Genomic DNA, 550,680 nt, shown 5'->3' with positions numbered 1-550,680 from the left:
GACGTCTAATCACTTACCAAAGAGTTGTCGGAGTCGCTCGCATTGTCTTTCCCGTGCCTAATTGTCCTCCCGAACTCGGTAGAAACAAATAACCTCGAGCCTGTACCGCGTATGCCGAACCGTCTCCCAACGGTTGTCCTCGCCATGTACGTGAACATGTGCTCGAACCCGGCCTCTTCTCGAGTAGATGGTGCACGGGGTAATACCCCCGTAACTGCAAATTGCGATATGATAGGATGAAGCCCTGGGAAAGGAAGGGCTACATATTTTGTCGGCTTCTGAACTTGGCGTACTTGCTCAACCTGAACTTGGACTTCACGCTCCTGTTCGACTTCTTCCAAGGCACCCATTCGAACAATACCTGCCTCACCACCATGAAGCTTCAGCTGATTCACGAATAACTGGAGCTGAGGTGCAGACAAGTTGTCCATGGGGCCTGTCCGAAATGTTGTTGAATCCCCGCCATAGAGCTGCTCTAAGGTCTGCCGTTCTGGCTGCTGGAGTACATCAAGTAATTTGGCGCGAATCTTCGTACTGGCGAGGAAATTAGGATACCGATATATTGCGTCGGCTCTTCTGCAAAAATCGATACCCTGCGCTACATATAGACTTTGCAGGTCCTCATTGACGCAGCAGGTTTGCTCTAGAAGCCACGAAACAACGTGAGATGAGTCTATTGGTGTGTTTGGGGGCGGACGACAGAAATCTCGGATGCTTCGATCGACTTCGGGGGGCGCGAAGAAAGTTAGAGACTGGGTTGTTCCCAACTGACGGAGACGCATCGCCGCTGTTGAATTGGTTAGCAATATCAACTTTGCCTAACCTTGCACCCGCTAGGCCCCAGCATAACATTAAGAGAAAATATCGAATAGAAAAGCTGTCGAAGTATGAGGCGTACCTTGCATTGTGAAGTCTTTAGTTTGCTTTAGAGCTAATGTCAGTGCACCATGGGCGCCCATAGGTAGTTTAAGGTCTACACCTCGTGTATGCGCCTCGTCGAGGTATACGAGGCATTCGTTTAAATCGTCCGCAAAAGGAGTAGCGAGGAGGGGAACTTCCTTCTTTTCGCCCCGGTAATGTACCCAGGCACGATTATCGCTACCGAAATAGACAGCAGCCTTTGCTTCGTGGTCGATTTTCATCCATTCTCGCGCAAGCATTGCGTTATCCATCTCAAGAATATACGCCCCGGCATCTATGAGTACGCGGATGTTGTTGTCCCGTAAGTATTGTAGAAGGCCATCTTCGGCTAACCGCTTACCCGTAGAATCTACAGTCATCTGATAGCTGCGGTTGCGTGGTTGTAGAAGATACGACAGTACCTCGGCGCTAGTTTGTTGTAGGCTGGGGAGGTCGTCCTGCCGGATGGTTAGGGGTAGCATCGCACGGTTGTCGTTTGTCCCGCTAAAACCAGTGGTCCTTGCACCACGTTGTTGTCCCTTCGAGTAAAAAGGTAGATCCCACGCTGAAGCTTGTAATTTAATTTCGAATTGCTTAGCATGGATTGGGAAAACAAAATGGTTGAGGTAGTGGTTTATGACGTTACAATTCAAACGCAAGTGTCGGCACAATTCTTCCATTTGTCCCGCATCTTCGATATTGATGACATTCCACTGTCGCAGTGACTCCGGTAGGCTAGAGCAGCTGGATATCCACATATCATACTGCGCGGCTGGGTCATCTGACTGGAGCACATGCTGAATTCCTTGGCTAAATTGCTTCAAATTAAGGCCGGTATAGTAAAAAGCCAAACAGGTAAATAAGATAGCAACGTCTGGATGACCAAACTCAGATTGCTCCGACGGCGTGCCCTTTGCTTCAAAGGGTACCGCTACAGGGTGGCGGTTCGGGTGTAGCCCGTATTGCACATTCCAGCGTTTATTCAAACAAAGGAGTAGGATGCGGTTGAGCAATAACCCTCTAACCAGGAGGAGTATCTTGGACGCCACCTGCGAGTTAGCAAATGCATTCGTCGCTTCTGCGAATTTCTGTTCATCAAACTCCTTGGCGGAGAGAATGTGCCGTATATTGTCCTGTTGGCGCGGGAAGCTCGAATCCGCGGGACGAAGGAAGCTTGTCCGCCCATTGCAGATGCTGTCTAGGATGTGATTATGGACAGCCTCCTCCACATCACTATTGAGCAGATGTACAATTGGATATGACCCTGGGCGCTCTAACACCTCGATGCCAACAGAGAATTTCTTTCGTAATTCTGGAACTAGGTGGGCCACCAAGGCCAGCAATTCCTCGGCTACTTGCCATCGGAAAGGATATCCGTCAACAGCCATCTCTGGTCCACTGGGATAATTGAGTTGTGTCTTTACCGCTAACGTAAAGTCACATTCGTCTAGAATATCGCGACAATGGTCATCTAGCCAACGTTGAAAGTTTGTCATGGTTTTCGCCGCCTCGATTTTTCCATCCGCGAGGTGTTGCCAACCGCCAAGCTTGAAGAAGAGGACGTGCTCGTAGCTGGTGAGGATAAGGCCTCTGCGACTGCGCGCTTCCCTGTGAATCTGTGCATATAACTCCAGCATATTGCTTGTAGATCTTGTCTTTCGCGAGAAAGGGACGTGGAAGACCTCACGTCCGACAAGCCCCCCCAAACGTGACTGCGTCATCTGTGCTGTCTGCATAAGTAGTGCTTTGGGTACAACCAACCGCACGAGATCTTGACCGTCGGCTAAAACACATATTGCCATAGGGACAATGCAAGATGTCTTGCCTACGAAGAAAAAGTGAGTATAAATTCACGAGTGGGTATATTTTGCTTGTGATATGGGATGGAACACTTACCTTTACCCATATTCATCTGGAGTACGCTATTCTGACCTGATGACGGTGCAATCATGGCTCGTGCGACATCTACCTGCTCGGTTCGTATGAGGAAATTGCCATCGACTTCCAGTAATAGCCAGTCAGGCTGTTGCACTGGTGACCAATTTTCATGGCCGGAGTTTCGCAATTCCTCGCGAAGTACCCGGTTATCCCTCCGGAGCAAGGCATGTCGGATCCGCTCTAAGCGCTGTAGGCATGTGACCGCTAATCCGTACTGCACCAACGCCTCCTTCATTCCGGCCCCGTATCGATAAGTTGACGAAGTCCTGAGGAGGACAAGTACCTCGAGGGGAGACACGAATGGCCAGAGGGCACCTAGCCGCAGCCATTTAGACCCATGGTCTCCAGACGTGAGAGCTGACGAGATTTCCTCGAAATAGCGTCCCGCTATTCTATAACCCGAATCTCTAGCGTCATCAACTTCTTCAAGGGACGGCATCGAGCCATCCGTATTCGATAGCTCAGCCACCCCGAAGACAGCCAGGCTCTGAAGGAGATAGCTTGCATACTGTTGGCGCCTCAATGTCTTAGACGTCGCGAACTTGTTTAAAATGTTTCTTAATTGCGTAGTTTCGCTTGTATGGCTCGCCTGTACTGGTTCAGTCACACGGTCCTTAGCCACATCCCCAACATTGAACGAGATGTTCGGCATTAGGGATTCGAGTCGTGGGCCGACCTTCATTAGAACATCCCCGGCTGTGGTTTGGGAGGCTTCGAGGTGTTTGGGTTTCGTGAACAAAGGTTCCGCATTTGTCCACTTCCACAAGGCAGATGCATTCTGAGTGCCCCTATGTGAATGAAGAACCGTTTGTACTTTATTAGCATAAGTCTCTAGTTCGCCATTCTTACGCCTGCGTTCCCATTCAGGGCGTATTTTCTCCAGCGCTAGGGAAATATCGAGGATCCCTATGTGTAAAGCGTCAAAAGACAACTCGTCGGCTGGAACGGGCCATTGCCCAAGAACATGAGAGGCAAATTCCTGATTCTCTTTTTCACATAGGGCCTGATGTTGTCGACTGCTATGCCCGTATTGATCTTTCAGCTCGCGCCCACGACGCAACTTGGGCTCAAAGTCCCTGTAAGATGGGGCTACCAGTGCGCATAGAAGTTCAACCGGGGGCCGTCCGCGTGTTTTAAAGTCCATGAAACCACTATATAGAGGTGGCGACAGGGTTTTAAGCCCCTTCAGCACCGAGAAGGCGACGAGCGAACGGATCGTGTCCATATCCGGGTTAGGACGGAAGGCTAGTAGTCCAAGCCGAAAGAATAACGGCGTGATATGGTCCGCATATCGGCACAGCTGAACGAGACTTCCCCATTTTTCATTGATAGGGTCTTCAATTTGGCTTATCAGCGGTTCCCGGTTATAGAGCGAGCTAGGCTCATCGCAGAATCCGCCGATAACCTCGTGAGATTCAAGAAAGGATTCGACCGTAGTCTCCAGTTTCAGAGAGGAGCAGCCTGTCACAAGGAGGCGAACGACTTCGTATACGCGGGTAGCTTTGGATGATGTTCTACGATCGCGAGACTGATAAGCCATATCCGGTACAGCCTGCATGCCCGTGTTTGCAGTTAGGCGCTCATATACACGTCGTTGCAGCTCGCCGCGGTGGCGGAGATGTGTGACCTCCTCAAATTCAAAGCTTTTTGTATCCTCGTTGGCGAAATTGCTTAACCGGTTAGATTTCGTGAGGATATTTTGAACAAGAGACGTGTAACCATCATGTTGAATGGTGATGGTTAGGTTTTCATCCCATGTCACGCTCTGGAAGCGTTTAAGTTTCGCCGGATAGTACTGTCTGTTGGGAGCAAGTCCTCCTAACATTCCCAAAATATGATACGGAATATCGTTTAGCGGGATCCATGGTTGAGCAGCTCCGGAACGGAGGATATCGAATGCTTCTTCCGTGCCGGTACGTCCCGTTAATGTGTCAGGAAGGGGAAAAGACGTAAGGGCATGGTAGATGGCTTTTGTGTATAGAAGACGACGCTCAGGGGCGCAAGATAATCGGCCTAGGATGTTGTCGACCTTATACTTGCCGTACTCATGAGAGCTTTTCGTACGCACAGCAACATGCATACCCCGTCGGAAATATTGAGGCTCTCCAAGCGGCACAATAATGCTACGTTCCCGAGAGATAATATCTCGCAGAACGACTTTGCTATCGAGGCCATACCATGTTCCCGCATCCTGATCGATGTCAATCTCTGCGTTGAGCTCTCTACATTGGAGAAGGCCAGCACGATTCACACAGAACGACAATTCCATGTGTCGCAGTTCCACCGACAAATTTCCCCTAGGTTGGTAAACTGTCAATTTCTCCGGTCGCTCGAAATGCTGCAATATTTTTGCCACTTGGCCGAATACGTCTGATTGTGGATCAACAAGATCAACATTCCTACGGGAAGCTCTACGCCATGGGACATTTACTTCCCAATCTCCCGCTCGCTTGACCCAGATTACCGGCGCTCGGCGAATCTCAAGACACTTCGTGCTAAAGTTCAGCCAGTGCGTACATCCATCTCTCAGTTCCGCTGGCAAGTCAAAAGTGTCTGGACTGATGAAAACGTGACGGGGTATGAACTCAATCACATGATTGTCTCTGTTTATAGTACGGATGATGACTTGCCCGTCACGCATGCCAAAGTGCACTTCTTGCTTATGTATGCGATGTGAAAGCTGGTGGCTCATACCCCATAAAGACGAAGGGAACGTTAGGAGATGCTGGTTCCCAAACATCTCCTTGACTGCAGAACTATCTCGAATGTCGGTAGGTAGTTTCCCACGGGGCTTACCATTGATTAGCAGATGGCCCTCCACGATGTTGTAATGTATTGTTTGGGGCGCGCGAAATGCCTTTCGGCACTCTGACATCTGGGCGACAATCCAACGGTCGTGAGGTGGAGGAAGAACGTTCCACAAAGAGAAGGCCATCGTTGCGCCGTCTACATTATCGGACCAACTCCTAAAAATTCCATCCCCGATGCTATTTGGATGGGATTTCACGGCGCTTTCTAGAAGAGGTTGAAGGTGATACGCCTGTTTGGTATCACGAAGAAGCATGCCCCTGACATGCTGAGGTAGCTTGCCAAGATCCACTACCAAATTTTCTTGTAGTGCTATGGAGGCCCCAACCCAAGCGGCGAGGTCTTCGCCATCTAGGGCCTGCTTGAACTCCGCATGTGTTGCAAACGTTCTCCGACATAACAAAGCGGCACAGAAGCCGTATAGTGCTAACCGTTGCGCCACATCTGCATCGGTGGCAGTGCGGAGCTCTTTGCGGAGGCGAGTTGTCCAGTCTAACGTAGCATTTCTTGCACTCTCTAGCAAGCGCTTAGCATGGGTGCGTGAATTACCTGAGGTAAGATAAAATAATCGCAAGGTAATCGTGATGAGCACTTCCATGGAATGGGCTTCCCGCCAGTTTGCTTGTATGCTGCGCATGCGCGTGTCGAGAGTTTCAGTCAAGCGCGCGACGAAAGCCGGTTCCCGGAAAATAACATGAACTGTCCGTAAAACCTCGCCGCCGAGCGAAGGGCCGGCCTGGACTGAAAGTTGGCATAATAATCGCGCAGTATCCTCATTATTAAAATTCAAGTTTGAGGAGCCCAACTCAACCATGATGTTGGGCCAGCGCCGGGCCTGGCCGGCAAGTAACTTTTGATATGCCGAGAATTCATGTACAGACATATGAGATGGGCATTCATTCTGATTAGCCTGTACCTCATAGGATGTTGGTCCGTTGACAGTAGTGGGAGGGTGCTGTATGGGTGGCAGGACCGTAGTACGGAGGCCACGGGGGACATAGACTCCACAGATATGTTGAAAGGTAAGGGGCATGCTTAAATCTTCAACCCAGGATCCCGAAGCATGGTCGTACAATTGAAAATCTGCCGCAAGAGGTAGCAGTACACGAGACAGCGGGATCTTTCCTGAATGATATCTGTAGTGAGTCTGGCTGAAGCATTTAACACTTGAGGCTAACGAGATTCTATACACCTTAGCGGTCATAAAGGGCTTGAGGGGTAGGCAGTCTGTCAATTTAATCTTGGGGGGAGACGATACGGTGACTCGACTTGGATGTGCCAAGGTCAGTATCCGCCAAGTAGCGTCTCGATACGCAGAAATGTAGTTGGGGATCGCGAGCTCAAATAACAAGACATCCCTGGCAGGATTGCTGTCAGGGAGAAACGCTTCATGTGCTTGAATCTGTAAGCGGTTTCGAACGCGCCAGTGCCAACACTTCGTACACCCACGCACGTCACGCTCGCCGTTGCTCCAAGAACAGCAACAAATTTTGTCCGAAATTCCTGTCGTGTGGTCGTCGTATTCTTCGGAGATCTTTCTCCATTCTGACTCCTTTTCATCGCGAGCGTGATTAGATGCTGTCTAAATCTGGGAGCCCAACGACTTCAACTTATTCGACTGAGAAACATAATGCGAAGCCAGACAGTTCTTGCCAAGCTCGTCGAAGATAGTACCGTACTTGCATTTGGAATGACGTTGTGATAGATATCTTTGAATGTCTCGGAGGCGACTCATGTCGGACATGGTAGGTATTTGGAGGACGTTGAGGAGCTCGGGGCTGAAAGCAGGGCGATAATCGTTGAGCAGAGGGCATAGGTGAATAGCACATTCGTCGAGACGGATCCATACACTAAATAAGCCGAGGATCATAGTGCTCATCTGCTCAGGATCCGAGTCATATTTTGGACCAACACTCGTAAAGACTTCGTCGATTTGCTCGGCAAGCTCGATGCAGCGATTCTTATCGCCACCACACGGGCTGCGCTGATGAAGTTGTTCGTCGCGAAATATTCCTTCTTCTACCACGTTAAGCCGAAATATAGCATCTGTAAAGTCTTGGGCCCTTTGAATAGCCCCATCAAGCGGCTGGGGAAGGTCAAGAGAAGATATTCCGCTTGGTCGGGGTGCGGGATTACGTAGTAAGCGGTCGAGGTACCCGCTACTGTTCGGAAGGGTAAGTTGGAGCGAAGCATCAGGTGCACGGAAGGGGAGCCTTGGGATGCGGCGGATTGTTGACTGCTTGTAGTATTCCCATGCTGTCTCAAGTTGTGTTGTCGCCTCTCGGATGATCGTCTCGATTCTAGGGCAGATTTGGTCGAATAAGGACGTATATACGTTGGGTTGGATCTGCTGGACCATTGTTCTGTCCATCTCTAACTTGGCCATGCGGCGGCATAGCTTGGCTCGGAGGGTAATGACTTGATCCGGACCCAGTTTCCCTGTAGATTCCCGTAACAGCTCAGATAGCAAGAGGCATATGAGAACCTTGTAACCTATTCGACCTTGTTCGTTTCCGAGCGTTTGGCAGAGCTGACGCTGCGCTGCGACGCGTAAAACGAGCCAAAACGGGAGCCGGCGCCAGGGCAAGTCCGCACTCCGTATGTTGACTTCATCTCTTACTTTCTTTCGAAGCACGGGTGGTTGAAAATGACTACCGTTGGCCTCGAGAAGAGGCATAAGCATCTGGGTGATCAGCGCCGGGTCAGTGGTATCTCTAACCTCGGTAACGGAAATAGAAGCTTTTCGTGCAGCAGCTTGAAGACTATATATCGACTCCATGCTAGCCTGTTCAAGAAAAGCAGACAGACACTCTTGAAACGGCTCATCAATGAATTTAGCGAATGGAATCTGGGCGCAACGACCGGGGAAATCCCATTGCAAGGCATGACCTGCCGCAAGAACCCGTTCCGAGGGGGCTGACGTCTCAAACGCTTCGAAGACGACACGGTCTTCATCATCGCTAATCCCACTAGTAAGAAGAGGACTACATTTTGAGGGAATTGTAAATTAGATACTAACCAGGTCTCGCGATGGATGAGCAAGGCGGAATTCTGCTCCACGACATGTAAAATCAAGATGTGGTCCGATTCGAGATTGCGCAGATGGCGACGCAATGTTGACACCTCCAGGCGGCCCAAGTGGAGCGCAAGACAGGTTTCCATTGAAGCCTGAAGTGATTGGAATGCTTCTAGCCAAGGCGAATCGACAATGGAACCCATAGATTTGCAGGTGCGGATCATGCGCATCAGCACGTCGCGTGATATGGATTCAATGTCAGAATCTTGGCTCCCCGGTACTTTGGGAGGCAGCACTAGGTGGTTGAATACCGATTGAAGGAGATCCATATCGAACGCGGTGGTACAAAGGATCCTATGGGTGTTGATTGAGTGAATATGGATGAATCAGTGCAGGTTGTATGCTATAGTAACTACTTGGTGAAAAATGGGGTTTACATTGTGCACCTCCAAGGTAAGGAAAGGAAATTTGACTCTTGTTGGCGTTGCCATCCATGGTACCCGTTGCTACCAAACCAATCATATTTCCTATTTCTTAGGCAACTACAGGCAACCTTGGCAGACAAACATCAATTCGAGGGGTTTGAAATTATATTCGACAGCCATACGCGTATTGACTATAATATTGATTAATTTTCAATTGTTCAAGGCAAAGGAAAGAGAAGCGAAGCAAACGGGATTGAAAGCAACCTGCCTCCCGACGTCTGAGTTGTCACCCATTTCATTGCCTATGATATTCGTTGCAAAGGTGGCGTCATCTGAGTCGACTGAACTAATTAGGATAAGGGTTATGAGTTGTCTATTCATACTTGATATTGAAACGTTGGGAATAAGAAAAAATAAAAATGATAGAAAATAATGACCAAGTTTTGTAAGAGGCTGGGTAATTCATGGCGTTTGTTGTTGATATTAAATTCAACTTGTAATTCGCTTTGAGTCAGCTACGCGTTGGTTGAAGGTTTATTACTTGCATGCATCCTGGAGAAGCTAGGGGTCATTCGGGTCCTGCAGTGGGATATCCCTGTTAACCTTGGTTGGTTACTTTGGTGGGGGTGGGGGCAGGAGGCAGAGGTCTTATGTACATGGACATGTACACATATGTACCTAGGTATCGACAAACCCTATCTACAATATTGAAGGCAAGCACACTCGATGCAAGACGGGGCATTAGCACGTACATCAATAGGGGTATGTACCCATTTTAAGTTAGTTGCTTTATGCAAGTATCCCCATTATTACCCGTCCGTCCCTACGTATTTCCCCTTTATTGTCCGATTGTATGGATGTACACATACAAATCTGATTGTGAATCCTTTGCCGGTGTACAACCTACGCCACAACGCATTTCATTCATGTTTTGACCCAAGACAGACGGAAGCATGTTGCGTAGCCGAATGAAATGTGACCCGTTATTAGTGGTGTTGAGAACATTGCCACAAAATAACGGAATAGAAGAAAACCTATACCCAAGAATACGAAGTAAATCTCGAGCCAGCCAGTAATGAGGTAAGCACAATAGTACTTATGGTTGAACGGGGTTTTGCAGAGAGAAACGAATGAACCGAAGATAGAAGCTCAGGGAGATGTAAACGCAATAAACACAACACAATACATATGCTCCATAGATCTTAGGGATTTGGCCTCGGTTTGCTGCGGTGACTTGCTCTCTGCGTCTGCCTCGACCGCTCATACTGACTAATTCTACAACAAATGTCCAGATGTCCAGCCTGCCAAGTAAAATACATAACGTCGGGTACGACTGGGTACCGATGTATCTTTAGTTGGGCACATAACGTAGTATTCAGCGGGATCGACAGCCCCCAAATCATCGTCGGAAGGATTTGGTTAGGCGACCCCACGGCTCGGAGTTTCTTAAAATGAGATCCATCATATCCACGAGTACGCCCCACCGCCCCTGATTCCAAGGGCTTTCAAGGGCTGTACCTCGAACTCGTCCATTACGTACCTAAATAATGGATACGTGGAATGCACAAATCGCACCCCTATTATACCAAACACTTAGTGGGGAAAACCCGATTCGCTTGCTTCATCTCTACCCTGACAAACCTGGCGAGCCGCTTTACGCCGAGCTCGTCTCCACGACCATCGAAAAAGCTAGCGGGGCGTATGAAGCCACCAGCTACACATGGGGCTCGCCAGCAAATCCCTGCGCTCTACATTGCAATAATTTTAACATTCAAATCCAAAGGAATGCATTCGACATGCTACAGGACTTGAGGTTCTTAGATAAACCTAGGATTGTTTGGATTGATGCTATCTGTATCAATCAATCTGATATAGAGGAGCGGGCGCTTCAGGTTTCTTTTATGCATGATATATATCAACAGGCGAGGAAAGTCCTGATATGGCTTGGCAACCCGGATGAATACAGCGCCATGGCTATGGCCTACGCCGAGGGACTAGACATATCAAAATTGGCCGGGGAAATTAGAGAGATGTCTACACCAGGCTGGGGAATAGAAGAGAAATCCTATTTCTTCGAACCGAATGAGGGAACCGAGTCAAACCAACACCGAACCCTCGGGGTTGCTTTGGTTAGGTTCATCAACCGGCCGTGGTTTACTCGTGTTTGGGTTCAACAAGAAGCGTCTCTTTGTGCCCAGACTCAAGTTATATGCGGCAAGCGAGAAGTTGACTGGGACAACATTTTCTCACTAGCATAGATGATATTACCGAAAAACATCGGACTATACCCCGACTATATATCAGATGACCTAAATCGAATGCTTAATAGTATCCTCGCAATACAACATATTCAGCGTCGAAGAAAACGATTACTCCAAGATCTGAATGGGGGCTCCAACAAATCGCATTGGTCTCTGGCTACCTTCTTGAATTATACCAACAGACTGGGTGCCACGGATCCACGCGACAAATTGTATGCACTTCAATACATCGCTCAAGATGCCAGTACGTGGTTTCAGGTCGACTATAAAATACCATGGCAGATACTATACGCCGATGTTTCTCGGAAATTTCTCCAGAACGGCATTCTTCAATTCATAAGAAGCGCGGGAAAGCCTCGACGTGAATCAAGGGACAGTCTGGTGCCCTCGTGGGCCTTAGACCTTACGAATGATACTCATTGGGGCAGTGAGACGATTGTTGAACATCCGAGTTGGATGGCGGGTGGTCCGAAGTTTACCTTTGCTTGTGGTGATTTAAGAGCAGCTGGGAGTGTACAGAATCTTCCTAGGCGTCATCGAAGATGGTTAGATCTACCAGACGAGTTGAAGAACTTTAACGATCCTCGAAAGGCACTGCTCCAGAGCTACGCGAACATTAAGTGCCTCATATGTGATGAAATTATATATGTAGCTGATCCTCTTGATGACCCTTTTGATGTTGAAGGGATGCTAGAGATCTTCGGAAAAGACCTCGATCATATCGCGGAACTCACGGCGCAGACGTATATCAACGGTGACAATCACATGGACGCCTACAAACTCACGTTGATATTATCCTACAACGATACGCAGGAAATAGTACATTCCGAATATATTCATAATAATTGGGAGCCGTGGATAGCATGGTTGAAAGATCCAACTCGAACGCGGGACAACATGCCAATTTTGGAATACTCTATAGAAGCTTCAGGGGCGCCCGTCAGCTTCCGCTTCGCAATGACCAAACACGGATATTTCTGTCTCGTTCCCCGTGAAACGCGGCTAAACGATGTAGTGAGCATCTTTGTAAGCTATAGCCTAGGGGTGGTAATTCGTCCTTGGCAACCACCTTCGCATCGTAAGAAAAGGGGGCAACACTTTGAAGAGTCGCTAGAACAGACGGAGTATTTTGAACTCATTGGGGATTGTTTCATCAACGGGATGATGAGGAATGAAGCTCGTTGTCTAATTGAAGAATTTCATTGTAAACCCAATCCTACCGATGCGAAACTAGATGCGATGATTCAAGCATCTAAAATTCGAAATGGGGAATCTTGGAAGACACTGGGGCTTAATAGCGGATATGCGAGACTATTAGGTACACTAGGTGAACGACTCGTAAAACTTGTATAAATATTATACATACCTCCCTACCTAGACTCAGCCAACTATAGAGCACTACGATTCCCTCGATGGTAATAATGTAGAGGCTTTACTACCGAAAGTCACTTTTGTTAGTATCTGGGTACCTACTAAGCAAGGGATAGCGAGAGGGCAGCCATACAAATGCCGCATGCCCAGCCTAATCATTCAATAGAAATATAGAAACATACAAAGTCGGTAATGCGGTCAATGAAACACCTATTGCACGCAATAAATGAAGCCATCCCGTTATTTTTTACATCCCACATCTACATCCCCTTCACTTATTTAGCCACTTTCGTCCCCTACCGTGATATTCCCAATCCCTCGTACCCATCACAATTGTTCTCAAAAAAAAAACTCACCCAATATGGGTTACCTTGTTGCGGATTATATCATTGTTGGCGGTGGGTTGACAGGATGCGTCGTGGCCTCACGCCTGAGTCAGAGCGGTGGGAAGCTTGAAGTTATCCTACTGGAAACGGGATCCGATCCATCTGGGAATACTGCCGCTGCCAGCTTCTTGAGTGGTCTGTCACTTCTCGGTAGCGAGTTTGATCATGCTTATCAAAGCGACCCTGTACTGAATACAGCTGGTCGCACACATACCCTTAACACTGGCAAGGCGCTCGGTGGTGGTACAATTCTCAACTATGGCAGCTGGTTACGTGCAGACGCCAGGGATTACGACGAATGGGCTGAAGTAGTCAATGACAAACGCTGGGGCTACGAGGGATTTAAACCTTGGTTCCGCAAGTCAGAAAACTTCCACGGCCTAAACACGAATACCGATGAACATGGTTTTGATGGACCTATGCATGTCACTCCAATATCTGCATCCGAACCCGGACAACGTGAATATACTCTCCGTGGCCCGGTACGAGAGACATGGTCTGAGCTAGGAGTGACTCTCAATCTACAGAAGAAAAGCGGCACGATTACAGGTTTGACAGAAATGCTCGAGAATTCTCGCAATGGCATGAGGCAGCCATCTAACATAGCTTATCCGCTTCACAGTGTGAAAGTGTTCACCAACACCACGGTACACAGTCACCTTTTCCGGCACCACCGCTACCGGAGTGGAGTTAATTGACGGACAAAAACTCGTAGCCCGGAAGGAGGTTATTATTTGCGCTGGTGCTTACCGTACTCCTCAAATTCTTATGTTATCAGGCATCGGTCCATCCGCCGCTCTTGCCGAACAACGCATCCCCGTTGTGCGGGAATCTCCGCAGGTCGGCCAGAATCTCCATGATCATTTTGCTGTTTACTTCGCTTTCCGTTTGCGCGATCCTTCTTTAGGATATGCATTTGGAAGTCAGAGTTGGCAGAACCCCTCTTTATTCAAAGGCCTGCCATGGGACTGGGTCATCTATGAGCCTCTCCCGCCGGAGATCATCAAGGAGCATGAATACAAAGCGGAGGAGGGGGGTAGAAGCTATTACGAAGTCATAACTCTTTACCTACCACCTGGAATACCAGGCATTCCAGTTGATGGCACCCACATCGCTACTTCAACCATGCTGTTACTTCCTACATCACGAGGTACGGTGTCGATTCGTTCGAGTAATCCGAAGGACCCCCCGCGCATCCAACCAAACCACTTCTCCACCCCATTGGATCGCGACACGCTCATATACGCCGCTCGTCGAACACTGACCGCCATGCTAGCGACCAGCCCTATGAAAGCCATCATCGAGAGTGAAACTCCACCTTCAGGAGAAGGGCTAGATGGTTTGAAGCCACTCGCAGCTGATTCTAGTGATGAAGAAATTGAAGAAAGAATTCGGCGGGCGGGGATGCAGCATTATCTTTCTGGAGGAACCGCAGCTATGGGTAAAGTAGTTGACGCGGAAGGTAAAGTGCTTGGTGTCAAAGGTTTAAGAGTTGCTGATGCAAGCATCATCCCAACACCTTTAGGTGGGCACTTACAGGCTACGCTCTACGCTATGGCTGAGCAGCTAGCCAGCATGATCATCAATGATACTTAAGAAAGAATATATCGACCAATGCATCATCAAACCCACATACAATCTTCACAAATTCATAGACGCTACGGCGACATGCCACAAACTATCAATAAACATTGCTATAACATTCCCTTCGCTCAAATACTCATAATATGATATATTCTTCCCATTTCCCTTTATACTATAAAAAATTCATCGTCACTCTTATGTAGTGCCACAAAGTGCTAGCATTTAAATCGGAACAGATCAGTCCTAGACGTAGATCGATTTGGGGGTTATGGAAGAATTTGGGTAAAATGTACGCATCATTATCGATTGCGATTGTCCTTTTTGCTAAAGAGGTACGATATATAAGCCCAGCTATATGTAGGATGCATTGAGTGCAGCAATAGCTGTTAAATCTACGGGGGAAGTACCTATAGTAACACGGTTCCCCCCCTCGGTTGCTTTTTCTTATCAATCCAACTCTTTCTATCATTGGCCCTCTTATGCATGAGGATGTACCTTGTAATGTATCGCACTGTGGTCTACGAAATGAAGAGTGGCGTTAAGGTGAAAGCCGATGCTTTTCCAATCTCTTTTTGAAAACCAGGTCACTGATATTATCTACTCCTCACGGGGGACTGGTATGGGTGTTTGTAAGGCTAAAATTCGTGTTACCGACTATTTTAATACTAGTATTTCATAGCAGATTAGTATGCAATCTCTAAAGAATGTCAAGAAACCCTTTGCAGTACCTTGGTAGTCACAAAGCTAAAGCAATAGGCTGAGGGATGTGCGCTGAAGCTATCGTAGAGTAAGTAGAGATATAGATGCACTAAGAACCGAATTGATTGTTGTTCGGCATGTAATATTATAAAATAAAAATAATAATAATGAATCAGACGCCTGTCTGGATGATAAATCTATGTAACTGACAAAGCCGTCGCATCGCTACGCTAAATGCCTCTTACTGCTGATACCGTTTTCAAACTCTAAGCCTTATATTAGTTCATTGAAGAATCGGGCTCTTTGACCAACATGGTCACAAAGAGGTTGGCTAGCTCTAGGATGGGAACAATTATAAGAATTAAACCAATATTGTTTAAGTTAACTTGCAATCCCCATCCAATAACGATTACATAAGTAGGTATCTACACGAAAAATGGATCCTGCAAAACTTCAAGATCTGGCCAACGAACTCGAGGTGTACTTCTCGAGAGATTCTCGCTTTGTTTATCGCCAACCGGTCGCCGCCGGTGGATTCGGTAGTACGCATCGTGTGCAATACATTTATGCCAATAATGGGATGTGGGATGTGGCCGATTTTTTAGTTAAAGTCGCTTACGATGATCAGGAGGCGTTGGCTTCTATGCAAGCGGAAAGGGGTCATCTTAAAGTATATATTCTCTGAGCAAGCTGGCGCAGAACTGTGCTTACTTAGGCTAACATCGCTAAAAATAGTTGCTACGCGGTGGAATGCACATAGCCCAGATACTCAACATTGCCGACGACCCTCTAAAAAATAGTGGTCTTCAAGGGGACTGGCTGATGTTAGAGTGGCTGCCGAACGGCACGCTAGAGGCATTCATTAGGAAGGCAAGGGACCAAGGAGTTACGCGACTACCTAACCGTTTACTTTGGAGATTTCTCTTATGCTGTAAGTCAAGGAATGGACATTATGGCATAGAAGTTTAGATTTTGGTCAAGCTAATTAGAGGTGTCCCCAGTTGTAAGAGCCTGCTGTGGCATGGCTGCAAGTAACCTTCTAGCCCCATAATCCCCCTACGCTACTGACTAGTTGGTTATAGTGGCCCAGGAATCGCCAAGATGGCATGCTAGAACTAGAACTCCCAAAGCCGGGAATCGAGCCTATAGGGTTTCTCCATAATGACTTCCACGCTGGAAATGGTATGTTGATTGCTTGAAACTGCGGATCTGATTTTTATCTAGTCCTTCTAGGAGATTTCGCGCCTGGGGAGCACGCATTCACGCCGAATCTAAAGCTCATTGATTTTGGTAATAGCGACGTAACTGATGAGGAGCTTATCGATGTAGCCAAAGAACAAAATCTCTGGGACGTTGGGAAAGTATGTTCTCTACCTAGAGGGCCTGTATAATTTCCATGCCTTATACTTACAGGTGTAATAGCTCATGATGCAATTGATATCTTTAGACCTTTCCACCAAAGAGGGGCCGGCAGCGAATCCTGGAACGGTTCACTACCTTGGCGAAAATATCGAGACGCGGGCTAATGCAATCTTCCCGGAGGATCCAGGCGCGGTGGTCCCTTTTCCCTGGCTTGACAATTGGTTAAGGACGCTTATCGGTTTATTCATGGCGGTAGATTCTGAACGACTACCAGACCTGCAATCATTATCCTCTTGGGTACCGTATGCTGTAGTTGAGAGAACAGCGGGGTTTTATGGCCTGTATGAGGAGAGCGATTATACGATAAGAGAACTCTGTAGACGGATCATCCTCGATCCGTAATATTGAGAAGATGTGTTGGAGATGAACCGAATAATAATTCTGATTTTGGAGAGCTTGAAGAAGAATGGCGAACAACGGCTAGCAAATCGCAATTATGAATATTCATGTATATTCATGTATTATATTATGTGCAAATCATAAATGATGCTTTATTAATTTACCAAGGCCCACCGTCAGCTAAGAGTTCGAGTGGGTGAGTAGACGGGAGAATATATCATACACGCTGCACGTTGTTGCCGGAAAAGGAAAACCACTCAGAGTTTGATGCTTCGAAAGACAACGCATGAAAGCCGAAGCCGTTGTGTGAATTCGAATGATGAATTTTTAGAAGGATCCCGTGGGGGAACATAGTTGGAAACCAGGGTCGCTTAGCTTTCACTGTACAGAGCTGCAGAGTCATTGCAGTGGCGTTTATTAGAGGCTTTTGCTAAATGGACCGGGGTGAAATTCAATTCCTAGGTGTTTGAGACGAAATTTGATACGATCTCAGCTTTTGATGTGTCCCCTATCGCCGTCCGAGCTTCCATTTTTCGTGCTTTTTCTTCCTTTTTATAAAAAAAGAAAAGAAAATTTAGAGACTACCTTTCCAGTCAACGCCACAATGTTAGCTGGTTGGGTGGATTAAATGGATCGTCAGTGGGGGACCGAGGGTCGCAGCACTGCGGGAAGAGTATGTACTTAATGGTTCCATTTCACCTACCTTGGGAACATAAACGGATGCGTAAGAGATACGGTATGTAACCTGTGTGATATATTGACTGTGTATCTACTATACCTACTATACTAGCTGTTACATATACGAAGAAGTCCTGATACATATGTGCATCCTACCAAAGTCACCATATACAGTACCTCAACAATAGTTTCAATTTCGATTATTTTTGTCATGACATCATTGGCGGTGACTTGCGCTGAGTCAACTTACCTCCATCACAGCCAACGCGTAACAATTGCAAGGTGGTTCTCATATGCGTGATGAACCATCTATAAAACTAGGGGACGAGCTCGCGATGATCTTGTGGAACTTACAAATAACCTGGAAGAGGATATTATAAATGAGCATTATCGTGGGTACTTCCCTTGGATAGACAGTAATACGGATCGGAGTTTCAAGAATAATTTCCATAATTCATTGTTCACGAACTGGGTCGAATAACGCTAGACAACAATAAATAAACGCCATAACAAGATGATGGTTTTCCCCGCGACACCTACTCCCTTCGCCTATGCTATAAATGCAAAAATTGGGAATTAGCCCGTATGTCGTATTGTTCATCGGGCTTTGGCTGTACGTGGGCTACCAAGTTGTCGAAACAGGTAGATCTCTTGAACTCCTACCGACCGTAAATTTGTACTCTCCATCGACAACCATAGACCAATTTTGCAGCTCGGAATCCCAATAGCTCAAATCCCGTCTAGTCAAGTTGAATCTAACCGTCTTTGTCTCATCTTTCTCTAGAAATAACTTATCGAATCCTCGTAATACCTTAATTGGGAAGTCAACTGACGAAACAGTATGGGGATAGCTCAGATACAACTGTGGGACAACTTTGCCCGCCTTACCACCAGTGTTCGTGACGTTAACAGACACCGTAACGTAAATCTCCCAGAGGTCGGGGTTTCCTCCCTCATCACCTCCTGCGCCGGATAAGGGTTGCTTAATATCATAACCATCAGGGTATGGATATGGTTCAGACACTATATCGTCGACAGCATCAAGATAGGGATAGACGTATTTCTCAAGTTTATGGAAACCATCCGGGAAGAGTACCTCCTCTTCGTCGGGAATGCTAGAATCATACTCGGGTGGGACAGCGAAATCCTTGGGTCGTGGTGAAGGAAGTGGGGCCTTCGCTTTGAGCTGTTTGACGACGGGTTCGGCGATTTCGAAGGTGGTGTAACTTAGCCCGAACCCGAACTCGAACCGTGGCTCTATCTCATACTTGTCGAAGTAACGATAATCGACATATAATCCTTCTTTGAAGTCTTGCTGGGGCACAACGCCATTTGGCAAAAACATGACTTTAGCACCCTCGCCGTAGTCGTCCAAGGTCTTTCCTATAGTCCATGGAAGCTTTCCGCTAGGGTTGACATCCCCAAAGAGGATATCTACTAAGGCGTTGCCGCTCTCTTGGCCAGGAAGGTTCGCAAGGAGCACCGCTTTAATATTAGGTAGATCGATCCACTTCTCCATCACGACAGGACCAACCGTATGTATGACGACAAGCACATCGCCATCACCACCGTGGCATCCTTGTGCTACTTGGACGATCAAATCATCTCCACCTTTCTGCAAGAAGAGGTCAGGTCGATCACCATTCACTCCCTCCCAGGCCTTATACCCTTCGCCGGAGTCAGCGTTCGCGAAAACGATACATAAGTAGGCATCTTGTAAGATTCCAGGTTGTTTCGAAAATGGTGGCTTGTTCGTTAGATAGGTAGACACATTTACTGCCTTATTATCTTCCCAACTCTTAACTAATGCCTCGACCGGGGTGACGAGGTAAGGGAACTCCACCGAACCAGAACCCCAACCTGAGGCTAGTGTTCCTTGGTTACAACCGCGATCCGGACAGTGATTAGGACCTTGACCGGGACCAGCGTCCTCGCCAAATATGGCGACCTGAAGTGGACTTTCACGCGATTTTGTCTCATTTGAATGGGTACCATTATCTCGGGTGAGAGGCAGCAGCCCTTCGTTTTTCAGGAGAACAGTGCCTTCAGCTGCAACTTGCCGCGCAATGGACGCGTGATCAGCCATCACGTTGATATACTGATTCACCGGAATTGATTCCTGTTTCGTAGGACTGCCTGGCGCAAATACACCTTCGGGTTCGTCTGTCCAAGAAGAAAAATTGGGTCCTTTGCGGTCAAACTTGGACTCATCATCCTGACCTAGCTGGTACCAAGCAGCAACAATTCGAGTTACCATATCATTCAACCTTTCCAACGGCACAGAGCCATTAATAATAGACCTCGTAAGCTCAGGACCCCAGAGAGATTTGCCGTCCTCCCAGAATAGACCGTCGCCAGGCATAGTCATATCTAGACCAGCCAGAGCGCTAGCAACGCCACTTCTCTGAGCTAGCCAGTCGCTCATGACGAAGCCTTGGAAACCCATTTCATCTCGTAACAGTCCGTTTAGAAGTTTCGAGTTCCCACATGCATACGAGTTGTTGATCATGTTATAACTGCACATAATACTGGCCACACCCGCCTTCACCGCATCACTAAATGGCCACAAGTACAACTCGTGCATCGTCCGGTCATCGATATTGGCGCTCAGAGCATTCGGCAGACCCCATTCCCACGATTGACGAAAGTGTTCCTGTTCGTTTGCGACGAGATGTTTGATAGTAGCCATAACACCCTCATCTTGGATTCCCTTGATAGATTCAGCCGCTGCAATGCCTTGAAGATAGGGATCTGCTCCAAAACCTTCCCAGTTTCTTCCGCCTGCGGGCATACGACCTAACGGGCCTATGCAAGGACCTAATATCACATTTATACCTTTTTTCCTGGCCTCTATCGCGTGAGCATTTCCCCATCGATACATCAGATCTTTATTCCACGTTGCTCCAACAGTGACGCCGGCCGGAAATGCGGTGGCATTGTCGGCAAAGCGGATACCCAAAGGCCCATCCTGAAGTGCCAGGGCGGGAAACCCTACGTGGATCGCAGGGCCGGTATTTCCCACGGCCGGTCCCATCTTCCATCCCGTTCCTGTTGTCACATTTACCTTTTCAGGTAGTGTCATCTTGGCAACCATTTCGCTCGCCTTCCGATAACTGTCGGCCCAACTCCTCGCGGTACCACCCTTGGGTGTCGGATACCATGGTGGCGACAAGCCATCTGGCGGCGCTTGTTTGTATTTTTTAAACGCAAAGAAACCCCCCGCACCGAGAGCCAACCATACCAATGCAAAAAGGCCAAGGCAACCGATTATACATCTAGTCGATCGGCCGGCGAGGCATCCGCACGGTTTCCGCAGCCAGCGACTACGAGGTTGTGTCGAGAAAGCAGCAGCAGAGGAAGACGGTTTAGAGGAGGTAAGGGGATCGGACTGTAAAAATTCGGTCGCGTCTAGATCGGAGTCAAGATCGAAGGACGAACGAGCATCGTAGGATCGACGAAAGTGTTCGTACTCGTGCTCGGAGTTTGGGCTTAACAATTGCTCCTTGCTGGAATCCATCGTAACGCGGGGCGTGAAGCCTCGTGTCCTCCAGATAAAAGCGAGTCAGTAAGTTAAGTATCTAAGTTTCTGCAACGACGAAATTGCTAAGAAGGAAATGGCTCTCGTGGATTAAGGAATGGTGGGAAGCATTAAGATAACTTGAAAAAGTAGATATTCAAGGACAACCCAATTCCAATTGAATATGAGTAGAATATGTTATAAGAAGCTAGAGTAAGAATTCATTATTAATTGATTTCCCCGTAAAATGTAGGCATCTATTACAACTATATAGATTTTAGATACCGAGAACAAGAGAGTCGAGACATATTTATAATTATAATTATAGAATTGGCTCCGACATTGGAACTCTTACTTGAAACTTGAAACTCGATGATCATCTTGGCGTTGAGTCTTAAGCTTCAGGCATTGGTTGGCTGTTTCATGGCAGATCCTTGTAAGTACATATTAGTCTCATTTAGAGAATATTACTTTTAAATACATTTATACGTGAGTCTATTCTTTCAACAAGTGAAAAAGTCATAAAGGGGTTGAATTTTAGCAGCTAACCATATAAACATGGAAAATCAACCATCTTATTAAAAGTTTCCAATTCCTCTTCCTGTTAATAGCCAACGTAGACATGTTCTTACGTTGATGAAATGACTGATCACACCCAGTTCCTAGGCTATTTATTGTAATATTAATCATAGATGTATGATTTTACAAAATATGTAGCCTCATGGATATAACGAAATCAAATCATTCCATCACACTTGGTGCCTAACATTCCAAGGTAATGAGAATCAGCCCGTGACGATTCCTGACCCAATCTTAACACAAGACTATTAATCCTAAAGCAACACGAGATCCGCAACAACAGCCCGATGGTCGCTTATGAAGACGCCGTCGATATAATTATTTAAAAACTCGAACTGTTTCGCTGAATACCGGTCCTCATCGGTAGGGCCAAACCAGACGAAGTCGATTCGAGTCTTACCTGTTGTCGAGAAGCCTGTGTAGGTCAGTTGATTAGTCCCTAACCGCGTGGCTCCTGAGTTCCACAACTCCGTGAGATATCCTGTATCCTCGAGTGTGCTATACGCGTCACCACCTGGCTCCGAATTGAAGTCACCTGTGAGAGTTACACCCAGAGGCCCGTATTCTTCTTGGACGGCCTGAATGCGCGACACCACGACCTTAATCCCTTCGCTCCGAGCTTGTGAGCTCACGTTGTCCAAATGCGTATTCGCGTGAATGAAACGCTCCCCCGTCTTGACATTTTCGAAAACGCCAATCACCACAACTCGCCGGCTACCAGCACCCCACCCGAACGAGACTTTATCTGGAGTGGGCGAAAGCCACTTCTGTTCACTGTACACCAATTTGAGGGTGTCGGGCCGGTAAATGATTGGGTTGTACTCCCCCGACTTCTTCCCATCGTCGCGACCGAATCCGATATGCGTCCATTCGGATCCTAGTCCATTTTTTATGTCGCTTAGTTGAGCATCCAGAACCTCTTGCAGCCCCAGAACGGACACAGCTCCAGCTGTTGATGCATTGGAAATTACTGTATTGACCTGGTTGATAAGACCTGTGCGACGGTCCGCCCATGGCTTTTCGTTTGTATCGAGAGATGTTGCGGCGTAACGAATATTAAAAGAGACGATGCGCAAAGGCAGGTTAGCCGCCATGGCTGCGTTGAACACCGCCAGGGAATAAACGAAGGGAGCGCCAGCCCACATTTTACGAGGTAAACGAAGAAATAGATGAATGATTCAAAAATGTTTAGGTCGATGCTACAACAGATTAACAGCTTAATTCTTCTGCGGAACCAATTATTTATAGCGAACTTTCAACTGGTCTCTCGGCCGAATTCCTTGGAGACTAAAGGCGTCTAGGTAAGCTCGAGCTACAGCACGTCATTTTCAAGCTTCTGCTTGAGGACTGTTCGAGATAAATGGCCTACAGTTATGTTTATTAGAGACACGTGGGGTAGCATTAGATCTCAGAAGCAGCTTGGCCTGCAGATTTTAGGATAAATGCCGTTTACGCCAAGAAGTGACGACAATACGAGGTGCTCATGGGGGATTATAGTAATTTTTTTCATTGGGTGTTTTGTGACTGCTTATGGGAAGCGGAGTGGGCAGTGGAAAGTGGTACGAATCATACGCTCCTAGCCGGATTTGATCTCGATTATCCCATCCCGGATCGAAAACTAGTCTTATGGTATTAGAATCTACTGTATTCTGATCTTACCTAAGTACGATCGAGTTATGAGGATGGGATTGATTTATTCGGATCCCTTAGGTATTCAACCATTTTTTTACATGTTAGTAGCATCCGACTGACGTGATAACTATTATTTCTGCGCCGTGTTTTAGCGTCAGTAAGAGACAATTCCGTGACATGGCTTCAAACGGTAGAATCTCGAATTAGAACCAACTCGGAGACACCATACATGGTTATTCTAACCAATAGAAGTAGGATGGATATAGGGGGTTGGAAGGTAGACATCGAAAGCCATGCACGAAGCTGTATAAGTATGTACTTTCCACGCTGAGCGTCTATCAACTATATACATATATCCACCGTCTCCTCATGCCAACCCTACCCCATCGGTATATCACCATATGTCTTCGCTATTTGACCACACACTATGTATAGATAGGTGCCTAGCTTAGAAACTAGCGCTACCGGTGGCTGTAGCGGCAGCTGTGTATGTGCTGACACTGCTAGGACCGACAGGAGTCTCGTCGATGGCATCGTTGTTGCGCGAGCAACCACTCTTAGCGACAAGAGCAGTAGGGCAAGCAACCTGCTTGAAGGAAACGCCCGGGTTGTCGGCGCCGCCAAACCAGTCAAATCGCCAGTAGCATCCATCCTTGAGGGCGGCAGGGAATGAATCACAAGCCTCACGCGATGAGATACCTCCGTATCGTTCACCCCATCCGTTGGAAGGAGCACCGTACTGGTCCGTGCACGCGTTGTAGAGACCGACACCACCACCGGGGATCTATAATAGGTATTAGTCGAAATTCGATACAAATAAAGGGGTAAATAAGGTTAGGGTGGTTAAAACAAAATGTTTATAACATACAGCAAGATCAAAGTGGTTTTGGTTTAGATCACCACCAGTGTTGCTAGCCTGGACGATCATCTTCTTTCCGCTGACGGGACCGCTGGTGAAGGTGAGTTCATAGCAGGCGCAGCACCAGGTAGTCTCGGTCTGGCCTTGGATACGAACAGCAGCCCAGCCGTAGCTGTGGGTCTCGTTGACAGCCCAGGGGCTCTGGTTGCTACACATATAGGCCGAACCGCCATTGTCGCATCCACTCTTAGTCGCTCCGTTGTCGTTCAGTGGTTGATCCGACTTGCTACACGTTCCGATCAGCTTTCCGCTGTTCGTCTTCGCCGACCAGCCGCAACTCGGCTTGCAGCAATCCCAGTATCGCGTCGTCTCTCCATTACCGGATGCCCCCTGTGCTGAAGTAAGACGGGTTACTAGCGGGAGGACCGCGAGCCCCAGAATCGTCGTGAGTTGCATCTTTGGGTATTTTTTTCTACCTTTTCTTATCCACTGGTGGCGAGGTTTGGCTAGAATAGTCTTGACGTATTGGAGAAAAGGCCAAAGGAAAAAGAAGAGGATTGAAGCACGCAATCCGGAATCCGGCCTGTCTTTAAATGATCTCAAGGAACTTGCTCCTGAGCCATTTACGATTAGATTGAAAAACAGGGCCGCCGATCATATCCCCTCTCACTATGGCCCACCGGAAGCAGTAATCTCTTTCCATCACTATGCGATTTCTAGGCACTTTGCCATGGAAAATCCCTAAGTCGTTTGGCAAGCCGCGGTGGTGGGATCTTGCATAATATTAAATGGGAGATATATAGGTGATTGTCGCAGATAGGGCTCCGTTGATGGAACGGAGCCTAACTGGGTGGAGTAAGGGTCTGGCAAAATTGGGAAGACTATCTGGAAAAAGACCTAGCGTCCAATAGCCGACGGGAACCTAGCTCCGTGAGGTCATATACCAGAGAAGACACTAGCTACAGGTACGTGTACCTGGGAGAACCCCTTTGATGATCTCCCCGCATAGGCAAATGCGGAGTAGGCATGGATGTCACGCTTGACCCGGGGGCATAAGCAAGAATACCTATGCATGTATGGTTACCTGTTATCTGTTACATGTACCTTATCACTTCGTAGCTACCATAGGGGAACATCGTCCGTATGACTTCGTTGATTCGTTTAAAAGCAAATCGATTATAAATCGAGAGCGAGAAAAAGTATCTGATGACGACGTAGATCCCCTAACGTCACAACTTTTCGGAGTATCTTCAACACAACGCACATCCTAACCTCATGTAGCAGCATTCAACACACCCACCGAACTCCTCGCCAATACCATCAATCGCATACCAGAAGGCATCGCGTTGAATAACATAACCTCATTAGAAGCCCCATCCGCTACCTCCTTCATCACGACGGCGGCGGCCATTATCATCATCAAGAGCGTCGCCGACGCGATCTATAACTTGATCTAGGAATCCACCTGATCCACCGTCATCGTCGCGACGCCTCTCTCGGCGGTCGTCGTAGTCGGATCTCTCTTCGCGGCCGTAGTCACCAGAACGTCCATACCCAGAGCTCTCCTCACGATCGTATCCACCCGAGCGGCCATATCCCGAACCTTCCTCGCGACGCTCGTATCGATCATTACCATAGGAAGACTCATACGAACGCTCTTCACGGCGGTAGTTATCGCTACCGTAACCCTCTTGGCGTCCGCCAGAGTTATCGTTGTCATAGCCTCCGCGTCGGTTCCACCCACCAGATTCGCCGTAGCTGTCGTCGTTACTTTCGTATCGACGTTCCGTGCGCTCCTCATACCCACCACCGTAGCTAGGACGAGAGTCAGTACGCTCTTGGTATCCATAACCTCGACCATCGTCATCTTGCTCGTAACGACGGTACTCCCGACTCTCGCCTCCTCCGGTATGTTGACTCTCGGAATATTCGGCCTGGCCGTAACGATCTCCAGAGCGTCCGTACTCAGTTCGACTTTCGCTATAAGACCCATCATCGGCTTGGCGTCTACTTCCAAAAGATTCTGTTTCACCACTTTTGAAAGTACCGCCTAGTAGAGAACTACCAATAGCTCCCAGGAGTCCTCCACCTCCACCACCGGAACTGCTAGACTCCTGCCCTCCGAAGTTCGGCAAGTTGATCTGCCCACCAGATTGAGTCTTGACAAAGTCAGAGATACCGCCAGTAACGCCTCCGACGATGGCATCAGCAGCGGCGTTGGTAATACGGTCTTCAGCATTTCCACCTTGACCAAAGTTCTTGTGCATACCAAGAGGCTTTCCGCAGCCGTGGCCAGAGTCCTCAACTCCTTCCTTGTGGTTTTCGCCGTTTAGGACGCCATCGCGAGAGAGCTTCTGGCGGTATTCATCCTTCGCATCCTCGTCCATCTGGCTCCACCATTCCTCGACGGAACGGAACATGATCTGTCGACCATCGCGGGCTCCATCCTCTCCCATGTCGCGCTGAGCCGGGTGGTGGAGGACTCCGTTAATTATGCGGTCATTCAGACGGTCCACGTCGACTCTCTCATCATCCCAGGCGTCCATAATCTGAGGAACTACCCAATAGACGACCTTACTAGCAGTCTTACCCGCAATTTCGTTAAGGATCTAGAAGCAATTAGTAAAAAGAACGTCAAGGCAGAATGTAAAGAAGACTTACGTTGGAGAAATGGTCCTTAGAGAGCATAGAGTGTGTTGGGTCAGTGCATTCATCATCGTCGAAGACAATATGCTGCTCGTTCTTGCTGCTCTCAATAATCTCTGATGAGCCAGTACGAAGCTCATTCTTGACCTGCTGGATGATGGGAACAACAAAAGGCGCCATAATTGAGAAAACCCACATCGACAACTGATCCTCAAGCTGTTCGATAAGTTGAGGTAGGACGGGGATCTTCTCGATTGCCTCGGTAATAGCCTTGATGAGGTCATCGTGGAATTCAATGGCAGGCATAACCTGTTGGTAGACCTGTTGGATGTATCGAGTAAATTCCTCTGGTTCCCTTGGAGAGATGGAAGTATTGGCCATCTGCGCGCTAGCAGCATTGCTCTGGATGTCTTCCATCTTCTGTTTCTTGTTGTCGCCGCCAAAGATTCCATCCGGGATTTTGTCAAGGAGTCCTTCCAGAATGCTAGTATCGTTCTTCCTTGAACTCTCTTCAAGGGTTCCCTCAAGTTCTTGAATCTCGTTCTGTGTAAGCTTATCCGAGACTAGATCTCCTGGTTAGCTATGATATATGGGATCCTAGGGTACATATTCATAGTTAGACTGACCTTCTCCAGTAACGGAATGTAGGAAGTCGACGCCTCCAAAAGTTCCAGTCACACAAGGGTAGACTTCGTGCCGGGCGCCAGGGATTTGGATTCTAGAGCGTCTACCAACATGCGGGAAGATATCACGCTCGCCTAGCTCGATAAGTGCCAGCTCTGTGTAGTTACTGTGGGCAAGGAAATCTATTTCGTGTTAGTTTAGATGAATTCAGGTTCAATACGAGAGCTAAGTCGGCATATAATATAGAATTTCAGGGTATTTACCTTCAAGACAGTGAAGACCAGTACCGAGCAATCGCAGAGCCTCGTGTAGGTCGCTCTTCCTGTTGTTTCGCTTGTAAGATCGACCAAGTTCAATGCAGCGACTAAACAGTCGCCTAACGTGAAGTGCCGATGTCATAATCCTGGAACGCTCGTTCGCGATGTAGTTCTTCAAGCCTGTCTCCGGGTCGATGGCGAGTTCAACTCTCTCATCAACTGGGCCACGCAATCTGCGGTCATATTGTCGAGCATCTTGGTTGTCGGCATAGTTCTTCGGGTTATCGATATGGTCTTCTGGCCTATAGCAACCAAGACGCTCAGCAGTAACTTCGAATTCCTTGGAACCGTATCCAAAGGTCAAAAAGCCGAGGACACAAAGAAGTAGTCGGATGGCTTCGGCCGAGACAGCTTTGACGGTACCGACATCAATAGCCTGGGAATAATCTCGAAGCCAGTTTCCGAAGTAAACACGAGATACCATAAGCTTGTCGAACTTCTTGCCTCCAACGGCTCGAGCCATTAAGATGGTTAGAAGGGTATCTTCAATATCTCCATGACGCCCTAGTTATACCTCTAGGTTAGATACATAGGTATAAGATAACCTATTACAAGATCGGACTTGAGGGGTACTTACAATTCTGTCCCTCGACTCGAGAGATGCCTAGAATGTTAAGTTAGCCTAGTCAACATAGAGTCCTCCCGCATAACAACCTGTCCACCTATCTAGCCTACAGGGCGAATATAGAATGATCGAACATACCAGCGATGTTACCAGCACCGAAAGCAAGAGCAGGACGGGCGAATACGAATAGGAAAACCAACCCCAGGAAGGCGGGGAAGGGCTTGAGGGTGATCATCTTGGCTGCCTCAATTCAATGATATTTTGTGAATGATGTATTTAATGAGTGTTGGTAATTGGGGGTTTTGTTGTCGAAAGTGGTGGCAGGAATAATTGAAAAAAAGAGAATTATGACCACGGGCAGATAGGTCGGAAATCAAACTGATTTATTAAGACAACATAATAATAATGTCGTACCTAATAAGAATGAATATGCTTGCCAGGTCAAGGTTGAAGGGTGACGTGATGTGATACTATTAAGGGACTACACGTTCCAGAAATTACTTACAGGAGGAAGAAAAAAAGGAGGGGGAGGGGTAGCAAGAAGCTCAGCTTGCTATGGGTAACCCAGGTACTGTATGTGGGTAGGTGGGTTAGGTGGGTGATACTTCCCTAAGCAAGCCTGGGTAGCCTGACAAGCTAAAGATACATACACATGTAGGCAGTTACGTACGTGCATGGGTCCGGTGCTAGTGCAACAGATCGTCAGTTTGGAGGGGTAGTACCTGAGGTAGTACCTAGGAGAGTAGGATGACTCTTACTGGTTCGTAGTTCAATCTGTGCGACTTGTGCAGCCGTCTGCCAAGCAACTGCCAAGCCCGCGATACCGGTTTTAAGTGGATTCTATTTGATCATAACTGAAACAATTTATGCCGGCGCGAAAAAGTCGATAAGCTGAAGTACCTACATAAAAGCACAGTAATGATTTTATGATGCATTATTGTTTATACTGTAATCTACCTGGGTACGTCTACATATATACTTAGGTAGGCAGTATAAATATTTTCTATATGACAAGATTCGGGCTCCACCTCGAATCTATCATAAAAATAATACGAAATAATAGGTACATAACAATATTGGCGTTTGGTCTGCGTAACCCGCGTACATGGTTGTTTGCTCATGAATCAGCTGGAGAGGCTTTCTACAAGATGATTGACAAGTCAACGTCTCATAACTTAGATACGATACCCTTGCTTATCCGAAATCCTCAACGGAACGATTCTCCAGATGTGTAACGAGCAAAACAGGTTAGGTGAACTCACCTACATGTGCCTAGGCAAGTTGGGTCACGAATATTGGTAAACGGATGGGAAGAAGGAATTATCCGACTAATGTTTACCACCTAGGTACCTAGGTATGTACCCAATGGAGAAATATCCAGGTGGGGAAGAGTAGCAGACGTTGGAAGATGATATTGTTTGTAGAAGGAGGTCATTTCCCTTCTTTAAGTCCATAGATACCTAGGTAGACACCTATATTTTGGGCTTATGTATAAAGTACATAATATGAATGCAACTTTGTAATGCCTTGATGTTGAAATGATGGACTTGGAGTCTTCATTATACGTAGATGATGGTAGAGGGATTATCTCATATATTCAGGTGCAGAAGACCCGCGAGGTCGACGTACTACACGAAAGACTACCTAGCTACCAGATATATATAGGACTAATTCTCGACTCAGTGTCGAATAACAACCCCGATATACGTAAGTGCTTAGCTACTTTATCATGTTAGATAGGCTATTACTTTGCGCTTATGGTCGATTATAATGTTGAGGTGTAGAGTGTAGACACCTCTTAATACGCCTAATATTGATGGGTTCTTCAAGTGAGGGGTAATATCACGACCCTTCTCCATACCTAGTCACTCACCTCTTAATGATTTGATTCTTATGTTCAATATCGTTTATGTTGTCGCATTACCTAGGTAGATTTGGCTCGCTAGAGAATGTCTTGATAGTTTTCGATTTAAATATATTCCCTTTTGAATGTCGTTTCTGTAATAACCTAGCTGTGGTATCTATTCGTCTGCTAGGTGAGTACTTTCGAGTGATATCTATGGGTGGTCATCAAGTATAGGATTGTTGGAGCCGCTTCAAGTACTTAGTATTACAATAATACCAATATACCTATCGACTATACGTATTGTAATCAAATAGCAAGACTTAGCTATTTGGGTGTATGATGTTAGGTATGATAACAGGGAGCTGGCTGTTTTGGTGTGAATAGTATGAAATAGGGTCTAATAGTATATAACGAGTTCATAGGTAGATGTTTCTCAGATATCAATAATTAATGACAGAAAATCTAATTCTCCGGGTGGTTTCCCAGTACAGGTGGCAAGGCGAGGAGAAATGACAACTCGGCGATCTAGGCATATTTTGCTATTACACCCGATACATCTTGAGAATCCGTGAGTTCCTGTATAATCACCTACCTATGTGAGGTATATACGTGTAGCTGAGGTAATAGGTGCTTGAACTCCTAGAGAGGCGTAGATGCACAATTGGTTGGTATCGCGAACCTCGAAATTATTCCATAACTACGGGTGCTCGATAAATACCATGTGGATTCTTCTAGCGGAACTGGCGGAACGGTAATAAGCTACTGAGCGATATCCGAAGATATAGTGTTAGGTAGAGTAGGATAATGATTTTCTATTTTCTAATACTGCTTTAGACTAAAGATGACTTTCAAGTGTAGATAATAGAAGGGTTATTATTGATTATAACGTACGAGGAATACGGGGATACATGGGTAGGTGGTAGAGAATCATAATGAGCTTCGAGAATAACTATAGCCGAACCTTTATAGCTCTTGACCTTCAGTTATGTGCTCTCAGATACAGGAATTCGCTTACCTACGTAGAATCAAATACCAATACGTGACAGTGCACTATAACTTTTTGGCGATGAGCCAAAGCCCCAAAAGGTTGGGTAGTTACCAAAGTGACCGGTGCTTGGTTGATGTAATGTACCTACGTAGGTATTCACCTACTTGAATAGCAAATCCTAGGATGTATGATCTCGCTGGCGTAGACCGAATGCGTTGATACCATTACATGTTACAGAGGAATGAATATGCTGAAGGTATAGGTATGATGCATTGTGGAGTGATACAGTTGATATTAGCACGTTGATAGGCAAATCGAAAGGTGCTGGAATCCTATTAGTTGACGACCGTCGCATTTAACAGAAGGGTGCTGTGCTGATTGCGAGCGAGCTTTGTGGGCTTTACAGGCATGTGTAGATGGCAAGGTTAGGAGAGGGTAGCAGACTGAAATGGAAAAGGAAAACAAGAGAGCTAAAAGAAGAAATCAGGTAGGTAGGAGCAAAAGAAGTGCTGAAGTCGCTAAAACAAACGCTGAAGTGATAGAAGCGATGGGGCACTTTACTCTAAAGTTTTCGGGGGAGTTGGTTTGACCCTGAAAAATCAATAGGTGATCCTAGGTGATGGGGGATGATGGGGGGAAGACCCGGCAATTGCCGCCGCTTTAGGCGCTTCACTGAAAAGCGTTGATGTGATTTGATGGTTGACAGGCACACTTTCCACACCGAACCAATCGTAGCGCAGCTTCTATTACCAGGTTAGGTACCTAAGTAGACGGGTGCAACCATCTAATTGAGAAAAATCGACAGAACGCTGGCAACACCAAATCTCCCGGTACCTCCGTCTTTCTTCAGCGCATCTAGTGATGTGATTTTTAAAAAGTCAATCTCTAAAGACACTATGAATATAGAATAGTCTCAGTGCACCAACAACTAACCGTTAACAACATTTGAAACTAGAAAAATATAGAGAAATATTTATATAATTTATTCGATCATAATAATGCAACGTATAAATAATAAACCATAGTTTTGAATAAGATCAAGCATTTATAAACTGATAAGGAGTAACTTACAAAAATAACAAATTGATGTAGAGAGGAAGTACTAGAAGTATCGCAGCGAAATGTCTCCAGTTAGGTTGGTTCCATCTTGTGCTGTGCTTGTTTTGCTGCTGATTATTTTTATTTTCATTTTTAATATTTTCTCGCACCCTTCCTTCTACGGGTAATGGGACTGGGCTGATTTTGATTCCCCCCTCCACCTGAAAAGTCTAGACGCGACACCCAGTTTTTTTCAGGTAACACTACGAGAAATACAAGAGACGCGCTGTAAACTTGACAGAGAATATTTATTTAAAACACCCAACAACCTATTAATTTCCATGCGAATTGGGCGAAATGATAGTTAAGGTGTTTTCAAATGTATTTTCAATTTTTTATATTATTAAATAGGTGGTTATACCCGAAGAAAAATTAGATATTTGTTTAGGGATTGAAGTACCTACGTATTGCTTAGGTACATATGTAGGTACACATGTACTGTAGATACCTATCATGAAGTACCTAAGTACTACCTAAAGTTTTTTTTGGGGCTGCAGTAAAAAAAAAAAAGGTGACCTAGCTCAGCCCACTTGCAAAGTGCAGAGGGGCTACCTGCCTATTTTCCCTGTAACCTACCTAGTACCTAGCTCGGAGCAGCCCCTCCTCCCTCTCTTTCCTTCCACAGTTCTTCAGCGATCAGAGAGATCAGTGATCAAGAGCGAGCTAGAAGGGTGATTTAAAAAATCAGCAAGCCTAGGTGGCCACCGTATTTAGAGGTGCCCCGCCCCTCCCTTTTAGCACCCTCCCGACGAAACTTTCTTTCCCCCAAAATTTCCCACTTTCTACCCTTTCTTCACTATTTTCCAGCGGTCGCAATTCCACGCACCACCTCTTGACCCCTCTGACCACCGAAACACAGGCGGGTTCTCTTTTTTTAATCATTCTGATCGACCTTGTTCCATCAAGAATCCTTTATTGCCTTAAAACCACCAACCAACACCAGTTCTTAGCACGCACTCAGGCTATCACAGGTGTTTTTTAAGGGAATAAGGACAGTACATTACAGTACCTACCTATTAACAACCGCACAACACAAGACTGCTAGTACAACATAGAGAGAAGCACTAAACACAACTACAATCATCCCAACACCCCCCTATCTACTCTTCTACCTACACGTAACGCGCAACAATCCTAATCAACAATGCCTCGCCCCAAAAAGACGGAGCCTGCGCGACAACCCGCACCTGTCGCCCCAGCGCCAGCTACTATGGTACCTATGGCAATGCAGCCAGTTCCCTCCCAACTACCTCCACAGCCTATTCAACAACAGCAACCTCTCGCTGCAGGCCCTGGTGCCCAGCCTAGAACGATTGGCCTCGAGGAGTTTATTAGAGTCCGCGACAGCGTATGTTAATATTTTTTATTCTTTTCCCTTTTCCTCTCTGTCCTTCCTATTTTCTCTACCTCATCCGTTGAATCGTCTTCAATTATTCTATACATAATATGGCTATGATAAGTAGATCATTTCGAGCAATTTATCAGCATACGATTATCATGAAGATGCTCATCGAAGAGGGTAAAGACGAATATCAAACACTAGGTATATCACTTGCGTGATATTCTTCACACCCGAGTTTAGCGACAGTCACTTCATATTGTCATCCCCCATCAAAACCATCCAATTCTCTATTAGATACGACTTATTCGTATATTGTTTTTGTAACCCCGCATCTGATGCTTCACCGTGATACCATGGCAATTACTAGGTATACCATGTCTGTACTGCGATTCTCGCTTACTGATCCAATCTCCCCTCTTATCCTTTGGGCATCATCATTGTCGTCTTACTGTCTACACTGTCTACCCAACCTAAGTCGCCAGCTTTTAAAATGAATTGCATATCTAACATTCACTTTAGGTTCATGCGCGTTTCAACACCATAACAGGTCTTATGAAGAGTTTCGCAGATGACTTTCTACGCCAAACCAACCTTTTAATCGGAGAGCCGGCTCCTTTTGACAATGGGGCCGCTCATTCCATGCAGAACCTCATTGCAAATCTGGATGGTATTAGTGGTCAATTTGGCGATCTGGCTGCTCATGTAGAAGAGAAGAAGGAGCGTAAGAAGCGAACTCACGATCCCAATGCCCCCAAACGACCCTTGACACCTTATTTCCTATACATGCAAACCGCTCGGCCTATCATCGCCAACGACTTAGGTCAAGATGCCCCCAAGGGTGCTGTACAGGAAGAGGGACAACGTCGATGGGCTTCTATGACCCCTGGGGAGAAGAACGTAAGTGTGCTCCGATGGAAAATAGCATACTCATTTAGCTAACCCTTAGTGCCAGGCCTGGAACAATGCATACCAGTTCAACCTGCGTCTATACAATGCTCGAGTCCATTCGTATAAGGGCGGTAACTTGGATGCTCGCAATATGAGCGATCCCGATGCTCTTGCCTATGCTGATGCGAATGGCATTCCCCAGCCCGTCTTGTCCGGTGAAGAGGCGTATGCCCCTAATGACCAAGACGCCATCGCCGAGCAACTACAAATGGCTGTTGCGCCAGCCGTCGCTGAGGTGGAAACTCAAACTCCCAAGGCCAAGGCTACTAGGAAGCGAAAGAGTGCTGCAGCAGACATCGAGGATGGTGAGGCGAGTGCTGCTAAGACCGCAACACCTGCCAGCCCCGACAAGAAGCGCAAGAGAGCTTCCAAGGTAGCTGATACTCCTGAGGAGCCCAAGAAGAGCAGCCGCAAGAAGAAGGCAGCTTAATTCATCGGTCACTTTGCTCGTGTTTTTTTATACCCGGCTCTCACTTCGCAGTAGGAGATTTTCGTGTATGAGCCAAGGATGACGAACAATTCATTCCTGCCGCAGAGGTGCTGGGAGGCGGATGTCGACTTTTGTTCGCCTTGTTTCATGGTGCTGGAATTTGATGGTTTGCCTGGCACTCTGACTTTTCAGAAAGGGAAAAGCTGTATTCATGCGAGGCAGAGGGTGAAATGGAACGATACCAGGTAGCTAGGCGCGTTCCAATGGTAGCTCCGGTACGTTGTTGCCGGTGGCTCATTTGATTCTTATGGAACCGACCTTGCTCTTCTAACGTTGTGTTATGAGTTATGAGGATTCTTCTAGTCGTTTAAGGAACGGGGTGCCTGCGGGTCTTGCAGTACATAGTGCGTTACTGGTTTGATAAAAGAGCTAAATGCTGAAGTAAATGTTCATTGACCTGGTGTGCTATCGTGACTATTCTCATGACGGTATACTTATCCTCGCTGTGTCGTGTTTTCGTAGGGAGGTAGCTTGGTTAGGCTGAATAAACTTACCAGTACCTACCCAAGTATATAATAGGTATCGCGTTTTCCGTGCACGCAAATACACTTGTAGGTACCTAGCGCTGAATGCCGCTAATTGACTCGATACCTTACCCAAGTGCCTAGGTACGGGTATGGGGTATTCAGCGAAAGGTCCATTGTACTAATTGCTTGCTAGGTGGATAGGTTGATTTACTAGGGCTTTCAGCACATAGGTCTACTAAAGGATTCCATTCAGTACGCGCTTTGACAATACCAATTTCTTCTAGTATATACCGCTAAGTAGGTAGTGACCTAGGGGAATCTTCCAGCTCTGTGACCTACTTCAGTGACAAGACTACCTAGACCGCCTGAGTAATTCAGCTACCTAGGTAGTCACACATAAATACAAATTACCTAGGTATTCCTAGCAAATTCAACCAAGCGATTAGGTCTATAACTCCTTCATAAAGTCCTGACGTGCCTCAAGTACCTCTTTATATACTGTTGCTTTTTTTTCGCTTTTCTATTCAGGGTTATACCTACCTAGGTATTGATATGTGAATAATTATTCTAGGTCGTATATGAACGCGAGGCCCGTATTGAAATGGAATTGGCCAATCAACTTACACCGATTTGTAGCCAGGAGCCATTCTTGGGCAACACTCAGCTACGCATTATCGTTCTCATTCAGCTACCACAAATATTACCTACAGCCCTTTATTCTATTAATGTACACTTCCAAGGAAAATGGTATATTGGAACCCGATACATCAACCCCCTAAGTACAACCCGAAACTTGAATACTGTCGTAGTTTGGGCTGACAATAAATCAAATCGGAAATTCTCACTCTAGGGACTTATAATAGTAGTTTTTCAAATGTACTTAGCCAATCTTCTTCACCTACATACCAAGGTATCTCGAACGAAAAAGGTGAGTCGAATCCAGCCCTTCATTCTAACCACTAATCCAACACCCCTTGGCTACGTATACCTCAGTAGCCACCTAGGTGGGTACATATACGCACCTAGCTAGATGTCAATGAGTAACCCCCAAATATTACTACCCCTGAACCCACTCAGCTAGTATATCCAAGCACATATAGCCACGTTTTTACCTCTCCATATAAACCAGCCTACCTAATCAGAAATCGCCCCTATTCTAATAAACAAACCAAGCCTGTGTAAGTGGTAGACTCTTCGCTGGCTCGGCCGTACACAGTACACCATTGGCCTCGACAGCATATAGCTCGGGGTCAACGCGCATGCGAGGCATAGCGTTGTTATACTTCATATCTTTCTTGCCGATGGTACGGCAATCGCGTACAGGCTCTACACGTTTCCGCAGCCCGTACCCCTTCTTAGAGGATGTGATGGTCGACAAGCTCGCCTGGGATACGAAGAGGACGCTTGAAGGAGGTACTAGTGGTGCATACATAGGGCGCGCGATGATGGGTTGGACTGTCGGGATTGAGGCATTGGGATCGCCCTTTTAGTTATTTGATTAGTTTTTATCGTGAGATGAGAGAGCAACTTCCGACGACTTACCATCTGCGAATAAGCAATCAAACCACTCTTAATAACCGTCGTTGGCTTAGCTCCGAACCACGCCGGATCCCAGAGCACCAAGTCTGCGAGCTTGCCAACTTCAATACTCCCGATAAGATGTCCCATACCCTGAGCGATGGCTGGGTTGATTGTATACTTGCTGACATAGCGCATAACCCTGTAATTATCCACTCCGGTGCCTTCATCCTCGGGTAGGAATCCCCTTTGTACTTTGTTCTTGTGCGCTGTATTCCACGTTCGCAAAATGACTTCGCCGCACCGGCCCATAGCTTGCGAATCACTAGACATCATCGATATAGCGCCTAAATCATGCAGTACATCCTCTGCCGCGATCGTCTGGGCCCTGATTCGTGACTCCGCAAACGCTACGTCTTCAGGAATATTTCGACTTAGATGGTGACATACCATCAACATATCGAGGTGCTCATCTAGTGTATTTTGAGTATACGGCCGTGTTGGGTTGGTCGAGGACGGTAGTACATTTTCGTGTTCCACAACTCTGATAATATCAGGAGCATGCCCACCTCCTGCACCCTCTGTATGGTAAGTGTGAATGGTGCGTCCCTTGAAGGCTGCGATCGTCGATTCTACGTAGCCGCTTTCGTTGAGCGTGTCTGTGTGAATCAGACATTGCACATCTAGCTCATCACAAACTCCTAAGCAAGAATTGATGGCAGCAGGTGTCGTACCCCAGTCTTCGTGCAGTTTAAGACCACAGGCACCCGCTAGGATCTGCTCACGTAGTGCACCAGGATCGCTGTCGTTACCTTTGCCTGTAATTCCAATGTTGACAGGCAGGTTATCGCATGCTTGTAACATCTGTCGGATGTAGTTTGCCCCTGGTGTGCACGTGGTAGCATTGGTGCCGGCGCTGTCGTTAGTTAGTCAATTACTTGGCCATTTGCCTTTTCGGCAGGGCTGATAGGACGAAACACTCACCTAGGCCCAGTACCACCACCAAGCATCGTCGTAACACCAGAAGCAACGGACTCATAAGCTTGCTGTGGGCATATGAAATGGATATGTGTGTCCAAACCACCAGCCGTCACAATCTTGCCCTCTCCCGCGACGACATCCGTACAACTACCCACGATCATACCCTCGGTGACGCCGTCCATAACATCCGGGTTTCCAGCCTTACCAACCCCAACGATCAACCCATCCTTCACACCAATGTCGGCCTTGTAAATACCGGTGTAATCGACGATCAGCGCATTTGTCACTACCATATCCAAACTATCTCTATCCGGGCATCCTGTCATTTGGCCCATGCCTTCACGCAGAGTCTTACCACCGCCAAATTTGCACTCGTCGCCATACCTAGTCATGTCCTTCATGACTTCAATCCAAAGATCGGTCGCGCCTAAGCGTACATGATCGCCGGTTGTCGGGCCAAACATAGCTATATACGAAGTACGTTCTATGGAACTTACGTCTATAAATGCCATGTCGCCTGCAGGCCTCGGGTTATGCGCAAATCCGGCCTCCTGGAGGGCCGAAACGATAGCGTCTGCGCGAGACAGGTCGACTTTTCCGGAGGCGAGACCATTGCCTCCGCGGATTACGTGGTTACCGCCGATTTCGACGAGTGTAACGGTTTTGGTGTCACCCGGTTCGAACCGCACGGATGTGCCGGCGGCAATATCGAGACGGAAGCCATATGCTGCAGCGCGGTCGAATTCGAGTTGTGGATTCGTCTCGATGAAATGGTAATGACTACCCACCTGGACGGGCCTATCTCCTTTGCTTGTGACCTGAAGTCGAATACGCTTCCGGCCCTCGTTGATTTTAATTCTACCTTTAACAGCAACTATGGCGCCGGGTTGCTTGGTATGCTCGTAGGCACTATCTTCGCAAGGGGGAAATAGGTCCTGGCTTGGGGTGGGTAGGAAGCTGCCGTAAAGTGCCCTAGCTAAATCACCATCGGCGGTGGCGATGGGGTTGTGCACCGTCACGAGATAAGTACCTGATGGGAAAGTACCTTCGACTTGGATTTCGTGGAGCGTACTAACAACAGAAGGTAACACATGCCTCCGACCTAGCATGGTAGACCCTATAGTCATCAGATCTGCGACGTTATGTTGTCCATCACGAATGAGCTCTTGGAGATTATTCGCAATAAGTGCCTGTGGTGAAGTTTAGTCTACGTAATTAGAACTTGTTGCAGAGATCCGTGACATGATGAAGGGCTATCTCTTGGAATGGTGCTGAGAAGCTTACAGTGGCCTCGGTGTGGTTTAACTTAACACCCCTAGCAAGCCTCTTCTGGGCTAAAAACCCCAATTGTGAGAGGACGAGCTTATCAAGCTAAATAGAAATAGATGAAATCATATTAGTTAAGATGTATCTATATATTGTTAGACCTACGAACCTCTTTAGGAACGAGATGCATCGTCGTAATAGTAGTATCCGGTCTGCTTCTTCAAGTCACTCTGGCACGCGACTTTCATAAGCGGAGATGGGAAAATACGGAGCCATGGAGGCGGCGGTTTTACGACGGTCATATCGGATAGCTCTTCTATATTATTTTAGGTACTTAGTACTTGAGGTACTTAGATAGTGATTGTAATAGATCTATTCATAAATATGTAACTTTGCGCTACAACGGCATCTTATCTACGTGGGGTCTTTTCAAGCTTTCGGTCCACTAATTTATACATTAACTCAACCTTTATAGGGTTAAGGCACCCCGCAACTTTATCTATGTGCATGATAGAGGTTGATCCGGGATCTCTTGGTCCAATGATATGCTACCATTTATACCATCTTTAGTATAGTGCCAAATATGATTGGGAATGAACTCAGGGTAGATCTCAATAATGTGGAGGTCTAAATTATAGACTCAACCATAAATCTATAGTCATTTTTTATTTGACTAACTACCTAGGTAGCGTATGCGTAGTTTAGGCTTAACTTGTTGGCTGGGCTATTATCGCAGTCCCTATAGAGGTGCAGCAGCGAAAACTTCCTTCGTACCAAGCAATGCAAGTCACATAACCATCGAACTCATCTCAACTCCACCCTCGTCCCTCTAGAAACCTAGAGGCCAAGCCACCGAACGCCACCTTTGGTATCATGACGCACAAATGTACTTGTCGAAACTCTTAGAATACTTATGTACCCCTCCAACCCAAATATTTCTATTCCTCGTCAACTTCCTCATCCCAAGCCTGACGCTCCTTCTTCATAAGATTGGTCATCATCTCGGGTTTGAAGATAGTACTGTTGGAGTTTGAAGAACGAGGAACTTTGCCGAGGTTGGGGTCGTTAAACACCGGACCTATACTCTCGATCCATCTTCGTCGACGTTCCATAAGTGTCTTGGTCACATCACCGATGCCTGGTCGAGCCATGCCTGCTGCACCACCTCCAGTTGGGTGACTTCCTCCACCTGCACCACCTGGCCGCTTCGCCTTCTTACTCTTGCCCATCGTACGCGTCCGTTTGAGGTACGCTCCCTGAACTTGAGTGTCCAGGTCCTCAAGAATGGTTGTGTATTCTTGATGAGCCATCCTTTCCTTTACAAGATCTGTAAGTCGAGCTTTGCGTGCGCCATTGAGAAGCATTTGCTCCCGGAGTTTGTCTTGTAGAAGGCGTAAGCGAGCAGCAACTTCATCATCATAGTGCCCATCGTAGTCGCCGTCGAACCCTTCTAGAGGAAGGAAACCTATGTTGCGCAGTTCTAGTTTAATACGTTCGTCTACCTGGGAATAGTCTAGTTTAGGATGCGTAGCCTTCTTCCAGGCTTCCGTTGATGATTCTGTCATGAAGGTGGCTGGGGGGACGCTTTTATTTTCCTCGCCTGCCGCTCCAGGATTTGAGTCGCCATTAGTCTCCTCTTTCATCTCGGTATCTCCATTGACTCCGTTCGTCATCGGTTTGTCCTCGCTAGGCTGAGCACGAGCCTCGGGGCGCATAGCTTGTAGCAATCGTGACAAGACGGGACCAACTGACAACTTATCCGTTTCCGCAACATCGTCATCCATGTTATCGATGGTGCCGCGCGATTGGTTGGGGGCAAGCTTATCCCTACTCGGCGAGGTTGAGTCGATTGCCATAGCGCCCTCTTCTTCTGCCCATATTTCAGTGTAATGTTTCTTGCCCCGCTTAGGCATGACGAAGGGGGTTAGTCGATCGCCACGTTCGCGCAAGAAAGCCAAGTCCTCTTCGGTAAACGGGCGAAAGTAGGGTTCGACATATGTGGAAAAGGTGCTGAAACTGATCTGATTCGACGGCTTGGCACTACTAAAGTCCTTGTCGGGCGGATCACCAGCAATCATATCGGCGAGGTCTGACTTGGGAAAGACGGCAACAGAGTATAGTTCTTTGAGCTCGTCGACGGGCATGCCGGGTGAAGTTGGGCGTATCTCGTAGACGGTAGGATCGGGGAATGTCGAAGGGTCTTCGCCGAAGGTCTGATATTGAGGGGCTTCTCGACGAGGGGGGGCGCCTTCATCCTCGGAATCGGAGTCTTCTTCGACCTTATTGTCGAGTCTCGCTTTCTCATCTACTTCCATCGCGCCAGGCGTTGCGGCTGTGACAGGCGAAAGGGAAGAGCTGGCCGAATCGTTATCTCGCGAAGGCTTACGAGGTTTGGTGGGGTCGCGTAAGGGAGAAGATCGTTCTTAATAGTAGTCAATTAGTCTAGAATGAAAAGTAGCGTCTTATGGCGTAGATTCAAAGTTGGGAATCGGAATAATAGAACGCGGCCGTTGTGGGATAGTATCGTTGTAGCTAGGCATGCCTGTTGAGGAGCAACAATGGTAACCCCGGTGAAGTTGAATATACAATATGGACATATTTACAGGTTGACACTGACTGCGATTTGACATGGGTATTGATAATAGAAAGGGCTAATGGCAAACTTACCTGTATGCGCATCTCCAGGTGCGAGATTATCATTCGCTTTCCTCTTCTTCTTGTTGGCTCTTCTCTCCGAATCCTCTCCACCATCCCTACGTGCGTCATCTCTTCTACCAGCAGCAGCCACTTCGTCGTAATAATCCTTTCTCTGACTAGCAACTAAACGCATCCCTTTATCACACCAAGTCCCACGTCGTTCGATTATTTCGTTTAGTTTTCCGAGTCGCGTAATTAAACCATCGAGGCTCTTGGAATCGGGAATAACAGCGTTGGAGGCACTGGAATCGACTAGATCATCATATGATATATTACGAACCGACTCTAATCTGAGGTCTAGGAACTCGGTTTCAATAATTTCGACAGGTGGGATATTGGCACTAGAGGGTAAGCTCGCCATAGGAGTAGTATTGCGACTGCGCTTCCCCATGACACCGGCATTCTTCTTGCCAGTGCCTTTCTGGCTAGGCGCCGGAGGCATTTGTGCTTTATTTAATCGTATGAAGATGAAGTAGTTGGGGCATATACTAGTTTCAAAGTGATGGAAATTGCAAATTTGTGGGATGGCTTCGATGGACTTGTTGAATTATTGTATCTTTAGAATCGTTTTTGTTAATGGAAGCTCCAGGCTACTCACTTAGGTACCTAGGTATGTATTTGCTAATCAATGCCGATGTTATCTTATCGTTATCTCCGATAGACTCGGCTGTTACTGCCCGCTCTAATTGGATCCACATCGAGTGGGCCTGCCAGTACCGGAATGTATCCACTGATGCCGAGTCCGAGTCCTTCTTCAACTAGAGCAGGACGTAGCTTCCCCGTATACTAGATGTGATTAATTGTCCGCGCCGCTGCCTTCGTCCCCACTTGTCCGGCTTGATCTAATGTTTTGGTTGCAATGACTTCAGTTGACCTAGGCAAGTACATATATCACCCTAGCTGGATGCATAGCACCGCGTTAGAATCTTCCGCACTATATATACAGATGGTAGCCTCTAAGACATATTTCCTGTATTTATTAGCATATTAAACTCGGAACCTGAAAAGGTTATGCTGATTTTTTCCTTACTCCATGCATGATTTGATAACACTGAACTGTTACACTTTATTACTTCTCGGTCATGGTTATCATCATCACGAGGATTGACTACCGCATAGCGATAGTGAAAAATATGGAATACTGACTTCAAAGCCTTTCACTATATTGTAACAGAATAAAATCGAAACCCTAAGCCATGTGTACATAATTGATTGCTTACTAAGAGTCAAGGTACTTAAGAGGTATATATGTTGACGAAATCTACCTAATACAACCCATAACATATTTAGGGGACTTTAAAGTCGTCTAGTTGTGTTGCTGAAAGCATAACATCTGCCACATAGTGCCGTATCATCTGAGTTGTTTCAGAGTTGGCCCATGGCATTCCTGGGAAGCTTTCGGGCCCCGTCTTCGTCCTTATAGCGTACTCTATCGTATCTACAAGTTCTCTTAATGACGGACGATCTTGATGATGCCAACTAACACACTTCGCGGCGAGGTTAGAAAGGTCATTATCCAAGTTTAGCAAAGACGCTGGCGAGTAATGGGCGTAAAGCTGTTGCATAGCCTAGAATAGTAATATACAAGGTGAGTATTAGAAATAATCATATAGTCTTAGGATGGCTTACCCGACCAATGTGATATATGTTTGCCTGAGTAAATGTGCCAGGGCTAATATTGTGCCTAGATCGTGTTAATAGAAATACACCGTATCTAAGGAGAGAGTATAAATACATTATATATCCGCTGATATTAGACCCGATCTTATCAATAGCGATCCCAAAATCAATGGCTTTCAGTACAGGTACAAGCCAGTGCTCATCCACATCAAAATCGCCAAAAACAACTAGAACCTTTAGAATTGTTGCTGTATATCGGTAGTGGGGTAAAAACTTACGGTTATAATGATTATCCATGTCGCCGTGGAATATTTGGTAGTCCTTAGCGGTAGGCTCTTTTTCTGGAACTACTTCTGTTTCTGGACATTCTGTAGACGCGCCGAACGGTTTCCTAGGCGGATTACCCAAAGCCAGTACTATTCTTGCAAGTGTGAATACCAAATTAGTAACAATTGCATTATCTTTCAAACGAGTAAATTATCTTACAACAAAGAAATACCATGCAGAGGACCCTGTTTGGTATAACATCCCACTGCTGTGCCCTGTGAATGAAATCAGCGAAGGTGATGCCTGGGAGGTACTCCATGCATAGCATTAATCTGTCTTCTGCGGGGGCGCTGGACGGAATATTCGGAAGACTACGTAGATTTCCATTATCTACGACGGGCTGGACTATATGGAAAGCGCCATAGAGCTGCCTTGTGGTTTCAATCTCTTTTCGTAGATCAGCTATACTTATTGGGTCGTTTACAGCGAATTTTGCAACAAACCTTCTACCCGGAGAACCATCAGGACTTCGCTCACGAATCTTGTATGCGTCACCATGGCCTCCGGACGCAATGAGTCCTCCAAATTCAAAGTCTCGGCTGTCTGCGTCAAAGTATTTCTTCCGTCTAGCAGCAACTACCGCCGGACTATTGTCACTCATCTTGAAATTTTATAGTTTTAGGTTGTGGTTTAAACTAGGCGATCACGTACTGTTACGTGAATATTAGTTACTGCCAGAAGTCAAGGGCTTGTTAACGTATGTGGTGCTGGATCTTGATATCGTGAATGCTAGTTGTCTAATCCCCTGGCATATATGCGATAATAGATTATTAAGCGAGTAACTGTGTCTTATAGTGGTATGTGTTGGACTAAGCAACTGTTATGACACCTATATCATCCTGATAGGAAGCCATCACTAACACATGTATAGATAAAAAATAATAGGCTCAAAAAGAAGTGCTGTAAGTACTGTAATATACATAAGGCACTAACACAGCTCTTGGCTATCTCGTATCCAAGAAAGGAAGCTGTACTGAACATTATGTATTACTGTTAAATAACATTAAGAAGAGTAGCTTTTCCCTAAGAAATGAAGGGAAAGGAGATATGGTAAATAGATTGTAAAAAGATTATAACTATTTAATATATTACCTTAACTCCATTTTGATATTATAATCTTTTTATTAACATGTATTGAAATAAAATAACAAAACCTTTATATTTATATTAACATCTTATTTTTATTTTATATGTTAATAATTTTACTAAATTATTTTATAATCTTAGAAAATATAAAATCTAATTCTTTAATTATCTAATAAGGTAACTATTTTAAAGTAGGATTAAATAAGAATATCCCCTAAGATATCCCTTAACCTTCTTTATTAATATTACTGAATAAAAGAATTATAAATCTTAATAATAATTAATTAATTCTCTAGAACCCTTTTAAATTTAATATCATTATGAATAATATTATATTATTTTTATAGGAATATGTGACGAACCTATGCCTCGGCGAGGTATAGTCATTGCTGGATTGGTTAATCCAGGGTGTCTTAATTTAAAGATAATAGTATCAATAATAGGTTAAGTGATTAAGTATATTCTGTTTGTCAGAGAAGCCTGGAATCCTCTTATTATACTTGAAAGAATAGTCTTAGATTGATAACTGAAGAGTTATGGAAAGAGTAATTAGATATATAGGAAATATCTATGGTTATATAGTTGTTCCTCCCTCCTCTCTCATCCTGAGATTATCGCGATGTGTTGCGATGTGTTGCAATGTGTTGCATCTTAGCATATCAAACCGGATTTTAGTCATGATAGGTTGCCCATGCTCCACCCTTCATAGTCTCAATCTCTTAAAATATTACCTAAAGAAATGAAGCCATTAACAAGATCATGTGACGAACCTATGCCTCAGAGAGGTATAGTCGTTGCTGGATTGGTGAATCCAAGATGTCTTGATTTTAAGGTAATAATATTAATAATAGGTTAAGTAGTTAAGTATGTTTTATTTATTAGAAAGGTTTAGAATTTTCTTATTATATTTAAAAAAATAGTTTTAAATTGATAATTAAAGAATTATAAAAAAATGATTAGATATATAAGAGAATGTGATAATTATATAAATATTCTTTATTATTATCTTTTTTATAAATAAGATTAGATTTTTTTATTTATATTTATCTTTATTATATTTGTTGGATGAGATTGGATACATTTATCCATATTTATCTATGCCATATTTACTAGATAAGATTGGATATCTTTATTTATATTTATCTATGTCATGTATTATATATTCTTACTGTTATTACCCTATTTTAGCAAGGAAAAAGGTTTCTTTTAGGGTCTTATATCTTTGTAAGCTTATATGGTTTATGATATTATTTTTCCTTTTTTTAGTTCTTTTATCCTTAAAGATTCTTTTTCTTAGTAGGTTCCTTTAATTTAATCCTTATCATATCTATTAATTTATTTATAAAATGTAAATATATTAATTAAGGATAAGAGTATATAGAGTTTTTAAAATGGATTAATAGGATTGGTTTTAATATGGATATTATGTTATATTTATATTATTTTAATTATAATCTTAAATATATAATGATAATTAGGGTATTTAAGAAGTATAATAAATATATTCTATATTATTATTAATGTAATGGGTTAGGTATTTCCATTGGTTTCTTCTCTTGGTTTAAGAATAAGGAAAAATGATTATCTGTTTAAGAGTGTCAGGTTAAAAAGTTTTTTAAATATTTTTATATCGAAATAACTAAGGCCTTAGCTTATATTAAATGATTTAGATAGTAAAAAGAATTATTAAAAAAAAAAGGCTTGAAAATATTTCAACGTAATTTTTAAAATCTGGAAGAACTAGAAGAGCAGGAATAGTCAAAAAAGGAATAATGTTTGATAAGGGAGTAACAATATGATATTAAGGTGTAAACTAGTATAACCTTTACGGTTAACCCCTTTTCCAACTTTTCTTTTAAGGATATAAACTTTAATTTATTATTATTAATTAATTTAGGTTCTAATAATGGAAATCTTTAATCAACTTCTAAATTTTTTTATTTATAAAATATTCTTATGATTCTTAGATATTATTCTTTTCTAAATAATTAAGTCATTTAATAAAATATTTGATTTAATCATTAATAATTCTAGAATCCCAAATGGCTTTAATGTTATATTCTTCTAGGTCTTTTTTTAATTTAATATTTTCCTTAAGTTTGATGTTTTTAAATACTAATTTAAATATAATGATATAAAATATATTGGTTTTTAATTTCATATTTGTCAGCAGTTATAAACAATAGTTTATATTTGAAAGGACTTTTTTAATTAAAAAGGATCTTAATTTTCTAAAATCCAACTTCTTATTTAATTTTTTAATTTAAATTTATGATATCTTTAATATTGAATATTATTTATCTTGTAAGAGATAGACCTTATCTTCCTTATGTAGAATTGGTCTTTTAATTCTTTTTTTATTATAATATATTGCCATTTGTTTCTATAAGAATTTAAAATATTATTTAAGTTTAGTTTATAATGTTAAAATTCTAATAGTAAATATTTTTGTTTAAGGTAATATTATTTCTAATTCTGGGATAACCTTATTTATTAAAATATTATATAAGGATATAATAAGTGGTAGAAATTTTACCTAATTATTTTGTTTATAATTAATATAATTTTATAAATATTGCTTTAGTGTTTAATTTAATCATTCTATTTGGCCATTAATTTAAGGATAAGCTATTATAAAAAGCTTCTATTTAACCTTTAGCCTTTTCATTAAGCTAATCCAAAATTTTGAAGTAAAAAGTTTATCTTTATCTAAAATAATCTTTTTTAATAGTCTGTATTTATTAAAGACTTTTTTGATAAATTTGAAAGCTAAATCTTTGATTATATAGATTTCTTTAAATAACATAAAATACCTATATTTTATAAGTTTATTAGTGATAACTTATATGTTATTATATTTTTTTTTGATTATTAGATATTATGATTTAAGTAACTTGGTAATGAAATCCCATATAACAATATCCTATAATTTATTTAAAATCTTAATAAATTATAAAAACCCATATAATTTATATTTGATTTCCTTAACCTTATTATAAATATTATAATTTGAGATAATCTTCTTAATTATCCTTTTAATTCCTAAGAAGTCATATATTTCCTATAGTCATATAATTATTTTAAAAATTCCTAAATGTCTATATAAGGGATATTTATATATTTTTTATATAAATTACTTTTGTAATATTAGTGATACATAGATTTTCCCATTATATGATATTATATTTCTAATGGTGAAATTTTATATTAATAGAATATCCTTGATTTATAAGACTTCTTCTTTAATTTTTTATTCCCATTTATATTATAATCTAATCAAATATACCATTAATAATATTAAGATATCATTGGATATTTCTTAGAATATTGTTTTTTCTTCTTTAATTTTTTTAATATTAAGATCTTTTAATCTATTAAGAATATTTGCCTAGATATTTTCTTTTTTTTTAGTATAATAGATTTTAAAATTGAAATATATAAGATTATTTATCCATTATAATTATCTATTATTAAAAACCTTAATAATTATAAAAGACTTAAGATTATAATAATTTAAATAGATTTCTAAAGGTTTAATAATTCTTAATACTTATAGTTTCTATTCTTTTAATATTTGGTAAATAATCATAAATTTTTGGTTATATATTTTATATTTCATTTTTAATCCCTTAAAAATTTTGGAAAAATAGATAATTAGGTGTTATTTTCCATCTGTCACAACCCAACAACTTACGATTATATCCTTCTAACCAGATGGGGTATCAGGCATCTAATCACAGAGAAACTATAGTAAGTAATCTATTCTGTCAACTAACAAAACATAATGTTTTGTTTTGCTTTAGAACAGAATAGAATAAAGAAGGTATTATTCTGGTTGGCTTTAGAATAAAAAAAAGCAAAATAAAATAAAAAGAAAGATATTAAATTATATAATTATAAATATTTTTTTATATTTAATTATTTTTTTTATAAATTCTTTAATTATTAATTTAAAATTATTCTTTTAAATATAATAAAAAGATTTTAAGCTTTTTTAATAAATAAAATATATTTAATTATTTAACCTATTATTAATATTATTATTTTTAAAATTAAAAAACTTTGGATTAACTAATCTAATAATAATTATACTTTTTTAAAATATAGGTTCATCATATTTTAATTACTCTTTAATTAATATTAATATTAAATTAAGAAATGGCATAAATCATTTATAAAATATTCCTTTACCATTATTAATTAAATCTTCTCTTATTTTATTAATTTTTAAAAATAGAATAAAAAATTTTCATATCTTTTAAAAATTATTTTTTAAAAAATATTATAATTAGATATAAAATAAATTAATAAATCTTAACCTAGAAAGTAAAGAGGAATTAGATAAAGAAAAATTTTAAAATAAAGACCTAAATAATTTATAATAGCTTAATTTATTATTACCTAAAATATCCATATTTATTTATATTATTTAAAACTTATTATCAATAAAGAAGATATTCTAATTTATTAATAAGATAATGCTACCTAAAACATATTTATAGATTCCAAAATTAAAGATAAAAAAGGAAATTAATATTAAGATAAAAGAAGAAGACTAGGAAGAAGAAGAAACCCCTGACTGATAAGCCAAAATAATAATTACCTTTAAGGAAATTAAAAAGTTTAAAAAGGAATTAACTTTAAAAAAGGTTAGATTTAGGAAAATCCCTAAAAGATCCTCATTAAGAACCTCTTAATAATTAATATTTTTTTAACCTTCAGTATCCCCTAGACCTTTAGATAATGACAATAATAATAATGGAAAAGACAAGAAGGAAAAAGGAGATAAAGATTTCCAATTAAAAAAGGAAAGAATAATGACCTTTTTCTTATTTATTAAAGGATATAAATTAATAGACTTATTAATTTATAATAAAATTTTAAATATTAAAGATTAATTTATATATATAAAATTTTATTTATCTTTTTATAAAGAAAATCTATCATAAAAGGAATAATAGATATTTATTATTATTCAATTCTTAAATAAAACTGTCTTTATATAGTTTTAACCCATTTTAGAAAACCATTTTAACATTATTAAAAAAGAGTTAAAAAAATCTTAATATATTTTTAAATTATATAAACATTTTAAAAATAAAATATAAATAATATTTAATAAATTATTTAAAAAAGAAGAAATATAGAAGGCCATTTATTACCTCAGACAAAAAAGGCAAACTATATTCTACATGATAGAATTCAAATAACTTATGGCTATAAAATAATTATCCAAAAATATACAATTTGATTACCTCTATAAGGAAGTAACTACTTAGGTAAAGGATGAACTTTCCAAGGAGGAACGACCTGCCACCATCGACAAGTATATGACCAGGGCAATTCTTCGGAAAAAGCACTTTTATATACTTAGATAACATTCTGATCCATTTAAAAACTAGAAAATAACATAAAAAGGATATATACAAAGTATTCAAGGCCCTAAAAAAAGTTAAATTTTTTATAAATCTAGATAAAAATGACTTCTTCATCTAAAAATTTGATTATCTTAGATATATAATCTTTTTAAAAAGAATTAAGATCCAGAAATCCAAAATATTTATAATTAAGGAATGGCTAATTTTAGAAACCATTATAGGAATATAAATCTTCCATAATTTTTATAATTATAACAAAGCCTTAATTAAGGATTTTAAATAGACATAAGAGGCAAAAAAGGCATTTTAAAAAATAAAAAAAATTATAATAAGAAATCCAATAATAAGGCTACTTAATCCAAATAAGAAGAAATAATTATATATCAACATCTCAAATGGAACAATAAGAGTAACATTGGAGTAATTAAAAGATAATAGAAAATAATATTTAATTACCTATTTTTCCAAAATCTTTAAAGGATTAGAAATAAAATATAAAATATATGACCAAGAATTTATAATTATTTATCAAATATTAAAAAAATGGAAATCATAGGTATTAAGAATTATTAAAATTTTAGAAATCTATTTAGATTATTATAATCTTAAATCTCTTATAATTATTAAGATTTTTAATAATAGATAATTATAATAGATAGATGATTTTATATATTTTAATTTTAAAATCTACCATATTAAAGAAAAAGAAAATATCCAAGTAAATATTCTTAATAAATTAAAAGATCTTAATATTAAAAAAGTCAGAAAAAAAAGGATAATATTCTAGGAAACATCCAATAATATCCTAATATTATTAATAATATATTTAATTAAGTCATAATATAAATGGAAATAAAGAATTAAAGAAAAAACCTTATAAATTAAAGATATTTTATTAATATAAGATTTCATTATTAAAGATATGGTATTATATAATAAAAAAACTTATATATTATCAATATTATAAGAAGAATTTGTATAAGAGGTATATGAACATCCTCTATATGGATATTTAGGAATCTTTAAGATAATTATATGATTATAAGAAATATATGACTTTTCAGGAATTAAAGGGATAATTAAGAAGGTTATCTTAAATTGTAATATTTATAATAAGATTAAGAAAGCTAAACATAAACCATAGGATATTATCATATAGGATTTTATTATTAAGTTATCTAAATCATAATATCTAATAACCAAAGAGGAATATGATAGTATATGGGTTATTACTGATAAACTCATAAAATATAGGTATTTTATATTATTTAAGGAAATCTATATAGTCAAAGATTTGGTTTTTGAATTTATTAAAAAAGTCTTTAATAAATATGGATTATTAAAGAAGATTATTTTAAATAAAGATAAATTCTTTACCTTAAAATTTTGGGTTAATTTAATAAAAAAATTAAGGATTAAATAAAAAGTTTTTATAATAACTTATCTTTAGATTAATAGCCAAATAAAATAATTAAATCAGATATTAAAATAATATTTATAGAATTATATTAATTATGAATGGGATAATTAGATAGAATTCTTATTATTTGCTATATTTTTATATAATATTTCAATAAGTAATATCATTAAGATGTCATTATAGGAAATATTATATGGATGATAAGTAAATATAGAATAGGAATTATTAATAAACAAGATTATCCCAGAATTAAAAATAATATCATTTCAAATAGAAATGTTTATTATTAGAATTCTAATATTATAAATTAAATTTAAATAATGTCTCAAATTCTTATAGAAATAAATGGTAATATATTATAATAAAAAGAGAATTAAAAGGCCAATTTTATACAAAGAAGATAAGGTCTATTTCTTATAAAATAAATAATATTTAATATTAAAGATATTATAGATTTAAATTAAGAGATTAAATAAGAAATTAGATTTTAAGAAATTAAAATCCTTTTTAATCAAGAAAGTTTTTTTCAAATATAAACTATTATTTATAATTATTAACAAATATAAAATTAAGAATCAGTATGTTTTATATTATTATGTTTGAACCAGTGTCCAAAAATATTAAACTTAAAAGAAATATTAAATTAAAAGAGGATCTAGAAGAGTATAATATTAAGGCTATTTGGGATTTTAAAATTATTAATGGTTAAATTAAATATTTTATTAAGTGATTTGATTATTTAAAAGAGAATAATACCTGGGAATTATAAGAATATCTTATGAATAAGAAGGTTTAGGGGTTAATTAAGGATTTTTATTGTCAAAACCTTGACTGATTGAAATTAGAAGGGCCTTAGTTGATGGTGATATTAGATTAAGATTAAAATTTACCTTAGATTAGTCAAAGATGGGGGAAACCTTGGAAGTTTTGGTGGAAGGAACAATAATTGTCTGTTATGCTGCCTCTATATGTTTAATGTTTTTTAACTTTTTAATATTAATGAATTCCTTCTAGATTATCTTTATATCTTTTTTATTTAGTAGATAATATATTTTTTAGAGATATTATAAATAAGATAATAATTCTTAAAGATAAAGTTCTTTAACCTCTTCTTTTAATTCTAGATGATGTTTTTCTTTCCTAATTTAAACTATGGAATTTATGGGAATTTCTTTTCCATTATATAAGATATTAATAATTTAATATTTATGATATTTATAGATATTGGAAATATTTTTATAAATTAAATCCTTATTAAAATAATGAATATATAACATTATTTCAAAGTTAACCTCCTTAATTTCAAAGATTAAACATTTATGATAATTAATGAAAAATAGTTTAAGAGAATTATTGCATTTCTTTTTATTAATAAGGATAAATGATATCTTAATAAAGTAATAAAAAAGAAAAGAACCTACCAAAGAACTTTTAGGATAAAAGGTTTAAGAAAGAAAAGAATAATGTCATAATCCAATAATTTATAATTATATCTTTTTAATCAAATAGGATATTAGATATCTAATCACAGAAAAATTACAATAAATAATCTATTCTGTTAGCTGATAGAACATAATGCTTTATTTTGTTCCAGAATAGAATAAAATAAAGAAGATACTACTCTGGCTAATTCTAAAGTAAAAAAGAGCAAAGCAAGATGGAAGGAAGGATATTAAACTATATAATCATAAATATTTCCTTTATATCTAATTATTTTTTTTATAAATTCTTTAATTATTAATTTAAGATTATTCTTTTAAATATAATGAAAGGATTTTAAGCCTTTTTGATAAATAGAATGTATTTAACTATTTGACCTACTATTGATATTATTACCTTCAAAATTAAGAAATCCCGGATTAGCCAATCCAGTAATAACTATACCTCTCCGAGGCATAGGTTCGTCATACCATCATCTTCCAGTTATTCCAATATTATTCCCATTATTCCATTCAAAATATTAATATATAGTTATTTCTTTTTATTTAGGCTAGGTAATTTTATTATTAAATCTTTTATTATAATTTTCTTTATTTCCTATAATGCCTTCTTTGTTTTATATATCCATTTAAAATCCCTTAGGTTTTTGATATATATTATAACCATTATTAATTCCATGATTTTTTTAAAATCTTTAATTAAAGCTTTGTTATAGTTGTAGAAATTATAGAAGGCTTGTATTCCTATGATAGTTTCTGGGGTTAGCCATTCCCTAATTATGGATATTTTAGATTTCTAGATCTTAATTCTTCCTAAAGAAATTATATATCCAAGGTAATCAAATCTTTAAATAAAAAAATCATTTTTATCTAGGTTTATAAAAAGCTTAACTTCTTTTAAGGCTTTAAATATTTAATATATATCCTTTTTATATTGTTTTCTGGTTTTTAAATAGATCAGAATATCATTTAAATATATAAAAATGTTTTTTCCAAGGAATTATTATAGAACATCCTGGATTATTCACTAAAAGGTGACTAATACATTCATAAATCCAAATAGCATCACCAAATATTTAAAATGATCATATAATATTCTGATAATTGTTTTCCATTTATCTTTTTTAATAATTTATATAAAGTTAAAAATAAATTTTAAATCTAATGATATAAACCATTTATTATTATCTATCTCTTTTTTTAGGCTTTTAATATATGATAGAAAATGCCCATCTTTAACCGTAATCTCATTTAATTATCAATAATTATAAACATCCCTCCATACTACTTCACCTTCTTTATTTAACTTAAATATTCCATCCTTATTTTTTTTAGATACTAAGAAAACTAGATATCCTACTGATAATTTTGATTTTCATATAAACCCTTTTACCTCCTTATCTTTAAATATAATACATAAGGTTTCAGATTTATTTTAACTTAATCTATAAACCTGGTATAATTTTGGATATTTTTTTTCCTTTAATATGATTTTATGATTATATCAACTATATTCCAATATATCTATATCTATATTTAGATTATCCTGAAATAATTTTAGAATTATTTTTATATATTTTTCTTTAATTTTGATTTATTTTTAGTCATTTAATTCCTTAATATCTATATATTATATTATAAAGCATAGAGATATGGAATGTTCCTTTATAAAGTTACTTATTTATATTTACTATAATTACTATTTTAATTCATTTAAATCAGCCTTTTTTTAATGCTTAAGGGTTAAATCTTTTTTTAGCTTATTCTAATAGAATTAATCATATACTTAGTCAATTCTTAGGTTATTAATTTTAAACCATATCTTCCTTAAAATTAATTTATAATTTATATTAACAAGATTAAAAAATATCAACTCTTGATATCCTTAGATCAAGATAAAGAAAACTATAGTTTCTCTTTTAACTTTTCTTCCATCATAGGCAATAAAACTTCCATCAATATTGCTAACTTAATAAGACATTTTCTTTTTTTAATACAATATTCCATATATATTGACCAATCTTAGATAGATCAAATTAACTACACATCTTAAATCAATCAAGGTATTAAATTCATATCTTTTCTATATCATTTTTATAATTAAATGGGGTCCTTTAATTATTCCTATTAAACATACTAGTTTAACTTTACTTAATATTATCTATAAGATTCCTAATAATTTCTCCATTATATTTTATTATTTATTAATTATATTAATCATTCTTTATAATAGGTCCATTAATTATTCAATTCTTCCTTAAAGAATTGTAATCTTGCTTTCCAAATGTTATATTTCTTTTTGAAACTGGTTAATTATCTCCTTATATTATAATAATGTTTATTTATAATATCTACCTAAAATAGCATTTAGATATTAAACCATTTATTTTAAATATTTATAAATAGGTTTAATTAAGGTAATTATACCTTATTTTTCCTTATAAAATAATATATAAAAGACTTTATATATATTCTTATAATATTATTGTATAAATTCCCAGTCTTATTCATTTCTAATTATCTTTTTATAATCTCAATCTTTAAATATATTTAGGATAAATAATTCCAATATTCTTTGTCTTTTAAATATTCTTTTAGTGATAATTCTACAGGCTCTTCTATAATTCTATTTCCTATATTTCTAGATCTATATTTCATTATTCTTAAATATATATTTTAGGTTTATTAAATCATCAAGATTATAATAATAATAATCTATTTATTTAATTAACCATATATGGTATATTAATTCTGGTTTGAAAATTTGATTCTATCCTCCTTTTTTATTAGAATTTCATTAATTTTATATTACTTATTAATATAATTATATTTTATTAAAATGTATCAGAATAATATTCTTATTTAATAATAATATAATAAAGATGTTTTAATTATTAACCTATATTAAAAATATTATTTCTCCTTCCACCTTTCCTTCCATATTCCAGTCCACATCTTACAATAGTTTTTGTTTATTTAAAAAAGAACTGGATTCTTCTGAAAAAACATTTATTTCTTCTTTCTTAGAATCTCTTATATCTATTACACCAAGATCCCATAATTAATTTATTTAATTTATAAAATTTTCCATTTTTATTTATTAAATTATTTTATTATAATTTAATAATAGGTTTTCTTATTTTTCCTTTTCTTTAATAATATTAAATATTCTTAAGATTAAAGATCCTAATGTTATTATTATTATATTAACTAATCTTCTTTCTGGGATTTATGGTTGTTTCTTAGATTTCTTATATTAGCTCTTATAATATCCTATTTCTTGATAATTATAATACCTGATTTTATTCAAATCCTTTTTGGATTTCTTATTATTACTAATTATATTAAGATTTTAAATCTTAGTTAATTCCTTTTTTCCCTAATTCTTTATTATTTTAAAACCTTTTTTTTTCTTATTATATCTTTTATATAATCTATTATTATAAAGAATTGCTTTGGTTATATATTTATTGATAATAATAGACTATTCTTCTTTAGATAATTCATCTTTTACTTAAATAATTATTTCCTTATAAAAATAATTAAATTATATATCCTTAAATAGCTATCCTATGGTCATAAATTATTTAAATTTTGCTATATAAAATATAACTCATCCCTTTTATTTAAAGTAATAAATGACCTTTCTTACTTCTTCTTTTTTAAGTAATTTGTTAAACATTATTTACATTTTATTTTCAAAATGTTCATATAATTTAAAGATATATTAAAATTCCTTTGATTCTTCCTCGATGATATTGAAATGATTTTCCAAAATGGATTAGAATCATATAAAAATAATTCCATTTAGGAATTAAATAATAATAAATATTTGTTATTCTTTTTATAATAGATTTTCCCTATAAAAAAATATATAAAGTTTTATGTATATAAACTAATCCTTAACATCTAAAATTCCATTATAAATTAATAAATCTATTAATTTATATTCCTTAATAAATAAAAAAAGGATCATTATTTTTTTTCTTTTTAATTAAGGTTTTTTATTTTTTTTCTCCTTCCTATCTTCCCCATCCTTATCATTGCCATCATTTAAAAGTCCAAAAAATATTAAAGATTAAGGAGGAGTTAATTATTAAAAGATTCCTAATAAAGATCCTTTAAAAACCTTCTTTAATCTAGCCTCCTTCAAAGTTAATTCTTTTTTAAACCTCTTAACCTTCCTAAAGGTAATTATTACCCTAACTTATTAATCAAGAATCTCTTTTTCCTTTTGATTATCTTTTTTTATTTTAATATTAATTTCCTTCTATATTTCCAATTCTAGGACTTATAAATATATCTTAAGAAATATTATCCTATTAATAAATTAAAATATCTTTTTTATTAATAATAGGTCCTAAATAATGTGAATAAATATGGGTATTTTAAGAAATAATGGACTAGGCTATTATAAATTACTTAGATCCTTATCCTAAAATTCTTCTTTATTTAATTCTTCTTTATTTTTCAGGTTAGGGTCTATTAGTTTATTTTATATCTAATCATAATATTCTTTAAAAAATAATTTTTGGAAGGTATAGAAATTTTCTATCTTATCTTTAAAAATTAATGAAATAAAAGAAGGTTTAATTAATAATAATAAAGAGATATCTTATAAATAGTTTATACCATTTTTTGATCTAATATTGATATTAATTAAAGAATTATTAAAATATAATGAACTTATGTTTCAAAAAGGTATAATCATTATTAGATTAGTAAATCTAGGATATCTTAATTTTAAGGTAATAATATTAATAATAGATTAAATGGTTAAATATATTCTATTTATTAAAAAAGCTTAAAATCTTTTTATTATATTTAAAAGAATAATTTTAAATTAATAATTACAGAATTATAAAAGAATATAATAATTATATAGATGTTTCTTATCATTATCTTCTTTATAAATAAGGTTAGATTTCTTTATTTATATTTATCCTTATTATATTTATTAAATGAGATTAGATATATTCATCCATATTCATCTATGTCATATTCATTAGATAAGATTAGATACCCTTATCCATATTTATCCATATCATATATCATATATTCCTACTATCATTACCCCATTTCAATAAGGAAAAAGGTTTCTTCCAGGGTCTTACACCCCTGTAGGCCTGTGTGATTTGTGACAGATCAAATAAATATTTAAAGATTAAAACTAATTTTATAAAGAAATTATTAAAGTTATAATTAATTTATATCTTTAATAAGATAATTTTCATTTCTAAAACTAAATTATGGAAGAATAAAAAAGGATTATCGATATTATATTCTAAGAAATGGTTAATTAAATAACCAACCATTACATTAAACTTAAAAAAATAACCTAAATTTAAATAAAAAAAATCCATTCCTTTACCATAAAAATAGTCCAGATTGCCTTCAAATAAAGAAAAGAAGGAAAAAATATTAATATAAAGGGAATCCTTTAAGAAATTAATTAAAGAAAAAGGATCTACTCCAGCCTTTATAATATGCCATAACCTAACATTAAGTAAACTTCCATATCAATATCTGTCCCAGTTATTGTTTTTAAAAGGCTAATAACCTTATCCTTTAAGATATTAAGAACCTTTAATATCTTTAAAAAAACTCATAAAACCTATCAAAATAAAGAAATAATTAATAATGATATTATCTTCTAAAAGGAAAGACTTTAAGAATAATAAAATGTTAAAAAAATTTAAGTTAAGATACAAAGATGGTTATCTGTAACCCCCAGAACCCCAGGTAATGATGATGGCAATGATGATGGAAACGATAACGGAATTAATAATGGCCTACTTAAAGGAGGTTATAGACAAGGATCTCTATCACCTCCTTTTAGAAGATCCCGATAATAACAAGATCTTAAAAGATCAGATAATAACTTTATTAATATATTAATAAAAATTTTATTTAAAAAATAGATATTAATAATAAATAAGCCTATATTATTTAATAATAAGAAAATTAAAAGATTTAAGTCTTAATAGATATTAATAAAAACTTATTTAAACCTTTTTAAAAATATTTTTAATAATGATTAAATTAAAATAATTTAGGTTAGATCATTATTTATAAAATGTACCCTTGATTAATATTAGGCTAAAATAAGAATATTTAAAGAATTATATAATATAAATATATAAGATAAATATTTTAAATTAATTATGGAAAGATTTTATGACTTGATTAAATTATTAAAAAACCTTTGATTTATTAAAACATTGAAATACATTAGAGATATTAACTAATACATCACCTAACTTTAAGATCTTAACATTTAAATTTGAATTAAAAGACCTGGTTTATAAGAAATTATATTCCAAATCCTACTTAAAAATATTTTTTACCTAATTTATATATAAAATAAAGAAGTCCCGGTTATAGATATTAAGTTTATTTCTATTATTAGAAAAGTTGAAAAAATTTATAAAGTTAAGAAAATGAATCCTACCATATTAAAAAAAGATAAATCTGGTTTTAAAGAATTAAAGAAACTGGATAAGGTAAAGGTTCATAACTAAAAGTAAATTGGCAACTAAAAGATAAAGAATTAATTTATTAATAATATTAAACCTTTATTTTAGATTAATATTTAAAAAATATTTAAAAAAATTAAATAAGAAGATATTAATAAATTTAAAAAAGCCAAAGTATAATATATCTAATATAAAAGAAATAACCATAAAATATAAGATTATTATATATAAAAATGTGACGAACCTATGCCTCGGAGAGGTATAGTTGTTGTTGGATTGGCTAATCCAGGGTTTCTTGATTTGAAGGTAATAATATTAATAATAGGTTAAATGGCTAAGTTGGTTCTGTTTGTCAGAGAGGTTTGGAATCCTCTTATTATACTTGAGAGAATAGTCTTAGATTAATAATTAAATATATAGGAAACTTTTTTTTTATATATCTTTTATTTAAGTGATCTCTGTTCTCCAGATAGAGACCTCTAGAGACTTCCTTTTTGTTTATCTCTATAATGTCTTTAGAAACCTCCTTTCTATTTGTCTTTATGATGTTCCTAGAGATCATCAAAGGTTATTATATAAGTTTTGATATGTAGTCTTTATTGTCTCTATAGAGATTCCCTTTGATTGGTTATCCTGGTCCTATTAGGTCTTTATTTTTTAATCTTCTTTTTATTAAGTTATAATATTATTTCCCTCTTTTTAAAATTCTTATTTTAAGGATTTTCTTAATATATTGTGACGAACCTATGCCTCAGAGAGGTATAGTCGTTGCTGGATTGACTAATCCAGGATTTTCTTGATTTAAAGGTAACAGTATCAATAATAGGTCAAGTAGTTAAGTATATTCTATTCGTTAAAGAGGCTTAGAATCCTTTTATTATACTCAAAAGAATAGTCTTAAATTGATAATTAAAGAATTATAAAAAAATAACTAAATATATAAGAAATATTTATAATTATATACTCCTTATTAAAATAATTTTTATCCTTTAGACAGAGACCTTTTCTCTATCTATCTCTGTGATATCCTCAAAGACCTTCAGAAACCCTCTTTTTGTTTATCTTTATGATATCCTCAGAGACCTCCAAAGGTCATTATATAAGCCATAATATACAGTCTCTGTCGCCTCCACAGAGACCCTTTCCTGATTGGTTACCTTAGCCCCACCAGGTCCTTATTCCCTGGCCTTCCTCTTGTTGGGTTGTAACATATATCTCTTCTTTTTTTTCTGTTGTGTTTCTATTAACAATCATGGTTAGTTATATATTAAAACCTCTTTAAAAACCTTAAAAAATATTTTTAATTAAGAGTTATTATTAATTAACATTTATTATTAAAGATTTAAATATTAAGGTTATGTTTTATAATTATTATTTTAATAATAAATTAAATTATATTATGTTAGAGGATATAAAAAGATATTTTTAATATAAATTTGTCAATATTTTTTGTAATGGGATATATATTCTGTTTAATTTTTTTTAATTATATTTAGAATAAATACATTTATTTTTTTGAAAAGAAGGTTGATATCTAATGGGAACTTTAGGTGATGTTTGATCATCAGAAAGAATTTTCTATCCATTTTATATGTATTAAATAATTATAAGAGATATTAAGGGAAAAGAAGATGAAAATGGTTTAACATGGCTTTTTGAATTTGGAAGAAATAAAGGAGCAGGAATAATTAACCATGGAGAAGAAGAAAATAAAAACGTAAATTAATATTACTTCTTTAGTTAATCCCTTTATCAGATTTTTTCTTAGGGATGTAAATTTTAATATTCCATTAATGATTGATCTAGATTTTAATAATAAAAACCCTTAATTAATATCTAAATCTTCTTATTTATAAGATATTTTTATAATTTTTAAATATTATTCTTTTTTAAATAATTAAGTTATTTAATAAAGTATTTAATTTGATTATTAGTAATTCTAAAATCTTGAATGGTTTTAATATCATATTTTTCTAGTTTTTTTTTTAATTTGATATTTTTCTTAACTTTAGCATTTTTGGGTATTGGTTTAAGCATAATAATATAAAACATATTGGTTTTTAATTTTATATTTATCAACAATTATAAATAATAATTCATGTTTAAAAAGATTTCCTTAATTAAAAAAGATCTTAATTTCTTAAAATCTAACTTCTTATTTAATCTTTTAATTCAAATCTATGATATCTTTAATATTAAATATTATTTATCTTATAAAAGATAAATCTTATCTCTTTTATATAAAATTAATCCTTTAATTCTTTTTTTATTATAATATGTTATCATTCATTTTTATAAAAATTTGAGATATTACTTAAATTTAATTTACAATATTAGAATTCTAATAGCAAACATTTTTACTTAAGATGATATTATTTCTAATTCTAAGGCAACCTTATTTATTAATAATTCATATTTTATATTTATTTATCATCTATATAATGTTTCCTATAATGACATCCTAATAATATTATTTATTAAAATATTATATAAGAATATAACAAATAATAAGAATTCCATCTAATTATCTTATTCATAGTTAATATAATTCTATAAATATTACTCTAGTATCTAATTTAATCACTCCATTTGGCTATTAGTTTAAGGGTAAGCTATTATAAAAAACTTCTATTTAATCCTTAACTTTTTTATTAGGTTAATCTAAAATTTTGAAATAAAAAACTTATCTCTATCTAAAATTATTGGTAGGTATGTATGTAAATAAAATAAGTAAAAATAAGGAAAAGAATAAAATAGTAGGGGTGAGACGATGTGTATTAAGTTGTCTAAGGAAGAAAGGTCTATCTACATGAGTAAGCAAGCAAGGTATCCTATTTAAATACAGAGATGCTGACTAAGTAGGTCATGTGTTCTTCATTATGCAACCATCACTCACTCTATTTTCTTTTTGCAACTCAATTAATTGCGAATTTATCACTTGTCTTCATGTTTCACCTATCCCTCCAGTCATAAATTAATTTGGTTGTCTTTTACTAGCCTCTTTATAGCTTCATTTGGGGATACCTTTGTCATGGCATCCATAGGATTATAGCTATCATGAATCCAACAGATGTCATTTATCTCTCAGTTCTTATACAACTGTCTCAAAGTCATCAAGTCGATTATTAGTCTCTTTTTGTTAATATTACCCATCTGTACCAAATACTGGTACAGGGAGAAAAAATTGGTATATAGAATAAGAGGGATTTTGGTGAGTGAAAGGTGTTTTAGAATTGTGTTAACAGTATGATGGATGACATAGCTGGTATCAAAGCCCTGTATCATATCATAGATTTTGCTAGCAAGGACACTATGAATAACATACTTACATTTAATGGATAATTAGTAGATGATATTTCCAATGATCTAGATTTTGTTATCTTGGCTGGTAGATCCTTTATTGTTTAAGATGATGATATAATCAATCTGTGAATTTAAATCCTTATTATTTATAAATGATCTATTAATAAAGATATATAGGTATAGGTCTTGTGGATCTAATTTAATATAGTTAAATCCTTATGTTTAATTATCCATTTGCCATTATATCCTGGTGTTAAGAACCTTTACTTTTTTAGGGCCTGGTTTGAAATATTAAACTATTATAGAGTAATCAAAGGTAGCTTTGGGTTGACAGATAGAGGTAATATATACACCTTGGGCCCTCTATTCCATAAATCTCTTAACCATATTAGGGCCTTTTATGTCTAAAAATTTAAATTTTTTAACTTAGTTCTTCTAAGTGGTGGAGATCTTAAAATCTTTATTATAGATGGTGATATGTGAACTGTTAAAATCCTTAGATCTTAAATCCATTACCTTTTAAGGGTATACCCTGATTTTTGTCTTAGTAAATGTTGCATCTTCAATAGTAAGAAACTCTGTAGTGCCTATGTTAAGAGTGTCGTCTGTCTGAAGGCCTGTAATTCTGAAAGGGCCTGAGTCCACCACCAATAAACAAGGGTTGAAGGCTGATGATTTTATATGTAACTTTTATTAGTAATAATATAAGTAAATTTCAAATTAATAAATGCCTAATTCTATAAAGTCATACAATGGTTTGATAACTTGTAACAGCATTCCCTCAGGGTATTTATCTTTTAATTTGGCTGGTAATCATATGAAGATTGTCTTCTGTATTGATATTTTGGACTAAGTGTATGCCATAGTTATATCCTATATTATAATCTTCATCCCTTAATGATATAGTATAGGGGTAAGAATTAGTATTAGTTATTGACTTGCCCTTTGGATAATAGGTGTGTACATTATAATAAATTCCTTATTGGGATTGCCATATCCTTAGATTATAAGTCATGATTTTTTATAAGGAAAGAAGGTGTTCCTGGCCTTGATTTTATAAACCATTCTTAATTTAAAGATTGTTATGCCTTGGTGAACTACCTCATTGTATATTTCAGGTTATAAGATATCTTCTTTAAATAAAGTGTTTATTTCCTTTATATCTGATTCTTTATATGATTTGTCTGGGATAACTATCTTTCTATTTGCTTATAATTTGAATACAAAGGTGAGATTATTCTGTTCCTTGGTAGTGAGGTACAGAGTAGCAATATAGAAGATATTATTGGTATATATGAAATCCTCCTCAGGGATAATTTCAAAGTCGTCAGGGTTGAACAAAGGTGGAGGTAGCTGGACCTCCAATCTCTTTATTAATTCCAAGATTTCCTTAGGTTGGGTATACGGTTTGACATGGGAGTTCCTGAATGTTGACATGCCATCTGAAGTGTTGGAAGTTATAATCACATCCTTGTTAGTGACCGCGATGACTTTATATGGACCCTTCTATCCACCCTTCTCATGATATACCAAGACCTTGTTGTCAATAGGTAGTGACATGGGTAGTATCTTCTATATGTTAGGGCTATTCTATGTATTCAGGGTGTCCCTGATAGAACATTGTGCCTTGATCCTTTTGATCTCTACCATTGCCTTTTAGATTACTTATATCCTCTGGGTCTACAAGGGAATGGGTGGCAAATCCATGTTGATCCTTGGATAGGCACCAAAGACCAAGAAAGTAGAGACAAGGCCGTCCAGATTGACGATATTGTTAACCACCTTAATAACTATCTAAAGTCATGATATCTTTGAACCAGAGCCCTGAAGTTCATCTGTTATGATCTTGTAGGCCCTGTGGATAGGGTCATGATATTCCTCAACCTTGCCGATAGACCAATATGCCTTTACCGATACCTGATTACAGGTAATCCCAACAATACAGGTTTCATTTCTGAATTTGATATTGTTAAAGTTGGTACCGGTATCATGTGTGACAATGTCTGGGGGGCTAAGGTAAATATCAATCCAACATTATTTCAACATTTCCTAAGTTTCTTTAGCCGAGATGGTCCTTATAAAACATGCTGCCTGGAAGCCTGTGGCTACATTAATTACATATAAGATTGGTTGTTTATTAAGGTATATTATATTAATAATTATCTCGTAGTTAAAATCCATATCCAGGTCCTTTAGGCTAAACTTAAATCTTTAAGGAGCCTGGCCTTTGATTTGACAATGGTAACAGAACTTGTTAATTTCTTTGATATTACTGATATCAATATTATGGCCAGCTTTATCCAATAAATTATATAATTTATTCATAAATAAATAACCAAAACAGGTATGAATGCATCGTAGTTTGGGTTCTGTAAAGTAAATTATATTATCTAAATAGAACCATAGATATCCCCATTTATAAATAATCATAATTATTATTCTATTTTTTCTAATTAACTAATCTATAATATTATTTAAGTATATATTTAAATGGTTTATATCCTTAAGACATATAAAAAAAGGAATATCTAATTCCATAATATAAAAGTTAATTAATCCAAATGGGATGTTAACCATGATCATTCCCAGTAATTTAATTGGAAGTCCATTATCAAACCTGATGTTTATTTTTCTAGTTTGGTTGGCATCTACCTTAAAACTGTATTTAGGGAATTCCCTGATAAGGACTTGACATTATCCCTTTTTAACCGTGGACATTCTTACTACGCCTATGTCAGGAATAATCCCCTGGAAGATGTTTTTAATATAATAATCTAAAATAAAGGTAACACTTATCTCAGATTTATCAAAATGGAGGCTGGATGCAATACAGTATTGACATATTTGGTTTGCCAGATATGTTGCGATTAGGTATTATTTAATATCTATTTCTTCTGGTTCAGTGGTAGTAAGAGCACCATTGTTATCACCTTTAGAATCAGAACTTTCTTCCTTAATTCCCTTATAATCAATTAAAAATATAACATATTTACCCTTATTTTGCCCTTTTCTGATTTTTTATCTGCCCTTAGCTTCTTTCTGATCTTCTTCAGAATGTTTCATAGATCAGTATCCTTCCTTCTTACATACCTAACATCATCACTTCCAACTCTGCAACACCTTCTTTGATTAATATCTATTGCCCCCATTACTACAATAATACCTTCTTTCAATATAGAATTAGTCAACATCCTTATCATTATTATCATTAATCATATATTAACATGCTCCCCTTAGATTCTCATAGGTGTCAATTAACATACATAACTTACTAACCAGCTTCTCAAATCAATACAATGGAATAAACAAAGTATGCTATAATTATGGGATACTACAGCAAATATATTGTACCATTATAATAAACTATTACTTTCTTCTGAAATCTCTCCCAAAAGTTTATTAACAAAATAACAACTTATCCAACATGATCTCAAATATCTCCATGTTAGATTTTCCCTTATTTTTCTTATCAACCTTATTACCAAAGAAGATGATGATAATTTAATTATAATAATATTAGATCTTATTTTATTCTATATTAAAATATTATTCCATGGTAAGATACATATTTATAAAACATTAATATCATGATATATTATATAGGAAATAGATTATTACCTTTTTTACAAAAATAATAGAAAACATAGCATAGAATTATATTTAATATATTTCAGCCATGTAATATATATCTAAGAAAAATTAGAATTTATCTTTAAAGATATCATATATTTTACCTATATAATTATTTTCATTATTCTAGGCTTTCTTGAAGTAACTGATAATTATTAACAGGTATATTTTATTTGAAACTTATACCGAGGGAACATCATAATATATATTGCCTTATTAATTATCAATAGGCATAAGTACCTATTCCTATTAATTACCTATCAACATAGGTAATGAAACCATCTGGGAAGAAGAACTAAAGTTTCTGATAGGATGGCCTCCTCTTTCCAGTCCAATATTAAATGGAATTACCGATGTTATATATGGACTACCCAATGGTGGTCCAGGGGGTCCGGATATATTTCCTGGTACTGACAGATTGGGTTGTTCTCCTTGTACATAGTCATTACTGTAGGGGTATTGAGGGTTGTATCCTTGTTAGGTTGTAAACACTGGAATATTAAGATAATTATTATTTGAGATAGCCTGGGGAAATGTAATTGTTCCTTGTTGGAATAGGGGAGGAGGAAGAGAGGTTATTGGTAACCAAGGATTACCTTGGTTATTTTGCAGAGGTAGAAGGAGAAAGATTAAATGAGAACTGGACACTTATTAAAAAGGGGGTTAAATGATGGGTCCCTGTGATGGCAGATTATTATAGATAGGAGGCAATATTTCCTATAGATTATGTGCTATGTAAAATAGGTAAATGGATGGTAATTTAATAAGGATTATTAATGGAATCAGATCTTAATCTATATATCTTATTATATATATCAATATCTATAGATTGGAGATTACTGATTATTATTGTGATGTAGCATATGTGTGTATAGATACATAGGCTTTAAGATAAACCAATCCTTTCTTAATATTATATATTGATATCTTCTATATTAATGCATCAGGCCATCTCTGTTTTACTACTTCTAATTCGTTGGAATTCCATATTGATAACTTATATAATGATATAAAATTGGCAAGCATTTCTGTATGGTTGGCATTATGCCGCCCCATGTAAATACCCTATTACATTAATGCAGTTCTCAGCACCAATCACAATTATCTTGGTATATTAATGAAATCTATTACTATAAAATCTTGAAACTGTTCCTGGTATTTATCTATTATTTCTTTAGTTATACAAATATATGATATATTCTTGTCGATAATCTTGAAGTCTATTAGTATAAATAATACCTAAATTACTTTCTATTCTAGGATAGTTCTCTGAGGATCAATGGTTTCCCATTTTACTACCATATGGTCAAAGTGTTGTGTAAGAGTTATTATTTGGCTGGGGAGGTAATTTATTAATTCTTATAACTTATTTATATTCTTTAATTTAACTGGGTTGGTTTCTATGGTATGTGTTTGTGCCTGTGCTGAGCTTTCCCCTTGTGATATTGTAGTATATATAGAAATTAAGGGTAGTGAACCTGAAGGTGTAGAGGATGAGGAGTCTGAGTTACGGTGTGTGAATAGAGGTTTGAAGGGGTTGTGTGATGAGGTGAAGTGGTATTCTATTATAAATGGAATAATATAAAAATGATTTAGATGGAAGTAGGTATGCTGGTGTTGCTTGTATTGTTATGATGAGGTCTTCCGAATTATCGTAGTTGTGACTTTTCTAACCTTGCTAATCTATGTTGTTAATTGTCTAGTAACATTAATTAATGTTGGTAGGTATATATATAAATAAAACAAGTAAAAATAAGGAAAAGAATAAAATAGTAGGGGTGAGACGATATATATTAAGTTGTCTAAGGAAGAAAGGTCTATCTACATAAGTAGGCAAACAAGGTATCCTATTTAAATACAGAGATGCTGACTAAGTAGGTCACGTGTTCTTCATTATGCAACCATCAAAAATAATCCTCCTTGATAATCCATATCTATTAAAGACTTTTTTGATAAATTTGAAAACCAAATCTTCAACTATATAAATTTCCTTAAATAATATAAAGTATCTATATTTTATAAATTTATTAATAATAACCCATATGTTATTATATTTTTTTTTAATTATTAAATATTATAATTTAAATAATTTAATAATAAAATCCTATATAATAATATCCTATGGTTTATCTAGAATTTTAATAAATTATAAAAATCCATATAATTTATATTTAATTCCCTTAATCTTATTATAGATATTATAATTTAAAATAACCTTCTTAATTATTCCTTTAATTCTTAAAAAGTTATATATTTCTTATAATTATATAACTATCTTAAAGATTCCCAAATATCTATATAAAAGGTGTTTATATACCTCTTATATAAATTCTTTTTATAATATTAATAATATATAGGTTTTCCCATTATATAATATCATATCTTTAATAATAAAATCTTATATTAATAAAATATTTTTAATTCATAAGGCTTCTTTTTTAATCCTTTATTCTTATTTATATTATAATTTAATTAAATATATTACTAATAATATTAAGATATTATCAGATATTTCTTAGAATATTATCTTTTCTTTTTTAGCTTCTTTAATATTAAGACCCTTTAATCTATTAAGAATATCTACCTAAATATTTTTTTTTCTTTAATATGGTAGATTCTGAAATTAAAATATGTAAGATTATCTATCTATTATGATTATTTATTATTAAAAACCTTAATAATTATAAAAGATTTAAGATTATAATAATCTAAATAAATTTTCAAAGATTCAACAATTCTTAATATTTATAATCTCCATTTCTTTAATGTTTAATAAATAATTATAAATTCTTAATCATATATTTTATATTTTATTTCTAATCCTTGAAAAATTTTGGAAAAATAGGTAATTAAATATTATTTTCTATTATTTTCTAATTATTCCAATGTTATTCCTATTATTCCATTCAAGATGTTAATATATAATTATTTTTTCTTATTTAGGTTAGATAACCTTATTATTAGATCTTTTATTATAATCTTCTTTATTTCTTAGAATACCTTTTTTATTTCTTATATTTATTTAAAATCTTTTAGATTTTTAATACATATTATAACCATTATTGATTTCATAATTTTCCCAAAATCTTTAATTAAGACTTTATTATAATTATAAAAACTATAGGAAACTTATATTTCCATAATGATTTTTAAGATTAGTTATTCCTTAATTATAAATATCTTAGATTTTTAAATCTTGATTCTTCCTAAAGAAATTATATATCTAAGATAATCAAATCTTTAGACAAAGAAATTATTCTTATCTAGATCCATAAGAAGTTTAGTTTCTCCTAAGGTTTTAAATATTTTATATATATTCTTTTTATATTATTTTCTGGTTTTTAAATGGATTAGAATATTATCTAAATATATAAAAATACTTTTTCTAAAGAATTATTATAGAATATCTTAGATTATTCATTAAAAGATAGTTAATATATTTATAAGTTTAAATAATATTATCAAATATTTAAAATAACTATATAATATTTTAATAATTATTTTCCATTTATCTTCTTTAATAATTCATATAATATTAAAAATAAATTTTAGATCTAATAATATAAATCATTTATTATTATTTATTTCTTCTTTTAGAGTCTTAATATATAATAAAGGATATCTATTTTTGACTATGATTTTATTTAATTATCAATAATTGTAGATATTTCTTTATATTATTTTTCTTTTTTTATTTAGTTTAGGTATTTTATTTTTATTCTTTTTAAATATTAAAAAGATTAGGTATTTTGTTAATGATTTTGATTTTCATATAAATCTTTTTGTTTTTTTATTTTGGAGTATAATGTATAAGGTTTTGGATTTATTTTAATTTAATTTATAAACCTGATATAATTTTAAATGTTTTTTTTTCTTTAATATGATTTTATGGTTATATTAATTATATTTTGATATATTTATATCTATATTAAGATTATCCTGAAATAATTTTAGAAACATTTTTATATATTTTTTTTGATTTTAATTTATTTTTGGTTATTTAATTTTTTAATATCTATATGTTATATTATAAAGTATAAAGGTATAGAATGTTCTTTTATAAGATTACTTATTTATACTTATTATAATTATTATTTTGATTCACTTAAATCAGCCTTTTTCTAATGTTTAAAGGTTAAATCTTTTTCTAGTTTATCTTAATAGAATTGATTATATACCTAATCAATTCTTAGATTATTAGTTTTAAGCCATATCTTCCCTAAAACTAATTTATAGTTTATGTTAATAAGATTAAAAGATATTAATTCTTGGTATCTTTAGATTAAGATAAAGAGAATTATAATTTTTCTTTTATTATAGGTAATAAGGTTTTTATTAATATTGTTAACTTAATAAAACATTTTTTTTTAATATGGTATTCTATATATATTAACCAATCTTAAATGGATTAAATTAATTACATATCCTAAATTAATCAAGATATTAAATTCATATCCTTTTTATATCATTTTTATAATTAAATAGGATCCTTTGGTTATTCCTATTAAACATGTTGGTTTAACTTTATTTGATATTATCTATAGGATTCCTAATAATTTTTCCATTATATTTTATTATTTATTAATTATATTGATTATTCTTTATAATAAATCTATTAATTATTTAATTCTTCTTTAAAGAATCATAATCTTATTTTTTAAATGTTATATTTCTTTTTAAGATTGGTTAATTATTTCCTTATATCATAATAATATCTATTTATAATATCTATCTAGGATAATATTTAAATATTAGATCATTTATTTTAAATATTTATGGATAAGTTTAATTAAGATAATTATATTTTATTTTTTTTTATAAAATAATGTATGGAAAATCTTATATATATTCCTGTAATATTATTATATAAATTCCCAATCCTATCCATTTTTAATTACCCCCTTATAATCCAGATTTTCAAATATATTTAAAATAAATAATTCCAATATTCCTTATTTTTTAAATATTTTTTTAATAATAATTTTATAGGTTTTTTTGTGATTCCATTTTCTATATTTTTAGATCCATATTTTATTATTTTTAGATATATATTTTAGATTTATTAAATTATTAAGATTGTAATAATAATAATTTATTTATTTAATTAACCATATATAGTATATTAATTCTAATTTAAGGATTTAATTTTATTTTCTTTTATTATTAAAATCTCATCAATTTTATATTACTTACTAATATAATTATATTCCATCAAAATATATTAGAATAATATTTTTATCTAATAATAATATAATAAAAATGTTTTAATTATTAACTTATATTAAAAATATCATTTTTCCTTTCACCTTTCTTTCTATATTCCAGCCTATATCTCATAATAATCTTTATTTATCTAAAGAAAAACTAAATTCTTCTAAAGAGATATTTGTTTTTTTTTTCTTAAAATCTTTTATATTTATTATATTAAGATTTTATAATTAATTTATTTGGTTCATAAAGTTTTTCATTTCTATTTATTAGGTAATTTTATTATAATTCAATAATAGATTTTCCTATTTTTCTTTTTTTTTAATAATATTAAATATTCCTAGGGTTAAAGATCTTAATATTATTATTATTATATTAACTAATCTTCCCTCTAAGATTTATAGCTATCTTTTAGGTTTTTTATATTAGTTTTTATAATGTTTTATTTCTTGATAATTATAATACTTAATCTTATTTAAATCTTTTTTAGGTTTTTTATTATTATTAATTATGTTAAAGTTTTAAGTCTTAATTGATTCTTTTTTTCCTTAATTTTTTATTATTTTAGAGTTTTTTTTTTTTTTATTATACTTTTTATATGATTTATTATTATGAAAAATTACCTTAATTATATATTTGTTAATGATGGTAGATCATTCCTCTTTAGAAAATTTATCTTTTATCTAGGTAATTATTTCTTTATAGAGATAATTGAATTATATATCTTTAGGTAATTATCTTATAATTGTAAATTATTTGAATTTTGTCATATAAAATGTAACTTATCGTTTTTATTTAAGGTAATAAATGGCTTTTTATGTTTCCTCTTTTTTGAATAATTTACCAAATATTATTTATATTTTATTTTCAAAATGTTTATATAATTTAAAAATATATTAAAATTTTTTTGATTTTTTTTTGATAATATTGAAATAATTTTTCAAAATAAATTAAAATTATATAAAGGTTGTTCCATTTAGGAATTAAATAATAGCAAATACCTATTATTTTTCTTATAATAGATTTTCTTTATAAAAAAATAAATAGAGTTTTATATATATAAATTAATCTTTAATATCCAAAATTTTATTATAGATTAATAAATCTATTAGTTTATATTTTTTAATAAATGAAAAGGGGGTTATCATTCTTTCTTTTTTTGGTTAAGATCTTCTATCTTCCTTTTTTTTTTTATCTTTTTCTTCCTTATTATTATTATTATCTGGAGGTTTAAGGGGTACTAAAGATTAGAAGGGGATTGATTATTAAAAGATTCTTAATAAAAACCCCTTTAGGGGCTTTCTTTAATCTAATCTTTTTTAAAATCAATTCTTTTTTAAATCTTTTAACTTTTCTAAAGGTAACTATTATTCTAGTTTATTAATTAAGAATTTTTTTTTCTTCTTAATTATCTTCTTCTATTCTGATATTAATTTCCTCCTATATTTCCAATTTTGGAACTTATAAATATATCTTAGCAAATATTATTTTATTAATAAATTAAAATATCTTTTTTATTAATGATAGATTTTAAATAATATAAATAAATATAGATATTTTAAATAATAATAGATTAAACTATTATAAATTACTTAAATCTTTATTTTAAAATTCTTTTTTATTTAATTTTTCTTTATTTTCCAAATTAGGATCTATTAGTTTATTTTATATCCAATTATAATATTCCTTAAAAAATAACTCTTAAAAAATATAAAGATTTTCTATTTTATTTTTAAAGATTAATAAAATAAAAGAAAATTTAATTAATAATGGTAAAGAAATATTTTATAAATAATTCATATCATTTTTTAACTTAATATTAATATTAATCAAAGAGTTATTAAAATGTGACAAATCTATGTCTTAAAGAGGTATAATCATTATTAAATTAGTTAATCCAAGGTTTCTTAATTTAAAGATAATAATATTAATAATAAATTAAATAATTAAATTAATTTTATTCATTAAAGAAACTTAAAATCCTTTCATTATATTTAAGAGAATAATCTTAGATTAATAATTAAAAAACTATTAAAAAATAATTAGATATATAGAAGACTTTTTTTTTATATATCTTTTATTTAAGTAATCTTTATTCTTTTAGATAAAGACCTTTAAAGATCTCTTTTTTATTTATTTCTATAATATCCTTAAAGACCTCTTTTTTATTTATCTTTATAACCCTCCCAGAGACCACCAGAGGTCATTATATAAGCCTTGACATACAGTCTCTATTGCCTCTACAGAGACTCCCTTTGATTGGTTACCCTGGCCCCACCAGGTCCTTATTCCTTGGCCTTCCTCCTGTTGGGTTGTAACAAAAAAAACATTAACAAAGGAGACTTATTATAAATACCAGCAAAGATTATAATTATTAATTTTAAAAGATAACATAGAGAAATGAATATTAAAACATTAGAAAAACCTGATATAAAGAGGCTAAAAAATATGATTATTATAATAATTTTTATCTTATATCCTAAGGTTATAGAAATCAAAAGTAATAAAGAATTTAAAAACTTAATAGATTTTCAATAGGCCATCTTATAGTATTAATTAAAAAGCCATAGCTAAATAATATAAGAATCATAGGAATCAAAAGGTCAAATAATGGATTAATATCTCGTAGAAAAAAGCTTATAATTAATAATTAATCTATTATAGAAATGATAATCTTTAATAACAAATAAGAGATCTTTATTTATGTCCTAATAGATTCCAAAAGTTTGGTATCTTTAATTAATTATGATTTTATTAAAAAATATGGGATCCTTATTATTTAATAAGTTGTTCCTATATAAATAAGAATTTTTAATAATAAAATAACAAAAGGAATTAGAGTTTTTTATATTAAATTATTTACTTTTAAATAAGAATCTTATTATAATTAATTATTATTTAGAATATCCTTTATTAATTTAAAATATAATATTATACTTTTATATTAATGGTTTATTAAATACTAATCATTAAATCTTTAAAATAATTAAAAAAAAGATATTATATTTAAATTTATATATTATAAAAGAATTATATATAAGCAACCTTTAATAATATAATTTTTATATATAATAAAAATATTATATATAACCTTAACATATATATAATTAGATTTAATAACTTTATTGAAAAAAAGAAATTAATGTTAATAATGGTTCTAGAAAAATTCCAATAATATATTAGAATTATAACCAAAGAATTAATAAATAAATTTCCTTTTTATTAATCTTATAATTACATTATAGACCTAATTAATAAAAAATAATCCCTATAAGGTCCTATATATATCCTTAATAAAAAAATAGAAATCTTGAGAATATGGCTTAAAGAAATATTTAATATAAGAAAAATCCATCATTTTAAATCTTTGATAACATCCTTAATCCTGTTTGTTCTTAAATCTTATAGAAGAGGACTAAGGTTATGTGTTAATTATAAAGGCCTAAATTATATCATTAAACCAAATCGATATTTCCTTCCTTTTATTTATAAATTATAAGATCATATTAAAATAATGAAATTCTTTATCAAATTAGACCTAAAGAATAGGTTTTACCTTATCTAGATTAAAAAGGGTAATGAATGGAAAACCATCTTTAAATATAAATATGGATTATTTAAATTTATCATTATGTCATTTAATTTTATCAATATATTTATTATCTTTTAAGATATGATAAATTATATCTTTAGAAATTTTCTTAATAAAGATATTATAGTTTATATTAATAATATTTTTATATATAAAAAAGATATAAAGGAACATAATAAATTAATTAAAAAAGTCTTATAAAGGTTAATAAATAATGGATTATTAATTACTCTTAATAAATATATTTGGCAGACCTAGGAAGTAGATTTTTTAAGATATGTCATCTCTCTGGACGGGGTCAAGATGTCATAAGAAAAAGTCCAAATGATTATAAAATGGTAAGAATCCAAAAGCCTCAGAGATATCCAATCCTTTATTAATTTTATAAACTTTTATTAATAGTTCATTAAAGATTTTTTTAAGAAAATAAAATCATTACTAAATTTAATTAAAAGAAAAACCTAAGATTAGGTTTAGATCCTAGATATAGCCAATTTATTTAGGATGTTTAAGAAGGCTTTTATTACCATATTTATATTAATATATCCAGATCTTTTAAAGAAATTCTAATTTAAAATTAATATATTTAATTATATGTTAAGAATAATCCTATCTTAAATTAAAAATAATAAGAAACTATACCTTATAGTTTTCCATTTATATAAATTTATTCTGATTAAGATCAATTATAAAATCTATAACAAAGAGCTTTTAACCATCATTAATAATTTTAAACAATGGTAATAATATTTAAAAGGAATATAACATATAATCTAAATCTATTTTAATCATTATAATCTTATTTATTTTATAATTATATAAATCTTAAATAAAAGATAAGCAAAATAAATATAAAAAATTGTAGGAATAAACTTTATTATTTATTTCTAATCCAGAAAAAATAATACCAAATTAAATATATTATTTAGATATCCAAAATATCACCTAGAAAAAAGGGGAAATAAATATTAGCCTATTAAAATAATATTATAAAAAAAGTATTTTATAAAATTATATAGATCTTTAATGTTAATATGTTACAACCTAACAGGAGGAAGGTTAAGGAATAAGGACCTGGTGGGACCAGAATGATCAATCAGAAGAGGTCTTTATGAAGGCAATAGAGACTATATGTTAAGGCTTATATAATGACCTCTGAAGGTGTTTAAGAACATTATAGAAATAAATAAAAAAAAGGTCTTTAAAGGTTTCTATTTGAAAAATAGAGATTACTTAAATGAAAGATATATAAGAAAAAAATCTCCTATATATCTAATCACTTTTTTATAACTTTTTAATTATTAATTTAAGATTATTCTTTTAAGTATAATAAAAGGATTTAAGCCTTTTTAATAAATAAAATCTAATTAATTATTTAATCTATTATTAATATTATCTTTAAATTAAGACATCCTAGATTAGCCAATTTAATAATAATTATACCTTTTTAAGGTATAGGTTTATTATATTTTGATAATTCCTTGATTAATATTAATATTAGGTTAAGAAATGGTATAAACCATTTATAAGATATTTCTTTATTATTATTAATTAAATTTTCTTTTATTTTATTAATTTTTAAAGATAAAATAGAAAATCTTTATGTCTTTTAAGAGTTATTTTTTGAGGAATATTATGATTAAATGTGGAGCAAATTAATAGATCCTAATTTAGAGAGTAAAGAAGAATCAGATAAGGAGGAATTTCAGAGTGAAGACCTAGGCAATTTATAATAGTCTAGTTTATTATTATTTAAAACATCTATGTTTATTTATATTATTTAGAATTTATTATTAATAGAAAAAATATTTTAATTTATTAATAAAATGGTATTTCTTAAGAAATATTTATAAGTCTTAAAATTGGAGATTTAAAAGGAAATTAATGTCAGGATAAGAGAAGATGATTAGGAAAAAAAAGAGATCTTTGATTAAGAAATTAAGGCAATAATTGTCTTTAAGGAAGTCAAAAGACTTAAAAAAAATTAATATTAAAGGAAATTAAACTAAAAAAGGTTTTTAAAGGATCTTTATTAAAAACCTCTTAGCAGTTAATATCTTTTTAGTAGCTAATATCCCCTTAGTCTTCAGTATTTCTTCAACCATTAGATAATGATGATGATGGGGATAAAAGAGATAAGAAGGAAAAAGGAGGTAAAGAACCCTAATTAAGAAAGGAAAGAATAATGACTTCTTTTTTATTCATTAAGGGATATAAGTTAATAGATTTGTTAATTTATGATAGGATTTTAAATATTAAAGATTGACTTATATATATAAAACTTTATTTATTTTTTTATAAAGAAAATTTATTATAGGAAAAATAATAGATGTTTGTTATTATTTAATTCTTAAATGGAATTATTTTTACATAGTTTTAACCCATTTTGGAAAATCATTTTAATATATTTTTAAACTATATAAACATTTTAAAAGTAAAATATAAATAATATTTAACAAATTATTTAAAAAGGAAGAAATATAAAAGGTCATTTATTATCTCAAATAAAAAAGATGGATTATCTTTTATATGGTAGAATTTAAATAATTTATAATTATAAGATAATTATTTAAAAATATATAATTTGATTACCTTTATAAAGAAATGGCTACTTAGATAAAAGATAAGTTTTCTAAAAAGGATTAACCTGTCATCATTAATAAATATATGATTGAGGTAATTCTTTATAATAATAGGTTATATAAAAGATATAATAAGAAAAAAAAAAACCTTAAGGTAATAAAGAATTAGAAAAAAAAAGAATTAATCAAGATTTAAAACCTTAATGTAATCAATAATAATAAAAAACCTAAAAAAGATTTAAATAAAATCAAATATTATAATTACTAAGAAATAAGATATTATAAGAGCCAATATAAAAAATCCAAGAAATAACCATAAATCTTAAAAGAAAGATTAGCTAATATAATAATAATAACATTAGGATCTTTAATTTTAAGAATATTTAACATTGTTAAAAAAGAGGAAAAAAAGGAAAACCCATTACTAAACTATAATAAAACCATCTGATAAATAACGATAAAAAACTTTATAAACTAAATAAATTAATTATAAGATCTTGATGTAATAAATATAAAAAATTCCAAAAAAAATAAATATCTCTTTAAAGGAATCCAATTCTTTTTTAAATATATAAAGACCATAAAAACCACTGGAAGATATGGACTGGGATATGGAAAAAAAGTAAAAAAAAAGTAATATTCTTGGTATAAATTAATAACCAAAACATCTCTAACATATTACTACCAGATAAAAATATTATCTTAACATACTTTAATGAAATGTAATTATATTAATAAATAATATAAGATTAATAAGATTTTAATAATAAAAGAGGATGGAATTAAACCCTTAAACCAGAATTAATATATTATATATAATTAATTAAATGAATGGATTACTATCATTACCATCTTAGTAACCTATAAGACCTAAAATATATATCTAAAAACAACAAAAAGCAATCCCGAAAACGTAAAAAACAGAATCATAAAAAGGCCCACAAAACCATTATTAAAAGAATGTTGAAGGGACAAGGAATACCAATATTATTTATCATAAAGATATTTAAAGATCTAGATTATAAAAGAATAATCAGAAAAAGATAGGACTAGGAATTCACATAATGATATTATAAAAATATACATAAAGTCATCCATATATTATTTTATAAAGAAAAATAAAACATAATCATCTTAACTAAATATATCTAAGGATATTTAAGATAAATTATTTAATATTTAAATACTATTCTGAATAGATATTATAAATAGATGTTATTATAATATAAAAAGATGATTAATTAATTTCAAAAAGAAATATTATATTTAGAAAACAAAACTACAATTTTCTAAAAAAGAACTAAATAATTAATAGACTTGTCATAAAAGATGATAAATATAATTAATAAATAATAAAATATAATAAAGAAATTATTAGGAATCTTATAAATAATATCAAATAAAATTAAACCAGCATATTCAATGGAAATAACTAAGGAACCCTATTTAATCATAAAGATGATATAAAAAAGATATAAATTTAACATCTTAATTGATTTAAGATGTATAATTAATTTAATCCATCCAAGATTAATCAACACATATAAAATATCATATCAAAAAAAAAGATGCCTTACTAAGTCAATAACATTGATAAAAGCCTTATTACTTATAATGAAAAAAAAGTTAAAAGAGAAATTATAGTTTTCTCTATCTTAATCCAAGGATATTAAAAATTGATATTCTTTAATCTTATTAATATAAATTATAAGCTAATTTTAGGGAAGATATGGCTTAAAATTAATAACTTAAAAATTGATTAGGTATATAATTAATTTTATTAGGATAAATCAGAAAAAGATTTAACCCTTAAATATTAGAAAAAGGCTAATTTAAATAAATTAAAATAGTAATTATAGGAATTTATCACAAACCACACAGGCCTACAGGGATGTAAGACCCCGGAGGAAACCTTTTTCCTTGCCGAAATGGGGTAATAACAGCAGGAATATATAATATGTGATATAGATGAATGTAGATGAGGGTATCTAATCTTATTTAATGAATGTGACATGGATGAATATGGATAAGTATATCTAGTCTCATCTAATAAGAATAATAAAGAATGAATATAAATAAGGAGATCTAATCTCATCTATAAGGAAGGTAATAATAGGGAATATCTATATAATCACCATAATTCTCCTATATATTTAATTATTTTTTTTACAGTTCTTTAATTATTAATTTAAGATTATTCTTTCAAATATAATAAAAAGATTCTAAACCTTTTTAACAAGTAAGAATTAATTTAACTATTTAACCTATTATTAATATTATTACTTTTAAATTAAAAAACCCCAAATTAACCAATCTAACAACAATTATATCTCTTTAAGGAATAAATTTATTACATTTTAATAATTCTTTAATCAATATCAATATTAGACTAAGAAATAATATGAACCATCTACAAAATATCCCTTTACCATTATTAATTAAATCTTTTCTTATTTTACTAATTTTTAAAAATAAAATAGAAAATCTCTATATCTTCCAAAAATTATTTTTTAAATAATATTACAATTAAATATAGAATGAATTAATAAACCTTAACCTAAAAAATGAAAAAGAATTAAATAAAAAAGAATTCTAAAATAAAAACCTAGATAATTTATAATAACCTAATTTATTACTACCTAAAATACCCATATCTATTTATAATATTCAAGATTTATTATTAATAAAGAAGATATTTTAATTTATTAATAAAATAATATCTCTTAAAATATGCTTATAGATCCTAAAATTAAAAATATAAGAAGAAATCAATATCAAGATAGGAAAGGATAACCAAGAAGAAAAAGAAACCCCTAATTAATAAATTAGAATAATAATTACCTTTAAGAAGGTTAAAAAACTTAAAAAAGAATTAATCTTAAAGGAAGCTAGATTTAAGAAGATCTTTAAGGGATCTCCATTAGGAATCTCTTAATAACCAATACCTTCCCAACCTTTAACACCCCCTGGACCTCTAAACAATAATAATAATAATAAAAGAAAAGATAAGAAAGAAAAGGAAAAAAAGAATAATGATCCTTTTTTCATTTATTAAAAAATATAAACTAATAGATTTATTAATCTATAATAAAATTTTAAATATTAAAGATTAATTTATATATATAAAACTTTATTTATCTTTTTATAGGGAAAATCTATTATAAAAAGAATAATAGATATTTATTATTATTTAATTTTTAAATAAAATTATCCTTATATAATTTTAATCTATTTTAGAAAATTATTTTAATATTATCAAAAAAGAATTAAAAAATTTCAATATATTTTTAAATTATATAAATATTTTGAGAATAAAATATAAAAGACCATTTATTACCTTAGATAAAAAAGATAAACTATATTCTATATAATAAAATTTAAATAATTTATGGTTATAAAATAATTACTTAAAGATATATAATTTAATTACTTTTATAAAAGAGTAATTACCTAGATAAAAAATGAATTTTCTAAGGAAAAATAATCTGTTATCATTAATAAATATATAATTAAGATAATTTTTCATAATAATAAGTTATATAAAAAATATAATAAAAAAAAGAAAGACTTTAAAATAATAAAAAATTAAAGAAAAAAGGAACCAACCAAAATTCAGAGTTTAAATATAATTAATAATAATAAGAAACCTAAAAAAGACTTAAATAAAATCAAATATTATAATTACCAAGAAATGGGATATTATAAAAATCAATATAAGAGACCCAAGAAATAGTCATAAATCCCAAAAGGAAAATTAGCCAATATAATAATAATAACATTAAGATCTTTAACCTTAAAAATATTTAACATTATTAAAGAAAAAAAAAAATAAAAAAACCTATTACTAAACTATAACAAAACCATCTAACAAATAAAAATAAAGAATTTTATAGATTAAATAAATCAATTATAGAATCTTAATATAATAAGCATAAAAGATTCCAAAAAAGAAAAAATAAATATCTTTTTAGAAGAATCCAATTCTTTTTTGGATAAATAAAGGCCATTATAAAATATAGATTAAAATATAAAAAAAGAAATAAAAGGAAAAATAATATTTTCAATATAGATTAATAATTAAAACATTTCTATTATATTATTATTAAATAAAAATATTATTTTAATATACTTTAATAAAATATAATTACATTAATAAGTAATATAAGACCAATAAAATTCTAATAATAAAGAAAAATAGAATTAAATTTCTAAACCAAAATTAATATATTATATATAATTAATTAAATAAATAAACTATTATTATTATAATCTTAATAACCTAATAGACCTAAAATATACATCTAAGAATAATAAAATATAAACCTAAAAATATAGGAAATGGAATCATAGGAAAACCTATAAAATTATCATTAGAAGAATATTTAAAAGATAAAGAATACCAGAATTATTTACCCTAAATATATTTAAAAATCTAGATTATAAAAGGATAATTAAAAATAGATAAAATTAGGAATTTATATAATAATATTATAAGAATATATATAGGGTCTTTTATATAATATTTTATAAAGAAAAATAAAGTATAATTACCTTAATTAAACTTATTTATAAATATTTAAAATAAATAATCTAATATTTAAATATTATCCTAAATAAATATTATAAATAAATATTATTATAATATAAAAAGATAATTAATTAATTTTAAAAAAAAATATAATATTTAAAAAACAAGATTATAACTTTTTAAAGAAAAATTAAATAATTAATAAACCTATTATAAAAAATGATTAATATAATTAATAAATAATAGGATATAATGGAAAAGCTATTGAAAATCTTATAAATAATATTAAATAGAATTAAGTTAATATATTTAATAAAAATAGTTAAGGGACCCTATTTAATTATAAAAATGATATAAAAAGGATATAAATTTAATATCCTAATTGATTTAGGATATATAATTAATTTAATCCATTTAAGATTGGTTAATATATATGGAATATTATATCAAAAAAAGAAGATATTTTATTAAATCAATAATATTAATAAAAATCTTATTACCTACAATAGAAGAAAAGTTAAAAGAGAAATTATAACTCTGTTTATTTTGATCTAAGGATATTAGAAATTAATATCTTTTAATTTTATTAATATAAATTATAAATTAATTTTGGGAAAAATATAATTCAAAATTAATAATCTAAGAATTAATTAGGTATAGGATTAATTCTATTAGGATAAACCAGAAAAAGATTCAGCCTCTAAATATCAGAAAAAAGTTAACTTAAATAAATTAAAATAATAATTATAATAAATATAAATAAATAATTTTATAAAGGAATATTCTATACCTTTATGTCTTATAATATAATATATAGATATTAAAGAATTAAATAATCAAAAATAAATTAAAATTAAAAAAAAATACATAAAAATATTTTCAAAATTATTTTAAAATAATTTAAATATAGATATAAATATATCAAAATATAATCAATATAATTATAAAATAATATTAAAAAAAAGAAAATATTTAAAATTATATCAGATTTATAAATTAAATTAGAATAAATGTAAAATCTTATATATTATATTCTAAAATAAAGAGATAAAAGGGTTTATATAAAAATTAAAATTATTAATAGGATATTTAATCTTTTTAATATTTAAAAAGAATAAAGATAAAATATCTAAATTAAATAAAAAAAGAAAAATAATATAAAAGGATATCTATAATTATTAATAATTGAGATTATGGTTAAAAATAAATATCCTTTACCATATATTAAGAGTCTAAAAGAAGAAATAAATAATAATAAATAATTTATATTATTAGATTTAAAGTTTATTTTTAACCTTATATAAATTATTAAAGGAAATAAATGGAAAATAATTATTAAAATATTATATAATTATTTTAAATATTTAATGATATTATTTAGATTTATCAATATATTAATTATTTTTTAATAAATAATTTAAGATATTCTATAATAATTCTTTAGAAAAAATATTTTTATATATTTAGATAATATTTTAATCCATTTAAAAACCAAAAAACAATATAAAAAAAATATATATAAAATATTTAAGGTTTTAAAAGAAATTAAGTTTTTTATAAACCTAAATAAAAATGACTTTTTTATCCAAAAATTTAATTATTTTAAATATATAATTTCTCTAGGAAAAATTAAAATTTAGAAATCTAAAATATTTATAATAAAGGAATAATTAATCTTAAAAATTATTATAAGAATATAAATTTTCTATAGTTTTTATAATTATAATAAAATCTTAATTAAGGATTTTAGGAAAATTATAGAATTAATAATGATTATAATATATATTAAAAATCTAAAAGATTTTAAATAGATATAAGAAATAAAAAAAATATTTTAAAAAATAAAAAAAATTATAATAAAAGATCTAATAATAAGATTATTTAATCTAAATAAAAAGAAATAATTATATATTAATATCTTAAATGGAATAATGGAAGTAATATTGAAATAATTAAAAAATAATGGAAATTAATATTTAATTACTTATTATTCCAAAATCTTTAAAAAATTAAAAATAAAATATAAAATATATAACTAAGAATTTATAATTATTTATTAAATATTAAAGAAATAAAAACTATAAATATTAAAAATTATTAAATTTTTAAAAATTTATTTAAATTATTATAATTTTAAATTTCTTATAATTATTAAGATTTTTAATAATAAATAATTATAATAAATAAATAATCTTATATATTTTAACTTTAAAATTCATTATATGAAGGGAAAAGAAAATATTTAAATAAATATTTTTAATAAATTAAAGGATTTTAATATTAAAAAAATTAAAAAAAAAAAGACAATATTTTAGAAAATATTTAATAATATCTTAATATTATTAATAATACATTTAATTAAATTATAATATAAATGGGAATAAAAAATTAAAAAAAAAGTCTTATAAATTAAGAATATTTTATTAATATAAGATTTTATTATTAAAAATATAATATTATATAATAAAAAAACCTATATATTATTAATATTATAAAAAAAATTTATATAAAAAATATATAAATATCTTTTATATGAATATTTGGGAATCTTTAAAATAATTATATAATTATAAAAAATATATGACTTTTTGGGAATTAAAGGGATAATTAAGAGGGTTATTTTGAACTATAATATTTATAATAAGATTAAAAGAATTAAGTATAAATTATATAGGTTTTTATAATTTATTAAGGTTTTAAATAAATCCTGGGATATTATTATATAGGATTTTATTATTAAATTATTTAAATCATAATATTTAATAATTAAAGAAGAATATAATAACATATGGATTATTATTAATAAACTTATAAAATATAGGTATTTTATATTATTTAAAGAAATTTATATAATTAAAGATTTGGTTTTTAAATTTATTAAAAAAAATTTTAATAAATATAGATTATTAAAAAAAATTATTTTAAATAGAGATAAGTTTTTTACCTTAAAATTTTGGATTAACCTAATAAAAAGGTTAAAGATTAAATAAAAACTTTTTATAATAACTTATCCTTAGATTAATGACTAAATAGAGTAATTAAATCAAACATTGAAGCAATATTTACAAAATTATATTAATTATGAATAAAATAATTAAATAGAATTTCTATCATTTATTATATTTTTATATAATATTTTAATAAATAATATCACAAAAATGTTACCATAAGAAACATTACATAGATAATAAATAAATATAGAATATAAATTATTAATAAATAAGGTTACTTTAGAATTAGAAATAATATTATCTTAAATAGAAATGTTTATTATTAAAATTCTAATATTATAAATTAAATTTAAATAATATTTTGAATTCTTATAAAAATAAATGGTAATATATTATAATAAAAAGAAAATTAAAAGATTAATTTTATATAAAAGAAATAAGGTTTATTTTTTATAAGATAAACAATATTTAATATTAAAGATACCATAAATTTAAACCAAAAGATCAAATAAGAAATTAGATTTTAAAAAATTAAAATCTTTTTTAATCAAAAAAATCCTTTTAAATATAAATTATCATCTATAATTATTACTAAATATAAAGTTAAAAATTAATGTATTCTATATTATTATATTTAAATCAATACCCAAAAATGCCAAACTTAAAAGAAATATTAAATTAGAAAAAAACTTAAAAGAATATAATATTAAAGTTATTTGGGATTCTAGAATTATTGGTAGTTAAATTAAATATTTTATTAAATAATTTGATTATTTAAAAGAGAATAATACCTAGGAATTATAGGAACATCTTATAAATAAGAAGATCCAAAAATTAATTAAGGATTTTTATTATTAAAACCTAGATTAATTAATAGTGGTAAATTAAAGTTTATATCTTCAAAAGAAAAGTTAGAGAAGGGATTAACTATGGAAGCTATATTAGTTTATGTTTTAATATTATATTACTGTTCCTTTACTAAATATTATTCCTTTTTTAACTATTCTTATTCTTCTAGTTCTTCCAGATTTTAAAACCTATATTAAAATATTTTCAGGCCTTTTTCTTTCAATAATTCTTTTTATTATCTAAGTTATTTAATATGAATTAAAGCCTTGACTATTTTGATATAAAAATATTTAAGGGCTTCTTTAACTTGATACTCTTAAATAAATAACCATTCCTCCTTATTTTTGAACTTGGAAAAGGAATCAATAAGGATATTTATCCTATTATATTAATAATAATATAAGATATATTTATTATATTTCTTAAATATCTTAATTATTATTATATATTTAAGATTATAATTAAAATAATATAAATATAACATAATATCCATATTAAAATCAATCTTGGTAATCTGTTTTGAAAACTTTATATGTTCCTATTTTTGATTAATATGTTTATATTTTATAGATAGATTAATAGATATAGTAAGGATTAAATTAGAAGAAACCTATTAAGAAAAAAGATCTTTAAGGATAAAGGAACTAAAGAAGGGAGAAATAGTATCATAAATTATATAGGTTTATAAAGGTATAAGATCCTAGAGGAAACCTTTTTCTTTATTAAAATGGGATAATGATAATAAGAATACATAATATATGATATAGATAAATATAAATAAGGATATCTAGTCTTATCTAGTAAGTATAATATAGATGAATATAGATAAATATATCCAATCTTATTTAATAAAAATAATAAAAAATAAATATAGATAAAAGAATTTCACTTCATCTATAAAGAAAATAATAGTAGGGAACATCTATATAATTACTATAATTCTCCTATATATCTAATTATTTCTTTTACAGCTCTTTAGTTATTAATTTAAGATTATTTTTTTAAGTATAATGAAAAGATTCTAAACCTCTCTAATAAACAAGAATTAACTTAATTATTTAACCTATTACTAATATTATTATCTTTAAATTAAGAAACCCTGGATTAGCCAATCCAGCAACAACTATACCTCTTTGAGGGATAGGTTCGTCACAGAATTACAAATGGGTAATCTTATAAAAGAATATTCTATACCTTTATATCTAATAATATAATATATAGATATTAAACAACCAAATAATCAAAAATAAATCAAAATTAAAGAAAAATATATAAAAATATTTCCTAAATTATTTTAGGATAATCATGACGATATACCAGAAGGTCAGATGCACTATATGGTAATGAATTTTTAAATTAAAAGGATTAAAGAACAAATATCAATCTGAGTCCTCGAGGGAATCCTTGAAGCTATATACTCCTTCGCGATGCTAGCTCACTCAAGGCTGTGTCTTGAGCTTTTAGCCTCATTGGGCCACGAGCCCTTACAATAATCCAGATATGGATATAAGTGTACCAGAATATAACCAATATAATCATAAAATAATATTAAAGGAAGGAAAACATCTAAAATTATACTAAGTTTATAAAGTAAATCAAAACAAATCCAAAACCCTATATATTATATTCTAACATAAAGAAGTAAAAGGATTTAGATAAAAATCAAAATCATTAATAAGATATCTAATCTTTTTAATATTTAAAAAGAATAAGGATGGAATATTTAAATTAAACAAAGAAGGAAAGGTAATATAAAGGAATATTTATAATTATTAATAATTAAATAAGATCATAATTAAAAATAAATATCTTTTATTATATATTAAAAATCTAAAAAAAGAAATAAATAATAATAAATGATTTATATTATTAGATTTAAAATTTATTTTTAACCTTATATAAATTATAAAAAAAAACAAATGGAAAATAATTATTAAAACATTATATAATCATTTTAAATATTTGATAATATTATTTAAATTTATAAATATATCAATTATCTTTTAATAAATAATTTAAAATATTTTATAATAATTTTTTAGAAAAAATATCTTCATATATTTGGATAATATTTTGATCCATTTAAAAACCAAAAGACAATATGAAAAAGATATATATAAAATATTAAAAGCCTTAAAAAAAGCTACGTTCTTTATAAACCTAAATAAGAATGACTTTTTTATTTAAAAATTTAACTATTTTAGATATATAATCTTTCTAAGAAAAATCAAGATTTAGAACTCTAAAATATCTATAATTAGGAAATAGCCAACCTTAGAAATCATTATAGGAATATAAATTTTTTATAATTTTTATAATTATAATAAAATTTTAATCAAGGATTTTAAAAAAATTATAAAATTAATAATGGTTACAATATATATTAAAAATTTAAAAGATTTTAAATGGATATAAAAAATAAAAAGGCATTTTAAAAAATGAAGAAAATTATAATAAAGAATCTAATAATAAGATTATCTAGTTTAAATAAAAAGAAATAATTATATATTAATATTTTAAATAGAATAATAAGAATAATATTGGAATAATTGGAAAATAATGGAAAATAATATTTAATTATTTATTTTTTTAAAACTTTTAAAAAATCAGAATTAAAATATAAAACATATAATTAAAAATTTATGATAATTTATTAAACATTAAAGAAATAGAAATCATAGATATTAAGAATTATTAAACTTTTAAAAATTTATTTAGATCATTATAATCTTAAATCCTTTATAATTATTAAGATTTTTAATAATAAATAATTATAATAGGTAAATAATCTTATATATTTTAACTTTAAAATCCATTATATTAAAAAAAAGAATATTTAAGTAAATATTTTTAATAAATTAAAAAATCTTAATATTAAAAAATTAAAGAAGAGAAAGTTGTGACGAACCTATGCCTCGGAGAGGTATAGTTGTTGCTGGATTGGCTAATCCAGGATTTTCTTAATTTGAAGGTAACAGTATTAATAATAAGTTAAATGATTAAATATGTTCTATTCATCAGAGAGGCTTAGAATTTTCTCATTATATCCAAAAGAATAATCTTAGATTAATAATTAAAGAGTTGTAAAAGAATGATTAGATATATAGGAGAATGTGGTGATTATATAGATATTTCTTATTATTGTCTTTTTTATAGATGAGGTTGGATATCTTTATTTATATTTATTTTTATTATATTCCTTGGATAAGATTGGATATATTTATTTATATTTATTTATGTTATATTCATTAGATGAAACTGGATGTCTTTATCTATATTCATTTATGTTACATATCATGTATTCCTATTATTATTATCTTACTTTGGTAAGGAAAAATGTTTTTTTTAAGGTCTTATATCCTTATAAACCTATATAATTTATAATATTATTTCTTCCTTCTTTAGTTCCTTTATTTTTAAAGATTTTTTTTCTTGGTAGGTTCTTTTAATTTAATTTTTATTATATTTATTAATTTATTTATAAAATATAAATGTATTAATTAAGAATAGGAATATATAAAGTTTTCAGAATAGATTCATAAAATTGATTTTAATATGGATATTATGTTTTATTTATATTATTTTAATCATAATTTTAAATATATAATGATAATTGAAATATCCAAAAAATATAATAAATATATTTTATATTACTATTAATATGATGGAATGGACATCCCTATCAGTTCCTTTTCTCAGTTTAAGAATAAGGAAGAATGGTTATCTCTTTAAGAATATCAGGCTAAAAAAGCTTTTAAGTATTTTTATATCAAAATAGCTAAGGCCTTAGTTTATATTAAATAACTTAAGTAATAAAAAGAATTATTAAAAGAAAAAGGCCTAAAGATGTTTCAACATGATCTCCAAAGTCTAAAGAAATTGGAAAAGCAAGAGTAATTAAAAAAGGAATAATATCTAACAAAGGAACAGTAATATAATATTAAAACATAAACTAGTGCAGTTTCCATGATTAATCTGTTACGTTCTAAGCTGTGGGGTAACATATATAATATAGAATTAGAGAACAATAACCAATTGGTCACTGGAAAGCTTTTATTTTATGATTCAACTGGTTATCCCTAAACTAGTTCATGACATAATAATTAATTTTATTTATTAAAATAAAAGATATGGGTTTAATTCCTATAATTGTTAAATAAAAGCTTTATTATTTTCTAAGCTTTTAAGTAACATCAATAATAGGCAAGCAAAAGGGCCTAGTTAACAGGGGTATCACCAGCTTAGAACCTTGGAATTTCCTTATATTATATTCTTAATATATAGGTATAAGCTTTTATTTATCTTATAATATAATATATATACCAGGAAATATAAGGCTTAATTCCCCTCATATAATATAACATAAGGATATACCTTATGGAAAAAAGATATGATATTATATTTTAAATTATAAAATAATATATATAATATAGAATTAGGGAATAATGATTAATTGGTTACTAGGAAGCTTTTGCTTTATGACTTAATTAGTTATCCCTAAATTAGTTTGTGATAGTTGAGCCATTTAATAAAGTATTTAATTTAATCATCAGTAATTTTAAAATCCTAAATGATCTTAACATTATATTCTTCTAGATCTTCTTTTAATTCAATACTTTTCTTAAGTTTGATATTTTTAAATATTGATTTAAATATAATAATATAAAATATATTGATTTTTAATTTTATATTTATTAATAATTATAGATAATAGTTTATGTTTAAAAGGATTTCTTTAATTAAAAAGGGTTTTAACTTTTTAAAACTTAATTTTTTATTTGGTTTTTTAGTTTAGATTTATGGTATCTTTAATATTAAATATTATTTATTTTATAAGAGATAGATTTTATTTCTTTTATATAGAATTGGTCTTTTAATTTTCTTTTTATTATAATACATTATTATTTGTTTTTATAAGAATTTAAAATATTATTTAAATTTAATTTATAATATTAGAATCTTAACAGCAAATGTTTTTGCTTGAGGTAATATTATTTCTAATTCTAAGGTAACCTTATTTATTAATAATTTATATTTTATGTTTATTTATTATTTATATAATATTTCTTATGATAATACCCTGATGATATTATTTATTAAAATATTATATAAAGATATAATAAATAATAAAAGTTCTACCCAATTATCTTATTCATAATTAATATAATTTTATAAATATTATTCTAATGTTTAATTTAATTATTTTATTTAGCCATTAATTTAAGGATAAATAATTATAAAGAATTTTTATTTAACTCCTAACTTCTTTATTAAATTAATCTAAAATTTTAAAATAAAGAGTTTATTTTTATTTGAAATAATTTTCCTTAATAATCTATATTTGTTAAAAACCTTTTTAATAAATTTAAAAACCAAATCTTTAATTATATAGATTTCTTTAAATAATATAAAATATTTATATTTTATAAATTTATTAATAATAACTTATATATTATTATATTTTTCTTTAATTATTAGATATTATAATTTAAATAATTTAATAATGAAATCCTATATAATAATATTTTAGAATTTATTTAGAATTTTAATAGATTATAAAAACCTATATGATTTATATTTAATTTCTTTAATCTTATTATAAATATTATAATCTAAGATAATTTTTTTAATTATTCCTTTAATTCCTAAAAAGTTATATATTTTTTATATAAATTTTTTTTATAATATTAATAATATATAGATTTTTTTATTATATGATATTATATTTTTAATCGTGAAATCTTATATTAATAGAATATTTTTAATTTATAGGGTTTTTTTTTTAATCTTTTGTTTCCATTTATGTTATGATTTAATTAAATATATTATTAATAATATTAAAATATTATTGGATGTTTCTTAGAATATTATTCTTTTTTTTTAATTTCTTTAATATTAAGATTTTTTAATTTATCAAAAATATTTATTTAAATATTTTCTTTTTTTTTAATATAATGGATTTTGAAGTTAAAATGTGTAAGATTATTTACCTATTATAATTATCTATTATTAAGAATTATAATAATCTAAATAGATTTTCAAAGGTTTAATAATTTTTGATATCTATGGTTTCTATTTTTTTAATATTTGGTAAATGATTATAAATTTTTCATTATATATTTTACATCTTAATTTTAATTTTTTAAAAGTTTTGAAAAAATAGATAATTAGATATTATTTTCTATCATTTTCTAGTTGTTTTAATATTGTTCCTATTATTTTATTCAAGATATTAATATATAGTTGTTTTTTCTTATTTGGGTTAGGTAATTTTATTATTGGATCTTTTATTATAATTTTTTTTATTTCTTAAAATTTCTTTTTTATTTTTTATATTTATTTAAAATCTTTTAAATTTTTAATATATATTATAATTATTATTAATTCTATGATTTTCTTAAAATCTTTAATTAAAGTTTTATTATAATTATAAAAATTATAAAAGACTTATATTTCTATAATAATTTCTAAAATTGGTTATTCCTTAATTATAAATATCTTAAATTTTTGGATTTTGATTTTTTTTAAAGAAATTATATATCTAAAATAATTAAATTTTTGGACAAAAAAATTACTTTTATTTAGGTCTATAAGAAGTTTAGTTTTTTTTAAGATTTTAAATATCTTATATATATATTTTTTTATATTATTTTTTGATTTTTAAATAGATTAAAATGTTATTTAAATATATAAAAATATTTTTTTTAAGGAATTATTATAAAATATTTTAAATTATTTAATAAAAAATGATTGATATATTTATAAACCTAAATAATATTATTAAATATTTGAAATGATTATGTAGTGTTTTAATAGTTATTTTTTATTTATTTTTTTTAGTAATTTATATAATATTAAAAGTAAATTTTAGATTTAATAATATAAATTATTTATTATTATTTATTTTTTTTTAGGTTTTTAATATGTAATAAAAGGTATCTATTTTTGACCATGATTTTATTTAATTATTAATAATTGTAAATATTTTTTTATATCATTTTTTTTTATTTAATTTAAATATCCTATCTTTATTCTTTTTGGATATTAAGAAGATTAAATATTTTATTAATGATTTTAATTTTTATATAAATTTTTTTATCTCTTTATCCTGGAATGTTATATATAAGGTTTTAGATTTATTTTAATTTAATTTATAAATTTGGTATAGTTTTGGATGTTTTTCTTTTTTTAATATAATTTTGTGGTTATATTAATTATATTTTGGTATATTTATATTTATATTTAGATTATTTTGAAATAATTTTAAAAATATTTTTATATATATTTTTTTTTAATTTTGATTTGGTTTTGGTTGTTTAATTCCTTGATATTTATATATTATATTATAAGGTATAGAAATATGGAATATTCCTTTATAAGATTATTTATTTATATTTATTATAATTATTATTTTAATTTACTTAATTTAACCTTTTTCTAATGTTTAAAGGTTGAATCTTTTTCTGGCTTATCCTAATAGAGTTGATTATATATCTAATTAATTCTTAGGTTATTAGTTTTGAATTATATCTTTCTTAAAATTAACTTATAGTTTGTATCAATAAAATTAAAAGATATTAATTCTTAATATCTTTAAATCAAAATAGGGAAAGCTGTAATTTCTTTTTTGATTTTTCTTTTATTATAGGTAATAAAGCTTTTATCAATGTTATTAATTTAATATAATATTCTATATATAATGATTAATCTTAAATAGATTAGATTAATTATATATCCTAAATTAATTAAAGTATTAAATTTATATTTTTTCCATATTATCTTTATAATTAAATGGGATCCCTTAGTTATTCTTATTGAATATGTTGATTGAATTTTATTTAATGTTGTTTATAGGATTTTTAATAATTTTTCTATTATATTTTATTGTTTATTAATTATATTAATTATTTTTTATAATAGGTTTATTAATTATTCAAATTTTTTTTAAATAATTATAATCTTGTTTTCTAAATGTTATATTTCTTTTTAAAACTGGTTAATTATTTTTTTATATTATAATAATGTTTATTTGTAATATTTATCTAGGATAGTATTTAAATATTGAATAATTTGTTTTAGATATTTATAAATAGGTTTAATTAGGGTAATCATGTCTTATTTTTCTTTATAAAGTAATATATGGGCAATCCTATATATGTTCTTATAATATTATTATATAAATTTCTAGTTTTATCTTTTTTTAATTATCTTTTTATAATCTAGATCTTTGAATATATTTATGATAAATAATTCTAGTATTCCTTATTTTTTAAATATTCTTCTAATAATGATTTTATAGGTTTTCTTGTGATTTTATCTTTTATATTTTTGGATCTATATTTTATTATTTTTAGATATATATTTTAGATCTATTAGGTTACTAAGATTATAATAATAATACTTTATTTATTTAATTAGTTATATATAATATATTAATTCTGGTTTAGGGATTTGATTCTATTTTTTTTTATTATTAGAATCTTATTAATTTTATATTATTTGCTGATATAGTTATGTTTTATCAAAGTATATTAGAATAATATTTTTATTTGATAATAATATAATAAAGATGTTTTAGTTGTTAATTTATATTAAAAATATCATTTCTTCTTTTATCTTTTCTTTTATGTTCTAGTCTATATCTTATAATGGTCTTTGTTTATCCAAAGAAGAATTGGATTCTTTTAAAGAGATATTTATTTCTTTTTTTTTGGAATTTTTTATACCTATTTTATTAAGATTTTATAATTAATTTATTTGGTTTATAAAGTTTTCTATTTTTATTTATTAAATGATTTTGTTATAATTTGGTAATAGGTTTTCTTTTTCTTCCTTTTTTTCAATAATGTTAAGTATTTTTAAGGTTAAGGATTTTAATGTTATTATTGTTATATTAATTGATCTTTTTTTTGGGATTTATAGTTATCTTTTGGGTTTTTTATATTAGTTTTTATAGTATTTTATTTTTTGATAATTATAGTATTTGATTTTATTTAAATCTTTTTTAGGTTTCTTATTATTATTGATTATATTAAGGTTTTGAATCTTAATTGGTTCTTTTTTTCCCTAATTTTTTGTTATTTTAAAGTCTTTTTTTTTTTTATTATATCTTTTATATAACCTATTATTATGAAGAATTATTTTAATTATATATTTATTAATGGTGGTAAGTTATTCCTCCTTAGATAATTCATTTTTTACCTAGGTAATTATTTCTTTATAAAGATAATTAAATTATATATTTTTAGGTAATTATCTTATAGTTGTAAGTTATTTAAATTCTGCTATGTAAAATATAGTTCATTCCTTTTATCTGAGGTAATGGATGGCTTTTTATATTTCTTTTTTTTTAAATGGTTTGTTAAATATTATTTATATTTTGTTTTTAAAATGTTCATATAGTTTAAAGATATATTAAGACTTCTTTAATTCTTCTTTGATAATATTGAAATGGTTTTCTAAAATAGGTTAAAATTATATAAGGGTAGTTTTATTTAGGAATTGAATAATAGTAAACATTTATTATTCTTTTTGTGGTAGATTTTCTTTATAAAAAGATAGATAGAGTTTTATGTATATAAGTTAATCTTTAATATTTAAAATTTTATTATAGGTTAATAGATCTATTGGTTTATATCTTTTAATAAATAAAAAAGGGATCATTATTCTTTCTTTTCTTAGTTAAGGTTTTTTACCTTTTTTTTTTTCTTATTTTCTCTTTTTTTATTATTGTTATTATCTGGAGGTCTAGGGGGTGCTAAAGGTTAATGAGGGGTTGGTTATTAAGAGGTTCTTGATGGGGATCTTTTAAGAGCCTTCCTTAATCTGGTTTTTTTTAAAGTTAATTCTTTTTTAAACCTCTTAATCTCCCTAAAGGTAATTATTATTTTAGTTCGTTAATTAAGAATCTCTTTTTCTTCTTGGTTATCTTCTTCTATTCTGATATTAATTTTTTCCTATATTTTTAATTTTGGGACCTATAAACATATTTTAAGAGACATTATCTTATTAATAAGTTGGAATATTTTCTTTATTAATAACAGATCCTAAATAATATAAATAAATATAGGTATTCTAGGTAATAATAGATTAGATTATTATAAATTACTTAGATCTTTATTTTAAAGTTTTTCTTTATTTAATTCTTCTTTATTTTTTAAGTTAAGGTTTATTAATTTATTTTATATCTAATTATGATATTCTTTAAAAAATAATTCTTAAAAGATATAAAGGTTTTCTATTTTATCTTTAAAGATTAATGAAACAAGAGAAGATTTAATTAATGGTAGTAAAAAGATATCTTATAGATGGTTTATGCCATTTCTTGACCTAATATTAGTATTAATTAAAAAGTTATTAAAATATAATAAACCTATGCCTCAGAGAGGTATAGTTGTTGTTGGATTAGTTAATCCAGGGTTTTTTTAATTTGAAAATAACAGTATTAATAATAAATTAAGTAGTTAAATATATTCTATTTGTTAGAGAGGTTTGGAATCTTTTCATTATATCTGAAAGAATAATCTTAGATTGATAACTAAAGAGCCATAAAAGAATAATTAGATATATAGGAAAATGTGGTGATTATATAGATATTCCCTACTGTTACCATTTTTATAAATAAGGTTGGATATCCTTATTTATATTTATCTTTATTACATTCTTTAGATGAAACTAAATGTATTTATTTATATTTATCTATGTTATATTTATTGGATGAGATTGGATGTCCTTATTTATATTCATCTGTGTTACGTGTCATGCACTCCTACTGTCATTGCCCCACTTCGGTGAGGAAAAAGGTTTCTTCCGAGGTCTTATACCCTTATAAGCCTGTATGGTTTGTAATAAAAGTAATATTCTAAGAAATATCTAATAATATTTTAATATTATTAATAATATATTTAACTAAGTTATAACATAAATAAAAATAAAAGATTAAAAAAAAAGTCTTATAAATTAAAGATATTTTATTAATATAGGATTTTATTATTAAAAATATAATATTATATAATAAAAAAATCTATATATTATTAATATTATAAGAAGAATTTATATAAAAGATATATAAATATCCTTTATATAGATATTTAGAAATTTTTAAAATTATTATATAATTATAAAAAATATATAATTTTTAATAGGTATGTACATAAATAAAAAGAAATAATAATAGTAAATGAAGAGAATATGGGATAAGACTAATATTATATTATTATCTAAGAAAGAAAGTCCTATTTATAAAAGTATATAATAAAATAATTATATTTAAAAGAGAGTATGATAATTAATATAAATCATATATTCTTTATTATATAATTATTACTCATTTTATTTTTCTTTTTATAATTAATTAATTATAAATTTATTATTAATTATATGTTTTATCCATTCTTTCAGTTATAAATCAATTTGATTATTTTTTATTAATTTCTTTATGGCCTTATTTAGAGATGCCTTTGTTATGGTATTTATAAGGTTATAATTATTATGAATCTAATAGATATTATTTATTTCTTTATTTTTATATGATTGTTTTAAAGTTATTAAATCGATTATTAGTTTTTTTTTGTTAGTACTGCCCATTTATATCAAATATTAATATAAGGAAAAAGAATTGATATATAGAACAGAAAGGATTTTGATGAGCGAGAGGTACTTTAGAATTGTGTTGACGGTATGATGAGCGACGTAGCTGATGTTGAAACCTTGGACCATTCCATAGATTTTGTTGATAAGGACACTATAAGTAACATGTTTATACTTAATGGACAATTAATAGATAATATTTCTAATGATTTGGATTTTATTGTCTTGGCTGGTAGGTTCTTTGTTACTTAGGATGATAATATAACCAATCTATAAATTTAAATCTTTGTTATTTACAAATGATCTATTAATAAAGATATATAAACATAGGTTTTATAAGTCTAATTTAATATAGTTAAATCCTTGTATCTAATTATCCATCTACTACTATATCCTGGTATTAAAAGCCTTTATTTCCTTAAGGCCTGGCTTAAGATGTTAGGTTATTATAGAATAATTAAAGGTAATTTTGGGTTAATAAATAGAGGTAATATATATATTTTAGGTCTTTTATTCCATAAACCTCCTGATCATATTAAGACTTTTTACATCTAAAAGTTTAAGCCTTTTAGTTTAACCCTTTTAAATAATAGAAATCTTAAAGTCCTTACCATAAACAATGATATATAAATCATTGAAATCCTTAGATCCTAAATCCATTATCTTTTAAGGATATATCCTAATTCTTATCTTGGTAAATACTACATCTTTAACAGTAAAAAAATCTATAATACCTATGTTGAAAATATTATCTATTTAAAGTCCTGTAATTCTAAAAGGGCCTAAATCTATTATCAATAAATAAAGATTAAAAGTTAATAATTTTATATATAACTCTTATTAATAATGATATAAATAAGTTTTAAATTAATAAATATTTGATTTTATAAGGCCATATAATGACTTAATAATTTATAATAATATTCCTTTAAAATATTTATTTTTTAATTTAATTGATAATTATATAAAGATTATCTTTTATATTAATATTTTAGATTAAATATATATCATAATTATATCCTATATTATAATCTTTATCCCTTAATAATATAATATAAAGATAAAAATCAATATTAATTATTGGTTTATTCTTTAAATGATAGGTATATATATTATGATGAATTCCTTATCAGGGTTATTATATCTTTAGATTATAAGCCGTGACTTTTTATAGGGAGAGGGGATATTCCTGGCCTTAATTTCATAAATCATTTTTAATTTAAAGATCGTCACGCCTTAATGAACTATCTTATCATATATTTCAGGTTATAAAATGCCTTTTTCAAATAATGTATCCACTTCCTTCATATTTGATACCTTATATAATTTATCTAAAATAATTATCTTTTTATTTATTTATAATTTAAATATAAAAATAAGATTATTTTATTCCTTAATAATAAAATATAAAATAATAATATAAAAGAGATTATCAATATATATAAGATCCTCCTCGGGGATAATTTGAAAGTCATCAGGATTAAATAAAGGTAAAAATAACTAAACCTCAAATCTTTTTATTAATATTGAAATCTCCTTAAATTGGATATATAGTTTAATATAGGAATTTCTGAATGTCAATATGTTGCCGGAAATGTTCGAAGCTATAATCACATCCTTATTAATAACTGTAATAACCCTATATAGGCCTTTCCATCCATCCTTTTTATAATATATCAAAACCTTATTACTAATAGATAATGACATAAGTAGTATCTTTTATATATTAAAGCTGTTTCATGTATTTAAAGAGTCTTTAATAGAACATTAAGCCTTAATCCTCTTAACTTCCACCATTACTTTTTAGATTATTTATGCCTTCTAGGTTTGTAACAGGATAGGTAATGAATCCATATTGATTTTTAAATAAACACCGAAAACCAGAAATATGGGAATAAACCTATCAGGATTAACAATATCATTAATAACCTTTACTACCATTTATAGTTTAAATACCTTTAAGTCACATCTTTAGAATTCATTAATAATAATTTTATATACCTTATAAATAAATCTGTAATATTCCTTTATTTTACTAATGGATTAATATATTTCAACTGACACCTAATAACAGATAATTCCTATAATATAGGTTTCATTCTTGAATTTAATATTAACATTATAAATAATAATATCTAAGAAACCAAGGTAAATATCTATCCAATACTACCTTAGCATTTCCCATGTTTCCTTGGTTAAAATGATTTTCATAAAATGTATTATCTGAAAACCAGTAGTGGTATCAACCATATATAAAACCAATCACTTATTTAGGTACATAATATTAACAATTATTTCATAATTAAAGTCTATATTAGGATCCTTTAGACTAAATCTAAATTTTTAAAAAACCTTGTCCTTAATTTGGTAATGATGATAAAATTTATTAATTTCTTTGATATTTCTAATATCAATATCATAACCAACTTTATTTAATAAATTATATAATTTATTTATTAAAAGATAATGAAAATGGATATAAATTCTTTATAATTCCACTTTTATAAAAAAGGTTGTATTATTGAAGTAAAACCATAGATATCCCCTCTTATATATAACTGTAATGGTTACACCATTTTTTCCAATCAATTAATTAATGATATTGTTTAAATATATACCTAGGTAATCCATATCTCTGAGGTATATGAGGAAGGGGATATTTGATTTTATTATATGGAAATTCATTGGTTTAAATAAGACTTTAACCTTAATGGTTCTTAGTAATTTAATTAAGGATCTATTATCAAATCTGACATTTGCCTTTTCAGCTTAATTGATATTTATTTTTAATTCTTATTTAAGGAAATCTTTAATTAGAACCTGGCATTACCCTTTTCCCATAGTAGACATTTTTACTACACTAATATCAGGGATAATTCTTTAAAAAATGTTCTTAACATATCAATCTAATATGAAAATAGTACCACTCTTAGGTTCCTTAATAAAGGGATTATTAACAGTAATCCAATACTGATATATTTGATTTGCCAAATATATTACAGTTAGGTATTAATTGGCTTTGGTTTTTTTCATATTAGGAATAGGTTTATTATTAATTTTATTTTAGATTCTAAACTTTTTGGCTTTATATCTTTATAATTTATTAAAAAGATAATATATTTGTCCTTATTTTATCCCTTTTTAACTTTCCATTATTTTCTTATCTTTTTTTAATCTTTTTCAGAATGTTTTATAGATTAATATCTTTTTTTTTATATATCTAATAATGATATTTCCAGGTGTTTATTATCTTTTTTGATTAGTATTTTCTACCCTTATCCATACGGTAATATCAATATTTGGTGTAATATTGGTCAATGTCCTCGTCATTGTCATTATTAACCATAAATTATTATGCTCTTTTTAAATTCTTATATATGTTAATAGATGTTTAAAATTTGCTAGCTAATTTTTTAAATTAATATGATAAAGTAAATAAAGTATATTATAGTTAAGGGATGTTATAATAAACATATTATATAATGGTAATTAATTATTACTTCCTTTTAAATTTTCTTTTAAAGGTTTGTTAACATAATAATAATTTATCCAATATTATCTTTAATATCTTAAGATCAGTTTTGCCTTTATTTTTCTTATTAATCTTTATATTAAAAAATAAGGTTATCATTTAATTATGGTAATATTAAATTTTATTTTATTTTATATTAAAATATTATTTTATGGTTAAATATATATTTATAAAACATTAATAATAAGGTATATTATAAAGGAAATATATTATTACCTTTTTAATAAAAATAATAAAAAATATTATATAGAATTAAATTTAATAAATTCCAATTATATAACATATATCCAAAAAGAATCTAAACTTGTTTTTAAAAACATCATATACCTTACTAATATAATTATTCTTAATATTCTATGTTTTTTTAAAATAATCCATTATAATTAAAAAGTATATTTTATTAAAATTCATATTAAAGGAATATTATAATAAATATCCCCTTATTAATTACTTATAAATATAAAAGCTTAAATCTAATAATTACTTACTAACATAGATAATAAAGTCATTTAAGAAAAAGAAATAAAATTTATAAGAAGTTAATTTCCTTTTCTTAATCCAACATTGCTAAATGGAATCACCAATATCATATATGGATTACCTAATAATAGCCTAGGAAATAGTAGGCTAGTTTGTACTCTATGTGTAAGGTTATTGTTATATTTGGGATTATTCTTTAGATTATGCCTTCATTAACTTACAAATGTTATGGCATTGGAGTGAGTGTTGTTTATAACCTATTAGGGAGATGTGTTGGTCCTAAGTGGGGTAGGAGGTGGGGAATGTATAATAGGTTGTGTCTAAGGATTGCCTTAATCACCTTACTGGTTAAGGGGAAAAATATCATAAGTTTTAATTGTTTATTAGAAAAGAAATTATATAATAAATCTTTAGGATTAGAAGGGTAGGGATATATAAAATATTAATAAAAAATTATTTAAAATAGGTAAAGGTGGTTTTATTTATAAGATAGATATTATATATTGTAAATATTAAGGAAATAATCCAGTAAGAGTGATAAATTAAATCAGATATTAACTTATATATAAGCATTTATGGATTAAAGATCATTAATTATTATTATTATAATATGGCATATATATATATAAATATTCTTAATTTAAGATAAATTATTCCCTTTTTAATATTATAAATTAATATTCTTTATACTAGGATATCTGGTCATTTCTGTTTTACTTCCTTTAATTTATTAGAATTCTACATCAATAATTCTTATAATAATATAAGATTAACAAATATTTTTATATAATTAATATTGTATTTTTTTATATAAATACCTTGTTATATTAACATTATTCATAATACCAATTATAATTACCTTAACATATTTATAAAATCCATTATTATAAACCCTTAGAATCATTCCTAATATTTATTTATTATCTCTTCTATAATATAGATATATAATATATTTTTATTAATAATTTCTATATCTACCAATATTAATAATACCCATATTACCTTTTATTCAAAAATAACTATTTATAAGTTAATTATTTCCTATTTAATAACCATATAATTGAATTATTATATAAAAAAATATATATAACCAAAAATAAAAAACATTATATTTTATAACTTATCCATATTTTCTATCTTAATTAGGTTATTTATCATAATATAAGCTTATACTTATATTAAATTCTCTATCTATACCATTATGGGATATATAGATAATGTAATTATGATAATTAAAGATGTTATGGATGATAATTCCAAATTATGATATAAAAATAATGATTTAAATAGGTTCCATAATAATATAAAATTATAATCCATTATAGACCTAAGAAATGATATAAATAGGTATTATTATCGGTTATGTTACTATGATGAAGTCTTTTAGATTATCGCAGCAATGAGTCTTTTAACCTTACTAATCTATGTTACTAAAATATCTAACAACACTGATCAATATTAATAAATACATACATAAATAAAAAGAAATAACAATAATAAATAAAGAAAGTATAGGGTGAAACTAATATTATATTATTATTTAAAGAAGAAAACCCTATTTATAAAAGTATATAACAAAATAATCATACTTAAAGAAAAATATGATGACTAATATAGATCACATGTTCTTTACTATGTAACCATCAATATTTTTTTAAGAATCAAAAGAATAATTAAAAAGATTATTTTAAATTATAATATTTATAATAAAATTGAAAAAATCAAATATAAATCATATAGATTCTTATAATTTATTAAAGTTCTAGATAAATTATAAGATATTATTATATAAGATTTTATTATTAAATTATTTAAATTATAATATTTAATAATTAGGGAAGAATATAATAATACATAGATTATTATTAATAAATTATAAAATATAGTTATTTTATATTATTTAAAGAAATCTATATAATTAAAGATTTAATTTTTAAATTTATTAAAAAGATTTTTAATAAATATAGATTATTAAGAAAATTTATTTTAAATAAAAAGATTAAGAATTAAATAAAAACTTTTTATAATAATTTATCTATAAATTAATAAATAAATAAAATAATTAAATTAGATATTGGAATAATATCTATAAAGTTATGTTAATTATAAATAAGATAATTAGATAGAATCTCTATTATTTATTATATTTTTATATAATATTTTAATAAATAATATTATTAAGATATTATTATAGGAAATATTATATAAATAATAAATAAATATAGAATATGAATTATTAATAAATAATATTATCTTAAATAGAGATATTTATTATTAAAATTCTAATATTATAAATTAAATTTAAATAATATTTTAAATTCTTATAGTGTTATAACCTAACAAGAGGAAGGCCAGGGAATAAAGACTTGGTAAGGCCAAGGTAACCAATCAGGAAAGGGACTCTATGGAGGTAATAAAGATTATATATTATGGTTTATATAATAACCTCTAGAGGTCTCTAAGGATATCATAGAGACAAATAAAGAAAAGATTTCTAAAGATTTCTAAGGACATTACAAAGATAGATAAAGAAAAGATCTTTATCTGGGGGATAAAGATTACTTTAATAAGGAATATATAATTATAAATATTTTTTATATATCTAATTATTCTTTTATAATTTTTTAATTATTAATCTAAAATTATTCTTTTAAGTATAATAAAAAGACTTTAAACCTTTTTAATGAATAGAATATATTTAATTATTTGATCTATTATTAATATTATTATTTTTAAATTAAAAAACCCTGGATTAACCAATCCAATAATAATTATATCTCTTTAAGATATAGGTTTGTTATATTTTGATAACTTTTTGATCAATATTAATATTAGGTTAAAAAATGGTATGAATTATTTATAAAATATCCCTTTATCATTATTAATTAAATTTTCTTTTATTTTATTAACTTTTAAAAATAAAATAAAAAATCTCTATATTTTTTAAAAATTATTTTTTAAATAATATTATGATTAGATATGGAATAAATTAATAAACCTTAACCTAAAAAATAAAGAAGAGTTAGATAAAAAGGAATTTCAAAATGAAGACCTAGGTGATTTATAATGGCCTAATTTATTATTACTTAAAATACCTATATTTATTTATATTATTTAGGATTTATTACTAATAAAAAAGATATTCTAATTTATTAATAAGATAATACTTCTAAAAATATGTTTATAAATCTTAGAATCAAAAATATAGGAGGAAATCAATGTTAGAATAAGAAAAGATAATCAGGAAGAAGAAAAGGCCCTTAATTGATAAATTAGAATAATAATTACTTTTAAAAAAGTTAAAAAATTTAAAAAAGAATTAACCTTAAAAGAGGCCAAATTTAAGAAGGTCTTTAAAAGATCCCTATTAAAAACCTCTTATTAATCTTTAACATCCCTTGGACCTCTAGATGATGATAATGATAATAATAAAAAAAATAAAAAGGAAAAAAAAGATAAAAATTTTTAATTAAGAAAGGAAAAAATAATAACCCTTTTCCTATTTATTAAAAAATATAAATTAATAAATTTATTAACCTATGATAAAACTTTAGATATTAAGGATTAATTTATATGTATAAAACTTTATTTATCTTTTTATAAGAAAAGTTTATTATAAAAGGAATAATAAATATTTATTATTATTTAATTCTTAAATAAAACTATCTTTATATGGTTTTAACCCATTTTAAAAATTTATTTTAACATCATTAAAAAAGAATTAAAAGAATTTTAATATATTTTCAAATTATATGAACATTTTGAAAACAAAATGTAAATAATATTTGGTAAATTATTCAAGAAGGAAAAAACATGGAAGACCATCTATTATCTTAGATAAAAAAAATAAGCTACATTCTATATAACAGAATTTAAATAATTTATAACTATAAGATAATTATTTAAAAATATATAATTTAATTATTTTTATAAAAGAATAATTATTTAGATAAAAGATGAATTCTCTAAGGAAAAATAACTTATTACCATTAATAAATATATGACCAAAGTAATTCTCTATAATAATAGGTTATATAAAAGATATAATAAAAAAAAAAGAAATTCTAAAATAATAAAAAATTAAAGAAAAAAAGAATTAATTAAAATTTAAAATCTAAATATAATTAATAATAATAAGAAACCTAAAAAGGATTTAAATAAAATCAAATGCTATAATTATTAGGAAATGAAATATTATAAAAATTAATATAAAAAACCTAAGAAATAATTATAAATCCTAGAAAAAAAATTAATTAATATAATAATAATAATATTAGGATCTTTAATTTTAAAAATATTTAATATTATTAAAGAAAAAAAAAACAGGAAAACCTATTATTAAATTATAATAAAATTATTTAATAAATAAAAATAAAAAGTTTTATAGATTAAATAAATTAATTATAGAATTTTAGTATAATAGATATAAGGGATTCTAAAGAAGAAGAAATGAATGTCTTTTTGGAAAAATATAATTCTTTTTTAGATAAATAAAGATCATTATAGAATATAAATTGGAATATAAAAGAAAAAATGGAAAAAAAAATGATATTTTTAATATAAATTAATGATTAAAATATCTTTATTATATTATTATTAAATAAAAATATTATTCTAATATATTTTAATAGAACATAATTATATTAATAAATGATATAAAATTGATGGAATTCTAATAATAAAGGAAAATAAAATTAAATCTTTAAATCAGAATTAATATATTATATATAGTTAATTAAATAAATAGATTATTATTATTATAATCTTAATAATCTAATAGATTTAAGATATATATTTAAAAATAATAAAATATGGATCCAAAAATATAAAAAATAGAATTATAAAAGAACCTATAGAATTATTATTAAAAGAATATTTAAAAGATAGAAAATATTAGAATTATTTATCCTAAATATATTTAAAGATCTAGATTATAAAAGGGTAATTAAAAATAAATAAAATTGGGAATTTATATAATAATATTATAAAAATATATATAAGATTTCTTATATAATATTCTATAAAAAAAATAAAATATAATTATCTTAATTAAATTTATTTATAAATATTTAAGATAAATAATTTAATATTTAAATATTATTCTAAATAAATATTATAAATAAATATTATTATAATATAAAGAAATAATTAACTAATTTTAAAGGGAAATATAATATTTAAAAAATAAGATTATAATTTTTTAAAAAAGAATTGAATAATTAATAAACCTATTATAAAAAATAATTAATATAATTAATAAATAATAGAATATAGTAGAAAAATTATTGAAGATTTTATAGATAATATTAAATAAGATTAAACCAATATATTTAATAAGAATAACTAAGGGACCTTATTTAATTATAAAAATAATATAAAAAGAATATAAATTTAATACCTTAATTAACTTAGGATATATAATTAATTTAATCCATTTAAGATTAATTAATATATATGGAATATTATATTAAAAAAAGAAGATATTTTATTAAGTTAATAATATTAATGGAAGCTTTATTACCTATAATAAAAGAAAAGTCAAAAGAGAAACTATAGCTTTTTTTATCTTAATTTAAAGATATTAAGAATTAATATCTTTTAATCTTATTAATATAAATTATAAATTAATTTTGGGGAAAATATGGTTCAAAATTCATAACCCAAAAATTAATTAGGTATAAAATTAATTCTATTAGGATAAATTAGAAAAAGATTTAGTTTTTAAACATCAAAAAAAGGTTAACTTAAGTAAATCAAAATAATAATTATAACAAATATAAATAAATAATCTTAAAAAAGAATATTCTATATTTTTATATTTTATAATATAATATATAGATATTAAAGAATTAAATAATTAAAAATAAATTAAAATTAAAGAAAAATATATAAAAATATTTTTTAAATTATTCTAGAATAACTTAAATATAGATATAGGTATATTAGAATATAGTTAATATAATTATAGGATAATATTGAAAAAAGGGGAATATTTAAAACTATATCAAATTTACAGATTAAATCAAAATAAATCTAAAGCTTTATGTATTATATTCTAAAATAAGGAAATAAAAAGGTTTATATAAAAATCAAAATTATTAATAGGATATCTAATTTTCTTAATATCCAAAAAAAATAAAGATAAAATATTAAAGTTAAAGAAAGAAAGAAAAATAATATAGAAGGATATTTATAATTATTAATAATTAAATAAGATTATTATTAAAGATAGGTATCTTTTATTATATATTAAGAATTTAAAAGAAGAAATAGATAATAATGAATAATTTATTTCATTAGATCTAAAATTTGTTTTTAATTTTATATAAATTATTAAAAAAGATGAATAGAAAATAGTTATTAGAATATTATATAATTATTTTAAATGTTTAATAATATTATTTAGATTTACAAATATATTAGCTATTTTTTAATAAATAATTTAAGATATTCTATAATAATTCCTTAAAAAAAGCATTTTTATATATTTAAATAATATCTTAATCTATTTAAGAACTAAAAAATAATATAAAAAAAATATATATAAGGTATTTAAGGCTTTAAAAAAAGCTAAACTTTTTATAAACCTAAATAAAAGTAATTTCTTTATTTAAAAATTTAATTATTTTAGATATACAATTTCTTTAAGAAAAATTAAGATCTAGAAATCCAAAATATCTATAATTAAGGAATGGTTAACCTTAGAAATCATTATGGGAATATAAACTTTCTATAATTTCTATAATTATAATAAAGCCTTAATTAGGGATTTTAAGAAAATTATAGAATTAATAATAACTATAATATATGTCAAAAATCTAAAAGATTTTAAATAGATATAAGAAATAGAAAAGACATTCCAAAAAATAAAAAAGATTATAATAAAAGATTTAATAATAAAATTATCTAATCTAAATAAAAGGAAATAATTATATATTAATATCTCAAATGGAATAATAAGAATAACATTAGAATAATTAGAAAATAATAGAAAATAATATTTAATTACCTATTTTTCCAAAATCTTTAAAAGATTAAAAATAAGATATAAAATATATAATTAAGAATTTATAACCATTTATCAAACATTAAAGGAATAGAAACTATAGGTATTAAAAATTATTAAACCTTTAGAAATCTATTTAGATTATTATAATCTTAAATTTCTTATGATTATTAAAATTTTTAATAATAGATAATTATAATAGATAAATAATCTTATATATTTTAATTTTAAAATTTATTATATTAAAAGAAAAAAAAATATTTAGATGGATATTTTTAATAGATTAGAAAGTCTTAGTATTAAAAAAATTAAAAAAAAAAAGGGTAATATTCTAAGAAATATCTAATAATGCCCTAATATTATTAATTATATATCTAATTAAATTATAATATAAATGAGAATAAAGGATTAAAGAAAAAGCCTTATAAATTAAGGATATTTTATTAATATAAAATTTTATTATTAAAGATATGATATTATATAATAAGAAAACCTACATATTATTAATATTATAAGAAAAATTTATATGAAAGATATATAAATATCTTTTATATGGATATTTGGGAATCTTTAAGATGGTTATATGATTATAGGAGATATATGATTTTTTAAGAATTAAAAGGATGGTTAAAAAGATTATTTTAAATTATAACATTTATAATAAAGTTAAGGGAGTCAGATATAAATCATATAGGCTTTTATAATCTATTAAAGTTCTAGATATATTATGGGATATTATTATATGGGATTTTATTATTAAATTATTCAAATTATAATACCTAGTAATCAGGAAAGAATATGATAGTATATGGGTTATTACTGATAAATTCATGAAGTATAGATATTTTATATTATTTAAAGAAATCTATATAGTTAAAGATTTAGCTTTTAAATTTATTAAAAAAATCTTTAATAAATATGGATTATTAAGGAAGATTATTTCAAATAAGGATAAACTTTTTATCTTAAAATTTTAGATTAGTTTAATAAAGAAGCTAAAGGTTAAATAAAAGTTTTCTATAATGACTTATCTTTAGATTAATGGTTAAATGGAATAACTAAATCAGATATTAGAATAATATCTATAAAGTTACATTAATTATAAATAAAATAATTAAATAAAATTCTTATTATTTATCATATCTTTATATAATATTTCAATAAATAATACCATCAAGATATCACTATAGGAAACACTATATGGATAATAAATGGATATAAAACATAAATCATTAATAAATAAAATTATCCTAAAATTAAAAATAATATCATCTAGAATAGAAATATTTGTTATTAGAATCCTAATATTATAAACTAAGTTTAAATAATGTTTCAAATTTTTATAACATAGAATGACAATATATTATAATAAGAAAAGAATTAAAAAACCAATTTTATAAAAAAGAGATAAGATTTATCTTTTATAAGATAAATAATATTTTATATTAAAAATATCTTAGATTTAAATTAAAAGACCAAATGAAAAATTAGATTTTAAGAAATTAAGACCTTTCTTAATTAAAGAGGTCCTTTTAAAAATAAATTATTAATTATAATTATTAATAAATATAAAATTAAAAATCAATATATTTTATATCACTATACTTAAAATAACATTTAAAGATACTAAATTTAAAAGAAATATTAAATTAAAAGAAAATCTAAAAAAATATAATATTAAAACCATTTAAGATTCTAAGATTATTAATAATTAAATTAAATATTTTATTAAATAACTTAATTATTTAAAAGAAAATAATACCTAAAAACCATAAAAATATTTTATAAATAATAAAATTTAAAAATTAATTAAGGATTTTCATTATTAAAATCTTAATTAATTAAGACTTATGTAATTATAATTAATAATAATATTAAACTAAGATCAAAATTTATTTCAAATAAGGAGAAAAAAAAGGTCAAAAAAGGAAACTTAGAGATAAGAATATTATCTTCCTATTCAACTTAAACCTATTCTTTAATAATATAAATCTATTTTTTTATTAGATAGGCCTATTCTTCCATAATATCCTATTTTTTATTAAGTTTTAATAACTCTAGATTATACCTTTTTAATAAATTTTTTTAACAACAAAGTTATTACAATTTATTAATCTTCTCCGCCATTTTTTCTTATAAATGGATTAGTTTATCCTCTATATCCTTACATTCTTATTTTAAATAAATATAAGCCTAGGAAACATAGTTAAGAACATTTATCTCTAAAATGTTACAATATTTTTAATTCCAATAAATATAATGGTTATAGATCCTAAAACTAATAAATAAAAAGCAATCTTCTTTAAAAATATCATAATTAAAATAAGGAAAGATGGATTAATTATAAGTTTTAATATAGTTAATATAAATATGGCATTTCTATTATTGATTAAAATAAATATTTGATTTTTATACTTTTTTAAATATAATTTCTATATAATGGATATAGGAATAAAAGAGGAAAGAAATATTTACCTTTTTTTATCTTTAAAGATAAAAATTTAGAAAAGAAGGATATAATATTATAAATTAATTATAAGGGATCTTTATTAGATTACAAAGGATAGAATATAAATAATTTATTATAATTAAACTTTAGTTTAATATGTTAAAATATAATATATTATAATATATTACAACATATTGTAACATATTACAATATATCATAACATATTGCAACATATTGTAACACATCACAACACATCATAACATATTATAATAATCTTAAGGAAAAAAGAAAGAAAGGAATAATTATATAATTATAAATATTTCCTATATATTTAATTACTTTTTTTATAATTTTTTAATTATTAATTTAAGATTATTTTATTGAATATAGTAAAAGGATTCTAAGCCTTTCTAATAAACGGATAATATTTAATTACTTGACCTATTATTAATACTATTACCTTCAAATCAAAAAAAACCCTGGATTAACCAATTCAACAATAATTATACCTCTCTAAGACATAGGTTTGTCATAAATATCTATAATTAGGGAATGGCTAATCTTAAAAATCATTATGGGAATATAAGTCTTCCATAGTTTTTATAATTATAATAAAATTTTAATTAAGGATTTTAAGAAAATTATAGAACTAATAATAATTATAATATATGTTAAAAATCCAAAGGATTTTAAATAGATATAAAAGGCAAAAAGGACATTTTAAGAAATAAAAAAAATTATAATAAAAGATCTAGTAATAAGATTATTTAGTTTAAATAAGAAGAAATGATTATATATTAATATCTTAAATGGAATAATGGGAGTAATATTGGAGCAACTGGAAGATAATGGAAAATAACATTTAATTATCTATTTTTTAAAAATTTTTAAGAAATTAGAAATAAAATATAAAATATATAACCAAGAATTTATGATCATTTATCAAACATTGAAGAAATAAAGATTATGGGTATCAAGAATTGTTAAACCTTTGGAAATCTATTTAGATTATTATAATCTTAAGTTTCTTATGATTATTAAGGTTTTTAATAATAAATAATCATGATGGGTAGATAATCTTATATATTTTAATTTCAAAATCTATTATATTAAAAGAAAAGAAAATATTTAAATAGATATTCTTAATAAACTAGAGGATCTTAATATCAAAGAGGTTAGAAAAGAAAAGGTAATATTCTAAGAAACATCTAATAACATCCTAGTATTATTAATAATATATCTAACCAAATCATAACATAAATAAGAATAAAGGATTAAAGAAAAAATCTTATAAATCAAAGATATTTTATTAATATAGGATTTTATCATTAAAGATATAATATTATATAATGGGAAAATCTATATACTATCAATATTATAGGAGGAATTTATACAAGAGATACATGAACATCCTCTATATAAACATTTGGGAATCTTTAAAATAATTATATAACTATAGGAAATATATGATTTTCTAGAAATTAAAAGGATAATTAAAAAGGTTATTTTAAATTATAATATCTATAATAAGATTAAAGGAACCAAATATAAATTATATAGGCTTTTATAATTTATTAAAGTTTTAAATAAATTATGGAATATTATTATATGGGATTTTATTATTAAATTACCTAAATTATAATATCTAATAATTAAAAAAGAATATAATAATATATAGATTATTATTAATAAATTTATAAAATATAGATATTTTATATTATTTAAGGAAATTTATATAATCAAAGATTTAGCTTTTAAATTTATCAAAAAAGTCTTTAATAAACATGGATTATTAAAGAGGATTATTTTAGATAGGGATAAATTCTTTATCTTGAAATTTTGGGTTGGCTTAATGAAGAAATTGGGAGTCAAATAGAAGTTTTCTATAATGACTTATCCTTAGATTAATGGCCAAATGGAATAATTAAACCAAATATTGGAATAATATTTATAAAGTTATATTGATTATAAATAAGATAATTAGGTAGAATTTTTATTATTTATTATATCCTTATATAATATTTTAGTAAATGATATTACTAGGATGTTACCATAAGAAACATTATATAGATAATAAATAAATATAGAATATAAATCATTGATAAATAAAGTTACTTCAGAATTAGAAATAGTATCATCTAGAATAGAAATATTTATTATTAAAATCTTAACATTATAAATTAAATTTAAACAATGTTTCAAATTTCTATAATATAGAATGGTAATATATTATAATAAAAGGAGAATTAAAGGATTAATTTTATAAAAAAGAAATAAGGTCTATCTTTTATAAAATAAATAACATTTTACATTAAAGACATCCCAGATTTGAACCAAGAAATCAAATAAAAAGTTGGATTTTAAAAAGTTAAGATCTTTCTTAATTAAAAAAATCCTTTTAAGAATAAATTATCAATTATAATTATTAATAAATATAAAATTAAAAATCAATATATTTTATATTATTATATTTAAATTAATATCTAAAGATGCTAAACTTAAAGGAAATATTGAATTAAAAGAAGATTTAAAAGAATATAATATTAAGGCTATTTAGGATTCTAGGGTTATTAATGGTTAAATTAAATATTTTATTAAATGATTTAATTATTTAAAGGAAAATAATACCTGGGAATTATAGGAATATCTTATAAATAAAAAGATTTAAAAATTAATTAAAGATTTTTATTATTAAAACCTAGATTAATTATTAGTAAAAAATTAAAACTTATATTTTTAAGGGAAAACCTGGTAGAGGAATTAATCAAGAAAGTAATATTAATTTATACTTTTATCTTCTCTTTCTTTATAATTAATTATTCTTATTCCTCCATTTCTTCCAGATTTAAAAAGCTATATTAAATCATTTTTACCTCTTTTTTCCTTAGTATCTTTTATAATTATTTAATATATATAAGGTAGATAAAGAGTTCCTTTTAATAGTCAAACATCATTTAAAATTCCTATTAAATATTAACCTTTTTTTTAAAAAAATGAATATGTTTATCCTGAATGTAATAAAAGGAGTTAAATAGAATATATGTTCTATTATAAGGAATATTAATAAATTTATATTAAAAATATCCTTTTATATCTTCTAATATAATATAATCTAATTTATTATTAAAATAACAATTATAAAACATAACCTTAACATTTAGATCTTTAATGATAAATGTTAATTGTTGGTAGGTACGTACGTAAATAAAAAACAATATAACAAGTAAAGTAAAGTAATTAGGGATGAGACAATGTATATTATAATGTCTAAGGAAGAAAGAATCTTCTTTAAGATTATGTATAAAGGTTTATTTATTTATGTACAAAAGTACTAAAATATAATAAGCTATATTATTATATAACCATTACTCATTCTGTTTTCTTTCGTAACAAATCAATCATGAATCATTTTTTTTTCACCCATCCTTCCAATTTAATGATAAATCTATTCTCTTTAATCAGAATCTTTATTATTTCATTAGGGGACATTTTTATTATAGCATCTACTAGGTTATAATCTCTTTAAATCCATTTGATATTATTAATTTCCCTGTTCTCATATAACTGTCTCAGAATCATCAAATTAATTATCAATTTCTTCTCATTAATGTTTCCTATTTATATAAGATATTAATATAAGGAGTAAGAATCTATATAGAATATAAATAAGACCTTCAAGATAAATAAGCATTACAGTATTGTGTTAATGGTGCAATAAACCATATATCCAATATCAAATCTTTGGACCATTTTATAAATTTTATTTACTAATATATTATAGGTTATTCATTTACATTTAATGGATGATCAATAGATAATATTACCATTAATCTTTAATTCATTATCATAGATTATAAGCTTTTCATTTCCTAGTATAATAATATATCTTATTTACAAATTCATATCCTTATTATTAATAAAAAACCCATTAATAAAGATATATAAATAAAGGTCTTGGAGATTTAGTTTAATATAATTAAGGCCTTAATCCTTATTATCTATTTATTATTAGATTTAACTATTTAAAACCTTAGCCTCTTTAGATCTCAATTTGAGATATTAGGTAACCATAAAATAATCAAAAGTTACTTTAGATTAATAGATTAAGGATATATATACATCTTTTACCCTTTATTTAATATATTATTTAGCCATATCTAATCCCTTTAAATCCAGTAGTTTCAACTTTTTTACTTAATCTCTTTAGATAATTAAGATATCATAACCTTCCTTATAAATTAATATCCATAAATCATTAAAATCTTTTATTATATTTTTCCCAAAGATCTTCTAGGGTTTTGCCCTAATATCTGCTTCCATTAATACCTTATTTTCTTTTTCCAGGAATTCTAAGATGTCAATATTTAAGATATCATTGATTTAAAGTCCTATTATATCAAATAATTTATTAGATTTTATAATTAAAAGATATAGGTTAAAGGCTAATAATTTTATATTAAGTTTACTTTAATAATATTTTAAATAAATTTTAAATTAATATATTCTTAATTCTATCAATCTATATAATAATTTCATAATACATAATAACATTCCCTTAAGATATTTATTTTTTAATTCTAATAACAAATATATAAAGATTTATTTTTATAATAATATCTTTAATTAAATATATATTATTATAATATCCTAGATTATGATTATTATATTTTATTAATAAAATGTTAATACCAATGTTATAATTAATCATTAGTTTACTCTCTAAATTATAAATATATAAATTATAATAAATTCTTTATCAGGATCTTCATATCTTTATACAATTAATTATAACTTTTTAAATAAAGTAGGTATGTTTTTACCTTTTATTTCTCAAATTATTCTTAACTTAAATATTATAGTTTTTTAATGAATGGCTTCATTATATACAATAGGTTGGAATATTCCATTAACAAAAAATACATCAAATTCTATTATATCCAATACTTTATATAACCTATCTAAAGTTATAATCTTCCCTTCTATTCATAATTAAATTATTAAGGTTCAATTATTTTTCTCCTTTATACTAAAATATATAATATTTAAATCTTCTTCAAATATAATTTCATAATCTATTAGATTAAATCTTAATTTAAGAAGTTTAACTGTTAGTTTTTGGATAGATATTGGTCCATCCTGGATTTGTAGGTATGGTTTGACATATAAATTGTAAAAAATTAAGGTTCCCCCAGAAACATTAGAAGAAATTATTATATCCTTATCTGTAATAATAATTATCCTATATGGTTCATTCTAATTACCTTTTTTACAATATATAAGTACTTCATTTCCTAAAAATAAAGATATGGATAAGTGTTACAACCCAACAGGAGGAAGGCCAGGGAATAAGGACTTGGTAAGGCCAGGGTAACCAATTAAAAGGAAGTCTTTATGGAAATAATAAAGACTATATATCAAAGCTTATATAATGACCTCTGATGGTCTCTGAGAGCATCACAAAGATAAATAGAAAAAGGGTTTCTAAGAATATTATAGAAATAAATAAAAAGGAGGTCTCTAAAGGTCTCTATCTGGGAAATAAAGACCATTTAAATAAAAGATATATAAAAAAGAAATCTCCTATATATCTAATTATTTTTTTATAATTCTTTAATTATTAATCTAAGATTATTCTTTTAAGTATAGTAAGAAAATTCTAAGCTTTTTTAATAAATAAAAATATATTTAATTATTTAATTTATTATTAATATTATTATTTTCAAATTAAGAAATCCTAGATTAACTAATCTAGCAATAATTATACCTTTTTAAGACATAAGTTTATCATATTTTAATAATTTTTTAATTAATATTAGTATTAGGTCAAAAAATGGTATAAACCATCTATAAAATATCCTTTTACCATTATCAATTAAATTTTCTTTTATTTTATTAATCTTTAAAAATAAAATAAAAAACTTTTATACCTTCTAAAAATTATCTTTCAAGAAATATCATGATTAGATATGGAATAAATTAATAAACCCTAACCTAGAAAACAAAAAGGAATCGGATAAAAAGGAATTTTAAAGTAAAGACCTAAATGATTTATAATAGCCTAGTCTATCATTGCCCAAAATACCTATATTTATTTATACCATTTAGGACCTGCCACTAATAAAAAAGGTACTCCAATTTATTAACAAAATAATGCCTCTTAGGACATATTTATAAATCCCAGAGTTAGAAATATAAGAAGAAATTAATATTAAAATAAAAGAAGATAACCAAGAAAAAAAAGAAGCTTTTAACTAATAAACCAAAATGATAATTACCTTTAAAAAAGTTAAAAAACTTAAAAAAAAATTAACTTTAAAGAAGGCCAAACTTAAAAAGGCCCTTGAAAGATCTTTATTGGAAATCTCTTAATAACCAGTTCCTTCCTAACTTTCAGTACCTTCTGAACCTCTAGACAATAATGATAATAATAATAAAAAAAATAAAAAAAAAAGGAAGACAGAGATCCTTAACCAAAAAAAGAAAAAATAATAATCCCTTTCTTATTCATTAAAAGATATAAATCAGTAGATCTATTAACCTACAATAAAACTTCAGATATTAAGGATTAATTTATATATATAAAATTTTATTTATCCTTTTATAAGGAAAATTTATTATAAAAAGAATAATAGATATTTATTATTATTTAATTCTTAAATAGAATTATCTTTATATGGTTTTAACTTATTCTGGAAAATTATTTTAATATTATTGAGGAAGAAATAAAGGAATCTTAATATATTTTTAAATTATATAAATATTTTGAAAATAAAATATAAATAATATTTGATAAATTATTCAAAAAGGAGAAAACATGGACGGCTATTTGTTATTTTAGATAGAAGAAGTAAATTATATTTTATGTGATAGAATTTAAATGATTTATGGTTATAGGGTAATTATCTAAAGATATATAATTTAATTATCTTTATGAAGGAGTGGTTACCTGGATAAAGGATGAATTCTTTAAGGAAGAATAATTTATTATTATTAATAAATATATAATCAGGGTAATTTTTTATAATAATAGATTATATAAAAGATATAATAAGAAGAAAAGAGGTTTTAAAGTAATAAGGAATTAAAGAAAAAAGGAATTAGCTAAGATTTAGAACTTTAATATAGTTAATAATAATAAAAAATCTAAAAAAGATTTAAATAAGATTAAATGTTATAATTATTAACAAATAGGATATTATAAAAACTAATATAAGAAACCTAAAAAATAATTATAAATCTTAGAAGGAAGATTAGTTAATATAATAATGATAATATTGGGATCCTTAACCTTAAGAATATTTAATATTATCAAAAAAAAGGAAGAATAAGAAAGCCTATTATTAAACTATAATAAAATTACCTAATAAATAAAAATGAAAAGTTTTATGAATTAAATAAATTAATTATGGAATCTTAATATAATAGATATAAGAAATTTTGAAAAAAAAAAAATGAATATCTTTTTAGAAGAATCTAATTCGTTTTTAGATGAATAAAGATCATTATGGGATATGGATTGGAATATAGAAGGAAAAATGGAAAAAGAAATAATGTTTTTAATATAGATTGATAATTAGAATATCTTTATTATATTATTATCAGATAAGAATATTATTCTAATATATTTTAATAAAATATAATTATATTAATAAATAATATAAAATTAATAAGATTCCAATAATAAGAAAAAATAAAATCAAATCCCGGAACCAAAATTGATATATCATATATGGTTAATTAAGCAAATAGATTATTATTATTATAATCTTAATAACCTAATAGATTCAAAATATATATCTAAAAGTAATGAAATATAAACCTAAAAATATAGGAGATGGAATTGTAAAAAAGCCTACAAGACCATTACTAAAAAAATATTTAAAAGGTAAGAAATACCAGAACTATTTACCCTAAATACACTTAAAAATCTGGATTATAAAGGGATAATCAAAAATAGATAGGACCGGGAATTTGTACAACGATATTACAGGAACATATATAAGGTTTCCTATACATTACTTTATAAAGAAAAATAAGATATAATCACCTTAATTAAGTTTATCTATGGATATTTAAAGCAAATGGCTTAATATTTAAATACTGTCCTGGATAGATATTATGAATAAACATTACTACAATATAAAAAGATAATTAACCAATTTTAAAAAGAAATATAACATTTAGAAAATAAAATTATAATTCTTTAAAAAAGAATTAAACAACTAATAAACCTGTTATAAAAAATGATTAATATAATTAATAAATAATAAGATATGGTAGAGAAATTACTAAAAATCTTATAAATAATATTAAATAAAATTAAACCAATATGTTCAATAAGAACAGCCAAAGAACCCTATTTAATTATAAAAATAATATAGAAAAGATATAAATTTAATACCTTAATTAATTCAAGATATATAATCAATTTAATCTATTTAAAATTAATTAATATATATAGAATATTATATTAAAAAAAAAGATATCTTACCAAATCAACAACATTAACGAAAGCCTTATTACCTATAATAGAAGAAAAATCAAAAGAAAAACTACAATTCTCTCTATCTTAATCCAAGGATACTAAAAGTTAATATTTTTCAATCTTATTAATATAAACTATAAATTAATTTTAAAAAACATATGGTTTAAAATTAATAATCTAAGAATTAACTGGGTATATAATTAATTCTATTAAAATAAGCCAGAAAAAGATTTAGCCTTTAAATATTGGAAAGAGGCTAATTTAAATAAATTGAAATAGTAATTATAATAAATATAAATAGGCAATCTTATAAAAGAATATTTTATATTTCTATATCTTATAATATAATATATAAATATTAAAGAATTAAATAACTAAAAATAAATCAAAATTAAAGAAAAATATGTAAAAATGTTTTTAAAGTTATTCCAGGATAATCTAGATATGGATATAGGTATATTGGAATATAATCAATATAACCATAAAATAATATTGAAAGAAAAAAAATATCTAAAATTATATTAGATTTATAAATTAAATTAGAATAAATTTGAAGTCTTATATATTATATTCCAAAATAAGGAAATAAAAGAGTTTATATAAAAATCAAAATTATCAATAAGATATCCAGTTTTTTTAATATCTAAAAAAAATAATGATAGAATATTTAAGCTAAATAAAAAAAGAAAAGTAATATAAAGGGATATTTACAACTACCAATAATTAAATAAAATCATGGTTAAAAATAGATATCCTCTATTATATATTAAAAACCTAAAGGAAAAAATAAATGATGATAAATGGTTTACATTATTAGATCTAAAATTTACCTTTAATCTTATATAAATTATTAAAGAAAATAAATGGAAAATAGTTATTAAAATATTATATGGTTATTTTAAATATTTAATAATATTATTTGGATTTATAAATATATTAATTATCTTTTAATAAATAATCTAAGATATTTTATAATAATTCTTTAAAAAAAGTATTTTTATATATTTAAATAATATTTTAATTTATTTAAAAATTAAAAATAATATAAAAAAGATATATATAAAATATTCAAAACTTTAAAAAAAATTAAACTTTTTATAGATCTAAATAAAAATAATTTTTTTATGCAAAAATTTAATTATCTTAAATATATAATCTTTTTAAAAAGAATTAAGATTTAGAAATCTAAAATATTTATAATTAAGGAATAACCAACCCCAAAAACCATTATAGAAATATAAATTTTTTATGGTTTTTATAATTATAATAAAGCCCTAATTAAGGATTTTAAGAAAATTATGGAATTAATAATGGTTATAATATATATTAAAAATCTAAAAGATTTTAAATGGATATAAAAGATAAAAAAGGTATTTTAAGAAATGAAAAAGATTATAATAAAAAATTTAATAATAAAATTATTTAATTTAAATAAAAGGAAATGATTATATATTAATATTTTAAATGGAATAATGGAAATAATATTGGAGTAATTAAAAGATGATAGAAAATAATATTTAATCATTTATTTTTCCAAAACCTTTAAAAAATTAGAAATAAGATATAAAATATATAATCAAGAATTTATAATTATTTATCAAATATTAAAGAAATGGAAACCATAGGTATCAGGAATTGTTAAACCTTTGGAAATTTATTTAAATTATTGTAATTTTAAGTTTCTTATAATTATTAAGGTTTTTAATAATAGATAATTATGATAGATAGATGATTTTATACATTTCAATTTTAAAATCTATTATATTAAGGGAAAAAAGAATATCTAGATGGATATTCTTAATAAATTAAAGGGTTTTAATATTAAAGAAATCAAAGAAAAAGGGATAATATTCCAGGAAATATCCAATAATATCCTAGTATTATTAATAATATATCTAATTAAATTATAATATAAATGGGAATAAAGGATTAAGAAAAAAACTTTATAAATTAAGGATATTCTATTAATATAGGATTTTACTATTAAGGATATGATATTATATAATAGGAAAATCTATATATTATTAATATTATAGGAAGAATTTATATGAGAGGTATATAAATATTTTCTATATGGATATTTGGGAATTTTTAAGACAATTATATAATTATAGGAAATGTATGATTTTTTAAGAATCAAAGGGATAATTAAGAAGGTTATCTTAAATTGTAATATTTATAATAAGATTAAGAAAGCTAAACATAAACCATAGGATATTATCATATAGGATTTTATTATTAAGTTATCTAAATCATAATATCTAATAACCAAAGAGGAATATGATAGTATATGGGTTATTACTGATAAACTCATAAAATATAGGTATTTTATATTATTTAAGGAAATCTATATAACCAAAGATTTGGTTTTTAAATTTGTTAAAAAGGTCTTTAATAAATATAGGTTATTAAAGAAAATTATTTTAAATAGAAATAAGTTCTTTATCTTGAAATTTTGGGTTGGCCTAATGAAAAGACTAAGGATTAAATAAAAGCTTTTTATAATAATTTATCTTTAGATTGATGGTTAAATAGAGTAATTAAATTAGATATTAGAGTAATACCTATGGAATTATGTTGATTATGAATAAGATAATTAGATGGAATTTTTATTATTTATTATATTTTTATATAATATTTTAGTAAATGATACCACCGGGATGTCACCATAGAAAATACTATATGGATAATAAATAAATATAGAATAGGAATTATTAATAAATAAGATTATCCTAGAATTGGAAGTAATATCATCTTAAATAGAAATATTTATTATTAGAATTCTAATATTATAAATTAAATTTAAATAATATCTTAAATTTTTATAGAAATAAATAGTAATATATTATAATAAAAAAAAAATTAAAGGATTAATTTTATATAAGGGAGATAAGGTTTATTTCTTATAAGATAAGTAATATTTAATATTAAAAATATTATAGATTTAAATTAAAAAATTAAATAAGAAATTAAATTTTAAGAAATTAAGACCTTTCTTAATTAAGGAAGTCCTTTCAAATATGAACTATTATTTATAATTGTTGACAAATATGAAATTAAAAATTAATATATTTTATGTTATTATGTTTAAATCAATGTTTAAAAATGCCAAACTTAAGGGAAATGTTAAATTAGAAGAGGATCTAAAAGAATATAACATTAAGGCCATTTAAGATTCTAAGATTATTAATGGTTAGATCAAATATTTTATTAAATGGCTTAATTATTTGGAAGAGAATAATATCTGGAAATTATAAGAATATTTTATAAATAAAAAAATTTAGATATTAATTAAGGGTTTTTATCATTAAAACCTAAATTAATTATTAATAGAATATCAAAATTTATATCTTTAAGGAAAAACTTGGTGAAGGGGTTAATTGAAAAAGCAACATTAATTTATACCTTTATTTTCTTCTTTTCTATGGTTAGTTATTCCTATTCTTTTATTTCTTCTAGATTTAGAAAGTTATATTAAATTATTTTCATTCCCTTTTTCTTTAGTATCTCCTATAATTGTTTAATGTATATAAGATGAATAGAAAGTTCTTTTTGGTAATCAAATATCATTTAAAACTCTTGCCAGATATTAGCCTTTTTTTTGGAAAAGTAAATATATTTATTTTAAATATAATAAAAAAAATTAAATAAAATATATGTTCTATTATAGAAAATATTGGCAAATTTATATTGAAAATATCCTTTTATATTTTCTAATATAATGTAATCTAACTTATTATTAAAATAGTAATTATAAAACATAATCTTAATATTTAGATCTCTAATAATAAATGTTAATTAATGACGACTCTTAGTCGAGGATACCTTTTGGGATTTCTAAGAAGGCTTTAATATATGATTGACTATGATTGTTAACAGAAATGTAATGGAAAAGAAGGAAAGGATATATTAAGAAAAATCCTTAAAATAAGAATTTTAAAAGGAGGGGAATAATATTATAACCTAATAAAAGGAAAGCTAGGAAATAAAGACCTAATAAGACCAAGATAATTAATTAAAAAGAAATCTCTATGAAGGTAATAAAGATTATATATCAAGGCTTATATAATGACCTTTGATGGTCTCTAAGAGTGTTATAAAAATAAATAGAGAGAAGATTTCTGAGAACATCACAGAAATAAACAAAAAGGAGGTCTCTAGAGGTCTCTATCTGGGGAACAAAGACTACTTAAGTAAAAGATATATAAAAAAAAAGTTTCCTATATATCTAATTATTCTTTTATAATTCTTTAATTATTAATTTAAAACTATTCTTTCGAATATAATAAGAAGATTCCAAGCCTTTCTAATAAATAAAAACATATTTAACTATTTAACCTATTATTAATATTATTACCTTCAAATTAAGAAACCCTGGATTAGCTAATCCAGCAATAACTATACCTCTCCAAGGCATAGGTTTGTCACAATAAGGTCCTTTAAATATTAGATCTATTATATATATTTAATACATCATAGATTATTCATTATATCTTAACCTTTTTAATTTTTATTATTACCTTCTAAATCACTTATATCTATTATATTTAAGATAATATAAGAGGTAAATCCATATTAATTTTTAAATAAGCATTAAAGATTAATAGAATAAGGATAAAGTTATCAGGATTTATAATATCATTTATAACCTTAATTACCATTTAAAAACATAATGTTTATGATCCTTGGATTTCCTTTAATATAATTTTATATATTTGGTAGATTAGGCTATGATATTCTTTAATTTTATTAATTAATTAATATGTTTTTACAGGTATTTACTTATAGATGATCCTAGTAAATCATGTTTCATTCCTGAAATCCATATTATCAAAATTCATCCCTGCATTATATATGATAACATCTAAGGGTCTTAAATAAATATTTATCTAATACTACTTCAATATTTCCTAAATCTCCTTAATAAAAACTATCTTTAGGAATCTTACCATTTAGAAATTAATAACCATATTAATCATATATAATACTAATTATTCATCCAGATATATGACATTTATAATAATCTTATAATTGAAATTGAGATCTAGATCCTTTAAATTAAACTTGAATTATTAGGATATTTTATTTTTAATTTAATAATAATGATAAAACTTATTAATTTCTTTAATATTATTTATTTTAATATCATATCCTACCTTTTCTAATAAGTTATAAAGTTTGTTAATAAATAAGTAACCAAATTGGGTATATATTCTTTATAATTCCATTTCTATAAAATAGATTAAATTATTTAATTAAAACCATAAATATCCTCATTTATATATGATAAGGATTATAATCCCATTCTTATAAATTAATTAATTAATAATATCATTTAAATATATTCCTATATAATCCATATCTTTAAGAAAAAACAAAAATAGAATATCAATTTCTATTATATAAAAATCTATTTTTTTAAATAATATTATAATTATAATAGTTCTTAATAATTTAATTAATAATCCATTTCTAAATTAAATATTTACTTTCCTTACCTTATTAATATTTATAATTAATTATTACTCTAAGTATTCCTTGGTTAAGGCTAGGTATTGTCCCTTTCCTATTATAGATATATAAGCTATTCCTATATCAGGCATGATTCCTTAAAAGATATTTTTAACATATCAATCAAGGATAAAATTAATATTAATCTAGGATTCTTTATTTATAAGTTATAAAGATATAATATGATATTAAAATACCTAATTTAAAAGGTAGATTATTATTATAAATTAATTATCTTCCTTATCTTTTAACATCTATTCCAAGATAGGTTTATTATTTTCTTCCTTCTTAATATCTAAATCTTTCCTATTAAACCCCTTATATTTAGTTAGGAAAATCATATAACTTCCTTTTAATTAACTTTATCTCATTTATTATAATAATCTGGCTTTTTCTTATTTTCATTCCAAATGTTTAATAAATCAATATCCTTTCTTTTTATATATTTAATATCTTTTTTTCCATATATAATTTTATTATTTAGTTTTATATTTTCTACCTTTTTTATTTTAATAATATTTTTAATTAATATAGAATAATTTATTATTAAAGTTATTATCCTTGTTCATTAAGAATTATCTGGCTCCTTTTATGTTCTTAAAGATACTTATGGATGTTCAGAATTTATTAATTAAATCTTTAAATTAGTAAGATAATTTAAAAAAGGTATATTATATTTAATATATTATTATAATAAATTACTATTCTTTTTTGAAATCTGATCTTAATGTTTGTTAATATAAGGTAAATTTGTTAAGCATGATTTAGAATATTTCTAGGTTAGATTTGTCTTTATGTTACTTTTTAACTTTCATTTTAAAGAAAGTAATTGACATTTAGTTATAATAATATTAGATTTTATTTTATTTTATATTGAAATGTTATTTTATAATAAGATATATATTAATAAAATATTAATATTAAAGGATATTATAAAGGAAATAAATGGCTATCCTTTTAGATAAGATTATAGAAAATATTATACAGAATTAGGTTTGTTATATGTTAATAATGTAATATATGTCCAAAAAGAATTAGAATTTATTTTTAAAAATGTTATATATTTTATCTATATAATTATTTTCTTTATTCTATATCTTTTTAAATTATTTTATAATGATTAAGGAACATATTTTATTCTGGATTTTTGTTAATGGGATATTATAATAAATTTATCCTCCTTGGTTATTAATGGATATGGATATCTACCTATGCCTTTCACTTCTTAACATAGGTAATTATCCCGTTAGGGAGTAAGAAATAAAATCTTTTATTATATATATAAACCTTTACTCTTCTTACATTTGTGTTATAAGTAATTGATATCCTAAGGTTTAAGTAGGGTCTTGCCTAGGGGTAATATATTGGTTCCTTTACTGTCCTTTTTAAAAAGGTACTATCTTTCCAAAAATAGGATCCCTTTTTATTATTGGATATAATTGTGAAAAAAGGGATTCTTATTTAAATGGGTTAGGGGTTGCCTATGGGTTGTAACCTGGGTTGAATAATGGGTTATATCTAAGTTGGAAACCTAAATTAGGGTATTTTAGGTAGCCTATTAGAAGGTAATTTGGTAGATATAGGTATGGATAATTAATAAATAAGGGAGAGGGAAAGAATGGTGGAGATATTTATTAATTAGATATTAAAGGGTTGTTAGATGCTGGTAGAAGCTATATTGACAGAGGTTTATTAGATATTATTAAAGGATTATTAATAGGACTAGGTTATGGATATAATGATAAATGAGGTAATATAGAATTGGGACTAGCTATTATTGACCTTTGGGATTATGGTCTGCCTTTTGTTCCTGTCATAAAGGATCTTGTTTATTTATTTTATATGCCTGTTATCATTAGTGGTATTGATTGCCTTTTTTATCTTGGTTGAAATGGGGTTTTAAGGGGTTATTAAGGGAATGATAATAGGATGGGATTCTTTATTAACATGATTTTCTTAAATGATATCTATTATATAAAAGATTTGGTTATTATTTAATTAAAAATAGATGTTAGTTAGGATTAGCCTTATATTAATTTTAAATAAATTATCTTTTAGTTAATTATGATTATTAAAATCTTTTATGTTAGCATATCTGGCTACTTCTATTTAATTATAATTAATTCTTTTATATTTTAAATAAGTAATATTTAAGTTATGATAAGGTTAGTAAATATATTAGAATATCTATTATTGGCTTTTTTAATATATATGCCTTGTCTTATGAATATATTCTTCAGGTTTGACTGTAGGTTAGGTGGTATTATCTTAAAGTTATTAGTTGTAAAATCTTTAAATCATTTTTGGTAATTTTAAAGGATTTCTTCTGCTGTTTGAACATTAAATAAGTTTATATCTGTTATTTCAAATTCTACAAGCATCATTAATATCTATGTTACCTTTTTATAAATATTCATTATATCTGGGTCAAATTATTATCATCTGATTATTATAGGATTAAATTAATTAACTAAAGAAAGGGATTATTTTATGATTATTCTTAATAGATTAATCAATTCTTTTCTAATTATTATTAATTTAAGATTGAAGTTTTATAGGTTTATTAAAGATGTGGATGGTTGCTTTATAAATTACTGGGTAATATCTTATATTAAGGTCTCTGGTTGTTTTTTTTTTTGATATGATTGATGATGGTAAATGTATATAGAAAAAAAGTGCTTTTATTACTTATATTATCATAGGATATTCTTTTAATTAAAGTGGTAGTGACTTTTCTGACTTTGTTAATCTATATTGTTAATGTTTAATAATATTGATTAATGTTAGTAGGTATGTATGTAAATAAAAAACAATATAATAAATAAAATAAAGTAATTAAGGATGAGATGATGTGTATTATGATATTTAAGGAAGAAAGAGTCTTTTTTGAGGTTATGTATAAAGGTCTACCTATTTATGTACGGAGGTATTAAGGTACAATAGGCTGTGTTGTCATATAACCATCATTAATTAATGATGATTCTTGATTAAAGACATTTTTTAAGGTTTTTAAAAGGGTTTTAATATATGATTAGCCATAATTATTAACAGAAATACAATAGGAAAGGAAGAAAAAACATACTGAAAAAATCTTTAAGATAAGAATTTTAAAAGGAAGGGAATAATATTATAACCTAATAAAAAAAAGATTAAAAAATAAAGATTTAATAAGATTAAAATAATTAATTAAAGAAGATTTCTATAAAAATAATAAAGACTATATATCAAGGTTTATATAATAACTTCTGGAGATCTCTAAAAATATCACAAAAATAAATAAAGAAAAGATCTTTAAAAGTCTTTATCTAAAAGATAGAAACCATTTAAATAAAAGATATATAAAAAAAAAATCTCCTATATATTTAATCACTTTTTTATAACTTTTTAATTATTAATTTAAGATTATTTTTTTAAATATAATAAAAGGATTCCAAGCTTTTTTAATGAATAAGATCTAATTAATTATTTGACCTATTATTAATATTATTACCTTCAAATCAAGATATCCCGGATTAGCTAATCTCATAATAATTATACCTTTTTAAGGCATAGGTTTGTCACATAATATCATTTCTGAGAATTTAGAATATTCTTTATATGGAATGGAACATATCATTTCTAAAAGAAGTCCAGAAGGTAATAGAAAAAGATAAACTATATTAAAAATGATTTAAATAATTTAAAAAACTTAATTATATCTTAAATTAAAGATTATTATATTATAAATATAGGTTATAAATACCTAATAATCCTAAGTTAAAACATAATATTTTTAAATTAAAATATAATATTAAAATAATAAAATATATGGACCAAATCAAAATGGTTAAATTTATATAATGGAATTTTTAGTGGCCAAAAATGGATATTAAGATTAAGTAATATATAGAAGGTTACCTAAATTATTAAAGAAATAAAGTATTAAGATATTCATCTTATAGGAAATTATAACCCTTAGAATTACCTTATATTCTATGGTAATTAATTTCTATGGACTTTATTATAGACTTATCCATATTAGAAGATTATAATCAATTTTAGGTAATAATAGACTACTTTATTAAAATGGCCCATTTTATTCTATTTAAACAAGGAGAATAAAAGGCTGAATATTTAACCCAAATTTTTGTTAAAGAAATATGGAAAATATACGGCCTACCTTTAAACATAATCTCAGATAGAGATTCATATTTTATATCTAACTTCTGAAATTCTTTTTTAAAATTATTAAAGATTAAATCTTAAATAAATATAATATTTTACCTTTAAATTAATTAAATTATTAAAACATATTTATATACTTTTATCAATTAAGAAATGGATAATTAAATAGAATTATTATTAATAATTAAATTTATTTATAATAATATATAATCCTTTTTGTCCTAAATAATATCTTTTTATATTAATTATAAATATTATTTTATAATAAATAATCTTTCATAAAAAGGATATAAATATTTTATTAGTAAATTATATACCCATTGAATAACTAAACTTTATAAAGAAACTTAAATAATATTTAAAAAAACCTAAAAAAGGATGAAGAAATATATAGACAAGAAGTAAAAAAATACCTCCAAATTTAAAAGGGATTAATTTGTAATGCTAAACAAAAAAAACATCAAAACTAAAAGACCTGCTAAAAAATTTAATCATAAATTACTAGGCTCCTTCCAGATTTTTAAGATAATATTACCTATTATTATAAGATTTAAATTCCTTACAAAATGGTAAATCCATAATATATTTCATGTCTCATTTATTAAGCCATATTGTTCTAAGGATCATTCCTTACTAGACCTTATAATAATCTTGAAGGAAGCTAATAAAGCCAAAATAATAAATAAATATAATATAAATAAGATTATAAATTTAATTAAAATGGATAAAGAAATAAAATATCTTATTAAATAAGAAAGATAATTAAGAAAGAAAAACTAGATTTAAAAACCTTATAAACATTTTTATAAACCTGTTTAAATACTTCTAAAAGAATTCTATAAGCAACATCTTGATAAGCCTAAAAACCTATACATACCTTGAAGAAATCTAAGGCAGATCTAGAAGAAAGAGGAAACAATATTATGACACCTATATTATCCTAATAGGAAGCCATTATTAACATATATATAAATGAAGAATAATAGGCTTAAAAGGAAGTATTATAAGTGTTGTAATATATATAAAACATTAACATAATTTTTGACTATCTTGTATCCAAGAAAGAAAACTGTACTGAATATTATGTATTACTGTTAAACAATATTAAGAAAAGTAGCTTCTCCCTGAGAGATGGAGGGAAGAGAGATATGGTAAGCAGATTGTAAAAAGATTATAGCTATTTAATATATTGCCTTAACCCCATTTTGATAGCAACAAAGGGGCAATAAATAAAAGAGATCTATGTATTCACTAACAATGCTATAAAGAACATTACATTATAATATTATATCAACAAGTGACATAGAGAGCTTTATTGTCACTTGTCTGGAGCTTTTGATAAAGGTATCGGATAGGGTAGATGTCTTTCTAATGTAATTAAGTGTGAAAAAGAATTAACTTGATATTTATGAATATCCTGCAAGCGCAACTCTGATACGGGTGATTCCATACCTAAACATTCATCCGACCATGTGTAGCTTCCCAAATCCCACAAAACACTGAGTAGCGGTGCTACCACCCAGGCTCCCTTTTTTCATGACGGGCTACCCCTAGAAAGAAATGGTGGAGATTACTGATATGGGTATTGGCGGCGGCGGTAGTTTGATTGCCTTGCTGTTGCGTCAGCACAAAACTTTCACGGTCTAGAGGGTTAGCATTCGGATGTAGAAGTGGATATTTTGTTTGAAATCTCATTGCAGGGGGTTAAGTACTTACTGGAAAACGATGTGTACGCCATAAAGTGGTGTATCACTGAGGAAGAGTACTATGGGCCAGCATTTTATTCTCTAATACACAATGAGGAATGGTCATATGACGAGAAATATGTAGTGAAAGCGTTGTATTACCTCTATATCGAGAGACTTGTCGATTTTAGACCACGTAAAAGGAGACCTAAGCTTGATGAAACGCAGAATTACGACGAGAAGAATCAACCTGCTACGGTTGTAATATTTCCCCTTTCTCTCATTATACCTATTTTCTCCTGGTGGCGCTATTGTTGTTACTCCTAGGTTCACGTCGACTAGTCTGACAAGGGCGCTCTCCGGTGCGTCCAGAGAGATCTCGGAAAATGAGAACCTCAACCGACTGTTACTGTATCATCGTGTCCAGCTAATCAAGTAGGAGAAAAAAGAAGGCCTAATCCACTCTCGCCTCAGTGTAATTCCTACTGAACATCACCTCGCTAGTATCTGGTGGCTGTTTATCGTGCTTGTTCTGTTTAGCATGTATGGACTACTAAGCTGTTGGGCTATCTGCTGTGTACTAGCGTAACCTGGAGGGCAAGTATAATAAGTGCGGTCACACAGCAGCATCTGCGCATTCCGAGACGCAGAAGTGGTAAAATGGATGAGGCCGTTATAAATATTCAAGGTAACAAGATGGCTGGGATGAATAAATATATGTATTAGGTTCATCTTGCGATTGGAAGTTTGGAGGCCTCTACTCATTCAGATACACCAGAAGATGATGAGTCGAGAGACAGAGCGTGGAGGTAAAATGCTATAGCTGTGGCCTGGAACAATACCGTTAAATGCTGTTGACTAAATGTATGACCACCTCCTTGGGGACGTAGTAAGCTTTAAAAAGGCTGTTAAGAATCGATGAAGGTCTAAATCACATATTCCTTAGATATCGCAAGATATGATTATTAAGGAAATTGATTTATTCTGTCAGTAGTTGGGCTATTGGGAGGAACCCTTATTGCCGGCACAAGGACGAAGGAGCTTTTGGGACAAAGAGGTTACCTGTCTATGTATACGATAATTCCAATAGTTTATCTACGCTTTCTTTGCGCGATGATAGAATCGTTAACCCCTCTATATGGTTGGTCTCATGAGGCATTCTGTGGTTAGTAGTTCTCGAGTCGATTTTCATGTGATTGTGATGATGTCCTTGAATCTACCTAGGTAGAAATTGCAGCAGGGAACCGGATTGCGGGCTGGCTTACCTTTCCTGCCGGTCGCGGGGATGCCCCTATTGAATACTTTGTCTCTTCTAGATTTGGCCTCCGGCATAGCCCTACCGCGCCGCAACGATCGCGAGGTTTGGGTACTTAACCGGCCATATGTCATAAAAATGGCTCACGGCGGCTTTGGAGTTACTGATGCCTAGGCACCAAGTAACTAGAAAAGAAGTCACTTTTTACAACGGACCGAATCAATTTATTCCAATATCTAGAAGGATAGTCATCAGATCCTATACACGCGACGTGTGTGTAATCTTTGGCACAATGCAAAACTGGTATTGCGGAAACTATTTTTTGCTTTTACTAGATACCTTTGCATATTTCCATTTAGTTACGAGCTCTACGGTTTACTATCCGCTGGCCTGGTTGCCGTGGATGAGCTTGCTTAGCCGATGATGCTCGCTATTGAGCACACGTATATATTGACCATCTGCCCAGCTATCTATGTCTCTAATGTTCAGGGGTATGTCGGTCAATGACCATAATATTTCCTCCATTACCGGCCGCTAACGCGAGTGATAAATAAATTCGTAGACCAGCTGGGACTGACGGCCGCGCCGATGTTAAAGCAATGTAAAAATTATAATAAGGAATTTAATTTACTCTCACATGCGCCAACGATATCTACGTGGGATTTCATTGAAACTTTGGCACCCCATTTGCCGACATTCTCAAAACACTCTTCCCTGAGCCAACTAGCCATATTTTTAGCATAGTTGGTACCGTAACCGGCGGTGGTGGCCCATGCATCGTGTATAGCGGAACTGTGTGCCGTCCTGGTCACGTCCATATCTACGAGCTGCATCCAGCCACCGGGATTAACTAACTAGCATAGGTAGCGTAAAGTTTCGCGCGGAGTGGCCTTCTTGGCTCCTCTCAGGGTCGTGGATCGCAAAATTGTATGAGGTGGAAAGTAGTAGTTGAAAACTGCGCAGAAAGAGACCATCGGCTGTTCCCAAGTTTGATCGACCGGTGCGAGGATGCGTCTGTTTTCTCCGCCAAATACGTTAAAATTTTTCGGTTCTGGAGGTAGATATTGGGGTTCTTCTGGTATGGTTGTTATATAGAGTGTGCTTGGGCTATTGGAAGTTGGCGGCTAACTGGGCTGTGGGAATCCTGGGTGAGGGTCAAAATATTAGGGAGAAGGAAAAACTCCTTGTTAAGACTCAGGCGCCTAGGTACCTTGGGCGGCACGGAGTTGGTTATCATCCCTTTCGGAGACATTGTCTCACGCTGTGTCACCCATCTTATACGTATTTCTTAGGTACCTCGGCACTTAGTGGTATTCCAATTACGGCATATAGGGTAGCACAGCAGCTAAGTTGAGATCCCAAAGGACAAACAATATAACATCCGGGTCAACCAGGCTTGAGAGGTCCCGCGTAGCGGGGCTGAGCTCCCTACCACCCACTTGGCACAACCAGACAGTGAATTTATTGAAGTTATTTCTTCACTCGAAAGTCCTATCTTGGTTGAACCCCGTGCATATCAATACTGGCATTGGGGTCTCCCGAATGTTAAAATCGAAGGGTTACCTTCGGGGTGACTACAGGATTTCTCAATGAATTAAGCGTTTTTGTGGCAGTCAATGGTCAATTTGTAGTTGAATTCCTTTGTGGTATACTGGAGCAATACATCAAAGTATTCCGGATTGCTACGCCGTGCATCCCCGTAAAGGCGGCCCCTATGCTATTTCATTGGTTAACTCGCCTGCCTTATAAAGCGGCTGTGATATGACCCCACAATGTATTATTTAGTTCACAGTGTGTGAGCCCAGATTAGTTACTGAGAATCTACAACCTATTCTCCACCATAACCATTGTTGTTTTACAGCGGCGCTTGAATCCATTTCCTCAGTTTAGTGACCTAAGGTATGATTAACGATGCGATCGCTCGACGGATTTCGTGGCGTTGTTTTTCTTTTTATACCCTATTTACGTCCTAGACCTCGTCGCTATTCCTTATTTCCTCAGCTCAAAACATAGAAAGGCTACTACTTAGAAATATCAGTACAATTGACTGATTAGGAGGTCGCCGTTTCACACGACGTTACCTAGCAAGTCAAATATCCTAAACGCCCCTTTTCTTTCCGTCGTCACAATACTTCAATTAGCAACCTTGGAAGAGTGCTGCCATTAGCAATTGGGACTATTGGCATGATTCTTACGATGTTTTAGGAAATTTACTACGCATACACCTATTTTCCCGAAAGGCTTTCTTGGGGCTAGTGATTAATACGCTACATTATCCTAGTACCGTTCTATTCCATGTCTTGACTCCTGGTTATAAGCAGCCCCCACCCACTGGTGCGGGCTGGTTCTCTTACGCCTGAGGCTGCTCCGTGCGAGTAATGAAAGTTAGTCGCGTCGAGCGCGATAGTGACACAATTTCGCAACGGGTAGCATTGTCTCTCGCCGCCATCATCGTCGAGCGCCTGATGACGCGGCTAAAAAAGCATCCGCGATGTTATGCGAGTTGGTTGACTACGTCCATGTAATACACTTGATAAATCAGCAGCGGGGCACTAGTCTGCGTTATCGCGTAGAAGTTTGCCACCCAAGCCTTATGCACCTGGCGACGATGACGCAGCAGCAGCGGTGTATATATTTATGTGGTAGTCTGATATGGTCATTTGTGTTATCATCATTTCCGCGACTTGCCGGAGTGCGATGAAGTTGAAGTTTGGATGGGACAGGCTGGCGACCGACTACGCCGAAGGCTACATCTCACCGCCACATAATCTCCCCGAGTATCCTTTCCGGGATGCTACTTACAAGTTCGGGTTTCAAATTCTGGTTGCCATCTGATACGCATCTCGGTTATCGCCTTCGTATGCCTCTTTTGACGCCTATATGAACAGGAAGCTTGAAACTGAACGTCGTATAGATAGCGACGGCATGACGAGGCCCTAGGATAATATGGCACCTGGTAAAGAGGTAAGCAGAAGGGTTGGCGTTTGTGTGAGGGCCGATCATGATCTTGGAGGAATTAGGATTGAATATTAGGGGGTTTCTCTCATATTCCTTACCTGAATGGGTACTCGCTTGGGTTCAACCTAGAGATTGGTTATTATGCTGTATTTCTTTGTATTTACTTCCTTCCTTAACTGGAAGAGGTATGGGATATTTTAGGTCTAAAAATAGGGGGGGGGGCATGCAATAACTCATTATGAGAACACTCAGTCATCATTCTCACGATCATAGCTGGTGGTGATGATAGTCAACTATAACGTCATAAAATTTAGTAAGATGGTTTGAGTATAGGGTAGGTGAGGATGGAGGACAAGTTTGTGGCTGGCTGAGGAGGGCCGAAATATCGGAGATAATGCAATCGATGGACTCTTGGGACTAGTTCTCTGCTTTCACCTGACATGGAGGCGCCGGGGACGCATAATAATTAGGTGGTGATATGGTGGTTAACGTCCGTTATCACAAGGGCGTTCCGTAAGTAATTCAAAACCAGCGCTACTTATTATCATGCCGCACAACTTATCTAGCCCCGTGATCCATCTATAGCATGGAAGCGGAAAGGCTAACCAGATACCACATTCTCCCCGGCGGGTGTCCGTTGCTCTAGGCTATCGCATGGGTAATTGTCTCTTATCTGGCCCCCCGTGAGCATACATAGGTATAGTAGTGGCTGAGCTAGTCTATCTTAGAATGAGCATAGATTGAGCGTGAAGGTGGAATGTTCTTAACTCCTACGGGCTGTAGAATTTACGATAGAATGTATTATACTTGTAGAGTATGTCAAGTCAGAAGTTGAGGTGAAGGAAGGGATAAGGAGGGCTCTAGTAGGTCGAATTTTCGGTATTACGGATTACGGCAGTTGCGTGTAGTATTTAAGGATCACACCCCTTGGGGTCAGCTTGATCTCTTTTCTCCCTAATCCAACATTCATCTTATCACATTTAATCTAGGATATAAATACCACCATTTTGTTCCTTGGGTCTTTTCTTTTTCTAGTTATTATTACCGATAGTAACCATAATTGTCCTATGCTGGGATAGAAAATATCACAATGTTGCAACATCTTTCAGTAAAGCAGAACTCAACTAGTCGGCCATTGAGAAATCTGGAAACATTTTTCAAGGTATTGGCAGATGTTGGTAAACCTTTACGCCGCGAACACTGGACCATTCATATGACGTTGCATCTTGCGTTCCCAGCTTCCGTATCCGATCCCACGGCATACCTACGACGTGCGTGGCAGGTTCTTCACTATCAGCACCCAGCATTAGGAGCTGTAACGAGCCAAAATAATAGCACGGCATATATAACGGTGGAAAAGCTGGATGAAGACGTTTGGGCCAACAACACATTTACCGTATACCCCGACTACAAGGGTACTGAGGAGCTGTTTTCATGCCTTTATCCCACTGCCACTGCTACTTGCTATTGGCTACCTACGCCATCAAAGTTGGTGATTCGTTCATCTCACTGGCGAATTGATGGGGTTGGCATGGCTATGCTGAGCCACGACTTCATGGTGGCATTGGCCGCGGTTTTACGGTTGGGGCATGACGCTTCCTTGGACTCTTTGATGCCCGGCCTCGAACATCGCCATCCGCTTGCACCAAGCCTTGAGGAACTAGCGCTGGCCCAGTCTAGGTTTCCAAAACTTCCTAAAGGTGAAGAAAATCCCATCTTGGCGACGGGTGCCGATAATCTGGTAGCGAGGTTCTTGCGCGGTGTACCGAGCATTGGATTACCGACTCGACCGAACTCGGAACAATCCAATCCTGGCGCCAGTGGGTGTGCAGTGACCCACCTCGATGCGGTAACGACGGTAAAGATAAGAGCAGCATGTCGCAACAAGAATATTAAAGTTACAAGCGCTATACATGCGGCTATCATCCGCGTTACTTCCACCTTTCCTCAACACCCGCTGTCCAAGTCGTACGCAGCGTTCGTGCCTATCGACCTACGGCGAGCACTTGATATCACTGCCAGTTCGGAGGTCAAAACCCTGTCAAAAGTTGTTGGGCTATATTTCTCGGGTCTGCCTGTGTGCGTTGACTCTGTTCTTCCCGGGGCGACCAATAATACTAAAACCTTCGAGGACGTCGCAAGGGATCTAGATGCTGTCTACGGTAGTGATATTCTTCAGTTCTGGGGGCCAGACCATGAGAATACCGAAAGAATTGGTTTGCTCGATCTAGTAGAACCGTACGTGCGACGCACTACAGCTCTATTCGGCGCTCACATACCTGAAGGTTTCCCACCTGTACAGACTCCAGATCTAAGCACACTTGGTAAGGTCGATATGTACCTGCAAAAGTATTATGATGCTGGTGAGCATGAGAATGTGGAGGTGATTGATTTCTGGCTTGGAACTGAGATGCTAAATAGGAGCGTCCAGTTCCATACTTGGAGTTGGAAAGACGAGTTTAACCTTGGAGCATGTTTCAATCTCAGCTTCTACGACAATGAGTTTATCATCGATGTCCTTAACAAGGTGATTGACGGACTTCTGGTGGGATGTGGAATAAGCAAATAGTATAGGGATAGCTTCTTATTCAGACATATACCTAGGTACAATCCGCCCATGTCAATCAGAATCCATGGGTATTTTTATTTTATATCTGTGCTCCTGGCTACATCCTCCCAATCATCACAAATATTTACCATACCTTCACACTTGGCTCTAATTCTAGACCACCCGTCACTTCCCAGCGGCACCCGTAACGGGACTTGTTTCCCCGCAGCAACACCAGTCCCCTTTACCAAATCAATCATGATCGCGACACCCTTTTCAGCATTACCAGGCTCTTTACCTACGGTACCTTGTTCTACTTTGCGGACGGCGGCGTTGAATTTGGCGTATTCTGGTACACGGGGAGGGACATGATTGATATTACCAAAAGCGCGAGTACGGAAGTATCCTGGCTCGATGGTTAAAACCTTCAAGCCAGGCGCGAATATTGCCAGTTCATGGGCGAGACATTCAACAGCGCCTAGTTAGAGGTCAGTGGCTGTTCTTTCTTTCTTTCTTTTTTTTTTTTTTTTTTTTTTTTTTTGATTTTCTTCCGATTCTTAATAAGGAGGGGGATAGGGGGAAGGTGTGTACCTTCGAGAGCAAATTTGCTCCCACAATATCCAGCAGCACCAGGATCGGCGTGCCAACCTGCTTGGGAACTAATATAAAGGAGTGTACCGGTGCCTTTAGCGCGGAGTTTAGGAAGTAGAGATCTAGTAATATTTAAAGGACCATGAAAGTTCGTCTTCATGACTTGCTCCATTTCTTCCGGGCTGATGGTACATGAATTAGCCAAACTAACTAGACTCGATCGGAAGAATCTGGCGCAATGAAGTTACAACTTACGTTATCTCCTCAATTGCACCACTCAGAATGTAACCAGCGTTGTTGACAACCACATCAATACCCCCGGGGTATATGTTCCACGCATCGGTTAATATGGCGTCTATCTCATTTGGAGGTGCTGAGACGTCTAGATTCAGAATACTAGCGCCGGTGTCCTTGAGATGGGCGAGTTTGGTGTCTGCATTGCGTCCGGTTGCAATGACGTTGTGCCCCAAGGCTAGGAGTTGCCGAACAAATAGTTCGCCGAACCCGCTGGAACAACCGGTAACTAACCAAGTATTGAAAGGGGAAGCCATATTCGCCTAGAAAAGTCAAGGTAGGGAGCCTGAGTGATAATTGGAATGAGTAGCTAGAATCTGTCTATTCCGGGCTAATACGGGATTATACTTGTACGTCAACCCGACCTGGAGGTTTGCCTGCCGAGCTGATCTTTTCTTGGATCGTTCCAAAGCATTGGTAATACAAGATTCTTGGCGCATATGCGGTGAGGTGAGAATCCCCGGTGCTAGAGACACCCCACGGACGGAATTAGTAAGGTACCTATGGTATTTATGTTACACGAGCTACAATATATGCTACCAACGCCAACATCACATGGGTGTGTTAATTTGGGATGTCTTTGATTGGAAAAACAACAGCAGCAGCCTACATGATTCCATACAAACTCAGGCCAATAGGCGCCTAGACGGGCACCTTGGTAAGCGCAATGATTTATAATTCCGACCATCCTCGGATCTTGTCTACCCCTGCTGAACCCCCCTTCTCCCCTCCCCCCACATAATGGTAGCGAATATAGTATAGCAATTTCATAACCACCGTATTTAAAAGCGCCAACCATGCAGAAGGCACTACCTAACAGAGGATCAATCAAGCCACTGACTAAATGATGATGGGAACAGCAACGCTCCAACGCCCCATATAGAAGTGGTATTGTCTTGAACCCACGCTTTTCACCCTAAACTAGATCTGAGAAATCTTGTATGCACGGTCAATATCATGTCCGCGGCTGGTTTGAGATATTCTCGATCGACAGGTGTACCCATACTCAAACTGCCCTATTTGGTATTTGTAGCGTTGTACTTTGAATACTATGCTACTGTGTACTGAAGAGCTTCATTGCGAGTGCGAATGGACTTTGAGGCGGCATAACGGCCTTGACATCGTTTCTTGTGGATAGTAATAGCGCAGTGAGGTAAAACTGAATCTTGTGGACTATCTGCTTCTCCTATAAGTCGTATTTCTTGCTACATTGTAGATGGCACATGATCTTGACTGGTCGGGTAGTTTTCTTGCCTAGATACGTTAACATGTGACGAAAACATCAAATAATTGAAACAAAATGAAGATATCGCCTTAACAAGCCGTTATAGTGGAGGGAAGCATGTTATATATTTCATTGATCCTTATTTACTACAAATTGCCAGTCTAATAGGTTAATACTTATCATGAGTACCTTAACATAGCGAACAATAATACCTCCCGTTACACAATCGCTTTTGTCAAACGTAGCATACTCAGTCTCTATAGAAGCATTTTCACTTCGAAATGATTCCATTACTACCTTGGGGATATCACCGCTGTTGTCACCATGCGGAGCACCTCAATTGCAGCCGTTCCCATTTTCCAGTGTATACCCATTGTATATATAGGATCCTGTTGTGATGGTAGCGTTATCAATATCCTTTCATACTTTACGATTTTAGCTATGTCCATTTCAATGATGTGGAGGCTCATATCAACAAATACAAGTAGTATCTTCACAGTTTCACATTCTCAATGGGAGGTAGCGCATGTGCATTCAGTATCCTACGGCTTACCTTCACTTTAAGGATAGGGACAACCGTTGACGGAAGTTGTGAACCTTTTCCATTATCTTCCGAACTCAGAAGTTGAATACCGTTGCGGTATTTCATGAATCCAGGAGGCCAATCACGGGTGATTTAGGGGATAATATGTCGCAAACCAACATCCTGTAACCAACCCTTGTATTATAGTGAGTAGAAAAAGACCAATTATGGTAAAATCCTAGATGGGATCTCTGTTCTTATGGGGTAATAGAGTAGGATAGAGCAAGTCAGAGTAGAGCAGAGTAAGACAGAGCAAAATAGAGTAAGTTAGAATAGAATAGAAAAGGAAAGGAAGATATTAGATTATATGAATTATTAGAATTTCCTATATATCTAATCATTTTTTTTATAGTTCTTTAATTATTAATCTAAGATTATTCTTTTAAATATAATGAAAAGATTTTAAGTTTCTTTAATAAATAAGATTTAATTAATTATTGGATCTATTATTAATATTATTATTTTTAAATTAAGATATCTTAGATTAGCTAATTTAATAATAATTATACTTCTTTAAGATATAGGTTTATTATATTTTGATAATTCTTTAATCAATATTAATATTAGATTAAAAAATGATATAAATTATTTATAGGATATCCTTTTATTATTATTAGTTAAATCTTTTTTTATTTTATTAATTTTTAAAGATAAAATAGAAAATCTTTATGTTTTTTAAGAGTTATTTTTTAAGGAATATCATAATTAAATATAGAATAAACTAATAGATCCTAATCTGGAAAGTAAAGAAGAATTAAATAAGAAAGAATTTTAAAATAAAGATCTAAATGATTTATAATAATTTAGTCCATTATTACCTAGAATATCTATATGTATTTATACTATTTAAAATCTATTATTAATAAAGAAAATATTTCAATTTATTAATAGGATGATGTTTCTTAAAATATGTTTACAAGCCTTAGAATTAGAGGCTTAAGAAGAAATCAATGTCAAAATAAGAAAAAATAACTAGGAAAAAGAAGAAACTTTTAATTAATAAATTAAGATAATGGTTATCTTTAAGAAAATTAAAAGGTTTAAAAAGGAATTAATATTAAAAGAAATTAGATTAGGGAAGGTCCTTAAAAGATCCTCATTAGGAACCTTTTAATAGTTAATATTCTTTTAATAATTAATATTTTTTTAGCTTTTAGTACCTCTTGGATTACTAGATGATGATAATAATAAGGATAAGAGAGATAAAAAAAAAAAGAAAGGTAAAAGATCTTAATTAAAAAAGAAAAAAATAATAATCTTTTTTTTATTTATTAAAAGATATAAGTTAATAGATTTATTAATTTATAATAAAATTTTAGACATTAAAGATTAGCTTATATATATAAAACTTTATTTATTTTTATATAATTTCAATCTATTCTAAAAAACCATTTCAATATTATCAAAAAAGAATCAGAAAAATCTTAATATATTTTTAAATTATATAAACATTTTGAAAACAAAATATAAATAATGTTTAATAAATTATTTAAAAAAGAGGAGGCATAGAAAACCATTTATTACCTTAAATAAAAAAATAGATTATGTTTTATATAATAAAATTTAAATAATTTATAATTATAAGATAACTACTTAAAAATATATAATTTAATTATCTTTATAAAGAAATAATTACCTAGATAAAAGATAAATTCTTTAAGGAAAATTGACCTATTACCATTAATAAATATATAACTAAGATAATTCTTCATAATAATAGGTTATATAAAAAATATAATAAGAAAAAAAGAGACCCTAAGGTAATAAAGAATTAAAAAAAAAGGAAATTAATTAAGATTTAGAACCTTAATATAATTAATAATAATAAGAAATTTAAAAAAAATTTAAACGAAAATAAATACTATAATTACTAGAAGATAGAATATTATAAGAATTAATATAAGAAACCTAAGAAATAATCATAAATTTTGGAAAAGAGATTAGCTAATATAATAATAAAGATATTAAGATCTTTAACTTTAAAAATATTTGATATTATTAAAAAAAAAGAAAAAAAAGAAAACCTATCATTAAATTATGACAAAATGACTTAGTAAATAGAGATAAAAAACTTTATAAATTAAATAAATTAATTATAAGATCTTGATGTAATAGGTATAAAAGATTCTAAGAAAGAAAAAATGAATATTTTTTTAAAGGAATCTAATTTTTTTTTAAATATATAAAGATTATAAGAACCATTAGGAAACATAAGCTGGGATATAGAAAGAAAAATGGAAGAAAAAATAATATTCTTAGTATAGATTAATAACTAAAATATCTCTATTATATTACTATTAAATAAGAATATTATTCTAATATATTTTAATAAAATATAACTATATTAATAAGTAATATAAAATTGATAAGATTTTAATAATAAAAAAGGATAAAATCAAATCCTTAAACCAAAATTAATATACCATATATGATTAATTAAATAAATAAATTACTATTATTATTATCTTAATAATCTATAGGATCTAAGATATATATTTAAAAGTAATAAAAGGTAATCCTAAAAATATAGAAGATAGAATTATAAAAAAGCCCATAGAATTATCACTAAAAAATATTTAAAAGATAAGGAATACCAGTATTATTTACTATAAAAACATTTAAAGATGTAGATTATAAAAAGATAATTAAAAAAGGATAGGATTAAAAGTTTATATAATAATATTATAAAAACATATATAAGGTTATTTATATATTATTCTATAAAAAAAATAAGGTATAATTATCTTAACTAAGTATATCTAAGGATATTTAAGACAAATTATTTAATATTTAAATATTATTATAATATAAAAAAAAGATTGATTAATCTTAAAAAAAATACTATATTTGAAAAGTAAGATTATAATTCTTTAAGAAAGAATTAAATAATTAATAGATTTATTATAAAGGATAATAAGTATAATTAATAAATAATAAAATATAATAAAAAGATTATTAAAAATCTTATAAATAATATTAAATGAAGTTAAATTAACATGTTTAATAAAAAGAATATAAAAAGAATATAAATTTAATATTTTAATTAATTAACATATATGGAATATTATATCAGAAAAAAAAATGTTTTACCAAGTTAATAACATTAATAAAAGTTTTATTATTTATAATAAAGGAAAAATCAAAAGAAAAACTATAGTTTTTTCTATTTTAATTTAAGGATATTAAGAATTAATATCTTTTAATTTTATTGATATAAATTATAAATTAGTTTTAAGGAAGATATGACTTAGAATTAATAACTTAAGAATTAATTAGATATATGATTAATTTTATTAGGATAAATTAGAAAAGGATTTAGTCTTTAAGGATTAAAAAAAGGCTAACTTAAATAAATTAAAATAATAATTATAGGAACTATAAATAGGTAACCTTATAAAGAAATATTTCATATCTTTATGCCTAATAATATAATATATAGATATTAAAGAATTAAATAATTAAAAATAAATTAAAATTAAAAAAAATATATAAAAATATTTCTTAAATTATTTTAAAATAATTTAGATATAGATATAAATATATTAGAATATAGTCAATATAATCATAAAATAATATTAAAGAAAAAAGAATATCTAAAACTATACCAGGTTTATAAATTAAGTCAAAATAAATCTAAAATTTTATATATTATATTTTAGGATAAGATAAAAGGGTTTATATAAAAATCAAAATTATTAATAAGATATCTAATCTTCTTAATACCTAAAAAAAATAAAGATAAAATATTTAAACTAAATAAAAAAAGAGAAATAATATAAAAGGATATTTATAACTATAAATAGTTAAATAAGATTATAATTAAAAATAAATATTTTTTATTATATATTAAAAACCAAAAAAAAAAAAATAATAATAAATAATAATAAATAATTTATATTATTAGATCTAAAATTTATTTGTAACCTTATATAAATTACTAAAGAAAATAAATAAAAAATAGTTATTAAAATATTATATAATCATTTTAAATATTTAATAATATTATTTAAGCTTATAAATTGTGACGAACCTATGCCTTAGAAAGGTATAATCGTTATTGGATTGGCTAATTGTCACGAACTAGTTTGGGGACAACCAGTTGAGCCATAGTGACCAATTTCACCTGCTGAAGTAGGAGACGTGGGTTCAATTCTCACAGTTACTAGATAAAAGCTTCGTCGCTCTCCGAGCTTTTAGGCAACATCAACAATAGACAGGCAAGGGGTCCTGGCTAGCGAAGGTGTCACCAGCTCGGAACCTTAGAATTTTCCTATATTATATTCTTAATATATAGGTATAAGGCTTTATCTATTTTATAATATAATATATATATCAGGAAATATAAGGTTTAATTTCCTTCATATGATATGACATAGGGATATACCTTATAGAAAAAAGATATGATATTATATTCCAAATTATAGGATAATATATATAATATAGAATTAGAAAATAATAATTAATTAATTATTGGGAAACTTTTGCTTTATGGCTTAATTGGTTATCCCCAAACTAGTTCGTGACACTAATCTGGGGTGTTTTAATTTAAAGATAACAATATTAATAATAGATTAAATAATCAATTAAGTCTTATTTATCAGAGAGGCTTAGAATCTTTTCATTATACTTAAAAGAATAATCTTAAATTGATAACTAAAGAGTTATAAAAAGAATAATTAGATATATAAGAAACATCTTATGATTATATAATTATTCTTCCTTCCTTTCCTATATTAGATATATTCCTTATACTGGATATGTTGTTAGTTAACACATCTAATCATCCAAGATTATATTATTATTAATTATATTAAGCCTCACTTATCCTTTAAAAACAGGTATAAGATTCTTAATTTATGATATTATTTCTTCTTTCTTAAAATCTTTATCCTAAAGATTTCTTTTTCTTGGTAGGTCTTCTCCTTTTCTCATTTATTTTATTTAATATATGTTCCTCCATTCTAAAGTTAGTTGCATATTCTTATCCAAATTAATATGGCAAATATAAAATTTATATCAACTATATAAAGAAATATAGATTTCTTATTTTATTATATAATAATTATATTGTGACAAACCTATGCCTCGGAGAGGTATAATCATTATTGGATTGGCTAATCTAGGATGTCTTAATTTAAAGGTAACAGTATTAATAATAGGTCAAATGGTTAAGTATATTCTGTTTGTTAAAGAGGTTTAGAATTTTCTTATTATATTTAAAAGAATAATCTTAAATTAATCCCCATCATATCTACCAATCTATCCGCAAAATACAAATACATTAATTAAGAACAGGAATATATAAAGCTTTTAAAATAGATTGGCAGAATTGATTTTAATATAAATATTATACCTTATTTATATTATTTTAATTATAATCTTAAGTATATAATAATAATTAAGATATCTAAGAAGTATAATGAATATATTTTATATTATTATTAATATGATGGGATAGGCATTTTTATCAGTTCCTTTTCCTGGCTTAAGAATGAAGAAAAATGATTGTTTTTTTAAGAGCATTAAGTTAAAAAGGTTCTTAAACATCTTTATATTAAAATGGCCAAGGCCTTAGCTTATGTTAAATGGCTTAGGTAATAAAAGGAATTGTTGAAAGAAAAAGGCTTGAAAATGTTTTAATATGGTTTTTAAAATCTGGAAGAATTAGAAAAACAGGAATAATCAGAAAAGGAACAATGTCCAGCAGGGGAGTAGTGGTATGATATTAAGGCATAAACTAGTGTAGTTTCTATAATTAACCTTTTTTTTAATTTTTTCTTTAAGGATATAAATTTTAATTTATTATTAATGATTAATCTAGGTTTTAATAATGGAAATCTTTAATTAATTTCTGGATTTTTTTATTTATAAAATATTCTTATAATTCCTAAATATTATTTTCTTTTAAATAATCAAATTATTTAATAAAATATTTAATTTAATCATTAGTAATTTTAAAATCTTGAATGGCCTTGACGTTATATTCTTCTAGGTCTTCTTCTAATTTGATATTTCCCTTAAATTTAATATTTTTGGATACTGGTTTGAGCATAATAATATAAAATATATTGGTTCTTAATTTCATATTTATTGGCAATTATAGATAATAATTTATATTTAAAAGGACTTTTTTAATTAAGAAAGGTCCTAACCTTTTAAAATCCAATTTTCACTTAGTCTTTTAGTTTAAATTTATGGTATTTTCAATGTTAAGTATTATTTATCTTATAAGAAATAAACCTTATTTCCTTTATATAGAATTAATCCTTTAATTCTCTTTTTATTATAGTATATTACCATTTATTTCTATAAGAATTTAAGACATTATTTAAATTTAATTTATAATATTAAAGTTTTAATAGTAAACATTTCTATCCAAGATGGTATTATTTTTAATTCTGGGGTAGTCTTATTTGTTAATAATTTATGTTTTATATTTGTTTATTATTTATACAATGTTTCTTATGGTGATATTCTGGTAATATTACTTATTAAAATATTATATAAAGATGTAATAAATAATAAAAATTCCATCTAATTATCCTATTCATAGTCAATATAACTCTGTAGGTATTGCTTTAATGTTTGATTTAGTTACTCCATTTGGTCATTAATCTAAGAATAAGTTATTATAAAAAGCTTCTATTTAATCCCCAGCCTTTTCATTAAACCAACCTAAAATTTTAAGATAAAGAACTTATCTTTATCTGAAATAATCCTCTTTGATAACCTATATCTATTAAAGACCTTTTTAATAAATTTAAAAGTTAAATCTTTGGCTATATAGGTCTCTTTAAATGGCATAAAGTGCCCATATTTTATAATTTTATTAGTAATAATCCATATATTATTATATTCCTCTTTGATTATTAGATATTATGATTTGGATAGCTTAATAATGAAATCCTATATAATAATATCCCATAGTTTATTTGGAACTTTAATGGATTATAAAAGTCTATATAGTTTATATCTGGCTTTTTTAATCTTATTATAGATGTTATAACTTAAGATGACCTTCTGGACTACTCTTTTGATTCCTAGGAAGTCATATATTTCTTATAGTTATATAACAATCTTAAAGATTCTTAAATATCCATATAAAGGATGTTCATATACCTCTTATACAAATTCTTCTTATAATATTGATGATATATAGGTTTTCCCATTATATGATACCATATCCTTAATGGCAAAATCCTATATTGATAGAATATCTTTAATTTATAAGGTTTTTTCTTTAATCCTTTATTCCCATTTATATTATGGCTTAGTCAGATATACCGTTGATAATATTACCCTCTTTTCTTTGATTTCTTTAATATTAAAATCCTCTGGTTTATTAAGAATATTCATTTAAATATTCTTCTTTCCTTTGATATAATGGATTTTGAAATTAAAATATGTAAGATTATTTACCTATCATGATTATCTATTATTAAGAATCTTAATAGTTATAAGGGATCTAAGATTATAATAATCTAAATAGATTTCCAAAGGTTTAGTAATTTTTGATATTTATGGTTTTTATTTCTTTAATGTTTAATAAATGGTTATAAGTTTTTAATTATATGTTTTATATCTTAATTTTAATCTTTGATTAAGGTTTTATTATAGTTATAAAAGCCATGGAAGGCTTGTATTTCTATGATAATTTCTGGGATTGGCCATTCCCTAATTATAGATATCTTAGATTTTTAGATCTTAATTCTTTTTAGAGAAATTATATATCTAAGGTAGTTAAATTTTTGGATAAAAAAATCATTCTTATTTAGATCTATAAGAAACTTAATTTCTTTTAAGGTTTTAAATATTTTATATATATCTTTTTTATATTATTTTCTGGTTTTTAAATAGATTAGAATGTTATTTAAATATATAAAGATGCTTTTTCTAAAGAATTATCATAGAATATCTTAGATTATTTATTAAAAGGTAACTGATATATTTATAAATCTAAATGGCATTATTAAATATTTAAAATAATTGTATAATATTTTGATAATTATTTTCCATTTATTTCCTTTAATAATTCATATAAGATTAAAGGTAAATTTTAGATTTAATAATATAAATCATTTATTATTATTTATCTTTTCTTTTAGGCTCTTAATGTATGGTAAAGGATGTTTATTTTTAACCATGATCTTATTTAATTATTGATAGTTATAAATATTCTTTTATATTATTTCTCTTTTTTTATTTAATTTAAATATTTTATCCTTATTTTTTTTAGATATTAAAAAGATTAGATATCTTATTAATGATTTTGATTTTTATATAAACCTTTTTACCTTCTTATCCTGGAATATGATATATAAGGTTTTAGATTTATTTTAATTTAATTTATAAATTTGGTATAATTTTGGATGTTCTTTTTCTTTTAATATAATTTTATGATTATATTTATTATATTCTGGTACATTTATATCTATATCTAAATTATCCTAAAATAATTTTAGAAACATTTTTATATATTTTTCTTTGATTTTGATTTATTTTTTGTTATTTAATTCTTTAATATTTATATGTTATATTATAAAACATGGAGGTACAGAATATTCCTTTATGAGGTTGCCTATTTGTACTTGTTGTAATTATTATTTTAATTCACTTGAATCAGCTTTTTTCTAATATTTAGGGATTAAATCTTTTTCTGGCTCATCCTAATAGAATCAATTATATACCTAATTAATTCTAAACTATATCTTCCTTAAAATTAATTTATAATTTATATTAACAAAGTTAAAAGATATTAACTCCTGATATCCTTGGATCAAGATAAAGAAAACTATAATTTCTCTTTTGACTTTTCTTTCATTGTAGGTAATGAAGCTTCTATTAATATTACTAACTTGATAAAACATCTTTTTTTTCTAATATAATATCCCATATATATTAACTAATCTTGAATGGATTAGATTAATTATATATCTTAAATTAATTAAAACATTAAATTTATATCCTTTTTATATTATCTTTATAATTAAATAAGGTTCCTTAACTATTTTTATTGAATATGTTAATTTAATTTCATTTAATATTATCTATAAGATTTCCAATAGTTTTTTTATTATATTTTATTATTTATTAATTATATTAATCATTCTTCATAATAGGTCCACCAATTATTCAATTCTTCCTTAAAAAGCTATAATCTTATTTTTTAAATATTATATTTCCTTTTAAGATTAATTAATCATCTCCTTATATTATAATAATATTTATTTATAATATCCATCCAGGACAACATTTAAATATTAAATAATTTACTTTAGATATTTATAGACAGATTTAATTAAGATAATTATGCCTTATTTTTCTTTATAAAGTAATATATAGACAATCCTATACATATTCCTATAACATTATTATATAAATTCCTAATCCCATCCTTTTTTTAATTACCCTTTTATAATCTAGATCTTTAAATATATTTATAATAAATAATTCCAATATTTTTTATTTTTTAAATATTTTTTTAATGATAATTTTATAGACTTTTTTACAATTCTATCTCCTATATTTTTAAATCTATATTTTATTATTCTTAAATATATATCTTAGATTTATTAAATTATTAAAATTATAATAATAATAATCTATTTATTTAATTAACCATATATAATATATTAATTCTAGTTTAAAGATTTAATTTTATCTTCCCTTATTATTAGAATCCCATTAATCCTATATTACTTATTAATATAATTATATTCTATTAAAATATATTAAAACAATATTTTCATCTAATAATAATATAATAGAGATATTTTAATTATTAATTTATATTAAAAACATTATTTTTTTTTCTATCTTTCCTTTTATATTTTAATCTATATCCTATAATAATCTTTATTTATTTAAAGAAAAACTAGATTTTTTTAAAAAAATATTTATTTCTTCTTTCTTAAAATTTCTCATGCCTATTTTACCAAGATTTTATAACTAATTTATTTAATCTATAAAATTTTCCATCTTTATTTACTAAATAACTTTATCATAATTTAATAATAGGTTTTTTTTTTTTTCCTTTTTTTCGATAATATTAAATATTCTTAAGGTTAAAGATCCTAATATTATCATTATTATATTAATTAATCTTCCTTTTAAGATTTATGATTATCTCTTAAATTTCTTATATTAACTCTTATAATATCCTATTTCTTAATAATTATAATATTTAATTTTATTTAAATCCCTTTTAGATTTTTTATTATTATTAATTACATTAAGGTTTTAAGTCTTAATTAGTTCTTTTTTTCCCTAATTATTTATTATTTTAAAACCTTTCTTTTTTTTATTATATCTTTTATATAACCTATTATTATAAAGAATTACCTTAATCATATATTTATTAATAATAATAGACTATTCCTTTTTAAATAATTTATCTTTTATTTAAATAACTACTCCCTTATAAAAATAATTAAATTATATATTTTTAGGTAATTACCTTATAACTATAAATTATTTAAATTCTGCCATATAGAATATAATTTATTTTTTTTATTTAAGATAATAAATGGCTTTTTATATCTTTTTTTTTTAAATAATTTATTAAATATTATTTATATTTTATTTTCAAAATATTCATATAATTTAAAAATATATTAAAATTTTTCTAATTTTTTTTTAATAATATTAAAATGATTTTCCAGAACAGATTAAAATTATATAAAGATAATTCCATTTAAAAACTAAATAATAATAAATATTTATTATTTTTTTTATAATAGATTTTCTTTATAAAAAAATAAATAAAGTTTTATATATATAAATTAATCTTTAATATTTAAAATTTTATTATAAATTAACAAATCTATTAATTTATATTTTTTAATAAATAAAAAAAGGGTTATCATTCTTTCCCTTTTTAATTAAGGTTTTCTACCTCTTTTTTTTTTCCTGTTTTTCCTTTCTTTATCATTATCATCATTTAGTAATCCAGGAGGTACTAAAGATTAAAAAGAGGTTAATTATTAAAAGATTCCCAATAAGGATCTTTCAAAGGCCTTTCCTAATTTAGCCTTTTTTAAAATTAATTCTTTTTTAAATCTCTTAATTTTTTTAAAAATAATTATTATTTTGGTTTATTAATTAAGAATTTTTTTTTCTTCCTAATTATCTTCTCCTATTCTGATATTAATTTCTTCCTATATTTCCAATTTTAGAATCTATAAATATATCTTAAAAAATATTATTTTATTAATAAATTAAAATATTTTCTTTATTAATAATAGATCTTAAATAATATAAATAAATATAGATATTCTAAATAATAATAAATTAGGCTATTATAAATTACCTAGGTCTTTATTTTAAAATTCCTCTTTATCCAATTCTTCTTTACTTTCCAAATTAGGATTTATTAATTTATTCTATATCTAATTATGATATTCTTTAAAAAATAATTCTTAAAAGATATAAAGATTTTCTATTTTATCTTTAAAAATTAATAAAATAAAAAAAGATTTGATTAATAATAATAATAAAAGAATATCTTATAAATGGTTTATGCCACTTTTTAACCCAATATTAATATTAATTAAAAAGTTATTAAAATATGATAAACCTATGCCTTAAAAAGGTATAATCATTACTAGATAAGCTAATCTAAGATATCTTAATTTAAAAATAACAATATTAATAATAGGTTAAATAATTAAATACATTTTATTTATCAAAGAAATTTAAAATCTTCTCATTATATTTAAAAGAATGATCTTAAATTAATAATTAAAGAATTATAAAAAAATAATTAAATATATAAAAAAATATAATGATTATATAGATATTCTTTATTATTATTTTCTTTATAGATGAGATTAAATATCTTTATTTATATTTATCTTTATTATATTCCCTAGATAAAACCAAATATACTTATTTATATTTATCCATATTATATTTACTAGATGAAACTGGATGTCCTCATCTATATTCATCCATATTACATGTCATACACTCCTATTATCATTACCCTATTTCGACAAGGAAAAAGGTTTCTTCTGAGGTCTTACACCCCTGTAAGCCTATGTGGTTTGTGACAGGTTATCCCAGAATTAAAAATAATATTATCTCAAATAAAAATATTTATTATTAGAATTTTAATATTGTAAATTAAATTTAAATAATGTTTCAAATTCTTATAAAAATGAATAGCAATATATTATAATAAAAAGAAAATTAAAGAATCAATTTTATATAAAGGAGATAAGATCTATCTTTTATAAAATAAATAATATTTAACATTAAAGACATTATAAATTCGAATTAAAAGACCAAATAAAAAGTTAGATTTTAAAAAGTTGGAACCTTTTTTAATTAAAAAAGTCTTTTTAAATATAAATTATTATTTATAATTATTAATAAATATAAAGTTAAAAACTAATATATTTCATATCATTATGTTTGAACTAATATTTAAAAATACCAAATTTAAGGAAAATATCGAATTAAAAGAGAACCTAAAAGAATATAATATCAAAGCCATTTAGGATTTTAAGATTATTAATAATTAGATCAAATATTTTATCAAATGGTTTAATTATTTAAAAGAAAATAATATCTGAGAATCATAACAATATTTTATAAATAAAAAGATTTAAAAGTTAATTAAGGATTTTTACTGTTAGAATCTTAACTAACTAAGGTTTATATGATTGTAATTAATGATGACATTAGATTAAGATTAAAATTTATCTCAGATAAGGAAAAGAGAAAGATTAAAGAAGAAACCTTAAAGGTAGGAATAATATATTCCTGTTTAATTTAAACCTATTCTTTGGTTATATGAGCCTGTTCTTTTATTAGATAAGCCTATTCTTCCTTAATGTCCTATTTTTTATTAAATTTTAATAATTCTAAACCGTATCTTTTTAATAAATTGTCTTAATAATAGAGTTGTTGTAACTTGCTGATCTTTTTTGTCATTTTTTCTTATAAATGTATCACAAACCAGCCACAAAGGACCCTTGTTGAGACCATGAAGGGTGGAGTATAGGCAACCTATCACAGCTAAACTCCGGTTTGATATGCTGAGATACAATATATCGTAATACATCGCAACACATCGTAACACATTGCAACATATCACAATACATCGCAATAACCTTAGGATAAAAAAGAAGGAAAGAATAATTATATAACCATAGACATTTCTTATATATTTAATTATTTTTTTTATAATTCTTTAATTATTAATTTAAGATTATTCTTTTAAATATAATAAAAAGATTTTAAGTCTTTAATAAACAAAATATATTTAATTATTTAATCTATTATTAATATTATTATTTTAAAATTAAAACATCTTAGATTTGTTAATTTAATAATAATTATACCTTTTTAAAACATAGATTTATCATATTTTAATAATTCTTTAATTAATACCAATATTAGGTTAAAAAATGGTATAAATCATTTATAAAATATCTTTTTATTATTATTAATTAAATCTTCTTTTATTTCATTAATCTTTAAAAATAAAATAAAAAATCTCCACATCTTTTAAGAATTATTTTTTAAGGAATATTATAATTAAATATAAAATAAATTAATAGACCTTAATCTAGAAAACAAAGAAAAATTAAATAAAAAAAAATTCTAAAATAAGGACTTAAATAATTTATAATAACCTAATTTATTACTATTTAGAATATCTATATTTATTTATATTATTTAAAACTTATTATTAATAAAAAAAATATTCTAATTTATTGATAAAATAATGCTTCTTAAAACATACTTACAAGTCCTAAAATTAGAAATGTAGGAGGAAATTAATATTAGAATAGGAAAAGATGATTAGAAGGAGGAAGAGATTTTTAATTAATAAACTAAAATAATGGTTACCTTTAAGGAAGTTAAGAAATTTAAAAAGGAATTGGTTTTAAAGGAGGCTAGGTTAGGAAAGACCCTTAAAGGATCTTTATTAGGAATCTTTTAGTAATCAATTCCTTTTTAATTTTTAACATCTTTTAAACCTTTAAATGATGGTAATGATAAGAAAAGGGAAGATGAGAAAGAAAAAAAAGGTAGAAAATCTTAATTAAAAAAGGAAAAAATAATAATCCTTTTTTTATTTATTAAAAAATATAAATTAATAAATTTATTAATTTATAATAAGATTTTAAATATTAAAGATTAATTTATATATATAAAATTTTATTTATTTTTCTATAAAAAAAATCTATTATAAAAAGAATAATAAATATTTATTATTATTTAATTTTTAAATGAAATAATCTTTATATAATTTTAATTTATTTTAGAAAACCATTTCAATATTATTAAAAAAGAATTAAAAAAGTTTTAATATATTTTTAAATTATATAAATATTTTGAAAATAAAATATAAATGATATTTAATAAATTATTTAAGAAAGAGGAGGTTGTGATGAACCTATGCCTTGGAGAGGTATAGTTGTTGTTGGATTGGCTAATCCAGGATTTCTTAATTTTGAAGGTAATAATATTAATAGTAGGTTAAGTGGTTAAATATGTTTTGTTTATCAGAGAGGTTTGGAATCTTTTTATTATATTTAAAAGAATAATCTTAGATTAATAATTAAAGAGTTTATGAAAAGAATGATTAGATATAAAGGAAATATTTATAATTATATAGTTTAATATTTTTCTTTCCATTTTGTTTTATTTTTTTCTATTTTAGAATTAATTAGAATAATATTTTTTTTATTCTATTCTGTTTTGGAATAAGATAAAGTATTATGTTCTATTAATTAATAGAATAGATTATTTATTATAGTTTTTTTATAATTAAATATTTAATATCTTATTTAATTAAAAGGATATAACTGTAAATTATTGGATTATGATATTATTTTTTTCTTTTTTAAACCTTTTATCTTAAAAATTCTTTGGTAAGTTCTTTTCTTTCCTATTATTTTATTAAGATATCATCTATCCTTATTAATAAAAGGAAATGTAACAATTCTCTTAAACTATCCTTTATTAATTATTATAAATATCTAATCCTTAAAATTAAATAGGTTAATTTTAAAATAATGTTATATATTTATTATTTTAATAAAGATTTAATTTATAAGAACATTTCTGATATCCATAAGTGTTATAAATATTAGATTATTAATATCTTATATAATAGGAAAGAAGTTCCCATAAATTTTATAATTTAAATTAAGAAAGAAAAACATTGTTTAGAATTAAAAAAGGAAACTAAAAAACTTTATTTTTAAGAATTATTATCTTATTTATAACATTTCTAAAAAATATATTATCTATTAAATAAGAAAGGTATAAAGATGATCCAAAGAGAACTTATTAATATTAAAAAGTTAAAAAATATTAAACATATAGAGATAGTATAATAGGCAATTATTATTCCTTCCATCGAAATTTTTAAAATCTTCCTTACCTTTAATTAATCCAAAGTAAATTTCAATCTTAATCTAATATCACCATTAATTAAAACCTTTTTAACTTTAATCAGTCAAGATTTTAATAATGGAAATCTTTAATTAGTCCCTAAATCTTCTTATTTATAAGATATTCTTATGGTTTTTAGGTATTATTCTTTTTTAAATAATTAAATCATTTAATAAAGTATTTAATTTAATTATTAATAATTTTAAAATCTTGAATGGCCTTAATGTTATATTCTTTTAAATCCTTTTTTAATTTAATATTTCCTTTAAGTTTAATATTCTTAGGTATTGATTTAAACATAATGATATAAAATACATTAGTTTTTAATTTTATATTTATTAATAATTATAAATAATAATTTATATTTAAAAGGATTTCCTTAATTAAGAAAGGTCTTAATTTTTTAAAATTTAATTTCTCATTTAATCTCTTAATTTAAATCTATAATATCTTTAATATCAAATATTACTTATCTTATAAGAAATAGACCTTATCTCCTTTATATAAAATTAATCCTTTAATTTTTTTCTTATTATAATATGTTGTCATTTATTTTTATAAGAATTTGAAATATTATTTAAATTTAATTTATAATATTAGAGTTCTAATAGTAAACATTTCTATTTAAAATAATACTATTTTTAATTCTAAAATAACCTTATTTATTAATAATTCCTATTCCATATTTATTTGTTATTTATACAGTGTTTCCTATAGTGACATCTCAGTGGTATTACTTATTAAAATATTATATAAAGATATAACAAATAATAAGAATTCCACCCAGTTATCCTGTTCATAATTAATATAACTCCATAAATATTATTCTAATATCTGATTTAATTATTTTATTTAATCATTAATCTAAAGATAAGTCATTATAGAAAACTTCTATTTGACCCCTAACCTCTTTATTAGGCCAATCCAAAATTTCAAAATAAAAAGCTTATTTCTATTTAAAATAATCCTCCTTAATAATCTATATTTATTAAAGACTTTTTTAATAAATTCAAAAACCAAATTTTTAGCTATATAAGTTTCTTTAAATGGTATAAAGTACCCATACTTTGTGAATTTATCAATAATAACCCATATACTATCATATTCTTCTTTAATTATTAGATATTATAATTTAGGTAATTTGATAATGAAATCCCATACAATAATATTCCATAATTTATCTAGAACCTTAATAAATTATAAAAACCTATATGGTTTATATTTAACTTTCTTAACCTTATTATAAATATTATAATTTGAAATGATTTTTTTAATTATCCCCTTGATTCCCAGAAAATCATATCTTTCATATAAATTTTTCCTATAGTATTAACAATATATAGGTTTTTCCATTATATAATATCATATCTTTAATAATAAAATCCTATATTAATAAAATATCTTTAATTTATAAGATTTTTTCTTTAATCCTTTATTCCCATTTATATTATAACTTAGTTAAATATATTATTAATAATATTAAGACATTATTGGATATTTTCTAGAATATTATCTTTTCTTTTTTGATTTTTTTAATGTTAAAACCTTTTAATTTATTAAAAATATTTATCTGGATATTTTTTTTTTCTCTAATATAATAGATTTTAAAATTAAAATATATAAGATTATTTATTTATCATAATTATTTATTATTAAGAACCTTAATAATTATAAAAGATTTAAGATTACAATAATCTAAATAGATTTCCAAAGGTTTAATAATTCTTAATACCTATAGTTTCCATTCTTTTAATATTTAATAAATAATTATAAATTCTTAATTATATATTTTATATTTTATTTTTAATCCTTTAAAGATTTTAAAAAAATAAATAATTAAATATCATTTTCTATTATCTTTTAATTACTCTAATATTATTTCCATTATTCCATTCAAAACATTAATATATAATTATTTCTTTTTATTTAGATTAAGTAATTTCATTATTAGATCTCTTATTATAATCTTTTTTATTTCTTAGAATATCTTTTTTATCTCTTATATCCATTTAAAATCCTTTAAATTTTTAATATATATTATAATCATTATTAATTCTATGATTTTCTTAAAATCCTTAATTAAGGCTTTATTATAATTATAGAAACTATAGAAGATTTATATTCCCATAATGATTTCTAAGGTTAGCCATTTCTTAATTATGGATATTTTGGATTTCTAGATCTTGATTTTTCTTAAAAAGATTATATATCCAAAGTAATTAAATTTTTAAATAAAAAAGTTACTTTTATTTAGATTTATAAAAAATTAAATTTTTTCTAAAGCCTTAAGTATTTTATATATATTTTTTTTATATTATTTTTTAATTTTTAAATAAATTAAAATATTATCTAAATATATAAAAATATCCTAAATTATTTATTAAAAGATAACTAATATATTTATAAATCTAAATAATATTACCAAACATTTAAAATAATCATATAATATTTTAATAATTATTTTTCATTTATTTTCTTTAATAATTCATATAAAATTAAAGATAAATTTTAGATCTAATGATGTAAATCATTTATTATTACCTATTTCTTCCTTTAAACTTTTAATATATAATAAAAGATACTTATCTTTAATTGTAATCTCATTTAGTTATTAATAGTTGTAAATATTTTTCCATATTATTTCTCCTTTTTTGTTTAATTTAGATATTCTATCTTTATTCTTTTCAGATATTAAGAAGATTAGATATCCTGTTAATAATTTTAATTTTTATATAAATCCTTTTATCTTTTTATCTTGGAATATAATATGTAAGGTTTTAGATTTATTTTGATTTAATTTGTAAACCTAATATAATTTTGGATGTTCTCTTTTTTTTAATATTATTTTATGGTTATATTAATTATATTCTAATATACTTATATCTATATCTGGATTATCTTGGAATAACTTTAGAAATATTTTTATATATTTTTCTTTGATTTTGATTTATTTTTGGTTATTTAATTCTTTGATATCTATATATTATATTATAAGGCATAAAGGTATAGAATATTCCTTTATAAGATTGTTTATTTATATTTATTATAATTACTATTTTAATTCACTTAAATCAGCCTCTTTCTGATATTTAAGGACTAAATTTTTTTCTAGCTTATCCTAATAAAATCAATTATATACCTAATTAATTTTTGGGTTACTAGTTCTGAGCCATATCTTTCCCAAAATTAATTTATAATTTATAAAATCAAAAGATATTAATTCCTAATATCCTTAGATCAAGATAAAGAAAACTATAATTTCTTTTTTAATTTTTCTTTCATTATAGGTAATAAAATTTTTATTAATATTACTAATTTAATAAAATATCTTCTTTTTTTAATATAATATTCTATATATATTAATTAATCTTAGATAGATCAAATTAATTATATATCCTGAATCAATTAGGACATTAAATTCATATCTTTTAATTATTCTTATTAAATATATTAATTTAACTTTATTTAATATCATCTATAAGATTCTTAATAATTTTTTTATTATATCTTATTATTTATTAATTATATTAATCATTCTTTATAACAAATCTATTAACTATTTAATTCTTCTTTAAAAAACCATAATCTTATTTTTTAAATGTTATATTTTTTTTTGAGATTAATTAATTATTTCTTTATATTATAATAATATTTATTCATAATATCCATTCAAAACAATATTTAAATATTAGGCTATTTATTTTAAATATTTATAAATAAGTTTAATTAAGATAATTATAGCTTATTTTTCTTTATAAAATAATATATGGGAGACTTTATATATATTCTTATAACATTATTATATAAATTTTTAATCCTATCCATTTTTAATTATTCCTTTATAATCCAGATCTTTAAATATATTTAAGATAAATAGTTCTAATATTCCTTATCTTTTAAATATTCTTTTAATAATAATCCTATAAGTTCTCTTATAATTCCATTTTCTATATTTTTAGGTTCATATTTTATCATTTTTAAACATATATCTTAAATCTATTAAATTATTAAAATTATAATAATAATAATTTATTTATTTAATTAATCATATATAATATATTAATTCTAATTTAAGGATTTAATTTTATCTTCCTTTATTATTGGAATTTCATTAATCTTATATTATTTATTAATATAATTATATTTTATTAAAATATATTAGAATAATATTTTTATTTAATAATAATATAATAAAGATATTTTGATTATTAATTTATATTAAAAATATCAATTTTTTTTCCATTTTTTCTTCCAGATTCTAATCTATATTTTATAATAGTCTTTATTTATTTAAAAAAAAATTAAATTCTTTTGAAAAAATATTCATTTCTTTTTCTTTGGAATTTCTTATGCTTATCATACTAAGATTCCATAATTAATTTATTTGATTTATAAAACTTTCCATTTTTATTTATTAAATAACTTTATTATAATCTAATAATAGGCTTTTTTATTTTTTTTCTTTTTTGATAATATTAAATACTTCTAAGGTTAAAGATCCTAATATTGTTATTATTATATTAATTAATTTTCCTTTTAAGATTTATGATTATTTTTTAGGTTTTTTATATTAATTTTTATAATATCCTATTTCTTGGTAATTATAATATTTAATTTTGTTTAAATCCTTTTTAGATTTTTTATTATTATTAATTATATTTAAGTTCTAAATTTTAATTAACTTCTTTTTTCCTTAATTTTTTATTATTTTAGAGTCTCTTTTTTTTTATTATATCTTTTATATAATTTATTATTATAAAGAATTACTTTAATTATATATTTATTAATAATGGCAGGTTATTCTTTTTTGAAAAGTTTATCTTTTATCTAAATAATCATTCTCTTATAAAGATAATCAAATTATATATCTTTAGGTAATTATTTTATAATTATAAATTATTTAAATTCTGTCATATAAAATATAATTTATTTTTTTTATCTGAGATGATAGATGGCCTTCCATATTTCTTCTTTTTTAAATAATTTGTTAAACATTATTTATATTTTATTTTCAAAATGTTTATATAATTTAAAAATATATTAAGATTCTTTTAATTCCTCTTTAATAATATTAAAATAGTTTTTTAAAATGGATTAAAATCATATAAAGATAATTTTATTTAAAAATTAAATAATAATAAATATCTATTATTCCTTTTATAATAGATTTTCTTTATAAAAAGATAAATAAAATTTTATATATATAAACCAATTTTTAATATTTGAAATTCCATTATAAATTAATAAATCTATCAATTTATATTCTTTAATAAATAAGAAAGGGGTTATTATTCTTTCCTTCCTTAGTTAAAGATCTTCATCTCCCTTTTCTTTCTTGTCTTTTCCATTATCATTATCATTATTATTTGGAGATCCAGGAAATACTAAAGATTAAAAAGATATTAATTATTAAAAGATTCCTAATAAAGATCCCTCAAAGACTTTCCTAAATCTAGCCTCCTTTAAGGCTAATTCCTTTTTAAACCTTTTAACCTTCTTAAAGATAATTACTATTTTAATTTATCAATTAGGGACTTCTTCTTCTTTCTGATCCTCCTTTCTTATCTTAATATTAATTTCTTCCTTTATCTCTAATTTTGGAACCTATAAACATATTTTAGATGATACCATCTTATTAATAAATTAAAATACCTTCTTTATTAATAATAGGTTCTAAATAACATAAATAAATATAAATATTCTAGATAATAATAAACTAGGCTATTATAAATTATTTAAATCCTTATTCTAAAATTCCTCCTTATCTAATTCCTCTTTACTTTCTAGGTCAAGATCTATTAATTTATTCTATATCTAATTATAATATTCCTTAAAAAATAATTTTTAAAAAATATAAAAATTTTTTATTCTATTTTTAAAAATTAATAAAATAAGAAAAGATTTAATTAATAATGATAAAAAAATATCCTATAAATAATTCATATTATTTTTTGATTTAATATTAATATTGATTAAAGAGTTATCAAAATATGACAAACCTATATTTTAAAAAGGTATAATTATTATTAAATTAATTAATCCAAGATTTTTTAATTTTAAAGATAATAATATCAATAATAAATTAAATAATTAAATATATTTTATTTATTAAAGAAGTTTAAAATCCTTTTATTATATTTAAAAGAATAATCTTAAATTAATAATTAAAGAATTTATAAAAAAAATAATTAAATATAAAAGAAATATTTATAATTATATAATTTAATATTTTTCTTTCCATCTTGCTTTATTCTCTTCTATTCTGGAGCTAGCCAGAGTAACACCTTTTTTACTCTATTCTATTTTGGAGTAAGATAGAGCATTATATTTTGTTAATTGATAAAATAGATTATTTACCATAATTTCTTTATGATTAGATACCTGATACCCTACCTGATTAGAAGGATATAACTGTAAGTTGTTGGGTTGTGACAGAGGTATAAAAAGTCATTTATTATCTTAGATAAAAAGGATGAATTATCTTTTATATAATAGAATTTAAATAATTTATGGTTATAAGGTAATTATCTAAAGATGTATAATTTAATTATCTTTATAAAAAAATGACTACTTAGGTAAAAAATGAATTCTTTAAAAAGGAATAATCTGTTATTATTAATAAATATATAATTAAGATAATTCTTTATAATAATAGATTATATAAAAGATATAATAAAAAAAAATTAATTAAGATTTAAAGCTTTAATATAATTAATAATGATAAAAAATCTAAAAGGGATTTAAATAAGATCAAATATTATAATTATTAAGAAATGGGATATTATAAGAATTAATATAAAAAACCTAAAAGATAATTATAAATCTTAAAAAGATAATTAATTAATATGATAATAACAATATTAGGATCTTTAACCTTAAAAATATTTAATATTATTAAAGAAAAAAAAAAGAAGAAAGTTTATTACCAAATTATAATAAAACTATTTAATAAATAGAAATGGAAAACTTTGTGGACCAAATGAATTAACTATGGAATCTTAGTGAAATAGGTATGAAAAACTCTAAGAAAAAAGAAATGAATGTCTTTTTAAAAAAAATTAATTCTTTTTTAAATAAATAAAGATCATTATAGGATATAAATTAAAATATAAAAGAAAAAATGAAAAAAAAAGTAATATTTTTAATATAAATTAATAATTAAAATATCTTTATTATATTATTATTAGATAAAAATATTATTCTAATATATTTTGATAGAATGTAATTATATTAATAAATAATATAAGACCAATAAGATTCTAATAATAAAAGAAAATAAAATCAAATCTTTAAACTAGAATTAATATATGATATATAATTAATTAAATAAATAAATTATTATTATTATAATCTTAATGATCCAATAGATTTAAGATATATATCTAAGAATAATAAAATATAAACCTGAAAATATAAGAGATAGAATTATAGAAGAACCTATAAAATCATTATTAAAAGAATATTTAAAAGATAAGGAATATCAAAACTATTTACCTTAAATATATTTGAAAATCTGGATTATAAGAGGGTAATCAGAAATAGATGGGACTGGGAATTTATATAACAATATTATAAGAACATATATAAAGTCTCCCATATATTACTTTATAAAAAAAAACAAGATATAATTACCTTAATTAAGCCTATTTACAAATATTTAAAACAAATGATTTAATATCTAAATATTATCCTAGATAGATATTATAAATAAATATTACTATAATATAAGGAGATAATTAACCAGTCTTAAAAAGAAATACAACATTTAAAAAATAAGACTATAATTCTTTAAGAAAAAACCAAATAATTGGTAGACCTATCATGAGGAATGATCAATATAATTAATAAATAATAAAATATAGTGGAGAAACTACTAGGAATCTTATAAATAACACCAAATAAAGTCAAACCAGTATGTTTAATAAGAACAACTAAAGGATCTTACTTAATTATAAAGATAATATAAAAAGGATATAAATTTAATATCCTAATTAATTTAAGATATATAATCAATTTGATCCATCCAAAATTAATCAATACATATAGAATATTATATTAAAAAAAAAGATGTCTTACCAAATCAGTAATATCAATGGAAGCTTTATTACCTATGATGAAAGAAAAATCAAAAAAGAAATTATAGTTTTCTTTATTTTAATCCAAAGATACCAAGAATTGATATTTTTTAATCTTATTAATATAAATTATAAATTAGTTTTAAAGAAGATATAACTTAGAGTTAATAACCTAAGAATTAATTAGATATATAATTGACTCTATTAAGACAAGCCAAAAAAAGATTCAATCCCTAAGTATTGGAAAAAAGCTAATTCAAGCAAATCAAAATAATAATTATAATAAATACAAATAGATAATCTTATAAAGGAATATTCCATATCTTTATACCTTATAATATGACATATAGATATCAAAGAATTAAATGACCAAAAATAAATCAAAATCAAAAAAAAATATATAAAAATATTTCCAAAATTATTTTAGGATAATCTAGATATAAATATAGATATATTAGAATATAATTAATATAACCATAAAATCATATTAAAAGAAGGTGTTGGTAGGTACGTACATAAATAAAGCAAATAAAAGTAAGGAAAAGAACAAAATAATAGGGATGAAACAATATGTATTAAATTATCTAAAAAAAAAGGTCTATCTACATAAGTAGGCAAACAAAATAACCTACTTAAATACAGAGATGTTGACTAAATAAGTCATATATTTTTCATTATATAACCATCACTTATTTTATTTTCTTTTTATAACTTAATTAATTACAAATTCATCATTTATTTTCACATTTTATCCATCTTTTTAATCATATATTAATTTGGTTGTCCTTTATTAGCTTCTTTATAATTTTATTTGGAAATATTTTTGTTATAATATTTATGGGATTATAATTATCATAAATCTAATAAATATTATTTATTTCTTAATTTTTATATAATTATCTCAAAATTATTAAATTAATTATTAGTTTCTTTTTGTTAATATTACCTATCTATACCAAATATTAATATAGGGAAAAAAAATTGATATATAAAATAAAAAAAATCTTAATAAATAAGAAACATTTTAGAATTATATTAATAATATAATAAATAATATAACCAATATTAAAATCCTAGATTATTTTATAAATCTTATTGGTAAGGATGTTATAAATAATATATTTATATTTAATAGATAATTAATAAATGATATTTCTAATAATCCAAATTTTATTATCTTAATTAGTTAATCCTTTATTACCTAAAATGATAACATAATTAATCTATAAACTTAAATCTTTATTATTTATAAATAATCTATTAATAAAGACATATAGATATAAATTTTATAAATCTAATTTAATATAATTAAATCCTTATATTTAATTATCCATTTATCACTATATCCTAGCATTAAGAACCTTCATTTCTTTAAAGTTTAATTTAAGATATTAAACTATTATAAAGTAATTAAAGGTAATTTTAAGTTAATAAATAAAGATAATATATATATCTCTGGTCTTCTACTCTATAAACTTTTTGATTATATCAAGGCCTTTTACATTTAAGAATTTAAATTTTTTAATTTAACCCTTTTAAATAGTGGATATCCCAAAGTCCTTATTGTAGATAATGATATATAAACTATTAAAGTCTTTGGATTTTAAATCTATTATTTTTTAAAGATGTACCCTGATTCCTGCCTTAATGAACACTATATCTTCAATAATAAGAAAATTTATAATATCTATATTAAAAATATTATTTATTTAAAGTCTTATAATTCTAAAAGAGCCTGAATTTATTACTAATAAATAAGAGTTAAAAGCTGATGATTTTATGTATAACTTTTGTTAATAATAATACAAATAAATTTTAAACTAATAAATATCTAATTCTATAAGATTATATAATAATTTAATAATTTATAATAATATTCCCTCAAGATATTTATCTTTTAATTTGGCTAATAATTATATAAAAATTATCTTTTATATTAATATTTTAGATTAAATATATACCATAATTATATTCCATATTATAATCTTCATCCCTTAATAATATAATATAGAAATAAAAACTAATATTAATTATTAATTTATCCTTTAAATAATAGATATATATATTATAATAAATTCTTTATTAAGGTTACCATATCTTTGAACCATAAATTATGATTTTTTATAAGGAAAAGGAATATTCCTAATCTTAATTTTATAAACCATTCTTAATTTAAAGATTATTACATCTTAATAAATTATTTTATCATATATTTCAGATTATAAAATACCTTCTTTAAATAATACATTCACCTCTTTCATATTTAATACCTTATATAATTTATTTAAAATAATTATTTTTCTATTCATTTATAATTTAAATATAAAGATAAAATTATCTTATTCCTTAATAATAAAATATAAAATAATAATATAGAAAAGGTTATTAATATATATAAGATCCTCTTTAAAAATAATTTCAAAATTATTAAAATTAAACAAAAATAGGAATAATTAAATCTTAAATTTCTTTATTAATATTGGAATTTCTTTAGGTTAAATATATGGTTTAATATAGGAGTTCTTAAATATCAATATATTACCAAAAATATTAAAAATTATAATTATATCCTTATTAATAACCATAATGATTTTATAAAGGCCTTTCCATCCTTTCTTTTCTTAATAAATTAGGATTTCATTATTAATAAAGAATATCATAAAGAATATTCTTTAAATATTAAGATTATTTTATATATTTATAACATCCCTAATAGAATATTATACCTTGATCTTTCTAATCTCTACCATTACCTTTTAGATTTATAAAGGGATAAAGAATAAATCCATATTAATCCTTAAATAAATATTAAAAACCAAAAAAATAAGGATAAGATTATCTAGATTAACAATATCATTAACTACCTTAATGGCCATCTGGAATTATAATACCTTTAAACCAAAACCCTAAAGTTTATTTATTATAATCTTATAGGTTTTATAGATAGGGTTATAATATTCTTCAACCTTACTAATGGATTAATATATTTTTATTAATATTTAATTATAGGTAATTCTAACAATACAAGTTTTGTTTCTGAATTTGACATTGTTAAAGTTGGTATTGGCGTCGTGTATAACGATGTTTAGGGGGCCAAGGTAAATATCGATCCAATATTATTTCAATATTTCCCAAATTTCTTTAACCAAGATAATCTTTATAAAACATATTATCTAAAAATTTATAATTATATTAACCATATATTAGATTAATCATTTATTAAAATACATTATATCAATAATTATTTTATAATTAAAATCCATATTTAAGTCCTTTAAATTAAACCTAAATTTTTAAAAAGCCTAATCTTTAATTTAATAATAATAATAAAACTTATTAATTTTTTTGATATTATTGATGTCAATATTGTGACTAACCTTGTCCAATAAATTATATAATTTGTTCATAGATGGATAACCAAAATAGATATAAATATATTATAATTTAGATTTTATAAAATAAATTATATTATCTAAATAAAACCATAGATATCTTTATTTATAGATAATTATAATTATTATTCCATTTTTTTTAATTAATTAATTTATGATATTATTTAAATATATACCTAAATAATCTATATCTTTAAGATATATAAGGAAAAAAATATCTAATTTTATAATATAAAAGTTAACTAATCTGAATAGGATGTTGATTATGATTATTCTTAATAATTCAATTAGAAATCCATTATCAAACCTAATATTTACTTTTTTAATTTAATTAATATCTATTTTAAAACTATATTTAAAAAATTCCCTAATAAAGATTTAATATTATCCTTTTCTAATTATGGATATTTTTATTACATTTATATTAGGAATAATCTCCTAAAAGACATTTTTGATATAATGATCTAAAATGAAGGTAATGTTTATCTTGGATTTATCAAAGTGGAGGCTGGATATAATGTGGTATTGATATGTTTAATTTGTTAAATATATTATGGTTAGATATTATTTAATATCTATTTCTTTTGATTTAATAGTAGAGATGCTATTGTTATTACCTTTAGAATTAGAACTTTCTTCTTTAATTCCCTTATAATTAATTAAAAATGTAGTATATTTGTCTTTATTTTATCCTTTTCTGGTTTTTTATTTATCTTTGGCCTTTTTTTAATCTTCTTTAGAATATTTTATAAATTAATATCTTTCTTTTTTATATATTTAGTATTATTATTTTCAATTTTATGACATCTTTTTTAATTAATATTTATTACCTTTGTTATTATGATAGTACCTTCTTCTAATATAGAATTAATTAACATCTTCATTACTATTATTATTAATTATATATTAATATATTCCCTTTAGATTTTTATAGATGTTAATTAATACATATAGCTTATTAATTAATTCCTTAAATTAATATAATAAAATAAATAAAATATGCTGTAGTTATAGGATATTATAACAAATATATTATATTATTATAATAAACTATTATTTTCTTTTAAAGTCTTTCCTAAAAGTTTGTTGACAAAGTAATAGTTTATCTAATATAATCTTGAATATCTCTATATTAAACCTTTCTTTATTCTTTTTATTAACCTTATTACCAAAAAAGATAATAATAATCTAATTATAATAATATTAAATCTTATTTTATTCTATATTAAAATATTGTTCCATAATAAGATATATATCTATAAAATATTAATATTATGGTATATTATATAGAAAATAAATTACTACCCTTTTTATAAAAATGATAAAAAATATGGTATAAAATTATATTTAATATATTCTAATTATATAATATATATCTAAAAAGAATTGGAATTTATCTTCAAAGATATTATATATTTTATTTATATAATTATTCTTATTATTCTAGACTTTCTTAAAATAACTGATAATCATTAATAAATATATTTTATTCGGAATTTATACTGAGAGAATATTGTAATATATATTGCCTTATTAATTGCCAATAGATATAGATATTTATTCTTATTAATTATCTGTTAATATAGGCAATAGAGTTATCTAAAAAAAAAAACCAAAATTTCTAATAGGATAGTTTTCTCTTTTTAATCCAATGTTAAATAAAATCACCAGTGTCATATATAGATTACCTAGTAGTAGTCCAAAAGGTTTAGATACATTTCCCAATATTGACAGGTTAGACTATTTTCTTTGTATATAATTATTACCATAGGGATATTAAGGATTATATCCTTATTAGGCTGTAAATACTAGAATATTAGGATAATTATTACCTAAAATAGCCTAAAGAAATATAATTATTCCTTATTGGAGTAAAAAAAAAAAAAAAAAAGGTTATTAATAACCAAAGATTATCCTAATTACCGTACAAAAATAAAAAAAAAAAATTAAATAAGAATTAAATATTTATTGAAAAAAAGGTTAAATAACAGATCCTTATGATGGTAGATTATTATAGGTAAAAAGTGGTATTCTTTGTGGATTATATGTTATATAAAGTAGATAAATAAATAATAATTTAATAAGAATTATTAACAAAATTGGATCCTAATTTGTATGCTTTGTTATATATATTAGTATCTATGGGTTGGAAATTATTAATTATTATTATAATATGGCATATATGCACATAGATATGTGAGCCTCAAGGTAAACTAATCTCTTCTTAATATTATGTATTAATATTTTTTATGTTAACATATCAAGTGATCTCCATTTTGCTATTTCCAATTTATTGGAATTCCATATTAATAATTTATATGATGATATAAGATTGGTAAACATTTCTGTATGGTTGGTATTATATTATCCTATATAAATATCCCATTATATCAACATAGTTCTTAATATTAATTTTAATTATTTTGGTATATTAATAAAATCTATTATTATAAAGCTTTGAAATTATTTCTAATATTTATTTATTATCTCCTTAATTATATAAGTATATAATATATTTTTGTTAATAATCTTAAAGTTTATTAATGTAAATAATACCTAAATTACCTTTTATTCTAGGGTAGTTATCTGAGGGTTAATAATCTCCTATCTTATTATTATATAATCAAAATATTATATAAAAATCATTATTTGGCTGGGGAGGTAATTTATTAATTTTTATAATTTATTTATATTCTTTAGTTTAATTAGGTTGGTTTCTATGGTATATATTTGTGCCTGTGCTAAGTTTTCCCTTTGTAATATTATAGTATATATAGAAGCTAGGGGTGATGAGGCTAAAGATGTAAAAAATAAAGATTCTGAGTTACAATATATGGATAAGGGTTCAAAAGGGTTATATAATGAGGTGAAATAGTATTCTATTATAAATGAAATAATAGAAAAATAATTTGGATGGAAGTAGATATGTTGGTATTGTTTGTATTACTATGATAAGATTTTCTGAATTATTGTAGCAATGATTCTTTTAACTTTATTAATCTATATTGTTAATTGTTTAACAATATTAATTAATGTTGGTAAATATATACATAAATAAAGTAAGTAAAAATAAGGAAAAGAACAAAATAGTAAGGATGAGACAATGTATATTAAATTGTTTAAGGAAGAAAGGTCTATCTATATGAATAGGTAAATAAAATAACCTATTAAATACAGAAATGCTGACTAAGTAGGTCACGTGTTTTTCATTATGCAACCATCAGAAGGAAAACATCCAAAATTATACCAAATTTACAGATTAAGTTAGAATAAATCCAAAACCTTATATATTATATTCTAGAATAAGGAAATAAGAGGGTTTATATAAAAATCAAAATCATTAATAAAATATCCAATCTTTTTAATATTTAAAAAGAATAAGGATGGAATATCTAAATTAAATTAAAAAAGAGAAATAATATGGAAGGATATCTATAACTATTAATAATTGAATAAGATCATAGTTAAAGATAGACATCTTTTATTATATATTAAGAATTTAAAAGAAAAAATAAATAATAATAAATGATTTATATCATTAGATCTAAAATTCATTTTTAATCTTATATAAATTACTGAAGGAGACAAATAAAAAATAATTATTAGAATATTATATGATCATTTTGAATATTTGGTAATGCCATTTAGATTTATAAATATATTAATTATTTTTTAATGAATGATCCAGAATGTTTTACGATAATTCCTCAGAAAAAACACTTTTATATATTTAGACAATATTCTAATCTATTTAAAAACCAGAAAATAACATAAAAAGGATGTATATAAAATACTTAAGGCCTTAAAAGAAGCTAAATTTTTTATAAATCTAAACAAAAATGACTTCTTTATTTAAAAACTTAATTACCTTAGATATATAATCTTTTTAGGAAAAATTAAGATTTAGAAATCTAAGATATTCATAATTAGGAAATAGCTAACCTTAGAAATTATTATAGGAATATAAGCCTTCTATAATTTCTATAATTATAATAGAATCTTAATTAAAGATTTTAGGAAAATCATGGAACCAATAATGGCTATAATATATATTAAAAATCTAAAGGATTTTAAATAGATATATAAAACAAAAAAGGTATTCCAGGAAATAAAGAAAATTATAATAAAAGATCTAATAATAAGGTTATCTAATCTAAATAAAAAGAAATAACTATATATTAATACCTTAAATGGAATAATAGGAATAATATTTAATTATCTATTTTTCTAAAATCTTTAAGAAATTAAAAATAAGATATAAAATATATAACTAAGAATTTATAGTTATTTATCAAATATTAAAAAAATAGAGACCATGGGTATCAGGAATTATTAAACCTTTGGAAATCTATTTGGATCATTATAATCTTAAATCTTTTATGATTATTAAGATTTTTAATAATAAATAATTATAATAGATAAATAATCTTATATATTTCAACTTTAAAATCCACTATATTAAAGGAAGAGAGAATATTCAGGTGGATATTCTTAGTAGATCAAAGGATTTTAATATTAAAGAAGTTAAAAAAAAGAGGATAATATTCCAAGAAATATTTAATAATATCCTAATATTGTTAGTAATATATCTAATCAGATTATAATATAAATAAAAATAAAAGATTAAAGAAGAAGCCTTATAAATTAAGGATATTTTATTAATATAGGATTTTATTATTAAAGATATAGTATTATATAATAAAAAAATCTATATATCATCAATATTATAAGAGAAGTTCATATAAGAAATATATAAATATCCTTTATATAGATATTTAGGAATCTTTAAGACTATTATATAACTATAGGAAATATATGATTTCCTAGGAATTAAAGGAATAATTAAAAAGGTTATCTTAAATTATAATATTTATAATAAAGTTAAGGAAACCAGATATAAATTATATAGGTTTCTATAATCCATTAAGATTCCAAATAAACTATGGGATATTATTATATAAGATTTCATTATTAAATTATTTAAATCATAATATTTAATAATTAAGGAAGAATATAATAACATATGGATTATCATTGATAAACTTATAAAATATAGGTACTTTATGCCATTTAAAAAAACCTATATAACTAAAGATTTAATTTTTAAATTTATTAAAAAGGTCTTCAATAGACATGGATTATCAAGGAGGATTATTTCAGATAGAAATAAACTCTTTATCTCGAAATTTTGGATTGATTTAATAAAGAGGCTGGGAATCAAATAAAAGTTTTTTATAATGGCTTACCTTTAGATTAATAGTTAAATAAAGTAATTAAATCAGATATTAGAGTAATATTTATAAAATTATATTAATTATAAATAAGATAATTAGGTAGAATTTCTATTATTTATTATATCTTTATATAATATTTTAATAAGTAATATCACCGGGATGTCATCATAGGAAACATTATATGGATGATAAGTGGATATAAAACATGAACCGTTGATAAATAAGGCCACCTTAGAATTAAAAATGATATTACCTTAAATAGAAATGTTTGTTATTAGAACTTTAATATTACAAATTAAATTTAGGCAATATTTTAAATTCTTATAGAAATAAATGGTAATATATTATAATAAAAAAAGAATTAAAGGATTAATTTTATATAAGGGAGATAAAGTCTATTTCTTATAAGATAAATAATATTTATGTTACGTTCCAAGCTGCAGGATAACACATATAATATAGAATTGGGGAACAGTAACTAATTGGTCATTGGAAAGCTTTTGTTTTATGATTCAATTAGTTATTCCTAAATTAATTTATAATATAATGATTAATTTCACCTGTTAAAGTAGGAGATGTGGATTTAATTCCCATAATTATTAGATAAAAGCTTTGTTATTTTCTGAGCTTTTAAGTAATATCAATAATAGGCAGGTAAGGGATCCTGGCTGGCAGGGGTATCACCAGTTTGGAACCTTGGAATTTCCCTATATTATATTTTTAATGTATAGGTATAAAATTTTGTCCATTTTATAATATGATATATATATTAGGAAATATGAAGCTTGATTTTCCTTATATGATATGGTATAGGGATATACCTTATGGAAAGAAGATATGATATTATGTTCTAAACTATAGGATAATATATATAATATAGAATTAGAGAATAGTAATTAATTGGTTATTAGGAAGCTTTTGCTTTATGGCTTAACTGGTTATCCCCAAACTAGTTCGTGATAATTTAATATTAAAAATATTATAGATTTAAACTAAAAGATTAAATAAGAAATTAAATTTTAAGAGGTTAAGACCTTTCTTAATCAAAAAAGTCTTTTCAAATATAAATTATTATTTATAATTATTGATAAATATGAAATTAAGAACTAATGTATTTTATATTACCATGTTTAAATTAATGTTTAGGAATGTTAAACTTGAAGGAAATATTGAATTAAAGGAAGACCCAGAAGAATATAATGTCGAAGCCATTTGGGATTCTAAAATTACTAATAATCAAATCAAATATTTTATTAAATGGCTTAAATATTTAAAAAAAAATAATATCTAGGAATTATAAGAATATTTTATAAGTAAAGGAATTTAGAAATTAATTAAAGATTTTCATTATCAGAATCCTAACCAACCAAGGTTTATATGGCTATAGTTGATAATAATATTGGATTAAGATCAAAGTTTATCTTAAATAAGGAAGAAGGGAAGATTAAGGAAGAAACCTTAAAGATAAGAATAATATATTCCTGTTTAATTTGAACCTATTCTTTAATTATATAAACCTATTCTTTTATTAGATAAGCCTATTCTTCTTTAATATTTTGTTTTTTATTAAGTTTTAATAATTTTAGATCATATCTTTTTAATAAATCTTTTTAATAATGGAGTTGTTATAACTTGTTAATCTTTTTTGTTATTTTTTCTTATAGATGGATTAATTTATCTTTTATATCCTTACATTCTTATTTTAGATGAGTATAGGCCTAGGAAATATGGTTAAGAATATTTATCTTTAAGATATCATAATATTTTTGATTTTAATAAATATAATAATTATAGATTTCAAAATTAATAAATAAGAAATAATCTTTTTTAGAAATGTCATAATTGAAATAAAAAAGAATAGATTGACTATAAGTTTTAATATAATTTATATGAATATGGTATTCCTATCATTAATTAAAATGAATATTTGGTTTTTATATTTTTTTAAATATAATTTTTATATGATAGATATAGGATTAAAAAAGGAGGGAATATTTATCTTTTTTATCTTTAAGGGTAAAGATTCTAAAAGAAAGGGTATAATATTATAAACCAACCATAAAGGATTCTTATTAAAACCATAAAAGATAAAACATAAGTAATCTATCATGATTAAACTCTAGTTTGATATACTGAGATATAACATATCATAACACATCGCAACACATCGCAACACATTACAACACATCGCAATACATCATAATATATTACAATATATTACAATATATCGCAATAACCTTAGGATGAAAAAGGAAGGAAGAATAACTATATAATTATGGACATTTCTTATATATTTAGTTACTTTTTCCATAGCTTTTTAATTATTAATCTAAGACTATTCTTTTAAGTATAATAAAAGGACTTTAAGCCTTTTTAATGAATAAAATATACTTAATTATTTAACCTACTATTAATATTATTACCTTAAAATTAAGACATCTTAGATTTGCCAATCTAACAACGACTATATCTTTTTAAGGCATAGGTTTGTCATAAAATGGATTAGTTTATCTTTTATATCCTTATATTCTTATTCTAGATAAATATAAGCTTAAGAAATATAATTAAAAATATTTATTTCTAGGATGTTATAACATTTTCAATTCTAATAAATATAATAATTATAGACTTTAAAATTAATAAATAAAAAATAGTCTTTTTTAAAGGCATTATAATTAAAATAAGGAAGGATAAGTCGACCATGAGTTTTAATATAATCTATATAAATGTGATATTCCTATTATTAATTAAAATAAATATTTGGCTTTTATACTTTTTTAGATATGATTTTTATATAATAAATATAGGATTAAAAAAAGAAGAAATATTTACCTTTTTTATTTTTAAGGATAAAGATTTTAAAGGGAAGGATATAATATTATAAATTAATTATAAAAGATCCTTATTAAGATCGTAAAAGATGGAGTATGAGTAACTTATTACGACTAAACTCCAATTTAATATATTAAGATATAACATATTATAACATATCGCAACACATTACAACATATTACAACATATCATAACACATTACAATACATTACAACACATCGCAATACATCGTAATACATTACAACACATTGTAATAACCTTAAAATGAAAAAGGAAGAAGGAATAATTATATAATTATGGATATTTCCTATATATTTAATTATTTTTTTTATAATTCTTTAATTATTAATTCAAGATTATTCTTTCAAATATAATAAAAGGATTCTAAGCTTCTCTGACGAACAGAATATACTTAACCACTTAACCTATTATTAATACTGTTACCTTCAAATTAAGACACCTAGATTAGCCAATCCAGCAACGACTATACCTCTCCGAGGCATAGGTTCGTCACATAATAATAAATAAAAAAAATATGGGGTGAGATTGGTGTTATATTATTATCTAAAAAAAAAAGTCTTATTTATAAAAATATATAACAAAATAATCATACTTAAAAGAGAGTATAATAACTAAAACAGATCACATGCTCTTTATTATGTAATTATTACCTTCTTAAAATATAAATTTATTATAAATATATTAAATTTTTTTAATAATATTTTAAATTAATAATAAATTAATTTATATATATAATAATAATATAAAAGGTAATAATAAAAATTATATATAATTTAAAAAATAATAATAATTTAATTTTAATTTAAAATATAATGACAGCTATTTTACTTATTTTAAAATATAAAACATAATGAATTTCACCTTATCTTAACCTTATATATGCATAGTGAGTCTTAACTGTGCTATATGAAGACGTACAATATCCGAAATACATTGTTTTAAACGCGGCTAACAATATCAGCTGCTACATCCATACGCTAGCATTCTGGCCGTGGGGTGAGATGTTGTGATACCGCACAGTCGTCAGCGGCGCACGGTAATCTGCCGTCTCTCCTGCCGGATCAGGAAACTCTTGGCGTCAAATATCTTTTTGATTGGCTTGACCACCAGGATACGTACGGCCACTGAATCGGAACTACTACGAATATCTACCGGTACCCGATGTTGTGGAAATAAGATACCTAGGTATTTTGGACCTGCAATTGATAGTGTGTAAGTTTTAGCTTGCAAAATTCAGATCAACATGGTAGTGTGTCCCAGAGATACTACAGCTATGGCATGGTCAAGGAGATAGTACTACGGTAGTCAGTATAGCCCTAGAAGACGTACTCGGCTGGAATGGAGGGTGATACGGGGGGCTATCGTTGTGGATTTACTGGCGAGAGGGGTTTTGAATATATGATGCTTATTAAATTTGCGCCGCCTGCCATGATGAAAAGTAGCTGAAGGGTGGAATTGCGAAAATGAAAGCGCGATTGACCGAACAATTCAACACAAGGCGAGAGAAGAAATCAAATCGCATTTTAAATTCCATTGTAAAGCATCCTTCTAAAAGACGCGAGTTTGGCCCTTGCTCCTGAATAAGTCTATCGCAAATCAATAAAATAGTTAGATACAGCTTAAGGCAATGCAGAATGTAGAAGGCAAGTAAATTATCGAGCCTATACAAGGGTGACGTATAAAATATTAAATTAATGAAAATTGCATTTTTTGATAAGATTCCAAATAAAATATAAAATCGATTAAAAGGATCGAAAAGTGCGGGTGCAGGTCAAGGATGAGTTCGAATGTTGGTAGCTACACCTAGGTGACATGGATGTGGTACAAACACGCCGAAGCAAGGGACAAAATATACATGTATCTCGGTATATGTTGGCACAAAGAGGGGTTTCACATTAATAGACGTTATTCTAGGATATAAAGGGCAAGAATCATGCCAGCTCCCTTATCAGCACTTGGTAGATACCCAAGTATCTGATATTTTCGCGGAGTGCACCTATTTCCCTACTCCTTCCATTCTCGCGAACAACCTTCTTATACGCTCTCTTATAACTTTCATCTACCCCTTAGTCTTCAATCTTTGTTCTTAGAGTCAATTTAAACCCATAAATTAATCAATAATGGCAACCGAAAATAATCCTACGCTATTAATCGTTCATGGTGGTTGGTACGTACCCGACAGCTACGAAAAACTTACCAATGCCCTGCGGGGTGCTGGCTTCGAGGTTCATATTCCTCGCCTTCTCTCTATGAATAATGCTCGACCTCCAAATGCCGACCTCATCTCGGATTCGGATCTCATCCGCTCTTACGCAACAAGCCTCGTCGAAGCGGGTCGAACAGTTGTGGTTGTGTTACATAGTTACGGTGGTCAGGTTGGTACTAATGCCTTGTACGGGCTGAGCGAGAAAACACGTATCGCATAGGGGCTCACCGGAGGGATTTCTCATCTGATCTATCTTACGGGTTTCGCATTAGTTCAAGGCAAGAGCATGGTGGACGTGGTAGCGGAATTCGGTCACATGGATGATATGCCCATCGCCTTTGGATTTGACGAAGACCGAAGCTGCGTACCAAATTTTCCAAAAGAGGGATTAGTTGGCCAACCCTTCGCTGATCAGCTCGATCCAAAGGAGCTCAAAACATACCTGGCTTCCCTGTGTCGTTGGAATGGGGAGTACATGCATCAACCACTCCAGAACACCCCCGCTTGGAGTGACGATGTCAAGGTTTCCTATATCTACACGCGTACTGATCTGACCAACCCCCTCTACCAACAGAAGAGTTTTGTTGAGTTTATGGAGAAGGGAGGGAAGCAAATTGAGACAGTGAAGGTCGACTCCGGCCATTCTCCAAATCTAACGGCTACTAAGGAGGTAGATGCTATCATCAAATTTACATCCATGTAATTGACATCAATAAAAGTCATTAGGTACCTATTGATAAGATGAGAATAAAGGTGCGATGAAGATAAAAGGGCTGTTGGTGTATGTAGACGAAGACTTTCATAGCAGTAACTTACACACTCCTCGCGCAACAACAGAGTCGTTTTGTCCTCTTTACGACCGTCTACCTAGGTAGTTGGTCTTTTGTTATGTACAGTACTACATGAGATAATCGTTTGGCTCTATTTGAATATTATGTGGCTGTCATTGTACTTGGGTTTGCAGTAAAAATAATAGTAACCAGAGCTGATGTCACGAACTTGAAAATGAAAAGGCTGTCAAAGTTTCTAACGAGCTGTCCTAATGATTCAAGTGACGACCTGCTTAACTCTAAATCTAGGACTCATACCATTTTAATCGGCTATACATGAATCTGATGTTTTTCGAAATGGTGGTATGAGTAGCGATGTTGGGTTAAGGCTTCGGGGATGTTCGTATTTCGCACGCGCGTGGGGTTGAAGATTGAGAGATGGTATATTTGATTTGGTATTATTAGGAGATTAGAAATAGGTCGGATATCTATAGGTACTATATCGGAGCGATAATTTGGGACACAAAGTGGTGTATCTTAGAAGAGGACAATCGGAGAGACTGTCCTGGGGGAAATTCACACGAAGCAAAGGTAGTAAAGGAACCAGAATCAATATATTTGAGAAACTACCTACCGAAGTAGTCATGTACCTAGGCTAACAATTCATGTCAGTCTCCAAATTCTAGACCTACCTCCTCTCGCGAATTAGAGCCACCATCAAGTCCTCATAATCTCCACTCAAAAGAGCTTTAATCGAGTTACGAAGTGATGCCCTTGTAGAGGAGTATCTTTGATACGCACTCTTAGCCGCGTCTAAACGACTCCGATCCCAGTACAAGCTAACGACTCTATTGATGAAAAGTCGATCCTTGCGTGGTGTCCTGTAAAGTGGTTTCTCCAGTCTCTTGGCATCCGACCGCGCTCTATCGATAGCGCTCTCTAGCATATAGAGTAGTGCGTCTTCCATATCACCTCGGAACTCCTTTTCGATGACCTCCTCGAGTGAGCGATGGTACTTTCGCCTATATGCCTCCGAGACAGCGTGTAGTTGAGAAGCATTGCAGCTAGCAAAAACCTGAGCCACAGCGATAGCATTGGTACCTATCATACCTTCGGTCGCGCGCTGTACTTCTGTCACCTTCTGATCAATATCTGTGGCGGTAATGGGTGCTGTATCTTCGGCTCTGGTTGCCGAGAGTACCATGCTGTAGAGTCGGAATAGCGTATCATCCACATCATCCTTAATATCTACTAAAAGATCGTGTCCCTTTATTCTCTTGTATTCGGTAGTAATGGCGCGAATATCGGCATTCGAGCGACATAGAAGAACATCCATAAGAGCATCTTCGTCGGTGCCGGCGCGATCCAATGCCTTAATAAGAACCCTAACATCATTCTCGAGGGGGCCACGAATAAGAGCTAGTAGTGCTGTTTCCAAATCGCCGCGAGTTTCACTCTCAATATCTTTGGCTAAATCACGAATGAAACGCTTGTTATAGTCTTGAACAAGTTGTGCCATCGCCCATGGGTTGTCATATTTTGTTGAGGTTAGCACGCGGATAAGAGCTGCTTCATCACATCCCATTCCTTTCATAGCCTTTCGCAAAGCTTCACAATCGGCTGAAGTATCAACTGGGGCGTGATACGCTCTCTGGGCTTGGTCGTATCCTGCTGAGGGTGGAGTTGGGGGTACGTCATATCCATGATTCGGAGGAAACTGCTGTGATGGCGGCCACTGTTGAGCACCCGGCTAAAATATCGTTAATAAGCTAGAGCAACAAATGATGTCTCTAGAATACTTACATGTATAGGGTGTTGTTGGGGAGGATAAGGCGCTGGTCCTTGTGGGTTCGGCCCATTAGGTCCTTGATATGCGTTTGGGGAAAACTGTCCATACTGAGCTGGTGGTTGACCATATGGCGCCTGAGGTGCTTGAGGTAGCTGTTGAGCGGAATAGGGCTGATTCTGGTATTGCGCAGGTTGGGCTTGAGAGAAGGGCCGGAGAGCTTGAGGTGGTCCGCCAGGGTACTGTTGTGGAGGATATTGTTGATATTGACTGGGCTGTGACTGATTCTGAGGAGGACCATAATTGGAATATGAAGTCTGCTGGTATGATGGTTGTACTGGTGCTGGCAACTCGGCAGGGGGATAGTAAGATGTCCCTTGGGGAGGTCGCTGGTATCCTGAATGAGGTTGTCCTGTTTGATTAGGAGGAGCTGACGGGTATTGACCGTAATATTGTTGGTTTGCAGGATTCATGATGTTAAATGGAGATAGGCGTATAAAGTAAACGTAATATTTCTGTAAAATGAGAGGTACACCGATGTAAACCTACTGAGGTACCGGGATGGACGACTAGTACGTTTTAAGGTGACGGGCTTGGTGATGAGTAGAAGTGAAGCGAAGAGGAAGAAGGATGTCTACTCTTATATACCTAGGTAGATATATGCAAATTGGCGACGATTAATGGAAATCGTATATTGAAAGACTTGATTTGATTATAAAGATACTTGCATATGTCCTTAGATGTGTCAGTAACAATTAGCTTAGATCTAATGATGATCTGATGTTCGACTATTCAAATATGACAAGAGGCCTCCGGAATTGGGACTTTGAAAGTTCGACAGGGAAAAGAGGCGCGGAATATTAGACTTCTTTACTACTCTCACCTCGAAGTCTAGTCTTACCTACCTAGGTATTCAGCCACGTTGTTTATCCAATAGATTGTAAGACTTCAAGCTTGGAAAGAATCCTTCGTCTCTTTCTAGGCGGCAACGTTCTTTTCTTGCTGATGCCAAGACAACTTTCGGTGTTTTTCTATGTCTATCAATGTCGCACAAATAAATACCATTGAAAGATCGTTGGAGGTAACCAATTGAGTTGGAACCCTCAATTTCTCGTGGATGTTCCATGCTGATAGAATATCCTTTTTAGGGAAACATCGCGGTTCTCATCAACCAATAGAAGTGTCGATGCTTATGAAGAATAGTGCGATACCAGCACAACGCTTACGTAAATATAGAGAAAGGTGAGCGACGCGGCGTCCAAGTAGATGTAAGTCGGTGCGAATTAAGAGACATTCGAATAATACGACCCGAATTGTGCTATGTAAATGAGGTTGTATTGGGAAAGGTTCTAGCTATGGTGGGTCCGGAGTGAGGGGATGAAAAAGATAAGATAGGATAATTACGTAATCTCGCATGAATCTGCAGTAAAATCGGTACCTAGGTACATACTCTGATGCCATATCGCAGATCCAGTAACTACAGTAACTTCCCTTCGACAAGAAAAAGAAACAACAATTAAATCAAGGCCGAAATCATATCTCGCTTAGATTACTACAATCTATTATGGGATCGCGCCAATGGGCTTATATATAATTGCCCCAGACTCTCCGAGTCGCCATGGACGATTTTTCCGACGATGACTTTGACGCCTTAAATGCGAATGTTTTGGAAGAACTCGAAAACAATGCCATTCAATTTACACAAGGCCAGAAAAAATACCAACCCTCCCAAACTCAGCATCGACTCGAGGCTGATTTCGATGACGATGACCTCGACGACACCGTTGTACAAGATGAATTACGTGGTGGAAATCCCGTCCTATTACCAGAAAATGCGACAACAATTCCTTCGAGGGTAGCTCCCCAACAACCAAATCAAGCAGCTTGGACTGGTACAGTACCAGTTCCTCCTAATCGCTTTCATCCACAATCAATCGCTTCTTCTCGACATCCGATACAAGCTCCTACCAATTATCGCCAATCCCAAAATGCTACATCTCGCGCGCCGGCTCCCTCTTATAGCCATATCCGATCACCTCCTCCTTTACCTCGACCGGCCCCCTCTATTGCTCCGAGATACCAAGCTTCGCAAGCCCCAAGATTGAACGCGCCATCAAACCACGAACTTGCATCTCTCCAAGCCCAAATCTTAGACCTAAAAACACGACTTACTACCAAAGACGGCGAAATAGGCATTGTTCGGAAACGGTTAGAAAAAACGCGTGAAGAGCACGATCGCGAACTTCAGACGTTAAAGAAACAAGCTGCCGAACAATTAGCTAAGCATGAGAGAGCACTTGAAGCTGCAAAGGCCGCTCAGCAGGCTGCTAGTACGGAGCTCGAATTTACCAGGCGAGATCTTAAAGATGAGCTTGACCGTACCAAGCGCAAAGATGGCCCAGTTACACCTAAGAAAAACGCAGCCGCAAAGTCATGGGGTATTGCTGATGGGTTTGAAGATGTTGAGATGGCCGCTAGTCCAAGTAAAGGACAACGCGGTAGGAATATCGGTGCCGTAGCCAATACTGTTGTCGAGCCTCCCGCAAGACAAGCCAAAACTCCGACAAGAGGGAAACGAAAACGTCCAGCCATTGATAGTCCCGTCACGGCTCTAGAAATACAATCAGAGGATATTGTAATGCTAGACTATCCAAACACACACGACACCAATAACCTACAACCAATGAATACCACAAGTAGAGCTACACCATCTGATGTATGTTGGGACCAAATTCATATGACACTTATCTATATTATCAACTACGTACTAATTCTCCCTAGTATAAGAAGGTGGTGCTCAATTATAGTTCCACACGTGGTCGCGGACTTACTTTCGAATATCTGACTAGATTCAAGCTTCCCTCAAGACCTACGGAAAGTCTAGGTTCGATTCTCCTTCAGAAATTCGCGATAATTGATGATACTGAAGATCCTATGCGTCTCCCCATAGAGTTTTGTGAAGAGGTGATTCAGCTATGGCAAAGTTGTCTTAATGACCATTACGTAAGACTACCTTCAATTCCATCCCATAAATCCTAGGCAAAGGGGAGAGCAGCTAATGATATTACAGTTGGAACCTATAATGGAGCTAGTTTCTTTGATATCTCTAACCCTTCAATTGCATACCGCTGCTGTTGCTCCCTATATCGCGCCATCTCTCCTACCAATCGCTATGGAATCCTGTTTTGGGGTTGGAATTCCAAGGTGGCATCATGAAGGTCCTGGAGATCCGCTAGGGGAAGAATGGAAAGATTTCAACGCGAATATTTCGCCTACGGAAATTCTCTCGCTTTTATATCTAACTGCTCTAGGTTGTGCGGCTTCACCACCCATCAGCGGTATTGTAGATCCCGCAGCCGATTTCTGGAGTCAGGTTCAAGTCGAGTTTGTCCTCTATCATATTAGCCAAAAACATCCTGTAGAGGATTACTTGGTAATCATGAATTGGCTATGTACGTCAGTATTACCGGACAGTATTGGACCCATCAGTCCCGTGAAGACGGTAGAGGAGGTAGCAGGTGCGGTGATTGAGAGAATGTCTCTTCAACTTATCGAAAAGCCACGTTGGGATATTGATCAATACAAACTGCGAAGTGTTCGAAACGCGGTATTAAGAACGCTGGCGGCTTTTGCTAGATCTTCGTTTGGTCTTGCGCAACTTGCTATCAATAACCACGCTATTCCTCGACTAGTCATTTTACTCTCCTCATGTATGGATGAGCTCTACGATGGGGATATGCGATATCAGTCAATTGAAGAAGACGATTCGGAAAAGGAGTTGCAGACGTTGGTAGCGCGTACAATATTGCTACTACACACGATCATCACAAACCCATTGACTTCCGACTTGGTAAATGTTTCAAACAAATTAGCCAAGACGGTGGGGCTGTCCCAAAAGTACCTCGTAAGCTTAGGAAGACTCAATTTCTCGGAAGATTTGGTATCGGAAGAAACGGCAGAGCTGGCGCACGAATTATTGGAATTAGCGGTAACACCAGAAGAGGGTGAAGAATTAGGTCGCTTCTTCGGGGGGTGATGTTTTCTGGCTATGTATGAAGATACCTTGTTGCCTTATGAATATACGAGGATAGCAATCTCTAGATATACCTAGATATACCCCAGGTAGGTAATCAAGACCACGTTGTGAGTATCGTTGAGTTTGTCATGCTACTCTAGGAGTTTGTAGTTGACCATGCGATGTATCAACCATGACCCAAGTTTGGTATGTAAAATCATTGAGAATCAACGTATGATATTCCCTATATCAGAGGGTAGATAGACTAAGAGGTTGAACGTCGGAATAGATGAGGATATTAAAAGAAAAGGTCATTATCTAGAGTGGCATTGTCGTAGGTACTTAGGTACATGTACGCAAGGTAGAAATGCGGGATGACGACATTATTAAAATTTCATAAATACGGACCTAGGTATGTATGTATGTACATCTAATTTATGAAAATTACATGTGCGAGTGCCCAGAAATGTACGCCACAATACATATCTCGGATTAAGTCTAAGCCACCCCTTGACGTAGCCAAGCATTAGCCTAACTGGTCTCCACCCTAGTATTGTAATGTAATTGTAGGATGCAAAAAGCTCAGCCAGCTAAGTACCTACAATCAATCATCCCCCGTCGCGAGTGTGGTCAAAATCAGGGAAGAAAAAGTAATACAAATCAAAATAAGGTGTCTCTTTCTGTCAGATCGAAGCATCAAAGCGAATATACGAAAAGAGGAAAACGGAAGAGGAAGAGGAAGAGAAAAACTTCCCGTCGTCACCCTTACTATTGTTCTCGTCAGCTTCATCAACAATTCTATTAGGCGTCAAGATTCAAATCCAAGTTTGGGACTAGGACAAATTAATGGATGTCTAACTGAAATACCTCTTAGAATCTTACCTATCTGCCTACCTAGGTACCTACCCATCTGTCCAAGAACGTACTCAGCTACGTGTCTAAGGCGTCCGCCCAAATCAGCCTCTCAGCGCCAATCTATCATCAGCCGACGATCCGACATCCCACTTTCTTGATATTTCGTCCCAACTTTTCATCCCTCGTCAAAATATTCGTCAAGTCGAGTCTATTCATTTGAAATTGTGATAATATCGGTTCTAATCCTCGGGATTATATCTATTATACGAAACTCGATTCTCGATCTTTAACATCGTCGATTCCCCTCGAACCTTTCATCGTGAACGCCATCTCCGGTTCAGCCGAACAATAACTACCAAAAACCAGCCTGCGACATTCGATTGAAATTTCTCGAACGCTCCCTTCGTGTCATCAAGCGAACTTACTCTAGCTAGGCATTTTCTTTTTCGGCGCCGAATTCCGACCTACCCTATTTTCGCAAACGCGAACATAACCACTACCATGACGAAACCGCGTCGTGGGGTTCGATTCCCTGGCCGTAACGGCAATGGTCATGCCTCATCCGAAGGGAGAAGATCGAGCTTTAGCGAAATAAGCGAAGATGGTTCTGGGTCGCCTGTCAAGGTCAAGAATTCTCCTCAACTAGATGGCATCAGCGAAGTACGTTCCATTCTACCATTTACTGCCAATGTCTTCTTTGTTCGCCTAAGCAAGATTTCGCAATTCTATATCGAAGAACTGTCAAGGTTCATCACCTTTCTTCACTACACACAACTACACATAGCCTTTTCTTATTACACAGTCTTACATTACATGCTTCCCTATTAAGGTAGACGGACCAACTAACATGGCTATTCATAGAAAGCACCTGAATCCGATTACGAAAAGAAAAAAGCAAACTTCATCACTCGAGCCTTTTGGACTCTTGTAATGATCGGAGGTTTTTTCACGGCTTTATTTGCAGGTCATATATATATCATCGCCTGTATTACCGTCGTTCAAATCGTATCTTTTAAAGAAGTCATCGCCATAGCTAGCGTTCCTAGTCGAGCTCGACAACTACGCCCTACTAAAAGCCTAAACTGGTACTGGCTTGCGACGACTATGTATTTCCTGTACGGCGAGACCGTCATTTACTATTTCAAGCATATTGTGCTAGTCGATAAGGTCTTGCTTCCTCTTGCCACGCACCACCGCTTTATCAGCTTCATTTTATATGTCATCGGCTTCGTTTTCTTCGTCGCCAACCTTAAAGCTGGCCACCTCAAGTTCCAATTCACCAACTTTGCTTGGACACATATGGCATTGTACTTGATCGTCGTCCAAGCACACTTCGTCATGAATAACGTCTTTGAGGGCATGATCTGGTTCTTCTTACCAGCTTCCCTCGTTATTACTAATGATATTTTCGCCTACATCTGTGGTATTACCTTTGGAAGGACACAACTAATCAAGCTGTCTCCAAAAAAGACAGTGGAAGGGTTTGTTGGCGCTTGGTTCATGACCATCATATGGGCCGTTCTTCTAACCAACGTCCTGATGCGCTCCAAGTACTTCATCTGCCCCGTCAACGACCTAGGTGCCAATATATTCACTGGCCTCGAATGTGATCCGAATCCCGTCTTCCTAGCTCGTACCTACACTCTACCTCAACTATTCTTCCTCCCAGAAGGTTCTAGCTTCTCTATCACCATGGAACCCATGCAGTTTCACTCCATCATTCTGGCCTCCTTCGCCTCTTTAATTGCACCTTTTGGTGGTTTCTTCGCATCTGGACTCAAGCGTACCTTCAAGATCAAGGACTTCGGTGACTCCATCCCTGGACATGGTGGAATGACGGATAGGATGGACTGTCAATTCATTATGGGATTCTTCGCCTTCATCTACTACCAAACTTTTATCGCGCAACACAAGGTCAACTTTGGTAATGTCATGGAGTTGGCTATTACTGGGTTAACGTTGGAGGAACAGATGGATTTGGTAAAAGGTATGAGCAGGTATTTGGAAAACCAAGGAGCTTGGGGTCCTGAAGTAAGTCTTCCTAACACCCCTTGCGTTGAATTGCGACTTATTGATGATTATTAGGTCCACGAATGTCTAGAACGAGTATTACCAGCCCGGCGATAAGAATAGGTTGGGTGCTCAATCTCTTGGTTGAAGATGTAGCAAGAAGAGATACAATACATGGGAGTGTATCTACTCTATTGAGTAAGTAGCTCTATAATGAATTGATGACAAAGATTTTCTCAAGTCCAATCATCCAATCTCCGTTCCTACATTTTAAAGCAGATGTGTTATCACGATATATGGACTCTTAGATGAGTTCAAGGGAAACAAAAGTTGGTTCTAGGGAAAGTCGGTGTGTTCTGGGATTCTCTAACAGGTAAAAAAGGGGAAAGGAAAAAATTCAACCACTCATCTCTAAAGCCATACGATTATCTAGGTTGTTTCGCGGTCCAAGTTCAAGTACTCACTCCCAATACCTAGCCGATCTACTTACTCGTTCACCAATATTAGATATAATGAGAAAGGCGGCAATAGCATTACTGTTAGGGTAACAAAGGTCAGCCCGCCAAGCCGGTACAGCGTTATTCTCGGCGAAGGTCACGAATTCGGCAATCCCCAACATACGAAGATAGGAGGAGGATCGAGTAAGAGGATCGTCACCACAGCATCACCTAGATACCTAATTTAAAGGCATTCTCGATTCTCACGAGTTACAATGAACATTGCTGTTTTGAAAAGTCTCGACTTGCGTACCAAGGTACCTAAGCACGTAAGGAATCCTACATCTTTCGAGCCCAGAAATAATTCACTTCGGATAAAAAACATGCTCAAGAGAAGACAACACCCCACACCACTACTAGATGTTGGTATGACATGAAAATGAATAGTGTTGTGATACCCCGGATAGTTGATACCCGAGATAGTAGATGGCGAACTTTACCCAAGCAACAACGCGAATGTACCTAGGTTCAAGGTAGCTCGAGGCCAGTTTAGTTATTAGTATCATTTACATCTCATCGTTCTTTTCTTTCCTTTGAGCCTGCCAACACTTCTCATCCCGGTCCATCAGTCGATTATCGCTAAAGCAGCTTGAACCGGCAAAAGTATCGCTTCGCCCAGAACGTTGATGTGAGATAAGTGGCGTGTGTCACTTGCACAGGAATGCTTGGTGGCGCTCACGATTCGCATATGACTATCGGATAATCAGGTTATAGATTAGAAATATCGACTGTGCCTTAACTCCTATTGGTGTTGAGTTCACGATCTAGTTCATGGGAAGCTTAGGCAACCATTCGTAAAGTCTGCACTTTGCGGCAATTATTGACCGGCTTAGGACTATCAACTCCCCACCCCTGTGATAAGTAGGTGGGTTCATAGGGCTTGAGAGGATTAGGGATACCACGTGGAGGTAGGCAAGATGTGAATCCTACATCATTAACCACCAATCGTCGACCGTATATGGGATATTGAGATGCGCACGAAAGAGACCCGGGTACCCGAGGAAATCCTCTGGCTTTACTTTGGTGCGAAATACAACCTATGAATTGATGCTCGCTCAACCATAGCAAACCGACTCATTGTAAGCCGACTTATTGGATATTCGATACGAAGGGATAGTTGTTGGATCACCATTTTAGATGCAATTCTTCATCGAGTCGATTTTTATAGGTAGTCGGCGCCAAAAAGAATTAGCCTCTAAAGTTGCAAGATCAGAACACCAGATTTGTATCACTGACGTCTTTCCGACAACATTTTCCCCTATCATTTCCTAGGTCGATCTCATACATTAGTGCTGACCATGTCGGGGATTCACCCACACGTTGTTCCACACAGCCGGAAGAGAAACCCTGTGGGGTTGTGATGGAATCCTTTACTTCACGAAGATGTGATTGATAGAGATAAAAAAGTATGGTTGGCAAAGAGACGTTCCGAATGAACAATCGAGTCACTCCGTAAGTATCCGAGCGGTTGGTTTAGGGTCAACCCAACCGCGACTCGCCGAATTGAACCGAGACGCAACATCGCCAACAGTACAAGTCGTTGGGACTTAGATGCCACGCTTATTGGGTATCCAGGTAGGTAAGCAAAGCATTAGTAGCGACCCCAAAGCCATGGCATGCGAGTAGACTAACTGTAACGGATTGCTCTAGTGTCCCCGATTGTCAAGATTAAGTTATGACAATAGCTTCATACTACTTGTACGTATAACCATAAGTTGACTTTCCAATTGGATGGGTGGTTGTTTAGTACTGAGCGCAGAGCAGGTATTGTAGGGTTGGTAATTAATTTCTTACGACGAGAAATACTGATGAGCAGGTAAGCTGCAATCAAATCTTACCTAAAGTCGGTAGGATAGTCACTACCTAGGTAGGTACATTAGTAGGTAGTTAATAGGTAGCACGATCGCTGAAGTCGGGGGTTCGTTGGTTGTGCAGGATAGGATTGACGAACATGCATTGCATTGCATCGGACATCGCATATTGCTCTATTTATCGAGATATTAGCATCAGAAATGATAAGGGTAACTTGTAAAGTACATGTAGGCCTTTTATTTCGAGAGCCTCTTCTTGAATACCGACGTGGTGCTTGTGCTGTAGGTTTTGGCTGTATAAAGTGTGGAAATGTAACGCGCCCGAAATAGCAGTCGAATTTCAGTTTTAGGACCAAGATAACTCCGGTATTAATTACATAATATGCCCATTCAAATTGATACATGCTTAGGTACTTACCTAGGTATCTCATAAGCAAATCTTCAATGGTATGACGTCGTCTTGTGCGCCTTCAGATAATTACATACCTAGGTACCTAGGTATATATCTATATTTTGATTCACTTTGTAGTCAAAAAGGGAAAATAGTGACCGTGCTCGTGTAACAAATACCCCTCGTGTCCACTGTCCGCGGGGTACCATATTATGACACATTTGAGACATTTTGATTTATCCTTGATCTTCACGATTGCATGTTACATCGGTCAAGACTATTCTTTTCATCTTCCTTCTCCCTAAACTATTAGATATCCATAGTAGCCATCACGGTCGGCATTAAAGATACCGTATCTATCCTCTTCTTCACTAGTCATCACCTGAAAATCATCCAAATCTTCACCGTTGGTTGATATTTCATTCGTCAGCTTTAGCCACATTTTTCTTCAATCACCTGAAGGATAAGATATGCGATACCTTGGCAGTCATCATAGTCATCCTCCGAAATCCTACAAGCCTCACAACGATAACGACATTCGCTTTGCTACGGTCGATCAATATATCCATTCCTGTGACAATAAAGCGAATGATCATTTAAAATGACTCCTACCTTGGTCACAAGTACTGTGATGTAATTATAAGATGGGGAGGTTTTGTTAAGAGAACCCGGTTGGATGGTTGATCCACCGACACACACATGTCCGACATGTTCGGTGAGATGACCATGCCTAAATAGTATCCAGGTACACATCTAGGTATCTAAGTACATAGGTGTGTGCGAAAATCATCTTTTTCATTTCTTAATTGGTTATATTTATTTCCACTCTGGTATAATCCTATTTGCTGATTGGATACCATCTGAATGGCACACACATAGGTCTAATGTTTAATATGTATTACGGCGTACGCAGTACAACTAATACAAGTACACATACCGAAATATTCCACCCTCGGCCGAGTAGACGACAAGATATTCCCTTTGCTTCGATAAGCTACTTTGACGATACCTCCATCATGGCTTCCCATACGAACTCCCATACGGATATACGGACCTACGGACCTACCTCAACTCATAATCCCCCCCTCCATCAGGGTGGCTCAGACTAAATGTCTGACTATCGGCTCGTGGAACTTATCGCTATCATGTCGTGAGACGTGTCATTCCTACCTATTTGTGTTGTGGTGCGAATATGCCATGTGCTCGAATGTAGATGGCCGGCGATCAAGGAGGACTTCCCCCTCTTTGGTGGGAGGGAAGAATATGTACCCTTCGGCCTAATGTCTGCCTACTTGTTGCCCCATGCGTGACTACATGTGGCAGTATTTAGACTACCCGTATGTCCTACTTCGTGACGTACTAGTGTAGGTCAAGTTCTTCCTTTCTATTATCATCTCCTAGGCATACATAGCACCTTGTTAAGATGGCCGTCGCTCTAGTCCCTTCAAAGGTTAGGTCTTTCTTTCGTCCTGGCTTGAAGAAAAGGAGAAGATCAAGTAATTCATCCACCGAATGTGAGCCTAAAAAGCTTAAGGATGCGTCGACACACACTACTCACGATGATACCAAGGTTGGTCCTGATCTCCAGCCGAATAGCAAGTTCTTTCGTGACCTACCCATCGAGATTCGTAGAATGATATACGATCTTGTTTGGATTGGTTCTTATGATCACAAATACCATGCGGTTCGTGGGCGTCATCTCCATTTTCAAAATGGTCACTGGCATAATACACGATGCGTCATGTACGAGGATGATGAAGACTTGGATTTAATCCAGAAGAATAGTATGTATACTTTCAATTTCTGTTCATCCTCATAGCACTCCCCGTGTTCTCTTATAGCCAGATCTTTCTCTCCCTCTTCCACGACTTTAACTCGCTCCATTAATTTTCCACAATGACAGTGGCTAATATACGGTCACAGTGGATAGAATCCATGGTTCTGGAAGAGGTGACCTTCTAATGTGGCAAAGAAGACTATCTTCAACCTGGGGTTCTCGTCATTGGAGATGTGAAGAAAGAATGCAATATGGTGGGAAGAGTAACATAGATCGTACGAACTTCATGTCCATGATGCTAGTCTGCAAACGCATGTAAGTCCCCAAATAAACATATGTACTATGGCGCATGTCATAATCTTTCGTGTCATTCGCTACTAAATTTGGCACTTTTGGGCTGACATGAGACATACAGGTTCCCCGAAGTTGTCGAGTCAATCCTAGAATCGCATCAATTCATATTCAACGACTTCTTCTCGGCACATAGATTTTTCGTCTATGATCCTTCGCCATATATCCCCCATATACGTCATCTGGACTTATCGCTCAACCTTCCTTTCCACGCATATGCACCATTGATTACTGGTGGACCCAAAAGTCGTACAAGAGATCTATTCGACGCCCTGCGTGGGGTTTCATGCTTACATAGCGTGCGAATCTCTCTAGACATTTACGACCGTGGGCCATGGCGAAAGATCCCCGAGAAAGTTATCGCAGCACAGTTGAAAGACTTGAAGGTGTTGAAAACCTTCACTCTCGAGTTGCCACCATTGCTACCCATTAAGGTACACCCATCAAATATGGAAAGCCTTGACGGTCAAGAGGATACATCATTCAAGGTTATACGCCGCCCTCCTTTGCGTTACTGGCAGTTTAATCCAGGTGAAGTGGATCGGTTTACGTGGGAAACACATACGAAGGGTCGAGAAAGTCACTGTTTCATTATCATGGACAGAGAGGGGATGAGCATACCAAATCCCTACTTGCTAGACTTTTTCTAAGAGAAAATGTTAGAAAAAGCGAGTGTGCGTGTTGATTGGTCTTCTAATGGAGGTAGGACTGCGCAATACTTTGAAGGCGAATATCATATGCCTAGTATCAGCTTAGAATGATTCGCTGAAAGCTGTGCCGTCTGAAGGAATGGCGGACGGATCAATGTTCATTTGATAAAGACAGTATATGGTCAACACACATTCCTTCCATCACATCATACCGGCATTAGTTCTCATTATGCATCATCCTATTGTTACCCCCTATTTCCTCCTTTTCGAGGTATAGTCATTATGCTGAAATCTATTGCCATTACACCTGCGTAATTATTATTGTTGGCCGCCATATAATAATATAACTACCAACACCTTTTTTTCAATTCAGCTCATAGGTGAGGAACACTGCAGAATGCCGGATCAGGATATACCCTATGCCTTAGTGCGATAGAGCGCTCACCGATTTCTATTAGTTTTTCCACATTCTCATCACGTCCTGCACGTCGTATCGGCTGGATCGTATGTAGGAATTTGGGTTACATCGGCCAAGGATTAGATAGGCAGCGCGGTTGAAAGTAGACGATTCCTTTAGGTAGCTTGGCTGCTTGGGTACCAACATCCAATAAGCTATATGCGCTACCGCCAGATACCACCTCGCCGCAATCAATTCCCCTTTTAAGATTATATTATATAGGTGTTGGCGATTATCATCCAATAGGATACCAGACGAAGAACGCTTACCATTCCATCGGAACCACCACAAGCGCAGGATATGAGACTCGACATACGGGCCGTACTAATGATTTCGCCTTCCGATATGAAGGGGCACAAGGCTACGGCACATATAAATGTATGAGCTTCTCGCACACCAACATAATCGAAATTACCGTTGTTACACCACATAACGGCAGAGTTATGTAACGACGAACAAGCCGATGCCAGGCGCAATGTCGCTCAAGGCTATTGTCACACCAGCTTCAGACCCCGACCTAGTCCGTATGCGGGATACGGCCGACCTACAGCGTAGTTCGATACTTTTCGGAAGGCTGCCTTTGGAAATTCGGGATATGATCTACGCTGAATGTTGGAAAGTGTCGGGACTCAGCCAGCACGTATTCATGCAACATGGTCATCTGACGCATTCGCCATGTGTTTTGACTACCAACGAAGTCGATGAAAGGCTGGAGGAGCTTCAGATGATGGTAGAGAATCAAGGAATTCCGCGGGGATCACGCACTCGTACTTTAGGTGTAAGTGACAAGTGGACCTCGAGGTTTTCCTCTCCTTGGCATGAACATTGGCGGTGCGAAGAGGAAATGAAGGCGGTCGCCGACACTAAGGATACATGCTACGGCTACCGACGACCTAGGCGCGCTCTTTTCTTGCCTATCCTCCTGACTTGCAAAAGAACGTAGGTACCCCTATTCTTCTACGACTTATGCTTGGCTACCCGTATCATTCTACCCCGCCCCCATTTCAATTTACTAGAAAGAATTAAGTATTATTACAAACTTCCAGGTGTGAAATCAAGCTGACATCTTGGACTAGGTATCTCGAGGCTCGACCCAGCCTATACAAGTCCGTGACCCTTGTGTTCACAGACCTACCCGCAGCACACGTGTGCCTAGCTCGATCCCCCTTTACTACAACCTCACAACTACGTTCTCTAGCTTTCTCGCTAGTTCTCCCCTTCGAAACCCTGCACCAGCATCGCCTACACCTCAACCCCTCTACGCCCGCAGGTCCTTGGGCAGAATTGTGCACGTTATTGTCGGATCTTGTTCGCTTCGCCGCCCTGCGCGACGTCACTATCCGACTTGGTATTTCCTCTAATTCCGCCGGAGACGTTCATTGTATGCATAAGAGCGATGCTCCAAATAGCGGTCACGAGGCTCCGGAAGTAAGATCTTGGTGGCAGGTACGAGAGCGATGGGTCTTAAGCGCGGTCCGTGGGATGCTGGCGCGACATCTCGTCGTGCAACTCCCGAGTGTCGAACCTACGTACCGCCGCCCGGAGTGGTCGAGGCCGTATAACTATCCCGAGGTGAACGGCGATGGGAATGGGAAGGGTGGAGTTGTGCCGTTCCGCCGACTTGAGCGTTATGCTGTGCTACCGCCTATGCTGTTTTGCAAGGATGGGCGTGTTGAGGTTCATGTGGATTCATCACGTTCACCTCCGCCTTCTTCTTCTTTTTCTATTACTTCTTTTACGAGGGGCCCGGGACGTTCGCGCGACACTTCTATAGCCGCCACTTCTGATTTGGAGGATACAGGCAAAGACGGAAAGAGAGTAACACTGCTCAGGCTAAGTGAAACCGTAAAGGTGTTAATAAGCAGCCTTAGGCCTAGAGAGACCTGCTGAGCTGTCTGGAAGACGTAAATACTGGGAATACGTAGAAATCCACCAATTAATGTCAACCTGTGTACCTACCTAATTAAATAGCAAAAATACAGATAGCTAGAGTGAAAGAGTGTGCGCGGATAATTTTCGAAGCACACATTTAAATAAGGAAATCTAAATAACTATTGTACCGAGATATTCTAAGTTTCCCAATATGATTCTAATGTATGACAAAATAATAAAACACGCCAACCTCCTAACAAATTGTATCGTCTACCTAGGTATCTGTACTGGGATTCGTTCAAGTCATAACAGGTGAAGGGGAGAGAGGGAACGCACTAGCGAAGACCGAAACGCGAAGCGTAAGAATGGATAAGCGATGCGGTTAGTATGGAAGTCGGAAGGACTCGAAATATAATTCCTTGCAGATCCAAGCTGCTTACAATTCCAATAATAATACCCATGGCCGCGCTAGCGACTAGAATTGGATCTTGGTACCTTGTGCTGGGGCTGCAATAGTAGTGCAATCCGATGGCCGCGCAATACCCAAGTATACACACGAGGAAGGTGGTAGTTGATGGCTCAGAGAGAAGTACTGAGACGAGAGGCGAGTCCGTGACGGGTTGAGGTGGCTAGGTTATCTGTGAGGTTAGCGTGGCCTCCATTTGATCGAAATGTATCGAAATAAATCCCGTCAGTGATGCTTACGTTGTTCATAGCCGACCGGCTGTGGTGATAATCGAAACAATACATCACCCGAGTAGGCATAATAGCAACAGCTATCAAAGTGATTTCAGCACACAATATACAGCTCCGATGACTTCTTTTAGGCCTAGCCATATCTCTCGAGTATTTAGACGTCCGAAGTAATGAGGGGTCGGTTCTGTATGTGATCGGGCACGTAGGAGTAGGTCCTCGAGCATAGTCTATCCTTCCTTGATAATTTTTCTCTAAGCAGCTGTCGCTGGGCATGTCTTGGAGGCTCGGCGAAGATATACGAGTACTCGGTGATATATGGTCTGATACGCCCTTCTTTGTCGGTCGCTAGGTAAACTTTGAAGTCGCTTGGATTATGGGTCTTCGTAGGCTTGGGATTGTCAGTAGTACCTATGTCAGGAGTTGTGGACCATGGCCTACCTTGTTATATACAGCGCCTATGCGACGCCTTTTCACGCTCTAGCGAGCGGTACCCTGGCGGAAAGAATACCACCAACCTTCTCAATCACCTGAGCAATATACGTGTATTGAATAGTTGTCCGAGAGACATTTGATGCTATGTCGGTTTCGGGGGCCAAGAGAAAGCATGAAGAAGATATAGTGATGATCTCAATGTAAGGAAGGCTGGAAGGAAAATTTGAATTGGATTGGGTCGAAAATCCGGTCGCACAAGGTGTTGCGGCCTCGTCGGGTATCAGTCCAGCCCCTATCAAAGCCACTTTGCAAATCAAACAGGGTTTAGAGAAGCCCAACCTTTTAGCTACTTACTCGTCTACCTAAATCTTCGAGACGGTTATCTTTAAAGCCAAGATCTTAATAGCTCAAGTACCCTAAGTCTTTAAGGCAGTTATCTTTGAAGCGAAAAGCTTAACAGCCTAAGCATCCTTTCCATCGAGCCGAGCCCAAAATATCGAACTCTACAATGTCGAAGCGGTAACGGGATGCGTCTGCGCGTTCCGAATGCTGCAGCCCCGCCCTGACTAGTCGCAACACGAATGCAGTACTGGAGGGCTAAGAATTTGGACCATCTTGGAAGATTATATCGTTACAGATAGTAGCCTAAATTGTGTCAACATCAATTTGACGTGATAATATAGAGCGAACCGACACCGCCGAAGGGTCTCAACCTTAATATTGAGACCATTTCCATAATCCCGAACTATAGAATAACATCTCGAGACTGCAATCATTAGTGGGTGCAATTAACGCCTAAAAGCGTCATCATCACTCACAAGTTTCTTGTTAGGAAAAAAGGAGAGCCATACATCGCCACTACGGGGACGAAATCGATTAGTGATTCTAAAGTGACGGGACATTATATAAGGAAACGAGATTCGAAAGCCGCGAGTACAGGCTGCCGTATAGCTGAAAGTATGCGGGTCATTCAGTGTGTGCCCGGCTCTGTTGAGGCGGGTGCGGACACTATAGTCAGCACGGGACCTGAATCCGGGTACGTCATTCCATCCAATGAGTACCGCATTGCGGAGATGTTGGATGCCATGCCGAAAGTTCCTATCAAGGGATGCTACGTCATTTTGCAATCGCATTGTCTACCAGGCTGGATAGCCACAAAAGGGGTTGGCCCTTACGCCCGAATGGGGGTGGGCGCTCCTCTCCTTAACATTCTTGTTAAGTCTATTGCCTCAAGCAACAGGAATGGCCCATGGATCCGCTTTCTTCGGGGCTTTGGCTTAGTCGGAGGGATTTTATTTTACACCGTTCCCGTCGTGACGTCGACTATTCCCCGCGGGTTGCGGATTGCAAGCGGCGTGAGCTCGTTAGCAACTGCTGTTGTAGTAGTACCACTCCGTACACTGGACGAGATCCCCAATACTGCCTGGATTATGTAGGTGAAATATGCCCCGCACTCGCAGCCATTATCGCTAATGAGTACTCCAAAGAACGTATGCCGTACCTAGGTATGGTCAATTTGTTTCTCCATCTATCTCTGGTTGCAGCTAAATCTCATCCCAAGCGAGCTTAGTAACCGGAGAAAATTGTTAGTATCATTTATAGAGACAGTTTGCTCACTAGCTAATGGTACCTTAGGTACCTCTTCTGTGTCATCGTCGCAGCAATCCACTTCTCTATTGCAATATCGCAAAACACCGATAATATCGTCAATGGCTTCACGATATATACCCGAATCGTCATCACCGTATGCACATATCTGATGTCTTTACTTTTCGTTAATCATAGTGTATCAGAGGATACACCGATAGACCCAACCTTTATAACAACAACAATGACCGGAATGTGAAGGGTTGCTTTATTTCATTTACAAATCCATGCGTGCCCCAACAACCATACCGTTTATACACAACTCCTCGTTTCCCTTATTGACTTTCATGATTAGTATACATGGTACGCTTACCTGTTGATGTCATTTGTCATTTTTTTACAGTTGTTGCCTTGATGCTTCTCTTACGTTGTTTTCTAGGTTGGCTTTGGGTCGGCGAGCTTTCGTTGGACAACATTCTGTCTTGCCCTCGTTTTAGGCACTATCGGCCAACCAACAGGTACATATAGATTCCAGGGTCCCCACGGACATTTCAACGATACTCGGTTTTCCTTTCCACATTTCCTAATTCTATATGAATAGACTGAACAGGCATGGCCTCAGAGGCAGTTCGACCGCACCCTGCAAGGTGATTGACGGCGTAAGGTTGAAGCACTATGATTGGTGTGGGTACTTCGCCTATGTATGTCCTGGCGATTCGCTGGGTCCAAAGGTATGGGTTAGGTGTCAAGTAGACTTCTGGTGTTCGCGTAGGATTGGTTTCTGGGGATTTACGTGAATTTTACCAGCATTAAAGAATGAAGTTCCTCATACAGCTAAATGATTCATGAATGCGATTGATGACCGCCACTATCTTAACTAGAGCTGATAGCAACAAGAAGTATAGAGTAAAAGCGCGAGGTTTCAATTGCTGGGAACGGCGAGTAAATATTATGTCTAAGGGTGATGTTCTAATTGTGAGATGCTGAGGTAGAACTTTGTGTGACGGCTCGTACAGATGTAGGGTTTGTTCAAGGAGTAATATCATTAAGTTGAGTAAAGTCGTATATACTGTATATACGTACCCTGATCATAATGCTGCTGGCGAGATAGAGCAACAAGGAGCCGACTCCGCCAGAGACAAACAAAGGTCGCCATGACTACCAAACGCCATAATTACAAAGTCGTAGAAGCTTTCATCTGGCAATAATAGGTCTTGAGACAAATGCCCTCCTAGGGCTCTTTATAGAAGCCATGTCCCTAACAACGCACTATAGCATGTGCTCCTTTTGTTCCATCATAGAACACCTGTGCGCCAAACGCCACGCACATAATCGTCGTCTGACCGTCTGTCATGAATAGGTTTCTAGCTTCCCGAAAGCTTAAACACTTTTAATTTGCTTCGTCGCCAACTCTTCCTCCTAAACCTAGCCCTCCACCTGATAGATTCCTTTGGTGAACATCTCTCAATCTACCAACCCAATGTCTTCTTAATGCTGGTGTCATTTTAACAAAAACCATCGCCTTGTTTTCATCTGTCAACGCTTTCTCTGCTATTTTGAGTTGTAGGTCGGCATCTTCGTCTGCGAACTCGCGGAAGAAAATCTCGACAGCTTGTTCTGGCCACTTAGGAGGATTACGACCTTTGAGAGCTTCGGCGAGGGTGAGGATACCGTCCTCAAGTATGGCTGGAGTAAAAGACGAATGTGTCACTTGCGATGCCGAGGGTGTAGTAGTAGTTGGAGGAGGTGGGGGTTGTATGGACGAAGATGACGCCGTATTAATGGATTGTTGAGTATAAAAGTTGGAGGAAAAACGAGAAGGTCTACCACGACGTTTCTCCGGGTAGGCGGGGTTTGGATTAGGATTTGGTCGTTTTTGAGCTTGTGTATTCGGGACGTGCTCATCTGGAGGTGTCAGTGCGCTTGGGTTTGCGGTTATGGAAGTTCGGGGCGGAATGGTAGTGGAGGAAGGTCTCTGAATGGTTTGTTGCGGCATGGGAGGTGTTGGTACAGGTTGGCTTATTGGTTGCGTCTGTGGTGTCGGATTTTGCGTTGGAGTCTGAGCGTATATACTCGCATCGAGAGCGGGATCTATAACTGTCTGGTCCGCGGTGCTCGGTCGATTGGATAAAGTACCATCTGGATTTCTCCGCCTCGGTTTCATAATACGCTTCGGTGCGCCACCAGAACCGACGACATCAGGAAATAAGATCTCCATGTATTCTTCGTGATCGAATGGTCGACCTCTCAATGCTTTTGACAGTGGTTCTTTCTACAAGTCGGAATCGGGAATCGTCAGCGCTGGGCGTTTAGAAAGTCTTTACACTGTGAGTTAATAGAGATGTACAACTATCCGCTTACCTCGAAATGTCTTCTCCAAGCTTCTTCGTTTGCTGTAACCATCCTGGTAGTGGGGTTATATAGGAATTCGGGGTCCTCCCTTAATCCTCTCCACATGCGAAACTTCTTACGCGCATTGTCGGCTTTATTAATTAGGTGACTCTTTTCAGGATACGCGCCATGCTTATCGCGTAGGGCGATGGCTGCTCGTTCCCAGGCACCAGACTTAAAGCTATGGTTTTCCTTATAACCCATCTGCATAGATTCGCAAAGCGATCTAAAGAAGGTCTCTTCATAGGATAAGTTCCAACTGAATCGCGGGGTTCTTCTATCAGCGTTACGGCGCGAACTACGCGTACCGGTGACTTCGACATCATCGTCCGACATGGTGATACTAGTAGTGGCGTTGTTAATGACAAGTAACACCAGTGAGCATCAATCCTCGTCAGTGTCAATATGGACGTCGATACTCGATATTGCTGTCGCTGTCGCTGCCGTTGTCGTCCTGACTCCAGGCGACGATTGCTCGACGTCGAGGGAGGGGGGAATGCGATTGGGGGGGAATGAGCCGTTCCCGCTCGAAGGGGGGAAAAAGCTGTTATCGCTTTTCGTTTTTGGTACGGAAAGAGATAAAAATGCGATGGAGGGACCTTATCGTTTTTTTTTTGGAGCTATTCCGGGGGGTTAGTTTTGGATCAATACGGTTATAGCTACCTAAAAACGAAAATAAATGGGAAATTGTGAGGTTGGGGGTGGGAAAAAGGTTCAGTTTCAAACGGTTAATCGGTACAAAATAATTAGGTGGCTGGAATAGTAACGTCACGTGTTTCTTTTTTCGCGTGTTTGTATGTGGCTTGATAATGTGCTCAAATGATAAATGATGTACCTAAGTATTGACGCTATGATTAGGTAATATGCATAGTCAGAGGAAATCGGTTGCTTTAGCTCGTCGCATTCAGATCTCTTCCCTCATTTTTACATCTTCAATTTCTCTACTACTAATTTCTACGTCCTACACCACAACATGGACTCCTACATTCTAATTATTTTAACTACCTAGGTATAATATCGGATGATCGTCTTAGTCTATTTCTTCCCCCGCAATTCAGGCCGATGAAAAAGTCTTATTGCAAACAAGCTTCTTCTAGTCTTTCCGTGCTGCAGAATACTTAGGTATACCTAGGTATGCAGATTATTGTGATTTCAATGCGGGTAAAGCTCTTGGACCTCTTTTCCATTCTTTACAAATACTAGTTCAAATCCCTTCTTCAATTTCCCTAATTGTCAATTTTCGCGAATAACTGCTAGGATCCGTGATCTCATTACCCCCAGGTTAAACCCTGTGTCGCTCTTGAAACGCCCCAGGATCTTCTTTCAAGCTTTTACGATTGGTTCCTTTAAAGATTCGAGACTAGGAATAGCTCCGTCTTTCTGTTTGGCCTTTGTCGGGGAATACGTAACCCTGTTCGAATTCCAGACTAGGGACCGTACCGAGGAACCAAAGCTAGCCATTTCACAAACCAACTCGCTTCAACTTCCCATAGGAGGCCTTTACCTAGGTACTACCTAGATGTTGTACCTGATCCCCGACCGTTGCGTAGGCACGGCCCTATACTACCCAGGTGTCTACTGGATATAGATGGTTATTCTATACCCCAGTCCAACCCGATGGTCGTTAATTTCTATCTCCTTCATTTACCTGGGTGCTTTACCTACATCAATCGCAATTATGCTTCAATATCAACCGGCTAACTGAGCAGGTATAATCCATGAATACCTAGTATCACATACAAAATACCTAACTACCTAGGTACCTAGGTAGGTACTGGGTAATCGGCAGTTTTGTTGGAGGCTGCGCCGGCAAATTGCTAGGTATACTGGTATGTATAAAGGATTACAACGCCACGAGGCGCAATTCTCCAGACTCTAAGTACTTATTACGGGGTTCATGGTCCCCCAACCCCCCTGCATTAGTTACTGGGGCTTCATATCCATTCAGATTCTTACCCCTAATAACCAGTCATATTCGTTATTGGGAATCTTCTTGTCCGTTTTCTTTACAGCCCCCACTACCTATGCCACACCATCCGTCTCCAGTGGATCTCGTCTCGACTGTCGACGGGGAACATGACGACGCAGATCCTATTCTGTTAGGACTTTTCAACATTCGAAACAAGATGCGCATCATATCCATGATTGCCCTTGGCTAGCTTGGCCAGAGCTTGTTTCTGATCTTCATGTAGTTCCATGTAGATCGAATGATGCTCTACTAGGTGTAATCCCTACACCCCTTTTTCCTTTCTCTTAGACTTGCTCTTCAATTCAAAAGGAGACCTCTTGGCTCTCATCTCTTGGCTTCTTTTTTATCTCTTCACTTCATCTCTCATGAGGCTCGTTGTCTGAGACAACTTTCATTCAACAGTTGCTTTATTTTTGTTTCTTTCTATTCGTCCCTCATTGCTTGTTGGTGCCCGTCAGCTTTACCGATTCTTTCTTTGTAGATTGTCCCACTTCATATCCGACTTTTACTTAGTCGAACCGCCAGTCAAAGTTGGGTTTCTCTTCCATCACTATTTCCCATTCAATCCACCTGGCGTGGTCATACATATTTTTTTTGCTTTTCTTTTTTCTTCTAGACAATCTAGAAAAATGCAGTCCTACGCGAAGTTGCTCTTCATCTTTGGGCTTTTAGCCTTGACATCCGCCTCTCCAACCAAGATTCAGAAGCGAGGTGTATATAAGGTCGAACGAGTTGCGAATCCGGATTTCACTGGCCGCAATGGTCCCCGAGCCTTATTAAAGACGCTCCGAAAATACCGGATGCCTATACCAGCTGCCCTTGCTGGTGCTGCTACACAGCAGAATGAGATGATTAGCAAGAGACAAAATCGCAGGAAAGGAAAAGGCAAGGGTCGAGGTGGCGCTTCGAAAGGTGGTGCAGCCGGCGCGGCTGGAGCAGCTACCGGAGCCGCAACTAACGGAACTGGTCTTGTGACAGCAACTCCTGAGGCCAACGATGTTGAATATCTTGCTCCCGTGAACATTGGTGGACAGACTCTAAACCTCGACTTCGATTCTGGCTCTTCCGATTTGTGGGTCTTCAACACGCAACTCAGTAAGGCAGCCACCCAAGGTCATACCGTCTACGATCCCACCCAGTCCAAGACATTCGCTCTTATGCAAGGTGCATCGTTTCAGATCTCCTATGGTGATGGATCCGGTGCTGCGGGTAACGTTGGTACTGATACTGTCAATATTGGTGGTGCCACCGTCACCAACCAGGCTGTTGAGTTGGCTACTGCGGTCTCCCAATCTTTCGTTCAAGACACCAACAACAATGGTCTTGTCGGCTTGGCGTTTAGCGATTTGAACACTGTACAGCCGGCGCCGCAGAAGACTTTCTTCGATAACGTCAAGTCATCTCTTGCTGAGCCTCTATTTACCGCCGATTTACGCGCGCAGGCAGTGGGCGCTTATGAGTTTGGCCGTGTAGACACCTCCAAATTCACCGGTGCCATGACTTGGGTTCCAGTAAACACTACCCAAGGATTCTGGCAATTCACGAGTGAGCAGTTTGCCGTCAATGGTGGAACTCCTCAAACGTCTACAGCCGGTGCGCAGGCCATTGCTGACACTGGTACTACCCTCCTTCTCGCCGACCCCGCCGTTACAAAAGCATACTATGCGCAAGTTGATGGTGCTGTTGATGACCAACAGCAAGGCGGTTTCACGTTCCCTTGCAATGCTCAGTTGCCCGATCTTCAACTCGATGTTGGTGGTAACATGGCGACTGTCAAGGGCACCGATATCAACTTTGCGCAAGTCGATGATCAGAGTAAGTTTTTACCACATAATTCATTCATAAACTCACGATGCTAACAAATAACAGCTTGCTTCGGTGGTCTACAAGCAACGCCAGCCGGCTTACAGGTTTACGGCGATATCTTTTTCAAGAGCAACTTTGTCGCTTTCAACGGTGGCAATAACACACTCGGGTTCGCGCAACACGTTTAGATGGGACTGTCATTTGTAACCAAATATGTACATCATTTCTTTGGGGGCTATGGGCACCAACTGTATATAGCATTTGAGATTTTCATTTTTGAAGGGCGTGAGCCAGGATATAGTAGACTTGGAGAAAATCTGCCTAGGACAGTAGATTTACACTGTGTTTGGCAAGATTTTGTACATACCCATCCATTTTAGAGGAACATTTATCATTGCAACACCACGAATCGTCTTGATGCAAAACATACGGTGCTCAACTATGAATGATGTGAGATGACCAGACAGTACACAGTACTCAAGACATGCACGATACTTGAGCAACTAACAAAACTACGGTACTCCATATCATTCGTATGGTATTTTACCTTCAGATGTATTCGCTAAAGTATTTGGACCTGTTCGAGGTGATTGTTAAAGGCAGCTTCGGTTATGAATGAGTCGTGTCAAATCTCTTACTTGAAACGACCCCTGAAGACGCGGCCTCGCCGTGATGAGGCCGTCATTAGCGCCTAATTACGCCGCACTATCTCAGATTAAGTAAAGCGGTAAGTGGTGAGTAAAATGGTTCAAAACATTCCGCGACTTACCTACGTCTTTGAATGAAGAAAATCCTATAATTATTAGTATGTGTCCCGCTCTCGAGACCTACTCAAGATAAGTGAAAGGCTTTTCTTCCTTCCGATCGAAATGCACGGCTGTGACTACGTTGGATTGCCGGAACGTGCTCCTCCCGAAGGCGCAGGCTTCAGACAGACCATGAAGGCGAAAACGCAGCCGCATCAGGTATTCATATCCTACTAGCATGCCTAAGGGACTTGATGTGTCTATCAGTTGGTTGGCGATGGAGGCATATTAAAACGTACCTACGTAGGTACCTAGGTACTTAAGCAGGCAGTCACTTGCTTTTTCTTTTGTCATATCCACGCGTAAGCGGTTAAGGGCTGGTGGATTAATTGGCTCTAGTTCCACTTACTGTGCCTAACATTTTAGGGAGCTGTTCAAGCAGCAAAAGGGTTGCAGGAGTAAGCTGAGAGCTCTAGGTCTCCCAGGTGGTTGCTAGCCTTGGTTGTCCGATTCGCCGGCCGAATATCAGTATGCGTACTTAAGTATCTCGCATCTTGAAGCTGAACATGGTGTCTAATTACGTAAAATTACTACCCAAGGATTCTGGACTCTATTAAATATGAAGTCGTGGTATATCCGAATACGTATCGTTTTATATACTAGATTCGTTTACATTTCGAGTCTAGGTGAGCTTTCCTACCCCAAGATACATCACAATTAATTGACCATGTTTAGGAACAGCGGATGATCATATGCGACTCAAATATGTTCCCAGTTTTCAAGCATCTACAGTACTTATAGTATGTACCTAGCCTATGGGAAGAGAAGAGAAGATCAGGCACAAGAACATTCCCCCACCCTCACCCTCCTCTTCAGTCCCACCCTTACTTAATTCAGCATTAACAGGACACCCATCACGAACAATTCCTAAAACTTTGAACCACTAATGTAGGTTAATGCACTGAGCTACGTGGTGAACCCGGTTCTCATTGTAAAAGATTTACCAACCACATGCCATGCCCGGATGATATGGTATCCTATTCCTTCTAAGAACAATTCAGCTCGAAGATCTCGAAATCTAGGGGACCTACCAGAGCCAAGCTAAGACACCCTCCAGGTGAGAAACCCCCATGATACGATGTCTACGAGTAACCTACCTATTTCGTCCCGGGGTCAATATCGATCCAGGTAAATCTTACTTAATGACATAGAACAAAGATATTATAGCTACGTCTGCCTGGTTTCTATCCTACAGATTCCCTCAGTTACCTAATCAAATATTTAATCGGCCGCGAATTTTCTCTTTTACCTACCCAGGTACTAGGTAGGTATCCAACAGTCTAGGTAAGCTACATCCTATGATAATATTCCACAAATAAATTCATATCAACTATTATTACAATCGTAACCTTAAATTGAATTACTTTGGTACTTATTTTCTAATGTCGATTTTGCGGTTTTCATTTCTCAATTCAGACCTACAAGCGTGGGGTTCACTTAGTGGGATGGTAACTAACACTCACCATTCTCTAACGCATATTTACGGATACTTCGGGTGGAATAACCCCTACAAGTCATCCCCCACCAGTCTAAATGAATTCAGGGAAATAGAAGAGGAATACGTAGGTCTAGGTGGCGGCAGGAGCAGCATTAACATCTGATCGACGTACAGCTTTCCCTATAAGTAATCGTAAGCAAGTCAGCTCTATATGTTATGCGGACATGTCGCAAATTCGGAGCTCCCATACACCTTTCTTCCAAAACATTACCGCCGAGCCTCTAAAGATCCCTACCGTTACAACGCCGGTTCTTCTAGTTCTTCTACATCGGAGGTCCTTCCCCTTGTCTATTAACCAGGTTTCTTCCCACTAATTACGAATTGTCAAATTATCAGATCCGTTTAAAGTTATCTGATCCGTCTCCCTGTGGAGAAGACGTGCGTTGGTGTCATCTTGGTTCCGTTCTAACGGCCCCTCATAAATACTAGGTACTCATCCTAACCATCCTAAGGCCGAAAAGGAATGTTGCTTCAAGTGAACTACTTCGGCGATCATTTCTCTCATACCTGTGTTAGTAGAATCAGTTGCCGTTGTCGGCAAGAATGGATACAGGTATGGAACCTTCATGTGCTGCGCTCTTTTTTTCTCCTTAGCGTTCTAGGCACTCTTTTCGGTGTCTTGAATCTTTCATAGGCCTGCTATCAGCAGACTCTGCATCTTGCACGACACTTAACAAGTCCTTAGGGCCCACACATTCTCTCGTCAAATATGCGAGTTTGAAAACCGTAGATCTAAGCTTTGAATCTTCAAGTCCTGACCATCGAACGGGAAACCGACCGAAGGCAAGATTCTAAATTCAACAATGAGCCAAAAGGATGCCGATAACTCGTGTGCCGACTCGGTCCACACTGACGAGGGTGTTTCAAGCGGTCATCTAACCACCCCACCCACAGATCTCGAAGAAGATGGCTTAACTACAGAGCAATTAGAACAGATATGGAGTTGGAACACGCCAGTTCCTTCGACGTTGAAGATCTGCATGCATGAGTTGGTGACAGAGCAAACGAACAAAGAGCCTAATCGACCAGCTGTTCAGTCATGGGATGGTACATTTACATACCAAGATGTGAACTCCAAATCCGACCAGCTTGCGGCCCATCTTATATCAGTGGGTGTCGCGATAGGGTCAATCGTACCTTTATGTTTCGAAAAGTCGAAATGGACCGTCGTGGCTGTATTAGCGGTCATGAAATCCGGGGGGACGTTTGCGCTGATGGATCCGAGCCAACCTGAAGGAAGACTGAGAACTATCGTTGAGCAAACTGGTGCATCTACAATTATTACGTCGAAACTCCAAGAGAACCTAGGTCAACGCATCGCTCCGAACGCAACACACATAGTCCTATCCGCTGAGCAGTTTCAAAACTATGACACCTCTTCAAGTTTGCCCTCTGTGCCAGTTAGTACAAACCTCTACATACAGTTCACATCGGGTAGCACGGGGAAACCTAAGGGTGTTATTATAACGCACGAGAATTATTCCAGCGGAGCGATACCACGCGCAAACATAGTCGGATATCGCGCACATTCGCGTGTTCTTGATTTCGCATCCTACGCTTTCGACGTCTGTATTGACTGCATGCTCTGCACATTATCAGTCGGGGGCTGCCTGTGTATTCCATCGGATGCCGACCGAGTTAACGACCTCAGTGGTGCAATACGAAAGATGAACGTCAATATGGCTCATATGACACCTTCGGTCGCTCGTGTCCTAGACCCTGACATTATACCCTCACTCGAGGTCCTTGGACTAGGAGGGGAAGCTATATCTGCAGGGGACGCAGCTGCTTGGAGTCGAAACACAAAAGTCATCAATGCATACGGCCCTTCAGAATGTACTGTCGGTTGCGCCGTAAATGGCGACGTCGGCGCTGAAAGTCAAAAGGCTCATGTTAGTATTGGTAGAGGAGTTGGAGGAACACTGTGGATTGTTGACCCTTCTAATCATCACCGATTGATGCCTGTGGGTTCAGTGGGTGAACTTCTAGTTGAAGGCCCTATAGTGGGACCTGGGTATTTAAATGATCCTGAAAGGACAGCTATATCGTTCATCGATGATCCGAAATGGCTTCTTGCTGGAAGCCCGCAGAACGAAGGTCGCAGAGGACGACTGTATAAAACCGGAGATCTTGTACGATACGATTCAGACGGAACAATTATCTTTGTCGGTCGAGGCGACCAACAAGTAAAGCTACGCGGCCAACGCATAGAATTAGCAGAAATCGAGTACAACATGCGAGATAAATTACCACCGGGGACTCGGGTTGTTGCTGAAGTTATCAGACCTGGTGGACCTGCTGGAGAGCCAACACTAGTCGCATTCATCGCGGAACGCGCAGGACTTGTATCAGAAATAGACACTCTCCTCGGGTCATTATCTCCACAGGTCCTAGAATCTCTCAAGGATATGAACACGGCACTTTCGGAAAATTTACCGATATATATGGTCCCAGCAGCATATATTCCATTAGAAGTCATGCCTTTGCTCGTATCAGCGAAGACAGATCGCAAGCGCCTTCGAGAGCTAGGACACTCACTAAGTAGAAAAGATATCGCTGGTTTCGCATCGGCGACCGTACCCAGAAAGGAACTCTCAACCGATGCGGAAAAGAAACTCGCTCAGTTATGGAACCAAGTCCTTGGCCAGGACACCGAAATTGGTGCTCATGATAATTTCTTCAACATAGGAGGTGACTCGCTTCGCGCAATGAAGCTTGTAGCTCATGCACGGACTCAAGGTATCGCGCTCACCGTCGCTGGCATTTTCGCTAACCCAGTGCTCTCGGATATGGCCCTCATCGCGAAACCTGGATTTAGTGAAGTTAGCGTTGGGATTCCGCCGTTCTCTCTACTTAGTGAAGCCTGGTCCGAAGAATCCGCTCGACAAGATTGTGCTGCTCTCTGCGATATTGATCCTTTAAGAATCGAAGACATATATCCCTGCACGCCTCTACAAGAGGGACTTATGGCTCTGTCTGCTAAGATCAGCGAAGCCTATGTCGCACAACGTGTAGTCGAGCTTGCAAATGAAACAACAGCGCAGAATCTTGCAAAGGCTTTCGAGAAGGCATCCATGGATTGTGCAATCCTTCGAACAAGAATTGTCCAAGTTTCCGGTTATGGATTGATGCAAGTAGTTGTTAAAGATGATTTTAACCGCAAGCATCTTTCCGGTCAAAGTCTTGACGAGTATTTGGTTCAAGATCGGAGCGACCCTGTCCAACTTGGCAAACCTTTAGTTAGATATGGTGTAATAACCAATGAAAAATCAACGGGAAGGTCGCATTTCGTCTTGACAATGCATCACGCTCTCTATGATGGGTGGTCAATGCCTCTCGTAGTTGAACGGGTCAATCGAGCATTTGACAACTTACCAACCGAAAGACCAGCCGAGTTCAAGCACTTCATCAGCTATCTAAACAACATGAACCGCAAAGATTCGGAGTCATATTGGCGAGAACGGCTAGATGGTGCCGATGGCGAACAATTCCCCTCTCTTCCCTATTCAGGTTATCAGCAACAAGCCGACTCCCTTTTAGAACACTATGTACACACCGAAAAACCTACCAGCGGTAACACAATTGCCACAATAATTCGTGGTGCTTGGGCCTTATTAGTCGCGACATACACAGCATCGAATGATGTAATATTTGGGGAGACACTTACCGGCCGTAATGCCCCGATTCCAGGAGTTGAACAGATAGAAGGGCCTATGATCGCGACGATACCAATCCGAATAGCTGTCAACCCTGAAGCTTCTGTCAAGGAATACTTGCAAGATATCCACGACCAATCAGTTGCTGGGATTGCCCATGAACATTTTGGTCTGCAACACATAAGACGCCTAAGTCCGGATGCTCGAGAAGCTTGCGAACTGAGAACTGGTCTTGTGTTACATCCTAGCACCGATGCGGATACTAATAGTTCTGGCGATAAACAATTAGCAGATGGCTTTGTACCAGCAGGTGATGCAGAAGCAGCGCAGGAAGCACTCAAATTCAATACTTACGCCCTGATGTTGGTATGTTCCTTGGATCCACAGGGCTTTTTAATCATGGCGAGTTTTGACTCTAGGACGGTCGCAAGCCCGCAGATGGAAAGAATGCTCCGCCAGCTTGGTCAGATAACGCAGCAATTTATTGAAAACCCCAGTGCCAAATGCGGTCAACTTCAGTCGTTCCTAACTGAGACAGATATGTCTGAGCTCACTCGCTTAAGTCGACTCGGCCCAAGAAGCTTTGCTGTCACTGCTTTAGTATCGGCTGATTGTGAAGTATCTGAGACATGGATTGTTGATCCGACTGACATTGAACGATTGCTCCCTCCTGGCGCGGTGGGTGAGCTACTTGTGCGATGCTCTGGAAATCCCGACTTGGAATTAATACCATCTTCCAAGTGGGCAAATGAGGGTCACAATGGTCAAATATACAGAACTCAAAAGCTCGCAAAATATGACGCAAATTATTCCATATCTTTCATTGAACGGACAAATTCCACCAAAACATTAACCGCCAGTTCACAACAAAAGCGTGTATCGGCAACTTCGGCTAAGCAAAAGAGTCTATTGCAAGCTTGGAGTAGAATCTTGGCAATTGATGAAGACGAAATTGGATTAAACGATAGCTTTTTCCAACTCGGAGGCGACTCAATCGGAGCCATGAAACTAGTATCTGAGCTTCGATCCAAGGGCTTGGAGTTGACAGTACCTGAGATTTTTAAGCACAGAACATCGTACGATATGGCGAAGGTACTCAGAGAAGGGAGGCGAGCGGGGGTCAAGTCGAACGAACTGATTTCATCCCCGTTTTCCTTACTCAACGTTCCAGGTGTGGAAACATTTATCGCAGATGCTGTTCGACCACATATCGCCCAGAAAGATCATAATATTAAAGATATCATACCAGCCAGGCCATTGCAACAGGTCGCGGTCAAGGGTACAATCCAGCTCCCTCGATACTCTGCACGATACGAATTATTCCACTTTGACGGGCATGTCGACGAAGAGCGCCTCCTCGGAAGCTGCCAGGAACTTGTAGCCCAGAACGAAATTTTGCGCACGGTTTTCGTAGAGAGCAGTGGGCAGTGCCTCGGCGTTGTCCTCGAAAAGCTTGAAGTGGCAATCGAAAAATACGAAATCGAAGGGGATTTAGACTCGTTCGCTCACAAATTATGTGATGTTGACGTCCAGACTAAAATGCCTTTAGGTTCAGCTTTCGTGAAGTTCGTATTTGTCCGAGGAGAGGGAACCAAGAGTTGTCTCATCTTACGCATCTCCCACGCACAATATGATGAGGTCTGTCTCCCCGGCCTCATACACCAGCTAGCATCCTTGTACGACGGCAAGCCCGCTTTAAATTCCATCCCATTCTCGTCTTTCGTATATCACGTCGTCGGGAAAGGTATTCCGCAGAGCATTCCTTACTGGCGAGACTTATTGAAGGATAGCTCTCTCACGATTCTGCGACCTAATCTACCTCTGAGTTCAAAGACCCCTGCTGCAGTCACCCGAACAATTGATATATCTGCACGGCTTAAGGATATAACGGTCGCTACGCTGCCTACCGCGGCATGGGCTCTGTGTCTCGCGAGGCGCCTCAAGCTACGGGATGTCGTATTCGGCGAAGTGGTTAGCGGTCGGAATATCGACTTCGCGCACGCTGATGCTGTCATGGGACCGACATGGCAGTATGTTCCTGTGCGCATACGATTCGAGGAAGGATGGCGGGTTATAGACCTGCTTCGACATGTACAGCATCAGCATATCGCGAGCGCGGAGCATGAATGTATGGGACTCGCTGAAATAGCACGCGACTGCGACGTGGGTTGGCCCGAGGGTATCGACTGGTTTGACTCGGTGGTACATCAGGATGTGAGTCACGTCGAGAATTTGAAGCTGGGGGGAGAGCTTGGAGCCATAGACTGCCGCCTCGAGACTGTATATCCGCATCTAGAGCCACTGAGAGAGTGGAAGGTACAGGCCTTCGTCGATGGGGACAATATGACGCTGGAAATAGTCACATTCCAGGATTGGATAGGGGTAGCGACAGGCCTGTTGGATGAACTAGAAGAAATCATGGGGACATTAGTGCGAAGGCCAGACGGGCCGATCTTCAAGTGAGTGATATAAGGATTTAAGTAGAGTAAATATCCAGGATACATATATAGGAACGCAGGTTTTTAAGTAGATACTTCTTGTTATATTAGTCGTTCTTTTAGGGTCATGGAATACTTCCCAGATTTAACGAGTGCCTTATGATGCTGGCATTTTGATGTGAAGGGGCTTCAGATATAGATGTAAGATTAAGTATAAATCTGAACTTACAGGTACTGTTGGGGGGTAAATGATGTTGTATTAGGATTAAAGTTGCAGCCCGAGACAGTAGAAATTTATTCGAAGCTCCAATTAGTCATCGCACCTTCCTACAGTAGGATTGCAGGTATCACCACTAGGTTGTTCAATACGTCATATCGATTAGAGCAGCTTTTAACATGGCACTTTCACAAAAATGGCTATATATAATATTGATGGGCTCATCTACCCGTGGTAAAATAGACAAGTATCAAAACAGATAATAATCAACAAGCTTGAAGGTTTATAGTCTAAAGCACACCACCCAAAATCACCTCCAATCCGTCATAGAAACATTAATCCGCACCAGTCGACGGCATCCACCAAACACCATGTATCAAATCACACACCAATGAATATGAAGTTGATCGATCATATTCTCGAATAAGCGGGTTTGCCGTCAGTCCTTGCCTTTCTACTCCTGTATTGATCTCGGTAGTTGTATCGCTCGTAGGTACCAAATCCATAGAAACCAAGACCAATTACTAACCAAATACCAACAAGGACAAGGCCAACCGGGAATATTAGAATATTAACTCCGGGTAATACGAAAGCGACTGTGCCGTTGTGTAATTGGTTCGTCATATCGTCGACTGCCAATGAAGCAAGTGAAAAGTCCGACATGACAACTTGATCCGAAAAGATGCCATTGACAAAGGCAGCCTCATTTGAAGAGACGTTCGTACTAACTTGCTGACCGGCTAGGTTTTTCCCTGTGAGCGTGACAGTGGGCATAACCAAAGCCTCCAATACACCCCTACCAAATTGTAAGCACCCGTGTTGGCCCGAAGAGAAAAAGACAGACAGAATCAAGAGGCATTGGAGGACAAGAGCTTACATTGTCATGGGTTGGGCCATCTGAGCCTTATCTATTTGACCCACAAACATATATGTCTGGAGAGGAGTAGGCGACGAATTCTGTCGCTTGGTTGGAGGAGCCTCAGTTTGATTCCCTTGACTGACTGGAGAAACTGAAGCCCCATTGTATTGAAGTCCGACCGAGATATCTTGTGGAGGAATGCCTTCAAAGTCCCCAAAAGGTGTTGATAATTGGAAGAGCCGTAAATCTGCCATGAATGTACCGGCGTTTTGGTCAAGACTGAATAAGTTATAGCATACCGCTGTGCCTGAGGGATTGGACGCAGCGGTAAGTTGAGATAGTGCTGACATGCAAGCTGCTGAAGTGTCTGTGTTCCATTGTGTCATATTCGTATCCGCTGTCGTCGAAGTCTGCTGCCGTCGCTCTATTGCATCGCCATCTCGTTCGTCGAATCTCGTTTCCAATCTCGTCGCACGCGGTTCGAACATACCTCCCATAGCGTGTTCGACACTAGCGAGAGCCGATGAGGCAAACAAAGATGCTAGAACAACGTTTCTCCAAGCCATGTTGACAAGACTTCTTCCTCTTAATTAAGTATTTGAATAAATATAATTTCAACGTGAATTAGCCGGCCGGCGGTCGAAGGGTATACTATAGCGGTAAAGAACGTATGGAACCTGCCCCTCTTGTAGCACTGTCGTGGATTTTGGATTTTCCTGTGAGCGAGGAACTCAAAAATTCGAATAGCGACGATCGGGACAGAGATCTAGCAAGAAAAGAGAGTAAAAGGGACCTGCCCACTAGAAGGGAAAGGTGGCTATGTTTTGTTTCGATTAAGAGATAGTTATGGATAGTAGGGAAAAAAAGAAGAGAAAAGGAAGTGAAAGATGGATATCAGCTCGATATCTTAGAACGAAGACTATGAGACATGGGGTCCACACGAAGACAACCCCCCAAGACCAACGAATGGTATGACGGTGGGTCGTTAACCGATGCTAGTTGGCGGCTTAGACAGATCAAGACGGAGATCTAGGTGTGGTCGAATGAGACAACCCAGCAAATGAGCTAGGGTCTAAAGACCTAGAACATAGAAAACGAAGACCTCGTAACCCCTTGTAGGCTATATTATGCTGTCATACAACATCTGCGACAACGAGATTCATGGTTATGATACAGATAATGGAACGAGGAGTCGAGGGCTGCCTTCTCTCTCTCATTCTAAAATATTCTAGTACTTTGAAGAGGCTTAGCTAGAAATTCGAGAAACGAACGCGACCACGGAGTCCGAAGCGAAGACGGCGGGAACTGGGCAGCACGACAATACGGAGTTGGTTGGCCCTGATTATTTTGTAAGCAAGCCCATTTCAAGCGCGACAATATGGTACTTCTCTATATAACCAGTACCTAGGGTATGCCTAATGTATACCTAAGTACGTTAATACTTCGTACACCAGTATTAGGTAGTCGTACAACGGGTCGCGGCATAGACAGACAGGGTAATGTGTTGGCTCTGACGCTTTGATCGTTCTGACATTTGTCAGATCTTCTCAACGATGCGACGTTGCTGAAGAAGGAGAAGGTTTCGAGAGGAAAGATTTCGGGAGTCAGGGCGCTAATGAGACGAAATGCGAATGAAAATGTACTAACGTGGTATGACTAATTAATTTTTAACCAATCGTATCTTTGCCCGAATTAAATTTACTGGGTCATGATACCTCAGTACTAATATACGAGCCATCTTATTGGTTCTAAGGAAAGGCCCCTTGTCAACCCTGTTGATTCGGCCTTGAGGCTTGAAAACAACCCCCAATATTCCCCTGTTAATTGTGTTACAAGTCCCTGACAGGCCAAGCACCGCTGAAGAATTCCAGCTAGGGTCCATAATTGACCGTTTTATTGAACCTATTATATATTATCATCAACCGCTTTCATTCTCATAGGTCGTATTTCTAAGACATCGTATCGCCTTCCAATTCAAATATATAGGTACATGTACGTAGTACGTAGTTTTTCACAGATATGTTCCGCTTCAATTACAGCTGTAAGTTTTGTACAATTACCTACACTAGAGCTACTAATTACATAATGAAGACTTCTCAAATTCATCGTTCAGCCCCCTCATTCATGCAAACCCTACCTTATGTAGGCAGGTACTCATTTGTATACCGTGCTGCCATAAAGATACCTAATGGCGAAAAGGGACATCCATTTTCAACCTGAATACATTATTAATCATTCCAATATTTTCATGACTCACTCCAATTATATGGCTGCTATAAGATGTCAACATCTCGTAGGTTAATCGACGTAGCGTTTACTATTCATATTCATTGGATCAATTTTGTATAACCAATTGACAACCATTTTCCAAAATGAAGTCCGCCAACACCGCGAAGACAGCTTTGGTTATTATCGACGTCCAAAATGGTTTTCGACATCCCACACATTGGGGAGCAAGTCGTAGTACACCGGAATGCGAAGATAGTATTGCCTTACTGCTAAAAACAGCGAGAGAGCACAACGAGAAGCAGGGTAAAAACACGGTAGTCATTTGTCATGTCCATCATCACAGTATCTATCCAGATTCAATGCTGTACCCAGGCGCCCAGATCGAGATAGATGGTAAAATTGTCGACGCCGTGCAACCACAACCGTTCGCAACTCCGAACCCCGGCGAGCCAATCTTCGTCAAGAATGTCAATTCGTCCTTCATCGGTACCAATCTAGAGAATTACCTCAAGGACCAAAATATCAGGCAACTTATCATTCTCGGTTTGACCACGGATCACTGCGTTAGTACTACTACACGAATGGCGAGCAACCTAAGGGTTGTATCGGTGAAAACCCCGACCGGTGAACTCGACGAAGGGGATATCATTCTTGTTAGAGACGCTTGCGCCACTTTTTCAAAAGGAGATTTCGACGCCGAGATTGTGCACAAAGTAAACCTCGCAAGTCTGAACGAGGAATTTGCTCAGGTCGCTAATACACAAGATGTCTTACGTGTTGTATTTGGATAGATCCTATCTACCTACATAACGCTTAACATATCTAGGTACTAATGGCACTTTCACTTAAAACCCCATCCAGGTCTCCCTAGCCAAGGTGTCTTCTTCATCAGCTCCACGCCATAATGTCCTACTGAACTGCCCTGCGCTATGCTGTGTGACGAACATTCGGAGTATCGTTTTTGTACCAGCAACACCAATATAGCCATTGATCGACAACCCATCAGATAAAGGAATCAAATTGGGTATAATAAAAAGCAAAAGATTGAAACATTAGTAAAAAGAGAATTGTGGTGATTATAGGTGATCTCGCCAAAGAGACAAGCAAGACCCCGCTCATTCCCTAGATGACTGCAACTCTTGCTGTCCCTACTTTCGACTTATGGACTTGGTCAAAGCATAGGCCCGGGGAACATGAGTCTTAACCAAATGTCCGACGTCTGCGAAAACGAGGTAGCTCCCCACCACGGCCCAAAAGCTGATAATAATTGAAAGTGCAAAAGCCAGTTTCGCTTTAGTCACCTTCCAAAGAAGAAATTGTTGCACCGGGGCACTTAGGAGCAGCCACCCCATAAAAGGGATCCGCGTCGTTGAAGTGCTAGCAACCTGGTTCTTTTCGAATTGCTCAATCGTGTCGAACATCTGCCAGGCTGCTTTGTTACTTATCCTTTCCCACGTAGCCTCGCAAGCAAATGAGCGAGCTGCCGCGGAAAATTCCTTGCGAAGTACCGTGTCGCGGCCAAGCTTAAGTACTTTCTCCACGAAGCCGGAAAGATCGTTAGGTCGTACAAGAAATCCAGTCTTGCCGTGCTCTATGATGTCGCTGGGTCCGCCTTCGTCTCGTGCAATTACTGGCACACCACTGGCCATTGCCTCTAAAACCACCAACCCGAATGTCTCGGTAATGGAGCAGTGCAGAAAGATATCAGCCGAAGCGTAATGCGTCATTAAATCCTCTCCCACTTTAAATCCAGCAAAGATGACCTTTCCTTTTTCCTCTAGTGGTCCAAACATTTCCTTTACTTCTCGTTCAACAATGGGGTTTCGGTTCCCGCCAACAACAACGAGCTTGAACTCCATCCCTCTCTTATCAAGCTCTATAGCTGCCTCTGCAAGAAACCCGAAACCCTTCTCACCCGCTAATCGCGAACAGGTGAATAAAATAGGCTCACCATTTGGTGCCCACTGTTCTCGTAATTCTTCGCTTCGCTTAGCCGGGTTGAAGCCCTCCGTGTCGACACCTCGCCTCAACACCTCCATCTTATCGCTCGGAACGTTTGCGACTTGAGTTAGGTATGACTTGACGAATGTACTAGGGTAAAAGACGGTCTTCACCGATGTGTGTCGGAAGAGGTAACCCTGCACATATCCAAAAACTCGATTCGCGATATCCCCTAGGGGCCAAGGGAATAAAAGAGAGCAATACCCTGCCAAGTCAGTCTGAAAATTGCAGATGACAGGCACTTGGAACTCCTTGCTATGCTGACGTAACTGAAGCATAACTTGGAATCCTAGGGATGCGGGACTAGCCAAGTAAATGAGGTCCGGTGGCGCTCCGAAGGTCCGCCTATATAATTCGGAAAGCCGTACGGGATATGCCACCGAAAGCTCGGGGTTGAATGGTAGAGGGTACCCTGTTAGTCGGACTTCCTCGTGAAATAAAGGGTCTGCATTCCTTGAAGAGCGAATCGGATTGAAAGTGTTGACTTTGGTATGATTGTACGGCGCCACTACCGAGACAAGTGCTCCATTAGATCGTAACTGATCTACCAACATCTTGGTCGTACGTGAAACGCCATTTACGGGACCGAGGCTTTCAGTACATAGAAGGATACGCTTTCCGCGTAAACCTTCCGGGAAGAGGTCCAGATCATGAGGTTCGGTACTCATAGCGACTGTCCACTTAGGTGTCTAAATAGGTGGGATTCGTAGGGTAGGTATGTGGCCTTATTGTGGTACCAAGGATCGTTGTACAACCCAGCACCTCCACACCAACGTGATACGTTGTCGCCTTCGTGAATGCTATCCCTAAAATTTATCAGTATATGATTTTTCCTAGGTAATGAGATATACCTACCTAGCTAAGAGTCGGATTAAGGATGAGGCTCTTGTAGGATAGTATCGTGATTGGAATGCGGATTTGTGTCGATTTAGGTAGGAATTCCTACGACAAAACGCAGCCTAATATGTAGAAATAAAGGCGGTGTAAAGGAAAAAGGCAACAAAATACGATATAACCAAGAGGGTGTGTATAAATCTAGATATGTAACTCTAGATGACCTATATTGGTTGGTCTATCAGTGAGAGCGGCTGACAGAATCGAGAGTTGGTTAAATATACCCGTGATACCAACAGGAGTCGACCTGGTGGGTGATTTATACGGGTGTCAAACTGAGGTGTGTAAAATTCAATATTTCCAAATAACTCAGCTCAGGTAAACACACGTACTTCTTTGTAAGTTTCATAGTCGCAAGTATAATAGGTATCAAAAAGTCTTAGAACATTGTCGTTGAAGTTAGTCATGAATAGTCTCGTGTAGATGGTTCACGCGATAGGATGGATTTAAAGGTCATCTTCTAGCACCAAGGAAAGGCACAAGACCATAAATTACGAATAGGTTTAGTCACGCAACTAATGAACTTATAATCCTAGGAAAGATATGGTGCTTGGCCATATTGGGACAATATTTTTCTCTCTTTTAGTTTAACGGCTTATTCATTATTAGTATCACAGTTTTGGATCCGGCATTTAATGATTTTGGTGATATTGTTGAACGGAATCTTTATCGGCAATGAGGGGCAAAGTTAAGCTCACGAACTACCTAGGTAGGCACCTAAACTTAACTTATTCGTCTGATTACTCTTTTAGGCTTTCCGTCTAGGTACCTTGAAGCTTCTAAGCTTAGGTGCTAGGTACCTAAGTGATGTACCCGTGCAGTCAGTGCAGTCGACCCAAATAAACCAATGATAAGCTCTAATAGTAGCACACGCGAAAAGTACAGCGCACCAATCATAAGTCTTGTTTACGGCACATTTTCTCAACAAGAACACTCCAGATCCCAATTAAACCCATTAAACATACTTGTCAAGCTGCACGAGAATCCGGGGTCCAACAAGATCCCTACCATTCCTACCACCCTTAACACCCTTAGCACTCTGACAAAAGTATAGCACTGATATCGTGCTTAGGCGATTGGGTTCATCTAAGATGCGATTTGCAAGGGGACAGGGGGGACGAGGAGGGACGAGGACAAGGCTTTAGCCTTTACAAAACAGAAAAGAACGGACAATAAAATGTCACATGCACCCTTTGTTATTATCTGAGGTTGACTAGATTTGTCCCACGCCTATTTTTTTATTATTTTTTATCCATTCCCATTTACGAATTAGCATCCCCGGTTAGACCCTCGTGTGCTTGGTACGCTTATCTGTTGGCTACCTATCTATGATTCGGTAATTCCTAAATCATGGTAACTAGAAGAATCTTCTTTCTAGTCTTCCCGTTTTTTCCCACTTCTTTTTACTTCCCCTGATCTTTTTGACATTACGATATCGGAGGAGAGTAAAGATTCAGTCAAGTCATACGTTCTATTATATCCATCCTCACTGGCAAGTCAGCCAGGTAACTGAGATGCGGGTAGGTACCTACGATACCGTACGAACACGGTGGTACATGTTACTATGACTGTTGTTTATTGGTAGGCATATATCAATGTACGAGGAGGCGTGTTTATATTAGGTATACATGGAATTCTGCCGAGCGGGCAATATTTGACGCATATAACCTATCCTATCTCATCTTCCAAGGCAAGTAACCCTCTAACCATCCTTCATCGGCATGAGCCGTATTTATTAATCTCATACTATGTATGTCCATAAGATCTATTCAGATTTTAAGTAACCCCCCACGTTTCGTTTACTTACTTCAAGTATGAATGGTGGTGTCAAGCCACGATACCCTTTTTTGGTCTTCATTCAAGATTCTAGGAAATCTCCCCGCCATTTCCCACATCTCTTCCCACCTGTCTTCCCACCTGTAGTGGGTTAGAAAAGCAGGTACCTTACATATGTGTAAGTTTAATAGACTGCCGTCCAAATCTTAATGATACCCTGCCCACAGACTCCCTTGGATGGATATGCAAGTTTGCTCTTCCAAATAATACAATTACAGCACGGCCGCCGCAATAGCCATTATCGCCATCAAGATAGAATAGACTAACGACACAGTGGTCGTACCGTCTATTGAATGTTCCTATGGTACGTAGTCTACCTACATGTAGGCATGTAGCCTCCTCTCAGCTATACCTTACCTACATACCTACATAACCTACCAGGTAGGAAGCATGTACATACCTGGCTCTACAATGCAGGTAGATACATGTATGCATTTCCTATCTCAGATGAACATTCAGATGGATGTTCACCCCTCCCCTTACACCCCTCCCCCCCAATTCATATCCCATCCATATCCATCCACATCCGTCCACATCAAACCTTACACCATGATGGCTCGTGGTACAAAGTTAGACAGAGCACTGGCTCCAAACTTCTCTCGTCTAGATCCGCCACCTGCGTATGTAGCAAGGGGTCCGGTAGAAGCTTAACGCGATCGTACATCTTTTATACCAAGCTAGGAAGTAAATATACCTTGTCTTCTGTTCTAGTGTTCTAGGAGGCTAAGCTACTTGAAGCTGCATGTGTATTATTTTTTATTGAACCTTTTGAGGTCAAGTGGCGTCTGAGTGGTACTTAAAGTTCCTAATGTTGTTGCGCTTGACCCGGGTCCTTATCTACATATGCTACATATGTAGAAGGACCCCTACTATTAAATCCCATCCTCCCATTCATCCAGGCAAGACTTTATAAACCATTTCAGCTCACCTGCTACTACTTTTCTCAGCTCTACTTCCCATCTTTCTTCTTGCTCACGATACCCATTGACTTACTGAGTAAGCGGTCACGCTCCCCATACTACTTAATTACTTGTCTGCCTTCCATCCCTCCCAAGCTTGTCTTACACGGCAGGCATACATAATCGCACATCTCACCAGCTGCGAAACTTACTCATACTCCTACCTCTTGAGAAATACTCAAGAGGCGTTGCCATCGCATTAATTTCTTCATATCTCACGCTTTCGCCTAATCGCCGTGCTTAAGCTAGAGAGCTCAAAAGCGAAAGAGAAGAGGGAGAGCCTTGTCTCTTTAGTAGTTGCCTTGACTATAAGAGCTACTCTTTTCCAAGGGAGGCATCGCTGGATTATTATTCTCAAGAAAAAGTCAAATGGCTGCCATGGGCGCTTTTCCGGGGTCAGAGGGCGAGGAGGGCATGGTTTATACTGCGGATGGCGCTTCAACCGCGCCTACTACTCCGGACGAGAGTTCATCATCTAGTCCGATGCTCGCTGCGGAAATGCCGCCGGATGTACCACAATTAGAGACGTCTGCTGAGGAATTAACGGCGCGACCTATTCGGAATATCTGCTGCGTGGGTGCTGGATATGTTGGTTAGTTACTCCCTCTTCGCAAATAACTCACCTAGCGCGTAGCCCGCCAATCTCATCTCGCCCATTTCTTATTTCGTACTTTAAGGCTAAAACATCATCTAGGTGGCCCAACGGCAGCGGTTATCGCATATCAAAACCCAAAGTTACGAGTGACTGTTGTTGACAAGAATGACAAGCGAATTAGGAGGTGGAACTCAAAGCATCTGCCCATCTATGAACCAGGTCTGGGCGATATTGTTCGCATCGCCCGTGATGGATCTAGGAGATGTTTCTTCATCAACGAACCCACCGCCCCGGATGGCAGTCTCCCTCGTTTGCGTTCTTACCATGATTCTAACAATATTCGCTACAACAACTGGACACCCGTAGCAGCCAGAGATCCGAATTTATTCTTTTCTACCGAGGTCGCGAAATGTATCGAGGAGGCGGATATTGTTCTTATTGCGGTGAACACTCCGACCAAGTCAAAAGGCGCGGGAGCGGGAAGTGCCACTGATATGACGGCATTTGAGGGGGTCACTAGCGAGGTTGCGCGATACGCTCGACCGGGAGCCATCATTGTGGAAAAGTCGACTGTCCCCTGTAGAACAGTTGACCTCGTTCTGAAAACTGTAAGCTCAACTATCCCTATTATCCATTAGGCTGAGGGGAACAAAGAAAAAAAGGTTGGTTTGGCTAACAGTTATGACAGTTGGCCGTCCACCGACCTGGTGTTCACTTCGAGGTTCTCTCCAATCCGGAATTCCTAGCTGCAGGCACGGCAATGAAGGATTTAATGCATCCTGATCGCGTGCTTATCGGATCTTCTAAGTCGGCTGCTGGCCTTCGCGCTGCGGAGTCTCTAGCGAATGTCTATGCGGCATGGGTTCCTCGATCTCGCATCATTACGACCAACGTTTACTCATCAGAGCTATCAAAGCTTGTAGCAAACTCTATGCTTGCGCAGCGCATTAGCAGCATCAATTCGATATCCGCGATTTGCGAAAAGACGGGCGCAGACGTCGACGAGATAGCAACATCTATTGGATTCGACCCCCGCATTGGCGACAAGTTTCTGAAGGCAGGTATCGGTTTCGGCGGAAGTTGCTTCAAGAAGGACATCCTTAGCTTGGTGTATTTGGCCGAGTCGCTCGGTCTACCTGAAGTGGGCGAATATTGGCGACAGGTGGTCAAGATGAACGAGTATCAACGAGACCGCTTTTCTCGACGAGTTATCAGCTGCCTTAACAACACACTCGTGGGAAAGAAGATCACCCTTCTCGGCTACGCATTCAAGGCCAACACCTCCGACACCAGGGAATCGCCCGCGCTCGAGATTATTAAGACACTTCTCGAGGAGGGTCCTAAGGAGATTGCGATATTCGATCCCTGCTGCAATCCAGTAGTAGTCAAGAATGAGATTCAAGAATTACTCAAGGGCCAATCTGCGCTCCGCGAAGACGGAGGGCCGATTGAGATTTATTCGAGTCCCTACGCGGCTTGTTTAGCTGCTCACGCCATCCTCATAACGACCGAGTTTGAAGAATTCCGAAATTCCCCAACCCCAACCAAAGCTTCTAGTGCTACTTCTCGAGTTACGTTCCCCTCTGATCCTCGCCCATACCAAGATCAAAAGCCCGCAGCATCGGAGTCGGAAGTTCTAGCTGTTCATAAGCACCTAGTCCGTGTTTCTATTTTGAAGAAGGACGAAAAAATTAATGAGGATCCTCTAAACCGATATAGGCTGGAGCCTGCATGCGAGGACGATTGTCCCGATTGCCATCTCATCGAGTCCAGCGGATATTCCACGGCGGGCAATTCGAACGAGGATCGACCAAAGGAGAAATTAGATTGGAACTTGATTGCCTTGCACATGAAGCAGCCCAAGTGGTTATTCGATGGCAAGGGCATTATCGATGTGAATGAAATGACGAAGCTAGGCATTCGCGTAGAGAGCGTTGGGCGTTAATTAGAGGGCGGTATACCAGGTACACTTGTTTTTCTCTCTTTCTCGTTTCTTGAGCCATATCAACTTTGCGTGTGGCTTCTTTGGATTATTTGCCGCATTGAAAGGGTGTTTGTTTGAAGTTGTACATGGACTGGATACCTAGGTATGGTTCCATAGACTCTTAGTACCCCCGGTTTTGCTGTTTTGTTTTTCTCTATCGAGTCCTCTTTTAATTGGGAGCCATAGGACTTGGTGCTGAGGGAGCGGTGATAGTTGTTAGTATAGTTATAGTATTTAGGTAGTGATATCAATTTTCTAAAACATAAACCACTGACGTCACCAACTTAGGGACGTGAAGTAACTAGCGGCTTCTTTGAATGCTGAGTTTACAGCTGCATACCGACCAGTTAGCAGGTACAACCCACTACAGTGTTTCAGAGTAAAGACCTTAAGCCTAGAGCCCACACTAGCTCCATTTCTTCCCAGTACAACATCATATCTTCATTCGCGACGTCTTCTCGGTAAGTAAGCCGGGATGTTCAAATCATGCAACTAAATTAGCCCTGCTTCAATGTTCACGGTTTCATACACTATGTAGTTAGCCGCAAACTAAAATCTCGCGCGTTACTTACCCGACTCCCCGGAAAGAAAAGAAGGGAGATAGATGATCATCACGGACATAAATCAAAGACCGAAAAGGTTCCAGAGCAATTAGCCACGAAGCACCGAAATCGTACCTCGGCGAACGCCTATTTCGTCATGATAAAAATAAGTACAAGCCCAATTAACCAGTCGATCAATCATTTGATCAACTCATAAATATGGCATACTTCCTAAAATAGACCGAGAGAAAGAAAGGAAAAGACTCAGTCATAAACGATACTTCTATGCGCCAACACAAATGACACTTTGACCTCTAATTTTGAACAGTTCCCTTACCTACCCCTCCAACCCCTCTCTCCTCTGTTCGCTTCTTTTAAGATGGCACGGCCACGGAATGTGGCTCTACGGGCGACCGTCCAACTTTCATATCAATGGGCAGCTCCTAGTATGCGACGGCAATATAATGCCGCTACCATTGCGATTGCTTCCAGCCCTAGATTCAAGACATACTCTCGACGGTCGTGCCGATATTATTCAACCGAGGCTCCAACCAAGGCGACGCGAGGCGGTTCCAAAGTTTTCAAATCCGCGGACGAAGCTATTGCCGACCTGAAAGATGGCGACGTAGTTTTAAGCGCTGGATTTGGATTGTGTGGTGTTGCTGGTATGTGAAACAAAAAACATTAGCTTAATAAACCTATCCGATTCCGCAAGCCACTCTCAAGCGAGGGGTAATCCTTACGTCCGAGTTATACAAGACCCTAGCTAACTGGAAAACCACGCACGTAGAAACCCTCATACAAGCCATCCACAAGAAAGGTCTCAAGGATCTAACGGCCGTCTCGAATAATGCCGGTTCCGGTGATCACGGTTTAGCCCTACTTACGAGAGACGGACGATTAGGTCGCATCATTCTGTCGTACCTAGGATCGAATAAAGAGCTCGAGAAGCAATATTTGACGGGCAAGATAGCGGTCGAGTTATGTCCTCAAGGTACACTAGCAGAAAAGTTAAGGGCAGCTGGTGCCGGCATTCCAGCTTTCTATACCGCGACCGGTGGAAAGACATTTGTCGAGACTGGCGAGATTCCTGTCAGGTTTACACCCGAAGCTGTCCTTGAGAAGGGAAAGCCGAAAGAGACAAGAGTTTTTAATGGCAAATCCTACATCATGGAAACGGCGCTCCCCGGCGACGTCGCTATTCTACGAGCGTGGAAGGTAGACGAAGCCGGCAATTGTGTATTCAAGTAAGTTTAGTCTCTATTATTTGCTCTTGCCAATTCAATTAATTGATACGCGATACTAATACGTTACGCTTTCAGATACACGACAAAAACGTACGCTGGTCTAATGGCCAAGGCGGCGCGTATCGCAATCGTTGAAGCCGAGAATATTGTGCCGATCGGATCCATTGACCCCGACAGTGTCGACCTTCCGGGCATATTTGTTGATCGCATCGTACCGGCTACAGCACCTAAAAATTTCGAGGTGTTGAAAGTGGCGCCACCAAAAGAAGACGCGGTTTCAGGCAAACCACGCACTCCTGATGCTCGCAACCGTATTGCTCGGCGTGCGGCCAAGGAACTACATGATGGTTTCTACGTGAATTTGGGTGTAGGAATCCCAACTTTGGCGGCGTCCTATCTACCCGATGATGCCAAGGTCTGGTTACAATCGGAGAATGGCATCTTAGGTATGGGCGCGTACCCAGCAACGGAGCAAGATGCGGACCCGGATTTGATCAACGCGGGTAAAGAGACTGTCACACTGCTTCCGGGCGCTTCGACGTTCGACTCAGCCGAATCATTCGGCATGATTAGAGGGGGTCACGTCGATGTCTCAATCCTAGGAGCTTTCCAAGTTTCAGCATCGGGTGACTTGGCTAACTACATGATCCCTGGACGCGTATTTAAGGGTATGGGTGGTGCTATGGACCTTGTGTCGAATCCAGACCATACCAAGATCGTTGTGGCTACTGAGCACGTCGATAAGAAGGGCCGGAGTAAGATCGTTCAAGATTGCCAATTACCACTTACCGGTAAGGGTGTTGTCAGCACGATCATCACCGATTTAGCCGTCTTCCAAGTCGACCGTGTCAATGGTGGTTTAACTCTCACCGAAATCGCTGAAGGTATTGACCTTGAAGTTGTTAAGGCCAAGACAGATGCCGAGTTCGTAGTTGCGGAAGATTTGAAGAAATTTTAGATGAAGTAATGGGTCAGTACTTATATTCGACATGAAAGAAGAGTCTGGATAGATGGTCCACACAAGCAGGCTGAGAGTATATATCCATTGTATATAGAATTAAGCGCGTCTGCTTATGGAGTTAGTTGGGGGTTTTGAGCCTTAGCATATATCACAATAGTATAAATATAACGTTATAATCTAACGGGTTTATTGTGAACCAAGGGGAATCTATTTGCCTATATCGTATATGATGAAGTGAGATACACTTACCGACCTTGGTTCACCAGGTAGGTGGTTATAGGACAGAGCTGCTCCGTAGCTAGGAGTTCTTATATACAAATTGACTTATACCCCAATTTTTCACCAATTACCCACACGGACAAGTAGCGCTCAATGAGCTATGATTCCTTCTCATCCTCATCTTATAACTTGGGTCGTATCCCCGGCGCAAAGGTAGTACCTTCACCACTCGTAATAACATTAACCAATTTATCAATGTTCTCCAGTATCCAGATATTTCCATCCTCAGTAGCGAGCCACGGGCCACCTTCAACGGATTCCTCACCTTCAGCATGCGCATCACCATTTTTATATGCCTTACGCAATCCAAAGATATGTGAAACAACCTGAGGCCCAACACCAGTCTGCGCGCGTAAACACGCGATAGCAACAAGCGACGTGAGTACGCGACCGACTTTCACCGGCGCAGTGACACCACGTGGGTTCGATAATAGATTCGAGTAATGGCCATTGAGGATGTGAACAGGCAAATCCGGATGCGATTGTGCTAGTTTATCTAACAACTTGCGCTCGAAGCCAATATACACGCTATCCCAAAGCGCGAGACCATCTCGCTTACGGAGCTCCAGGTTCTCCGGTGTTAGTTCCCGGGTTGGCTTCGTGCTTAATGCGGATCCGACATCGGATGGTAGACTATTGCGGAATACGCCGAGGGTGTTGATGCTTCGTGGGATGCCGTTGAAGGAGATACACTTTAACCCGACTTCGCGGATCAGCTCTGCGTTTTGGGCAGGTGTGCGCTGTTGGTTTGTTGAATTGGCTAGGTGGAATATTTGGGTCATGGCCTCAGGGCAGTTTAGTGTTGCTGAGACGGCCGTCTAGAATGGTATTAGTATTATTTATTCATTTTTCGCATCTCATTCTCTATATCAAAAGATATATGCTCATGTTCATATTCTAAAAACTTACAGATAGTGTCACCCAAGCCGGTAACCCGACTTTCTTTTCTGCCGCATCTTTGGCGAAATGTGTTAATGCGGTTTGTACACTTGACGATGAGGGAGTATAGCCTGGCCTGGAATGGCTGGCATTAATGAGTGCCTTGACTGTTTCTGAGAGCTTTGACATCTTTACTCTAGTTGCTAGGAGTAAAGTGAGAGAAACCGAGGAATCAAATGAGGGGTCTTATTATGTCAATTCGTGTTATTTATGTCGTCGCAACGATTGTCGCAATAGTTGTCGTTAGTTGTCGTTCAACAGCTTAGATGGAGCGAACACGGATGAACCCGACGTCACAAGCTTATAATTGAATTGTACTTGTTCTTTTGGCGACCTTAGGCGGATATTTCAGGTACCTAAGCTTCTTTATTACAGCGGAATTATCACCCTAGCTGTACCTAACAAGGGGAATGCCGCGGTAATGATCCCTGGAAAAATGGACTCGGTTATTCATGAACCTCCGACTTTGTAACTAGAAACATCCGCTATCTAAAATACCTAGGTACATAGTCCACTGTATCGGGTCACTAATTTAGTACCTAGGGTCTCATCCATTGGTCCTAGTCTTAAACCCTCGGGTAATATTTATGATGCCGTTACCACATGCTCATGATAATATCGTATCATTGTTTCGGAGGCTCATAATCTATACGGATGAGTTCTTAATAAATCATCATCGTGTAACCAGATTCTTAATATCTGGTACATTCTCAATTATGAAGCTAGACATTAACCTGGAAACCAACCCTTCAATCCCAAGAGAAATCGTATTTTCTAGTCGCCACCTGAAATATTCGCAACTTTCAAAGAACCTCATCGCCCTAATTCTATACCAATATTCACATTTCCATCCTATACATAAATCTCATAGATATCCTGGTATAAAACGCGTCATAAAACGACTGGGTATTCATTCGAATATCATAACGAAGGAATGAAGAAATGACCATCCTTTCTGTCATATCGATTTCGAGGTAAGCCAACTTGAATTCATTTTCATCAAGGAACTGAGGGACTCCTATTCTCACTTGTCGAGTTCCCATCCTTCGTAATGTATGGAAACTTCCTGACTCCATCTTCAAGTTACTAATAACCTATAGAACCAACTTGAACGTAGGATCACGGTCGTCGCCATATCCACGGTACTTGTCGTACTTGCCGTTTACCTTATCCCTATTAATCTTCCAGCAGTACAACACGTTGCAAAGGATCCTAATGGATGTTAGCATGCGAATTATGATTTAATCACCAGTCAACCACGATTAGGGAACTTACAACAGCCATCCAGCACACAGTAACCCCAAAATAACGGTATGACCCTCGCGGTATGCTGGACCTTGGGCTTTCGGGTATATAAAGACAGCGACGAAACCACCACAGTTTGCGATTGCAAGTTGGAGGGCACTTGTCGTAGCTCGCTTGTAATGACCAGCAGAATTCTATATTGTTCATTGTCAGCGCCACCATATTATTACGGACAAACTTGTGTCAGTTCGACCAGGGACCAAAATTGGAGCGTTATTATGGTGATACTTACGTTCGAGAGCCATCCAAGAACGGGAGGCACACTACTGTAAAGACCAGTAGCCATGAGGAAGGTCATGCCGTACTTGACTTTGTTATTGTTGGTGTACGCGATGACACCATATCCGATGATCGCCAATGGAAGCGAGGCGAGCATGACGATTCCTCTGACGCGGTAACGATCGGAGATGAAGGCGGTGACGACTAGACTTTGTAAGTTGCTATCCCTAAAATGCGAGAGCAAATGATAGCTCAATGTACACGTACCGGTGATTACAGAAGCTACTGCATAGGGAATGACAGACCACAGTTGGGCCTCGTCCGCTGTGTATCCCAAACCCGTAATAATTGTCGGGAGCTAAGAATTGATTAGTATGAAGCCAAAAGCGAACAAAAAAGCCTATACTTACGAAAAGACCGAAGCTATACAGCCCACTAAGAATGCCAAAGTACGCACACGCTGTGAACCAGGTCTGCAAACTAAAGACACCACGTCCTACCTCAGACCAAGCGAAGCTCTCGGTAGATTCCCTAGAAATCCGTCAATATGATATCCTATGATCCATTGTTATAATACTAAAACGAGGCATACTTTTCACGGTTACCATCACCATGGCCTCTATCCTCATGAAGGCGATTGACGGCATGTTGACGCTCCTCGGGAGTAAGGAACTTAGCGGAACCAGCACCGTTGGGAAGAAGGAAGTAAGCAGCAATTCCAACTAGAGCAGTCTTCAAACATGTCAGTGTTACTTATTCCACAACATAGGGTCGATTGATACTCACGAAAAGACCCTCGATGACGAAGATCCATCTCCATCTGCTAAGACCACCTCGAGAACCTATCTCAGCTATTCCACGGGCGAGAAGACCTATGATACTGTTAGTCGGATTTAATGAACATGTCCATGCAACGATGCATTGCGCGAATGAGTACACACCTCCGAATGCGCCCGAAAGAGAGGCAGCTGTGTAAAAGATACCGATTCGTAAGGCAAGCTCTCCTCTTGTGTAGATGGTTGACAAGTATAGGACCTGTGATACTTGTAAGTTACGATATTTCGGATAATAACTCGATCATTTCACGTACAATTCCTGGTAGCAGACCACCTTCAGTCAAACTGTATGGTTCTAATCAGCAATTGGTTCTTCAAATAAAACAAAAGAGAAGGAAAAAGCAAAGGGATTGAACTGACCCAAGAAGTGCACGGACAGCAGCGAAGCCCGCAAAGTTTTGAACAAATCCAAGACACATGGCGCAAACACCCCAGAAAAATGTGAGGCATGGTAACCAAATCTGAGGAGTAAGCTTCTTAAGGATCAAGTTACTCGGAATTTCGCTGAGGATATAAGTCGCATAGAAGACAGCAAGACCTTGATCGTATTGGTGGTCTGTGATTCCAATATCGACCTCGAGGTCGTAAAGCTTTGCATTTCCGACATTGGTCCTGTCCAAAAACGAGCAGAGAAAAAGAACGGCGAGGACAGGGAGAATCCTAATATTTCAGTCAGTATTTGTCGCGTCCCATATACACATACAAATGTGTGTATATTTTCTTTTTCTCTTTTTTGAACTGCGTAAAATGAAGATGGATGCGAAAGGAATGGGCGGACAGAACCTCGTATCTAATTTCAATAGGACCTTACGCGTCAAATGCTTGTCGGTAGAATGAACTTGCACCGCGCTCCCGCTCCCCTTCTCTAATTCCTCTACCGTCGCCTTGTTAGGCACGTCGCCGGACTCTGAAGACGACATGGTATAACTTTTCCTTGCCTTTCGTGTCGCGCGTCGCGAGGCGCAAAGAAGAAAAATGGGAGGAAGGACAAGTTGGATGTCTAGTCCTATGTTTCCAAGCACCACACACCTATATTTAATGCTTCGAATCCAACACCTAAATACCAAGCAGCAAGCAGCAAGACCACAAGCAAGACCGGGGTGTTGACAGAAACAGTTGGTCAGCCCTGGGGGGAAGTATCCAGTTAGGTTGCGGGGGAGTTAGATTACTACATTAGTATATGTCTGTCTGTTCTTTTAGTGAGAGCCAGGGGGAGCTGGGGGTGTCCAAAGTTCATCCCAAATCCACTCCAAGCAAGCCCAGGTAAAGGTGTGGGGTTAGTCTTTGTCTTGGTAGAGAGTAAGCCGTTATGATCATCGGTACTAATCAAGATACTAACGCTAGCAGCGCGGAGTTGCTGCGGGGGAATAATGCTTGTACTTCCCTGCTGTACCCTACCTACTGCCTACTATACCCTGCTGTACTCCTTGGCGGACCTTGATCTATTACCGAACATCCCTTTACCCAAATCGAGCAAACTAATAGACTGAAAATAGCAAGCGACCGAGTTCTTACTATTACTAAGTAAGTACCCAAGATAACCTACATGCCCAGAGAAATAAGAGAAAAAGAAAGGGTAGGATTGTGTACTAAATTACCACATGATAAATTCCGAATGGTTGTGTGGGAATGGGAAGCAAGGGGGTGAAGCCGATGCTAACCAATAATCATTCATAACTAGCTATCTCACAATTTCAGGGTCCTTATGGTATATTGGCTTGGCCCCAACGTTTATACCCCTGCTATTCTTAACAGATGGCGTTTGTTGCATCGGGTGGACACTACGATGTGCCCGCTGCATAGATAATGTCTTGCTTCAAGGCTGCAGAAAATTGATAATTCTTCGAAATACCGTTCTAGAAGCTTATTCTACCTAGGCAAAGTGGAACGCTATGTTGGCAAGCTCTTTAGTAAACTTGTCTCGAAGTTGTATATATGATATCTACTATTTTTATCGAGATATACTTGCAACCTTCCGTACCTAGATAGCTACTAGGTAAGCTGACAGGTAACACCTTCTGCAGAAAGGGTCCTAACGGAATGTGACCCGACCCGTCTCTATCTCAAAAAGCCGAGTATGCTAAGACCAGCATACAATACACGATATCGAAATCAGACCTATCCGAACGCCCCTTCAAATCCCTTCAAACCAGGTATAACCAACACCATTTGAATGCTCCTCACCACAATCCGTAAACACCGATGTACCGAAATTTCAGATTATAGACATGAAGTTCATACATTTACGTTCCGAATGTTGACCAATCCATCCAATCCAAGTCGGCACTTTGAAATTGGAAGTCCTCCCAGAATGGGTTGAGCCCAATCTCAGTGCTGTGAATAGCTTCATCTAACTGATTCTCATTCGACATGGTAGAGAATATCAAGTAGTCCGGAGGTAGACTTGTTGCCGCAACCGGCATTTGAATTGTGCCTTGGTGGTTGGCCATATGGGCTGCAGTAAGGTCGGTATAAATAGAAGCGTTCTTGGTCAACTCTCCATTCGATTCCGGTAGAGCTTGGGTAGTATCTGGGGCCCGGGATGCATATTTCAGGATTTGTCTCAATTGCCCGGCGAACAGACAAGAGAGTCCCTTTCGTTGGATTGGGGCTGACCCTATCCTTTCCAACACGTCTGTAGTCTCCGCTATCAAGGCTCTTATGCTGGGAGCTAGGCTGGAGCCTCGGCCATCAGCGACTGTGCTAACCCTGAGGGCGAAACATGCAGCAAAGGATATCATGATGGCGGTGTTGTTAGGCATAGACCTTAGCTGCCCCTCGCCCTGCACAGCCACTCGCAGAACATTTAATGCGGATGAAAGACCAGCAGCACGAAAGAAATGACGTGCTCCGACGGGTGCAGTGCTATGGTTAATCACAGAGCTGTACAGAGATAGTCGAGTGTGGGATGCCAGAATCTCGACATACGGGGGCAACGATAGTTCTGTTTCCAGTTAGCTAGACTACCTACATTATCACCCACAACATGACTAAAGAAGAAAACTTACGCTCACGATCGCCTAATTGCAGGGGCCAAGTTTGGTACCATCTATCGAAGAAAAGTGTAATTTCATGCTTGACTCTAAAATCGTGGTAAGTGAATAGTTCTTGGTGGTCAGTACTGGGAAAACGTACCTATCCACAACAGAGGATTCACTATTACCGTTGGCATAACTATCGCAAATTGCTCTTACTTTTGTGATGATATTCGTCTGTAAAAACCGGATTAGCCAAATATCTGTTGATGGCGCAAGTGGAAGATTACCAGATCTCTTCTTAAAACTGCGACTGAGACAATTGAACCATCCCATCTATCCGCCAAGTCGCTCAAATGCCATTGATCGCAACTTTCAATGAGTGGAGACATTGGCAGAACATAATTCCTTCCTCTTGCAAGACATACGCTGCAAATAAGTTAGCGATTCCGTCCTGCTTAACAAGGCGTTTGCGTTTCATTACCCTCTTTCAAGAACAAAAAGAGATAGCCAAGTTCGTTCTCTTCTCCTCAAGAGCCTTCTTCCCCTCGGGGAATCCGGATCCATATTAAAACCATCCATCGCAAGGGCTTTCCTGCCAGAAATACAGTCGGATGTGGCAAAACTATCTCTTGGACTTCGCGGCTCCGTAGATGAAGGCAAAATGATCTTGTTTAGAGATAGATCCAATGCAAACGTCAAAGCCATGGAAAGGTAAGTCGAGGTTTCGTCATCAGCCCAATGTTCACCAGCCGAGATCCATGGTATATTCACCATGAATGCTAGGATAATCTCTACCGATTTATAGCGCTTTGACATGATAAGACTGGCGAGCTTTTGTCGATGATTAGAAAGTCTCTTATATAATGCTTCCATAGATGGTGAAAATAGTGCCGACGCGGCGGCTATTGAGGTCAGTAGAAAAGCCGACCTGTTTCGAATAAAATCCACGGTGTGTATCACGGGGTCAATTCCCCAACGCGTATGTGCGAGTTTTTCATAAAAACTAGTAACATTGGTTAGTACAGAAATTCTTGAGAATGCGAAGCGATATAATCATACTATGCGAATAACGTCTCGGCTTCCGCAACGGTGATGAGGCCCAGTTCAATGGGATCAAGATCTTCGCCTACATCCAATCGCGCTTGAAAACGGCCAAAGAATTTCTGCAAATCATCTCCTTCCCCTCCTAAGCCACGCTGAGAATTAGATTTGGAAGGAAGACGGCCTGCACCGGATCCTTGCACTTGTGGCGTTATAGATGATAATAGTTCCGATGTCCGAGCTAACAATTGCAGTGGATTCTCGGCATCGTCTAAACTAAGTTGATCTTCTTCGACCTTGGTATTTGCTACTGCTGAATCGTCACGAGAGCAGTCCTGCGAAGGCGACGTCCCAATCGAGGTTGAAGTCTGCTGGGGAGATACAGACACCTGGTCGCGATCTACGCCATTCTGAGCTGCGGATATGTGCCGGGGAAGTCCATTCTCGCCACTGAGGAGTTCCCTGCTCCTCTCTAATAAAAATCTCAATTCAGTGGCTTGCTCTGCCGTCTGTACCTGATCGATAGAACCTGCGTGTGACCTTCTCAACGCCTGTTCTATTTGAAAGACGGCTTTTTCCAACCCCGAATGTTTGCTGCCGTAATAGTCAGTCACTTTATGCGCGAAAGTGTCAAAGCGGCACAGGAACGTATTACAACTCACTTTTTTACTCCTTTATGACGACCGACATGAAAGAGTGGCGCCGAACATTGAATTGAACGTTGTGTACATCGAGTACAAGTTGCAGATCCATTGGGTCGGACACATTTTAGTTTAGATTTCTTACAGTTGAAGCAAGCGGCAAGGCGCTCCTCGTCTCTAGAATCAGTATCTGATTTTGGCGCCATTCGATCCGATATGGGAATAAGACAGAAAAGAGGAGGCCATAGATTTAGTGAACAAGATGACGAATTTGAATGTGTAGGAAGGACAACCTAGACATGTGGCATCATAGTCTGATGCAGCAAGTATAACTAAGTGTAGATAAGTGTGAGTGTGAATGTAAGTGATGTTAATCTCCGGGAGTTGTTTTAGGAATCGTGGAGATGCGTGGAGTTTGGTGGAGTTGTTTTTGGGTGTGGAGGAGCCTAGAGGGCTGAATGGAGGATGCTGGACGCTGGATGGCGGATGGCGGATGGCTGGAGGGTCTAAGAACTGTTGGGTCGGCAGAAGTGTCTTGGTGTCTTGGCCCCGCACTCTTTCCTTCTCTTTTTCCTTTTTTGCTGCTTCTGTTTAGGTAAAGTTTGTCAGGGGTACATGTACAAGTAATGGTAATAGTGAAATTGTATCAACTAGCGGCTAATAAGTGTATAAATGTAGAGGTAAAGGTTATGCAGAGAAAGAGAGATAGAGGGTCAAGTGTTGATCGAGTTAGTAGTCACGTGGGTATGGTTGGTCCTATTATATTTCTCTCATACTTCTTTTTCTTTTCTCTCTTCTTGTTTTTATTACTCTTCTTACTCTTACTCTTTGCGACCTTTCATTACATACCTACATATCCCGCGATCGGGAGGGGTTGTGGAAAGAAGACCGTAATTTATGGGAACAACCGGAATAAGTCAAAGCTACCTAACTATTTCTACCTAACTATTTCTACCTACCTCATACCTACTACCTACATGTCTCTCTTACCTTTACCCTCACCAACGTACAATATACGTACATCTCTCCATTCAATAAGGTAGTAAGTAGGTGATGCTGTGTGTGATACAGAACCAGGATTTACTTACCTTAGGTACATACATCACATACATACCTAGACCTATCGCATCCGTCACATCGACCCATCCTAGTTCGAGAACCTACATAGATCCATCGGGTTTCTAGAATTACTAAGTTTTGTAAGATCTAGTTGACTTCTCTGGGCGATACTACTGTTCTACAAATCCTCGTAGATCCATTGGTCCCCTACTCGAACAAAGCTACCTAGACAAGTCAAGACCCTGTAATCCCTCATCGCTTAAACTGCTTACTTGACCACATTCCTCTTCCGGTTCTATAACCCATAACTTAGTCAGCGGTAACCCCAATTCACTCATCAATGACGTCTACCTATGAAGAGAGTCTAGTTTCTTGAAACCCTCTCTTTCGCTTTTCAAACCCCTCGAACCGCCTAAGACTATCGATGAAGCATCAGTCAAACCATGATTTGCTATGCGAACAATTCCTAGCAATGCATGCAAGGGAAGAATACGGAATGGAAATACCAATCCCGTGTTCAGCCGACGGCCTACCAACCAACCAACCTACCTGTCTACCCGCCTATACCTACTAATGATAGCTGTAAGAATTCGGAGCTGAATCGCTCACGCGGAGACGGAAATGCTGATCATTGGATATTGCCAAACTGCCGCATTCCTACCTACATAATAGCTACGTACGACCTAAGTACAGTACTGATAAGTCTAACAATGTCCTGTCGCGTAATACGGGTTTCAAGATGATCGCTTAAAATTGGTATTAAGCGCTTGCTGCCTGGATACCTCGTGTAGTAATACAACCAGCTCTTACATTCTAACAAGCGAATTGACGACCTTTACTTACTATGTACCTAAGCTGAAGTAACAGCTTGGAATCATCAGTGTTAGTAACTGCAGTAACGAAACTTGCATTTTGTGACCAACTACCTATCGCAGTAACCAACTCCGTGGACACCATCTTTACGTTTCCCCGTAGGGCTAATGCATTTCCGGTTGGTTGGGGCTCAGGGCTGCAGACTACATCTCGTCATGGGTTGCTCCTTGTCTTCCATTACTTACTCGTTCAATATCAGCGTTCAGTTAAGTAGATGACTGGCCTACTCGGTTTGGATCTGTTATCAACAATATTGTTAGACCTATGAATAGGTACTCGGGCATTGTTGGATGCAATGCAGCAACATTATCTCTTGACTATTATTGCAAAAACGTGCAACAATTCGTTGGTACGTACACCAGAGTTGAGGACGGTCGCAAGTGAGCGGCTGCCGCTTTTCGCTTTGACAAGACAGAGCTTGATGCCATTCAAGATACTTTAAACAGAGGCGGGAGGAATTTAGATGATCTATGAGTACTTAGATAAGTAGCTACTTTGACGAGAATAAGGACCTTGAGGATAACGAGTAATAATTAAATCACGATTGCAGATTGGTGTTGGGTGTACGACCCAGCCACTTACCTAGGTACTAACTAGGTAGCCAAAGGTGACGACGACGATGATGCAATCGAAAGAAAAAAGGAAAAAGGAAAACTCCGTAATATAACTGTGCCTTTTATCTCGTCTTCTAGGTCCACGACTACGGTAATTATATAAATCGGATTTAATTTGTTATCCTTTCCGAGTCAAACACGCCTAAAAATACGTCGGTTCCCGCGCATCCTCGGATTTAATGCACTGTAAAGCACCAACATGCACTAAATCCGCTTACAATCGTTTCACTAACTCCACTATAGCAAATCCACTGGAATAGACTGGTTAGGCTGCTGGGGCTGGCGTCAGCTCTAACTCCCCGAGTCACTCCATTCATAGGGCTGACACTCGTAAATTCGGTGTCACTATACTTCCGCTGATTGTTAGGTAGGCATATAAAGTTATAAACTTTAGTCATGAGTGAGCTTAGAGAGATTGTTTCAAAGTCTCATCCATACAGTGTTCTTTGTGGGAGAGGATAAACTAGACCCTCCGGTGTAACGACGACAATCTATAAACGTCCTCCACACTTTTTTCTCATTTGAAACAAAATATTCGCTAGGATGCATCTTATACTTACAGGAGCAACAGGCCTTGTAGGCTCTGGTGTCCTAGACGCGATGATCAAGATGAAAGATGTCACCAAAATATCAGTCCTTAGCAGAAGACCTGTGAAATTAGCAGAGGATTCCAAGGACCCTCGTGTTAACGTCATCATTCACAAGGACTTTGAGAAGTATGATTCCGAGCTTATGTCCAAACTTCAAGGGGCCTCGGGTTGCGTTTGGGCTTTAGGAATCAGCCAGACACAAGTGAGCAAAGAGTAAGTTGCTCGAAACACCACGAGTCTACGAATATCCGAGTCGCTAATATTTTACGTAGGGAGTATGTAAAGATCACTAAGGACTATGCCTTGGAAGCATCAAAAGCCTTTCAAACTCTAGGCTCGGAACAGGAACCATTCAACTTCGTGTATGTCTCGGGAGAAGGTGCCACAACAAAACCCACTCGTTTTTCAGCCCTCTTTGCCCAAGTAAAAGGGCAGACTGAGTTAGCTTTGGCGGACATGCGTAGACAAAATCCCATTTTTCACGCAAGTTCAGTTCGACCTTCATTTGTTGACGCTTCAAACCATGATGCTATTAAGCCTTATCTCCCAAACCAGGTTTGGCAGATCAAGGCTACTATTGCGGTGCTCGGGCCCGTGATCAAATGCGGATTTCCAGGATATTGGAGCCCTACACAAGATTTAGGGCGATTTTTAACAGAGGTGGCTATGGGGCGGTACAAGGATCAATTCAAAGCGAAAGACATTGAGATGGTAGGCGAGTTTCCAATAATCGCGAACACTGCTTTTAGACGATTGGGTGGTTTCAATACTGCATGAGATCGTAATTCTTTAGCTGGGATTTTCGGATGGAACGGCGTTTAGATTAAATGCCTGCCCTGGTGGATGGGTAGACATTGTATTGCGTACTTTAATGTATAGACGGATATTGAATCTCCAGTCAAGTCTCATTGAGGCGTTTAATCAATTATTTCGCGCTGGTCGAATACCTCTAGTATTCAAAGCGCCACCTCGGGTCTGAGTCTCCTTTCCAATCAGCAACTTCCCCTACGTGCTTGATCTCTTCTGCGATTGTTTCCCGCCTCTTATTCTCCCTCCTCAACCTTATGCCCAAAATTGTTACCACTATCACGTTGGCAAGGAGATACCCAAGAGCAAATGAATGACCCACAACGAATCTTGGCCCATCAGTTGATCGGTACAGCTGAGTGCCCAACACAGCGCCAAGATTTCCAATACTAATCTGCATAGCATTCGCAATAGCTCGCTTGGTTTGACCAGACACATTGATAGCAGGCCATGATAACACCAAAGCTGTTGCTGGATAGATCCCACCCGCGGAGAAGAACACACCAACATAACTAACGCCCGGCCTACCAACAGGATCGGTATTTCCTATCAGAATAGCATAACCGATCGCAGCAAAAATAGCAGATCCGCCGATAAAAATAGCTCTTTGGCCAAGCCGCTCGGAAAGGACCGCGATCGTGACGGTCGTTATGAATGCGAAAGCATAAGGAGGAACGGTGAGTAATTGCGCTGTCGCGGCCGTATATCCTAAATTGGATATAATAGTTGGCTATTAAAACATCGATGATTAGTTTCCATGTCCATAATGCTACCGAGAGAATATTGCATACCAAGAATAGAGATAGAGTATAAAGAGGCAAACTCATGGTATGGAATCCCAGCCCGTAGAGCCAACAGTTTACATCCTTCAACGCCTCTACTACGGCTGCCCAATTAAACTTCTCGTCGTGTGTCGCATCACTATCGGCTGCTAGGCGTTGGTGAATAAACTTTCGCTCGTCTTCGTTAAGAAATTTCGATGTGTCTGGGTAGTTGTGAATGAATCCGTATGCCGCAGCTGCGACGAGAACTGTAAGGATGCCCTCCTGATCAAGCAATTAGTCAAAAGGCCAATACTGCGAAAGGCATTTATGTGGGTTGATGCAGCATACCAAGATGAAAATCCAGCGCCATCCATTCTCCCATACAATTCCTCTCATTCTTCCAATACCCTACCATTCAGTTAGTTGTTGGTGATTTCTAGATCAGGTCGAGGTTATACGAACATAAGCTAAAATACCACCGAAGGCTCCGGCTAAAGATGCAGCACTAAAGAATAGAGAGATACGATATTGTCGCTCTCGTCTCTTATACCACATAGAAAAGTAGAACACTACTCCTGGGAATAAACCACTTTCGGCCTGTTTTGCGTCAATACTCCATATGAAAAGTAAGAAAGCACTTTTCTAAGCATCCTTCGTGGGCGCGAGATAAGTAGACAAATATAAGTGAATTCAATTTTACATACTAGAAATATGTTAATAGGTCTTCCTAGATGGCTATTTTTGACAGGCATTTCTGTACTTACCAACACCAAGGAAGAATCTGCTGGTGAGAAAGCCAGCTAGATTTTGAACTATGCCCGCCAATGTGGCCACAACACCCCATATTATCGTCAACGTCGGTAGCCAGAGACGTGGAGTTGTGCGTTTGAGTACGATGTTGCAAGGAATCTAATTTCTGCTCAGTACATTGTCGGTTGCTAAGCTGCGATCTTTGGTATCAATTCCTTACCTCGAATAGCACGTATCCAACAAAATAGAGCGTCAATCCCGTAAGATACTGATTCCCAGCTAATTAAACGGATTAGCAAGATATACATGAGTAAACTACTTGCTAATGAGAGTAACATACTGATGTGAACATCACCGAGAAGACCTTCAATACGCGCATTGCCGACTACACACGATGTTAGTAGTTAAGTCTCTAAGCTTGGATATGTCCGATGTCAAAGGGGTAACTATACCGTTACTTCTGTCTAAAAAAGATAGCAAATATAAAACACCAACCGCAGGTAAGAGTCTTATATCCAACTTTCTTAATAGAGCACCTTCATTGATTTGAGATGTCGCGATCTCAGAGTCAGATGCGCCAGGGCTACCTCCTCCAGCATCATCCACAGTTTTCTCAGCCATTGTATCGAAATGTTATTTCAATTGAAGATGAGAAGAAACAATGGCCGATGGTTAATTCGAGATGAGAGAAAAAGTTATATTGTTTCGGTCTACCGGAATAGATACCTACCTTGGTAGCTAGAGCTCCCAGATCAAATTACCAAATTGTAAGATCCATCATTGAGACCCGCGGCACTAATTCATGGCATCATAATAGTAGTAACTGACTTAAGATAGGCGTACCAGTTTCAGAGAGAACAAGCGGAATCTGTAACAGTTTTCAGTTGCGTGATTGGCAAGGCTTTGGTGGTGGTGGATCACGACATATTGACCCTGTCTGACGTGACAAGCCATATCAGTGATGTCAATGTTTAACTGGTTGAATTGGAAGTTTAGGAGAATTAATTAAACCCGACTTTCTTCTTGAAAAGCCATACTGTTTATTTGTACCTAGTGTTTAGGTTAGCAAGACGTTGCTATGAGTTGATTGTGTTGATTAACGTAAATATTGAGCATTCCCTCAACGCAATTCCCATCAAAAGTAATGGTGCATTTCAATAACCCGAAATATCGTGTCCCCAAGCAGGAATCGGCCTTCTCCTACCAATTCTCGGCTTAAGAGTGACAGCAACGAGCGTCTGTCCACGACAGTTTTTGAAGACAACAAGAATCCTACGCGTAGTTTCGTTGCGCTGATATACTGATCTGACGCTGGAAGAATGGCAGGATGATTGCGACCATCTCTATCCGCTTCCTTGAGTTTTCGGACCCTTACGACGAGATCTTTGAAGCCACCTTCGATCCATTCTAAGAGTATGGTTAGACCATATAGCGTGTAATTTTGGAATGTTCTTGGTGGAAGTGTGTAACTGGCAACCAAAATTTAGATTTTCAACTCATCTCTGCGACATTGAAGCTGAGGAACGGGTCGGGTCGGTTATATCCACGTGAAAGTTTAACTTAGATCTGGATGATACATACATGTATTTAGATCCATCAATGCATCAATTATGTACAGTTAGGTACATACCCACTTGACTCGCCTGTGCATAATTGCGTGCATGCATTGTCCTTTTAACAAGTACTATATGTACCTGGGTATGGTTTAGGTTCACCGAATTTCGGGGCCTGAAGCGGTATTCTAGGTATTCTTCAGGTATTCTATTATTTTTTACTTACCCCTCAGCCCCTCTACGGCGCCCTTCACCTGCCCCACTAACAAAGGGCGTAGGAAATAATTCTAGTGATATCTAGTATATATACCTAGGTATACTAGACCTAGCCATTGAAGACGGATATTTACTCGATATCGTGTCAAATACTCCTACACTTCGTTCTTGAATTGGTACTCAACAATGGCACCGGCAGCACCTTGTCAAGTTCGACATGCTCGTCGAGAAGGTATGTTAACTGGTCAACACCCTTAATCCTATTACACTTGGAAAACAGGGGACAATCAACATAGATATGTCGACTCGGTTGGGCTAATTGGATATAGATGTACCGACAATCCTCCAACTAATTCGAGAATTGGCTGATTACGAGCACGAACTCGATGCCGTTGAAGCAACCGATGCTACACTTCTCTCTACTATAGCCTTCGCTCCCGAGAACGTCGAATCGATTTCCACTGCCCCTAATACTGAGCCTACCTCACCATCGCGACCTGCACGATGCCTTCTCCTATTCAACGAAGAAGGCAAGCCAGCCGGTATGGCTTTGTATTTCTACAACTATAGCACATGGAGAGCCAAAGCAGGTATCTACCTCGAAGATTTATTTGTACGACCTACAGACCGTAAAAAGGGTTATGGCAAGAAGTTATTGTCTGAGCTGGCGAAGGAGGTCGTCGCAACAAATGGTGGTAGACTGGAGTGGAGTGTACTCAAGTGGAATGAGCCTAGTATCAAGTTCTACGAATCCATAGGAGCTAAGGCCATGAATGAATGGGTTGGTATGCGGGTTGATCGCGAAGGCTTAACCAAGTTGGCTAGTTTGTTAGATTAACAGACTCGTTGAAGATGACTTGCCCTGACCCATATCACTGATATTTGATGGTGGTGTAGAGGATAAGAGCTGGTTAGGGTTGGGTACTTCGTGAGAATAAACGGCGGTCGTTCCAAACATTGGTTAAATTGGGACTCCCTTGTTGTTAACACCTTCGAAGAACTGTAGAGCTTTTTTCCCTGGTCGAGAAATGGTATGTTCAATCTTACCCCAGGTGATAACTGGCCGTCCTGTCTGGGGATTCTTATGGATGATCGGGGACATAGACCAAATGCGCTTGTATATAAGCTCACGCAAGACTCTTCCATTTATTACTCGGGTGCCAATTGCCCGACCATGCCCTCGGGGATCTTCATCTTCAACCCCGCTGAGACTTTTCGTCCTTCGAGAATTGTTCCTTTCGATCGATCGTGCCGGTCTGGTAACGAAATCTATCCATGTTGTTGGCTTTTCGATCTGTGGGGTGATATAGTTCGATATCGCAACGGGCCTCCTTGGGGGTAGATTATAATGTTTCTCGTCGGCTTCACCTCTGGCTAAGACACCTAGGTGGTCCCATTCTCCTTGTGGTAATGGTGGTAATAATTGGTGGAGAACTCCTGCCCAATGCTTCTTTAGTTTGTTTCGTGCCAGCTTTTTGGTAAGAGGACGACCAAAACAATTTTCGGTCGGAAGGACTTGCTTCGGATCGATTTGGCGGCGCATATTCTGAGGCCAGTCTCCACCTTGGTTCTCGACTTGCGATTGAGCAAGTCTCATTATTTTTTCTTCAGACCAATTGTCTAGCCAGTCAGGTTCTCGTTGTTTATCTGTTGCGAGTCTAGCTTTATCTAATTCAATAGAGCTTGTATGAGGTTCGTTAGATAGTTCAGATTTGCCTAGTAGACGACGCCGTTTGCCCACTCTTCCTGTTGCTAAATAGCATAGGTGTAATAGCCGTTTAATATGTCCAGCATTGGCAGAACGGAGGTATCGTAGGTCATGATGGGCATCTCTGATATGATTTTTAGGATCCTTCTCATTACGGCAATCTCGAAAACGAGATTGGATGCGTTCGGCTATCCATGTTCGACAGAGAGGTGGAAGATATGTTGCTTCTCGTAGCAGATGTCGGTAAAGATGTAATGGTGTAGAGGGATGGGGGATCTGTAGGGGCATTTCTCTTTCGTTCTCCTAGTAGGAAACGAACAATACAGAGAAATAATTAATACATAGTTGAAGAATACATAAAAGTTAAGGATAATGGTGATAAGTAGCTATATCCTCTAGACCTATTTAGGTATAGCGTCCGTGATGTCGGCAAAGATTTCATTCCTCCGTTGATGTACCCCTAGATGTACCTCCCTCCTCAAGAAAAGTACCCCGGGATAAATACCTGGGAATCTCCACTTTCATTCGTTAGTTTGCCTACTTTTGGTAATTCCCCTCACTTTAAATTGTTAGGATGGGGTCCGTGCATCGCGTCTCTTATGTATTTCCCTTCTTAATCGACCCTAATTTTGTTAAGGTCCTTGCGCGTGTCTCGCCTAGCAAGTAACACTAAGAAATGCGCAACCTAGCTATGTAATTCAGTGCTGCACAGCTTTACTCGCCCTGGCACGAGTCACGACTTCAAATAATTTAGGTACACGACTACACGATTACACGAAACTGACACGTCCTTTCCCGCTGACCCTTTCGCGACTGGCGACACACTATACCCAATTCCTATCTTTTAATTGAATTCCAGATTTTTGAAACCTCCGAATCTGGAACGGGAATTAATTAGATCGTCACGAGGGCGACCCATGGAAACTGGGACTTTGCATGCAAAAAAAAAAGATCGAGAGAATAGAGAAAGTAAGAGCGCGTCTATGATTTTGACCCCCGTGTTAATTATCGCCATTTCGTCCCTCTTTCTTACTTTACAATTATAATGCAATTGTACCTTATTTGACTTTATTTTAAGCTTTGTCTGATGGCATAATCTAATCGGATAATTGGTACAGACATACAATACTGGACCTAAGCTCATAAACCTAACCTTACCAAGCCTCATACCTAATCATCTCGACGATACTGATTTAAGATTGGAATAATACTTAACTATCACCTGCCTTAACCACCTTAATCACCTTAAACCACTACACTACTCTTTATGCAGTGCCACTAAATTTCATCATAATTGTTTGTCATAATCAAGTGCACTACCTCCACCATTACCATTATCATCACCAACCCTTGTTTTTTAACATTATTCCACCTCGACTTAATTATTCTTTCCTCACCACTCTTTTTTGTCGCTCCTCTTCCTTTAATTATTTACACCCTCATCACGAATCGCGAATTGATGGCATAATAATTGGCTCTTAAATGTGTCTATTGCTCTACTAGCGCATTCTACCTCCGAGATTTATCTTTTCTCTCCTTTCTGTCCCCATTAAAATACTTCGATTCGCAAGCTTGTACAGAGCCAATACTACATCCAGCACATCGCAGATTCGAATCCACCTCGGCTCATTCTTCTTTTGCTGATGGCCTCGGCCATAACTACTATCTCACCATCCTCCTATCGACATTTTACATACTACGATCGACCGACCGACTTCCTCCCTTCCACCCCTGTCAAGCTCTCAACGCCAATCGCATCTTTTGTCCATATTATCTTCGTCGCAATTCCCGCCGTCCGTTGATCGCAGCAATAGTATCGGCGGCAAAGACGCTGCCATAAACAGTGTCGAAATGTCGCAATCGCAACCTTCATCACAACAATCTTTTACCATGAGCCAACCCGCCTCCCAAACATATAGACAATTCTCCGACTCGGGTATGAGGTTAGGGAATGGAAATGGTCATGGGCATGACCATGAAGCGCCTCAAATTTACTCGGTTAGCTTCCCTGAAATAATATCCACCTTACAAATTAAGCTGGTATGCTAACCCTTTTGTGCTTGATAGGCAATTTATTCTGGTACGGACGTCTACGAGATGGAAGTAAATGGAGTTGCTGTTATGCGCCGTCGCGAAGATAGCTGGTTAAACGCTACCCAAATACTTAAGGTTGCCAACATCGACAAGGGAAAGAGAACAAAAATCCTCGAGAAGGAAATACAGACTGGCGAACATGAAAAGGTCCAAGGAGGCTACGGCAAATATCAGGGCACATGGATTAAGTTCGAGCGCGGCGTCGAGGTTTGCCGTCAATACGGCGTCGAGGAATTACTACGCCCTCTTCTTACCTATGATATGGGCCAAGATGGAGGTGTTGCCGGTAGGGGTGATTTTAATACTCCTACCAAGGAACAAGCTATGGCTGCGCAGAGAAAGAGAATGTATAGCGCCAACAGCGAAGGACGTGCCAATGGTTTGTCTGGAACCTTTTTCAAGAACATCTCCAGTACAGCGTCTACTGCTGTTGCTGCTATCAGTAAAGCTCGGTTCGATTCACCCGGTCCAAGGGGTCGGAATGGTCCAACAAGACCTCCTAGCTTTAGTCGCCAATCCTCGATGCAAAACGCCGATGATTTCCCTGGAAACTCGCAACAAAGTTTCACATCTGACTACGGCCAAAATGTTGATACGGCATACTCAGCTCAAAACTCACAGATTTTTAATGGCGACGAACCTCCACGAAAACGCCAAAGAGTTGTTACTCCTGCAGACAGCTTTGGATATGCTTCGCAGTCCATGGAGATATATGCCAACAATTTTCCCGGTTCGCCGACAGAGCCCAACGAATCTTTCGTTTACTCACAAGCTGGTATTGACATCCACGAGAGCGATGCCGTACCACTTCCTCCTTTACCATTTGACCTCTCCCCCGAAGCTGAACGAAAGCGTAGCCTAGTAATGGGACTCTTTCTAGATCCCAGCACCAACGCCTCCGATTATTCACAGAATGAAGCGCTCCAGACTTTATCACCCTTGGACCTCGATGCTCCGATAGATCCACCAAGCCATACCGCACTTCATTGGGCAGCTACATTGGCTCGCATACCTCTCCTACGAGCACTTATCTCGGCCGGTGCTAATCCTTACCGAGTTAACGCATCTGGTGAAACGGCTCTCATGAGGGCCTCGGCAGTGACAAATAATTCAGATAATGTCACATTTCCCGATTTGCTTGATTTGTTAGGAAATACCATCGACGTTCGAGATAATAAGGGTCGAACTGTCCTACATCATATTGCTGTCACCAGTGCAGTGAAGGGTAGGAATCATTCCAGCAGATACTATCTTGAGAGTCTACTTGAGTGGGTCGTAAGACAAGGAAGTGCCCCAAGCAGTCAAAATACGGCGGCTGGAGGCGGCCTAAGCCAGACGAAGATGGGTATTGGCCGGTTTATGAGTGAGATTGTTAATGCTCAGGATAAATCTGGAGATACCGCTTTGAATATCGCAGCTCGCATTGGCAACAAAAGTATCATCTCACAGCTACTTGAAGTGGGTGCTGAGCCTACTATTGCCAATAAGGCAGGTCTGAGACCGACTGATTTTGGAGTCGGTGAAGTTGGCGAAGACGGAACGAATGGTGACTTGATAGTTGCGGACAAGGCAAACGTAGCCGGTAACTGCCAGAAAACTAGAGAAAGCAGTGCTGAAATCATCACGTGTGAGTTTATTATGAATCCTTCCTTTCTATTATACATGTACTGACTTGTGGTTAGCTATTACACACCTTTTAAACGAGACTTCTACCAGCTTCCATGCGGAGCTTAAGAAGAAGCAACACGATGTTGACTCCCTTCATGCATCTTTACGAACAACATCCACACAATTAGGCGACGCGCGACGACAACTTGAGACGTTACAGGCTACCGCCAAGTCGCAATCTCTGGCACGTCAAAAGATTAACAATCTTAGCCGAGGTTATGAGGAAGAGCAGAAGCGCTTGGTACGACAAGAACAAACATATGGTCGTTTTGACGCGGATAACTCGTGGGAAACCGAACTCAACTCGGCCTTGGATTCTATAGGAGGAGATACAACAAACGGTGCTTTGTTACCTAGTTCTGCGGTACTTCAGGCTCGCATCCAGGCACTCAAGAACAGAAGAGATACTACGAAGAAGAATGTCGGCTTGCTTAAGAGCCGAAGCAAAGACGTCGAGGTTAAGTATCGACGAGTGGTTGCATTATGCACAGGCGTACCAGAAGGTGAAGTCGATGTCGTTATAGACGGATTATTACGTGCAGTTGAAAGCGAGAAGGGCGAGTTGGAGATGGGCCGCATACGAAGATTCCTCGGTGGTGTTGATGCCGTACATTAACGAGAGAAGTTGTCATTGTGTGATACGCCTAATGGAGATAGGATGGGATTTTAAATCAGGGTCTTGCATAAGACAGACACATTGGTGTGTGTATTCTGTTGTATTATTGATATTGTGACACTTGTTGGTTCTAACGACAGCCATCAATTTGGTTCGGTGGGGTTTATTATCATGATTTCACGTCTAGCATCATCTATGACCAACTGTATATAGCCGGGCGGCTCGTAGGCCTCGAGGAATAGGGGGTCTTTTGCCTTTTAGAGGTATATATGACGAAGTTTGTTATTATTTTATAATGTCTCCTGTTTCGATGTCCTTGCTTTTGAATCGTTCGATATTGATGCCGTTGCCTCTTCATCAAAGTGGATTTGTAGAAAGCGAACAACTTGACGGATTAGGTGCTCGGGCGGTTACTTAAAAGTTTGGAATCAATTACTTCCATTCAATAGGACTATATGCTTGCTAAAGGGTATCAATCCATCCATAACTCCTCGTTTTCATCATCCCTGAATAAAAGCCGCGATAGCTCATCTGGTGGAACGTTACGGGTTTGCTTTGTGCTATTAATTCAATTTTCACTCCAAATCCCCCATTTCGGGTTACCGCGAGCCCTTTGTACTAAACCTCGCATCAACTTCCACGTAGACGATTTTTCCTCGTCGTTGCTATTGCGCCCACCGGCGGGAGCAAATACCTTGAGCCGCCCCTCCGATAACGCGAAGCCGTCACATGCGACACGTAGCACACGGACACTCGGGTGATACATGTCAAGCCCGAGATGGTGCCATATGTACGCCGCTAAAGCCTCGGTGAAGGGCTGCTTGGTCGTTTCGTCCAGCCTCTCCGTATCTCTGTCGTCGTTGCTGTGGCCCTGGCTACGCCATGCCCATCCCTCTTCATCCCTACCGCCTGCAAGTTTTCGTCGTCTTCTATCCTGTTGCTCGTCTGAAATGACTGTTGTTGCATCCGCTTTCCTCTTCTTCACAACCGCCGCACGAGACTCGTCAACAATATTCGTACCAGCGCGTAAAAAGCGGTACGCATCCGAAGCGGGTATAGCGATATCAATAGATTTTAACCCTAGCTGCGGCGCTTCCAATTTCGTGACTTGATCTTCACTGCCTTCTATTTCACCACTAGCCCCAGAGCCTTTAGATTTTGGCTCAGACGGCTCAATGTGAAAGCCTAGTGTAATAAGAATGTCTTTATTTAATACCCGTCTGATCTCTCCAGAGTCATTATGCGAGAGCCAGGCTTCCCAACTACCAACAAGTGTTCGTGTACCCAGCGCCAGGGGATTGATGCGACAGTCGAAAGCGCTGGACAAAAAATCGATAAGTACGGATTTAAGCGGCGCAGGCATTCGGAATAAAAGTAGTGGTAGATGTAAGAAAGCCGATTGATCCACCTCATCTCTGGAAGTATTATCCGCTTGCCACGTCCATGAGGGTAGATGACTCGGGTTCGATGAACCCTCGTCTGTATCTAGTTTGGGTAAGAGTAAAGCGCTGAATCGCGCATTTTCGTATCGCAATTCTATACAGAGAACGCGTCGCCTTCTATTTTGTGGCCCGTCCTCGGATTGGTATCCTAGCTCGATACTGCCTTCTCGTTGATTGGAACCTAAGATGCGCTCGGCATTTATCCAGCGCCAGTCCACAGCATATAGCGCGCCTGTACGACCTAATGCTGCGTCACCTTCTAGTCCGACCTGTACACCACGTACAACGTCACCAACGAGCGTGTCGCGAAGACGTCGCGATAGGATCTGTAATCGCTCAGGTGTCAAGGCTTGCTTGCCTATGTGTAGCGGGGAAGCGCGGTAGGTGGTGAATGTTGTGTTGAAGAAGCGGGGTGGATCCCCATCATCGTGGGTCGAGTTGGCGCTCGGGGAAACGGGTGAAGCATCGGATTCATGGGGTGAAGGCTCTCGGGTTGGCGATGGTGATGCTGATGCTGCGGCGTCACGCTTTCGTCTTCGAGGAGGCATTGTTGGACATTTAACTAATTGAGCGAATCTCTCTAAATAATTGGAAGTATGGCGACAATTTGGCTACTCGTGAGAGCTAATCGAATGTTGGTGCGAGAGGAAATCGAGTTTGATTTCGTCGCGTCTAAACACGGTCGGATAGGTTTGATACTCGGTATAATAAATTAATTGGAGGAGCTATTAAAGTAAATATTGTGTAGAATAAGACAGATAAGGTCTTGTTCCCTTAAACAAGGTAGGCATCAAGGTACGCGGTTGAAATATGTATAAGTGATGAGGGTGGAAATAATATGATGTGGATTGATAGATCTAGATGTTTATTACGGTGTCACGGTGTTTGTTCTAGTGGGGATGCCGTTATAGATACAGGGCTAAGCGGAACTATCCCGCGCTAATGACGCAAAGCTACAGTGGGATCGTGGGGTTTCATCAGGGGTTATACGTTATACCTAGGTACCCAATGTCTTATGCTTTTCTTTCGTCATCATCAACTTTATTATCGTCCCTTATTTTACATCAATCTTTTTTGTCTTATTCTCCAAACTACAATTACGGCGCCTACTTATATATATATATAGGATTTTAAACATGGAATCCCCTCCAAGTGACCACTTCAATCACATGAGCGGTCTGGACTCCCCAGCTTCGGTCACCTCGTCGACATCCTCATCCTCATCTCCCGATCCCACTCCTCCTAGTCCCTCTTTTACCAAGTTCGCCGAACTCCCAGCCGAATTGCGACACCAGATATGGCGCGCAGCTCTTCCCGAACCAGGCGTCAACTTTTTCAACGTACACTGCATCCCCAACGATCACCTCGGGGCCAACCGAAGTAATTCACCGCCATGGCTATACCTAGACTTGCGACGACTTTCAATCTTTGACGACGATGCTACCGTGGCCGAGTATGACCCCTCCGCATGGCAAGCTCGCGAAGTATTACGGCGAGTTTGTCATGAAGCCCAGCAAGTATGCGCGCCGCGTCCAGACGAATCTGCCACAATCACCCTAACACGTCCACGGCGCGGTTTATTCGTCACCGCCGGCGGTCTCGAAATCCGACATATGACACCTTATACGAAAGACCGAGCCACGAAACATTCAGAACCATTAGTGTATCGAAAGATCCAAGTTCGAACCGATGATATTCTCTGCCTCTCCGTCGAGAACTGCAGCTTCAACCTACCATTCGAAGAAATGCCTGTTTCCCTCGGCGGAGGCAGTAGCCGTGCCGAAGGAGGAATTATGGTCACCACCGACCCGGACGAGACACTCGACGACATGGGCTGGACGTATGACCCGCAAATAACGCCATTCCTTCCAGCCTCCCTCTCCTTCTCCAAAATATGTGTCAACTTAGCGCGTGGGAGCAGGTTAGCCTTTGACTACGCAGGGTCCGTACTTATGGATATGATAGCCGTCTGTCAAAACCTAGAAGAAACTGGGACCGGGGATGATACTTTTGATCGATTGCCTCTAATCATGCTGGACGCATATAAGCAAGAATTGGGCCAGCGTAGCATCACGGAGCTAACACCGCGAGACGAGGTATACTGGGATCGCTTTGGAGATCGATATATTCTTTTACCAATGACGTCGGCAGATCAGCTAGCCGATTATCGCCTTACTAAAATTTGGCCCGAGACCAACGATATTAGGGAGCGATATTTACGGTCTGCGTTGTTGCAGTCTTCGAAGAGACCGGTCCCGAGTCTCTTAGAATAAATCAAACCCTTGGACACCTACATATTTTTTGTAGCGACGGTCATACCAATAGCTTATACGTATGCTTGTAGGAATAGCTCCTAAACCATATCATTGATTAGAGCATTTGACCAGTAAAGATTCGATAATCTCTAGTAGGACAGCCCGTATCTATTTGATAAATCTACTAAATACTCAAATTCTGGGCCATATATACGCATAATGAATAATGAATAACACAATGCTCTTGCAATAATTTATTAGTAGTGCACATCAGTTCTTTTCTTGGGTTTAAAGGGCAAAATAGCCAGCGACATCGTACATAGAACCACATAACATAACCTATACCCAACCAACGCCATGCCATGCCATGTTTGGTATAACCTTCCAAGAAGGAAGAAATAAAGAGTCCAATATATTCACACTCGCTCTCCATACTGAGACTTTCTCCCGTTCGTTTTTTGCTAGTAATTCACCGCCAACTTCACCTTCGGATTTAAAAAGTGCACGGAAAATCTCATCATGACACCAACCCAGGTCCACCATTTGCGTATAAGCCCTGCCACTTCTCTTCGACAGCCGCAACCTTCCCCCGTATACTCTCGATCTCGGCGTCTAATTCCTCGACATTACGTGTCAAAGCACTAACCTCCTCAAATCGTCTAGCGCCGTGTGCGCCACTTATCATGGTCTGAACCATGTATTTCTGCTCCTCCAATACAATAAGTCGTTCTCGTAACTCTTTCTCCTCTGTCTCTAATGCTGATACCACTGTACTTGTTTCGCTTGTCTGACTAGCCGTCTCGAGTGAATCACTACCATTACGTAGTGGACTAGCTACATGGCCATTCGGGAGTAGGCGATTTCTTGTCGAATTAGAACTATTGTGTCTTAACATCCGAGGAAGATTCTTGAGTGGAAGCATGTGCATGTGTAGGAATGACGACGCTGCCTGATGTATAGCTTTTTGTAATTGCTGTTGTGAAGGACTATCCGTTTTCATGTCGCGGATTCGTCGAGCTGCTACATCGTACTTAGTAAAGCTGTCCGTCAGCCTCTTTCTCATCTTCGAGGCCTCTTGAATCTGTGCGTGACTGGGTGGATTGTTCTCATCCTGTAATGGTATGAGGGCTCTCTGAAAGGTAGGTAATAATAACTGAATACCACGTTCAAATTGCTTCAATGTCTCGTAAGCCCGTTGATCTGGCGGTTTGTGTATAATAGATTCCACAAAATCTCTCTTAGAGAAGATAGTAGATTTGCAATCTTGACACATACGAACGTCAACACTTATTGGAATACCACCTCCAAGTTTCTCAGATGCGCGAGCGGATGGACTTGCGACGTCTAAGCCCACCTCGGACGAGCACCCAGTTTGCGGATCCGCACACACTACCCGCCCGCATATCCGGCAATGATGTCTCCTAAAAGTCCAAGCAAACTCTTGTTGGCAAAATGGACACTTATTAACTTTCCCGTCATCTTCCCACGTAACGACGGATTGTTCAATCGCCTTCCGTTGATTTCTTTGCGCCGCCAGAGGGGATAACAAGCCGGTGCTACCGCCTGCGCCCGTTTCCTCAGGTGGATTGGCGAGCAATTGGGTCAATTTGGTTAGTCGCTTTTCCAATCTGGATATTTCAAGTGTCTGTCTGTCAACCCTCTTCCTACGTATCGCCGCGAACTCTTTAGTGTGATCCCTCACTAATCCATTATGATCGTTATACCCTTCTCTTGACTTGTAGCACGTTTCACATACCCTATACCAGTGGCCCCGCACAGGTTCGTGCGACGCAGATCTCGATAGCTTCATCTGGTACATAGTATGTTCCTCGCAAAACAACCTCCCGCATTGTCTACAGTTTATACTGCCGTTGACAGCCCCTAATCTTTTCCCACATGCCGGATCTGTGCATAGATCGTTCGGACCTTGTCGTTGCCAATGAGACTTGGTAATTATATCGTCGGGATCAAGAGGCAGATCGGGAACAGGGACTCTATTCGCTCGGCCGGCGACGGGTACAGGTGGAGGTAGCGATTCGTTGGACTCAAAGACTTCAAGACCACGGAGTTTCTGGTTAATGAGGGAAAGGGGTTGAAATCTCTTGGCTTTAAGGACCTGCTTGTCTATCCAAGATTTAACCTCATCGTGTTCGAATTCGGGTAGTTCTTGGTGGGCATCATCGATATGGCGATTTAGTTGCAAAAGAGTTAACATTTCCTCGTCGCATATAGGACACACAAGCTTAGAACTTGGTTGACCGCCATTGCTAGGTCCTCCTAAGCTAATGTTGGATGTTAAGTCTTGAGTAAAGTCGGGTAAGGGGCTCGGAGTGTCGTGGGATATGGATGTCGTGGGAGAGCCTATGGACAAGGTACTATCGGAGGGGGCGGACGGGCTAGCAGCTCTCTCTCTTTCTCTCTGGATAGCTGGGGGGGCCGGAGGTGCGAGACCTTTCCCATTACCCAAGATTCGCCCTCCTCCGAGTTTGCGACCGGACATACTGGGCGTCTCCTAGTGGGTATGTATTCGTAAAGCCATGGGGATAGTAAATTCCGCGGTGTCGCTTGATGCTAATCGCTACTTTTAATTCGGAGGTGCTGGGAAGAATATCGGGGTGAATGAAATTCGAATCTGGAGTGATAGTCGTAGTTCATGTAGGAACAAACCCCCAATTACCAATCAAGTGAGGTTTCGCATTCGTGATTCATTTTCTTGGTGTTGAATGGTTTGAGATTTATCGAGTGTATTCTGGAATTGTAGTTGTAACTGTCGTAGTTGAGTTGGGGTTGAATTTGGAGACGGAGTTGCGTCGCAAGGCAGAAACATTCAGCTACTTAGGTACTGATTATAGGTAACTTGCTCGCTATAGTAAGTTAAACCTGCCTGGAGATTACTGGTAATTACTACTACCTAGCGGCCCTGGAGGTAATATACTAGCCGCGAGGCTGTTACCTAAATTGAATATAGTGGATCACAGACATATAGTGCATGTGATAATACTAATGCTACCTAGTAGGTACCTATTCTGCATGTTAGCGTATCGCTATAATTTACTTACTTATCACTACCATTCAGCTAAGACTTTCCAAGTTATTCACATTTAGCGGCTTCCCCACCATACTGCATACTAAACTCTGTCGCGTGCCACTAGGTTATCTAAGGTTAGCGATTAGCTAGGTACTAAACTTTACAAGCATCTTACCCAAGTAACTTATCCTGGAATTTTTCGTCATCACATTTTTTTTTATCTCCATCACACCGTATCAACGTATCAACGTATCAATCGTATCAAATCTCTCGATGCTCATTATTCGTTCCCTCTCCGATGCCAGCTTCTCCGGAGAAATACATGTAGGTACTCTAAAAACATAACAAAAACAAAACATGCTTTAAATTATACCAATCCTTAATTTTTTATCCATCTCCATCTCCTCCATTTTCCTCGCCTCCACTTCTAAGCTTCAATGCATTCACATATATAATCAACAACAACAATAACAACACCATGCAGTGTCTCGTTCTTAAAGCTTGAAACTCGAAATCCTACTAAGCAATAGAATGGCCAGTAACGACAATAACGACCAGTTCCCCAAGGTTCAAGGTGGAGGTAGCTTGATTCTAGCTTGGCAGGTCAAGAATAAACATGTTTTAGTCGTTGGTGGCGGCGAGGTGAGTTATATCTATACCTATCCATATATACATACACGTGTATCCGCACGCATACCTACACATATATCTTCATATATGCCCATACAATGCCATATTTTGTAGCACCATGACTTCTACATCGTCTCAGTGGATGGATATATAGGTGTAAGATGACCCTTGCTCACAATGATATGTATAGGTAGCGGCTGGCCGTATCCTCAACGTCCTCAACGCCAATGCCAATGTCACCGTCATAAGCCCTTCCTCCGGGCTCAACCCCGAAGTTCGTCACCGTATTGCCAACGATGAGGTTACCCACATCGATCGTGTTTTCGAACCTTCGGATTTAGAAATCCTTCCCCCGAGCAATGGTCCCCCCGATATGGTTCTCGTAGCCATCGATGATCCCGATGCCTCGACCCAGATATGGAAGCTTTGTAAAGAGCACCGCATCCCAGCCAACATAGCCGATGTCCCACCCGAATGTGACTTTTATTTTGGAAGCGTACATCGTGATGGTCCTCTACAAATCATGGTCAGTACCAACGGCAAGGGGCCTAGGCTAGCAGCTAGCATAAGAAAATGGATTGGAACTCAGTTACCCGTTGGTGTTGGTGACGCAATCGAAAGGATGGGGGTTCTGCGTACCAAATTACGCCAGATGGCACCCAGTCCCGAAGAAGGTCCCGGCAGGATGAAATGGATATCTAAGATCAGCGACGCCTACAGCTGGGATGATATGTGCAGTCTTACGGACGAGGATATGGATAATCTCCTAACCTTTTATGCTCCTGACAAGGTACCGCATTTGGATATGTTAAAAGCAATGAGAGGCGGGAGAGCAGAAGAGGATATCGACGTCTTTGACGGGTCCTTTGGCTTCAGTGTCGTTGCATGAGTAAAACAGATGAGAGTCGTATGGTCATCTGGGGATTACATATATCGTCGCATGAGTTGGTTAGGGGATTCAATACTGCAATACGTCAAAATGATCAAACAAAGCTTATTGTTGATTTCTTGGTCCATCACATTGGCATATTCCTGTGGTTTTGGCGTAAAGTCCTGCCTGAATGTGTGGGATGTACTCTAAAGGAATCATACCTTTAAACATGGCACAGCACTCTCAATTTTATAAAAGTCATTCCAAGCAACTCACCGTCCTACTATTATCTTGGAAGAGAGTCACTAAGGTTATCATATATCATAAATGCGTAGAGATTGGAACTTCTACTTGTTCTTGCTGTTCGCAAATTGTACGCTGTTCTCTCCGACACTCGTCTTCTCCCGAAGCCATGATAATTTAAGAGGCATGAAAAAGTACGACGTACGTTAAGACCATAATGCGATTCAACCTATTTAATAAGATCATCAGGCTTGCATCGCCCAAAAGTAGGGTTCAAATATCATCACCAACTTCTCATAAAGTATGTCGATGCCATGCCTTTCTTCTCTCGTTCTATATAACGTTCGAGGGGTTGCTCACCAGGTTGCTCACTACTACGTCGATAGTCACAATAATTATCTCCCAGAGAAGCCATCTACACCAACTATATCCACCTACCCAGATACCTAAGGTAGCCTAGCATCTCAATGGTATTAGGATTGAATGTTAGCATTTGATGATTGAACCCCTGAGTTTAGACTCCTTTATACCTATCCAGATGGGTAGCTAGTCGAGAGCTCCCCCAGCAACAACCAAGTACGGGCGTTATCCCACCACATGATAAGTATGCCCTCTGGATTAATGGCTGATTCTATGCATCATGGACACAAGGAAATGACATTTCCGCATTATCTTGCCCTAGAAAGGCCCCAATTGAGCCATCACAGATTGTTTTAGGTAAAAACGCTACCACCAATACAACGACAAGTACTCTTAACAACACAGAACTGTATTTCCATCAAGCCTTGGGGTTGTAAGAAGACTAGCTTCGTAGTCAACTGAGCCTTTTCAAAGAGCCTCACATGGGTAAGCAAGACCATGCGACTTCAACACCGACCCGGTCGAGCCGCCCGGCTTCTGGCGAAGGATATGCCGACAACATGCAAGAGACGCTCCATTTCTACTAGAGCTCATGGTCAATCAGAACTATCACTCATGCAGTTATGCAAATTCTTCAGTATCTAAGAACCTGTAGAAGTGTGGAGTTAGAAATCAACCTCCGTCAGTCTACAAGAGAAGGTAACATAACCCGAGCCAGCCTACGTAGATAGTTTCGCTCCTGATCATGCCGTCGGTGGCTTCATTACTGTCTTTCTATTCAAGATGACGACGTCTAGTCACAAATATGCAGTTTCTACGAGCAAGTTATAACGCACAAAAAACATAATAGCTTATACTAAGCCCGAGCTTTATTCTAGTTCTTGATTACTACAATGACAATGCATACCCGTGTTAAACTATACCAAGTTACCTGGGTACTCAGTTGTTTAAAAGTGCAATATACCTAACACTCATTACTGAAAGTCGGACAACGGGCCTTTGCTGGAAGGGTTTAAGCTTGAAGGCAGGAATAGAACAGTAAGCTTATGAGAGGACTTGAACTATCAGCTATGTAAGGGCTTCTCTCATTCATGATGCTATTCCTAAAAAAACATAGAAAAGTCTACTATGGTCGATCCTATATAACACGGGTAGTCGATGGCTCGGATGTAAGCTATACTGACCAATCCAAGGGGCATATATTGCTGTCAAGCATGCATGCCACTAACTATAGTGCTTATTTTATCGGGAATGTCGCAATTTTCTGCCTCTTCACATCGCCGATGTCACTTCTGACAGCAAGATCAGATTGATAAACCAGCCACTCATTCCTTCAAGTCCTCTTCTACGGCTGGAATCTATCATATTAGTGGAGACAAATAAACCTGTGTCTTACTCGTAAGGACGCCGAGGAGATGTGGCGCTTCTCGCTAATCTGTAGATTCAAATCCTACCATCTTGACACATGTCATAGAAAATTCCGGTTTTACAGAAGCACGTGAAGCTCAAATAGATTCAAGGTCGGATGTGTACTTTCATGGTAAATTATCCTTATTGTTATTTGCTCGGCGGGCCGAGTATTCAGGAATTGGGTGGTCGGAAATCCATTAGCATTTCACTATGTAGACCCTCAAGGAGGTATCCGAGTAGACACATCCGACATATTGCTTATTCAGTGCAGAATAGCCTGAAGGAAACATCCGCATACACCTTTCCTACTTTTGAAGATACAACCTACGTTCCTGTAAGCCATATCCGTAAGTAAGAAATGTAAACTGCATGCTAAAGCAGGATGGGATTTCGAACAAGAAAAATTTTCATCTGGCTTAGCATTCTGGCGGAATTTGGTCTAGAACTTTGTACATTTTAATCCGTTTTGGCCGCCGTACATTCACTAAAGCAGGGAAAGAGGCGGTCAGGATCATGGATGGCGTTCCGGATGGCATGACGATCAAAGCCACCAACTCATTGATGCAGCCAATACTTGCCGAAATAATATTTTTTCCTATCCGACATGAAGAAAAACTCGGTGGTTCTACTTGGATGGATAAAATCAGCTCCGGGAATAACTGGGAGGGTTCCTGGTCGAAATGAGAGAAATAACTACACCGGCAAAGACGAACAGAAGAAGCAAAAGGGGCTCTCACCGAGAGCCATTTAGCGAGCCATTTTTAAACTTACCTGGGGTTTCCCTGTAATCTATTTGTATGTTGGGTCTGCTAATACACACAGTACCCAGGTATGTAGCTACCTATTTCGCTTAATTCTGTGCAGCCATCAAAAGTGTAGCCGTAGCTGGGTACGGAGCAGAGGGTGTAAAAATAACATTCCTTTGAACCGACCCCTTAATACCCTCACGCTTTTCCTCGGCCAATTCCAGGAAACCCCTCGCCTTTTCCAATCCAAGAGAGGTTCTCTCCACGTTAATAGACTGTGCTACGGTGAAGCACAGTAATTTATAGACGGTTACCGGCCAGTACTACTTGTGTGGCCGAATCAATTGCATTTCCTGTTCGTCACCTGAGATCAAGCAGTACGATACCTAGCTCCAGATTCAGTGAGCCCTTGCCCCAGGGATCCAAACGACGGGTTCTTGCATAGATCGCAAACATACCGCAGAGGGAACCTCTCGCGCGGTTAATCAGCCTACATCCATTCGTCTCATGTTTACGTGCGAGCCTTGACAATGCACCACTTGTGGCTTAACCGGGTAACGTCGTAGTGCTTCCGGACAGGGTCAGCAACCCGAATGAAGTGCTACAGTTTTATTAAGAACAAGGCGAGTAGAGCGCAAGTGAGTTGATTAAAATACTTGGTCTGCACCTAAAATGACGACGGTGAGCACAAAACCCACGTGCGAAACGCTGAGACAGTGGCTTATTACGCATGCTAACGATAGCTGGGTATAAAATAAGGGCATAACGAGTTTCGGGCGGCTTTTCCGAACTAGATCCATCAGCATGGTAACTCTGTAGTTATCGAACACAAGGTGTTCCCAAGGTTCTTTTGAAATTAATTCTAGGATTTTCTATATCCCTCGAACAGCCCCGAACAAGATCTGTATGATTACCGCTGTAGAATTTGGCCGCGTTTGTAAATTGCCGGGGCCAACTGACCTAACTAACCAGTCCACTGGGATTTGCCGCATCATCAGACCCATGGGGCGACGGGAAGCCGCATCTGCTTGGAATCGACAAGTCGTTACAGGTTGGCGAGTCCCAACAGTCCGGTAACAGTTCCACCGGCAAAGCAATATCAGGTCACGTATCCTTTCCCGAATATTCTGAATCCCTGTCAGACGGTCACTAGGAAACCGGGAAGATCCAGCATCTCTCACCGGCAGATCTAAGCTCTTGGGGGAAGGTCTGAGAGTACAGCATTCTAACATCCTATACGGAGGTAGCTGGATCATGCCATGTAATGCTTAGAAAGCGAGTCTCCAAAATAGCTCGGAATAGTAACTCTTCATGACTGGTTCCAAAGTCGGCTGAATGCATTATCTCACGGCGACATACTGTGTTGTGACAGAGTCTTTACGGCTTCTTATTGATACTTGCTCCATTATCACACAGAACCCCAGGCTCAAATATCTACATACCTGGATGGGTACCTAGGTATCCAAGTAGACAGGTGCAAAACCAAGGATAAGGAAACATTGGCGACGGCATACTGAGGAATATTGTTATGTATCTTCTACTCGATGAGCTATCATTGAATAGGCCTCCACCTAAAAGAAAATGGCAGGCTTATTAGTCTTTTGAATGTAGTAGGTAGTATGGAGGTACTCTATCTCTTTCTCTCGTGTCGCGATTCCACGAGTTCGCTCAATATGGATATTCCAAAGAATAGAACATAATAAAAGATAAGGCAACACAAGCACACCATCACAAGAAAAAGGCCTAAGCCCATCTGTTTGTTGCACCGCAGAGCACGCACGTCTGTTTTACGGGCGTAAAACTCTTCTGAGGTCGGAGTACACGCATCGCTGCAGGATCGAGGGACACACGGAGATGAGGTACCCAGAAACGGATAGCTGCGTACACCGTGAGAACCCTTGGTTCTTATCTTAGACAAGCTGGGATGTTATTTACCTAGGTTACGATGAAGCTATTGTATTGTTAAGATCGAAGCAAGAAATCAATTGCCTTGTTATTCTCAATTGAAAGGTAACGTTCGTGGCTACCTATGAAAGAGGAGGGTTGAAGTAGAAATTCGGTCGCAGCTGTACTATAGAATGCAAGATACCTATAAACCTGTGTAATTGATATCAACATGAAGCTGCATAGACTCCATCGTTTATTCAATTCGAGTGCGACGCTCTATATTGAACTACCACAGAAGCTATATATCCTTCGGTATGAGGCGAGAAAGCGTACCTTTGTAGCTTAGAGGGATTTTCTAATGGTTGAAGCCACTCGTCTTGAGATTATAGTGTGACGCTGCAGTTGCAGAAGAGGCTACTTACATAGCGATCCTGCAGTATGTAGATATTGAAGTAGAGTGAAAACGGGCGCGAACGAATACCAAAAGCCCAAATAGAGATAATATTGGAGAACCTAACTCGATTGATAGGTTATAAAGAGCGGAAATGTATATAGATAGTTATTAGAAATACATGATATAGACCTTACACCTTCACTGGTGGCTTGGAACACCACGTTTCTGTAAGGATGTTGACAACGTGCAGAACGAATGATCTATCACGTCTCAGCGCAGTTTATAAGCTGCAAGGGCTCGAAACATCTTTCATTAAATGTTAGGATGCCTGGTCTCAACTTTGCCATCCCGATCTCCTGATCGAGGCGCAAGACAAAAGCCGTTGAGATTGGGTAGATCCTGGCGAAAAAGCTGACGCCGTCTCATAGCTACCCATGTTTTGCTGCGCCTATAGTATAGCGATATGTGGACGACATCAATTCGGAACTGAGGCCGGACGCATGAGAGATATTCGCATCATTAGATAGGTCGAGTCTGTTAGGTACTTCGGTGGCGCTTAAATGCGACGTCGTGAGCCACGGACCCATGAACCAGCAGACGAAAGCTTACCTTAATCTCGGTAATGATGACAGAAAGAGCCCGCCTGTATGGACGGCAAGTAGTAACCAAATTGTTGGTTCCCTCCTAAGGTATCTAGGTAGGTATGATTAGAAGATTGGTACAGGATGGGGTAAATGACAGCGGGGGGTAGTCCTGTCCTGTCCTGTCCTGGCTATTCCTAGCTGCTGCTGTGTCCGTGATACTGCATATGTGGCAATCGTGTTACGTTTTATTCCCAAGCGCCAGGATCGAGGTACCAAGAACAAGGAAGTGCGCCAGATCTGAAGGGAACAATATTTCGCTGCATAATCTCTACGCATGTAGGCGTGTCCTTCGTCTCTCGTTACTGTTCTTGGCCAAGTTGTTGTTGGCGATAAATGAAATTTGATACCATCGGTGTCGCCTACTTACAGTACAGTACATATACGCGTACTTACACGCATATTCCCTTCAGTGCTGTGGGTTACGGGGCCAATAAGCGACCTTCAGTGAGTCTGTGAGTCCGATTCTTGGATTTATTCATCCTATCCCATCGTCTCTAGCGGTCCTTTGCAGCGCCCTGTACAACAACGCTTGGATGGCCTGACCTCACCGGCCGTGACAAAGAAGTCGCCCCGCAAGAGAGATGGGGTTTACTCGAATATTACTGCATGTGATAGATCTTGCCGTATGTTGTGTCAACCAAACTATCATATTACTGCACGAAAGAGAAAAAAAGGTGGAGTAATCGACGCCGGGACACGAATGAGAGAGGGTAGGGGAGGGAGGAAGAAGGGAAAATCGATCTTCAAGGCTTCAACCCCCCCTGGTTCCCCGGTCCCCTGGTCTGGACGGTCAAATAAGCTCTGAAACCCTGCGGGTACTATGGTACTATGGTACTATGGCACTTATGGCTTGATCCATTTCTCGGCCTGAGCCGAATGGTTAGGTATTATCCTTCCAGATTTCTTTTCTGTGGCTGCATTCATGCATCGTCAATAGGGCATGTGAGCGGTGATTTAAGGAGAAGTTAGTAATAATACACATTACAGACTGCATACATATGCACGAGAACGAGAGATCCTTGTAGACTTAGTACGCAACCCTGCTTCTAATGGGCCTTCACCTCTTCCCCCCCCCTTCACTCCTTTCCTTGCCGACCCCACTGTAGGCAGGTCATCAATTTTCCCCTTGTCAAGATCGGAAGACGGGGGTTACGTCAAGACGGGGCGGCTGATCGCCATCATGGGATCGGTTTGAAATGATTACTCACCTTTCGCGATGCTAAACATACCTACAAGGTATCTTATGTACGTACATAGGTCGTAGGTACTTGTACCTGAGCAAATACAATACCTATATGTATGTACCTAGGTAGGTAGGTAGGAAAGAGGGTAGCTAACAGCGAAGCGACTGGAGGCTCTTGGCGAAAAGTAGATCAGTGATACTAGTCCCCGCGGCTATCATTCAATGGCGTTAGCCCTTACATAGCTATATCGTTTGATATTCTTGTGCCTGCAGAGTCTAGCTAGGTACGATGATGTCCGATCCGAAGATCATAAATCCTCACGTTTTGTGGTTAATTGGTGAACACACTTGAGTTATACATAGAATTTTATTATTTTTAGGATTTTTGCGCGATATTACCCTTGCCGTGGGCCGAATAATTTGGTGGCCACTGCGTTTACAAGATGAAATATTTTTTTAAAAAGTTGACGAGGGGGTGACAATGCCCAGCCTTTATCTCGTCACACTTGAGGTAGCTCTTTAATATCTTGGTCCCAGAAGACAGGGACATGTCACCCATCGCGAATCTGCGACAAACCTTAGGGTGTGACGAGACCAGATATCTGTTCCCGACATCCAGGAACCTCGATTTTAAACCTATTGGTAGACGGCATGCTGGGTGGTAAGGTAGAGACACTGAGGGGGATGTTCATAGCCGTCTAGCATGTGCGAGACATGGAACCAACCGGACTTTTGAACCAAACTATTGGGATCCGAATTTGTAAAGCCCGCGTGTAACTTGCATTAAGTATTAGGTAGTTGTTGTAGGCTTAAAGATCTATTAGAATATCATATGCGTAAGGCACTCATTTTGGAAATCCTCAAATACTCGGTTCGATGATAAATCAATAGACCTTTGAGATGCTTTGTGGATCTTCCCGGGGCACGGAAACCCAGGTGGATGATCAATCTTACCGTTTAGGTAAGTTTTCTAATGGCGATACAAAGGTATTGTGAACTCAGCGCGAGGTCTGCATCGTATCCTCGCGTGCTTCCGTACAACACTGGAAATGCACTCGCGCAGTTCCGTGGAGGAAGTGTTAACCGGTAGAATGGCTACTGCGGCAATGGGAATCTGGTTTCCTTGCGTTGATGATGTACGGCCGTACCGAGGATCTAAGTAAAGTGTGACGATCAAGTCTTGACGTGACTAGGATTGATTAACCCTGGAAACTAGTGCGAGGGTACCGCTAGGTTGTCTGAACAGAACAGCCAAGATATCTATCTAGGTACGCATGAGCTTATCTAGTTGGCGTTAGATACTCAACGTGTGGGACGAGTCCAATTTTCTAGGTGATTTGTATCTAAGGGCATCATGACATTTACTATATTTATTGCCTAGGAAGGTATTTCGGTCGAGGGATTTTAACTAGCGTGACGAAAGAAGAGGAGGAGAACAAGAAAAAGCAAAATTGAATGATTTCTTACTGCTTAGGTACCGGTACTTACTTGGGTGTTGAGGATTCAACCGAACAAGGCTCTTATTAGATAATAGTGACTTGTAACTACCAAGTTGCAGTAACACGTGAATGTGTAGCTGGTCATACATACTGCGTAATACATAATTTACATACGGAGAAGCTATATTCGCCCTAAACCTCTGCGATAGATAGATAGAAATCGTAGTATAGAAGTGATACGGTAAGACTACATCGTACGGAGTACATCACTGTAGATGCGCCGCAGCATCATTTAAACCCCCTGCGACAGGGTCTCCCCCACCGCCAAGGGCGATCATCATCATACTGGAGTACCTAGGTACGGCCTACGAGTTTCATTCTTCATATGTGTGTTTAGGTAGCGTATGCGTAGTAAGAGGGCGTGTAAATCATATCCTATCTTGCGAATACATAGGATATTGAGTAAGAACATAACCGGGAGCTCTACTTACGAATACAGCAATTCTTATATGTTCCATCATGTAGCTTCTTAGGTAAATATCCATTAGCCGAACTTCTGACGATATCCGATCGGAACGAATTAATGAATAAGTGTACGATGCACGGGCTTGGAGGCTGGGGGATCCTCGACGTTCAACACCGTCGTCCTTAAAAGGAAACGATTGAAAAGATCGATCTGGATACGATTCTTTACCCTATGTTCCATCAAATTAGGCATTCAGCCTTGTCAATATTTAATTACCTGAGTAGTTAAATGGTCAAGCCAGGGCGATGCCTCCCACATCGTAATACATCCGCAATCTGGTGTTGACGAATGACATTGATTTTAGATACATGACTCTCGTCAATTGTCAATGAACGTCGTACCAAAAAACCCGAGCATAGTTACTCTCTTAAATACCTAGTTAAGGTAGGTATTTACGTTGCATATTTCATTCTATTGGTATCGCCTTGATGTTACATTAGATCTAGATAGTCTATGTGTGCATATACAACATACTGCACTTTCTCAGGTATATACCAAAGCTTCATTCAAACCCGAGATCAATATAACAGCTTTTCAAGTTGTAAATATTTTCTCGGAACTCTTGAGCAATCCAAACTGATCTGCAGATGATACGCGAAAGCCGATTTTCGTAGTGGCGAAGTGTCACTGCTAAGTGACTTGTTTTTTCAGCAACCCCTTTCCATGATCCGCCGGTCTAAAAAAAAAATCGTAATTTGCCAGCCACTTCATAACGCGTCTTATTTACTGTGCTTTGGTAAGTTGCTTTTTACTCTCCTCAATGTTTTTTTTTCTCATCGCGGGCCATGTAAGTCAGTGGATAATTGTCGCCAACATTCCAAACTGTGAGGGGAAAGGACCGAATATCTTCGAAGAGCTTTAATAAGTATCAATTTTCATAACCACCTATGCGGCAAATTATCTCCTTCTCTCATCAATACATCGCGATTGGCATAAATGGCTTGACACCAAGGCGGGTGGGTGGAAGAAGCAAAATTCAAGCTATTGCCGTGATGAGTGAGGGAGCGCTTGTCATGCTTGTCATCATTGAAGTATCCTTGTATATTTGTATATGGCAACCTAGTCCCCCAATGTCCAATGTCCCAATGTAAGGGTTGGTGTTCCACTAGGTGCGGCTGATGCCGTCTTCCATTCTATCCCTCCCTCCCTCCTATTTTAGAACTTGCTACTATGAAATGATCAAATCTCGCCGAGTGGCACAGTGGCACACACATCATTTGAACGTATCGAGAACCACTACGGAGTATCAGTTCACGAGGATATGGAGCAGCAAGCAACCCTCCGCGAACTCCCCCAGGTCATCCCACCCAAGTCCACCCAGTCCACCTAGTCCACTGAATGCACCCACCCAAACCAGCCTAGGTCTCCTCTACATGGCTGCCCACATCCTCTATTGGTCTGCGGAGATCGTCCAATAGCTGCATACGCTAGTGGATGAGATGGTCATCCAATTATATTCCTGGTTCATCACCCTTTTCCGGTAATTCCTACCACCCTACCCTGTTCGATCTACACATAGCTAACACACGCGTCCCCATCTTCAAAAAACCCCAGACGACAAGACGTCTTTTGTTAGATCGACTTATCCAAGAGGGGATGTATAAAAAGAAAAAAGTAAAAAAACGGAATGGAGTTAATGCTTTCATATTATCATCCAATTACTACATCCATATACTGTTACATTACTACATTATGCGCCTAGTATTGCTTGTGAGCGCGATACGGGCCGCTTTGTTTTTTTTTTTTTTCTTGTCCAAGTTCGGTTGCTTTTGAAGCTGACTTACAATTCCAGTCAGAAGCATCCCCAGAATTATCATGTACGAGAATTACATGCAGGTGGTCATTACATTACCCATATATATCAATACACCTACTTTCACGTACCTTATACACCCTATATTCCGTATACCATGTACCTACACCTACCCAAGGTACATAATTATATATGTAATCTTTGACCTGCCACTTTGGCTACCTTACAGTCACTTACAGTCACTTGACTACCGATACTTTGGAAACTTGCTTACCTATCTGGCTAGTTAATTCTATTGACATGTTAAGTCCTAATTTATACGACGTAGTGCAGTCTATCTTGCATATTTTCCTACCTATCTGCTAACTAGTAGGTAGCCTACGGCCTGAGAATTGCGCCATCTTTCACTTACACCCCCCCTTTTCTTCTAAGTTGTGTATGTCTACCCATCCTGCCATCCTTGTCTTGTCATTCCCATCCGTTCATTGCTCTTTTCGTCCGTTTCCTCCACTTGCTCTGTGCTTTTTATTTCATTTTATGTTTCCCCCTCCCCATCGTCCCCATAATCGTCCTGTCAGGACTTAGCATAGCTACCATCTATCCCTTCCCGACTTATGTGGGGGGCTCATATCCACACCTCTCTACCAAGTCTTCACTCTGGGGCACAACCCCCGTAGTGTCTTTTACTTGCCTCCTGCCCAATCACAGACCCTTGCATGATTTGCAGGCCCTCTAAGACATCAGAGAATCGCATTTTTTCAACGGCCAGCATCCCTGTCTGTTAGTCATTACCTCCTCCACCCTCGCTATACCATCACCAGGGTCGGCATCATCATTGCTTGCATACAGAAGCAACTGCCCGACTCAGCATCACCTGCACTTAGTTTATAAAGTAGAAGGGGACTTGTATTATTTAGGGAGGGTATGAAGACGGTACTAGCAATCTTCGGCCGTCTATCCGACCCATTTTGAGGAGAAAAAATAATGAAAATAATAAACCGAGCAAGAAAAGAAAAAGAAAAGAATAAATACCAATAAAAGTAAAGCAGGGGAGGCTTGAGATGAGCAACCGAGGAAAAAAAGGTACATTCGATAGTATATGTCTGTGTAATGCAATGGGTCTCGACCTGCCACACAACGCAGGAATCTTAACAACAGCCCCAATTACTTCACAACGGCGATCCGAGAAATGTTGTCTCGTATCTTATTCTTTTCGTCTCTTTATCAGTTCTAATCCCCTTCGAAGAACTTCTCCCCAACTTGACCCAGTTTGAGGAACAACGTCTCACACACACATACTTTCAGAGACCTTTTTTTTTTCTCTTGTATCCTGCCCGTTTGCTGACAGGTTCCCCGACTACTTACAGTTCTTTAGTTCGTTTACCTGTTCGTTGTTGGAAGCAACTTGTGTCTTTTCGGTCTAAACTACGACACGAACCACGCGGGACACGCGAACCTCTCGGATACTTGCCTACTTCTGATTACAGCTATTGCAGCTCGTCCAACTCATCTTCATGCGAACACGTTCGGGCAGGCTGCATACGAACAAACCCAGGTCTCCACACTCATTAGATTTGAGTGTAGATCGTACGTTATAACCCTTTGTCGTCTAATCTTGTTAGCTCCAACCGTCACATTTTTTTCCTACTCCGAAGCTATATCTAGTATGGGATCGGGAGCTTGTACGGTGACGGGGTTTCTTAGCCGGTTCGCGAGTTAAAGATTTCCGATTTCTCAGGCTAACAGCATACAAGATAATTTGAGTAACTGATAGGCAGCCGGGCCAACAAGAGTTCCCAAGAAGTTGAGTATCCTCTTTTTGGGAGGCGGGGAAAAAAGTTTTGGATACTTCTACTTTCCGAGACTCGACTCAGAATCAGTTTGCCAACAACCACTTTTAACCAATGAGCAGTCCTGGGCTTCTGTCTACTCCTGCGAACTAAATTGTCAAAGGCTCTCAGACCTGCTCGGAAGGAAGAAAGAAGGGGTTCTCATATTAATCCCCCCTCTACGAATAAGTTACCGGGGCATCCTGCGGTTCTACTCCGTTCAGATTCAAAGTAGGCAGCTGTCAGAGTGGTCTGTTTCTGCAAATTCAGCAACCATAGCTCCTCCTTCTTCCCTCCAAACCTCTCTCTTGGATGTTTGTTTCACTAGAATTGCCAACGGAAGGGCAGTGATCAAATCTTTCCATAGATTTTGCATCACATAAGACAGGCGGAGCGCGAACAAACTAATCGACACCATCCCCATCAGCAACCAGAGACTCTTCCTCGCAGGGAGGATCTATTGGGAGAACAGAATTAGAGAGTCTCGACACACAGGGACCCTCAACTTTCTGCAACACTGCTCCCGAAACAAACGTTTGTCCGTTCTATCCGGAACAAATCCATTTCCACCATTCCCTAGACTTGCTCGAAACAGGCAGCTTGATGTCTGCCGTCAAGTTTGAATACCCAACCTATAAACTATTCGAGGTGAGTCAACAAACAAGTGAAAGTTGTGCTAAATAGCTTAACAACTTGGTCTCGGGTTGTATGCTAACTATACATTACAGCCTCAATATCATCCTCAGAGGCCAATCATCGTCGACGCCGACGCTCTCGAGTCTCCTGAGACGGTTATCCTTAGGTACGAGGAAGAGGCAGCTGCTCGAGCGAACGGAGGAGACCTTCGTGGGGATTCCCCGCCTGGTCTCCTGTCTATGTCTGCTTATTCAAAACCTCAACCGGCCCAGATGCATGGTAAGTGATCTTTTGTTAACAGGATTCCCTGGGGATGCTCTAGAGATGGTGAAGCAAACACTATTTGTAATATCTTTGGTGGATGGAAAAGATTAAAAGGAAGAAACAACCTGGAGCATTTACTAACTTGATCGAAATATCCAGCGTTTGACTCGCCGAGATCATATCAAGATCCTCAATATCAATACTCGGCTCAGCAATTTGCGGCTCAACAGTCTGAAAATGCGGCTGCGCAACTTAATCAGATGGCCTTCGCGGCGAACGGTTCCGCGGCACAATATAATATGCCACCGATCGTGGCCACATTAACCTCGTATCAACCGACGGCCGGAATGTTTGGAACCAAGGTTTTAATTAAAATATCGGCTCCGTACGATTTGATTGCAATCACGAGTCATTTCTACCTGGCGTTCGGTTCCCACAAGAGCCCAGCACACGCTATTCAAAACACGAGTGATGCGAATGGGTTTGGTTATGCTGTCAGCGGTGATGCGCCGCAGTTTGAAGACACGAGGAGCCCCAGCCCCAACGTGCCTTTATCAGTTTTGATTGAGAGTGCAGCCGGCCAAACTTTGGCAACAGTTGACGTCGGCACGTTCACATATCATGACACTCCGGCTGGAACTACGGAGGGCCCGCCTGACACGCGGGTCAAGGGGGGTTCCAGGTCACCTGAGCAGAGGGAGAGCCCTACAAAACAACAAGAACCAGACCAGCTGGCTACTGATACTGCTACAAATACATATGCCTACGCTCCTACCGCTCAACAAGCTGTCGCATCTAATTATGACACCGGTTATACCAATAACGACAGTATGCTCGGAACTTATCATCGCTCATCCTACGGGATGGATTATCCCCGTCCACCACCACCACCACCGCTCAAAACTCCGTCTTGGAGTCCCTACGGACATTCCCTCTCTACTGCTAGAAGTCCAGCGACTACCGTAAGCCATACGACGATTAGTCGACCTAGTAGTATCACCACTTTACCAATACCAACATCCAGTGCGCCGCAGTTGATCCGGACGAGTACTCTGCAGGGATCTGGGCCATCTGGAGGCGCACAGCTTAACCCTTACGCGCTTTACTCGACTAAAGCAGTGCTAAAGATAAATGGAGATCTTGAGTCGATGGCGTCGGGATGGTCACAGGAAGAATGGGAGAACCGGAGGCGAATCGTTATGTTTAGCAAGAAGCAGCAAGGCTCAACCCTGTCAACATCATTCAAGCCGGTAACCGTTAACGAAAGGCCGCCGAATAGCATCTGCATTAGCTGTATCTATTGGGCCGAGAAGGATGAATGCTACGTAACGAGTGTCGACACCATTTCTCTACTAGAGCAGCTCGTTGCCGCGCCGGGAAGATTCACGGTGGAAGAGAAGAATCGCATCCGTCGGAATCTCGAAGGATTTCGTCCTTTGACTGTTAGCAAGGCCAAGGCGGACAGTGAGGAGTTTTTCAAGGTCATAATGGGGTTCCCAGCTCCGAAGCCGCGTAACATCGAGAAGGATGTAAAGGTATTTCCTTGGAAGATTCTGGGCTCTGCACTCAAGAAGATCATCTCCAAATATGTGAGTTCAGGCTATTAAACCCTTTTTACCTTCGTGATACCCGATTTGCCCCCTTTTGACGCTTTTAATTCGTCTCCGAGTTAAAATTTCTATCTGTCTTCTTACCGCTCCCCTGAAGTCTCTGGACCCTCGCAACAAATCGGAGATCCGCGCATTTGCTAACTATGCAATCTAGTCCGCATCTCCTTCATCAACAGTTCCTCCGGGACCTGGCCCGACCTTGCTTACCCCCGTTAGCAGCACAAGCCCGGGTCTCTACGGACCACCGCACACACCAACGGTATCTGATAGCGGTTACTCCCACCACGATTCGCATTCGATGCCATCTCCACGATCTCTCACAGGAGCACCGTCCACATGGGCTACATATTCCACACGTACGATATCGCCCGGAATGAAATCACATTCCCCCCAGATCCACATCCCTAGCCTGCCGCCTTCGTACAGACACGCGGATACGAGACCACAGCAACACTTACCGGCGCCGCCGAGCTACGGTATGGCACAGCGCTGGGATACAACTACCGTATCTAGTGGCTACGGCGACGCTTCTACGGCTGCTCCCGCCTACACCCCCAGTCATCCGCATCACCCTAGTCATGTGTACGGCACTGGCGCATACGGTGATGTCAGCCATCGGGAATAGCGACATGGCTACTCTTATTTTGGGGTGGAACCGGCGGGACATCCTGGAGAAAGTGTGTGCGTTGAAAGATGGTATGGTGAGAAGAAGGGGGGTGAGGGTGCATGATGCGCCACCCACTGTGAATAACAACAAGAGAAGATAAACAAGCAGTGGTGAAGCAAGAAAGCAAAGCCAGAAAAAAAAGAAACAGACGCGGAATTGAGCTTAAGCATCCGTACCATACATCTTCACACCCACCTATAAGTTGCCTCGCCCACCATCTATCTTATTGTTATGGGTTCCTATCGCGCTAGCAAGGTGTGGAGCGGGAGATGGATTCCGCATCTGAGCGTCCATGCTTTTAAGTGTGGTTCATGATGGGGGAAATGAGGACAATCCATAAAGATGGCATATGCCAAGTTGTTGAAATACTAACTAACGGATGGGAGAGGAAGCTTTACGAGATGGTGTATACGTATATGTATAAGTGTGTGTGGGGGGAGGGAGGGAAAAAAAGGGGGGTGAGCTTCGACTTGTGGTCAGCTGTTGATGGCTTCAACCAATCATCGTCTTACCCGGCACTCCAACAGCTTGATCGCACGACACAATCGACATCCCCTTGGGCTATTATGTTCCGACATTCCTACCTACCTGCCCTTTTACCTATCCTCTCTGCTTGTTTACTTACTAAACTCATTCAGCCATGGGAACCGCCACACCCTTGATAAAGTTTCCAACTTATACCTATCTATCGCTCCACCGGCTATTTCTTGTCATCGCCAGTCAGATCATACAAGACTAAAAATCCTTGCGACTATCAATCGTGTCCCATTTCTTTTCTTTTCCTGGTTCGGGTAGGCCAGCCTTGGGGGTCATGATCGACTGTGCATGGTTAGCTACTGGTGACTGATTGGTCACGAGCTCATCGACTTGCAGAGGCATCCATGTGGGCAGCATGGGTGGTGCGTATGTTTGGATGTATGTATATCGGGTGCGCGCCGCAGCCGCTGCATGATGCATACCATCTGCGTCACGCCGTCCCCCCTTACCCTTTTTCGCTCCCAAGTACTTTGCCTTAGGTACCTGTTTGCTTTGGAGGGGGATCAATCATCATCTTATCTCTCCTCGCCTCAGAATTCGAGATTCGGACTCACGACACCATACATCTCCCCAACCACCCTTTACACGACACCACCAGCACAAAGAAACTTGATGGTTTCACCCACCCAAACCCGCCCACTCCTCCTAACGTACCCCATCGTCTTGGCTGCGCAGATGATCCACACACAATACATATTCATATAACCCATCAGCAGACTCCATTGACATCCATCTCCCCCTATATGATATATCAACTGGAAAGGGAACAGGACAGACAACTTGCTTCTTGCCCATACACGACCCCAGTCCTCACCGAACCTGCGCGCGTCCGGTGATATACGCCTGCTTATGGGGGCGAATCCATGGTCGATCATGGGAAACCCAGTCGTCGCGCCCATACTTTTTTCTTTCCCACCAAACATCAATTATGACTGCTTACTCCTAGGCGACAAGCCATGTTTCTCCGCGTCTAGCGATTTGGTTGTTACTGGGGGAGGTTGGAGAACTCGACGCGAAAGACTCTATCCAACCACATCATGCCCTTTCCACCACCGCGACTTTCCTTATGGGTTGAATTCCAGGCGTTCTTGATTTTTCGTGTTTTTTTTTTTTTTTTCTTATTTCTTGGCGTTTGACTTTCTCTACTGCACTGCACTGCATGCGAAACGCATCTTCACAACTTCTTCGCTTATTCAGATTCGGACTTGGATGCCCTTGGGTATCTAATCACATGCATTACCACTCGCTACTATTTCCCTTTTCTGACTCTTATTGTAATAATCATTTGTTTGAAATCAAGTCATACTGACGACACACTATCTTGGATTGGATGGGCATAGGCAATTTACATTGACGGAGTGGTCTGGTACGGACAGGGACATACGGAAGAGGGAGTACAGGCATTGGGGAACAGGACAGGGAGATTAGACAACACGGCATGGCATGATATGGTATGGTATGGCTAATTCGTGAAGAACGATTAGTCTACCTAGGTTTCCTTTCTTTCTAGAGCGTTTTATACCCTGTTTCTACCACACAAATTATTGTAATCTTAGCTCGTTCTTCTTCTCATTTGCTATTTTTACCTACCTTGCTTGTCTTGCTAGACCCAACATCGAAAGCAGATTTTACATTTTTAAATTGGCCTTGTTATTTTCCTATGGATTGTCATTACTGGAAGGATAGGTTTGGTATGGAAATCTAGATGCGAGGCGCGGCATAGGAAATTATTGGACTATTGGGAATCATATCTGAGGCGCAAACATGGAAAAGGATTAGGGATGAAAGGTGATCGGAATAGGTATGGGCAACAGGTGGGAATATGAGGATCTCGAAGCTTAGACGGAGAGAGAAGCGTTTTCTAGAGATGGCTTAGTTATCTACGTTTTAACTTACTATTGTTCTCTATCCTGTGTTGAAACTCGCTGTCTTCGTAGATCCAATTGCTCAAGTGTAATCATCATACGGTATGCAGCTGCCCTGGGAACTTCGTGTTTAGCGACACAATGACTACCCAGGTACTAAGCACGTTTTTCAAACGACCGCTTGTTGGGAAAAAATCATTAGCATTGGTGGGCACGAACATCGACAACCCCTCTACGACTTCAAGTCTTCCATCATATCCGTTAACGTCTGCCATCTCTTATCTCCTCCCCAGGATTCCTTAGCTTTCCCCATGACACTCCTTACCGCACTCCTCGCTTTACCCTTCCATTTACCACCAATACTATCTATTCGTGACCCGTAATTCTCATATGCCGCGACTAGCTCTGATGTTCTCTGGACCACTGCATCCCATGAATCCACATCCGTCAACCAACTTCCCTGTTGGCTTTGGGTGCCACTAGATGCGGACAGTGCACTTCCAACCCCGCCCACTGCCGTTCTCCATGCTTTCTCAGCTGCATCCAAAGCTCCCGCCCAATCTTTCCTCCAAGCGCGCAGACGAGACACCAAGGCCCAAAATGACGAATTTGTCGTGATGAGGGGTACAATGTCGTTCTCAAAGAGCGAGATGATCTTGCTTTCGATGGTGCCCCTTGCAGGCTCATAGATTTCTACCCCACCCTCGCCGTTAGTAGGAACAGGCGTTTTTGTTGCTTCTCTGACTAAGAGCGTCAAGACGTCGAGATCTAATGCATCTTCGGTCTTGCGAATCCGAATAATATTTCTCATACCCAAAACCACGTCGTTGAGATCAGGATTCGGCGATAGGCTCGCAGCAAGGGTAATTACATTATCCCAGATTCTCCAATTCGAGTCAGCAAGTGTAGCACCACGTTTAAAAGCTGCCAAGGAGTCCCTCAACAACTTATGAGCGGATTTCCCAAGATCAGCTGCTCGCTTCGTAGCCACCATTTCGTCAATGATATCGGACTCGTCATTCTTGAGCTTCTCTTGATTGGCTTTGGTCTCTGAAATGATCTGACGATACCAACTGAGAAGCGAGGTTCCAAGATTACTCCAAGTTCGCGCGTCCTCGCCTCCGGAAATGCTATTCGCAGTTGAAATGGCTCTCTGGAAGGCTTCAGCAGCATTGGGGAAATTTCCGAGACGCAATTCAATATCACCGAGCCTATTCCACATTTCCGGGCTTAGACGATTGACACTAACAGCAAGCTGATATGCATCTCGAGCTTCTTTCCATTCCTTCTTTCGAAGGTGAAGCTCACCAAGCGACCTTTGTGCCCTCGCATAACGTCGGTTGGAAATTTCCCACGCGCGCTCATAATGTTGAGGGTTATCCTCGATATCCCCTAATATGCAAAATAGCCGCGGGGCATTTGGAGGCGCTGGTGACCTTTCCAGACCATAGAAGTTAGATGCTTTTAATGAGGTAATATCAATCTCAGCATCATCTAAATTATCGACGTCGTCTTTTGAAGTGAGATCATCGCCGACATCAGAGGTGCGACGGAATAGTCTCCATCGTATAATAGCTCGTGCTTTTTCTTCACCTCCGCTTCCGCGACCATCTTCATCTTCTGTCGCCGCGCTACTAGCTAAACATAGTGCAACTTCTGCCCAAAGACGTAATCTTTTGAAAATTTCGAGAGCCGAAACAAGAGATCCGACCGTTGTCCAAGCATAGGCGAGCTCAGATTCTAAATGCCAACGTGGAGGAGAAGATAAAGCATTGACATATTGTAGCCTTTCCCGTGGAGATGCAGATTCAGAGGGCTTAGGAGCTGGGAGGAATGACGTTGGTTTTTGGGTATTATTAGAGTGGTCAGACTGGTTGTCGGAAGTTATTTGAATGGTAGGAATAGTAGATTCAGTGCCCGGTTTATTTTGGACCCCATTGATCTCTGCGGCTGAGTTGATATGTTCTTGTGTATCGACGATAACCTGGTCTACAACAGCTTGCATCTGCAAAACAGCACGCTCGACAGTTCGACTTCGATTCAGCTCAATTCGTGATCTCACCAATAAAGCTTGAGTGTATATTTGCCAATTGCTTGGTTTATCATCAATTACCCTTGAAGCATAAGGCAGAACTTCTTGGGATGTCAATGAGTCAGCAGGTGAAAATGTATCCCTTATTGTGGCTTCTGTCAAGAGTATGATATGATCTTCTGGCCGGAGCTGCGGCTGATCCTCTGGTTTAATGCCATGTAACGCGGCTGGGAGTTCCGACGTTGGTTTGTCGGAATGATCATCGCTAAACTTGATATTCTCTAACAGGGTATCGTTATTTAGCGGGAGTGCAACAGGTGTCACGTCGGAATTGTGCAGGGAATTGGTTTCCGTGGAAGTTAATGCTAGACTCTTGGCGAGTACTACAAGCTGGCTGATGCTTTTCTCCTGGAACTTGGTACGTTTTCCCAGTGCACCCGAAAGAGCATAAGAAAAGCCACTGGTTTCAGTGGCTGATTGTAGGGCACGTCGAGCTTTTGTGTCGTTCCCAAGAAGTATATGACAAGCCGCCTCTTCTAGTCGAAATTGAATACGCGATTCCCGGGACCATTGGGATTGATTCGAGTCTTGATCTAATTCGACTTGTCCAATAACAGAAGTCTCGGCTTCTAGAAGGGTTTTCTCAATGTTTTCCTGAAGAGTAGGTACATCGGTCCAACGGCCACTTTTGGTGAATAAGGATCCAGGCCCTAGTGATGGTTGGGAAATAAGTTTATAATGCCAGAGGTGAATTCTTAGGCGAGTCCAGGAAAGAGTTAGAGAAATAGATTGCTCTGAATCTGACCAAATTCCAGGCAGCTCGGTCGGTAAAATAGTACCAGATGTGAATATATATCGCGATAAACAGAATAGTTCGATATGAGGTATATAGGGGTATGGAGAAACACCATCAACATCGAGCCATCTCAAGCAAAGTCTCCTAAATGAGACTATGTTTGCCTGTTCGTCATCGACCACCTTGGCGAAAGATGAGAGGAAAAGTATTTCAACCGCATCATAGTTCTCAAGTACTGGACCTGTGACATTTGTTTGCAAGAAAGCACCCAGAGAAGCTAGGCCTAGCCGGACAGTTTCTTGAACATCGTAGGATGATGTATCCTCAGTCTGCGCCTCAAGACGTTGGTCCGTCTCTGTTATGTGTCGGACAAATTGGGATATTATGCGCTGCGACAACTCATTTTTAAATGACTCGAGAAAAGGGGAATCTTCAAAAGATTTCTCAATTGAAATAAGATCGGTAGGAGATAACTTGTTGCTGGCCATATTGAACTTGATATATCCAAGTGCTTGGGCGTGTTGATCTTTTCGGGCGCTGGGTGAGCTTGTTATATCTAATGCGCGCGCACAATCTGACGACGTAGAATTTAGTTCGTATTGTAAATTTAAAAAGATGGCTCCATCGAAATCAACCCATCTTAAATACCATAATTAGAGATAACAGTTCGCGAAAAAAAAAAAAACGAAGGTGTTGAATAGGTTTACTTGTAAGAGGCATCGATTATTTTGGTAGCTGCGGAATTTCATCATGGCGGGGGAGGGGCAATCTTTTTTTTTTTTTCTCCTTCCGTCACAACTCCCCTTTAAAAGAAGGACCCCGACATGCATCTAAAAATGACATTATGTAAGCCCCATTATAAGCATAACTTATTCCTCCTCCTACTCTTCGATGCCATGATCTTTTATTCTAGAGCAGAATTAATACGGCTACAAAAACAATTACTCTTCTTTTAGGTACGGACTCCATTGCAGATATAGAAATGATTTCTTGTCATCAAATTTCATGTTGATTATCAGATACACTGTCTAATGGTTGATGATTGTGAGTGTACATGAACGATGCCTCAAATCAACATGCTTCGTAAAAATCTCATCACTACTCGCGTTCCTCCTTTTCACTAATACTCATACATCTATCATATCCTCATCGACCCTCGTAGATTCCCTTCATTTCTTTCCCTTCTTACGTCCAGGCACTACCTTGAAGCCAGCACCTTGAATCGAACCGGCATCGTTGGTGTTTTCCTTGTGATTGCTCTTCTTAGCTACCTCGTTCCATCCGCCCGCCATGCTAGATTGTGTATCCGCTGATGGGCTCTTCGCAGGTTGCTTCTCTACTACGCCTCGATCTGCAAGCTTCTTGCGACGAATAAACTCCTCAGCAAAGTGACGTCCGTCCATCGTCTTCGAATTGGCGTAAATAGCATCCGAGATGATCTCACCTACTAGTGGGAATCCGATGAGCGTGTTGGCAAAGGCGTCGACTATTATCATTGTCAGCCGTGTTTCTAATAACCTGAGTTAAACAATTATAATATAACTTACTGTCAGTAACACCCGTGATTCCTTTAGCCAACTGGCCATGGAGCCACTTTGTGAATTCTTCCATCGCTTCGTTGTGGCCGGCGCCGACAGTCGAACTTGCCGGCTTAACCGTAGGCCTTGTAGGAGGAGCTGCAACGGCGGGCGCTGGTTTGGTAGCACTTGCAGGTCGCGTTTGAGCAGATGGACCTGTGGGCGCTTTGACCTTGCCGCCGGCACCAACGGTAGCCCATCCCGAAGTACTGACGCTCGGTGTTTGGCTAGGTATAGGAACAGCATTAGGTTTGCTGGCAAGATCGGCATATCGCTTTCCGGTGCTGGATGGAACTCCAACTTGGGCCTGGTCCTTCGCTTTCTGCTTACGAGCTTCTTCCTCACGCTGAATATCGGCTAGTGTCTTTTTCTTGTCGGAAGATGGAGTTTGAGTGGAAGGCCCAGAAACTGGCACTTTTCCTACGGGTGGCTTAGCCCAGGGGCTACTGGTCGATGTAGGATTCACAGGGGAAGCAGTGCCCCACGTGCTACTTGTAGGCAGTCCTGGAGCGGCAGCAGCGGCCTTCTCACGTTCTCGGGCTGCTTCTTGTTCAAGTGCAGCACGTCGGGCGAGTGCCGCAGCTTCCTCTGCCTTAGCTGCTTTCAGAGCCTCTGCTTGTTGGATCTCCTTGAGACTAGGTCCTTTGTGGGACTCCATCCCACCGTCTTTAGCCCATGGGGCGAGCGGGGGTGGCTGAGCAGCGGCAGATGAAGGCGCGATATCAGGTGTACCAGATCGAGAGCTCGTCGCGTATTGTTCAGGTAGGTTAGACTTGACTCGTTGAGGAGCGGGAGCAGGTAATGGCGTAGCGGAAGGTGGTGGAGGGAAAGGCATCGGGAGCCCGCTAATCTTTGCCGTAGCTGCCTGCGCTTGAGCTTGAGCTTGTTGATACTGCTTGTTCAAGGAGGCTGATTGGTCTTCTTCAACGTGATGGTGGGCGGGCTCTACGTCAGGAGATTCTTTCGGGCTAGAGTCAAGTTCAGTAGTCTGTGCGGCTGGGCTCAGCTTTGGGGCTTGCTCGTTCACCATCTCATGAAGAGGGGATGTCTGTCGTTCCATCATTTCAGCATCGTGTTGCGCCCTGAGTTTCTCAAATTCCTGTAGACGCCCTCGGAAGCCTTCTGCGTCTTCGGCAAGTTCACTAGAACCCGGAAGCTGACTGCGTACGCCCGCCTCCGAAGTTTGCGCACCAATAGGTTGTGGCGGAAGGTTGCCGCCTATCGGCCCTGAACCGTGAAGGCCAGCCAACATCTGGCGTTCTGGACCGGATAAACGAGCAAGCTCGTCTTCTCGGAACATATCTAATCCCTGTCCAGAACTACCTGGTACGGCGGCTTGATGTGTAGCTGGCCCGTCGAAAAAAGAGCTCGTAGAGCCGATAGCCCCAATGGGAGCCTGAGGAGGCATCGTGATGGGCGAAGTAATGCTCCCAAAGCTTGGTTGGCTTTGGAGGCTATGTACACTCGAATGGTGATGTAAACCTGGAACACCAGGAATAGGAACTCTACCCATAGGTTGCTGACTAGCGTAAAGTTCGCGGTGACGAGCCATGAGATATTGTTCTTCTTGCTTACGCCTCTCCAGATTATTTTGCTCTTCTGCTGTTAAGGTCCTACCAAAACTAGGAAAAGCATTCACCAGAGGTGGCTGAATCACACCGCCGGAGTTGGAGAATGGTCCGGTCTGAGAGGGCGGACCATGAGGTATGCCAATTTGTGGAACTAGGAAGGGTTCGCGGGAGTTACCAATTCGTCTTATTAATTGGCCCAACGGCTCGAATTCTGAGTCTTCGAGCTTTTTAACCCGTAGATCCGGCGTGAAAAAATTGGCTTTAAACCAGTCATTCATCTCCAAACCAGTAAAGGGACCTTGCTGATGACCTTGTGGATCAAGGTATAACCATCTCATTCTATCGGGCATAACCATAGTACGAGACTGGACTGAGGGGGGTTCGGGCGTCTGGCTCGCCGGGTAGGATGGCGCGGCACTAGTCGCAGTAAAGGGTTGACTATGAGGGGCGGCTGAGATGCTGCCGTGTAAAGGTTCCGAACTGACTGGGGTTCGAGTAGACTCAGGCTGAGCGAACATATCGGCGAAGATACCCCTACCTGCTCGCATGGGACTGTCTGTATCACGGGCGTGATCTCCTGGAGCGGTACGGCCGATAGCACCTAATGGGTTAGGTTGTCGAAGGTCCGGAACCGAGTCGCTCAAGTTTTCATTGTCTTGAGATCCCATTTGCGCTTGCATCGCTGGAGGGAATAGTGAACCAAGCTTACTCGCTCGACCAAATGATCCAGAACCACCGAAGCCCGAGGCGCTTGCCGGACCAAACACACCACCGAGATTGCCAAGGCCAGGAGACTGAAGATCGCCAACGGGGCCAAATAATGAGCCACCAAAGCCTGAGAAAGGAGCGCGCTCCCTATCCGGGGTACTCGATGAGGGCCAGCCGGTTAGATTACTTAATGGAGGATAGGCTTTTGCACCTACGCTGGAAGTCTGGCTACGATCGCTACCGTCGAATGCTGCGTGAGGAAAAGTACGTGGCAAGCCTCCACCGTAACCCGAAACATGATCAGACGCACCAGCAGAGCCGTGTTGTCTTTCCCCAATATCTTCATGTTCGCCACGTTCACCGGGAGGGCTTCGATAAGGATTTGTTTCCGATGGACTTAAAGGCGTATGATCATGTTCCAGATGGCCCCCCAGATTTAGACTTGACATCCCGAAATCTCCAGTAGAGCCTTTTATAGGAGTATCATATGTTGTAGAGTGAAGAGGGGGGTGGGACATCGGAGGAGGGCTCGTATCTTGAGCGCCTCCTAGTACAGCACTACCCGAGCCAATATCTTCACCGAAAGGGTCAGTATCAGTGCGCTGTCGCGGGCGCCAAGGACGGTTGGGATCTGTCGCGCCACTCTCGCTTGACTTGGCTGCGATGCTATCGGAGCTCTCTTTGGGGATCAAATGTGCCAAGCGGCTCTCGCCACGTACATTTCCAGGCCTCTTTTCCCCAATTGTAGCACTCGAAAGCGAAAAGTGTCCAAAACCACCAATACTAGGCAAAGCGCCCGGTGCTGAGGTTTGCCAAGGGGAGTTTCCTCCAAAACCTGCGCTGCTCGGGGTTGTGTTGTTACGCATCAAACCACCGAACGGTAGAGACTTGGCAGAGGCTTCGCGCGCACCTGGATCTTCCTCGGGCTCTTCAAAAGTCGAATCCTTCGTATCAATATTTTTCCCGCCAAACCAACGCGACGAGTCGTCTCGAGGCGGTCGAGTTGCGGATGTTGGAGAGGTCAAACCCGAGTATGGATTCGTATCGGTAGTTTCACGTCGTCTCGTCCCAGGCCTCGATGATGCGGAAGGTGAAACGAGTCCGAAATTGGTGGATGTCGCATGGGAAAGAGAAGTCTTTCGGCCATTCATACCTCCTCCTGGATGATTCCCATCTTTATTCTGGACCGGCGGTTTCATGGCGGAATTTACATCAGATGTGAAGAGCTAATTGAAAATGGTTAGTTCTCGAAGGAAAGTAGATGTTCTAACAGCTAAGACTTGACCAAAAAAAAAAAAAAAAAACTCGCACGTGTGTGTTGCTTACCTCCTTTTCTTCAACATTCATCTCTTGTAAACCGACAGCTCTGGTTGTACCCGGCGTATCCCAGCAAATGTCGGGCTCTTGAGGAACAACATGGGAATCCCCAGTCTTCCCCCAGCCTCTAGAAGCAGTACCATTAGTATGCCCAGGATTCCACCCAGGGAGGAATAAGGCGGAAACGTCAGGTAATTGAGGATTCGAATCGTGGGACGCATTGAAAATGGAAAGAAGTTGGTCTCTCGAATATCTAAGTGTGCCTGAACTTTCGACGTTGATTGAGCCAACTGGCATTGCAGAGATAACGGCAGGGTCAGCTGAAGCAGGATGAACGGCTTCGGAGGTTTGTAGCTGATTTAGCGATTGGCTCGAAGGAGTTGTAGATGTCCGACGGAAAGTGAGAGTTCCACCATTAGTAGATCGACCCGGACGAGACCTAAAGAACGAAAGTATCAGCATACCCACGACAACCAAAATGCATTCAAGGCATATAAAAGTATATAGGAATGAAAAATGGCAGCATACCATTCTCCACTAGTATTTCCTCGACTATCATTCCTAGCACCTGATCTCGTATCACGACTTGAATTCTGTCCAGCAGCGGCTGAGGCGAAACTCGAAGGTAAGTTTGATGGCATTGTCGCGAATATGAGAGGCTGTAATCTTATACAATTACGACCGAGAAGAATAGGAGGGAGGGAGGGCGATCGTGGCGTCTAGGATTTCGGGAGAAAATCGAGACACTTAAGGAAGAGGTGGAGGTAGAAGGGAGTTGAGGCTATTCTCGCCTAGAATATTAGAGTCAGTGTCGCTACAAGTGGTGGATACGTAAAAGAAATTTTCGTTTTTGCATACAAGAATGTGAATAGGAGCACTCGAGGTCGAAGAGGTGTAATAGTAGTAGTTGTTTTAAGTCGTAATTAAACAAACCGTACTTTACATGGAATTCTTTTTTTCGGATCGCGTAATGAATAATTGTCTGTGATTCGTAAGAATAATCGGGAATACGAATAATTAGATTATTCGCTTTTTTTGTTGTTATTGTTGTAAAAAATGCGAAATGCGGTGGGCTTCAAGGGTTGTTGTTTCGTAGAGGCCTCTTAGGTCTCTTCTCACTCTGGTGACGACTTGCAAATTCCTATTTTTTATTCTGCTGGGTTGAAATTTCAGGGTTAGACGCTAGGTAAACTTTCCTTCGGTAGCAGGGTAGGCAACTTTAGACAGCTGGGGGCAAAACGGCACGAGCCTCCGACCAGCCGCCAGACAATAGAGAAAGCCACATGTAGCCCCTCCATTTTTAAGACCAGCCACACACATTACAGGGATTTTATTGACTAAGGTGGGTGGTACAGTGGGTACATTTTACTTACATAAGGCGCTGTGGATAAATAAACACAGAACGCCAGTCAAAATGATGCCCTATCAAGACGCATGTACCTTCCTAGCTACATGGGGCAACAGGGCTTTTCAGCTGTGAAAGTTTTACTTGATGCTCCAAAATATCCTACCTAGGTACTTTGATGCCCACTTGATTTTATTGCAGACTACATAATGTACAATTGCCTATCTCATTCAATATTATTTACATGTATGACTCAGACTCGTAACGGATACCTGTCAACCTTCCAACTTCGTTATGATTCAAATTCAGCAAGCCTCGTAACATAATAAACTATCCCTCAAATCAAATAACGGATACTGCTGCAATTGGCTGTTTGAAGAATACAATTGCTCAAAGTTGAACATACCTAGGTAGGTAGGCACCTAGTTCCCAGTACAGCCGTACAGTCAACTTGGTAACTCCGAAACTCCTGTTTGTAATACAAGACGACAAACACGTCGTCAATTACCTATAACCGCCACGAATTTAGCTTACCCAATAGAGGGGCAAGAGAGCGTGTCACAATGAGGGGAGACACTTCGCTTCGAATAACAAAGAGCCATTATTAATACGAGTAGCTTATAAAGCTTCGCTTGCTCGGCATCATATAATACTAACACTTACACTATCCCGAGGAAATAAATAGTACACTTCCTCCCGAGACCTATACTTCAAGGGATGAGACATTTTGCATCTAGATATCAGAAATCAATTCACCAATTCATTGACATTCTTGCATCTTACAATCGTCAATATGATTATTCATCGTGTTACACTATTTAACATCCCAAAAGAGGAAGACATTGATTTCCTTGTTAGTCAGTATCAAGTATTAAAGCAAGAAGCCGTGAAGGTTAGTCTACTCGTATCCTTACCTACCTTGGCACTCAGTTCTATATAACTACCGATAAACCATGACCATGGCTAACAACTCGTGTTCGTGTCGCTAGGATGGCCAGCCTTATATCCAATCAGTAATAGCTGGACGTGCACTACCCGATGAGCGATCCCGGGGTTATACCCTCGTCGGTAAAACCATATTTCGTAACCTGGATGATATGAAATACTACGACAAAGAATGTGAAGCTCATAAGCGGTTTAAGGCACATGCCGCTCCAAGGAGGGTTGGTGATGTCTTGACAGTATATTTTGAGGAATCAGGAACTACGTGATGATCTTAGTTGATACCGGGTAACGAATATGGAACGCTATAACCTGGGTAACACTAGGAAATGCGGGGGGCACTCTCATAGTGAGAATCATGGCTTGGTCATAACCTCGGTAGTGAAGTAGGTTTCATGAAATGGAATTCATACTCGCTTTTAGCCCCCCGACGGAAATTTGCGTCTAAAATGTGCTTTTTGCGAAAATCCGAATTGGCTATGGAGAAAGATTCAAAAGTATGCCGGCGCCAATAGATGTCTACCTTCTACATGCTATGTTACTATCACGGGGCGATGTAACAATTCATTAAATTAGCAACTATCAATTTACCTGAGTATCAATTTAGTACCTAGGTAGTCTACTATCTAGGTATTCTCTACTACCTCCCACGCACAAATCGTAAGCGATTGCTTGTAGATACATTCCCATATTAATCACCTACTCCTACACAAAGCCGAAAGAGCAGCATTAGAATCGGGGCATTCCCAATGCCTCCCTTCTTCCCGTGCTTGCTGGGTCGAGATAAGGCACCTCGCCAATACCCGATGCTCGTACACCAGTTCTGATTCCATCCACGAGATGCGTGTCGGGCTATTTTCGATAACATTAGCGCTAGATTTCATCCAGAGAATAGCATAATTGAGAACAAGATGAATCGCATATATATACAGGAAAAAAGGTACTCACAGTAGCGGCGTGCAAGGTGCACAAGTTGCTCCAGATGGCACAAGCTCCTCTCGTCCAATGCACTATAAAAGTCAGCCGCCATAAAACACGAAGTGGGGGTTTTGAGGTATGTCCAAGTAGGAAGGCTTATTTTCAAAACAGGCCATAAAGGGGGAAAGGAACATACTTCGAGCCACGCAGTCATGGTTACGTGTAATAAGACGCAGCACGTATTCACGGATCAGATTATCCTCATAGGAAGTAACATCGTTAATACGACTAACATGAAGTCCCACGCCAGCGAATAGGGACTTCCAACCAGTCACAGGTTCCGTGCGAATAACGGGGTGCGATGGTGAGAAGTTGTAATCAACGTTAAGCGGTGATCCGCGTGGTGACATAACATCGTACCCACCAGCTTCACAAGCTGACTGGAAAACGGGCTGAGCGCAGGTTGCCGTCAAAGTTTCGAGGAACTTCTGGAATGGAGTTGAGAGCCGATCATATAGCTCGTATCCTGATACCCAAAGAGTGTCTCCTCCCGAGGGTGGAGTAGACTGCATGCGTAGGAAAGAGAAATCAGATGGGCAAGTCTCGAATAAGCCTTAAAAAGGAGTCTGATTAGTCACCATGCATCGTCTAGGGGAGTTCAATGTTCTACATACTGTCGCTGTGCCATTCGCGACCTAGATCTCGAGGTTCGCTGGCTGCGCCGGGTCGGTTTTTCATTGTTGCATATAACTTCTTAGCTGCCTCGGAGTTGATTACATAGCTATACCATATTAGTACTTACTATGCATAGTTCGGTCAATACCCAGAGACTTAGGCAGGTAACATACATGTTTTTATCGGTAGTTCCATCCTCCATAGGCAAATTGTTTGGGTCGTTATATAGCGGGTGTACATGTAGGCCATTCTCCGGGGGTCGCCCGGTTAACTTGCCTAGCATATCGGTGATGTACTTTTGTTCCTCGACGGACAGATCATCTTGAGGTTCTCGAAAAAAGACGACACCACGTTCACAAATGGTTATCGCGAGGTCGCGCAATTGCTCATCTGCATTAGGAGCGTCAAGAATATCCTTGAGTTTTGCGTTGGGATATTCCCGGCCAATGATTGGTGTAACATCGATATACTCAAGGTGGTCTATAGACTTTCCCTTCTTCAGGGGCTCACGGATGAACTTGCTAGTATGAAGAGAACCCATGTCGTATGCAAATTGTATATTAGTTCACTCAAGGGCTACCAAAAAAGTAGGTAATAAGTTTGGGGACTCTTGAGATTCGGTTAGGAATAGAGTGCCCAACCACTTATATCAACAAGACATTACCATCCGGGGACCCCAGAAACCATCAATTATGCCGATCAATGTCTCCAATTGTAACCCAACGCATTGCCGTCCCAGGAAGCGGGGACGACTAGCGGTTATTTTGGGAACGGCAATGAAGAATCTGGAGAAGTTGGGGCCAAGGAGCGGGGATTCCACGATTCTTCAGCTCTTCTACTCCAAATGACTTTGTCAGCTGCTCATTTCGACTACGGCATAGGTATTTAGGGGAGGGATGTTTGATCTTCTAGGATGAATTCTTTTCCTTGATAATCCCCCGGGTTCTTGAAGTGAACATCGGCTGAGAGTCCCGAAAAGAATCTCCAGCCCATCTAGTAATCTTCCAACGAAAGCATACGAATACTAGAATAAAAATGGTTGGCGCCGTCGTATCAGCCAATCCACTACAACTAGATGTTCGTAGTCACATAAAGTGTCTTGCCATCTGTTGTGTGATAACCATCTCAAGCTTTCAATATGGCCTCGATTATGCCCTCGTTGGTGGCTTCATGGCCATGCCCGGATTTTTGCAAGTTTTCGGTTACTATAACGAATCGACCAAGGCATGGGCCATTGACCCGACTGTTCAACAATTGATCTCATCTTTGATGACAATTGGGACTTTCGTGGGTTCGCTCTCAGTTGGAGCATTCAGTTCTAAATTTGGACGTAGACACGGCTTGTGGTCTGCGGCTATTCTGAACTTCATTTCGACGGCGGTTATGATTGGCACGACCAATCTCGGGGCGCTCTACTTCGCACGCTTTGTTCTTGGTAAGTCACGAAAAGATGTTGTAAACATCAAAAGCTGATATAAATGTACAGGAATTTCCGTCGGATGGTTTCTCACATTTGCTCAGGTCTATATTAGCGAAGCAGCACCAGCTCATCTTCGAGGTGTCGTGTTTGCCGTTTACCAATGTCAACTCTCTATTGGCTCTATCGTCGGAGCTTCAATAGATTATGGGACGCACCTTATGCTTAGCAAACAAGCATACCAGATTCCACTTGCGATGTTCTTCGTTGCTCCCGGTATCCAGACGATTGCACTTTTCTTCTTTCCGGAAAGTCCGCGGTGGCTTATGACCCAAGGAAACGAGGCAGCGGCGGAATCATCGTTGCGGAGACTACGCAACATGAACATTGACGAGGCAGAATTTCAAGCCGAGTTCAACGAAATTAAAACTTCGACTGCGCAACAAATTGATTATCATCGCGGGAAGCACCTATGGATTGAGATGTGGAAGGGTGTAAATCTTCGCCGATCTCTCCTCTCAATATCTGTTATCTGCTTCCATTGCGCTAACGGTCAGTATTCTTGTGGCTCTTAAAAGAGAGGCAATGAATATTATGCTAACCTTTGCGATTAGGTTCCTCTTGGGTCAATATTTATGGAGTATATTTCCTCACGGTAGCAGGAGTTAAAGAGGCCTTTGCCTTTTCCACCATGATAACATGCATGGGACTCCTTGGTGTCTTAGCCAGCTCTTTTGTCGTTCGTCACATTGATCGTCGTGTTATATTGCTTGTTGGTGTAGGCGCATGCGGTTTATGTCAGCTTGCGTTCGCTGTTGCTTGGACAGCAGCTCCGGGGACTGCAGTCGCTGGAAAGGTGGTTGTTGCTTTTATCTCACTTTTTACCTTCTTCTACACAGCTTATGGTAAGTTACCAATATACCCTCTTTCGCCAATGCTTCGAGTTTGGGAGATGATGGCTAATATTAGTAGCACCTTACGCCTGGCTTTTGGGAGGCGAATTGCCCGATAACCATCTTCGAGCTCACACTTATGGTCTGGGAACCGCTCTTAACTTCCTTGGAAACTGGTTGGGTGTCTTTACTGCACCATATTTTATAAATCCGGCGAGTCTGGGGTGGAGCGCTAAATATGGGTAAGTGATAAAACCTCCATTGACGATACCTTGCTAACAGTTGGATAATAATAAAGGTATATCTGGTTCGGATCTAATATGGTGGTGTTTATTTTCACTTGGATATTCGTACCCGAGACACGAGATCGAACGTTAGAGGAGATTAACGAAATGTTTTTGCCGGAAAAAGATATTGAATCAGAAAAGGAAAAGAATTAGGATCAACCGGAATGATATGCCTTGAGCTATAAATCTTTTGTCGAACTGCTTACCAAGGCGGGGTGATGCGCTATATTTGTAGAGGATTGCTAGTAATTGAAAAGCAGTCTTGAATTTGATTCTCGTATGATTTCTCACCAATGCACGAAGTGATGGCACTCCAAGTGTTCCAGAATGGGGGAGACATCGTGGATATGATGTTGTATCGGGAAGAGTTCTCACTTCACTGTAGCAGTTTGTAGATGGAACAAAATACCCCTCACAGTGCAAAGTTTACTGTATTTGGCTCAGCTATGGGATTCTGAGCGGCGGGGTTGTGCCTATCCCGGTACCTAATTCGGAGTCCCGCGGGGACAGAACTACGCTGAGTGCAATCATAAAAGCCTTACGGGATACAGTGTTTTGGTTACTGTGGCGATTATTAAGGGCCATCTTCTTCGCTTTTAATTCTTACATTATCTTTTAACATCTACAACTTCAATTTTACTCAATTTCAAAAACTACTTATTAATAAAATCCATCGTTCAATACAGACGCCTATTGCAGCCCCTAAACCAATCCTAGTCTCTAAGTCGGTCCGCCTTAAAAACCCCATTGCTTACACCAATGCTTCATAATCTCCGGTGTAACGGCCTTGACGGATCTCATAGTTGCGCTGCGCTCTGTAGTACGCTCCATTTCGAAAACAATAGGTTGTTGGCCTGCCTCTGACATTCTTCGGTACGAATCAATGAGTTTGACACCGGGATTCTTGTCAATATTTTGGGTATCATCGACCTGACTTTGTTCCAATCGAGCAATCCAGTCCTTGAAACTAATCAATTCTCGGATGCGTTCCTTTCCATAGAATTCTTGCACAGCTGGTGCGAGCTCGGCCCATGTCGTAGCGGACGGGTTAACGCCATGATAATAACCAGTAATATCCTCAGCAGCGAGTTTCTGAGATATACCGCCGACTTCGAGGACCAAATTCGCAATACCTTCAGCCGGTGTCCAATCGACCTGTTGCATGATTCCGAGATCCGCTGGAAGAGCACCAATATGCAAACTGCTTGCGATAATAGAAGGGAGCCATTCTTGTTTGTTCCAATAACCGGCCTCTGCTTCAGGACCAGCGATTTGGCCGACACGGATTATGGCAGCTGGAAAGTCGCCCACTTTAGAAACATCTTCCAAAATGAGATTTCCGACCATCTTGCTACGTCCGTAACCACCACCAGCGAGCTTTAGATCTTCGAGTCTTCCCTCAGGCACCTTTCCATTAGCGCTGTTCCAATGATCGACAGTGCCAATCGAAGATACTATTTAAAGAATTTGTGATTAGTTATTCCCGCTCGGTGTTCGTTTCTCAGCAACTTGAGAGTTGCGAATTAAATGAAACGAAATTCAACTTACTGAATACGACAGCTACGCGCTTCAAAGAATTGGTAGCAAAGTCGGCCACATTTCGGACACTTCGGATATGCGGATCAAATGATTCAACAGGCATATTGAAGTTAACCGGCCAAGCATTATGAATAATACGATCAACTTCGTTCAACAGTTGATTATACACATCAGCAGGTAGACCAAAGTCGGAGCGCGACATATCTGCACGTAGAAATTCGGTCTTCGATTCGAAATCAGGACTGAGACCTCGGTCTTTAGCAACTTGTACTTGGCGTTTTGCGCCACCATCCTCGCCTCTATTCAAGCAAATCACTTTCTTCACTGCGGGGTTTTTCACCATGAAGTCCAACATGTAAGATCCTAACATGCCAGTAGATCCGGTGAGAATAATGGTTTGCGCATCGTCTAGAGGGTCAGACCTCCCTTCTTTTTTCGTAGGGAGATGGTCGGTGTATTTTTCCCGGAGCGACTTCATGGATTGGAGCTCGTGCACCTCATTGTTCTCAGTCCTGGGATGAGTTTCGCCTTTGATGATCGAGTGTATATATTGTGCAAGTCTTCGTGGAGTTGGGTTTCCATAGATAACACGGGCAGCTAACATAGCAGCATCGACATGGAATCCAGAAGCCTTCAATCCAGAGCGAAGGAGTCGTGATGCATTAATGACCTGCAAGGAATCGACACCCGCAGAGAAAAAATCGGTATCTCGTTCGAGTTCTCCCTTAGATCGCACTCCATCTCGGAACAGCTCCACAATGGAATCCGCCAATGTGTCTTCAGAACTTACGTCGATATGTGTTATAAGTGTATCGAATTCTTTGCTCGTACCCTCGTACAGCTTCTCAATCTCGTCTTTGTACAACTTCAGCGTACTTGCTCGTTGAATAGTACCTTTCCCAGCGCGCTCAAATGGCTTATTTGGATCAGAGAGCCTTATGAACTCACGACCTATCTGCCCATGCGCAACGGTCTCCTTGTTTGCCTTGACAATATACGTCCAAACACTATCGAGAAACTCTTCAGCTTCTTGTTTGTTCCTGGGTGTCGTTGCGGGCTCAACAAGAAGGCCAGGTTGGAAGTGGTTGGAACCCACCACAAGCACACCTTTAACTCCAGGGTGGTCGGTAATGATCTGTTCGATAGTTACTGGGTTCAACTTTTCTCCGGTGGAAAATACAATGATGTCATCAGATCGCCCGTAATAAATCCAATGATCCGGAAGAGTTGGATGTGGCCTATACAGGTCACAGGTATCGTACTCGTCAATATCCGGGAAGGTATAGAAAATTCCCTGGGTACCTGGGTGCTTGTCCTTTCGTACCATCACAAATCGATACACATCCTCGGTGCCTTCAACCTTTCGCCACTGCGCTCCTACTAAATCTGAATTGAATATGAACCATTGCCAGAGTTCAGGCTTAGGTTGGTAGTACAGAGGAATAGCATACCTAAAGCGAGTTAGCAAGTCCGCGTATCAGAATATTCACGCACAACAAGAGACAAGGACAGAGGAGCTCTCACTCTGTAGCTCCTATCGCGTTGGAAAGCTTGATACCATAGCTAGTCAGTCTATCACCAGCTTCTTTGTTGAGATTCCCTAGGCGAAATCAGTCTGACATAGCCAAGGCATACATCCAATATGTTGTTGATTACTTACCTCCGGCAAATGCAACAGATTTGAGCTTCGCCAGAATTTGAATGTACTCCTCACTATGACTAATTTCTTCCAAAATCGATGGAGGGAAAAATGCACCATCTACATTAGCATTCTCCAGACACTCCAAGGCTAGTTCTGTGGATAGAGGACGATCACCGATTCCTAAAGCGATCGAGGTTCCGTAGAAAATCGTACTAAAGACGAAGAAGAAAATTCCTGCGGCGTGAAACAGGGGCACTTGGGTCACATTAGCAGAGTTAAGTATATATCCTGAATGGGTAGACCCAGCTTACTCGGTGCAAAGAACCTCTTAAGAGACCCCACAAGACCTCGTAACCAAGTTACAGTGCCCCGAAACTCGGGCGAATTTCGCATAGCATCATTCACAGCCATCAAACCATGCTTGAGGACAACTGGCTTTGGAATTCCGGTACTTCCACTGGTGTGTAGGACAGCGAAGGGTTCCCATTCGGCTTCTTCAAAGGTTTTGTTGTAGGGGAAATGTTCCGCCTCTTCTTCCGGAAACCATGTTTCGAGAGGGCCGACTTCAACGGTTTTCATTTCTCGTTCTTGTAGCCAAGGCTGAATCACTGCGCGGAACGGCTTTGCAAAGGCTAAGATGTTGCAGTCTGTTTTTTCGAATAGGCTCATTTGGCCCTCCTGAGTGTTCCGAGGAGAAATAAATAGGGCCTGCATTTCTGTTAGCGTACTTAGGTGCGTGTTCCGTCTTCTAGGGAATACAATACCTTGTAGCCAGCCTTTATAGCAGCAATCAGGATTACGATGTAGCGGGCATCGTTTGGACCGATATACGCTATGGTGGGGAAAGAACCTGGAGAAGGAGTACCACACGCCTCGACGATCTTGTGTGCCGAGTGGTTGATCGCATTTGCGTACTCCTTGAACGTAATGGACCTCCAGCCGTCCTTGGGGTCCGAAGAGCGAGGTATAGTGAATGCCTCTCGTCCAGGGTCTGTCTTTGCAAACCCATCAATGATATGAGGGGCTAGCCGACGTCCATACTCCGGCTTGTTGCTGCCATTAGTATGTGCTCCTGCCGTCTCGGCCATCATTAGACTTGTTGGAAATTATCGGTTGCTCGTTTCTCCGCGTACTTCTTTAGGTAAGATATGTGTTATAAATGAAACTCGATATTTAGCTACTGAGATGTTTTGTTAGTTCGTCAAGAGAGTATGATCATAGTCCTTTATATACCCAACAGATGTTCGAAATACTTACGTTGTTGTACAAATTCGACCGCGTCTTCGGCTTAATCTATCGCTTCTTCGGTCAACCCACCGCGGCTCCGGTTTAGTTAAGGAGAGCAATTTACTGTATTATTACCAGAGTTGAATTGTAATATGTAACGCAAAGAATGGCCGAGACCAAAACTCGGTGGTAACAGTTCAGAGGGGATGCGTACATTAAAGAAGCGTCACCATGATGAACGCGGCCGAATCCCGGAGTTCTTGTGGCGTATGTATATGTAGGAAGGGTTGATTAGATGACATAGTCACATGGAACGGGTTTGGTACCAATGGAACGGCCGATTTTTTTCTGGGTATCATCTTGATGCTGGATAGAAAATGGAAATGTTGAACCGGGATAGCTATCTAAGTAGAAGCATTACCTCTCTCGGACAGATTTTTACTAAAACGTTTAGGGTCGGCCCCGAATCATTGGACCAGCTACTACGAGAAGTCCTTGGTATAAAGTTCTTACTTACGAGCCAGCAAACCGCATCGTACCAAGCAGGTAGTTTAGGTAATTGTATAGAAACTTACGTGAGCACGGAATGAGCAATGAGCGGTTGGTGTCTCATGATGTTGCATAGGACTCTGCATAAAGAGCCGGGGGAATAGGGTACAACCAACTTAATAGGTGTATATTAAATTATGTCCGATTCCCTACCTGCTAACTCGGGAATAACGTCGTCATGGTAATCTACATCGGCAAATAGACTTGGGTATGTATTTCTTTACCTATTAAAGCTACCATGCAACCCGGGTTAAGCTATTCTGCAAGTCACCCGCATATCCTATATCTCGTCGTATACTAATAACTGAATTTCCAATTGTGTCAAGTATAAGTGCGGTTTATTTCCGATGGTACTTTTCAGTCCCACTACGCTGAAGCCACCCAGCCCCCAACATCTCCGAGGATCGCCAACACACCGCCCTAACTGTGCCGTGTTCTCTAAAAGCAAGAGTTGCCAGGGGTTGTAAAGTCAAGTATATGATGGGGGAAAATACAAGTATACATCCAAGCCGTTCCTACTATAAACCCCCGACCCTTATCCCCGAATGCTCCTGTTGCAACGCCCGATCCATGTAGGTCATAGAGACGGGGGAGTGGGGTGGCTATTTTATTCCGCTATTCTACCTCGGTACCAATTCCGCGATCCATTTATTATTCCGCTCTTGTTTTTCAGCTCTACTAAAGCGGCAAGATTGAAAGGGTATAGGCTATTCTCCGTTACATATTGTGAATGGTAGTAGGCTGTAAGACGGACGATTCGATTTCACCATTGAGAGATAACCAATTAAGACTAAGTTAGGAACAAGTTATACTACTGGTGGACCAATTAGAATAAATTATTTTGAAGAGATATAGTCTTGTGCTCTGACTAAGATTATAATAACTTCTACATTTCCTCGGCTTGGCACCTACTTATTTTTATCTGATTATTCGCCTCGGCAGATGCCTAAAGCTACCAGGACAAGCTGGTTCATTTTATGATTAAGCCAGTAAATACACAACCTGAAGTTTGCCTAGCTATGTGATGGAAACTGGAAGGCGGCCTCTTTTCTCAATGACCACCTTGTTGACCAATACCAGCTCGCATCATCTCGAAACGGAATAGCCGACACGAGGCCATGTTGATAAGAAGGGATTAATATGGTAATACGGCTTCAACATTGTCCGCGGCTCCGAGTCATAAGACTGGTGTATTATGACAAGTTCTTGGGAGGTAGACACTTATATTCGCCCATTGGTCCTTGAATCCATATTGGTATTCTAAGCCGAAGGTGAATCATAATGATTAATGCTTAACACGCCACTTTATCTACCCGAGTACTTTGTCATAAATGAATTTTTTAATGCGACTGTTCGGTAGCAACGATTGAGAATGCCTGTAAGGTATCTTCCGTAGATGAGACGAGTATCTCAAAAGTGGATGGGTAGCATTATCGTCATCCCATTTCGCCACCTTAGAAATGGAATGAATGTCGGACCTGATGAAGCTTCAAATATTAGCAACAATTTTATACAGCAATATAGACAATGGGTATTCCACGCATAAACACATCGAACTTTCTCCGCTGAAATCAAACACCCAACGCGGTGGTTATGGTGGCAACCCTATGCTGACAGATTTTGTGTCCCCAGCTCCAGCGAAATACCTGTTGTAGGCCCTAGTTCCATTTACCTGTCATTGGACACAAAGTCCGCCGCCTTGGGAACTGGAGTTCCGGTGCTGCGTCTGGCCTACCGGTGCCGGGCGCGCAATCGGTACTACTTAACGGATGTCCGAGCGGCGGCGAGCTACCTCCAAGATTTATATGGGTTAAATTGTTTCGTATTAATCGGATGATAATTCGGAGGTTCGCCGGTATTTACAGTCCGCGGAAGTGATGAGCGTGTTATCGGGCGCGTCACCGTGGTGAGCCAGACGGCCGAGATGGATGGGATTCGCCACATCGCCCCGCGATTTGTTCTCCTGTTACATGGTACCGGTGTTACTACATTAAGTTCCTCGTGTTCCGAGAGGTTGTACAATATGTAGGGCGATAAGGGAAACAGGCGGGCTCAATTATTCGAGGGCGACAATCATGCGCTTAGCGGGAATACGCGGGTCGCTGAGGTTATGTTGCTTGAGTCCATTTCTAGTTGCGCTAGATTGAAGATGAACCAGAGAATGAGGTTGCCGAGCGCGAATTGGTGGAGAAGGTGAGAGAACCGAACTCATAAAGAGTAGGCGATTTGAGACCACTAGAAAACCCGTAGTGATACTTGGATCATCATATTTAAATATCGGAACTCCGTAGAAATGCGTTTTTGATGCATTGAGACTGAGAAGCCTTGTTACCTGTTTCGTGGAGGCCATCTGAAGCTTAGTAAGAGTAAACAGGAGAAATGAGACCATGCCAGTTTCAATTATGGTGGGGTGAAATGTTCAGAGGTACATGTATGTTTGGATTGTTTATGTTCACGGGACAGGAGGTAGGTATATTAGATACATATCGGCTAGAAGTGACTATGAGTAGAGAACCCGTTGGAATTATCGTCGCCCTTCCATAGTTTCACTAGCGGAAGACTTATTAACGAGGGGAAATATACTTGCAAGAAAAGTGCATCTATGATTGCCTCTTCTTTCCCTTGTAGAGGTACCTGGAAATAGTCAGCTTTTCCAAACTCGCGATATAATCCTCCGGAATCTGGGAAACACTCACCTTCCAAGGAATCCTTCTATAATACCAACACCGGCCACGATACCAGCACCAATACCAACGCTCTTCCAGCCTAATCGTCCGTGCTCATACTGACCCCAAGCCTTGTAACCCAAATATGAACTAAGTCCTACAATAGCGGCCAAGTTGGAGATAGCTAAGGTCGTCGTCGTGCCGTCGCTTAGGTCACTGAACCACTTAGTAAGGATAGTATCAGCTTTGCGTGCTCTTCCAGCGCCCCTCTTCTTCGCAAGATGAGCTTCTGCACGAGCACGTTCCGCGGCATCTTCTAGTTCTTGGCGGGTAGCTTGGGTTTCGGTCTTGACGTCTTGTTCCATAAAGTCGGAGGGTACGGTGCGCACGGAAGGTGTGTCGACATCTACAAGAGAAGCGGTGCTTGCAGATTCGGATGATATGACCTCAGGAGGTTGGGGGGCAGCAGCCTATAATAACAAAATGTTAGCCAGTTTTTCTCGCGGTGCTTTTCAGAGTGAGAGCAAGAATGGGGGAGGGGCTGCCACTTTACATACCTCTGCGGGCGTTTGCTTCGGACCAGATGCGGCAGCAGCAGCGTAAGACACTAGAACGAAGAAGATGTTAGCAAGATATTCTATCCCTTTTCCTTCTAAATTTCTATAATATTCCAATCAGATAATTTGTAGAACAAAGCCCTTACTCTTGATTAGTGCTGTTGAAAATTATCAGCAGGCAAAAGTGTATGGATTATGAACAGCTTGTATAGAGTATAGACGGATTGTGATTTGATGTCAAGAGGTTAATGTTTCAAAACGGTTTTATGATCGAGTCAGGTGGTGATAAATTAAAGAGAAGAAAAAAGAAACAATTGCGACTTGTGGGAAGAAACCGGAAGATGTTGATGAACGAATGATCGTGACGCCTTGGTAGCTACCCGGTGGTGCTAGACCCCCCCACCCCTGTCGCATATGGTCGAATGACGTATTCGCGGGTTCAATTCATGTGCGTGATGTCAAGTACCCAAGTACCATATTCATATATCAGGGAAAGATAAACTGTTAAATAAATATGCAATGTTAAAGCTATTGGATAAATAAATAACCTCTTAAATCGGTAGATCTCGTCATCTTGCTTTCCAAGATTGATTAGATCTCCCTCTCTCTTTCTGTCTCCCTTCCTATAAATACTAAATCTATTCACATATGAAAATCACCTTCTATTATCTTTCTCAATAGTATCAACCAAGGAACCGAATCCAATATGTCGTCAGAAATTAACGTACACGCGACCTTCCCAGGGTTTCAGAGTCGGTAGTCCGACATCCTTGTCAAGCGACATGCCAACATCTCCGCCCTCCCCGTATTGCGTACTGACTAGAAGCCTTGCTCTACCTTCACCCAGCACTTTCTCGATGTCAGGGCAGTCTTGATCATCAATAGAAAAGTTCAGCACAACCACTGCAATTCTCTTCGTTCTCGTTTGGCTATGATTAGCTGTGCCATTTGTCTGGGGTTGTGCATCTGCGACAGATGGAGGGCTCTCCTTCACATACGCGAAGATGGCCTCGTCTTGAGGATCTAACAACCGAAATGTCCCAAAAACAAACACATCCTTATACTGCTTGCGCAACTTCAGAATCATCTTATAAAAATTCAGAATAGAATCATTGTCCGCGATTTGCTTTGCCGCATTAATATCCCGATATTCATCATGAACACGCATCCACGTTTTGACACCCTTCTCCGCAAACCCAGCATTGGGAGAATCGTCCCACTGAAAAGGAATCCTCGAATGATCACGAGCAAGGATGTGTAGGCCATGTATTGTATCTGCGATCCTTTTCTCGTCTTTTGAGGCTAGTGCTTCGGCATAGAAGTTCAACCCTTCTACGTCTTTATATTCATCTATATCCCATCCTGCCGGCATGTTCGCCATACCAATTTCCTGGCCCTGGTATATGAACAAGGTCCCTGTCATTGTGGCCTGCCACAGCGCTAAGGTTTTGGCGCTCGCCTGCCATAGTTGTGGTGTCGAGCAGTTACCAAATCGGCTCACAGCACGTCCATTGTCATGGTTTTCGCAGAAGACAGTTGTCCATCCATCGGTACCTTCGATGAAAGTTTGCCATTTTGCTACAACGGCTTTCAGTTGTGATAAGGTGAATGGCGAATATATGTACTTCGATCCAAACATGCCCCCGATACCAAGTCGGATCATGGAAAATTCGAAGACCATGTCAAGTTCTCGCGCCGCTGCTGATATGTACGGTAGGACTTGATCCGGATGCGGCGTATTAGACAGCTCTCCAACAGATATAGCTCCATATGGTTCAAGCACCTTAGACCGCATCTCGCGGATGAATTCGTGTATCCTTGGTCCATTACACCACATCTCTGGAGCGGCTTGAGACGGTGAGTTTGGGTCTGTAATTGGCGCATCGATGTATTCAGTGCGTTTACTATATTTATTCACAGTATCGATCCTGAACCCATCAACTCCGCGCTCGAGCCAGAAACGCATAGTATTGTCGTAAATAGCTTTACGGCAAGCTTCAGATTCCCAATTGAGATCCGGTTGTTCGGGCGCATAAAGATGAAGGTAGTATTCTTGGGTATATTCGTCCCATGTCCAAGTAGGTCCGGCAAAATAACCTCGCCAATTCGTCGGTGGGACTCGTTCTCCCCGAGAATTATACCGCGGTGGCTTCCAGATATACCAATCGCGCTTAGGGTTTATCTTCGATGAACGAGACTCTTTGAACCATTCATGCTCAATGGATGTGTGATTTACTACCAGGTCGAGGATTAACTTCATATTCCTCTGATGGCAAGCTTTAATAAGCGCGTCGACGTCCTCTACTGTACCATATGGCGCATATATCTTTTGGTAATCCGACACATCATAGCCCATATCAGCTTGCGGACTTTCAAAAACCGGCGAAAGCCATACAACATCGATGCCGAGTTCATAAAGATAGTCGATCTTGGAGATCAACCCCGGAATATCTCCCCAGCCATCCCCGTTAGAGTCTTTGAAACTAGCAGGATACACTTGATAGAATGTCGCATCTTTCCACCATGGCTCTTTGCCAAACCATCCGTTCTTGCGACACAAGCCATTCATATTGATTAGAAGTTTGCAGATTTGCTACTCTATTGGCAAGGCCGGCCGCCAAGAGAGGGGATCACAGTAAAGATAATTGGCCTATTTGAAAAATGAAGCCTCATGCACATCCGGTGCGCTAGAGTGATTCACGGCGGAAGACAGTTCTCGTGTCGGGACTGACTCCGTATTGTAGGTCCGGTCCGATCAAAATGAGGTTCAAATGAGAGTTCACCGCATTGCGCCTCGGCTAATCCTACGGCAATGAATTCCAACTCTGGTATGAAGCTGTTCGCCAAGATATTCAAGAGTCGCTTGTTGACTCCGACAAGCCTGTTCAACTCCACTCAACTCCCACTTCCTTCATATTCCGTGATAGTTATCCAATCATGATACATGAACTCCGACGTATTTTATTAGGCACAACTTATCTCTCGTTTACAGCTTGATGTTGCAATTATTAGGGCTTTACATATATTCGTATCAGAGAGAAACAATTCCCCGGAATTATCCCCAGCTTTCCCGGCTACACCCCGCATACCTAGGTGAACATGGCTCGTGTCTCCACACGAAGCTAGATTCAATAGATCTTTCACAGGCAAAATACCTTGATTTTAGGTCCGATGCCATTTAGACCGATTCTACTAGAAAGAAAAGTATAAATAGGCTGTCATGATGGCGTCGCAGTTCACGGATTCTGGACTCATCCAGTCGAGCAAGTCTCAAGCATCTATATCAGGACTATTCGAGCATAGGGAACATCTACACATCCTTACGAGCTTTAGCTGGTTTGTCGCCTTGCAAAATGACCAACATTACACCTCAAAGGAGAGATGCGTACGACACGGAAACGAGTCATGAACATGTCAACGATATAGACGTGATACGTGACCCGACGCTTGTCGCAGAGGCCAAGCAAGCTACAAATACCGAACAGCAGATGACGCTTCTCAAGGCCGTAAATCTATACCCAAAAGCCATATTTTGGTCTCTATTGCTGTCATCGACGCTCATCATGGAAGGCTACGACCTAGCGCTACTTAGCAGCCTATACGCATCACCCGTATTCAACAAGAAATTCGGCACTTATAATGCTGCTAGTGGTAAATGGGCGGTCTCGGCGGCATGGCAGTCTGGACTTTCCAACGGCGCACGAGCCGGCGAGATTCTCGGCCTCATTTTCGCCGGTTGGCTCTCGGATCGCTATGGGTACAAGATGACGACAATCGGATCATTAATTCTGATCATGTCATTTGTGTTTGTTCTGTTCTTCGCGCCAAACGTACAAGTCCTTGTCGTTGGTGAAGTACTTTGCGGTGAATATACACCTATGGATCATGATTAACTAACTCCTTGGTTTTTCTCAAATCTGACGATGGCCAGGTATTCCTTGGGGTGCTTTTCAGTCTGTTACCCCGGCGTATGCCTCCGAGGTTGCCCCCGTGGTTCTTCGGCCCTATTTGACTACGTCTATCAATATGTGTTGGGTCATTGGTCAATTTTTTGCCGCCGCTGTGAACAAGGCTTCTGTTGGCCGACCTGATGAATGGGCCTATAGAATTCCATTTGGAGTACAATGGGTATGGCCGATACCGATACTCGCTGCATTGGTGTTCGCACCCGAGTAAGTGAGAATGGTTAGGCCTGTTGTGGGGGAGTTAAGGGCTTATTATTGAATAGATCACCTTGGTGGCATGTCCGACACGGTAATCGAGAAGCAGCTAGGGCCTCGCTCCTAAGACTCACATCCCAAAACGACTCAACCTTCAACGTGGATGAGACGATAGCTATGATTGAACATACCAACCAACTTGAGAAGCGGATGAAAGCTAGCTTTACCTATCGAGATTGCTTCAAAGGGGTTGACCTTCGGCGTACGGAGATTGTTGTGGGAATTTGGCTTGTTCAAACATTAGGGGGCCAAAACTTGATGGGCTACTTTGCTTACTTCCTGTAAGATCTCGGCCTTCACTGCGATAGAATCTCGTTGAGGCAAATCGGAACCAATACTGACATACGCAGGACACAAGCCGGGATGGATGCATCTAATTCTTTTTCCCTATCCATGGGGCAATACGCACTAGGAATGGTCGGCACAGCTGGATCCTGGATCCTTATGTCCCACGTCGGCCGACGAACCATCCACTTCAGCGGCCTCTGCTGCCAGTTTATTATCCTCATTATCGTCGGATCTCTCTCATTTTCCAACGAAAATGGTTCCGTATGGGCTATAGGCGCAATGTTAATCGCTTTTACCTTCGTGTACGACTTCACCATTGGGCCAGTAACATACTCGTTAATCTCAGAGCTGTCATCGACGCGACTTAAGGCCAAAACCATCGTTCTCGCCCGCGCGGGATATAATGCGAGTAATATTTTCGTAAATGTCATGACGAACTATCAGCTCTCGTCCACGGCTTGGAACTGGGGTGCAAGAACTGCGTATTTCTGGGCTGGTACTTGTTTCTTATCTTTAATTTGGGTCTTCTTCCGATTGCCTGAACCAAAAGGTATGTTTTCATTTCATGTCATGTTGCGATATTTGAAATGCGATTATCTGCAATTAAACAGAGATTGACTTCACTACTTTTATTCTATAGGAAGAACATATGCCGAGTTAGATTTACTGTTCGAAAATCATGTTCCCGCTCGTAGTTTCGCGAAAACTAGGATTGATCCGTTTTCTCAGCGAATAGGTGGTGATGTACAGAGGATTCTAGTCGAGGAAAAGTCGGAAAGAAGACATGAGTGAGCTTAAAACAGGCATGGCAAGATAATAGACAAAATTTTATATAATTAAATGGTTAAGGGCTTACATTCCTATGAACTTCAGCCCATTTAGCTTCAACCTCTTATTCCAAGATTCCTTTTCATAGAGTCGTGTCTGTTCATTAGAGTAAATTCAATCCACATGAATTCCTTGCTTAATATTACACTCCTAGCCTAATCACCATTGTCGGAAGTGTCTGTTGTACATGCTTCAAAAATAGTGCATCGTAAACCGTCGTGCCACCTGGTAATTTCAGAATCAGGTGTCTTAAATACTTCAAGTTATCCTCTGCCGCCGTCTGATTTACCTGCACGGGCACACGTGCGAGGACATTAACAACAGCACAGGATACATCAAATAACTTCTCCGTTATTCCCACGCCGTGCAATTGAATGCTTTGTATAGGTAACTCGCGAGTCGCCGATACTAGCTCTGTAGCCACCTCCAGTGGATAGTGATAAGTACGGCTACTTTCTTCGACGTGCTCCGAGAGGTGGCCTAGACGTAAACGTAATTGCCAGATAACAATGCGAAGCCAAATTTGCGTCACTTTGAGGTTGGCCTTTTGCGTGGGGAGGAGATCAGATGGACACGAGTGGCTTAAAGCTGTGTCGATAGCTTCTTCGACATCATCTAGAGAATCCCGCGGTAATATCCGAGACGCCGTTTCTTGATTGAGTAGAGCGATGAAGCTGCTATCTAATGCTTTGAATAGAGCAGCCAAGCATCGAAATCCGGCGAGGGAAGATTCGGTACTGTTGAAAAATGATGATCCGACGCCGTTGGTGGTGACTTGGAGCGTGATGGGGCGGCGATAACGGATTGCGTGGGACCGCTCTGAAATCAATAAGACCCAGAAAAGTCGGCCTGCTAGTGATCTCGAAAGATCATCCATAGTCTCGGGTTTGATTAAGAGGAAAAGCGTCGCTGCTTCTCTAAGGAAGAAAAACGCTTGAGAGTGGTGGAATAGACTTGCGTGACACGCATATATAAAAAATACAAGGAGGACCGAGTCGAGGGAAGGGTTCGATGAACGTGCGAGATGACGATGAGCTGCTAGAGCTTCCTCGAGTAATAGCCAACCATAGGCAGCGTTATTCTCGGCCGTGACGAATTGTCCGAAGAATTTGCCTCGAGGATCTTCGACTTGTAGTGCCACCATGGCAGAGAGACCGAGGAGAACGCAGTATGCCTCACTTTCCAAGGCGGCGCGTTCCTTGAGATTTGTGATATACTCGGGAGTCAAAATTGGGATTGTTGGAGCTAGGCGTTCAAAGAAACGCGCGGAACAGTAGTCGATAACGCGAGGTGGTAACAAGTCGACCTTCCTCTCGAAAGATTCCCTTGAGAAGCTAACGAATCCATGGGGACTTGTAGGTAGGTCGATATTGGCGAGTGATGGTGCTCTCGTATAACCGATTGGCTTTGTAACTCCGTAGACTGGAATCTCGGCGATACTCTGTATTTGAGGAGGACGGTTCTGAGGTAGAACTCTAGCTTGAATAGATAAAGCACCGCACTCATCCGCGAGTCCGGCTTTGCTACATCTTTTACATGGTCGTGAATCGCTACAGGCTTTTTGGAGCCTCCTGCATCGTTGACAAGCTCGGGCGACTTGTGTTCGTTTGACTCGTGTTGGAGCTATATTGTTTATAACACCCGCTTCAGTCGTAGATGGGGAAGTCGTACGAATGGAATTATTAGCTTGAGCATGTGTGCCGTTATGTCGGTGAGATTTTGCCATATCCAGCGTACGATATGCCAAGAAAGGTCTACATGTCTTAAGCGAAGGAAATGGATAAACTCGTACTTCTCATGAGGTACAACGAGGTCATAGTTCCTACTAAAATATCACGAATTTTTCGCCGAGGAATAGAAATTCTAACTCAAGATGGAGTAGACGAGTCGACATGGAGTCGACATGGAGTTGGAGAGTTACACTAGTAAGAAACTCCTCCGCAGTCCCTCCGCAGTCCCTCCAGGTCGTATAGACTGTGGGGTAGACCAATAACAGTACGATTCTTCATCGAACGTAGTAGTCCAGCCCCTTGACCCCCTGACTAGTGCGTGAAATTTAGAAGGGACTTGCCGAAGTTCCCCAATCGTAGGCTTGTCATTCTTAGAGGCTCAGTTAGTCGTTGTCGTTATAATAAACGTATTAACTCAAGGATTAAGGAGTAGGGCCGAGTAGAATAGCTGTCTTACCACAACGATCAAAAGTACGAAAGGTAGCTTGAAGAGTTGATCAGTATCTATTTCGCCGTGTCTCATGCGCATAATAATATACATCTAATACACATTCGGAAAGTCTCCGTTTTTCGTGCGAAATCGCAAATGGTATTCTTTTCGTTGTACACTTGCACGGGTTTAGATGGGCTGGGTCGAGGCATCTTCCTCAATAGACGATGGTATTTGTAATACGTCATGTCCTAATTGTCCCAATTTTTAAGACCTCTCGCTTAAGGCTGTGCCGGAGGGACGTTTTGTTTTTCTGTTTCCTTTACTACTTCCTTAGTTTCCTCGTCTACCTTCTTAACTTCTTCGGCCGGGGTTGTCGCCTCATTTGGTTTCGATGTGACATCGGCTTCCGAAGTAATCGTCTTAGCTGACGTTGCCTCTGTCACCGATTCCGGGGTACCCTCTGCAGAAGCTTCGTCCTCGTCTAATTCTTCTCCATATACCTCGGGGTGTTGTCTAAAGCAATCTTGCATGTGCCTACATTATTTGTTAGCTTATACCAAGGGTCATATTAACAGAAATACGACGTACTGGAATTTATCTATGCAATCCATTCCTTTTGGTTCCTCTTTGGAATAGACGAAGCAGCTAAATGCAGCCTTAAACTCCTCACCACAAGGTCCGTGTGCCATCCCTCCTAAGCATGGACAATCCCAATTGATTTCTCCTGTCTCCGGGTTAAATGCTCCTTGTTGATCAGCCTCCTCTTCTAATGCTTCGGGGCTTCCCTCGGCGGGAGGAGAATGAACATGTGTTTCAACATCCTTAGCAGGTGCCGACGAGGATGTTCCGGAGGATAGCGCGGCTGTAGCTGGCTCAGGAGTGGATAGGGATTGTTGGGATTTTTGTAATCGTGCTTCGGCTTCTCGACGTTTTTGCGCAACAACGGCTTCGACTGTAGGAAGATCTTCATCTGAAAATTGAGGAGGCGGAGGTATCGTTTTCGCTATTCAGTATGTGTACATGTCAGCTAAGACTGTATATACTGTATAACGTACAGGGAAACAAAATGCGAATGGAGCCACATACGTAAGGGTTCTTCGGCAAAGGCCGAACTTGTGCTATACCAATATACCGCACCAATAGCTAAACTCCATCTTACAGCTGAGCTCTTCCAACTTCGTTTTCCTTCCGTTGCAGATGTTGATGCGAACCGTCGGCCACCGGTAGAGAGTGTGGTTTGTCGAAGAGTATTTGCGACTCGCGGCGAGGACCGCAAAGCGGATCTATACATATTGTCGGTAGATTTATCGGTATCCTATTAAAGAATGACTAGAGGTGAAAAATAAAATATGAAGGAAAAAGGTATTACGGCGTAAACCCGAACGTCGCGGAGTAAATTACTGAGGAAATGAGAAGAAACTGAATAATAGAAATTGAGGTTTGTAAGCGACTCGGAAAATTGTTGCTCTAAAAATTTAGCATCCAAACATGTAGGCTTAGGATGTCATCGATGCCAAATTGGGTGTAGTAAATGGTACTTATCTATGTACCTAGGTACACGTATCTACTAATAAAATAGGTGCAGTATCCGAGGGGTTGGAACGTTGATTAGTGGTCAGTGCACCTAACTTTAAGTGACGTGATGAGCATTTTATATCTGACTGATAGGGAAGGTACCTTATACCTAGGTAGGCATACCTAAGAATCTAGAATAGCAATTACGACTTCGTTTTACCTTGCATGAAGGAAAGTGCATCTCATTGCTGTTACTATTGAAGCCTCACCCACGTGGGCATATTAAGTTCCTTTTAATCTTATCAATCTTCCTTTCACTTCTTGAGGTACATTCTTCCTTCATGGACACAATGCCGACCCGGTAACCTCCACCATTACCTGAACGCTAGGTACCTTTCCGATTCGATAGTAGATTTACTACGGAAAGCTGTGTATCCACCGGATCTGCACCGAAGGCCATCAAGCCAGCACCCTCATTTTCTCTTCTCATCATGGAACCGGCTCGGGAGAGTAGCACCACGTACACTGAATGGCATCCCGTTAGACAACTTCTACGCTGTCAAGGATACAAGTTCGCTTTAATAATCCTAAACCAACCCATTAAGGACGAAGGTTTATTCAGAGATCTCTGGAATATAGGTATGTTTCTCAGTATTAAGCCAATGGGTCCTACCCGCAAGAATACTGATTTAAATAGCCGACACTCGTGTTGCTGCTGATGGTGGCGCCAACCGGATTTACGATCTGATCCAGAAATCTTCGTCGACGAAGCAATCTCCTTCTACGAGTAATTATGTGAGAAAATCCTTTATATGCTTAGTATGCCCAAATACATGACCAACTAACTCTTTAGGTCAATCTGAATACGATCATTGGCGACTTAGATTCTCTTTCCGATGAAGCTAGAACATTCTTCACCACTAAATCGGCGGATTGTACCATCATCCACGACCCAGACCAGTACTCCACCGATTTCACCAAGGCTGTGAGATTCGTTCGCAGAGAATTTCCCCTTAGAGATATTGTGTGCATGGGTGGGCTAGGGGGACGTGTGGACCAAGGATTGAGCCAGATCCATCACTTATACCTATTCCAAGCGTCACCAACGTATGCCTATGGAAAGATGTTCTTCCTCTCTGGTGAAAGCCTATCCTTCCTTCTCAAGGCCGGAAAACATCATATTCACGTACGTGAGCCCAATGCCGCCACCAACAACAATTTCGCTCGCATAAACGGCGAACCGTTTGCCAAGTACGTTGGTATTATACCAATCAAGGAACCAAGTGTCATCACAACCAAGGGTCTCGAGTGGGATGTTCAAGATTGGCCAACCGAATTTGGTGGTCAGATGAGCACGAGTAATCACGTTTTACCACAGACGAAGGTGGTCGAAATCGAAACTACGAAGGATGTGCTTTTCACTATTGCACTCAGGCAGGAGTCAGGAGGGAGCTAGTTACCCCTTTTATGATTCGTCGAAGCGCATAGTTGACCAGAAGGAAGCGATTTATCGGCATTTACAATGGGAAGTCACGACATTCGCATCTAGCTTCCCTAGGTCGAAATTAGCTCATACTGTTGATTGTGGACATTAGACAATCATCTCTTCTAGACTTGGTGTGGGACAACTAGAACGGCAGAGCGATCCGGAATATTTTAAAAGCGATGAATAGATTATACCAAAGTAACCCCAAACGCCTCGCTAAAAGTGACTATGCCATGCAATCTCATGACTTGACCTTCGCGATACTTTCCATTTGTCCGTCTCCTAACCGTAGCAACCCCTGAATATCCTCACTACGTGCAAGCTGTCCTACCGTAGAAAATGTAGACACAGCCAACAAAAGCCAAAGAATACTACCACCCCACCCCAAAATATCCATTTATCTTGTTTTGCCCTCCTCTCAATCATACGTATCGTATCCCCACTAACACCAAGCGTATTAGCCACGCTATACAACCTCTTCTGCGTATTCTTCAACATCTCCCTCTGCGAACCCAAGTCCCCAAGCACAGCCTGGCCCCTTGCGATGTACTCATCCAGCGCTGTGTTCGTGCTCGCGAAGAAATTCTGCTCCCGCAGAGCATGCGTCTCCCGCGTATAATCATTGCTACCCATGCTCAACTGCCCTCCACTACCATATCGATTCGGAACCGAGGGAGAAGAAGACTGTGGTGTGGCATTCGCATACGGGTTTTCAGGCGTAGCGGTAGTAAATGGCCGGCGGCCTAGAAGCTCTGTTCGGTTTTGCGCGTGTAGCGCATCTTCGCGTTGTGTCTTAAGCTCATCGAGTTGTGTTCGAAACGACGAGAGCTCGGAGCGGAAATTTCGGATCCGTTCGTAGGCTTTTTCTTGCTTTGCTGGGTTTAATTCTTGTTTCGCTAGGGCGTTGTATTCGTCTAGGGTTCGCGAGAAGGCGGTTAGAGAGGCGGAGAGAGAGCCTAGCGCTGCGGGTGTGGGAGGGGCGCTGTCGGAGGATGTGAGGCTGGTTAGGTCGCGTTTTATAGAGGTGGACTGCTTGAGCGCAGAGTTGAATTGGGTGTTCTAGGAAGAGGTTAGGTGGACTTCGTGGCGAAATGGTGGAATGGTAGCTTACCATTTTGGTGGTTTTAATGATCTATTCGGATATTTAGATGTGAGAGCTAACTATTAGCTAGAAGCAATTCGGATTCGGATTCGTGTGGATATATAGTACAGAGAAACCCTTTCGCTACGTTCAACTCGATACTATTTTTTGTCGATCGAGTACATGTAGATATCAAAGTTGAAAGGCGTTGTAGTAGTGAAGAAAGTTAGAGTTGGTTAAAGTTGCTAAGGCTAAGCTACCTAACACGTAGCTAAATGAAGCATTTCTTCCAATTGTAACTTGCTTTTACTTGCATTTATGTGGAGAGTTATAAGCTCAGAAGTACATATGTACCTAATCAATGCATGTGGCTCAAAACGTTTCATGCAGCCGGGTACCTAGGTCCCCATCTGCGGGGATGTCCCATTATGTACCGTTAGAATCTCTGAATGGGTTCATCTTCCGCAACTGCATTGCAGAGAGTTTACAATAGTAAAGCAACTTAAATGGTTCAAGAACGATTGAACTGTTAGTTGCACGAATAGTTTTACGAATAGTACATACATATGTAGTTAAACAGTTAAAAGTTAGTACTTAGGTACTTAGGTTAAAAAAAGTCCGGAAATTTATGGAAATGATGGATAATGTAAATTGTAACTGTAGCTTATCGCTTCTTCCGTAGATTTCCTGATACAAATATGTATACATAGTATGTATGTATGCCGCAAGACTATACCTCTATGTATGTGTGTATGCGTGTATGTTTGTATGCTTGTATACCTAGGTATTCATACAAATATCAATGCCCGAATTGTCGAACCATCTTTTCTTTGAGTCCGAACGGTGGAGTGCGGCGAAGTATGGGGCATGATTGGTTCGAGGGAGCATCGTGAATAAGGTGTGATTGAGTGTCTTCAAAGCCCCCCCTCTCCATTTATTAACTTCCGAGGATTGCACTTATTAACGCTACCAAGCCTAGCGGCGTGTCGTCCGTTAAATTAGGATTAGCGAAAAGTAAGGATATTAAGTAAGCGAACACCGTGAAGATAATAGGACCATATATTGTAAAGCTGTCCAGTATATTGTCGGAAATCTGGGCTACTGTGATGGAGAAGTGGATGGCGGCTAAAATAACGGTGAAAATATACCTAGAAAGTTATCAGCTAATAGGCAGGTCCGTATTTGGAACCGCACTGACAGGTTTTTGCGGTCACCGCGCCCGCCTGGGAGAAGTCTTAGCTGTAGCAATATATATATTAAGAAACAAATCAACCACACAGCATAGGTTCTTAAAAGATTATATTAGTAAGTCGTGTAGGACGTATGGGACACATTGTACCTACACGATCCATGCTGTGCTTGAGACCCCTTCTAGTGTGCGGAGAGGCACGACAGCGATAGCACTCGCCGATGAGCCCACTCCACTTGCAATCCTCAAGGTACTAGGGACTACTAGCGATGCAGCAGGGATAGCATGCAATAGGAAGCATCCAAGCAGCATGAGAATTCGTAAAGGTTGAACATGTAGGCTACTCCTATTTATACGTTGGTGTCTTAGACGTAGGCTTTCGATAAAGCCAGCGTCTAGGCTTGGGTCCATGCCGGTTACCTTGTCGTTCGGAATGGACTTGCCAGGGACGTTTGTAGAGAGAAGCCGCGTGGGATCGATGTTCTGATAAATGAGGTGATCGTCTATACAGGTGACTCCTAGAATAGTTCGAATCGAACGCCTCTTGTGTGATCTCCGGACGGGCAAGGAGCATAAGCTCAAGGAGAGGAGAATGATGAGAGAGAAGAAAAATATCATGATGACTAGTATGTATGTATCCGTTCACTTTCGGTAGGCTTTCAAATGCTCTGAAGGTCTGTTATCTGGGGAGTTTTTTTGGTTCGTAGATGTGCCGGGGGATGCAATGATAAAGAGTTCTAAGAAGAGAAATCGAGTGGAAGAAATCAAACAGGAGGGGAATTCGCTTCTTCCCAATAGGGGCGGTGGGTGAATACCCCCAGAAGACCAAGTTGAACATCGTACGATTTTTTCTGTTGATGATGACGTGCCTAAAAAATTGGTGTTAAGGCTCAATGTCTATAAGAAAGTAACCTCCCCCCGATGTATGCGCCTAGGTTCTCTTCATGGGTAATAAAGCAGAAATCGCTGTTAATTGGTTAGTATAGCAATACCGTCTTAAAGTGGTATACTATTGCTTTGACGGTAACACAGTCCAAGTTGGAATTCCCAGCGACGGAGATGAGCTTGACGTAAGTTTCCCATGTTTGAAAGATAGCAGACTGCTGACGGTACTCCGAATTCGAGTTTGTAGATTCGAGAAGTAACTCAACGCTTCCTAAGCAATACCAACCAAACAATGCTCAGCCGCGAATCCCATACCGAGCGGGGAGATAAACTCGAGCAACATTACTGGAGTCCTGATGTGAGTGGACGGAGTCGTGACACCAACCACGAATACGCCGAGCATAGAGATATAGGTAGAAACTGCTTATACTCAGCCACTGCCACGTCACCAATAAGCGTAGCAGTCGTGGCTCTCGTCTCCGTTCTCGAGATGAATCTTTTTGACCGCCACCACAGCCGGTCAAGTTTAGATCAGGCTTCCATAGATCCCATAGTGAGTAACTCCCGCAGCGTCCCTCAACAAGCATGTTAATTCCTCGTGCATAGTTTTTTTTCGAGAATTCAAATTCCGTATTCGCTCACTTTGCGAACCCATCTATCACTACCTTTATTGCATCAATAGTTGTTTATTGCGTGGCTATTGGTTTATATTACTACCGCGGGGCTGGTTCGAGACATCGAGACACATTTCTTGTCGGCGGCGCAAGTATCGGGACTCTGATCGGGGCTATAAGTGGCCTGGATATGCAAGGCATTATTTTTCGTGTCCTTCCTGGCTTCATCTTAGCCACCACTCTGATACATTCCGTTATTACGACATCGGGCTTTCTGAATTGAGTCGCGATTGGAAGGCCCCTCTGGATGACATCATGTCTCAGATTGATTACTTGGCAAAGAAGTATGTAACAGCCGCTGAGAATGGAAGTTCTGCCTGGTTTTATACACGACAAAGTATTGTGAGGTACTTATATACGTTAGGTACACCAGCATACATGTATGTAATAGCGCCTAGACCACATCGGAACATTATATACAAGGTTCCTCTACAATCCTTACTACCTGCTACCCATGCACAGAGAATGTACTCGAGTATATGTTTAAATGCGAGATGATCTCGTCGATTTAGATTTGGATATTTTTCCTTAACATTTATTTCAATGAATGATTTTAGATAAAAATGTTCCCAAGGAGCCTAGGGCCATGCCCATGAGCTACCCTGAGAACGCCAATATAGTCTTTTCTTCACTATTTGCAATTAGTTACAATGGTAATAAGCTAGCGTTAGCTTTCGTTAACACCATAACTTGTATACCTATTTCTTAAACCCCCCAATTCTAAAACTTATCATCAAAGTCAATACAGATTTATACCATTTCTTCACCTTGTACAATATATCATATAGCTATCCTAAAGAAAAGCGTCTGAGTCTGAGCTCAATTGCCAGCTCTATCTACAATGGCAAGAATCAGGGTCTACAAGCTACCCATCTTCATCCCCGGGATAGCTATTTCATTCTGGCCGGGGGGTTAATATTAGTGTCATTGCGCCGTACGAAAGAGGCGTAGCGAACCGTTGCTATCTACTATTGGCTAGCCCCCTAATATCACGACCAGTTCGGTTCCAATACAGTAATAAAAGTTGCTCCTCCGGGAATCCCACCTCGATTATTCTTCCCCCCGTCATTCCTACTCCTCTATTATCATAATACCTTCTAGGCGAGCCTTTTTTGTGCTGCCGTCCGATCATTTCAATTGTTTGAATTGCTTCCAATTCGCTTCACTCGTTACCATAACCTCTCGCTCTCTCTACGCCTCTACCCGAGTACTTAGATAATTAATATAATGCTTGCCTCCCGGCGATGATCGAATCCGAGCTTCAACAATCTCTATGGCGCCGACCGATCAACCGGGTACCACCATCCTAGGCCGGCCAAAGCCCGCACAACAAAGACCACCACCACGAGCCGCTTCACCACCGATCGGGGGAATAGGAGCATCACCCCCACGACCGACGGGAGTAACTACGACAAGCATCGCAGCAGGAATCATACCAAGACGAACTTCACCACAATTCGAATTCCGTGGTTTCGACTTCTTCGCTAACCGCGATTTTAATGAGCTTAAAAATGCGTCGCGCGCGTACTTTGCGCCCGCTACGGCGGGTGAAAAACATCAACGATTGCCTTCGACGTGGTTAGGCGATGCGACGCCGCCTACTAGTCCGCGACCATCTACTACTTTTGACCCGCCTCCCGTACGGGAGAATAGGTTTCTAGGAGGGCCAATTGGTGGGGGACAAGTTCCTTCGAATGAGAGGAAGATATTTGGGTTAAGGAGGAGACAGTTTTGGTGGTTGTTAGCGTTAGTTGCGCTGTTGCTTGTTGTCGCGATTGGTGTTGGTGTTGGAGTTGGTGTGGGTAGATCGGCTTCGAATAGCTCTAAGCAAGTTGCTGGTGGAGCTGTTACGTCGAGGTTTGTGATTCTTTGATTTTTTTTCTGCTACTGCATAGAATTGTTGTTTAAAACTTGTACTTGGTTACTAACGTCTCCTCAGTCCATCATCGTCATCTTCAGGCACAGTGTCGAGCTCAGATTCACCAGCTGCAACTGGCACTGTGACAACTACATCTAACCCTTCAAAAACCACCACATCATCAACTTCAACCCCGACAGGCGACACCGAGGGTAAAATTGACTGCCCCGCTGCCAACGGCACTACATACCAAGTTCCAGGCTCAGATAAACGATTCCTACGGATCTGTGGTATAGATTATAGTAGCGACCAGGCGGTAGACATACGCCAGGTACCTACAGAGAGCATTCTCGATTGTATGAAGAATTGTGCTGGAACAGCCGGATGCACGGGATGTGGCTGGGGTTATCTTCAAGGTGATACAGGTACCCAGCACAAATGTTGGCTGAAGGGAAATCTGAAGAAATCTCACGAGGCCGATATTAACTGGGCTTTTGCTGTACTTTTATGAGGGGACGAGGTGATATCATTGTATGAGGATGTATATTGAGAATACTGTCGTGACGAATGTAACGACATGAGTGGATAGCTTTCTGCTGTATAAAATTAATACAATATTGATACCCCGAGCTTGTATAAGGGATATGCCAGTCAATAGTAGGCATCTATATGAGATAATGGAATTAGGAACATGACTTCGAGTATTGAGATATACCTAGTGCACCGGATCACCACATGTGGACAACGCGAATTTTATCATATATACAATGGTTCATTCCAATTCAACATGTTCTCTAATTCAGATTACATTCGCTGACATGGATACATTCAGCATCATAACCGCTCATCAAAAAACTTAACATCATTGCTCGTTCACGAACAAGCCAGCCATCCCCATACCAGTACCAATACACATACTCGTGAGTAATATCTTTTTCTTCGTCCTCCTAAGTTCACTTAGACCTGTGACGATCTGTCGCGCACCTGTTGTACCCAAGGGATGACCAAGGGCAATGGCACCACCTCTGGGGTTCAACTTGTTCCAGTCTAATTTCAGGAAATCCCTGCAGTAAACGGCCATAGTACCGAATGCTTCGTTGATCTCGATAACATCAATATCGTCTAAAGTGATATTGTGTTGCTTCAGTAGCTTAGGGATCGCCACAGTGGGACCAATACCCATAATCCGAGGAGGCAAACCCGCAACAGTCGAACCGACATACTTAGCTAGAATCGGCACCCCTAATTCAGTAGCCTTAGAACGCTTCATAAGCACCACAGCCGCAGCGCCGTCAGAAACCTGACTAGCATTACCTCCAGTGGTAATCGGACCCCATTGCGGGAATGCAGAGCGGATCTTTCCTAGGCCAGTAGCAGTTGTTCCCGGTCGAATACCCTCGTCTTTTGTTAGAGTGACGGTCTTTACTTCGCCATTAGGTCCCTTCACCTTGGTGGTGACAGGAATAATCTCATCATCGAAGTAACCGGCTTTTTGCGCTGCCTCGGCCCGTCTAAAACTTTCGGCCGCGAACTCATCGACAGCCTCACGCGTCAATCCAAAATCCCTTGCGACATTCTCACTTGTCCAACCCATAGCTTCCATACAATCAACAGCTTCTTGGCTGTGTTTGGTTACTTCTTGGTCGAAGGGTTGTTCGAGAGCATCGCCACCAATACTCATAGACTCGGTACCAGCAGCAATGCCTATTTCTATTGAGCCTGTAGCAATTTGATGGGCAATATCCGCAGTCGCCTTAAGACCTGAGGAGCAGAATCGATTTACGGATGAAGCGCTTGTTGTGTTGGGGAATCCGGCGGAGAGTGCGGCGGCGCGTGCTTTGTAAGCTGCTTTACCGTCTGATACCTACAAATGAAACAGTGCGTTAGTTAGCTGTCGTTTGAGAGGCAATGAGTGATTCACATACATTACCCATGCAAATATCCTCTACAAGGTCTGGTGAAAAGCCTAGCCGTTCGCGCGCAGCCTTAAGAATAGAATACATAAGGTATTCCACGCTAGTATCCTTGAAACCACCCTTCTTACCCTTGCAGAGGGGTGTTCGAATCGCGAGAGTAATTACTATGTCATCGGGGTTCTTCGATGTGCTAGAAAAAGAGACATGTTAGCTTTCCGTGATCTATACTTCATATTCAAGCAATTTCAAAGAACACCCAATTGTGACTGAGTTAAATGTACAAGGACTTACATAGTAGCTAGAGGAGAACCCGGTGACAGGTGCTTCAAGATGGAATTTACACGCTGGGTGGCCATCTTGACGGATTCTCGTAGGAGTGAGTGAGAATCTGGTAGTGTAGGTAGTGTAGGAGGTGTATGAGGTGTATGAAATAGAGAATTAAAGATGTCCCTATTAAAAAGAAGCACCACTAATAAAACCAACAAAAAGAGACAAGGACCGAATTAAAGTTAGAGACAACAGATCAAGTTGATAAAGAATAATGGAATGTGCCTCCCTCGGGACGAGACTTCCAATAGGTAATCAATCGAGGTAATACAGGGATACGCTCGTTTGTTGCATTTTGCCGAGGCCTGTTTCGGCGTACTTCGGTCATCGGCAGATCTATCGGTGGGGATTTCCAGCGAGTACTAGATACACTACCTAGGTACGCTACGGCAAGTTCATTCTTCGCTATAATCTAAGTACATGGTACCTATCACCGTCCCGTTTGTTCCCACTTGTTTCCGTTTGTAGGGGACTTATGTACCTCTAAACTCAGTGCTGTAAGTAGATGATCGCCTAAACTTTTCCCGTGGTTAGTGAGAGTCCGGGGTAAGATCTCCTTCTAAGCTCACTAAAACTCCTATTCGACAACCATTGATCAACACTTTAATGAAAACATGCCATTATTTTTGTCAGACTACCTACAGTACATATTCCTATCCTGAACTCCATGTATAACCCCAAGCCATTTCCTACTGTATGCGCTTAAAGTGACCTAGGACTTATTTTATCCACCTAGAAATCGAACTATGTCGTCTCGGTTCTATATATCCGCAGCCGAGCCGTTGACTTTCTCGGTCATCTCACCCAAGTCCCCAAACCTCAATCCAAGTAATGGCATCGCTTTACAGCATGAAGAGGATGCTCACAGCCAATGCAGAGCTGATGATACTCGTCATTGGCCTATATTTTGTCGCTTTCGATTGAGGATCAACACCCTTGGTGCCGATTCCCAAGTACCATGAACCAATATCCGTAAGCTGTCCATTATTATTCAACATGACCGCATTGGCACCGACGTTACTAACTTTGGACCGAAAGGCCCCAAAGTAGCTATAACGTTCAACCGAGTCCATGCGATCAAGGTACTCAGTAGATGTGTTAAAGAAGCTCTGGGTTGTGGCGAGATCTTGATCGTTGTAGTTATACTCGGTGATCCATTGGGAGACATTAGGGAACGCCGCCGAGTATAAGCCCATATGACTCGCCAGTCCCTCGAAATCCCCATACCAATGAATGGTGACAAAATCGTAGGTGCAGTTCTTTCTCTCGGTGTCGGTACTGATTAAATTCGAACAATTACCGAGGAATTGCTGAAGCCATTGTATTCCATTGTAGTTTCCGGTACAGGCTGGTAGGCCCAACTTGACTCCCTTATCGGCGAGAGGTGCAACGTTCTTCACCCATACGTCCGCAGCCCTTGATGGCTGAATGTTGCTACCACCATTGTATTGGGAATCTGGTTCGTTGAATCCCAGTACATGTGTGATCTTCCGACCGCCGTCAATCTGTCCTTGAACTGAGTCAAGAAAGGAAGTATCATCGATAGCGCCCCATATCATAGGGACGAATTCGAATTGGTCTTGTGGTAAGTTATTAAAGGCGTACGATGGTGTTGATTGGTAATTGTAATACCACGTCAGATCGGAATTGCGTTGAACCCATATTTTATCGTCCTGTAGGGTGGTGGAATTTGGCACAAATACCAAGCCACGTTTCGGAGAGCGAGTTTGCGCGACAGCGATAGAAGCAATCAACGCAGATATTACTGCGTACAAGAGACGCATAGTGACGGATTAGGAGCGATCTAATAAAATGCAGTAAAGTACTTGGGAACTGGAAGCTGAACTAAACACAGCCGAATATTCTCTGTCACCCAATCGTTGCGTGAACCGAGAATCCCCTCGAAGTATTTGATGACAATTAATGCTCCAACATGGGCTACACATGCTCACATATAAAGCAACGAAAAACAATCACAAATCAAGGCATGGTTCGCTAGAAAAAGTTTGACGAGAGCATGAGGAGCGCACAGAGCTATTCTATAAAAGCTACAAGTCAGATATTGAACTTTCAGCTGAGCAGAGATAGTATATGGTATCGAATCGCTGATGGCGTTCCTTTAGTTCTTTCGACTCAGCCCACGGGAAGTAACAATTTAGCTGTAAGGGGTAGATACGAAAGACGAAAGGAAATGTAGGTGTGTTACAGCCAACAGTGCGCAGTAAGGCTTGGCTTCTACAAGATAGGACAATGCGAAGACGCCATCCAATAGTTTTAACTTACCTGCTTAAATCTGCTGTGGCCGGATGGTTATCTTTGCGCTGTAAGACACCCATAGGCCCGCCTAGGCTTGATGATTTCAATAGTAAGAAGGAAATGTTGTAGCGTGGATAGCTCACTTATGCGATCGCACGAATGGGGATAGAAGTTTGATAAATCACCGACAGTATTTTATGTAGTCGGTAGAGTACGTGCTCTGCAAATTATATTCTTATGATCTCTAAACTTTTTCATAGCTTGGATTATTATTAGAGGTTAATATTACTTGTCATACCGTTATCTCGAAGATCTAGGACTTGATTCCAATGACATGCATGAACCCAAGGCGCTCGGTCACCGGCTTGCTAACCGAAATATTATGTGGCACCTATAGGATACTCGACGTATCAGCAATCAGTGATACGGCACACTGCAGCGCCTGTAGAAGTGTATACCGAATCGATCGAGCGTCAAGGGATATGTCGACTGCTGAGTACGAGTATCAAATTTAGGTCCGGGTAGACATATCAAGTAGGATATCAGCGATTAGCCAACCATCCTTATTGTGTAGTGTAGTACATAAAACTTCTTGCTCGATGTGACGATAACCTGGGTAAATTAGTCGACATGGTGATAAAACTGTGGCGACCCCTTACGCTATGAATACCGCATCGGTGTGCGACAATCTGAAGTAGAGCCCGCCTATCTGGTATGATTTTGTAACGGCAATTGGATATTAAAGATATTAAAAGTAATTCAGTTCAAGTTATTTGAGGGGGGATGATAGAGTAATCATTTACATGATTTGAATACATCTCATCTAATGGATTCATCTATTCGCGGGTACTTGAGCATGTCTATATTAAGAAGTACATTTCACTATATCCTACAGGTGGAGATAGACATTCTATGCTAACGGGAATTGAATGGATAAATGATACATCCATGGGTGTATTAATTTGATAAAAAGATACTGCAGGTATGTTACCTAAATACATGTATCTTTAAACAATAAGAAGTGACAGGAGTAGAGTCTCAATATGGTATTATTTTTCTACTTGTGGTGTTATACTAGGACTACGGATTATGAAGTTCTAAGTTAAGAAACAAGCCTCAGATCTTCGTAAAATATGTCTCTATTACGCCATGTTATCCTTGTTCTATAAGCCTCCACTATTGTCGGTCTTTTGGTTCTGGACTGGATGAATTTTGGTTCTCTACTATGCTGATCTTTCCACGTGGGGACAAGAAATAATAGATATGGTTGATTTACAAGGGCTATCAGGTACATCTCTTAGTGATCTTAAGGATGCTACGGGCTGTACGGATACTAATAATTTTAGTAAAGTACCTAAAAACAAGCTTGATCCTAGCATCCGATCCTCTATCCTAGGCAAGGATATTCACTCCCTTGCGACTTTGTAAGGCCTGTTAAGCCTGTAAGCCTCTTGAATTGCCGAGTCGAGATGAAAGGTACGTCGTACTTTGGTCCCTCTGTTCCCTGTCAACGGACCCGACGGCATGCAATCAATGCAATCATACCCTTCTTGTACTCCTTACACTCTTTACTCTCCGCTGAATTCATACCAATTGCGGCTGTCGTATCTTTTTGCCGCATTCATGCCCTTGACTGTGCCTAATTCCCACCAAGATCGCGTAACACAAAGCGATAACCATCCTATTAAAAATGTGCTGCCCCCTTTGTCGCCCTCCGACCAGTTTGCAGTGATGATTGAGACACTGTTCCGCCTTCAAGACGGTACGCATTCTTTCCCCTTACCCGCCGAGGGCGGTGTTGTTTAATCATCGTCAAAATGTCCACTCGTTTAACAATGTTTGCCAATAAGTCTTTGTTTTCATGCAGCCAGTTAGGCGACTCCTCTATGGCGTTGCTTCTGCGTCGCCTTCGCTGGCTGCTTCTAGCGATCGTCTTTATAGTAACCGCATTTTCATTCCTCGGCGACGTAAAATCTCCGTTTGAAAAATCCGTTCCACAGCAGCAATCCTTCGGAGAACATACCGAAGAATCAATATACGCCGCACCGTCGCAACCCGATACCCCTCCACAGACGAATGAAGAAGAACCTTGGGAATTCGATACGAATAGAGATGGCCTCAATTTTGGTCTTTCCGAAGATCGATGCGAGGTAGGTAGAAAAATATGCTATTGCAAATAAGCTAGGATTATGGACCCTTCGGAAAGGGACTCATCGCTCATTATATTATATCTATTAGAGTGCATTTCCCGATTTATACCAAGAACTCGACCGTGCTCGCGATTTTCTCCTAGACCAGAACCGCCGAATTAAAGAGGAAGATGTTCAACTAGATACAAAAGATGACTATACAGGGCTTTCGCATGGTGAATTTCATGTCATGATTTCGAATGGCGAACTATACGTAATAAAGGAAAAGAAGGGCGAGCCGGATCGTTCCCGTGGCTTGGCGGCTCTTGCGAATATGTACCGCGCTATAACCGCTATACCGAATCCGCGATCGCTTCCGAATGTCGAGTTCATTATTGATATCGAAGACCGAGCTGTTAGAGGCGAAAGGAATCCAAAACGTATTAGATGGGCTTGGGCACGTCAAGATAGTAATCCATGGCTATGGGTCATGCCTGATTTTGATGGATGGAGTTATCCCGACGACGGTGTGGGATCATACGTACAGTTTCGCGAAGATGTAGAAGAGTTGGAAACTGAATATGCGAACGGATGGGATGATAAAGAGGACAAGCTATGCTGGCGAGGGAGTTTAGCTGTGAATCGCAAATTACGAACTGCCTTAATCAAGGCTGCGGAAGGACATGAGTGGAACGACGTCGAAGCTATTGATTGGCATAATCGCACCAACATTCTGGATATGCGAGACTTCTGTCGCTACAAATATGTCGCACATACCGAGGGAAACTCGTGGTCTGGACGGCTACGATATTTGCATAATTGTAACAGCGTTCCGATTATACACAAGCTGGATTACGTATTTCACTACCAACCACTCCTGAAGGATAGTGGTCCTCGCCAGGTATGTCTTCTTAGACCCTTCTAGTCCAGAGGCTTCATGACGTTCAAGTCAACTAACTATATGCACCAAGAATTATGTCAAAGTAAATCGTGATTGGTCAGACCTGAAAGCGCATATGGATGGCCTCATCGCGGATCCCGATCGAGCACGACGGATCGCCGAAGAGTCAACAAGAGTATTCCGGGATCGATATCTAACCCCGGCTGCGGAGGCTTGTTACTGGCGACGAATGATTTATAACTGGCGTGCGGTAATGGATTTTGAACCACGACGATATGAAGTTCAAAAAGATGGTAGTAGGGTTAGGCGAGGTGTGAGTTGGGAACGATTTGCTTTCCGACAGAAGAAGAGTTTTGAGCATGGGTTCTGGGAACCTGATAGCACTATTGAAGACGAAAGCGAGCCAACGGGTAGGTTAAGCCCATGAGTTATATCGACTTAAACGAAATCGATTACGACACACCACGCGACGAAGCTAGATTCAACGTACTCCGAGCGTTTCCTCCATTCGCGATAGAAGGATATCAGAGGATTATCACCGATACATTTAGTACTAGTCGGTAAGCTCTGGCTATAAACCGACTTTATATCGATGGCAACGCTGGCGATCGACTTAGTCCACCGCGACATAGGATAGATATCTCGTATACCTTCTGTGCAGCATGGGTTGAGAGGGTTCGGACAATATGCGCCATATTGGGCATGCATCATCACGTATGATAAAAAACAGCACGTCCGGGGCAGGAAACAAGACCGGACGTTTAACAAAGACCGAATTATACCATTAACAGGCAACAATTTGCCTCCATTGTCGTGGAATTATAGGGCTCTGGAATTAGAATAGTAGCATGGCGCCGGGACGCAATGGCCTTCTCGAATGATGCTAAATTCAGCCCACGCAATTTTGCGTCTAATATAATCATTCCCAAATTCCTTCCCTCTTTTTTTGGCTCTCAAGTCATTATTCTGTGAGGTTATATATCTTCTGAATGCTGTGTAACATAGCTTCATGGTCCACCTTCAAATCTTTCAGCAGCCCATCCTCAAATCCAAAGACCCATCCATGAACAATTGGGAATTGATTCTTTTCGTACGATTGCTGAACAGCTGCTGTTTTGATAACATTGCGACATTGTTCAACGACGCTAAGTTCCACCAGTCGGTTATACCGTGCTGTCTCATCCTTGATCTCATCCAACTCGGCCTCGTGTAGGCGATAAACGTCTCTAATGTTCCTCAGCCACGGATTAAGCAATCCCAAATCCTTGGGCGTCATGGCCGCTTTGACACCACCACAGCCGTAATGACCGCATACGACGATGTGTTTGACCTGTAGGTGACGAACCGCATAATTAATGACGCTCATGACGTTTAGATCCGTATTGACTACTAGGTTCGCGATGTTGCGATGGATGAAAGCTTCGCCCGGCCCTAAACCCGTGATCTGCTCGGCGGGAATTCGCGAGTCGCTACATCCGATCCAGAGATATTCTGGGGTTTGTCCTGCGGAGAGCTTGGTGAAGAATTCGGGATCCCGCTTTCGCTGTTCTTCGGCCCATGCGCGGTTGTGCTCGAAGACGCGGTCGTGCGTCTGCTTGAGATACCGTGACATTTCGGATTGTGACATTGTGCTCCAACCGGTGGTATTTGTGGTATTTGTGGTTGTGCTTGAGCTTGAACTACAGTGTCGTAGAAAATTGAGGGCGTACTTTGGGGTGTTAGAGCTGAAGACTCGTTTGGTCGAAGACAGAAGACAATGGCTTATACGTGCTTTATGAAGCATTAGACCTGTCATTTGTCGTATACGAGTAAGTACGAAAAGTATGAACTAGAAATAGAAGCATCTAGTAAAGAAGTTGCAAATTCCCCCATGTAAGATTTGTTGAGAAGCGCCTAGACTAACAAGACGCCAGAGACGTCAGCGGTGGGGGATCTACGGAGTTGTCCCGGTCAACCTTTTGTGCTACATAAAGAAGTATTTGTTTTCACACTGTATTTTATTATTTCATTCCTTACTCCCTAGGTACCTGGGTATGTTCATCTACCATTAATTATATACCCCTATCTGATTCTTTCTAGCGATTTCAACGCTTCATCCATTCTTTATAGTGCATTCAACCCTCAATTGAAGACGATGCATTGACAGCTCCAAAAATGCATGTTAGAATTCATGCTTCGACCTGAGTAATTAAAGGTAGATGATGAGAGTCATGGAATGATTTCGTCATATTTAAGACTTTCTAATAGTCTTTCTAGGTACATATTTAGTTCATCTGCCGCCCAACTAGGTGCTATTAGCTTGCTTTAGTGGTATTCTAGCGGCGATGAAGGTAGATCTACGGCAAGTTTAACGAGAAGCTAATTCCCTATCTAGATCTACCTAGGTAGGTACTGCTTAGCATATATGGCTTGCTATTATTTGCACTGTCTACAACATTATTGCCCTTATCTCGACTCTTGGTGGCGTAGTCGTATATACCTAGATGGGCAAGTCTCTCCAATATTATGCACGACTACAATCAACAGATGCTTACCAGCCACTCGAAATACCACAGATACTTAAGTATGTTTCGCGCAAATAAAGGACCTAGCTTCATTCTATAGATTAATCGAGGCCTCCCCCGACGTGTCCAGAGCAGATACCCCCGTGTCCAGATCGCGGTATGAGTTTAAGCAGACTTATGGAGGCACGTACCTAGGCGTAAGAGGATTATTGTGGCTGCTTACATGCTCAAACAACTTATACTTCATTTGACTGGGAGTACCTGGCTGCCTGGGCAGCTAGATAAATTAGCGATCCAACAGGAATTCTCAAACCATTTCTGACCATAGGGAGAACTGTTGTAAGTTCTTAATTCATGTATATACTAATGTACTAGGTACTGAATAGATGCAAGAATCGTAACAAAGTCTTTTTAAATTCCCCAATTTACACTGCTTCGAGCGTACCATTCAACCGAATATCGCGGCTACTCGAACCGACGAAGAAGGTAAAGGTTCCCTTTGGAACAGTCCAGGCTTGCGACGCCGTATCCCAAACACTGATATCACGTCGTTTGATATTAAAGGCCACAATATCCGAAGCATCTGCATCTAAGACCAATTTTTCAAATCCACGGAGTTGTTTTGGTGGTGTAGATGCGGACTCGGGGTAACCCACGTATAGTTGTGCTACCTCGGCACCCTTGACTCCACCCGTGTTTTTAATGGTGGCGGTGACAGTTATAATGGTTTCCCAAAGATCAGCAGGGCCTCCAGAAATGATTTCTCCTGTAGCAGGGCCAGATACAGGTCTTCCATCAACGAAGATATCAGAGTAGGTAAAGTTGGTATATGCTATATGAAGTCAGCTAAGATAATACCTACAGGTGTACTCGATCGGAGAGAGGAATACTCACATAAACCATAACCGAATTCATAACGAGGCTCAATACCATCGTGGTCAAATTTTCGGTAATCAACATATAGACCTTCCTTGAAGTTGTCGTCGGTTTTGGAAGGGCTAGTTCCGTAGTCATTGGCGGACTTGGCAATGGTGTAAGGAAGTTTTCCGTTGGGGTTGGTGTCACCGTAAAGGACATCAACGAGAGCATTCCCATTCTCTTGGGATGGAAGACCAGCCCATACAATTGCTTTGACGTTGGGTTGGGCAAGAATCGTCTCGAGGATAACAGGACCCACGGAGTGTACAACCACAATAACGTTATCGCTCGCCGCAGCAACAGCCTTGACGAGATCGTTGCCGTTGTGCCAGGGATCCAAGTTGTTGCGATCACCCACGTTGTTCTCTACCGTGATATAACCTTCACCACTGTCGGAAGTGACGAATACAATCGCAGCATCGGCGCCGCTGACAGCCGAACTTACGGAACTGGTGCTGTCGGATGCGGATAAACTAATCTGGGTTCCATCTGTCTGAGCTCGAGTCTTGATAGCGTCGGCGGGAGCGCTGAAATACGGATAAGAAGCAGTGCCGGAACCCCAACCCATTCCAAGAGCACCAGTATTGCATCCTTGGTCAGTACAAGAGTTCATGCCTTGGGGATTGACAACTGCAGCAGATCCGACTAATCCAAGCTTGGTGGGCTTTTTCAAGGGAAGAATGTTCCCTTCATTCTTCAGGAGAACGATACCATCTCTCGCCGTAGCGCGGACGTTGGTCTTGTGGTTTCCCTGCACATTCGCCTTGAGGTTGATCGCGGGGTACTCGCCGTCCTGACCAAGTAGATACCACGCGGCTAAGATTCGTCGAACCATATCGTCGAGACGATCCTTTACTAGTTGTCCCGCATTCAAAGCAGCGGTCAACTTGGAACCCCAGTAAATAGAACCGCCGTCAAAGTCAGAGCCAGGCATAGTCATATCCAGTCCAGAAACCGCAGATGCTACGGTGGAGTGCTGTGCATTCCAATCCGTCATGACATATCCTTGGAAGCCTAATTCTTTTTTCAGAAGCTTGTTTAAGGCGTTGTCGCTGCGATAATGAATTAGCAGCTTATTTCCCGGCAAGATAAACCATACAGAATGTTAAGTCTTTTACGGCCTGAGGTGAGCGCAATAGAAAGATATCAACTCACTTTTCGCACACCCAGGTGCTGTTGATCTTATTATAGGAGCACATAACAGACGCGACATTGGCATGGACCGAATCTGCGAAAGGCCAAAGATACAATTCATGCATCGTTCGGTCATCCACATTCGAGCTTATCGTCTCACGGTTAAGCTCTTGTTCGTTAAGGATATAATGTTTCGCATTCGCCTGGACACCGGTACTTTGAATACCCTCGATGGTTTCTGCCATTGCAATTCCCTGCAGGTAGGGATCAGGACCAAATCCTTCCCAGTTTCGCCCGCCATGAGGGACTTTACCGAAAGGACCAGAGACCGGCCCAAGCAATACGTGAATACCAAGTCCCTTGAATTCCTCGCCCATGAATTGACCTCGTTGTCTTAACAAGGCTCGATCCCAAGTCGCGGCAACCTGAATACCCGGGACGAAGGCATTGACGCTTGTTGCATATCGAGCACCAAGTGGTCCGTCTTGTAAGCACAATTGAGGATATTTGATGGAGCTAACTGCTGCTGTGTTGCCGACACATGGTCCCTTGTTCCAACCTACACCAGTGACGATAGCGACCTTTTCATCCTGTGTTAGGGTCGACAATGCAGAATGAGCTTTTCCGTAAGCGACCCCCCAGTCGAGCGTGTTGTCCGCTGCCGCGGATGACGCTGCGACTATCGCAGAAAGAATCCAAGACCGCATTGTTGATAGTTGGACTTGAAATATATCAAGTAGCCGCAAGGGTCCTTCGTGCACACATAAAGTATTGGGCGCTTCTTGCAAGTCTTATATGATCCGTCTGACAAGCATGTCATCTCCGGCGAAGACATCCGGGCCCACAATGCCCTCTGCTACGTTAAACATCTCAGTACCATGGTGTCATGTAGCCGCCGGATCTACTAGATCTGGTAATAAACGGAGGGGTATGGGAAAGAAGACGGATGGCATTTTCTTGCCGTATTCCATGCTTGTAATAGATTGATACTCTTGTCCCATCTTGGCTCGCGGCAGCTTCTCGGCTCGTGGGTCTAAATGAGTCGAAGATCTACTTTCTAAACGTGGACACGCATGGATTTCTCCCGAATCGCGATGGATTCTAAGTGGTAGATGGGAAAAAGTGAGCTTTGATTCCGGACCGCATTAGCCAGATATTAATTAACACGCCGTTGCTGTCAGGGGTTTCGACTAACTGAAGTTTCAATGTAACCACGCCCGCTTGAATTCCTAGATCCGGGATCATAGCCAAGCTCCGCTAATGGTTAGCTTGTCGTTGATTCTTCTCCATACATGTACCTTTACACTGTACCTAGGTATATAAGTAAACTTGCTCAGCTTGGGAAATCATACACCGCATTGCGTGGGATGTAAATGCGACCCCATTGCTTGCCCAGGTTGAAATGATCTGTATAAGGCTAATGAACGATAACATCTGTAACGTCTATATAAGCATGTACCTGAATGTAATATTGCCGGTAGCGGAATCAATTCTCGATGATGCCTTATTGGATTCTGAACGCTTGGGCATTCAGGGGAAATGTCTCTTGATAACCCAAGACCCAGATACTATAAAGTGATTTCGAGGCATAAATCTAAATATAGTCACTTCATAGTAAACGGGTAACCAATTGCGAATATTAATAATCTAAGCAAGACGGACTACGGAGGTAAGAAGTACGAATACTTTCACGAAGGTGTTGTTGCATATACCTTTACGCATCTAGAGATCTAGAGGGGCAGCTGTTTGTCTTGGCGGTTTACTCACATACAAACGCACTCAATTTTTCTCTAAACATCCTAGGATCATTAAACCAACATGTTTTTAATGATATCATTTCGCGGGAACGTAGCAACGCTAGAACTATAGAGCCCAAGCGCGACGGGGGACAGTTAGAATGTTTAAGTAGTCGTAGACCCTTAATTATATACCAACTTTCCGGAGAATTATTCAGTCACCAGGAAAATTACAACATGGCCCAGCGGAGAGTTGTAAGTCCGGCGGGTCCGGTGTGGTTACACGGTACATGCAATACCCCACGGAAGAATAGCCAATGGAAATGATCGTAGACGCCACCGTCGGTAAGTCTGACCGCATTGATCTCTTCGCATCGTACTACCGTACGCCTTCAGCACAGATAACCGAAATGAGTATAGACACTCATCCGATCGATACCGACTCAGCTTTCCCATCGCCGCCACCATCGTCATGGATACCGCCTCCGCCAGACGTAACCATCTCTCCTCCACCATCATTTGAACCAACCTCTCTCCAATCCCTAATATCTTTTTTCTCGGGCGTAATACAACGATTGGAGCCTACCTTCCTCCTCCGAGAAATACCGTGGCTCAGGCGTGTGTTACCGCGACTACTCCACCCAGAGTTTACATGGCAACACTTCGTATTAGGTGAAAGGACACTCTCAACTCAGATACCAAGTTACAACCGACCAATAGGGCCATTTACGCGCAGATTAATTGGTTATCTACATTATGGCCTTAGGGAATTTTCTCAGTATTATTGCGCCTGGTATGGAATTCGACATAGATGGGTCCTCGCCCCTCTCCCTTTCGGGCTCGTCTTAAAATGGTCTGATGGCACGAGCCTTGATGAAGTCAGCTCCATGTGCGCTATACGCAGAGCTGGGATTCCCGCTCCACTGGTTATTAGCTATGGCGAACACGCAAGTACTCCCTGGGCTCCGATATCTATCCTAATGACACGCATCCCCGGACCAGAGCTCGCTGATGTTTACAAATTCCTCGATCCAGATAAGCGTCAACAGATTGTTTCAGAGATTCATGCCATGTTAAAGACGATACGATCATGGCCAAATCCATGGGAGAAGAGGATCTACAGCCTTTCCGGCGGCCCTATACGCAGTATTCGGGTTCCTAACCATTCCCTTGGGCCCTTTGAATCGGAATCTGAGCTTAATGATTACCTCATCAGCACTGCCTCACTCCACGGCTTTAAATCTACTGAAGATTTTGAAAATGCACTAGCTGTGGCGAAGAAAATGCAAGCTCTATCCCACCCAATAGTTTTCACTCACGGCGATTTCGCTCTACACAATATCCTGGTGTACGACGGCCACGTATCGGGATTCATTGACTGGGAAACTGCGGGTTGGTACCCGGACTATTGGGAATTCACCACACCTCTGCGATGGACGGCGACTAACCATGAATGGGGGAGTCTTCTACTAGAGTTGGGAGGTTCGAGATATAAGGCCGAGCTAGAGTGCGAACTAGCCATCAGGGCACTGACGGTCGACTCGTGGATTTTTTGAAACATGAGGGGCTTGGTAACTGGCAACGTCCGGAGCTAGGAAAGGTCCCAACCGGCTCGGTGCTCTTACGCAATGATATGTGACGTGGACCAAAACCGCGTAGAATAATACTAGGTACTAGGTCTCACTAACGAGCCTGTCTGGTCTAAATCTTTAAGAGTACTCATGTTAGCTGGAAACAGGATCCCTCTTCATAAACCAACCATGCATCGGACAACCAAGCTTTTCTCTCATCGCGCTAAACTCCTCGCTAGGATTATCCATATGCGCATCGATATCGAGGTCGTGAATGACGTTGAATCCATGTCTCTCGTAGGCTTTGCGAGCTATGTCGGTAGATTCAACGAAAGCTTCTAGCCTAAGTTCATCCGCTTTATCGGTCCCCCATTTCAACATTAGACTTGCTGCTCCTCGACCCCTATGCGAAGAATGTACGAAACAATACGTGATTACTAGCTTTAATAAGAAGGTGTGAAGATGGGATATGGTGAGGTCTTACATAGATGTGGTTTACTCATAAAATTAGGACGATGTTCTCTCGCGGACCGATAGAGTTGTTCCCCTATTTGCTTCATAGGACCTTATAGACAATTTGCCCTTAGAAACTGTTTTCTTCTTCTTCGGTATATTATTTCGAACGTACCTTCTGGTAACCAATAAATCGTCGGTGCTGGCATCGGAGTTGCGTACGGATTGGTTTCGAAGATTTTCCATAGAGTCCCACCAATCACTTCACCAGTAGCCTCATCTGTCACAAATACCCAATGGCTGCTCGGATCATTTTTATGCCATGATAATAAACGAGTATAGCATTCTTCCCTCGAGGAACCTGTCGTAATTTGCCAAACACCATTATATGGATTGCCGTATGCTTCATGTCCTACCTCGAGCACAGATATGAGGTCTTCATCATTCGTGAGCTCGTGCAATTTCAGTGCCATTATAAGCCGAAGGCGTGGGGTATTGAGTTAGGAGTGTTGGTGCTTACATATATGGGAATTAATAGATGTTGGAAGATGGGCGACATATTCTATTATATACATGGGTGTGTTACTCCGATATAGGAGTCTGTTGGTAAGATTCGTGGCGAATTATAAAACTTACAATATCTTATATAAGACCTGATATGTTAAACTTGATATATAGGTACTCATCGCGATGCTTGAGTCGTATTATATTGATTTTTGAGCCCGACTACCTGCCTAGGGAGGTATCAATATGAGTACCCTGGTGCGCAATATAGCTGCGTTTCTACACCCTATGAAGTGCCCAACTATGGGTAGCATCCTAAGAATTGATTACCTGGATTGAAAAAGGGGCTCAATCTATATATGAGATTGATAGTTTAATGACGATGATGATAGGGGTAGTGGTGTTCTTGATGGTGCGAGGAGGATGGCCTGGGCATGTCCAACAGCCGAGGCTCAGTGGCCCAAGTCAATGGTTTGGTGTACCTGATAAAGATGTTAGCATCGTTTTCATCCCTTACGTCGTGGCATATAATGTATTGATGGGTAATCGCTCTTCGCGCGCGCCTAGAATCTACATGTTTGTGTTTGTTGGACGTACACCGAGCTACAAGTATATTTTGTACTACCACATTAGTCCAATATGGCACTCCCTTAACCATACCTAGGTAGGCGTTAGGAAATTGAACCGACTGTCAACGTATATTGCCTCAGTGAACAATATCATATGCAATACGAGTGTTATACCTCTTGTCTCTAAACAGTCCAGAGAGGCTATTAATATTATTAAGCATCGGTTGCGAAAATGTAAGGGTCTGACTGATTTTGTTGTTGTACCTTGGTTTCTACTACGCTCCCCTCAGAGTCTGATAGCATCGCCGTCCTTTTGTGAGCTGCACTATTCGTATGTCTCAATCCCAAAAGGCGTTACGCCTGGCTCGATCGTCATTTGATTCGCCCTATTTACGGTCTGACGCACCTAAGTATTGCTTGTCATAAGGGGAGGGTGGGTATCGTGGGGCTAGTGATATGTATACTCGTCAAATATAGCAAACCCGCGGTGGATACTCACACGATTCTGTATCAAAGTCAACCTATATGATTCAGCTATCGGAAATACGTTGCTCGCGTCCGGACCGATGCTCTTTCGGCTCTTCATCTTATTCCCGTGACTACGTAAGCGTAACCCGTCAGCATCACTAACAACATTTACCTCCGACTGTGCCGTAGCAATAGGAAGCGGGGCTAAACCTGGAAAAGTAACTGCGTGACGGGAAAATGAAACGTTTACGGGACCGAGACGGAACCGAACGGCGGGTATAGCAAGTCACAGATGAGGAATAGTCCTACTCCACATTATCCGAGAAATTGACCCTATCACGCATATTCCTATACGATTCCTATACGACGAGTGTAGGTCCTCTAGGTTTGTCGTTTTAGTATAAAGTGTAGTTGAGAAGCCACTTACGACATCGACATGACACTCAATCAGTGTGCTCAACCTCCTCTATCTCATCTACCTAATCCATAGACTTCTAATCCAACGACTACCGTCCACAAGACTTCAACCATGGCCTCTAATCAATTGATGAAAACACCGGACATCCCTGTGAATCTCGTCCGTGCCAAAGCAGGAGAGACTTTCATGTTGGGGACCGTTAGTAAGACACCCACCGGAGTCACTTTGAAGAGTCTCAACTAATGATGTTAGAAATCCGTGTTATGGAAGATGGCAGCAACACTCGTATGTGACCAACTGTGTTGAAAGGGGAAAAAGCCCGCCCTCCGATCTGGAAAATGTTCAACCTGCCATTGAAATCATGATGCTAACCACTAGAACCGCTATAGACGATCGGATTGGTAGTGCTGAGTTCACTGTCCCCCCGCATACAGAGGGACCACCAAAGCATTGGCATGAAATGGTACGTGATACCTAACCTTGATTGGATTTCATAGTGTCTGATGGCTAGTTATCGTTTAGCACGACGAGACGTTCTTAGTCCTTTCCGGAAAACTTCGGTTCCACGTCAAGGATGGGGGTATCGTGGATTGTGAAACCGGCGATTACGTGACAGTGCCAGTACGCTCACCGCACACGTTCCTCAACCCTTTTGATGAGGAGTGTAGGTTCTTCAACACCTTCACGCCTTCTTACTATATCAACTACTTCAAAGTGCTTAGCCAATTGCTAGAGCCGGGCAAGCCGATGGACCCGGAAGCTAATAAGAAGGCCATGGCGTACTTTGCGACTATCGGTGTCTCGGACGGGGCTTAATCGCCTGTTAGCTACTTGGAGGGATATCTCAATGGGTACTCATGTTCTCAACTCAGCCTCGTATAAATAGACTTATGAATCATTCGAAAGACGCTTCAATGAAAGCATAACATTAGAGATATGTACGTGACTACTGGAGGTACGATATAAGAGGGCCGTCTGAAGCGATAGTGTCAAAGCACATAATAATGGAGGTACACTAGATCGAGCGAGTTAACGTGGACTGATAAAGTGGCGAGCGGAGGCTTCCGTAATCCTTATAGAAGTCGAGAATAGTGAACTAGCGCGGGGATATCTTAGGGGTAATTAAGAATCCTCCCTTTTTGTAAGGTAGCACGGTGTATCCGAGGCAGTGGTTTCCCGGCTCAACCGGATTACATAATCACCGGACAAGGTCCTTGTCTCCGGACATTTCGTCTCTAGGCCGTGGAATGATTCTCGATCTGCTGCGGAATCGGCCAAGGAAGTTACGGAGTGGTCAACACTCTTTGCCACGTTATTTCCTTTGGGTATAGGGGAGAAATAGGGGCATCGAACGGTTTGGGAGTTCGTTGAATATGGTTGGGAGTTGAGTAAACGTGATCGTGAATTCCAATTTCGAAGTTTTCGTGAATAGTTTCGATGAGGCAGAGTAAATATGTTCAGCTGTAATACTATCAATTGACTTTGATACTTGTCTACTTTATAGCTTATAGCTGACATGAGACCAAAGATGATACAAGCAATAGTGCTTGCGCTTGCTACAATGAGACAATTAGATCCGAGGTAAAATTAATTTGATGGTGATTTCTTGAGACCTCATTAAAAAGGGGGGGCGGAATAATCGAGCGGGGTATCTTGGTATATAGCCACGTGATTTCGTGTTAAGCCACCTGTGGGCGTTTTAGCCCAGCTTTGCCGCGTTTAAGTACCTAAGTATTGTACCCAACTTAAAAAACGCGCCATTTTTTGCTTTTGGGAGGTACCTCGCTTTTCGTCTCTTGCAGATGTCAGGTGTCACTTTTTATAGGTAGCAGCCGAATCGATCTTATCCTCTGCTATTTATTTGAAATGTTTCTGGATACTTCCCGGGCTGTTAAATTAGTGGCATTTATCGTCCTTTATTTTTTGAAAATGTTTAGTTTATCTTATTGGATTCGACGTAACTCGTTTCAAACAAGCCAAGTCCCTTGATGGACGGCTTTAATGTTGGGTATTTATTTATTGCTTTGAATTTACTGACCAAATAGAGACAGTGTTACGGCTTTCAAGTATGCAAATCTTAATATTTGGATAATCAATCTGTGCCGTACTTCCTGCACGATATAGTGTCGAGGTTATGTAAACCCTAGATTTCATGGATTCGGTACCTGCCTATGGTAGAAAGGTGCAGATAGGTACACCAAGACCCCTGAAGAAATATTGCGTAAGACACTGGGATTAGGCACATACATAAAAAGGTACCTAAATTATAGGTAATCTGCATGTACGTATGCGGTAAATCTTGAGAATCTTTAGCGCACATGATCCTTCTATAGTACATATTATAGTACAGAAAAAGTGGTTTGGGGTTTAGCACGCTAGAAACCTAAAACCCCAGTAAAAGAAGAGAAAAAGAGAAGTCGCGCGCGACTTTGAACCGCGTAGTAAAGCGCCAATGATCTCGGCCCATTTCTTCCCCTCCTACCTAAAGAGCCATTCGCTACCACTTTATCACACTTAGTACCTAGACTCACCACTCACCATTCACAACTCTTTTGCTCAGGTTTGACTTGTTCATTTGAGAAATGGTTCTTGTGGCCCAAGCCATTGTTAGCCAACGTCAAACGTCAACGCCCACGTCAACCTCCCTTACCTATATTGATTTATAGGTAAACCATTGGGGGTCAAGATTCATTTGGTTTTTTCTCTGTGTCATTTGTGTCACCCTGTCACATTGTCACTATATCTTTCCTGTCGCGTCTGCTCCATTTTCAATTTGGTGGGATCTAACCGAATACTATATCTTACCTCACCTAACATTCGCACTACCTTGCATCACTACTCTGCTCCCCTGTCTTTCGGTCGTGCACTCTCATTTTGCACACTTAGTACTACGGTCGTTGCTTCGAATATTATTCTTCTCAAATTCGCTTCGATTGTTCGCTATTACCTAGACATTAGCTTAATCGACGCGATTAGACTACAGAAAATCGACCTACGTTTTCGCATCTCATGATCCCGCGAAATCGGGTGTATGGGGGCGAAGACGCAACGCGTATACCTCGCTAAGCTGCATTAGCACTCAAAGGAAATCCCTACATCTGGCTCGACGCGGAATCCTACGGCTTACAACAAAAGCCATCCTCGAAATTGATTAATTCAAAGATATCGCTCAATTCAGTTGTATTGATTGCGACCTATACTTCATTTACCTGGAGTGGTGACTACTGGCGATTATCTAACTTCAAGTCGACGCGACGATCTCGTGTCGAGATCTCGACTTCGACCTTCTTTCAGCTCTTTCAACCTAACTAAACGAACTAGACCATGTCGCAGCCTAATAACTCGAATGTCTCGGTTGGACAAGGCAATCCATTACAATCTCAAAGTCAACTTAGCAGTCAGAATCAAGTATTCAATTATTCTAGCAACAACTCCCAAGATACTACCGCCTCGAACGATACCGATCGCATCTTCACTCCACCAGAAAGCGACAGCGAAGTCAGTAATGGAATTGGAAATGGTCGTTTATCGAGTCAAGAGTTTCAACTTTTACAACTATCCCAACTTGCTGCCGCACAACAAAAAATGGATGAAATAGACGGAACATCAGCGAATGGTGGTCAGTCGAAGAAGAGGATGGCCGACGGCGTGGTTAAACACGTGAGGAACAGTTCGAGCGTGTCGCCTGTTCGTGTCGGGCACTCTAGAAATACTAGCACCGTGAGCGTGGCCTCTACAACTGGTAGTCGCATTGGAGAGGTAACACGTCAAAGCCAAATGACGCGTCGTAGTTTTTTTTTTGCTAACCCAACTATAGCTCTCGGCCGAATTGAGGACGAAATTATCGTACGCTATGGTGAAGGTTAATAATGGCTGGCAAGGACATTCTATTGACGAAGTCGAGTCACTCGCGTCGCAAGTCGCTTCTCCCACCTCGAGTACATCGACATTGTGTGGCAAATATGGTACATCGGCAAGCCCACGCGTCCCCGCTACTACTACGAGGCATAGAGCTTCAAGCAATGTCACTAGCCCTACGACACATCATCCCTTACAAAATCGCACCTACGAGTCATTCTGGCGAGAAGGAAACATGAAATCAACTGCTTCAACATCACCTATTTCTCAAGTACCAGCTTTGGCCCCGCCCGCTCCTATACAACCCCGCCAACCTGGTCATGTCCATCCCCGTCGTAGCTCCAATGCAAGATACGCACCGGCCTACTTATCGCATTCCCACCATGCTTCTCCCCACACTCCAGCTCAACCAAGTCCACTACAAACTACGCCAGGTCCAGGAAGCGCAAGGACCCCCAATGTTGACCCTATACTCTTTTCTCCACACCAAAACGTACGAGAGCAGGAGGCGCTGGAAACATTAATGTTTATGAGCAGTCCTGGAAATTCAGCTAATGTTAAGCATGCATTCCCTTCTTCTCTTCCCTCATCGCAATCATCGCAACCAGTACAGCCATTACAACCCCAGGCTCGAAGTAGTGGGCGAACAGCTCTCCCCACATCGCGATTAGGATCAGGGGCTGAAGGCGGTAATAGCCAAGGACGAAAAAGTTTACCAACAGCGCGGCCACAACATCATGGATCTCAGGGAAAGCGTGTAGGATTTGAGAAGTCTCCTGCCGGCTATGGTGGAATGGATATCGACGAGTTACACGGATCTCCACACAGTAGAGGTACCCCTCGTCGGCGAACCAACGGATCAGCTCCGAAACCATCCGTCTCTATTCCGGCGGGTTACAGCGGGTTATCCCGGCCAAGGACGGCGCTACGGGGTGACGACATAGAAAGAATGCTTGATCGAGTCGCTGCCGATGATAGTTCGGATTCCGAGGGAGAGATTCATCTACCGCAAAGCAGAAGAGCAAACGGACCAGCCATCGGGGCCTGACATGAAGTTTTTCTTGATACCAATTGAGTTTGACCATTTTCGTCAGTTATCTCACGTATATATATATTTCCTCCAAGCCTGTACCGTCTAAGGATGGATTTAATTCTTATTTTCCATTTTGCACTTACGACCATGATGCATTAACCTATCGGAGCCTTTCATGACACGATACTGGGACTTTTAGGAGCTATCGGTTGCATTTACGGGGAGATTTATGAGCATGATGACTGGGCAGATCTCTTTGAAATGTATATGTTTGAGTTGATGATATTTCTTTTCCGATCCTACCTAGGCAGACAGTCATGTATTATAGGTTATCTCCGAGCTGCTTAAGTAGTTGGATGAATGCAGGCGATGCAATATCCGCCACTCAAATGTATTGATCTATTCGTCGAGTTATGGTGTTGTCTTTACACGTGTGTAGGGACTATGACATGACAGCCTGCATACCTAGGTAGGTACCTAGTACTTAATGATGAGCTGCGTAACCCGAGAATATGGTATGTGGGCGAATCAACCAAACTCAGTTGAATTTCTAGGATCATGCCTGTATGACGAATAGTGACCTGTTTAAGCTTGGAAGAATTAGTGACTAGCAGATGAAATAATGACCTTAATTTTTATCATTGTATCATTTTGATATAGTTTCCCCACATGTTCATGCCGTCACTTCCGTCGTTACGTGCATATAAATGTTCCATACTAGAAGGAAAGGAGGGTCGGCAACGTGTACCTCCGAGAAGAAAGTCAAAGAAAATTCAGCCTCAACATCAAAACAAACGGACCTCGGAAAATGAGAGGCGCAGCTGAGAAATACCCCGCCAAATTCTACCTAGGTTTCCGCCAATGCCTCCGCCACAATGGCCATTAGGTCTTTTTCAGTTGAATTTGTACGGCGTATGATCCCTGTAAGCCACTTTCAGTCTAGCCACTCTTAACTAAATTACACCATCATCGCATCGCCTCAGCCGCCGGTCGCAAATCAACAAAATAACTAAAGCAATCTCCAATTATTCCTAGCTGCCTTAGCATGTACCTACATACACCCACACACATACACATACAACAATGCACACCGACCACCCATTTCTTCTCCCTTTCGGCTTGTTTCGCTACATAATTCCCCTTTTTGTACCTAGGTACATATGATACATACGATACATACAGTAATCACCTGCGAGGCGGAATGACTGCGACTGCGCCTGCGCCTCTCCACATTATCTAGCTCCCTCTTCCGCGACTACGGCGAGAACGAAGACCTGCGTAAGCGCTTACGGGGCCTGTGACTGGTTGGTTCTTGCAGATGACATGTGGGTCTTGTATCCTTTCTATGAAACAAGCGTTTAATAGTTTGGTACATAAAGTTCAGCTGCCTTCTCTTTGTTCTCGAAGATCTTTTTATTTTTCCCTTTCTTTTACTCTTCTACATACACAAGTCCATATTGATCTATCATACCAAATAACATCCGTCTCTAAATCGAACATCTTTAGCTACGGCCCTCAAATATCTCACAAATTCCAATTTTACAATGTCGGCAGCAGATTATTACGGTAACGGCGGAGGTGGTTACTCTCAACCCCAAAACCAAGGCTATCCTTCTCAGCCTCAGTACGCCCAATCGCCATCTCACTCTCCTTACCCTCAACAACCGAATTACGCCGGTGGCCCTCCATCACAGTCACCTTACCCCTCTCAGCCCACATACGCCCAGTCGCCAGCACCGCAATCGCAGAATTATCTTGCCCCCTATCAGCCTCAGCAACAGCAGTACTCTCGTCCAGGCTCAGCCCACTCCGATGTCGGTTACCCGCCCCCTGCATACTCGGCGGACAACCAACATTCATCAGCCGCCGGATCCCCATACCCGCGCCCTCACTCCGCCGATCCTTACGCCTCGCAAGAAGACCGTGACCCTAACCGTCAACATGCACAAGAAGGCGAAGATGGTGAGAGAGGTCTAGGCGCCACGCTTCTTGGTGGCGGTGCTGGTGGTCTCCTAGGCCACAAATTAGGCAAGGGAAAGCTAGGTACTATCCTAGGAAGTGCTGTAGGTGCGGTGGCTGCCAATATGGTTGAACACAAGTTACAAGGGCGAAATTCAAACCAGAACCAAGGGCACGGCCACGGTCATCATGGACACCACGCACCTCCGTCCGACGGAGGTTATTACTATGGCGCCCCTCAAGGACATCATCATAGCCACGGACATCACGGGCACCACCACAGCCACCATAGCCATCACAGCCAAGGATGGTAGAGTAACGAATTCTTGAATACTTCACTTTGAAGAAAGCCGGAAAATGAACAGTCTTTTTAATGGTTCTTGAAGATAGAGTTATTATAATGGCGTATTGATTGGGCTTGGTATAGGGTTTTATGAATTCAGTGACGAAATGGTGGAACGTTGGAGTGATTCACTCTAGATAGGTTCAGGATCGATACCCTGGCCTGGGTTGGCCCTTATATTCATTCATCACGAAATTCCTAGTTTGAGACGTAAAGCATGACAAATGAAATAATGATATTGTTACCACGAGCAGTTCTTGATCCCTTTTCGCATCAATATTCGCTAACCTGTGATCATAACCGGGGGCCACACTTGATCGGCTTTAGGATCCTATTCTTCTCTAAATCTTCTATTAGTTTCAATAGTACTTCGTCCTCTCCTCGAGGTGCCAACATCGAAATGGCTACTGGTAGGTATTCATCCGTCTTCGTGATCCTTGAATGAAACTTTACCTCCCCTAACGGTATCGTCGCGTCTGGACATCCCGAACAGTAACTGATTGAGTATGCAGAAAAGCCGCGCCAAAAGATATTATCCCCATCTTTCCATCTTGCAACTTCGTCCCTATAGTGAGGCACTCCCCAACTTTGAGGATATATCAATAGTGGCACAATATCTGTTTCACTTGTCGCGGAACGAGATGGTAATAGCACTTCATTAACCCAAGTCGCATACGTTTTTAGCGACTCAACAGACCGATCATAATCCTCTTTAGAAACCTTCGCGCCGTAGTCTAGACGAGCTTTAGTGATTGCCTCGATGAACGGCATCCGACCGGAGTGAGTTGCTTGGTACTCTCGTACGAACAGCTTGACTATGTTATTCCATAGTTCGTAGTACACAATATCTTGATAGATTGCGCCCGTAGCTTCGGTGAGGCTTTCGGGTGCGTTTTTGTGTCGAGTTTCCTTCCATAAATCGTATATACAAGCCTCTTGTCGCTGACATCCGAGATATTCTTCGAGTTTCCCCACAAAATCGTCCATTATAATTCCAGCTCCTGTCTTAGACTCGGAATTTCTTCTCGAAGGTGGAAAGAACTTCGGTGTCTCACAAGGGTCCGAATCATCTGATTCAACCGCGTATAGGAGTTTATATCGTATCTTCTTTGGCTTAAAAACTCCATTGTGTGACGACGGTCGGGCCATGACTCTGCTTGCCGCTCTAGCAATCGTAGCGGATCGAGCGAAAACGCCCGGAGTATCCATTAACTCCGAACATATGAGGCCTGCACTTTCGACACTCCCATGCGACGGTCGAATTCCGTAGATACCATTGACACCAGCTGGATGTCTAATTGAACCTCCGGTATCCGTACCAATCGCGAAGTCTAACCACGGATAACTCGCAACTCCGCTCGCTGAGCCCGAGCTCGAAGATGATGGTTTTTGGAAGGCATCGCCTCTCGGATTAATCGGGGAAACTTCTTCAAGTCTAGTTATCGTCAGTTAATTGTTGAAAGGCGGAGAGATGGAAATTGCTAACCGTTCTAAAGGATCTTGACCATCGCACCATTGTGTACAACGCATCTTCCCAACTAAAACAGCTCCGGCGGAGATTAATTGGTTTATGAAAGGAGCGCTGGTTTGCTTCGCTGGGTAAAATGATCGATAGCATTTGCTGCCGCATCCAGTTTCTAGACCTGCAATGTCGATTGAATCTTTGACTCCAAATCGCATACCACTCAGAGGTAGCGTGTCGCTGGGTTGTGGATAGTAGAGTCTTGATGGTACGGGTATTTTCTAGAGAAGTTGTTAGCCTAGAGGGAATGGCGAAGGGGATGAGAGAGACGACTTACGTCGATGCTGTTCAGCCATATATACTGATCTTTTCCCTCGGGAATGACCCCTTTCACAAACGCATTGCTCGTATCCTCGAATAACTTCAATAAACCATGGACTTTTCCAGTCGGCGTGTGTACTACATAAGGTCCAACTGGGATCTTCTCGCCTCCATCCACGAGTTTCACAACTCGATTTCGAATGTGCTCAGCTACTGTAAGGCTATTAGAGCGCTGTATAATGAGGACTAGACATTCTTGTCAGTAAAGCTCTCATCTTCGACAATAAGGGAATACGAACTTACGCTCAAGGAAGTCTTCCGTCCATACATCATCTTTTCCAAACTCGTCGCATACCTTTTTGAATTCGGTATCACCAAAATAAGTTGTGTCGGTGTCGTAATGTAGAATTGTTGCGGGCATATATCGCTCCGGTCCTGTTGGTGGTTTAACGACAGTGCCAATCGCGGATCGCAACATGAAATCAGAGCCTCCAATTGATACTAATGTTGTCGCATTAACAGCGCTGCCCGGGCTCGTTTGCTCTGCTGTGATCGTGTTAGCTTTCTTACCAAGATGTGTAGCCATGTCATGATATGGCTAGTATCTCCTGTCACTGCGATCGGGATATTCTAGATGAATTCGGTACTCATGTTAGTATATCAATTAAAAGTTTCACCGTAAAATTGCAAAGGCCCACGAGGGGTTAGTAAGAAATAGATATAGAATTAAAAGCAAAAGTAGAAGCTATATAGTTAGAGCAAAGTCTATGACGAGCAGTATGTCTCAGACTTTAACAGGTGAGCTCCAACTCCTCTACCAAGCTTAATCCCAGCAACTTTTTTCGCTGCCGTCTATCTCTCGTCCTGGCCTTTCGGGGCAACCCATATGCTCCTCGGCCGTACAGCAAAACCTGCCTGGCTATAACTTCCCAGACTATCGCCTCGCTGGTCATCTATCTACTGCTACCACTACCACGTAGAATAAAAAAGAAAAAGCACTGCCAAAAGGGGGGAACTCGGGTTTTTCCGGGGCGGACACGACTCCTTTCTGAGCCCAAGTTTTCCGTTGGTTTTTTCTTTTCGGGCGTCAGCAAATCCTCGGGGAAGGGTTCCGGGGGATGAAGGGTTTCAAAGGGGGGATCGACTTCCAGGCCCAGGACCCTCTATTATCTCGGCGCAAGGGTTTTTTGGTGGTCGCTAGATGCGAAGAGCTGGCATCTTCTGTCGTAGGGGAAAAAATCGGTCGAATAGTTAAGGGCATTGCAATGTCACCTTTTAGGGCGTCAGTAGCTGTTGATAAATATGAAGAGGTAGGAGTTAGGAGTTAGGAGGCTTACTTTCTGAATCACGGTTTTCGAGCGTAGAAGATGCTCAGCTGGTGGCCGCTTGGCGTTGACGAGTTCCTAGTTACCTTCAGTGACCCTATTCCCCTTTGCCCTCCATCCATTCCCGCCCCTATCTCCCGAGTTGCTGACTGCCCCTTTAGTTAGTAGTCCTCCTCTTGCTCTCACCCCGGCCCCTATTTCCCCCCTTTTGGCATGTGCTTCTGCTTTGTTAGTATGTGGTGTGGTGTGGTATGGCGTGGTACAGTAGATTTTTCCTCCCCCAGCCTTCTTTCCCTCCGCTCTCGTACTCCCACTCACCCCCACCGACGCCACCGGCGTCATCATATCTCCACATCGTCATCTCCTCTCCAACCACAGGTTCTTTTTTTTTTCTTTTTTTTTTCTTCTCCACGCAAGAAGTCCGGACCAAAGGATTCAGAAGCCGGCAGCAGAGCACCAAATGGTATGACTGGTATGCTGAACTCTACTTCTTCTCGGCAGGCTTCTGGGGCTTTTGGGGCTGTCGGTTCGGGCGCATGAAAGACGGCTGCTTATTCTGTCTAGCTTTCATAGCCGCCAGCGCCTTCTCGTTCCTCTTGCGCTTCTCCTCCTCCCACTCTGCTTCCGTCTTCTTAACCTGGTTTTTTACTGCAGGTTTCACGGGAAGGGTCAATGGCTCCTGTTGCTTGCGTGGTTTGCACGGGAGAAGCCACGACTTCGGGACTACATTTTGATTAGTCTTCAAGCCACCAGGGTTTACTACCTTGAAAAGAGAATAGTCAGTTTCCTCCGCCCAATTTTATATTGCTACCTAGGTAGACAAGGAGATGCGTTAGGTTACTTACGTGAATTGATGTCAGGTGCTCGATCTTGAAGGGGTATTTCCCCCGCTGGCTCGGCGATTTTCAATCCTCCTCTGGCTGGACCCTCATTCATTCGTGGGTTGAAAGTTGGCGTGGCCGGTGCTGTGGCTGGGGTTTCTGAGACGGCCGGGAAAGTTAGGCCAAATCTCGCCACTCCTTGAAGGTTACCCGGCGTGGGGTTGTTCGAGCGCGGGGTATGAGGAGGCGTTGGCTCTGCACTGGTAGGAGGAACCACTGGTCGCCTTGCCGGATGCGGGTACATAGGTCGAGCCGTTCGGAGGGCTTGCACAATGCCAGAGTTGGTGTTTGATGCTCTGGGCGGGGAGGACTGGGGGTTGGATGCGAATGGTATCGGTACATCTTCCATCTCTACCTCATCTTCCGGGCCAAAGACATCATCTAGGCCTATCTCAACATTAGTATTTACTTTCACAGTTGTTTCTGGGATTAACTTACTTTCGCTAGGAGACCCAAACATGTCATCCTCCTCAGTTTCGTTGACTTGTGGTTCTTGGACAGTGTTAAGCTCCATGCTGTCCACAGGTCGGTTGTCCACGTCATCAATATCCGGCGGGGAAGTAACAGGGCCGGCGACAGATTGTCCGAAGGGGACCGGGGGGTTGGCAAATGTGAGACCCGGCATGGAGTCCATCTCTTGGTCAACATGTTGCCACTCAGGTGCTTGGGCGCCGACAAAGGTCATCTCGACGTCTCCTTGACCATAAGCGTTGGAAGGTTCCAATCCCTCATCCATCATCATTTCTCCGCCAGCGTCGGAAGGCTCGGGCTGGTCGTCTATCTCCATCTCATCGGACAGAGGAACTGTGGGGGCGGGGACGTCGGGTTGTAGTTGTTGGTACTGGTCCATGAACCCAAATTGAGGCAAGTTCTGCGTCATCTGGTCAAAAGCCGCTTCGGAAAAGTCGAGAGGTAATAGATTGGAGTCGTCGGAAGGATTTTCGGGGGCGACGACGGGAGCTGGAGCAGGGGGATTCTGGATTGTCCCACCCGGAGAGATTCGACCACCTTGTGAGAAGTCTTGATCCATGAATGTCGGGTGATCTCTATCGAAGGTCTGCCAGTCATCAGATTGGACTATCTCGTTCATTTCTTCCGTAGTATATTGGCGCTCGAAGAAATCGGGCACAGGGATGGGCTCGACGGAAACAGGGCCGGCCATTGGCTCCTCTACCACTGGGTTGGTTGGCTGCTGAATCATGGCGCTGACGGCCTCCGGGGTGAAGAAGATTGGCCCCTGGGGCACAGGTTGGTACTCGACCTGTGCGAAATTGTTACCAAAAGCCGGGGCGGTCGTTGGCTCCTGGTTCACCACATCGGTTGACTCTATATTCATCGCGTCGATGTCCTCCTGGGTGAGATTGTCTGCCGCGTCGATTTGCTCCTGTGTGAGTTCCTTCTTTGTTCGTTGGATAAAGTCATCGAGAGGATCCACCTCGGTAGAAACAGGACCGGCGGTGGCGGTGGTTTCAACCTCCTCCTCTTCGCTCGATAGGCCCTCAAGCAGCGCCCAGGCCTCGTCGAGGTCTCCAGCACGTACTTCTTCCTTGATGCCATTAAAGACGGAAGTTTCAGCGGCCGACTCAGGTATTGATGGTTGAGTGGGTTGATTGTTGGCATCCGCGAAGGGGTTGTGGATGTTGGTGTTGCCCGAGTTGAAATTAAACTCCGTGGTATTTGCTAGGTTTACCGAGGGAGAGGGAAGAAGGGCAATACTCTCTTGGGGAGCTTCGGAGACACCTGCACCAAACACGAAACTCGTGGGTACCGGATTTGCTGGGACCGGGGGAAGGGATGGTGCACTCTCAAGGAAGTTTGAAGAAAAGCCGAAGTTCGACCTTACCGGGATGGGAGGTGCCACACTCGAACGGGGGACGTCTAGGCTGAATTGGGCGCCCTGTATATTCGGGTCTTCCCAGGCAGGGAACAGCATCGGCTGGGGTTGAGGAGTCACATTCTCAGCAGCAGTTATGACTTCGGGTTCTAGTTAGAAATTAGCGCATTGCTTAATGATAAATCTCATTTGCCAATTACTGATATCGGCTTGGGTGGACTTACCAGTGTCAACAACAGCGTGCGACTCCAAAGACGAGATAGGGGTAGCGGGAGCAGGGAGAGCAGCCTCGAATTGGATTTCAGAGTTCTCCACGGTAGGGGTGCGGATGTCAGCAGTGTTAACAGAAGTATCAAGAGCCGTGTCCTGCTCTTGAGGGACTTCGTCCTCAACGACGGCGACAATCTCGGAATCTATTTCAAAGTCAACATCTAAGTTATGATTTCGTCTCTTGGGTTAACTTACCGGTAATAACCTCATCCTGCGGCTCAATAGGAGTAATAGTGGGGACAGCGGGGAGGGTAGGTGTGATAGTAGTAGGGACAACGGGAAGGGTAGGAGTGGCGTCAATAGAAGTCTCAACGGGCTCTGAAGAGGGAATCTCATCCTCAACGGCAGTGATAACTTCAGCCTCTGCGTTAAGGTTAGCATATTATTCAACAGTTAAAAACTTTCGCTAATTAAGACTTGATTTCTTAGGTTAACTTACCAGTAGTTTGCGCGTCCGGGGTCTCGGTAGTAGAGGGAAGGGGGATTACAGAAACGGGAGCGGCTTCGGTGGGTTCTTGTGCGGGCTCCACGTTCTCGGAGTTTGAATCGGCCTCAGGAATAACTTTGGCCTCGTGCCCTGATTAAGAATTAGTAATCTGCTCATAGGAGAATTTTCGCTTGTTGACTAATTATCTCTTAGGTTAACTTACCACTAACGTCCTCTGCTTCGGGAAGGTCCCCAGGAGTCATGGAAGCCTCTGCTGTAGTCGCAGAGGTCTCGTCCTTTTGGGGAGCCTGTTCGATAACGGCCAAACCCAGTTCTCTCTTGTTCTTCCAGTCTTTCCACAAACCGCGAAGCATATCACGGCTGTTCTGCTTGGAGTTGCTGGTATCGGGTGCGGATTCGTCGTCGTTCTCAGCCATTTCAAGGAAAACCATCTTAGTTAAGAAGTGGGGCGGCTTCCTAAGGGCGAGTACTTGGGGTAGGGAGAGAGGGTTTGTTTGGGTGCTTCCGGTAACCATTGTCTTGGTAGGTTCTTCATTGTCGGTTTGGGTGCTCGCGTCGACCATAGAAATTTGCTTGGAAAGTCGTAGAGAAATTTTGCCGCTGAAGATATCCTCAACGAAAAAAATCGGAGCCGATAGAAGTGCTAGTAGGCGGCGAGGTAGGTCGATGACAAACATGGTAGTGGATGTGACGAGTCGGAAGAAGATAGCTAGGCGTCGTAGAGTGGTTATAGTACGTCGGGTAAAATGATCGACGAACTGAACGAGGCCGAGGAAGACATCGCCGGGTACAAGCGCGGCGAACAAGAACATAAATAATGAGAAGAAGGTGACATTGAGTTCATCACCAGGATAGATGAGGGTATGAATAAACGCCATAGCTGCGATGATGTAGGGGGCAGCAGGGAGTTCATCCAAGAAGAGACGAGACGCGCCGATTAGAGCAGCGCAGTGGAGGGTTTGGGGGATCATTGACTCGAAGACGCGACCGATTGCCAGTGCCATGAAGAGGTTCGTAAGAATGGCTGCGGCGTGCGCGGCGGCGTCGTGCTCGTTGGTAGGGAAGAGAACCATCATCAACGTACCGAGGATGAGGCCAAAGGGAGGGTAGATGGTGGCGTCTAGGGCCAGGGAGACGGGTGTGAAAACCTTGAAGGCGTACATGATGAAGATCGTGAAGATCCAGGGAGACGACAAGGTCAAAGTAGGGTATTGGTCATGGAAAATAGAACGAAGAAGTTCAGTCAGGTGTAGAGTAAAAAAAAAGGTTGGGTTGGTTACAATCGAGTGCGATGAAAGTTGAAAGTTGGTGTGAGAAAAAGTCGAGACTTGGGGTTCAGAATGCAGTCTAAAGTTGTAAAGTTGTAAGTGAGAAGAAGGGAAGATGGAATAGAGTAGGAGAGAAGTCGATGTTAAATAATTAATCCTACTGGTAGCTAATCAGTCGCAACTGGGCAACCGCGAGAATGATTCTGATGGGGACCCACAGTGCAAACGACCTTTTTTTTTCCTGGTGTTTAAATCTGCTGTACGTAATAATAATGGACTAATAATTGTACTAATCTATCGTCTAGGTACTGATCTTAATTATCTGTGGACAGTGTTACTACGCGCAACTTCCTTAGATACTAGAGACCTACCTATAGGGGTACGGATCAGTTCTTTTTAGTGGTCTACCGAGACTACCTGGTAACTGACCACTGTGCCAAATACAATATTTCCCTTACCGACCAATTAATCGTGACTGCCTATTATTCTCAAGAATCAAAGTCGAGTAATCAAAGTCGAATAATTTACCTCTCCATCAGTTATTTACCTGACAACACGTCCGAAATAGGAAAAGCCAACTAGAAAACGTACGCGCAGGCACACAACTCCCACTAGCATAATAAAATCAAGTAGTAATTATTAATTGTACTTGCTTAATTTTGCCAGTGGAAAATATTATTCTTTTTGCGCCCCTAGCTGGTCCAAATCGTGGTTTTTCCCTGCCAGCCCCCCCTTTTACCATGTACCACAGAACGCCCATGTAGGTTTAAATCAACTCCCACAAGTACACACTTGTAAGATAGGTATGCAAATGCGAACTAGATAAATATATCCATTTCATTCCGTTGATTCGGCATGGTGAGAATTGGGAATGTCGGCGTAAGAGATGGCATCGCGATATAGATTAAACAAGAAGAAAAACAAATTAAGATCGATCGAACACCGGAAATAAATATATTTGCATTCTTGATTGCTGGTACCACCACAGTGCACCACCCCCCTGCTTGATTTCGCAAATAGACATTCTGTATATCGTGCTTAAGTGATTCACTTAGCAGTAATTTGTTAGCAGCATACAGTTATTGATTCATCCCAAACAGTAAATCTAGTATGGGGAGCCGAGTTATTTGTTCCCAACACCTTTTAGGCTTAAGCACAGTTCGATCAGGGGTGTTCAATATCGTAAATACTTATTTTTCTGTTTGCTTTGTATTGTGATTCGAAAAGAGTCACAGTATTCGAGGAGTTGAAGTTGAAGTTGACTAGTTACTAGTTGTAATTCTGGATCGAAATGTGATTGGTCGAATAAGCACACACGGCTTCTCCACTTTCCAGATTAGGTGAATTTCGATCTTGCCATACTGTGGAGGTGGTCTGTGCTGTCCGATCCGATTAGATCAGATCTGCGAATCAATTAATGCATCCACTTAAAAAATGCCAAGGTGGGTAAGGTTTTTAAAATGATTAATTCGGGTGAGATGTGATTCTATATACCTAAGTACCTAGCTAATGTACTGCTGATCTCCTACACTGTATCGAAATACCTAGCTACTTTCAGTCCCTTAGGCATCTAATTAGATCACAAACATTTTGCTCGGGGCATTCAACACTGTTGAAATGGGTGGATCAGGCCTGCAAATGGTATGTGCACAATCATCCCAAGTCCTTAGGCATCTTTTTGCCAGGTAGATACATGAGGTCCATGCATCACCGAAATAAGAAGCTACATGGATATGTACCTTAGTAAATTTCCAGGCATCACTTTAAAGGTGGATGCCTAAGGAATTAAATCAACAGGAAAGTACCCACCAGCAACGAAACAGGGTACATCCATTGTATGTATCCAAGTACCCAGGTATTCAGGTATTCAGGTATTTTTAGCTGGGCAACTCCAGATGTCGTTGCCCGACCTAAATTATGTACTAAGGCGAGCAAGTACCTAGGTACCCAGATACGCAACTCGAGAAATCATGTCGTTACTTATATGTACCTATGTCCTTATGTAACCTTGGAAGTCTACCGAATTATTAGGTACGTACCTCGAATGAATTCAGAGTATCGTTGATGCTTCGATCGTATAATCTAATAGGAGAAAAGACTTTGGAATCATTATTAGAGCTTCGAGGGAAAGCGAGATGTGAGTGAAGCATCCATATTATTTCTCGACCACGGGAACTACTCAGTTTTCCATTTCCATATAGACACAATTCGATCGGTATATATCCAATTTCATTCGGCTACCCACTTGTACTTTGCGCCTGGATGGTCTTTTCTCAACCTCGGGCCGAGTCCATCCTGAAAATAATTCTCCCTAGTAGTATTCGCAGCATACTCGTCCCAAAATACTCCTCGAGCTCTTAGTTCAGGTAGAAGCCACTTGATAATATCTTCGAAGTCGCCGGGGTTAATTGCATAGGAGATATTAAATTCATCAACACCAGCTTCATCGATCCACGTCTGAAGAATATCTGCAACCGTCTTTGGCGAACCAATAGCCCGAGGATGAGCACCTCCTATAGCAAGCTCTTGAGCAATCCTTCTCTTAGTCCACTTGACATCTTGAGTCCCAGGAACCGTAGCAGTCCAGGAAGAAATCATGCTTTGAATAGCTCCAGGCCCTTTGAACGCGAAGTCTTCATCATCCTCCCATTTGTCAAGATCTACCCCGGTCCATCCTCCAAACAAAGTCATCGTTCCTTCGAGGTCAGCGTATTGCAGATAATCCTCGTACTTAGCCTGGGCCTTCTCATCCGTTTCATCGACAATAATCAATACCCCCGTAATAAGTTTAATGGTTGACGGGTCGCGACCGCTTTCGATGGCTAGCCGGCGTATGTCATCGGTGGATCTCCGGACAGATGCCGGTGTTAAGCCTGGCAGAAACATACATTCAGCATGCTTGGTCGCGAAAGTTTTACCTGCGCTGCTGGCACCGGCTTGGAAAATAAAGGGTGTCCGTTGAATCGAAGGCTCCGTCGTGATGGGACCGGTAGATTTGAAGTAATGCCTACAATATTCGGGTCGTTAGAACGAGGTCAGACGAACGTATACGATTCGACTTGCCCTTCATGATTAATCTTCCGGACTCTCCCTGGAACAGCGTATTGTTTCGTCTCATTGTCTTTCACAACAGCATCGTCTCTCCATGACCCTTCCCATAATTCATACGTTAAGTTGATAAACTCCTCGGCTATCTTGTAACGTTCATCGTGCTCAATTTGGGTTGGTAAGCCAAGGTTTCTTGCCGCCGACTCCAAATGACTTGTAACCACATTCCACTATGTGTATGAAGGTACGTTCGTCAGCCCCCTTTAACCCCACTTACTGGAAACTTCATAGTTTCGCGACAAGACAGAGAGACGAGGTAAAACAGGAAGCACATCATGGTTTTATACGTACTGCGACACGGCCTTTAGTGAAATGGTCAAGCGTTGCAAACCTCCTCGCTAACAAAAAAGGGTTCTCATAGGTAGTCGATGCTGTTACACCAAACGATATGTGCTTGGTTGCCGCTGCCATAGCCGAGACAGCTAGGCTAACTCCCGTCAACAAGAAACTGGCTGCAGCGAATATTTTTGACGAATACCTACAATGGATCATTCATGGGCAGTTGAGCAGCCCCAGGAAGGCCGGGGTCAATATTGCCATCGCCCTTGTAAACGCCATAATGACTAAGAACATCCGCGATGAATAGCCCATGGAATTTTCCATCTTCGAGGATCTTGGCCAGGTTAACCCAATAGTCAATATCCTTGTACTCAGAGGTATGATTGCGCGGATGTCTCCAAAGCCCTACGAGGTTTGACGGTTAATTTCTAATTATTCTTAGATTAAGGAGCAAAAACATACCTGCAGCAAGATGGCCAGGTGTGCTCATCGTGAACGCATTCAAAATCCATTGTTTCGGCCGAGAGATATCCGCTGGGTTACTCATGATGACAATTCGCAAGCGACATAAACACCTTGCTAATGAAAGACGCGTAGAACCATGCTCGCTTCACCAATACCTGTATTTGGAAATATGCCCAGATATAATAGCGACGCCGCGAAACCCCACTCACGATATGGCGCGATGCTGCACAACCATGCTTTTCTCCGAAAGCGGATATTATTAAACAATCGCCATTTAGGTCTAAGTCACGTCATCCAATTGCAACAGAATTATCATGGTTTCTTATCCAATGAGATGCGGTGTTTCAAGGATATGCACGAGTTTTAGGAAATCGTTCCTTATCACGAAAGGCGATCCGACTATTCGGTAACCCATTGCCGACGTAACTCTCCTGCGGCGTAGTTGATGACGCCCTGCCGGGGTATCATGGAATGTTTCCAAGGATAAGAAGGTGAAGGGCCGCAGGTTGCATTCACATGTTGAAACTTCGGGAATCTCATAGCCGACTTCGAAGACAATCTTTTGGAGTACGAATTGGTTTAGATCTCTCAATATGTCTGACCAGGTGCAGCCCCCGTTGCCTCAGGGCGCAGGTTATGGCGTCGTTGTTGGATTTGGCGTCGCTTTTGCGCTAGGTAAGAAAGTGAAGAAATACAAGCCAACATACCAGAGTCTGTTTCGCTAACTCTTGGGTATTATCTTTTAGGTATGATATGGGTTACTAGAGCCTTGAAGAAGTCTTTCAATGAGGATAATAAGACTACCGAAACGTGCGCCTTCCTATTCTTGATCGCCTCTTGATCTAATCCATTACTAATACGTTGTCGAATTAGATTCATGGTGGCCGACCGTGCCGTCGGTACTGGCTTGACAGCATCCGCTGTTATCTCTTCTTGGCTCTATAGCACGGCTCTTCTCGGGGCGTCACTTCTAACTTATAAGTATGGGTTGGCTTTGGGGGTATGGTGGGGGGCGTCAGCGAGCACCATGGTGTGTTTCTTGTCGCTCATCTCCATCGAAGCCAAACGTCGAGCACCCAATGCGCATACACTGTTGGAATTGATTAGGGTTCGATACGGCACGATCGCTCATTTGATATGGATTGTTTTTTGCCTCCTTACTAACATCTTGAACTTCTCGAGCATGTTGCTTGGAGCGAGTGCTGCTGTTACTTCTCTAACTGGAATGGATGTCATTGCTAGCACTTACCTCCTCCCGGTAAGTTGAAGAACTGCATGAGAAAAGCCTCATGCTTGGGAATGTCCGCGGAGAGAATCATCTGGCTGGGGAGTTCCTAGGACACGGGATGCTAATTACAAGTTATAGGTCGGCGTGGGGGTTTATACGTACTTCGGCGGACTTCGAGCAACTTTCCTTACCGATTACCTACACACTTTTATTATCATGATCATTCTAGTATGGATCACGATTAAAATCATTGTGGTAAAGGAAATTGGATCCATCGGGGCTCTGTATGATGCCGTAATTGCGGCAGACAAGGAAAATCCAGTCCAGGGCAATTATGGGGGTTCGCATTTGACCATGCGAAGTGAGCAATGCCTCTATTTCGGCATCCTCCATGTCATGTAGGTGCTTTGTATATCTGTTGTACCAGATACATGTGTTAATAATGTCTCAGATCGAACTTCGGGGCCGTAATTATGGATACTGGTTTCTGGCAAAAGGTAACTTACCATTCGTGAGGCGTCCAATAGGAGTATCTGTGGACTAACTAAGTCCAGGGATTCTCGGCCAACGTTGCTGCTGCTGTGCCCGGTTATGTCCTAGGAGGTGTTGCGTCTTTCTCGGTACCTTGGGCGATTGGCACTTTTGGTGGTCTTGCTGCTGTCGCTTTAGAGTCGACGTCGATTTTCCCTACGTATCCTCGAGTAAGTTTCAGTAGCACGGAGCTGTTCTACAGTCCAAACTAATAACCTCTAACTTCCACACAGGCTATGACCGCTGAAGAGGTCTCTTCGGGGTTGGTATTGCCCTATGTCGTGCAAGCTGTCGCTGGTAAAGCGGGAGCTGGAGCCTTACTGCTCACAATCTTCATGGTTCGTCAAGCCCCAAGTCTTCGGACATACAGTATTCTTACTCCGAAATGTAGGCCTGTACCTCGATCGCATCGGCACAGATGATCGCCATTAGTTCTATCATCTCGTTCGACATCTACGGGACGTATATTAACAAGAAAGCCACCGATAAGCAATTAATTACCTGGTCCCATATTGGCGTCGTAGCCACTTCACTTGTTATTCCGACACTATCGACTGCCTTCAATAAAGGGGGTGTCGATATGACTTGGCTGCTTTACGCCATTGGAAACGTCATCAATCCGGGCTGTATCCCGACCGTGTTTGCTCTTTTATGGAAAGGACAGACTAAAGCCGCTGCGATCATCTCTCCTCTTGTAGGTGTCTGCTGCGCTATATCGGTTTGGCTCGGGACTGCATATGCGTACTTTGGGGAAATTACAGTGGCGTCGACGGGCAGTACGATGCCGTGTCTATTCGGTTGTGTTACCGCATTTTTCGTTCCGCTTCCCACCACATTATTTATCTCATTTGTGCGACCGAGCTCCTTCGACTGGTCCGTGTTTAGAACGCAAATTCGAAAAGTCCGTCAATCAGAGCAGAATGTAGCTGAAGCGGATCAAGAATCGGAGGAATGGTTTAGTCCTGAAATGAAGCAGTACATGAGGAAAATGAGCCGTTGGGCCTCTTTCTGGGCTGTGTTCACTCTTATTGGACATGTATTCCTCTGGCCGCTTGCGATGTATGGTGCGAAGATTGTCTTCTCGAAGAGTGTAAGTGTTGTTTTTTTAGCCCCCTAGTTTTTGTTTCTTTCTGTGCTGTGTATTAATGCGACTCGGTAAATCTAGTTATTTACGGCATGGATTGTCGTCTCTCTCGTCTACCTCTGGTTTACCTTAATCGTCGGAAACTTCTACCCTCTTTACGATGGTGGCGCTCGAAAAATCTGGGTGGTGCTTCGCGGGAGAGTCTCTCCTAAAGCGTCGGGTGAAGTGGATACGCCACAGGATTCATCGGATGCTTCTTCCGATAGACCACCCAAACAGGCTAACGTTGAGACAAAGGTGCTCACCGACTCGTAAATGACTATCTAGATGTACTAAGTAGATATGGCATCATAGAACAGGGGCAGGATAGAAAAGAAAGGTTACAAGCTAGGCTAAGTGACAACATCATATCGAGCCAGCTTGCGTATGAATAGCGCCCTGCTGGGGACCTACTGATCAACACTGGAGACTTATGTAGACGTATAAACCCCACACTAGACTTCCGTTGACTGTCCAAGCGTTTTCCATCCTATTGCCTATTTTTCTGTGGCTGAAACAGCATCCACTTTACACCCTCTCATGTTGCTTGAGCTTGTGTTTGAATTGGCGCCGATTAACTCAACGAGAACGTCTGAGGACCCTTTTATTTCTTTTTCCTTGCGAACGGAAGCAAACTACAGTCGACGGTGTGACTCTGTCATAGTAATATCTACTCCGGGACGCATGGAATCCATTTGACGATATGGAGAAGCTTGAGCTCATTCGGTGTTCAACCACTGTTATCCACGGGGACAAAGACCGAGTATATCCATTAGAACACGATATAAAGGAACCGACCTAGGTGGCCTTGGAAGGCCAGTTGCGTTAGTTCCTAACTGAACCCCCATAGAGGCACTTATCGCGAACATAAAGAAAGGAGAAGCAACAAGAAAATAACAAGAACCTGAAACTTTGGAACACGTACCCACTTCTACAGTACGTGGGGTCTCTATTAGGGGACATGGCCCGAGTGCTAACTTGGAGGGGTCATCATCACGGTAAGCGTTTACATTTTGGATGAAGTCGAATTATTCATTAAGCATTCCTTCGTTCTACGTTACATCTACTATACAAAATAAATACAAAATCTATCGACGCCCCTGCTCTATATCCTCTATATGTATTTCGGGGCTCATAATTGTATGGGCGGTATCATCTCCAGATACAATAATTTCGGGTGTTGTATCCGTCCTTTGAGATGAGGGATAATCTTTTTCGTTTTCCAACGAAGATTGGGTATTTTTCCTCCATATTCTTCCGAAGGCGCTGCTGACTTTGGCATACACCTTAGCTAGGAAATTGTACACTACGACGACTGGTCTACCGACTGTCTCGGCGATCTTGGCAAACCAGGCATCGGGGAATAGCCGCACGAGGACCGCCCATGGGAGCGAAACCGCAGCCGCGACAATGCAGATAGCCCATTGAGGTCCGTTGAGGGCTGTGATCGAGAACGCGACACCACCGAAAAAGATGATGACTATCTGAGCTCCGACCATGATAAAATTGATGAAAATAAAGAATTTGTTGCGATGTACACCCTCGAAGACGTTGAATTTGTTATCGAGGCGCCTATTGTTGAATTCGTTGAAGATTTGCATCCACACGAAAGTGTTGAAGACGATGGTGTTGAGTTGCGTTTTTTGATCCGAGTTGTTAGAATCATATCCCAGAATTGCATACCCAGCGAAGTGCAGTACGAACGTCACTGCGAGCTGAAAGATGGCCTGTCCGATGATCATCTTCCACATGTTTGTTGTGATCAAGGGAGCGCTTTTTGGTTGAGGTTTACGATTGAGAACACTCTCAGACGGAGGATCAGTCGCCAGCGCCAAGGCCGCGAAGGTATCCATGATGAGGTTAACCCAAAGGAGTTGCACGGCAGTAAGCACAGAGTGCATTTCTGGATCGGCAACAGCGGATACGAAGGCAAGAAGAACGGCGGTAATATTGACGGTGATTTGAAACTGCGCGCGGATTAATATTCGATATCATTTACGAGTAAACGTGAGTCCAACTTACCTGAAGGAACTTCTGGACAGAGTCATTAACTGCTCGTCCCCATTTCAGAGCCGTTAGAATAGAAGTGAAGTTGTCATCCATCAGTACTATCTCCGAAGCCTCCTTTGCTACCTCAGTACCGCAAATACCCATTGAGAAACCGACATCGGCAGTCTTGAGAGCTGGAGCATCGTTGGTACCATCGCCAGTGACAGCTACTGTTTCTCCGAGAGCTTTCAATCGCGCAACGAGGATTCTCTTATCCTCGGGCGATGAGCGCGCAAGCACCTGCAACTTTGGAATTTTGGCATCCATTTCCGCCTCACTAAGTCTCCTAAAATCGGGTCCTTCCATGATCAAGCCACCGGTATAAATACCACATTCGGTAGCAATGGCTTGAGCGGTGACTGCATTATCTCCGGTCACCATACGAACCACAACACCGGCGTTTTGCGCTTTTTCAACTGCTTCAGGAACCCCAGGCCTAACTGGATCCTGAATACCAACCAAGCCAAACCAGACAAGGTTATTCAGTACCGAATCGAATCGCACATGGCCGTCTTCCATTTCGGCATGGGTAGGAGGCCATTGGGCAAAATCCTTAAAAACGATTCCTATCGTCCTTAGAGACCCTTTCGCATAAGAATCAATAACTGATATCAATCCATCACGGTCGCTATCAGTGAGCGGGGCTGTAGTGAGAGCATCAACTTCTGCTTTCTCGCTACAGTAATTCAGGAGAATCTCTGAAGCCCCTTTAACCAAAAGTCTATATCCGGTTCCGTCGCGCAGTTTTATAACCGCGCCCATACACTTCTTCGCCGAATCAAAGGGGATCATATGAATGAGCTGTTCGTTCGCTCGGGCCTCAGCCAATGATTGCATTCCAAGGTAGTCCTTAGCCAACTGGAGAAGGGCAGTTTCTGTCTTGGAACCAATAAATGTAGGCTTGCCATTTTCTTCGCCCTCGATTGCGGTTGAATTCACAGCGACTAACTGTACAATGGCCTCTTTAGTCTTCTGCGAAAGGCCACTGGCCCATTCAGAAACAGTCTGAGCGCTAGGCCTTTCATCGTTAGATTTCGCAAATTCCGACCGACCAAAAATTCCCGCTACAACAGTCATCCTATTGGTAGTCAAGGTTCCAGTCTTGTCGGAGCAAATAGCAGTGGCGTTGCCCATCGTTTCACAGGCGCGTAGTACGCGTACCAGGTTATTCTCCTTTAGTAATCGAGTGGTGGCGAAGGCCAACGCCAAGGTAACCGCCAGGGGCAATCCCTCTGGCACAGCCACGACAACGATAGTTACGGCCACGATTAGGATATCCAGGAAGGCGGAGCCCTTTTCCGAGCTAGATCGCATATCTGTTGGGAGGGCGGCGAGAAAACGAAATAGGAGGACAAAGAAAAGAAGGGCGGCTGCGGTACTCCCTAGCTTGGCGATAGCGACTGCGAGTCTTTCGAGTTTCTTCTGCAGCGGCGTGGCCTCGATTTCGGTTCGTACAGACATCATGATTTTACCGAAGCTAGAATGAACACCGACTGAAGTGCAGAGGAATGTACCGACTCCCTCGAGAACCTTGGAACCAGAAATAATAAAGGGGTCCAAGCCCTTCTGGTTTCCTCCCATTTTTAGACGCTCTATAACTATATCTCCTGGTGTTTTCTTAATGGCATCGGATTCTCCAGTAGCTGAAGATTCGTCGCACTTTAAATCGTGGCCGTCGATATAAACCCCATCAACAGGGACCAGGTCGCCGGGTTCGAGGTGTAAAACATCGCCAACGAGGATATCGTGAACATTAATCATAAAAGCTTTTCCCGATCGGACGACCTTGATCTCCCTGTCTTCTTTCTTAGCATTAAGTTTAACGAAAGCCCGTTCCTTCTGCCAATCGTTGAGTGACCCTACAAGAGTGACGATGAGGATAGCGATTATAATTGCGACACCCTCAACCCAATCCACGGATGGAGGATCTCCTGGAGCCGGTGTCGTCCCAAAGGTTTCATAAAGGCCGAGTGCTAACGAAACTACCGCAGCGACTGTTAAAACGAGAATAACCTTGTCATTATAAGCATTCCACATCAATTTCCATATTGGTGTGGGCTTTTTCGCTGGTAAAATATTCCTCCCAAAGACTCTTATTCTATCGGAAAAAGACTCGGAACCACTTTTTGATATCCGCTCCGGGGACTCTGTAAATTTATTGGATGTTCTCCTTATGGCTTCGTTAAATGTTATTGATGTCCGTGCTGTAGTTTCATCAACACTTAATCCAGTTTTGATGTCGGACTGTATACCCGCCGCTATGCCGCGGATGCCGTCTAAAGCCCGAAATGCGGATAATGATTTCGGATTCTGGAGTTTATTAAGATGTCCGGGGGTGAAAGCATACGGGTTATTCTCGGCCTGGAAATCGGCTTCCGTCCCGGGATCCGGACGAAGAGCCTCATTAGATTCTAATAATCCCACAGTTGATCCGTAATTCGATGGTTCTGGTGTTGAAGAGATAGAATGAATTGGTGTTATAAAAGGATTTGATATATTCGACACGAACGAGTCGGCCGGCGTTACGGCTCTAGTTTCATTTGTATCGCTCCTCGGACGTGTTCGTGTCTCAACAGCTAACACTGGTGGTGCGAGGCTATTGCTCGCCATGGTCATAGAGGTGATGTGCGGCTAGTCTTCTCTGTCTTAAAATATTAACAAGGTTAAGGTCATGGGAGAACAATATTGGGTGGCGTCGTTGGGTATTTGGCTAGATGATAAATTTGCATTTCTCAAGGGGAGTCTCGGTGAGGGGAGGCATCATATAGGAAGTGCCAAAAGGCTGTGTGGAAAGGCACATGCTGACGTTGAAAATCCAGAATTTCCACTTGCCGAGGACAGCCAGAATAAAAAAACGTACCTCCTTGTGTTGAGGGTTTGCCTAGAGTCTGCCCCGGCTGGGTCGCGGCTGTGCAAGCACCCTGGAGGCAAAGGTATTGTCTAGTAAATATTCCGTTAAATAAACGGTGGATCAGGATGCAAAACCCGCCGTTAGATCTTGTGTGGTAATGTGGTAGGGTTACTATCTGAACAATGCAATGCCCGCTGAGAAATAGAAAGTGAAGCACCAACTTCATAAAAGTGTTGAATGTCGCGTCACTTGAATATACGGAAAGACACATCCCGCGGGCTGTGTTGAGATATTACGTGGTAAGAGGCGAATGCTGTTGGAGGCCGCCCCTAAGTTAGGTAGACATAAAAGCCATCTTCGTCTCAACTCTTGGAAGCGCTTCGCAATTGATAGTACACCCCTACGAAGGGGCAAGACAGACCAAGGCTTGAAACTGGATCATGGCAACCAATACATGACTCTGAACAGGAAAAACACAATCCGTCCTTAGTAACCAACGACTACCAAGGAACCGGATTGAAGGATTAACCATGACGGTTGAGAAATTTCTGACGTTCCTCTTTGACGCTAAGAGGGGTGAGTGAGGCTGTGTAGATACCGCTGTATATACTTGACCAATCAGAGATGCTGGCGTATCGCACATTTTAAATAGAGCTCCTCTTCCCGACGGGTCCGAAGGTTGTAAGTCTTTCTACATAAATCTCTAATGCGACTTTGAAGTTGAGATCCGAGCTGCGATGCGAGAATTCCAAGGATAATATCGCGATTCGGTTGCGAAATTCGCTCCAGCTAGTCACGTGTTAAGAGTATACCAACTATAACGACAACTATCAAGGAATTAATACGCAAATATACAATATTCCAGCTATTATGAATGGGTCCGAATACGTTTAATTCGAGAATTCAACGTTTTGATCGTTATTGGATCATCACAAATGTATCGTTCTTGGCCGAATACGATCTCACGAACCACGTCGGCTTACCTAATAATCCCGGTATAACTAACCTCAAATTGTGAACGAAACTTATCATCTATAATACAGAAGCATATCTGGCTTTTTGCGAAGGGATCCTTAGACTGCACTATACGCAAGGATTATCCTATGATGATACAACTTTCATCGCACGATTTCGAAACCCATCATGGCTATGCTCTTGGTCTAATTAGTACCTTGGCAAGATCACACAATACGTCCGAATTACACATGTCTTATAGTCACTAGTCTAGTTATATCCACAGGATTTCATGTGAGTTTGTACATCAAAAGGGATGAGAAGTTGACGTTTACTATAAGTAGGAACTATAATCAAAAGAAGAAATCACATTACCAACAAGCTATTATACCCCAAAGTCACAGCAGAGAAATTCATAAATATCATTACGAGGCAATCATCATCGAGTGATCGTACAGGTTAAATTTGCTTATATTCCTATAAACCTACCTAGTCACAAAGGTAGGAACAATTACTCTCTCCAAGCGTTGACCTGATACACAACCAAGCAGCCCTAATAATAGGCTAACAACTATATAGGGGTTACACTACCTAGGTAGGTATGGTTCAGAGATTAAAATGAGACATGGAGTTGTATCCCTTCTTGTAAGGCTGACTTGAGTGCCTTGGGCTGTTCGAAGTGCGAGTCGCTCATGATTCAAAAAAGCCCCTTTATTTCAGTCTACCTTAGGTACAATTGTCCTAAGGGCTACCTAGGTATTCAAGCAAACACATTTGAAATCATTACTGAAGTTGTAAAAATATGCCTCCCTATGTCAATGAAATATCATAGGCACAAAGGTTGACTATTCACTCCCAAAGCAACCACAGGGGGCCTTTGTTAATACTGTGCCCTATATTTCAAGTAAATAACTCAGACGTGGGTTTCGACTGCCTAGGCATCTATAATACCTAGGTATCAATTAGGTGTGGATCCAGATGTATCAACGGTCGTTTAATACTGACGTGATCTATCCGATATTCCTATAAAATCTCTCCGAATAATACTAGCGCATCAGGTCCCAATAATTGATTCCAAATTCTTCATGGTAGCAAGCTCTCGGAGGTTTGGACCGGGCGAACCACGTTTTGCACTACGGTACACTGCCTCATTCGATGATCAAATTAGTATTCCGAGGAGATATACTGGAGGAGGGATGTAGTAAGTCCCATATGGTACAATGTAACGCTAATACAAATGTAATAAAATTACTTACAAAGTGTTTAGTATTTGCGGAATTTTCGTGCTTTAATGACAAATTTGAGTTGAACAGAACGAAGTCTCTTGTGTCCGTGAAATGAGTTTGTAGAGGCTCGCGAATTCCTTCCATGTAGAACTAATGAAATGCAGCCTAGAGAAAAATAGCTCTTAGGGGTTCAACAGCATGTGGCTATGCTCTCCTTCTCCGCAACATTCAAAGATGACTATGTCGTGTTCGCTACCTAGGTGCATATTCTAGCTTTGTGGACAGCTAGCAAATTTACTATGTGCACCTACCTGAAGGTAGACCGAATTCTATATAAGAAAAGTGCTAAATTGCGATACGCTGTCTCTGCTGTTGGAAGTCACCTTGTCTATACTTTACGTAGACAAGAATACATATCAAAGTCCTTCAAATCCCTACTTCTAATCATTACTCAATCTGTAGTACATAAAAGCTAATAAGCAGCCACCAAATCATCAAATGACCACTATTTGCTTCTCTATAACTTACGACCATAGGCAAATCCATCTCTCAGCTAGGGATTTGTAATTGTATCTCATGGCCTAGAAAGTGGAATATTACCCGTGCCGTGATAGGAACACGTAAGCAGTTTGCTTCAGCCTCGAAACCCGCATGGAAACATGACAGCTTGATTTACGGGAGAAACTTTCATACATCGATATATGATTTCTAAGCCATCGTCACTCTAGAGTACAATATTTGGGAGTTGACAGTGGATTTAAATCTTCCGAATGCGAATCCAAGTCAACATGGCGCAGCACTTGAATTCTTAATCAAAGTGAACCAGAAAACACAAAACAAAACCTCACCTCTACATTATCGTGATGATTTGGATGCCCACTTGGGTGGCATCCGTACATGTATCCCCGACAATTAAAACGGAGGACCAAGTAGTGCATATTGGGAACCATATACGGCTAATCGATCCTCCATGTGTAAGGCAGATTTGCTATGCAGTAAGGATCACCGGATTAGGGGCTATTAACCGAATTAACATCACAGGCGAAGCAGTTATAGATAGAGGTATCAAACAATATAGAATCGAATTTAATTAGGAGTTCCACAATTTGAGATCTTCTAGATCTCTGATTACTTTTAACTATGAACCGAGGCAAGGGATTAATCATATTCTTCTCCTCTAGGGCTATGTGAAATTTGATGAATCGGAAGTTATCAGCGAAAATCGCACTTCATAGGGAAATGACCATAATGCTCAGCCACGATAACTCATGTTGTAAGCGGCACCGAGGTTTTGGTGCTTGGGCTTCACCTTATCCACATGATATCCACACCTCCCTTGCGCAGTGGCTCACGAAGCTCAAAGCGCAAACTAGGTGTGACGAAGGAGGCGAATGATGTGGAGAGGGCGACTGAATTGATACAGGAGACCAACAACGGCGACTAAAACATGATCTTCCATTACGGCTCGTAATAGGTGCATTTTACCTAAGGGATTTAGTAAATTTCAGATTAGGTGTAGTTGTTATGTGGTTAGATTCATTAGTACTCTAGAAACTCGCGATAGCCTCATTGCAGCGACAGGATACCTTCAATACTGTGTTGTTATTGGCTCATGCTTCGATCAGTATTTTGTCCCCTTCTTGGTGGATGCAACGTTCATTTCTACCAAGGTAGATATAGCCGACGACTGATAGATGGCCAGGCACGGAGCGGCCCAGATCTGCAACAAGTTGAGGCTAAATACCAACGATACGAGATATGCAGATGTTGTTCAACGGAGGAGCTCCGAACCGAGTGCGGCGGGCGAGAATACGAATTAAATTGAGGTGATGGTCGAATGTTGAACTTTCAATCTCAAATTCTAGATAAGTATCGCGATAAATGTACTAGAGTCAGGAGAAAGTATGCGTATGAACACGATGAAGGGAACAAAACTACTCACAGCGCTCCTCTTCTTACACTTCACATCATCCACCCCCCTCCAAACCGAACCCTCCCCCTCAGAAACCTACGCGCCCTGCATCCGAAGCGCATACAACCACTTCCTAGTCCGAAACTGGCGCAGCATAACGCACAACGACAGCAGCGAAACCTTCCACTTCACGCTCTCCGCCAACTTCACGTCGTACTCCTCCTCATGTAGCGGAATCCGCTACGGCGAGGATAACAGCGGGTGGTTAGCCTGCGATGACTCTGATGCCACATTTGACTTCTCATCAAACGATTACATCAATATCAATTTATCCTACATATGCGACCGCGGCCCAGAAGAAACCGATCCGAGGAATAAGTACGCGATTGCGAAAGCGACGGGGGATAGCAGATTAACAATTGGACTTGTAGATACGCCGGAGGGGCATTTCACGGGTACCGAGGGGGATAACATAACAATCCCGGCGTATAGCGAGATCGCGCATCGTCTGCCTAGCCTAGACTGCGCCGTCGTGTCGCGAAGAACGGAGTGGGAGGTTCGGAATTTCGAGTACCGCGCGAATGTCCATGCGACTAGCCCTTGGATCATTCCCGGTACGACAGTTACTATTAACTATGATCTGTATAATCCGGCGAACGATTACTTGATTAATTGCCAAGCCGTCAATACTACGCTCGCGGATACGCCAGATAACCCGGAACTCATCAGCCCGGACGCGCGGTGGCCGTGTCCGATTGATTACCGCGATGATTTGATGCCGCCTGAGGCATATCCGACGACGGGTTTCTGGTTCAATAAGAGTTCGAACGAGATCACTATCAAGCAAGAGTGGGACTGCACCGACGAAGACGACGAGGATGAAGAGTAAGTGGCGCCGAACACTCAGCTTTCCCCCTTGGGGGCGTTGATTTGCTAACACGGGCAAACTGGCTCAGAATCACATTTTCCGAAACAGGCAGCACAATCTTACCGCTGCAATGCCATGATATTTTCTTGGCGCCTGATAGTACGATTCTTAAGGCCGTGGAATGTGATGCTCTCAATGCGACGGTGAAGGCAAGTCTCGTATCGTAACCAGGAGGATTCACTGCGCACTGAGTCCAGAATAGGGGCATTTCGGTATGCCCGTCCGAAGCATCTAGGGGATGTGGAGCTGGAGATATGATAGGCTACGTCGCTTCAGTAATACATCAATTGCATCAGTTTTAATAAGGAGGCGCAGAGGATGGGATTTGCTTACGTTAAGTAGGATACTCCTGGGGGCGGGATTACTTGGGTATCCTGACGCCTCGAAAATTGACACTAATTTGGATTGATGATAATCATCCTGAGAATAGGTTCATTCCTAATAGCCTAGGCGTCAGTTATTTTAAAATGGAATTTGTGATAGATCATGAAAACTTACATACGAACGAATCCAGTAATAACCCCCAAAAGGATGTGCTTTTCGGGTAATAACTGAAGAATAGAAAACAACATGAGCAGGAGTAATATAGTAACACTTGTTAAGTGGACATCCATCGCCGTAAAAAAAAAACTTTGGGAAGATCAAACAGAATTCTTGCTATGCTACTTCTATGAATTTGAATATTCAGAACGCCGTTTTTGAATGCCCCTAGTACTTGCTATGCTATGCGTGTCATTAAATGATTTTTGTCCAAATTGAATATCCGCCTGTAGCTGGGGTAAGAAGCCGCTGAAAACAATTGACGAGCGGCAATCTCTCATACCATAATTGATGTGTTTTTTTCTGGGCTTAAAGCTGCGGCGCCTTAGTCGCTGGGGGTTGATTGTCTGTCGTCTTTCTGATGGTCTCATGCTGGCATCGTCGTAACTTCTCTCGCAACGCTCCGCGTTTAGTGAGTCAATGCCTCACAGATCAGTTCTGTAATGGCAGTGAAAATCGATCGTAAGGCAATACCAGCTTTAGTTTCATCTCTCAACTTGCAATTCTCCCGATTGAGAAAGGTCATCACTCGCGGCCGCGCAAGCTCCGGTCTCCTCGAAGTCTTCAACCTCCGTCATACGTAGAGCATCTTTCACATCATCAACAAAGCGATGTCTGCCTCCTACTAGTTCAACAATTCCACTTCGCTCCATCAATTCCCATACCTTGTTTTGTCGACTCACGGGTCTGCTAAAGAAAACCCTGACGCCTCGGTCGCGATAGTTACGCACGATCTCTTCGAGAACCTGGGTACCAGAGCCATCCATCGATGTTACGCCATGAATATCAAAAATGACGTTCCTATTGCTGGTTTGCGGGCGGAGACGTGGCAAGGCTGGGTGCGCATTGGCTGTGCCGTACAATTCAAGGCGACGTAATCTGTTCTTTAATTCGCCTGTATTCGCAAATGTTAAAGGCTCGGGTATTTTCACAATTAAGCAACCCTCCACAAATTCGAGATCCTCGGGGTGTTCTTCGGCGTTAGCGAAGCGATCACTGTTGGGAACTCGTCCTAAAATCTGTATGCGAGGACGTGTGGCATGACGAATAACTTGTAGAAGCGACAAGCCAATACCAATCGCGATACCTAGATTGAGGGAAAAGAAAACGGTAACAGCCAAGATGACGGCCATCAAAGAAAGCTCAGTCCAACCCTTAATTCGGATGAAAAAGGAGACATCATGTGGTGCTTCTTCGATTAGCGACCAGGCGACTGCCATGATGAGGGCGGATAGAACAGGTTTCTGCTATAATTAGCCCTCCTGCTCAAGACCATATGTGGATACTGGTAGAAGAACTTACTGGTAGGTAGTAGAAAGCCGGTAATAGGAATAGGATGCATATGACGGTGATGAGACTAAGTAAAAGAGAACTCATGGGACTCTTTCCGCCTGTGCTCTTATTGACCTTGCTTCGACCATATCCACCAAAGGCCGGAATTGCCATGAAGCATGCGCCGACAAGATTGGCTGCTCCAAGTGCGACAAGTTCTCGGTTAGGACTCAATTGCATCCCTTCAACGATTTCCTCTCCGCCTAAACTCTTGGCAGCAACTGAAGATTCAAAGAATCCCAGCATGCCAATCAAAAAGGAAGTACCCATAGCATCTCGAATATGGTTCATGTGCGACAGTTGGAAGGGATTGCGGAAAGTGAAAATATGACCTGATGCTGCTTCGACTTTGCCAAGTACCGGAACACCGTTCCCCTCCCAGTCCAAAGACCATGCTAATACAGCAGAGAGCACAACGACGATAAGTCGATCAGGAAAGTATGCCACTCCAGGATATCGTGGCTGTAATCGTCTCTTGATCTCCCTATGCAAGGCATTAGTTATGCTCTTTCTTGGTATGATGTAATTTCCCACTTACCGAAGTACCATAATAACCACAAACCCCACAACGCCCACGAGTGCTGTGAGTTCATGTCTGTCAGCGAGGTGGGTCAATACAAACTCGAGTTTCTTAACGGTACTGCCGTGCGCGACGCCCGGCGCAGTTTTCGCAGCACGATTAAGCCCCAAAACAGGAATCAACTGATCGATGAAGATGACGACACCAATAGCGGATATGAAGCCACGTAAGAATGGTCGGCTTAGAACACTGTCGAGGAAACCTAGACGAAATACGCCCATGAGAAAGACAGTAGCACCAGCAATACCAACAGCCACACCAGCCACTTTCGCTTGTAAGACGGCATTATCGTCTTCACCGTGACCTAGGTCGATGCTGTTCTTCACAATAGATCCAATCAGAAGGGAGCCAGCTGCTTCGGGTCCCACCACCATCAACGGGCAACTGCCTAATAGTGCATACATGAAGGGGTTGATGGCGAAAGCATAAAGACCGTTGATTGGAGGAACGTGGGCCAGGTTATCGGCGTACGACAGCGCCATGGGGAGGTACATAGATGCGATGGTAATAGCGGCCGTAAAGTCGCCCTTAAGCCACGACCACTTGTACTGCTTGATCCATATTAGGAATGGTATGTAGTAGGACAAGTACATGCCCCACGAATCCTTAACACCATGTTGTTGTGCGAGTGTACTCGAGTCTGTCATTCTCTTGCTCTTGACCTTACTGGAAAATGTCTTCCTCCAATTACCCTTCAGTTGTGTTTCGCTAGACGGCGCAGACCCGTCTGAATCCGCTACTGACCCTCCTTCACCATCCAGAATGCCAGCTCTGGGTGGTGGACTAGAAGCGCGAGGAGAAAATGTACCATGATCGCAAGGGCCGTCGTGTGCGTGATCGTTACGAAGAAGGGATGTAGTCTCGCTGGTTTCATTCGTATCATCGTGGGTAGAATCGTATTGGGTGCTGGGGCCAGCAGGATTTCTCGTCGCTTCGTCGCCACTCATTGAGGAAGAAGAAACTGTGCGACTCTGTCGAAGGCCGCTCGGGGTTAATGGAGCATGATCGTGAGGATAAGGCCGAGATCCGGTAGTGATGGAGGGAGGTCTAGACGGCGACATGTTTCTTTTGAGCTTTCATTAATTTAAAAAGGATAATTAAGTGTCGCGTAAAACTTTATGTAAGCTTGAAAGTATGTAATTGTGACAGAAGTTGAATTTCCATTCGTAAGCAGCCGTCGAGATTATCGTGGAGTCGTAGGAAAAAAAAGAGGTTATCGGGAAAAGGCTGTCGGCACAATGATGCCGATTGAATCGAGACTAACAAGAAAACCGGCTCGTACAGCGTTGCAAAGGAAAGTCGAAACCAGTTAGAATAACATTGATTAAGGCTGGGCAATCCACATTGCTTACTTGCACCAATGTAACTAATGCATGGATTTGGAGATTGACGATATGTGTGTATGTACGAAGCATGGAGTATGGAGTATGGAGATAATATACAGATGTAGTATGTAGTAGTAGTAAATGATATGCAAGATGAGGTACGAAATAGAGAAAGAGAAAAAAGAATATCCTTCATTTTATTGGTCGATCCATGAAGAAAAGGATAGCTCCAAAGGTTACTTTGTATCCCCTGATCCCTACCAAGGGTTCATGAGACACGATATAAAGGTGGGTACTATGGGTACAGCGGACAGGGCGGGGGTGGTTGGTTCCATAGGACTGGCACCGCTTAGGTACCATTGTCGCTTTTTTGACTTTCAACTTTATATGTACTTTAAACATCAACTTCTTTATCGCTGACGTAACTTTAAATGCTATGTAATTCATCCAAAACATTGGAGAGGAGTTATGAAAACTAAAATACTCTACTTTAAATAGTAAAGAAGATTTAAGGGACTTATGAATAACAAAATGGATAAATGATCAGTGATAAAAGATGAGCAAGACTTGAAATCTAAACCCCGCACCGGTGGAGACCATTCTCCGTACATACCCGATAGACAGCTGCATATTAGTACATACTGGAAGCAGTAAAGGTACATAAAAGTAGTGGAGGCTAACTAAATTCATGTACCTAAGCACGCACAGGTGCAGTACATCAATAGTGCTTGTACCCTTGAGCATGAACTTCTTCAGAACAACTACGTTTCAATAATAGCTTCAAACAGATAATGACCTTGGTTTGGAGGCCTCAAACATTTTCAATCATGAGTCACAATCAAGAAAAACAGAAGAAAAGAGATAAAATTTACGAAACGCGAAGTATGGATTGACTATGGTCAGTTATGAATTGACATATTTAGATGTAGTTCCCGAGGAACCAATCATTTTCCATAACGCCGGCAGCATTCTGGTATCGATCCTAGTAATAAAAATCCACCACGCAATCGTATGCAGACCATGTCAAATCCTCCATATCGAACTCAATCGAAATTCGATTATTTTGTGAAACTGGGGAAGAAATTCGTCAACGATAATTTGTAAGGGTAAGGCAAGTGTATGTGCTACTCCGATTGCAAACCTCAAAATAAATGATATATCCCGAAGAATCGTGACATCTCTCGCGAATAGTCTAGTAAGGAAAGACGACGCGTTGTTAGATGTTGTTGATTGAAGAGTAATTTTAGGCTTCATCTTCATCCCCGGTATCGAGACTAAGCGAGTCCTTCTCATTCTCAGGAGTCGCAACTTCAGTCTTGACCTCAACCTTGGGCTTGACCTCGTCGTCATCTTCCTCATCACTAGTGAGGGCCTTTCTAGACGACTTGGCCTTCTTGCTGGAATGAGGTGTCTTGGGCGTGGCAACCTTGCGCTTGGTGGCAGACTTGGACGGAGTATGGTTCGACTTGTCATCATCCTCGGCTCCAGCCTTGGTACCAGAAATGCCAAGCTTCTTCCTGATGGGGCCAAAGCAGGCACAAGCGGTCGAAGCATTCTTGAATCCAGCCACATCAGCAAGTTTCTGCCAGTTGATCTAAAAATATCGGTCAGTCAACAATATAAACTTGCAGTTTAAGGTAAATGGGTATAAATAGGAAGAAAAAGAGAAAGAATGCGAATAATGGTAATTTATGTATTAGTATCTGTCTATGTGGGCTTACCTTGGGGTTGGTGTCGAAACACTGCCAAGCTAGAGAGAGAATCTCTACATCACGAGCAGTGAGGTGAACTCCCGTGGATCCTTGGGAGGTCATGGTGCTGACAGTAGTACTACAGATTGTCAGTATGGAGGAAAATGCAGCGGCATGGATATATATTAGGCGACAAGGAAACTCACAACAGTGTCTAGTATCAAATGACAGTTGTCTTATTGATGATGGACTGTCTAGAGTAGAAGAGTAGATGTAGGGCTACAACTAGATGGCTTGGTGAAGTAGATGCGAAGATGGTAAAATTCCCGGGTGAAGAGAACTGTGTGCTATGTAAAGTATGCAAGGGCAGAAACTGTTTGGAGGGGAGAAAACGCAATAAGATGTGAAAAACGAGGACTGTTCTTGATGGCAGGCAGATGGAAAGGCGAAAGATGCGATAGTTGAAGAAGGCAAGAGGTAGGCATCTCCATGAAGGAAATCACGATTGAGAAAACCATAGTAAGGTCCCTACAGGCATAGCAAACATACTAAAGACTGGAAAGAACGATATACCTATTGTGGTGATGTGCCCTGGTCGTGATGGACTCATATTCACATTCACAGGCATGAAGTGTAGTCGTTGTTTCTAGACCTACATATTTGTCGGTCGTGATAACCCCGGTATTTGTTGTTAACCATCCGGGCAACCTCGCAACTTCTTATCAACCTCTCGTATCCCCATGTCCACACATTTTAGTATGCATGTGCATCTGCATCCCCGGTGTGTGTGTGTGTAACATTTCTAGCCTTATATACCAAGAAAGCATGCACACTTTATAGATATTGCCAATATTATTAGTCAAGAACATATCGTAACAAATGAAATTTAGCAACTCTAGGCAACAATGAAGCAACAGGGGCGGGAAAAAGAGGTACCTACACTATAGAAAATCTACGCTAGACCTTTATTTCCTACATACCCACATGGTGGCGTCCGTGCAACTCTCTAGGGTCGTAAATACTTTGGTATGTGCAGGCATATTTTGCTTTTTCCAATATGCCCGCTTCAGCTTCCCCGTATGTACCTACTAGGATCTGTTCCGATACAGATTACCCCTACATGTACAGTACCTCCTGACGCCATCAAAGCTATCAAAGTGCACATTACGTACTGACATAAAATATCAAAAAAATATATGTCAATTAAGTCGGTGACCGTTGAAATACGATAGCTCACAGATGCTAAAGTCATAAGTGCGTAAGTCAGGAATGAAGGTGGGAGTGGCAACTATCTCAAATCCATTTGTTCGAATAATATACCCGTCCTTCCATTCGCATTATTTTATGAAATCAAATCCAATACCACTGATTGGCAAAGCCATTATCATTCTGATTTTACCTACATAGAGGTACATAGTTGGGTACAAGTTCACAGTAAACTCTCATATGTACCTACTGCGTGTCTTACACACATTGTTGACGATTTAATCATTCAGTATGACAAGATGAAATGATGTATGTCTATAAAACCTATGTCAACCGCAATTTCCAAATATTTTCAGGTCTACCTTTCATTTACACATTCCTCTTGGTCACGCCCATGCGCCCTGCTGCCTCGCTTCTCTTCTGGCCAGGTCCAGCCCATGTAGGAATGATATCTGCCGAAGTAGGTACCTAGATTGTCAGCCCTAGAGATACGGAGGCGTTTGGCGAGAACAAAGAGGCTCCATGCCACATACGTCGAGGAATCGACCCGGGATAGAATAAACAAAAGCCATTACATTACTCCATTATACATACAATCCAGTTACCCAGACCCTATCATTTCTACAATGCCGTGGTGATCTTCCTCGGCTACCTACCATTGTGGTACCTACCCTCGGTCACATACCAAAAAATTGCTTTTGACTGCTTGAGGTACTCCCCTTAACAGTCAATTTCGGCGCCACTTGATCATGCAAGGATGACAGGCTACACCGAAGGTCGAGCTTAGGTTAGTCAGACATCTCCGGCGATGCGGTTGTCAACGGATATGGTGTAACAACAGGTAGTTCTTACCTTACCAGAGAATAGGATCCGGTGTGTTACACGAACCAACGATTCTGTCAGAATCCTATTTTTGATAGGCAACATACATGTTGGGAAAACCTTCATATTTTATTCAATAATGGATCAGAATATACCCTCTCGTGACGTTACACCAACTGTACTGGCCTTTGTCAGAATCCTAATTTTAGAAGTAATTTGTATTATAAGTTCACCGCCTTATGTGGGAGGAGAAAGATACAGTATAGCGGGATATCGCAAAAGGGAATATCCAGGTAGGTGAGAAGGAAAAAGCAAACACGATTACCGGGCGAACGGACGGACTTCGTAATATCATTATAGACCGCGCTAGTTATTCCATGGGGTATGAACTCTCTCCAACAAACCCCCATGTCCGGACACATGATGAAAAAGCAAATAAGGAACTAACCTGCTGGTTTTGTGTAACGACTCGCTACTCAATGCTTTGTACGAGCGACCTATTAGCTTATTGGGGATGACGTTAAGGCAAGATCATGATTTCAAGCCACCTGACTGGGTCGCGCGGCTGTAGGGAACCGGCCGAGCTGAAAACTCGACAAAGGAAATGTTGAATTCGAGGTAGGGTTGGTCTATTTAACATAAGGTATTCATATGGTACGTGAAATTCCAATCCCCCTTCCGTAGAGCTTACTCCTATACTCCCTCGTCTACAATACCAAACCAGTCTTACATCCCTTCGCAATATGCCTACTCGTATGTCCTTATTAGGTAGCAAGTTTCAAGTCGATCATGTTGGCTAATAGCTTATGTACTTAGGCACTGAGACTTCCCTTTTGAATGAGGAATACCCTCGGAGAGCTGATTTACGGAAAGAGCTTCGCCGACCCCTTCCATTTATCCCCCCTGGGACTGTGGATCCAGCAGTGCTAAGTGGCGAGGAAATCAACAGGCAGGCACTCGCTGTTGTTGAGGCGTTCGACAATGCCTTGAGTACGAATGATACAAAAGGGTTAGCATCATGCTTCCTCGATGGCCAGCCGTATTGGCGAGACATCTTAGCGTTGACATCTCATCTGCGCACCTTCACCAAACCTGGTGTCATTGTGCCGGCGTTATTGGAAACCAAGAATCTCAGAGGGGTAAAGGGTGGATTGAAGTTTGAGAGAGCCGACTTCGTCCCGGCTACTCCGGTCCTTGTACGTACATCAATTCCTTGGCTCGCCGATTCATGTATGTGATGTCAACTACTAATATGAAACATAGCAATTCATTGATTGTAGGGTTACCTTCAAAACCACCGCCCCCGCGGCAACCTGCAGCGGGAGGCTGATTCTCCTACCTATCAAAGTCGAGGGGCGGCCCGACAAGGAGATTCTTTCGTGGAAAATATGGATCCTATCTACCTGGATCGACAACTTGGACGTACAAGCGGAAGACGAAAACCTACTCCGATCCCCAGGTAGGAATCTGGATGACCTCACAACTATTGAGACCGATGTCCTTATTGTCGGAGGAGGCAATTCGTAAGTCAGGGACCATGATGAATATTGTATTGAAGTTTCCGTCTAATTTGTGGCTTTCTTGGCCATAAAGCGGCACTAGCATTGCAGCGCGACTAAAAGCCTTGGGCGTTGAGAGTGTGATTCTTGACAGAAATCCTCGTGTTGGTGACAATTGGGCTTTCCGTTATGACTGCGTACGGTTTCACCTACCTGCGGCGGCTTGTGCCATGCCGTATCTCCGTGAGTACAGAGCATTTCCCCTCCTTCGGTAGGACAACACGGCTAACTCCAACACGGAAAGCCTTCAAGAAAGAGTGGCAGACGCCCCATCTACTGAAGAGGGATGAATTGGCAGATCACTTAATACGGTACGCAGCAGAGTTTGACCTCAATTACATCAACTCTATGAAAATACAGACAACTACATACGACCAAGTTAAAAAACGATGGACCATTCAATTCGAAACCCCCAATGGCGTTGTGAAAGCCATTGGCAAACAACTTGTTCAGTCCACAGGTTTTAGCGCCTCAAAACCGTACCGACCGCCAATGCTGGACGTTCAGCGGTATAGGGGTATCAACATACACTCAGCAGAATTCAAAAACGCCCAACTATTGAAAAACCACGGCGCGAAGGCAAGTCAATTACCTCTGAATACCTTCCGAACCCTTCGTCTAACATATTTTCAGTCCGTCGTGGTAATCGGCTCCGCGAATACCGCTTTTGACGTAATAGAGGATTGCAATCGCACCGGGCTTAAGACAACTATAGTTGCGAGATCGCCGACCTATATCCTCCCAGTCGACTATGTTCGTAATGCCCAAGCTATGGGCCTCTACGACCATGTGCCAATTGAAAATGCCGACAAACACTTCCTCACCCTACCGAATGCAGTTGAAAGCCAGATAACTCACGGTCTCCTAGCTCGATTGGCATCAGAAGAACCGTAAGTATATCCACTTCGTGTATTCATTATAGCGGATAACCCTGTCCCGCCCTCTCAACAGTTTCTCGTAAGCACACATGTTAACAGAGCCTCACCTCAATAGTAATCGCTACGAATCTGTTGCCGCCACGGGCTTTCCCGTTCTCGTTAGCAGCCACCCAGACGCATCATTACAGCACCACCTTCTCGAACGTGGAGGTGGACATTACGTAGATGTGGGTGGGGCCGTCGAACTCCTAACCGAAGGTAAAGTTGGCGTAAAAGGGGGCGTGTCTCCAGTCGCTTACACGGCTACCGGGCTACGCTTCTCAGACGGCACCACAATAGATACCGACGCCGTGATTTGGTGCACTGGGTTTGCAGACAAAGATGCCCGAAGCACCGCAGCCGACATATTTGGCGGCAGTGACGGCCAGAAGAGTGTCAAATTAGCAAATGGCAATGCCAAGGACGTGTTAGGTCCACTCGATATAGCAGATCGTCTGGACACGACCTTCGCTCTTGATGCTGAGGGCGAAGTCCGAGGCTTTTGGAAACGCCACCTACGCATGGAAAACTACTGGGCTATGGGGGGCCACATGCAGCTTCAGCGATGGTGGTCCGGAGTCCTCGCACAACAGATCAAGATGGCTGTCGAGGGAATATTGCCTCCACCGTATCTGGATACACCAGAGTCGGTGAAACAACTTTGACACGGCCCGTAACCTGTTTCATACCTGACTTGTTGGGTACGGAACGCCATCTTCTTTGTAGCGGCTGTTACTGTTCTTGGCACTTTGGTCTCCATTATATATTCAACACTCGTTATATTTTATATACCAATCATATAGTCGAATTTACGCAAACACACCCCTCAATTTTAAATGTCTTAGATTTTAATGGGCCCGGGGCTTTTATATCTGCTAGTTTTCCCTTACTTCTCAGCCAGCCCCCCTTTCTTCAACATAAAGGATATAAAACTCGTAACTCCGATACTTGCTTTTGACGGATCGGCCCGGGACCTATGGCTTGAGTTTTCAACGCGCGTATTACGATATAGAACTATGTTTTGCATAATGTAAGGTAAGAAGTTTCGTAACACAATTTTCACAGCTCTTCTCCGGGCAATCCGTAATGATTGAAAGGGTTTTTGCTTCGCCCCGACGCCACATTCATCCCAGGGGCGGGCCGACTCATCAATTCACGATTTATCGACCAGGTGGTCGTCGCTGTGTGACTCCATTTAGATATATCATGAACTATAGTCGTCATATATACTTTAAATATTTAAGTCCCCTTTTAGGACTAAAAATCATGATAAAATAGTATGGTTCCACTTTTTCCATCTCAGGGGTGCTAACGGAGGTGTATCCTATCTATTTTTCATTGGTACATATGTATGTAGCTATATCCCCCAACAGCTCGCAAAGAGTTGACAATGAATCCCACTTCCGACACAGAAAAATGTCCTTAGAGTTAATTAATCCAGCCTTGGTCACCGAGCTAGACATGTACACAAGTATGAGCTCACAATGGTGATGCAATTGTGTGGAAGTACAATATGCCTAAGGACCTAGGTAGGCAATTTACAGTACACCACCATCAAGATCACCAGGAACCCGAAGTATGGATATATTACACAACATGCCGAGAAAGGATACCGACTTAGGTATTGCTTTTCGGGCTCCAACACGGTCCAAAGGACGGACCCGAAAACCGGGGCAGTAGATTCCAATATCAATGGTTCTTTTGTCCGTACGGAGGCGTGTCTGAGGTTCCACAGCAGCGGACAAGTGGAACGCCCTTTGTTAAGCACATGCCCATCGTGTGGCTCTATATTTGAGGACCGTTATTGGACGCCATCCGATTTTCAGTTTTCGCATTACATCAGAAGACAGCGATGACGTTAGGAAAGCCCCCTCATTTCGTTCACCAACTTCGGAGAATCGAGAAAGAGTAATGATGATAGGTCACCAACGTACGCGGCAGGCTGGACTATTTGCTTATGGCTGGTTAATGCGCCGGTTGATGGCTTGCGTTGCTGCAGCTGGACTTCAACCACGGAGGGGGGTCCTCGGACGATTGGAAACCAATCAAACGCGAGACGCCATACTCAATTTGGAGATACAAAGGAGTTGTGTAACCACCGACACTGCCAGCTTCGTATAGTAATATCAGGACATGAAACTAGATTTGTTGTTGCTTCGGTTATCAGATCGTAAGCTGCAAGATACTGTGGGTTGTCTTTTTCGGGACAACAAGATGTCGATCAACGGCATTCTACCTAGGTCATTATCATGAGTTCGCCTTGAAAGTGAGTCAGCTTAAAAGGATGGGATGGTATCGTTTGAGAAGGGGTTATGAACATCAACGTGGGGGCTGTGATGTATGTTAAATTGACCGCCGAATGGAACCGGTCAAGATGAATATAGTTACTCCGTGATGTGAGATGGTGCACCCGGAGTCAGAGTTTCCGTACATGACATAAAAGCAAATATCCGTCGATGTAGATAATTACCTAAGTGAGACAAGCCATCGCGTATATAGTGCAGATGGGGGCCGCCCTCAATCCGTCTTCGTTAAGAAAGGTACAGATAGGATCGAAGATTAAAATTTAAGAAAAGGAGGGCTGAGTCAATAAGTCCAGGTACCTGGTACTAAATAGAAATCGGTGATAGAATGCCAAGACTCGGTAACCTCTTTATCGCATCATAGATCCAACTATGTACTTAGAAAATTGTTACTCAATTAAACAAGTTGGACTAACCACATTTATACATATTTATACAGTTATCATAAGTGATTAGTAAGGATTAAAGTCGGGGATTTCTTCAAGTTCGGCCGATTTAACTGACAAATACTCCGATTCTTGATTGACTCAACCATCCTCCCACCCTATTGACGCATCCCCTTCATGCAGAAAATCGGATTGATTGATTAGATTAGATCGACAAGTGAAATGTATCACTTAAGCCTTTTCCTTCATCTTTCATCGTAATATCTTAATCATTTAATAGGCTATCGTTATGGAAGAAACTCCCAATTCAAAGATCGACCGTCGCCGTCGAAGACCAGCTCTTTCATGTGTTAGCTGTAGAAGATCCAAAATTCGTTGTGATCGCAATTTACCTTGTGGCGCCTGTATTCGATCTAAACATAAGACATGTGTTTATGAGCCTCAAGGGCCGCCACTTTCCCGGCATTCGGATATATCTTCAGGCGGAGTCGGTCCCCATCACCCGACCGATGACCCATCCGGTATCGAGTCCGACACGACTCTATCCCCCGTTGTACAACATGGAGATGGCCCACATCCCGAGGATCATTCTAATGCTTCCTTGACCGGTTCGACACCAGTAGACTCAGCATCTTCTCATAGTCACGATCCATCTTTTGATGTCAGATCGTTATTAGATCGGATCAAAGATCTTGAGCGTCGCTTAGAAGAGTCTACAGATCATCGCCCGCGCAACCAGAATGTCGCACGACCTTCTACCACCAACGCCTCGGAAACGATGGCTACTTATCCAAGTTATCTCGCAGGAGAGTTACACACTATGAATAAGAGTGTCATGTCCAAGACGAGATACTTGGGTCAAAGTCATTGGATGAATCAAATCGGAAATGTATGCAATTTGCCTCACAGTTCTTTGCTAGTTCGTGGCATACATCTATATGTATTTAAGCAAATTACTTACACCTACTTAGTTCAAGTCTGTCCTAGAAGTATTCGACCAGCAGTATGGAAAGAAGACCGAACCGATAATGTATATCACCAAAGCCAAAGCGTTGGCTCGGACTGTAAAGGCCCGACGAACACCTGAACTGGGTTTCAAGTTCGGCACCAACATACCCCCACGAGAAACTGCAGATAAACTTGTCGACGCTTACCTGAGAACATTAGAAACCGTATTTCGAATAGTACATGTCCCTTCGTTCCGAAAGGAGTATGAGGATTACTGGTCTTCTCCCGATTCGGCCGAGCTTCCCTTCATTATCCAACTGCAACTCATCATGGCCATTGGCACTGCAATGTATGATGACCTTTTCAGCATGCGCAATACAGCTTCCCAATGGGTCTATGAGGCACAATGTTGGCTCATATCACCAGTTCCGAAGACGAGGTTGACGCTCGCTGGCTTACAGAATATGCTGCTCCTATGCTTGGCGCGGGAGGCAGCAGCTGTCAACCCTGACTTGGTTTGGATACCAATTGGACAATTAATGCGCACAGCTATCTTCATGGGCCTTCATAGAGACCCAAAGAAACTCCCAAAGATGAATCGTTTCCCTTCCGAAATGCGCCGCCGTCTGTGGAATACTATCCTCGAACTCGCGTTACAAACCAGTGTAGACTCTGGAGGACCACCCCTCATCTTCCTCGAACAATACGATACCGGAGCACCCGCCAATTGTGACGATGACCAACTGACGGATGACAGCGGACCGGCCGTTAATAACCCACGAGATAAGTTTACGGATATGTCCGTTGCGCTAGCCCTTCGTGGTAGTTTCTCGGCGCGCCTAGCCGTCGCACGCTTGCTCAACGAAATCAACTCTCAAAATACATATGACGACACCATTCGACTTCACGGCCAGCTTAGTAACGCGTACAAGTCGTTGTCGCAATACTTACAGCGATTCGCATTTACCGACAGACAGCCAACTTCATTCCAGCGACGTTTCTTAGACTTCCTAGTTCGTCGATATTTCATGGCATTACATCTTCCCTATTTCGGGCCAGCCATGACTGAACCAGCTTACGCTTTCTCGAGAAAGACAGTCGTTGAGATAGCTGCAAAGCTATATACGACTGTATTCCCATCAGCCGCCTTGAATCCTAGATCTCGAATCCAAGTTGGCGGACTAAGAGTAGCATCTCCTATTGAAGGGGATGACCTCACGCGAATTGCTACTTGTGGTGCGGGCTTCTTCCGTTCTATTCTTTCTCAAGTTTCAATGGCTATTGGCCTGGAGCTTCAAGTACAATTACAAGAGGATGATAGTCTAGGTCCACCAACTCCTCGAACCGATCTGCTTAATATTTTACGCGATTCTGCTTCTTGGATTCTTAGTCGCATTCATGTAGGGGAAACTGCTATCAAAGGCTTCATGTTTCATTCAGCATTGGTCGCACAAGCCGAAGGGTTAGTAAGCGGCCTAAAGGGACCAGACCTTGTTGAAGCTATGGTCGGTGCTGCTAGTGAATCCATACGCGAAGGCTTTGAAATACTCAAGCAACAAGTCGAGCCGAAGTCGAACGTAGCCAACGACATAAACGATGCGCAAACTGGATTCGATACTGTGATGACGATGGATGACGACTGGAGTTTCGATAGCACGGTTGGTTTCATTGATCATGCTTGATGTTCTCAGCTAACCTGTTTCTACAGATGCAAAGCGTGCTCTTCGACTTTACTAGTATCGAGTCCGTACTAGGAATAGGGTCGGCCTCTGATATGGCGACAGCCGACTTTTCACAATGGTAACAATGGGGATGATCGTCATCCATGCAGTGGATTATCCCCTTTTACAAAGGCCGTGCTCATGTTATACGTGCTTGGGTGAAGCCAAATCTCCTCTTAAGGTAGGTTTACTATGAGCAAGCCATCTTGTTTAACATTCAATTGACATGCCTAAGCGGAGTTAAGGAAATTATTGCGCGTACTTTACAGACGCGCCGAGGGTCTTGTCTCCTGTCTAGGTGACAGACTCACTTTGCGCAAACGAAAACTCATCTCAAGTCGTACAAACCCCACAAAATTCACTCTCCGCTCATTTATAAACCCCGGAATCCCTGCAGCTGTTACAATCTCACGCGTATTCAGGAGTCCATTATACAACAATTTTGTCATCGCATCGCGAGACTTCGCTTCGACAGAAGCCTGTGGCAGGTAGTTAGAGCAAGGTCCTGCGCCCATGTCGGATTATCGAGATGTGTTGTTAAAACTTATTCATATACCTCGTTTCCTTCTCAATTGTCGAAACGGTTTCCTAATGATGCAGCTTGTCTGAATATCCATTCATGTGCTGTAAGCTTTTCGCTTTCTTCCTCGGGAATTTGAGGAACGCCTTTTCCTTGGAGCCTCTCCATTGTACATTGGTCCTCCGGTCGGACGAAGTACACGACACTGTATCGCGGCCAACGCCCTTGTACTCCTGGAGAGGGGATCACGCGGTGGCGACCGGAGCAAAGCACGCTATTAGTAAACCTAACAGCAGCATCTCCTAGGTTAATTATAGCGCAACCTCTCTTCGGTTTGACCCATAACCATTCGCCTGGCACATCCGGCTCGTCAAGACCTATCTGCGCCTTCCTAGACGATTCTGACCAAACCTGAAGTCCGCCGAGCCAATTCATAAGAATAGTGATCCTACACAAGAGTACAAGGTCAACGAAAAGCATACAATGAGTGTTTGGTAGGGATGATGTATAACTTACGTCCCAAAGTCAGTGTGTGACGGCGTCTGGATTTCAGGTAGCTCTTCAGTCTCACGTGGTGGACCTCTTGTGATACGGATATGGTCACCAGAAGGTTCCTCAATTCTGTGGCGATTCGCGAACTCAGAGGGGTCGATACCGAGCTTTTCAGCAAGTATAGCCAGGATTGTCAAACCAACCGAATGCGCGCTCTTGATGTAATCAGCCAGGAGCGGTTTCGCGTCCAGAATCGCCGAAGGCCACGGTCGTCCCATTCGATCATTAGGAACGATCATATCATTCTTGCCGACGTTGAAAAATTCCGCCGTATCTCGAACGCCATTCTTGTCGGCTGCAGTTGCACCAGCTTGCTTGTAGCCGAACAATGTTTTGGCCATTTTATACTGCATCTTTTCTTCGAATGGCAACTTGAAGACGCGTTCACCCGTTAACGCCACTCGGCCGGCGCCATTTAGAATAGTCTCGCCAACTTCACATCCTTCTAGGGCGAGATAGAAGAAACCGCGACCGACACAAGCTTGGAAGACGCGATCTCGTTCTGCTGCATCTCCACCACTTAGTATCTTTGACAATGTGATGGTCTGTAGTTCTACTGTGGGGACATTGTCTGGAAAAGGGGGGTAAAGATCTGGGGTGAACTCGGTATAATCTTCTTCCTTGTGAGGCATGATTCCTAATTTAAAGTAAGATAGAGGACGGTATATTTTATTTATAGTAACCTAACTCACATTTTTAAGAAGGAAAATACAATACAATTATGAGGAATCGACGCCAGCTAAATACTAACGATGTAGCACCTGATGAGGAGTTGGGTCGGGAGTTGAATCGGTTGATGCGGGCAGTTGGAGGTTGAAGTATATATTTATATGGCTAGGTACCAACTACATGTAAGATAGGAACGTCGTACGCAGGGCCTTTCATGCTAACCTGCATCGTATGTCATATTGTATAGGAAATCGGAGAAGGTTACATACATACATTCCTACCGGATACCTAGGTAACTACCCGAGTAGCTCAATATTTAGGATAGGTTCGATATGTTGGTCAAGTCTTTCTGCAGCAAAACGTCACGCCGTCTATACCCGGTTCGCACTGCCGGTCAAGCTTCCCCGGCTTCTCCGCAATTATCCTTGACCATACGGCACTGTGACTCCACTTTCTTAGAATATATGCATACTATAGTGAAAGATAGTTGGGACAAAGAATCGGCATGTCAAAGAGTAGGCCAATTGTTGTATAACTAAGATAGGAGGGGTTTACAAGATCTCCATCCAATCCAATCAATGCGAAGGGAGGATGAATGTATCATAGATAATCTTCCGAATGGATGTGTAACCTTTCTTGCAATCAATCTATCGTTGCTGTTACTTATTAGCTGTAAATAACGTTACAACACCTAGAATCTAGATCTAAGCATTGATAAAGACCTTTCATATCGTATCGAGTTACCCCTTTTTCTCTGGTCTTGCCGCATATTATGCCCACCAAGGACTGTCCCACATAACCAACATGCCTTCGTCATACCAATTTTCATCAAGAGATTTTCTTGTTCATAGGGTTAGCTTTCCCCAAGCTCATCCCAACTTCTACCGAAACCTGTATCTTTTGTCTGCTAAGGTCTAGCAGATCTTGATCGAATTTGATTGCCCCTTTTTGAAAAGCCACAATGATGGATGACCCACCAAATTGAAAGTACCCAATCTCATCCCCCTTTTTGATTTCGGTACCCGGTTTCTGAAATTTCTCATTGATGCTGCGTTTATCTCGTATCAGCATTATAACTCCCACGCCCTCAAACTTATACCAGGATGAAAAGCAAAGACTCACCGCACAGTCCCAACATCCGTCGCTCCAATCGCCACAAACAACACATCACCAAAATGCCGCGTCTCAATAACAACACAACTCCTCGCATTCGACGTAAGGATATTAACATCGCTCTGCAACGCCACGGGATCAACTTGATAGTAATCCCCCGGCACACTGCGAAACATGCGCACCGTACCCGTGACTGGTGAATGGTAGCGATGGTAATCCTGCGGCGACAACCTAAAACTAGCGACCGCCGCATCGGTAAATCGCGCGCCGAGTTGGGTATCCATGACCAAGTTCGTCATCGTGAAGTCCCTGCCTTTAATCCACAGTTTCTTAGTCTCGCCTACCGATGCGTAAGTCACGACGCGCGAATCCGCGACTACGGTAGCGAGTGTGGGGTCCGAGGGGGATGTTGTGGGTCGTGAACCGGGGCGATGCGCGCGGATGAAGAAATCTTCGAATGTGGTGTAGGCTTCGATGTCGGAGGGGTGGAAGGACGACATATCGATATTGTATGTCTCGACGAACGATCGGATTTGCGCGTGTGAAGAGGGCGTGCTTTCGGCTTCACCTGCGCGGATGGATTTGTTGTGGATCCAGAGGCGCATTAGGTGTGTGGTGTCGATCCATGAGGTGAGTGGGTTGAAGAGTAGGAGGAGCTTGGCTTTTTTGAGGAGGGGTTGTTGTTCGCGGGTGAGGGTGCCGGTCTGGAGGTGGGAGGTTAGTGACTAGGGTTTGACAATGAATTGATAGGTGAGGGTAAGGTAAGGTGAGGTTTTGCTTGCCTTCCGGTCAAGTGTTTTCCACCCGTATGGCCCATTTGCGTACTACTCATCCTGCTAGTCAGCGTATATCTCGAGATCGAAGCGGCTGCCACTAGATGTTGGACTTACTAGTTGACATTTTCCTAATAGATAGTTTAGGAATGAATGTACGAAGCTAAGTAAGCTTGTCAAGAATTCGGGGAGCTCCATGCTGCCGTATTCTTGATCTCGAATCGTATAGATACCGTTGCGTTATTCTAAGACCACGGTATTCTCACATAGCTTAGTTTGGACGATAGATATTGTCTTGATTAGTTCGAGTATATGTCGATTTGTGTTCAAAATACTCGGATAACATGAACAGAGAACATCGCTTCAATTGTGAACAACCACAAACCACTGAGAATGCGCTCAGCGTTTGTATCTGAGGCTTTGATGACATCATCGTGACTTCAAAAGTGCATTGACTTTGCCTTCTGGATCTATCTATATAATTGAGGATTATGGGCATGGGGCAATAGGCTTCAATTCGATGAATTCCATCTCCTAAGTCACCATGAGCCTAGAAATACGTATGTAGGTAGCTTGAGTCTTCAATTGGCAACCAAGTACCTAAGTAGAAACCCAAGAAGAAAAAAGCAATGCTACCCGAGACAAAACATAGCCAACCATCACGTAATCAATATATTTACCGGAGCTCGGAGTATCTTCATCGGGGTGGCTGGGTCTTCATTTGCTTTTTCTCTACCATCGCTTTTCGGTGAGCGACAAAAAATCAACTTAAACCTCTATTTTATATCATACGACGCGTTTTGCTACGTCTAGTCCGTTCTTTTTGTTCCACTTTCTTTCCTACTTGACGTGAATTTCTCGTGTCTAAGCTTGCCAAGAACGTGTCGGCGTTAGTGTAGCTTGGACGTGGGTGATCATCGTGCCGAGTTTCTAACCTGATGTCCTAGTTTCCACGTGTTCCTTGTTGGTTTTAAGGAAGTCCTTGCGACTTAATCGTCGTGTTACCTCATTTTAATAAGAGTTTAGTCATTAGGTTATTCTTCTCTATTATAGTGAGAGTCAATTCCCTGGATTTTCGAAACGACCCGCTGATTTTCTCTCCGCGTCGAGATCCACAACGGAAAACTGTTTGAGGGGCAAAGTTGGAGAAAGATGGGGGTCATTTCCACTCCTCGGTCACTCATTTTCGGGATATCGTGACGGCATTGCGCATTCGAAGATAGAGTCGACTGGATACCTTGTTACCTAGGTCTATGTCTAGGTACTATGGCTCTTATTTTCATTTTAAAATAGAAAAGTATCCCAAGATGTGAAGGTCGAGGTACCATCACCACTTCGTTCAGTTATGTCTACCACGAAAACTAACGGGGACTTTTTAGGGCAGTCGGGGCCAAATTGGGGGACCGTACATAGCCGCTGTCCCCTGAAGAACGCGGTCTAGTTTACTGAACCAGGATTATTATAGTGCACGGCTCTCGCTCTGCTCTTGTAGCATGCCTCATGCAAAAAACCTTCTAGTTTTCTTTCTCGAACAAAACAAGTTCCCGGCCCTGAGAATCCGTTATTAATTCAATAAACTAGAGAATAGCTTTGTGGAGATCATGCACTCTTTTAGACCTCCCGGCTTGTTGGATGGGATTCCCGATTCTTTGGTTGGACCATTAAGATCAACCCAGTGCGGTATTTAGATCGGGACTCGGTCTTATTACGACATCTTTTTGCAGTATTTTTCGTCTTTAACATTGGTTGTTGATTTCAACCATCAGTTTAACCGGTCAGCTCTTACCTCGATGGATTCCGGCGGGCTGAGTCCCATGTTCTGATTTACTATTGACAATGTTCAAGTTGTATTTCCGAGTGCATCAACAACATTCTTCTTCCCCTATTAGGAAGACATCTAGGCGTTGTTTACCGACATCTCAACCTAGAATTCAAACTAAGTAGCAAACCATAGTAGCTTATAAGTCCGGCCCGGTATCGAGACGTTGGCTAGTTCAATTCTCCTCGATAGAACCCCCGACATCCCCATACCCCAAAATGCCAAGACACCGAAGAAGAGCCTCGTCTCCCCCAATATCATTCTTCGTCGCTATTCCTCTTACGCCCTTTTGCCCCGCATTATGGGGTTGTTGATGGATGAACGGAGATTGGGAGAGTGGCGAGTTAAGCTGCCCTCCCCTGTCTGTAAAAGCTTCTAGTTAAGCTTCTGCTGCTCACATGGTCATACTGTTCTGATGCCAGTGGTGTTACAAGGGCCGAGTCTTTACGAGACTGACCAGATAAAATCTTAATATCGCCCGAAGTTAATCTCGGCGATCGTTGTCTTTCCAGTACTCCTTCCCGGGTTATTCCTACATCTGTGTTAATAATCTTCTTATTTGAGTTTCCGTCGCGATAACCTCATAGCCAGCTCTCTCATTATTGGAATTGGAGGGCTGGAGGAATCGTCAATTAAACGGATAACTAGTAAGAATGTCCGACGAGATCACACGAGCCGAGCCGGCTCAACCTTCAACGGCGAAGCAAGATGTAGAAGCTATTGAACATACAGCAACACCCGCCGAGGCTACGACAAGCAGACTACCCGCCAGCTCAATGGATCCCGCGCATCGTGCTCGTGTAGAGAAGTCGCTGAAGCGCAAACTCGATGCACGATGTTCTCTTTTCGTTCTCATCTATATCCTCAATTATCTCGACCGTAATAACATCGCAAGCGCGCGACTTAAGGGACTTCAAACAGGTAAGCATTTGCTCTTATCCGCATGTAACCCCAGCTAGAAATAATGCTAACTTCGATCATACAGACTTAAATCTTGACGACGTATGCTTCCAACCCAGCCCCTACTTACATACCTATACTAACATACATAGACACAATATGCTACATGTCTGAGTATTCTATACGTCGGGTACATTCTAATGCAAGTGCCGTCGAACATGTTCATCAACCGAATCCAACGACCATCCATTTATATCGGTGTCGCTATGTTCCTTTGGGGTCTCATTTCGACACTTACCGGAAACACGAATAACTTCACCGACATGGTTGTAGTCCGATTCTTCCTCGGTTTTGTTGAAGCGGCTTTCCTACCAGGAGCGCTTTTGATCCAATCGAAGTGGTACACACGAAAGGAATTGACGACTAGGAACGCTATCCTATTCTGCGGTAACATCATCTCGAACGCCTTCTCGGCTCTAGTAGGAGCTGGTGTTTTGTCAAACATGCAAGGCGTCTTAGAGCATGCTGCCTGGAGATGGCTATTCTGGATTGAAGGGTCGATCACCATGGCCGTTGCAATCACTGCGGGTTTCGTCCTGCCGGATCTACCACACAATTCGCGTGGTTTCACCGCCGAAGAGCTCGAGGTTGCGCAATTGAGAATGATTGAGGATGTCGGTGAAGCCGATCTCGACGGAGAAGGTCAAGGAATATTTGATGGCTTGATAATGGCCGTTAAGGACATTAAGATTTACCTCATGATGCTCACCTTTACGGCGTATGTAGTTGGTCTGTCGTTTAACGCCTTTTTCGTAAGTATTTATCTGTCAAGATCTTTTACGGGATGCGTATTAACCATATTATAGCCAACACTTACTGGTACACTCGGATTCGACTATGTCCCGACACTGCTCATGAGCTCGCCGCCTTGGGTATTTTCGTGTATCGTTTCACTCATCAACGCTTGGCACGCAGATCGATGCCAGGAGAAGGTTTGTCACCTCTTTATTTCCCCAAACCTCTGAACCCAAGCTAACAATTGGCAGTTCTGGCATATCACTGGCCCCATAATCGGCGGTATCATCGGTTTTATCATCAGCATGTCAACATTAAATGTAGCAGCGCGATACGTAGCGCTATTCCTACAAGCCAGCGCATACGCCGGGTTCATCGTATTCTACTCATGGATCAGCTCCTCATTCCCGCGACCACCGGCCAAACGAGCTGTGGCGCTTGCCCTCGTCAACGCTTTCTCGCAACTGGGCAACGTGGCTGGTAGCTACGTGTGGAACCTTAAGGAGAACGGATACCGCAAGAGCTATGGTATTGTCACTGCTATGTTCGGAATCACTATCCTTGGATGCTGGGCGTTCCGTGCCATTCTAGCGGATCTCAATAAGAAGATCGAGAAGGGCGAGAATGCTTGGGATATTCAACCTGATGTTACGACGCGCACCGCTGAGATTGAGCATATGGACAGTCCCGATGAGGCGCTTAGGATGCAAAAAGGTTTCCGGTATTTGTTGTAAAGGAGGGAATGTTGGATGTGTATATATCGACCACACTGCTCAAAATTCTAGATACCCCTTGACTTTATGCAGATGTTAGAAGAAGTATAGAGAAATGAAATGACATGAAAGACATGCGCGGTATTCGTGATGATGGTTTGCTTGGGTCGATAAATCAGATACTGAATTGTGGATGTAAACACACCAATCTGGTACAACGAAATTATACGGATGGATCAAAAAAATATCTGATGATGAAGCTGGGACAGCTCTGTCCAAATCCGTTATATGCGACCGAATTTTCGTTGCTTAAGGGGGCAAGTGCAATCTGTAAACGTCATTACTACCCGGATGGCCGGTCGGGACGGCCGCCGATGGAATTTAACGGGGAAAGATGTCCTACCGGGTTCTCGGTAAAACAATTCGATAGCTCTTTCCTTCTTTTCATTTCAAGTCAATCCCGCTATACACCGAATTGACGGTGAATCTCAATCTTATGTTAAGCTGCGCTAGGACATAAAGGGACTATACTCACAATGGGTCGCACCGAACCTTCAGTTGGCAGGCAGCCTGCCGGTGTGCGTCGTGATATCCGCTCGAAACGGGCCAAGGCTACTGCTAATAAGACTATACCGATGGTATTAGCAGCACATCCGCGCGCCCGTCGTGGTGTCGAGGCTTCGGAACTCATTCTTGATCCGCCTCCCGCTTCTCGGCCTAAGGCAGCGCAACAGGGTCGCGCTCACAAAAACGAAGATCATAATGATCAAAAGAATGGAGAAGAGATACCGAGCTCTAAAAATCCAATCATCTCATTGCGCGTCGCGGATACATTGGAAGCAGCGTACTCGCTACTCCTCATCGGAACACCATCTTCAGAGCAACGCCGGGATCTGTCAAATACAGCGGCTAGGGTAGGTGTACTGAATATGGCTTCACCACTCTCACCAGGCGGTGGATTCTTCAACGGCGCACAGGGACAAGAGGAAGCCTCGCTATGCGCGCGCACGACATTACTACCCGCGCTGCGCGATGAATTCTACCGCCTGCCGGAGCTAGGTGTTGTGTATACGCCTGATGTAGTTGTATTCCGTGATGTGAATTGGGGTGGTAATACCTCTACAAAAAAGAAGAAAAGAAGGACAAGCTTAGACGAAGAAGATAATGAAAATGAGGCCGGTGAAGACGAAGAGCGGGGTGTGGGAGGGAAAGAAGAAGAAGCCCCCGTACTCCCGAAAACGGAACGTTGGTTCGTGGATGTTGTGTCGGCTGCTATGTTACGATTACCGGAAATTGATGTCGATGAGGGGACGGGTTGGGCGTCGTATGCTAATGCGAAGGATCGTGAATTGGCTGTGAGCAAGATGCGTGCTGTTATGCGTGTTTTCGCCGCTAAAGGTGTAAAAAGAGTTGTGCTAGGTGCTTGGGGTTGTGGTGCTTATGCTAATCCTGTTGGTGAGATTGCGAGGGCGTGGAGGAAGGTATTGCTTGGTGGGGATAAGGAGGGTGGGAAGAATGATCAGGAGAAAGGGAAGGGAAAGAAGAGTAAAAATGTAAAAGATTCGTGGGAGAATATTGAGCAGATTGTCTTTGCAATTAAAGATGCTGGTATGGCGAGGGCTTTCGCGGCGGCATTTGGTGAGGAGCTAGTGGGATTTGAGGAAGAGGGAAGCGATATAAGTGGCGACGAGGGTGATGGTATAGAAGACGCGAAAGTAAAGGAACTTCGCGATAAAATTCAAGAACTTGAGCTACGAATTGGCCAAGCAAGGACGCCGCAGCTAAGAGCAGGATTGGATGCCGTACTCGCCGGACTAAGAACTCAATTACCCGATCAAGGAGCTAGTTATGCCGAGAAGGACCATGACTCTGAAGATGCAGATCAGAGCAGTGAGAGTGAAGATGGAGAAGATAATGAGCGATCTAACAGGGAAGAGTCAGATGAAGCCGAAGACCGAAACGGGCATGATAATGAGAGATAAAGTTACCTAAATAAACGACCATATCCCGGATTTGATGTACAAATCTTGCATCATACGAACACCTACGCATGTTATAAAGTAGAATATATTGTCCCCATTATCCTCAAATGCTCATAGCTACATGAATCCGCATATCACATACGTACTCCCGCACCAGCTGCAAAGAAACAGGCTTCTAACCCAATACTAATTTTTGCAGGAATTTATTAGTACAAATTCATGTGGCATAATGCTACAATTGGATTTCATCCCATGTCTATAGACTAATCATGCCCTGACGCCCCTAGGTAACTTTTTCTCTTTCCATTTACAGAAGCAACTCTAGAGGGTTCTCAACTACCTTCTTGAACTCCTTAATCCATTCAGCACCGACCGCACCGTCTACTACCTTGTGGTCGAAGCTAGCCGTAACTGTGATTTGGTCATCCCATTCAACACTGGTGCCATCCTCACCAGCGGGAATAGCAACCTTCTTGGTGGTACCGACGGCTAGGATAGCGGCTTGCGGGGGGTTGATAACCGCGGTGAAGTTGTCGACAGCGGCGTTCATTCCCATGTTGGAGATAGAAATAGTACCACCTTGATATTCCTCGGGCTTCAACTTGTTATCACGAGCCTTCTTAGCGAGTTCCTTGACCTTGCTCGAGATAGATTCTAGACCACGAGCCTCAACACCGGTGACGATAGGAGTGATTAGACCGTTGGGGGTAGCAACAGCGACGGAAACATCGACGTTGTTGTATTGGCGGATTGCGTCACCCGTCCACGCTGAGTTAGCGGCGGGAACCTTCTTGGAAGCAACAGCAATGGCCTTTATAAAGAAGTCGTTCACAGATAGCTTGTACTTGCCCTCGGACGAGCTGTTTAGAGCTTGTCGGAGCTTTAGGAGCTTGGTAACGGAAAGCTGACTGGTGACGAAGAAGTGGGGGTTCTCTCTGACTGAATCCTGTAGACGTCTGGCGATGGTCTTGCGCATGTTAGATAGAGGGGTATCTTCGTAGGAGGTAGCAGAAGCAGCAGGACCGGCGGTTGTGCGGGCCTTCTTGACATCGTCCTCAGTAATCTTGCCGCCGGGGCCGGTACCCTTAAGGCTGGAGATGGCGACACCCTTCTCCCTAGCCAATCGCTTGGCAGCCGGAGTGGCGTTAGGTTCCCGGTCAAGAGCGGTCTCGAGCTTTCCTTCGTGCGAGTATTGTTCCGGTTCTGCTGCGGGTGTCGGGGCCGGAGCGGAACCGGCGTCGGATGGCGCGTCTGATTTCTTCTCTTCCTTACCCGACGACGCTGCGGCGTCACCTCCTGCATCGGAAATACTAAAGGATTCGAACGCGGAGACATCGGTGCCTTCTTCGACGAGGACAGCAATCGGCTGGAAACAAAATGTCAGCATTACGGAGTACGGAATGGGGAAAAGCGCAACAAATAAAAGTCACGCACATTTCCAACGGGCACATCTTTTTCACCAGCATCCTTAAGAATTTTGGCGATAACACCCTCTTCTTGAAATTCGAAGTCCATCTGAGCCTTATCCGTTTCGATCTCAACTAGGACATCACCGGGGGCGATGGTGTCTCCGGCCTTCTTTTGCCATGCGCCAATGTTGCCAGCCGTCATGGTGGGTGACAGCGCAGGCATCTTGACGACTGTGTGCGGTGGGAAGGAGGCATAGTATCTGGCGAGAGGAAGGAAACCCGATCTAAGAGAGGATGTTCGAAGAAGGCTTTGCCTTCTTAATACGGCGCCGAACATTTTTGGTATATGGGTAGAAAATAGCTCTCGCTCGGAGGAATAAAAAAAAAAGAGAAGCTATAGAATAAAAGACAAAGTCCGCCGGGCTAATTGGACAGATGGGAAGTAAAGGAAAGAGTGGAGAGGCCCAAAAATCGCAGAGTAGGTTGATCACCGGCACCTGCAATGAATTGACCGGGACCGATTGAATTGAGATGATGGGTATGAGAATTGTGAGAGTAAATGGCGGCGCGACAACGATGAGGTGAGGAAAGGGAAAAAAAAAGATTAGAGCGTCAAGAAAGTTGAGTTCCGATTGATTGGTGGCGGGTTATTTTCGTGGACTAGGGGTGATCCATCGCTCTTCCTCTTTCTCTGTTCTCTCTGTTTGGAGTACTTAATTCTATTACTTTTAACCCAGCAATTATGGAAGTACCTTACCTAGTACAGTTACATAAAAAAAGAGTCTTGCCCCAAAATTTTAGGGACGTTGGGAGAAGCTCCGCATCGCTAAAAAGCGCCCCAAGCCGCTATTGCTTACATCTACCATTTTATATTGGTAGGATGTACTTCCTACGGAGGTACTCAGCTCCGATATCTACGGTGGAAGAGTTGACAATACAATTTTAACCAAAAGACTTTGAGATTTCTTATACAATTTACTTCTTTGTTGCATTTATGTCAATGTCCAAGTTAGACCCGACGCCGTGCACCTTTCAATTCAGCATTGCTGGACCGATTTAAATAAATTATTTAAGTACGTGTACTCTTAAGAGTTACACAAATCCTCTCGGAATCCGTAGGAAGAATGGGTCCTCCCCAATGGATTCCGCTGTGCGATCCAGTTCTGATTGGTTCAATCTTGAACTAAGCTAGTAAAGCTTTAAGGTCTAGGTACTTAATAAATACTATTTTTATCGACCATAAGCAGTTTCTCATCTCCCGTGAAAGAGCTTCGTTACCATATAGCTGGGCCAAATGTCATGAACGATTCTCGAAGCATGACATTTTAAGAACATTGAATCATTTCTGATATACATTTGTATCAAGATGCATACTAATTGCTGAACAGTATTACGAAGAGTTTTAATTAAGCCGATGCGTACTCGGAAAGTCGATTTACGACAAGGGTTTGGAAATGAAAAAAAGGGTTGAGTAAGCTCTCGTCAGCTCAGTTAGAATCTTACAGGGGTTGATAAAATAGCTTTTTCCAAGAGATTCAATTCGATTATCATGATTGTGGCTAATGACACAATAAGATAAGGTCAACTTGTGGCGGTGATGTCTTAGGTGGGATGAACAATAAGCCCTGAAAATTGACGCGTCGGATCGGGGTCCCTTGATTTATCCGCCGTTACTCCATTAGTAACATTAGTAACGAAGTATTTCATCCCAACCCGCCGCTATTCAACCCCCCTGTCATACCTGTAACTGTAAGAACCTAAGAAGCCTAGCAGTGCCTTATTCCCTTGTTCCATCAATTAAATCTATAGTGGAGCAACCCTTTTTCGGGGAACGTTGCCAGCTTGGCCATACCAAACTTTCAAAAAATAAAGCTCCTATAAACTTTCAACCACCATACAACAACCGTCCAACGTTGGACATTTTGATTACTTTCGCGTCTTTTCTATTATCCCCTGGCGGCGTCGGGGGTTAGTTTGGACCCTTTGTCTGTACTCTCTGCGGCACGGCGACCGAACTACTACAGAACATCCAAGATTGCGAATGTTCAGATCCAAATAAAAAAGGACAGACTAACAGAAGAACACATACATACAATACCTATCTACCTAATTAACCCCCAAGCCACGATCGATCAGTCGCAACTCCAATCCAAACTCCCATTCACGATAACGATCCCTCCCCGAATGGCATCTATGCCTTCTCCTTAAGCTCGGCAAACCATGAGCTCCTTAGTCTTTCTGGTGTCCTCTCTTGAGGCCATCGCAGCCTCCAAGGAAGCGCAGAGGAATAAACAGCTTGCCGAACTGACCGAGAAGGCTCTCAAAGCCGTTAAAGAAGGTGGATCACAACAACCCGATCCCCAAGTCATTTTTGCGCCAATACAACTGGCCACCAAGACTGGAAGTAGCCAATTGATTAACACCGCTCTCGACTCCGTACAAAAACTTATATCTTCCTCCTATTTCTCTATAAACGTGACCGCAGGTGGTACAGAAGAAGATGGCTCCGAACAAGCCCCCATGATAGATCGTGCCATTGATACGATATGCGACTGTTTTCAAGGCGAGACCACACCTGTGGATGTTCAACGACATATCGTACAGGCACTTTTAGCTGCCGTATTGAATGACAAGATTGTTGTGCATGGAGCTGGGCTGCTAAAAGCCGTGCGCCAGGTCTACAATGTCTTTCTTCTTTCCAGAAGCGCCGAGAATCAACAAGCCGCTCAAGGAACTTTGACCCAGATGGTTGGTATGGTATTTGAACGGGTTAAGACAAGGTTGCATATGAAGGAAGCTCGTATGAACCTAGGGAAATTAAAACATAGCTCCAGCAACGTTACTTTCGATCAGTCAGAGTCTATCATAAACGGAAACGATGTTGCTACTGAAGAAGACGAAACACCCGACGAGACATCTTCCCAAACTACGCCCGAAATTGCACGTACCGAATCGACGACCGAAGTAGGGGGCAAGCTCACCCTAAAAGATCTTGAACATCGAAAGAGTTTCGATGATTCAAATTTGGGCGATGGCCCGACTATGATCACACAGTTGAAACCACCTAGGAAAACGGCGAGGCGAGTCTCTGAACAAACACAAAGTGATGCGACGGGTGATGTAGAAGACACTGCCGAAACCCTCGACGCCGAGGACGAGATCTATATTCGAGATGCTTACCTCGTTTTCCGATCATTCTGCAACTTATCAACCAAGGTCCTACCTCCCGACCAATTATACGATTACCGTGGCCAACACATGCGATCCAAGCTCATCTCTCTCCACCTCATCCGCACCCTCCTGAACAACCACATGCTCGTCTTCACTTCGCCCTTATGTACTATTACCAACACCAAAAGCAATGAGGCGACTAGCTTCCTTCAAGCGATTAAATTCTATCTATGTCTTAGCATTACTAGGAATGGGGCTAGTTCAGTTGATAAAGTATTCGAGGTGTGCTGTGAGATATTCTGGTTGATGTTCAAATTCATGCGAGCACCCTTCAAGGTACGACAGTTTTCGTTATTATATAGCACCCTCGACTTTTCTAACACCCCGGTTACAGAAAGAGATAGAAGTTTTTCTAAACGAGATATACTTGGCGCTCCTAGCTAGGCGAACAGCACCACCCTCGCAGAAACTATACTTCATCAACATTCTAACTAGGTTTTGCGGCGATCCTCGTGGACTTGTGGAAACATATCTCAACTACGATTGCGACTCACATGTCGATAACATTTTCCAGACCGTCATAGAAGACCTGTCAAAACTTGCCATCAATCCTGTGTCCGTCACGGCGGCCCAGGAGCAACTATACGAGGAAAGGAATTCGAATCCACATAGCGGTTCGGATTGGCAATTGAAGGGAATGTTGCCACCGCCATTGAATTTGAGAGATATTGTACCCCCTAGCGAACCTGAGCCCGAGATACCCCGCGAGTATGTGATTAAGAGAACAGCTTTGGACTCACTTGTCGAGGCTTTGCGATCGCTTGTTAATTGGTCTGTTGTTGGACGTCCAGATGTCAACGGTGCATCGCGTGATACCGACACCAGGGCTTCAGTAGAAGACATCCGAGAATCGATCGATCCTTCAGTTGCCGATAGCAGTTCTCGACTCGAGACACCTCTACCTCCATCTACACCCGTTGTTGATGATCCAGCTCAACTGGAAAAGGAGAAGGCTCGCAAGACGGCTTTAGCCAATGCTATCCGCCAATTCAACTTCAAGCCAAAGAAGGGAATCAAACTCCTTATCCAGGAAGGATTCGTTCCTAGCGATAAGCCTGAAGATATAGCCAAGTTCCTGATATCGGATGATCGACTCGATAAGGCACAAATTGGTGAATATCTCGGCGAAGGTGAACCAAAGAATATCGAAATTATGCATGCTTTTGTCGACACTATGGACTTCACCAGGAGGCGTTTCGTCGATGCGCTACGACAATTTTTGCAGTCGTTCCGTCTCCCTGGTGAAGCTCAGAAAATCGATCGTTTCATGTTGAAGTTTGCGAATCGTTATGTAATGGGCAATCCGAATGCTTTTGCTAATGCGGATACGGCCTATGTTCTAGCATATTCAGTCATTCTATTAAACACAGATCTACACAGCAGCAAGATTGCTAGACGTATGACTAAGGAAGATTTCATTAAGAACAATAGGGGTATCAACGATAATGCCAATTTACCAGACGAATATCTTATTGGCATTTATGACGAGATCGCTGGCAATGAAATTGTTCTCAAGAGCGAGCGTGAAGCTGCAGCTGCCACAGGCAACTTGCCTGCACAATCTTCGGGGTTTGCCGCCGGACTTGGGCAAGCTTTGTCAAATGTCGGAAGAGATCTACAGCGAGAAGCATATGTACAACAATCCGAGGAAATATCGCTCCGTTCTGAACAGCTTTTCAAGAATCTATTCAAGAACCAACGAAAAAATGCTGCGAAAGCCGGTATCAAATTCATTCCCGCGACATCTTTTAGGCATGTTGGCCCTATGTTCGACGTAACTTGGATGTCATTCTTCTCCGCCTTCTCAAACCAAATGCAAAAGGCACAAAACCTGGAAGTCAACAAGCTATGCCTAGAAGGAATGAAACAGGCCATAAAAATCGCCTGCCTTTTCGATCTATCAACGCCAAGGGAAGCATTCATGTCCGCCCTAAAGAACACCACCAACTTGAACAACCCGCAACAAATACTCGCCAAAAATGTCGAGGCCTTACGTGTCATTCTAGAATTAGGTCAAACAGAAGGGAATTATTTAAAAGAGTCATGGAAGGATATCCTCATGTGTATCAGTCAACTCGATCGATTACAGCTCATCACCGGCGGGGTTGATGAAGGTGCTATACCCGACGTATCAAAAGCCCGCTTTATGCCACCCGAGAGGACAAATACCAGCGAGTCACGCAAATCCACCGCTTCTACACGGCGGCGGCAAAGATCCAATCCAGGTGCTAGAGGCTTCTCTATGGAAATTGCCCTTGAAAGTAGATCCGACGAAGTCATAAAGAGTGTGGACCGAATTTTCAGCAATACAGCGAACCTAAATGGCGAGGCTATCGTCCACTTCGCGAAAGCCTTGACGGAAGTAAGTTGGGATGAGATCAAAGTCTCGGGTTCTAACGATTCGCCGCGCACCTATAGTTTGCAGAAGATTGTCGAGATCAGTTACTACAATATGACCCGTGTCCGTTTTGAGTGGACCAACATATGGGTAGTACTCGGCGAACATTTCAACAAAGTAGGATGTCATAATAACACGGCCATCGTGTATTTCGCGCTCGATTCTTTAAGGCAATTGTCAATGCGCTTCATGGAGATTGAGGAACTTCCCGGTTTCAAATTCCAAAAGGACTTCTTGAAACCCTTTGAGCATGTCATCGCCAACTCAAGCAATTTGACAGTCAAAGATATGGCTTTACGATGCCTAATCCAAATGATTCAGGCTCGAGGGGAGAATATCCGATCTGGTTGGAGGACCATGTTTGGCGTCTTTACCGTTGCCGCACGGGATCCCAATGAGACCATTGTGAATCTGGCATACGAGAACGTCACTCTAGTCTACAAGACGCGTTTTGGCGTAGTCATTTCTCAAGGTGCATTTACGGATTTAATTGTCTGTCTAACTGAATTCTCGAAAAACATCAAATTCCAGAAGAAGAGTTTGCAAGCAATGGAAACACTCAAGTCCATCATACCTAAGATGCTCAAGACACCAGAATGCCCACTATCGCAAAAATCGAACTCGACGCCGGCCGCAGATGCAAATGCGTTGAAGTCCCCCGATGCTCTGTCTAGACAACAGACCGGTACTTCAATCGAAGAGGGTTTCTGGTTCCCAGTCCTGTTCGCATTCCACGATGTATTAATGACAGGGGAAGACTTGGAAGTCCGGTCCAACGCTTTGAATTATTTCTTTGAAGCGCTACTTAGATACGGTGGCGATTTTCCCTCAGACTTCTGGGATATTCTATGGCGACAACAATTATACCCCATTTTCATGGTCCTACGATCAAGACCAGAAATGTCCAACGCTCTTAACCACGAGGAACTGTCCGTGTGGCTTTCTACCACCATGATCCAAGCCCTTCGCAACATGATTATTCTCTTTACGCATTATTTCGACGCTCTCGAATACATGCTGGACCGTTTCCTCGAACTGCTAGCGCTGTGCATATGTCAAGAGAATGACACGATAGCAAGGATAGGTAGTAACTGTTTGCAGCAGTTAATATTACAAAACGTAACGAAGTTTACCCACGGCCACTGGGCCCAGGTCGTTGGAGCATTTTGTGAACTATTCGAGAGGACAACAGCTTACCAGCTATTTTCGGCTGCTACCATCAACGCGCCAGCTGCGCTATCCCCGCCACCCAACGGTCTAGGATTCGAAGTCCCTCTCACGCCTACAAGTGACACAAGCCCAGATGAGAAGTCTCTAAAGATCAACGGGACGGACAGGGGCAGTATCTCATCGGGAATAGAGTCCGCTTCAGGCGTCGCTACTCAAATTCCTACGGAAGACACCGCGCACTCAACAAATGGCGCCAATTTCACTCGCCTAGAAGACTACAAACCTGCTTCTTCCCTTCAGCAACAACCCGTAGTGGTGACGGCAGCGCGACGGCGATTCTTCAATCGTATTATCTCCCGTTGTGTCCTACAACTTCTCATGATCGAAACTGTGAATGAGCTTTTTTCGAACGATGCAGTCTATGCGCAGATTCCTTCCACAGAACTGCTACGATTGATGGCACTATTGAAGAAATCATTCCTTTTTGCTAGACGATTCAACGAGGATAAGGACCTACGTATGCGCCTATGGCGAGAAGGGTTCATGAAACAACCACCCAACCTTCTCAAGCAGGAAAGTGGTTCCGCGGCGACATACATCCAAATTCTCTTCCGAATGTTCGCGGATACGTCGCCATCGCGTGCAGAGAGTCGGCCCGAGGTTGAGAAGGCTCTAGTTCCTCTCTGTAAGGATGTGATCAAAGGTTACCTCGCACTCGAGGAGGAATCGCAGCAAAGGAATATAGTGGCATGGCGACCAGTTGTGGTGGATGTTCTGGAGGGATACTCTACCTGGCCCGAAAAGGAGTTTGGCGAGCATATACCCTCGTTCTACCCCCTAGTCGTCGAGTTGTTGGGCAAGGAACTTAGCTCCGACTTGAGAAGCGCCTTGCTCGCTGTTCTAAGAAAAGTTGGCGAGGTCGGATTAGGCATTGAGGGTCTACCCAGTGCTCGACGCGAGAGCGTTACTAGTGTTAATCTTAGCACGGAGATGCCGAATGCGGAGTTAGAAGTAGGTGAAGTCGGAATGGGTGGTATGAAGGCGTGAAATAGCTAGCCGATCGATCCTATTACGACGCTAGATCCTATTATCCTGCAGTTCATATACTATATATTCAAAACACGACAGAGGCGAAGCCAGCATGAGCCTTGATTTGCTATAAAGGGGTATTGGAACAAAAATGGAAACGACTAATAGACACTTCCAGTGTCACAAGTCACATTTGGTGTTAGGTTTGGGAGGGGAGGGATCATCCATTACCTGTTAGCAAGCTGTTGTCATTGCTGTTGTTATTTGTTGTGTATGGTACACTTTTGTTTCTTGGTGTATCACCTTATGTATGCCCGCCCGCACGTCCGTACGTGCTTGAGCAGTGGGTCATACTGTACAATTGAATCATCATTTCGCTTGCAAGGGACGACGTCCAAGAGAATACTAGACGGTGACATGTTATTGGGTATATCGAGTCCTAGCTGGGGACCGCCCTGGGTGTTGTTTAGATTTGCCAAGTCCTTCTTCACACCCGTGTACGTATGGACAGCAGCCCTGGTCTCGTGTCTATAGGCCTGTAGATCCTATTTAGATCGTACGGTGGGCTATCTAAGTAAGTATCTATCTTGAACGGAGTGACTTGACGTCGCAGCGAGTTTGTCAAACAAGCTTTCCGTCTCCCAAGGTCTCGTTTCGTCTTATCTTGTTCATTCGCGTAAGCTAGGATCCGCTCTGGTTAAGGAAGCTAGTTGGATGGCTAGCTAGCCTCATGGTCTTCGTTCTCGGGAATGGGACGTCTATCTCATGTCTCATGTCTAGTCTACCGATTGGTTACCATCGATGGTGGATTTCTCTTCATAGCCATCCCCGTCAACTTGGCTCGAGACTACCTATATATACCTGGACCTAACTAACTAGGTACCTAATGCATAATTGGGTCTGTACCGTCGCAACGAACCGGAGAACAACATCCTTACCTTTACCTTAACTTGCCTCCACTTTCTTAACTTGCGTAACCCCCCTGACGGTACCACCCCGGACGCTAAACTCCTCGGGGTTATATAACTCCTGACGTTTAGGTCTGTGTGACGTGCTTCGTTTTTTCTTTTCTTCGTATTCCATGAACCGGATGCCGGAACCTTCGCTACGGTTTTTGTTTTATGCCCCCCTACACCAGTTGCTATGTTATGTATATTTAAACTCCTACCCGACCCTCCGCGGTTTCTTTTCATAGAAATAGAAATAAATGGTGTCGGTCTTATCTACGTACCTACCTACCTACTTAGTTAGTTTCTTTATATATAGAAGTCTTGTGTAACTAGAATATGGTTGTAGCGATGGTAAGTAATGAATGCACCATTCCCACTGGCTGTGTGATATCAAATTTGGAAGGAATGCGATTGTGACGGCAGACTCGACCGAGGAAGGTGAGGGCGAAGGTGAAGATGGGGAAGAATTGGGAAAGGGGGGCTTTTACATGGATGTAATGACGACATTTCCTATTTTTTTAATGTGTATTTAGTTTTTTAATATATTTCTATGTTATACTACGTGATCCTTAGGCGCGTTTAAGGCGACAAGGCGGTGAGGCGAGCTAGCACAAGGAAATTGTCTGCGTCTAATGCATACATACGTAGTAGTAGGCGGCCTAGTAAGGTGGCTCATACATCTCGCACGTGGCTCGACGGCTTCCGGTATGGCCATGGGGCCATGCCGTGTTGGGTTTGTATAATTTACTGTCCACCAATCTGGTGAGACGAGATATGTTGCGCGGGTGTAGCTTATACGGTAGAGGTACCGGCATGCTTATATCATGTTTCACGATGTCTTATTCATTGGCGTTTTTAATATGCGCCGTGATACCACTGTGCTACTTCGGCGTTTGCTTATAATCTATCCATCATGTCTGATTAATACAATATGCTATCTACTGGATGAAAAGGGGGGAAGAACGGAGAAGGAAGAGGAAAGGGGAGGAGGGGTGAGTGAAAATTAAGTGGAATGACTGCATGGTCTTGCAAGAAATTGCGATATACGTAGCTCCGTGGGTATCTTCCTTGTGTTACAGGAACTTTGGAGAAGAGAGAACGAGATAACGCTGTTCGAAATGAGGTTGTATATTATGTAAGTCGAGCATGGGAGTCCCATTCTATATCCATGGCCGTTGGTCCCGTTACGCAGTCTTCTATGGTAAGGTTGGTTACACCACATAAGGCGTTTAATCTCGTCCGAACGAATAATATTCGGCCGTGTAGGGCTGAGGGACTTCTTTCTATTCTAGAATGTTGCCATGTTCGTGTTAGAGGCTTAGTCGTGGTATGTTAAAACACAGGAGCTATACATATCCATGCCCTTGGAGATGCTAGACCATTGGTCATTGGGAATCCGGCGCATGGACTAGAAGACTAAGTAATCAGAGGACGTTTAATTTTGCTTTTCCAGGGGATAGGTTCAAGTGGGTTCGGTTGGGGTGGATGGGAATGGGATGGGATGAACTAAACTAGCCTGATATGGGACAAGAAACGAGGTTATTATTGGGTAGGATTCCGTATTGCTCCACGGCCTACTTTCTTCTTACAGCTTATCAGTGCGTTTTATCTACGCGATGTTGCGTCAAGCATGGGATATTCTGCATATGTCAGTACACCCTTGAAAGCCGATGGGGAAGAAAAAGTCAAGAGAGACAAAATAATGTACAGCACATAAGGCAGAATCAAGAATCAGGCACGTCTCGCAAGGCGTTTTCGCACGAGTCAGGTACGTTGTATTGAAACAGCGGGGAGGTTAACTATTATTCTTACACAACTTCTCTTACCGCATGGTATTGAGTTATGTAAGTGAGATTCGTAGTGTGTCACGTCCCTTGTCTCGAAAGTGGTTATCATTAATCCCCGCTTACATCGCGGTAAGATATTATAAGGAGAAGAGAGTTCATATAGCCTATTAGAAGATCTCCTAAACGCGCGGCCGTAATGGATACCTGGCCCCCTTTTTTCTCTTCTTGCACTTACTTCAGCCCTGCGAATAGCTGAGAAGGTAAGGCGGCGAGGCGAAACACAACGATTACTTATCGCTTTTGGCCCCCAGAAGGAGAAAGATAATTGACATCAAAGTGGATTCGTTCTCTCTTTAGTTCTTAGACAAGGTGAATAATGTCTGGCTTCGCTATACCTACCTAGGTAGCTAGGTAGGTATGTATCGGCATCCGATGGTGCCACATGCATAAATTGACCTTCCACAACATCTACACATATGTCGTGTTACATACCCGTGAAAGAATAGCCCAAAAATAATGTCCCCGAGGGTTCTGATAGGCTCTCGCTAGCAAATGAAAGTGTTCAGAGTGGGCTTAGGCTTTTCGACTAGGTCCATCAATACGTACTTGGATATCCATATAGTTGTGTACTTAATTTCCTCTTTTGGAAGAATGTTGCGTTCCTCTTCTGATTGGTCAATCCTAACTCTCGAAAGCATCAACATGGCCCCTCTAAATCGTCGGTAGTTCGGTAAATTGTTACCCAGATAGGAAGCGAGGGACAATTGGGGATGTAGTATCGTCAGTTTTCTAGAAATTCGCGATCACTAGAGTTACAAGGGGGATAAAATAAGTGACATAGGGGAACTGGGGTTATGATAGGTACATATCCAGATGCCTCATTGCGCCACCAAATGGGGAGTTTTATAACTTGCAGTGAGAAATTATACGTGTCATAATTTCTCAAGCCACATTACGGGTATGTCCGGATTCCTCGTTCATAGCCCAAAGACTTTTCCCATGTTTCTCAAACCGGTCAGGTTCATTGGCATGAACCCTTCAGCCTTACCACGGCACAGTTAGAAAGTATCCAAGTATTCAGCTAGCAAGGTATGTAAGGTAAGTGGACGCTGCATATAATTCTAAGTGATTATGTGAGAAAGGGGGGTGGATACTAGAAGTGTGTGTAGATCTCTTACCGGAAGTGAACTGGAAATCTCTTAAGTCAATGTCAAACCCTGCTCCGATACTCCTCTCTCTCCCATCTATCCCCTCATGGCTCAGCTTCCCCGACTAGCGAGAGACCTACCGTGTGTTGTACTAGCAGACTAGGCATGTAAAAAGTACTGAGGGTTGGGTTGTATTACTTTGCTCGTCCCATTATTATATGACTCAGCCCTACCTTTAAGCCATGGAGGAAGCAGCAGACGAACAGCATAACTTAACAATCTCGTCAAGGGGGTCCCTCTCGGTATCAAATTAGCCATCGAAAGCGAGAAACGAAGGAAACATAACTCCCTTGACATCATCAACGAAGGCTTGATTTAGGAACTACCACCTTCAGCTGGATTCCACTAAGGCTAAGTCAACTTACACGTGGGGGCGAAGGGATTTCACTCCCTGACCGCTTCAACTGCAGACAGCGTTACAGAGCCCCAACCTTAATGGGCTGTACCTTGCTTGCAACCCCTGACGACGGGTCTCGTATCGTGCGCCTGGGCTTCGGGAGTCCTAGTCGATTATCTAAGTGCTCCACCCGCCTATGAAAGATAGACGGAATAGCTACCACGACGCGGAACTCAACGTGACAACCCCTACGGACGATCCCAGATATCTTGACGTGATTAATAAATCGCATGTTTCACCGTGTTGGGAGAATTTCCTGATGTGACATCTTTTTCTCGAGAACGGCGTACCTGCAGCCAGTACCAACGCGATCGAAAAGGGAAATTGAGACGACCAACCAACATACAACGTTATTACCTCCGGTAGTTAGTTGTTCGCATATCCACATAATAATCATCAACTACAAGGAGCCAAGACCCAGTCCTCTTATTGACAATGGTGGGAATACCAAAGAGCAATCGATGCACATTCTGCAAAGTGCGGAAGACGAAGGTAAGCAATTTGAACCCCGATAACTGCTTGCCGAGCAACTCCAGCTGACATCTCTACGCAGTGTGATGAGAATTGGCCGACATGTGGTGCATGTGCCAGAGCCGGTAAAGTCTGCTCTGGAGCGCGGAGCAATTTCAAATTTGTGGTGAATGGTTGCCATAATGAGGAACCAACACCCAAATCCAGCGACTCGGATGACGCCAGCATATCCTCTAGCGACAGTGGCCAGATTCGTGATCCGGTATCGCGGCGGACAAGTCCCGGCGGCACAATCATCGTGGACATGAAAGAGTATACGGCCTCTCTTGGTCCTGGCACATTTCATCGGATGCGCTTAACGCGACCACATCGACCTAGGAATGTTAGGAGTGGCAGTAACATAACGCCATCGCCAACATCATCACCAGTTATGCGCCCGTCCGATCGATTAGCAGCCCAATTCATATCATGCCTAGAGGCAGCCTCAGGGACGGGTCATGATATGCAGATATGGGGCCCATCAATAAAATTGATACCCCAGCGATTGGGATCGGAAAGCCTAGTGCTGAGGCATACGGTGGAGTTGGTAGTCACATCTTGGTCCAACAGTCAGCGTAACATATTATGCCCAGAGACCTGGTTAGACTTGCGACTGCATATGCAAGCCTTGGGAAGTCTGCGAAAGGCACTCGAAGAACCCGAGCATGGTTTAGCGACAGACACTATCGCCGCGCAATGGTTGTTACAGAAGATTGAAGTGAGTCTGAGTGACAGTTAGGACGATAAGTTTGCAGAATCATTTGCTAACAGTTGCTCCGCGGCAAATAGCTCACCTACGATTTTGAACGGGGTGCTAACCAAGAGCACCATGCGGCAGGGCTGACTGCTGTTATTAGCAGAGGAGGTCCTTGGCAAGGCTTCAACGACTTAGCCCTTTACCTCACATTTGATAGCTTTTTCAACATGGTAAGTTGAGGCGCGAAGGAAGTCTTAATGTTTGTCTTATACCATGAAGGCTAATAGCATCGTATTTAGCTACAAGAAGACGTACGATTAGGGAGAGATAGCGTGTTCTCGAGTAACGAATGGACTACAGCGTTTAAACAGGCCATAGAAAATAGTTCGGTTCGGCCTGCCGTCAAGGCTATGTATCGTCTATGGATCGAGATGACCGTATGGCCAACATTAGTGAGACTCGTTCGAGCGCTTTGTCAGGATCGCTCAGACACCATGACAGCAGCCGAGCTTGTACTCAGGGCCGAGCCAGTTCTCGAATACCTAAAGCAAGAAGACGAGACAACTCTGAGCCAAATGATGGAATCTAGCGATATTGCCGAGGTAGATAATCTCTTGGACCCGGATTTATTCCCGACAAGCTACCAATTCCGCGACATCGACACCGCGAAGCTGTTCTATACTCACGCCATGTATAGCATCATTATCTGCCGAACCCTACAAGAAGCAAACCAAGTCCTTGAGCACTACGCCCCGAGCGTCATGAAACGCTGTAGAGAATACAGTAGGCGGATATGGATGTCTTACCCATGGATGAGGATGCAAAGGCCTCTCGCCATTGAATACACAGCCGCGCTCGCATTTTCTTATGAATCTGCAAACGAGGAAGAAAGGGAATTCTGTGTTAGAAGTCTTGATGATATGGAATACTTTAGGAGACCACCACCCATAGGCCGATGGGTGGAAGCAACTATCATGGCTAATGTGAAGGGATACACAGGTCGAATGCCGTTTATGAAGAACCAAGACGTCACCATCGAATTCTGCGGGTTAGGATGTCGGTGCTGATTGAATATACGAGTACTCGAGACATCCATGATCCATGACACAGACCTTGAAGATCTTGCCTACCATCCCAGTACAAGCGAGGAAGAAAGAAGGTCCGGAATAAGGAGTAATATGAATGGAAGGTCATATTTATTCCTTCCGACACAGATATACACGATCGCATGATGGAGTTTTTCACGAACAGGTGCTGGATATTGTATCAGGGTTTGGTTTGCACATTGTAGTAGTTGGAAGATAGGAGCTCACATGGCAAAACTAGCCTCGTAGATATATACCCAAGAGGTATTGGGAAAGTTGTCTCATTCCTCTTAAATATTAAAGTAGTAAAACACTGAACGTGCCGTCCATTGATCCTTACTGCGAATTTATGACCTCGTGGATGAACCGAGTCAGATCTTCTGCCTCTTCAGGTATTGTACGCTCGGGTAAAGTAAGGATCGCTTTTTTCAGGGTGTCGTCTTGTGTGGTAGCATCTTTTACGAGCTTCGAAAGGGTCTCCATTTTGTAAGTAGAAAATGGTGTGACCCGCTGAATACTTAGCAGCGCCTCAAAAAAGTCGATGAGATTAAGGTGCACCAGCATATCCTCTTTATCGATCATGTGCAAAGCAGCAAAATGTAATAACCCGCCATTGCCGTTAAAATTAGCATATCGCTGATTTAAATCGGTAAAATCGGTCCAGGTTACTGCGCGGAAGTTCAAGGCCGCAAGACGAGGTAAAACCCGGAGTAAACGACCCTGGGCGAGCGACTGTTGCTGAGAGCTGAGACGACCATCGGTACAATGAGATAGTATCAAATCGTATATATCTCGATCTTGGAATATCCTTCGCCATACTAACCCCTGACCAGGCGGCTTTCTTACAGCAATCTCCATTCCGTTGACAGATAAACCATCCGGGGGTCGAGTATCACAATCGACATCAAGAAGATCACCCAAGACCTTGGACCCTTTCTCGCCCACTCCGACCTGTGGGGCACTTAACCATTGTGCTAGGAAATTGGTAACCACATTGTTCATCATGGCAAGTATAGCTGCGTCGCTTGGTGATCTAGCTGCCTTCTCCAGAACAGTCATAGCAAGAATGTTTGCCGAGGGAGCCGGAGATCGTAAAGCTTGTATGATAGATTCTTCCGAAGCTAGAGACATGATCTGAGTAAAGTTTAGGGGACCAAGAAGCTTGATGGCTAAGCTACATAAGATCGATGGGTCTTGTTGATACTGTTTAAGTATCTCTGTGATTTTTGGAAGAAGTGTTGGGATGAGAGGTGGAATATTAGCGTCTGAAGTAGATTAGTACAGTGTTAAGGCTGGATACCGGGTGATAGATATCTCATACCTGTAAGTTGAAGTTCTACATCGTCAAATAGCTTAGCAGTTGGCAATAGGGTTGGATCCGCTAGAAGCTCATCAAGGTGCTTGTCTAGCTCCTGAACCCCAGTGACGGGGATCGTATCCGTATCCATCTTGACAGCTATCCGACTCATTGTGGAAGATGAGATATGTTAAAGGCTTCACGAGACTTTACTGGAGTATAATAAGAGCAGGCAAGTAATAATGTAAAGACACTTAACTTCCTTAGTAAGTCAAAGTCTAGGTAGGCAGACAAGGCAGGTAATGGACGCGTAGTATTAATAAGGTGTTCTTGGGATGGATTAGAATGGAGAATTAGGATGGAGAAAGTAGAAATGGACCCCAAAAGACATCGGGATCGGGATCTAGGAAAGCTCAGGTGGGGTGGTGGGGGCGAGACGGCACGGACTTAGCTGCGGGGTCAATCGTGGCTGAAATAGGTACAAGGTGAATGCGGGGTATTTGTGGCACAGCAAGTTGTCGCAAACCCCACCGAGTCTCCGCCAAAATTTTGAGAAAGTCAAATTCAATCTTTAATTCTAATTCTATTTCTATCTCGTCCTATTGAGTCATCTCATTTTTTACTTCTGATTCCTTCACATATTTTTTTACTAGCTTTACAGGGGCCGCCGATGCGCCTATAGTAGACGCCCGACAACATCTTCTACCCGCGTACCAAGTGCAACAATCCCAAACCAAAGGGAATAACAATCCATGTATCGCAATGTCTGGACGCGGTAGAGGAGGCCGAGGAGGCAGCCGCGGCGGCTTTGGCGCACGCAAGATAGCGCCCCAGGGCATGCCAGGTGCTGATGACCCAGGCCTACAATTTAACGAAAAGCCCCAAGAAACATACCCCGTAAGGCACCTTTTATTCCCCTACCAATTGCATAATATTCGCTAACAAAGCCTGACTCACAATAGAAATCCTACAAACCACCAACCGCACCCCCTCTTAGCGACACAGAAGCCCGCACCATCGCATCCTTCGTCGCATTCCGAAAAGCCTTCCACGCGACACCGTATTATACACACCGACACCTAACCAGCGGCGCAACGCCCGGCGTAGTCGAAAACGTCCCCGCCCCCGACCCCTCCAAAAACAGCACCAACACCACCACTACTACCACAACAGCGCGCCCCCCAGACCCCCGCCGACGAACCTACGGCCAAGCCCAAGTAAACGCACGCTTCGGTATCAAAAACCGCGCCACAATCGACCCCTTCCTAGCCGTTCCCCTCTACAGCCACAAATTCGTAGACGCAAACCGCATGCTACCAGACTTGCGTTCGCGCCCAACGGGTTACGTATCCGAGTTCTTCCCGGAAGAACTATGGGCCACGCTTGAAGGACGCGACGGCGGCGGACTACGCGGTGGTTTCCTATCCGAAGCACGAGGAACCAAGAGGGGGGTTAAACGTAAAGCCGCTGCTGTAGTCGTAGATGGTGAATCGCTCGGTAGTGACGACGATACCGACGGCTGGCGGAGAAGGCGGAAGGATGAGACGGAGGAGCAGCGAAAAGCACGGATTGAAGCTGCGATTAAAGAGGGCGAAAATGAAGACGCTGAGAATAAGGAAGATATCGATATTGATGAGGAGGAAGAAGGGATGTCGCAAGAAGACGATGATTATGATGATGAAGACGAAGGTGGTGATTACGACGCTGAGGCCTACTTCGATGCGGGAGATAATGATGACTATGGAGATGAAGAAGGGGTTGGAGAGAGTGCCATGGACTTCTAATTCAGAAAGTTCTTGGGGAAAGATGAATAATTATAAACCAAAAAGGCTACGGCTGGCTGCATTGGGATCGGCGTTTGTCAAAAAATGGGAGGTTAGATCTTTTTACTTTCTAGAATCTTTTGCTTCATACAACTATATATATAGCAAACTACTAGATGATACCAGGGAATTTTCTTCAATACCCAAAGCATTAAGTTTCCGTACTATTGGATATCTGCTTTTCAGTACATTTCTCGTTCAGAAAGAATCTAGTTCCTACAATTACGAACATGTGGTAGACGAATATATAGCGAATCGCTTTATATTAACTACCTGGGTGGGTTAGCACTTATCCATACGAACTCCCACTCGCTCCCATTCCCTTCCTTCGCTATGCCTGCGGACTGATACTACCAAAGGAGTTGACGTAGAAAATCGAAGTAGAGTGGAATTCTAAATCAGGAAACGATGGAAATAGCGTCTAACCCAAGACGCATACTATCCTGAGGCTGAACCGGGTTTACTGGTGCGTATAATCATGCTTCGTGCCCATATATCATTGCATCATAACCCGTCAATCCGTCAATGCATATAACGTAGAGAGGAGGAAATGGAAATTCTCGAGGTGCTGTCTGGTTAGGACCACCTTCCCCTGCTGTAAGTTGAATTGCGAAAGGGGGAATCGTCACTCCTAGCCGAATGCTCCTTAAAGCAACACACCAATCTTCAAGTCACAACCACGAACACACCACCTATCGTCGTCCTCCCTATTCCCTATTCCCTATCCTTTCCTTTCCTTTCCTTTATGAAATTCTCTTCTATAAGTTTTGCCGATCTAGGATTGCTTTTCCCTCTCTGATTTGCCGCATAACCTAAAAGACAAACGAAACAGTCATCGTTGATGAGGCGTTGGTGAGACACGCGAAACTACCGTTTAGAAGTAGCTGCGCATGGCATCTTGATATCCACTTCCGCCTTTCAGGTCCTGCTCGAAATTTTGTTGTACGTTTAGGACCTCACGGATGTGACGCATGCTTAGAGGTTCGCCCTTATTGACAGCAAGAGCTTGCGCGGTGCCGACAGTGTTCTTGATTTGACGACCGTTGAGATTGTGTCGCGCTAGGCTGACCAAGTCATCATCATCAAATGGCATTAAGTCGACTCCAGCTACTGCTCGCGCACGTTCAATGAATATCTTGAAAATGGCCTTCTTGGCTTTCATATCCAAGTCATCATACCGCAACGCAATATGGATTCTTGATTGGAATGCGTCGTCGAATGTCTGCAAAAGAGCGCCAGAGTCAGTTAATTTTATCCAATAATGGGCAGAGTAAGCAGAACATACCTGTACGCGATTTGTGGTTAAAAATAATATTCCTTGGAAATACTCTAGCTGTCGCAAGAATATGCTGACTAGAGCATTTCGGTGAATATCCTGCATGTTACGTTTCTCAAGGAAGACATCTGCTTCATCGAGAAGCAGGATAGCCCCCCAAGCGTGACAGATATCTAGTATCTTCTGTAACTCGGCCTCGAGGTAACGCGAGTCAGTACCTAGGTCACCGGCCGAGACCATATAAAGCGGACATTTGAGAAGTTCGCTGATTCCTTCCGCGGTCAATGTCTTTCCAGTACCAGGAGGTCCATGAAGTACGGCAACAAGCCCCTTGCCTTTGCCTTGAATGACATCATCGATGCTCTCAGCAGGGTGATACTTGTGAGATTCTACCAAAGCCTTTGAGTTGAAAGTTAGCACGAAACCATACAATTAAGAGGTTAGAACAGATCGCCGTTTCCAGGCCTCAGGGGGAGCGGATCTTGCTTACCTTGACAATCTCTTTCGTATTAGGTTGTAAAACCAAGGAGTCGTAGGCATTCTCATTCCACGAAATCTCCTTAATACCGGAGACGGTAAACTCTAACCAGAGCTTCTCGGCGAAAGCGAATCCTAGTACGACCGGTGAGGCGATTAGGTATTCTTCATCTGAGAATACCGGCGGGACGTCGTCCTTCTCGTCTTCCGCGGCGATAGTTTCGCCATCTTTAGTGGACTCGTCCTTGTCTTCCTCTCCCTTGCCTGAAACTTGATCGAGCTTTTCCTTTGGAGTCTCCGTGTTGATAAAATCCTTGGGGATGCGCATAGTGGAGACATTGCCCTTATTATCTTTGTAAACCTTTGTCACATACTTAACCTTACCTCCACCCTCTCCGTCTCCTTCGACCTGTTCGAGGCCGGCGTCCCCGGCATCGTCTTCCGACTCACAGCAACAGCCTTCGCCTTCCTCGTCACTATCTTCGTCGTCGCTAAGAACGTCGTGGTCTTTCGGGCGGACGAGAGAGACAGGATAGTTGGGATTTATACGACGGTGGATCGCGGGGTCAACCATGATCCGTCCGTTGATATTGACTTTGATGATAGCCTTCTTCTTTTTATGATAAGCCATGCCTTGGTGACTCTTATAGTGTACACCGCCGAGGCTGACGAACTTTTTACCACGATCGATAAGGTCCTTGCGCAACTGAGCTTCGTTCTTATGGTACTTCAGTGGATAGCACCCTAAGCTAGTAATCTTGCGAGCACCGCGAAATTCCGGTATCTCCTCTGACATGCTACCGAATCCGAATTGTTTCCCGTCGTATTCGAAGTACTATAATAATATTAATAACCAGGTATAGGAAGTAATATAGAGCTTTTGTGGGAGGGGAAACTTACTTTACCCTCGACGTAGTAAAACTCGCCTCTAACGATGCTGTAGTGTTTCTCTGCAACCTCGACTTTGAAGATACGGGGCTCGTCAACGGATCCGTATGTAGTAGTATATGCGAGGGTATTCGGCTTCCAAAGCGCCCACAGTAAATCAAAGGTAATGAGGCCGTTCTCTAGCATGGGATATAGACTAATAGGCATGTGAGCACGTTATGTCGCCAATTCTCAGGAAGCCTGCTAGGAGGCGTGTTCAATAGCATACCTCTTCTTGGTCTCGGCGTGATCCGTATCGAGATACTTGATAAGAACGCGAAGATGCCTTCGTTTCTCATCAATCCACTTCTGGACCTTCTTACGCTCCTTACGCGTGTCTCCCTCCGGTTCAAGTTCCTTGAGGTTAACCATGTATTCTCGCATATCCTCCAAGTACCTAATGCCATCATTGTTAGCGAATCGTGAGGTAAGGGGCCGTGGATAGAGACTGGTGACTTACAAGAATAGCATTTTGGGATCTAATTTGGGTGTCTCCTCTACCAAACTTACGCCTTTGACGCTTCCAATCACATCTTGAAGGGCTTCGCGGAGTTGCTTACTCTTGATGTCGACGAGAGTAGTCTTGTACTTTCCCTCCCAGTCAAAAGTTCTGCGCACATGGAATAGATACTCTTCGTATTGGGAGTTATTAGTATTCTCAGCAGTATCTTGAAGCTTGTAGTTATGGATCTGCGTATCCCAGACCTGATCTACACGTTTAAATTCAAGACGACGAGAGAGAGACTTTCCGCTACGTCCACTCTTAGATTTAGACGATCTATATCCGCGTCCTGTCGCGTCATCAAGTCCGAATTCGTCAGTAGGGAGTCGCCTTCCATGGCCCGTAGGTGGCAGGGCATTTGCGCGACCGCCACGAGCAGCTTTGGAAGCATTTCCCAGGGGGTCGTTAAATAGAGCATTTAAGCCACCGCCAAAATTGCCGTAAGAACCAGGGTAACTCAACCCCGGATGATTTATACCTCCAAGCCCGAGTCCCCCGGGCATTCCCAGTCCTTGATTGAGGGAGGCAGCAGGATTCATTCCAGGGGTTCCGCTAGCTAAGCTAAGTGTCGCAAGCTGGCGTTGTAGCTGGGTTACCTGCAATCTCAGCTGAGCAATTTCTTGCCCCGCAGATGCTTTACTAGCCTTTTCTTCTTCATCAGGATCTGATTCATCTTCACTTCCAACCTCAGAATCGCTAGAATCATAATCGGAAGCCTTTGTCGGTGATTTAGTCTGCTTTGAAGTTGACTTGGACGATTTTGACACCTTCTTCTTGGCCTTTCGGAGATCTTGGCGTTTCTTTTGGGGCCTTTTCTTCTTTAAATTGACCTCGGCCTCGGATGCTGACTCGGAGTGATCGTCTGAGGATGAGTTGGTAAACTCGTCCTCACTACCACCAGAAGAGCTCTCGCTAATCGCAGGAGATGCCTTCTTAGACTTACTAGACTTTGCTTTCTTTTCCTTCTTGCCAGGCTTAGCATTGGCCTTCTTATCGCCTTTTGAGCCCTTAGCCTTGTTACTTGCGTCGGGGGACGAAGTTGACGGAACGTTCTCAGTTAATTGAGTCTTTGTATCGCCGTTATCGGGAATATTTCCTTCGCGACGATCCGCGGGGCTTGCCTTGGCTTCCTGAGAATCCATATTCACGTCAACATTGGAAGCCATGCTGATTGCTCGACGCTAGTAGGAGGCGACGGATAAGCAGCCCTTGGCGAGCACGCAGCGGCGCGTAAGATATAATAATAGTAGAGAAGAGCCGCTTCGGAATATTAGACGGCAAGATGAAATGAAAACGCAGAAGAAGTTGGTCAGTTGTATAAAATAGCGACCTGGGCGAAAGGCGGGGGGAAATTCCTGTCCTTTCTGCTTTGGTAGCTGTGTGTGGGCACAATCAAACGATTTAACCCTCGTGGATGCCCATGACTGGCCTGAAAATCTGTTACCGAAGCACACCGTGTTAGTAAAAAAATAGTTGAAAGGAATATTAAAATGAAAATTAAAGGGTGGGAGATCAGCTGTGTAATCGAGAGTGACATATGTCAAATTCTCTTTGGACAGCTATTCTCCTCTAGAATTGAGACCAGATACGGTCGCCACGCTGTACACGGCAGTACAAGCGCCCGTCATCCATCCAATGGCACCAACTCGAGGATACATATTACGCACCTATTTCAAAGTATGAACTGCTACGAAACTTTGAAGAGTCGTAGAAGGAAGGAATTATAGAGAATTATTGAAATAGAAAAGAGAAGGCGGCTAGAAGAGGGAAGAGGAAGTAGGCTACCCGTGAAATCCGTCGAAGGGGGTTGATATTTATGTGTTGGACAGACTGTAATCACGTCTCGTAGTAGTCCTAGAGCCCCTCGGGAACGACCGGAGTGAGTAATGTAGAGAACGAATCACAGAGGCTGTGAAATGAAAAGAATATTTTAGAATGATGGTGAGTGAAACGGTAGTTGCCTGCTTGCCTGGCCTTGCCTTGCCCTGGGTACCTACGAAATATGTATGCACATCAGTAAGAAATTCTGGAGGATGTGAACACACAAGTAGAAATGCGGCGGAGAAGGCTAGCAGCTTAGGCAGACGAACCAGGATGTTTGTTGGTAGAGGTTAGTGCAAAACAAGAGGTAAGAAGATGGGATGACACAAGAGAGTGTGATTTCAATTTTTTTAAGAGCTATCGATAGATAGATAGGTGGACGGAAGGGTGGTCAATGATTATAATAATCCTATAAACGGCGGTCTAGCAGCAGCCTTGACCAATTAACTTTCCTACTATCTAAATATTAACTAGGAGATTGTCTCTGGCGCGCGCACAAATAAGAATAAAGGAAGCGGCTACGTTATATTCTAGAGAACTAGGGAATAGGGAAAGTGTGATAGGTCTCGGGGCGCTTATGGGCATGGCAATTATAACGGGTAGGTATAGGCTGTTAGGTAGGCACGTCCCGTATATGGGTAGGAGCCCTGTACAATACATCGTGCAGGAAACTACCTACGTAACACCTGCATGTACTGAGATCAAGCCACATGAGGTAACCAACAGATTAACATGAAAATTTATTAGCGTCGCTGTGTTTCCTCACGAATGGGCAGTGACAACCTATACAAACATCAAAAAGGTATGTGCACCCATGGATATAAGTCTATACAAATAAGGGTCCTGCCATTTAGCTGAGAAAATGAGTCAAGCGGCTTAACTTAGCGTAGATATAGTATAGTATCTTATACTGATCCATGCTTCAAGAAAAAGTTAACTTCAGGCAAACATTTGCATAGACACGGACCGCATGGGGGGTATGGGGGTATGTATATGCAGCCTGCCTATCCCTATATGGACCCCATCCTCACCGAGGGGTATGCTATCAAACCAACTACAACCCCGCCACAGCCACGCGGGCGCTTGCTTCAACAAAGAAATGCGCTCAAGTCCCTATTCTCATTCAATTCTCAACATCTAGGTATTGGATATTAGTCCCTGTCCACATTTAATATTTCGTTATTTACCTCCTTTACATCGTATTCTCGAACCTAGCGTATACTCTTCCTAAATGCGACTGTAGGTGGTATTGGCCTCCATACATACTTGTGGGTATAGTGGCCGCAGAACGTCGAATGAATTGAGGCCGTGGCTGCGTGGTTGCCTTACAAGCCTCTAGAACAGCTCGAATGCCCACTAAATCCGTTCGCCCTGTTATGCCGGTTGCTGCTGTATGAAGCGGCTCGTTCTGATGTTACCCACCGGCCTGTCTACCCTGGTGCGTAATCTACTGAACTAGCCTGCAGCGCTGCCACCTGATCAAGATGCCCGACCAATCATAACCGTGTTGGTATACTGGGTGTAGCTTCGGCTTTTATAGGATGTTAGGTAGTCCTATGATATGATCGACAGGCTAACTAGATCACCATGTGCTAACCCTATACGCAATAGAGAAAACACTTTGGTGTGTTATAACATCGGCAGCCTAATGGAACAGTGACTCGAATTTGGTTTTCATATCATTCGGCTCCTCCGAGTCAAACGGCAAAAACGCCTATCGGGCAACTTGTTCCGGCATGCATATAGGTTGAGGGCAAGGCTGAATCACATCCTTCCCCGAGTTGGAATTGGTTGACCGCCAATAACTCGAACGTGCCTATATTATGACAACTTAATATCATCAATGGCTCTAAATTCGCGCGGTTCGTATGTAGCCTTATGGGTTAGGACGAGAAAGAGCCTCTACTACATATATTTCGATCATGTAGGCTTTGAATAGGATACGACCTGTGCATGCGACATTTGACTCACCGAATATAGCCCCGTTGCCTATTTATGAAGATGCCTCAGTTGGCAGGGGGGAACATTTGTTTTCGATCTAAAGTCGTGCAGATATCGACGTCCTGCGGACGGTCGGGGAAGCAACGGCCGTGACTGTCCATCGAGCATCTGCAGCGCTACACCGACACTATTCATCCAATCATTAAGCGCTCTATCAAGCCTCACCTCAACAAAAAGAATCGACTCTAGCCGGTAGAAACGTACCTAGCGACACATGCAATGGCACGCCTGTACTTGGCAGGATCAGATCCGCGACATAGAAAAGGACTTCAACGGCATATTTCATCTGGGGCTTTTTAAAGGTTCCCCGACTGGTGAAATATAACGTTGTTGAGCCGGGATTTTGCAGGAAGGAAAGCCACATTATCGGCTAAGGTTAGACCATGGTTAACATCCGGGAGGCGCAAAAAGGTGCAGCTCGTCACCCGACAGCCCAAGTACCTCATCTCAGAGCCGCAGTCCAAAGATGGAAATCCTAGCTTGTCGTATGGAACACATGCGGACTTGTTTGCAAGCAAGCAGGGTTCCGTAACCACGGATTCTGTGATAAGGGGCCGAGGCTTTCCATGCAGTAAGTACCTAAAGGAGACGCTGATTATACCTCAGGGGCGCGTCCATCATGTAAAAGTTTCTCCGTATCCCTTACTTTCATTCGTGCCGATACAAGCGACAGGAATAAGTAGGTAAAGTCCGCGGCGAAATAATAAATTCGAGTAATAGCAAATCGGAGAATTATAATATCCCACGCGCGTATGTACTTCAGGTGCTTCTCATTGCTATTGCTAAGCTGAAGCTCTTCCAATGATTGACAGCGGTATCCAGTACGGTTGGAGGGCCCCCAACATGTACCTAAGTAACCTTGGAAATCAGTGAGGTGGGTTAGGCAAATAAGAGAAATTGGATCTCACCTCACCATTTTGGTAACTTTGTTGACGTAATTATTTTTTGGTATTTATATTTATATTTATGTAAGTTAAGAAATTTGTGAATTTCAATTATCATCGTCGAATTTTATTTAACACAGCGTTCGAAGGAGCGACAAGTGACGAATTTGATCCTGCAATCTCTCCTCTAGAATCTAGGTAACAGCGATTTGAGCTAGCGCATACATCCCCCACTGCATAACGTCATGTCGATACAAGGGAAGCGACAATGGAAAGATCAATTGGATGTATCTTGTATCAAGCTCTCCAACCAAAAAGCATCGTCAACTAAACGCCGGGCAAAATCAAGAAACTTGCGCCATCTGCATATACATACGTATTCGAGCGTTAATATGTCTTAAAATATGCTGGTATGAATACCAATTTCAATGTTCTTTCCATATACCATTAACAATTATACCTCTATAATTGGAACGGGCGTTGGATCCTGAATTGAATGCTGCTTCTTTGTTTCTCCGGAGATTCTCGGTTATCACCACGAACCTACGACCTCACGACAATCCATGCTTTCCTCGCGATTAGAACCGTTACTTCCGAGACGATAGCTTCGAATCTATTACAATCACTTCTTTGAAACGAAACGACCATGGGAGGTTTCAATTGGAGGAAGCTTCTAGGATGGGACCGTCACCCATCACATAACCACCACGATTGGATTGCCCACGAATCCCGTCGTCGATGTAAGTAAATAATTGTTCAGTTCGCTGCCAATCATACACTGCTATCCGATTCCAATTGGAACCTTTCATCATCCACATTTGATCAACCATGAGCTTTTGGGCTAACCGGCATCGGACTATCCGTTATGAAGTGCTTCCAATTCATCAGGACGAGATCGAATCTGCAATCCCCCCTACCGAAGTAACCAAAGTCGCTCTCCGTTTGCGATACCTTATCGAACAATGTGTGCCGTGCGAACTCGAAGAACAGCGAATTACCCAACCTCATAGTAGGATAATTACTCCCAAAGTAATCAAGGCCGCGAAAGAAGCCGGTGGGCCAGAGAATCGCTCGTGTGTGGTTTTCTGTCTTCTAGTTGTCAATCGCTGGTTTAAACACCAAGCCTTGGTCGAGCTTTGGGACGCGTCGTTACATCAAATCCGCGCCATCGCATGCGAAGTCATCGCAAAAAGTATTATTGAGTCTGAGGACGATATACCTTATTTGCTGCAGTCGGTTTTGCTGAAGCGGTTTTCAATTATAGTCGATGGCGAAACTACTCTACCCGTCAATGTCATTGAAAAGGCCGTCGATCTTCATGCGCTTCGCGTGATCGGATCTTCCGGTTACCAGAAATGCATCAACTACCTCTGGAAGGGATGGCTAGTACAAGATGAGAACGACCCTGCGAGTTTCGTCGACTACAAGGATCGTGACAACACCACTCTCCTACCACATCTAGACCCAGATCGCATGCGAGCTCCGATGTACCAGAATGCTTTCCAGCTAATAATTTCCATCATTTATCTGGCTCTTTACACCGGCGCTATCAACACCATTAACCCTGGTGGTGATCTAGATCTAGTGGAGATTCTCCTCTACATCTTCACATTTGGCTTCCTCTTCGACGAACTTACAAAGTTCTACAAAGCCGGATATCACATCTTTAGTTTTTGGAATGCTTTCAACAATGTCCTATACTCGCTGTTAATGGTTTCGCTTGCGATGCGCCTCGTCGCCTTCAGTCATCCACCGGATGACCGTGATCACCGTCAGAAGTTTAACCAATTGTCATACAACTTTTTGGCTTTCACGGCTCCCATGTTCTGGGCTAGGTTGCTCCTTTACATGGATTCATTCCGCTTTTTTGGTGCGATGCTTGTCGTACTTAAAGTGATGATGAAGGAAAGCATCATATTCTTTGCCTTGCTGGTTGTTGTCATCATTGGGTTTCTTCAAGCGTTCATCGGCATGGACTATGCGGACGATATGGCCGGGGAAGACACGGTATTTATCTTACAAGCTATGGCTAATGCTATTATGCAAAGCCCGGATTTCTCTGGATTTGAACGATTCAGCCCACCATTCGGGATTATACTTTACTACCTCTTCACCTTCGTCGTTATGGTCATCCTCTTGAACGTACTTATCGCGCTGTACAATAGCGCCTATGAGGATATCTACGACAATGCCGACGACGAATTTCTCGCACTATTTTCTCAAAAGACCATGCAATTCGTACGCGCTCCCGACGAGAACGTTTTTATCGCCCCGTTCAACCTGATCGAAATATTCCTGCTCATCATTCCCTTCGAATGGTGGATGCCCAAGAATCAGTACGAACGCCTTAATGATATTGTAATGGGTGTAATTTACTCTCCACTACTCTTCTGTTCCGCGTTGTTTGAAGTCAGGACAGCTAAGGAGATCCGAAGAAACAGGAGAAGAGGCGAGGATGATGATGACACGGAAGAGGAATGGGAACAGATGGCTAGTGAAGTCGATTTTGAAGGCGAGGGCTGGGCAAAGAAAGTTGCCGACAGCAAAGCTAATGTCGAAGAAGATCCCGCCGTACTCGAGATCCAGAAACTGAGGGATGAAGTCGACCAATTGAAGACGCTTCTTGAGAATCTCGGCAAGAACCTCAATAGTAAAGCTGAGAGTGAAAACTTGCTCTAGTTTTGAGTCTTCCTGGTCATCTCTTTCAGGATGGGGGTTCGGTTCTATTTATTCGGAAGTTAGTTTCAGTTATCTTATACATCGGGGGCTTGTATCAGTATCAACCTCGTCTTTGGATTATATTGGAGTTGTGCTAGCTGGTTAAGCCAGGGGAGTAGCACATACATGTGTTTATGGAGAGACGACGCAATGCGATTAGGGCTCAGACCCAGTACCTTTATGACTAGGTGGTTCGGGATGACATTTACATGGTATCGCGTTTACGCTAAATTATCGAGAAGGGATGTTTATCAATGAAATAGCAGTATATATTGATGCCTCAAATTATACTGGGACGTCTAGTCTTGCCTAACGTGCTGCCATCCTGACATCCTTGACCCTATTCGCGGCCAAGCTCTCACCATGAAGCTTTTGATGAGGAATTTTTGCCTTAACCAAGTCCGCGACAGTAGCCTCTTCTCATTTGTTAGTCAGTTCATTTGTTCTCTTTATACTCGGTCTCCTTTGCTCTTGAGTTTTACAATCCAAGTAGTGAAGAACTAAGAAATCAAAGAGATTATATTTTAAAAGACTACTTACCAGGCATTTCCACACCCACCCAGCTATCACTCATTAACCAACTTTACGAACTTACCTATTGAGTCCACATAGAAATCTAGTCAACGAACGACCCCCTTTCACTGCAAAATCTTAACATCTTAAAGATACCTATCATAGGCTCGCACATTCCTCAGAATTTACATACTTCACCCATCAACCATGGCATCCAACCGTCGCTGCGCCTGCAAATACTGCCACTGCCGCAACCTCGCGGGAGAACCAGACTGCTACTACAACCCAGATCTAAGTCCGAGCTACGAGACCCCACCACCGACGTTATGCCTTGTATGCGAACACGCCGAGCTCTGGGGTAAGAATGATCCCTTTTATAGTAATTGTAGATGCACGTGTAAGTGCAAACTACAACGTGAGGATGGGTCGCTGTTGTGTGGCGATTGTGGCGAGCAGAATAGGTTGAATCCGCGACGGCATCGGCCGCATGGTGGGGTGGAGAAACGGAAGAAGATGGTTGTGTAGAGGGTTCGTAGTGGTATGGATATTTAGATAAAAATATTACCGTTTTTATGATGGTTTACACTGCATGTCCGTATCTGACTTACTGAGGGCATATTTGAGTATAAGTGTACGATGCTTCGAAGTAGACGGTTCGCTCCGATTGGTTGGTGAGAATCCCTATTTTAAGTGGTAGAAGTTCGGAATCAAAGGTCTTACAATTGTAGACAATGCCGCCCTTCTCTAGGGCTTGATAATAGCGAAGTACGTATAATAAAGCTATAATAATATTAGTAGGAAGAAATGTAAAACAATCGCAGTCTTATATGAAATGATCACTAGCCTATCGTGGTTTTTTTAAGGTATCCCTGGTTAGGGTGACGATAGCATAAGCCTCAAAATGATTAATGGCAATAGCGGATGTCGAATCCTAGGCTATTAATTCCATAATAGATAGTGCGGGTAGGTCTGTTATCTATATAACATGAGGTGAAGCGCCTTGACTTCAAGCAAGTACTTCACTATCTCTAACACGAGTTTCGGTCCTTCATTGACGGGAAACACTTGTACTGACCTGGATTACTCGACCGATTTACCACTCCAAAAATGCCGTCGTCGCATATTAAATCTTCTTCGCCCAATCACTCCTTGCTACCCAACTCCTCAGTCTCTTTCCATAGATGTAGCTAGGTATGGTAAGTAAACTAATTCCTAGGTTTAGAATCGCAATTCCCGTGAACAACGTTTGGGGCCCAAACTTGGCGAGCATTCCATTCGCTACAGTCGATGCGATAAAACTTAGGAGAGCCTTGACGAAGTTGATGGTCACGAAGGCCTGGTTGGCGTCCTTCGTATGGCAGTCGATAACGTAACTGATTGAAGCCTGCGAGGCGAAGGGCACAGCTATCGAGTGCATAGTAATCCATACCAAGCACCAAACCAACGGTAGTCCCCTAGAAGCAGATACACCGAATCCGATGAAGCCAGCTGTTGAAAGTGGTATGGCAATGACCATGAGCACAAGGCGAAACTCGGGTTCGAAAACACCACCATTGCGTTTTGCCATCCAAACCGGAATCGCGTCAGCCATCCAGCCGGAGATTGGTGAAAAGATGAGAGCGCCAATGGCTAAGGGGATGTTCGTGAGTCCGATTTGAGCAGAGTTGAGGTTATATGGCGGGGCTGAGAAAACGTTGACGGACAGCACGCCAATCATTAACAACCAGCAGAAGAAAGATGCGTAGACGAGTGTTGAAAAGATAACAGCAGGGAAGCAAATCAAGGGGAACGGCTTGATTACACCTCTCCAAAATGAGTCATCCGATAAACGACCACGGAGGAGTCGAAGTTGACTCTTATAGCTCTCCTTCTGCTCGTTGGCTGGATCGTCGCCCTTTAGTTCCTTGAAGTCTACTTCAGAGTCGCGCGAATCCGGACGCTTATCGATGATCATGCCAGCATCGCGTGGCTTCGTGTACGTGGTTTCAACAACGACGAAATATACAAGAGGCAGAATCACGCAGAAGATTATTGCACTGACGGCAAAAGTTCCCGAGATCCCCATGGACTCGATGATAAAACCAGAAATGATCTGGCCTAGTAAAACACCACTACCAAGCATAACACCCCATAGTGAGAGACGGAACCCTCGTTGATGAACGAAGAAAAGATCGGAAACCGTAGACGTAACCAGGGTTTCCAAAGGAGCGGAGGCGATACCTTGGAAGATTCGCATTGCAGCTAGTGAAGGGAAGGACTGCCATATCTATTAGTATAGGGGGCGTAGGACGTCCGTTGAGAACGCGACTTACGTCCGCAAAGGTACCCCAAATATTAGATATCAACAACATCATCGTCGAGATCACGAAGAATGGCCTCTTGCCCCAGATATTCGCACCAGAAGCCGTGAAGAAAGTGACCGATCCCGTAAAAAGAAGGATAGAACCGACCATGAAGGTCGAGACAGTGTCAGGGTCGACATTGAACTGTTGGCTGATAACTATCAAACCAGGAGAGATCATAGGACCAAGTCTGCGCATATTAGCCCCGCCACATAACCCCAATCTGTCCTGTCGAGTCAACTTACGAAGTTGTGACACCGGAGCTAAATGCCAGGATGAGCATAATCGAGTTCTTCCATGTCATTGACCACTATATCTTTTCGTCAGCCCCCTTTCTCCAATACATTGCATCCGAGACACTAACGTTGAGCGGATCGTTTGGCGAATTACTCGGTTGCGGAACTAGGATGATGTCGCCATCTTTCTTTAAATCGCCGGTGCTCGCTAAAGGCTAACATTTAGTTTCGATATAGGGCAGTTCTATTCCGTTATAGACTGACCTGAGTCGAACGAGGAACCCTGCTCCTCGCCGAGCTTCGAGGTTCCTGGCGGCCTGTCCAGGTGCCTATCTTCTAATACCCCAATACCCATTTTAAGATGACGAAAAAGGAACCGAAAAAAAGGAAATAATGTCTAAAAAACACAGAAACGAAATGAAGTAAAGAAAATGGAAGAGAAGACACTGCCGGCAGTGTCTGGTCGGAGAGTTAAAGATGAAAAGAAAGAAAGGAGATAGGTGAGAAAAGGGAAAGGAATGTATCAATCTATTGGCATCCACGAAATACTTATTTCGACGCCCTGGCGAGGATCAACTCGCGAGAATGGAGATTATCAATATCCCATCGCGCGTTCATGGTGGATGTCGTCTTGGCTGTCCTAGGTGACCCTGTGTCAAGCAGTCGATCATCGAATGGACGCTTGTCGGAAAGCTGGAAGGCGTCGCAGAACCAGGGGCATCTATTGTTGATTCGTCCATTACGAACCATGCGAATCTATGGTCCAGTAAATACAGCCACATGTTTGCGTATCCCTTTAGTAAGAACTTTGAACCGATGGGAAACGCAGAAACAGGACCATAACCCTACGATTCTGGCGGGTCATTGCGACTGATCTACATCTTGAGTGTTCCGTCTTTGTTCGTCGTCTCAAGCGCGCGGCGGGACCTCGCCGTGGATCACCAGGGTTGTAAAACAACATGCCTCCCACAACTCGGTCGGAAACCGCCAAGCCCCTGCCGATCCGGCTCGATCCAACACGGTAGTTGGTTTACTCGTAGAATTTATTCTATATTCGTTCGATAAACGCTCTATTCGGCATATCGGTCTCTAGGGATCGCGATGGGGGATCTGTTCTGTGCCTTATCCTAGCCCCAGTGACAGGGGCAACGATAATATCCGAAGACATTGTGCGTTTTGCGATTAGCACGCCCGTCGTATGTTCAATACCAACTAACCTGCTTATCAATTCCCTTATCGATGCGCTCGCACGAGAGGGACGTTTCGCGGCGCGCGAGCTCGTTGAGAAACATCCACTTCACCGTAGCTTCGACAGCACTGGAACAAATTAAGTGAGATGGCTCAGATCCCCCATAAATAGCGGACACTACTGGTAGTCTTCTATTTACACGATGCCTCTGGTGCATTCCGATTGGTTACCCCCACTTACCTACGCCCTTGCGTACGCTACTGTAAGTAATCCGTAGTGTTCTTCATCAAATCACAACTAATATGTCCAGATTGTTCTATAATCCGATAGAGCCCAAGTCAGTGTGATAATTAACCTAAATCTAACTTAAGCTTCATTGACAATGTCTAGAGAATGGCATGATAGAGTAACGGGGTGGGGATAGCCTTCTAGAGCTTTATTATGGCATTGTTGTATTTGTTTCGCCTATTCTTCCCTGCAGGGAATATACCCCCTACTACTTCGGTACCTATCTACAGGGCAATAGGGCCCCATCCGATTGCCTACCCCGGGTCTTGGCATTCTAGAAGTCACTAATATTTTGCTAAAACTTCATGATTTCTCCGGTCGAGAGTATATTCTTAAGGCTTTGGACGGAGTATAGAAGCTTAACCTCCGTGCTGCTGAGTCCTTTTCCGCCACTTCTGGTTACTTAAAAACACACTTGGAATGCCTAGCAGGAATGTAAGTACGCCTCAATAGATTTCAGTAACTTGTTGGCTATGAATTTGGTTTAATAACAGTTTGTTTCAGGCACATACAATATCTGGTTCAAGGCTTACGTGTAATACCTAATACAAACGGAACTTCATATTTTGGTCTTTTTCTAGACCATTTTTGCAGTTGTCTTTTTTGGGATAGGTTGTCTTGCCCTGAACCGTCGGTCCTCGGACAAGTCGACACACCGGTCATATCCACCAACTGTGGAATCACTGCTAGATACATGATAGGCGGAGGGCATGGCGCTGTAGGTGGCGCACTGCAAGATTCCTCGGTCCCGAAGGCTACTAGCATTAACACATTAAATTAGAGAGCTGGCTATAGAGTGCATCGCCCGGAAAAGAAACCCATAACTTCGTGGCTTGGGGAATTTCATTGCTGGTCCGCCTGCGCGTTCCCGTCTTCTACCTGTGCCTCGCTTGGCGGGGCTTGTTCGGACCCCTTGCTCTTCGATTCTTCCTCTTGCTTTTCATTACTGCCCTCTTCTGTCTTACCATTGGTATCTAGGTTTTCGGTACGTTCATTTCCATCGCTGGAGTCGTCGTCATCAACGTCGTCATTCCATTCATCTATCAAATCATTCGTCGCCTCGCCTTCATCGCCTTCGTCGTAGCCGTTCAGTACGCGCTTAGCTGCCTCCTTTCCAACAATCGGCAGTTGCTTAACTCCTTTCTCTCTGGCTTTACTCGGAACAACCTTTGGATCCAAGAGGCCAATTTGCACCAACACGCTAGCTTGGTCCCAATAGATATGCTCATGGTAGAGTCTTCCTCCACGAAGAGCCACGATGCTTACCACTAGTATCTCGACTTTCTTATTAGTGGGTGGTATTCCTGGAAGGATCCATGGCATTTCCTGGGTGTGCTTGAAAGCAATGTGCATCTCATCCACAACGCGATCGGTGCCGATAGTGCGGGAAAGTAGAGTGAGTTTCATAGATGAAGGGTTCCTATCGATGAAGAACTCGGAGTAAAACCTCTGGAGCTCATCGGGGCCAATACCACCTGTCAAAGTGGGAATATGGGTTACATGAGGGCTCTTATGAGCTGAATAAGTGGACAATGTCTGTTGCAAGTGACGCGAATAGAATTTACCTGGTATTTGTAAGTGAATGCCATTTATCACTTTCTATGACCTCAAGGGAAATGGGAATCTAGGGATATGGGCTTACTTTCGACATTCTGCTCAAGTACCTTCTCTAGATCGACGTCCTTCCGGAATGCTCTCCTGACCGTAGCCAGGCTTCGACTCCAACTTAACTCCGCGCTGACCCTGTCGAATTCATCTAGATCGTGCTCTGCGAATCCCGGGGTAGCACCATAGGTGTAACTCGGATAGGCCATTTGAAGCGTTCCTCCAGTACCCGTGCCTCGCTCGATCTTCCTTTTAGATGTTCGTTTCTTCCCCTGGATACCCACCATCTGGGTTTGCTTCACGATACCGACCTCCTCCCCACTAGCCAGGTGAACAAGGACATTGATACCCCCAGGAAACTTGGTGCGCGGATCCGGGATGCGCGTGGGATAATACGCAATAAGACAACATAGTTTGAACTCAGGGTTATTGTCCAGAATATGAAAATGCTCGAGGCAAAAACTAGCAGCATCACCATATGCTAACTTAAGGTCAGAATTTCCAAAGCAAGTCTAGAAATTGTAGGGATTTGACGAGATCGTAAACATACCAATTATACCAAAAGTCTCGCAAGGGCCCAGATCCGATTTACTTAAAAATTGAATCTTGGTTCGATAGTCGTTACCACCATCACCCATTGGAATGTATTCGACGTTGAAACCTTCATCCCTCCATTCGCCCAGTGTTACTACGTCAAAGTCATCATCTTCAGCGGTGATATATAGTTTTGGTGGTGAACGAGGAAAGTCATTGGATAAGAAACCCGGGTCATTGTGGTTGGAACCGCCGTTGTATGAGACGATTCCAACGTTACGGTCGCCGCGATTCGGCATGGCGGCGTTGACGAGATTTGGTAGGTTGATATCCATAATTACTACAACAAAAATGGAAAAGTAGAAAATAGCTTTAAAGGAAAAACAGTTAATTTCAAGCTCGAATAGTCTGATATAATAATTATTTAAGAATAATCATTTTGGATGGCTTCAAAACAGGTTCGGGGTTGAAAGTCGACTCCGGATGACGTCAACGTCAAATACGAAAACTTGCCTCCTTCAACTCTTAATGCGGTACCTAGGTTATACCACCCAGTCGGGACTACACTCGCGACCAATCATAAGAAAGAAGGCGAATTTGAAGAAAAGTCACATTATTATCCATAATCATTTGTGTGGATTTAGTAACAATCGTCACCTAAGGGCTCGGTGTTCCTCATGATTGCTAGAAGTACGATGCTCCACGAACATGAGCAAATCACACAAACAGCTCTGTATCTTCGACTTCAACTCATATTCGACAGGATGGATATCGAAAGCTCGAATTATTAACGTCGGATGTCTTTCAGCTCCAAGCCCGCCACTGTAGAATTCATTTTTTCGTCAAACAATCCCGAAAGATTGCAGCCGTGCGCGTATGATCTACGGTGGGTGGGAGTAGACCATTCTGGTGACTTGAAGCCCCGAACCAACTCCATTACAGATTTGATGCCGTATCCAGAGTACGGAGGTTGCGGCTGCGGATCAAGAATACCGTGTGAATGCATCTGCATCGTTAAAGCCCCCAGCATCATCGATGAACACTCGAATGAGCACCCCGCCTCGCCATCACGCAGTAGTCCAAGCAGACCATGCATGTGAGTGAACACGCGGTGGACGAATTCCTGCCTTTGCTCGTCAATCTCATCTATTGGCCTGGTTAGCTTGTCGTGTTGGGTAGGCACGTCAACCTTACCAGCTACAACCGCGATTGGCAATCCCAGCGTAGGTAATCCCCCTTGGCCATGCTCCAGTGCGGTCTTTGTTACGTCTCTAAACAGTGCCTTCTTATCAAATACCAAGGAGATAAGGATCCATAGGATGAGATTTCTATTCAAAGTCGTTGGGATGGAATCCTTGAGCTTGTCAATATACAAGTCTGACCAGACTTCAACGGCCTCGTGACATTGATAGTAGTCGACAAGAACGGCAATTTTCGCAAGCATTTCCAGACTCACAGTCCGAGGCACTTCGCGATTCCGGCAATGTATTATTCGCATCAAGATCAGCAGAGCATTCAGATCCCAATCCTCGGTTTCCACGGAGCGGTAACCATCCGAAGCCACTAATGCGTTTTCCTTCCAGGGTCCAGTCAAAGTGTGCTTGAAATATTCGGATCCCAATATCAGGTGTCTTGAAGAGAGCCGAAATTGCGGCTCGGGGTCTGAGTTTTGTATGTGATGATCATTAGGCGGATCAGCGGGTTCGGTCTTATCAGCTTCTATGACGATAGGTTCGTCGCTGGGTCCAGAATGAGTTATGAAGTCGCCTGCATATTCGTCTTCATAGTCAGCGTATTTCGTCTCTTCATAGTCGGGCTCGGTCGGCTGTTCATTTGGAGCAGGGGGAGGGGGAGGTTCTGGTCCGTCCCACACTGCAAATAGAGCATTCGGGTTGCGAAGGGTAAGTACAACATCGCCTTGGGGGTCTATTTCGTACATGTTCGTTCTTGAAATGAAAATTCCACGAAGGTAATTTACTAAGGACTCAATAGGTATCTATTCGGCTGGGTTATGAGATGCTCGAGCCTGATTTCAACCTAATCAACACGATGCATAGTTTTTGGGGGGTCTGTACAGCCCGCATAGGCAGGCTGCATGAATACGACGTGATATATGATAGATGCAACAGTAAGTACTCTTCTTTCTAGCCCAAGCTTTGAAAATAAATTCGCTTGAAAGTCATACTGAATACAAGGGGAAAACTTACACCGATACTTGCCACTAAGATGAAATTGAGAACCGTCCAGAGACGGCAAGCTGTTTCAAGTACTTGTTCAAAATAAAGACGGTCGCATATGATGTCTTAGGGCTACATTATACACAATTATGCGACATAACTGTACACATCTAGGTATATAAACCCCTTCGCCTCAACGCATTTACTCTATGTTCGACATCATTATACAATAGAAGACTTACAAGTTTATTATATCATGGGTGTTACAACCGTCGCAGGGCTTTCTCGCCGCTTCGCTGGCTTAAGTCTTTCTAATAGTATTTTTACTTTTATCCAATGGAAATGGAGTTGGCTTGTCGGAAATAATCTTGACAAGGCACGAAGTATTTTATCGAAATTAGCATGGTTCAATGCTCTCGGGAATGACATACGCCATAGACTATATAAGGTAATATCCGGAGCCAAATACGCAGGCATTCTACGTTTAATGGCGCTATTAGTCGGAATAGATGGATTTCGTAGTGCTTCCTCATCCACGATCACGCCCATTTTGTTTGGTATCATGCAATTTATGTTGTCTCAGGGTGCACACAACTGGTCCGGGTTGACGCGAGAAGTTAAAGATTATATATCCAATCCTTCTGCCCAGCGAAAATACACCTTCATACAGAGTCAGCCGACTTTAGTTTACGGTGTTCAAGCCGCCCCATTCCGGGTGATCATCATCGGGGGAGGCTTGACTGGTCTTACTGCAGCAATAACACTAGCTGAGAAGGCTAACTTTGGCGTTGAGATCCACGTATATGAAGGACGATATCAGAAAACCGGACGCAATTCGATGTTTTCCTTTGCTGACTGCTCTGGAGAGGAATGGCGTCGAGGTCAAGTTGTGACGTTGCGGGACGATGTCATGGCTTTACTACACCCACGAACACAACGTGCTCTTTCAGGGAAACATCAAGACCAGGTTTGGCCCAATTCAATTAGCCTTCGGATAGGAAATATCGAGGATCGCCTGCTTCACCGGATTCAAGATACTGATTTTCAAGATATTGTCTATCTTCACCCAGAAAGCCTAGATGAGGAAGGACTCAACAACAACATCGGCGACTTTCACTTGGTGCTTGGCGCAGATGGAGCTGACTCTTGGGTACGAGAAGCATACTTCCCGAACGACGATGTCAAACGTGGGAGCAGCGTAATATTTGCCATTGAAATCTCTCGTAAGGATCCACTACCATTGTCCCAATCTATGAATGTCATTTTGTCCATGTCACAGTCACGCTACCTACTCAACGTGAGTAACCAGAACGAAGACAGCAGTTTTAGCAAAGGGTATCTTACGATTCATCTAACAAAAGATGAGTTAAGTCAACAATGTACCGAATGCGGTGAGTACTGTATGTACTTTGGAAATCCGTGCTCTTCTTCCGACTTGGGCTGCGGCCTGGATTGCGACTGGGACTTGCCATCCATAGATCCGGAGAACCTGCAACTTCCGCGCCTGATCCAAGACGGGCTTACACTATACGGGTTAAATGAAGATGATAAGGCTTCCGACATATTTCCAATATCAATCGATGTAAGAGGAGTGAGCAATGCAGCCAAAGCGGTGCTAAGGAGTGGGGAGTTAAGTCACTATCGACCACATTTCCTAGTTGCACTGGCTGGTGATGCTGCAATGACTAGCCATTTCAGGAAGGGACGAGGCGTGAATAATAGTATCAAAACTGCGATCGCGTGGGCAGACGAAGTTACCCATTCACTGCGCTACGGAGAACTCGCCGATTTACATCCACAGGCTCTTCAAGGCTACAATAGCTTTCTACAAAGCCTCATGCGCCGAGAACATAACCACAGCCTAAATATCATCGAGCGCTCAGCCGACCTTAACTCTCAAAGTAAGCAGATAGGGATAACTAAACTCAGCCACGATTTGTCGATGGCAGAGATGATGCACAATGTTGAGGAAGCTTATGAAACATTACGACGGAAGACGGCGGACCCGTTGCCGCCAAAAGAAGACGTGCTAAAAGATTCACACTCTATTCTTTCGAAACTGTCGCAACCGACTTTACTCGAGATGATGGTAACAGGGATGTGGCCGAAAGATCTGACGGAAGAATTGCTCCCTCCACATTCTGCTTTAGCACAGCGAACTAGGAAGAGAAACCGTGAAGCTGAGGAGTCCGAGATCAGATCTAGTAAATACCCTAGATACATAAGAGAATTGGGTATTCGGACGGATCTATAATGTATAGGAGCTGTTTGTTCTCGAAGTTTTTGGTCCCAATAACATACGTGTCTAGGAGGATGTTGGCTTAGAGGGTAGGTAGAAAGCCGAATTAGAAATAATCATAAATGGGAATTGAAATATTTTTTCGATATAAATCCTAAAAAGTAGGTGCTACGAATCTAGTCGAGCCTACATCTACCTATTTTATGCGACGCGCATCAATCATCGTGTCTTCAAGTATGTTGTCTTGGCTGGTGAAACCGGAACAACAAACGCCAACCACACCTAGGCGCTATTACCCTCATGCTAAGAAAGCCAAGACGAATATTTTGACGGCTTGGTCTTGTGAAAGGCTAGACTACCTACCTATGCGTCTTCGAGATGGATTGTCGGTCTATAAATAATACCTGTCATTTGACAATCGGGACGTCCGGCATCCGCAGCCAAGGAATCTCTGGTCGTACAATTATCTCTACAAACTCATTATCCAAGGCATAGCCGTCACACCGGTGACGAAGGATAGCGGTCATGTATCGCATATGCGACCCTGTCTCGCATAGTGTAAATGATCGGATGTTGTTCTGATCCACTTGTAGCACATCGAAAAAACATACAAAGAGGGGTTTTCTACCTCTGGGATGGTAAAGGTCATGTTCTTGTGGACTGATGAAATTGAAAATGTTTTCCTCCTTATTCAAAATATCTTAATTGATCGTCATCGTTAGGACGTAGCCAAAAACGAGGACTTGCGCTGTTGCCATCCTATGTTATTTGGCTGTGGTATCAACTGAATTTCCTATCCTCCCATTTGCCCGTATGGGATACATAAAGCTATGCGACCTTATAATTCAGGGTAATCAAAAACCTATTTAGAAAGAATAAAAAGGTGTCTATCATCTCTCATCAGCGACATCAGAGGTATGGATGAGGGGACTTCGTTGGTGATTCCTCAACGTAGTCACCTTGCGGCTTCTTCGACAGTCGCTTGTCGCTGCTCGGCTTCAAACCTCGCCTCTCAAACTCGACTCAACCGTTGCTAATCAAAATCTAGGAAGCGTGGGTAGCGGTCCCTTTCTCCGCATCACCATCCTCACTAGCAGAAGCGTCGCGCCCCGGCACAGCGTGTTCTACCGCCTTGGTAACCGTGTCTATACCCGCAGCCTCGACCGCATCCGCATCGTGACCGACATCCATATTTCTGTTCAGATGTTCGGGTCCTAGAAGAGTTAGGACAATCACGTATGCGTACACGCAACCCATGAAGATGCAGATAACGATGCCGTAGTTGTATCGCTTCGTTTCGCCCTTGGGTGAGAGGGGGAACCGCTCTCCGATGGTTGCTTCGATCGTCGAGCTAGCAGACGAGACGAGATTACCGAGTTGGTAACTGGTACCGACTACGAAGGTTCGGAATGCACCAGGGGATAATTCCATTAGATGCACGGGAATAACACCCCAGGCACCCTGAACGCAGAATTGTTCGAAAAAGGCGGCGGCGATGATCCTTTCGTTGGAAACGAAAGTGTATGGGTACAATAATGCACCGCCGATGATGCACATGACGATAATGCTAAGACGACGGCCAAATATTTGCGAGCAGAAACCTACGGCGGTACCTCCGACCATGGCACCTAAATTCGCGACAACTTGAGTTACAGTAACTTGGTCGGCATTGAAATTGAACTGGTTCTTCAACATTGTCGGGTACAGATCCTGAGATCCGTGAGACATGAAGTTGAAACCAGCCATAAGAAGGACGAGGTAGACAAGCAGTAACCAGTGGTGCTTGAGAGCGATCTTGCCCTCGGTCAAGAAGGTCTTGCCAATGCTTCCGTTAACACGTCGCATTTCCTGGTGTTGTAGGTACGTGTCGGTTTCGGGCAAAATGAGACGCCAGAGGATGAAAAGTACTGGTGGCCCAGCACCGAACCAGAACAAGGGACGCCATTCGTGAGAGGTAGTATCGACGAGAGCGCGAGAAAAGGCGGCAGCGAGGAGGTAGCCGAATGCGTAGCCTTGTTGGAGCAAACCACTCAACAAACCTCTCGCCTCGTTGGGAAGATCTTCAAGAGCCGTTGCGGCGGCGTTTCCATAAAGACCACCCATAGCGATTCCGAAAAGCGCACGACATGCCAGAAATTGACCGTAAGTCTGGCAGAAACCGGTTCCCTACGATTTACATCAGTTAGCGACCGCTAATAACCACGACATGAAGTGAACGCGAAGCTTTTGCCAACGCTGCGCCAAGTGCCGCCAAGCTGTGGGAGGATGTGCATGATTGGCATCCCAATTTCTAGCAGCAGCGCCACGCGATGTGGTAGCCTTCTAAGAGTGGAATACCCAATTTATGCGGGAAATATGTGATGTGATGGGGATCGGCGACACGACTTACCAATTCAAGTATGATGAAGAGAATGTTATTGACGATGAAGGGCCATTTCCGACCATAGCGATCAGCTGCGATACCGAAGAGAACGGAGCCGACGGATCGGAACATCAAAACGAGTGTAATTCCCCAAGTGATGTCCGTGTTGGATTTACCGAATGTCTCAGACAAATTGTCGACAGTAAGCGATACGGTGAAGAAATCGAAAGAATCCCATGTCTATCGAATCCGATTAGTAACGCGTATACATTGAGATCGCGCAAGAACAAATTGGAGAAGATGGGAGATAGAAATTCATGAAGCATACCCAAGCCCAGAATGCGACTCCAAAGAAAGCCCATTGGTGACGATTCAACATCCTAATGAGGCTAATCGGGTTGGGCGCCTTCGTCATAGGAGGCTTCAAAGTCGAGATACGTGTGGCCAAGTACTCCCTAGCCGACATGCCATGATGCGGAGGATAGATGTTGGAGTCATCCTCGATCACATTTCTTCTATAGGCATTGTGAGACGCCGGTGCGCCTTCATCCTTAGTGGTTGTCGCCATTGTTCGGCTGTATATTTCAGCAAGCTTGAGGATAAGCAATGAAGCTTCTGTGTGGTGTTCGCCGTACTAAAGGAACAACACAATGGACACAATCGGGGAGGGACCCGGTCGTATATAAACGAGTCCGGGGGGTGCGAAAGGGAAAAAATACGACAATGGAGATGACGGCGGCACAGCATCCACCAGGTTATTATAATGTGGTTTTTTTTTTTTTCTTCCTCTACTACCTACTACCTACATGGTATAAGTTACATACTACGTACCCGGGTATGTACCTCCTACCGCTATGTAATCCTTAATGACCGATCCTAGTCGAGTTAGTCAGTCATGAGAGAGAGGACCATGACCCCAACCTCGAAGTCTTTCTGGGCAATCTGGGCGGTCTAGGAATATTCTGGGTGGTGCGGGGGAAAGGGAACGGGATCCTGGAAGCTAACCAGGATCAAGTATGCAAGCTATGGGGAAGCTGATTGGATAGGGGGTCGGAGTAGATACTGACGTTATGGTGGTTAGCTGTCATGAGAAGAAAGAAAATCCCCCGAGTGCGGTGCCACGCCAATTACGCTACTGGTTTTCCCCAGCCTGATGGCTGTCGCATTTCTTATAAGATAATCCCCATAGCCAAGGCCAAGAGAAAGCAAAGAAAAAAAAAGGACCATGAGATCTCCTTCAGTCGACGCTAAGACCAACAAACCAAAGCCGACGATCGGTCCCTTCTGCGGAAAATGGCCCTAGGATGCCCCATCCCATCGCAACAGAGTTACAATCAAAAAGAAGAGGAGGCAAGGACTTTGGGAGCCTATCGAAGTTAGAATTCACAAGAGGTTGTGTGTGTTTTCGTCCAGCCACAGGAACACAAGGGTAGGGAAAAGAGAGAAAGAAGAAGAAAAGTGAGGGGACGCTTTGATGATTTACACAGACTTCCTTCATAATTTTATCACAACGTCCAGTTACTCCAATTTCTAAATAAACGTACCCAAATATTTCAAGCAAGGGACTTCCTGAAGCGGACCTAAATGGTTATTTCCGAATCTACATAGGTTTGCGATCTAGGTGTGACCTTGTCGTTCAACACGAAAGCCATGCATTATCACGCAGTTACATCATTGAGACCCCCAATGGATAGGGACCATAGCATACCGAAAGAAGCCGAATGGTCAACGGATACCAAACTACCTTAGCGGAACAGGGGGGTTCCCTCAAGAAGAAGACTGGTCAGCAACATTAGAAACACTAGAATAGAACGGCGTCTTCTCGAACAAAGCTAGCACGATATCTTTGTTCCCCTCAGACCGTCCCCTCATTCCCCCGCGCTGGGCGACTTTCACTATTCAGGTAAGATGTACGTGGCCACGCGTTTTTCTCCTTCCTAGTTTTGCGATGTCTACATCCATATTGCACGAGATATGGGATACGTTGGGGTAATAGGATCCTACGAAGAAAGACATACAGGTCATCTCCAAGTGAATACATATATTCACCTATACCTAGGTATCTACTGCACAGTTAGATCAAAGAGATACCTACTAACAAGTATCAGTAACTTGTTTGTTGTTTGAGATTACCCCAAAAGAGAAAAAAGCTCGTGACATCTCAATACTCACGCCAAGATGCTCGCCGTAAGAGCTGAGCTAGCCGACATTGCGCCGTACCCTCGCCCGCTTTGCTAGGGCACGAGCCTATTAAATCGCAAATATTTCGGTACTTATGACAGGGTTCAATCCCTAAAACACGAACAGGACGAGGGTATCCCGAAAACACGGAAAAGTTCGCGGGTATGATGAACATATTTCGGCTACTATCAGAATTTGTTATGAAAGAGATATCAATTCGCGAAGAGTCTAGAAACGCAAACAGCCCATAATGTGTAGGACGAGAGTTAATTTTCCTACCTATCATATGAGAAGTCCAGATTTGTCCCTGCCATGGAACTGCAATACGACATTGACGTCGTGGAATCTACGAGCTTCTTTTATTGACAGTTGCATTGGGCGCAATCCAAGAGAAACCGGATGTAACTGACGACGAAAATTCGGGAGCTCGAGGTGAGCCGCTTAACCATAGACAATTGTGGTCTAGGCCATAGGGCTTAAGACATGAGCGATTTCGTAGTATGTATGCAAAGGTTTCGTATTCTAAAGTCCCTGAATTGTCGAACGACTTGTTGTATTTCCCTCGCTGCTGTGTTCACTAGGATTTAAATGCCCGCATTTGAAACAAGGTCTTAGATACCTTGAAAGAGGCATTGCGTAGAGTAAGTTTTCCAGCCTTATTGCCAAGTAGTGAGCGCTCCCCGCGGCCGAGCACCAATTTTCTTGCCACCTGAGCGCTGTTTGCATCGTGAACAAAAGAAAGCTAGATGGGTCGAAAATACCCTCCATTCTTGCCACAGTTCACGGGACACTGTCGGAATTGTTTCGGTCCCCATTCCATATACGCCACCTATCCGACAAGCCGAGAATTTATTCATAACTGCATTATGTTCTCGGAAATTGTGTATCCATGAGTCACCGACATTAGAAGTAAATTTTTTGCTCTCGTCATTATCCTAGGGGCTTAAATTGAAGCATCTGTCTACTAGACTAGATACCATATTTTCTCCCTAGCTATTGATTCATAAGACCAAGAATTAATAGAACGAAGGGGATTGCCGGTCTCAATGCCGATAACAAGCTACTCAACTCTCCGACACTACTTGGCTTGGACTTGGTATTCCGTAATAAGTGTAGCGGGTCCGGGATTGATGATGGTGATTTACGGCTTAGAAATTTAGTTGCATCGGGCCGTTTTTTCCATAATGAAGAATGCCGGCGCTTGATGGGCTCTACCTTAGACTCCCGGTATATACGCGACAGGGGTAATATATGCGGCTGAGTTGCTTCGGTTGATATTATTAAGGCTAACCGCGATCAATTTGTAAAATTCTATCTTGACAGATGATAGATTTTATCATAGGTAAGCTTACCAAGTCGTATAGCTATATGTAAGTAAGTTGCTGCTACCTTAAAGCTGACGCCAGAGCTTGCGGTGAACTTGAATACGTAGAATCTATTATATCCTAACTCATCGCCAAGGAGAAACACGAGTCTCTTGCTTTCGAATATATAACGGAAATATCTACGTGTTGGCGCAATCCCCATAGAGGGAGCACGTTTCCCTATAATGTGTGTCAGTGATGAGTGTAGCTACACTCCTAGGTACCTATCTAAGTACTAATATCATCGAAGAAACTAAACTTGCGACTCGGTTGATTCTCTCCCGAGTCTAACCTTCAAAACCCAAGTCTTTCTTGTCCATATCCTAGAGACTTGCGTAATCAGATTTATATCCACAGATTGATTGATAAGTGTAAATCTCAGTTTGTAGAACGAAAAAAAATGAGGAAAAGAAAAAAAAGAAACCCCTGTCTCGGTCACCATGTTAGTCTATTCACATGTTACGATAATCTTTACAATTACGGTTAGTAAGAATCGTCGAAGCTGGCAGCCCCGCAAGCTACTGAACCAATCTTACCAAATCGCTCTTCTGAATCGAACGGTTATTGGGGGGCCAAGGAAACGCCAGAAAATCCAAACCATGATCGTGCCGGCTCTCCTTACCTTCTTAGGTAGCAAGATCCTTCGCGCCGGGAACGAGGAGAAAAGACCTAAGACGCGGGGTCCCCACGCAGCCTTTGCGCGCCCTACAAGGATTCTCAAAGAGGATTAATGGAATTAATGTACTCATTCTAGTCTAGCCAACACCCCTTGCTCCCCTTGCTTACCCTATCCGGGTACCTACAACTACGTACCTAGGTGTGTAGGTACATGTTGTGCCTACATACATGTATGTTAGCTTCCTAGCCATCAGTAGCTCAGCTAAAGTAGGAATAAGCAAGCCCCTGTTAGTTCGTCGTCACATATGCGCCATCCAACCCGTTTTCTTTTCTTTGTCATTTGGGGGTCACGCTGGAAGGATTCCACCGGGCCTGGTTGGTCCATGCGAGCCAGTCCGGGAAGAGTACCTATCCAGGTACATAGGTAAACAATGAAGGAATAAGATAGGATGTCGACATATTTAAGGGGCATGATGACCTCCCCTCTCTGTCGCTGTCACTATCACTTGCATTGAACTTGCATTGATATAGCTTGCTTCCCCCCTAGCTATCTCTTTCCGCACTCAGGTTACCATAGGAAGAGATAAGCACTGAGTCAAGCATCGACAATGGCAGGAGGTGTTAAGAAACCCGTCAATATCTTCAGGTTGAAAAACCTGGGCGAACCTAAGAACGTCTTTAATTGGCGTCTATGGTTCGCCGTCATCTCCTTTGGTCTTCTCGGCGCCGCCCGTGGCGTTGACGAGGGTCTCATCTCGGGTGCCTTCAACTCTAAGGATTTCCAACGGACTATCAACTATTCTTCGTACAGCGAGTCTGAGCAAACCAACATCAAGGCCAATGTGTCCGCCATGGTCCAGATCGGCTCAGTCGGCGGTGCTCTCTTTGCCTTCATTATTTGCGATCGCATCGGACGAATATGGGCTACCCGCCAGCTGTGTATCCTATGGATAGTAGGGATGGCTATCTTCATGGGAAATGGCGGCAATCTCGGCGCGGTCTACGCGGGACGTTTCATCGCAGGTCTCGGAGTTGGCCAGACTCCTGTTGTCGGGCCCGTCTATGGTATGTTGCGTGTTGCGGGAATAGCCTCTATCCAATTTTCGCTTCTAGAACTCTACCTTTATTATTCGGGTGCTACGTGTTGTTAATATAGGTTGGCTAACGTATTCACAGTATGTTGCAACGCAGTCCCATTTCATATACTCCCTTCTCCAATATTTTTAGACGAGTGTGCATTCTAGAAGGTTTTATAGTAGGATTCCGGAGTCTGCGCGGGGGTGCTGACATATAAATAGGTCGCCGAAATTGCGCCAGCCTCCATCCGAGGTCTCTGTACGTGCATCTTCACGGGTTTCGTGTATCTCGGTATCGTCCTCGCGTATTTCGCCAATTACGGTGCGCAGGTTAACATCGGTGATTCTACTCACGCTAGATGGGTATGTATAACGTCGTAGATGGTTCTTATGATTCTAATGTGGAATCCGTGGGGCTAATTGTGACGTGTTCTAGCTTGTACCTACCAGTCTGCATATTATCTTTGCTGGTCTTATTTTCTTCTTGACCTTCTTGCAGTATGAGTCGCCTCGTTACCTCATCAAGCAAGGCAAACATGAGCAAGCTACTAAGAACATGGCCCACATCCGTCACTTACCAATTGATGACCCATACGTCGTTTCGGAGATTGAAGCCATTAGAGCTGCGCATGAAGAGGAATTAGAAGCTACCATGGGCACTAGTTGGTATGGTATTGTCAAGGAGATGTTCTGCATCCCTAGCAACCTGTATCGCTTGTATCTCAGTTCGATGGTGCAATTCCTATCTCAATGGTCTGGTGCTGGTTCTATCACTTTATATGCACCTGATCTCTTCAAGATTCTCGGCATCACAGGTCAGAATGAGTCTTTACTTGTCACGGGAGTGTTTGGTATCGTTAAATTCGTTTCTGCTGTGATATGCGCCCTTTTTCTTGTCGACGTTATCGGGCGTAAACGCGCCCTACTTCTCGGTATCTCGCTTCAAGCACTCTCCATGCTCTACGTCGCGGGCTTCTTGACGGCGGTACCAGAGCTAGGCGTCGACGACAGCTACGTGCTCCCAGCAGCCGAGAGGGGCGCTAGTCGTGGCGCGATTGCGATGATATATATTTCAGGTTGCGGATGGGCGTTGGGGTGGAACTCAATGCAGTATCTGCTCACTGCTGAGTTATTCCCCCTACGTATCCGTGCCCTGTCTACGTCCATCGTAATGACACTACATTTTGCCAATCAGTATGGCAATTCGCGTGCCGTGCCCAACATGTTGTTACCAACTGGCCAGGGTGGAATCTCGCCTTTAGGTACCTTTTGGTTCTTCGCTGCCGTGACTATTGTCGGTGGAGTCTGGGTCTGGTTCTTCGTTCCTGAAACAGCGGGACGCTCCCTCGAGAGTATGGATCGCCTATTCGAGCTACCGTGGTATAAGATCGGATTACGCGGAAACGAAGACGCTGAACGAAAAGACGAGGTATTTAACGAGAAGGTGGCCGTGGCAGGGGAAGTAGAGCACGTTGACGTGGTCGACGAGAAAAGACCTCGTGGAGACAATCTCGCTTGAAGCAGCGTGGTGTAGGGATCAATTTTCGATTAGCGGAATGGATTTGGATACCTTACATGAATTTGTACGTAAAAAATCAAATAACCGAATTCTTCAGCGTGCGATACGCCACGTTCTGATATACGATGACAGCACCGTGGATGTCTTTCCTTTAACACAAGTCTGCCTAACGTTTACCTTTCAAAACTTGTACAGGCTATCTTCGGGTTACAAAATAGGTACTTCTGTGGGGGGTCTCAAATAGAGATGGCCCGGACTTACGGTAAGCCCTCGGAGTAGTAGTCAACCCGATTCTTCAAGCCACTTCATAATTTATCCCCCTATTAGACATCCTAAATAACGCCACTAAGCATAAACACCTCACCAGAAGTGTCACTCGTCATATACAGTCGCCCCATCGCGTCGAAAACTAATCCCACAGGCCGCGCACAGCTCGACGATGAACACCGACCTTCATCTGGTGGATAGAAAACGTCGATATATCCCGATTTGCTATTCGAAGGTGCAACGGGGGCATAAGAACCATCGTTAGCAACACGCGCAAATGGTACCGCGACTAGTTTATACCCCGTGGGGGATAACGATCCCAGCTACCATGCAAAGTAGCGAATAGGTTCTCGTACTTTGGCGCATCAAATTTCGCATCTAGAGGTGCGGAATGCGCCCGAAAGGTGAGTCGTGGCGGCATCGACATATGCGCGCAAGTGTCATCGGTAAATGTCTCGTTGGGCGATTGAACGAACTGCTGGCCAACATCAAGCCCGTGCGTGGCGTTGGTTTCCCAAATCGTGAAACATGTTGGATAGCCGTACCAGGCATTATTTGGCGTTGAAACATCGCCGAGGAAATTCAACTCTTCTGCCGGATTGTCATTGTGGATGTCTACTGAGGTGCCATTAACATCACGGACTAGTTGATCAGCGCTGTTTTCCACACCCCAGAGCCTAGTTTCGCGTAGTTAGTTGGTTCTATGTTCTCTTCTTTCTCTTGTTATGAACAACCTAGGGGTTGAACATACATATTGTTTCCATCAAAAACCAATCCTACTTCGTTCCTGAGTCCATATCCGGCATTCCAACCATCTCGAGCATAGTTGTATCCGACCTTTGGTACATTCGAAATGTCGAAGACTTTCACGATAGCTCGAGCAGTTGTCGGATCAGTGGCAGCGTAGTCAAGGTTGCTATTGGAGCCATGGGAAACAACGAGCAAGTTTGGATGATTTGGTGGAATGATCAGAGTCCTCGTGGGGTGGCCATCTGTAGCCATTCCCGAAACGATAGTAGTTGGTGGTTCGCTAACGTTGCCGGTGTTTGCATCATATTCCCATCTATACACTGTAGATGCTGAGCTTGCGTACAGTGAGCGGTTATTGAGTTCGAAGTAGATGCCATGATTTAAAATGGGCATGGAGACAAGTTTGCGCGAGGACACGATACACCCATTGATATCGATTGTATGTTGACTGATTCCCATGCCTTCTTCTACGATTAGCAGACGACCGCTCTCGTCTACGACTATGCCACGAGGCGAGGATAATCCATCTGCTACCTTGACTGCAGCCCATCCTTGGGCAAGCTCATATGGATAAAGGGGGCGTGGTACGTTGGGACAAGATGATGGGATAGAATACCCTCCTATAGCTATTTCAGTATTAGTAGGTACCTAGGTATGCGGATATTCCTAGACGTCTGCTTACCGATAGGGAGCAGCGCTATCACGGCAGCGCCAAAGATAGTAAATAGCATGATGACTCTTTCGATCCCAACATTCATATGTACTCTGTTAGGGACGGTGAGCTCAATTTGCGAGTTATCTGTCTTAGGTTAACTAAGAAATGTTAGAATGACTAATGAATCTTCACACATTGAAGGTAGTCACGACGGCAAGCACTCAAATCAAAGTCTTACGCAAAGTTAAGGGGACAGGAAGGGAAGGAAAAGCGACAGTGAACTTATTTACGCTCTACGTGTCCTTATTCAGTGAGTACATCGAGCATCTATTCACCGTATTTCTACTTAAATGAGAATTCTGATATTGTATGTCTTTGGGAGGAATATAAAGGAAACTTGAGTGCTTTAAAATTTCAAAATATGATGCGATGAGTCCTCGCTCTGAGACTTCCAGTCTATGATAGCTGTAATTATACCAGCAATCACTGTAAATTTAGTGGATGACTGGCCTAAAGACGATGCGAGTAGTCGCTAACCTACCGTTAGTCATAGCGCTTGACAGACACTAACCCCTCATCAAACTTGGACAGTGCAATACCAACAAGGTGGCCGCTACGAGCCCTATGCTAGAAGCCCTAAAAAAAATTATATAGGCACTATTGGAACTCCACCTAACACTGCTAGTTAGCACACGGAAATCCCTAAAACGAAGTACCTAAATCCTTGGAATATTTCTTCCAGGGCCAATACTTCTATTTAACACCAGCCCTCACTTCTCGCCTCCCATTCCTTTCTTCTCTATTCATTTTTTTCATAATGATTTTGCTTGATTTTTTAATTATTATTGTTAAAACATCATATTTTTCTATTTTATAACCTTGGTTCTCGTCCGAAGAATACAAATACATTCGGAAGAAAAATCACCAAAGCACATCCACTCTTCTACCTATTCGCAGGAATCGACTCGAGCATCCTTTATGGGAATCATCCTATTCATTGAATCGACCTTTTCACACCTACGGACGAAAGATAAAACTCTAATTCAACCATGGCGTATTCCGACAATGCCAGATCTGCTTTCCATCGCGCAATTCAAAAAACCCACTCGGGTTCAATTGAATGGTCTGCCCATGATGAAAATCGAATTCTCTTCGCCGAAGCTGCGTCCAAAGATTTTCTGAAAATTTACCCTCCCGAGCAGACAGCTGGTCTGCGCAGATTTGCTAGCGAGATAGGTAGATCAAACGACCAGGAATTCCAAGACACCCTCACCAACTACCTTATCTCTTTGGTGGCTACCATATGCGGCGTGGCTAAACTTGGCCGTGCGAAATTCGAGATGTGGCGGGGTCTCCTCGAGGAAACATTTATGATTCTGGATAGAGAGTACAGTGACGAAGTTTCGCGTGATGTGATGATCACACTCCATTGGGCCATCTCTGTGTTGCGAGATCGTGTCTAGGAAAACACGATAGAAGCGCACGAGAGATGTTGCTACTTCGAGCTTCAGGGCTTCTGTTACCAAGCATTTGTTCGAACTCTGAAGTTCGATGAGGAGGATTCTGAAGTCGACTACATATCGATGGAGTACATATTCGTCTACACTATCTGCTGTCAGGTTCTATGGAACCGTATCGGCCATAGCAGATTCTTAGACAATCTGAGAGACGAAGAGGTTGTGGAAAAATTAGTCGACAAACTCGTTGACCAAGCAGTCGCTTCTCTTACTGACGACGCGAATAAGACTCCGGATGCGACTTCGAATGATCCGGACATGAAACCGGATGAAGATTTATGTGATGAATCAGACGAGGATTTAGAGCACAAGCAGAAGCACGTCACCGGATTTTGTGATATAGCGAGGGACTGCAAGTGTCTAGAAGCAGTTTGGATGCGCAAAATTGGACCTTCGAAGTTCCATAAGGAAGAGGAGGCACGAAGGAAGGCGAAGGCCCTTCGGGTTTGGCGTGGACGCGTACAAGGGCTCACAAAGTTGGGAAAATCGCCCCTCGGTCGTACACCTCTGATATGCGATCCGGAACTTGACTTGGATATTCGTCTAACTAACTAGAAATGGGGCTGCCTTGAGAGGAAAGGGAGGGAGGCAGTTGGCGGCTCTTTATTGAGCGTTGGGTAAAGGATTTAGACGACCCGAGAGAGGATGCGGGACGATACCTCACCTGCTACACAATGTGCATTTGGTATCGTTCCCGCGGGATGAAATCTACGAATAACCACGAGAATCTGAATCTATGAATAAGACTGGGCCCTGGATTTTCTCGACTCTAAATATCAGCGTTAAGTTGAATAGTTGGAGGAATAATCAAGTAAGTGATCCCTCCTCCATTCGCGTGGCGGCGATGGCGACGCATTGGAAATATGGGGAAATTGATGAGAAATCCTTCCAAGCACATATATAACATCGCAGAGAGAAAGCCATTCCCAGGGTTATCAATATCTTATTATACAAATCTATCAGAAATTAAACTACCTACTTTCAATCCATCATCATAGGTACGTCAGGGCAACGATCTCTGATCCGAGCGCCGTTGACGTCATGGACTGGCCATATGTATTCTCATCTCTAGAAATAAGATACTTAACAAGCGAACATACATTCTTATTCATTTAGTAAGACAAAGTAAACATTACCGTTCCCCCATAGCAACTTACCTTTTAAAATGAAGGAATACATAGCTGAGGAATGGCTGCCATCAAAGTCGGGGTTAGGAGAAAGTCCACTCTACCGCGAAAGCGATGACACATTCTTCTTCGTCGATATAAAAAACAAGCTAGTTCATTCAGTACCGTTATCTCAGGGATGGAGCGCGAAACACACAATCGAATCAGACGAGCCTGTGACTAGACTTGACATCGTCGAAAATAGGTCGGACGTACTAGCAGCTCAGACGAAGTTGGGCTTTGCTTTACTAGATCCGATGAAAGAAACTCTAGATCGTATCGTCGACATTCACCATATACACGATGCAAGCCTCGATGAAAAGGTGCGCATGAATGACGGCGCGATAGACGCTCGCGGTCGATGGTGGGCCGGCACGATGGCGTTGAATGAAGAGGATACCATCGGCCGATTATGGTGTATGCAAGGCGGGAGAGTGTGTGATGCCTCCACCGAGGATCGAGCTGCGGTTCTCAACGGCCCAGTTTGGTCTCCTGACGATAAGACTATGTACGTCTGCGATACGCCTCAAGGCAAAATTTATCAATACGACTACGATATTGAAAACGGGAAGGCCACAAATAAACGACTATTCGCAAAGTTGGAGGACGGAGGTATGCCGGACGGTCTAGCGGTTGATGTGGAGGGACATATTTGGGCGGCGGCAAACTCCCAGGGCAAGTTAATTCGATTTTCACCTGAAGGTGTAGCGACGGCAACATGTGTGGTTCCAGAGGCAAAGATGTGTTCATGTCCAACTTTCGGTGGTGTGGATTGGAAATCGCTCTTCATTACCTCTATTTCGGATGAAGGGTCTACGGGTAATGTTTATCGCGCACGAGTTGGCGTACCAGGGCTCCAAAGACATCCCCATAGAGGATGAATGAATATTTGGTTTATTAAACCTCAAGCCATTCCGAATTGGACGAATTGATCAATCGGGCAAGGTGCTATCAGAACTTTGGGACGACTTCAATCAAGCCTCCTTGTATTCCCCTCGTTTGACTCTTGTACACAGCTCAAGAAGTGTCCGACCAGCCCATTCAAAATCGTCGATATCCAAATATACTTGCGCGCTTATTCTAGCCCAGGGGCGACCATTGTGTATGAATAACGGGATAAATGTCCCGTATTCAGACATCATCGTCTCCATCATCCAATCCGAAGCCTGTGATGCCTCCTCAACCTCCAAAGGCAGAGCAACATTGGTAGTCGCACACCTCGACATCGTGCCAGATTTATTATCCAAAACTTCAGTCCCAAGAACTTGAGCTGCTTTCTTACCTCCATCCTTAGCTAGGGCATGTATATACTCCAATATTCTAGCCTCGCCACCAAGGACCTGTTCCCGCCACTCAATTGCGTCCTTCACACAGAGATAAGCGGCTGAATCCGTGCTACCGACGAATTGAAAATTATTGACGAAAGGAGACTCATTTTTCTTAGGCAACGGATTGAACCGTTCCCCCGAGTTGGAAATATACCCATGCGAGGTTGGTATGGTTGAACGTATCAATGCTTGGTTTCGTACCGGAACGTAGAGTAGAGCGCAGCTTCTAGGCACATAAAACCATTTATGAAAGTTCGAAACGAAGAAATCAGGGTCAAGTGCCCTAAGGTCCAGATCGATCATTCCAATTCCTTGCGCGCCGTCGATAAGACTCAAGACCCCCTTTTCCTTACAGAGTTTAGTGACTTCTTCGAAAGGGAATCGGACGGCTGGTAGACTAGACACTATGTCGAAGATGCAAATTCTTGCGCGTTTCCCGTCTTTTACACAGTCCTCGATCGTGTTTTTGAGCGTCGTTACGATCTCCTCGTCTTCTTGGGGATAGTCAATCTGGATCGCGCGTGCAGAAACTCGGCCAAGACCCGAATCAACGATATAATCAACGGTCTTTCCACATGCTCCGTATATGGTCTTAAAATAGATAATCTCATCCTTACAGTCGTCATTCCAGGCGATGTTACGTAGGATGGTGTTCACACCGGTTGTGGCGTTCACCACAAACACTACTGTTTCTGTTGGAACATTGAGTAGTTTCGCGGTAGCTTCCCGACATTCGTTCAGTATGTCAGGAGTATCATAGCGGATGAATTGATCTGGCTTTGCTTCGGCAAGGTCCTGATATTCGCGAAGCTTTTTTCTGATGGCGCGTGGACTTGCGCCGAAGGAACCTGTCGGTGATTAGATATACCTATACGTTAATTGGTTAAGATATACGGCGCACCATGGTTAAGGTTGCGATGACCCGGATCAAACTCGAAATGTTGAAGTATCCTTTGGCCAAATAAAGGCGAAGCTGTATCCCTTTTGACTGAAGACTCATTCCCATTTACGGCTGAGCTCGAAGTTTTATCGGAGGAACTCATATTGAGGTTAACCTAGTGAACCAGAGTAGTATGTGAAGTAGATGTAAATGGTAGATCTTAGTAGTTGGCAAGATCTCAGTAGCTTAGAATGATTCAAAGTCAAGTGCGCGCCCAACCCCGAAGGATAAGGTTAGATATATACTATAAAGATCGATGTTTGTAGGTTTGTTCCCGATGAGTCTTGAATATAAACTGTCACGCTACACCCTAGTGTGTATGTAAAAGTAAGGGCGTGCACATCTATATTCCGATGTCGAAAGGATTATAGGCCGGTCACGGACAAGCGTGTTGAAGGGGGAGTCACTCTACCGCGGTTCTATACGGCTTCTATACGGGAAGTTCCCCACCACCGCCCGCCAAGTCCTGTATCCATGGATATCGATCCTTTCCCCTTGAAGAATGATAAATGAAAAATATATTTGTGGCTTACTCTATAATGATAGCAACGTGGATATAGCCCTTAGGCTGTTGCGTGAGGGTGGGCGTGTGATAACACAGCTGTCCATTTTGACTTTGAAGTAAAGTGTACATGGTGAATATCTGAGTATAGTTTTAAATGACTAACAATATGAATATACTTCTATAGTATCTTCTGCTTGTGTTATGAGGTTCTACTACTTTTCGTCGTGGTACTCATAAGATAAGAGACGTCGAATCGGATTTACACATTGGGGGCTTTGATATACTTATGAGTAATTCCAATCATGTTATTCTGTCAGGGCCTATAAATTCATGACGCAGCTTCAATTCTTCGTGACATGTGTCTGCGTCCCCTCAATATATTATGGATCTAAACCCACCACCCACATAATTTCTTGGCGTACTCATAAGATATCCATGGTTACAACTCGAGACTGTTGGATAGGTTGCTGTGTTACCGCACATAGAGGCCAATGCTTATTCTTCTTCTGTGTAGACTTAACTAAGCTCATCCTGAGTCTAGACTTGAAGCGAAAATATCCTAAGTACTAGCAGAGCATTATCATGCTAGACCCCTACTACTAGTGGTACCACCCCGCTCGGCATCTGTTGTTACCCCGGGTGTAGCAATGCATACGATGAACCTCCGTCTGAACCCCAGAGTTGTGCGGGGAGACGTAATGCCGACTCCAGTGTGGTATCAACATTGGGTACCCAAGTATATTAGCCATAAATTACCCCATCATTGATCTAGGGTATATAAAGACAACTGCAAAGTAGAGAGGAAACCTCGAATTCTGATCTGTTCGCTTCTAATAGCTCGTCACCCCAACGCTAAAGGGGCCTTCGAGATGGCGGGTCAAGAAAAACCACGTATAATATTAGGCCTTATGGTCATTGGGCCTGAGGGAAGCCCTGGAACGCGCATGACAGGTTTAGACAACTTGAAGCAAGCCTTCGATATATTTCAAGCACGTGGTTATAAGGAGCTCGACACTGCCCGTATTTACATCGGGGGAGAACAAGAAGGATATACGAGACAAGCAGGATGGAAGGAAAGAGGCTTCACTATAGGTACGAAAATATGGCCGCTCCCTCCAGGTTCGCACAAACCGGAGGCGTTGATAGAAGCTTTCGAGACTTCTCTTAAGGAGCTTGGGACGGATTCAATTGACGTACGTACCGGAACTTGAAGGCAGAATCAAGACTGCGACTCGAGTGGTGATTAAGACTAATGCGAACATAGATCTTCTACCTCCATGCTCCTGTAATAAGGCCCTCTCGCAATGTGTTGTAAAGCACTTCGCAGGGAACAATAAGTAACTAAACAACTTTCGTAGGACCGTTCAGTCCCATTCGCATCCACGCTCGCCGCGGTAGATAAACTGCACAAGGCAGGCAAATTCTCGCGGTTCGGGTTAAGCAACTATGCTTCCTTCGAAGTAGCCGAAATAGTCATGACGTGTAAACAGAACAACTGGGTGCGCCCGACAGTTTATCAAGCGCTCTATAATTGCCTTTTCCGGAACATCGAAGACGAGCTTATCCCTACTTGTCGCCGGTACGGCATCGCCATCGATGTTTACAGCCCGACCGGTGGCGGGTTCTTACTCGGCCGTATTACGTCTAAGGATGACGACCCGAAGGAAGGACGGTATGCAGCCGGGCCGTATCAACATCTAACAAGAGGTCGATATTTCCGCGACGGAATTATCGAGGGAGCACGCTTAATCCGCGAAGCCGCCGAGGCGCGGGGGCTTAATCCGCTCGAGATAGCAATGCGCTGGCTTGTTCATCACTCAAAGCTTCAAGTTAGGGATGGAGGCGACGGAGTCGTGGTCGGCTTCTCCAACTTGCAGCAGTTGAAGGATAATCTTGACTATCTCGAAAAGGGACCGTTAGACTCTGAGTTGCTTGAAGTTTTGACCCAGGCATGGAGAGCTTCTAAAGGAGATATGGACGTTTATTGGCAAATGCCAATGGTGTACACCTACGATACGAAGGAAGTGCTCTTCGGGCACACAGACAAATAAAGGGACCTCACGAGTTTAATGCACCATTAGGTGCCATTATGTACTCAAATTATGATATTTTACTCTTGTCATGATGAGACTCCGATGCCTTTATATCATATTCCTAGGCTGCTTCGTGTTTTCTGGTTTGGAGTGGGCGGCGGAGGTAATGCTATAAGACATCTTAGATATTCGGAGGAAGGTTATGAAGTATTTCGAGGCTGAAAGTATAAGTGTTTAGCGAGTAACGTGTCAAGTCGCGGAGTGTCTAGACACCACTGAGGGTATCTAAGTCGTTTGACCTGACTTGGGTTGTGTTGAAGTAGACTTACACAGGAGAGTAGGCCATCAACTAAAAAGCGAATAACCCCAGCCTCGAAGAACCGGAACGGCTTAGATGCCTATCCGTTTTTTTTCTATTAAGAATTCACGTTGCCACTATGGTCTCGACAATATGAGTCGAACCTTTGTGGGATATCTCGCCCGTGCCGTACGCCTAGCGCTAATCAAACTCATCCGTTGCCCGAACCAGTCCAATCTCCACCCTATGCAGTGTAACAAACCCTCACTTTACCGCGATGTAATTGCCAGCTCTCCGATAAGGGCCTTACTTCTTATCACCCTGCTTCTGCTTCTTCAATGCATGTTCTGGGTCGGCCGGATCTGTGGAGGGTACGTTGGGTAACTGACTAGCCCTAGCCTCAGCTTCGGCATTCTGCTCTTTGGTGAGTTGATCGTGATCGTTCGTACTCGGGGTACTCGGGGGGAAATGCCGGCTAGATAAAAGAGTTTCCATTAGTACAATTCGCATTGAAAGTCGGTAAGGGAATAAAAGAACCGTTCAACAATAGAAAGGGGGATGCCTTACGGTAGCAGATGGTTGTAAGCGCGGACGTCCTTCTCTTCGAATGTGACGAATATGACCTTGTCTAACGCCTCGCCATCACCAGTGCCGAGATATTTCCTGACGGTATCACAAGCAACGTGAGCGGCGTCTAAACTGGGGTAGCCGTAGACGCCGGTGCTGATAGCGCTAAAAGCGATGGTCTTTAACCCAGATTTCACGGCGAGCTCCAAGCTAGACCGATAACAGTCTCGGAGCGCAGCTTCACTCACAGCGGGATGAGTGTCGTCGTAGACAGGACCGACGGTGTGTATAACCTTCTTGCAAGGGAGTTTGTAGGCATCGGTGATCTTGGAAGCGCCGGTAGGACAACCGCCTAGAGTGCGGCACTCAGCAAGCAGCTTAGGGCCGGCAGCTCGGTGTATAGCACCATCAACACCACCGCCACCAAGAAGGGAGGTATTGGCAGCATTAACGATAGCATCGACGGACAAGGTGGTTATGTCTCCACGAAAAAGGCCGATCCGATCGTTGTATGCCGGAGACGCACCCTTGAGAGGACCAAGCCTTGAGACGTCTAATCTGTCAAGCTTATAGAGAAGATTAAGAGAGGGAATTTCGGACGCAGAGATGGGAGCCATTCTGATGGCGGTGCGGAACATTCGATTGGTTTGATGTGCTTAATGCGTGGTGATTCCGATATAGTAGTAATGGGGGGGCGTTGGATGAAAAGTCGAAAGTTGAAAGTTGAAAGTTGAGAGATGAGAGTTCCTCAATTGACTCTACCTAGGTACTGTAGGTAGGTACGTAATTGAGTTTCCAAGATTACCTAATGAGGGGCTTATCGATAGCTACCCGCTTGGACACCTAGGTACCTAGTCTATAGGTATAGGTAGGGATACCTAGGCATCTACTAGACTTCCGCTAAACCCCGCCCACAGCGCTATAATCACAACCTTATTTATTATTTAGGGGTTCACCTAGGTCATTTTATTTTTGTCACTTACATCGGCGTCCGTGACAGCGTCTCGTCTTCTTCTTCTTCTTCTTCTTCCAAATATCGATTGATTGGTAATTATTGATTCCGGATGCGATATACTATCTCAGCCACTTTTCTTTTTCTTCCTCACTAATAGATATACTAAATACCTATTTACCTTTGTAATTACCTCTTTGTCGTTAAATATAACCAACCGAAAGCGACTTATTCTACTATTACACCACATCATAAGTAATCATAGACGTTTTTCTACATACGATGGCGATGACCCTTGTGTTCAGACCCCCTGCATTTAGACGCCACTTTCAGGGCAATCACATTTTCTAACAGCTTAGCTTATTCATTTCTTGTTCTTGAAAAATCTTCTCCAGCTTGATTTTCTCGATTCATCATAGCCATGTCATCGTCCTCTTCATCGTCCTCTTCGTCGTCTCAGGATCCCCTCGAGCTGCCGCCAATACCACATGTACTGCCTAACACGGTCCCCGGCTATTATGACCCCGAGGTATTTCCCGACGAACCCGTACGGCCCGATCCTCAGAGACCTTTATCGCCCTATAGTCAGAAATATGGAATCTCAGATATCCCTTTCTGGCGTCGATATCATCCCGACGGCCAAGCCCATTCTAGTTTAGCTCCGCTATACCCGGACGACCGTACTATCGCTCTCCCCCCAACCGGTGCTCATCGCAGCGAAAGGGTACGTCCCCTTGACGAACTACCCCAGCCAACAAACCAAGGCCTGGATGAACTCTTCTATAGCGAAATGGGACAGAAGTCTGGGATCCTTCCCGGCTTTAAAACTTGGCAAACACCCGCTTTTGACCTGGACCTATATGATAAGCCTCCGACTTTATCAAATACATGGGGCCATGGTAAATTGTACGAAATATATAGATGGGACGAGTGGCTAGACTACACTAAAAAGTTTGTGAAAGTAGACGAGTCAAAATGGCTTCCCTGTTTTCAGAAAGATCGTTGGTTCGACTTAAGAACAAATCCTTTAAATTCCCTGATAAACCCGGTCCCAGGATTCGCCGAAAGCAATCCCATGACGTGGAGCGTCGACAATGAGATGATATGGGATATTGTAAAAATCCAGCTAGAAGTCGTCAATCGTATTCTTCTTAGATTAATACACACGCAGAGTGAATGGTGTGTTGGTCAAATTTCGTTTCCCTACCCGTTCCAGTTCCCGTTTCCGTTTTTTGTCTTCGTTGTCATTTTCATAATCACGTACACTTAATTAAGTATCGCAGCCTGGCTGACTCTTTCTCCTTTTTTTCTCTCCCCCTCTTCAGGCTTGATGCACTACTATTCGGCGAACGAATATATTTGCGTAACGAACCTCGCTTCCAACAATGGGGTGACGACGTGGCAAAGAAGATATGGAGATTCCGGTCTCGCCCATTAGAGGAGAGAGCAAAGGGACCGGAGCTCCTAAATGAGGTTCGTTTTCGTTCTTACGATATATACTGCTCCTTCTTCGACGAAACACAAATGTCTCGGGAGGAAGACACGCTCGGAGTAACGAGACCGAATTTGCCGGGGTTCGACGATCACGTCAAAATGCTGCATGTAGAAGTAGCCCACAATTACCGCCCCTTGCTTGAACTTCACGCAACGCCCGCAGATAGAACCCGTGCCATGTGGGTGTGCATTGAAACGGTATGACTCCTACATCCAGCAATACTCGTAATACGTCCAACTAACGTACGGCTTGGTTCCCTTATTCCCATAGATCATACACGAGTTCGGCGTAAGTCCCCAACATACTCTCCGCTGCCCTTCGCAGTAGCTAAACGCGACAACTAGCATGCCGTAAACGACTTGAGGAGCCTCAGGGTTTTCCCCGATAAAGGCAACCCTTACTTTATGAACGAGCCAGTAAGACAATTTTCACTTTTCACACAATAAATTACCTAGGTACTTGGGTAGATTATAGCCACCGTTAGCTTACAGTCCCTAGTTTTATAATGATGAGTGGATACCCGAGCTTGGCGCGTCATTTGGTAATACTGTGTGGAACGGTTTTGGAAGATGGTATCCCTCAAATAATACCGGGTTTTTAAGGGGAGGGAGAAAGACCGGTCTTTTAACACACTCTACCGTAACGAACTATCCTACTGTTGTAGGATATCACCACGCTAGTTTGGAGCACGATCCCGAGGGGTTGGAGAAGGCGAGCCGGTATACGCCGGAGTATCTAGTCCCTACGATCTGGATGTCGTCGCTGCTCTGTGAGAAATTCTGGGCCGAGGTTGTGAACAAGCATGGAACCACTGCGTTCTTGATGCCCCGGCTTATAATCATTCCTCAAGTTGCTCCAGGGATTTCAGGGTATGCAGACGCCCGCGTAATGGAGACACCAGAAATCCACGTTCCCGAATCTACCGAGTCGTTGAAGCAGGTAGCCCGCCAATTTGTAGAAAGAAGTCAACTATGGCAATCAATGAGGCAGCCGTGGTACCAGAGGGAATATAAAAATTGGAAGCAACTCCCATGGTCGAATATGTGGACCAGGAACTGTATAGATCAATTCTCTTACTTTCACGCTCAACGGGACCTATACAATTGCCGAGAAGTGGCATACCGGATGTGGGGACATGTAGACGCCTTTGACAACCGGCCGGGCGAACCCCGAGACCCGGTAATGGTGCTCCAGAGGTCTATATTCGAACTTATGATGATTTCCAGTATGTTGGTTCCCTATACCGTTAAGATATTATCATATTCTACGCACCAATGATTGACTCGCAAACTTCTAGTGCCTATTACACCAGATTTCGGGCATCAGGAGTACGTATCAAAAATGACGAGATATTATTCCCACTGGCCGAGCCTTGAGGCGAGAGCACCGTTTAACGCGCGTCGCGGCATCGATCCCAATGAGGATAGAGCCCTTGGCCCATCAAATAGTGGGGAGGATCATGATTTATATCGATCCCTCCCATACCCTTTTAAAAACTATGGTGACTACTTAGACACTACCCGGGAGGCCCTCATATGCCACGAATTCGAAACTGGCGGTCCACGGTGAGTTATAACCCACTCTTTGATTGAAACGACCATCCGGCCATTTTGTAATCTAACTAATCCTGTTAAACTATAGTACTTGGTTGGAGCCTGTGATACACTGTCTCGTTGAGCTAACGAGGGAGCGAGAGCAAGATATGAGGCTGAATACTTGGGCTAGCTTCACGTTCACAGTTCCACCCTACGAACCGGGCTGGGTTTTCGCCGGAGAAAAGGAGCAGAGCCTTTCCGTAAACGGACACGCGAGATATCAGGCTATCGTCCCTTGGCAAGAAGGACTACCCTACTGGCCGGATGACCCTGAATCAGCAGGGGATGTCGGTCAACTCGCCAAGGACCTCAAGATGGTAGATATCAGCGATGAGGAGGAACCCCATACTACATATTATCATATTGGCACCGTGGCAAATCACAGGAGCCTTCATGACGCATGGATAGTACAGCAGGACAATGAAAATGGCATAGGGTTCGACGTTTTTGATATCACAGGCAGGGTTTCTCTCTTTCAAAACGTACCTTTTTTTTACTAACCACTCCTTTAGACGTGTTACAAAAGCTTGGGGCTAAGGGAGAACACTATCGTGAATGTGTAGAAATTGGGCCTTACGGTCCAACATTGCGGGACGGGGCAGCCGCGGCGGGTGTGGTCCGCAGCCACCTACAACTCAACAACATTCAACCAATTGGCAAGTTAATACTACTTCGGCGTGCAGAGGAGGTCGCGGAGTGTAATGGTAAAGATGGACGGTTGTCTTGGACCACATGGGGTACTCGCATTTATAATATAACAAGTACGTATTTCGCCTTAAGACCTAAACTTGGGTACAACCACTGATTTTACTCTAGACTTTACCCCTGAATCCCCGAATGAGCGCAAAGCGCTCAGGGAAAGTGCTGGCCGACCGTTATCCGGACCCCTACAACGGATGTCGAATATGTCCAGACTCTTAGCGCGCCTTGAACCATTTACCGTCGCGCGTCTCGAAACACCACCTCCACAAGGACGAACGATGAGGCCATTCACGCCGCGAATACTTCGATGGTACGATAATCCCAGCCTTGGGCTCTACATGGCCGTGGACAACAAAGTTTTCGACGTCTCGAGTTAGTTTCTCCGTGCCATGGAACGCGATATCAAACGAGATTACTAACGTTATCCGCCTAGACTACATGTTATTTCATCCGGGTGGCACCCAACTCCTTCGTGGGTGCCTTGGGCGTAACGCTAGCACGGAATTCGAACAATATCACAACTTTGACTTACTCCAAGTGAGTAGGAATAATATCCTCGTTTTGTCTATAAAACCTAAACCTACCCAAGGCAAATATGAACTCTGAGTAGCTCTAGAGCTAATTCTTTCTTACTACAGTCTTACGAGCACCTACAAGTGGGTCATCTCGTCCCAGAAATTGAGATGGAGCAGATGTCGTCGCATCATGTCTTAGTCCACCAATGGATATTTGATATATCTAGTATGATATCCCCTGAGCTCCTTGTCATGGCCTAGCCCAAGCGCTAACCCACTGTTCACTTGAAGGTCTTCAAAACGATAACCCTTATATCTATGATATCCTTATTCAATGTACTGCCAAAGATACGAATACATTTATAAGAGGTATAGATAAACCTATAGGAGGTACGAAAGCTGCGGGTGAGTATGCGAATGCCCTAGGTATATTATATAACCAGTATAAGCCCCTTATTGTTGCAGGGTTGGCTCCGGATGTACCGCTTATCCCTCAGGGCGAATTCATTAAGCACAATAACCCCTCGAAGACAGCAGGAGCTTTCATCCTTATTGGTGGTGAATGGGTCTACAATGTTACACGTATGTTCACTTGCGAACCTCCTTATGAATCGAACGACTAACTCTACTGTAGATATCATGCGGCACCCGGGCTACTTTGAACATAAAATAGATCGTTTCTTGGCAGGCAAAGAGCTGAAGGATCCAGCTATAGCCAGTTGGCTAGAACAAAACTTCAAAGCTCGTTGCGTAGGAAAACTTAGTCCAGGGCCAGCGTGGACCTTCCCAGACCGAGTTGATTGAGAAAACGACAATTCAGAATGAGAGGGTTTAGGTCTTTCAAGCCGGAATTATTAATGGCAGGGCTTGTGTATGTCGGGATGTTGCTAATTTTAAGACTGGGTTTTGGATGACATTACAAGATACTGGGATGCGATTCCAAGCCTCGAAATTTTTTGATAGACTACCTAGGTAGGTATATAGGCTACTACCTCTGTATTACTAGCCATAAAAAGTATTCTTTTTTTAAAGGCGTGGCTTCACATTAAAATTTTATACGTTTGAAAGTGCTACTAATTAGCAACCTCGCTCGATAATTTCATCCTTAAAATTCCGTGAGTCTTCGACTGTCAATACTTCATTTTTTGCTCCAAGTGTTCGAAAGCCCCTCCTGAATCTCGGAACCAGTAGCAACGTATGCTCGGTTGAGAATTTTCCCAACCATCATATCGTGCACGCCCTCTGCCGGATCAGCACAAGCGTCGGAGATGACGGATACCACGTACTCGGCGTCAGTGGCTGCGACGGCGGTTCTCATGACGCAACCCGATGTGCTCAGACCGGCAAGAATCAGCGACTTGATACCCTTTTTCTGTAGGAAGTCTTCTAAACCAGGCGACTTGAGCGCGGAGACGTAGCCCGGTCTTCTTAAGAAGGTGATGTCATCGCCTTCGCCGACAAGCTCAGCCGGTTCTTCGGCACCGCCTGATTGCATAGCCGCGAGGACGTTTTTGAACATCTCGGGATCCTTGCAAGTGGGGAAGGGTGGAAGGTTGACGTCTATCACGCCGTGTACTACTTGGACACCTAATGACTTTGCCCAAGTCCTCATTTTAACTGCGACGTCTAAGGCTGCTGGTGCCTGTGGACCACCGGCCTTTTGGACAAACATGGTGTGGAAGTCCAGCAGAAGCAAAGCTGTCTGTGAGGGCGAATAGTGGCCCGGTTTGGTTATATCTGCCGTGTCGAACATGGTGGCGTTGACAGATAAGAAAGTGCGTGAGTAGGTATCAAAAGACTAGGCTGTATGATGATTTTTACCGTATTTCTAACAAGATTTTAAATTAAATTTGTCATTCCAGAGGATTAATGTCAATGAGAATACTTGTGTCGCTTGAGTAATTTATCTATCTGGGGTATCTACATTTTCGGTAGCCTTAGCCGGCGTCGGCTCCGGTAAGGGGGCCCACATCCGAACTCGCCTCCGAAAAGGTTTCAATGATACGGGAATAGGGGTTACCAGCAATTATCCGCATCGCAATATAGATCAGTATGTTATTATCTCCGTATTGCTTTGCGATATCGAGTATTCGGAAAACTACCTAAGTAGAATCGAATGAAGAGTCGGCCTGCCAGCAAGCGGGATACTGGATATTTCAATAAACCTTTGTTATCGACATAGTATGATATACTGCGATATTGTCTCGGGGTTATGTATAGATCAAACCATTTGTAGATATCAAGCGTCAATACGTCATTAAGAATCTCTTCCAGTCATGTGATTTCTCTGTAGAGGAAAAGGGAAGAAAAAGAAAAAGGAAGAGGAAAAGGAGGGGGTTGGGGATGTTGTACGACCCTGTACAAGCTAAATTTTCACATAAAAAGAAGAATGTCTATTTCCTCGATATCATATACCGAACGAAGCGTCTCGAGCAAAGAGTAAAGATCCGAAAGCGTATAAGGAGGCCGATCTCCAATTCTCGACCATATGTTGACAACCATGATACAGCATGGTAGACCCCCCCTCCGAAGATATCGCTCGTCGAAATCCTACTACCGTAACTACCGACAAAGCTTTATCTGTTAGCGAAGAGATACTGCCCTATAATATGTGCGGAACCTTGACCGACGGGTTAAGAACCCTCTAGACAAGTACCGTCGCCCTCGAGCTCGTCGCGTGATACGTTGCAGAAATGGGCTCCCAAATAAACCAGACAATTTGCAGCCCATGTAAGCATGAAAATGCAAAGACCCTTGGAAGTAGCTTGGTTCTAGTTCAACTCAGTGCTCCGAAGTCTAGCCTATCGTCACTGAAGAGGTTTGAGGAAAAGACTCGACCTAAGCCAAGGTAAACAAGGTGTATGTATACCAAGGACCCTTATGCAAGCTAGCTTCAGACCAAGAGTGCAATAGCACTGTTCCTGCTTTTGCGATCGGCCTCGTGATAATCCCTACCAACGGCAAGTGCTGTAATGGGTGATAAAAACAGACAGCCGCATGATAGCACGTGGAATTAGTTACCTTCTCGAAACACCTGCAAATTCGACATTTCTCATAGCTCTTAATAACCTTAGCCGCCGGCGTATGAAGAGCAGGGATGTATAGGGAAGAAACCTCAAAGTGTTGAAAATATCATAGTAAGTTTCCAGTCATTTTTGTTACGTCCACCTATCTCTTCGACCGTTCTCCAACCACACAACTTCTTTTGATATGGTCTCGTTTGATTCGCAGTAATCCGAAGCTCCTAGAGTAAGTTAGGAAGCATTGAAAAACGTTCGTTTCCCTAAAAGAGTAAATCGCATAAAAGGACATAATAGTCTAGATGACTTGGGTGGTAAATTGAGGGGCGAAATAACGGAACAGGTTTAGAACGCTCTCCAAACAACGGGAAGCAGTACTAATATCGCTTAGCATAAACATAGAGCTGAAGTTCGAACAATTTACCGCCATCCCCTAATCGTACTAGGTTCTATACTTGACCTACTAACCAACTCGGCAGTTATCACAGAAATATATCAAGACGAGTTCAACTTAGTGAAAGACAATATCAAATATACAAGACTTATTTTGGGGGGATATAGTAGTCTCTTCAATAAATACAGAGCTTCAGATTAGATATAATAAGGCAAATATATTTAGCATGATAGCGCAATATCACGGCATATCACGTCTTGCTGTATCTTCGGTTTAATTCGCCTACAATCATTCTAAGATATATAACATAGGTAAAGCATAATACTATCAGATCGACTGAGTCTCATTTAGCGTACAATAAAGCCTACCTATGGTATTGTGCGTGGCGTTCGCTTTACTCCTTGTTTATACTAACACGTCTCGATCCTGGTCTCCCCCAGAAATTGGAGAAGCTCCGCAACCACAAATACCCGTATGGTCTCGGCCCCTCTCGTCCGCCATGTGGCAAGCAGTAGCACCAAATCCAAATGAGGTTGCAGTGAAATACCCGGCAATACTACATTGCCTCTGGTTATTGTGATCGTGTGGGGAAAATGGGGCCGATCAACCTTGCAGAGGTCTGGTGGACAAGGCAACAACAGGGGGACGACCGGATTGTCTACGAGATCGCCTAGCACATGTGGCTACGTATGCGACAAGATACACACATACAACGGCATATTCAAGGTAAGGGTCAACATTATGCTGGCTCCCTGTAGTAATGGGGGAAGAGCTGTCATCGTGCAGGGAGGTCGCATGGGCATTTATTTCTTAAATCGGGCAACCCAGCACTTGTTTAGGAGACACTTACTCAGACACAGAATACTTTTCTTTCTCTCGTACGAGACGCTCGTCTGGAATCAATATGTCGACAGTCCCGGATAAAGAATGGGGGGTGAAGGATCACTGGAAGGCGATGATTGCGATGACTCTGGTATCCCTGAGTTCATTCCAATATGGTCTCGACTTCGGTATTATAGGAGGTTTACAGGCTATGAGAGGATTCCTACAGGTAAATAGCATTATCCCGACTAAAAATACACTTTCGCTGACCTATGCATTTCAAGGTTTTCGGAGAGGAAGACCCGTCGATTCCCCTTGGATATAACATAGCATCCGACCGACAGCAACTAATTGCTTCTTTGATGGTCCTTGGCGCTTTCGTATCCTCCTCGTCTGCCGGGTTCACTGCCAAATATGCTGGCCGAAAGTTATCTCTGTGGATAGCATGCATTGGTGTCTTTATATCAACTGCTGTGATGCAGACTACCACTAGTATAGGGGGTCTATACGCCGGAAGATTGCTCATCGGTCTTGCTAATGGTCTACTAATGACACATTCCCAACTTTATGGTATGTTTGAAAATCCTAGCTCCTACATTTTGGCTATGTAAATGTACTGATTCAAGCTACAGTGAGTAAATTATATTGCGCTAGCCTGTTTCCCGGTCGAGTTACGAAAGGGGAGAATGGACGATGCAGAAAATCAACAGAAAGAAAAAGGAACCCCATCCACATGCATTATGCCAACGATCAGACTGTTACGAGATACTAACATAAAACAGATTCAGGTACCAACCCATAAAATTGATTGAAATCCTTCCATTACTCAACTTACTTACTCGTCGAAGGAAAGTGTTCCAAGCATATACAGAGGTCTAGGCATTTCCACCTTCTCGTATTGGATCTCGTTTGGTATGGCCCGATTTAATTGCATGTGATTTATCTCTTCTCTAACTGTCTCTTAGGATCCTTGATCGGAACCATTGTCGACAACTTCGCCGCGAAAAACCCTACTAGGGACGCCTACATAACCCCTCTGGGTATCGTCCACATCGTTCCCGGTATCTTGACAATTGGCCTCTTCTTTATCCCCGAGTCGCCTCGATGGCTTGCTGCAAGGGGTGAATTTGAAAAAGCCCAGGATTCCCTACAGTGGTTAAGGCCTCGAGGATGGGCTGTCACAAAGGAGATGGATGACATGAAGACGACACTCGAAGCCGAGGCCCAATTGCAATCTAGCATTGGGTATATAGATCTCTTTAAGAACCGGATTGACGCTCGCAGGACCACTGTTGCTGTACTTGCATTGACCAGCCAAGCTGCGTCTGGAGCTATGTTCGTTATATGTTCGTATATACCCCTTTTAGCCCTCTAACTACTATTACTAATGCAAGCTCAAGCTTACGGAACGTATTTCTTCGAAATGGCCAATGTCGGAAATGCTTTCGAAAACTCCTGCATTCTTACCGGTGTCGGCGTAGCCGCGCTCCTAGCTACCGCTCTTATAATCACGAAGTTCGGCCGTCGGCGACTCATGATGCTTACGGGATTCCTACTCTGTGGTATTTCGCAGTTAGTCATGGCCATAGTCTACACGGTTCAACCCAACACCGAAAGTTCCGGTAAAGCACTCGTCGGAATGAGCGTTCTTTACATAATTGCGTACAACTCTATGGTCGCGCCATATGCGTGGTTGTCTGGAGGAGAGCTCTCTTCGCAACGTCTACGTTCGCACACATTTGGTTTAGCTACTGGAATAGGGTTTTTCTTTGCTGTAAGTCCATCTCATATGGTATGTTGAATTTAGTGCTAACAATACCAGTGGCTTACCAGTATGTTACCGATTGATTCTTACTATTCCGCAAACTAATACCATCTAGCTTTCACTGCGCCCTACTTTATTAACCCCGACTCTCTTAACTGGGGACCCAAGTACGGATATATTGTACGTGATACCTCTTCTCTCCTCTGTGGGCGCCTTGCGGGGCCTGCCCTACAAAAACAGTTACTAACATTTGCTGTTCTAGTGGACTGGAGCTTGTGCCGCGGCCGGTATCTGGATATATTTCTTCCTACCAGAAGTTAAGGATCGCACATTGGAAGAGATTGATGAAATGGTAAGGACCAAGGCCGAAATATGAATAATTGAGAATACTAATAGTTGCGAAATAGTTCGAGGCCCGAGTCCCTGCTCGAAAGTTCCGCAAGTACCGATGCACCGGGCACCACGCAGTCCTCGCCGAGAAAGTTCAGACCGAATATGTCGAGGAGGGCGTTGGAAATAATAAAGCCATCGATGCAAAGAATTAGGGAGAATTGAGGATTTCAAAGACACTGTTGGATTGCCCCTCGTGGGTGCGAGATGACGCGGAGTGGAGGAAAGTGTGTATTGCGATTCGAAATGGTAACATCTCAAGACCAAAAGAACTTAGCAAGTTTTCATAGAGGAGGAGAGCGAGATACAATTGCTATTTACGCATTTATTAAACAATATCATGTGTCTAGACTGAGTGTCTATCTAGTTGCCTAGATGAAAAAAAAAATACATTGTAAATGTTCCACTCAATTAACAATTGATTCAATTCACACATCTACGTTCTAGGTCTATGCAGCAGCGAGTATTTCCTTGACGACATCATCGTATGTCTCTTCGGCGTTCTTCTCCGCGTCAAAGTCGAAAATCCAATCTTGCCTCGGGAACTGGATTATCTCGGGATTCTTCTTGACCTTCTCCCAGTCCGTCTTGTGCCACATGTCTCGTGTGCTTTCACCAGTCTTCTGGGTTGCGCGCACGCGCTCGTATCTAATCTTCTCATGTGCTCTAACGGCAGTTGGAATATTTTCCTTTCCGCCACGGCGCAAACATACTGCGATGACCACGCCGTCCTCAAGCGCCTGTGTAGCTCCTTGAGCGCTTGTAGGTAGGAATGGATGTGCCGAGTCTCCAAGGAGTACGATTCGCCCGGAAGGACTAACCCAGGTGGGTAACGGGTCTCTATAAACCAATTTCCAATCCACAAGCATACTCTCGGGTGTCTTGGAGATAATTCGAGTGCACATCGGATCCCAATCTTTCAAGGCCTCCTTTACTTCCGAAAGTTTCCCGGGGAAACTCCAGGATTCGTCTATGTCGTGCTCGTCGGGGTGAGTCAAGACCCAACAACAGTCAGAGCCGTCCTTTATCGTACTAAATAGGAAGTGCATATCCGGTCCGATCCAACCATTAAATGTATCGCCGTTACTACAGAATTGGGCGGTCTCCGGATCGGCGAGCATGTCCTTATTCGGGAACCTGCAACAGATTAGTTATCACCACATCGAATTAGACGAACATTCCATACCATGCTCTCCAGACAGCGTATCCGCTGCTCTTTGGCTTATCTTCGTAGCCTAGGACAGATTTTCGTGCCTTTGAACGTACTCCGTCGGATGCGATGACTACATCAGCAGCAATCTGGTCGCGCTGTTAGCTAAATGACAACTTGATTGAGAACTTTTAATTAACTAACCTTTTCGCCACTTTCCAACACGATACCAGATTGTTTATCCTCCTCGAAATATGTCTGGATCTTATGTCCTAGGTGGATCGGTATTTGTAGGTCGTCCCTTGCGTAGTTGAAAACTACTTCATGCAACTCGCCTCTGTGGCCATTGAAATTCGGGGCCTCTTGAGAATATTCCGGCGTCTTCTGGTTGATGACAATTTCACCAGTGTCGTATTTATGAATGTTGAAGCCATATTTTCTTAGGTCGATGCTTAGAGGTCGCATGCGCTTGACAACTTCTCCATCTGACCAGCGATGGAATATTCTTCCCGCGTTCGGCCCAAATGAGATAATATCACCAAGTGTTTTCAGTTCGGGAAAGGCTTCGTATATCTCGACATCGTGACCTTGTCTATGGCACTCTATTGCTGCTCCTAAGCCACCGAATCCTATAGAGTAAATGTATTAAAGTCAGAAAGGTCTAATATTGTTATAAAAAGTGTCGCATATGCGTATGACATAGCGCATGTACATACCAGCACCAACCACTATGACTTTCACGCCCGTCTTAGGTCGCTCTGCTGCGCCATTGGTGTGACCGTTAGTTGCCATCTTGATAATCAAGGCGCAGAAGAAATATCCCGAAGCGTACAAAGATGCAATGGAGAGCCCCCCTCGTTGCAGAGTAGGTATTTAGAATACCAGAATTGCGACTGGATAACCAAGGTACTTTAGGTATGTGATGATAACCAATAGGGTGTTGATACTATCGTCGTTTAAATATGCCGGTTGCATCCAAGACTAGACTACTCGATCCTCCAACACGCGATTGCGGGGGCGGGGACGCTCACATGGGGGGGGTTCCCCAAGTCAGTGGAGAGACAACTCTTTCTAGCCATGTGCCCGAGGCCTGAACCAGGGTGCTAGGGTGTTAGGGTACTTGGGGGCGAGACATTCGGCTCGATGAGACACTGATGATGGTTGCGATGCGGGTGGATCGTTGGATAGTTTGTCCGGAGTCTGTACTTGAGGGCTATAGTCTGATCATTGGATAGTGACCTTGTCAGTATACTACCTCCAGACCTTAGCCTATACTTGATTGTTGACCCTCGGCCCAGAACGGCCGATGATACGAAATTCAAGTCATGCCGATGTTCTCGACGACCCCAAGATGTGGTAGCATGGTTTAGTCCGGCGAAACGGGATTCAGGCTCGGCTAGCAAGTAATAGTAGATCAAAGCAACATACAACGGCAACTTCGCCGAAGCCTCGAGTTTTATAGTAGAAACTTGCAGGGTCCTCGTCGCGTATGTTGAACGTGCTACTACACGATCGTCATAGCCTTACAAGATGACTTCGAATCCAGAATGGGGAGAGAAGACTTCCGCCTTAGAAGTTGCTAAGACCTATGCGCAGCAAATTGAAGGCAAAAATGGTACGCTTCTAAAACTTCTATCATCGGAACTCTCTTCGAAGTCCTAGTTCTAATGGTGTTAATTAGTTCTGATCACGGGCGTCGCGCCTGAGGGTGTCGGGGAGGGAACGGCTATCGCTTTCGCGTCTCAAAAGCCGGCGATCCTCATATTGGTGTCTAGGACGAAAGAAAAGCTCGAAGCTATAGCGTCAACCGTTCGTGATCTATACCCAGGAGTTAATGTGCGAACCGTTACGATAGACCTAGCTTCCCAGGCCTCAATCCGTAAGGCGGCTGCCGAAGTCATTGGCTTGATTTCTAAGTTGGATATTTTGGTGAATAACGCCGGTGCGACTTACAACACTCGTAAGTGGACTGCGGAAAGAATTGAGATACAATTCGGCGCAAACCACATTGGTCCATTCCTATTCACAAAGTTATTGTTTCCCCTCTTGAGCGAAGCGGCTAAGCAGTCACCCGCCGGCGCAACTCGTATCATCAACCTTTCCAGCCACGGCCATCGACTCTCCCCGATACGTTTTCACGACTACAATATCGAGAACAAAGAAGTGCCTCCCGAGGAGAAGCCGTTCTCACCTTTACCGCCTACATTTTCAAAGGTGACGGAGGATGGTTATATGGGTACTATTGCGTACGCCCAAAGCAAAACCGCCAATATTCTATTTACCCTATACCTTCAGGAGCATTTGCAGGCGAAAGGCATCACGTCATATGCCGTGCATCCAGGTGGTAAGTAAAAGATATTCAATCTTAGGAAGATTCGACACTAAATCGAGAGGGTATCAGGGGTGACTAGCCATCTGGGCCGAGATCATGATGAGGAGATGGCGGATGCAATCGCCAAAACGTCGAAATTCTGGAAAAATTGCGACCAAGGAGCATCAACGACTCTTGTAGCTGCGGTTGACCCTGCGCTCAATGGTAATGTTCCCCACCTATCACCAAAGAATTAAATCTAATGTGTAACCTCAGTTCCCAGTGGCCTCTACTTGGCCGACTGCCAATTCTTTCCCAGCGCGGACCACGCAAAGGATCCATCCACTGCCGAGCGCCTGTGGCACTTGAGCGAAGATCTGATTGGAGAGAAATTCGATCTTGAATGATATTGTTTTCTGCGCGAATGTGTACTTAGTATTATGAAGTAAATAGAGGGACCGCCCGGGTTCATACCCACGTTCCTGTATGTAAGAGGAATCTAGATGGTATGCTCACTCCATATCTCATAGACGCCATCACACCATCTGATGCAAGATTTATTAGCATGGCTAGGCATGCCGAATATCAGATGTTCCGGGTCATCTAGGCGGAAGTATTTATAGGTCGAATCTCCCGGATTAATCAATATCCACGCTGGTTCCGTGCCACATTTCTGTTTCGAGCTTAGCTATAACGCAGTATTGATTAATCCCCTTAATGCGACACAGGAACAGTCTTCCTCGCAAGCCTAAAATGGCACGAAAAACATTCCGTTCATTCGCTGAATGTGTAAAGTTGTGAGACCTTTTACTCGGCTAAATCGGATGTATATCTTAGCAACACCTTTCCTAAGCGAGCTTGTGCTTGTGCTCTCGGCGTGCCATGACAAACCCAAGCAATTATGGCGACAGGAAAACATTTTCTAAATGTTTTCCCGTGGCGCTTAGGATGTTCATCTCATCTTTGTTACGGATACATTTGGGATCTGTGTTGAGCTGACTATTTCGCCGGGTATCGCTGGGTCGCAGGCACATTCATAATGAAGCTGACAACTGTGGGTGCTCTCGTTGGAGCTTGGGCTGGTTATGTGGCGGCGGAAACATTGAGCACTCGTGAAGTTGCTCATAACATACCAACAGGATGGAGATTCGAGCAAAAAGCAAAAGCAGAAGAACTCATCAGGTTGTCAATCGTCCTCAAGCAGCCGAGGATAGCCGAGCTCAAAGCTAGGCTCGACCGCATCAGCAATCCATCGAACGCTGAATATGGGCATCATCTCACGAGGGACGAAGCAAAAGCATACCAGATCCCAGATCGAAATGCGTTAAATCAAGTTCACTCATGGCTCAAATCCAATAGGATCACAAATGTGACCACGGATGGTTCGATAATCCATGTTACTTCGACGGTCGCGGAAGTAAATAGAATTTTTCACACCACCCTCGGCCAGTATTCCTTCCAAGGGTCATCGTCGTTTTTACGCACTCAAGCGTACTCGTTACCCCGAGTATTGGACGGGAATGTCGAGTTCATATATCCGATCTCCAACTTTATGGCGCCGCCTCAATCCAGACTGAAAACCAAATCTCATCGGAAATCATTCGCAATGCTAGCCAATGCCGACGATCAGCCCTGTCCATCTGGAGTTACTCCGGGATGCCTCAAGAATCTTTATAACGTGACTTACGCCAACACCACAACGCCTATCAAATCCCCTGTTCGATTTGGTATAGCCGGATTCCTTGAGCAGTGGATTAAGTACGACGATGTTTCCGAATTTCTGGGTACTTATTCGCCTGAGCTTGGGCCGTTGGACTATAACTTCACGATAGCCACGCTGAATAATGGCACGAACCCCCAGCCTAACACACCAGAATCGAAAGCTGGGCTTGAGGCCAGCTTAGACGTAGAATACGCCATGGCTCTCGGCTACCCGACTAACGTGATTTATTATTCGACTGGAGGGAGGGGTGAGAAGGTTGATCACAACGGTGATCTGCTTCCATCCAACCGGAGCGACAACGAGCCGTATTTGGAGTTCTTTCAATACCTTTTAAACCTCAGCGACGAGGAGATACCTCATGTAGTGAGTATCTCATATGCCGACGACGAACAGTCCGTACCAGCCCCTTATGCAACTCGCGTGTGCGACGTTTTGGCTCTTGTAGCAGCGCGTGGAGTAACTGTTCTTTCCGGCTCTGGGGACGGTGGTGCCAGCGGGATTGGACAAAATGAATGCTACAGTAATGACGGCGAAAGACGTAAAATGTTTCTTCCCACATTCCCCGCTAGCTGTCCGTACGTCACATCTGTAGGTGCGACGGGCAACAGTTTGCCTCTTGAGGGAGCCGACTTCAGCACAGGCGGGTTCAGCAATTACTTCGCCAGACCGGAGTGGCAGAAGGGTGTTGTTGATGACTATATAAACATTCTGAACGGGTCGCATCGGGGACTTTTCAACGAAACGGGTCGAGCGTTCCCAGATATTAGCGCCTCCGGGACGAACTACGTCATCCAGGTAGGAGGCTATCAAACCGACGTGCTTGGTACTAGTGCGAGCACACCGGTGGTCGCGGCTTTAGTGGCGCTGATCAACGATTCGAGGTTGAAGTCTGGGAAGAATAGTACTGGCTGGCTCAACCCGGTGTTATATTCCCCGGAAGTGAGAGGGGTTCTGCAAGACGTTACTACCGGGGTCAGCCAGAACTGTGTGTTTGGCACTGAAAAGGAACCCGGGTGGGAAAGTGTAGAAGGGTATGACTGTGTGACAGGTCTTGGCTCCATTGGGGACTTCACAAAGCTGTTGGGCGTATTGGGATAATTCTAGGGGCATGAGTTTTGGTTGAGGTATTAGAAATCGTGAATCGTATAGCTTCCTAGTTATTTAACACGTTATTTCGGTCCATGATCGCCGAATTTTTCTTGGGCGAATATTAATAGCTGCGGACATACTGGCCAATGATAATTGGGTTAAAAGGGTTTGTCATCGAGTGTGTGCTATAGGTGTAATTGATTCAGCTGGCATCTCTATATTCAACAAGAGGAATACTTGTGTTTTGATATAGATAACCGCCTCTAGAAAAAAGAAATTTCCACACGCTTCTTGTTGGATTAAGATGTGTGCGATTGTTAGTGGTATAGTTTTATGGTGATATCCTTGAGGTCTCGGTCGGATCACCATTTACCTACATCGGGTACGAACCCCTAGGTCAGTTATAATCTCGAGATTCCTCAAGCGTGAGTTGTCCCTATGAATTACCTTGAACAGTGGCATGAGGATTGTGTTAGCTTTTAGAAAATATTATTGAAATTTGAAGGTACGTTCCATAACTCTTCTATCGTACATAATATGATTTGATCGGTGTTCAGTGATCGTCGACGTTGGCTTTCGAGGGACCACAACTCCACGATGTGGTCCGTGAAGATATAATATCTAACAGCAGTGGCTTATAAACAATGTCTTTTCGTACTTGGATATGGAGGTTGACAGTCGTTGTTGAGAGTTACAATTTTCATCGGACAGGCGTTAATTGAACGGGCAATGGTGTTTTATCCCAGACGATATAAAGATTTTTCTGTTGGCTGAGCCAATTCTGACTATGCGGATCGTTTGTTGGTTGTATATCAAAATTGAACACCATGCGAGCGAGAATGAGACGCATCTCAATAAGGGCCAGGCTATTGTGTATCCGCATCAGCTTACGAATTTCATCGAAGGGAAGAAGAATAGGGTCGATGGGTTTGTGCGTACTTTTGACCGATGCAGTCCCGTGAGCCGGTGAAGAATGGCTTAAAAGCCTCCCGAGCATCAGTCGCGTATTTCGGATCACCGGTGAATCGTTCTGGATGAAAGTCCTCGTGGTCTCGCCACAAATTTGGAGCACGATAGAGTGCCCATGGCCAGATGCCGACGACAGTCTATATTTCAAGTTAACCGATGTGTTCAGCACGGTATTTATATAATAATCAACCAACATTCTTAGGGACGGGTGTTCCCGCAATAATTGTATCCTTATCTGTTAGCCGTAAAGAAGGTGAGCCTGTCTGCGGGAAAAGTCTTAGAGCTTCATCTAAGCAGGCTCCGAGATAGGGTAGGCGAGACACAGCGCTAGCTGTAATCTGGCTTTCATCTTGGAATGCTGAACGAACTTCGGCCTTTAACTTCTCGAATTTATCCGGGTTGTCAATTAGCAATGACGTCGCGGCTGTCAGCGTACCGGCGCTTGTTTCGGCCCCGGCGCCGACGATAACGTTTGTATTAACGATGAGTTCTGACATGGAAGATTTCTTAAAGACGTTAGAATTGGCTATGTTAAATCGTTTTCGGACGCTTGGGGTAACCTACTTTGCCATCTTGAAGGCGTACAAGAGGGTTAATCAAATCTGGTCGATCACCAACCTTGAGACGCTTCTCTACCATTGGTTTGACCATCTCATCATGAAGGCGCATAGGGCCCTTAGCAGCTATGCTTAGGACGGGATTTAAAAGTTGTGCCAGAGCAGGATACATGTTTATGGCGGTGAGAAAGCCCATGGGCTTCCCACCTTCGATCATGGCAGTGATCCAAGGGTGCAGATCATCGCTTTCAAGGCATTTGAAAGATTCTCCCACAGCTAGATCGCAGATGATATCGAAGACAACATAACGATACCACAGCTCTAGATTTAAGGGGCCTTCCTTGCACTTCTCCTTTAGCCGCCGCATCATTAAGTCCACATACTGAACTATCATCGGCTCTTGTGCCCTTAGAGAAGCATCAGAAAAGCCAGGAGCTAGCGTCCTACGAAGGGCACGGTGGTGCTCTTTGCTGATTGTGTTTTGTATGTGTGGCTGCAAGAAGGTAGGCACGCCATACATGCCAATCCTACGCAGAGATCTCGTTAGCTTTGAGATAGACGGATTGTAATCAATTGGCGTGGGAAAACGGGCCACTAACCATTTGGGGATTTCGGAGGCGCCGCCACCCATTACATCGCGCCACGCGCGAGGATCCTGAAAGGCTAGCTCATTAGGAGCGATACGAACTACAGGACCGTACTTCTTATGAATATCGGCCAAATCGAAGACGAGCCTACCGCGAAGTAGGGCGATAGTCCACGGAAGCCTACTAGCACGGTAGAAGAGAGGACCCGGGAAAGAGGCGAGCGGGTGTAAGAAGAGGTTATAGAGGACGTTGCTAGCAATGTAGAGCGCGGTCTACAGAAATGATGACAGGTCTGAGTTAGCATTTTTCTTCATCTGCTATGTACAAGTAGCGTTTCCCTGGGTATAATTAGGGAAAAAATATTGTGGAGATATAATTCTTACCCCGACAAGAATGGTTCCGGCGATGCTCATGTAATCCGCTGATTGAAGCAAACTCATTGTGTTCAAGGTTTAGATAATACTGCGACAACCATGAAGAAAAAAACAGAAAACATCTGAGGATGTATGTAATAAGTCTAGTGAGGAATTGAGAGTGACGGCGAGGATGATGAATCCCATGTTTTTGATTTGCTGACTCGCATATGTCGTGGGTCATGCCGTACATATAGCAACCTGTGCTATCCATTATAACCCGCAAAGCCAGGTGTGGACCCCCCTTGTTTAGGGTGCCGGGGATGACTATGACTGTACGTATCTGGGGCTCTAGAGCTCTAGAAGGATTGCTGCGGCGCCCTACTGCACGGTACTTACTACCCTAAGCCGCCAGGCACCCAGTCCTTAGGTTATCGTATATCACTTAGGTAGACATCGTACCGATCCTTTGTCGGCTCTGATAGGTGATTCGGATAGAATCTTGGGGTCTTGAACCATTCCATATCGGATCCAAATGGGGTAGGTACATAATATTAACGCTTACATGCGAGGATCAGTACATATTATATCCTGACGATACGTTGTATTTTACCTGGGTATGTATCTAGCAGGTAGACATTCTTGGATTCGACTTTTTCAAGTACATATTTGCTGGCATGGTCAGCTCTAAAGCTGGGCGATCTCCTGGTCGAGGATGAATGAAAAGAAAGCGTGAAAGGATGATGACGGGAATAAAGAGGAGAAAGACGAGAGAGACAAGAAATATGAGAGACTCGGGGAAGGATGGTAGGGGTATCCAGGTATCTACCTATTAATTGAGTGTACTAATATGTATAATTTATGCACATTACGTACATTTATGTACATTTAATGTTCAATGTCTCACCATCTACAAAATCTATAGTTGAAGGTAAGATTTTCGATTCCGGCACGCACTGGTAAGACCGATGTAAGTACTTAGGTACCTACTTACCAGATCTGTCATTCGTCCACCAATTCATTAACATTTAAGCTAATGTTTACCAACCCCACACCAGCTCTCAAGTAGCTAAACCAACTTGGGCAATCACCACTTCCCATTTAGTAAATTATACTTTGATAATCTATGGGTACATCCACCATCGCGCATCACAGCATCAGCATCTTCACAACTCAACTACATACAAATACTAAGTATGTATCCTAATACCTCTCTACATTTATACAACTAAATGCAATTGATACAGGTACACAATCACATACGTTTTGCACTTACAAACATATCCACATACCTTTCTCTCCGTCAGATGACATACCATATATGCGCATTGTCATATTGTCAAGGTGCTGACGGTCGCGTTGAAGTTCTTTAGACGTGTGTAACTTATTCATATTCGTCGTCATCTACCTATCTTTTACGCGACGAATAACTCCGCCTATTCATATATTCATATTTTCGTACATTCACATATCACCGCCGTTTTATCGCAAACTTGAAAAGTTGTACCATTGAAGTTCCTTCGGCGTCTCCAACTTTATATCCGACGCGTCGGCACGCGTCTTTGTTCCCCATTCCGGTCTCCCATCCATGAGGCCTGCTTCGAAGCCTATTGAATCCGAATCGCGGCAAGATTACTGACCTTGACCGTCAGTTTCACAGAGGTCGGCGGCGGAGGAAGAGGAGGAGAAGCAGTGGGAAGGCTTGACGAATAGGCGCGGTCTCGCCCTCGGCTTGGGACTCCGCCCGTATCCGAACTACCTACGCACTCGGATCTTTACAGCGCGATGACGCCTATACGAGGTCTTTGTATAACAATCCTATAGGTTAACCTCGCTTCTCACGTCACAAAATGCCGATACTTGAGGTCAAACCCACGTCTTCGGAACTCCTCCAATATGTCGCCGACTCTCTCGGGAAAGCAAGAAAAGTGGTCATAATTACCGGCGCTGGAATAAGCACCAATTCTGGCATTCCTGTACGATTCCTATTACACTATTCCCACCCAAGCATAACTAATTAATTTCATAGGACTTCCGGTCGGAAAATGGGCTCTACTCGCTCATCCAAGCCCAATTCGAGCGAGCAGAAGCCGGTCGCAGTAAGGATTCCGAGACCCAGACCGTAGATTTCCCCGCAAGCGAACGTCCTACGAAGAGAAGAAGAATATCACACGCGGAACGCAACGAGGCTCCGGAAACTCCAACGGCTTCAGATGGTTACAAGAGTCAAGATGGGATAAATATCTCGATCAACAGCGGCGATGTTGTAGATACTGTGAATCCAGCTTCAACAAATGACAATATTGCGAAGCAAGGAACCACCTCTTCAACTTCCATACTGCCATTATCACGACTTACTCGATCACAATCGTCACTACGGCCGCCTTTACCTCGACACCTCACTCAATCTTCCGCACGATCTTCTATTAGCCAAGAATCGCTATTCTCAGCTCCTCAACCCTCAAGCGCCTCAACTTCATCCCAAACGGATGACTCGTCTACCTACGTGGCAGAACGTGTCGGTGGTTTCCAAATAAAGTCCGCAACCCCAAGAGGCCTCTTAAGCGAGACATTCGCCTCCTCTCCATTATCTTCTCCACCACCCATCTTATTTGATCCTTACGAGAACGCGAATTCGACTACGGATGGCAGTTCGCATACGGGCGTTGAATGTTCCGACACGTCCGACTCTGAGGATACACAAAACTCCTTGGATTTACTTTCTTCCCAGACATCCAACTCTAGCTTACGTAATATGAAAGGCCGCGACCTCTTCGATTGTAACATCTGGGCCGATCCACTGAAGACCTCCGTGTTCTACCGATTTGCTACTACGTTAAGGCAAAAAGTAAAAGAAGTTGAACCGACCGCAACACATCGCTTCATCGCCCAGCTGCGTGACGTTGGGAAGTTGGCAAGGGTGTATACGCAGAACATAGATGAAATCGAGAAGAAGATCGGCCTTTCCACCGATTTGAAAAGCGGCGCAGGAAATCGGAGAAGAAAGTCAACTAAGCAGCAACTCATAGACTCGGAGAAAGAGTCTAAGGAAAATATGGACTTGGTTAAGAATGAAGAGGATCCCAATTGCTTAGATACTAAGCAACAACCCTCAAACTCGGAGAACTCTAGTCGAAACAATCCACGAATAATCACCACTCAGGACAGAGGCGTCGAGTGTGTATTCCTCCATGGTTCTCTACATGCCCTCCGCTGTTTTGTGTGCGGAAAACTCTGTGATTGGGATGAGGCTGGCAGGGAATCTTGTACAATGCTAGGCGAACAACCTGAATGTCCGCATTGTGCAGGAGCAACCGCCGCACGTCAAGAAAAGGGGAAGAGGGCTTTGGGAATTGGCAAGCTTCGTCCAGACATTGTCCTCTACGGCGAAGAACATCCTCAATCCGACCTTATATCCCCTATCGTTCAACATGACCTTTCCGCTGGCCCCGATCTTCTCCTAGTCCTAGGCACAAGCCTCAGGGTACACGGACTCAAGGTGATGGTGAAGGAATTTGCTAAGGCCGTACATAATAAGGGAGGCAAGGTTATCTTCATCAACCTAACAAAGCCATCTGAGAGCGTCTGGGGCGACATATTAGATTATTGGATTGAGTGGGACTGCGATGCCTGGGTTGACGACCTGAAATATAGAAAGCCTCATCTTTGGCTTTCGCCGGACGAGATTATAGAGTATGAAAAACAGAAGCGCGAAACATTAGCCGAAAAGAAGAGGGAGAATATGTCTAAGAAGCGTGAAAGTATCGCTGAGAGAAAGCGTGAGAGCCTGGGCGAGAAGAGGCGACATACCATCGAAGGGGATAAACTTCGGCCGCCACCGAAGAACCCATCCTCCATGAGAAACGATTACCAATGCGGCGCGTATGTAGTCTGGGAGATTTTTCAAGCTCTGGCTAAGATTAGTGATCGCCCTTTCGATAATCTCGGATATACACCACCTCGGATACCTCCTCCCGCTGCTCCACCTCCGGGTCCGAATCCCGCGGCGGGATCTTTGGCTCGTGTGGCCGTGAAGGCGAAGAAAGCAAGGAAATCTGCCCCAGCAGCTCTCGTTGCTTCTTCCGATCCGGGAATCAAGGCTAAATCTGCCACTCCCAGAACCAAGTTGCCTACCCTAAGCAGCCGGAGCCAGTACGCCAAAGCTGCTCAAGAGCTTGCGCGCTCCAGTAAACCGTCAACACCAGTCAGGTTAGCCGAACTAAACGGGCTTCCACGACCACACGAAAAGAGTAGAACACCCCCATACGTCGCACCTAGTTCCATTACTGCTGCCGTCAAGATCAATCCGCGTCGGCGGAAGCGGAAGATGATCGAGGGTGTCCCAGTCGGCGGTATACTTCCACGGGCCCAGAAGCCAGCGTTACCGCTTCCCCCTGTCACCAATATCAGGAAAGGAGTTAAGATCATACCTAAGAAAGAACCAGCTATATCCACTGCGAGCGATATACTTTCCCCGAAAGGTCCGATTTTACCCCCTTTTCATCCTGGATGGGAACGTTCACCCCCAGCAAGGATTGAACCACTAGAACCGAACCTAAATGTATCGCCGCCGAGCCCTCTAGCCGATATACCTCAAGTAGCACGGCCGCAGGTCTTCAGTCTACGTCAAGCTACTCATCCAATGATTTTCAGTGACCCGCTCATAAAGTTACAGTATGAAGGTACAAATTATAGAAGACCGCCTCAAGGGACGTCCATTCATGATAAAACCCCTAGCCCGTCAGACCAACTCCGATGGGAATTAGCTCAACAAGAGGCACTAGAAGGGGCCCAGGCACTTGAAGGGCTAAGGCGCTCTAGATGAGACGACGTTCTAGCTCTGGGCTAGCCTTTTTTGTTTTGATAGAATTATACTTATGTCTAGTAGAATACTTTAAATATTCAGCCCATTACTATACCCTTTTTCTACCGCCAGTAACCGTCACTCGCTAGTTCGGTGAGTGTCCAGAACGATTTCAGGGTTTATACGTCATTCTACCCGGTTCACGGCGCCCCATTTCCATAATTCGACGGTCTAATGCAGACGAGTCTCACCCACGACGTCGGTATTCGAGTTGGGGGTCTTCGTGCCAAATTCACCGGATTCGCTGGGGAGTTTAACGGTTTGGGAATTGCCGCCTAGTACGTTCCTTGAAACATTCCATTATGCTAATAACCAAATAAACGATACCTATACAAAATAACCGGGAGCTTACGGTAAACCCATTTATCTCAAATAGGCGATATAAATAGTACGTTTCCACGATATCAATGGCGATAGGGCGGTCACGAATGACACAACGACACGACATAGAGCAGAGCTAAATTACTATGCTAACTATTTAGGCCATCTAATAATATAAAATACATGAGTAGATTCGAGTCCTCACGCTTCTAAATAATAGATACGAATTAATAGATAATCTGCCTAGGGCGGATTGAACCCATCCCTTAAACGTTACGAAACCCGAGTTTGCACCTCTTCCCACATACGCCATCACCCCCTTATATTAAGTATTCATTTTATCGACCACATTCATGGACCGAGACCTAAGTTGAAATCCTCAATTTCAATAATGCTACTGCTACGAGTGTTAGCAGATCCGTCACCAGGCGCTTTGTGACTGATGGGGACAGGGTCAGTCCAAAAAACATCAGCACCCTTAAGAGCAGCGTTAATCTGAGGGTCTTGTGGGGTTTTCGTATTAATAGTCAACTTCAGGTTGACTTCTTTCCCGTCAGGACTTGGAGGAGGCTCAAGGAAGGGGGCTTTAAGTGGTGGGCTCGGGGGTGGCGTCTTGAGAGCATCGGCTAACGCCTCGCCTCGCCATGGTTCTTCCGTCAGATACAGCGGATTGCCGTAAATTCCGCTGAAGTCAGTTAAAGCCCTTGCTAGCCACATTGTTTGTTCGTGATCTGCGACCTCCGTCGACATTGTATACGGGCCGGCGAATGCGTTGCCAAGTGGTTTTTTTCCAATCATCTCCATTGTGAAGGGGAATTTCGTATTTAAAGCCTCGATACTAGAGTAGAAGGGCCCTCCGTCACCGAAAGTACTTGGAACACCTATTGTACCCAATGCCGAATCGATGGTGACAGTAGGCACCCCGATATTCTCGAGGTCAACTATGGCGCCGAATTTCGCTGAAGCTTGGACGAAGCCTGAACCCGCTTGACCTTCTACATGGTATTTTGCGAATGGGTTACTGTGATCCCGCCTGATTCCGCCCGAGGGATCCGGCCCCAACGCGGATCCACTTATGTCTTTTTCTTTCCCTTTGGAGCTGGCGCCAACTCCAGAACCTGAAGCCGGACTTGGTCTAGCATCGCCTGGTCGTCGAGGAGGATGCGCTCCTATTGTATTCGCCTGACCGAAGACGACGCCTTTCTTCTTCGCAGTTTCGCTGCTAGAAGATCCGATAACACGCCGGAATTTTCTCGAGCTCGACTGCCAAGTATTGTCGAAAATGGAGGGCTCCGTGGATGAGTTTGGGCGCGACCAGTTAAACGCGGACTGCGCATTGGGGGGTGCATCCTTACCCAGATACCTCGCCTTCTGTAACACCTTCTCCACTTCGTCGAGATCCGGTTCCGAGAGGAATATCTTCCCCAAATTCTCTCTACCGACGCGCCAACAGATGTTCATGCACTCATCTACAACCTCGCGAATGGCCGGATGCACTCTGTTATATTCTCTTTGGGCCTGACTGCGGAGACGCTCCACGCGGCTCTTCCAGTAGGAGGATGGTACGCTGGGGAAGCGCCCTTTCCACGACATGTCATCCGGATTGAATTGATTCTGTTCACCGAGCATCCCCAGCAGATCGCCATACATATTGAAACATGCCTTATAATGAGTTGCCCAGCTAGACCATTGTTCCTTGACGGCAATGAGCTGGTCTGCCTGGGATAACTTTTGGCATGATTCCCAAATGTCTCGTGCTCTTCCGCGGTAAATTAGCATGCGTTCATAGGCGCTCGAAAGGATGCCATTATCATTCGAACCGTTTCCGGAGTAGAATTGTCCGCGGGCTTCGGGGTTTATGCTGAAAAAGTCGAAGATCATGCGCTGCAGGAATCTAATCTCATGGGACATCAATCTATGAGTCTCGGCGAGGGCCTGCATCAGTAAACCCCCGTCGCGGAAATACCTGACGAAGTGGGCTTTCATAGTGTTCTTCCAGCCTACTTGATCCGCCGGGACACCCGATGCTCTGCCTGACTCTTTTCTTAAATTGAACTCCTGGACGTATAACCAGTAGTTTCTGTCTTCATCTGCCGGCTCTAATTTTGCCTTGGTTGATTGCGCCTCCCCCATAACCTCGGTCAACCTTTCCACGCTTCCCTCAAGAGGCGTCAGCATCTCGTCGTCCCAGTTTCTAATCTCGACTCGCCAGCGGTCGACGAAAGATCGGGGCATCATCAGCTCATAAACAACCGCCAATATATAGTGTCCCAATATCGCTTGATCGTTGCTCCCAAGGGTGCGATATGCGAATAGTATGAAAGAGTATGATTCCCAACCGAAGGTAGCAGCCAATCCGAGTTTATCGATCCATTGCGGATTCATGGATAGCTTATATGCATGGTTCGGCGGAAGCATCTTGAGGGCTTCAAACCCGTATAGCTTGAACTCCCCGTCCCAGAATTTCTGGGTGAAAAACCTGGCCATGTAGTCAATAGGTATCGGTGTAAAATAATCCTCTACCGCGTAATCACCACCTGCGATCGGCTCATCTCGATCTTCCCCGGCTGTATTAGGGGCGCGGGAGAAAGGCCACTGACACTGCGAGGTTATCAGCGGGGCGGATGATATTCGCGCATTGTGTCCACTCAGATTCGCCACCAGATTGAGAGCGAGGCCCCCCCATAGCGCCACCTCGATCTCGAAACCGTGTTCAGAGGTTGGATTATCCTTATAGGGGTGTTCCCCGTTGAATGAGTCATAATCATACATATGAATCCCGAGCTGAACAAGTTGAAACCAAGCGGCATCACCTTGGGGTGTTGTTCTTCCGAAACACTCCTCCGACATTATAAGCATGTGTGCGTTGGAGATAGCATGCTATAGGTCATGTTAGCAAGCTGAATTATATCTAAAGCAGGTCAGTATTGGTGTGACTTACCCCGTATTCGTGTAGTATAGTAGAAGCTATCGCGAAAGAGGCCGACAGTTTCTCACTCTGGCTGTATTGAGGCATCAGCAAGGGCCAAACCAGCTCGGCGCCTATACTCATGAGGATTTGAGAGTCCGGGCCGGCATTGGTAAAGTATGTGAACCCGTAGGACATATCGTACGCGTCTTTCGCCCCGTCGACGGTATCAGGACCATGCTCCTCTGTGGGTTCCATGAAACAGCTACCCAAGTCTATAGTCAAGCATTTTTCGAGGACTTTATTCACATGGAGTGGCCAGTCGAAACCCATAGCAGCGAGCGTGAGGATCTCATTCCACGTATCGCTCAAGTCTATTTTATCGATGTCGTCGTATTTGGTTATATGTGTCGTTTTGGGATTTATTCGTCCGTCCCTCGCCGGGTCTACCTTTGTACGAGTCCTCAGATCCATCAGGGCCTTTATGTGAGGGTGTTCACTATTAAGTACGCGCGTCACCATCTGTAGCGCTGGTTGTAGAGCCTCCCACACTTTATCGTTTCTCCTCTGCCGAAAAGGTTAGTAATTGCCAATGTTCTCGTCCATTCAGCCTCTCTTCAGCGTGCTTCATGATGGGAAGGTAACTTACAACATCCCATTCCCCTCTCTCCCCGTTGAGGTTATACACAAGTCGCGGCTGCCAAGCAACTGCCCCCTTTGCGTCGCTATCCATCCAATGATTTCTATCAAAATGCCTAGCAATGGGAGAATAGAACATGGTTAGCCAAAGGAGCATGAACAACATAATATCCTCCACGCGGAAGGTTGGAACTTACGGGTGAATTGGGCCTTTTAAATCGCAGTACACATCGTTGCTCTGAGTATAGATGTTGTCGTATAGCATCTCGTCACTCGTCAAGTCTTGAAACAGGGTTCGTTGGTAATTCTGGTCATCCAAGGCTTTTGCAAGAAACGTCCTGTGCGCGTCCAATATGTTCGGTTGTTTCGCATTCAGTGTATCAACAAACTTGTCGAGATTCATGCTTTTCTCGCCCGGAGCGAGCGTCACTTCCAGCAGCTTTTTCAACTGAGCACCCGTAAGCGCGCCTTCTTTCCTCAGTATAGCATCCATCACTTGGGGGTGAATGTAGTTAGACTGTTCGGGGGGTATATTGCCTTCTTGCGCCCTCAGCCTGTTTGACTCATCGATTGCCGCTTGCCTAACCTCCTCGGGGAGAGAATTGACCTGGTTGGCATAATCATCAAACGGGTCCCGAGTTGAAGATATCGTGGGACTCAACCGACTTCGACCGCCTTGTTCGTCCGGATGAATTCCGAAGCGTTGGGCATAAGCTGTTGGCCGTCTGACTTGATCCACATTCCGTAGCGCCGGGAACAGCTTGTGGTAAGGGGCCCTATTCGTAGCACTGAACGAAGCCTTCCCCGTATAGGTTATATCTATATCCGGTTCGAAGTTGGGATGGGACCACTCCGGAATGTACCATGCATACTGCCATGACCCACTCCCTGCCGGCTTTCGTATCACTTTTCTGCGGCCAAGACTATCAGTGGCCCTCACCGCGTTTCCCGGGGCGATCTCTCCCTCCGGATCGGGCCGCCGAATCGTGCTCGGCCCGCCTGCAAGGACGTTCCCTTCGCATATCGCCCTGAGAAATGGACGCCAATCCCACTTATATTTTGGAAAATCGCGACCCCAATTACTATAAAATATATCCACCTCCTCCTCGATTTTTTTGAGATATGGCGTGGACATATTCGCCTAATCTAGAATATTTGTCATGTACTTCGTCTCACCTTTTTTATTTGGCACTCGATATAACACAGTCGGACATCCAGAGGGTAATATAACCAACGCAAAACTGGTGGCTTGTTGTCGCTACTATCGACACAATAAATCCCTAGAAAACTGTATAAACATATCACAAAGGATCAACACCACGGCCATTACTCTAGTGAAACTCTGGATACCTCGTCAAAGCTCTTGTCGTCGTACTATAAACAACACCATTCTCGGGATTTCGCCCTGGGTTGTAGGCGACAAAGATGCGACAAAGGCCTTCATTGAAGTTTTCGATATCCCAACCAGATGCGAAAGCACCTGTTCTATATTGCGCTAGCTACGGTGAAATAAGGGGAAGGTATAGGTTACGACCTATATCTCTAACAGAAAATAGTCGCCAATTCTGAAGAGCAACCACCCATCAGTTCATAAAAGGGGGCGCAGTGAGGTTTGTAAAATGAGGTCTACTTACCAGGCAGGTATGTTTGTATAATCTATCTGATGGGACTGTCATATTCTCATGAACATCTATTGTCATTGGTCATAAAAAGATACGTAGTTCTGATTGTCGTCATACCCGATCAGCAATGCACCCACGAAATATTCCATCAATCATTATAGGGATTGTAAAGCACGCCTAGGTCAAACCTCAGCGAGTATCTCGAAATTCATGATATCAAATCTATTCAGCGACTAGCTCGTCTATCTATGGTATCCTCGCAGTTAAGGACTCGAGAGGCCAATACCCCTGGGTCTCCAATCCAGAGGAATTGTGCCTTTCCTAAATCATCCTGCTCGACCACGCGATAAAGCACCGCTCTTAGTTGCAATGACTGTTAGGCAACCCATCGGCACTCCAGAAACGCAGAAACAATGCCTAACCATGCAAGCCCGAACTTTTCTGTTCATATTAAACAAAGGAAATCATGTAATTATGTTCGTAATTCGGTATTAATTCGTGGGGCTACGTAACACGGCAGCACAGGCGAGATAATTTAGTCGTCCTCGTCCGAGAAGACCTCCTCTCCACGCTTTCGGCGGGCCATACGTTCTATATGCCATGTTAGTTACGGAGTCATATTCAGTAGTTGGGGCAAAATCAGTAAACTTACCCTTCTTCTTCTTTCTGGCTTCGGAGCTAGTCAACTTAGCCTTCTTCTTCGTCGTCACGATCTTATTACCCATGGCGTCGAACTTATCCTCCTCATCATCGTCGCCCTGCTTTAGTCTAGGGCCGGAACCTTGACCTTGAACCCAGTTGTGTCCTGAAGGTGTCATCTTGCCGTCCATGACAGCCCAGACTTCCTCAGTCAAGTCCTTGGTGAACTCGGCACTGTGAGTGATGATAATGACACCACCCTCAAACTTCTTCAGGGCCTTGGACAAGGCACCGAGAGAATCACGGTCAAGATAGTTGGTCGGCTCATCTAGGACGATCAAATGGGGTCGTTGCCATGAGCAAGCAGAGAGGACAACCTTGACACGCTGGCCACCGGAGAGACCACGCATACGCGAGTGCGAAACCAGTTCGGCATCGAGACCAAAATTGGCACAGTGGGACTCAATCTCTTTTCGTACCAAGGGGCGGAATTGACCCGAAGCAAGTGCTTCCCTCATATCAACTTCAGCAACCATCTTCTGGTGAGAACCCAAGAGTTCGGTTCGAGGAAGCCAAGCGTTGTCAGCTGTCATCATAGGAACCCAGCGCTCGTTCTTCATGCCAACGTTCTCACCAAGGGCAAAAGAGCATTCGTACTCGTAACTGTTCTTGAACTTTCTGCGACTGTGGATACCAATGATACGTCGCTGAGAGCCTTCAACTTTGAAGATCTTGTCCATGGCCTTCTCGTCATCTTCGGTGATGATCTTGTTGGCACGGTCCATGGTCTCACGATCCTCACCGGTCTGGAATCGCCATTGAATGTACTCGGAGGGAGTCTTGTCAAGGTGGTTATCGATGTGTGCGAAGGCATGCTGCTTGATGTAGGCGATACGGATGTTCTCGTGCTGGTAAATCTCACCACCGGTTGGGATGAGTTCACCGGTGAGGACGTTGATGAGCGTCGACTTGCCGGCACCGTTGGGTCCAATGACAGCAATACGAGATCCGAGAGAGCACTGGAAGGAGATATCGGTAAGTTGGGGCTTGGGGGTACCCGGGTACTGGAAGCTCATCCTGCTCGCACGCAGGATGGCCTTAGCCTTTGTCTTAACACCCTCAAGGAAACCAGGTTCTGGGAATTGGAATTCGATTTCGGATTCTCCGAGTTCGTAGTACGACTTAGCATGAGGGTTCTTGCGAACAAATTCCTTCAGGTTACCCTTGTACTTCTTGAGCTTGAATCGCTCGTAGTGGATGATGTATTGGGTAACGTTGTCGAGGAATCCACTATCGTGAGACACAATGATAGAAGTGCAAGGAGAGTTGATCAAGTAATCCTCGAGCCACTTAACGTTCTTCACATCCAAATGGTTAGTGGGCTCATCGAGAAGCAAGATATCCGGGGCTTCGAAGACGGCACGGCACAAGGCGAGCTTCATCTTCCAACCACCAGAAAGAGAAGTAATGGGGCCCGCAGTCATCGCTGGAGTGAAGCCGAACTCATCAAGACCCTTTTCGACGTCCGCTTGGCTGGTGGTGACACCTGCCTCGCTGAGCTTCTTCATGGTCCAATCAATGGTAGTCATTTCGGTATCAGCAGAGTCCAAGTCGTGCTCGACGAAAACAGTCTTGACTTCGCTCTGCTTGGGGAAACCCTCAACTTGTTCGTTGTTGATAGCGCGCATAAGGGTAGATTTGCCGGAACCGTTGGGACCACAGAGACCATAGCGGCGACCACGCTTCAAACGAAGGTGAGTCTGGTTAAGAAGAATCTTGGCACCGTACGCAAGGGAGAAAGTACAGTTGCATAGATCTTCACCCTCGTCATCTTCCTCCTCTTCCTGAGCCTCATCCTCGGCGCCAGGAGAGGCACGCTTTCGGAGACCTTCAACAACCTTCTCAGCATCGACGTCACCAACGACGACAGTGACAAAAGGCTTCACCGCGGTAGCCCATGTAGAAGGCTCAGACTCCTTCTCGTCAATAAGCTGTCCACCGATCGCAGAGATGTATTCCAAGACGGGTTCAAGCTTCTCGGCGGTCTTGGCGTGCTTGCTAGGGATAGTAGCCTTCAAGTGGCCAAGGACGGTAGAAATGTCACCGTCGTGGCGAACCTCAGGAATCTTGCCATCCTTGACGTCACCGACGCGGATAAGAGTGTCAAGTGCCTGCTTGGTCTTCTCTCGAGCTTCGGGATCAGCCAAGTTGTCGTAGTTCTTCTGAAGACCCGGCATCATCTTAGGTAAGAAAGGAGCGACGATGTTGGGGTCGTCGACAAGTTTACACATGTTGTCGACAATGACAGCAGCCTTTCGCTTGATGGCAGTATCTCGCTCAGCAAGACCACGATCAAGTAGAGGAACCATGAGGGCAAGTGTAGGCTCCTGTACCTCAGTAACGAAAGTCGTGGCACCCAATAGATGGACGGTCTCGGGGACGTTCTCAGGCTTGGCGATACACTTGATGAGCTCGGGAATGAATCGCTCAATATCCTTGTTGACGATCAACTCGCAAAGCTTCTCCATCGTCTTGTAGGCACGGTCCTTGACTTCCTTCTTGGTGTCCCACATGGACTCGGAGACAACAGGAATGAGTTCGGGGACGCGGAAGGCTAGTTGGGCGGGGGCGGTTCTGACAAGGATATCGATGCACTCGAGAGCAGTAATCTTCTCGGGCCATTTCTGAGCTTCCAATATGGACTTGACAAGAGCAGGTAGGACGGCCTTGACAGCATTGGGGTTGACAGCCTCGACGATGGCAGTGGTCGCGGCAATGGCGGCATTCTTTACAGAAGTAATCTTGTCGCCAATTGCAGCTAGAGTAAGAGGTAATAGAACCACTAGGTAGGGCTCGACGTTAGGGGCGATCTCGGAATGCTGAGCAATTGCCTGGATAGCATTGGCTGCCTTTTCACGGGCTGCAGCATCTTTCTTGTTGGAAATTTGCTTCTTCAAGGCCTCGACAGTCCTATAAAAATGAATTAAAAGATTAGTAAGTGTATTTTTTGAATAAAGCAAGTTGTGATAATAGTGATAAATTGTCCAAAAATGGCATTAGCCGCCAAAAAAAAAAAAATTTACATCCAATATGTATGTGCATTTTTTTAGGGGACACCAATGCGACTTGAAAGCATAGGCACGTGCAATTCATGGTGGGGGGGAGAGAGGGGGGGAGAGACGTGGGAGCGTGTGAATTAAAAATGGAACTTGGTTGGTGCAGATGAAGGAAAAAAAAAAAAAAAAAAGATAAAAAAAATAAAAGTGAACTGCGTAAATCAAAATGTGATGCAATATGTACGTAGATAAGTGATGAAAACGAAAAAAAATAGTGACAAGACTATAAAATCCGACTGAAATGACAGAAAAGGGTCAAGAAGGTATAATGGAAGGAATCTTACTTGGTTGGTGCTTCTTGGTCCTCGATGCGGCCGTTGATGAAGGAGGCCAAAGAATGCGAAGCATCCTTAATAGCAGCAGCGTCCTTAGAAACGGTAAGTTTCTGCATCAAATCCTCCAGTACCTTGACGGACTGGGCATTCTCTTGAGCCTGAGACATGATGAAGGATTTTGTGATGATTTTTCCGTTATTTTAGTTTTCTTGTTTGGTAACGATTAGGGCGACTCGACGGAGGTGAATCGAAGGCCTCTCTTGCTTTGGTATTGGACTCGGTCGAGTGCAAGCCGGAAGGTGGGAGGATGAGAGTACGATTAGTCTAGAATGATGCTGAAAAAGAAATCTAGATGATTTGCCTTTTGCCTTTTGCGTCTTGAGCCCGTAGACTTGCTGACGAAAGAGTTCAGAAGTCTACTCTATACTGGCTCGCCTGTCTATTCTTAGTCTAAGCCGTACCGTGGCGAAGAACTAGAAACTCTTTTTTTAATCGCAAGAGGAATCTGAGTTGGAGTGTCTCAGATATTCGCTCTTTCGCAAAAAAAGAGGGAAGAAATGGAAAGAAAGGATGAGTTTAGAGGAAGGGAAAGAAAAAAAAGGGAGGATTTGGGAAAGGTGGGAAATTTGTGTTCAGGGAAGGCTTTGGTCAAGATTTTATGCTCCCTTGTGGAAGAAATGCCAAATCCTAGAGGGGAAAAAAATATTTGGCGGACTAAAATTTTTTTTTTCTTTCTGCCCGCCGAGGGGCAACATTGATAGGGTGGGCTGCCGAGGGGGCGGGGGGGGGAAGAGATTCACAGGGTTCTCCCACTGTAATCGATTAGCGGTGGGGCTAGGGCTTCCAATCAGTTGTTGAAACGTTCAAACGCCACTACTACATGTACCCTTGTACATAGTATATCTACCTTGAAAACATTACAATCCCATATGAACATGCAGGTACCACCTACCTTCCTTAGGCACATCTGTTTTTTTTTTCTCTTTCCTCTCTTAATCAGAGCCATCCGTAGTGTCCGTTTAGACAAGGGATGTTCAATATTCAACTTTTGATTGGATGGGTACAGGCTGATCAGGGTCAGCACGATTCATGCTTATCGTACTTTATCATACTTTATCCTTCTTGGGTAACTACACTAATCCAAAGTAGGAATTAGAAAGGAATTTAAGAGGCGAGGGGCAAGAAGGCGGTGAAGACGAATTCTTTTTCTCTTTTCTGTTTTCTCTTTTCTCCAGGGCTCTTTTCTCAACTTCCCCACCAAAAAAATCGTTTCCCATCAACCTTGCCATCCATGGATGCCGTCTTATTCTAGGATGACACTTTTTTATTAGGTATTCTTGATTAAATTGCCTAGATTTTATAGTCCCAGCTTATCGTCACACCTAACGTTATTAAATATCAATCAAAATAACATCACTGCCGCCTTCAATCTATCTATCGAAATTACCTATCAATGAACATAGGTACCTATAATTGTCATCGTTGTCACAATAAGATTGCACAGGAATAATCCACATAAGCGCTGACATTTCAGCTGATAAGTATAGCCTAGTACACAAAATAATACAATCACCTGAATTAAAGAATCGCGACATTCTACAGACATGTTTGCCCGTCTGGGGAATGCTGGTCCGGATCTACTTCCGCCCCTTTTGTGCCCATGGGGGCTTACATACCCGCCTAGGTACTCACGCCTATTTATATCCCGTCTCAACTGATCCACAGGTTGTAACCTAGACTTCGAGGTTGCTCGTCAGCCTATCAAACCTGATTCGGTACGGTACCTAGACCCTTGAGGACCCTGACTTGGTCTAGTCGCAGATACGGCATTCCCGAGTTGGTCCCTTTCATAAATATCTAATACAACAAAGCTATCATATTCCGCTCTAGACGCTATGTTATTTTCCTATTGACCAATACAACTCAGATGTCCGAGTCTTATTCTATTCCATGATCTATTCGGACTTGATGGACAAAATGGTCAAGTATCAAATATACTTTACAGAAATGAAGATCTAATAGTACCCCTTCGCATCAATGGCAACAATCTTTCCTGGCTCGGTAATCGTACCATTAACAGGAGAAGCAACCGCCCCACAGGTAGTCACGTATACAATGTCCTTATCCGCCGCCGTTCTTCCAAATGCCACAGCGGTATCACCAGCAACAGTCAGTTCAGTTGGCGATCCTACGACAACCTCCCGACGGCCGTCTGGCTTGATGGTGACCACTGTGTTGTCCAGGTTTGTCGCGGCCCATATGTTTCCTTGCCTGTCAAAGTTGAAATCGTCCACGCCAGATGCGCCCTCGATAGTGACTACCTTTTCAACTTTAGCACCTCGGATCGGGTATCCCTTACTGTCTATCAAGGTGCGGTAAATTGACACCGCATCCGTGTTAGACCAATACACATATCCATCCCGTATCTTGATCCCATTGGCACCGAGGCCAAGTTGGCTTCCTGGGACGGGCTTGAGTTCGGTGGCATCCAGTACAACCTGGTTGACTCCAGTTATGACGTTGACTCGATAAATCAGGCCAAGGGCACCATCGACCGCTAGTACGGCGGACTTGAGACCCGGGATAGAGGTGATGCCATTAACAAGGCTTGCCTTTGGAGCATGGTCGATCCTACGGACAGTAGCTGGCAGTCCTTTACCACCCCACTGAAGTTCCCAAAATGATGTCGTATTTGCTACGGGTGTTGCTAGCCCCTGATAAAAAGCAGTAGCTACGACGAATATACCGGGATTAATCTCGACAATACCGGTTGTGCCGTTGGCGTCTTGGAACGTATGGAGGAGAGACATAATCGGAGAATCTGAAAGCGGCTTCTCCACGGCGTAGACTGACGCTGTTGGATGGAAGAGGGTTACAACAAGGTCCCCACTACCACTAACAGCAATATTCTCGACAAAATCGACGGTTTGATTCATCTGAACAATAGTTCTTGCTGGCAACGGTAGGGAAACTTGGTGACTATTGTTCGTGGGAACCGCGAACGCAGGAGCAAGAGCTCCCATGAGTCCAACCAGGCGGGCAAATTTCGAGGCCATCGTTATCTTGCCTAGTTATGAAATCCCGGGAGGTTGAGAGGTGAGCGCTGTTCTGTGTGGAGGCTTGTAAGGCAGGAAGGACAGTAGTCGGCGGGCGGCTGCCGAGCTCTCATATTCGGGAGGCATGAGACCCTTATATTTATCATCGAGACCATAGCAGCTATCATAACTGCGTACCTAGGTACGTTACCCGACAATTTACTAGGAGGCGCGTCACCTCCGCTGTTGGTCGCTAGCGGCGTAATTGATGACCCACAGCGCCCTTGGCCTCAAGCATTGAAGACGACGTTGCTGTTGATTATCAATCAACGAATCGCTAGTCAAAAACGTTGAAGATTTCTCCTTAATTATTAGACTTGACCAAGATGTTACGCAACTATCTCCGTTAACACCCAAATTATATATATCATCGAGCTACACGTTTCCATGCCTAGTCCTGTTATAGGCAAGCCAGTTAGAACAACAATGCCCGCCCAGTATACATTAGTAATATCCCCTTCCTCGATTGATTTGTAAGTAGCCCAACTCAACATCCTTCGTAGGTTGGACACCTAGTGTCAGACTGCCATGGACGTGATCATTCGTGTTGAAATAGGGACATGGATGATGAAGTAAATCTTCAACAATCCTTTCTCGCCCCTAAGATTAATATTGGAGTTGTAACACCTATCACCGTAGAGTCTACGTATATCGCCTAACGCCGAATAATTATGAGACAACTATTTAACCAGACCCGTCGCAATTCAATAGATGGCCTATACGTACAAGTGCCTATAGAAAAAGAGAATAAACATGATTTATTTTCTATATTGAAAGCAGCACTCAAACTCAGAAGTGAATCAGTTGCTTTGCTTACTGACCTACTTGCGACTTTGCTGACCTTACCATGAGCTGAATTGACGTTGTTCTAACGCAAGTATTCCAAGCCTCTGAAGCACGGTCTTTTTTTCGGCAATAATTATGTTTTAGCGGTTTTAGGGTCAATTAGAGAATCCTTCGACCTACCCAGGTACCTGTAACTGGTGCTATAACCCCTGGCGCTACAGGGAATCACAGCATACATACCCAGGCCAGGCGGTAAAGTCTTCCCGAAAATTGGATAATACAATCCACCTCATAGAAACTATTACACAACAATAATAACAAACAGGTATAAACAAAGAACAGAATGGCTAATTCGGTGATACTATTAGACATCTTATGGTAGTGTATGACCTCGGAAGAACTCCATAATGCGCGTACTGGCATTGAACGCCGCCAATACTTTCCCATCGTTGTCACCATTCTCTACCGTGGACGGCCAATCATGAGCAATATTGTTACCGTCATATACCAAGGTGACCAAACCACCACCATAGCTCATGACCACACCATTGTCTGAATCTGCGATCGACGAATTGGCCGGTGTTCCACTCAAGTCATCTCTCAGCGCCCACTGCCGGGCCCAAGAACTCACATCGGGCAAGCAAGCTCCAGATCGGAAGTCCCCGTGGTATCTAATAGTGGTATCAGCACCACCATGGAACGCCATGATGGGAATATCGGTGCGTGAGGCGTCGCAGGGGACGTTCACTGTTTCCGGGTGGCATTCCGACGACTTGTTAATTTGTTTTATGTAGTACGCTCCAGATACAGGGGCAAAGGCCGCAATTCGGCTTGACAAGCCGTGATCGCACGCGAGCCGCCCGACAAATCCTCCTCCTTGCGATTTTCCCGTTGCGAATATGCGCGTCTCATCTACGCATAGGTCCTTTGACACGGCGTCGAGTACGTCGTTTGTGAATTTTATGTCGTTCGACTTGGCGCCTGGAGCCCCTTCCCATTCCGTGTGGCCAGATGATTCTCCCTTTTAAGTGTGAGCAATTCAAGGGCTTATTTAACGATGGCATTGCGCAACACTTACCACTAGGCCCTGTAAATATACCACGATGTGATCCTTGTTGAAGAATGGGTCGGTTAGTTCATCCAGGCTGATTTGATACGTTATGTCCTTATTGGCACCATGATAGCTGAGAATAAGTGGCGTCGCTGTATCGGAGTCGTAGTTCGCCGGCAGCCAAACTCGATATTCACGATCTTCCGACGTAGTAAAATTCTTGAAATCTCCTCGTGTGATGGACGGGTCTTGACCGCAACCAGCAGTTCGTTTTAGGGGTTGTGATAACCCGAGCGAGCTGGTAAGAGAGACGAGGGCAAGCGAACGAAGCGATAGGGAAACCATCTTGGAATGCGAAAGAAATTCCCTAATCTTGAAGAAAAGTTCGTTGATCTCACCCAGAACAGCCGAGGGGAGTCAGCCGCTAATTATATACCTAGGTGTGTTTACGAAAGAAGTACAAAGGTCTCACCGACCATGACGCCAGTGCTGACGCTTGCAATGCGGACTCATTCCGTGGAGCAAAGCACCCCTTTCCTAACTCTATAAGCTTACAAGGTTGCAGCCGCCTTCATCGTATTTGCTATGTTTCCTATTGTGGACAGTGGAAAGGGAAAATAGCTGGCTGACCAAGGTATTAATTTTCTATTTTGAGACATAATCAACATAATCCTAGTATGTTCCACATATATCTCCAGTCAAATCGCCCACCAAATTTCGTCGGCATAAGGTCTACTCTTAGGTAAAGATGGTATTCTGAGCACGGATCTGGCGACAAATTCACGATTTCATTTGCTATTGTCGGCACACGTTCCGATTATCGCATATGCCGCCGACCTATACCAAGAACCCATATAGAAAAGGAGAAGTGAACAGACCTTACACCTAGACGTGAGACGTAGCCTTAAATGCGGAATTGTCCAACTTTACTCTTCCGTCGATTTTACCTAGATAGCTACGTAGGTATAATGTAATACGCGTTGCTCGAAGGATATTGTTCGCCATATATTCGATGCTCGACGACTCGCATACGATGATCGCTTCTCAGTGGAATGTTCGGAATCCGACTCGGTCAAGTATCGTTGGAAACTTTTCGGACAAGTCTATAGTCGCGCTCTCCTATTCGGTCTTGGAGCTTTTCGCCGGTACTCATTTTATCAAATATGTAGGATGAGGTAGGTATTGTGTTAATCGTTGCCTGTCGGCTATAATATTCGGCAGGTTTGAACGTTTCGTTTCGCAATCGACTTGGAATCGGTATTATCGAGCTGGCCTTCGTTACACACGGTCGCAATTCGAATATATCGCTAGCAGGTCGAATGAACGTTGTTTAGCGTATAGAGGAATGACGGGAATGGGGGCAAGTCAAGGCGGTTTGATCATACCTCTTAAAAATATCGGCGTAAAGTTAAAAAGTCAAGATTCCGAAAACGATGTGAGGGATTTTCAGTAGATCATCGCAGGCATGTCATTTTCAGCCACCAAAACAACCGTGCGCTGGCTCTTCCTTCACTTGATCATCACATAAAAGCGGCGAATAAAATATCTCCGTACGCAGAGAAGTATCATCACAGTAAGAATTTAACTAAATTTTATATTAAATTGGGGGCATTGATATTCGACATCTAGCTGTCAAGAGCACTGGTCAGCAGTCACTATGGCTGATTTGTGTCACTTCGACGGGGCTAAATCGGCTCCTTATATACACAACGTAGTAAATGCGTTTATACAATCCTGATCACGTTTCTTCCGTGTAGCTTCTGCAGATTCATAATCGCCGTCTTCCCGCTGCCAGCTTTCGAGAAGTGACAATGTTTCATAGTAATTCTTCCCTAGAGGCCAAGCCCGCCTTTGAACATCCGCGGCTAGTTGTAAGTATTCTCTCGCTAGCTTATGATCGACACTCGTCGTAATTTCATCTCGCGTAGACCGTTGTCTGTTATGCCGGGCCGTACAATATAAGCAAACGAACTCAAGATAGTCTGAGGGTTTCGAAGACAACCGGTTCTGCTCCAATACTCTCAGTGCAATTTTTGACAACCTATCGTCACTCCAATTGCTCCGATTACCGAAAATGAGTAACAAATCCGCTCGCAAGTTCGAAGGATCCTCGTACTGGTCTAAACTCGGTATCGTTGCAGTTGGTATTGAATCAGCCTCCCAATGATTCAGACATAAATAATACCGATGATACGAATCTTTCACGGGTATGATATCCCACGGTTTAAGCATTGTGTAATCGAACGGTTTACCGTCAAATGAGCTCGCGAATCTACTCGAAGCCCATCGCAAAGCCCAGTCCAGAATATCGATATTGTGTTCTAATTCATGCTGCCGCGCAAAATGGGAGAAACATATTAATATCCGATATAACGGCTTATTCACACCCTCGATTGCAGCAGCATATCGTGATAGGTAGTTCCAAAGTTCCTTGATAATCTCTGCGTTGGGATACCGGCGGATCACCATGAGTATCTCGAAGATAGAGAGGAATGCAGATGCGTCGAGAACATGGTGTAAGAGAGCGAATGCGCCCCGGCAGAAGTTTCCTGCTTCTTGATTGCGACCGGTCGAGAAAAGCCAGCACCCATGCGTGAGTAACTGTACGGAATAGAGAGCCTTACTCGCGTGGTGAGAGTCCAGCTTCTTCAGATAGCCAGTCTCTATTGGGCGAGGTTTGATAAATTTCTGGGACGTCCATTCGAAAAACCTCTCTTTGAGACGTAGGTCGTCAGGAGGGTCCAATGGTCTAGGGACGGAAGGCGGCGTTCGACACCTCACGATTGTTGGTGGTAAATCACTGGAGTCAGCCACTTCGACAAGATCAAAGGCGCTGATCCCCCTCCTCCTCATGTACGCCTCCACGTCAATAGGCTTGCCGTTTCTATGGAAAGTACTTTCCTTGCCAATAGCCAGCCGGTGGCGCTGTAAGTAAAGTAGATTTGCTACATCAGCTTGGCGGTTATTCTTGAAGAATTTCCACTGCGTGAGCTTCGTCTTGTACATCTTTTGACTTCGAACGGTAGCTTAGCTAATGGACGGAGAAAAATGAAGGGAAAATAGTATGCTTACGATGCGCGAAAGCCCCATTGGCTTTCCATAATTTCCATTACATCCTTAAGACGTTTATTTTCGTCTAGATATAGACGGGATATTTCCGCCTTATGTGCTTCCCATACATCGGGACTGTGTGTTCTCTTGCGACGGCCACCGCGTTGAGGTGTATGCGCGGTGTCATTAGGTGACTCAGCCTCCTCGGAGGTTTGTGTAACCCGCTCGCTAACCCATGACGAAGGATGTTCTTTTGTCGCCTCAAGAGGTACGGGAGTTGTTTCTTGTTTGTATTCGATAGGAGCTGGTGTTGAATCTACAAAGTCGGGCGGGGACTTTGGGCTCTGAAATAAATGGACGAGGCCTCGGGCCATAGCCTCCGGGTCCCCTACTACCGTTCCGTGTACGCCCATAGGCTTTTTTAATTAGGCTCTTATCCCTTACCGTATGTCGATACGCACGCGGTTAAGAAGCAGGAAGCCCATGATCCTAGGTCGAAGAGTTAAGCTTAGTGGGTGCTATCCCGACCAGCGAGCACTACTCAGCAGAGTCGTTGTCGCATTAGTAATGTCAAAATGCGCTGAGAAAGCGAAAGGCATATGTGACGAAAGGTCGCGTTAAGTAGGTAGGATTAGAGGGAAGAGGGCGGTTTTTCAGTGGGTTGGCGCGCTTAAATTCGCCTTGTTAAGGCTTTAGGGTCAAGCCTACATCCAGGGGGTACGTTAGGTTAGAAAGACTCTTTCAGGGGTTTTAGAGAAGAGTAAAAAATGAAATAGGCGCTTAGAAATAGGTCTGATACATCTATGTATGCACTTCGCAATATCAACTCCATTCTAACATCTATACGCGCCGCTTCAAGCGTGAAAGCTAGGCTGTATTAAGAAATCGGATTTTATAACTTGCTATAAACCGATCCAAAATGTCCCAACGTCCCTCTTCTTCTGGTTCAGGTATGGGTGATACCGATAGCATATGCAAGGCGAATCCGCATAAAAGTAACGAAACCATGATCTCCGACGTTCTCCGAGCGATTCCGATATATCCGATGTAGAAGTGCGCCTTACGAACATGGCATGATGCAGGTTAGAACCAACACTTGTAGAAAAAGAAGAAAAGGAAGCTAGCCACTTTTAAGCGATCAGTCATTTGTGGATTATGTGGCTATAGTCCAAGTTCCAACTCGAACGAATCGAACGCGGATTTGCTTCCAGATTTACGTGTTGTAATATCTACCTCTACCGAGCGGACGTCAATAGTAAGCGTCATCGATAAAAGTCATTGATGTAAATTCTATTTACATCTTCGTGCTTTAGTTGTATTCCCCATCGACTACCTTTAAGAACATGAGGGTAGATAGACTTGTTCAAGCAGAAGCTCGTGCTAGAGCAGCCCTTTTCTTGGCCCATGCCACAACGGCCTCCTCATTATATATCCCTGTCACACTAGGATGCTTAGAAACAGCCTCGACCCACCGGTAAAAATTGGGGGCTTTGGTGGATAGATCGGTGAGGATGTGCTCAGGCACCACGCCGTGCTTCGGTAGAGTAAAGAGACGTAATGCAAACGAGCCCGTTAGGACCTATAGTTTTGTCAATAAGTGATATCTAACGGGCCGGTGGGGTAAGAAAAGGGACCTAATTACCTCGGCTTGTGTGAGCTTGTCACTACCATTGAAGAATGGAGCTGCGTTACCTAGGAGCGGCTCGAGCTCCTTCACAGCTACGTCTACGTACTCGTTTGCAAAGCTCTCCGCCTCGGCGTCCGTCTTCGCAAATTGAGCCTTGAAGAATATGCCGTTCAACTTGGAAATGAAAGTATCGGCAAAGAAAGCAATCCTGGCGCGAAGGAGAGCAGCACCGGGTTCGTTAGATGCGGGAAGAAGATGAGATGGGTAAGCGTCGGCCAAGAAGTTGGAGACTACGGAGGACTCGGTGAGGATTTCGCTGTTGAAGGACAAAGCTGGCACTAGACCCCGAGGGTTTATTTTTAGATATTCCGGAGTACGGGGAACCGTCAAGTCGATAATTTTCTCCTCGAATGGTAGCTTGAGCTCGGCCAGGGCAATGTGCGCCCGATGTGCCCCTTTCCATTCGATTTCGATTAGTTCTCTTCCTAAACATTAGGTACCTAACCTAACTAGAGTAAGGCATCACCTACATGGACAGCCATGGTTCGTGTACAGAATAATCTTTGGAGTTGCCATTGTATGGAGTTGAAGTGGTTGGATGCCAAGGTATCTCGATCGAAGTTACAGTATAAGTTAGGAATATGGACAGTTACATGTGGACATACCAGGTCTATACACACATATATATACTCCTACCTGCAAATGTAACTGAACACTATCATACCTCCCCTTTGTATTTATAAGCTACGACATACGTATCGTGTTTGATGATCCAGATTCCACGGAAACTTGCTTATCAATGCGCGGGGTCGGAAAAGTATCGAAGTCCGAATGGCCAAGAGAAAGCACGCAAGGAATTACGCCATCTAGCTTTGAGCACACCTACTCATTTGGTAGCATCAAAGGTTTCTTAGCTTACCAATAGGGAATCTAGAGAATTACGTAAAGTAGAATATGCCTAATATTGGGTATAATGTAAGATATAAAGATGGAGGATGGGATGGCATATTTAATTCTTTTATCTTCCACTCCTTCAACGGAGTTAGTGAACATGGCATGATATCTCCGGTTTCACAACCCCGCCAAGCAAGGTACACAAATATCGTGAGGAGTTGAACAGAATTATAACACCATTGCTACTCATTAATCACGATGGTCTCCGTAGATTCGCCGTTAGATCTCCGGATACTCTCCATAGAAGAGCTATCCACTTTCATCATGACGTAGAGTTGATCTCATAACCATGTTAAGGGACCCTCAAGTTTAAGAGCTCTTTAGTGACGTCAGAGACTTGTCTATCGTTGTCGTCAATTCAAATAGTCCAAACTCCTGTAATTCGTCTTCCAGTGACAAACTACTATTCTCACGATATTAGCACTTCTAAACCACATAAAACTATCTCGACAACAAACACTTCATCCAAGTCACATCCAGCACATATTCATTATGCCTCGAGACGGAAGCGGTCGAGCTCACAACACTCAGGATCTCTCATCCGAGACTGACCACCACATCATCCACGGAGCTGGTGCTGAACCTAAGGTAAGCTTCAATTATTTCAGAACTAGGAATATACCGAGCCTCGTAATATTCGGGGCGCCTGCGCTGACAATTTCACTAAAAGGACTCCCACGTCGCACGAGCGGATAAGACTGCAGAACTCCCCGAACATGAACATGGTGCTGGCATACCAGGGTTGGGCGCCAGCGGTGGACAGAGTCAAGGTTTAGCGCAAGGCCCGGATCGTGGACAAGGCGGACGCGGGAGCACGAATTAAGTCAACGGACTCGAATAATCCAGGATGGGGGAATGAAGGTGCTGAATTAGAGCATCCAAGGGCTCTGTGTTAGACAGCAGCACCTAGTGTACACACCCCATTACAACGAATTACATTAATAATACATTTTTACTGGCACCATCCGGTAATTTTGATCGCAGTATCAATCCTGGATGGACACGTCCATCCACACCGTTGTTCCAATCGGGTTGATACGGCAATTGGTTTATCGTGAAGTAGACATATCCGTCCCAGCCTACGTTCGCGCTGTCCGGCCACACTATGCGTGGGTCTCGAATGTACGGTAATGTGGTTCGGGTTGAATAGCTGTAGAACTGTAAGCAGGGGTATGCAGCGCTAAATTTCACCCGACTTCAGAATGTTCATACTTGTAGGAATATATAGCATTATGCTCCGGCATCAGCATGTAGACATTACCAAGGCTGTCGCCCGTAAAGCCATTAGCATTGCCGCCCCTCTGCCCCAGGTTCCTGACGTTGTCAGATGCGTCTTTGTTTGCCAGCGGATTGCTATTGGGGTTAATTCGCAGGTATTTAGTCTCTATCGAGTACAGATAATCCGTTGTTAGTGCTGAGTAGTACATGACCTATGAGGCGTCAGCCACCGACCCGATCTAGTTAGGGTCGGATCCCGGTCATCTATCCTACCTCGCCGTATTGGTCTAACTCAGCGCCATCAAGACCCTCTTCTTGAAACCCTAGCGGATGTCCGTTCTGTCGCAAGTAAAATGGTATTCCCTGATAACTGGGCACATCCTCAGGCACGACTTGAGTGCTGGGATGTTGGTTCAGCTGCCGCCAACTTTCTCCCGTCGCTAGGTCGATCATGATAAATCCGTTTCTCCCTTCATTACTACTATCGACGATGTATGCGATACCGCCGCCCGACTCAGTGGCGTTTGGTCTGAGATCGAATCGCAAATCATTCATATAAGAATCTGGGTAATGAACCGTCTCAGGTAATGTGTATGTCTTGCTGATGCTATTCGTAGTCAGATTTACAGCCACCAACTTTGGGCCGCCTGGTATGGCGTATGGCATACTGATTCTTTGTGACTGATTGATGGTTGGACGCCCCGTGTCGAGAACCCACAGCGTGTCATCTGGGGTTACATATAGCGCTTGTACACTAACGAAATGGCTTGCGTCGTTGGACCCAAATGTAATGCCGTTGCTAGAAGTGTAAAGTCCCTGAAGGGGCGTATTCCATTCCAAGTTGGGATAAGCAGCTTCGGCTGTTTCATTGACCACTTCGCCTAAAGTGTACGCATATGTTCCTCGCGTGTAGCAAGTGAAAATCCTGCCAGTTTTAGATACAGCAAGTCCAATCGGCCATTGGTCATAGAAGTAATGGACTTCTTCAACTGGTGGACCATACGTTCCTGTATCAATACGGATATTTCGAGATCCAGTGATCCCAAACGTGCTATTGAGTGCTACAGGGAAGTTGGCTTGCGTCACCACCAAGGCAAGCCAGCCCGCCGAAACACAGGATTGAAGCTTCATATTCAATAAATAGTCACCTCCAACTAGCCGTTCGAGGGTTACGAGGATTGAGGCCAAGTGCTGAATGGCTTTTCTCAAAATAAGGAAAATCTAGCGCGAAACAATCTACACTGCAAACAAGAGTGACTGATTGTATGATGCTGAGACTCAATTCAAAGGCAGCGTCGTGCGGGGAAATGCAGACAAACACATGGAAACTTTCTGATATTCGGTATTTCCATTCTTGTCTGAATGATCGAGTTTGCTTCCGACATAAATACGAATTACATTTAGGATAGGGATGGACAGTCAAAGCATCCATATCCCTTCACCACACTCATCTCCTGAACATCTGGTGGTTTAGTTTTAAATGTCCAACCACTTGCATCATTTCTTATAATACTGAGTCCCTTTTTCAGTGGCTCATTTCGTTGCCAAAGACATGCCCCGATGACACCCAATTCGGACACAACCGGTCCCATGTGGGTGTCAATCGGAGAAATCAATACTCCATGCACCAGTGGGGGGTTGATCATTTCCATTAAAATGAATCTGCTCCATTGTGACCTCGGAATGGTTCCAAGAAAAATAGGGATATCTTTCCCGTAAACATTGTGGCCGCCGCCTTCAAGCGACGGCTTTAAAACGTAGTTTTCAATGGCCTGTTCATCTGATATTATATCTTGAGCTCTGATCCCCATCTCAGATTCATCAACCGGGTAATGGAGCATGAATGTCTGGCGTAAGATTCTAGCCGCCGAGGGGGAGAGGAATCGCTCCAGAACTCCAGGTGCCGTTAGCTCTTGTTGAATCTTTTTGAAGCCGGCGATGTGGGATAATATCGTCGGGCATTTTATTGCTCGTGACCTTTCAAGCATGTATCGGGCCTCGATGCCATGTTGATCGTATTCATGCGAGTCATATCCGGCTCGCTGGTAAATAACTGAGATTTCGACGGCTTCACCTCCAAATGATGGGTGAAAAAGCAATTCTCGATTTGGGCCTAGGTTACACCTCTGTAATATTTCACCACTAAATTCAACACGGTAGAGTGATACGGGTGTTTCGCACTCCGATAAAGCATACTCAATAGGCCGCTCATCGCAGATGTTGGCATTATTTGGTTGTACTGTCATGAGTATAGCTGTTTGTCTCGTCGAGTTTGCTGGTGGGTCGTATGCTCTGTGAGCACAGACGAGGCCTTCTACAATGGATCGAATTGCATTATTCGTGGGGACACGAGCTGCTTTATGAATGCCCTTGCTCGCAATGTATCGATGCATGTTCGTAACGATATTGGAATGCACTCCTCCCGCACATGAATAGGTATTGAATTCAACTTGTCTAAGTTCTGAGCCCGCCCACGTTAATTGCGTCGGGGCAGCACTTCTGTCTTGGGAACCCCCATGCAGCATATAATCGCTCCTGAAGATGCCACATCTTATCTGTTGGAGCTCTCCTTCGTCTCTTACACGTTCCCATATCGACCATAATTTCGAAGCGAACTCGTCGACTTCTCCTAAATTTTGGACAATTGGTTGAAACCAAAGATCATCTTCGGCAATATTCATATACAGCTCATTGAATAGCGCCTGAATATTTAAAGCATGCTCGAATTGTTGGCGGGGAAAAGGAGTTGGAATAATGCTGATGCCAATCGGACGAGCAATGGCCATTGGTAATTCGGAGTCCGTCCACCCTCGAGGAATCTTAAGAAGCGAACCGTGGGAGATCTGATAGTCTTCCAGTTCCGACAAGATCTTTTCCAGGTAGTCTTCGCTTAGATCTGGCACTTGCATAATAGCATTCAAGGTTGGCGAAAACAGATGAAAACGAACATTCCGCTGAGCAAGATTGTTCATATTAGTACTGTATCCGCTGATGAACGGATGAAACCCCGCTTCCTATGATCGACTCTAGGACCTTTGGTGCCTTTGATAGGTCAAAGCTGGGACGCCACTGTGCCACTCCTTGAGTTATTTTCTCCAAAGTGTCAAGATATTCGAGGCGCATCTACTTAGATTAAGCTTGTCTTCAGTTCATAATGTGCTGATAATCAATAGTTCGTCTTTACGTTTTTCTAAACCCAGTAGGTAAGTAGGCATGTGTGATCTATGCCCCTGCTTTGACCTATCGCTACAACGTTAAGCAGAGTATATTGACGGTAAGGCACGCTGGTACCCCCTATCAGAGTTCTCTCGCCCTGAACCAAGATACATACCATCTATTGTTAAATGAGTATATGTACAGGTAAATGAAGCCATTAGGAATGCGCACTCCTAGAGTATGCCTCAGGTATTTAATTGGAATAAGAAAAGGGTCAACCCGACCACTTTCCAGTCTATTAGCACGGATCCCATCACCACAGGAGTCATAGAACAACTAAGCTTCATCGTCCGAAGTTAAACATTTATTATCTAGAGCTTTGGCTTTTTTTCATATATTACAAGTTTTACTTCGCTCATATAATGGCCGAGTTAATATTTGTACAAACCATTAAATTTCCCTAGACTTGTCCTCCCATTTATTTTCTTCACATCCTCTCTACCCGTCTCATATTCTACTCTTCAAACCCCCCTTTCTCAATACTCTTTCACCCACATTATCCTTGTATGTAGACAAGGAAATAGGTATCCCAATTATGTCGCGCCAACGTACGTCTACGTTCGGGAGGCGAGACCGGCCTGTAGCCGAGAAGGCGGGCTATCAAGCACTGTCGCAGGAGTCATCCAACACCACACTGGGATTCTGCGACCGCCTACGGTCAATATGGAAGTCCTTATTCCGGAGAAAGCAGAAATCTCAGAAGTCTTCAACGGCAGGAAAGGGAAACGCCCCATTTCAAGAGCCGTCATATTCTTACGGGAATGATACCGTGTCCACCATTGGACAACGGATAATCCCAAATCCCACCGGAAATCATGTGGAGTTCCACTACCAAGCCACGGCGGTAGTGGATCATGTTAATACTGGTAGACGGCCAGATGAGGATGAACCTTCTCACCCGGCGTCAACCCCCTCAGTGAATCTACAATCTGATAACCGGCGGCTATCTTGGCTAGAGACCAACCCGTCTCGAACCAGTGGACGTGGTGAATCTCTTCCAGTTGCTGAAACTGCACACCCACCAGTGGTTCCTATAGAGAATCAAGATCCTAGAGAGGATCCCGATCAGACGAGCGAACGGGAAAAGACTCTACGCATACTCGAGTCCAGGGATAAGCCATCAGGTAGTCGATCTTGTTCCCCAGATACAATGCGAAGGCACAGGCGATCCTACCAATTGGCAACCGATCCTCGTATTGATCTTCAACAATATATTGAATTTCAGCACTTCCTCGAACGAGAAATTGCTACAGATCTAGCCCTTCGTCTAGATGTCTGGAGAAGCCTAACTCAAGAGTTGGGTAACCGAGCTGGACTTGTTATACACCCAAAGACCGGAATGAAAACGACAGGCTTAGGAACCGGCCGCCCTAAGAGTGGGCAAATGCAGAGAGCAAGTCGAAACAGTTACCCTAACGCTATGAACCTAGGACATGAAACCTCAGTAAGGTATTCCGACATCAATCTTACTCCAACGCGCCAAGATAACAAATGGAAAAGACGTAATTGGGCAAGTTCTGGTCCAAATGAGTCGAAGTCATACATGCCTCCCGGTGGATATCAGACAGGAATCCCCCCAGCGACAGGAGACGCCAACCCAAGAAAAAGAAGCAGCACTGCGGCTCATACGATGCACGAACAATCACCACATCTCGAGGCCGACGAGGAAACCTCTTGGCAACGGAGAAACGATGCCCGGAAGAGGCAAAGTTTACCCAACAACATCGGATCGTCAAGTCTAAATGCTAGCGATAGGCGTGCATCCATTTCAAGTTTCACTCAGTTCTTCGCACAATACATCAAGCCGGATATTCCCGTTACTACCCGTGGGGACTCCGAAGGCGAAACTAGTGAGACTAACCTGCAGAATGAAGTCAATAATGAATAGTTAGGCATCTTGATGTCTAGATAGATGTTACGCGGTGTTTTACGATGACACAGACGTATCTTTTGAATTGACCTATCAGTAAAAACACACATTACCGCCGAAATAATCTCAAAAACGGCATTTTGTCCTTTGGGAACATACCTATCTCTCGAACACAACGTTAATATGTCGAGTTTGCTTCGAATCCGCTAATGTTCGCGACCCGGTGGCTTACCTGGACCCCCAATCCAAAACGCTATGTTGGGCGGCTGTTGGCTTACCGGATGCGATCACCGTGCAGCTTGGCTAGTATGATGATTGGATCGGTCGGGCTTTACTATGTAGTACGAAATACTAAGCCCCTCGCGATCTTGCAGCTTCGCGCCTCTATGATCTTCGATTCTCCTCACTCGACAAGTAGCTACACGAAATTTAATAGACTACTCGACCCCCCAAATACGCCATCGTCGCTATCCCGTTGACAATAATAGCCAATGCGTATACCGTCACTACTTCATTTTTTTCTTTTTCCAACAGCCTAACTATCATTGAGGGCCCTCGGTTAAATACAGACGCTTCGATCTCATGGCGGGCAAAAAATCCATCCCGCAGGAGCGGCTTCCAGCCCTCCAACAGATATATGACACACTTTGTTTCTACCTCGGCTTTTACGACGACGAAAAACACATGGTACGCCAGATTTTAGACAGCGAATTCGTCAAACCTTACTTCAAAGAATACCGGCGCGACTATCTTGAAATTACCACACAGCTAGAGGATATCGATTGCGATGAGTTATTTGGGTGGTGCAGATCAGTGAACGCCTTCGCATCGCCTCGATACACAAGCTCATCCCCGAACAAGGAGGGCTGGACAGCACTCGACCACGCAGCACACTTTTTAGTTCACGTGCTTCACTTCAGCTGGCAAAACGATGGAGAATGGACACATGGCAAATTTGACCCCGATAACGACCAGAATATCGAAAGTGATACAGAATTTCATCAGGTTTGGGCCGTCCTCCGATACCTACAAGCTGAATGGGAAGCAGCCAACATGGAAGGATGGGAGGTTAGTGGTTTGGATGAGACTTTTGCGAATTTGTTGTCAAGCGAGCCGTGATACCTCCATGTCACTAGGATATCCATTGTTGCGATGTTTCTTACAATGAGCCATGTATACCAGAGTTGTAGCTACTTTTGTGCGGGTTTTTAATATATAACTTGTTGGCCAATTTAACCTGAACCGCCGCTTTCGTCCATATGCGATGAACAAACCCTCTACAAGTCTTAACGTTGCTCCAACGCTTAATATATTTAACACATAGAATGGCGACATACCAATAAACCATACCGTGTAACATGGCCGGTAATAAGCTGGGGGTTACCTACGCAGGAGGGTATAACAGAATGCAGTCTTGATGTAGGTTCCCATTTCATCTGGCATAAGGCGTATTCGTGAGCTTGTGTTGAAATACAAGTATAATTTGGTCACCGGTGTTGGCTTAGGCCATCCAATCTAACCAGGCCCCATACTCCGAGTTTGGGCGTCATCCCGAACTTTACCGACATACGGGTTGACCTTCCGTCCTGTCCGAACGAGCATCTAAATTGGGGGTGAGTGGACGCCGCTCAAAAGACCAATGTCATAGCCCACATCACATTATCGTGCTTTTTACGCCCAGCCTCACTTTTCATCTATCTTACCAATGAGTTCTGGTAGCATTATTTAGTGGCGGCTGGTTGCATCTATGAGGTAGATCCGGGCGTGGGGGTCCCTTGCCCATCTTTACGATAGCTTCTAGCCCTAGTCACCGAGAAAATACTCCAGTGAACTATGTGAAATGTAAATCTCTACTGATTGTCAATAGAAGGAGGAAAATTAGGGGAAACTTTTTAAATAGTAATAAAATATGTATTCTAGAGGGTATCATCACATTCGTCTAGAAATACCGCGCCTAGCTTAAATAACAACATCTATCCAAATTCCAAATAATATACCTAATCAGAGTACCCAATCAAACATTGTGCATGTTCTCACTCCTCCGTTCCTTATCAACCGTAATATCTCTGACACTGCCTGTTGTCGATCCGAGGCGGTCGGAGTAACGGCCTGCCTGGCTACTTCTGTCCGGAACATGAAACCGTTGGTCTACCCTTGTTATGGTCATGATACAAAGTATGATGATCTCAAGGACGAAATTGAATACGTAGAACGGAGCCTTTCCATGGTACCATGCGGGATTGGTGACCGATCGCGGGGGTGACCAAGCTGTTCCCGAACGGAACCCGGCGTTCGTTATACAGAGGCAAGTGATTAGAATAGTAATGATAGCCTTCGCCTTTACGCTGCCCGCCCCAAAAGTCTCTTCTATGGGAGATCGAGGCAACAAATAGGCAGCAGCTATGATGAAAATCGGTAAAGTGGTGAAGACGAGTAGGTAAGTACCGGAAGCCAGCTGAACATCTCGACAAGCTCGTAAGGTGTATGGGACCAAAGTGTAGGTAGATAGGACGGATGCTGTGATTACCATGATGAGAGCACAGGCGATCCCAACGTAGAGGAGCCTGTATATGACACGAAGGGATTTGTGCCAGCCAAGGGTGGGTTGTTTTGCCCGTAAGATCCGTTGGGCGAAGATGAGGTTGATGACATAAACAATGAGTATGCCAGCATTGACAAGTATGTTGGCAGCGATACCAAGACGAACGTTAGTCCGTCGAGTGGCCCAGACTATTCGTAAGACGAGGGTGGTAATGCGTGCCATGCAAAAACCAAACAGAGCAACAGACGGGATGAACTTGTGGCCCCTCCGAGTGTTACTCTGAAATACGGTCATGTTGATCACAGCAAATGATATGTATAGGGCAATGAATACAGCGGAAATTGGTACATCCGGTATGACCGCCGGGAGACCTCCTACAGCTGCCGTGGTAGGGGTGTATGGCGGACCTGTTCGTGATGATTGTTGTTGAGACATGTTTTTCTGTGTTTTCTTGTTCTTTCTCTCCCCGCCTCTCGGTCTTATTCGACACTACCTATTAGGTGTAAATATAATTAGATCAGGAAGAGTGTTGACACCCTTGATATGGTAAAAGAAGATAACAGAATAAAATGTGTACTGGTGATAATTATGATGATGGTGATAATACTAATAAACAATAAGATAATGAATAAGTGTGTATATTATTATCACAAAATTAAGGTTAAAGGGTATAGATTAAGTAACAAAAGAGGTGATGATGGTGTTAGTGGTGGTGGTGGACTTGACGATGGTGGTGTGATGTCAAAATATTTAAGGAATGCCAATGAGGGAATGGGGGGAGTAGGCGAAACAAAATAAATAAAAATTATTCGCATGGAAGCTTTAGACTTGATTCAGAAGTGAAAGCTTGGCGACTCGATGTGAAGTTTATTTATAATTATATATACCCAACCATCTTCTCGTCTATTCTACTCTCATTTCCTCATCAATTAATCGGCCATCGGAGCTAGAAATGCACAAAGATGATGATCGAGTCACGATCGTGAAATGTACTTTTTTCCAAGTACCTTTATGCCTATTTAGGTAAGTTCCCCAATTTATTCAGCTGCGATGCGGAATTTAAACCCTGGAACGGAACCGATATGGCGGGTTCTTGCGTGGGTCACATACATATGTACATGTGTCGGCTCTCATCCGGGCACTCGGTATTAACAAAAAGTCGAGCTTGGTCCAATAACAAACCGTAATAAAGCAAAATCACGGCAACATTAAGCACCGATGACCGACATGTATCCATCCTATGGTCAGTCAAATGATATAATTTTTTCATTTGATACCACTTTCCTGCCATTTTCCATTGTATATGTACCCAAGTATATTATGCATGTTTATAAAGTTAAACTTTCCGTGTAGCAGATGCCCAATATATCGTGCATTACGCCAGACACTTTAAGGGTTGGGCCGAAGGTGCTGCAGAAGGGTGGCTTATGTCATATGATGGGGGGTACAAATCTATTTTGTGCACATTTAATACTTAATAGTTTACGTGTAAATACAAACCTAGAAAAAACATCAACAGTATGAATTATTTCTGGGCTTACAATGAAACCAACCCGAATGAATTAATCAATCAATCAATCAACATCATCGTCATCATCAGTTCCATCTCCACCTTGACCTTTCCCCCGCCGAATTAGAGCATTCTTTGCCTCTTGTAACACAATCGCGGCTCTATTTCGGCCGGCCACACCCATCATCGTAAGTCCCATCTGTCCTGCGTGTGGCCCAGCTCCCGTCCGATTCAATGTTTCGGGTCGATTACGTTCTACGTCGGCCGGCCCTCCTGTAACATCAGCATCCAGTATAAATCTCTGTACGTATAGCCGAATAGTCTCGTCCATCTCCAGCTCCTTATCTGCCTCGCTAAATTCGTCGTTAAAGTAGTCCTCTGGTTTCCTGTTCTTAACGGCCTGTTCGCACTTCTCCAGTAGTTCCTCCATCGACGGCACGAACATGCTATTCCTCGCCATGCACCGCACTATCAGGTCTCGTAACGTGACGTCCATGACTTCAATCTCGCAAAACTCCGGATGTGCGCCCGTTCGCATCTTCGTTTTTCCCTCTATAGGTTCTTGCAGTTCGTATATAGTGGACAAGTCGTCTTCGGCCTTTGCCATTTCCCCGTAACCCAGTCCCGGCACGGCCAACGCGATTATCATCTAGAGCGTCTGTTAGTGTATACTCCTGCATGACTCTGTAGGTATATTAGAAATAACTAACGTGTCCGAGAGCCCATACGTTGTCCAAGTAGGCCTCTTTGAAAGTTCCTTCGGCGTTACCGCGTCCGAAATCGATCAACTGCAGGTACGTTAGCGAGAAGATTCTTGTTTAATCTTTTCTAAGGTATCCTTCAAAAAGTACAGCTTACCTTGAACCTCGGGACCATGCCATGATCATCGTCACCAACCATTAATTCATCAATCATAAGATTGTTAAGGTGACTGGAATTTTGCGTCAGGGCAAACGGCTCTACCCCAGGCAAAATCCTTTCGCGAGTAACTGGCGCTCCCGCGGGGGCCTCGGGGGGATACGCCATTGCAACTACTTGCCGCACCACTAGTATAAGATGCTTAGCTTCATATTCAAGATTATGGGGTGTTTGTCTTCACACTTACAGCAGAGAAGGATTCGCCACAGGAACTGACTTTGAAGGATAACCAATCCCTCGCCTAACATCTTCTCTCGGAAATCTTGGGCGGTGCCGTGGGGGATAAATTCAAGCGCGATGGTGGGACGTTTCCCAGTTCCAGTCACATCAAGCTGAGCATCGGCCAGCGGAATTATTTGCCCAATATGCTCTGCGCCTCGTAACCTCTCCAGCCACTGGGTTTCGTTCCGCAGGTTCGCATCCACCTTCGCATGCAGCGAATACTTTACGACGATTCGTCGAACCGGTACGTCGCCGTCGTCCCATTCACGGAACAGGAGTGCACCGCCATCTGAGGTAATTAAGATTAGTTGGTTAGCTACTCCTAGGGGGTGGTAATGCCGATTCTAATTGGGGGGGGTTACTTACGCCGCCCTATTCCTGCTACACCTATGTACTGCAGTTTGGGATTTTTGGTAAAGTACACCCCAACAGCATCCACATCCGCGGCCTTCCGTATATTCTCAATATCTCGATCAGCCTGATTCGTGGACATTTTCACTAAACGCTTCTAGGAGGTATCTATAGATGCTAATAGACAATAATTGAAGTCATCAATCACACATCGCGCGATCTGAACCTACCGAGGTACTTATACTCCCAGATCAAAATAAAAAAGGGGGGATGATGGGGAAACAAAGCATCACAATAGTTAAAGATAAAAGGAACTGTCTATTGACAAATATCTATTTACTAATAAACGTGTAATTATCCTAGTTACATTGTCTTTATTATCAAAAAATGAGATCAAAGTATCATAATATTTATAACACTTCTAATAGAACCTATCTATATTAGGATAGCCGTAGGAGATATTTCATACCTAAAGCATGCCCGTTTATCGTTATAATATCGTACGTACATGATAAGAACGTGCCACCCCCTATTTTTTTAGTTGTAAGAGTATGCATATGAGTTAACTCAAATAGTTGAAAGGTAGGTACGTACGGTAATAGTTCCCGATAAGAAGCGATCCGGGAAGTTGTGACCTAGCTGAGAATTAGGATAAACTAAGATAGATGATGATATTATTTTTATCATGACAGAACTTAATTTACTACCCATCCCCCATTCTTAACTATCCACTCTTCTCTTAAAGAATACAACGACATCGAATAGCGAACATCAGATTTCTTACAACATCTATTCATACACCAAAAAGCATATACTGTCATATATTTATTCCCTCGCTTTCATCATGGCCTCCGAACCTACCTTAACTTTTGGCGTAGAGCTAGAATTTCTCATCGCTACTAACAGTAGCCACGAAAATAACAAAGAAACATATGAAACCATGGCAAGTCTCTTCCTGGAAAACTTAGCAAACCCCTTACCATGCGCCTGCATTCAGGGGAAATGGAGCAAATACAAAGGTGCCGCGTATCGATATCCGGATGGAATACCCCTTAATAAGAAAGACTAGAAAGATTACTATTGTTTCTTCGGAGATAGTTCAGTAGTAGGCTCCAAGGACAGTACTACGCTACAGGCCGAGGGCAAATCCGCTGTCGGTTTAGAAGTTTCCACTCGCGTTCTTAAATTCGACAAGCAGGGTTGTCCCGAGTTCAGGGCCGCTTTTACTGCGATAACTAAAGGCGGTCATCTCAAAAACAATAACGTCGCCGGAATCTTCAAGCCGGTACCCACACAGAACGCGGCGGTTCATGTTCATATCGGTGTCGAAAATGGGCTCGATTTAGACACCGCCAAGAAAGCTGTCGCCCTAGGATGGCTTTTGGAACCATGTCTCTTTTCTCTTTGCAGCGGGGACAGAGGAAGACTAACACATGCTCCCATCCGAAAGTATTCGGTGTTGGCCAATAAAAAAATAGCAATTGAGGAATCCGACGCGAAAAAGGAGCTCAACGGAGATGGAGTCACCCGCGGAGAAAATGGTATTGATAAAAACTTGGACGATGGCGTACCCAATGACACCCACAAAGATATTCAAGGGGACAGTAACATCTTCGAGAAAGCCGAGAATACTCCAAGACGCGAGCAAGACGGTGAGGATGTTCTCAATCAGAAGGACGAATCAAATGTTACACATGGCTACTTTAGTAAGGGGGGGAAGTCAAGGGTCACAACTCAAGAGGAAGTCCCTCAGAAGATTCCGGAGTTAGGCTCATGCAACCTCCCGATAGAATTCTCGACCATAGAAAGGAAGCGTATTTCGACTATACTCGCGGCAAAGGACATGTATGAACTTGAAATATTGATATCCAGTACCCACGCGATTTCTACGAATAGGCGGCTCTCCCTAGCCATTTACAACAGAGAAGACGATCATACAACCATCGAGTTTCGCCATTTCCAGAGTACGATGGATAATGAACTTGCTTGGAGATGGGTTCGGATCACAGCAGCCATCGTCCAAACAGCATCAAAACCGAAATCCGAATACAGCGAAACACTTCAATTCATCGCGAAAGAATACGACACTATGAAGCTCAAGTGGACAGAGCACATATGGGACCGAACATTTCGGAGGGAAACAACGGACCCCTGGCTGAACAGCTGGCAGTGGATGCTAATACTTCTGGACCTCGAAGACGACATTCCTTTTTGGCGTGATCATCTTTCCCAACTTCCAGAGAGGAACAGAACAACTTAGGGGGATATACCGCTGTGAACTTGTTCCATGCCGACCTAGCGGATAGTGAGACAAGATTTAGATTTGATAATAACCATTGTCCCTTTGTTCTTCATTCACAATGCTAGCGCATACAAGAAGCGAGTTACATGTCTAATTATTAGCGTCGCGATTCAATAGTTCATACAATTCAACTTTACTCGCAAAGAGAATGCCTGGGCGATGTGAACGAACATGTGTAAAGAACTTACGCACCTATATCTCGTTCCCTTTCATCGATTCGAATTGACAAGATATAGCCTAGATGGATTTCTCAGAAAGAAAGTGAGTGCCTTCAGGATACAATAGCGTTCAGCCAATACAATAGGCATTGCTTTCTTTGTAGATTGACAAGGGAAATTTCTCTCGGCTATTTTTATCTTTGTGCCTCTGACTGTAACAATTCCATTGAATTGTTCCAGGTTCAAGGGATAAAATCATCCGTTTGGAAGTAATCAGAAACTCATTTCAAGAAGAGCTCGCAATCCCTTTACTATAAGCCCTGCAGTGTTTAGCATCAATCGAGCAATCCTCAACTCAACCATAAGAAACGCAGATATCGGAATCTACAGAGCAAGCAGGCTTGCTAATCGAAGATGTTAATGACACCGTCATCGACCATGTTTCAAAGCAAAGTGACGAACTGTCAGACCCTCGTATTTTATCATAAATGCGGGTGTAAAAGCATTCAAGTACCTCTCAATGCTTGTAGTACTCCTTTCTGCAACCACGAAACGTCAACTCTGTTGATAGGGGCTCTGCCATCTGCATGTAATAGGCTACCGGCGCGGAAGGATGCTTGCATGGCGAAGATCTTGAAAGAAGCAGGTCTAGCCATGAAATTCCAAAATCTAATCATTCTACCGGCACGTTCTAGAGAACAGATCGATGCGTTGCCCCTCTGTATAGAATTGAAGCCTCAGGACGAGGATGATGGCTATACCTATGAGTTGAACGGACCACCGAACACCCCTGAATCTACCTTTCAAGAAGATCCGGCTAACGCTCCAAATGTTGGTCCAGATACTGCAGAGCTTGAGAAGATTACAAAACGGCTCCAACTTCAACATGAAGCACAATGTGAAGGATCGTGTGCTGACGAGGACCACGAAGAAGCCAATACCGAAACAGAGCCTAACCCAGGCCCAGGTAACGTCAGCGATGATGAACCGGACGAATTTCAAGACGCCTACTCCGTTCAAAGTCGCATTGAGAACGACGTTGAAGACGGTTTCAAAGAAGAAGTGGACGATATTTCAGCTGACCTACCTACGGTAATTAACATCAACGCCGAGGAAGTCAGCACGATAGATAATCCGGATTATTTCAGCCGTGGAGATAAATACGGTAAGCGTTTGGATTTCACTGAGGACATAGGAACGGTCGACGAGGTGGGCTATCGGGATATTGCCGATTTGGACGGGGAAACGGATGACGATAGCTGTGATATTTTTGACTTCCTTGTCTCTGAGGATGAGGATGACGAAGATGATGATTATTATAACGATCCCGTAGAGGAACTCATAGAGAGACCCGCGGTGAGAAGGCCAGAAGCCGGTAGTTTTCTGTCCTATCTTAAGGTATTCTAATTGTCAGGTTTGGTCACATATATATACGACTCTCGGTACAAGCACAAGTCTGGAATTAATAGTTGGTATTCATAGTTGAAATTCATTCGGATACTTTAATTAAGAACAATATATTACATACTCAATTGTAAGGGCATCCTGAGTGTGAAATCCCTCAAGCATATTTGCATTATCTCATAAGGCGATCGTGCAGTCTTCCGACGGTCATATTATCCTTTCCCCTTTTCTCCATCATATCTACCCATTCTTCTACACACTTGTATGCGAACTCATTATCGCAATTCTGCACTGCGCATTCGTAGTCCCTTAAGTAGACCCGGTTGCGGAATATTTCAACCCAGGTGGGGCATTTATCCGTCATCTCAGCGATGAACAGTCGGCGTAGTTGAGTCAATTGATGTTGCCTTAATTCTTTGTTATACCTAGGGAGGTCTTTATTGGCATCTAGCTGTTTTCTAGTAATAGTATAAGGGGTAAGAGGCTCGAGGAGTCGATCCTGTCCTTGCTGCAAAAACGCAGGGAATTGACAAGCTTCGTAGAGGGGAAGGCAAGAAACACAATCCCAGTCAATGACGCCACACAGAACGCCATTTTGGTCAACGAGAATATTATCGAGCGAAATATTGTCGTGCCAAAGCATGGTCGGTTCATATGGCTTCTTGGCCTCTTCAGTAATTTCTTCGTCTCCGTCAGTTGATACTTCATCTTCGTAAGGTGATTTTCCGCTGGCGCCAAACTCGGGCGTTGGAAAAAGGTAGTCTTCTAGCCCCCGGAGACGATCAATGAGCTCTAGCATATTAGCAATAGTACTGCGAGCAGCGCTCTCTGTCATGTCTTGGAGTCTCAACCGAAGGTCAGCAGAAATGAGGCGGAGACGACGCCTGGTCCACTTGATAGCAGTGCGAAAAGGAATGCCGTGACGGTGTATACTGGCGCGCTCGCCCTAAAAGAGCGCCATTGAGACCATCTCGCCTACTTGATACTGTGAATCTGTGACATGCGGTTCTGATAAATATAAGTTACCGATACCCCTAAACTGTTTTTTGAAAGAAGTAGCAGCGTATTCGGCGATCTGCTTAACGATGCGCTCTTTAGCGCCCTGAGTGACGATATTCCAACATTGAGAAAGGGGTTGACCATCGACCCGGCTCATCAAATTCCATTCAAAGCCCATAGGGTTGTCGCGTGAGGAGTGGTAGCATTCGACCTTAGGAACAGGCAAGTTGGTGTTTTCGTGGATCCACCGCAGCGTTGTGATTTCGGTTTCCGTCTTGATTTTGGGGCACACAGGTAGTGAGACACGCATAACGAAATCCTTTTGGTCGTACAAGACGGAAAACAACTTGGCATAAGTTCCGTCCCAAAGGTGTCGCACATTATATTGTTTGGATGGATCGATAGCTTGCTGGAGTGTTTTCACTATGGAATGGATCGTAGGTTCGACGGTCCATTCGGGTTTAGGGAAGCAGATGAGGTCTGTACTAGTCCATCGAAGGCCATACGTTGGATCGTTGCGATGAGAAGGCGTAGGTTCTCTAGGAGTAACAATGGCTACGGTTTCTGGATTATCATCATTGTATGAGGTGGTAGGGTCGCCGAACAAAGAATCGGTGTCTTGAGAGACACTTCGACTTCGACTTTGACTTGAAACTCCCACTCCGCCATCTAAGACATAAACCTCAAGTGGGGCACCACCGGAGGGCTTGTCGTCGTTGGATGACATAGAGAATCTCAATCGAAGCGAAAAGTTAGCGATAATTTAATGTTAGTTAATATATGCTTCTCCGTATTGGAATGTAATGTCTGCTGTCCTGTAAGTGTGACTTTGAGAAGTATGAGTTAAACATGGACAAGTTGATCATGAGATTGAACCAGAGTAAGCGCGTATGTACTGAGGGCCGAGGATTGAAAAAGAGAAGTAATAACATCTTATAAAAAACTGATATGTATTGGAAGTTTCTATCTTCGTTGTCTATTGACTATGGAAGGTCCACGGACAGTGTTGGTAGTGTAGGCTTGGGTAGGCCTTGTCCTTCGATTATTCGTACACAGGTAAGTCATGATTCCCTCATCGGTAGGAGGCAAGTCGACGATAGATGTTTGTCAAAACCAAATTCAAAGGTCTGGAGTTAATAGTTTACATAGTATGAGGTATATGTATTGGTTAAAAGTGCATCGGCTTTGACTTTGTGAATTTAACTACATTATGTACATGTATTATCTGCTTCCCTTTCACACTACGTCATGTGGAATAATTCCAAGTTATGTATTTAGGTACTTATTTGTGCAAAGGACAAAGACCGAACTTTCGCCGATTTTGTTAGGTAAGGCATGTACGATATCGATAAAATACCTCGGTCGGTGCTAATACCGGAGGTATCTGAGGTACCTAAACTTCACAATGAATGTACCTCATGCCACTACTACCTTACAACTTACTAAGGTACATACATAACTAGGTACCTAGGATTCCTTCCCTTGCCTTCCTAAAACTCTTGTAACTCACCCCCCGGCATTGCCCGGTTGTAAGGTTATTCTTTCCCCAGCGGAACGGTCGATCGGCCTTTTCTGCTTTAGTATCGCCAACAATTTCAACCCATCTATTTTTATTTTTATTATTTTTTTTTCTTTCTTGACCCACCATCATCAAACCCGATCTAATTGATATACATACACGCACATCTCCTCTTCCTCCGATCTGTGTGCTTTTGGCCTTTATAGCCTCACCCTTATTTTCTAGCATTGTTCTCTCTCTATTGCGTATTGCGCCAATCCCAATACTTTTAGAGGATAAACAAGATAGACTATTATTACAACTACTACTAAAATGGTTCCCGCACGAGCAGTTTTTGGTGCCTTTCAGCGCCGAGCGTTCTCGGCTTCGGCGCGAAATGTGAGGAAGCCCCATTTACTTTCAATTGACCTACTTGTCTACTTCTGAGCATAGTAGTGATTGTCTTCTTGACTAGGCACATCTAGACTACAAGCCTCGAGGTCGATGAGAGGGCAAAAAAAGAAGAAGAAGAAAAAAAAAAAAAAAAAAGCCCAATTGCTAACCTATTTACTGTCTATAGCTCTCTAAGGTTACCGTACTTGGTGCCGCCGGTGGCATTGGCCAGCCTTTGTCCCTTCTTCTGAAGCTCAACCCCAGAGTTACCGAACTCGCTTTATACGATATCCGCGGCGGTCCTGGTATGTCCTATTCTCCAATGGACAGTCTTGTCTGATTATGGCGCAACTACTACCCAAAATACTCCAACTAACCTGTAATTGACGCATAGGTGTTGCTGCCGATATCTCTCACATCAACACCAAGAGCACAGTCAAGGGCTCCGACCCCACACCTACTGGCCTCGCTAGCACCCTGAAGGGTAGTGACATCGTCCTCATCCCTGCCGGTGTCCCCCGAAAACCTGGTATGACCCGTGACGATCTATTCAACACCAACGCCTCTATCGTTCGCGACCTCGCCAAGGCTTGCGCCGAGTCCTGCCCCGAAGCCAACCTCCTCATCATCTCCAACCCCGTCAACTCCACTGTCCCCATCGTTGCTGAGGTCTACAAGGCCGCCGGTGTCTACAATCCCAAGCGTCTCTTCGGTGTCACCACCCTCGATGTCGTCCGCGCCAGCCGCTTCGTTAGCGAGCTAAAGGGAACCGACCCTAAGGATGAGAAGATTACCGTCGTCGGTGGTCACTCCGGTGTCACCATCGTTCCCCTCTTCAGCCAAAGTGGCCACCCCGACCTAACTTCCAATGCTGAGCTTGTCAAGCGTGTCCAGTTTGGTGGTGACGAAGTTGTTAAGGCTAAGGATGGTGCCGGTTCCGCTACTCTGTCTATGGCCATGGCTGGTGCTCGCATGGCTGAATCGCTTCTCCGCGCTGCTCAGGGAGAGAAGGGCGTTGTTGAGCCCTCTTTCGTCGACAGCCCTCTCTACAAGGACCAGGGTATCGACTTCTTCGCCTCTAAGGTTGAGCTAGGTCCCAACGGTGTTGAAAAGGTCTTCCCTGTTGGTGACATCGATGGCAACGAGGAGAAGCTCTTGGAAGCGTGCTTGGGTGACCTAAAGAAGAACATTGAGAAGGGCGTCGCCTTTGTTGCCGCGAACCCTCCCAAATAAATATGAAAAATCTAGAGCTCAACGTTAGTGAGTAGGCACACATATATAATCCTGAGGAAGAGGAAAAGCCAAACCGCTAGCTCGGATGTGATGCAAACTTCACTTGGCTATGGTGGCCCAGCGTCTCTTGGCTTGGGCTGCTTATATCTCATGGGAAAACGTAAGATTTAGTACCTTGAGAGCTGTATGATAATTGAATCCCGAAAGATATGATTTGATGATACCGATACCTCTGATTTCCACTCTAAATTTGTCCATTCTTCATGATACATGTGTGCTTATTCCTACGGGGTCAATCTCGCTCGCGCAGTTTTAACATCGGTAATATAACAAATAGTTTCCCTAATAGCATCTTGCCCCCATAGCAACCCTACGATTATATACAATACGAGCTTAATATCTCACTGTCCACTTGTGTTTCTACGACTTCTCAACATTTCCGGCTTGCCAATCACGGCTTCCAGTGCCCTTGCCAGGCCCGCCTCATCATATCTCAACATACCTTCCGCTCGTCGCCCGTAAACCCGAATACAATCTATACCTAACGCCGCCAGCTCGTCTTTATCCACTTTAGGCGCCCCTTCGCCCTCCAGGTAGATTAGGTGTGTCACGTATCTCCTCGGTTCAGCCTTACGCTTTTCATCGATAGCAAAGTCGCCCTGGCTCTCGGCAGCCGCACGTGTAATAGCCCGCACGAAATCCGTAGCCGTCAGCGGCGAAGCGCTTGGTCCTGTCTCGCGGTCTACCGAGGAGTTCAGGATTAGCACTTTATACCGCACACCTGAATCGGCAAGTGCTGCGCCCACTCCGCGCAGCACCAGGCTCGGTATGATAGATGTGTATAGACTGCCGATGCTATAAATAACGGCGCCCGCCCGCCGGACCGCGTCTAGGACTTTGGGGTTGGCTAGTGGCCAGATCTCGTGTCCGTACGGGTTTATGTACCAGATGCGTTCGATGCGCGCTGGGAGGTCCTCTTCATCTGCTTTGCTGAAGTCGATGTACTGCCTGCGGAGCGTCGGTAATGATCCGGGAAGTGTTGCGTCTTCGATTCTATCATGCTCTTCCATCTCCCGGAATCGTTGCTGTAGTTGTAACGATGAGGATTCATGATTGTTATTGCCGAGGAGTAAGTCATCATCGGGTAGTGATGTAGGTGCGGATGGGTGCGAGATGGAGTTCTGTCCTGTGATCTGGGTCCCGTTGGCGAGACCTGCTGAGATGTGATGTGTGAAGTTGGTATTTATGGCTGGCAAGGTGGAGACGGTTGGCGGGATGCAGCAGATAGTAGAGAGAAGATAAATGGCTGACTCTAGTGAACCTGTGAAGACGCGCCCTCTGAAAAGGGGATATAATCTCAATGTCAGTCGCGCAATTCATATTCCCACGTATGATATATTATAACACTCATATCATCACTGGCCTTCAGTCGTTACGTGTATATAACGGGAGGGAAAGACGAGTGAACGCAAACGTACCCAGTCAAGAATAAATTCCCGATACTAGCTTTAGCGAAGTTAAAGACGGAACTGGGCCGAGCCCTCTTCACTATCTCGAGATTGACGAGATTGAAGACAGACCGAATGAGCTCACGTTTCTCACTTGAGATGTTGGTCCATAATTTGTCTCGTCCTTCGACGATATCCAGCCATTGTAATCGCGCCTGGACTGGATCCGAGGATAGTCTGTGGTTGAACAACCCCTTGATGGATGCTCGTTCCGCATCCGTCTCCGATCCGGGAATTAAACGCACCAACCTACCTTTTCAACGGACATGATTGTCAGTAGGGAGTATCCGTAAGAACGTACTTCCAATTCATGAAGGCGGAAGGGTGAGCCTTAAAAGAACATACTGCGAACATCACCAATGCCTGTACTACCCGTCAGCTTGGCCGACAAACAGAGGTGCGAAATGAATATTCAAATACCAGGACCACCAAATACACGAATTAGCTCGGATGAACTTCCACCATTGTCACTAATGGGTATGACATAACTAAGAGAGCAATTTCGGCTCTCTCTGATATCTTCGAATACGTCTACCAGACTATTGGTTGCTGTACCACCTCCGAAGACCACAATGCCTCTAGGTCGAGGAGTGTCCATGATATAGGTGCGATGATACAAAGACAGCGTTACATATGTATGAATATAAAACGAAGGTAGTGAATAACCCGCAGGTCATCTCAATTCTAAATCATAGTATCAAGGTGTTAGAAATGTAAGTTAAAGATTAGCTGCTCGCGTGATAAGACTGTCGATTTACCATAAATACCTACCTAGGTATGCATAGATTAATGCTTTGTATAAATTGTCCGAGTCGCCTAATCGGGTTACCGTTCGCTCTAGTTAGTTAGACTACAGAACATTATTCCATAATAAAGAGAGGTGGGATTCGTAATTGAAGCTCCCGAGGTTCGCCCGGTTCTATTCATCCATATACTATTACATGTAATGTGTGCATACATAGCAATCCATAAGAGTACATAAGTTGCCATATTCCTGAATGAAAAATGGAGTGGTGAAAGGTTCCCGTCTATGAATCTCCATTTTTCTATATGTCTACAATTGTTGACGTCTATGCATCGACACCTCCTTGACTCTCATGCAGTAATTTTGGTACCTAGGTATGTACGCATCAAGATAATAGGAGAATCATCGCGCAGCACGGGTGCCTTGACCCCATTCTCGAATCTTCTCTCTTCGCTCCTCCAACTTGCGCTCAAACTCTTCCACTTTCTCTATCCGTTTCCTCTCCTCTTCGGCATCTTTTACTGCCTTCTCCGCTGCTTTCCTTGCCCTCTCGCGCTCGTTCTGTTCTGGTCGTCGGGCTGCGATGTCACGAGGACGGAAGTCGCTAAAAAGTCGCTTTAGCACCACCTCAATGAGCCAGCAACCAGCATAGTCGATAACCATGATGGACGTCATGGTAGTCTTGAACTCGTTACTGAACTTCACTAGCTTCATCTGCTGATTCAGCTCAGGGATAAACTCTGTTGAACAAGAGAAGGCGATAGCAGTAACCGAAACTATACCCCAGAACATTCCCTTGTTTTCGGAAAGAGATTCTCTGAATGGTCGGCCTTGGTAGTTGACTGCGAAGGTTGATATTTGCTGGATTAACTGCAGGAGGTACACGGCACTATTCAGTAGCGACGGCGAAAATTCAGCCTCCAGGTCAACCATTTCAGATCGACTATGACGTTCAACATTAGCAATTCATTCTGAGTAGAGAATAATGTAGAGAAACTTACGGTTCGAGTTTATCGCAGAATCGAGCGATGTAGATTAGCGTCGCTATATGAACAGCAAATTGACCCAGAATCGAACCAATGATGTAGAAATTAAAGATATTGGGTTGTGGTCTCTCTTTCGATAAGCCCTCGACAGACCTGGCTCGGGAAATGGAGAGGAAGCACACACTCATCAACATTCCGCTAATCGTGATTTGCCCATCGCCAAACTTGATACCTTCGAGGTAAAGAACGCTAAGACTGTAGGCACTAATAAGACAGTTGAGAGCTAAGATCTTGTACATCTGGATCGTCGCCACTAAAGTACAGCGACCTTGGCGAATAATGTTAGGAATGGCGATGACGTTTCGAAGCTTGCTAGTAAATGGTGCGGCAACTGAGGCATCCCCTAGTTTAAGCGTCGGCGGTTCATCGTCGCCCAATTCCTGTTCCATCATTGCGCTTGTCATCTTGTCAGCAAAACCAGCGGCCTTAGCAGCAGCTTCACGTTGCTTAACAGTTCGTGGATCATGATTCATCAATTGCTGAGCCGCAGGGCTAGTCACCGTTTCGATATTGGTACCATTTAGTCTTGCAAGCTCTTGGGTGGTGATGCCTCTCTTCTGTGCTTCTCGTTCCAATGCTTTCTCGTAGTGAGGGTTCGAGGGTCCAGGGGGGTAAAGATGGGCGATGATGGCAGGGACAGGCGGCGCAGGTTGGTTGAACCTCTTCATGAGATCAACCTGTTTCTGGTAGAGCTCCTTCATCTTTGTGTTACGCGAGTGTTCTGCAATCCTAGTTAAATCTTCCTGGGTGCCGTTGAGAAGGGCTATGCCAATATGAGCTTGCTTTAGGGCGCCAACATCGTTAGTACCATCTCCAGCCATCAAGGTAAAATAACCCATATCCTTCAAACCCAGAAGAATTTCTTCCTTTTGCTTTGGAGAGACGCGAGCATACACCCACGTATAGCGCAGAAGTGATTGCCAGGCAGCGACGTTGTCCTTGAATTTGGCCAAAGCATACCCAGTTACACAGATATCCTTTGTCTTGATAATTTCGGGGTCAATTGGCTTGGACGCGTCGACCTCAATATTGACCTTGTCGTCAACGCTACGCCAAACCAATTTCTCCCCACCATCGTTCCGCTCCGGAGCATCCAGGATGAGGACATCGCGGTCAACGATTTCGACCTCCCTTGCAACGTGTACTGCCGTAAGCGGGTTGTCTCCGGTGATCATGACGACACGGTGGCTGCTCTCATTCAACATCTGCACCGCCTGCTTGGCATCGTCTTTCAAGGGGCATTGAAGTACCAGGAAACCAGCGAAGGTAAGATCAGCCTCAACTTGTTCGCGCTTTAGGTCGTTGATCCTACTAGATCCAAGCTCGCTGTCAAAGGTAAGCTGCTTATACGCGAGAGCAAGCACTCGAGAGCCACGTCGGGTGAAATATTTAAACGTCTCTTCATAATCCTTGGGAACGGTTACAAGCATTCTCATTATGGTTTCCGGAGCACCTTTGACGGCAACGAAAGTACCGCGTATCTTATTACCAGTCTTAGGGTTCGCAGCATTCACAGTGGCGACAGAGCTCTGGCGTTTCAAAGCAGACGAAAATTGGAAGCGGCGCTTGACCTGGACGGTGCCGGAAGTACCGCCTACGGCTGTGATGGAAGGTTTCGCTGCGAGAGTGTCGTTTTTTCCTAGAGCCCAACCGAGTGCCGAGAGGGTGGCCTTTTCCATAGGATCGCCAACGATTTCGCCGTCTTCAAGCTTGACAAGAGCATGGGCACTAGCCAACACAAGGGTGGTTTCCATTCCAGCCTCCTTGACAGAGGTTAAGTGGCTGTGAGCACCATCAGATTCGCGAGGAGTGTTGGTGCCAGTGTGACCAAGGCCAAGCCCTGCAATACCTTCGACAACCAAATCCTCGCCAGTGAGTGTGCCAGTTTTATCGAAACAAGCCACATCGATACGACCAGCGAAGGGAATACGGAAGGGTTCGGTACAGAAGATGGCAAACTTGGCTAGAGCCGCCAGACTAGTGTTGACTGCAAGACTAAGCTCCATAGGAAGTTCCGGCGGCACAACACTGGTGACAATTAGAACGCAGTCAAGGAGTAGCTTTGACCTCTTGCGATCTTTCTTGACACCCTCGTCCCAGACATACCAAGAGGCAGCCAAGGCGAAAATGAGGAGGAAGAGAATGAATAGCAGGGCTTCTACATTGTTTGCCGAGACGCGCTCCGTTGAGTAGATCATAGTCCGAACAAGACTACCCTGAGATGTTTCAAATCCAGTTTTCATCACAATGGCCATAGCGCCGTTGTCAGGGGGCGGGGGGACACCAGAAGCAAGCTTAGGCTTCTCCTCGTCAGGGTTACCATGCGTAACCTGCAATACTTTGGTGCCACCCCAAAGAAAGGCATTTTTATCGAGGCCCTCGGTGTCGATAGGAGCATCGCCAGGTCTTAATTGTATAGAATCCTTCAACAACGGCGTGCTTTCACCTGAGAGCATGGCTTCATTGACGATAGCGGTACCCTCTACCAAAAGCATATCACACGCAACACCACTATCCTCTTTAGTTCGCCCAACAGAAACGAGATCGCCCGGTAGGAGTTTGTCGCTTGGAATCTCAGTCCATTTGCCCAGCCGGTAAACCCACATGTCATATGGCTTAATGCTCATGCCTCGGAATTCGTTTAGGGTTCGCTGCCTCTGCCAGACCACCGTGCTTTCGAAAGCGACGAGCATGAAGAGGGTGAATAAGGAGTAGTACCAATATTCATCCAACATCCAAAGGCCAACACAAAATACTTGAAAGACGAAGAAAGGAGCAACCGCATGTTCTCGGAAGAGTTCGGTGAATGTGGGGACCGGGATATCGAAAGTGTTGGTACCATAGTATTGCTCAATCTTTGCGAGTTCGGCTTGAGAGCTAATGCCTTTCGACTTCTGAAACTTCCCGATCGTAGGCTTCGGCTCGGCGTCGATTTCGTAGGTCAGGGGGCTGAAAGATTGCTTGACAGGGTCATAGAGGAAACGGCGCTTTTGGAACAAGAACGACAAGTTCGTTTTGTCGCCAGTCTAGGACGCGCAAAATTGTCAATCACGATGGAAACCAAAAACGAGATAAATAGAATACACAATACAAATAGTAGTCGTAACAAAGCATGGTAGGGTACAGTACGGACAGAGAAGAAAACAAGAAGTATATACCTTGTCGCGGATGAGCTTGCATATATCAGCTGAACCAGCATTGGCGATGGGGATCACCTTGATCAACTGAGCATCCTCAATCCTTTTCGCTCTGGTAGCCGTAAAGAGTGCCTTTAAATTGACGCTCCAGTTGGTACTAAGCCAGGCCAAGCTCTGTAGAGTAATAATGCTACCGCACCAAACAAAGGTCCACTCAGAAGATGCGATGTGTTTCGCGTATAATTCGGGGGTATAGAAGTATCTCGCGAATATAGGCCATATTATGGCAAACGGCGCGACATATGCGTGAAGGTAGATGGGCAGCGGCGAGAGCAACTCAGCGCCCTTGATCTGGGGATTATCGACGAGAGTCATGGTCAGCCTGGGCCCTACGGCGATCCCATAAGTCAGAGATCCCGAGGATTGATTGTGTGAACCGTTAATACTTTTCCTTATCCCGTTTGTCAATTATATTCAGACGGCGGGGGTCAAGGAGGACTGAATGGATTCATCAAACGTAGATGTACTACGTATAACAAGGGGGGGGAGCAAAAAGGTGGTTTTTTGAACCGAAAGTTGTTAGCTGTCGAAAATCATAGATAGTGGATAAGATACACCAAGTATAATAGACTAAGTGACGTGTGGCAATACTCTAACTTGGCAGTTGGCAGCAGCTGTCCCTTAGCTCCAAACCATCAAACTTAATACGTATACTGCAGCAACCTGATTTTTATCGATAAAAATTATACAATGTATAATGTACATAAAGCTTTTATGAATATTTAAAATAAGCATATCAGAAATATGCAAACCAAACATATAAATCCTACTCTTACGATCGTTCACATCACCAAACCTCGTCACCATCCGGCTCCCATAATGATAACTCTTCATTATTTTCGATAATAACATCAGTTTGATACCGATGTTTCGTTATGAATTCATTGTTCAGGCCATCCGACTCGTCGTATTGTTTCAAGGCCTCGTCCCTCGTCCTACAGATACCCTTTTTGGTCCTTCTATCGGCAACTCGCTCCCTGCATAGCTCGGGACGTACGTGAATAAACCATTTCTCATCTACTAGACTTTCAATGTTGTTCCATGGTTCTCTATCCGCCAAGAGGTATATGCCCTCGAAAATGATAGCCTCGGTATCTGCCTCGATAAGCTGGTCGTCTTGCACGGGATCGCGCCGTTCCTCGTCAAAGCTAGGAGCACGAAGTTCATGGCCCGGCCCTCTCTCGCGCAGAACCCTAAACATTCTCAATACCGCATTTCCGTCAAAGGTCTCGATTGCCCCGCGTCTCTTCATCTGCTGCTTCGAGAGCTCTGCCTTGGGTTTCATAAACCCTTCGATAGATATCACTTGGCATTTGACGTGCTGTTGTGAGACCTTTTCAGCTATCATCGCGGCAAGAGTAGATTTACCACTTCCAGGTCCTCCAGCAAGCGCAACGAGACAACGCTTCATTCGCCTCCCATTATCCTGGAAGGGTATTCGTTTGTGACGACGAACAATACGGTTGGCCTGGCGCTGTGCAAGTTCTTCCTGGTGCATTTTGATAATTCATTGATAACGAATAAGGGTCAACGAACGGAAATCCAACATACGACTTTCAATGGGCAGACATCTCTTCCAACTTATATCGATCTCGTATCTACTGATGTTCAACTGACGCGCATCAAGGTAACCGCATCAGAAACGATGACTTCAACATATTCCTAGTATCTCGGGCAAGCCTACTAAAAAAAAAAGGGAGCAGAAGTTATGAATCTCCATGGTTCTAACTTTCCACTATCAGTACCCAAGGCCGAACGAATCTTGAACCATTCCCTGGTAAGATCCCCGCGTATATCGTTACTTTACCAATAGCATCCCGGACAAAGCAAGGATTGAAGAAACCAATTCTATCATTCACCCCATCACATGTGCAGTATCTAATCTAGTTAAGTATGCATATAATTGACAAGAAGATGAAGAATGACTCAACTATGAAGATATAGGTTGTCGCAGGCCCTGGAGGACACTCAATGTCTCCAATCTAATCTCCATATCTTCCGAGCCCCCTCTCAAGCTAATATAGTTCTTCCCTTCGGCTAGAGTAACAGTAGTGGAGGCTGTGATGTACTTCCTCTTACTCGGCAGTAAATATAAGCTCCCCGAAGGCACTTGGTTGACTTCAATACTCAATTCTGCTGTCGCGTTGCCGGCATTGGAATAGCTGACGGTTAGAGTCGTCTGACCACCAATAGAAACGATCCCAGAGAAAGCCAAATTACTGTCCGCCCTCAAACCCCCAACCACAGCCCCATTGGCTGTAGCAGTTGAGATCTTATCGAACACGACGCCAGTTTCTTGTCCCGTCAAATAAGCATCAACCGCGTAGTAAGTTGGACCAAGGGTAGGCGGTGTCCAAACCTCTAGTTCACAGACACCAACATAGAGTTTATGGGATTGGCGATACAGATTGACAGCTAGGAGCTGAGTTTCAACTTGTTTGAAGTCGAACTGGTTGCGGTCATTGGATAAGAAACTGGAGGAATCATTGAACGTGGCTAATAGCCCCTTGGATCCGTAGATCTCTATACGAGCCGGCACATCTATCCCCCCTCCTCGCGTAATATCTGAATACAACGCAAGCGTAACCGAAGACACATTCCGCGGGCGAGCAAACTTGATAGTTAGAGTGTCATTCTGATTAGGGGACTGATAATTTGTCCATCTATTGTCAGGAATCGTGTCGTAGAATAGAACACCATCAATGGCTTTATACTGAAAATCTCCAGAATTGGTAAATGTCGCTTCAGCTACTGGGTATTGGCCAGGTCCCGTTGGATTCGCTGTAAAATGTCTAACATTAGCGATCAATCCACCGAATTGTGTTCTCGATGTATGATGCATTGGGGCCTGGTGCTACTAACCTGCAATATTGACCAACGCATAGGTCGGTAATATCGGGGGAGGGACGAGAATCGAAGTATCCTTCTTTACACCGTTATGCACCTTCTTACCATCAATAAAGACTGTTAGGCCCCGACCCTGATGATATCTTGAACCGTATTTATCGTATAATAGGGTCACCAAGTGGCCGTGATATGGTAAATTCTCGAGCGCGAAGTAGGTCCAATTCTTCGGGACGATAGGGGAGATTTTTAGTACATTACCTTCCTGTGGGATGACTCCGAACAACCCGGTTATAACATCGTCATTATTAGTTGAGTGATCATAGTGCTCCGAATGGTTCCAACCATCCGCACTCCAGGCGTTTAAAAATGGATAATGAGACTCGGCAACATAGGGTTGGCCGTTCTTTTGTTGGGTCAACGCATACATTCGGAGGTATTGGAAGTATTGTTCCGCCGTAACATTGGTAACTCCAGAACGGTATATCTCAGCAAGTGATTTAAGGGTATGGCTCGTCGAATACGGCCAAGACATTCCATTCCAATAGCAACCTAAGACGAATGTCAGCAAAGTACCCCAACCCCCCTTTCATACTGTTCTCGTCCTTTATCAGGGAATCTCATACAATAACTGTCTGGCCTAATGGCCATAAACCATGGGTCTCGTATCTCCAACGTTGTTGGGCCATATGGTGCCAAGAAGCCTTCCAAATCAAACATAGAATCGACGGCCGGCTGAGCATACGTCTTATTTAACCCAATGCCAAAGCGATAGGGGAACAATCCAACTTGTTCTCTTCCAGTCAATCGTGTTAAGTTGGGGTTGTTTGGCCGGATGATATCCATGAAGAACCGTTGCTCTGGAGCCCACATTCGTTTATACATGGCTATCTCGAGGTCATCTGCCAAGTTGGAAAATAGGATTTCACGGAACCCATCACGGGCAAGTTTAGCAGCCCTAGCAATGGCCCGGGAATTTGCCACCATATAAGCATTGTGACTAGGCCTAAATGTGTCAGGTCCATCCTTCCTTAGGGTCCAGTCTGTGTCGTTCGGGTCGGCAACAAACCCGGGTAAGGATAGTTCCTGGGCATCCCATACTGGCTGGTAGTAATATAACCCGGCTGCTGCATCGAAAACCTGATCCCATTCGTTCCATAAGCGAACCATATCGTCAAGCTGGGTGGCGAGGAAACGAGAATCTCCCGTGACCATAGCGCGACGGCTCATCGCGTCAAGAATCCATTGGGTGTATTGTAGCGCGTCAGCCGGCCCGCGCGTATACAGTTGAATATAATCGTCACCGTAAAACGCATCTCTTAGCCACCTTGACTCGTCAATCTGATGACCCGCGGCGGCATCAATAGACCCAAAGGCTTTAGCATAGCCGACCGGTTGGACAAATTCGGTACACATATAACCCGTCCCAGCTTTGATATAGCGAAGATTCCGCTGGATAGACGTCCACCTATAGTAGTAGACATCTTGAATGAGGGAGTCGGGGATATCTATAAAAGGTATGTTTCTTTTGAGAAATGTTTTACCGGCGAAGGCGCTGATAGGTTCGTCATGATCCAGGAATGAGGTACCCCTGACGACCTCAGGCTCAGAGGGGGAGAGGGCTTGCTGTGCAAGTGTCGCATACACAAGCACGCACAAGATGCCAATGGCCGAGATGAAAGCGGCTACTTTGAGCAAAAGGTAGTCGGCATCAGAGGGTTGGCCATCTTTTCTCTTCCTCCTACCAATAGAGTTCGGTTTACTAGAATGTCGGGGTAATGATTCAATTTGAACCTCTGACTTAGAATTCCTCAGTCCAGCTGAGACCAATGAAGCAAGCGCTTTGTATGGATTTGATGCCATTTCCTATTGAGCGTTTGAGATGTACCTACGCACCACGTCCAGGTAGCGTAGGTACCAAGGTAGGGTTACCTCCTATACAACCTATCAGATTTGCATGTATCGAAGAAATATAGAGTGTAGTATAATTTTAAATGGTTCAATGAGACACGGGAATAGGAGGGGTGGATCTCAAGATCTCCCAATGAGTCTCCCTACCTATAGTAGTTGCAGGCGTATGAACAATTGAGATGCATAAGAGATGGAGGGATGGCTAAGAAAGCTGTTGGTAAGGCGACGCTAGGTAACAGCCCGATCGACCTACGTCACTAAATTCAGGGAATATGTACCTAAATTACCCCATTGTCAGATGGAGATTGCGGGGAGAGATGGGGCAAACGTCTGACCTGTAAGGCTCAACCACCTGTACCTACATAGTAGGTTGTACCTAGAGCGTGCTCGAATACAAGGGGCTATACATATGCTGGTAGACCTACAAAAAAGGATATTAGTTGTATGTCTCAAGAAAAGGAAGAGAAAAAAAAAGACGAATCAAAGAAAGACAAGCATACCTGACACGCGTCTTTAAAACCCCCCAATCAAATATAGAAAGATCTACATGAACCAACCAGCGGTAATGTTAATTCTCCAACGACGATCTATTCTTCAATGAGGATATTGATGCCGTCTTGGTGTCTTTATAGGCAAACTTTGGGAATCATCTTTAGAGTCAAAACTCGACTATATTCAATCTTCGTAATAGGTTGTGATCTCGTATAGCTTCAGTAAGGACTGTCATGCGCGTAGCATTATAAGAATGACCTCCCCGCATGTCTCGAGAAAAAGACAAATACTTTGATAGTTAGCACGGACTTGGCTTGGAGCAACTCGTGATACTAACCCAAGGGCTTCCCGCTCTATCTCACCCCTGGTATTCCTTGCTTACTCTCCTACCCCACAGCCCAACCTCCCACTTTCCACATAGGGCTGGCTGACATGTTGACGACATTTCTCGAAGTTATGATAGTTTCTAGTGCCAGGTGGATATCATTTATTCTTTTCAACGTAACCGCCGAAGTAGTGTTTCGAAGCACAAATTCATCGAGGCTACTCATAAAGACAACCCGGTGACCTGATCACCAGCGCAGATCTGTTTGGAGCATATCCGGATTCTGAATTGACCAGGAAGAGATTAATTCTTGGTACTCCACTATTGCAACGATCGAAATGCGTCGGGTCGTCTTTAATGAATTCGTTCCGTGTACATACCTGATGATTTAATTGTGGTGCAATGAGTGCCTCTAGAAAAGCGGTAGGTACATGTAGAAAGGAAATCAATCAGAATTTCCGATGTATCCGATGCATGCTCTAGAAAATAATTTTATAATTTTCTACAGCGGGCTAGATAAAGCGGGCAGCAGCGACAGGTCTCAACTTTACAGTGATATTAGGTTATGTACATATGTATAAGCAGGTACTATGATGCATGTACCTAAGTACTACCTACATGAAATAAATTTTCTTAGTCATCAATGCAATTGAGTCATTCATATCTACAACTATACTTCATCTACTTCATCTATTCTTCATATATTTTCGCAAATGGTAGAATAATCTCACTTTTCATTAATATTTTTTCATATTAGAGAAACTTTCCGGGTATCATAAGATTTAGACAACTCCTCTAAACTAAACGGTCAATAGCCATGTCAACATCGCAACTTTCCAGATTGCTACCTCTACCTGATGATGAGCTGAAGCAAATTCTGGATTATGCCTCCAAACTATCCAAGTCGGAGGCTGCCGAGCACTTTCGCAACCTGCTCGGAGAGTCACCAGAAGCCGTTGATTTCATAGCCACCTTCAATTCTAGGAGGCAAGATCCCAATACATCTACAGCAACATCCAACACTTCCTCATATATTGAACCGGTACCCCGAACTGCGAGGGCACCCAAGAAACAAAAGTCCCAACTTCATACTCCAGCACCTCGCCAAGTCACCAACTCAGGTCCCGTCCCTGGCACAGCCTACAGTAAGGACAGAGAGAATGATTACATTGCAAGACGTTCCAGTCCTAGTACGACACCAGGCGGACCCAAAACTTCTCAAAAATCCGCTCAGAAATCCTCTACTCCCCCACCACCAAAGCCGCCTCCCTCTGCTGCTGGCCATTTAATTTCGGATATTCGAAACCCCAAACCAAAGTCCACGCCTGCCTCTCGTTCTTCCACGCCAGCTCCAAAAGCGAAGGTCCATATCTCCGGAGGGGTTGCTATGCATGGTGCATCCACAGCCTTAGCGGATTTAGACGACGCCATCCGCGCCCTGGAGATGACCACCAACCCCACACAAGGGAATGACGATGCGGCCAGGAAATGCAATTGTGTGGCCGCTCGCCATCCTCTCCTGGCCGCCGCACCGAACTGCTTGAATTGCGGCAAGGTTATATGCGTAAAGGAAGGACTCGGCCCCTGCACATTTTGTGGCACTGCCCTTTTAAGTCCAGACGAAGTTCAATTGATGATTCGAGAACTACGTGAGGAGCGAGGCCGGGAGAAGATGGCAGCTTATGGAGAAGCTCACAAGAGAGCCGAAGTATCAAAAAAGCCTGTTCCTTTCTCTAAGCCTAGAGATGTCTCGGGCGACAATAGCGAGGCGCAGGCAAAAGCATTAGAGCACAGAGACCGACTTCTAAGTTTCCAGGCTCAAAATGCACGACGAACCACAGTTAGAGATGAGGCAGCTGATTTCGACACCAGTGGAGCTACGACGGGAACCGGTGGTAATATATGGGCCACACCAGAGGAGAGGGCTCGAGAATTTAAACGTCAACAAAAGGTCTTGAGAGAGATGGAATGGAATGCTCGGCCAGACTATGAGAAACGACGACAGGTTGTCAGCATCGACTTAGTTGGTGGCAAGGTGGTTAGAAAGATGGCTGCAGTTGAGCGACCGCAGAGCCCTGAAGATGATACAGAGGCCCACCCAGTTCTAGAGGAGATCAGTGCCAACGGTGCTGGAGGGGCTTTCAGTAATAATCCCTTGCTGGGTTCGTTAATCAAACCAGTTTTTAACGTTAAAGGCAAAGGGGCCCAGTTAGAAGCCCGTAATACCACGGCAACGCGGTGGAGGAGAGTTCAAGACGACCTGGAGAATAACGAGGCGGTTATTCTCGACGGTGGAGCGTACGGTGGAAGGCCCATGCAGAACCTCGATTCCAATATGGATGAACCTATTTGCGGTTGATGAAACCCAGCTACAAAAAGTTAACAAATAAAATGCCAAGAATCCAGACGAAATTTAGCAAGTTGGTGTTTACATATTGGCACGTCTAGGTTGAATAAATCTAAGATCGTAGACCGAATCTTCATCGTCATTTCTCCATCCTTGTCAATTGGTATTCGTGAACCTGAGTACCATCTCTACGTAGGGACTAATAGACAACAATCAGTCTGAAGCACGTACCCTCCTCTCTCATCCATAGCCAGACCCAGCAGTCGCCCTGCTTCCGTAGGACGATTGTGGCGTAACGTTACAGAACATTCTGAGTAGTATTAACATTAGGGATCCTTCGTCGTAACAGGCATTATCAACAGTGTCGTCCGCATCCGAGGCATTGCATCACCACATAAAATTCGCATCAGCGTGCCAATAACAAGGACTAAGCTGCGGCAGCAGCCTCTTCCGTAGCCGTGCTCTCAGCCGTGCCATTCGCTTTTGACGCCGAAGCCTCCTCCTTTAGTTGCTTAACTTCTTTTTCAAAGGACTCGGCTTTCTCTACAGCCTCCTTCTTCTCGGCCTCTAAGCGAGCAACCGCACTCTCAGCCTCTTCAAGTTTCGCATTCAGATCAGCTTGAGCTTGCTGATCTTTCTCTTTTCCGGACTCTAGCTCGCCAACCTTTGTTTGAAGTGCTGTCTTCTCCTAGTGTTATTGTTAGCTATAACGTAACTGTTGGAGGGGGGAGGGGGGCGATTCCTTACAGTTTGCGCTACCTCTACCTCTTCTTCGGCTTTTGTTGCCTTGGCCTTGGCTGCCTCGGCCTGGCTTTGAAGGCTGGAAATCTGGCTTGCTTGTTCGTCATGTTGCGCCTGCAGTTTCTCTTGTTCGTCTTGGGTCGACTTCAACTTAGCCTGCAACTCGGTCGCTTCTCGCTTCGCCGTCTCGAGAGCAGCTATCTGTTCCTCATGTTGTTTCTGCAGCTTCTGGCGTTCCTCCTGAACAGACTCCACTTTCTCTTGCAAATCTACCACCTCCTGCTTCGCCTTCAAGAGCTCCGCCGTTTGTGTGGTATGTTGTTTCTGTAGCGTTTCGCGCTCATCCTCAGCAGACTTCACCTTCTCTTGCAGTTGTGCTACCTCTTGCTTAGCGCTCTCAAGCTCAGCCGCATGAGCAGCCTTCAGCTTGCTCTGGTCCTCTTCCAAAGCGGCCACATTCTGTTGTAATCTTTCAACATCAGCGCGGAACCGTTCCAGCTCGGCTTCGTGGGCTTGCACCAGAGCCTTCCTCTGGTCTTCACCATCAGCAGCGTTCTTCTTGGCAGCAGCTACTTCCTTGGTGAGGTCATCATGCTCCGCTTGTAGCGCTTCGAGCTTCTTCTTCCACTCAGCAACTTCCTTCTCTGCCGCTGCAATTTTCTCGTCGGACTCGGTTATTGATTGGTTGTGTGCTTGTTGTAACTCCTCGTACTTCTGCTGCGCGTCAACTAAGCTTTGCTTCGTCGAAGAAAGTCCCTCGTCGGAAGCCTTCTTCAGTTCTTCATGCTGTTGTTCGAGGGTCTTATAGTCGTTCGTCGACTTCGTCAGGGCGTCATCTTGCTCATCCCGACGCGACTTTACAGCAGCAAGTTCCTCGGCGAGTTTGCTATAGTCGATTCGTAGAGTATCGTGTTTCTTGCCCACCTCAAGCAATTGTTCTTTGACGGAGGCCAGCGATGTCTCCAGGGAATTTCGTTGCTCAAGAGCGTCGGTGAGCTCTTTCTTCGTAGCTGTTAGTTCCTGATTGAGGGAATCGCTAGCCTGTTGCAGGGCACTAAGCTTCTCCTCTAGCTGAGCCAGCTGACCACGTGCCTGCTCGAGCTCTTGGTCTCTGGCGGAGGCGGCCTCCTCGAGAGCACGAAGCTTCTCGGTAGAACCATCCGTTGCTTCCTTTAGCTCATTCTGGAGCTTTTCAAGTTCTTCCTGGTCTTCTTGCTTTGATGTTGTAGACTTCGTTTCCAGCTCGTCGACCTTCTTGCGCAAGGTGTCGACTTCCTCAGATGTCTTGGTAAGCTCTTTCTTGGCGTCGGAAAGCTCCTCTTCCTTATCGGCCAAATCTTTTTCGAGACTGGTGATATTTTCATCGCGCTCAGCAAGCTTCTTTTCTATGGCCTCTCGCTCTTCCTTGGCGAGGGCAGCGGCACCGGAGAATGCGGACAGAACGTTACCCATGATGGCGAATTGTCGTTATGTATCCTGGTCAAGTCAAAAAGGAGGGGGAAGGTGAATGGAGGTTCGAGTCGCAACGCTCTTTGTTCTTCCCGAGGTTGCTGTTTGGTGTAAATGAGGGGAATCCGAGAAAATACAGCTTCTTTTCCACCAAACGATGCTTGCTTCCTGAGGGTATCGTAGTCAAATCAAATAACAGACTTGATAACAGAGGTATCAATTAATTAATCAATCGTTCATTTACTCAATCAATCAGTTGGTGCATGCATGACATGAGAAAAGTGGAAGGAGAAGAAAGAGGAAAGAGAAGAAAAAAAAAGATACGATAGGTTCAGTGGTTGGTGAGTGAAAAGTTATTAGATAGATGCTCATTTGGGCTTCCAATTAAAAAATATTTTTTCGTCTTAGCCTTACAGGGGTCGTAGGAGGGGCTGGCCACCAAACGCTACATTAGGTATCTAGCGGTCAGGATTTTAGAGGGGTGGTTGGTCACCGTAGTGATTCCAATTGCGAAAGTGACGTGCAGCCAGGGCGGGCAGGTGGGTAGGTGACAACTCATAAGCCATAAATGGACATGTGCTTAACGGCAAGCTTATCGGATAAGGATAAAAACGCCCAGGCACCCAAAAATAAAAATGATACCCTGTTGTATAAATGCTTAGATTTTTAAGGTTATTGTAATGGACTCATGCACCATACCGAAATCTTCTTTTCTACATATTAGACTAGACAACTTCGATGTATCCAGTTAATCAGAACTTGAGAGAACAGAGATAACGAATATAAACCCTCAAAGAGCAAGTAAATGTATAAGCATCCTCGTAAAAAAACTCAGGCCTAAACAAAAGGACCAAACAAAGGCGACGTAATCATACACCAGGACTAGTCCGGTATATGTAGAAACCTATCCCTTCAAGAATGCCTTCATATCCTTTAAAACTTCCCTTTTTTTATCAATTTTATTACTATCAGATTTACTACCTAGGTAGTCAGACCATATAGAAGTAAAAGAAAAAGGTAGTAAGATTCCCTAATCAATCCAATTATAAGCCAGTACATAATCTTTGTTAAAGTCCTATATCTTAATTCATATTCAATATATGACTTATTACCATACCTTTCAAGTTCAATCTTCTTTGAAATCTACCTCTTTGTTTCTGTTAAACTTGGAACTAGAAATTTTTATTAATTCGTCGCAAATAATCTTATAAAAATCCTATATATGATCAATCCTACCAAACCACCCTTATATACTCTTTCAAGTAACTATGTCTACGAATTAATACAGTATGACCAAGCATCAGCAATATCTTAAGGACCTACCCTCTTCTCATGCAATGTCACCAGCTTCGCCTATGGCAGCATCGTATACTCGCTTTACGACGGCTCGCGACGACGCCGATGACGATACCAGACGTATATCCCCAGCGTATGAATGCATTTTCAAAGACACGACAACTCAGATAACTAAAAAGCGGCGTCGTAGCAATTCAGCCTCTAGTAGGACTTCGGTACGAAAGAAAAGGCAACGATCGTTATCTCGGCCTCCAACACCTGAGCCACCGAAAAATTATTCGTTAGATACACATGAAGATGTTAGTTCTCTTGAGCCCTATGTATAAAGCAATGCTAATAAAGATTCAACCAGAAGAAAGCAACGTCGTCGCGAACGGAAGAAGAATTAACACCATTTCAAAGGTTTATCGTTGAGTCAATCAACTTGCCCCCTGGTGTCCCTCTTCAATCTATACTAGACAAATTTCAACCCGATTGGAAGACCCCAAGCGACACAGATTCGGTCCCTAAATCAGAATCCAACGGTGAAATGGCGAAGGTATTGGGGAGTTCCTACAGAAGGGTGCTTGAAAATAATAATATTCGAATACTACGAGATGACATTCAGCCTCCCTCTTGGGTACAATCCATCGTTGATATACTTCAAACCCGTCGTGAAGATAACAAGATAGAGTACGATAAATCTGCTAAAAATTGGGATGTATTTAACGCACTCAGGTACGATCCTCTACCGGAGACCGAAAAATGCAATATGTTATGCGATACTCTTGAATTGAACCATCGGGCGCAGATGACCCACGGCTTTGGATATACAGGAAACCAACCTTTCCATAGGTCCTATACGGACCTTTTTAATACTGGCGAAGAGCTTTCTATACCTAAAACCGGACAAAATATTTGGGTATAGGGGTAAGGACTTCATTCCAGGTGCTAGATCTTACCCGTTAAGCTGGTCAGAGAATATTTTACAAGTATACCAACAATGGTGCCAGATGTCGCCGCCTGCAGATGTATTCTGCCCTTACTTCATTGCCGAAGCCGAATCTGACTACGGTGAAATCGAAGACGCCGAAAACCGAGCTGCTGGAGATTGCGGGATATCGCTGAAAGCTCTACATCATGCCTTTCCAGGCCTAGCGAATCACGCGATTGTCGCCATAGTATTCAGCGACAGAGTGGCAGGCTTTAAAATCATGTGGAAAGAAGATAAGGAAGGCCTCTGGTACTCAATGTACAGCTGGATGGATTTACACCTACACAAGAAAGACGATTTTTATGAATGTCTTGAATACATACGTAACATTCACGAATGGGGAATGAACGATAGGAAGAAATTAATTCGAAAGCACGTTGACGAAGCGTTTCAACTTCCGGAGCCGAGGCTCATCCCTCCGAAAAAAAGATATGAAGTTAGTTAAAGGTCAGTCAACTAGGCAATCAAACGATTATACTAAAAGGAAGAAGTGCATTAAATGTTCTCCAGCAGTGTCTAGTACGGTTAAAAAATCGGCGACGGAATCGGCAAGTGTTCAATCTTGTGCAGTAAGGGGTTGATGTAGCTCAAAGCGCGACCTCTAGTGAAGAGGCTCCTCAAGGAACAACATCATTTCACAAGGCACATTAAAAGTTGACGAAGCAGGCTCAGAGGGAAGCGACGAAGACGGGGGAGAGGCATACAATAGCTGGATTTTACTCGATTTGATGAGGGTTAGGCTTAAATACCTGAGTCAGGGGTGTCACTATGTTAAACAATTCACGGACCAGCAAGCCAATTTCAAAATGGCTGCGACATCCCGCCGAAAGGCGGAAGAGAGAAGGAATAGGTGGGGATTGAGGTATGCCTGAGATTTCTTTATCTCAGCGAGCTCAGACTATAAGTTCAATTGTACCCCTTAAGCCACAGGGCTTATTATGTCGTTTTTTTAAACCTATCTTTAAAGTCCCTTTTTAGTCCCTTTTTAGGAAATTTTTAATAAGAAATAAAAAAAATAATATTTCATTAATTGTGTTCATTAATTTATAGTCCATGTGTGGATTAATATTATATTAATTAAAGTTAAAAATTAATTTATAATTAATATAATATTAATGTTTATTAAATATAAAACCTTAAAAAATGGATTATTATTTTAAATTAAAATATAATTTTTTTAAAATATTATATTAAAAAATGATTGATAAGAAGTAAAATTATATTAATTAAAATTTATAATAAATTAAAAAAGGATTATTATTAAATTATATTAATTAAAATTATATAATTAATATTAAAAGATTATTATAAATTAATGATAAAAAAACCATGGTATGTATATATATGATTTATAAGATTTAATAAATTTAATTATATAAATAAATTAATTAAATTATAAAATATATATAATTTATATTATAATAATATATTAAAAGGTTAAATATATTATATGATAATAAATCTTTAAATTAAAAAGATTAAATATGATAAACTTATGTCTTAAAAAGGTATAGCTGTTATTAGATTAATTAATCTAAGTATCTTAATTTAAAAGTAATAATATTAATAATAAGTTAAATAATTAAATAAATTTTATTTATTAAAAAGGCTTAAAATTTTCTTATTATATTTAAAAGAATAATCTTAGATTAATAATTAAAAAATTATAAAAAGAGTGATTAAATTGTCACGAACCAATGTTTTATAACCAACCCTTACATTATAAAGAATAGAAAAGGACTAATCATGGTAAAACCCCAGATAGGATCTTTGTTCTTATGGGATGATAGAATAGAATAAAACAGAAAAGAATAAGATAAAGCAAGTCAGAATAGAATAAAATAAGACAAAGTAGGAGAGGAGGATATTAAATTATATGAACTATTAAAATTTCTTATATATTTAATTATTCTTTTTTATAGTTTTTTAATTATTAATTTAAGATTATTCTTTTAAGTATAATAAGAAGATTCCAAGCCTTTTTAATGAATAGAATATACTTAATCATTTAATTTATTACTAATATTATTATCTTTAAATTAAGACACCTTAAATTAATTAATCCAATAATAATTATATTTCATTAAGATATAAGTTTATTACATTTTAATAACTTTTTAATTAATATTAATATTAAGTTAAGAAGTGACATAAGTCATTTATAAGATATTTCTTTATTATTATTAATTAAACCTTTTCTTATTTTATTAATTTTTAAAAATAAAATAGAAAATTTTTATATCTTTTAAGAATTATCTTTTAAAGAATATTATAATTAGATATAGAATAAATTAATAGACCTTAATTTAAAAAATAAAGAAGAATTAAATAAAAAAGAATTTTAAAATAAAGATTTAAATGATTTATAATAACCTAATCTATCATTACTTAGAACACCTACATTTATTTATATTATTTAGGATTTATTATTAATAAAAAAGATATTTCAATTTATTAATAAAATAATGCCTTTTAAAATATACTTATAAGCTTTAAAATTGGAAATATAAAAGAAAATCAACATCAGAATAAGAGAAAATAACTAGAAGGAAAAAGAAATTCTTAATTAGTAAATTAAAATAATAGTTACCTTTAAAGAAGTCAAAAGGCTTGAAAAGGAATTGGCTTTAAAGGAGGCTAGACTAGGGAAGGCCTTTAAAAGATCCCCATCGGGAACCTTTTAATAACCGGTTCCTTTCCAATCTTCAGTACCCCCTAGACCTCCAGATGATAATAACGATAAGGATAAGGAAGATAAGAAAGAAAAAGGAAACAGAGGATCCCAACCAAAAAAGGAAAGAATAATGATCTCTTTTTTATTTATTAAAGAATATAAATTAATAAATCTATTAATTTATAATAAGATTTTAAATATTAAAAATTAATTCATATATATAAAACTTTATTTATTTTTCTATAAGGAAAACTTATTATAAGAAAAATAATAAATATTTATTATTATTTAATTCTTAAATGGAATTATTTTTATATGGTTTCAATTTATTTTAAAAAACCATTTTAATATCACCAAAGAAAAGTCAAAGAAGTTTTAATATATTTTTAAACTATATGAACATTTTAAAAGCAAAATGTGAATAATGTTTGACAAACCATTTAAAAAAGAGGAGGTATAGAAGGCCATTGTCACGAACCAACGTTCTGCAACCAACCCTTGCATTATGGAGAATGGAGAAGGACCAATTACGGTAAAACCCCGGATGGGACCTCTGCTCTTGTGGGGTGACGGAGCAGAACAGAGCAGGAGAGAGCAGGACAGAGCAAGTCAGAGCAGGACAGAGCAAGTCGGAGCAGAACAGAGCAAGTCAGAGCAGGACAGAGCAGGACAGGAGAGGAGGATATTGGACTATATGAACTACCAGGATTCCCTATGTATCTAGTCATTCTTTTTTAGAGCTCTTTAGTTATCAATCTAAGACTATTCTTTCGAGTATAGTGAGAGGACTTCAAGCCTTTCTGATGAACAGAATGTACTTAATCACTTGACCTACTATTGATATTGTTACCTTCAAATCAAGACATCCCGGATTAGCCAATCCAGCAACGACTATACCTCTCCGAGGCATAGGTTCGTCACAGCCATCTATCACTTTAGACAAAAAAGATAGATTACCCTTTATATAATAGAATTTAAATAATTTATAACTATAAGATAATTATTTAAAGATATACAATTTAATTACCTTTATAAAGAAGTAGCTATTTAAGTAAAAAATAAATTCTTTAAAAAAGAATAACCTGCCATTATTAACAAATATATGACTAAAATAATTCTCTATAATAATAGGTTATATAAAAGATATAATAAAAAAAAGGCTTTAAAATAATAAAGAATTAAAGAAAAAAGAAATCAATTAAAATTTAGAACCTTAATATAATTAATAATAATAAAAAATCTAAAAAAGATTTAAATAAAATTAAATATTATAATTATTAAGAGATGGAATATTATAAAAGTTAATATAAGAAATCTAAGAGATAGCCATAAATCCTAGAAGGAAGATTAATTAATGTAATAATAACAACATTAGGATCCTTAACCTTAGGAATATTTAATATTATTAAAAAAAAAAAAAAAAAGAAAAGTCTATTATTAAATTATAATAAAGTCACCTAATAAATAAAGATGGAAAACTTTGTAGATTAAATGAATTAATTGTAGGATATTGGTATAATAAGTATAAGAAATTCCAAGAAAGAAGAAATAAATATCTTTTTAAAAGAATCTAATTCTTTTTCAGATATATAAAAACCATTATAAGATATGAATTGGAATATGGAAGGAAAAGTGGAAAGAGAAATAATGTTTTTAATATAGGTTAATAATTAAAATATTTTTATTATATTATTATTAAATAAAAATATTATTTTAATTTATTTTAATGGAATGTAATTATATTAATAAATGATATAAAATTAATAAGATTTTAATAATAAGGAAAGATAGAATTAAATTCCTAAATTAGAATTGATATACCATATATGATTAATTAAGTAAATGGATTACTATTATTATAATCTTAGTGATTTATAAAACCTAAGATATATATTTAAAAATAATAGAGAATGATTTTAAAAATATAAGAAATAAAATTATAAAAGAGCCTATAAAATTATTATTAAAAAAATAGTTAAAAGATAAAGAATATTAATATTATTTATTATAAAAATATTTAAAAATCTAAATTATAAAAAAATAATTAAAAAAGGATGGGATTAAGAATTTATATAATAATATTATAAGAATATATATATCATAAACCATATAGGCTTACAGAGGTGTAAAACCCTAGAGGAAACCTTTTTCTTTATTGAAATGGGGTAATGATAACAGGAGTGCATGATATGTAACATAGATGAATATAAATAAAGATATCTAGTCTCATCTAATAGATATAATATAAATAAATATAAATAAATATATCTAATCTTATTTAATAAATATAATAAGGATAAACATAAATAAAGATATCCAACTTTATTTATAAAGAAGATAATAATAAAGAATATTTATATAATTACTATATTTTTTTATATATTTAATCATTTTTTTATAACTTTTTAATTATTACTCTAAGATTATTCTTTTAAATATAATAAAAAAATTCTAAACCTTTTTAATAAATAAAATATATTTAATTAGTTAACCTATTATTAATATTATTATTTTTAAATTAAGAAAACCTTGGATTAACCAATCTAGTAATAACTATACTTCTTTAAGACATAAGTTTATCATATTTTAATAACTTTTTAATTAATATTAATATTAAGTTAAAAAATAATATAAATTATTTATAAAATATCCCTTTATTATTATTAATTAAACCTTCTTTTATTTTACTAACCTTTAAAAATAAAATAAAAAACTTCCATATCTTTTAAAAATTATCTTTTAAGAAATATTATAATTAAATATGAAACAAATTAATAAATCTTAACCTAAAAAATAAAAAAAAATTAGACAAAAAGGAATTTTAAAATAAAAACCTAAATGATTTATAATAATCCAATCTATTATTACCTAGAATATCCATATTTATTTATATTATTTAAGACCTGTTATTAATAGAAAAGATATTCCAATTCATTGATAAGATAATATCTCCTAAGATATACTTATAAATCCTAGAATTAAAAATGTAAGAAAAAATTAATATTAAAATAAAAAAAGATAACCAGGAAAAAAAAGAAATTCTTAATTAATAAACTAAAATAATAGTCACCTTTAGGAAGGTTAAAAGGCTTAAAAAGGAATTAACTTTAAAAAAGATTAGATTAAGGAAAGTTCTTAAAGGATCCCCATCAGGAATCTCTTAGTAATCAACCCCTTCCCAACCTTTAGTACCCCCTGGACCTCCAGATAATAACAATGATAAAGAAGAAAAAAATAAGAAAAAAAAAGAAAATAGAAGATCCTAACCAAAAAAGGAAAGAATAATAATCTCCTTTTTATTTATTAAAAGATATAAATCAACAAACCTACTAACCTATAATAAAAATTTAGATATTAAAGATTAACTTATATATATAAAATTTTATTTATCTTTTTATAAAGAAAATCTACCATAAAAAGAATAATAAATATTCATTATTATTTAATTCCTAAATGGAACAACCCTTACATGATTTTAATCCATTTTGGAAAACCATTTCAACATTATTAAAAAAGAATCAAAAAAGTTTTAATATATTTTTAAATTATATAAACATTTTTAAAAACAAGATATAAATAATGTTTAACAAATCATTTAAAAAGGAAGAAACATAAAAGGCCATTCATCACCTCAGATAAAAGGAATAAACTACACTCTATGTAACAGAATTTAAATAACTTATAATTATAAGGCAATTACCTGAAAATATATAATTCAACTACTTCTATAAGGAAGTAACTATCTAGGTAAAAAATGAACTTTCTAAGAAGGAATGACCTGCCATCATTAACAAATATATAACCAAGGTAATTCTTTATAATAATAAGTTATATAAAAGATATAATAAAAAAAAAGATTCCAAAATAATAAAAAACTAAAGAAAAAAGGAATTAATTAAGATTTAAAACCTTAATATAATCAATAACAATAAGAAATCTAAAAAAGATTTAAATAAGATTAAATATTATAATTACTAAAAAATAAGACATTATAAAAACTAATATAAAAAATTTAAGAAATAATCATAAATCTTAAAGAAAAGATTAACCAATATAATAATAATAATATTAAGATCCCTAACCTTAAAAATATTTGATATTATTAAAGAAAAGGAAGAATAGAAAAACCCATTATTAAATTATAATAAAATCATTTAATAAATAGAAATAAAAAACTTTATGGATCAAATAAATTAATTATAAGATCTTAGTATGATAGAAATAAAAGATTCCAAAAAAAAAGAAATAAATATTTCTTCAGAAGAATCTAATTCTTCTTTGGATAAGTAAAGATTATTATAGGATATAAATTAGAATATAAAAAAAGAAATAAAAGGAAAAATAATATTTTTAATATAGATTAATAATTAGAATATCTTTATTATATTATTATTAAATAAAAATATTATTCTAATATATTTTAATAAAATATAATTATATTAATAAATAATATAAAACCAATAAGATTTTAATAATGAAGGAGGATAAAATTAAATCCTTGAATTAGAATTGATATATTATATATAACTAATTAAATAAATAAATTATTATTATTATAATCTTAATAACTTAATAAACCTAAGATATATATCAAAAAATAATAAAATATAGACCTGAAAATATAGGAGATAGAATTATAAAAGAATTTATAAAACCATTATTAAAAAAATATTTAAAAGATAAGAAATATTAGAATTATTTATCTTAAATATATTCAAAAATCTAGATTATAAAAGGGTAATCAAAAATAGATAAGATTGGGAATTTATATAACAATATTATAAGAATATATATAAGATCTCTTACGCATTATTTTATAAAGAAAAATAAAATATAATCATCTTAATTAAGCCTATTTATAGATATTTAAAACAAATGACTTAATATTTAAATGCTATCTTGGATAAACATTACAAATAGATATTACTATAATATAGGGAAATGATTAATCAATCTTAAAAAAAAATACAACACTTAGAAAACAAAATTACAGCTCTTTAAGGAAGAACCAAACAACTAATAGACCTGTTACAAAAAATGATCAATATGATTAATAAATAATAAAATATAATAAAAAAACTACTGGGAATCCTATAGATGACATTAAATGAAGTTAAACCAACATATTTAATGGGAATAGCTAAAGGATCCTATTTAATTATAAAGATAATATGAAAAGGATATGAATTTAATATCCTAATTAATTTAATCTATTTAAAATTAATTAATATATATGGAATATTATATTAAAAAAAAGATATCTTATTAAATTAATAATATTAATGAAAACTTTATTACTTATAATAAAAGAAAAGTTAAAAGAAAAACTATAGTTCTCTTTATTTTAATCTAAAGATATCAAGAATTAATATCCTTTAATCTTATTGATATAAACTACAAATTAATTTTAAAGAAAATATGGCTCAGAACTAATAACCTAAGAATTAATTAGATATATAATTAATTCTATTAGGATAAGCCAGAAAAAGATTCAATTCCTAAATATTGGAAAAAGGCCAATTCAAATAAATCGAAATAATAATTACAGCAAACACAAATAAACAACCTTACAAAAGAATATTCCATATCTCTATACCTTATAATATAATATATAGATATTAAATAATTAAATAATTAAAAATAAATTAAAATTAAAGAAAAATATATAAAAATATTTCCAAAATTATTTCAGGATAATCTAAATATAGATACAGATATACCAGAATATAGTTAATATAACTATAAAATTATATTAAAGGAAAGAAAATATCCAAGATTATACCAAATTTATAAATTAAATTAAAATAAATCTAAAACCTTATATATTATATTCCAGAATAACAAGGTAAGAAGGTTTATATGAAAATTAAAATTATTAACAAGATATCCAATCTTCTTAGTACTTAAAAAGAATAAAAATAGAACATTTAAACTAAATAAAAAAGGAAAAATAATATAAAAAAACATCTATAATTATCAATAACTAAATAAGATCATAATTAAAAATGGACATCCTTTATTATATATTAAAAATCTAAAAAAAGAAATAAATAATAATAAATGGTTTATATTATTAGATCTGAAATTTATTTTCAATCTTATATGAATTATTAAAAAGAATAAATGGAAAATAGTTATCAAAATACTACACAATCATTTCAAATATTTAATAATATTATTTAAACTTACAAATACACCAACTACCTTTTAATAAATAATCCAAGATATTTTATAACAATTCTTTAGAAAAAATATCTTCATATATTTAAATAACATTCTAATCTATTTAAAAACCAAAAAACAATATAAAAAGAATATATACAAGATATTTAATATCTTAGGAAAAACTAAACTTCTTATAAATTTAAATAAGAATAACTTTTTTGTCTAAAAATTTAATTATTTTAAATATATAATTTTTCCAAGAAAAATCAAGATTTAGAAATCCAAGATATCCATAATTAGGGAATGGCTAATTCTAGAAACCATTATAGGAATATAAACCTTCCATAGCTTTTATAACTACAATAAAGCCCTAATTAAGGATTTTAAAAAAATTATAGAACTAATAATAACTATAATATATATTAAAAATCTAAAGGATTTTAAATAAATATAAAAAATAAAAAAAGCATTCCAAAAAATGAAAGAAATTATAACAAAAGATTTAATAATGAAATTACCTAACCTAAATAAAAGAAAACAATTATATATTAATGTTTCAAATAGAATAATAGAAGTAACATTAAAATAATTGGAAGATGATGGAAAATGACACCTAATTACTTATTTTTCTAAAACTTTTAAAAAACCAGAAATAAAATATAAAATATATAATTAAAAACTTATAATTATTTATCAAATATTAAAGGAATAAAGACCATAAATATCAAGAATTATTGAAGCTTTGGAAATCTATTTGGATTATTACAATTTTAAATCTTTTATAATTATTAAGATTTTTAATAATAAATAATCATAATGGATAAATAATTTTATACATTTCAATTTTAAAATTTATTATATTAAGGAAAAGGAGAATATTTAAATAAACATTCTTAATAAACTAAAAGATCTTAGTATTAAAGAAGTCAAAGAAAAGAGGATAATATTTTAGGAAATATCCAATAATGTCTTAATATTATTAATAATATATTTAACTAAGCTATAATATAAATGGGAATAAAGGATTAAAGAAAAAGCCTTATAAATTAAGGACATTTTATCGGTATAGGATTTTATTATTAAAGATATGATATTATATAATAGGAAAATCTACATATTATTAATATTATAGGAAAAGTTTATATAAAAGATATATAAATATCTTTTATATAAATATTTAGGAATTTTTAAAACCATTATACAATTATAGGAAATATATGACTTCCTAGGAATTAAAGGAATAGTCAAAAAGGTTATCTCGAATTGTAATATCTATAACAAAGTTAAAGGAACCAGATATAAATTATATGAATTTCTATAACTTATTAAGGTTTCAGATAAATTATGGGATATTATTATATAGGATTTTATTATTAAATTATCCAAATCATAATATCTAATAATCAAAGAAAAATATAATAACATATGGGTTATTATTAATAAACTTATAAAATTAAAGATTTAACTTTTAAATTTGTCGAAAAGGTCTTTAATAAATATAGGCTGCCAGGGAGGATTATTTCAGATAGGGATAAGCTCTTTATTTCAAAATTTTAGGTTAGTTTAATAAAGAGGTTGGAAATCAAATAAAAGTTTTTTATAATGACTTATTCTTAGACTAATGGCCAAATAGAATAATTAAATTAAATATTAGAACAATATTTATAAAGTTATATTAATTATAAATAAGATAATTAGGTAGAATTTTTATTATTTATTATATCCTTATATAATATTTTAATAAATAATATTATTAGGATGTTATTACAGGAAGTATTATATGGATAATAAATAAATATAGAATATAAATCATTAATAAATGAGGTTACCTTAGAATTGAAAATAATATCATCTTGAATAGAAATGTTTACTATTAGGATTCTAATATTATAAACTAAGCTTAAATAACATTTCAAATTTTTATAGAAATAAATAATAATATATTATAATAAGAAAAGAATTAAAAGACTAATTTTATATAAGGGAGATAAGGTTTATTTCTTATGAGATAGGCAATACTCGGTATTAAAGATATTATAGATTTGAATTAAAAGACTAAATAAGAAATTAGATTTTAAGAAGTTAGGATCTTTCTTAATTGAAAAAATCGTTTTAAATATAAACTATTATTTATAATTATTAATAAATATGAAATTAAAAACTGATATATTCTATATTATTATGTTTGAATTAATATTTAAGAATGTTAAATTTGAGGGAAATATTAAATTAAAAGAAGACCTAAAAGAATATAATATCAAAAATATTTGAGATTTTAAGATTATTAATGGTTAAATTAAATATTTTATTAAATGGTTTGATTATTTAAAAGAGAATAATATCTAAGAATTATAAGAATATCTTATGAATGAGAAGGTTTAAAAGTTAATTAAGGATTTCTATTATTAGAACCTAAATTAACTAATGATGGCAAATTAAAGTTTATATCCTTAAGGGAAAAATCGGAGAAGGGGTTGATTATGGAAATTGTATTAGTTTGCAGCTTAATATTATATTATTATTCCTTTGCCAAATGTTGTTCCTTTTTTAATTATTTTTGTTTTTCTAGTTCTTTTAGATTTTAGAGATTACATTAAAATATTTTCAGGCCCTTTTTTTTTAATAGTTCTTTTTGTTGTCTAAGTTGTTTAACGTGAGTCAAGACCTTGGCCATTTTGGTATAAAGATGTTTAAGGGCTTTTTTGGCTTGACATTCTTGAATAAATAACCATTCCTCCTTATTCTCGAACTGGGAGAAGGAATTAATGGAAATATTTATCTTATTATATTAACAATGATATAAAATATATTTATTATATTTTTTAAATATTTTAATTATCATTATATATTTAAAATTATGATTAAAATAATATAAATAAAGTATAATATCTATATTGAAACCAATTTTATTAATTTATTCTAAAAGCTTTGCATATTCCTGTTCCTGATTAATGTATTTATATTTTATAAATGGATTAATGGATATGATAAGAATTAAATTAAAAGGATTTATTAAGAAAAAAAATCTTTAAGAATAAAGGAACTAAAGAAAGGAGAAATAATGTTATAAACCATATAGGTTTATAAGGATATAAAATCCTAAAAGAAACCTTTTTCCTTGCCGAAGTAGGGTAATGATAACAGGAATACATGACGTATGACATAAATAAATATAAATAAGGATATCTAATTTTATCTAATAAATATGACATAAATAAATATAAATAAATATATCTAATTTTATTTAATAAATATAATAAGGATAAACATAAATAAAGATATTTAACTTTATTTATAAAGAAGATAATAATAAAGAATATTTATATAATTATTATATTTTCTTATATATCTAATTATTTTTTTATAACTTTTTAGTTATTAATTTAAGACTATTTTTTTAGATATAATAAAAAGATTTCAAACCTTTTTGACAAATAAAATATATTTAATCACTTAACCTATTATTAATATTGTTATTTTTAAATTAAGAAAACCCCGGATTAGCTAATCTAATAAGAACTATACCTTTCTTAGGCATAGGTTTGTCACAATATATAAGGTTGTCCATACATTATTTTATAAAAAAAATAAGATATAATTACCTTAATTAAATCTATTTATGGATATTTAAAACAAGTTATTTAATATTTAAATATTATTTTAGGTAAATATTATAAACAAATATTATTATAATATAAAAAGATGATTAACCAGTTTTAAAAAGAAATATAACATTTGGACAGCAAGATTACAACTCTTTAAAAAAGAATTAAATAATTGATAGACCTATTATAAAGAATGATAAATATAATTAACAAATAATAAAATATAATGAAGAAATTATTAAGAATCTTATAAATAATATTAAATAAAGTTAAATTAACATATTTAATGGAAATAGTTAAAGGATCTTATTTAATTATAAAGATAATATAGAAAGGATATAAATTTAATGCCTTAATTAATTTAGGATATACAGTTAATTTAATCCACCTAAGATTAATTAACATATATGAAATATTATATTAAAAGAAAAAGATACCTTACCAAATTAACAATATTAATGAAAGGTTTATTACTTATAATAAAGGAAAAGTTAAAAGAAAAACTACAATTCTCTCTATCTTGATTTAAGGACACTAAGAATTGATATTTTTCGATTTTATTAACATAAATTATAAATTAATTTCAAAGAAAATATAATTTAAAACTAATAACCTAAAAATTAATTAAATATATGATCAACTTTATTAAAATAAGCTAAAAAAAGATTTAACCCCTAAATATCAGAAAAAGGCTGATTCAAACAAATCAAAATAATAATTATAAGAATTATAAATAAATAATCTCATAAAGGAATATTCCATACCTCTATATCTAATAATATAATATATAAATATTAAAGAATTAAATAATTAAAAATAAATTAAAATTAAAGAAAAATATATAAAAATATTTTTTAAATTATTTTAGGATAATTTAGATATAGATATAAATATACTAGAATATAGTTAATATAATTATAAAATTATATTAAAGAAAGGAAAACATCCAAAACTATACCAAGTTTATAAATTAAATCAGAATAAATTTAAAACCTTATATATTCTATTCTAAAATAAGAAGGTAAAAGGATTTATATAAAAATTAAAATTATTAATAAAATATTTAATCTTTTTAATATTTAAGAAGAATAAAGATGAGATATTTGAATTAAAAAAAGAAAAAGAAATGATATAAAAGGACATCTACAATTATTAATAATTAAATAAGATCATGGTTAAAGATAAATATCCTTTATTATATATTAAAAGTTTAAAAGAAAAAAATAAGTACTAATAAATGATTTATATTATTAGATCTAAAATTCATTTTTAATCTTATACAAATTATGAAAAAAAATAAATAGAAAATAATTATTAGAACATTATATAATCATTTTGAATATTTAATAATATCATTTAAACTTATAAATATATTAATTACTTTTTAATAAATAATCCAGGATATTCTATAACAATTCCTTAAAAGAAATACCTTTGTATATTTAGACGACATTTTGATCCATTTAAAAACCAAAAAACAATATAAAAAAGATATATATAAAATATTTAAAACCTTAGAAAAAACTAAACTTTTTGTAAACCTAAATAAAAATAATTTCTTTATTTAAAAATTTGACTACCTTAGATATATAATTTCTTTAAAAAAAATTAAGATTTAGAAATCCAAAATATTTATAATTAAGGAATGGCCAATCCTAAAAACCATTACAGGAATATAAACCTTCCATAACTTTTATAATTATAATAAAACCTTAATCAAAGATTTTAAGAAAATTATAAAATTAATAATGACTATAATATATATTAAAAATCCAAAAGATTTTAAATAAATATAAGAAGCAAAAAAGATATTCTAAGAAATAAAGGAAATTATAATAAAAGATCTAATAATAAGATTATTTAATCTAAATAAAAGGAAATAATTATATATCAATGCTTTAAATAAAACCATAAGAATAACATTAAAATAACTAAAAAATAATGGAAAATAATATTTAATTATCTATTTTTCTAAAACTTTTAAAGGATTAAAATTAAGATATAAAATATATGACTAAAAATTTATAATTATTTATTAAACATTAAAGAAATAGAAATCATGGATATCAAAAATTATTAAACCTTTGGAAATCTATTTAAATTATTACAATCTTAAATCCCTTATAATTACTAAGATTCTTAATAATAAATAATTATAATAAATAAATAATCTTATATATTTCAATTTTAAAATCTATTATATTAAAAAAAGGAGAATATTTAAATAGATATTCTCAATAGATTAAAAGGTCTTAATACTAAAGAAATCAAAGAAGAGAAAGTAATATTCTAAGAAATGTCTAACAACATCCTAGTATTATCAATAATATATCTAACTAAACCATAACTGTTGGTAGGTACGTACGTAAATGAAAGAACAATATAATAAGTAAAGCAAAGTAATGGGGGTGAGACGATGTGTATTAAGTTGTCTAAGGAAGAAAGGTCTATCTACCTGAGTAGGCAAGAAGGTAACCTACTTAAAGGGAACTATGATGACTAAGTAGGTCACGTGTCCTTCACCTATGCAACCATCAATAACATAAATAGAAATAAAAGATTAAAAAAGAAGTCTTATAAATCAAAGATATTCTATTAATATAGGATTTTACCATTAAAGATATAATATTATATAATAAAAAAATCTATATACCATTAATATTATAAAAAAAGTTTATATAAAGGATATATAAATATCTTTTATATAAATATTTAAGAATTTTTAAAACTATTATATAATTATACAAAATATATAACTTCTTAGGAATTAAAAGAATAGTTAAAAAGATTATCTTAGATTATAATATTTATAATAAAGTTAAAAAAACCAAACATAAACCATATAAGCTTCTATAATCTATTAAAATTCCAAATAAACTATGGGATATTATTATATAAGACTTCATCACCAAATTATCCAAATCATAACATCTAATAATCAAAAAAAAATATAATAATATATGGATTATTATTAATAAATTTATAAAATATAGATATTTTATATCATTTAAAAAAACCTATATAGTCAAAGATTTAGTTTTTAAATTCATCGAAAAGGTTTTTAACAAATATAGGCTACTAAGGAGGATTATTTCAGACAAAGACAAGCTTTTCATTTCGAAATTTTGGGTTAACCTAATGAAAAGATTAGGAATTAAATAGAAAATTTTTATAATGACTTATTCTTAAATTAATAGATAAATAAAATAACTAAATCAAATATTAAAACAATATTTACGAAGTTATGTTAATTATGAATAAGATAATTAGATAGAATTCCTGTCATTTATAATATTTTTATATAATATTTTAATAAATAATACCATAAGGGTATCACCATAAAAAACATTATATAAATAATAAATAAATATAAAATATAAACCTTTAAAAAACATAATAACCTTGGAATTGGAGGCAATACCATCTTAAATAAAGACATTTATTATTAAAATTCTAATATTATAAACCAAATTTAAATAATGTCTCAAATTCTTATAAAAACAAATAACAATATATTATAATAAAAAAAGAATTAAAGGATCAATTTTATAAAAAAGAAATAAGATTTATTTCTTATAAGATAAATAATATTCAACATTAAAAACACCATAAATTTAGATTAAAAGACTAAGTAAAAAGTTGGATTTTAAAAAATTAAAACCTTTCTTAATTAAAGAAATGCTTTTAAAAACAAATTATCACTTATAATTATTAATAAATATAAAATTAAAAATTAATATATTTTATATTATTATATTTAAATTAATATTTAAAAATATTAAACTTAAAAGAAATATTAAATTAAAAAAAGACCTAAAAAAATATAATATCAAAATCATTTAAGATTTTAAAATTATTAATAATTAAATTAAATATTTTATCAAATAACTTAATTATTTAAAGGAAAATAATATTTAAGAATTATAAAAATATTTTATAAATAAGAAAATTAAGAAATTAATTAAAGATTTTTATTAATAAAATCCTGATCAACTAAATCAATTAAAAATAATAAAGATAATTAATTTAGGTCAAACCCAGATTAATTAAGGATATAAGAAACCTTAGAAACATCATTAATGGAAAAGATAATTATTACTTATTATATCTCTTTTATATATTTAATCCTTTTTAATTCTTTAATATTGACAAACTCCTTTTAAATCATTTTCAGATCCTTTTTATATAAGAAATAATACATTTTTCATAAGCGATAAAACTTCGTCATTAACTCCTTTTACCGCTCCAGCATGTCTTGAAAACGAAGCTCTTTGGCTTTTTTTTCTAATTCCAAACGACACTTTTCCTTTCCAATCCGTGACAGGGAATCGATAAAAACCTCCTTGCTGTCGCAAAATGTGTTGACAATCTGGCATTTATAATAATAGCAGATATTATTAACTATTTTATATGAAAGATCTTTTTTGAAATATTTTATATAAGGCATTATTTTAAAATTAAATGTTTTAATCTTAAATATTAGATACTTATAATATTTAGTAAATAATAATAAAAGAAAATTATTACATTTTCATTTATTAGATAACATCTTTAAAAAAAATTAAAAAAAAAAGGAAAAGCCTACCAGAAATCTTTAAGAACAAAGGATTATAAAAGGGAAAAAATAATATTATAAATTAATATTCTATAACTAATCTTTATATTATAAAGAATAAAAAAGGACTAATCATAGTAAAACCCTAGATAGGACCTCTACTCTTATAAGGCAACAGAATAGAACAGAATAGAAAAGAATAAGATAAAACAAGTTAAAATAGAATAAAATAGGATAGAATAAAAAAAAGAAAATATTAGATTATATAAATTACCAGAATTTTTTATATATCTAATCATTCTTTTTCATAACTCTTCAATTATTAATTTAAGATTATTCTTTTAAATATAATGAGAAGATTTCAAGCTTCTCTGACAAATAAAACATATTTAACCATTTAACCTATTATTAATACTATTACCTTCAAATCAAGACATCCTGGATTAGCCAATCCAGTAATGACTATACTTTGCTAAGGCATAAGTTCATCACATAAATATATAAGAAACATTTATAATTATATAATTATTCTTTTTTCCCTTTTTAATCCTAAAGTTATTATATTATACTTTAATATATTAAACCAGAGTTTAGCCACAATAGGTTACCCATATTTTATCCTTTATAATCTTCAATAAAGGTCTTTTATGATTGATTTATAATATTATATCCTTTTTTTAAAATCTTTATTTTTTTTAATTTTATATATATTAAATAATAATTATATTTAAGAAAATATAAAAATTAAATATTTATTGTAATTAATAATAAAAATACTATATTTATATAGATTATATTAAAATTTATAATTAATTTATTTTCTTTTCTTTTAATTATAATATTTTTAAAAAAGACTTTTTTTTATTTATTAATTTTAAGATCTATAATTATTAGATTTATTAAAATTGAAAATACTATGACATTTTGGAAATAAATATTTTTAATTATGTTTCCTAAACCTATATTGACTTAGAATAAAAATATAAAGATATAAAGGATAAATTAATTTATTTATAAAAAAATAATAAAAAAGATTAACAAATCATAATGATTTTATTATCAAAAAGATTTATTAAAAAGATATAATTTAAGGTTATTAAAACTTGATAAGGAATAAGATATTAAAGAAGAATAGGTTTATCTGGTAGAAGAATAAGTTCATATAGCTAAGAAATAGATCTAAATTAAATAAAAATATATTATTTTTATTTTTAAAATCTTTTCTTTGGTTTTTTCTTTTTCCTTATCTGGGATAAATTTTGATCTTAACCTGATATTATTATTAAGCATTATTATATAAATTTTGATTAATTAGGGTTCTAATAATAAAAATCATTAATGAATTTTTGGATTTTTTTATTTATAAGATATTCTTATAATTTTTAAATATTATTCTTTTTTAAATAATTAAATTATTTAATAAAATATTTAATTTAATTATTAATAATTTTAGAATCCTAAATATTCTTAATGTTATATTCTTTTGGATCTTTTTTAATTTAATATTTCCTTTAAATTTAACATTTTTGGATATTAATTTAATTATAATAATATAAAATATAT

General features: G+C 39.1%; 134 protein-coding genes across 134 annotated transcripts in view; 60 read left to right on the top strand and 74 right to left on the bottom strand.

Moving 5' to 3' along the window:
* F4822DRAFT_438664 (uncharacterized protein) overlaps positions 1–8,991 on the bottom strand; it is a gene marked incomplete at both ends in the record, with an annotated part of 9,545 nt that extends 554 nt beyond the window's left edge. The window contains 16 exons of the mRNA XM_051462543.1: positions 18–787; positions 899–2,725; positions 2,797–4,390; positions 4,427–4,481; positions 4,515–4,601; positions 4,635–4,828; positions 4,868–4,873; positions 4,907–5,060; positions 5,097–5,598; positions 5,635–5,878; positions 5,912–6,162; positions 6,196–6,418; positions 6,458–6,481; positions 6,524–7,228; positions 7,274–8,606; positions 8,666–8,991. Coding sequence (XP_051309622.1) covers positions 18–787; positions 899–2,725; positions 2,797–4,390; positions 4,427–4,481; positions 4,515–4,601; positions 4,635–4,828; positions 4,868–4,873; positions 4,907–5,060; positions 5,097–5,598; positions 5,635–5,878; positions 5,912–6,162; positions 6,196–6,418; positions 6,458–6,481; positions 6,524–7,228; positions 7,274–8,606; positions 8,666–8,991 — 8,295 coding nt within the window. The remainder of the gene's footprint in view (positions 1–17; positions 788–898; positions 2,726–2,796; positions 4,391–4,426; positions 4,482–4,514; positions 4,602–4,634; positions 4,829–4,867; positions 4,874–4,906; positions 5,061–5,096; positions 5,599–5,634; positions 5,879–5,911; positions 6,163–6,195; positions 6,419–6,457; positions 6,482–6,523; positions 7,229–7,273; positions 8,607–8,665) is intronic.
* A 1,345-nt stretch (positions 8,992–10,336) lies between these two features.
* On the top strand, positions 10,337–12,701 carry F4822DRAFT_440073 (heterokaryon incompatibility protein-domain-containing protein; the record flags this gene model as incomplete). The annotated part of the gene is made up of 2 exons (XM_051462709.1): positions 10,337–11,291; positions 11,346–12,701. Exons 1-2 carry the CDS (start codon positions 10,635–10,637, stop codon positions 12,699–12,701), a joined length of 2,013 nt encoding a protein of 670 aa, XP_051309621.1. The 5' UTR covers positions 10,337–10,634.
* A 379-nt stretch (positions 12,702–13,080) lies between these two features.
* F4822DRAFT_440072 (choline dehydrogenase) lies at positions 13,081–14,701 on the top strand (the record flags this gene model as incomplete). The annotated part of the gene is made up of 2 exons (XM_051462708.1): positions 13,081–13,726; positions 13,761–14,701. 2 exons carry the CDS (start codon positions 13,081–13,083, stop codon positions 14,699–14,701), a joined length of 1,587 nt encoding a protein of 528 aa, XP_051309620.1.
* Positions 14,702–15,492: 791 nt separating this feature from the next.
* On the top strand, positions 15,493–17,259 carry F4822DRAFT_53413 (uncharacterized protein). Its single transcript, XM_051463618.1, has 6 exons — positions 15,493–16,058; positions 16,124–16,319; positions 16,390–16,415; positions 16,471–16,570; positions 16,622–16,749; positions 16,811–17,259. The coding sequence occupies exons 1-6, from the start codon at positions 15,825–15,827 to the stop codon at positions 17,150–17,152; spliced, it is 1,026 nt and encodes a 341-aa protein (XP_051309619.1). The 5' UTR covers positions 15,493–15,824; the 3' UTR covers positions 17,153–17,259.
* Positions 17,260–18,259: 1,000 nt separating this feature from the next.
* F4822DRAFT_417822 (glycoside hydrolase family 3 protein) lies at positions 18,260–21,689 on the bottom strand. The gene has a single exon (XM_051459470.1). The coding sequence runs from the start codon at positions 21,342–21,344 to the stop codon at positions 18,450–18,452; it is 2,895 nt and encodes a 964-aa protein (XP_051309618.1). The 5' UTR covers positions 21,345–21,689; the 3' UTR covers positions 18,260–18,449.
* A 488-nt stretch (positions 21,690–22,177) lies between these two features.
* Positions 22,178–23,017, bottom strand: F4822DRAFT_433786 (endonuclease/Exonuclease/phosphatase; the record flags this gene model as incomplete). The annotated part of the gene is made up of 1 exon (XM_051461898.1): positions 22,178–23,017. One exon carries the CDS (start codon positions 23,015–23,017, stop codon positions 22,178–22,180), a length of 840 nt encoding a protein of 279 aa, XP_051309617.1.
* A 737-nt stretch (positions 23,018–23,754) lies between these two features.
* On the bottom strand, positions 23,755–25,255 carry F4822DRAFT_53350 (cellulase-like protein). Its single transcript, XM_051463617.1, has 2 exons — positions 24,424–25,255; positions 23,755–24,339 (listed from the first exon to the last, which is right to left on the bottom strand). Exons 1-2 carry the CDS (start codon positions 24,868–24,870, stop codon positions 24,004–24,006), a joined length of 783 nt encoding a protein of 260 aa, XP_051309616.1. The 5' UTR covers positions 24,871–25,255; the 3' UTR covers positions 23,755–24,003.
* A 523-nt stretch (positions 25,256–25,778) lies between these two features.
* Positions 25,779–28,801, bottom strand: F4822DRAFT_433784 (Het-C-domain-containing protein; the record flags this gene model as incomplete). Its single annotated transcript, XM_051461897.1, has 6 exons — positions 25,779–27,023; positions 27,076–27,623; positions 27,687–27,866; positions 27,948–28,505; positions 28,579–28,605; positions 28,705–28,801. 6 exons carry the CDS (start codon positions 28,799–28,801, stop codon positions 25,779–25,781), a joined length of 2,655 nt encoding a protein of 884 aa, XP_051309615.1.
* Positions 28,802–33,137: 4,336 nt separating this feature from the next.
* F4822DRAFT_417815 (uncharacterized protein) lies at positions 33,138–35,757 on the top strand. Its single transcript, XM_051459469.1, has 3 exons — positions 33,138–33,846; positions 34,360–34,737; positions 34,793–35,757. The coding sequence occupies exons 1-3, from the start codon at positions 33,643–33,645 to the stop codon at positions 35,216–35,218; spliced, it is 1,008 nt and encodes a 335-aa protein (XP_051309614.1). The 5' UTR covers positions 33,138–33,642; the 3' UTR covers positions 35,219–35,757.
* A 645-nt stretch (positions 35,758–36,402) lies between these two features.
* Positions 36,403–39,901, bottom strand: F4822DRAFT_417811 (urease). Its single transcript, XM_051459468.1, has 5 exons — positions 39,680–39,901; positions 39,529–39,615; positions 38,248–39,434; positions 37,288–38,179; positions 36,403–37,228 (listed from the first exon to the last, which is right to left on the bottom strand). The coding sequence occupies exons 1-5, from the start codon at positions 39,698–39,700 to the stop codon at positions 36,902–36,904; spliced, it is 2,514 nt and encodes an 837-aa protein (XP_051309613.1). The 5' UTR covers positions 39,701–39,901; the 3' UTR covers positions 36,403–36,901.
* Positions 39,902–40,119: 218 nt separating this feature from the next.
* Positions 40,120–42,790, bottom strand: F4822DRAFT_417807 (histone acetyltransferases subunit 3-domain-containing protein). The gene is made up of 2 exons (XM_051459467.1): positions 42,178–42,790; positions 40,120–41,932 (listed from the first exon to the last, which is right to left on the bottom strand). Exons 1-2 carry the CDS (start codon positions 42,647–42,649, stop codon positions 40,449–40,451), a joined length of 1,956 nt encoding a protein of 651 aa, XP_051309612.1. The 5' UTR covers positions 42,650–42,790; the 3' UTR covers positions 40,120–40,448.
* Positions 42,791–43,493: 703 nt separating this feature from the next.
* On the bottom strand, positions 43,494–44,755 carry F4822DRAFT_440064 (uncharacterized protein; the record flags this gene model as incomplete). The annotated part of the gene is made up of 5 exons (XM_051462707.1): positions 43,494–43,775; positions 43,837–43,891; positions 43,943–44,054; positions 44,106–44,243; positions 44,314–44,755. The coding sequence occupies 5 exons, from the start codon at positions 44,753–44,755 to the stop codon at positions 43,494–43,496; spliced, it is 1,029 nt and encodes a 342-aa protein (XP_051309611.1).
* Positions 44,756–136,800: 92,045 nt separating this feature from the next.
* On the top strand, positions 136,801–138,279 carry F4822DRAFT_438651 (uncharacterized protein; the record flags this gene model as incomplete). The annotated part of the gene is made up of 1 exon (XM_051462542.1): positions 136,801–138,279. One exon carries the CDS (start codon positions 136,801–136,803, stop codon positions 138,277–138,279), a length of 1,479 nt encoding a protein of 492 aa, XP_051309610.1.
* On the bottom strand, positions 138,257–139,572 carry F4822DRAFT_53210 (uncharacterized protein). Its single transcript, XM_051463616.1, has 3 exons — positions 139,105–139,572; positions 138,850–139,031; positions 138,257–138,736 (listed from the first exon to the last, which is right to left on the bottom strand). Exons 1-3 carry the CDS (start codon positions 139,398–139,400, stop codon positions 138,354–138,356), a joined length of 861 nt encoding a protein of 286 aa, XP_051309609.1. The 5' UTR covers positions 139,401–139,572; the 3' UTR covers positions 138,257–138,353.
* A 38,464-nt stretch (positions 139,573–178,036) lies between these two features.
* On the top strand, positions 178,037–178,825 carry F4822DRAFT_440061 (Alpha/beta hydrolase fold-1; the record flags this gene model as incomplete). The annotated part of the gene is made up of 2 exons (XM_051462706.1): positions 178,037–178,291; positions 178,343–178,825. The coding sequence occupies 2 exons, from the start codon at positions 178,037–178,039 to the stop codon at positions 178,823–178,825; spliced, it is 738 nt and encodes a 245-aa protein (XP_051309608.1).
* Positions 178,826–179,332: 507 nt separating this feature from the next.
* Positions 179,333–181,371, bottom strand: F4822DRAFT_53201 (Annexin). The gene is made up of 2 exons (XM_051463615.1): positions 180,696–181,371; positions 179,333–180,642 (listed from the first exon to the last, which is right to left on the bottom strand). The coding sequence occupies exons 1-2, from the start codon at positions 181,149–181,151 to the stop codon at positions 179,581–179,583; spliced, it is 1,518 nt and encodes a 505-aa protein (XP_051309607.1). The 5' UTR covers positions 181,152–181,371; the 3' UTR covers positions 179,333–179,580.
* Positions 181,372–182,158: 787 nt separating this feature from the next.
* On the top strand, positions 182,159–184,988 carry F4822DRAFT_417796 (uncharacterized protein). Its single transcript, XM_051459466.1, has 3 exons — positions 182,159–183,394; positions 183,460–183,681; positions 183,749–184,988. The coding sequence occupies exons 1-3, from the start codon at positions 182,297–182,299 to the stop codon at positions 184,712–184,714; spliced, it is 2,286 nt and encodes a 761-aa protein (XP_051309606.1). The 5' UTR covers positions 182,159–182,296; the 3' UTR covers positions 184,715–184,988.
* Positions 184,989–186,049: 1,061 nt separating this feature from the next.
* On the top strand, positions 186,050–187,675 carry F4822DRAFT_433766 (phosphatidate cytidylyltransferase; the record flags this gene model as incomplete). Its single annotated transcript, XM_051461896.1, has 3 exons — positions 186,050–186,208; positions 186,410–187,579; positions 187,634–187,675. The coding sequence occupies 3 exons, from the start codon at positions 186,050–186,052 to the stop codon at positions 187,673–187,675; spliced, it is 1,371 nt and encodes a 456-aa protein (XP_051309605.1).
* Positions 187,676–191,680: 4,005 nt separating this feature from the next.
* F4822DRAFT_433765 (uncharacterized protein) lies at positions 191,681–193,035 on the top strand (the record flags this gene model as incomplete). The annotated part of the gene is made up of 3 exons (XM_051461895.1): positions 191,681–192,041; positions 192,181–192,349; positions 192,450–193,035. The coding sequence occupies 3 exons, from the start codon at positions 191,681–191,683 to the stop codon at positions 193,033–193,035; spliced, it is 1,116 nt and encodes a 371-aa protein (XP_051309604.1).
* A 460-nt stretch (positions 193,036–193,495) lies between these two features.
* F4822DRAFT_53079 (uncharacterized protein) lies at positions 193,496–195,690 on the top strand. The gene is made up of 2 exons (XM_051463613.1): positions 193,496–194,431; positions 194,569–195,690. The coding sequence occupies exons 1-2, from the start codon at positions 193,956–193,958 to the stop codon at positions 195,380–195,382; spliced, it is 1,290 nt and encodes a 429-aa protein (XP_051309603.1). The 5' UTR covers positions 193,496–193,955; the 3' UTR covers positions 195,383–195,690.
* Positions 195,541–196,443, bottom strand: F4822DRAFT_53087 (uncharacterized protein). The gene is made up of 2 exons (XM_051463614.1): positions 196,070–196,443; positions 195,541–195,993 (listed from the first exon to the last, which is right to left on the bottom strand). The coding sequence occupies exons 1-2, from the start codon at positions 196,331–196,333 to the stop codon at positions 195,700–195,702; spliced, it is 558 nt and encodes a 185-aa protein (XP_051309602.1). The 5' UTR covers positions 196,334–196,443; the 3' UTR covers positions 195,541–195,699.
* Positions 196,444–196,865: 422 nt separating this feature from the next.
* Positions 196,866–198,787, top strand: F4822DRAFT_52840 (uncharacterized protein). Its single transcript, XM_051463612.1, has 7 exons — positions 196,866–197,270; positions 197,325–197,924; positions 197,980–197,997; positions 198,054–198,077; positions 198,128–198,236; positions 198,519–198,597; positions 198,681–198,787. Exons 2-7 carry the CDS (start codon positions 197,452–197,454, stop codon positions 198,683–198,685), a joined length of 708 nt encoding a protein of 235 aa, XP_051309601.1. The 5' UTR covers positions 196,866–197,270; positions 197,325–197,451; the 3' UTR covers positions 198,686–198,787.
* A 153-nt stretch (positions 198,788–198,940) lies between these two features.
* F4822DRAFT_417740 (Myb/SANT-like DNA-binding domain-containing protein) lies at positions 198,941–201,162 on the bottom strand. The gene is made up of 2 exons (XM_051459465.1): positions 200,441–201,162; positions 198,941–200,351 (listed from the first exon to the last, which is right to left on the bottom strand). The coding sequence occupies exons 1-2, from the start codon at positions 200,804–200,806 to the stop codon at positions 199,470–199,472; spliced, it is 1,248 nt and encodes a 415-aa protein (XP_051309600.1). The 5' UTR covers positions 200,807–201,162; the 3' UTR covers positions 198,941–199,469.
* Positions 201,163–202,809: 1,647 nt separating this feature from the next.
* F4822DRAFT_52793 (acid protease) lies at positions 202,810–204,755 on the top strand. The gene is made up of 2 exons (XM_051463611.1): positions 202,810–204,254; positions 204,309–204,755. The coding sequence occupies exons 1-2, from the start codon at positions 203,069–203,071 to the stop codon at positions 204,431–204,433; spliced, it is 1,311 nt and encodes a 436-aa protein (XP_051309599.1). The 5' UTR covers positions 202,810–203,068; the 3' UTR covers positions 204,434–204,755.
* Positions 204,756–206,904: 2,149 nt separating this feature from the next.
* F4822DRAFT_52759 (non-ribosomal peptide synthase) lies at positions 206,905–212,964 on the top strand. The gene is made up of 3 exons (XM_051463610.1): positions 206,905–206,946; positions 207,011–207,102; positions 207,235–212,964. Exon 3 carries the CDS (start codon positions 207,353–207,355, stop codon positions 212,666–212,668), a length of 5,316 nt encoding a protein of 1,771 aa, XP_051309598.1. The 5' UTR covers positions 206,905–206,946; positions 207,011–207,102; positions 207,235–207,352; the 3' UTR covers positions 212,669–212,964.
* A 233-nt stretch (positions 212,965–213,197) lies between these two features.
* On the bottom strand, positions 213,198–214,704 carry F4822DRAFT_52726 (uncharacterized protein). Its single transcript, XM_051463609.1, has 2 exons — positions 213,738–214,704; positions 213,198–213,656 (listed from the first exon to the last, which is right to left on the bottom strand). The coding sequence occupies exons 1-2, from the start codon at positions 214,283–214,285 to the stop codon at positions 213,272–213,274; spliced, it is 933 nt and encodes a 310-aa protein (XP_051309597.1). The 5' UTR covers positions 214,286–214,704; the 3' UTR covers positions 213,198–213,271.
* A 1,073-nt stretch (positions 214,705–215,777) lies between these two features.
* F4822DRAFT_52712 (Isochorismatase hydrolase) lies at positions 215,778–216,918 on the top strand. The gene has a single exon (XM_051463608.1). It carries the CDS (start codon positions 216,092–216,094, stop codon positions 216,737–216,739), a length of 648 nt encoding a protein of 215 aa, XP_051309596.1. The 5' UTR covers positions 215,778–216,091; the 3' UTR covers positions 216,740–216,918.
* On the bottom strand, positions 216,918–219,302 carry F4822DRAFT_52704 (glycosyltransferase family 4 protein). The gene is made up of 3 exons (XM_051463607.1): positions 219,068–219,302; positions 218,805–219,007; positions 216,918–218,749 (listed from the first exon to the last, which is right to left on the bottom strand). Exon 3 carries the CDS (start codon positions 218,615–218,617, stop codon positions 217,097–217,099), a length of 1,521 nt encoding a protein of 506 aa, XP_051309595.1. The 5' UTR covers positions 218,618–218,749; positions 218,805–219,007; positions 219,068–219,302; the 3' UTR covers positions 216,918–217,096.
* A 2,401-nt stretch (positions 219,303–221,703) lies between these two features.
* F4822DRAFT_52373 (nucleotide sugar dehydrogenase) lies at positions 221,704–224,537 on the top strand. Its single transcript, XM_051463606.1, has 3 exons — positions 221,704–222,230; positions 222,333–222,841; positions 222,922–224,537. Exons 1-3 carry the CDS (start codon positions 222,008–222,010, stop codon positions 224,176–224,178), a joined length of 1,989 nt encoding a protein of 662 aa, XP_051309594.1. The 5' UTR covers positions 221,704–222,007; the 3' UTR covers positions 224,179–224,537.
* A 601-nt stretch (positions 224,538–225,138) lies between these two features.
* Positions 225,139–226,964, top strand: F4822DRAFT_438641 (putative coenzyme A transferase; the record flags this gene model as incomplete). Its single annotated transcript, XM_051462541.1, has 3 exons — positions 225,139–225,424; positions 225,550–226,006; positions 226,082–226,964. The coding sequence occupies 3 exons, from the start codon at positions 225,139–225,141 to the stop codon at positions 226,962–226,964; spliced, it is 1,626 nt and encodes a 541-aa protein (XP_051309593.1).
* A 193-nt stretch (positions 226,965–227,157) lies between these two features.
* On the bottom strand, positions 227,158–228,543 carry F4822DRAFT_52163 (mitochondrial protein). The gene is made up of 2 exons (XM_051463603.1): positions 228,156–228,543; positions 227,158–228,064 (listed from the first exon to the last, which is right to left on the bottom strand). The coding sequence occupies exons 1-2, from the start codon at positions 228,312–228,314 to the stop codon at positions 227,369–227,371; spliced, it is 855 nt and encodes a 284-aa protein (XP_051309592.1). The 5' UTR covers positions 228,315–228,543; the 3' UTR covers positions 227,158–227,368.
* A 736-nt stretch (positions 228,544–229,279) lies between these two features.
* On the bottom strand, positions 229,280–231,465 carry F4822DRAFT_433753 (MFS general substrate transporter; the record flags this gene model as incomplete). The annotated part of the gene is made up of 11 exons (XM_051461894.1): positions 229,280–229,397; positions 229,461–229,624; positions 229,723–229,913; positions 229,977–230,067; positions 230,120–230,240; positions 230,302–230,441; positions 230,496–230,581; positions 230,651–230,744; positions 230,800–230,830; positions 230,906–231,205; positions 231,329–231,465. 11 exons carry the CDS (start codon positions 231,463–231,465, stop codon positions 229,280–229,282), a joined length of 1,473 nt encoding a protein of 490 aa, XP_051309591.1.
* Positions 231,466–232,323: 858 nt separating this feature from the next.
* F4822DRAFT_52160 (uncharacterized protein) lies at positions 232,324–235,621 on the bottom strand. The gene is made up of 7 exons (XM_051463602.1): positions 235,227–235,621; positions 234,583–235,158; positions 234,005–234,526; positions 233,811–233,949; positions 233,681–233,757; positions 233,554–233,627; positions 232,324–233,489 (listed from the first exon to the last, which is right to left on the bottom strand). Exons 1-7 carry the CDS (start codon positions 235,409–235,411, stop codon positions 232,789–232,791), a joined length of 2,274 nt encoding a protein of 757 aa, XP_051309590.1. The 5' UTR covers positions 235,412–235,621; the 3' UTR covers positions 232,324–232,788.
* Positions 235,622–238,294: 2,673 nt separating this feature from the next.
* F4822DRAFT_433751 (putative nucleoside-diphosphate-sugar epimerase) lies at positions 238,295–239,118 on the top strand (the record flags this gene model as incomplete). The annotated part of the gene is made up of 2 exons (XM_051461893.1): positions 238,295–238,554; positions 238,614–239,118. The coding sequence occupies 2 exons, from the start codon at positions 238,295–238,297 to the stop codon at positions 239,116–239,118; spliced, it is 765 nt and encodes a 254-aa protein (XP_051309589.1).
* Positions 239,119–239,290: 172 nt separating this feature from the next.
* F4822DRAFT_433750 (MFS general substrate transporter) lies at positions 239,291–241,283 on the bottom strand (the record flags this gene model as incomplete). Its single annotated transcript, XM_051461892.1, has 8 exons — positions 239,291–239,878; positions 239,940–240,194; positions 240,261–240,320; positions 240,375–240,509; positions 240,681–240,821; positions 240,883–240,941; positions 241,003–241,047; positions 241,115–241,283. 8 exons carry the CDS (start codon positions 241,281–241,283, stop codon positions 239,291–239,293), a joined length of 1,452 nt encoding a protein of 483 aa, XP_051309588.1.
* A 953-nt stretch (positions 241,284–242,236) lies between these two features.
* Positions 242,237–243,331, top strand: F4822DRAFT_52354 (N-acetyltransferase). Its single transcript, XM_051463604.1, has 2 exons — positions 242,237–242,663; positions 242,761–243,331. Exons 1-2 carry the CDS (start codon positions 242,618–242,620, stop codon positions 243,267–243,269), a joined length of 555 nt encoding a protein of 184 aa, XP_051309587.1. The 5' UTR covers positions 242,237–242,617; the 3' UTR covers positions 243,270–243,331.
* On the bottom strand, positions 243,332–244,474 carry F4822DRAFT_52355 (uncharacterized protein). The gene has a single exon (XM_051463605.1). The coding sequence runs from the start codon at positions 244,425–244,427 to the stop codon at positions 243,393–243,395; it is 1,035 nt and encodes a 344-aa protein (XP_051309586.1). The 5' UTR covers positions 244,428–244,474; the 3' UTR covers positions 243,332–243,392.
* Positions 244,475–245,473: 999 nt separating this feature from the next.
* Positions 245,474–248,614, top strand: F4822DRAFT_52134 (apses-domain-containing protein). Its single transcript, XM_051463601.1, has 3 exons — positions 245,474–246,137; positions 246,207–247,860; positions 247,916–248,614. The coding sequence occupies exons 1-3, from the start codon at positions 245,991–245,993 to the stop codon at positions 248,515–248,517; spliced, it is 2,403 nt and encodes an 800-aa protein (XP_051309585.1). The 5' UTR covers positions 245,474–245,990; the 3' UTR covers positions 248,518–248,614.
* A 322-nt stretch (positions 248,615–248,936) lies between these two features.
* Positions 248,937–250,817, bottom strand: F4822DRAFT_417690 (kinetochore complex Sim4 subunit Fta1-domain-containing protein). The gene has a single exon (XM_051459464.1). It carries the CDS (start codon positions 250,505–250,507, stop codon positions 249,086–249,088), a length of 1,422 nt encoding a protein of 473 aa, XP_051309584.1. The 5' UTR covers positions 250,508–250,817; the 3' UTR covers positions 248,937–249,085.
* A 188-nt stretch (positions 250,818–251,005) lies between these two features.
* F4822DRAFT_52128 (uncharacterized protein) lies at positions 251,006–252,481 on the top strand. Its single transcript, XM_051463600.1, has one exon. It carries the CDS (start codon positions 251,096–251,098, stop codon positions 252,230–252,232), a length of 1,137 nt encoding a protein of 378 aa, XP_051309583.1. The 5' UTR covers positions 251,006–251,095; the 3' UTR covers positions 252,233–252,481.
* On the bottom strand, positions 252,482–255,116 carry F4822DRAFT_52127 (VAC1 protein). Its single transcript, XM_051463599.1, has one exon. The coding sequence runs from the start codon at positions 254,712–254,714 to the stop codon at positions 252,732–252,734; it is 1,983 nt and encodes a 660-aa protein (XP_051309582.1). The 5' UTR covers positions 254,715–255,116; the 3' UTR covers positions 252,482–252,731.
* A 326-nt stretch (positions 255,117–255,442) lies between these two features.
* On the top strand, positions 255,443–257,261 carry F4822DRAFT_417686 (siroheme synthase middle domains-like protein). The gene is made up of 3 exons (XM_051459463.1): positions 255,443–255,566; positions 255,727–255,884; positions 256,063–257,261. Exons 2-3 carry the CDS (start codon positions 255,774–255,776, stop codon positions 256,759–256,761), a joined length of 810 nt encoding a protein of 269 aa, XP_051309581.1. The 5' UTR covers positions 255,443–255,566; positions 255,727–255,773; the 3' UTR covers positions 256,762–257,261.
* Positions 257,262–269,265: 12,004 nt separating this feature from the next.
* F4822DRAFT_51912 (uncharacterized protein) lies at positions 269,266–271,790 on the top strand. Its single transcript, XM_051463598.1, has 3 exons — positions 269,266–269,805; positions 269,886–270,072; positions 270,217–271,790. The coding sequence occupies exons 1-3, from the start codon at positions 269,761–269,763 to the stop codon at positions 271,662–271,664; spliced, it is 1,680 nt and encodes a 559-aa protein (XP_051309580.1). The 5' UTR covers positions 269,266–269,760; the 3' UTR covers positions 271,665–271,790.
* A 3,020-nt stretch (positions 271,791–274,810) lies between these two features.
* On the bottom strand, positions 274,811–278,301 carry F4822DRAFT_417647 (uncharacterized protein). The gene has a single exon (XM_051459462.1). The coding sequence runs from the start codon at positions 278,050–278,052 to the stop codon at positions 274,969–274,971; it is 3,084 nt and encodes a 1,027-aa protein (XP_051309579.1). The 5' UTR covers positions 278,053–278,301; the 3' UTR covers positions 274,811–274,968.
* A 249-nt stretch (positions 278,302–278,550) lies between these two features.
* Positions 278,551–283,919, bottom strand: F4822DRAFT_417644 (uncharacterized protein). The gene is made up of 5 exons (XM_051459461.1): positions 283,596–283,919; positions 283,266–283,518; positions 282,747–283,176; positions 279,112–282,646; positions 278,551–279,050 (listed from the first exon to the last, which is right to left on the bottom strand). Exons 2-5 carry the CDS (start codon positions 283,376–283,378, stop codon positions 278,734–278,736), a joined length of 4,395 nt encoding a protein of 1,464 aa, XP_051309578.1. The 5' UTR covers positions 283,379–283,518; positions 283,596–283,919; the 3' UTR covers positions 278,551–278,733.
* A 750-nt stretch (positions 283,920–284,669) lies between these two features.
* On the top strand, positions 284,670–285,635 carry F4822DRAFT_417643 (stress responsive A/B barrel domain protein). Its single transcript, XM_051459460.1, has 2 exons — positions 284,670–284,974; positions 285,072–285,635. Exons 1-2 carry the CDS (start codon positions 284,876–284,878, stop codon positions 285,291–285,293), a joined length of 321 nt encoding a protein of 106 aa, XP_051309577.1. The 5' UTR covers positions 284,670–284,875; the 3' UTR covers positions 285,294–285,635.
* Positions 285,636–285,753: 118 nt separating this feature from the next.
* Positions 285,754–287,158, bottom strand: F4822DRAFT_433738 (taurine catabolism dioxygenase TauD, TfdA family protein; the record flags this gene model as incomplete). The annotated part of the gene is made up of 5 exons (XM_051461891.1): positions 285,754–285,876; positions 285,973–286,034; positions 286,139–286,555; positions 286,617–286,723; positions 286,791–287,158. The coding sequence occupies 5 exons, from the start codon at positions 287,156–287,158 to the stop codon at positions 285,754–285,756; spliced, it is 1,077 nt and encodes a 358-aa protein (XP_051309576.1).
* Positions 287,159–287,652: 494 nt separating this feature from the next.
* On the top strand, positions 287,653–289,367 carry F4822DRAFT_433737 (general substrate transporter; the record flags this gene model as incomplete). The annotated part of the gene is made up of 5 exons (XM_051461890.1): positions 287,653–288,052; positions 288,104–288,586; positions 288,649–288,939; positions 289,007–289,169; positions 289,226–289,367. The coding sequence occupies 5 exons, from the start codon at positions 287,653–287,655 to the stop codon at positions 289,365–289,367; spliced, it is 1,479 nt and encodes a 492-aa protein (XP_051309575.1).
* A 582-nt stretch (positions 289,368–289,949) lies between these two features.
* On the bottom strand, positions 289,950–293,483 carry F4822DRAFT_433736 (acetyl-CoA synthetase-like protein; the record flags this gene model as incomplete). Its single annotated transcript, XM_051461889.1, has 6 exons — positions 289,950–290,668; positions 290,763–292,204; positions 292,278–292,353; positions 292,414–292,650; positions 292,707–293,103; positions 293,160–293,483. The coding sequence occupies 6 exons, from the start codon at positions 293,481–293,483 to the stop codon at positions 289,950–289,952; spliced, it is 3,195 nt and encodes a 1,064-aa protein (XP_051309574.1).
* A 1,550-nt stretch (positions 293,484–295,033) lies between these two features.
* On the bottom strand, positions 295,034–296,590 carry F4822DRAFT_417632 (uncharacterized protein). The gene has a single exon (XM_051459459.1). It carries the CDS (start codon positions 296,558–296,560, stop codon positions 296,228–296,230), a length of 333 nt encoding a protein of 110 aa, XP_051309573.1. The 5' UTR covers positions 296,561–296,590; the 3' UTR covers positions 295,034–296,227.
* A 181-nt stretch (positions 296,591–296,771) lies between these two features.
* F4822DRAFT_433735 (glycoside hydrolase superfamily) lies at positions 296,772–299,963 on the bottom strand (the record flags this gene model as incomplete). The annotated part of the gene is made up of 4 exons (XM_051461888.1): positions 296,772–296,805; positions 296,868–297,307; positions 297,395–297,497; positions 298,123–299,963. The coding sequence occupies 4 exons, from the start codon at positions 299,961–299,963 to the stop codon at positions 296,772–296,774; spliced, it is 2,418 nt and encodes an 805-aa protein (XP_051309572.1).
* Positions 299,964–300,747: 784 nt separating this feature from the next.
* Positions 300,748–302,783, top strand: F4822DRAFT_440053 (sugar transporter; the record flags this gene model as incomplete). The annotated part of the gene is made up of 5 exons (XM_051462705.1): positions 300,748–301,258; positions 301,326–301,566; positions 301,623–301,895; positions 301,965–302,452; positions 302,543–302,783. 5 exons carry the CDS (start codon positions 300,748–300,750, stop codon positions 302,692–302,694), a joined length of 1,665 nt encoding a protein of 554 aa, XP_051309571.1. The 3' UTR covers positions 302,695–302,783.
* Positions 302,784–302,872: 89 nt separating this feature from the next.
* On the bottom strand, positions 302,873–304,456 carry F4822DRAFT_433733 (uncharacterized protein; the record flags this gene model as incomplete). Its single annotated transcript, XM_051461887.1, has 1 exon — positions 302,873–304,456. One exon carries the CDS (start codon positions 304,454–304,456, stop codon positions 302,873–302,875), a length of 1,584 nt encoding a protein of 527 aa, XP_051309570.1.
* A 630-nt stretch (positions 304,457–305,086) lies between these two features.
* Positions 305,087–306,344, bottom strand: F4822DRAFT_51674 (uncharacterized protein). Its single transcript, XM_051463597.1, has 3 exons — positions 305,980–306,344; positions 305,482–305,896; positions 305,087–305,427 (listed from the first exon to the last, which is right to left on the bottom strand). The coding sequence occupies exons 1-3, from the start codon at positions 306,182–306,184 to the stop codon at positions 305,172–305,174; spliced, it is 876 nt and encodes a 291-aa protein (XP_051309569.1). The 5' UTR covers positions 306,185–306,344; the 3' UTR covers positions 305,087–305,171.
* A 242-nt stretch (positions 306,345–306,586) lies between these two features.
* F4822DRAFT_417626 (thiamine pyrophosphokinase) lies at positions 306,587–308,094 on the top strand. Its single transcript, XM_051459458.1, has 3 exons — positions 306,587–307,047; positions 307,106–307,203; positions 307,262–308,094. The coding sequence occupies exons 1-3, from the start codon at positions 306,900–306,902 to the stop codon at positions 307,862–307,864; spliced, it is 849 nt and encodes a 282-aa protein (XP_051309568.1). The 5' UTR covers positions 306,587–306,899; the 3' UTR covers positions 307,865–308,094.
* On the bottom strand, positions 308,095–309,252 carry F4822DRAFT_417625 (V-snare-domain-containing protein). The gene is made up of 2 exons (XM_051459457.1): positions 309,006–309,252; positions 308,095–308,953 (listed from the first exon to the last, which is right to left on the bottom strand). Exons 1-2 carry the CDS (start codon positions 309,006–309,008, stop codon positions 308,222–308,224), a joined length of 735 nt encoding a protein of 244 aa, XP_051309567.1. The 5' UTR covers positions 309,009–309,252; the 3' UTR covers positions 308,095–308,221.
* Positions 309,253–309,984: 732 nt separating this feature from the next.
* Positions 309,985–311,061, bottom strand: F4822DRAFT_51608 (uncharacterized protein). The gene is made up of 2 exons (XM_051463595.1): positions 310,319–311,061; positions 309,985–310,263 (listed from the first exon to the last, which is right to left on the bottom strand). The coding sequence occupies exons 1-2, from the start codon at positions 310,780–310,782 to the stop codon at positions 310,101–310,103; spliced, it is 627 nt and encodes a 208-aa protein (XP_051309566.1). The 5' UTR covers positions 310,783–311,061; the 3' UTR covers positions 309,985–310,100.
* Positions 310,985–312,108, top strand: F4822DRAFT_51571 (uncharacterized protein). The gene is made up of 3 exons (XM_051463593.1): positions 310,985–311,140; positions 311,297–311,602; positions 311,656–312,108. The coding sequence occupies exons 2-3, from the start codon at positions 311,342–311,344 to the stop codon at positions 311,944–311,946; spliced, it is 552 nt and encodes a 183-aa protein (XP_051309565.1). The 5' UTR covers positions 310,985–311,140; positions 311,297–311,341; the 3' UTR covers positions 311,947–312,108.
* Positions 312,109–312,714: 606 nt separating this feature from the next.
* F4822DRAFT_51508 (uncharacterized protein) lies at positions 312,715–314,268 on the top strand. Its single transcript, XM_051463592.1, has 2 exons — positions 312,715–313,580; positions 313,663–314,268. Exons 1-2 carry the CDS (start codon positions 312,997–312,999, stop codon positions 314,090–314,092), a joined length of 1,014 nt encoding a protein of 337 aa, XP_051309564.1. The 5' UTR covers positions 312,715–312,996; the 3' UTR covers positions 314,093–314,268.
* Positions 314,269–314,344: 76 nt separating this feature from the next.
* F4822DRAFT_51471 (thiolase) lies at positions 314,345–316,084 on the bottom strand. Its single transcript, XM_051463591.1, has 3 exons — positions 315,789–316,084; positions 315,507–315,687; positions 314,345–315,445 (listed from the first exon to the last, which is right to left on the bottom strand). The coding sequence occupies exons 1-3, from the start codon at positions 315,851–315,853 to the stop codon at positions 314,444–314,446; spliced, it is 1,248 nt and encodes a 415-aa protein (XP_051309563.1). The 5' UTR covers positions 315,854–316,084; the 3' UTR covers positions 314,345–314,443.
* A 1-nt stretch (position 316,085) lies between these two features.
* F4822DRAFT_51625 (glycoside hydrolase family 128 protein) lies at positions 316,086–318,297 on the bottom strand. Its single transcript, XM_051463596.1, has 2 exons — positions 318,108–318,297; positions 316,086–317,858 (listed from the first exon to the last, which is right to left on the bottom strand). Exon 2 carries the CDS (start codon positions 317,606–317,608, stop codon positions 316,667–316,669), a length of 942 nt encoding a protein of 313 aa, XP_051309562.1. The 5' UTR covers positions 317,609–317,858; positions 318,108–318,297; the 3' UTR covers positions 316,086–316,666.
* A 1,669-nt stretch (positions 318,298–319,966) lies between these two features.
* On the top strand, positions 319,967–321,537 carry F4822DRAFT_438626 (glycosyl transferase family 90-domain-containing protein; the record flags this gene model as incomplete). The annotated part of the gene is made up of 3 exons (XM_051462540.1): positions 319,967–320,230; positions 320,319–321,110; positions 321,181–321,537. 3 exons carry the CDS (start codon positions 319,967–319,969, stop codon positions 321,535–321,537), a joined length of 1,413 nt encoding a protein of 470 aa, XP_051309561.1.
* Positions 321,538–322,071: 534 nt separating this feature from the next.
* On the bottom strand, positions 322,072–322,737 carry F4822DRAFT_433726 (carbonic anhydrase; the record flags this gene model as incomplete). The annotated part of the gene is made up of 1 exon (XM_051461886.1): positions 322,072–322,737. One exon carries the CDS (start codon positions 322,735–322,737, stop codon positions 322,072–322,074), a length of 666 nt encoding a protein of 221 aa, XP_051309560.1.
* Positions 322,738–323,400: 663 nt separating this feature from the next.
* Positions 323,401–326,861, bottom strand: F4822DRAFT_440047 (glycoside hydrolase family 3 protein). Its single transcript, XM_051462704.1, has 3 exons — positions 325,688–326,861; positions 324,509–325,584; positions 323,401–324,446 (listed from the first exon to the last, which is right to left on the bottom strand). Exons 1-3 carry the CDS (start codon positions 326,371–326,373, stop codon positions 324,040–324,042), a joined length of 2,169 nt encoding a protein of 722 aa, XP_051309559.1. The 5' UTR covers positions 326,374–326,861; the 3' UTR covers positions 323,401–324,039.
* A 721-nt stretch (positions 326,862–327,582) lies between these two features.
* Positions 327,583–329,042, top strand: F4822DRAFT_51355 (kinase-like domain-containing protein). The gene has a single exon (XM_051463590.1). The coding sequence runs from the start codon at positions 327,720–327,722 to the stop codon at positions 328,956–328,958; it is 1,239 nt and encodes a 412-aa protein (XP_051309558.1). The 5' UTR covers positions 327,583–327,719; the 3' UTR covers positions 328,959–329,042.
* Positions 329,043–329,126: 84 nt separating this feature from the next.
* F4822DRAFT_433723 (uncharacterized protein) lies at positions 329,127–329,899 on the bottom strand (the record flags this gene model as incomplete). Its single annotated transcript, XM_051461885.1, has 2 exons — positions 329,127–329,410; positions 329,602–329,899. The coding sequence occupies 2 exons, from the start codon at positions 329,897–329,899 to the stop codon at positions 329,127–329,129; spliced, it is 582 nt and encodes a 193-aa protein (XP_051309557.1).
* A 1,597-nt stretch (positions 329,900–331,496) lies between these two features.
* On the top strand, positions 331,497–332,201 carry F4822DRAFT_433722 (RmlC-like cupin; the record flags this gene model as incomplete). The annotated part of the gene is made up of 4 exons (XM_051461884.1): positions 331,497–331,587; positions 331,638–331,670; positions 331,775–331,848; positions 331,908–332,201. The coding sequence occupies 4 exons, from the start codon at positions 331,497–331,499 to the stop codon at positions 332,199–332,201; spliced, it is 492 nt and encodes a 163-aa protein (XP_051309556.1).
* Positions 332,202–334,306: 2,105 nt separating this feature from the next.
* Positions 334,307–336,603, top strand: F4822DRAFT_51333 (uncharacterized protein). The gene is made up of 2 exons (XM_051463589.1): positions 334,307–335,144; positions 335,203–336,603. Exons 1-2 carry the CDS (start codon positions 334,710–334,712, stop codon positions 336,289–336,291), a joined length of 1,524 nt encoding a protein of 507 aa, XP_051309555.1. The 5' UTR covers positions 334,307–334,709; the 3' UTR covers positions 336,292–336,603.
* A 694-nt stretch (positions 336,604–337,297) lies between these two features.
* On the top strand, positions 337,298–338,849 carry F4822DRAFT_417591 (uncharacterized protein). Its single transcript, XM_051459456.1, has one exon. The coding sequence runs from the start codon at positions 337,821–337,823 to the stop codon at positions 338,547–338,549; it is 729 nt and encodes a 242-aa protein (XP_051309554.1). The 5' UTR covers positions 337,298–337,820; the 3' UTR covers positions 338,550–338,849.
* F4822DRAFT_417589 (amidase signature domain-containing protein) lies at positions 338,850–341,082 on the bottom strand. The gene is made up of 4 exons (XM_051459455.1): positions 340,665–341,082; positions 340,378–340,607; positions 340,065–340,321; positions 338,850–340,013 (listed from the first exon to the last, which is right to left on the bottom strand). Exons 1-4 carry the CDS (start codon positions 340,945–340,947, stop codon positions 338,873–338,875), a joined length of 1,911 nt encoding a protein of 636 aa, XP_051309553.1. The 5' UTR covers positions 340,948–341,082; the 3' UTR covers positions 338,850–338,872.
* A 983-nt stretch (positions 341,083–342,065) lies between these two features.
* Positions 342,066–344,600, bottom strand: F4822DRAFT_417586 (uncharacterized protein). Its single transcript, XM_051459454.1, has 2 exons — positions 342,547–344,600; positions 342,066–342,464 (listed from the first exon to the last, which is right to left on the bottom strand). The coding sequence occupies exons 1-2, from the start codon at positions 344,498–344,500 to the stop codon at positions 342,421–342,423; spliced, it is 1,998 nt and encodes a 665-aa protein (XP_051309552.1). The 5' UTR covers positions 344,501–344,600; the 3' UTR covers positions 342,066–342,420.
* A 4,016-nt stretch (positions 344,601–348,616) lies between these two features.
* F4822DRAFT_433717 (Nitrilotriacetate monooxygenase component A/pristinamycin IIA synthase subunit A) lies at positions 348,617–350,321 on the bottom strand (the record flags this gene model as incomplete). The annotated part of the gene is made up of 5 exons (XM_051461883.1): positions 348,617–349,394; positions 349,433–349,665; positions 349,787–349,922; positions 349,978–350,179; positions 350,237–350,321. 5 exons carry the CDS (start codon positions 350,319–350,321, stop codon positions 348,617–348,619), a joined length of 1,434 nt encoding a protein of 477 aa, XP_051309551.1.
* Positions 350,322–350,832: 511 nt separating this feature from the next.
* On the top strand, positions 350,833–353,397 carry F4822DRAFT_433716 (sodium/proline symporter; the record flags this gene model as incomplete). The annotated part of the gene is made up of 9 exons (XM_051461882.1): positions 350,833–350,914; positions 350,986–351,049; positions 351,113–351,497; positions 351,606–351,865; positions 351,919–351,964; positions 352,022–352,168; positions 352,232–352,336; positions 352,390–353,088; positions 353,164–353,397. 9 exons carry the CDS (start codon positions 350,833–350,835, stop codon positions 353,395–353,397), a joined length of 2,022 nt encoding a protein of 673 aa, XP_051309550.1.
* Positions 353,398–354,209: 812 nt separating this feature from the next.
* F4822DRAFT_433715 (plasma membrane calcium-transporting ATPase) lies at positions 354,210–357,780 on the bottom strand (the record flags this gene model as incomplete). Its single annotated transcript, XM_051461881.1, has 2 exons — positions 354,210–355,088; positions 355,144–357,780. The coding sequence occupies 2 exons, from the start codon at positions 357,778–357,780 to the stop codon at positions 354,210–354,212; spliced, it is 3,516 nt and encodes a 1,171-aa protein (XP_051309549.1).
* A 4,340-nt stretch (positions 357,781–362,120) lies between these two features.
* F4822DRAFT_433714 (uncharacterized protein) lies at positions 362,121–363,208 on the top strand (the record flags this gene model as incomplete). The annotated part of the gene is made up of 2 exons (XM_051461880.1): positions 362,121–362,998; positions 363,070–363,208. The coding sequence occupies 2 exons, from the start codon at positions 362,121–362,123 to the stop codon at positions 363,206–363,208; spliced, it is 1,017 nt and encodes a 338-aa protein (XP_051309548.1).
* Positions 363,209–363,788: 580 nt separating this feature from the next.
* Positions 363,789–366,756, bottom strand: F4822DRAFT_51052 (sulfate transporter family-domain-containing protein). The gene is made up of 3 exons (XM_051463588.1): positions 365,452–366,756; positions 364,884–365,397; positions 363,789–364,825 (listed from the first exon to the last, which is right to left on the bottom strand). The coding sequence occupies exons 1-3, from the start codon at positions 366,552–366,554 to the stop codon at positions 364,067–364,069; spliced, it is 2,376 nt and encodes a 791-aa protein (XP_051309547.1). The 5' UTR covers positions 366,555–366,756; the 3' UTR covers positions 363,789–364,066.
* A 1,305-nt stretch (positions 366,757–368,061) lies between these two features.
* Positions 368,062–368,632, bottom strand: F4822DRAFT_433712 (uncharacterized protein; the record flags this gene model as incomplete). Its single annotated transcript, XM_051461879.1, has 2 exons — positions 368,062–368,412; positions 368,540–368,632. The coding sequence occupies 2 exons, from the start codon at positions 368,630–368,632 to the stop codon at positions 368,062–368,064; spliced, it is 444 nt and encodes a 147-aa protein (XP_051309546.1).
* A 2,577-nt stretch (positions 368,633–371,209) lies between these two features.
* On the top strand, positions 371,210–373,843 carry F4822DRAFT_417559 (FAD/NAD(P)-binding domain-containing protein). The gene is made up of 6 exons (XM_051459453.1): positions 371,210–371,733; positions 371,801–372,060; positions 372,131–372,279; positions 372,341–372,675; positions 372,730–372,986; positions 373,090–373,843. The coding sequence occupies exons 1-6, from the start codon at positions 371,344–371,346 to the stop codon at positions 373,676–373,678; spliced, it is 1,980 nt and encodes a 659-aa protein (XP_051309545.1). The 5' UTR covers positions 371,210–371,343; the 3' UTR covers positions 373,679–373,843.
* A 2,001-nt stretch (positions 373,844–375,844) lies between these two features.
* On the top strand, positions 375,845–378,512 carry F4822DRAFT_50573 (uncharacterized protein). The gene is made up of 3 exons (XM_051463585.1): positions 375,845–376,621; positions 376,674–378,308; positions 378,359–378,512. Exons 1-3 carry the CDS (start codon positions 375,992–375,994, stop codon positions 378,452–378,454), a joined length of 2,361 nt encoding a protein of 786 aa, XP_051309544.1. The 5' UTR covers positions 375,845–375,991; the 3' UTR covers positions 378,455–378,512.
* Positions 378,513–378,557: 45 nt separating this feature from the next.
* On the bottom strand, positions 378,558–380,287 carry F4822DRAFT_50799 (putative oxidoreductase). The gene is made up of 3 exons (XM_051463587.1): positions 380,136–380,287; positions 379,408–380,080; positions 378,558–379,339 (listed from the first exon to the last, which is right to left on the bottom strand). Exons 2-3 carry the CDS (start codon positions 380,073–380,075, stop codon positions 378,940–378,942), a joined length of 1,068 nt encoding a protein of 355 aa, XP_051309543.1. The 5' UTR covers positions 380,076–380,080; positions 380,136–380,287; the 3' UTR covers positions 378,558–378,939.
* Positions 380,288–380,740: 453 nt separating this feature from the next.
* On the bottom strand, positions 380,741–382,729 carry F4822DRAFT_50697 (putative phosphatidylserine decarboxylase). Its single transcript, XM_051463586.1, has 4 exons — positions 382,116–382,729; positions 382,008–382,049; positions 381,235–381,929; positions 380,741–381,160 (listed from the first exon to the last, which is right to left on the bottom strand). Exons 1-4 carry the CDS (start codon positions 382,194–382,196, stop codon positions 380,941–380,943), a joined length of 1,038 nt encoding a protein of 345 aa, XP_051309542.1. The 5' UTR covers positions 382,197–382,729; the 3' UTR covers positions 380,741–380,940.
* Positions 382,730–384,470: 1,741 nt separating this feature from the next.
* F4822DRAFT_433707 (MFS general substrate transporter) lies at positions 384,471–386,246 on the top strand (the record flags this gene model as incomplete). Its single annotated transcript, XM_051461878.1, has 5 exons — positions 384,471–384,738; positions 384,803–384,819; positions 384,870–385,529; positions 385,584–385,709; positions 385,764–386,246. 5 exons carry the CDS (start codon positions 384,471–384,473, stop codon positions 386,244–386,246), a joined length of 1,554 nt encoding a protein of 517 aa, XP_051309541.1.
* A 258-nt stretch (positions 386,247–386,504) lies between these two features.
* Positions 386,505–388,361, top strand: F4822DRAFT_50486 (uncharacterized protein). The gene has a single exon (XM_051463583.1). The coding sequence runs from the start codon at positions 386,762–386,764 to the stop codon at positions 388,205–388,207; it is 1,446 nt and encodes a 481-aa protein (XP_051309540.1). The 5' UTR covers positions 386,505–386,761; the 3' UTR covers positions 388,208–388,361.
* F4822DRAFT_50491 (Dihydrolipoyllysine-residue acetyltransferase) lies at positions 388,361–390,499 on the bottom strand. The gene is made up of 2 exons (XM_051463584.1): positions 389,642–390,499; positions 388,361–389,573 (listed from the first exon to the last, which is right to left on the bottom strand). The coding sequence occupies exons 1-2, from the start codon at positions 389,951–389,953 to the stop codon at positions 388,515–388,517; spliced, it is 1,371 nt and encodes a 456-aa protein (XP_051309539.1). The 5' UTR covers positions 389,954–390,499; the 3' UTR covers positions 388,361–388,514.
* A 1,214-nt stretch (positions 390,500–391,713) lies between these two features.
* F4822DRAFT_50475 (Sec7-domain-containing protein) lies at positions 391,714–397,590 on the top strand. The gene is made up of 2 exons (XM_051463582.1): positions 391,714–393,123; positions 393,182–397,590. Exons 1-2 carry the CDS (start codon positions 391,837–391,839, stop codon positions 397,460–397,462), a joined length of 5,568 nt encoding a protein of 1,855 aa, XP_051309538.1. The 5' UTR covers positions 391,714–391,836; the 3' UTR covers positions 397,463–397,590.
* Positions 397,591–402,120: 4,530 nt separating this feature from the next.
* On the top strand, positions 402,121–404,237 carry F4822DRAFT_50452 (uncharacterized protein). The gene is made up of 4 exons (XM_051463581.1): positions 402,121–402,278; positions 402,340–403,014; positions 403,086–403,223; positions 403,293–404,237. Exons 1-4 carry the CDS (start codon positions 402,222–402,224, stop codon positions 404,058–404,060), a joined length of 1,638 nt encoding a protein of 545 aa, XP_051309537.1. The 5' UTR covers positions 402,121–402,221; the 3' UTR covers positions 404,061–404,237.
* Positions 404,238–405,733, bottom strand: F4822DRAFT_50424 (uncharacterized protein). The gene is made up of 2 exons (XM_051463580.1): positions 405,400–405,733; positions 404,238–405,343 (listed from the first exon to the last, which is right to left on the bottom strand). The coding sequence occupies exons 1-2, from the start codon at positions 405,545–405,547 to the stop codon at positions 404,415–404,417; spliced, it is 1,077 nt and encodes a 358-aa protein (XP_051309536.1). The 5' UTR covers positions 405,548–405,733; the 3' UTR covers positions 404,238–404,414.
* A 218-nt stretch (positions 405,734–405,951) lies between these two features.
* On the top strand, positions 405,952–407,344 carry F4822DRAFT_417500 (DNA-directed RNA polymerase III, subunit Rpc31). The gene is made up of 2 exons (XM_051459452.1): positions 405,952–406,272; positions 406,338–407,344. Exons 1-2 carry the CDS (start codon positions 406,138–406,140, stop codon positions 407,157–407,159), a joined length of 957 nt encoding a protein of 318 aa, XP_051309535.1. The 5' UTR covers positions 405,952–406,137; the 3' UTR covers positions 407,160–407,344.
* A 699-nt stretch (positions 407,345–408,043) lies between these two features.
* On the bottom strand, positions 408,044–412,169 carry F4822DRAFT_50341 (uncharacterized protein). The gene is made up of 7 exons (XM_051463579.1): positions 412,048–412,169; positions 410,339–411,817; positions 410,108–410,275; positions 409,852–410,035; positions 408,965–409,786; positions 408,484–408,873; positions 408,044–408,420 (listed from the first exon to the last, which is right to left on the bottom strand). The coding sequence occupies exons 2-7, from the start codon at positions 411,544–411,546 to the stop codon at positions 408,073–408,075; spliced, it is 3,120 nt and encodes a 1,039-aa protein (XP_051309534.1). The 5' UTR covers positions 411,547–411,817; positions 412,048–412,169; the 3' UTR covers positions 408,044–408,072.
* A 3,474-nt stretch (positions 412,170–415,643) lies between these two features.
* Positions 415,644–418,145, top strand: F4822DRAFT_49896 (uncharacterized protein). The gene is made up of 2 exons (XM_051463578.1): positions 415,644–415,826; positions 415,958–418,145. Exons 1-2 carry the CDS (start codon positions 415,733–415,735, stop codon positions 417,763–417,765), a joined length of 1,902 nt encoding a protein of 633 aa, XP_051309533.1. The 5' UTR covers positions 415,644–415,732; the 3' UTR covers positions 417,766–418,145.
* A 1,295-nt stretch (positions 418,146–419,440) lies between these two features.
* Positions 419,441–421,250, bottom strand: F4822DRAFT_433698 (MFS general substrate transporter; the record flags this gene model as incomplete). The annotated part of the gene is made up of 5 exons (XM_051461877.1): positions 419,441–420,574; positions 420,630–420,849; positions 420,905–420,969; positions 421,024–421,103; positions 421,160–421,250. The coding sequence occupies 5 exons, from the start codon at positions 421,248–421,250 to the stop codon at positions 419,441–419,443; spliced, it is 1,590 nt and encodes a 529-aa protein (XP_051309532.1).
* Positions 421,251–423,215: 1,965 nt separating this feature from the next.
* On the bottom strand, positions 423,216–424,846 carry F4822DRAFT_438611 (NTF2-like protein; the record flags this gene model as incomplete). The annotated part of the gene is made up of 3 exons (XM_051462539.1): positions 423,216–423,937; positions 424,015–424,458; positions 424,528–424,846. The coding sequence occupies 3 exons, from the start codon at positions 424,844–424,846 to the stop codon at positions 423,216–423,218; spliced, it is 1,485 nt and encodes a 494-aa protein (XP_051309531.1).
* Positions 424,847–425,072: 226 nt separating this feature from the next.
* F4822DRAFT_49870 (uncharacterized protein) lies at positions 425,073–426,697 on the bottom strand. The gene is made up of 2 exons (XM_051463577.1): positions 425,706–426,697; positions 425,073–425,657 (listed from the first exon to the last, which is right to left on the bottom strand). Exons 1-2 carry the CDS (start codon positions 426,448–426,450, stop codon positions 425,299–425,301), a joined length of 1,104 nt encoding a protein of 367 aa, XP_051309530.1. The 5' UTR covers positions 426,451–426,697; the 3' UTR covers positions 425,073–425,298.
* Positions 426,698–426,922: 225 nt separating this feature from the next.
* On the top strand, positions 426,923–429,046 carry F4822DRAFT_417479 (uncharacterized protein). The gene has a single exon (XM_051459451.1). The coding sequence runs from the start codon at positions 426,945–426,947 to the stop codon at positions 428,940–428,942; it is 1,998 nt and encodes a 665-aa protein (XP_051309529.1). The 5' UTR covers positions 426,923–426,944; the 3' UTR covers positions 428,943–429,046.
* Positions 429,047–429,456: 410 nt separating this feature from the next.
* F4822DRAFT_49806 (MFS general substrate transporter) lies at positions 429,457–431,954 on the bottom strand. The gene is made up of 3 exons (XM_051463575.1): positions 431,618–431,954; positions 431,317–431,529; positions 429,457–431,093 (listed from the first exon to the last, which is right to left on the bottom strand). The coding sequence occupies exons 1-3, from the start codon at positions 431,855–431,857 to the stop codon at positions 429,972–429,974; spliced, it is 1,575 nt and encodes a 524-aa protein (XP_051309528.1). The 5' UTR covers positions 431,858–431,954; the 3' UTR covers positions 429,457–429,971.
* Positions 431,955–436,060: 4,106 nt separating this feature from the next.
* Positions 436,061–438,447, top strand: F4822DRAFT_440026 (putative MFS quinate transporter; the record flags this gene model as incomplete). Its single annotated transcript, XM_051462703.1, has 4 exons — positions 436,061–436,517; positions 436,629–436,642; positions 436,751–436,891; positions 436,965–438,447. The coding sequence occupies 4 exons, from the start codon at positions 436,061–436,063 to the stop codon at positions 438,045–438,047; spliced, it is 1,695 nt and encodes a 564-aa protein (XP_051309527.1). The 3' UTR covers positions 438,048–438,447.
* Positions 437,971–439,795, bottom strand: F4822DRAFT_440020 (soluble quino protein glucose/sorbosone dehydrogenase; the record flags this gene model as incomplete). Its single annotated transcript, XM_051462702.1, has 4 exons — positions 437,971–438,504; positions 438,615–438,991; positions 439,066–439,690; positions 439,747–439,795. 4 exons carry the CDS (start codon positions 439,793–439,795, stop codon positions 438,380–438,382), a joined length of 1,176 nt encoding a protein of 391 aa, XP_051309526.1. The 3' UTR covers positions 437,971–438,379.
* Positions 439,796–440,430: 635 nt separating this feature from the next.
* On the top strand, positions 440,431–441,791 carry F4822DRAFT_440018 (uncharacterized protein; the record flags this gene model as incomplete). The annotated part of the gene is made up of 2 exons (XM_051462701.1): positions 440,431–441,131; positions 441,183–441,791. Exons 1-2 carry the CDS (start codon positions 440,769–440,771, stop codon positions 441,789–441,791), a joined length of 972 nt encoding a protein of 323 aa, XP_051309525.1. The 5' UTR covers positions 440,431–440,768.
* Positions 441,792–442,351: 560 nt separating this feature from the next.
* On the top strand, positions 442,352–443,329 carry F4822DRAFT_49679 (uncharacterized protein). Its single transcript, XM_051463574.1, has one exon. The coding sequence runs from the start codon at positions 442,402–442,404 to the stop codon at positions 443,281–443,283; it is 882 nt and encodes a 293-aa protein (XP_051309524.1). The 5' UTR covers positions 442,352–442,401; the 3' UTR covers positions 443,284–443,329.
* F4822DRAFT_49678 (PLP-dependent transferase) lies at positions 443,330–445,046 on the bottom strand. The gene is made up of 2 exons (XM_051463573.1): positions 444,632–445,046; positions 443,330–444,578 (listed from the first exon to the last, which is right to left on the bottom strand). The coding sequence occupies exons 1-2, from the start codon at positions 444,771–444,773 to the stop codon at positions 443,377–443,379; spliced, it is 1,344 nt and encodes a 447-aa protein (XP_051309523.1). The 5' UTR covers positions 444,774–445,046; the 3' UTR covers positions 443,330–443,376.
* An 849-nt stretch (positions 445,047–445,895) lies between these two features.
* F4822DRAFT_49645 (Aldo/keto reductase) lies at positions 445,896–447,414 on the top strand. The gene is made up of 3 exons (XM_051463572.1): positions 445,896–446,368; positions 446,440–446,460; positions 446,534–447,414. Exons 1-3 carry the CDS (start codon positions 446,045–446,047, stop codon positions 447,224–447,226), a joined length of 1,038 nt encoding a protein of 345 aa, XP_051309522.1. The 5' UTR covers positions 445,896–446,044; the 3' UTR covers positions 447,227–447,414.
* Positions 447,415–447,519: 105 nt separating this feature from the next.
* Positions 447,520–448,848, bottom strand: F4822DRAFT_49624 (MACRO domain-containing protein). The gene is made up of 2 exons (XM_051463571.1): positions 448,074–448,848; positions 447,520–447,981 (listed from the first exon to the last, which is right to left on the bottom strand). Exons 1-2 carry the CDS (start codon positions 448,709–448,711, stop codon positions 447,813–447,815), a joined length of 807 nt encoding a protein of 268 aa, XP_051309521.1. The 5' UTR covers positions 448,712–448,848; the 3' UTR covers positions 447,520–447,812.
* A 441-nt stretch (positions 448,849–449,289) lies between these two features.
* Positions 449,290–454,303, top strand: F4822DRAFT_49224 (uncharacterized protein). Its single transcript, XM_051463566.1, has 13 exons — positions 449,290–450,204; positions 450,351–450,717; positions 450,791–450,808; positions 450,865–450,936; positions 451,019–451,745; positions 451,818–452,085; positions 452,162–452,574; positions 452,628–452,876; positions 452,932–453,189; positions 453,251–453,354; positions 453,456–453,558; positions 453,624–453,914; positions 453,967–454,303. Exons 1-13 carry the CDS (start codon positions 449,447–449,449, stop codon positions 454,134–454,136), a joined length of 3,798 nt encoding a protein of 1,265 aa, XP_051309520.1. The 5' UTR covers positions 449,290–449,446; the 3' UTR covers positions 454,137–454,303.
* A 167-nt stretch (positions 454,304–454,470) lies between these two features.
* F4822DRAFT_433685 (Isochorismatase hydrolase) lies at positions 454,471–455,085 on the bottom strand (the record flags this gene model as incomplete). The annotated part of the gene is made up of 1 exon (XM_051461876.1): positions 454,471–455,085. One exon carries the CDS (start codon positions 455,083–455,085, stop codon positions 454,471–454,473), a length of 615 nt encoding a protein of 204 aa, XP_051309519.1.
* A 2,565-nt stretch (positions 455,086–457,650) lies between these two features.
* Positions 457,651–459,878, top strand: F4822DRAFT_438605 (putative maltose permease; the record flags this gene model as incomplete). Its single annotated transcript, XM_051462538.1, has 8 exons — positions 457,651–457,797; positions 457,853–458,142; positions 458,422–458,480; positions 458,534–458,914; positions 458,969–459,346; positions 459,449–459,513; positions 459,596–459,685; positions 459,741–459,878. 8 exons carry the CDS (start codon positions 457,651–457,653, stop codon positions 459,876–459,878), a joined length of 1,548 nt encoding a protein of 515 aa, XP_051309518.1.
* Positions 459,879–460,135: 257 nt separating this feature from the next.
* Positions 460,136–462,140, bottom strand: F4822DRAFT_49422 (FAD/NAD(P)-binding domain-containing protein). Its single transcript, XM_051463570.1, has 4 exons — positions 461,590–462,140; positions 461,078–461,502; positions 460,910–461,022; positions 460,136–460,860 (listed from the first exon to the last, which is right to left on the bottom strand). The coding sequence occupies exons 1-4, from the start codon at positions 461,663–461,665 to the stop codon at positions 460,173–460,175; spliced, it is 1,302 nt and encodes a 433-aa protein (XP_051309517.1). The 5' UTR covers positions 461,666–462,140; the 3' UTR covers positions 460,136–460,172.
* Positions 461,844–463,907, top strand: F4822DRAFT_49286 (retinol dehydrogenase 13). Its single transcript, XM_051463567.1, has 5 exons — positions 461,844–462,115; positions 462,172–462,488; positions 462,555–463,217; positions 463,275–463,409; positions 463,461–463,907. The coding sequence occupies exons 2-5, from the start codon at positions 462,404–462,406 to the stop codon at positions 463,589–463,591; spliced, it is 1,014 nt and encodes a 337-aa protein (XP_051309516.1). The 5' UTR covers positions 461,844–462,115; positions 462,172–462,403; the 3' UTR covers positions 463,592–463,907.
* F4822DRAFT_49287 (subtilisin-like protein) lies at positions 463,908–466,086 on the top strand. The gene has a single exon (XM_051463568.1). It carries the CDS (start codon positions 464,224–464,226, stop codon positions 466,003–466,005), a length of 1,782 nt encoding a protein of 593 aa, XP_051309515.1. The 5' UTR covers positions 463,908–464,223; the 3' UTR covers positions 466,006–466,086.
* A 444-nt stretch (positions 466,087–466,530) lies between these two features.
* Positions 466,531–468,687, bottom strand: F4822DRAFT_49333 (isotrichodermin C-15 hydroxylase). The gene is made up of 6 exons (XM_051463569.1): positions 468,493–468,687; positions 468,122–468,381; positions 467,530–468,049; positions 467,160–467,471; positions 466,936–467,102; positions 466,531–466,862 (listed from the first exon to the last, which is right to left on the bottom strand). Exons 1-6 carry the CDS (start codon positions 468,547–468,549, stop codon positions 466,697–466,699), a joined length of 1,482 nt encoding a protein of 493 aa, XP_051309514.1. The 5' UTR covers positions 468,550–468,687; the 3' UTR covers positions 466,531–466,696.
* A 951-nt stretch (positions 468,688–469,638) lies between these two features.
* Positions 469,639–473,433, top strand: F4822DRAFT_49177 (DHS-like NAD/FAD-binding domain-containing protein). The gene is made up of 2 exons (XM_051463565.1): positions 469,639–470,438; positions 470,492–473,433. The coding sequence occupies exons 1-2, from the start codon at positions 470,313–470,315 to the stop codon at positions 473,285–473,287; spliced, it is 2,922 nt and encodes a 973-aa protein (XP_051309513.1). The 5' UTR covers positions 469,639–470,312; the 3' UTR covers positions 473,288–473,433.
* A 453-nt stretch (positions 473,434–473,886) lies between these two features.
* F4822DRAFT_440000 (uncharacterized protein) lies at positions 473,887–478,329 on the bottom strand (the record flags this gene model as incomplete). Its single annotated transcript, XM_051462700.1, has 4 exons — positions 473,887–476,527; positions 476,589–477,122; positions 477,205–477,310; positions 477,392–478,329. 4 exons carry the CDS (start codon positions 478,327–478,329, stop codon positions 473,999–474,001), a joined length of 4,107 nt encoding a protein of 1,368 aa, XP_051309512.1. The 3' UTR covers positions 473,887–473,998.
* A 567-nt stretch (positions 478,330–478,896) lies between these two features.
* F4822DRAFT_417411 (armadillo-type protein) lies at positions 478,897–483,539 on the bottom strand. The gene is made up of 3 exons (XM_051459450.1): positions 482,856–483,539; positions 479,469–482,425; positions 478,897–479,407 (listed from the first exon to the last, which is right to left on the bottom strand). The coding sequence occupies exons 1-3, from the start codon at positions 483,011–483,013 to the stop codon at positions 479,352–479,354; spliced, it is 3,171 nt and encodes a 1,056-aa protein (XP_051309511.1). The 5' UTR covers positions 483,014–483,539; the 3' UTR covers positions 478,897–479,351.
* Positions 483,540–484,538: 999 nt separating this feature from the next.
* F4822DRAFT_49123 (uncharacterized protein) lies at positions 484,539–486,086 on the bottom strand. Its single transcript, XM_051463564.1, has one exon. It carries the CDS (start codon positions 485,900–485,902, stop codon positions 484,862–484,864), a length of 1,041 nt encoding a protein of 346 aa, XP_051309510.1. The 5' UTR covers positions 485,903–486,086; the 3' UTR covers positions 484,539–484,861.
* A 1,014-nt stretch (positions 486,087–487,100) lies between these two features.
* Positions 487,101–488,123, bottom strand: F4822DRAFT_433675 (carbohydrate esterase family 1 protein; the record flags this gene model as incomplete). Its single annotated transcript, XM_051461875.1, has 2 exons — positions 487,101–487,748; positions 487,806–488,123. 2 exons carry the CDS (start codon positions 488,121–488,123, stop codon positions 487,101–487,103), a joined length of 966 nt encoding a protein of 321 aa, XP_051309509.1.
* Positions 488,124–489,382: 1,259 nt separating this feature from the next.
* Positions 489,383–491,743, bottom strand: F4822DRAFT_417403 (uncharacterized protein). Its single transcript, XM_051459449.1, has 3 exons — positions 491,629–491,743; positions 490,851–491,533; positions 489,383–490,791 (listed from the first exon to the last, which is right to left on the bottom strand). Exons 2-3 carry the CDS (start codon positions 491,240–491,242, stop codon positions 489,477–489,479), a joined length of 1,707 nt encoding a protein of 568 aa, XP_051309508.1. The 5' UTR covers positions 491,243–491,533; positions 491,629–491,743; the 3' UTR covers positions 489,383–489,476.
* Positions 491,744–493,212, bottom strand: F4822DRAFT_417402 (glutathione S-transferase domain-containing protein). Its single transcript, XM_051459448.1, has 3 exons — positions 492,987–493,212; positions 492,472–492,911; positions 491,744–492,408 (listed from the first exon to the last, which is right to left on the bottom strand). The coding sequence occupies exons 1-3, from the start codon at positions 493,030–493,032 to the stop codon at positions 492,193–492,195; spliced, it is 702 nt and encodes a 233-aa protein (XP_051309507.1). The 5' UTR covers positions 493,033–493,212; the 3' UTR covers positions 491,744–492,192.
* On the top strand, positions 493,205–494,645 carry F4822DRAFT_417398 (uncharacterized protein). Its single transcript, XM_051459447.1, has 2 exons — positions 493,205–493,998; positions 494,081–494,645. The coding sequence occupies exons 1-2, from the start codon at positions 493,903–493,905 to the stop codon at positions 494,231–494,233; spliced, it is 249 nt and encodes an 82-aa protein (XP_051309506.1). The 5' UTR covers positions 493,205–493,902; the 3' UTR covers positions 494,234–494,645.
* Positions 494,225–495,893, bottom strand: F4822DRAFT_48989 (major royal jelly protein-domain-containing protein). Its single transcript, XM_051463563.1, has 3 exons — positions 494,902–495,893; positions 494,623–494,840; positions 494,225–494,560 (listed from the first exon to the last, which is right to left on the bottom strand). Exons 1-3 carry the CDS (start codon positions 495,757–495,759, stop codon positions 494,344–494,346), a joined length of 1,293 nt encoding a protein of 430 aa, XP_051309505.1. The 5' UTR covers positions 495,760–495,893; the 3' UTR covers positions 494,225–494,343.
* A 135-nt stretch (positions 495,894–496,028) lies between these two features.
* Positions 496,029–498,002, bottom strand: F4822DRAFT_438598 (glutathione synthase; the record flags this gene model as incomplete). Its single annotated transcript, XM_051462537.1, has 2 exons — positions 496,029–497,524; positions 497,987–498,002. The coding sequence occupies 2 exons, from the start codon at positions 498,000–498,002 to the stop codon at positions 496,029–496,031; spliced, it is 1,512 nt and encodes a 503-aa protein (XP_051309504.1).
* Positions 498,003–498,262: 260 nt separating this feature from the next.
* Positions 498,263–500,014, top strand: F4822DRAFT_48944 (uncharacterized protein). The gene has a single exon (XM_051463562.1). The coding sequence runs from the start codon at positions 498,380–498,382 to the stop codon at positions 499,730–499,732; it is 1,353 nt and encodes a 450-aa protein (XP_051309503.1). The 5' UTR covers positions 498,263–498,379; the 3' UTR covers positions 499,733–500,014.
* F4822DRAFT_417390 (uncharacterized protein) lies at positions 499,696–500,950 on the top strand. The gene has a single exon (XM_051459446.1). It carries the CDS (start codon positions 500,297–500,299, stop codon positions 500,831–500,833), a length of 537 nt encoding a protein of 178 aa, XP_051309502.1. The 5' UTR covers positions 499,696–500,296; the 3' UTR covers positions 500,834–500,950.
* A 653-nt stretch (positions 500,951–501,603) lies between these two features.
* On the bottom strand, positions 501,604–503,179 carry F4822DRAFT_417389 (uncharacterized protein). Its single transcript, XM_051459445.1, has one exon. The coding sequence runs from the start codon at positions 502,689–502,691 to the stop codon at positions 501,729–501,731; it is 963 nt and encodes a 320-aa protein (XP_051309501.1). The 5' UTR covers positions 502,692–503,179; the 3' UTR covers positions 501,604–501,728.
* Positions 503,180–503,830: 651 nt separating this feature from the next.
* On the bottom strand, positions 503,831–505,399 carry F4822DRAFT_433666 (uncharacterized protein; the record flags this gene model as incomplete). Its single annotated transcript, XM_051461874.1, has 5 exons — positions 503,831–504,415; positions 504,477–504,554; positions 504,625–504,812; positions 504,872–505,195; positions 505,273–505,399. 5 exons carry the CDS (start codon positions 505,397–505,399, stop codon positions 503,831–503,833), a joined length of 1,302 nt encoding a protein of 433 aa, XP_051309500.1.
* Positions 505,400–506,101: 702 nt separating this feature from the next.
* Positions 506,102–507,517, top strand: F4822DRAFT_439996 (uncharacterized protein; the record flags this gene model as incomplete). Its single annotated transcript, XM_051462699.1, has 2 exons — positions 506,102–506,276; positions 506,352–507,517. The coding sequence occupies 2 exons, from the start codon at positions 506,102–506,104 to the stop codon at positions 507,515–507,517; spliced, it is 1,341 nt and encodes a 446-aa protein (XP_051309499.1).
* A 522-nt stretch (positions 507,518–508,039) lies between these two features.
* F4822DRAFT_439994 (uncharacterized protein) lies at positions 508,040–509,124 on the top strand (the record flags this gene model as incomplete). Its single annotated transcript, XM_051462698.1, has 1 exon — positions 508,040–509,124. The coding sequence occupies exon 1, from the start codon at positions 508,132–508,134 to the stop codon at positions 509,122–509,124; it is 993 nt and encodes a 330-aa protein (XP_051309498.1). The 5' UTR covers positions 508,040–508,131.
* Positions 509,125–509,172: 48 nt separating this feature from the next.
* Positions 509,173–510,186, bottom strand: F4822DRAFT_417381 (uncharacterized protein). Its single transcript, XM_051459444.1, has one exon. The coding sequence runs from the start codon at positions 509,954–509,956 to the stop codon at positions 509,294–509,296; it is 663 nt and encodes a 220-aa protein (XP_051309497.1). The 5' UTR covers positions 509,957–510,186; the 3' UTR covers positions 509,173–509,293.
* Positions 509,949–510,957, bottom strand: F4822DRAFT_48809 (uncharacterized protein). Its single transcript, XM_051463561.1, has one exon. It carries the CDS (start codon positions 510,845–510,847, stop codon positions 510,068–510,070), a length of 780 nt encoding a protein of 259 aa, XP_051309496.1. The 5' UTR covers positions 510,848–510,957; the 3' UTR covers positions 509,949–510,067.
* Positions 510,958–511,951: 994 nt separating this feature from the next.
* Positions 511,952–513,244, top strand: F4822DRAFT_438597 (malate dehydrogenase-like protein; the record flags this gene model as incomplete). Its single annotated transcript, XM_051462536.1, has 3 exons — positions 511,952–512,017; positions 512,199–512,316; positions 512,406–513,244. 3 exons carry the CDS (start codon positions 511,952–511,954, stop codon positions 513,242–513,244), a joined length of 1,023 nt encoding a protein of 340 aa, XP_051309495.1.
* A 401-nt stretch (positions 513,245–513,645) lies between these two features.
* On the bottom strand, positions 513,646–515,350 carry F4822DRAFT_433661 (UPF0052-domain-containing protein; the record flags this gene model as incomplete). Its single annotated transcript, XM_051461873.1, has 4 exons — positions 513,646–514,582; positions 514,723–515,005; positions 515,098–515,115; positions 515,173–515,350. The coding sequence occupies 4 exons, from the start codon at positions 515,348–515,350 to the stop codon at positions 513,646–513,648; spliced, it is 1,416 nt and encodes a 471-aa protein (XP_051309494.1).
* A 288-nt stretch (positions 515,351–515,638) lies between these two features.
* F4822DRAFT_417370 (uncharacterized protein) lies at positions 515,639–520,264 on the bottom strand. The gene is made up of 3 exons (XM_051459443.1): positions 519,702–520,264; positions 516,499–519,569; positions 515,639–516,440 (listed from the first exon to the last, which is right to left on the bottom strand). The coding sequence occupies exons 1-3, from the start codon at positions 520,053–520,055 to the stop codon at positions 515,900–515,902; spliced, it is 3,966 nt and encodes a 1,321-aa protein (XP_051309493.1). The 5' UTR covers positions 520,056–520,264; the 3' UTR covers positions 515,639–515,899.
* A 263-nt stretch (positions 520,265–520,527) lies between these two features.
* F4822DRAFT_433659 (P-loop containing nucleoside triphosphate hydrolase protein) lies at positions 520,528–521,238 on the bottom strand (the record flags this gene model as incomplete). Its single annotated transcript, XM_051461872.1, has 1 exon — positions 520,528–521,238. The coding sequence occupies one exon, from the start codon at positions 521,236–521,238 to the stop codon at positions 520,528–520,530; it is 711 nt and encodes a 236-aa protein (XP_051309492.1).
* A 432-nt stretch (positions 521,239–521,670) lies between these two features.
* Positions 521,671–524,447, bottom strand: F4822DRAFT_433658 (Six-hairpin glycosidase-like protein; the record flags this gene model as incomplete). The annotated part of the gene is made up of 3 exons (XM_051461871.1): positions 521,671–522,521; positions 522,603–523,136; positions 523,211–524,447. The coding sequence occupies 3 exons, from the start codon at positions 524,445–524,447 to the stop codon at positions 521,671–521,673; spliced, it is 2,622 nt and encodes an 873-aa protein (XP_051309491.1).
* Positions 524,448–525,879: 1,432 nt separating this feature from the next.
* On the top strand, positions 525,880–528,402 carry F4822DRAFT_48667 (zf-C2HC5-domain-containing protein). Its single transcript, XM_051463560.1, has one exon. The coding sequence runs from the start codon at positions 526,130–526,132 to the stop codon at positions 527,669–527,671; it is 1,542 nt and encodes a 513-aa protein (XP_051309490.1). The 5' UTR covers positions 525,880–526,129; the 3' UTR covers positions 527,672–528,402.
* Positions 527,879–530,357, bottom strand: F4822DRAFT_48655 (uncharacterized protein). Its single transcript, XM_051463559.1, has 2 exons — positions 528,407–530,357; positions 527,879–528,347 (listed from the first exon to the last, which is right to left on the bottom strand). Exons 1-2 carry the CDS (start codon positions 529,850–529,852, stop codon positions 528,087–528,089), a joined length of 1,707 nt encoding a protein of 568 aa, XP_051309489.1. The 5' UTR covers positions 529,853–530,357; the 3' UTR covers positions 527,879–528,086.
* Between the last annotated feature and the right edge of the window lie 20,323 nt (positions 530,358–550,680).

Source organism: Hypoxylon trugodes (genome assembly GCF_022578975.1).
Source record: "Hypoxylon trugodes strain CBS 135444 unplaced genomic scaffold F4822scaffold_10, whole genome shotgun sequence".
Classification (NCBI taxonomy): Eukaryota; Fungi; Ascomycota; class Sordariomycetes; order Xylariales; family Hypoxylaceae; genus Hypoxylon; species Hypoxylon trugodes.
Note: the sequence above shows the minus strand (reverse complement) of the source record. Positions and strands in the feature narration are given on the sequence as shown.

Coding starts and splice junctions, on each gene's coding strand:
- F4822DRAFT_53413 (XM_051463618.1), top strand. CDS start 15,825: ATGGATCCTGCAAAACTTCAAGATCTGGCCAACGAACTCGAGGTGTAC. Junction 16,571..16,621: donor TGACTTCCACGCTGGAAATG/GTATGTTGATTG, acceptor TAGTCCTTCTAG/GAGATTTCGCGCCTGGGGAG. Junction 16,750..16,810: donor ATCTCTGGGACGTTGGGAAA/GTATGTTCTCTA, acceptor CAGGTGTAATAG/CTCATGATGCAATTGATATC.
- F4822DRAFT_417822 (XM_051459470.1), bottom strand. CDS start 21,344: ATGGATTCCAGCAAGGAGCAATTGTTAAGCCCAAACTCCGAGCACGAG.
- F4822DRAFT_53350 (XM_051463617.1), bottom strand. CDS start 24,870: ATGCAACTCACGACGATTCTGGGGCTCGCGGTCCTCCCGCTAGTAACC. Junction 24,340..24,423: donor AAAACCACTTTGATCTTGCT/GTATGTTATAAA, acceptor TACCTATTATAG/ATCCCCGGTGGTGGTGTCGG.
- F4822DRAFT_417815 (XM_051459469.1), top strand. CDS start 33,643: ATGCCTCGCCCCAAAAAGACGGAGCCTGCGCGACAACCCGCACCTGTC. Junction 33,847..34,359: donor TTATTAGAGTCCGCGACAGC/GTATGTTAATAT, acceptor CATTCACTTTAG/GTTCATGCGCGTTTCAACAC. Junction 34,738..34,792: donor TGACCCCTGGGGAGAAGAAC/GTAAGTGTGCTC, acceptor CCTTAGTGCCAG/GCCTGGAACAATGCATACCA.
- F4822DRAFT_417811 (XM_051459468.1), bottom strand. CDS start 39,700: ATGCATCTCGTTCCTAAAGAG. Junction 39,616..39,679: donor TGCATCTCGTTCCTAAAGAG/GTTCGTAGGTCT, acceptor ATTTCTATTTAG/CTTGATAAGCTCGTCCTCTC. Junction 37,229..37,287: donor TGATTGCTTATTCGCAGATG/GTAAGTCGTCGG, acceptor AATAACTAAAAG/GGCGATCCCAATGCCTCAAT.
- F4822DRAFT_417807 (XM_051459467.1), bottom strand. CDS start 42,649: ATGCCTCCGGCGCCTAGCCAGAAAGGCACTGGCAAGAAGAATGCCGGT. Junction 41,933..42,177: donor ACCTGGAGATGCGCATACAG/GTAAGTTTGCCA, acceptor ACTACTATTAAG/AACGATCTTCTCCCTTACGC.
- F4822DRAFT_53210 (XM_051463616.1), bottom strand. CDS start 139,400: ATGGCTTCCCCTTTCAATACTTGGTTAGTTACCGGTTGTTCCAGCGGG. Junction 139,032..139,104: donor GGTGCAATTGAGGAGATAAC/GTAAGTTGTAAC, acceptor ATGTACCATCAG/CCCGGAAGAAATGGAGCAAG. Junction 138,737..138,849: donor GAGCAAATTTGCTCTCGAAG/GTACACACCTTC, acceptor ACCTCTAACTAG/GCGCTGTTGAATGTCTCGCC.
- F4822DRAFT_53201 (XM_051463615.1), bottom strand. CDS start 181,151: ATGAATCCTGCAAACCAACAATATTACGGTCAATACCCGTCAGCTCCT. Junction 180,643..180,695: donor CCCAACAACACCCTATACAT/GTAAGTATTCTA, acceptor ACGATATTTTAG/CCGGGTGCTCAACAGTGGCC.
- F4822DRAFT_417796 (XM_051459466.1), top strand. CDS start 182,297: ATGGACGATTTTTCCGACGATGACTTTGACGCCTTAAATGCGAATGTT. Junction 183,395..183,459: donor GTAGAGCTACACCATCTGAT/GTATGTTGGGAC, acceptor AATTCTCCCTAG/TATAAGAAGGTGGTGCTCAA. Junction 183,682..183,748: donor GTTGTCTTAATGACCATTAC/GTAAGACTACCT, acceptor ATGATATTACAG/TTGGAACCTATAATGGAGCT.
- F4822DRAFT_53079 (XM_051463613.1), top strand. CDS start 193,956: ATGCCAGGCGCAATGTCGCTCAAGGCTATTGTCACACCAGCTTCAGAC. Junction 194,432..194,568: donor CTCCTGACTTGCAAAAGAAC/GTAGGTACCCCT, acceptor ATCTTGGACTAG/GTATCTCGAGGCTCGACCCA.
- F4822DRAFT_53087 (XM_051463614.1), bottom strand. CDS start 196,333: ATGCCCAGCGACAGCTGCTTAGAGAAAAATTATCAAGGAAGGATAGAC. Junction 195,994..196,069: donor GCCGGTCGGCTATGAACAAC/GTAAGCATCACT, acceptor CAGATAACCTAG/CCACCTCAACCCGTCACGGA.
- F4822DRAFT_52840 (XM_051463612.1), top strand. CDS start 197,452: ATGCGGGTCATTCAGTGTGTGCCCGGCTCTGTTGAGGCGGGTGCGGAC. Junction 198,078..198,127: donor CTTAGTAACCGGAGAAAATT/GTTAGTATCATT, acceptor ATGGTACCTTAG/GTACCTCTTCTGTGTCATCG. Junction 198,237..198,518: donor ATACCCGAATCGTCATCACC/GTATGCACATAT, acceptor GTTGTTTTCTAG/GTTGGCTTTGGGTCGGCGAG.
- F4822DRAFT_417740 (XM_051459465.1), bottom strand. CDS start 200,806: ATGTCGGACGATGATGTCGAAGTCACCGGTACGCGTAGTTCGCGCCGT. Junction 200,352..200,440: donor CTTGGAGAAGACATTTCGAG/GTAAGCGGATAG, acceptor TCCGACTTGTAG/AAAGAACCACTGTCAAAAGC.
- F4822DRAFT_52793 (XM_051463611.1), top strand. CDS start 203,069: ATGCAGTCCTACGCGAAGTTGCTCTTCATCTTTGGGCTTTTAGCCTTG. Junction 204,255..204,308: donor TGCGCAAGTCGATGATCAGA/GTAAGTTTTTAC, acceptor AACAAATAACAG/CTTGCTTCGGTGGTCTACAA.
- F4822DRAFT_52759 (XM_051463610.1), top strand. CDS start 207,353: ATGAGCCAAAAGGATGCCGATAACTCGTGTGCCGACTCGGTCCACACT.
- F4822DRAFT_52726 (XM_051463609.1), bottom strand. CDS start 214,285: ATGGCTTGGAGAAACGTTGTTCTAGCATCTTTGTTTGCCTCATCGGCT. Junction 213,657..213,737: donor ATGGCCCAACCCATGACAAT/GTAAGCTCTTGT, acceptor ACAATTTGGTAG/GGGTGTATTGGAGGCTTTGG.
- F4822DRAFT_52712 (XM_051463608.1), top strand. CDS start 216,092: ATGAAGTCCGCCAACACCGCGAAGACAGCTTTGGTTATTATCGACGTC.
- F4822DRAFT_52704 (XM_051463607.1), bottom strand. CDS start 218,617: ATGAGTACCGAACCTCATGATCTGGACCTCTTCCCGGAAGGTTTACGC.
- F4822DRAFT_52373 (XM_051463606.1), top strand. CDS start 222,008: ATGGCTGCCATGGGCGCTTTTCCGGGGTCAGAGGGCGAGGAGGGCATG. Junction 222,231..222,332: donor CGTGGGTGCTGGATATGTTG/GTTAGTTACTCC, acceptor AACATCATCTAG/GTGGCCCAACGGCAGCGGTT. Junction 222,842..222,921: donor TTGACCTCGTTCTGAAAACT/GTAAGCTCAACT, acceptor CAGTTATGACAG/TTGGCCGTCCACCGACCTGG.
- F4822DRAFT_52163 (XM_051463603.1), bottom strand. CDS start 228,314: ATGTCAAAGCTCTCAGAAACAGTCAAGGCACTCATTAATGCCAGCCAT. Junction 228,065..228,155: donor CGGCTTGGGTGACACTATCT/GTAAGTTTTTAG, acceptor ATACCATTCTAG/ACGGCCGTCTCAGCAACACT.
- F4822DRAFT_52160 (XM_051463602.1), bottom strand. CDS start 235,411: ATGGCGCCAAAATCAGATACTGATTCTAGAGACGAGGAGCGCCTTGCC. Junction 233,628..233,680: donor GAATCCTCTGTTGTGGATAG/GTACGTTTTCCC, acceptor CCACGATTTTAG/AGTCAAGCATGAAATTACAC. Junction 233,490..233,553: donor GCAATTAGGCGATCGTGAGC/GTAAGTTTTCTT, acceptor AACTGGAAACAG/AACTATCGTTGCCCCCGTAT.
- F4822DRAFT_52354 (XM_051463604.1), top strand. CDS start 242,618: ATGGCACCGGCAGCACCTTGTCAAGTTCGACATGCTCGTCGAGAAG. Junction 242,664..242,760: donor TCGACATGCTCGTCGAGAAG/GTATGTTAACTG, acceptor AATTGGATATAG/ATGTACCGACAATCCTCCAA.
- F4822DRAFT_52355 (XM_051463605.1), bottom strand. CDS start 244,427: ATGCCCCTACAGATCCCCCATCCCTCTACACCATTACATCTTTACCGA.
- F4822DRAFT_52134 (XM_051463601.1), top strand. CDS start 245,991: ATGTCGCAATCGCAACCTTCATCACAACAATCTTTTACCATGAGCCAA. Junction 246,138..246,206: donor AAGCGCCTCAAATTTACTCG/GTTAGCTTCCCT, acceptor TGTGCTTGATAG/GCAATTTATTCTGGTACGGA. Junction 247,861..247,915: donor CAGTGCTGAAATCATCACGT/GTGAGTTTATTA, acceptor ACTTGTGGTTAG/CTATTACACACCTTTTAAAC.
- F4822DRAFT_417690 (XM_051459464.1), bottom strand. CDS start 250,507: ATGCCTCCTCGAAGACGAAAGCGTGACGCCGCAGCATCAGCATCACCA.
- F4822DRAFT_52128 (XM_051463600.1), top strand. CDS start 251,096: ATGGAATCCCCTCCAAGTGACCACTTCAATCACATGAGCGGTCTGGAC.
- F4822DRAFT_52127 (XM_051463599.1), bottom strand. CDS start 254,714: ATGTCCGGTCGCAAACTCGGAGGAGGGCGAATCTTGGGTAATGGGAAA.
- F4822DRAFT_417686 (XM_051459463.1), top strand. CDS start 255,774: ATGGCCAGTAACGACAATAACGACCAGTTCCCCAAGGTTCAAGGTGGA. Junction 255,885..256,062: donor TAGTCGTTGGTGGCGGCGAG/GTGAGTTATATC, acceptor TGATATGTATAG/GTAGCGGCTGGCCGTATCCT.
- F4822DRAFT_51912 (XM_051463598.1), top strand. CDS start 269,761: ATGTCTGCCGTCAAGTTTGAATACCCAACCTATAAACTATTCGAG. Junction 269,806..269,885: donor CAACCTATAAACTATTCGAG/GTGAGTCAACAA, acceptor TATACATTACAG/CCTCAATATCATCCTCAGAG. Junction 270,073..270,216: donor TCAACCGGCCCAGATGCATG/GTAAGTGATCTT, acceptor CGAAATATCCAG/CGTTTGACTCGCCGAGATCA.
- F4822DRAFT_417647 (XM_051459462.1), bottom strand. CDS start 278,052: ATGGCCAGCAACAAGTTATCTCCTACCGATCTTATTTCAATTGAGAAA.
- F4822DRAFT_417644 (XM_051459461.1), bottom strand. CDS start 283,378: ATGCCATCAAACTTACCTTCGAGTTTCGCCTCAGCCGCTGCTGGACAG. Junction 283,177..283,265: donor GGAAATACTAGTGGAGAATG/GTATGCTGCCAT, acceptor TTCGTTCTTTAG/GTCTCGTCCGGGTCGATCTA. Junction 279,051..279,111: donor AATCACGGGTGTTACTGACA/GTAAGTTATATT, acceptor CAATGATAATAG/TCGACGCCTTTGCCAACACG.
- F4822DRAFT_417643 (XM_051459460.1), top strand. CDS start 284,876: ATGATTATTCATCGTGTTACACTATTTAACATCCCAAAAGAGGAAGAC. Junction 284,975..285,071: donor TAAAGCAAGAAGCCGTGAAG/GTTAGTCTACTC, acceptor TCGTGTCGCTAG/GATGGCCAGCCTTATATCCA.
- F4822DRAFT_417632 (XM_051459459.1), bottom strand. CDS start 296,560: ATGGTCTCATTTCTCCTGTTTACTCTTACTAAGCTTCAGATGGCCTCC.
- F4822DRAFT_51674 (XM_051463597.1), bottom strand. CDS start 306,184: ATGTATAGATCCGCTTTGCGGTCCTCGCCGCGAGTCGCAAATACTCTT. Junction 305,897..305,979: donor CTTTGCCGAAGAACCCTTAC/GTATGTGGCTCC, acceptor CATACTGAATAG/CGAAAACGATACCTCCGCCT. Junction 305,428..305,481: donor GATTGCATAGATAAATTCCA/GTACGTCGTATT, acceptor CAAATAATGTAG/GCACATGCAAGATTGCTTTA.
- F4822DRAFT_417626 (XM_051459458.1), top strand. CDS start 306,900: ATGGAACCGGCTCGGGAGAGTAGCACCACGTACACTGAATGGCATCCC. Junction 307,048..307,105: donor CAGAGATCTCTGGAATATAG/GTATGTTTCTCA, acceptor TGATTTAAATAG/CCGACACTCGTGTTGCTGCT. Junction 307,204..307,261: donor CTCCTTCTACGAGTAATTAT/GTGAGAAAATCC, acceptor CTAACTCTTTAG/GTCAATCTGAATACGATCAT.
- F4822DRAFT_51608 (XM_051463595.1), bottom strand. CDS start 310,782: ATGATATTTTTCTTCTCTCTCATCATTCTCCTCTCCTTGAGCTTATGC. Junction 310,264..310,318: donor TCAAGCACAGCATGGATCGT/GTAGGTACAATG, acceptor TAATCTTTTAAG/AACCTATGCTGTGTGGTTGA.
- F4822DRAFT_51571 (XM_051463593.1), top strand. CDS start 311,342: ATGCTCAGCCGCGAATCCCATACCGAGCGGGGAGATAAACTCGAGCAA. Junction 311,603..311,655: donor AGGCTTCCATAGATCCCATA/GTGAGTAACTCC, acceptor CCTCGTGCATAG/TTTTTTTTCGAGAATTCAAA.
- F4822DRAFT_51508 (XM_051463592.1), top strand. CDS start 312,997: ATGGCGCCGACCGATCAACCGGGTACCACCATCCTAGGCCGGCCAAAG. Junction 313,581..313,662: donor GGTGGAGCTGTTACGTCGAG/GTTTGTGATTCT, acceptor ACGTCTCCTCAG/TCCATCATCGTCATCTTCAG.
- F4822DRAFT_51471 (XM_051463591.1), bottom strand. CDS start 315,853: ATGGCCACCCAGCGTGTAAATTCCATCTTGAAGCACCTGTCACCGGGT. Junction 315,688..315,788: donor GGTTCTCCTCTAGCTACTAT/GTAAGTCCTTGT, acceptor CTCTTTTTCTAG/CACATCGAAGAACCCCGATG. Junction 315,446..315,506: donor AGGATATTTGCATGGGTAAT/GTATGTGAATCA, acceptor TTTCATTTGTAG/GTATCAGACGGTAAAGCAGC.
- F4822DRAFT_51625 (XM_051463596.1), bottom strand. CDS start 317,608: ATGCGTCTCTTGTACGCAGTAATATCTGCGTTGATTGCTTCTATCGCT.
- F4822DRAFT_440047 (XM_051462704.1), bottom strand. CDS start 326,373: ATGCGGTCTTGGATTCTTTCTGCGATAGTCGCAGCGTCATCCGCGGCA. Junction 325,585..325,687: donor AGCACCTGGGTGTGCGAAAA/GTGAGTTGATAT, acceptor TCATTATCGCAG/CGACAACGCCTTAAACAAGC. Junction 324,447..324,508: donor TGAATTCGGTTATGGTTTAT/GTGAGTATTCCT, acceptor GACTTCATATAG/CATATACCAACTTTACCTAC.
- F4822DRAFT_51355 (XM_051463590.1), top strand. CDS start 327,720: ATGGAAATGATCGTAGACGCCACCGTCGGTAAGTCTGACCGCATTGAT.
- F4822DRAFT_51333 (XM_051463589.1), top strand. CDS start 334,710: ATGTCGCAGCCTAATAACTCGAATGTCTCGGTTGGACAAGGCAATCCA. Junction 335,145..335,202: donor CTGGTAGTCGCATTGGAGAG/GTAACACGTCAA, acceptor ACCCAACTATAG/CTCTCGGCCGAATTGAGGAC.
- F4822DRAFT_417591 (XM_051459456.1), top strand. CDS start 337,821: ATGTCGGCAGCAGATTATTACGGTAACGGCGGAGGTGGTTACTCTCAA.
- F4822DRAFT_417589 (XM_051459455.1), bottom strand. CDS start 340,947: ATGGCTACACATCTTGGTAAGAAAGCTAACACGATCACAGCAGAGCAA. Junction 340,322..340,377: donor TATGGCTGAACAGCATCGAC/GTAAGTCGTCTC, acceptor CAACTTCTCTAG/AAAATACCCGTACCATCAAG. Junction 340,014..340,064: donor GGTCAAGATCCTTTAGAACG/GTTAGCAATTTC, acceptor GACGATAACTAG/ACTTGAAGAAGTTTCCCCGA.
- F4822DRAFT_417586 (XM_051459454.1), bottom strand. CDS start 344,500: ATGCTGTTCCCTGCCTGGGAAGACCCGAATATACAGGGCGCCCAATTC. Junction 342,465..342,546: donor ACCCCTTCAAGATCGAGCAC/CTGACATCAATT, acceptor GAGGAAACTGAC/TATTCTCTTTTCAAGGTAGT.
- F4822DRAFT_51052 (XM_051463588.1), bottom strand. CDS start 366,554: ATGTCGCCGTCTAGACCTCCCTCCATCACTACCGGATCTCGGCCTTAT. Junction 365,398..365,451: donor GTGGTTATTATGGTACTTCG/GTAAGTGGGAAA, acceptor TGCCTTGCATAG/GGAGATCAAGAGACGATTAC. Junction 364,826..364,883: donor CGGCTTTCTACTACCTACCA/GTAAGTTCTTCT, acceptor TAATTATAGCAG/AAACCTGTTCTATCCGCCCT.
- F4822DRAFT_417559 (XM_051459453.1), top strand. CDS start 371,344: ATGTACTTAGGCACTGAGACTTCCCTTTTGAATGAGGAATACCCTCGG. Junction 371,734..371,800: donor TCCCGGCTACTCCGGTCCTT/GTACGTACATCA, acceptor TATGAAACATAG/CAATTCATTGATTGTAGGGT. Junction 372,987..373,089: donor CGATTGGCATCAGAAGAACC/GTAAGTATATCC, acceptor TCACCTCAATAG/TAATCGCTACGAATCTGTTG.
- F4822DRAFT_50573 (XM_051463585.1), top strand. CDS start 375,992: ATGGAAGAAACTCCCAATTCAAAGATCGACCGTCGCCGTCGAAGACCA. Junction 376,622..376,673: donor TGCCTCACAGTTCTTTGCTA/GTTCGTGGCATA, acceptor ACACCTACTTAG/TTCAAGTCTGTCCTAGAAGT. Junction 378,309..378,358: donor ACTGGAGTTTCGATAGCACG/GTTGGTTTCATT, acceptor CTGTTTCTACAG/ATGCAAAGCGTGCTCTTCGA.
- F4822DRAFT_50799 (XM_051463587.1), bottom strand. CDS start 380,075: ATGCCTCACAAGGAAGAAGATTATACCGAGTTCACCCCAGATCTTTAC. Junction 379,340..379,407: donor TCACACACTGACTTTGGGAC/GTAAGTTATACA, acceptor ACTCTTGTGTAG/GATCACTATTCTTATGAATT.
- F4822DRAFT_50697 (XM_051463586.1), bottom strand. CDS start 382,196: ATGGAGCTCCCCGAATTCTTGACAAGCTTACTTAGCTTCGTACATTCA. Junction 382,050..382,115: donor TATTAGGAAAATGTCAACTA/GTAAGTCCAACA, acceptor CAGGATGAGTAG/TACGCAAATGGGCCATACGG. Junction 381,930..382,007: donor GGAAAACACTTGACCGGAAG/GCAAGCAAAACC, acceptor TCCCACCTCCAG/ACCGGCACCCTCACCCGCGA.
- F4822DRAFT_50486 (XM_051463583.1), top strand. CDS start 386,762: ATGGGTCGCACCGAACCTTCAGTTGGCAGGCAGCCTGCCGGTGTGCGT.
- F4822DRAFT_50491 (XM_051463584.1), bottom strand. CDS start 389,953: ATGTTCGGCGCCGTATTAAGAAGGCAAAGCCTTCTTCGAACATCCTCT. Junction 389,574..389,641: donor AAGATGTGCCCGTTGGAAAT/GTGCGTGACTTT, acceptor TTTTGTTTCCAG/CCGATTGCTGTCCTCGTCGA.
- F4822DRAFT_50475 (XM_051463582.1), top strand. CDS start 391,837: ATGAGCTCCTTAGTCTTTCTGGTGTCCTCTCTTGAGGCCATCGCAGCC. Junction 393,124..393,181: donor TCATGCGAGCACCCTTCAAG/GTACGACAGTTT, acceptor CCCCGGTTACAG/AAAGAGATAGAAGTTTTTCT.
- F4822DRAFT_50452 (XM_051463581.1), top strand. CDS start 402,222: ATGGTGGGAATACCAAAGAGCAATCGATGCACATTCTGCAAAGTGCGG. Junction 402,279..402,339: donor GCAAAGTGCGGAAGACGAAG/GTAAGCAATTTG, acceptor ATCTCTACGCAG/TGTGATGAGAATTGGCCGAC. Junction 403,015..403,085: donor GGTTGTTACAGAAGATTGAA/GTGAGTCTGAGT, acceptor CGCGGCAAATAG/CTCACCTACGATTTTGAACG.
- F4822DRAFT_50424 (XM_051463580.1), bottom strand. CDS start 405,547: ATGAGTCGGATAGCTGTCAAGATGGATACGGATACGATCCCCGTCACT. Junction 405,344..405,399: donor TGTAGAACTTCAACTTACAG/GTATGAGATATC, acceptor AATCTACTTCAG/ACGCTAATATTCCACCTCTC.
- F4822DRAFT_417500 (XM_051459452.1), top strand. CDS start 406,138: ATGTCTGGACGCGGTAGAGGAGGCCGAGGAGGCAGCCGCGGCGGCTTT. Junction 406,273..406,337: donor AGCCCCAAGAAACATACCCC/GTAAGGCACCTT, acceptor GACTCACAATAG/AAATCCTACAAACCACCAAC.
- F4822DRAFT_50341 (XM_051463579.1), bottom strand. CDS start 411,546: ATGGCTTCCAATGTTGACGTGAATATGGATTCTCAGGAAGCCAAGGCA. Junction 409,787..409,851: donor TTTACTACGTCGAGGGTAAA/GTAAGTTTCCCC, acceptor ATATTATTATAG/TACTTCGAATACGACGGGAA. Junction 408,874..408,964: donor ATACGAAAGAGATTGTCAAG/GTAAGCAAGATC, acceptor TTCAACTCAAAG/GCTTTGGTAGAATCTCACAA.
- F4822DRAFT_49896 (XM_051463578.1), top strand. CDS start 415,733: ATGGGAGGTTTCAATTGGAGGAAGCTTCTAGGATGGGACCGTCACCCA. Junction 415,827..415,957: donor CCACGAATCCCGTCGTCGAT/GTAAGTAAATAA, acceptor TCCGTTATGAAG/TGCTTCCAATTCATCAGGAC.
- F4822DRAFT_49870 (XM_051463577.1), bottom strand. CDS start 426,450: ATGTACGAAATAGACCCCCAAGGCGATGTTGTACTTACCCTTCGCAAC. Junction 425,658..425,705: donor GCCAATCGCGGTTGTAGCTG/GTAAGGTTGACG, acceptor CCAGGCCAATAG/ATGAGATTGACGAGCAAAGG.
- F4822DRAFT_417479 (XM_051459451.1), top strand. CDS start 426,945: ATGGGTGTTACAACCGTCGCAGGGCTTTCTCGCCGCTTCGCTGGCTTA.
- F4822DRAFT_49806 (XM_051463575.1), bottom strand. CDS start 431,857: ATGGCGACAACCACTAAGGATGAAGGCGCACCGGCGTCTCACAATGCC. Junction 431,530..431,617: donor GAGTCGCATTCTGGGCTTGG/GTATGCTTCATG, acceptor CGGATTCGATAG/ACATGGGATTCTTTCGATTT. Junction 431,094..431,316: donor TCTTCATCATACTTGAATTG/GTAAGTCGTGTC, acceptor TGTAAATCGTAG/GGAACCGGTTTCTGCCAGAC.
- F4822DRAFT_49679 (XM_051463574.1), top strand. CDS start 442,402: ATGAAGGAATACATAGCTGAGGAATGGCTGCCATCAAAGTCGGGGTTA.
- F4822DRAFT_49678 (XM_051463573.1), bottom strand. CDS start 444,773: ATGAGTTCCTCCGATAAAACTTCGAGCTCAGCCGTAAATGGGAATGAG. Junction 444,579..444,631: donor TCATCGCAACCTTAACCATG/GTGCGCCGTATA, acceptor AATCACCGACAG/GTTCCTTCGGCGCAAGTCCA.
- F4822DRAFT_49645 (XM_051463572.1), top strand. CDS start 446,045: ATGGCGGGTCAAGAAAAACCACGTATAATATTAGGCCTTATGGTCATT. Junction 446,369..446,439: donor TTGGGACGGATTCAATTGAC/GTACGTACCGGA, acceptor ATGCGAACATAG/ATCTTCTACCTCCATGCTCC. Junction 446,461..446,533: donor TCTTCTACCTCCATGCTCCT/GTAATAAGGCCC, acceptor CAACTTTCGTAG/GACCGTTCAGTCCCATTCGC.
- F4822DRAFT_49624 (XM_051463571.1), bottom strand. CDS start 448,711: ATGTTCCGCACCGCCATCAGAATGGCTCCCATCTCTGCGTCCGAAATT. Junction 447,982..448,073: donor GCTTACAACCATCTGCTACC/GTAAGGCATCCC, acceptor TCTTTTATCTAG/CCGGCATTTCCCCCCGAGTA.
- F4822DRAFT_49224 (XM_051463566.1), top strand. CDS start 449,447: ATGTCATCGTCCTCTTCATCGTCCTCTTCGTCGTCTCAGGATCCCCTC. Junction 452,877..452,931: donor TCGCATTTATAATATAACAA/GTACGTATTTCG, acceptor ATTTTACTCTAG/ACTTTACCCCTGAATCCCCG. Junction 453,190..453,250: donor CAAAGTTTTCGACGTCTCGA/GTTAGTTTCTCC, acceptor TTATCCGCCTAG/ACTACATGTTATTTCATCCG.
- F4822DRAFT_49422 (XM_051463570.1), bottom strand. CDS start 461,665: ATGGCAACTAACGGTCACACCAATGGCGCAGCAGAGCGACCTAAGACG. Junction 461,023..461,077: donor TGTTGGAAAGTGGCGAAAAG/GTTAGTTAATTA, acceptor CAGCGCGACCAG/ATTGCTGCTGATGTAGTCAT. Junction 460,861..460,909: donor TACGCTGTCTGGAGAGCATG/GTATGGAATGTT, acceptor AATCTGTTGCAG/GTTCCCGAATAAGGACATGC.
- F4822DRAFT_49286 (XM_051463567.1), top strand. CDS start 462,404: ATGACTTCGAATCCAGAATGGGGAGAGAAGACTTCCGCCTTAGAAGTT. Junction 463,218..463,274: donor ATATGCCGTGCATCCAGGTG/GTAAGTAAAAGA, acceptor AGAGGGTATCAG/GGGTGACTAGCCATCTGGGC. Junction 463,410..463,460: donor GGTTGACCCTGCGCTCAATG/GTAATGTTCCCC, acceptor GTGTAACCTCAG/TTCCCAGTGGCCTCTACTTG.
- F4822DRAFT_49287 (XM_051463568.1), top strand. CDS start 464,224: ATGAAGCTGACAACTGTGGGTGCTCTCGTTGGAGCTTGGGCTGGTTAT.
- F4822DRAFT_49333 (XM_051463569.1), bottom strand. CDS start 468,549: ATGAGTTTGCTTCAATCAGCGGATTACATGAGCATCGCCGGAACCATT. Junction 468,050..468,121: donor GCCTCCGAAATCCCCAAATG/GTTAGTGGCCCG, acceptor ATCTCTGCGTAG/GATTGGCATGTATGGCGTGC. Junction 466,863..466,935: donor CGGGACTGCATCGGTCAAAA/GTACGCACAAAC, acceptor GATACACAATAG/CCTGGCCCTTATTGAGATGC.
- F4822DRAFT_49177 (XM_051463565.1), top strand. CDS start 470,313: ATGCCGATACTTGAGGTCAAACCCACGTCTTCGGAACTCCTCCAATAT. Junction 470,439..470,491: donor GCACCAATTCTGGCATTCCT/GTACGATTCCTA, acceptor TTAATTTCATAG/GACTTCCGGTCGGAAAATGG.
- F4822DRAFT_417411 (XM_051459450.1), bottom strand. CDS start 483,013: ATGTCTCAGGCTCAAGAGAATGCCCAGTCCGTCAAGGTACTGGAGGAT. Junction 482,426..482,855: donor GACCAAGAAGCACCAACCAA/GTAAGATTCCTT, acceptor TCATTTTTATAG/GACTGTCGAGGCCTTGAAGA. Junction 479,408..479,468: donor AGCCAGAAAGAAGAAGAAGG/GTAAGTTTACTG, acceptor CATGGCATATAG/AACGTATGGCCCGCCGAAAG.
- F4822DRAFT_49123 (XM_051463564.1), bottom strand. CDS start 485,902: ATGGCCTCGAAATTTGCCCGCCTGGTTGGACTCATGGGAGCTCTTGCT.
- F4822DRAFT_417403 (XM_051459449.1), bottom strand. CDS start 491,242: ATGGGCGTACACGGAACGGTAGTAGGGGACCCGGAGGCTATGGCCCGA. Junction 490,792..490,850: donor CAATGGGGCTTTCGCGCATC/GTAAGCATACTA, acceptor TACCGTTCGAAG/TCAAAAGATGTACAAGACGA.
- F4822DRAFT_417402 (XM_051459448.1), bottom strand. CDS start 493,032: ATGGCAACTCCAAAGATTATTCTGTACACGAACCATGGCTGTCCAT. Junction 492,912..492,986: donor CACGAACCATGGCTGTCCAT/GTAGGTGATGCC, acceptor TCGAATGGAAAG/GGGCACATCGGGCGCACATT. Junction 492,409..492,471: donor ACAAGCTCACACAAGCCGAG/GTAATTAGGTCC, acceptor ACAAAACTATAG/GTCCTAACGGGCTCGTTTGC.
- F4822DRAFT_417398 (XM_051459447.1), top strand. CDS start 493,903: ATGCCTCGAGACGGAAGCGGTCGAGCTCACAACACTCAGGATCTCTCA. Junction 493,999..494,080: donor GAGCTGGTGCTGAACCTAAG/GTAAGCTTCAAT, acceptor TTTCACTAAAAG/GACTCCCACGTCGCACGAGC.
- F4822DRAFT_48989 (XM_051463563.1), bottom strand. CDS start 495,759: ATGAAGCTTCAATCCTGTGTTTCGGCGGGCTGGCTTGCCTTGGTGGTG. Junction 494,841..494,901: donor AGTTAGACCAATACGGCGAG/GTAGGATAGATG, acceptor GACGCCTCATAG/GTCATGTACTACTCAGCACT. Junction 494,561..494,622: donor AATGCTATATATTCCTACAA/GTATGAACATTC, acceptor ACAGTTCTACAG/CTATTCAACCCGAACCACAT.
- F4822DRAFT_48944 (XM_051463562.1), top strand. CDS start 498,380: ATGTCGCGCCAACGTACGTCTACGTTCGGGAGGCGAGACCGGCCTGTA.
- F4822DRAFT_417390 (XM_051459446.1), top strand. CDS start 500,297: ATGGCGGGCAAAAAATCCATCCCGCAGGAGCGGCTTCCAGCCCTCCAA.
- F4822DRAFT_417389 (XM_051459445.1), bottom strand. CDS start 502,691: ATGTCTCAACAACAATCATCACGAACAGGTCCGCCATACACCCCTACC.
- F4822DRAFT_417381 (XM_051459444.1), bottom strand. CDS start 509,956: ATGACAGAGAGCGCTGCTCGCAGTACTATTGCTAATATGCTAGAGCTC.
- F4822DRAFT_48809 (XM_051463561.1), bottom strand. CDS start 510,847: ATGTCATCCAACGACGACAAGCCCTCCGGTGGTGCCCCACTTGAGGTT.
- F4822DRAFT_417370 (XM_051459443.1), bottom strand. CDS start 520,055: ATGACTCTCGTCGATAATCCCCAGATCAAGGGCGCTGAGTTGCTCTCG. Junction 519,570..519,701: donor GCAAGCTCATCCGCGACAAG/GTATATACTTCT, acceptor TGCGCGTCCTAG/ACTGGCGACAAAACGAACTT. Junction 516,441..516,498: donor TTCTGCGATAAACTCGAACC/GTAAGTTTCTCT, acceptor TGAACGTCATAG/TCGATCTGAAATGGTTGACC.
- F4822DRAFT_48667 (XM_051463560.1), top strand. CDS start 526,130: ATGTCAACATCGCAACTTTCCAGATTGCTACCTCTACCTGATGATGAG.
- F4822DRAFT_48655 (XM_051463559.1), bottom strand. CDS start 529,852: ATGGGTAACGTTCTGTCCGCATTCTCCGGTGCCGCTGCCCTCGCCAAG. Junction 528,348..528,406: donor AGGTAGAGGTAGCGCAAACT/GTAAGGAATCGC, acceptor CAATAACACTAG/GAGAAGACAGCACTTCAAAC.